Raw genomic sequence first — 576,716 nt, 5'->3', positions numbered from 1 at the left:
TTAAAAAGAAAAGAGGCAATGATCCCACTACTCTCCTAGACCCTGGCAAAAAATGAAATCCACTAGGCATCTTGATCCCTGCTAAAACAATTGATGGTTATCTTCTAAAGAAACCCAAGAAAATAAAACAAACTGTACTAACTATAAGGAGAGAGCTAAGGCAGTTTCGGTACCCCAGTGTAAAATATTCTGAATTCTTGTACTTAATAGCCTTTTTAAAATAGCCTGTTTGTTCCAGAGTGAGGCAGTCTGTTGAAAATTCTATCTACAAACACATGAATTATAATCATCTTTTGTATCACCTTATATTAAGTATGAATGAATGAGCAAGAATTACTAGATATTTAAGGAAAGCCTGTATTCTGAAAAAAGATGATCAAAACACACACACAAAAAAAAGACTGGGGGAGGTGTACGTATTTCAACAAAAAAAGAAAATTTGAGGGAAATTAATTAGTAAACTCAATGCTGTGAGAAATACATTTAGAGACCAAGAAGAATTTCTTGAAAAATAAAAAGTGCAATTACCTAAATAAAAAGAAACTGATTACAAAATTATTATAAAATAAATCTAAAAAAAACCCTCTTTAATATAAGCCTATATACCATTTACCACTTTATATATATATTATATATATATGACATTATATGTATCATATCATATATATCATTTATCATGTTATATATTATATATGTATAACATATATATCAAGTGAATTACCTTTACTTGAGAGATATCATCTGGCTAATGGGAGTTCAAGAAAAAAATAAGAGTGAGAGAATAATAGAAGATAATTTATCAAAGCTGATAGGAGGCATTCATAATCAAAATAAAGACTCTATAAATTATTAAGCAGGGTGAATAAAGATAAGTGACCCACACTCTGAAATTCTGTATTACCAATGATAAAAATAAGATTCCTAAAAGATTCTCAAAAGAAAAAAAAAAAACAGCCTACAAATTAACCTTTTTAAGACTGCAAATAGACCTCTCATCATCAAAGGCAGCTATTAGAAGGAAAAAAAAATGCCTTAAAAAATCAGAGGGAAAATAAAAGAAAACCTTTAGCTAACAGATTAGCAATTAAAAGTGAGAAGAGAATAAAGACTTTTCAAACCACAAAGGCCCTATGATTTTACGTCATACACATACCTTCTTGTAGTTTTAAAGATGTACTTCAGTAAAATGAAGGGCAATAAAAAAAGGACCACCGAGGATCTTATATACAAAATCTAAGAGGAAAGTTCCAGATGGCCATTAGTCTGCAGGCATATGTCACAATTTTTTTCAATACTGGGCAAGAGAACAAAAGACTCCAGGAGAAATTGTTAGAAAAAATTTTTATCTACATCTATATGACTTATAAAATACTATATGATTTGAGAAACTGAAAGAATATACCATAATAAAGGCAGAATCATAGCAAATACTCTTAGAGTGTTTACTGTGTGTCAGGCATTGTTCTAGGCATTTTATGTATATTAACCCATAAATCATCACAATAATTCTACAAAGGATATGGTGTTAATATCACTATTTACAGACCACGAAAGTAAATTCATATAGCTAGGATGTGATTAAGTTTGGTTTCAAATCAGGCAGTCTGACTCCAGAGGAGATGCAGGAAAATTCAAAAGAAGAAACAAAAACAAAATATACACAAATTTTAAAAGGTATAAAGAAAAGAACACATTCATAGTATACTACTTGATTCTGCATCAAACAATATTTACATACTCATAGTGTCTAGACATCACTAACTTTTAACTTTGTAACTGCTTAGAGGGACATATACCCATTTCTAATGTTGCCGTAGAGGAATAGGAATTCTCATTTGACTTCTTCAATGTGAAAAATAAGAGAGAAACACTCCAAGATTCTCTTCTTTTTTCACCACTCTCCTCCCTCTCCCTTTCAAAATTAATAACCAATCTTGATTGTCTCTCTCCCCATGTTGTTTGCTTATATAAGCAGTCTCTGTCTCTTCAGGGAAGGTCTGTAGTTGTTCTGTTCAGTCTGTTCTGAGTTAATTAGCTTTGGTCTCCTATTTTCCAGTTCAATTTTTATTAGCAGTAAAGCAAAGAAGACTTTTAAGTCTCCTCCTCCGCTCCCCACCCCCTCCTTCTTTCCGTCTCTCCCTTTCCCTATTCCTCTCTCTCTCTCTCTTAATTCCAAACTCAGGAGAGCAATAAAAGAGTTCTAATTGCTCATTATTTAGTATCCCAAGAAGCACCATCTTGTATGTCATAACATACAAGTACAAAGATGAAATTCAAATATAAAAAAGTGCAATATGAAGTACAATATAATCACAAGCAAATCCTACCAGACATTTAAAGAAGAGTTAAGATATCTTCTCCTCAAACTATTCCAAAAAACAGAAGAGGAAGGAAGGCTTCCAAATATATTCTATGAGATCAGCATTACCTGAATACCAAAACCAGACAAAGATACCATTTAAAAAAAAATACTACAGGACAATATCCCTGAAGAACATAGATGCAAAATTCCCCAACAACAAAATATTAGCAAACTGCATACAATAAAGGATTATTCACCATGATCAGGATGCAAGGATGGTTCAATATTTGCAGATCAATCAATATCATACACCACATCAATACCACAAAGGATAAAAATTATATACTCATCTCAATATGCAGAAAAAGCATTTGACAAAGTACAACATCCATTCATGATAAAAACACTCAACAGAATGGGTTTAGAGAGAACATACCTCAACATAATAAAGGCCAAATATAAAAAAACCCACAACTAACATATTCCTCAGTGGTGAAAAACTGAGACCTTTTCCTCAAGTCAGGAACAAGACAAGGATGTCCACTCTTGCCACTTTTATTAAGAAGTCCTAGCCACAGCAATGAGACGAGAAAAAGAAATAAGAGGCATCCATATTGGTAAAGAAGAAGTTAAACTGTTACTACTTGTAAATCACAAATTATTCATAAAAAATCCTAAAGACTCCACAAAAAATTATTAGAAGTAATAAGTAAAATGGCAGGATACAAAATTAATAACCAGAAATTGGTAGTGTTTCTGTATACTAACAAAGAAGTTGCAGAAAGAGAAATAAAAAAAAATAATAATTTCATTTACAACTGCACCAAAAAGAATAAAACACCTAGGAATAAACTTAACAAAAGAGGTGAAAGACCTGTACTTTACAAACTATAAAACACTAATGAAAGAAATTGAAAAAAACAAAACACAAAAAATGGAAACAAATGGAAAGATATTCCATGCTCAGGGATTAGAAGAATTAGTACTGTCAAAATTTCCACATTACCCAAAGCAATCCACAGATTCAATGCAACCTTTATCAAAATACCAACAGCATTTTTCATAGAACTAGAAAAAATAATACTAAAATTTGTATAGAACCACAGAATACCCCAAATAGCCAAATCAATCCTGAGAAAGAAGAACAAAGTTCAAGGTATCACAATTCCATATTTCAAAATATACTACAAAACTATAGTCATCAAAACAGTAAGGTACAGAACAAAAACAGACACATAGATCAACAGAACAGAAAGCCCAGAAATAAATCCATAATTACATGGTCAATTAATCTATGACAAAAAAAACCATCAACAAAACAAAAATACAATCTACTGAATGGGAGAAGATAATTGCAAATGATACATACAAGAAGGGGCTAATATCCAATATATATATAAAGAACTTACACAACTCCACACACACACACACAAAAATCCAATTAAAAAATGGGCAGAGGACCTGAATAGACATTTTTCCAAAGAATACATACAGATGGCCAACAGAGACATGAAAAGATGCTCAACATCACTAATCATCAGGGAAATGCAAACCAATGCTACAATGAGATATCACCTCACACCTGTTAAAATGACTAAAATCAAGTAGACAAGAAGCAACAAGTGTTGGGGAGGATGTGGAGAAAAAGGAACCTTTGTTCAATGTTGGTAGGAATGTAAACTGGTATAGCCACTGGGCAAAACAGTACGGAGGTGTCTAAATAAATTAAAAATAGACATACCATATGATCCAATAATTCCACTATTGTGTATTTACCAAGGGAAAGCACTAACTTGAAAAGATAGATGCACCCCAATGTTTACTGCAGCATTATTTACAATAGCCAAGACCAACCTAAGTGTCCATAAGTAGATGAATGGATAAGGAAAATGTACACACACACACACACACACACACACACACACACACACACAGATGAATATTACACAACTATAAAAAAGGATGAGATTTTGAGATTGTGCCATTTACAACAACATGGATGGACATAGAAGGTATTATTCTAATTGAAATAAGTCAGACTGAGAAAGACAAATTTGGAAAAAACAAACAAAAAGCAGAGTCAGAACCATAACTAAGAGGACAAACTGATAGCTTAAGAGGGGAGGGGAGTGGGGAAAATGGGTGAAGGGGAGAGGAAGATACAGGTCTCTAGTTATAGAATCAGTAACTCAGGAGAATAAAAATCAGAGCATAAGGAATACAGTTAATGATATTGTCACAGCACTGTAATGGGACAAATGGTAGCTATATTTGTGGTGAACACAGCATGATGTATAAACTTGCCAAATCACTAATGTAGCAATGTGTGTCAACTATACTCAAAAAAAATGTGGCTATCTCATGAAAATAAAATCTAAATATGTTCCTGTTCTTTAAAAGTATAATAATAAAAGAAAAAAGTACAATATAAAAGTACCAATTTGAGATGCGAAGGTGCAAAATATAGGTGCAAGAAAGGATAGAATTGGTAATGTTTTTATCACAGAAAGTGGGAAGTCAAGACACACTGATTGTAGGTAATGCCATACAAATGTATAGCTATATTTTCACCAATATTACTATTTTTCTGATCTTTTAATAGTCCCACTTTCAGGGTTCTGTCCACGCCATCCACATATCTATTGCTTCACTGTGGGATACAAGCTTCTCAGAATAAGCAGTCCTTTTCAGAATCCTGTTCCTCCTTCCTTCCAACCCATGTATACTCTAGGACATAGGGTTTTTGTACTGATAAATAAAAAATGGAGGTTAAGGAGAGGTGAGGGTTAGGGGCAAAGGCAAATGCTTACTGCCACTTCTCAGAGAGATTATCTGTCCAGATCTCTCATGTAATTGACACAGGCAGGGAGCCTTTCATTATGACAATGGTGGGGATGGTAAAAAGAAAGCATATCCTGTCATTCTTCAGGTAATCACTACTTTATACAGTAAAGCTAATTATGTCACAGTTATTTCTTACCTTAGTTGAACTTAGCTGGATAAAAATAACTGTCGCATTTCTAATTTATTACATTTGATATTAGTATAATTCTTCAATTTAATAGTATATGGAGTTTCTTTTATGAAACCTCTTCAATTAGTAAGGATTTGAGAGAAGCCCTAACTTCTCTACAATTTCTAGAATTTAGTGGTATAATTTGGGATTCTATAACTGGTACGATAACTTCAATTTGTTTACATTATATATTTTTTCCTTTGAAAAATAATTTTATCAAAAAAATACTTTTAGTTCTGTTTTTCAACCACATTTAAGCACATTTATAAACTTATACATTGAGAATATCTGGATATAGAATGCTTAATTCAATATTTTTAACCTAAAACACGTATGCCTATTGCTAAATTACATACTTTTAATTAATGTTTGATAGACTGTGTTATATATTGTATGTACTTACTGCAACTTGCTTGAGAGTTAATTATATTTTTCTGCCCCACTGATGTCAGGCTTGGCTATGTGGCTTACATGGCCAGTGAAATGTTAGGGGGAACTCTGAAGATTCAACATGTGAGTTGTGCTTCAAGCCTGGATCTTAGAGTAAAGGGTCATTTATTTTTATGTTCATATTCATATATATAAATACACAGAGATCATGTGTATATACATACATGTATAAATATAACCTACACACAAAAATATTACATATGCATAGACACACGCATAAATATGCTCACTTACAAATGTCATGGAACAAAATAGATTAGAACAAAAGCAACATAAACAGTGCCTGTTACTGTTTGGTAGGTGTTTCACTCTTTTGTCAGAGTCCACAACCTGTGATCTTCTTTTTAAATGTAGAGCTATCCCATTCACAGACTTAGGACTGCATTAGACAGGCTTTTACAGAATAGAGCAGGACCATCCTACATAGGATACAGTGTTCTTTTGTGGGCAACATCTTTCTCAGTTGAGCTGTTCAACCATAGCAGCAATGGTATTAATGGAGAGCATTCTATAGTCCTTTTTCTAGTCCCTTGGTTGGCTGCTGTTGCCTTTTCCCAACTTATGTTTTAGAAAATGCAAGGGGTGTGGGGGAGAAAACTGAAATCTTTGGAATGACTGATTCCTAGGCATCGTTCTTTCAGTTTGCCCAGATTATTAAGATTGCATCAAAATATCATTAACAGGGTCATTCCTTGTTTTTTGTTAGCATAACTCTGTGCAGCTACAGTTTTGATAATAATTTGTGGTTAAAAGATAAAATTGATTTCAAATTATACTTTTTATGGCAGTATTGAATATCCCCTCAGTAGAATAAATTTAATATTAGATAGATGTGTTCTTAAAATTATTGAGCTATTCCCCAATGAGAAGTTTCTTATTGGTTATATTTCCTCTCTTTGAATCTCTCTACTTCACCCGAGACAATGTTCTGTGCCCCCCAGATCCTGTCCTCTCTTGCTGAGACAGCTATTTATCTCTCCATTTTCTTACCAGAAGTTAAATTCTAGTCTCAAATCTGCATTCCCCTTATTCATTAAAGCTCCTTTACTAAATAACATAAACCCTTTTGCAGGTTTTCTACATTGGGCTAATACCAAAGACTACAGGAAAGCTAAATTAACATCTTTCCTTTAAATGATCAAATACTTAGTCAGGGCCCTCTGAAGCCCTAGTCTCTACAGACAGAAGCAGCCCCATTTAAAAATGTATTCTCTTCACCCAGAGAAAGCCCAAGGAGTCCTTAGTTCATTCTTTTTTCTTTAATTACATGTAGATAAGAAAACGTGCCAAGGATGCATAAATAATCTTTAATAGTAATAATAGCTACCAGTATTCAGTATATACACCATGTGACCATGCATTTAAAAACAAATTATCAACCCTTCTCATATTTTTTCCATCCTTCACAGATGAGGAAACCTTTGTTCTGTATGGTTTAGGTAAAATGCTCATGGTCTCTAAAACACTGGATGGTAGATGTGATATTCTAATTTAGATATTTCTGGCCAGAAAAACATGTGGGGAACAGAAGAATGGGTGACATTCTTGGTTCTGTCACCATCTAGCTTTGTGACCACTGGCAATTCTAACAATTCTGAACTTCAGTTTAAGCATCTAGAAAATGCAGGGATTAAAATAATCTCTAAAGTCTATTTAAATTTCAAAAATCTATGATTTTTCCAGGGAGACCTGTAGCAAGTATCCCCACTGTAATATGTGCAGAAGTTTATCTATTGCTTTATATTTTTTTAATTTTTTTTTAACGTTTATTTATTATTGAGACAGAGAGAGACAGAGCATGAACGGGGGAGGGTCAGAGAGAGGGAGACACAGAATCTGAAACAGGCTCCAGGCTCCAAGCTGTCAGCACAGAGCCCGACGCGGGGCTCGAACTCACGCGTGAGATCATGACCTGAGCTGAAGTCGGCCGCTCAACCGACTGAGCCACCCAGGCGTCCCAATATTTTTTAACTATACTCATTGCTTATCAATACTTACTAAACTATTTAAATATGCTAACTTAATCAGCTCATAATATTAAGGAAACTCGCTAAATGTACCTGGCCTCACTCTTCCTCAGAGTACATTATTATGATACTCAGACTTCGATCTTCTCTAAGTTTGCTGCTATATGAAATTGTAAAATGCTCTTTCCACTTAGGAATGATTTCTTGAACACTCAATTTTATTTTATTTTATTTTTTTCAGTATATGAAGTTTATTGTCAAATTGGTTTCCATACAACACCCAGGGCTCATCCCAAAAGGTGCCCTCCTCAGTACCTATCACCCACCCTCCCCGCCCTCCCACCCCCCCATCAACCCTCAGTTTGTTCTCAGTTTTTAACAGTCTCTTATGCTTTGGCTCTCTTCCACTCTAACCTCTTTTTTTTTTTTCCTTCCCCTCCCCCATGGGTTTCTGTTAGTTTCTCAGGATCCACATAAGAGTGAAAATATATGGTATCTGTCTTTCTCTGTATGGCTTATTTCACTTAGCATCACACTCTTCAGTTCCATCCACGTTGCTACAAAGGGCCATATTTCGTTCTTTCTCATTGCCACGTAGTATTCCATTGTGTATATAAACCACAATTTCTTTATCCATTCATCAGTTGATGGACATTTAGGCTCTTTCCACAATTTGGCTATTGTTGAGAGTGCTGCTATAAACATTGGGGTACAAGTGCCCCTATGTATCAGTACTCCTGTATTCCTTGGGTAAACTCCTAGCAGTGCTATTGCTGGGTCATAGGGTAGGTCTATTTTTAATTTTTTGAGGAACCTCCACACTGTTTTCCAGAGTGGCTGCACCAGTTTGCATTCCCACCAACAGTGCAAGAGGGTTCCCGTTTCTCCACATCCTCTCCAGCATCTATAGTCTCCTGATTTGTTCATTTTGGCCACTCTGACTGGCGTGAGGTGATATCTCAGTGTGGTTTTGATTTGTATTTCCCTGATGAGGAGTGACGTTGAGCATCTTTTCATGTGCCTGTTGGCCATCCGGATGTCTTCTTTAGAGAAGTGTCTATTCATGTTTTCTGCCCATTTCTTCACTGGGTTATTTGTTTTTCGCGTGTGGAGTTTGGTGAGCTCTTTATAGATTTTGGATACTAGCCCTTTGTCCGATATGTCATTTGCAAATATCTTTTCCCATTCCATCGGTTGCCTTTTAGTTTTGTTGGTTGTTTCCTTTGCTGTGCAGAAGCTTTTTATCTTCATAAGGTCCCAGTAATTCATTTTTGCTTTTAGTTCCGTTGCCTTTGGGGATGTGCCGAGTAAGAGATTGCTACGGCTGAGGTCAGAGAGGTCTTTTCCTGCTTTCTCCTCTAGGGTTTTGATGGTTTCCTGTCTCACATTCAGGTCCTTTATCCATTTTGAGTTTATTTTTGTGAATGGTGTGAGAAAGTGGTCTAGTTTCAATCTTCTGCATGTTGCTGTCCAGTTCTCCCAGCACCATTTGTTAAAGAGACTGTCTTTTTTCCATTGGATGTTCTTTCCTGCTTTGTCAAAGATGAGTTGGCCATACGTTTGTGGGTCTAGTTCTGGGGTTTCTATTCTATTCCATTGGTCTATGTGTCTGTTTTTGTGCCAATACCATGCTGTCTTGATGATGACAGCTTTGTAGTAGAGGCTAAAGTCTGGGATTGTGATGCCTTCTGCTTTGGTCTTCTTCAAAATTACTTTGGCTATTCAGGGCCTTTTGTGGTTCCATATGAATTTTAGGATTGCTTGTTCTAGTTTTGAGAAGAATGCTCGTGCAATTTTGATTGGGATTGCATTGAATGGAACACTAAATTTTAAAGACTAACCTTTAAAATCCTTCCAAGCTTTTAACATAAACATATGATTTCAAACCTTTGATTATATTTTCCAGAGTGATATAAAGGATTAAAATGATGAAACATTCAGACTCCACTTCTTCTTACAGTGGGTAAAAAAAAAAAACAAAACAGAAGGTCAAATGCTCCAGGGTTAAAAGCCACATTTAGTAGCTTTTTAAACACAAATAAATTTCTTTAATATAATGAAGCCATGAACATGTCATTTTCGTACAAGGGGAGATGATCTCCAAATCAAACATAATGTTTACTAAATGTACATAATTATTCATATATATTTTTGATGAATGGAAATAAATATACCTCTTCTTTCCATCTATTTTTTTTAAGCCAATGCCTAACCAATTTCAAATAATTTGCTACTATCCTGCTGCTGAATTGCCAGTAGATTCAAAAGATTGGTACACACCCTATCATACTGCGGGATGTGATGGAATGGGAAGTTCTTCATTATTTCCAAGTAAGTGATTGCAGTGATAGCCTCTTAAAAATTGTGTAATTGAAATACTAGCTGTATATTGCTTCAAGCAGGCATGCTTTGAACTGAATGCAATAAAAATCCTTTTAAAACAGAAAAGTATATTTCCTGATCTCTTCCCTTCCAGTCATCTCATATGATTATGATTATTATAATTTAGCAATTATAGAACTTTTAAAACAGATTGTGCTTAAGCTAAGAACTATTATTACCACCATATTCTGAATTAAGAATTAAGCAAAAAGATTTTATCAGTGAGGCCTCTCAGCCACTCTACCTTCTGTTAATCTGAACACTAGAAGATGAAAAGGTCAGGCCCAACAACTATACATACTGAAAAGCTGTTTAACACAGCAAGAGGCACTATTATAGGCTGGATACCAAGTTTGCAGTGTGAAAATGCTGAGCCACTGGCAGTTGTAGAAGTGAACCTTTCCAGATTTAATTAAAACTATACATGAAGATACTATGGACAATGAATCAGACACCATGACAATTACCACAGGCTTTTTGTACTTGGATGACAAAGGAAAGCTATCATTCGGAAAAAGATATTAACTCAGAAGATAATGCTGTAGAGCAAGTTTTTACTGAATAAAAACTGAATGCCTTTTTGCCATTTTCTGAATGCCTTTTGCCAGGATGGGAATAAATAGATGGTAGTTTAAGCATATTTTTACTTTCAAGTTTGTATTTTCTAAATATTTTTATAGCATTTAACAGTGGATGTATATATTCTGAAGCATTTGATAATGAAATTTTAATGTATATCTAACAACTTCATTCTCTAGGCTTTGAGAAAGGCTTCTAAATTACTATTTGTAATATTTATGAAAGTACTTTTTAAAAGACTATTTCTAAATAATCACCAATAACTGTGTGGCTACAATTAGTTTTGAGTCTGAAAGTGCAGTAAAGTGTAATTCTCTATAATATATATTTTCAGAAGTTATAAGTGATAGTAAGAACAGCTTTTAAATTCATTCCTCTGATGAGCTACTCTGTTCCTATTTCCAATAATTTTAATATATTTAAATCATAAGAGGTGAAAGAAAAACACAATTAAAATAGAATTGGTATCCGCCTAATCCCATTTCAGTTATTTCAGCTGATCTAAAAGAGAAAGTAAGAGCAATTCATTTCACAGAACATTCAAAGATCAACATTATATTGACTTTAGTATTATTACTGGTTAAAAGAAAAATCATTTATGTTTTACAGTTAGGCAATATTATGAACAAAGTTTTATTAGAATTATTTTTAACAGACAAAAATGTGGAAGAAGAAATTGTGCAAATTTATGCATATGCAAACAAATTATTTTCTTTTGAACCAGTCATAATCTGTGACAAAAATAGAATCAACCACTATTCTTGTAACAGGACTCTCTCACTGGCTTGTACATGTCCATCTTCATGTTCACACAGTGTGCCCTGTGTATGTGTGTCTGTCTCCAAGTTTTTCCATTCTATAAAGACACTAGTCATATTGGATTAAGGCCCAGACTAATGACCTCATTCTAACTTGAATACCTCTAGAAAGACCCAATCTCTAAATGAGGTCACATTCTAAGGTCCTGGGAGTTGGAACTTCAAAATGAATTTTGGAGGGACACAATTCAATCCATAATAAACAGGTTCAAGATCTTAACTGGAAATCTGGGATTTCTTTAAGTAGACGGTTATATCCACATTACTCTTCTCCTGTCTTAAAAACATGACAGAATAGTAAATAGCATTTATGTAGTTCTGCTGATGCCCTTTTACTTTACAGAACCCCTCTCTTAACATCTCATTTAGAATGTTATGAAATGAATTCCTTACATGTTACCTGTTTTGTAATTGGGTTTTTTTACAGATATGCTTCAATATTAGGCATGTGCTCTCAAACACCAGGAAATGCTTAATGTTCAAAATGTAAATAATATCAATAATGAAAAATAAATGGTTTACTCTCTCAAGGATTTTTGGAAAAATTTACAAACTAAAAATCTTTTCATATAACCAGGAAACTTCTTTGCACATATTCACCACAAGAAAACTACAAAGTCATGAACAATATATTTACTTTTACTTTTATTTTTAATGTTTTTAAATTTAGTTTTGAGAGAGAAATAGAGCATGAGTAGGGGAGGGACAGAGACAGACAGACAGACAGACAGACAGACAGAATCTGAGCAGGCTCCAGGCTCTGAGCTGTCAGCACTGAGCCTGACGTGCGGCTCTAACTCATGAACCACAAGATCATGACCTGATCTGAAGTTGGATGCTTAACCAACTGACCAACCCAGGCACCCCTGACCATATATTTACTTTTAAAAAGTCAACGCATAAGGGGCGCCTGCGTGTCTCATTCAGTTAGTCTGACTTCGGCTCAGGTCATGGTCTCACAGTTCGTGGGTTTGAGCCCCACGTCGGGCTGTGTGCTGACAGTTCAGGGCCTGGAGCCTGCTTCACATTCTGTGTCTCCCTCTCTCTCTGCCGCTCTCCTGCTTGTACTCTGTCTCTTAGTCTCTCAAATAAATAAACATTAAAAAAATTTTTTTACTTTAAAAAAAGTCAACACATAATAACAAACTTTTACAGAACTTTGATAAAAGTTGCATAAAGTAGAATGGTACAAATGTTATTTACACGCTATTAAAATTCTTCTGAATTTCATGTGAATTATATCCCTAGTTTTTAAAATACTCCATTTGTCTAGTTTTTGTGCTTTCTGTGGATAGGAAAGTCAGTATTTAAAGCAACATTTGAAAATAGTATAGCATAGTCATAAGATGTCAGAGTCTATAAACTAACACATATGTTCAACCTCTAACTCCATCACCTAATTCCTGGATGACCTGTGGTAGTCATTTAGTTTCTCTGAACTTCAGTTCATCTTGTGCCAACTTAAGTAATGACATATTTAAAGTATTTAGAAGAGTGTTTGGTACATTGTAAGAACTCAACATGTCAATTTTTTACTCTTGAGATAAAGCTTGATTTTATTTTATCTCATTAGTCTATAATTTTGTTTCTCCTTTCAATTTTATGGAGAGCACATACAATTGTAGCATGGCTATATGAAGTAAAACTCTTCTACATGAATATAATTTTTGAGATGGCCTTGAGAACATATTTTCTGACAATAACAAAAAACAGCAGAAAATGATAAGAATTAGATGCCTGTAGGGAGAAGTTTCCTTTCTTAATTTTTTAAAGGAAACCAGTTACAAGAAAGAAAAGAAACTGTTTTGTTAAAGCTTAAGTGTCAACAATATGTGGTATGAGACAAGGTCAAGTTTTCTCCTAAAGAAAAAACATAGGCAATAAATTCTGTGGTTTATTGGAAAGATAAGAACCTTGCCAGAAAGGGGTTGTGTAGCTTGAATGTAAGTATCACTTGTTTTATTTTAAGCTCATCTATTGTACCTGATATAAATGTCAAAGACATGACATGAATGCAAAGACTTTAAGAGCTCTAGTAACATAAGATCAGAGCTGGATAGGATTAGAGAGCTGGATCAAGCTTTCAATGCCTATAACGCTTATGGCAGAAATAATATTTGGATATAGAATTTAGAGGGTTTATCTTATAATAGAGAGTTAAAATCAGCTCGTCAAATTAATATTAAAATTAATAGTATAAGTCTAACAGGATGGCAAATGATATTTCTACCTTGAATTGAGAACATAAATAAAATCAAATTCAAAACAAAATCATCTCATTTCCCTTAGACAAAGCATGAGAGCAGCTAAATGCTTTTTACTGTGATTGTACTTCCTTCTTACTTCTCAAATCATGACAGTAGCATACTCTTTGAATAATGAAAATAAGGTCTTCCTGTTGCTGTCAATGTTGCTGTTTTCATTTCTCTAGCATTTGTCAGTTTGTTGATGAAAACACTCAGATTTTTATGTTTCTGTATCATAAACACAAATATGATGGATACAGACTTTTCACAGGTAGATGCACAGAATAAACTTTTTTTTTTTTCAACGTTTTTAATTTATTTTTGGGACAGAGAGAGACAGAGCATGAACGGGAGAGGGGCAGAGAGAGAGGGAGACACAGAATCGGAAACAGGCTCCAGGCTCCGAGCCATCAGCCCAGAGCCTGACGCGGGGCTCGAACTCACGGACCGCGAGATCGTGACCTGGCTGAAGTCGGACGCTTAACCGACTGCGCCACCCAGGCGCCCCCAGAATAAACTTTTTAAAAAAATATTGCACTGTATGTTGGCTAAAATTTAAATTAATGAAAAAAAATAAGAAAATGCCTTAGCCTTGCTGATTAGTATTTAGGTCAATAAGTCCTCTTGCTTATATGTTGAATGTTTCAGCAAATCAAAATGAAAAGTAAGTTGGTTGCATAAAAGTTAACATGCAGGAGTCCAACAAATGTTTTTGAATGTATAAAATTACTGGGTATAACATATATGGTATATGCTGAGTTGCAGTATCTATTATCTTATTGATTGCCATGTTAATTTGAATGAACATATTATCTTAGATGATTTGCATTGATTAATAATTGTCATAAATTATTTCAATTTATTTCATGACTTATGTGCTGTTGGTTGACGTTTCAATCTAAGAACTATGTTGTTTTAATATGGAAGCTAGTTTTGATGGCTGACTTTTTTCATCCTCCTTTTTTAGTATTTCTTACTGGTGACTATTAGATTAAAACTGACCAACTGAGAGATCACTTGCCTAATGCAGATTTTTATGAGCGCTCAAATCTGTCCTAACAATCTATGAAAAGATACACTGTTTCATACCTGTGGAGAATTATCCTGACTTTTCTGGACAGCTACTGTTCCTCAGCTTTCTAAAAGGATGGATTACACAACTTCCCTCTTACCTGGCTACCATACTTGACATTGTCTAGACATTACCCTTCCTGCTCTCACAGCCTTCTGGTGGTCACCATACACACGTCAACTTCAATCCAGGATACAAACTGTGAGGGGCAAATCCTTTATTAAAACAACAAACAGTATTAATTAGCAAGAAATTGTAGGTGAGTTCTATAAGGGAAAAACAACAACAACAACAACAACAACAACAACAACAACTGTGGAAGTCATAGACCATTTTGGATGGTAACACTGTTAAAGCAAAGGACCGAAGAGTCACTATCTGAAAAGAAACCAAATTCATGGTCTTTAAGAAAAGGTTTCTAGCAACTCTCCTTCCACTATTTATTCACTTGACTTTGATCCTACATAGCTTTCCCTTACTTCCCCTTTCTGATGGAAACCTTCTTGGAAGAAAATTCAATTTGACACCCCTTATGTACAGTCATCACTAATTTCCCTCATGGTATTTTCTCACTTCACACAATCCTAAGCAACCCCAGTACATGTCTCTGTAACCAGCCTCCACCCAAAGGAGACACATGGTGATGAACCCCATAAACTCCTTTCAGCTTCCATGAGAATGGGACCCAAATCATAATAACTCTTATGGTTATAGCTAACATTTATTATGCTATTCTTAAAATATCTTGAAGTAGTTATGCTTCTTCTCACCCACTGTACCCTTTGACCAGTTAAAAAGTGAAGAATACAGAACTCTGAAATTATCACTCACTCTTCACTCACTCCTACATTGATATTTGAGTAACTCTACTTTGATGCACAGAAAAAAAATGTTTCCAAACTGTAAAACTCTTTTAAGTGGACTTTAAGATGGACTTAAGTCCAAAATAGAGTATTATATGAAATTTGATAGTAATTAGACTGAATTACAGAAAAAAATTTCCATGATTATAAATTTAAATCATGTGCATTGAAGAAAATATGTATTCCTTTTCTTTGTCTTCTATATATGGACATATATAACATACATATTTCTTGTAGTTGTATAGAAAATTCTGCAACTTTCATTTTCATTTCATATTATATTGCAAGTGTTTTCTGATGTTATTTAAAACTTCCATAAAACTTTCCTTAATAGCAATGCCTCTTGATGGCTATGGATTCTGCTGAAAATGGCTATGTAGTTATCTGGTGGCAGAATCCAGAAGCTCTTCTCTCTGCACTAACAGTGGCTTTCAGGAACTTAGCAACAGAACTTTGAGGGATTTGTTTCTCTCTAGTGTCTCTAGCCATGTGAAGCAGTACCTAATTCTCTTGGTTTGATTTCCCAGTGTCACCACTCACTGCTTCCTCTCTAGCCAATTGCTTCTACTGGCAAGTGCTAATGCTATGCATTTCTTTCAAATCCCTAAGAGCATATCCAGGAAACCTTTTGCATAATGATACAAAATTATATATTCTTACTTACTTTCTCTGTTTCTATTTGACCTGTTTAAATTTAAATCTTGGCTCAATGATACTATTTTTAGCTCATGGTGAAATTTCCTATCCCTTTAAGTGTGTGTCTTCCCAAGTCTTTCATTGTAGAGCCAACAATGATCTCGTGGAGATCTCCAGACTGAGATGTTACATGGATTTGGCAATACTCCCACATTTATCTTCCCCTGAACTCTCTATTTCCTATCTTCCTGATGAAGTACTATATACAAATGGAATTCAAAATATATCCATGATTTTCTCACAGTTCCCCAAACTAGATATGTAAAGTAATGTCTATGAATTGCCTGGTTTTACAACTAGCTTATTTCGCAAAAAACAAACACACTAAAAACACAAAAAACACACAAAAAATGGTACCCTAGAAGTATCAGCATTTTTATGACAGTTTCATACGTTCTCTGGAGCAGCACTGCCATGGGTTTTTGTAAGTGATCTCGCACTGAAAAATGTAGGGATTTACAAGCACTCTGCTCTCAATATTTGAGAGAACAAGCATATTGAATGAGTAGGTAGATGCAAAGGAGAGGCATAAATACACATCAAATTTTGCACATTGCTGGTAAGAGCTGCCAAGCATTTATGATGAGTTTTAATTAAGTATAGAAAAATGGACTTATGAAAAAGTTTAAGCTCAACAAGAGCAGGGATATTTGTCTGTTTTATTCACTAATGTATTCTGAACACCTAGAAGAATACCTGGAACACAACAGGAATACCCAATAAATACTTGTTTAACGAACAATTAGTGATTTAAAGAATTTAGTTACCTAGAATCATTCAAAGAACCATGGCAACTGTTCTTTCCAACCCCTCCTCTTATCACCTGTTTTTTCGTCATTTGAAATATGGTCTAGGTCTTCTTTGCTTAAAGGAGAACAGAAAAATGCCCCCTTTTTGTACAACCAAATAGGACCAATAGCCATCCACAAACATGTATAGAGTAATCCCTATATCATCTAAGCATTATTTTTTCTCTATATGTAGTCTACCTTGGCATGAAATATCTTTAAAAGGAAATATATACAAAATAATGGAAAAACAAATTGTATCCATTTTCCAATAGAAAAATCCATTGGCCCCTTCCAAATATGCTGTTTGTTATTTCTAATTAGACTTTTATTACATAGAGACAACCTCAGAAATTGCTGTCACATTTTATATTAATACTAAAGAAATAATCACATGCAGAGCCCCCAAACTAGTAATTCTTTCATACTATTACTATAGAATTATTACTTAAATGCATTAGATCCACTGTTTATAAATGTTATGAATTGTCTTGACATTCTTATACAATATTCACATATGATTGTTGTCTGTAAGAATCTTGGGAATAATCACCTTCCTAGTGATCTAAGGCAAGCAAAACCTTTGGTTTAAATTATTTTACTATTAGTGCTCCTTCATGAAGAAGAAAAGATTAAGTTATTTGTGAAAGATAGAATCAATTTCTCTTACTTCTGTGTAAGTTCATTATATTTCTATTCACATTGAAAATTATTGCAGCAGAGTTTTATTAAATAAAACTGAATAATGTGTAATTTTCGCATACCTAAATCACAGTGACTCAGTGAGATACTTGTCCTCAACAACAAAAGCAACAAACAAATAAAAATGACAACAAAACTTACAAGTTTCCACTAGGAAAAACTAAACTGCTTAAAAGAGATAAAAATGAACTAGAATACAGCTTTTCTTTTTTACAAGATGTTGTGAAATAATATAAAATCCACAACTTGCAATGGAAATAGGATTTTGAACCTAGAGTCTTATGTCTATTCAATCAAAAGGATATGATAAAAACCTTTTCAGTCATACAAAGACACAGACTCCTGCACGCTTCTGTTTCTCAATCCACATCGGTTTCATTTTCCTCCCAGGGACTTGCTTCTTCTCTAAGGCTTTTATTTTCTGCTTCCACATTAAGTGTCACTTGTAAGACACCATGACACTTCAGAGCAGTAATTCTGGCTTTACCTCATCATTTATAAATCCAATTACCAACATCAGCTCAACTTATCACTGTGTATCTTAGTTTGAATTCCTATAGTGAGAGAAACTATTTGACTCAACCTAGATCAGGTACCTGCCTTTGGTTCCATCAACTGTCAGCTAATATACAGGGGCACCTGGTATCAACATGCCCATCTAAGCTATGGGAAACAGGAGCGCAGAGAGTGCATATTATTTTAGAAGGAGGTAGAAGAAAGATGAATACCTTGAACATACCTAACCAAGGACAGTTTGGTGTGGCACTTTGAATATAAAAGAAAGCACAGACTTTGGAATTAAAGAAGTCTGAATATGCTTAATAACATGCTTCTAATGTCCCTGATTACAAATGTTCAATGATAAAAACACCTAACTCCAGGCACTGGTGTGAAGAATTATATGATGAAACACATGATGTGTCTAACGTATAATAGTGATAGCTTGCTTTCCATACATCAACCAACTAGTTAATTTTTAAGACCAAAGAAAAATGGTCTGTTCTTATATAAATTATTTAAGTGGTTAAGAACACCAGGTTTTAGGGCACCTGGGTAGCTCAGTCAGTTAAGCATCCAAGTCTTGATTTCTGCTCAGGTCATTATCTCAAGGTCATAAGATTGAGCCCTGCATCAGGTACCATGCTGGGTATGGAACCTAAGAGTCTGTCTCTCTCTTCCTCTGCCCCTTCCCTGCCCACATACACATGTCTGTGCACACTTTCTCTCTAAAAATAAAATAAAATAAAATAAAATCACTAAGTGGCTAATTATTAAAATTAGTAATAAAAAAAGAACACCAAGGTTTAGGTGGAGAGGCTATGTTCTTGGAGGGAAAATATATTGAAGTCAAACCTACCATCATGTCATTGCTACCCAAAACACGCTCAGTTCACAAAAGCATTTTCATTATTGATCTAGAGATTCAAGAGCTTCTGAATTGGAACAAATAAATAGGTGATAGATAGAGGGATGGATAGATAAATAATGGAGATTTTTAGATATCTGTTCCGTAGTTTTCAAAGCCTTCTCTACCTCATTCCACTTAGTTGACTTGTTTTCTCACTGAGAACCAATGTTTCCTCCACCCTTTGGTTCCTTTAGCACAAAAAACCACATCCAACTCATATGTACGTGCTCTTGACATTCTACAAATCCAGAATGGACATTTCTTTATTTACCCAAACTTTACCCAGGCTGCCACCTCAATTCATATTTAAACTGTTTACAAGAGATCTTCAAATTCTGCTAAAGCCTCTACTCACCTCACCTTTTTCTGAACTTCTGTATTGAATTACTATGTGATTTATTAACTTAATTGTCTCCTTTCTCTAGTTACTTTTCATGCATTATTTCTGTCTTCTCAACTATAAGATTAGAATGACAACTACACATTGCACCCAACTTGTATACCATAGAGCCCCTAGTTTAATGTAAGGTGCACCACAGGTAAAGTATTCAATAAATTCTTACTTATTATTTAATCCATACTTTATTTAATTTTAAAAGAAATTTTGATAAGCAACACTTGATATGGTACTGACAGTAATAATGCACACATAGATACACACACATATGTATATATATATATATATATATATATATATATATATATATACACACACACACACACACACACACACACACATACAATTCATCTTACAATACAAAGAAAATATCATGGCATCACTCTTGTAATAACTAGACAACCTAGAACCTAGAAATAAATATATAATATTGATTCCCAGTGTGTCACAACTACTGAAATGTAATTTTGATAAAAGCTTCCTCAACATTTAATAGCCCAAAATAGTTGATAGATTTTTACATGTTATAGCAAGCAAACCACTATGTTTAGTTCATCTTACAAAGGGCATACAAGTATTCAGAGAAAATGATTCATAGAGTTTACTTAATTAAGAACTATTTTCCTAATGACTACAAATAATCATAATACTTTAACAAATAGAAATGAATCTGCTAACATTGTAACCACAAGAAGTAACTTGAATAACAGCTCATTACCCTATAAGTCAGAATAGTAATTGCGAAAATTTGAGCGTACTGTATGCACAATAGTATAGCATCACTTCAAATGAATTACACTATTTTCTCTTAAGAATTTGTAATAATGTTCAATAATAAATAATAACCTGTAGGGCAAGTATAAATGGAGGTGGAATGTAGAGCCGTATTTTACCAGAAACTCAACTCCACAGGCTAAATTGATCTATGCTGATTGCTTTTGCCTGTACAATTTGCTTCTGCAGATAATAGCATAAACTCCAACCCTACTCTCCCAACCTGCCAACCTCAATTGACTTCTCTGTTTACACTGCTTATTATTAGACACTAAAAAGAGAAACTCTATACTCAACCAACACTTCAATCTGTAGCACAAGCACCTTCCCAAAACAAAGCAATCTATTGAGAGAAAAACATTACTAATGCATGTATTTAAAGGCATTGTGATAATAGGTAAGAGATTAGTTTAGTAGCATTTAAATCTTTTTGTAATTATATGCATATTAGGTGGTACAACCAATAAAACTGAACATTCACACCTCACAGGAAAATTTGTGTGTGTGTGTGTGTGTGTGTGTGCGCGTGTGCGTGCAACTGCCACTTATAAGGCAACTTCTAAAGCTCACTTCCCCCATTTCACTATTTAATCATTTATTTTTATTTTTAATTATTTTTTTTGAGAGAGAGAGAGAGAGTGAGAGAGCGAGTACGTGTATGCCTGGAGGTGGGGTAGAGGGAGAGGAAAACAGAATCTTAAGCAGGCTCCATGCCCAGGGTGGGGTCGAACACGGAGCTCCATTTCACAACCATGAGATCATGACCTGAGCCGAAATCAAGAGTAGACTGCTTAACTGACTGAGCCACCCAGGTGCCCTATCACTATTTAATAATTTAAAGTGATCCTATTCATGACTGAAACTGGATACAGAACAACAGAGAATAATATTCAAGAGGAGAGAAAACTCCCAAGCTGATGTCCCAGCTCGCAATTTTTTATTAAAGTATGTTACAATTTAACTTCCTTTCTTTTTTTAATATTTCCCCCTACCTACCACTGCCAAGTCTCTTCATATATTTTAAATGCAGACACCATCTTATTATAACCACCATAGGATCTAACACATGCATATTTATTTAGAAATCACCCATTATATTTTGAATGCTAAATGAATGACATGAACCTCAACAATGGATACCCTCTATATTCACTATATCTGGACAGGAAACTGTTGCTGTAATAACCACCTCCAGGCTTCAGTGGTTTAACAGAATGAGTGTTATTTTCCAACACGGAGCAATCCAATGTGGGTGTTCCTGATTGCAGTGGGATGTGATACTTTAGCTTTTTACTTGTATAGGGACAAGTGATGCAAAATTGTATGATGTCCATCTCTGCTACATCCTTCAACTTTCATCCTTGTTGCCCTTAGTAAGTTTAGTCCAATCTCTTAGTGTCTCTCATGAAGCTGTCATCTGGCTTTTTTTTTTTTTTTTTTTGGCCTCTACCTTGTGATTCTCTTCATATTCTTTGCACAGACAACACTGATGTTTTTCCAGCTTCTGAATAGTCAATGCTCTTTTTCGTACTTTCTGCAATTTCTTCTTTGCTTCTAGGTGACATGTTTAAAGGCATGGAATATGTCCTATATATGCCACTTTATCCCTAAGACACAGCACATGACTAGCCAACAATAGCTATCAGCATAAAGATATCCAAAAAATGAATGAGGAAAATTATTTTGTACTGTGCCCTGACAACATAAGTCTCAGACTGATTAGAGTTCATAATAAAAGCAAAAAACACAGAATAAATAGCATATACAATTTTTTCAACTTAATTCTAAATGAAAATGGAAAAGGCATATCACTAATTAAGAAAAACACAAAAGAAATGAAAAATAGAATGGTTTACATTAACATTTAATACCAAATATCCCTTTATAAAGTTACACATAAAACTAATAAGTAGAAGGCAAATGAAGAACATTTTTGCAACAAATTTCATGGACAAGCCATATTTTTAATGTACATAAAGATTTTACAAAGCATTAAAAACACATTAGAAAAAATGGACATTTTCTTTTAAAAAATCATTACAAATTGAAAAAAACTTTTTTTCAAAGTTGCATCTTTTCAGTAATAAAAATATAAATTAAAATAACTGTGTAAGCTTTTGCCCATTAAATTGGCAAAAAAAAAAAAAAAAAAGGGAGGCGGAGAAGATAATGGTAGTAGAAGTACAGTGAGATAACCACTTCATACATTCTGTGTTGCATTAAAAATTACCAAAACTTTTCCAGAAAGAGATATCTCATATGCACTAAGAGGCTTAAAAATATATATATCTTTTTAGGGGCGCTTAGGTGGCTCAGTCGGTTAAGCATCCAATTTTGGCTCAGGTCATGATCTCATAGTTGATGAGTTTGAGCCCTGCAACTGGCTCTGTGTTGACAGCTCAGAGCCTGGAACCTGCTTCGGATTCTGTGTCTCCTTCTCTCTCTGACCATCCCCCACTTGTACTCTCTCTATCAAAAATAAATATATAGATATATATATATATTTTTTTTTACTTTAGACTTCCAAATGGAAGAATTTACTCTAAGTAAACAATTGAGGCTGTGTTTGAAAATAAATACATAAATCACATTTTATAGTAGTATTTATTATAATACACATTGGACATCAACTAAATTTTCAAAAAAAGGTATATGATTGAATAAATAAAATATAGTGTGTAATATGAAAAATTATTATTCAGTTTCAAAAATACTTTTTCCATATTTGGGCTGGGAAGCCAGCATTTCTTTTTCCTTCGTGGTATCTACTTTTTTTTATTGCCTAAGCTGCCTGAAAACTCTACTCCATCATAGAGTTTTGCCAGCTCTCCAGAACAGTGCCATAGGCCTGGGCTAAGAGCTAAGGCAACAAGTAATGAGGTAAGATGGTTCCACCTTTCTTTTCTCCTCCTCCAAGAACTGTCCATGTTTACACTTGGACTTTGGCCTTGAAAGAAAAAAAGCAATCCAAAAATAGATGTGGTCTATTTCTATGTTTTGGTGTGCCACAATCCTTATTAAAATAATGAAGTAGAGAGCTAGCTTTCTGTTCGGTATGCTTGACGGAAAAGGATGAAATTCAGAGAAAAAAAAAAAGGATAATATCCTATAACATTACATGCATCCACATTTTCGAAGGATTTCCCACAACCAATATCAAATAGACATTATTTTTTTTCTATTTTGTGGCACCATTAGGACAAATTATAATTTATTTGAGATTTTTTTGATATATCATGAGGAAATTATTGAATTTACTTTTGAGAAAATTAGCTTTCCAAAGCAGTTATTAAATAATCACACTTGCCATTAATTTAAAATGTCAAACTTAACATATACCAAATACCTAGTACAAAGCATAATACTTTTAGTTATAAATTTTAATTAGGTTACACAATTAAGAAATAGATCAATTTCTTCATTATTTCCATATGGCATTCATTAGTAATTCTTTACGATATGTTTTTCTATTAATTATTACAAGTTAACATAATTATACAGTTCGGCATATTACAAATGTTTTGTTAATGGTGATAACAAATAAGATTGTATTTTTTGCTCATCAAATTATGACACGGAGATTTTCAGAGAAAGGAGTTTAGATATGCTGTTTTATCACTATAATAACTATTACTGATGTTCTCTCTCTTTGGTTTATATTAATCTTTCATTTTAATATGCGCTGCAATTGACATAACATCATGGAGACCACAGTAAATGTTATCTTCTTCCTTTTTTTCTGGGTACAGCTTTTATGCAGTCCTTCCTGGTAAATCATATTCTTATTTTAAATCTACAGAGTTTGTTCATTTCAATGCAGGGCCTCTGTGACAGCTGTTCTGAGACCCTAGCAAGTGAATTCATTCATTTAGATGCAGCTACTTCTGAGTAACTTAAGTTGCCTGAGGTTGCCAATGGTCTAAAATGTAACTCTTACTCACTTGGACTGGCCTGAAACTTTTACCATTAAACTAAGCTTGAGGGCTTCAGGAAATCATAGACTGGTCAAGTACTTGCAATAATCCACTTAGGAGGTAGCTTCCTAGGACCACTAAGGTTAAAGGCAATTTTGTAAGAATTCTCAATTTATAAAGCAGCACTCTTATATGTGTGCCACACTGGACAACATGTGCCTGCTTCCAACATACCTTTTTGAAAAGATGTGAGAACTGCTTTCAAATGAGAGCTACACATATTTTCCAGTGATAGCAAGACCATATTCTAATTTTAATACACTGAACTAAAAATCTCAGTCACGATTCTTTCTTCCCAATTCCATGTCTACTAAATAAAGTGTGCCTGGCAAACTAGCATAATTGAGCCAATCAGTAAAAATAACAAAAGAATAGAGTCAACAGCATTTTACATGGCACTAAACATTTTAGTTGCATTTATTAATCACATGAATCCAAACAGGTAGACACTGTTATCACCACCCTGCCCATCTAGAGATGAGGTAATGGAGGTTTAAGAGGTTTGTCATGGTCACACTGCTAACCTGTTGTGGACCTAGCCTTGAAATGCTAATCCCTCTGAATCTAAATACCAAATACTGCATAAATATTTAACCAAACATTTCAGGAAGACGGCAGTTAGATACCCTATCTCTGAGCTTAATTTGCTTTCAACTATTACAGAAAAATAATTTTTTTCTGTTTTGTAATATTTCTTAGATGTCTCTTTCTCAATAGCACTAATGCCTTGCAATTTTAATATTTGTTACAATATCTAATATCAAATGTTGTTGTTGAGCTTTAGGCCTATTTTGTTTTTAGGAGGTACCAAATAGATGCTTGTCAAGAAACATATAATGTCTATGGGTAGCTATTAACAGGTAGGTAACTCTATCTCAAGTGACAAATACTCTAAATTCCCCTGGAAAAATATGTGTTGAGGTTAACACTATTCCCCTTCCTTTTACAGGCCACTAATAAACAATATAGAAGAGGTGCCATACTTTCCAAGATATCTCATTAAATTCAGAACAGTTTCAGGCACAAAACCTTAGGGCCACATATAGGAGATGTTACTTCAGAGTTCTGGTCTCTCTGGATTGTCAAAAGCTGAGAGAAAAAGAAAGCTTGGCTCTCAATGTTTGGCAGGTCTAGTTTTATTTACAATAAAAGCAGACCCTTGAACTGGGGCCATACACTAGAGCACTTACTGTCTTAGTGTAGAACTGAGAAACAGATCACTGGTAAAAAATGGAGAAATTAAAACTAAAAACTCAAAAGAAAAAATAGAAAAAGGAAAATAAAGAAAAAAATAAATTGAAATACAGCAGTTTAAACTCATTGTCCAATAGTTTAATATGTTTGCAATTTTTTTTTAAGCAAAGGATATTAGAATATGTGAGTCACTGCAGATCACTACTCTGTTAAGAGTCATACAGAGGTTTGTTATCTGTGTGCATTTGGTCTCACATGTTAAACACTTTGTGATTTGGGGAGCACATTGGTTCCTTTTCCTTCTACTCTTGTAATTCTCCTGCAAATATGAGTATTTTTTTCTTTTTTAATGTCACCTTCCTCTACCCAATCTTTTCCGTTCTCAACACTGCCTTAATTGAGTCATATGTTATTTCATTTATGACACATTGCTATGGCATCCTAAGCTGTCTTAGTACTTTGAATCTCATCCTGCCCTTAGCTCTTCAAGCCAATCTGAAATCTTCCTGGAATCGTATTGTCGTGGCTCTTTCCAATTCTGATCTGCTCTAGCCTTGACTGTATCTTCACCTGGCTCCAAAGCATCTACCACCAAGAACCCTATGTTGGGTGCAATTGGAGTTGGTATCTCCAGTTGCATTACCAATCCTCAGATTTTTTTCAATAGACTTTAACTTCAATTGTTACTCTGATTCCTCAGGTCCCTTGTTTTAGCAGGAATCCTTACACTCCATGTCCAGTATATAAAACTGAGTCTCAAACTTCTCATTGAATTAGTTTAACATTCCAGTCAGGTTGCCTTTAACACACATTCTCCCTGCAATCTACCCTGTGCACTACCATTAGATTTAGTCATTGTTTATGAAAGCCCCACTTTTCACAATAACGTCTTCCTACTAAAACATTAAAATATTTTCCCATTACACCTCCCCCCTCAAATCTATTTGTTGTGACATTTTATGTCAGTCAGGGTCCCAATAAGAGAAGCAGAATAAGTATGAGATAATAAGAGATTTTGTGTTACATTATTGTAGAGCTGGCTGGGTAAGTCAGAAATCTGAAATTGGACATTAGGAAGGATAGGCTGGAATTCTCAGGCATAAACTGAAGCTGCTATCTGGAAGCAGAATTTCTTCATCCTCTGGGAAGTCATAGTTCTGCTATTAAGGCATTTCACCTAATTGAATTAGGTCTGCCCAGATTAGCTACTTATTTACAGTTAACTCAATAAATTTTAATCACATCTACAAAATGCCTTCATAGCAACGCCAGGATTAGTGTTTGATTGAATAAATGGGGACCATAGTCTAGCCAAGATTGACACATAAAACATACCATTATATCATCCAAATTGAATGAATGAATAAATGAATGAAAAACCATTCACTTGCTACCTTTATAATTTCAGAGGGTAAGCCATTATGAGTAGGAAGAAAAGGGAATTTGGAGAAGCTAAAACTAACCAACTCTAACCAAACACAAGAAATACCAGTTTCTTGTCCAGAAGAATTCCTCTGCTACACCAAAATGATCAGCTCATTATCTTCAAGAGTTTGCCTACATATTATACTTTCAGACCTTTACTCAGTATTACATCTCCACTGGTAGGCTCTCCTACCCTGCAATCTAAATAACCGAATTCCTTCAAGGTTGAACTAAGCACCACTTACTTGCACAGTGAAGCTTGCTTAAGTGACAACTTGCTCAGTACTTCCATAGCAAGTAAGGTTTACAGTACTAATTTAGCAATTCCCATCCATGCCTTGTATTCCTCCAACTAAACTACAATAATGGGTCCGTCTGCAATTTTGTTTTCTCTAGATACATAATAGGTCAAAAATGATTATGACCACACTGGTCCCTGCCAAACAAAGAGAATAGTTTCATAAACTCCTCTATTTTTATTAAAAGACTATCTCAATGGCAAAGAAAGCAGAAATAGGTGGAGAGACTAAAATATTCACTGTAGCCCAGTGCAACTGTCTCTTGGTGTGCAGTTTTGGCTGCAGCTGGTTTACTTCCATTTACTTTTGCAGTTCTTTTCCTTTCCTCTCCTTCTCATCACGTATGACCATTCTCCAAGAAGCCATACTAATAGCTTTCAACAGATACATCATGTGCAGTTCTTACCCAACATTCTTAACTCTGCTGCACTGCCTGACACTATGCTTTAGTAGGACTCATAATAGCAAGACCCAACTAGGTTCCTCTTACCTCATACTGTTTACGTGCTTCTCCAGAAACATGCTTAATTCCTTTTGATGTTGCTGAGAGTTATTTATAAAGGTGGGACTGAGAAATCATTTCCTAAGGCATTACAAATGACACTTGCTTTTCAAAATGTTTTTTTGTTTGTTCATTTAGTGATTTAATCAAACACTTCTCTCAATTTAAGTATCATAGATTCTAGGATATTAAAGCAGAAAAATGCTATTTACATCTTTTTTTTATCCCTGCCATAACATGATGATCTTGGTGGTCTATCTCTTAGAATAGCTAGGCTCTAACTTACTTACAAGTTGTATTACAAAATTAAACTTGGTCATTTGTCTAGAACCTGGAATGTCTTCTCCCATTGAAAGATGTTATAAAGATGTTAATTCCCTGAAATAGGCTAAAAATCTCAAAGTAGAATTAATTCATTGACTTATGCTCAGCATATTATCAATATTTGGGTTTTTTGCTTGTTTCCAGCAAACTCAATTGAAAATGTGGTAATTGTTTTTAGCACAAATTTTACTTTGGGACTCTAGGAACTTCTCTCCCTACTAGGGAAGGCACTGGATAGCTATGTGGACATCCACTGGATGTTTATATGAAGCATGGTCAATCCTATATGTTTTCTGAATGAATAAATACATGAATGAATAAGCAGATATTTTTTTCTCCAATATTACCATTACAGAGGGCAAAAAGGTTAATAATTCCTTTTTTGGTATCAAGTAGCAAGAACCACATGGAATTTGGGGTTACCTCCTCTTATTGAACATCTTCCTCTGCTGAAATAAGTTAAAAAAAAAAAAAAACTAACCTTTCCTTGACATTGCATGGGTAAACTCGCCCAAACTTCAGGCAATTAAAGATGAGGTGTTGGTATGATGGAAGCTGCCTGTATTTAAATAATTCATTCAAATGAAGACTAGCATTAAAGATTCTACCAGGAGAGCTGACCCTGTTTGTCCTTCCAAAAATCTCAGATCTCTTTCTGTTCCCTTTTTAGAAGATTTGAATAAAAATTGCAGAGCACTTAAAAATATACACTCAGCTGGAAAAAGAAGATAGAGAAAACAAGGGAAAGTTTCTTTGTTTGGTGTAAGGGGAAAGAAATGCCTTTTACATATAAAGTCCATAAACTAATTACATTAAAGGCATACTCAGTAATATCATTTAATAATTTTTCCAGGATACTTATGAGTAATTTTAATATATACCTTTTAACCTATACCTCATGTTCCATTATACATAATTATTCTGCTTGCTTATTATAACCTTTAAATTACAATGATTAATCATACATATTGCATAATTAAATTGTGAAAAATGATTAATCATCATTGTATTATTTTTTAATTATATTATATACTTCACTTTAACTAGAAAATACAAAGTGTTTTAACTCATGGGGTAACTACATTGTTATATGGGTAATAAGCCTGGATTTTATTATAGGTAAAGAAATTAAGGTCCAAGTTAAGTGACTTATCCAAGGTGAAGCAACAATATTCCTTGTCCTTGGTCTGACTGAAGAAGAGCTTAGAATGCAAAACTTTAAGCCATTAAAGTTTTTTCAAAACCAAACCAAGGAAAAGCAAAAGGTTTTTCTTTCCAATGAATAATACGATTACTCTTAAAGAATACGTGTTCTTCTTTTCCAGAATCATATGGTTCATATAGGGTTTCAGAGAACAGGACCCATGAGTATGTCAGCTAACCACCTATTGACATTAAGCCTGGTTCAATACAGCTGTAACAGTCCCAGCCTCTGACCCTACACAATTCCATAGCATCCTAGGATTGCTCCAGAATGTCTTATTTCATGGTGGACTCCATAATCGTCCAGATGGCAGTTATCAGAGACCTGTGACCCAAAACACAAATATACCATCTTTTCTATTATAATATCCATCCATAATATAAAATGGAGAGAGAAAAAGAATTTGGAGTTATTTTAAATCACAAAGCAGCTATCTCTGCTCCCTAAAAAAGTAGTTAGGGCACCTGGGTGGCTCAGTTGGTTAAGCTCAATGGTTAACCTGATTTCGGCTTAGGTTATGATCTCTCAGTAGTGAGAACTGAGCCCCACATCAGCTCCACACCCAGCCTGCTTACGATTCTCTCCCTCCCCCTCCCTCTGGCTCTCTCTCTCTCAGGCAAACAAAATAAACAAAAAAGCAGTTAAATCTCCTCTTGAGTGAACTGCATCTGGTTTAGTTAAACCCATCGGTAGACCTTTTGGTTATTTTAAAAATTAAAACTCAAATGGGGTGCCTGGGTGGCTCAGTGGTTAAGTGTCAGGCTCTTGGTTTCAGCTCAGGTCATGATCTCCTGGCCCATGGGTTCAAGCCCTGTGTCGGACTCTGCACTAACAGTTTAGTGCATAGCCTGCTTGGGATTCTCTCTCTCCCTCTCCCTCTCTCTGCCCCTCCCCTGCTCGTTCTCTCTCTCTCTCTCTCTCTCTCAAAATAAATAAACATTTAAAAAATGATAAATACAAAATAAAAATAAAAACTCAGGACTCAACTAGGAAAAAAAACAGGAAAACAAGTGAATGAACAGCAACAACAAATCAGTCTGTTTTAATCTCTTATATAAAGTCATATTCATAATTCCTGAGAAAGTCTTATTGCTGAAGATTAGAATATAGTCCTGCTTATCCCACAAGTTTAATTGTAGGGAGGGAGGGTTAGGCCCTACAAGCCCTATGAGATACTTGGCTGGAGGAGTTCACAAGAACTCTGCTAGTTTCTGTTGATTGTAGGCAGAGCACCTTGATTAATTTCCCACCAAAACTATACAGTGAGTGGAAAACATTCCTAAGTAGGTTGGAAAGTTGTAAGAAAGGGAAAATAAATGCTGAGCAGGAAAAATTAAAAACAGATGTCCACCATGGAATCTATTCAACATACTGAGATTTCTAAAAAATGCTTTGAGGGGCGCCTGGGTGGCGCAGTCGGTTAAGCGTCCGACTTCAGCCAGGTCACGATCTCGCGGTCCGTGAGTTCGAGCCCCGCGTCAGGCTCTGTGCTGACTGCTCAGAGCCTGGAGCCCATTTCAGATTCTGTGTCTCCCTCTCTCTCTGACCCTCCCCCATTCATGCTCTGTCTCTCTCTGTCCCAAAAAAATAAATAAAAAAAACGTTGAAAAAAAATTAAAAAAAAAAAAAAAAAAAAAAAAAAAAAAAAAAAAAAACTAAGGATCATATGTAGAGTAGACTAACTTGATGGTAACTTTTTTCCTGGTAAGTATTTCAAATAACAAATTCCCTAAGGTGAATATTTTTTAAAATATCAAAAAATCTTTATTACACGTAGTCTTCTTACATGCTCTCACAATTTGCCCAATTTACAGTTCTGACTATACAACAGACTCAAGAAATAATCTTTCTATTTGATGTTTCTGGACCTGACATCTAACTGCAGATACCATGGTTACAATGCCAAGTGTTAGGCATAAAATTGTAGGTTTTAAAATGCAGCAAAATTGATATATTGGCTTTTTAGGACACTCAGCCACATCTGCACCAGATCCATATTTGTTTATGAAGAAATAGCTGTCTGTAAGATAAGGTGATGTAAACCATTAATTATAGATGGAAGCCAGGAGATAAGGAAAAAGATGATTATTTATATAACCCAGTTCCTTACCAGAATACTGCACAGTGCAAGAGCTAATAAAACTGCTCTAATAACTTTGAACCCAAAAGGTAATTTACATTTTATTAGGTGGAAGAGATTTGAAATTGTTTGTTGCAGAAGATTAAAAAAAAGGCGGGGGAAATAAAGAGAGAGAAAGAGACTGAAGCTTGAATTAGAAATGAGATTCATGATTTTCCTTTTGATCCACAGAATAGCAACTGTCTGTACTGAATTATAACTTCATACAATTTCCCATCAGGTTGTCTGAAAATTGACTCTTTAAATGTGATGATGCTGAAAAATGGTGTCTAAGAAAAGAAAGATTTATTTTTTTAACATTACTATCTCCTGCAGCATTTTACTAATGAGATACACAATAAAATTACATTGCTCATGCATTATTTAACATCACCCCCCCCCCCCCCACACACACACACACACAAAGATTTCCATCTCTTGATTTTAGATGACTCACATGCCTGAAAATGGCCCCAGGCATTTTAAATTTTGAATATAAATCACCTATATAGCTTAAGAATATTATTTTAAATAAAACATGCAATTCTCTGGCCTCAATGATATGTGAAAGAAAATACATATTTTTTCATAATTATCATTTCATTTACATATTGTAACATTTCATTTGTTCATTGAACAAATTTTTGAGTGTCAATTGGTACAAGGTCCCATGACCTTGATGTATGATATTGTTTAATTAAATAAAGAAATCATGGGGCTCCTGGGTGGCTCAGTCGGTTAAGCTTCCAACTTCTGCTCAGTTCATGATCTCACAGTTCGTGAGTTCGAGCCCCACATCAGGCTCTGTGCTGACAGCTCAGAGCCTGGAGCCTGCTTGGAATTCTGTCTCCCCCTCTCTCTCTCTGCCCCTCCCCTGCTGGCTCATTCTCTCTCTCTCTCTCTCTCTCTCACAAAATAAACATTAAAAAAAAATAAAGAAATCGTTACTCCTGCATATTCCATACCTCCCATGCAGGGAATTGACAGAAATACTTTGATAACTTGTTGGCATAAATTAAAATATTTATAGGGGCGCCTGGGTGGCTCAGTCAGTTAAGCGTCTGACTTTAGCTCAGGTCACGATCTCGCGGTCCGTGAGTTTGAGCCCCGCGTGGGGCTCTGGGCTGATGGCTCAGAGCCTGGAGCCTGCTTCTGATTCTGTGTCTCCCTCTCTCTCTGCCCCTCCCCCATTCATGCTCTGTCTCTGTCTCAAAAATAAATAAAAAACATTTAAAAAAAATTAAAAAATAAAAAATAAAAAATAAATAAAATATTTATAGAAATAAGTTACCCATTCCACACTTAAAAGGACCCCGGACTTTTAACACTTGAGTTACAGAGGAAATATATATTTACGTGCCTAAGCCATGTAATTAGGTAAGCAGATTTATACACTGTGCTGGAGTGAGCTTATTCTGGTTCAAGAGACATGTATAAGCACCTCTTTTCAAATCCATGTTGTTACTAATGTCAAATTTCTGGCTTCAAACTAGTCATGGTGGAAGTATTTACACCAGAGAAATTGTAAATGCAGCAAACCAATGCTTTCTTTGTGCTTTCTTTTGTTTTGTGGTTTTCAGAGAGCCAGCTGGCAAACATCTACCAGCACACCACACCAATTTTGTTTACAGAGTTACGCACACACAAATAAAGTGGTCTTATAAGAGCAACAATCTTTTTGAAATTTTTAATGTTGTAGTAAATGTTGTAAAGTAATGTTGTATTTAGAAAAATCATAAATTATATTTGGCATTTATTTTAAAATAATATGATCCCCCTAAAAAATGAGTTAGCAGGAGAATACAGTACAGATTTTGAAAACTGGCAAAAATATATTTCTAAAGTTGTTGATACAAGTAAGTTCACTTGTATTTTGTTTTATTCATGAGGCTTTCCATTAAAAGATGTTTAGAATAACAAACAAAAAGCAAATGTTTGTATATTTATGTATTTACTTATACTTGTAAGATTTATTTATTAGGGTAGAATTGACATACAATATTATATTAATTGCAGGTGTACAACATAGTGATTTGACTTCTGTATACATTGTGAAGTGGTCACCACAATATATCCAGTTACCATCTGCTATTTTAAATAGTTGATACAATGCTACTGACTATATTCTCCATGGTGTATATTACATCCCCCAGACTTCTTTATTTTATAACTGGAAGTTTGTACCATCTTGATTCTCTTCACCTGTTTCACCCCCACCCCCACCAACACCTCTTTCCTCTGGAAAACACTAATCTGTTCTCTGTATCTATTGGTCTGGTTTTGCTTTCTTGTGTTTTGTTTTTTAGATTTGCATGTAAGTAAAATCATGCTGTATCTGTCTTTCTCTGTCTTATTGCACTGCACATAACACCCTCAAGGTCCATCCATGTTGTCACAAGATTTAATTCTTTTCATGGCTGAGTAGCATTCCACTGAATATATATACCACATTTTCTTTATCCATTCATCTTAGGAACATTTAGATTGTTTCCATATGTTGTATGTAAATAATGCAATTAACATAAGGGTGGCATACCTGTTTTCAAATTAGTGTTTTCGTTTTCTTTGAATAGATACCAAGTAGTGGAATTACTGGATCATATGATAGCTCTATTTTTAATTTTTTGAGGGGTGCCGAGGTGGCTCAGTTGGGTAAGCATCTGACTTCTGCTCAGGTCATGATCTTGTGGTTCATGGGTTCAAGCCCTGCATTGGGCTCTGTGCTGACAGCTCAGAGCCTGGAGCCTGCTTAGAATTCTGTGTCTCCCTCTCTCTCTGCCCCTCCCCTACTCATGCTCGCTCTCTCTCTCTCTCAAAAATAAATAAACATTAGAAAAAAATTTTAATATTTTGAGAAATTTCCATATTATTTTCCACAGTGGCTGCACCAATTTACATTCTCACCAACAGTGCACAGTTTGTTTTTCTCCACATCCTTAGCAACAATTGTTATTTCTTACATTTTTGATAACAGCCATTCTGACAGGTATAAGGTAATATCTCATTGTGCTTTAATTTGTATTTCCTTGATGATTAGTGATGTTGAGTATCTTTTCATGTGCCTGTTAGCCATCTGTATGTCTTTTTGAGGAAAAAATGTCTATCGAGACTCTCTCTCATTTTCAAAGCCCATGAAGACAATTGACAGATACTTTGAGAATACTGAGATTTTTGTTGTTGTTGTTATTGAGTTGTATGAGTTCTTTATATATTTTGGATATTAACTCATTAAAGGATATAGGATTTGCAAGTAGCTTCTCCCACTCAGTAGTCTTTTCTTTTAGTTTGATGGCTTTCCTTCACTATGCCAAAGATTTTTGGTTTGATGTTGTCTCATTTGCTTGTTTTTGCTTTTGTTTCCCTTGCCAGGGGAGACAGATTTAAAAAAAAAATCACTAAGACCAGCTTACTGCCTATGTTTACAGTTTCATGTCTTATTTTCCAAGTCTTATTCAAGTCTTAAACTGATTTTGACTTGGTTTTTGTGTATGCTGTAACACAGTTGTCCAGTTTCATTCTTGACATGTGGCTGTCTAGTTTTCTCAGAATCATTTATTGAAGAGACAGTCCTTTCTCCACTGTATAATCCTTGCCCCCTTTATCATAGATAAATTAACTATATATGCATGGGGTTTATTTTAGGGTTTTCTACTCTGTTCCATTCACCTATGCATCTGTTTTAATGCCAAAACCATACTGTTTTGATTACTATGGCTTTGCACTATAGTTTTAAATAAGAGAGCATGATACCTCCAGCTTGTCTTTTCTCAAGACTGTTTTGGCTCCTTAGGGTCTTTTGTTGGTTGCATACAAAGTTTAGAATCATACGTTCTAGTTCTGTGAAAAATGCCATTGGCATGTTGATAAGGATTACACTCAATCTGTAGACTGCTTTGGATAATATGGAATTTTAATAATATTAATTCTCCCTATCCATGAGCAGAATACATTTCTACTTATTTGTGTCTTCAATCTTTTTTTTTTACCAATATTTTATAGTTCTCAGTGTACAAGGTTTTTATCTCCTTGGTTATGTTTATTCTTAGGTATTTTATTGTTTTTGATGTGATTATAGATTTCCTTTCTCTGATAGTTTGTTATTAGTGTATAGAAACACAACAGATTTTTATATGGTAATTTTATGTCCTGCCATTATATGAGTTCATTTATTAGTTCTAACAGTTTTTGGTTGGAGCCTTTAGAGTTTTCTATATATAATATCATGTCATCTGCAAATAGTAAAACTTTTAGATCCCTTCCAATTTATATGACTTTTATTTCTTTTTCTTGCTTAATTGCATACTTCCAATACTACGTTGAAGTGGGAGAGTGGGCATTCTTCTCTTGTTCCTGAACTTTGAGGAAAAGATTTTAGCTTTTCAGCAGTGACTATGATATTAGCTGTGGGTCTGTCATATATGATCTTGATTATGTTGAGGTACATTCCCTCTATACTCACCCAACATCATAAATGGATGTTGAATTTTGTCAAATGTTTTTCTGAATCTGTTGAAATGATATGATTTTTATCTTTCATTTGTTAATGTGGTATACCACACTGATTGACTTGCTGATGTTGAAACATCCTTGAATCCCTGGAGTAACTCTCACTAGATTGTGGTGAAAGATCCTTTTAATGTATTGCTGAATTTGGTTTGGTAATATTTTGTTGAGGAATTTTGGGTCTATGTTTGTCAGGGATATTGGCGTATAATTTTCTTTTCTTGTGGTGTCTTTGTCTGGTTTTGGTTTCAGGGTAATGCTGGCCTCATAAGACAAGTGTGGAATCTTTCCCTTCTGTTCAATTCTTTGGAAGAGCTTGAGAAGAACAAGTGTATTAAATCTTTGAAAATTTGGTATAATTCACCAATGAAGCCATCTGGTCCTGGACTTTGCTTGTTGGGAGGTTTTTGTTAGTGATTCAATCCCCTTTTTAGTAATAAAACTATTCAGGCTTTCTATTCATGACTCATTCTTGGAAGATTGTGAATTTCTAGGAATTTATCCATTTCTTCCAGGTTGTCCAATTTGTTGGCATATAATTGTTCATAGCAGCCTGTTATGAGCCTTGCATTTTCTTCATATCAATTGCAACTTCTCTTTCATTTCTGATTTTGAGCCCACGCTCCTTTTTTCTTGGTGAGTCTAGTAAAGGTTTGTCAATTTTTTTTTATCTGTTCAAAGAACCAGCTCTTAGTTTCACTGATCTTTTGTAATGTCTTTTTAGTGTCTATTTCATTTATTTCTGCTCTGATCTTTATTATATCCTTCCTTCCACAAACTTTGGGCTTTGCCTGTTCTTCTTTTTCTAGGTGTAAAGTTAAATTGTTCAGGTGTAAAGTTAAATTGTTTGAAATTTCTCTTCTTTCTTGAGGTAGGCCTGTATTGCTATAATTTCCCTCCCAGAACCACTTTTGCTATATCCCACAGATTTAAATTGGTCATATCTCTGTTTTAATTTTTCTCTAGGTATTTTTTAATTTCACCTTTGATTTCTTCTATGACCAGTAACATGTTAATTATCATGTCTTTTGTAGTTTTTCTAGTTTTTTTTTCTTGTAATTGATTCATACTATTATGGTTGGAAGAGATGCTTGATACGATTTCAACCTTCTTGAATTTATTGAGATTTTTTTTGTGTGTGTCCTAATATGTGATCTATCCTGGAGAAGGTTCCATGTGCCCTTGAGAAGAATATGTATTCTGATGATTTTAGATGTAATGTTCTGTATGTATCTACTAAGCCCATCTGATCTAATGTGTAATTTAAGGCCATTGTTTCTTTATTGATGTTCTGTCTCAATGATCTATTCATTGATGTAAGCGGGGTGCTAAAATCCCCTACGATTATTATTATTTCTGTTAATTTTTCCCTTTAGGTCTGTTAATATTTGCTTCAGAAATTTTGGTGCTCTTATGTTGTGCATATATTTTTATAAATTTAATCCATTTACATTTAAAGTAAGTAATGATAGATATGTACTTACTAACCTTTGGTAAACTGTTTTCTGACTGTTTTTGTAGTTCCTCTCTTTCTTTCCTTTCTCTTCCCTTTAGTTTCATGGCTGTATTTAGTGTTATGTTTGGATTCTTTTCTCATTAAATTTTTGCTTTGTGGTTATCATAAGGTTCACATATATCACTCTGTGTGTAAATGATAGTCTATTTTAAGTTGATAACAACTTAAAGTTGAACACATTCCAAAACTCTACATTTCTACTCCCCCTTCATGTTTTATGTTTTTGATATCACCTTTTATATCTTTTTATTTTATATATCCTGAGCTACTTATCATAGTCTTAGTTAATTTTACTTCTTTTGTCTTTTAACCTTTCTTTGTTGTGAAGAGTTCATCTACTTTTCAGATCTTTTCCAGAGGGAAAGGATTCATATGTAGCTGTGATTTGGTGGATCCATGGAAAGAAATGAGTTCAGGATTTCCTACACTACTCTCCTACTCATACCCCATCACTTATTTACTTTTATATGTGTAATATATATATTACACAGATAAGTACCATATTCTTAAAAATAAAGATGATATGTATGTACCAAGCATTTGGTGCACAGAATTTCAATTATTTTCTTAGTATGTCTGTAATAGGAAGTTATGGTTTGTAGTTTAATTATAAAAAAGGAAATCTTTCATTAATTTCAAATATTTCCTTAACTGTGACTCAAACTTCACCTGGGGCATGAAAAGGAGCATGGGAACAAATTCTTTTAAGTAAATTTATGACAAAATCACCAAAGGACAGAGTTTAATATATTTTAATAGAGGTATTGAGGGCTTTTACAATCCAAAACATTGTAAGATTGATGAGATCCCTTGCATACTTGTCAGTACAACCATTTTATTTTGTAAATTAAAAACAAAAACAAAAACTCAAAACGAATGAGGAACTTCTTCAAAGTTAGTTAAGCAAGTTCTTGCTACAGAAAATGTGGACCAGCAACAACATTGCCTAATAACCTGTAGGAAATTCTCAATCTTAGTCCCTACCCCAGAATTATTGAAAGAGAATGTGTAGTTTTACAAGACCCCCCACATGATTTATAATGCACTGAATGGGGTTCCTGGGTGGTTCAGTTGGTTGAGCATTTGATTCAATTTAGCTCAGATCAGGATCCCATTGTTGTGTGATCGAGCCCCACGATTCATTCTCTCTCTCTCTCTCTCTCTCTCTCTCTCTCACTCTCCCTCTCTCCCCCACACATACTCTCTCTCTCTAAAATAATTTTTTTAATGAGAAACACCAAAATAAGCAGTAACAAGTTTGAGCTAAAAAGGAGACCTGTTCTTACTCTTTGTCTGATTCCTCCACCTCATTATACCACACTCTAGCAAGAGGATGAACTTGTAATAACAGAAAGATAAACTTTCCTTATTCTATTTGTATTTTCCCTCATGTAGGTTATGTTTGTATATACACATACACATACTGCAGAGACATAAAAAGACTTCTTCCAAGTTGTGCCTCCTTTTTTCAATCTTAGACTGGCCATTTCATAAAAGGACCAGGTTGATATTCTGAAATTCTGTAAAAGTTATCAAACACAAGAAGAATCAGCAATAGATACAGAAGTGATCTATGATGAAGATGATGATGGTGGTGGTGGTAATAAAGATGTCTGTATTCTGTATAACACGGAGTCACATAAATTCATGAAGATTCATATAGTAATGAGTTTGAAAAGAACTGAAAATGCTGTGCTAATAGCCCTATGCTGCCCTTAAATGAGTGCATAACTTTTCCTCTGACCTGAGTAGTATGTCATTGGAAGAAAAATACATGTGAAATACATTTGGGATCAAGAACAGCAGAGCTTCTCGGACAGCATGTCTCTGCAGTAATGCAGATGGGAGGAAGCTGCCACAGGTTAAACCAATTACCCTACACTAAACTTAATTGAGAAATAATTTATAGAAGGCAAGAAATGTTAATTGAACAATGAATCACTTAGACTGAAGGATAAAATACATGTGGATTGATCACTAGAAAGCAAACAAAAGATTGAAAAGAGCTTAGGAGGGCTTGAGTACCTTGAAACTTAAAGCCACTAAATAAAGAACTTCATGACAGGACTATCAAACATTAGAGCAAGAAACTAAAAGAGGTTGTCAAATCCCAGTGCATGGCCTGGATGTAACAGATGTTTGTGTTTATGTTCAATTATTTCATGTAAGTAGAGTACTGGACTAGGAGAATTCTACAGTACTTTTTTTTTTAACAATGTTCTTTAAATACTTTTTCCCCCTTAGGCACATTACCCACAAGAAACTAATACAGCTGTCATTTCAATGGTTGATACATACTAGTGTGGTGGGCATTAGTTAATTTCCTACAGGGCTCTCGAAGCTATTCAGGCTACATTTAAGGAGATGGCTGATGAGAGACAGAGTTATGCCTGGTCATCAGCTCAATAGAAATTGGTATAGAATTAAACACAAATCTAGTGCAATGTCAGAAGGGAATTCTGGTCAAATAGTGTTTATGTCACACTAAATTGTGTTACAAGATTAGGAGAAGGAGAGCTAATAGCAAAAGACTCAGTTGACTTAAGATCTGTCATCATACCTGTATGCCATTGAAAATATAATTGTATTTATCGAACAGAAATCTTTATTATTTTTTGAAGCAGAGAATTATTTAGAAACTTTGATATTTTTGTTCATTTTTAAGTAATATGGTGTGACTTGGTCACCATCTTCTAGTTCTCCAACTCTCTAAATTCTATGGCTCCTGGTAAAATAATCTGACAGCCTGACTTTAGCCTTTAGTTGATGTTAGAATGGAAGATTTCCTGAACCTTGTATTTCCCCTGGGAGACAGCACAGAGTAGTAGAGAGGGCTTGGCAGTCAGACATAATTCTGACTCTGCCCCTTCTTAGCTCCTAACCACAAGCAATACTACATCTAATTTTCAGCTTCCTCATCCTCTTTGCATCTCAGATTATCCTTCATCAGTTTGTTGTAGAGATTAAGTGGAGTAATCAAAGTAAACTGCACAGTGCCTGTACATAAAAGGAAAAAAAAATAGCTGGGAGCTCTTTTCTCCCTTCTAATCTGTGATACTAGATTTCTTCAAACAAAAATCTAAAGTGGCTACAGTATGTAATTTATGGGAAAACAATAACTTTTTCCATTTTGAATAATTTACTATTATAAATTGTTGAGCATGAGTCACTAGGACCATCTAGCTAACTCTTCCTGAACAGAAGGGGACATATGCACCCCCATTAAAAATTTTAAAAAGTAAAAAAAAAAAAAAATCCAATAAAAAAAATTCCAAAAGAAGCAAAAACCAAACTCACAGAAAATGTAATTTCTAATTGTGTACTTTTCTTAACTTTCAAACTTTGGTCTTCCCACACCTCACCCCATTATATTTTTCTGTAAGGTTGGACTCAATTTAGTGACTGTTCTTACTCTGGGATATGATGACCTTATTTTTATGGAAAATTGCTTTGAATTTTCTTAAGGTAACAGCCATTCAAGCGTAAACACACACTGTAATTTGTTTTTGGCTTTGTTTTGCCAGGAGAGGTTGTGCATGTTTTCAGAAAGCATCTTTCCCTTTCACTGCTTGTTTTTCCTAAGAGATCAGACTGGCGGTGTTATTTTATGTGTTACTTTATGCTTTGTGATTTTTCTGTGATTGACTTCTTGCACTTAAAGCTAAAGGGATTTACTGATGTTAACTCAGGTTTTTTCTTTCCCATGAAAGCTCAAGCTTTAACTAGGCAAATCACAGATTGATAAGGATGCTTCACATTCTATACTGCATCAGGATATGCATAGGACTTTGCAGCAAGAATTTTGGAAATCAGTCAGGAAAAGTTAAACACACATTTGTTAACATCATTCTTCAGCTTGCTACAGATTTCCAGAGTTTGTTGAGAATATACCTCTTGACCCCTAAGAACCATAATGAATTGGCTAGTTTTCCTTGTGCCATTGTTGCTTCGTTCTAACATGAAAGATCTAAACTAGATGAGAAAATGACTTAATAAATGTGAAAACTTTTATCTAATATAAAGTGTCTTTAATATGTACTATGCAGCCTCCAAAATGGCTCCATAATCCCTGTTTCCTGGTATTCATGTCCCTGTGTAGTGTCCTCTCATATTAAATAGGACTGGCTTATTTAACCTACAGGATATTATGGAAATGATGGTGTGTGATTTCCAAGGTTAGATGATAAAATATACTACACTTTATGTGCTGATCTCTTCAGGATAATCTGCTCTATAGGAAGCCAGCTTCTATGACAGGAGCACACACAAGAAGTCCTTAGAAGATATACAGAAATCTTGATTGTAACCTCCTAAGAGACTGAGCCAGAATCACCCAGTTAACCCATTCTCAAATTTATGACCCACAGAAACTGTCCAAGATAATAAATCACTATTTTTGGCATAAGCCAGTAAGTTTTGGAGCAATTTTTTATAGTTAACAAACAGAAAATGGTGGTTCATTCACTTATTCATCCAGTGTTTACAGATTATCTTGTACCAGGCACTGTACTAGAAGGTTGGATACAAAGACAAAGAAGCATGCAATTTACAGACCAAAAAAAATGTAAAAATAAAACAAAAAAATACTTTTCTTGGCATACTGTGTTGTAATGACTTTGATTGTAAAAGCGTCATTGCTATAATTCTTTAATCTATGATTAAATAGCATTTATAAAATCCTTGGGCAAACACGAAGTGGAAGGAAAGAAATTTCCCTCAGCAACCTGGATAAATGCATTGTGATTATTAGAACTTTCATTTTCTTTCAAAATGAATCCACGCTAAGTAATTAATTTGATTAAAAACATGTCTCATGATCAGAATCAAATGTTCAAACTTTGACCAGAGGGTTTTGACCTTAGATTCATTCTTCACCAGAGAGACAGTCTAAGAGAAGGTATCATAATTAGTTAGCAGGAATAGTAAAAGTAAATGCAAATAAAACAAAACACAGAGAACAAAGCTATCATTATACAAATGATGAATCTTACCAAAATTTGAAAACATCCATAACAAGTTAGAATAGTTATATAAATCTGAGTTTCAAGAATTACAGAGCGTTATGCTCTAGACACCAAGTTGATCACTAGTCTAATACATTTTACAGATATAGCAAAAGCTGCAGATAAATTACTTTACTGTAAGTCACAGAACTAGTTAATTCAAGAAGCAGAAATACAACACAGAGTTTCAATGCAGATTATTTTCCAAACTCCTAAAGTGGCATCTTTGGCTGCTTAAGATCACAAATAACAGAAATGAGGCTCAACTCACTGCTCTGTAAATTCTAATTTATGTTGATGCCATAAACTTTCTGTTGTTCCCTTAGTAGGAATGTCAAATGTCTATTTGATACACAATATACAAAAAGTAAAATAACTTTTCTTATCTCACAAAAAAGAGATAATCTTGTGAATCTGAAAATGTCACTTCAGAAACCTGTATATTCCTTCAAAACTACACTTTAGAGAGCATAAATAATAGAGATCTTGCCACAGGGCAATAAGGCCCTAAAGTATAACTTTTCAAACAGCAGTTGTTCCCATGTTTAGAGTAAAAAAAACAAGATCTATAAAGCTGCTAAAAATGAGGTGCTAGAACTGGGTGTACTTTGATATTCAAAACTTTTTCACAGGAAAAACTGACAGAGTCTGACAATAGCATCTGTCAGAATCTTTTACTATCTGACATTGCTCGGAAGGTAAGAACTCAAAGCCTGGAATACCCAGGTTTCACATACTTGTTTCATAATAAAATTTTAGGCCATAACATAGTGTCAAAATGAATTTCATGATGTTCATTATTGTTTTATTCTTAGTACTATTTACTGTTTCTTAGGTTTAAAATTAATATTCAAGGTGTTAAAGAAAATTTGGAAACAATACTTTGTTTATAATTTCAGTGCACAAATAGCATTATTCCATGTATTAATCTAATAAAAAAGATAATAATCTTCACTTCATCTTTAAAATAAACAAACTAAACCACCCTCAGGGTAGTTTTATTACTGCCCAATTATAATTCACCTTAAGTCCACTTAAAATTTAAAAATTCTACTTTATGTTTATATTCATGTATGTTTATATTCATATATTAAGTATGACTTAATAAGCAAAAGGTTTCCAAGTTCTCAAAAATAATTTTTGGGAATCAAGTAAATTAAATTTATATAGTTACTCAAATTATTTTGATTACTTCAATATAGTTTAGGGTGTTGCCCAAACTCCTTTACATTTTTTATATTGAAATCACAAGTCTAAAGTCAATTGTGTATTTTAAATTATAAATTTTAATCTAATAAAATCTCAGCTACTCTAATATGTCAAATTCTCTTAAATATTATGAACATTTAAATGCCAATTACATATATTACTCTTAACCCTACCACCAAAGTATGAATACCTTTGGTTTGATTTATTTTCTCATTTCTATTTTCAATTCTAACTATTCCATACTGAAAAGATACTTATCCAATAAGGAAACATTTTGATGTGTTGTTTGTTATCACACTAATCTGGGGTTACTTATCAGTCATTAAATGGTAGGATATTGGGAGGGAAGGGCTACATATATCTAGAGTGATACTTTCTCCATCAAAGACAGATACACTGAGCCATTTTTTATCTTCACTTTCCTAACTAAGGAGTCAAAGTCTATACTTTTCTCTAAGATAGGATGTTAACTTTCATGAGTTAAGATTTTATAATCCAATATCGTATTTCACTATATAATTACATACTGCTAATATTGCAAATAACTGTCTTTACTGAATTTCTCAGTTCATTTTTCATATTTACTTATGTTCATTTTTCATATTTACAATTAAGGTTATGTTAATGACATTCAATTGTATTTTCCATGTGCTTCATAACTTTGATGATACACAACTCTGATGTCAGCAAATGAAAGGTGGAAGAGAGATTTGTAAAAGAATCTATACAGAAGTGCAGAAAACAATTATACAATTGTAAGGTTTGTGGTACATTTAATACTATAATTGGGCCCCACCTCCTGGAATGGTTGAGCAGAGTTGGCTACCTGTGGATGTTTATGAAACACTTTGCCACAATTAGATCTATCAGAGTGAGGACATGTTTCATACATTCTTTGTATCATTCCTTTTGACTGGATATATTTCCTTATTTACAATTTTCATAATTATCATAAAAAAGCATATTTATTTAGCTTGTGAATTTAACCTTTTATTGAAAGGAATCTTTATAAAGTCGAATACTGTCTCCGTGGTAAGAAGAAAAAAATGGAAATTAAATTATAGACAATAGAAAAGTTTTATTTCTGGTGCCATGTCAGTGACAAGGAACAATTTCTTAAAAGAGATAGTCATGGCAAGAATGTTATCCTGAGAAATAAGACACTTTAAATACCAACCGAGTTGTGTACTTCCGTCTCATATTAGTTTGTTAGGGCCGTCGTAATAAAGTAACACAAACTGAGGACTTAAAGAGCAGAAATTTCCTTGTGGTTCTGAAGACAAGAAGTCTGAGATCAAGGTATCAGCAGGGTCATGATCCCTCTGAAAGTACTAAGGAAGGATGTTCTAGGTCTCTCTCCCAAATTGTGGTAGCTCCTTGACTGTGGCAGCATAGCTGCAATGGAATTTTCCCTATGTGCTTGTCTATCTCTATGTCCAAAATTTCCCTTTTCATAAGAACACCAGTCATATTGGATTAGGGCCCATCCTAAAGACATCATCTTCACTAATTATATCTGCAACAACCTTATCCAAAACAGGTCACATTCTGAGGTTCTGACAGTCAGGACTTCAACATAAGAACTTTGTGGGGGACACAATTCAAGTCTAACAGCAGAACGACCTCAGTGCTATTTATGACTGTTTTCCATAGTGGCTGTACCAATTTACATTTCCTACTAACACTGTATAAGTGACAAGTCATCATTACTCTGGGAGTATAATGGCCTGAGACTTGAGATTTAAAAGTCTTTCCTGGTGGTGAAAAATCTAATTCAGGGGTGCTGGAGATGCTATTGAGAAACAAGTCACTGACTCACACGTGAGGGAATATTTAAGATTCCTAGTAGCAGTAATTCAAAATACTTTTTCCATAAAGCAGAGTAAATTACAACTGTTACAACATTAGACTCTTCTGTGCAGCAGTAAAATCTCTAGTGTCATGGATTGGGAAGGGTTCAATGCTCATGGACTGGAAGAATTAGTGTTGTTAAAATGTTTATGCTACCTAAAGCAATCTACAGATTCAATGAAATCCCTATCTAAATCCCAAAAGCATTTTTCATAGAACTAGAACAAATGATTTTAAATTTTTATGGAACCACAAAGGACCCTGCACAGTCAAAACAGTCTTGAGAAAGAACAAAGCTGGAAGTATCACATTCTCCGATTACAAACTGCACTACAAAGCTATAGCAACCAAAACAGTATGGTACTGGCATAAAAGCAGACACACATCAATATAATAGAATAGAGAACTCAGCAATAAATCCATACTTATTTGGTCAATAAATTTACAACAAATGAGGCAAGAATATATAATGGAGAAAGGACAGCCTCCACAATTATTTACGTTGGGAAAAATGGACAGCAACATGCAAAAAAAGTAAAACTAGACCACTACCTTACACCATACAGAAAAATCAACTCAAAATGGATTAAAGATTTGAATTTAAAACCTTAAACTATAAAAATCCTCAAAGAAAACATGGTAGGCTCCTTGACACCAGTCTCATTGATTGTTTTTAATCCATCTTCCAAAGCAAGAGAAACAAAAGCAAAAATAAATGTTAGTAGATCAAAGACAATTTATTGAATGGGAGAAAATATTTGTAAATCATGTATATGGATAAGGGTTTACTATCTAAAATATATAAATAACTCCCACAAGTAAAAAAAAAAAAAAACACCCCAATTAAAACATGGGCAGAAGATAGATCTGAAAGACATTTTTCCAAAGAAAACATACAGATGCCCAACATCACTAATCATCAGGGAAATGAAAATCAAAACCACAAAATATAACTTCACATCTGGTAGAATGGCTATTGTCAAAAAGATAAGAAACAATAAGTGCTAGGGAGGATGCAGAGGAAAGGGAAGGAACCCTTTTACAATGTTAGTAGGAATGTAAATTGGTACAACCACTATGGAAAACAGTATGGAGGGTCCTCAAACAATTAAAAATAAAACTACCATATTATCCAGCTATTCAACTTCTGGGTATTTATCTAAAGAATACAAAAATAGTAATTTGAAAAGATATGCACCCCTATGTGCACTGCAGCATTATTTACAATAGCCAAGACATAGAAACAACCAAGTATCTATGGATGAACAGATAAAGAAAATGTGATACACACACACAGTTATATTTATATTTATATATATAAATATATATATATATATATATATATATATATATATATATATAAAGTACACACACACACACACGCACACCTGCACACAATGGAATATTACTCAACTACAAAAAAGAGGGAAATCTTGCCATTTGTGACAATACAGATGGATCTTGAGGGAATTACATTAAGTGAAATGAGTCAGACAGAGAAAGACAAATACTATATGATTTAACTTATTTGTGGTATCTAAACAAAACAAAACTAATAAAAAAAGAGAACAGTTGATAGCTACCAGAAGGGAAGAGTTTGGGGTGTGGGCAATATGGGTGAAGAGATTCAAATTACATGTTGATAGATGGTAACTAGATTTATGGTAGTGATCACTCTGCAGTGTATACATATACAGAATTATAATGTTGTACACTTGAAACTTAAATAATGTTATATGCCAATTTTACATCAATAAAAAAACTATCAAAACAAATAAAGTTAAATATTATGAAAAAAATTATGTGCAAAGTAGAAGCTTTACCCAGAGAAACATAAATTAAATTTTGCTCATCTCTAGGTGTGACAACTTCTATGGAACTCATTCTATTGGGTTTTCTTAAAAAGTTTGTAAATAATTGAAATGGCTATATTAATAAAATTTATACAAAATTTGGAGAATTTCTAAAGAACTTCTGAAAAACTAAGTGGTATGTGTTAACCATCTAGTCTGTATTAAATCTGATCCTTTTAAGGTCTAAAAAAAAAAAAAAAAAAATGACCTAGAAGTCTATGATTCTCCTCAGGGTATCCCAACTTATCACCTAATTTTACTGATAATCCTTTAGTAAGTGCAATAACCATTCCAAACCTAAAGCACCTGTACAGGGTAGGCTGACTCGAAGAACTCTGACATATTGAAGAATCCAACAGCCATGTCCTCAATACAGCAAAGTGGAGCCCTATTTTAGAAACAGATATAGGCTCTTCCATTACAAGAATCTTCTTCCCAAGAACTGAGAATCTGATCACATCAACTTCAATTTCATTCCTACCTCTTGTTAACTATTTTTATGGCTTTATTGTGCAACTGGATGAGGTTTAGCTGACCTACTGTTTATTTGAGTTGGCTTTCCAGTCTTTGGTTTGGATGTCTGCTTTGCCAAGTGTTAGACTGTAGTTGTGTAAGTACATTTACTACAGATTTAGCTCTTCTGTCCTTTCTGGCTCCCTAGGAAATCAAGGCTTTGTCTCACCTGCACTGTAAAACGAGAAGGCTACCAGAATTTTGGATTTGGGATTGGTGCTCTGCTGCCCCCTACTGGCCCTAGGCCACACTTTACATAGAAAAACAATCTTGTCAAAAGCCAAGCATTTCTCAAGGGACTATTCTTTTAAGAGCTCAATCAAAGATCTACAAAGTTGACTAATAAAGAGAAAAGTTCTCAATAATATGTATTGAGAACTTATATTCCCAAGCACTATTCTTGGCCTTTTGTACATATTTATGATTTAATCATCTTGACTTCTTTGTGAGATAACTGTTACAACTCACTAGATAAACTGTTTGAAGGGAGAATTGGAGACATTAAATGATGTGCCTAATAAATTACACATATGTCATGCCTGGGTTTTAATTTTTTTACAGATGTTTGTGCCTGATTTGCTCTGACTCAGGACACATGTTCACCAACTCCCTTGGCTCTGAGTAAATTCTCAAATGCTCAAAATATCATTTTATTCTCAGCAACAGGGTTAAAATTCAGGTTCTGGTAGCAGTTCAAATTATGTTTTCTCTACTGTTCTTAAGACATAGAGCAACGCTACAATAGAAAATGAACATTGGGTGTAAAGTTCAAAAGCCTGGATATAAATTTCAGGGCTGCTCCTTGGGCAAGTCATCTAACCGGCTGGAGTCAGTTTCCTCGAATGTAAAAAAGAGGACACTGCTCTTTCTATCCCAGCGGGGAGTTGTGTGCATTGTATACACAGCACTGAGAATTTAGCTCTGCAGAAGTACCTGGACCTCTCTCACACATCCCATTCTAGATTCCCTAATGCATACACACGTATTGATTTTATTAAGGATCGCAGATTACACATGAAAGAAAGAACACTAATATTTCCCATTGAACAACAGTGTTTTTATTTTTAAATTCAAATAATAACTATATTATTATAGTATGTTATATTATTATATTAATCAATACACAAAGAAAGATGTAAACAGGAGAAAAAAATAACTATTGATGCAGGAGCTTACTCAAATGAAAAGACATGAACCTAAATGCTTTTTAATTTTATTATTTTAATTCAAATATAATCCATACTCCCTACCAAATAAGTTATAAGGCCACTACTACTGCCACCACTGTTACTACCACAATTATTACAAGATAGAAAAAGAAAGAAATGATGTTATTAATTTTGCTTCAAGATGTATAATTATCACACAGGATGTTTACAAACTTCCTACAAAAGCACACAGAAATCACTGTAATCTTTATATAATATGTAGTCAACTTTTTTTCTGGGAAATATTATCAGTAACAACACCAACTTTCTTCTCCTATTTATGCTATTCCCATGAGAATTAGTTCACCTGTGGTTAATATTTTTTCTTTTCATTTACATTTTAAAACATAAACTAAGTAAGGGAAATAAGTAATATTATTTCAAACACAGAATACTTGTAAATTAATACTTATGACTATCAAACACTTAAGAGAAGCACATGCAAAATCCAATCTAACCAATTCAGTCCCTTTTTAAAATTTTTATTTTTTAAAGTTTTTTTTTTGAGCCCCAACATGGGGCTTAAACTCTGAGATCAAGAGCCACATGCTCTCCCGACTGAGCCAGGTAGTTGCCTCTTACCCCTTTTTTAAAAACCACTTTTAATTTACATATATCACTTACAAGGTAAAGTCAAATCTCCTTCAAGGGACATAAAAATCTTTTCATGATCAAGTTCCTGCTTATCTGTTTGTGTTTCTTACCCATTCCCTACCTTATACTCTACAATTCCATCATATAAAACCTATAAAATTTCAAGATTAGAACATTACATCCTTGTCAACTGCTCATCCCTCTCCATTCCTGGGTTTCTCTGTAATCCCTTTCTTCATTTAGAGAAGTTTTATTTAGTCTTCAAGAGCCACTATTATTTGTGTAAAAAACCTTTCCAGGAAATCATCCCTAACCTTTCTCACCAATCCAGGCAATGACCAATCTAGTCACAATGATAAATTATATTTAGTTAACAATATAATTCTAGCTCTAGGCTAAGCATGTAACATATTAATTATGTAATCTGTACAATAACCGTATAAAGTAGTTTGTATTATTATTCCTTTATGCATAATGAAATAAAAACACAGAAAGGTTAATTAACTTGCCAAAGACCACACAGCTAGTCAGTTGCAAAGCTGAGAATCCAAATTCAATTAGTCTGGCTCCAGAGTCCATTAGCTTTAACATCTCTGCAAATACTATTTCTCATGTACAACAACACTCTGCTCAAATGATCCCTTCAAATATTCATCTCCAGCCAAGTTTTACCAGGAGAAAAAATGTAGTCATTCATATTTCTATCTATAGCATATTACATGTTAGAGTTATCAATATATGTTTGCTGAACATAACCATGTCTTATTTTTTAAATTAGGTTATTTTTTTAACTACATCAAACTTTTTAAGGGGGAAAATGTATACTTACTGGAATAAAGAATATATAATAAAAATTGTTCTTCTGAAAAGAATTTAGATAACTTAATAAAAGCTATATATAATAATTTAATAAAAAATTAAATTTGCAGATAATAAAATAAAACATATAATTTTTTCAACATTTTTATAAACCCATGCAATAATATGATGAAAAATTTTATGAACACAGAGACTCTAACACACCTCCCTAGGGGAAGGTTGTCTTTCCTTGGCTATTTAGAATCAATGGCACAGACTAAGCAAATAGATCACTAAGACTCATGATTAAACATTAAGTCTAACTCTGAACTTCCTAGTAACAAGCAAAAGTATGAAATATAATATGTACCTGTGTGTTTCCACTATAATTAGTCTTAATTAAAATCATAATTTTAATAGTAATTTAAATAGTAACCATAATCACATTTCAACAGCAGATATCTGTATTGATTTTTAAATTATATAGTAATATATTTCCAAATTATTTGGAGAGAGCAAAACTCTCACAAACTGAGATCATGACCAGAGCAGAGAGCAAGAGTTGGATGCTTAACTGACTGAGTCACCCATGCACCTCTAGATTACAGATTTCTATACTTGTTTGCTTTTGTTCACTTGAAGCAGATATGTCTAGAGTTATTCCAAATATCTAACTCTGAACACAAGGTAAATAAGTCCATTGGATATTGTTCTTGTGTTGACTATGTTTAACATTTCCAAATTATTTAGATAGAAAACATAATGTTGATGTCTAACAAATAATATACATATAAGTATTTTAAAATCCTGCCATAAATAATATTATGTAGTTTTCTACATTGTTAATATGCTGTGTTACAGAATTATATCAAGATTTTTAAGATTTCTGAGCACTCAGACCAAGTATGCTTATATGCTGCAACTCTGAATGCCAGGAAAAAGTAAAACTTAACTTCAATATAATTCTTACATTGGAATCAAGCACTTAACCTGTTCATCTTTATAATGAACCAAAACAAAGGAATGGTTTCCTCTGAGTTGCAAACATCTGTTGCTATAAGAAAAAGAGAGAGAGACAGAGAGAGATCATTGTAGAGGCCTGAGCACAGTTTCTTTATCTGACCAAAACAGTCTAAACATTCCTCTCAGCATGACTAAACTTTAGACAAGTTTCCTTCTGACTACAGGCCCCTGACCTCCCTTTCCTTAGAGCATTTATTTTGGACAACTTGTGATGGGTATTAAATGGACGGCACTTGTTGGGATGAGCACTGGGTGTTACATGTAAATGATGAATCACTGAATTCTACTCCTGAAACCAATATTACACTGTATGTTAACTATCTTGAATTTAAATTAAAAACAAATAAATAAATAATAAATAAAGTCAGATTATAAATCCTTCCTAAACTCCTTTGAGATATAAATCTTGGACTCTTGCCATTTTTACAACTCAAGAATATCTTTCTCAAGGCCCTGGAAGCCAAACCCTAAGAATGTAAACATCAAGAACGATAAAGCCCCTATCAACCTATCTCTGGAGGGTAGGAGCCTAAATCCCAAGGGCAACAAGGAGCAGAGATGGTGTAATGACTGTCAACCTGCTCCCGAAAGCCCTGTAGTACTTTTCTGTAAAATTTTTTTAATGTTTATTTTGTTGAGAGAGAGCACGAGACAGAGCTCGAGAGGGGAAGGGTAGAGAGAGAGGGAGACACAGAATCTGAAGCAGACTCCAGGCTCCAAGCTGTCAGCACAGGGCATGATATGGGGCTAGAACACAGGAACTGTGAGATCATTACCTGAGCCGAAGTCAGATGCTTAACCAACTGAGCCACCCAGGCACGCCCCGTCCTGTAGTACTTTTCTACTAGTGGACCTCAGCATGCTTAAAAACTCTCCCACTTTTTCTTTCAGTAGAATTCAGCTCAATCTCTCTCCCCTACTGCAATAACCATGAATCTTCTTTGCCTATTTAACTTGTCTATTGCAATTATTCTTGGACATATCAAACACGGTCTATACAAATAAAGCACTTTAATTTTTCTTTCTTCATATAATTCCTTCTAGAGTTAGCAACTGTATAGAGTACTTTTTTGAAAAAGCAACTTCTTTGAGCTCTCTTACTTAACCAAGTTAGTTTATAGGAATGCTGGATATAGTATAATTATAAATATCGTGGGCAGTCATGTTGAATATGCCTAATACATTAGCACAACATAATCTTTTTTTAAAATACATATTTTATAAGACAAGCTAATTTCTGTTTCTCTGCATTCCATTAATCTTTTTCTAGCTTGATTCAGTAATTTCTCTAATTTGTTTTGCTGATTTTTAGTGGCCTTTTGTAGCAACTTACATAAGGTTTTCTCTCCCAACTGCTCTCTCATTCTTAGTTGTTCTGATGTAATAATATTATTGCTATTTCTATCATTTTATTGATGAAAATATTAATATAAATTGGGATGCAAGGTAACAAACTATTTAAATAATTTCCTTAATTTTGCCTTGCCTCCCAGAAAATAATACCAGGAAAAGCAGTAAATAAAAATAAATGCAAATAAATACATGCTATGTTAGAAGGTTTTAGGTACCATGTAAAACAACAACAACAAAGTAAATCAGGGTAAGATATCTTGAGAGAGGGAGGGAGAGATATTTTGAAAGAGAGAGAGATTGATTCATCTTTGTCAAGGACATTTTTGGCAGTGGAGCAACTACTGCCATACCCTTGCCCTCATGTATCCAGTTGAAGAACGCACAGCAGTTCTTCACATTTTAGATGAAGAAAATTATTATAAACCAGAACTCCACAATATTCTTTATTAGTAAAAAGCCTTTGCATTATATACACCAAATAGATGGAATATTTAGTCCACATGATATGGTATTTAAAAGAGAAAAATCAAAATGTGTAATAAGACATGATATTAAGTCAATACAATCAATTATATACTCTTTTTGACAAAACAAAGATATCTTAGAAACAAAGAAATCAATATGCAAAAGGCAGGGTCCTAAATCACTGAAGAACCAAGTTCTAGAAGAAAAATGTCAAATTAAGAACTGTTCTATGTTTTTATTTTGATAACAAGTGAATGGCATTAATATTTTCAGGTTTTAAAACGTATCAGACAGTCTTTAATTTAAATGACAGAATAACTTTAGGTTTGTGGTAAATTCTCTCTTTTTTTTTCAAACAAACTAAAGATAATTCTCTTTTTGATTATTATTCCCAGGTCTTAGGTATAGTGATATTTTTTCCCTGAAATTTAATACATTCACCTTTATGCACAGATGGAACTAGTTAATATTTCTTCCATTTCTTATACTCTTCAAACCAATTTAAAAATATCGAAAGAATTCAAATTAATTACAGTGAATAATTCTGAAGAGAGTCTGGCTTTATCCTCTTAAAACAAAAAATATAAAGAATTATAAATTCATAGATATCACTGAAGAGAAAGTACAGAATGAGAGTCTAAGTCAAATAGGAATCTTTGCATGTATTCATGAGCACGTGTGTGTGTGTGCATGCTAGGTAGAGAAAAACTGGAGATTTCTGGAACACATTCACAGTGAAACAACTCAGTCAATGAGGGAAAGGATGCCCAACAAGAAACCATGACGTTGTTACCAGAAGCAGCTCGCTCAGGAATCAGGAAGGCCGTTAATAAAAAACTGAATTTCAGGGAAGCTGTCACCAATTAGCTACAGTCTTGGAGGCCAACTGAGTCACCCGCAAAAGCAGAGGCCTAACACGGAAAAGGTGGAAAAAAGGAAAAACTGTAAAAAATAGAAAGGCAGACCAAAAAGTACCAAAACCACCGGGATAATGGTCGTTGATGGTGTCTCTCTGCTTGATTGTTTTGGACTCCTTAAATCTACTTCACTTTGATACCTCTCTTAATTTTGGCAATTGATCAACAAAAAGAATTCTAAAGACATGTGAATCAAAAACTTATCAAACAGGAGTGCCTAGGTGGCTCAGTCTGTTAAGCGTCTGACTCTTGATTTCAGCTCAGGTCGTGATCTCATGGTTTGTGGGGTCAAGCTTAGTGACAGGCTCTGTGCTGACAGTGCAGAGCCTGCTTGGGATTCTTTCTCTCTCCCTCTCTCTGTCCCACCCCTGCTCGTGCTCTCTCTCTCTCTGTTAAATAAATAAACATTAAAAAAAATTACTTATCAAACAACTAAACTTTTCGCAAAATACACGAGGGCAATTAGGTATCCTATAAGAATTATTCTATGTAATTTAAATTCCTCTGATAGTCTAAGGTAATTAGTCCATTTTTATCAGATTCTTTTATTCATATGAGCCAGATGAAATTTCCTGGAAATTCATATATAAGGACACAATGAAGACTGATGACCATGATGCTATGTGGTAGAGAATAAAATGCATGCATTTAATCACATGACCCTTTAGAAAGAGGAAAAATTTGAAAATGTGTGGGAAGACATTTCCTCTAGTTTTTGTATTTTGCCCACACAGACACTAGTTCAAACTTTTATCAAGAAGTTCATAATCTTTTCTTTTGTCACAAAAGAAGCAATGAAAACAGTAAGATTAAAGCAGTGTATTACCACTTCCCTGAGCTAGATAGGGTCAATCAGTGTCAAAAGTGACAAGAAAAGACACCAAGGCAATATAGCTTATCAGAGGGAATCTATGGGGCCCTCAAATGAGAAAATCTTGTGAGAGCACTGAAAGAGAGAGAGGTAAAGTGACACACAAAGTGGAGGAAATCACAGTATCGATTTTAATTTTTTTTAATTTTTTTAATGTTTACTTATTTTTGAGAGACAGAGAGAGAGACAGAGAGAGATAGAGCATGAGCGGGGGAGGGGCAGAGAGGGAGACACAGAATTTGAAGCGGGCTCCAGGCTCTGAGCTGTCAGCACAGAGCCCAACACAGGGCTCGAACTCACAAACCATGAGATCATGACCTGAGCCAAAGTCAGACACTTAACCGACTGAGCCACCCAGGCGCCCCTGAATTTTTTTTAAGTAAATGATTTGTCTGTGATATGAAACTTAGTAGAAACACAGGGACAATGAGTCTAATTTTTCTGGCTTATTGTCTGTTAATCTTAATTATCTGAATATTTAATTTTCTTTACCCCTGTTTGATCAACACTTGACACAGCTGTGCCCTTATCCAATAAGGTCAAAAGACTTTTACAACCACTTTACTGAAGTATGACTGACATACAAAAAGCTGTACATATTTAATGTATATGGCTTGATCAGTTTGGAGATTAAGACATACCTCTGAAACCATCACTGTAATCTATTCCATAAATGTATCTATCACCTCCAAAAGTTTCTTACTGCCCTCTGTACTTAATTTTTGTGTGATAAGAATACTTAATATAAGACTTAACCCCTTAGCAATTTTTAAGCATACGATATAGTATCATTAAATACAGATAATAATTATTAATCTTCCTCCCCCTATCTGCTGGTACTAGCATTCTGTTTTCTGGTTCTGAGTTCAACTATTTTAGATTCCTCATATAAGTGGTATCATACAGTATTTATCCTTCTGAAATGGCTTATTTCACTTAGTAGAATGTCCTCTAGGTTCATTTATGTTGCTGCAAATGGCATAATTTCCTTCTTTTTTTTAAGGCTGAGTAACATTCTGTTGAATGTAGACATCACATTTTCTTTATCCATTAATGTCCACCAATGAACATTAATGGTGCATCTGTATTTTGGCTGGCCTGATTAAAGCTACAATAAACATGGGAGTGTATATAATCTCTTTAAGATCTTTCCTATTAGTAAGTGCTTAAATGTAAAAGAAAATAAACTGTCAAAGAAGAGAATATGAAAAGGAATATGTAACCTGATACATAAACCTATAAAACGAAATTTCTAAAATTCAAAAATAGGGGTGCCTGGGTGACTCAGTTGGTTGAGTATTTGACTTTGGCTCAGGTCATGATCTTGTGGTTCATGGGTTCAAGCCCCGTGTCTGGCTCTGTGAGGACAGCTGAGAGCCTGAGCCTGCTTCAGATTCTGTGTCTCCCTCTGTCTCTGCCCGCCCCCCTCCCCACACTCATGCTCTGTCTCTCAAAAAATAAATAAAAAACATCAAAAAATTTTTTTAACTCAAAAATATACTTTGGAATATTTACCCTGGAAATTTTGACAAATATACCATTTTGCTATTACAAAAAGGGTGGATTATTAAATAAAGTAAATAAATGTCAATCCTCATCTCATACTAGCACAAAAGTAAAATTCAGATCAATTAACATTGTTGATGCAAAATTGAAAATATTTTTTAAAATCTAAAAAGAATAGGATAATTAGATGAGAACCTTTTCAGCAAGGGGAAAAAATACCAAATAAATGTGAGAGAGAAATGATTGTTGTATGTGAATATGTATGTACTTTTTCCTAAGTTATAAAATAGTTGACATAATATAAAAGGCAAATAACTGGCTAGAGAAAATTGCATAAAATATAATGGATGAACGACCAGTATCTTTTAAAGACTTTACATAAATCTATAATAGATGCAAACCCTGGTAAAAATGTATAAAGAGGGGTGGCTGGGTAGTTCAGTCTGTTAAGCATCCAACTCTTGATTTTTGCTCGGGTCATGATCTCAAGCTGGTGAGATCGAGCACCTTGGCAGGCTCTGCTCCCAAGCACAGAAGCCTTCTTGGGATTCTCTGTCTCCTGATCTCTCTGCCCTTCTCCTGCATGTTCACATGTGTGCACACATGCACGTGCTCAATCTCTCTCTCTCTCAAAATAAATAAATAAAATATCTTTAAAAAACAAAAATATAAAAACATGTTGAACGTGTATAAAGATGTATAAAGGATATTATTAGAAAATATTAAATATGGAGTAAATGAAAATAAATGTTTAACTTCATGTTTACTTAAATCAATGTTAATTTAAATGTTTTTGAAACGATTTCTCATGCTAATATCAAAATTTGGGAAGTGTCTGTGGAAAAAACAGTCTCTTATACTGCTGGTGACAGTGCAGTTTTCCAGGAGAGTAATTTGGAAATACGTATCAACTGATATATTTAACAATATGTGTCTATATATATATGTTAAAAGGTGTTTTGCCTGATGATTACACTTTACACTACACTGATTACTAGAAATCAATCCCAGGAAATAATCACAAATATACCAAAGCGTTATTAGCTACAAGAATATATATTGGTACACTATAGATAATAGTAAAATATTAAAAACAGCTATTCAACCAAAACTGTGGGGTTTTATAAATCAACTATAATATAGTCAGGTGGTGCAGTTATAAAAAAGAAAACTGTAAATAATAAATGTGTCCTTCTCTCCTTTCTCTTTCTATGTCTGCCTCTCTCTCTGTCTGCCTCTCTCTCTGTCTGCCTCTCTCTCTCCCTCTAAACACATTATATGTATTTATCTACAAAGAATGGATTGTATATTACTAATTTTAAGAGGCATCGGTTTTGGGTAGTAGAGTTACAAAAGACTTTGCTTCATTATCTTATGCATATTTTCAAAAGCGTTCTGCAATAAATGTGGATTTACTGTATGATACGTAAAATATAAGTTATAAAAGCAAATCTAAGAGAGCTTTCTCTCATATGTTAGTGAGGGAGGATTAAACTAATTAAATGGTCTAAACCTTCTAAAAACTAATGGAAAAAAGCCACTTTACCATACTGGCTTTCTAAGAACACCACCTCACAATTTAAAATCGTGCTTCAGCATTCCATTTGACAAATCTACGTACTTGTCTAATGATTGCTGAAGAATTGCAACAATCATTGCTGGGAACATTTCTGACTGATGAATCACTCTCTTACAAGTAAGTGCTATTTGCAAACTGAGAGAGTAAAATGATTCTTCCTTATGATGTACTAAATAATAAAATAAAATGTATGTTTCTTAGATGTAAGATGCAGGATTCTGCTTCTTGGTGAAATGCCTCCCTTTCACTCATATGTATGTGTGCATATATTTATGAATTTTCTTTATTAACAAGAACAATGGATTTGGAAAGGGAAAAATACACTGGGAATATCTATAGTATTTTTGCATGCCAAGAGACAGAAAAAATTGGGGTGCCTGGGTGGCTCAGTCAGTTAAAGGTCCAACTCTTGGTATGGGCTCAGGTCATGATCTCAGCGTTCCATGGGTTCGAGACCCACACTGGGCTCAGAGCCTGCTTGGAATTCTCCCTCTCCCTCTCTCTCTTCTCTCAAAATAAATAGATAAACTTTGTAACTTCCCAAAGATAACTTGAAGGATAATATATATGTATACATAATAATATATATTTAAACTTCTAAATATTCATCAGATCAAATCTTCTATGCCCTATTTTAATCACTTTATTTCACTACTCAGATTTGTTTTCATAACTATTATGTTATCTCCCTAATTGGAAGCGTTCCATTCAAGTGTTTGTACCAAATAAAAACATTCAACCATATGTTACTAAACTTCATCTCTGGTTTTATTACACCTTTGCCCAATTTTTTTCAGACATTTTCCTGAGATGATAGTCTAAGCTCTTTACATGTTATTCAAGGCCTTTCATAATGCAACTCCTACCTGTTTCTCCAACTTCTCTACCACACATCCAAACTTACACTTTAATCTCAAGCAAATCATGCTGCTTATAAATTTTCCTACATCTACCGTCCCTTCTACCTCTACAGGTTATCCTTTTTACATGGAATTATCATTGCCTAAATTCATCATCAGCTAATTCTACTGAATTCTACTGAAGCATCATTCAGTTGAAGCAACACTACCATTTCCCATAGCAGTCTCCCTCAGTATGACCTAGACAGCATTCTTTGGAGTCCTGTGATGTCCTCTGAAGAAGTCTACCATTTTTCATATCACATTAAGTTGCACTTTTCTATTCATAGGTCTGAATAGGGACATTTGGAAAGCAGGATAACTTTCTTATTTTAATTGTATTCACTGTATGCTTCAGTACATACATAGGTGATAAGTGTTTTTTTAAGTCAAAATGGTCCATTTGGGGGGTTCAAATGAACCCACACTTGTTAATTTTTAGCTCTTAGGAATTGAGAAAAAAAGAATGAGAGACAGAAAACTCTAATGTTTCTATTTTTGGATAATCAGAGTATGATATTACCATATTCTGAGTTGAGAAATATAGAAGGAAGATCATATCTAGGTAACTGTATGAAAAAGTCAGTTTAATAAGAGATATCTGCACTGTGCCAAAATGGAGATGTGCAATAGAAAGTGAGGTAGAGAAGCCTAAACACCAAAGAAAATAAAGGGAAAGACTGTCTCGAGATATAAATGTAAGACTTTTCATTATAAAGTTAAGATTAGAAATATTTTGTAGGATGGGGAGGACTTTCATAATTCAATCCTATTTGTTTTCAAGACAGGAACACCATTAGTTAAGAGAAGTATGGTAGATGAGAAGTTTAGGTAAGAACTCAAAATAAACAACCCAAGAGGTGCCTGGCTGGCTCAGTTGGTTAAGCATCCAACTCTTGATTTCAACTCAAATCATGATCTCACATGCCCTCCATCAGGCTCTGTGCTGACAGCATGGAGCCTGCTTGGAATTCTCTCTCCTTCTCCCTCTGTCCCTCCCCCCCTCAACATAAATAAACATTTAAAAAAATAATAATAAAATTAAAAAAATAATAAATAAACAACCCAAAAGTAGTAGTAAGTAATGCAATCGGGAGTCCCAAGTCAATTGCCTATAGTCGTCAGGCTTGTAACACGAAGGAGCAGAGTGAGACTTAGGTAACAATTCTGGTAATACAGTGTCATCATGTCTTGTTCTTAGTTCTTCAGCTGAAACTCTGCCTCAGTGTCAGAAAGACACAAGGATTGGATTACTGAAAACAGAGTATCTTATATTAAGGAGACAGCAACTCTTTTAGCAGTCTTTGATGATTTCCACAGAGACATAAAATCTTTGTTACCCAGTATTCCCACTTTTCAAAAGAAGGTGGGAATCCAGATTTTTATGCTAATTCCCTATTTTTAACTATTAAACAGTGCATGAGACAAACAAAAGACATCTCCAGGCTACATCCAGCTGCTGACCACAATTTTGGATCCTCTGTACTATTTGGATAAAGTCAATGTCAAAGATGGTATAGAAATATCTCATTTAAACAAATAAAGTTCCAAACACAGGCAATGATTTCACTTAATTTCAGTGAAACACTAAAATATATTAACAGCAATGTAACTGCAAGTTGGCCATATTGAGTTTCAGAAAAAACTGTTCTTTCATCCTGATCATATTACCTAATAAATATATATGAATATCATTCACTCATCATTTACTAGATGAAAATAAAATGAGAAAAAGAAAATGCTTGAGAAATCATAAGATATTTTAAAAATTCACAGCATTATTATTAAAGTATACTAATAATATGGTTGAATTGAAATTAGTAACTTCAATATCATTATTTGTAAATCAGGTCAATTTACATATAGTAAACATAGGGTATATAGAAGTATACAGCAAAAATTAATCTCTTCCTACCCTCCTTTTTAAGCAGCAGTCCCAACATGATGCTTCTCACTTCACATCACCACTTAATGAAGAGAGACAACATTTTGGGGGGTGGAGGCAAGGGTGGTTACGGCAGGTAATTTGTAATAAATACTCTCCTAGATATAATAATTTATATTAACATACTTAATTCTAAATAAGTCACATATACCATTGATCAATTAGAAAAATGAAGATGACTCACATTTGATAATTTCTACTAGATATTTAGAAGTATGATACATTCTTTGAACTATAGTCACCTACCAACCAAAATCCCCAAATCATAGAAGAATGAATTCTGCATAACCTCAATGTCATGTTTAGTAAGGTAGAGCTGGATGGAGAAATATTTTCAGGTTTCATAAAAATTAAAAAAAAAAAACTTCAAAGAGAAAACATAATCATCTGAAAAAGTGTGATAAAGTATGCTCACTGGAATTGAAATGGTCCTTGGTTAAAAAGTTAAGAAAGTAAATTAATACACCAAGCACAACGGATAACTTCAGCAATAAAGAATGTTTCACTCCCACTCACACTGTAAAAGGAAAAGAGTTCAGTCCAATTAAATATTCATGAAACAAAAGATCAAGGCTTTAACTCTTAGATCAAGTTCAAGACGGGGCATGAACTAATGATCCAATAGTTTATATGAATATTAAACACTAAGTAAAGGAATAAGTCAGAACTACACCATGGAATGGATTTCATTTTAACTTAATTAACTTATAGTTAATTTTACAAATTCTAGGTAAGAAACTGACTGACATTTAACATAATCATATCCAAAATCACATACTGAGGGTTAGTCAATTGATGAGCTGCCCTAAGTTTCAGTAGTTAATAGATGTACTGTGTATTTTTATTATATTGTGGTAATAGTTGTTCTTTACCCAAATCTTTTAGCTTCTTACACATATGAAAATTAAATATGAGCTGATAGTCAAAAATCCATATGTGAATTTAGTTACTATACTTTGCCCTCAAACTTGTGCAAACTTATTTTAATATGTCTATGTATTATTCTTAGAATTTAATTGTTAGTGAGGAAGACACTGCATGTATTAATGATTTGAAATGAAAACTCCCTCCTGAAACCTCTCCAGAAACAAGTGTAAGCAATTTCATTTCAAAAGATTGATGGAATAGAAATACACCCAAGGAAGCTTTGACCAATTTGACATCTTCCTTTTAAAGATTCAGGAAAAAGCAAGGTTAATCCAGCCACAGGCAGATTGCCTCCTCTGAGTTTATACAAACTGGTGAAATGTGCAGGAGGCCTGAGAAGCAGCTGAGAGGTCCAGCGAAAATAATCACCTGCTCTTCATGCCAAGAGGCAACAAGCACTCCAGGTAAGATAAAGTTCCAGACTTCAAATTTATCCTCAGTGCAGCAGGCCTGCGGCCATACCTCCCTCGAGAAGCTGCCTTGTCCATCACGACAATCAGTTCAACCAAAGCATTTTATCCATTTATTTATTTTCAAGTTGTCAACAACATTTTAGAAGGCAAAGGCCGACAAATCTTCTTCCATAAAAGCCGAAGGGATTTGTTACTCCTTTTGAGTAAAATGACCTGCAGACATTTTTGCAAAACTGCTAATAAAAAAGCTGAGTGCTAATATGTTGGCTAAACAAAAAATAAAGCCTTTTAAGTATGTACCAGTATAATATGATGAAATACAGTGCAATTCAGAAAAGAAAAAACTAACAGGAGTAGAGAGGTTAAGCAGAATATAATAATTATTACATGAACTCATTCTCATTTGCCCAGCCTACTGTTTATTCAGGATATCAGGAACTTCTACATTGTAAAAAATGGTATTTGAAATTAGATATGTGCACTTTCACTAAAACACTCAAAGAAAGAATAAGAATTCATATATTCTCCTCAACAGTCTCATGTACCATATTTTAACAACTGCATTAGCTTATGTTTCATACTATGAGCACTTAGAGTTCAAGGGTTTCAATGTGCTCTTTTCTACACACACAGTATATTTCAGTCACTGCCATATGATGGGTAGTCAATAACTGTTGAATGTTGTAATAAATAAAACTATTTTAGATCAAAAGATCTTAATTTTGAGTCAATTGAGGGTATTTAACAGACTTATGAGCCCTCAAAATTGTACACAAAATACCTTTGCTGATGTACAAAAAGTCCATTTTATCCCTGTGGAGAAAATCCACAAAATTCATCATACTTCCAAAGAGTATCATGACTTCCATCCCACAAATGATTAACTCTCTTTTCTTTAAAAAATGTAAAGATACAATCTTTCAAGGCGTATGGTATAATAGAAAGGTCTGAGACTTACCAAAACCCTCAGAAAACCTCATACTTTCACAGTGATTTGTTAGAAACATGTCTATTAAAAAAGGAAACTAAGATGTTGATTAGGACCATTTTTTAAGCACTGTAATGAGGTTTTATCCAATACAGAAATTAAAAAACTATTTTAAACAGCAATAAGAGGTGTAAAGTTTGGAAAGAACTGTAAAGAATGTTATTATGTATAGAAGATATTATCATCTATATAACAAACATAAGATAACACACAGACAATAATTGGAATTAGGGGTGCCTGAGTGGCTCAGTCAGTTAAGTGTCCCACTCTTGATTTTGGCTCAGGCCATGATCTCATCGTTCATGAGTTTGAGCCCTGCACTGGGCTCTGTGCTGAGAGCAGAGCCTGCTTGGGATTCTCTATCTCCCTTTCTCTCTGCCCCCTCCCCATGTGCCTGCGTGTACTCACTCTCTCTCTCTCTCTGTCTCTCTCTCTGTCTCTCAAAATAAATGAATAAACATTTAAATAATACTAACAGGGCACCTAAGTAGCTCAGTCAGATGAGCGTCTGATACCAGCTCAGGTCATGATCTTCGCGGTTCATTGAGTTCAATCCCTGCTTGATCCACTTTGGATCCTCTGTGCTCCTCTCTTACCTCCCCCCAACTTGCTCTCTTTCCCTCAAATAAATAAGTGCTTAAAAATAAATAATAATAATAACTTTTAATTAATATAAGAATTCAACAAGATTGCCAGATAACAAGATCAATATTTTAAAACAATGGGAGTTTCAAAAAATTAGGGGGAACAAAGTAAAGAACACATAACTTAAAAGATTCATTTACTTCTTAAGAAGCTTAAGTTACAAGAACTCTGGAATATATATAGCATATTTTATAGAAAAATATAAAACTATATTAAAGAACATAAATATTGAATAAGTAGAAATTTCATAAAATAAGTACTAAATAGAAAAGTTCACATAGTTTCTTTTAACAAGGCACAAAAGTATCAATTCTAAAAGAAAATGATAATAAAACTGATTATATTGAAATTTATGTTGCTTTTAAAAAATGACACGTAAAGAGACGGTCTACCCAAAGGAATCAGATATTTTCAGTGTATATAACTAGTAAAGACATAGTATCTAGAAGATGTTCAAAATGTTTACAAACCAAAATTTTTAAGACACACACGAACATAATATAAAGTAGTACTGGGAATAGGCATAGAAGTCAGAGTAGAAGTAGTTATAACTATTGCTAGCATTAGCATCATCATTACTATGGTTATTTAACCAGAACTTCATTTAAGCAATCTTTTCTTCTAGTCCCTTCATTAGATCAGGTTATCATAGTCCTGGGAGGTCTCACCCCAAATCACAAAGACTGCCAAAACTAAAGTGCTTTTTTAAAATCCCAAATCTAAATTTCAGTCTATTAGCACAATACTTAATCCACTGACTCCAATTATTACAAATGCTTTTCTATGCAACACAATAATTAAGATTTGACCACATGGTGAATAAGGGAAAACATATACTCATAGGATTCAGTATAAAAAGAATTAGCTCGGCCTCAGAGTAGCTGAGTAAGACGCGACCAGTCATTACAGCAATGGCAAAAGAAACTACAACTAAAACTGTGTGACAAGCTTGGTTATCATTTTAATCAAATTTTATCATTTTATAATTTTGTGGTTGACATCTATAAATAATAGACATTTTAATGTTTATCTATTGTGGGGAGACAGCAGGTGGGGGGCAGAGAGAAGGAGACAGAAAATCCAAAGCAGATTCTGCATGGTCAGCACAGAGCCCAACGTGGGGCTCGAACTCACAAACTGAGATCATGACCTGAACTGAAATCAAGAGTCAGACACTTACTTAACCTACTGAGCCACCCAGGCACCCCTACATTTAAAAATTAAATAGTAGGGGGGCGCCTGGGTGGCTCAGTCGGTTAAGCGTCCGACTTCGACTCAGGTCACGATCTCTCGCTCCGTGAGTTCAAGCCCTGCGTCGGGCTCTGGGCTGATGGCTCGGAGCCTGGAGCCTGCTTCGGATTCTGTGTCTCCCTCTCTCTCTGCCCCTCCCCCATTCATGCTCCGTCTCTCTCTGTCTCAAAAATAAATAAATGTTAAAAAAATTATAAAAAAATAAAAATAAAAATAAAAATAAATAAAAAAATAAAAATTAAATAGTAGGGATTTTCATCATATTTTCTAGCAATAAGATTAATGATGCATCTCATAAAGCTCTGAAGAAACCTGGAAGTTTCAAATTATAATTATTATACATGGAAAAAATGCATTTTCATTTATATGCCACAACTCCAATTCAAAACAGTTTACAAGGTATTGGTCTGTCAATCAAAACTTCTGAGGCTGTTATAAGATCCATACATTAAAATTTTTTATATATTTCTAATTATTTGAATTTTTTCTCCTTATAACATGACTTTCTTGATATCTAATAATGATTTTTGCTTTAAATCTATTTTGGATCATATTAACATAGTCTCACCGAGATAGCACTGTATTATTTTTCACCTTTTTACTTTGAAGTATCTCATTTCTGATATTTTAGAAATGATCTTTTAAATAGCATATAATTAGAATTCATACATTTTTTCAATGTTTTATTATTTTTGAGAGAGAGACAGAGCATGAGCAGGGGAGGGGCAGAGAGAGAGGGAGACACAGAAACTGAAGCAGGTTCCAGGCTCTGAGCTGTCAGCATGGAGCCTGATGTGGGGCTGGAAGCCATGAACTGTGAGATCATGACCTGAGCCAAAGTCAGATGCTTACCTGACTGAGCCACCCAGGTGCCCCTAGAATTCATATTTTTATGCATTGTTTATATTTTATACTTTCAAATGGAGCATTCATTCCATTCACATTTAATTTACTACAGATATACTGGGTCTGTAGGTCTGTATCTACCATCTTACTTCTCACTTCTATTTTTTTTCTTCTCTTCTACGTTCTTTCTTCTCTCCATTATTGTCTTGGGTGTCGTTTGTTTGAATAGGTATATTTTCTCAAATTCTATTATTTTTTCCGTAACTAATTGGACTGTATGCTCTCTATTCTATTCCTTTTTCTATTCCCTATTTCTATTCCCTATTCTAGACTATGAAGATTAGTCTAGAAATCACAACACACATATATAATTGATCGATGCTGAAAATTAATCAGTACATTTATTCTCTTCTTCAATCATATAAGAACCTCAATTACTATTGTTCCTCACTTATATATTATTGTTGTTTGTTTTAGTTCTATTTTGTGCCCCTAAAACTCACAAAACAGTATGTTTTGCTTTTAAAAGATTAACGTTCCCTTAGATTTACTACATATTTGCTTCTTCTTTTACTATTCATCCTTTCTCACAATCTCCAATGTCTTCTTTGGTATCACTTCTGCCTCAAATGTATCTTTTAGATATTCTCTTTTTTATGTATCAAGTTTTTAAGTTCTAGTTAGTTAACATATAATGTAGTATTGGTTTCAGGAATAGAATTTAGTGATTCATCACATACATACAATACCCAGTGCTTACCACAAGTGCCCTCTTTAATACCCGTCAGCCATTAATGAGGATCTACTTATTGGTGGAAACATTTTTTATTTTGTCGCCTTTAAGATGTCTTCTTTTTTTTAAACCCAAATTCTAGAAACTTACTTTCACTTAGAATAGAATTCTAGGTTGGCACTTATTTTCTTTTAGCACATTGAATATATCATGTGTTCTTTGGCTTCTGTTGTTTCTATTGTTAACACTGAGAAGTAAGTTGTCAGTTTAATTGTTACTTCTGAAATCTACAGATTGGTGTCTTTATTTCCAAAAATATCCCAAGCGGTATTTATTCCAATACTATTTACATCCCATTTTTCTCTTTCCTCTCTTTCTAGAACTCCAATTAGACATATGTTGACCTTTCTTATACCAATATTTCATGGGTTTTTCTTTTATGGTTTCCTTCTCTTATTATCTCTGTTGTATATTTTAGATAATTTCTTCTCTTCAATCCTGTAGTTCACTAATTTTCTTACTGCTCATCTAATTAACTGCTAAATGCATCCATTAAGTAATTCAATTTTATTTTGAATTGTTCTATCTTTTATTTCTTAGATATTCTTTTTGGTTATTTTTTAAATCTGTTGGTCCTTTTTTATAAAGTTTCCTGTACTCTGAAAATGTTTTCAAGCTTGCCTTCTTTCAAAGATACTAAATATACAAAGATATTATAATTCAATTATATATGTCTGATAGCTCCAATAGTTGAAGTTTTTGCAGATCACTTCCCCTTCCTAGTGTTTTTATTTTGTTTTTTGATTCTTACATATGGTCAGCTATTTTTTTTTGTTGGCTGTTACTTGTAGAAATTCTTTGAGGTCTAGGATTAGTGGGCTTTCTTCCAGAGAGCATTGGCATTTGCTTTTGCAAGATACCTTGGGAAGAAGACAAGTCCAAATGGACTTAGTTATTATTTATGCCATCACAAGCAATATTAGCTCACATCACACTGGTTATTCTTGCTCTCCCATGTTCCATGGGATAATGCAGAGGCAGGGCAAGGTGAGTACCACATACATAAGAGTCTTTGTCATAGCTAAGGAACTTCAAAATTAAGAAAACTTAATCTTTTAAAGATTTTAAAACCTTCCCAACTTTTCCTATCGGGAATTATTATCTTTACATTCCTGGTCAGAAAAAATAAAATCTTCCCTCTGACCTAGAGAAAGAAATGCTCTTGCTTCCAAAGATGTCTGCATTTCAGATACAACTGACAAAACCTGTCAGTACCCTTGGTTCAGGAAATATACAAATAAAACAGAATTGTCTCACAACAGAAGGTAAGTAAGTCCCAATACCTAGCCAGCCATATTAATGAGAATAGAAAGGATCTTTTGTAAAATATAATATATGCTATATATATACTAAAGAAAGTATGTAATAACATGTATCTAAAAACAAAATAAAATAAGAAACACTCATGTATCCACCATCAGCCCAGAATTCTGAAGGAAAAATATATGTTCTTACAGAAAAGAGAGCAACTCCTTTGAACCCAGAAATAATCATTTTTTTTAAGTTTTATTCATTTATTTTGAGAGAGAAAGAGAAAGCACAAACCAGGAGGGGCAGAGAGGGAGAGAGAGTGAATCCCAAGCAGACTCTGCACCAAGCCAGACTGGGGGCTCGATCTCATGACCATGAGATCATAACCTGAGCCAAAATCAAGAGTCAGACACTTAACAGACTGAGTCACCCAGGCAACCCTGGGAGCAATAACCCATGTTTAATCATTCATAAAGTTAAACATCATTTATTCAGTCCCTACACTGTACAGATTCTGGTGATAAAAGCTTTACAGAAAAGGACTTATTATCAAATAAATATACAAATGAGCATTTAATTACAACAAAGAGAAGAAACATGATTCTTTGAAAATACAATAAAAAATTTAAAAAAACCTGACCTATACTGGGAGGGTAATGAGGTTATTAGGGAAGACTCCTCTGGAGAAGTGAGGCTTCTGTTGAGAGCTATAGGCTAAGTAGGAAAAAAAAAAAGTTTTAATTCTTCACCTATTACTCTGGAAATATAGAACTTATCACAACATTGTTAAATGGAAGTATCAAACTGGGAAGTATGACAATTCAATGACCATACCATCACTTTTTGAAAGTCAACATTTTGATATAATACTGTTCCATGATACCATTGGTCCTGGGCTCTTCATACTCAATAATCTTTCTGATTATTCTCCCTCAGCCACCCACCCACCCACACCCACACCCACACACGCACACACACACACACACACACACACACACACACACACACACAATGAGATCAACTTGCACTCAGCAGCATCTTCTCTTCAGACCAATGGGATGACATCCATACTTAACATTCGATATTCTGACCTATTCTTCAAAGCTGAATCTCGTCTGATTTATTCTAATTTAATAATTTCATAATAAAAAGGGTGCATTGTGCATAGTTAATGAATAAAATAACTTATGTAGGGTTTAATAAGCAAAATGAAGTAATAATCCAAGACCAAAGACAAATGCCATGCAGTATCTAAAAGGAAAAATATAAATACCACAGAATTTGAATAGTATTTAGGCATCCCTTAAAAACAAACCTTACTGGAATATGTGTGTGTGCATTGCAAAACAAATAAATGTTCTTCAACAAATGTATTTATCTTTCGTTTGTTTCTTTAAAAAAAATCTACTTAGCTAATTCAGGCAAGTTAGACTGAGCCAAAGAATGACCTCAAAATCTTAAAATATGTAATCCAAATCATAGAAAGATTTTTTACAGAGAAAAATAATGGAATTTTTTAGTGTACCCCAAAATAATTAATTCATATTTACAGAGATAATTGAAAACATTTATGTATTTTACGTTCTAAATTTTTAATCATTGCCTTTTTAATCCTTATGAGGTGTATGTGCCTGATATCTGCATGATCTGGAAATACTGACTTGGGCCTCTGCATAGAAAATTTGAGTCTACAAAAAATCATTTGAATTGCTGTGCTGGAGTGATGGCTCTATGCAAGATGTTTCCTCTTTTCTGCCCAATGAAAATCTGGGCGCATTATATAATTTTTATTGTTTTAAGGGCCATGATATGTCACGAATCAGTGAGGATGCTTGACATATTTTATGAATCATTCTGCAACTGTTCACCAGGCCATACTTTCTCCTTTATATTCCAAAGAGGAAAAGAGAATGAGAGAGTTCTACACATTTGTTCTTGTTAACCTAATGCCAAAACAAGTAGGCAGTTAAATTAATAGCTATGCAGAAGAATGAAGTATGTGTGGAAGAATCCATCTCTGTCTCATATTTTAATGTCATATAGATAGGACATCCTGATGTTTGTGTTACTTTATCACACTTCAACCAGTTTTTTATTTATATCCACATTTTATGATTTGCTACATAATTGTTAATTTCAGAGTGGCTTTCAAAAATATAAGTAGCATACAATCCCAAATGAATTTAAACTAGCTGAAAATCTGAGGCAAAGAAAAATATGGTTGAACAAGTAGGACTGAAAAAATTTCAAAGAGAAGACTCTATACTATATACTAAATAATATTAACAACTCAAAATAAGTACAACAATGACCTTTACAGAGAAGTTTCTTCTAATATCTCTTAGTATAAAATGATGACAACTCACCAAACACTTCAATAATAGGCAGTTGGGTGGAAAACCAATGTGATCCACATATATACAACTCTCTGAAGCTCTTGACAGGTACTTAGCATGTCTAGAGACATAGGTAGAACAGCTACGCTTAAGCAAATAAAGTTGTTTTCAATGTGATTTTTATAGCTATTGTGCAACTCTCAGGTCCAGATTTTACTCTTTGGCAAGTGTCTGAAATACAATTATATTTCCTATCATGTACACTGCCATGTGCATCAACAATCTGAAAAGACAGATATTTTCTTGGGGAAAATGAAGAGTATAACAAGTGTTTAAAAAAAAAAGTTTACAAGTGTACTTTATTCCTAAAGTAGCCTCAGGAAATGTTTTTTCCTACTTTGACACTGACCAAAACAATCATCAACAATTTTAAATATTTTTATTTTTTTAATTTATTTTTTATTTTTTTTAATGTTTTTATTTATTTTTGAGACAGAGAGAGACAGAGCATGAGCAGGGGAGGGGCAGAGAGAGAGGGAGACACAGAATCTGAAGCAGGCTCCAGGCTGAGCTGTCAGCACAGAGCCTGACACGGGGCTCAAACTCACAGACTATGAGATCATGACCCACACCGAAGTCAGACGCTCAACTGACTGAGACACCCAGGTGCCCCAACAATTTTAAATACTTTTAGAATGTAAGTTTTGTATTCTGTTGGTTGTCCTAAAGCTCCATATACCAATGAAGGGGCACACAGAGCTTACTCAAATTCTTTTCAGAAATTTCCTAGAACTCTTCTATAAAGTGTTCAGTAGACACAGAACTCATGTATTTGACTTTAGTATTCTAGGCAATAGACTATATAATCTTGAACTTTGTGTTTCTAAAATGGGTAAAAAAAAATAAGATACCCATATCTATAATTTATATTGATAGATGCAATTAACAAATGAAGTAAGAACAGACTACTAAGATTAATGCTTTCAGGATGGTGTCAGGCTTGGATAAATTTCCAAATGTAGAAACTACAAAGAGAGACACATACTGATTGAGGCTATATTTTATCATGAAACATATATCAAGAATATCAATAAAGAATTAAATCTATAATGTGCTGAATGAGGGAAATGTTCACTGTCCCAACCTTTCTAATTCTAAAAATATATCCCTCATATAGACATACATGTTGTAACTACTACCACAAAATACTCTGTAACAAACCATTCTAAAATTCAGTCGCTTAAAACAATAATAATTTACTCTCATCCATCTGCTAACTGGTATAGGCTAAGTTTATCTGAGCAGCTCTACTGATGAAGACGAGGCTTACTCCTGCATCTGAGGGTCTCCTTGTCTGATCTAGGCTGCATTTATTAGCTACAGAGGTTTGGTTCTGCTCCACATGTCTTATCCTTTCCTCCTGGACCCAGAGTACTAGTCTTGCCATATTCCTTCCAGGTTGAAAACAGAAGCTCCAGAGAGCAAGCAGAAATATGCAGGTCTACTTAGGGCCTGGGCTGGGAATTGGCAAACAGTTACTTCTACTCATTCTACTGACTAAAGCAAGTCACATGACTGAACCCAAAATTAAAGAGAAGGAAACATGCGGAGCCCATAAAGATAAGAGGAAGAGAGTAAATATTTCAACAATAAAATAATCAAATATAGTTAAATATAAGACACACTGCAGCAGTTTCTGTTAACAAATACTTGAGATGTCCATCAAAGAAAAACATTCTATAAAATGGAGTGTTTTCATATAATAGGCAAACTCTATAACCATTTTAAAAAGTATTCTTTCTGTGGGTTCTGTTAACAAACATATCTTAAATAGAATACAAGAAATGTGTGAGCAGTGAAATAAGAATTACAGCAACAGATCTTCAATCCACTTATATTCTGTTCCCGGAGGGGGATTTTGGTGGGGAACACTCCTAGAAAAGAGAGAAAGCATGTGTTCCTTCTTACAATCTGCTTGTTAATATGATAAATGTTTTCTGCTAGCAGTAGATTCATTTTCTTCCGTATGCTTTTATCAGAACATACCTGGTTTTCAAAGACTGATATGGTGAACAAACCTATAATCTAGAAATGCATTGGCATCCCCAAAGCAGCATAACTATATAAACATGTCTTAGCCTCCTATAGCTGCTGTAACAAACACTACAGACTGAGTGGCTTAAACAACAGATACTTATTTTCTCACAGCTCTGGAGGCCAGAAGTCCATGACCATTGGTGCCAGAAGATACAGCATTTGCTGAGAGCTCTCTTCCTGACTTGTAGTTGGCCTCCCTTTGCTGGGTTCTCACATGACCTTTCGTCAATGTGTACATGCAGATAGAGTTCTCTGGTACCTCATCTTATAAGGACACTAATCCTACTGAATCAGATCCACCATTTTGACTTCATTTAACCTTAATTGGTTCCTCAGAGGACTCATCTCCAAATATAGCTATACTGAGGGCTGGCTTCAACATGTGAATTTGAAGAAGACATTCAGTCTATAACAGATCATAAAATTAAGATCTTTCCTGACTTAAAATGTTCTTCTTTCTTAGTAAGGCATTTATATACTTCATTTGTTAACCTAACTCAGACTGCCCTCAAGTGAGGGGACAAAGGGCTTGGGAATCATACTGGGAGATCTGAACATCTTCTTGCTTCACCTGTGCCTCTTTGCTATTGAATAACTATTAATAAAGCATAGCCTGAGTAAGATCTTCATTTTGTGTATTTATGACTTGACAAAAGAATCCTCTCATTCTCTCCAGTGTGTACAGTGCTTCAAGAACAATGGAGGATTTTTAATTTTTTTTTAATGTTTATCTATTTTTGAGAGACAGAGTGTAAGCGGGGGGAGGAGCAGAGAGAGAGACACACATAGAAACTGAAGCAGTCTCCAGTCTCTGAGCTGTCAGCACAGAGCCCAACGCATGGCTCAAACTCATGACCTTAGCCCAAGTCGGACGCTTAACTGCCTGAGGCACCTAGGCTCAGTGCCCCTATTTTTAAATAAAACAAAGAAAATGATGAATAATAACATAAATTGCTTATCATATTTAGTCAGCTGTTTAAAGATATTCAAATTTACTAAGGAGTAAGATCTAACATCAAAATTCAACTTCCCACAGGGGTGCCTGGGTGGCTCACTTGGTTAGGCGACTGACTCTGGCTCAGGTCATGATCTCACAGTTTGTGAGTTCAAGCCCCATGTCGGGTTCTGTGCTGACAGCTCAGAGCCTGGAGCCTACTTCAGATTCTGTTCTCCCCCTCTCTCTACTCCTCCCCTGCTCACGCTCTGTGTCTCCCTCTGTCTCTCAATAATAATAAATAAATGTTAAAAAAAATTTTTTTAATTCAACTTCCCACAGAATGCTTGTACAGAAAGGGCCTAGAAGAATTAATTTTATTAATCTTAAATTAACAAAATTAAATTTATAATTTAAAAATATAGTGTCTAGCACATAAAAGTTAAAAGGAAATAAAAATTAAAACAGATATAATTGAAAAATAATGAAAAACAGACTGAGAAAGAATCATAATGGAAATAATAATCTTTGTTTTTAATTAGATTTTATAATGCATGATCTAAGCCCCTCCATCCACAAAATGACAGGGTTACAATTGTGTTTGTTATATTTATTCTCACCAACTGTGATATTTTGGCAAATGCTAGTATCATAGCCAAGCATTAATTAATAAATCATAATTCTCACTGTGGGATGCATTTCTTGACACATATACTAATTCCTAAGAAAAATATAAAAAATGTAAAATCTTTTCAAATCTGTAAGCTGGAACTTCTAATTATAATTTCTACAATATGTTCCATAATGTGAAGGTCTCCCAAAGTCTTTGTATTTATGGGTAGAAGGATGCAAAGCTCTTGTTGATGAAAAATTCTGGTCTCTGCCACAGGTGGCATTTATACAGATCAGCACATCAAACTAAAAATAGAAGTTTGTCTTTTAAACTGTCAAAATAGAGTGACAATTTTTCTCTTATTTTTGATAATATAAGCATATGACCCTTGCTCAGTACAACGTTTAGGATATTTTCCCCTACATTTTAAATATTCACTGGACAATTCAGTCCTGAGATATTTTTAATCTAGCCCCTGAAAATTCTTATTGGGTCATATTAACATACACAAATTACAATATAGTAATTTATACTTCAAGTTTTATATTTTTTTAATCTAACCCCTAGAGAATCATTCTTTTCTTGAAACATTTTCTCAAAACATCATTCACCATAACTCAATGTACTAACATAAAACCCATTTTATGAATTGCTTAGTTCAGAATTCTCTTCCCACATGCTTCCTCCAATTCACATCCTTTGTAAGAATATTAGTTTGTTTTTTTTTTTTTTTGAGAGAAAGAGAGAGAGAGACAGAGAGACAGAGAGACAGAGAGAGAGAGAGAGAGAGAGAGAGAGAGACTGAGCACGTGTGTGCACAAGCAGGGGAGGAGCAAAAGGGGAAGGAGAGAGAGGATCTCAAGCAGGCTCTACGCCCAGCACAGAGTCCAATGTGGGGCTCGATCTCACAACTGTGGGATCATGACCTGAGACTGAATCAAAAGTCAGACACTTAACCAAATGAGCCACCCAGAATATAAGCGTTTTGAATCCACAATCAAACAAAACTGTGTAACTTCTTGCCTATATCCCCAAAACTAGTAAATTGTTCAAATAATGAGCTCACCTTATATAGACCTTTAAAGTGATCTAGAATTTACTTTTGCTTATTTACTAAAATTGCAATGCATATATGCCACTTAAAATATTTTTTTAAGTGCAAGCAAAATCAAGGTATAGACGTAATTTTGCTTTGTTTAACATTTGGGTACAAAATCTAACTTGCTCTGATACAGAAGGAGACCACTTGGCTTGAGGGATGTGACTCAGAAATGCAACTCTGTTCTATGATTATCAATGGTAATAAGATAGGCTCCTGTTGAAGAATGTTTTTAACCCATAACAAGTCTATTACTTCCTAACAATCCATAGTGAGCCTGTAATTTATTTACCAAAAAACATTGATTTATATGCAAAAACCCCTTTACATCACAAAAAAATAAATAGCAATCAAATTTAAAGAGTACTTTCCCTTCCCAGTTAGTTCCAAAAAATAGCTCCAGTCTGAACCCAAGCCCCTCCTAGACACTTTGAAGACTCTATTGAAGAGTAGCCCCACAAGTGCTTCTCTCTATAACCCTGATAATAAAATAATGTAATCTCAGACCCTTTGCCTCTGAGACAATAAGAGCCAGTTTTCTGGCAGAGCTGTTATTTTCCTTGAAACTCTACTTCCTGAATCTAAAAATATAAAGTAGCATCTCCTCTGCCAATAAACTTCAATTTTAAAGGGTAACAAAGTGAGTTTGTCTAAGTAAAAATTGTTGCTAATTCATTGAAATTATAATTCTAGCTGTTTAAAAATGTAAATTGGGTGATAATATAATAAATCATCAATTAAGAAGTATCCTATATTTTAATGCCAGCCTGTGGAATCTGGGTACCATGGCCACTAAAGCACTTAAGATAAAATTTATTCTGATCTAGGGATATTCCTGGAAGCAACATAATACAAAACAAAAGGGAGAAATGTTAACACTTTTCATTGCTCTTCATTCACTTTTTTGTGGACTTTTAAAAATAATTTTGATATCTCTCTTTGATATATCATATGGAGATTATTAGTTGCAAATTCTCAGTGAAAGAAAATATTTGGATAAGGTGGTTGGGAACCTCTTCCCCTTTATGATCCAGTGTGCATCAAGAAGAATTTTCTTAGCCCCAGACAGAGGACGGAATAAGAAGCAGCAGGAATCAAGAGAGGTAAAGCAATGGAATGGAATAAAAATAAACAATGCTTTGAAGAAATGTTTTGGATTTGAAGAAGGGAACTATAAATTTATATAGTGGATTTCAACTCATTTTTCATATACACAAAGTATTTTTAAGAAGAAATACTATTTGGTTTGATGTTTCCATTTAGCTTTACCTAATTCCAAAATTCTAATAGAATATTAAAACAGTTAAAAGAAACAAGCATCATGTGTTATCATTACATGTTGACTTAATACAAATATTTGTGTGTATATTCCTAATTAGCAATACTTGTGTTTAATGACATATTAATATCATTAAATTATATACATTGAATATTTAAATAACTCCTCCCTTTGAGATATAAATAATATATACAGTAATATTTACCTCTTATGTACCTCATCTTGATACATATTTATATCTCAAAGGGGAAAACTAAGGGGAATTAAGGAATTATTACAGGTGAAAGAAATAGGATGGGGAAAGATCTTTAAAGGATCATTTACAGGCTTAGAAATTTACCAAATCAAAAGCATTTACAACCCTGACAAAGCAAAATTCAAATTCTGGTTGAAATAAACCACTTAAGATCATCTTACAATTTTTACTACTCCCAGAAGATGGAAAAATCCAGTATGATCATCAATCGATTTTTTACAGTTTTTTGCATGTAGCATTTGAGGAAACTTCATCAAAATCATGTTTCTGAGTTTATTATTTCAACAAGAAGGAATGCTTCCACAAGGTTTTTTTTATTAAATAATGTGCTTATAGTATGATAATTTATGTCTAGTTCATTAAGCAGGTGTTCTGGGCAAGATAATATAGGGGAAATGGCAAATATGACACACTGTTTTCCATTAACCCCTCTGGCACGGACAGTCTGAAACTCCCCTCTGAAGACTAATCCATTTTGCTTAATGCTTACCATTTTCAGATCCTAGCTCTGGGTGCCAGAAAGGTTTTATGTTTGAAGTACAAGAAAAGTATGTGGCAATTTTGAGCACCTAGTTAGTTAACCCATATGACAATCAATTGATAAAAGCCAAAAGCATCAAAAGTACAAAGGTTCTTTGTACAACTGGTATACACCAAACCAGGATGCTTTATACTCTGTCATTGGAGCAGATGCTATAATTTCCTTTTCATCAAATTAAAGGAAAGATTTTTTTAAAAAAAAATAGGACTGCTATTACATTTCAGAAGGCTCCTTAACTCCCACTTACATTCACTTCAGAGACTATTATTTTTAAAAAGTGGGATGAAAACAAAGAAAGATAATGAATATGATTATCACAATATCTAAACTAGGGGTTACAGGATCACAAACTTCCTCCCCTCTGTGGCCCAATTTAGCTCACAAATTTGCTTTATCACTTTGGATTTAAATGGATTTGCACATTGTACATGAGCTACAGTTTGCCATAATTTCCACCAATCTTGCTATAATGATTCCTAATCTGCTTTATTCATTTATTTGATCTGCTTAATTCTCGTAGGCAATTTAAATTCCATGTAAACATTCATCTCCCAAAGTTAGGGTCTGCTTTCTCCTTTGGTTTTATTTTTTCTAGGATTCAATATTGCAGAATTTAGTATTGTTCACGGTTAGAGGCACTGTAGTCTCAGATTACCTAGATTCAAATCTGAATCAACTTCTATTTGGCTAATTACTTAACCTCTCAAAACCTCACTTTTCATCTTGGAATGGCAATCATATTATCTGCAGCAATATCTACCTCCTATATGCCAGATTAACGACCAGTGCCAGCTTCACAGGCATGCAACCTATGTACAGAGGCCGACACTCAGAAGGGCTACATGCTTGGGTAAGCATTCTATTGTCTCTGGCTTTAAATTCCTGAGCATTTTTGAACAAAGAGCCTAGCATTTTCACTTACTAGGCCCTGCAAATCATAGACCCAATTGTGCTAACCATAGAGACTGAACTCTTAACCATTTAGTTATAGAGCTTACTCCATATTACATCTTAAAATAGATCAGTGTGATATCAAAATAAACTTACAATGATATGTAAAGATCCACTTCCCATGACTCATTTTTTTCTTTTTATTGGTTCCATTTTCTCAGTTGTATTTTTCTCATCTATATATTGACTCAAAATTATTGACATTTTTATTCTATAACATTTGGAAATATTTAACGAATTCCTTTGAGTTGCCAGATTGAACAAATAAAAATACAGGATGCACAGTTATATTTGGATTTCAGATGAACAGTAACTTTTTATAAATACATTCCATGTAATACAGTAAAACCTTGGATTGTGAGTAACTTACTCTGTGAGTGTTTCACAAGATGAACAAACATTTCTAATAAATTTAACATGATAAATGAGTGATGTCTTGCAATTCGAGTAGTACATGATGCCAAACCTCACATAATCACACCTGAGCCAATGGTTCTTGAAATTCACTTTGATATCTAAGGGCTTTGGATTATAAGCATGTTTCTGGAACAAATTATGCTCACAATCCAAGGTTTTACTGTATTTGGGAAACACTTGTGTAAAAAAAACAATTTAACCTGCATCAGAATTAATAAAAAATGATATTGCATTACATTTAATCAACAATGACGGGAAAATTCTGGAATATTACACCAGATTTTTAAGGAAAAAAACACATGAAAATGAAGAATTATGTGGATATACACAAAGAGATCTAAAAAAAGAGATAAAGTTATACTAATATGCATTCTTGAAAATACTGACCAGTTCATTATGCCCCATAAAATATTTATGCATGTGCTTCTACAAATAGAGGGGGTACTGTTTTACTATTAGTCTCCAAGGTACACATCAGTGGTCAGATTACTATCTCCCCATGTTTTAAGCAGAAGAATTAGACATACGCTCTTAGACTTATGAACTTAGACTTCCTGTTTATCTTCTAACTAGCCATTTTGCCTTTCTCCATGAGCAAGGAATATGTTTACTATTTATCTCAACTACATTAAATAAGGAAAGTCACAGCCTCCTATTTTTTTTAAAAAATCTAAAGTATGTCCGCAAATCTCCAAGGTATATAAGACTGATGTATCAAGAAAGTAATGGAAATCAAGGCTTCAAATTTTGGCTTCACATGATTGTGGATGGTTCTAATTCCATAAAGCCTTGGGAAGACAGCCAAGATGAAATGACAGGTCTCTCATCTTTTAATCTAGACCTACAAAAGCAAAATGAAGCAGCTAATTACTGAAATTATTCAAGATATTCAGCCAAATATCCCAAAATAATCTGAATTTATCAATGAAAATGTTTTCCTATAAACACTGGTTAATATCTTTCTAAAAATATTGTATTACCTTAATTTCTAGAGATGTTACACAAGTAATTCAAACATGACATATAGTTCCTTCCACTTACTCCCCAGAGTTAAAAATAAGTTATCTCAAGTCCATATTACAATTTGATTAAGTAAACTGTCATTATATGAATACTCTAAGTTTCCTAAAATGGAAAAAAGAAGTCAAATTTTGGAGTGCCTGGGTGGCTCAGTTGGTTAAGCATCCTACTGGCTCAGGTCATGATCCCATGGTTCATCGGTTGAAGCCCCGCATCAAGCTCTCTGTTGTCAGCACAGAGCCCTCTTTGGATCCTCTGTCCCCCTCTCTCTGCATCTCCCCTGGTCGCGCTCTCTCTCTCTCTCTCTTTCTCTCTCCCAAAAATAAATACAATAAACATTAAAATATTTTAAATGACCACCTCCCCACTGTTTCCTCACACAGTTGAGATAGAGAGAGAAAGTGAGCTTTCTGGTATGTCTTCTAAAAAAAAAACCACTAATCCTATGATCTCATCTAAACCTAATCACCTCCCAAAGGCCCTGCCTCCAGACATGATCATATCACACTCGGGTTAGGATTTCAACACATAAATTCTGAAGGAGCAATTCAATCCACGGCACTAAAGTTTATACTGTGAAAAAGAACAGAAACAGCTTTAAAATGATAGGAAAATGTTTTGCACATTTTTCACAACATAGCCCCTAAGTCAAAGATGTACGTGCATACAAGAAAACAGAGCAGCTCCTTTCTAAATCCCTGTAAAGCTTTTTGTGGTTAAGACAGAATGTTATTTCTCTGACCTTTACTCCACAAAGCCAACCTATCCTTCTTCTCTCCCTAATAATTTTCACTATCAATATTTTCCATGTAAAACCATCAAATCCAGAAAACACCTGCCGAGATCTTAGAAAACACCTTCCAGTGTCCTAATACATATTGACAGGTACATTCTAAGAAACAGATCTTACAGTGGTTAAAAGCCTACATTCCAGGGGTGCCTGGGTGGCTCAGTCAGTTGAGCATCTGACTTCGGCTGAGGTCATGATCTCACAGTTTGTGGGTTCGAGTCCCACGTCGGGCTCTGTGCTGACAGCTCAGAGTCTGAAGCCTGCTTCAGATTCTGTGTCTCCTTCTCTCTCTGCTCTGTCTCTCTCTTTCCCCCTCCCTACCTCCTCCTCAAAAATGAGTAAATATTAAAACAAAGAAAAGCCTACATTCCTGAATTGGCCTGCCAAGGTGTAGAGCCAAGCTCCACCACTTATGACTGTGTGAAAAGTAGTATGTCAGTTCTCCCCCATGCAAAATAGGAAGTAACTGTAGTAACAGCAGTGTTGATTTGTAGGACTGTGAGGATTCAATGAGTTAAAGTGTCTAAAGTGTATAGGACAATGCCTGTACACGGTAAATAAATCTACTGGTTTGTACAGGTATCATCTGCAAAGGCTGTGAAGATTATGTCCTATGTCCAAGTCCCATCCAGAGATACTAAATTAAAAACACCTAGGTAGGGTCTAGGACTGTATGTTAGTAAAATCAAGGTGCTGGTGGCTAGTACTGTTTGGGAATTGTTCGTGTATTCTCCAAACAAGAAGCTTATTCAGGGCTTAGTGAAACAGATAACACTTGTAGCAGTGTTTGTTGTTATTTTTTTACTATATTTACACTTAAAATTGGATAGGAAAAGCATACAGACATTCAACTGTAGTAAAGTGCATGTAATAGTATTTAACTACTGTATCATTAAACAGAGCAGAATCCATCACAAAAAAAAAAAAAATCAAACCAAAATAAAAGTTCACAATATAAACAATGTAGTTTTATTCGAATTTCACCAAAAGAAATAAATGTAGCTTTAGAAAGAACATGGGAAAACAAGGGATCAAGAGCACTCAAAATACTAAAATGAGAGGAAATTGTTGAAATGAGCAGAAATTCTCAAAAAAAGTACATGGAAATGGTTAAATAAAGCATTGTACAACTAAATAAAAAGATTCTATGTAATTGTCAAAATCAATACTAGATTAGTATATGCATTAATGAAAACATAAAATAAAGTTGTACAAAGGAATATTTTTTTCAAACCGTGATTCAACAACCCTATACTATGCTATGCTCCCCACGGGTGTAGCTATCATTTGTCACCATACACTATTACAACACCACTGACTAGATTTTCTATGTCCATACCTTTCAGCCCCATGACTTGTTCATTCCATAGCTGGAAGCCTGTATAAAGTAATCGGCTATATAAAGTTATATTTCATTTTCACACATATAATAACTATCATGGTAAAACCAGAATATAAAAATAAGTAAAAATAAATAACCTCTTATTATACTACCACTCAGAAGAAATTGACACTGAACTTTGTTTGTATTTATGTACATAGATGTATGTATTTATGTTTATATTTATATACATATATGTATTTGTCTGTATATGTATACTTACATATATACACTTAAAATATCTTCTGCACTAGTATCATGGTATCCTCATTTGATCTATTGTCACACTTACAAACTCATCTTTCCTCCACTATGTAACTAAAAAGATTATTAAAATATATAAATCTGATTATACTACTCCACTGTTTAAAATACTTCAGTATCTTCTCATATCTCTGAGGATCAAGTCTTAAATCCTTAACGTGTCTACAAGGCCACCTGTGCTCAAGTTATGTCTATTTTACTACTTCCTCCTTCTCTAACTACTTTATAATCATACTTACTCTACTTGGTTAAGTCTCTAAGATGTGGCACAATTTTTCTTCCTTTCAGGACTGTAGAACTAACCTCCAAGACCTTACCTACCTGCTCCTTTCCTACCCCTAGATAAGTTACTCATTTTTCAACTCTGTGATATTTTCAACTGAATGGAAATAATGGTTCTAATACTTAAAAAGAGGCAGCAGAATTTCAACTGTTTTTTTTCTCAAAACCCAAAATAATAGATTAGGCATGGCACTTTGTGAGATTAACGATGAATAAAACAATCCCAACCTCCAGACATGAAGGGAAAAGTAAGCAGAATAAACATTTATAAAGCATTCAATATGTTCTATACACTTTACAGACAAAATCTCATGTAATTACCAAACAACCTACAAAAATATATATTTACTCTATTTTGCAAATGAAGAAAGTAAAGGTCAAAGAGATTACAAAAGATTCTTAACATCAGAATGGATCTGAACCCAGCAATGTCTAAATCCAAGACATGTGCTTTTTCCATCATTCCCAGAACCACAGCTCAGCATCTTATAGTCCACAAATAACTCTAACACAAAGCACAATATAACTGCCATGACAATAAAAGGTATTGTGGTGGTGCTTGGAAAGAAGTATCTTGTAGGGGCACCTGGGTGGTTCAGTTGGTTAAGCTGTTAAGCGTCTGATTTTAGCTCAGGTCATGATCTCCTGGTTCATGGGTTCACGCCTGGCGTCGTGCTCTTGCTGACAACTCAAAGCCAGGAAACTGCTTTGGATTCTGTGTCTCCCTCTCTCTCTCTGCCCCTCCCCCCTTCACTGTCTCTTTCTCTCTCTCTCTCTCAAAAATAAACATTTTTAAAAAAAGAAAGAAGTATCTTTCATTAGAACTTTAATTGGTTGTTAAAAAACAATGTTAGAGAGGCACAGAAGAGGAATCAAGAAACCTTCCCAAAGGAGGTGGTATTTGATTTGGACCTTATATATCAAGATTTTGAAATGATTCAGAAAACATTTAGAAATTAATCATAAGTAGCAAACCCCAAAAGGATAATATTAGAAACAAAAGGCCATAAAACGTAACATTTTACACTTTGATAGGTTTCATACATCCTACCCAGTCCTCCTATACAACATTCCAATTTTCACAGATGATTGGCAGAGAAGGTAAAAGGAAAAGTAGTTAATCAAATTCTTATAGCCTAAGATCTAATAAGTCCCTGAGAAGTTTCCTTGGGGAGATGGAGTATAGACTGTCTGTATGTCATATCTACTGAGGACAGAAAGCTGCACTTAAACAAGATGGTAGCAATGAATGATAATGTTAAGGTAAATGAAAACTAAGGATAGGATAGACTGCCACATATTGATATAGACTGAAAAGAGAGGCTGAGGAGTATCTTTGTTATTCTGAATTAAAATTTTATAATTTCTGGGAACTCCTGGGTGGCTCAGTCTGTTAAGTGTCCCACTCTTGGTTTCAGCTCAGGTCATGATCGCATGGTTCATGAGTTCAAGCCCTGCGTCAGGCTCTACCCTGACAGTGTGGAGCCTGGCTGGGATTCTCTCTCCCTCTCTCTCTGCCCCTCCCTGGCTTGCACTCTTTCTCTCTCAAAATAAATAAAACTTAAAAAGAAAAACAGTTTTTAAAATTCTGATACCAAGAGTATATCTAAATACACATGGTTTTTGTAGACTTTTTAAAGAGAGATCAATAATAAATGTTCTTATAAAAAGATTCTAGAGATACAGGACAAGTAAATTTAGGTAGATCATGAATACAAAATAAATTATGCTTCCAGAAACATTTTCTCAGCTATGTCCTAGAATAAAAGATACTTGGAAATCCTGCTACTTATTTGAATAATAGATGCAGGTTCTACCCGAGAATTTCTTAAAGAGAAATAACTATTCATAATTGTACAAAAAACTTATTTGACAGAAATACATATATAGCTAATTCTAACAAATTATCTTTCCCATATTCACAAGTGAAAAATAACGTTCTGATTGGTTAATTACTATATATACCTCAATAACTATTTTGTTTTTATTGAGTTGAGAAAGAATGGCTATGAATATACCTTGCAATTTAAATCTTCCATGTTAGTAGAAAAAGAAACAGGGAACATCTACATCCCCTAGACTCCACAGGCAGGAACACAATAGCAATTAGTAAACTAGCAATATGGTAAAGTCATATTCCTTGTTCTGTCAAACCTTTAATTAAATAAAAACTGAAGTCATTTCAAGTGACTGAAATTGACAAAGGTATCTTTCTATGAAGAGATTATCTAATTATCTGAATAAGCTGATAATGCAGACTCCTCATCTCCTCCCTGCTCAGGGGACCAGACCTGGGTGCTCCTTTTGAAGACAAGGTTCTTCTCCAAGGTGGCCAAATGACTGGTTTCTCTTTGAACTCAGCCATCAGTTCAAAGTTTACTTCTTCAGAGAAGTACCACCTTATATAGAATGCTACCCGAATACATACACACACACACACACACACACACACACACACACACACACACACACTTATAATGCTCTACTATATTAGCATATTTTATTAAGTCAGGGTTCTCAAAGTATATAATCAAAGAACTTCTTGGGGACCATCAGACTTTCTCAAGGGGACTGAAATTCAGGTATATTTTCATAACAATATTAAGATATTATTTTGTCTTTTAAACTCTCATTCCCCATGACTGTACAAAGTATTAAAGTTCAGACTCCATTTAGCAACTAACCTTCAATTTATAAGCATCTTTTTATGTTATAAAACACACGTTTTATTTATTCAAGATATGCTAACATACATGCTCTTAAAAACTTTAACTGCTACATGTAGACCCATGTATGTAACATACAAAATGTATATACTTGAAATGTTCACATACATATCCAAATATATATGCATGTGTGCATAAACACATGAACATTTAAGGTTCTTTAAAGAATGTAGAAAGCATATTAAGAATTTTGAGTAAATTCAGATAATAGTAGGATGAACCACATGAAGTTGCCAATACTAGACTATGTCTGACCTACAAAAACTGATGTTTATTATGATTCAACAGTAAGAAAAAAGCTTATAGGAAGAAAAGTTAATGGGAAAAGTTTACCTTTTCATATAAATGAGTATATCCGTTATAATCAAACCTACTGTCCACGTCTTTTTTCCCCAAGAATTTAACCTTGGACAGGTAGTTCAATCAAACATCTGCCATAAGACCTTAAAACAAATGTTGATGGAAAATCAGCAGTCTTTTCAGCCAATGGGACAGGTGTACCAAGAAGAGCAAGGTAGTTAGTTCTATCAGCTCAGGAGATAGATTGATCCCAAAGGTAATGAAAGGGAGTCTTGACCATCTGCAGTTCCCAAGAAGATAAATAAATCAGATTCAGATGTCTGCTGCAACTCCGGATATGATCAGAATGTCCCTTAATTCTTTATAGCATGGAACACTGGCATATAAGATACTGTTGCCAACTGGCACAAACTGCTCTATTTGGCAGTTAGTCAAGAGAAAGAAGAGGGTTTTTTCCCCCTTACATGTCTTCAATGATGCTTTTATTTTAGAAAATAAAATAAACAAGGAAGGGTAAGTATTATTTGCATATTAAAGGGCATGATGTAAATATTATTAGTTAAAATAATGAAGTGTTGCATTTAAGACAGAATATTCTATTTGGGGATCATTTTAACATGCATGGGTATGTGGGAAGTGCCCTATTTCTAATATTTCTCTCCATGGGAAGACTTCATTAGCTGCAAAAACCCTGCCCTAGCTCAACTCCCTCTCTGACATTTCACCCAATTATGGGTTTGAAAGGAGAACTGCACGAAAATAAATCTTGCTTCTGGTCTTCTTCAAAGTGAGATGCTTTCAGGAAACACATATCCCAATCTGCTTCTCCATGCCACCAATTTTTTTAAGTTTATTTATTTTATTTTACAAGGGAGAGAGCATCAGAGGGGAAAGGGCAGAGAGAGAGAGAGAGAGAGAGAGAGGGAGAGAAAGAGAGAGAGGATCCCAAGCAGGCAGGCTCTGAGCCGTCAGTGCAGAGCCCTACACAGGGCTTGATCTCATGAACAGTGAGATAATTACCTGAGCCAAAATCAAGAGTCGGAGGCTTAACTGCTTGACCGACTGAGCCACCCAGGCACCCCTCCATGCCACCACGCCACTCCTCCCTGAGTGGCTAGGGAAAGGTCTGCTCTGGTCCAGCCTTGTTGTTTAGCTATGCTACTTCTCGGGTTCAGTATTGCCCATAAATATATAACTTCCACAACAATAAAGGTGAATATTCTGACCTCCATGCACTAACCTTTTCATATTATTTCTCAATTGGCTCGTGATCTCAATAGAGAAGAAAAATATTAAGGGCCCCAAGGACCTCAACATTTTGACAAAATCAATTTCACTGGAAAGAAACACTCATTTACAAGTCAATTTTTTGAGCACTATTTTGTCTTGAATCTGTACAGGCTTGGAATTAAAGAGGTTGCTGGCCATCACCTTGCACTGCTGCCCAGTGAGCCTGGGAAAAAAGAAAATTAGGAAACCACTGGCTTACAGATGTTAAACAGTGACTTGCTTCCTCTTCTCCTTTCTAACAGATAAACTGAGGACCTACCTATCTTCTGACAAACAAGCAAACAAATAGGCTAAAACAAACAAAAAATCCATAGAGCTATCCTGCCTTTTCACACCAGGTGAATTCTAATGGATTAATACAAATAAAGGTTGCTGAAATCTGTCTACAATGCCTGGGGCCACCAAACTATAGTAGGAAAACCGAATGCATCCAGGAAAATTGCAGCCAAGACTAGAGTTACAAGAACACAAAACTTCCCTTTACTTCATTTTGCTATTGTAAGACAGTTATGAAGAGTAACTTTGTTCAAATTAAACAGCACTCTATTTTTACATAAGATAGATGATCATAATAGTCGATGACACTTTTTAAGGGAAATGCTGCTGGAAAAATTACAAAGCGAAGCAGGCCTAAACAGCTGCATCTGTTGGACTGGGTCTTTGCAGCTGCACAGAACCCAGGATAAATGACAAGCAATTCTTCTCACTCATTCCTCTATTATTTCTAAATCTTCAGACTCATATTTCATACTTCAATGTCATATTATTCTTCTTATTGAGCTGCCAGGGGAAAAAAAGATAATTTCACTAAAGATGATAAAATAAAGGGGGCGGACTCTGTCATAGGTATGAGAGAGAGAGAGAGAGAGAAATGTCATCTGATTTTAATCCCTGGTTAAAGAAGTATTTTGAAGAGTTTTACCTGGGTCAGCATGTGACCTCTGGAAGAGATAACAGAAGTAAGGTTTCATAACCAAAAAATGAATTGAGAGGTCACATTAACACTGTCAAAGCAGTAAGGTCATATTATAAAAGTGGTACTGCTGTTTCCAGAGTTCCTCATTTCCAAAAATTAAGCGATAAAACGGACCATAGTCAAATGAACCTGTCTACAAACAGCAGACAACCCTCACTACAACATAAACTCCTGGAATGCAAGTACCATTATCTGTAAAATAAAGCTGTGAGAATTGCTGAAATTTAAGGTTTTTTTAACTATAAGATTTTCTGTGTCTATTATCTATGTTTATTGTAAGAGAAACAGATGGGTAACAGGCACTTCTGCTGAAGGAAATGTGAAAGAAAACAAAAAGTCAGTACTAATGACAGCTAAATGTTTTATAGAAGAAGGAAATCTACTTATTCTGCTTTTGATTCTGTGCTATTTCTTTTAAGTGATTATACTATTAGCTGTTGATTCTAAAACACTCATTTTCATTGCTTTTCTTTAAATGTGGCAATTAAAAAGATCCATTTTTTAAAAAGCATTTATTATTTTTCCTTATTAGAAAATTGCTAAATGTTGTTTGAAATATAAAAATTCACAAAAGGAAAATAAAAATGATGTATAATTCTATCATCTAGACATAACCATAGTTTACATTTTCTATATAAGAATGTATGTGAAATGTGAAATAAGTTCCCAGATATTGGCTCATCAAGTAGTACTGAAGAGCTTTAAGAATCAGTCCCTGTTTAGAACCAATCAACTACATATTCTCAGTGGTCAAATTGAAACTGGTACCACGAGAATAAAAAATAACTTCCAAACGAGTAATTACTGAGGTCCAAGAACCCATACTGGGAAAACTGGTATAGTGAGGGAAGAAAAAAATTAACTTCTACCCTACAATTTGCTGAGCAGAATGGACCAAGAAATTGAGTGCCCCAATTAAGAGAGCTCCACTTATTCATTACCTTACTAAATGGCATGCCTGCTTAATTGGAATAATCAGCAAGACAGAGACTTAGTTCAGTGCATTTGAATGAGTCCTAATAATAGTTAACTGGCTTGCCCATCTCATTTAAATGGAACACCTGGTGTTATCTCAGCCCTGTTTCCAGGAGTTGGCTCTACGATATTTACTAACATAAATGTCTATGGGGCAAGGTTTTTATTGTTTCCTTACTGCTACACCTTAGGGATTGCTAAAAAAGTTTTATCAGTTTCCTCACAGACCTTTATCAAGTAACTGCACATCTGACACTGAAAATCCAGAGTGGTAGGCTGAGGATAATGACACACTTGGAGGTTTACTAAAAAGTATATTCCTAAAGAGAGTACGTTCAATTTTATGAAGTACCTATTTTGCAGCCTTATAATTATATATTTATGTCACAGTCAGCTATCACAGTAAAATTTCATTGATAAGAATAAGGAAACATAAAATGTCAACTTCAAATGAGTTTAGTTCAAATTATACAATAAATTTTAACTGCTGGAAAACAGATTCTCTCCTAAACCTGCTTCTTTAGGCAAATAACCATTAGGATTACTATTCTGGTGGGGATAAACAGTGTAGAAATTTCATTCAATTCAAATCTTACAATCTAAAAAAATTTTTTTTTTTTTAATTTATTTTTGAGACAGAGAGAGACAGAGCATGAACGGGGGAGGGGCAGAGAGAGAGGGAGACACAGAATCGGAAACAGGCTCCAGGCTCCGAGCCATCAGCCCAGAGCCTGACGCGGGGCTCGAACTCACAGACCGCGAGATCGTGACCTGGCTGAAGTCGGACGCTTAACCGACTGCGCCACCCAGGCGCCCCAATCTAAAAATTTTTAATTTATCTCAATACCATGATCAGAAAAGTCCTTAGTATTTTTATGATTGAAGTACAAAATACATGAAGGCATACTGGTACCTAATAATCACTGAAAGATATGCAGCACTCAATCACTTTTTAATATCCCACAAATGGTTTTTTGGCAAGATGGTAAACTAATGCAGACTACTGGCTCTCTCACCTAAATCTAACCTAGTGAAGTGACAGAATCAACAAAGAAAATGTTGGATCTGAGAAACTAATTGTCAACTTTTAGTAAATTGTTATTTGTGTCCCTTTGTTGGGAAATGGCAGTCTGGAGTGGAGTTCAAAAAGGAAAACTTCTAATTATGTTCTTTTGCTTCTCCACATTGCACCGAACTGCACATTGCTCAATGCACTAATACTATGAGCCATGAACACACAAGTACAACAGGTAATAATACCAGGATAGTTGTCAGAGATGGGGTTTTTCTGAGGCAGATGCTGAGGTAGAGTTTCAGGTACAATGCATTTATTAGAGACCAATACTTAAGAAGAAGGATAAAGCAGGCTTTGACAGGAGAAGTTAAAATATGATACAGGCCTAACACACTTTAGACTTAACGAGCAGATAGTCTGGGAGCAAGTTTTATATCCTGCAACAAGATGAAATGGCCAGGAATTTACATACCCTTGACTTGCTCATTAACAGCTGTGAATTTCTCTAGAAAAAGCACAAACTGGTTGAGGCAGCTCTGTGCTTCTGATGAAGACCAGGAAGGAGCAGAACACTGAAGGCTCACCATACTCCTAACAGTTGGACAGTATGTCCTTCCTTCAAATGAGGTCTGAATGGTACGTCTCATGTCTACCACAGTGGTCTAGCGGCCAACAAGGATGAGTAGATAACAGTATCTTCAGAGAGACAGACCCATAGTCACTTAGCTCTTCTAATTTGATCCTTATTCTTTATACTCGGAGGATTAAATTATCACAGTTAAAAAAGATTTGGAAAAGAAAAGTATAGATCAATTTCACTAAAGATTATGAAAGCAATAATTATAAATAAAATATTAGTAAATCAAATATGTGTGTCTATGTATTTCATTTTTGTGAATGAACGCTAAGTGTTAGAACTATTGGTACACAATAACCAAGTGACTTCTCCAGCATTTCCCCCTGATGGCTATCTAGGCTCCCCAGTGATGCGAAATTCATGTGGCAGTCGTATTTCTTGTGGGGTGATTCCTCAAAGCATTAAGTTAACAGCAAAGCTTAAAAACATAAGTAAATAAACAGATAGCTCTAGGAGCTGCTTGGCTATAATAGACTTACTGTTTGTATTTTACAGTGGTTTTAAATGTCTATGACATGTAGTTACTTGCAGTTTTGCTTGCTGTGCATAGATTTGAAAAAATACACATGGCAAAAAGGCAAGTGTGATAAACTGATGGCCAAAAATCACCACACAATGAGGTTGTAGTAGTAGTCAGAATATTTGGAATTGTAAATATTTATTCATATTGGAAATCCTTGCAAATATAATTTGTTTATATAACATGTAAAATGGTTTGGAAATAAAACCCACTGTGAGAGTGGATATAGAAGTGAAAAATATTTGATAAGGCCAAAGAGAGCAGTGATTATAAACCATAAAATAGTAGTCCTGTGAAGAAATTACATGTTGTCTTAGTGTTCACATGCTGGGGTTACTGAGGAGCCCTCAAGATATGTTCCTTTGTGTCAAAACCTATTCCATTACTGGCCTATTTGACAAGGAAAGTCATAGGTTTTGAGGCACAGGATTTGAGGACAGATTTCTTCAACCACTGCCACTGTAAGATCTTGGTTCAACTTACCGAGCCCTCTTCAGTTTCAAGTTCCTTATTTGTAAAACTGTTAAGTAGCATACATTTAGAATTTTATGATTACTAAATTAGGTAATCAATGTTACTCCACATATCCCTATCCATGCCACTTCCTCCTGCTCCCCAATCACTTGCAAAATTGTATTCTTTACTTGATCATACTGCAATTATACTATTACTATTTATTTATTTATGTGTATTATTTCAATGTTTTCCTAGATATATCTTAGCCAATTCTGAGCAAATTTTTTCAAGTTCTTAGATTATTACCATTTAATAGAAAAGGAGGTATAGAAAGATAAGAGTCTTAGCAAAACTCAGCAGTATATTATGTAAGGAAAAAATATCTAAAATCTGCATTTAAATCCAGTAGAGCTAAAATTATACCTCAAAAGTCTAAGGAAAGCTTTTTAGTGAAGGATTATTGAGAAATTAATATTTCTAATGCCTCCATTAGATTCATGAAATGTAGGATGTTTGCATTCTGTTATAATTTTAGGAGAGTAGCATGAAATAAATCATTTTAATAATTTGAAATTCACTTTCATATGTAAAATAGGCCCAAAGACAGAACACCGAATCCAATTTTATTTACCTTAAAAGACCCAGAAAATGTATCAGCTATATCTAAGTTGAAGCACTGAGTGTAAAACTAACAAAGTCTGTACAACAAAACAGCAATAACATTTTCTTTTCTCATCAAAGATTGAGTTATTAATGACTAATGTTAAATACAAATTAAAATTGTCTTTGCATTTATATGTCAGTCTATTTCTTCTTTACTTCTTAATAAGCTGTCACTTGAAGTTATTCCAAAATAAATAGCAAATGGACCCCCAGTATTAGAATAATGAGACAGCAATCCAACTTTCTAGGCAAATATATAACACCATTTTCCAATAACAGAAGAAGCCTAAAGAGCAATGGAAATAGATTTCCCTAGCAATATATGTCACTCAAATCCATTATTAATTTTGTGCCTTACCCAGCACATAGGGGTGTAGTTAAGATTAGAGCTCATTGGATAATTTAAAATTCATAAAGTTTCCTGAGCTTCTCAGAGTAAGGTGCTCTATAAATATTAAATAGTAATAATCATGATAATGATGAAATTATTATTCTAATCTTCATCTTGCACATGCCGTAAGTAATTCTCAGCCACTTTATCATTTGCCTGTGTGCACGTACACACAGCCTGCGAGGTTTTGGGGGGTATGGAATTCCCTTTGAAATCAATGGGAGCTCTGCAATCAATTCAACTCAGCAGGGGACTGAGGGAGGTAGAGAAGAAAGAAAAATTGCAGTGTAACACTGAATAAAATCAAAGCAAACAGAAAAAAATAATACAGTTCAATGGTTTCAAAATTAAGAATAAATGAGTCAAGGCTGCTGGTTTTAATTAAAAGAAATAAAATTGTAAATATTATTTTATAGGAAAAAATAAGTATACAAATAATAAATTTTAAAAAATTTAAAACATCCATGCAATTTCTTGTATAAGAAATGAAAACTTTCCATTCTTTTAAATAAGACCCAAATATGTTCATTTATGTTTCTTGGAAGTTACTAAACCTTATTTTGGATTTGAAAATATCTCTTCTGTATCATATTTTAAAATCCTCTTTGTGTCTGCTAAAATTGGTTGCTGTAATAGTCCTGCAAAGAAGGTAATAGATTATATTTAAAAAGACAGCCTTCTGCATTACTGAGAACTACAACAGCACCTGTGGCCAGGAAAATCATAAAAATGGATGCCTTCAGAAAAGATGTGATAAAATTTATTTCTTTACAATTAGAATAGCAGAAACTACAATTAGGGTCATGTTTAATATTGAAAACCTGGTATGAGATACAGGGATGGTATCTTTATGAACTGCTATTTATACAGCTTAAAAGCTGTCTCTTCCCTAATTTTATCTTCAGATCCATATTTAGCCTAGAGATGGAAACCATATTTATAGAAACAATCTTCTTCAGATTCTTTAAGAGGCCACAAACCAACACCTACAAATTTATAGTTTACTCAGCCAGCCTGTAACCATGGAAACAGATTGACCATTTACACAGAGCTAGCCCTTGCAAATTCAACCCTGCCTCCCTTCTTGAAAACTGCTAACAATGTAATCTGATTACTTTGTCTAAGAATGCATTATCATTCAACCAACCAACCACTCAAGAATGTATATTAAAAAGTTCTTGTTACATTATTGTATAAAGAGGCTTAAAACATGTCTAACACAAAAGTTTAACAAGATCCTTTCTTACAGAATCTTCTTTTATTGGAGAAAGATGCTGCATCAATAAGACTTGATTATGTGCCATCTGCCCGTATTATTCTCCACTTATTTTATCCCACACTTTGTTGTTCCGTGCATCTTCAAACCTGCAACTCTGCCATGCACATGTCCTTTATAATACTGACTTCACATCATCCTCAGCCTCCATGTAAATGTGTGAAGAATGACTATTGACAATTCTTTAAGAGATGAGACACATCATGAGTCTTTGCTGTTAAACAGTGACAATTACTTATTTTTATTTGGTATCATTATTATAAATAACCATAGGATTACACTTGCTACTTTGGTATATCTTAGAGTTAAAATGAAGTCTCACACATATAAATATTGAATCTCCTAACAGTCCTGACAGAAAGAGATCATCATTGCTGCCTGAACAGAGAGAGTTCAAGTGAATTCCAAAAGAATTCAAATATCTTATGCAAGATAAAAGTACATAAATAAATAAATAAATATAAAGTTAGTTTATAGCAGAGTCAAGATTCACTTTGATCTTTTGACTCTAACATGTCTTTCACTCTACCTAAAATTATTTAATTCCCAGATAATATCCTAAGACAAACTAAACTTTTCTAATTAATCATACTTCGAAAAAATCAAAGTTTTTCTTTACATCTACCTCTCACCATACGTCATTTATTTTTCTCATATGGCCCGTGATGATTACAAAATTTTTTATTATGGCAAAAGCTATGTGATCACATATCAAAGGTTAAAAGATCGTACTAACAAATACCACATGTTTCTTTTTATTGTTACAATCTCCTGCTGAGATAAAATGTATATAAAAAAAAATCCTCAACACTTTCTGCCCATGATAAAAAGGTATAATTGACATATTGGAAAAATTAATTACTTAATATTTCTACATACTATAAATCAAATGCTGTTTTTTTCACTATTTCAAAAATCACAAAACATAAATAGATGAATGAAGAGTAATACACTTGCTCCAGTTTTTATTGGAGAGCATTAAAAATTAAATTTGTTGTTTATAATGAAGATGGAATTCAGGAAAGTATTGCCTGAGGCATTTAAAAAAATACACCAAAAATAAAATCCCTTTAGTATCCCCTCTACTATTATTTATTTCTATATGCAGTGAAACAAAATTCTCTATTACCCTGCCATATTTCTTATATAATTTATCACATTTTATGATTCTCATCTGTTGCTATGTAACTCCTGAAAGGTGCAGACCATAACTTATTCAGCATATACATAAAATCATAACACAGGTCATGGCACTTGACAACAGATGAAAAAATAAATGAATGATATAATTTATTAATATGTCATAAGTGTTAGCCAAGGCCAAAGATGCCCATGAGGTTGAGATTACAGTTGACCCTTAGAAAACATGGGTTTGAACTGTGTGAGTCCACTTATATGAGAATTTCTACAGTACAGTACTGTAAGTATATTTTCTATAAAATATTTTTTCTTAATTTTCTTTAATTTTTTAAATTTATTTTTGAGAGAGAGAGACAGAGTGAGAGTGGGGGAGGGGAAGAGAAAGAGGGAGACACAGAATCTGAAGCAGGCTCCAGGCTCTGAGCTGTTAGTACAGAGCTGGATGCAGAGCTCAAACTCATGAATCGCAAGATCATGACCTCAATCGAAGTCCGACGCTTAACTGACTGAGCCACCCAGGCACCCCTATATTATCTTCTTAATACCATTTTCTTTTATCTAGCTTTATTGTAAAAATACAGTTTATAATAGATACAGTATACATAAAGCGTGTTTACGTTATTGGTAAAGCTTCCAGTCAACAGCAGGCTATTAATAGTTAAGTTTGGGGAGAGTCAAAGGTTATATACACATTTTGACTATGTAGAGAATCAGTGCCCCCATCCCCCATGTTGTTCAAGGGTCAACTGTACTTCAAAGTCTATAACAGATTACACACATTTATGTATATAGATTACATATACACAGAATATATGAACATGACTATATTTAACATGAGGAAAAAAATCTCCCTTGATATCACCTAAGTAAATAAATTTTTATTGGAATATTAATTCCAGACTTTTTAATTTTTTTGATGTTTTATTTATTTTTGAGAGAAAGAGAGACTGTGTGTGAGTGGGGGAGGGGCAGAGAGAGGGAGACACAGAATCCAAAGCAGGCTCCAGGCTCTGAGATATCAGCACAGAGCCCGGCGTGGGGCTCAAACTCACGAGCTCATGACCTGAGCCAAAGTCAGATGCTCAACCAGCTGAGCCACCCAAGTGCCCCCAGACTTTTTAAAATAAAGTCGAAAGTTGAGAAATGTAAAGAATTTCAGAACTCTATAGGCATAACATTGGAAGTTATTTACAATTCTGATTGATATTAAGCCAGTAGCAAACCAATCCCACATGTGAAATGAGTCAAACTCTTTTAAAACATTAAAAGTGTATTAAAGGAGAGGAAACGGTACTAAATAGTTCATGCTGCTCTACAAGATTTAATTTTTCACAGTGGGAAAAATTTATTTCCTCCAGGAGAGCGACTTGTCAAGGCTCACTATATTATCAGATATATTTGTATTGGACCTAAGCCTAGAAATACGGTTTAAGAACTTAAGTTTATAGAAACTGCCTCATATGTCTCCTTGTATATCCACGGCCCTTTATAGAGGCTCTTAAAAAAAAAAAAAAAACTACTTTTACTGCCTATTATGTAAAACCAAAATAGATATTTAAAAAGATATTAAATTGTTCAGAACACTTTCATTAGTTAAAAAGAAAATTTTTTTATGATTTTTATGTTTAACATCATATTAGTTTTCTATCACTGTATAACAAATTACCACAAATGTAGCACTTACAAAACCATTTCTTATTTTGCTGCTGTAAAGGTCACAAGTTTGAGCAGGTTTCACTGGGTTCACTGTTTAGGGTCTCAAAGGCCAAAATCAAGGTGTCAGCTGACTGGCTCATATCTAGAAATTCTGGACAAAATCAACTCCCAGGTTCATGCAGACTGTTGGCAAAATCGTGTTACATGTGGTTGTAGGACTGAAGTACCCATTTCTTGGTGGCTATCAAGGAGAAGAAGGAGTGTCTCTCAGCTTTTAGAAGATATATTTCCCTCTTGCCATATAATGTGATAACATATTCATGGAAATAATACCAAAAGATGAAAGTCATGGGACCCATTTTAAAATTCTGATTACCACAAATATGTTATTAAAATCTCAGTAGTTAAAAGAGCAAATGATAAAAAAGAAACTATATTAATATATGCTGGTTTTAAACAATAACAGGTTTAGTTTAAAAATAAAACCCAGAGGTGCCTGGGTGGCTCAGTCAGTTAAGCATCTGACTCCTGATTTTGGCTCAGGTCATGACCTCATGGTTCATGAGTTCAAGCCCTGTGATGGGCTCTGCACTGACAGTACCAAAACTGCTTAGGATTCTGTCCCTCTCTCTGCCCCTCCACTGCTCGCTCTCTCTCTCTCTCAAAATAAATAAATAAACATTTTAAAAAATTAAAACCCAAATGAAAACAAAAAGCTATTAACAGTAATTTTAATGATGTGCAAAATTTCAACGTACAACAATACACATACAACAATGGTAATGGATTTATACTAAAGATAAAGATTAAAGATATTGATCTACATAGCTAATAATCTAAATAAACCATCAGAACAGTAACCCATAAGACAAATATTGTGGATAAAAGCATAAAAGTAAAAATGATTTCACCACATTAATTTTTTAAATTATTGGAAAGTGTGAGTTATATTTAACACTAACCATGCCAAGATAAATGCGTGTTGAGGTAAAATTTATATATAAGAAAATCTAAACAGATTATATTCTGCCTTTCTATAAAAGCTGTCAAAATCTTTTTCACCCTGAAATGACATGGATGGAACTAGAGAATATAATGCTAAGTGAAATAAATCAGTCAGAGAAAGACAAATTCCATATGATTTCACTCATATGTGGGCGTTAAGGAATAAAAAACAAGCAAAGAAAAAAAGGAGACAAAGAAACACACCTTTTTTTAAGTTTTTATTTAAATTCTAGTTAGTTAAGATATAGTATAACATCGTCAGGAGTAGAATTTAGTGATTTATCACTTACATACAATACCCAGTGCTCAACACAAATGTCCTCCTTAATACCCATCACCCATTTAGCCAATTCTCCACAAAACTTCCCTTCCATCAACCCTCAGTTTGTTCTCTATACTTAAGAGTCTCTTATGGTTTGCCTCCCTCTCTTCCCATTCCCCTTCCCTATGTTCATCTATTTTGTTTTCCATAGTCTGGCTATTGTTGATACTGCTGCTATAAACATTGGAGCACATGCATCCCTTCAAATCAGTATGTTTGTATCCTTTGGGTAAATACCTAGTAGTGCAATTACTGGGTCCTAGCATAATTCTATTTTTAACTTTTTGAGTAACCTCCACACTGCTTTCCAGAGTGACTGCACCAGTTTGCATTCCCACCAACAGTACAAGAGGGTTCCCCTTTCTCTACATCCTCACCATCATCTGTTGTTTCCTATGTTGTTAATTTTAGCCATTCTGACCAGTGTGAGGCGATATCTCATCATAGTTATTTCCCTGATGATGAGTGATGTTGAGCATCTTTTCATGTGTCTGTTAACCATCTGGATGTCTTCTTTGGAAAAATGTCAATTCATGTTTCTGCCCTTTTTTTAACTGGACTATTTGTTTTGGGGGGGGGTAGAGTTTTATATGTTATTTATAGATTTTGGATACTAACCCTTTATCAGATATGTCATTTGCAAGTATCTTCTCCTATTTTGTCAGTTGCCTTTTAGTTGTGTTGACTGTTTTCTTCACTGTGCAGAAGCTTTTTATCTTCATGAAGTCTCAATAGTTCATTTTTACTTTTGTTTCCCGAGCCTCTGGAGATGTGTCTAGTAATAAGTTGCTACAACCAATGTCAAAGAGGTGGCTGCTTGTGTTCTCCTCTAGCATTTTGATGGTTTCTGATCTCACATTTAGGCCTTTCATACATTTTAAATTCATTTTTGTGTATGGTATAAGTAAGTGGTCCAGGTTCATTCTTTTGTATGTACCTGCCCAGTTTTTCCAACATTGTTTGTTGAAGACACTATTTTTTTCCACTGGATATGCTTTCCTGTTTCATCTGAAAAATTAGTTAACCATATAGTTGTGGGTCCATTTCTGGATTTTAAATTCTGTTCCATTTATCTGTCTGTTTTTGTGCAAGTACCAAACTATCTTGATGACCACAGCTTTGTAATATAGCTTGGAGTCCAGAACTGTGATCGCTCCAGCTTTGCTTTTCTTTTTCAAGATTGCTTTGGCTATCTGGGGTCCTTTGTGGTTCCATACAAATTTTAGGATTGTTTGTTTTAGCTCTGTGAAAAACGCTGGTGATATTTTGATAGGGACTGCATTAAATGTGTGAACTGCTTTGGGTAGTACGGACATTTTAACAATGTTTGTTCTTCAATCCATGAACATGGAATGCTTTTCCATTTCTTTGTGTTCTCTTCCATTTATTTCATAAGTGTTCTATAGTTTTCCAAGTATAGATCTTTTGCCTCTTTGGTTAGGTGTTTCCTAAATATCTTATGGTTTTGGTGCAACTGTAAATGGTATCAGTTCCTGATTTCTCTTCTGCTGTTTCATTATTTGTACACAGAAATACAACAGATTTCTGTATACTGATTTTGTATCCTGTGATGTTGCTGAATTTGTGTATCAGTTCTAGCAAATTTTTGGTGGACTCTCAGATTTTTTGCTTAAGAATATCATGTCATCTACAATGAGTGAAAGTTTGACTTCTTCCTTGCTGATTAGGATACCTTTTATTTGTTTTTATTGTCTGACTGCCGAGGCCAAAACTTCCAGTACTACATTAAACAACAATGGTGAAAGTGGACATCTTGTCTTGTTCCTGGCTACAGAGGAAAAGCTCTCAGTTTTTCCCTACTGAGGATTATATTAGCTGTGGATCTTTCATATGTGTCTTTATGATGTTGAGGAACATTCCATCTATCCCTACTTTGTTAAGGATTTTTATCAAGAATGGATGCTGTACTTTGTCAAATGGTTTTTCTGCATCTAATGAGGTATCATACAATTCTTATTATTTCTTTTATTAATGTGGTGTATCACATTGATTGATTTGTGAATATGGAACCACCTGTGCAGCCTAGGAATAAAATCCCACTTGATCGTGGTGAATAATTCGTTTAATGTGTTGTTGCATCGACTTGCTAGTACCTTGTTAAGAATTTTTGCATCCATGTTCATCAAGGATATTGGCCTGTAGTTCTTTTTAGTGCAGCCTTTGTCTGGCTTTGGAATCAAGGTAATGTTAGCCTCGTAGAAGGAGTATGGAAGTTTTCCTCACATTTCTATTTTTTTGAAACAGTTTTGAGATGGACAGATATTCACTTTTCTTTTTTTTTTTTTTTTTAAATTTTTTTTTAACGTTTATTTATTTTTGACACAGACAGAGACAGAGCATGAACAGGGGAGAAGCAGAGAGAGAGGGAGACACAGAATCTGAAACAGGCTCCGGGCTCTGAGCTGTCAGCACAGAGCCCGACGCGGGGCTTGAACTCACGGACCGTAAGATCATGACCTGAGCCGAAGTCGGACGCTTAACCGACCAAGCCACCCAGGCGCCCCAACTTTTCTTTTAATGTCTGGTAGGATTCCCTGGGAAGCCATCTGGCCTTGGACTTTTGTTTGTTGGGAGATTTTTGAATACTAATTCAATTTCCTTGCTGGTTATCAGTCTGTTCAAGTGTCCTATTTCTTCCTATTTCAATTTTCATAGTTTGTATGTTTCCAGGAATTTGTCCATTTCTTCCAGATTGCCCAGTTTGTTGGCATATAATTTTTCATAATATTCTCTTATGATTATTTGTATTCCTGTGGTACGGGTTGTGATCTCTCCTCTTTCACTCATGATTTTATTTGGGTCCTTTCTCTTTTCTTTTTGATAAGTCCAGCTACAGGTTTATCAATTTTATTAATTCTTTCAAGAAACAACTCCTAGTTTCACTGATCTGTTTTCTGGGTTTTTGTTTCTGTATCATTTATTTCTGCTCTAATCTTTATTATTTGCCTTCTCTGCTGGTTTTAGGATGGATGTGCTATTCTTATTCTAGCTCCTTTAGGTATAAGGTTAGGTTGTATATTTGAGACTTTTCTTTCTTATTGAGGTAAACCTGTATTACCGTGTACTTTCCTCTTAAGACCACTTTTGCGGTATCCCAAGGTTTTGAACTATCGTGTTTTCACTTTCATTTGCTTCCATATTTTTTTTTATTTCTTCTTTAATTTCCTGAAGAACTCATTCATTCTTTAGTAGGATGTTCTTTAACCTCCATGTATTTGTGGTCTTTCTAAGTTTTCTTGTTATTAACTTCAAGTTTCATAGTATTTTGGTCTGAAAATATGTATTGTATGATTTCAATCATTTTGTGCTTGTTAAGGCCTGATTTGTGACCCAATATTTGACCTTTTCTGGAGAATGCTCCATGTGCACTTGAAAAGAATGTGCAATCTGCTGCTTTAGGATGACATGTTCTGAATACATCTGTTAGGTCCCTCTGGTAGAGTGTGTCAGTCAAAGCCATTGTTTTCTCATTGATTTTCTGCTTAGATGATTTTCTGTCCATTGCTATAAATGGGATGTTAAAGTCCCTACTATTACAGTGTTGTTCTCAATGAGTTTCTTTAGGTTTGTTATTATTTACATATTTGGTTTCTTTCAAGATGAGGGCATAAATATTTACAATTCTTAGATCTCCTTGTCAGTTAGACCCATTTATTATGATATTGGGCCCTTCTTTATCTCTTGTGACAGTCTGTTTAAAATCCAGTTTGTCCGATATAAGTATTGCTACTCTTGCTTTCTTTTGATGTCCATTTGCATGATAAATGGTTCTCTATACCCTCACTTTCAATATGCAGGTTGTCTTTAGGTCTAAAATGGATCTCTTGTAGCAGCATATACATGGGTTTGTTTTTTAACCCATTCTGATACCCTATGTCTTTTGATTGGACCATTTAGTCCATTTACATTCAGAATGATTATTGACAGATATGAATTTAGTGCCATTGTATTACCCGTAAAATCAATGATTCTGGAGATGTTCTCTGTTCCAGTTTTTGTTGCTTCTGGTCTTTCTTTCCCTCTCAAAGGGTCCCCTTTAATATTTTTTGCAGGGCTAGTTTAGTATTCACAAACTCCTTTAGTTTTTGTTTGTCTGAGAAACTCTTTATCTCTCCTTCTATTCTGAATGACAGCCTTGTTGGATAAAGTACTTTTGGCTGCAGATTTTCTCATTCAGCACACTGAATATGTCATGCCACTCTATTCTGGCATGCCAAGTTTCTGTGGACAGATGTGTTGTGAAACTTATTTGTCTTCTCTTGTAGTTTAGGGTTTTCTTTATCCTTGCTGCTTTCAGGATTCCTTTCTTATCTCTGTATATTACAAACTTTACTATGATATGTCTTGGTGTTGGCCTGCTTTTATTGATTTTGATGCTCTGGAGTTGGATGTCTGTTTCCATCCCCAGATTAGAGAAGTTTTCAGCTATAATTTGCACAAATAAACCTTTTGCCCTTTTCCCCTCTCTTCTGGGACTCTTATGATACAAATGTTACTATGCTTTATGGAGTCACTGAGTTCCCTAAGTCTACATTCATGATCCAATATTTTTCTTTCCCTGTTCTTTCAGCTTCATCATTTTCTGTAAATTTATTTTCTATTTCACTTATCCATTCCTCTACTTCTTCCATCCTTGTGGTCATTACATCCAGTCAGTTTTGCATCTCAGCTATAGCATTTCTTATTCCAGCCTGACTAGTTTTTAGGTTTTTTATCTCTGCACTAAGGGAATCCCTGGTGTCTTCTATGCTTTTCTCATACCTGGCTAGTATCCTTATGATTATTGTTTTAAATTCTGGTTCAGGCATATTGCTTACATGTGTTTTGATTAGATTCCTGGCTGTAAACTCTTCTTGTTCTTTTTTTTGGAGTGAATTTCTCCAATTTGACATTTTGTCTAGGTTTCTGTCTACTATATGATAGGAAATCCTTTATGTTTCCTGTTCCTGAGAGTAATGGCTGAGTCAAGAAGTCCTATACTGTCCGAGGCCTGGTGCTTCAGGAAGTGTTTCTGGTGTATGCTGTGTGCATTCTGATGTTGTGTTGTGGCTGCTCTTTCCCTCATGTCAGTCCTCTGCAGAGTTTCTCCTTGCTTGCAGTGGGTGGTGTTTGGACCTTGTCCAGTGTGTGGTGAGTTTTAACTAAGTGGGTTTTGGTCTGCATGTTAAAAGAGGCTAGATACTATTTCCCCTAGAGCTGAAGCTTTGCAGCACTCTATTGTCAGCAGACTTGGTGTATGTGGGTGGGTTTGTACTGGTCTTCTGGAGGAGGGGACCACTGACGATGTGACTTTCCAGCATACTTGCCCTAGTTGAGAAGCCCATGCAGAGTGCAGGTGGGCAAGGCTTGGTGTAAGAGGCTGAAGCTTCCACTGTGGGGTACTGAGCTGCTCATTCAAATCAGGCTATCCTGATGGGCAGGGTTAAAAATGGCATCAGCCAGGACTCCTATTCCTAGAGAAGGTAATTCATACCCACCACTATTCAAGAAGTTCTCACAGAGGAGAGGACAACTTCCCCTCATCTGTTCCAGGCTTCCCTAAAGTCCCTGCTGCACTCTGTGTCCAATCCTTCTGCTCACCCCGTGGTGCAGTGCTTCTGTTTTCTATCTCAGGTGCACAGGCTTGACTTCAAATTCCAAATTTTAGAGACCAGGCCCAGGGAAGAACTGTGATGATCCTCTGGGTGAGGGTCTCACCACACTGTAGCTGGTGCTGGTTTGTTCCAGAAGGGCAGTCACACAAACACACAGGGGCTTGGAGTTTATGGTAAAGTGCAGCAAAAAGCCAGCATCCTGGTTAGCTGCCCTCAGCAGGTGTCTCTACTTCTATGTTAATGAACAGGGTAGCAAACCAGCTCCCACAGGCTCTTTTGTCCCTGGAGAGGTAGTGCCACCTTTCCCAAATGCACTTCAAGAAAGGGAACTGTCTTTCCCAGTGAAACCCAAGGGATCCTCAGACTCTCTCACACCTCTGCCCTCCACTCTCACACCTCTGCCCTCCTTCTCCACAGGAACACCTCTTTGCCTGCCAGGTTCCACCTAGCAATGGCACAACTTCTAAAACTTTAGTCTTTCAGCTCCGCAAATTTACAATAATCAGCCTGTCTTATTTTCCCTGTCAATGATTTTGGGAAGTGTTTTTCTTATGCAATCCCCTGCATGATGCTTTATTGTGGTCTTTCCTTCTCTCCTCTCTCCCTGATCAGGACTCCCTCCCTCCACAGCACCAGCTATTCTTTTCTCCCCTAAATCACATCTCCACATTTTCTATCTTCCACAATGTGGCCTCTTTTCTTCCTCTAGTTGTGCAGTTTGTTCTCTTAGTCTTCAGATTGATTTCATGGGTGTCCAGAATAAGTTGATATTATCTGTGTTCAAGGGAAAAGGCAAGCATAGGGTCCTCCTACTATAGCTCCATCTTAACTCCTCCCCTGCCCCAGACTCTTTGAGTGTAGAGAACAAAGTGATGGTTACCATAGAGGAAGGGAGTGAGGGGATAGGTGAAACTGGTGATGAGGATTCAGGAGTGTGCTTTTGATGAGCACCAAGTGATGTATGGAATTGCTGAATCACTCTATTGTATACCTGAAACTAATATACATTGTACATCAACTATACCAGAATTTAAAAATAATAATAATAAAGGAGAAGTCAAACAAGAACTAAAAAATTTTTTCACTCATTTCCTTCTTGGCATCCTCAAAAATCATCAATAAAATTAAAAAATAAATTTAAAGAACTTATCTTTAATTTAATTATGCAACAGACTCTATCTGCAATTATAATAATAGGACTATCTACAAAGTGGAATGGAGTACAGCCCAAATCCAGAAAACACCAACTACCACATATACTAGTCAATATGTCTGACGAGATACATTATTCTTAAACATTATCAGCTAAAAATAATTTACATAATCCTTAAAAACTCTAAGAATATCCCTTTTATTGAAGCCATGTACAAACATCACTGACAGGAAAATGGCAAAATCAGGGAAGATTCCCACTGGTCCTTAGGAAAAGTGGAGCAAAGGTGATAAAACTCACACATGCAGTCTTTTTCAATTTTCTGTGACTCTCCCTGCAACCAAGGGAAGTAGCAAGAACTTAAAGAATGAAAGAGAGAGGAGAAGCCACAGTTACCATATAGCTACTAACTAAAGTCAGTTCAGCAAAAATAAGCACAAAATCAACAGATCAAAACACTGTTGGCTATCCGATAAAATCAAAAGAAATACCTGCTTGAGATACTCTTCTAAATCTTTATTTTTTTTATTATTCATGTCATTCAAATCTCTGCTCATATATTCAACAAAGACTCATGTCATTCAAATCTCTGCTAATAACTACCTTCCCTTACCAACTTATCAACAACAGTACCCCTCATAAACACATATACCGACATCTCATCACCTTTTATTCCTTTATTTGTTTTAATTCACATACCTCTAATTATTCCTAAAATCATGTTTACCACCTTTCCTACTAGAATATAAGCTCTATATGAAATATAAATAAATAATAAATAAATAAAAATAAATATATATGTGTGTGTATATACATACATGTATATATATATGTGTGTGTGTGTGTGTGTGTATATATATATATATATATATATATATATGTATGTATATTTTACTATTTATCCCTAACATTTAGAATAATGCCTAGTGTTTGTTGGGCATTCAATATATATTTAATGAGTGAATAAATAGGTGACAAATACTAAAATATTTTTAAATGTATACTTGAAAAAGAAACATCAAATTCATAATAACAGCTACTTCTGAGAAAAGATCAGAGAGATAGGTAGATACATAGGTAGTAGATAGATTAGGAGGGGAGAGAGAGAGAGACAGAGACAGAGAAGGAAGGGAAAGAAATGGAGACAAAAAGTGACACAGAGAGACAGAGATAGCAAAAATGTTCTCACAGGCTATGGATTGCCTTTTTATTTTCTAATGGGAAAGGTCCAAAGAGAACTATAACTTTGGGACAAAATTACATTTCTTTTATGAAAAATTTGAGCTAAAAATGATAAAATATTGACAAATGTTCATTCTGAATGGTAGCCACACAATATTCTCTATGCTGTTTGGCAGTTGTAAAAAATTCAAACTTTAAATGTTTCATCGTTTTAAATATGCACAGCAAAACAAAACATCAGCAAAACAAAAAGGCAATGTAATGAATTGGAGAAGGTATTTGTAAATGAAATATTCATTAAATATATAATTAGTATATAATATCCAAAATACAAAGAACTTATACAACTCAACACCAAAAAACAATCCAATTAAAAAATGGTCAGCGGGCCTGAATAGATATTTTTCCAAAGAAGATATTCAGATGGCCAACAGACACATTAAAAAAGATGCTCAACATCATTCATCACTAGGGAAATTCAAATCAAAACAACAAGATAGCACCTAACACCAGTCAGAATAGTTGGTATCAAAAACACACAAAATAACAGGCAAGAATATGGAGCAAAAGGAATGCTCATACACTGTTTATGGAAATGTAAATTGGTACAGCCACTGAGGAAAACATTATGGAGGTTCCTCAAAAAATTAAAAATACCACATTATCAAGTAATTCCATCACTGGGTATTTACCCAAAGAAAATGAAAATGCCAACTCAAAAAGACATATGCACCCCAAGTTTATTGCAGCATTATTTACAATAGCCAAGATACAGATGCACTCTAAGTGTCCAATGATAAATAGGTAAAGACTATGTGGTATGTATAGACAATAAAATATTAGTCATAAAAAAGAATGAAATCTTGCTGCTTGCAACCACATGGAAGGACCTAGAGGGTATCATACAAAGTGAAACACTCAACAAAACTAAAACACAACTCATGGTATAGGAGAAGATATCTGCAAATGACATAATGATAAGAGGTTAATATCCAAAATCTGCAAAGAACTTATAAAACTCAACACCTAAAAAACAAACAGTCCAGTTAAAAAATGGGCAGAAGACATGAATAGACATCTTTCCAAAGAAAACATCCAGATGAGTAATAGACACGAGAAGATGCTCAACATCACTCGTCATAAGGGAAATACAAATCAAAACTACGATGACATACCACCTTACACCTGTCAGAATGGCCAAAATCAACAACACAGGAAACAACAGATGTTGGTGAGGATTCAGAGAAAGGGGAACCCTCTTACACTGTTGGTGGGAATGCTAACTGGTACAGTCACTCTGGAAAACAGTGTAGAGGTTACTCAAAAAGTTAAAAATAGAACTATGCTAGGATCCAGCAATTACACTACTAGGTATTTACCCAAAAGATACAAACATACTGATTTGAGGGGCACATGTGCCCCAATATTTATAGCAGCAGTATCAATAATAGCCAAATTATGGAAAGAGCCCAAATGTCCATTGACTGGTGAATGGATAAAGAAGTGAGATAGATAGATAGATAGATGATATATATAGATTAGATAGATGATATATATAGATTATATATATATACACACATACGTATGTGTGTATATATATATGTATATATATACATACGTATACGTATATATACGTATATATACATACGTATATATACATACGTATGTGTGTATATATATATACATATATATATACATATGTATATACACACACATACAGACACACACACGCATTTACTCAGCCATCAAAAAGAATGAAATTTTGCCATTTGCAATGACATGGATGGACCTAGAATGTATTGTGCTAAGCAAAATAAGTCAGTCAGAAAAAGACAAATATAATTTTATTCATATGTGAAATTTAAGAAACAAAACAGATGAACCTGGAGGAAGGGCAGAGGGAAGAGGGAGATAAACCATAAGAGACTCTTAACTACAGAGAACAAACTGAGGGTTGATGGAGGAAAGGTGGGGGGGGGATGGGTTAAACAGGTGATGGGCATTAAGGAGGGCACTTGTGATGAGCACTGGGTGTTGTATGTAAGTGATAAATCACTAAATTCTACTCCTGAAACCAATATTATACTACATGCAACTAGAATTTAAATAAAAACTTGAAACAAAAAAAGTAAAATATTTTTTTTTAAAAAGAAGTCAAAGACAAATACCATAAGGTTTCACTTATATGTGGAAACTAAAATAAAACAAATCAGGGGTACCTGGGTGGCTCAGTTGGTTGAGTGTCCAACTTCGGCTCAGGTCATGATCTCGCGGTTTGTGGGTTCGAGCCCCATATCAGGCTCTGTGCTTATAGCTCAGAGCCTGGAGCCTGCTCAGATTGTGTCTCCCTCTCTCTCTCTGCCTCTCCTACTCACTCTGTCTCTCTCTCAAAAATAAAAACATTTAAAAATTTTAAAATAAAACAAATGAATAAACAAAACGGACTCTTAAACTGGTGGTTGCCAGAGGAATGGTGGGTGGGGGATGGATGAAATAAAGGGATAAGGTATAAACTTCCAATTATAAAATAAATAATTCATAAAAATGGAAAGCACAGCATAGGGAATATAGTTAATAACACTGTAATAAGATTGTATGGTGATAGATGGTGACTGCACTTATTGTGGAGAGTACTGAGTAATGTACAGAACTGTCAAATCAGTATGTTGTATATCTGAAACTTAACATTGTATGTTAATTATATTTCAATTTAAAAAAATATTTCAAGCATATAAATTTAACTAGAAAACAAAAAATTGTTTTTTCACAGATTAAAGATTAATGAAAAACACACATACACACATATATATACAATAATAGCAATAACAACAATAAATAGACAATATAGGAGACAGTGAAAGGATCCTTAAAATAAAAATACATACAAAATAAGTGACAGTTACAAGAATATGTATTACATAATGTTTAATACATTATAATATATAGTATCATATTTGTTACATATAGTAAGATACATTATGAATGGGAAGAACAAAACAGAAGGACTTATAGCTCCCAATTCAAAGCTTACTACAAATCTCCAGTAATCAAGACAGTGTGATATAGTCATAAAGCTAGACATGTATATCACTACAATAGACATAAGAGCCCAGAAATAAATTTGTACACTTAGGGTCAACAAGGATATCAAGACAATTCAATGGAGAAAATGCAATTTTTTCAATTAAAAACTCAGGTATATCTATACAGTCATAAATATACATATTTATATACATATTTGTATACATATGTAAATACACATATATACATATAAATATACATATAGAATGTAAATATATTTATATAAATATAAATATAAATATATTTATATAAATATACATATATATATGGCCTATATATATCATAGACCTATATGTAAAAACTAAAATTAGAATATTATTATAAATAACATAGGCTTAAATCCTTGTGATCCTGGATTAGGCAAAGCTTTCTTACAGATAACACTAGAAACTCAGATTACAAAAGAAAAAAATAGAAACTGGACTTTATCAAAATAAAAACTTCTGTGCTTTAAAAACACTAAGGACATGAAAAGACAATCCATAGAATGAGATAAAATATTTACAAATCATATATGTGATAAGGAACCTGTATCCATAATATGTCAAGAACTCTTACAATTCAATAATAAAAAAATTCAATTTACAAATGGGCAGAGAGGGGCGCCTGGGTGGCTCAGTTGGTACAGCGACCGACTTCAGCTCAGGTCATGATCTCACGGTGTGTGAGTTAGAGCCCCACGTTGGACTTTGTGCTGACAGCTCAGAGCCTGGAGCCTGCTTCGGATTCTGTGTCTCCCTCTCTCTCTGCCCCTGCTCTCATGCTCTCTCTCTCTCTCTGTCTCAGGAATAAACATTAAAAAATTTTTTTTAAAAAAATGGGCAGAGATGTGAATAAATATTTCTCCAAAGAAGAGACACAGTGGTCAATAACCACAAGAAGTTGCTCAATGTCATTAGTCACTTAGAATATGCAAATAAGACCCAAATGAAATACCATGGCCACTTAATGCCTATAACTAAAAAGACAGATGACAAGTATTAACAAAAATGTGGAGAAATAGGAACTCTGATATATTGCTAGAGGGAATATAAACTGGTATAGCTGCTTTATAAAACAGTTTGAGAAGTGCCTGGGAGGCTCAGTCAATTAAACATCTGACTTCAGCTCAGGTCATGATCTTGTGACTCATGGGTTTGAGCCCTGTGTCGGGCTCTGTGCTGATAGCTCAGAGCCTGGAGCCTACTTTGGATTCTATCTCTGTCTCTTTCTGCACCTCCCCTTCTCGCTCTCTCTCACTCTCTCAAAATAAATAAACATTTTTAAAAATTTTTTTAAATAAATAAAGCAGTTTGGAAGTTCCTCAAAATATTGAACATAATTATGTTTAACAAATTGTTACCATATGATCCAGCAATTCCAGGCATACAGGATTGCTGTAGGTATACAGCCAAAAGAAATGAAAACATACATCCATATAAAAACTTATACATGAACATTCTATGCAGCCTTCAAAAGAGCAATTTAAAAAAGTGGAAACAACCCAAATGTCTAGCAACTTATAAACGGGTAACTAAAACATGTCCATTAAAATGGAATATTATCTGGAAATGAAAGGGAATGAAGTGAGGATATATACTAATGTGGGTGAACCTAAAAACATTATGATAAGTGAAAGAACCCAAACAGAAAAGACAAGATACAGTAAGATTTCATTTACATGAAATGTCCAGAATTGACAATCCCTAATGAGATAGAAATTAAGAGCAATGTTTTCTGGCAGTGACAGTACTGGTGGGAAAAAAATGAAAACTGTAAAGAGGTACAGAGTTTCTTTTTTGAAGGGCAAATATATTTTAATGTTAGATTGTTTGGTGATGGCTGCATATACTATGAATGAATGCTAAAAAATATTGAATCATATACATTAAATGAGTGATTTTAAATTGGAAATTTAAGATATATAAATTGTATCTCAATGAAGCTGTGGAAAAATTTAAATAGGATCAACCCATCTATTTATTGGAAGGAAAAATGGATGCCAGAGTGAATCAAGAAACAATATCCATTTTTTAAAAAATTTTTTTAACGTTTATTTATTTTTGAGACAGAGAGAGACAGAGCATGAATGGGGGAGGATCAGAGAGAGGGAGACACAGAATCTGAAACAGGCTCCAGGCTCTGAGCTGTCAGCACAGAGCCCGACGCGGGGCTGCAACTCACGGACCGCGAGATCATGACTGGAGCCGACGTCGGCTGCTTAACCGACTGAGCCACCCAGGCGCCCCAACAATATCCATTTTTATGCAGTATTTTGTTTTCCTTTTTTAATTTTTTCTTTTTGAGAGACAGAGTGAGAGCGAGAGAGGGGCAGAGAGAAATGGAGATGCAGAACCCAAAGCAGGCTCTGTGCTGTTAACGCAAAGCCTGATGCAGGGCTAGAACTCACAAATCATGAGATCATGACCTGAGCCGCAAGCAAGAGTTGGATTTTTAACTGACTGAGCCACTCAGGCACCCCATGCAGTATTTTAAAACTGCATATAAGAGAAAACTGTTCAGAAATGTCACAAAGAACAGATTATGCAATGTACATCAGAAAGGAACAGAAAGAGTTCATGATATCAATACCATGTAAGAATGAACTCCAGGCAAAGAGCTTTAAGAAAACATGAAGCCCAAAAAAACAAAAGAAAAAGAAAAGAAAGAAAACAAGAAGCTCTTATATATGAAACAATCATGCAGTATAATATAACGAACAGTTTTATGCCCTCCACCCAACTTTTGCAAATTTAACTTTATGCTATATTTGTTTCAGATCTTTATCTACTGTTCGTTATAAAACTCCATGTGTCCTTCCCTCATCCTATTTCTCTGCTTCCCTCCTTTACCTTCCTACATACCTTGTCTCTAGAGAAAACCAGATGCAATGTCCTATCACAACAGTATTTATAGTCACAATTTTCATAAAAGGAAGAAAAAATTATAAACAATATAAATTTATATCAATATGTATGTTGATAAATATCCTTGCAACTCAATATGTTAGGGAAATTAAAAATGAATGAACTAATAAGACTACATCTACCATCTTAAAAAATACAAATACATTATTAAGTGAAAAAAACCAAGTTAGGATGATATTATTTATGAAATGTTCAAATTCTGCAAAATAATATACAATGCTGGAAAATCTATAAATATAATAATAAACTATTAAAAACAAGTTGAGGAATAATAAAAAATAAAGTCATGTGAATATCTTTAGCTGTGCAGAAGACTTAAATGAAGTCAGTGCATCAATTTGTTCCTTTATGGTGTATGTTTTTTTCTCCTCTTTGAAATTATCCTGGTCAACCACTACATCATAATATGATAATCAATAGTTTCTTCTGAAAGTTGTTAAAGGTTTGCTTTTTTGTATTAAGGGTTTTTTTTTAACATAGCTAGAATTGACCTTGTGCACAGTGCAGTTAAAATCTAAATTTATTTTTTTTCTATAAGGTTTGTCATTGTCCCAGAACTATTTACTACTGTTGTGGAATGCCCTATTTGTCATGTATCAGGGGTCCATATATTAAATGACTGTTTTGGAGCTCTCTATTTTGTTTTACCTATTTTTATTTATCTCCATCCTAATACTACTCTGTATTATCACATATTTATAGTAAGCTTACATATGATATGGAAAGTTCCTCCCAACAACTTCAAAAATGTTTTGGCTCTTCTTGGCCCTTAGATCTTATGTGTAGATATTAAGATTAGCTTGTTAAAATTTCATGAATCTCATAATCTCTAAATAGCATATCCTTCATATTTCAGATATTCTTTTCTACTGAAAAGAAATACTGTTCTATAATTTTCTCCATATACACATTACCATCTTTTATTAAGTTTATTCTGCACACTTCTTCATACCTTCCTTGGGAATATGTAAAGCCTTAATCAAAATACTAGGCAAACAAGTGAAATAAGTCAGACTAAGAAAGACAAATACCATATGATTTCACTCATAAGTGGAACCTAAAAAAAATGAATAAAAAAACAAGCAGAATCAGACCTATTAATACAGAGAAAAAAAACCTGATGGTTGCAGAGGGAGGAAAGTAGGCTTGGGAAAAATGTATGAAGAGAGAGATAGGCTTCCAGCTATAAAATGAGTAAGTCATAAAAATAAAAGGCACAGTATAAAGAATACAGTCAATGATGTAATAGCGTTGTATGGGGACAGATGGTAACTACACTGTAGTGAGCACAGTATAATGCATAGAGTTGCTGAATCACTATGTTGTACACCTGAAACTAACATATCGTTGTGTGTCCACTACACTCAAAAATTTTAAAAATATGATATAGTTTTTACTAAAAAAACAGTACTGGCCAAACAATAAATACTCATAAACTGTTAGCTTCCATTATTAATGTATATTTTAGTATATTCTGTTAGTTTTTTTTAAATATTTAGTTATTTTGAGAGGGAGAGAGTGTGTGCGAGCATGTGCACAAGCAGGGGAAGCACAGAGACAGAGAGAGGGAGAGAGAGCATACCAAGCACATTCCTCACTGTCAGCACGTGGCTAGATGCAGGGCTCAACCTCACAATCTGTGAGATCATGACCTGAGCCGAAATCAAGTCGGACGCTCAACCCACTGAGCCACCTAGGCGCCCCTATACTCCGTTAGTTTTTAACATTGTATAGGAATGCTTTTGAGCCTTTGCATGTTGTTTTTCTACATAAGAAAACTTGCTTCACTTTCTTTTGAGTTCCAGTGCTCTTTGGATTTTCTTAGATTTGTTTCTAGTTTTAATATATTTTATTACTTCAAGAATATACTCTTCAAATTCTAATTTCCTAAATATATCTTGAATAAATGTTTAATTATTTAAATGTTCTCCCTGTATATTCTTCTTTAATATATTAATATTATTCCATCACTAGTAAGGTTTTCCAGGATGCAGAATGTGAAGTAGAAAGCTGATTGAGAATCAAGTGTTGGGATCACCATCTATGGAAGCAATGGGTAAGAAACAGGACTGGAAAGAGGGAGTAATTAGACGGTATTGAAATCTCAGTGGAAACACCAGCCACCATCACAAAAAGCTCAAAAGCTAAGATAGTATATAGTATATCAGACTTTTCTTAAATTGGCAGAAGGGGGTCACGTACTTAAACTTCCGGATGGACCAGTCATTTGATGCAAGCGGTCCGGGAAAAGGGTCTTGAACTTGAACAAGGGGACTCTCTTTATCCAGTCATTCCTTGAAAATGACCAGTAGCTAGCCGCATTCCCAGGCAGTAGGACCATAGTTTTTAAATCCAGAAGTAATATCTAATGGGACATCACAGTATCAACTAAATATATACTGCAGTAATAGATTTTGTGTTCAACTTCCTTACACTATCAGGATAAACCATATTTGATAATAATGCGATATTTATATACATATATACACTGATAAATTCAGTTTGCTAATATTTTATAGTTTTATATAATAAAACTACTGTTTTACTTGCTAATACTTCCTTTCCTATCTCTAAACTTATATTCATAAGTGACACTGCTCTATACTTTTTATTCATTTACCCATGGAATATTTATTGAGTGCTTACTATGTATCATATACTGTTAGAGGTATTTAGGATATACTTTTCAAGAGTATAATTCTTTATTCTGTTTAGGGAGAAGCTAAGTATTAATTTCACTTGTTTAACAGCCACAACATACTTCAAAATCTTTATCATATTATTGTTGAAAATTGTTTTCATCCAGAAAAAATTGTTTTGTCTTCTTTTTTTAAAGTTTTTATTTATTTGTTTTAGTAAACTCTACACCCAACATGGAGCTCAAACTCACAGTCCTAAGATCAAGAGTTGCATGCTCTTCTGCCTGCGCCAGCCAATCACCCCAACTGCTTTGTCCTCTTTAGCATGGTATTAAATGTGCCTTAAAATTTGCTTCTAGACTCACATTGGATGGAAGATTTGTTGTTATTAATATGCGTATATTGTTATTAATACTCTTCCCCACTCTTCTGTGTGTGATCCTCCTTTGTCTAGCTCTTTTAATAATGCTTTAGCTGACCCTGTCAGATGGTGACTACACTTATCATGGAAGGTGCTAAATAAAGTGTAGAATTGTTGAATCACTATGTTGTACACCTGAAACTAATATAATATGGTATGTTAATTATACTTACAATTAAGAATAAGATTTACTCCCAGTGTGTTGAGGGAAATGGCAGATCCGATCAAGATACCTTGGGCTCTGGGAGGTCAGCGTAACCCCAAGATGAATTTGGAGGCAGTTTTTTTCAGCCATATTTTGTGAATAGGGTGCCACATCTTAATCTCTGTTTTCAAACAATTAAATACATTATTTGAAAACCACTTCTAAGGCTCTTTACTGATAGCAGCTAAATTTCTGGCTTCCACGACTCCTCTATTTACCCAAAGGCCAGCAGGTCCACAAAATCAGCTCTGCTCATTGCTGTTCACATTCTGCTCTGTGAAGATGTGCCTCATATTTGAGCCTGGCTGTATCTCTATTTGTTCTTACTATGTTACCTATCATTAGCACTTAGATTTGAATTTAAGTACTAAATTTACCATCTTGTCTTAAAATATCTAAGGGGTACATTAAATGATAAATAATGTAGTACTGCCTTGACCTTCAGGGCAACAATTAATAGCACCTATAATCAGACAAAAAGTTATTTATATAAAGAAAGGAAGAATATATATGAATCTAATAAAATTAATAAAATAATGTAATAATTAGTTCTCCATCTCTGCAGTTTGGAAAGGCAATTCCTTTCATAAACACATAGAACATTTATATTAGTGTTTCAGGCACTTTTTTTTCATACAAGGTGTATTTTTTTACACTTCATTTTCATTGCAGTACAAATAACATACTGGAATAGTATTATATTGGTTTAAGGTATACAATATAGTGATTCAACAATTCCATATATCACCCAGTGCTCATCATGAGAAGTGCACTCCTTAATCCCCATCACCTATTTCACCCACTTCCCCTCATTAGTTTGTTCTTTATAGTTAAGAATCTGTTCCTTGGTCTTTTTTCCCCTTTGCCCATTTCTTGTTTCTTAAGTTCTACATATAAGTGAAATCACATGGTATTTGTCCTTGTCTGACTTATTCCACTTAGCATAATACTCTCTAGCTCCACCAATGTCACTGAAAATGTCAAGATTTCATTTTTATGGCTGAGTAATATTTCACTGTACATAAATATTACATCTTCTTTATCCATGCATCTACAAATGGACATGGGCTGCTTCCATAATTTGGCTGTCCTAAGTAACACTGCAATAAACACAGGGGTGCATGTATCTTTTTGAAATAGTGTGGGGGTTTTGTGGGGAGGGGGTAAATACCCAGTATTGTAGTTACTGGATTATAGGGTAGTTCTACTTTTAACTTTTTGAGGAACCTCCAAATATTTTCCACAGTAGCTGCACAGTTTGCATTCCCACCAACAGTGCAAGAAGGTTCCTTTTCCTCCACATCCTTGCCAACACTTGTTGTTTCTTTTGTTTTTGATTTTAGCTATTCTGACAGGTAGGAGGTAATATCTCATTGTAGTTTTTACTTGTATTTCCCTAATGATGAGTGATGCTGAGCATCTTTTCATATATCTGTTGACTATCTGGATGTCTTCTTTGGAGAACTGTCTGTTTATTTCTTCTTAGGCACTTTTATATAGTACTTTATTTAAGCCTCAAAACCACCTTATGATGTATATGCCATTATTTTATCATTTTAGAGATAAGGAAACCAAAACACATAGAAATTAATTCTAAATAATATCTTCAACTAATATGCAACTGGTAAATTGTGACAAAAGGATTCAAACCTAGATTATCTAACTTTAGAACCAAACTCTTCATCATGAGATGTCTGGGGGGAGATCAGCTAGAGATATCTAATCCCCCAATCATCATGTTCTGAAGATGAAGACATAAGGGTTGTATTACTGATGATAATTACACTACAGGAATGAATGAGGTTACACAAGAAGGCATTTGCATGAAGAGCTGAGGTCAAGACTTGGAAAGCAACAGATGTAGGTAGTGGTTAGAGAAAAAGAAGCCAGCAAAGGAGATGAATCAACTCAAATGAAAGAAGAGACCAAGATATGTGTCTTCCAAGGATCCAAAGTATCCTGCATATAATACAAAATATTTTGTTTCAGGGTTAGAGAAATTATATGATGTTTTTTAAATTCCCTATTAGACCAAACAGAGATAATTTACATGATAATAAAATTCTGCAAAAACAAATTAGCAATTAAATAGACCAGATGATTCTAGTAAAATTTAGAAAGTAGTATTTTTCAAATATCATTTAGAATTAATTAAATTGACCAAGATTTTTACTACACATAAAAATTCAAATAAATAAATGAAAACCCAAATGAATTAAAACCAGGAAAATTATGACTCATATATTCAGATTCTGGTGAATTACATTAGAACAAGATTTAATCACAAACTTCACTCATCTGGAGCAACATTTAGTTTAAATTCTTAGTGTAATACTGCTTACATTATTTCAAAAAATGGTGAAATTAGATTCTCAAGAACTGTACATGCTAATTTTTTATAGACTATAGATAAAGATGAATATCTTTCTCCACTTTATACTCACATAGTACAATGAAAGTTTCTTTCACATCACTGATCAATATTTGTGATTAAAAAATTATATTTTGTGATAAATTGATAATTGGCTCTGACACTAATCAGTCAGTTCCCCGAGTGCAAAGTCTGCTTTTTTATTTTTATTTTTTGAGAGAGAGGGAGAGCAAGCAGGGGAAGAGCAGAGAGAAGGAGAAAGAGAAAGAATCCCAAGCAGGCTCTGCATTGCCAGCACAGAGCTCGACATGGGGCTCAAGCTCACAAACCATGAAATCATGACCTGAGCAGAAATCAAGAGTCAGATTCTTTTTTTAAATTTTTTTTTTCCAACGTTTTTTATTTATTTTTGGGACAGAGAGAGACAGAGCATGAACGGGGGAGGGGCAGAGAGAGAGAGGGAGACACAGAATCGGAAACAGGCTCCAGGCTCCGAGCCATCAGCCCAGCGCCTGACGCGGGGCTCAGAGCCTGACGCGGGGCTCGAACTCACGGACCGTGAGATCGTGACCTGGCTGAAGTCGGACGCTTAACCGACTGCGCCACCCAGGCGCCCCAAGAGTCAGATTCTTAACCAACTGAGGTACCCAGGTGCCTCTGCATCTTTTTTAACTTGCATTTTTATGTCTAGGTGCAGTATAGTGCCCCAATCAGATGAAGAACTCAATCACTACTTTTGAACAAATGAATCATTATAGACAGAGAATTCTCAGTGTATTTCAAAACTGCTTTGGGGGCAAAATTTGCTGCTGCTGAACAATATACCTTTGTCTCCCTCCTGCCACAGTTTACTTAGATGAAGCCAAAGTGAATGAAGCTCAAAGAAACAAACATCAGATATGCTTTTATGAGGGATAATTCCTGATCTGTCTACACATGCTAAATCAACTAAGTAAAAATGAAAAACTGCATATATTAATCTAGCCACCCAAACAATCTAATTCTTAGCAACTGATTTGAATAAATCATTCTAGTGGCTGAAGGAGTCATTTTGACATGATATCACCTCAGCCTTGAAAAAGGAGTCTTGAATAGAACTGCTGAACTTACTGCTGACTCCTTAGTAAAGCTAGTAATTTGTATACATAAATATATTAAACATTTTCTCTTCCCTCCCAAATTTCTGGTTCTCCTCTTCTCTGGCTCAGTTAAAAACTCCCTCCTCCAAAAAAAAAAAAAACAAAAAAACAAAAAAACAAAAAAAAAAAAAACGAAACAAAAACAAAACCCTCCTCCTTCCTGTCATTCAAACAGGAATCCAAAAATGTTCTCCTTCATTCCCCACATTTAATGACTTTCCAAATCCTGTCGTATACACCTTTCAATGCCCTTTTCATGTGTCAGTTTATTCTTATTCTCACTACCCCAGTTCAAGCAATCATCTCTTCTCACTTAGACTATTCAATAGATTGCTACCGATTCTTATTCTAGATTTAGAGAAAAGATTCCTTGGGTTAAAAATTCAGAGACCTGGTTTCTGAATTTCCTGTGCTGTCAACTGATAGGAGACTCATGTATTAAATAAGGGGATTGGACATTCTCAAAATTCCCCTTAAGTCATATTATTTTCCCCAGTTAAATCCTCCCTTCACATTTCCTCCAATTGCATTCTCAAAACAGATCAAATGTCAACTTCCTACCGACATCCTTCCACAGGAACTCAATGGTGCAAGAGAAAGATCCAAATTACTTAGAATTCAACACTATCAAACACCTGAACTCAACCTACCTTTCCATCATTTCCTGCCATTTTCCTTCTAAGCACATGCAATCACAAAATCCCTGATCTGCTGATTCTCAAAGTTGCCTTACACTTTCCTTCTTCCATACATTAGCCTCTCTGAGGGACCCTCCCATATAAAACTATGTGTCAGTATATTATCTGTCTTTCAAGAGCTATGCTAAATGCTATTTCCTCCAGGATTCTTGATTCTTGGCTACACGTAGATTCTTCCTCCCCTTTGGATACATCAAGATTTGTTTAAACCTGTATTTACTTTTATTTACATTTTGTTTGGTATTATCAACTAAATTTTTATTTTAGTAGGGACAAAATTTAATTTATTTTGTACTTCTCACAGTACTTACTGCTTTACAATGAAAATAGTATCCAACTGAAAAGTACCTTTAGAAAGAAATTTTGCAACTCCTAATTTATTTCCCCCTCCTCCTTTTTTCTTTTCATCATTTATTACCTCTAATTATACACTAAAACATATTTTTTCCTTTTTAAAATAAAGGTTATTTGGAGTACCTGGGTGACTCAGTTGGTTGAGTGCCCAACTCTTGATTTTGGCTCAGGTCATGATCTCACAGTTCATGGGATTGAGCCCTGCATCGGGCTCTGCACTGAAAGCATAGAGCCTACTTGGGTTTCTGTCTCTCTGTCTCTGTCTCCTCTGTCCCTTCCCTGCTCACACACATGTGCTCTCAAAATTAATAAACATTAAAAAATAAAACATAAAATGAAAGTTATTTGTGTAGTACTTAAATATATTATTTCCTCAGGATACTATATATCCAAAAAAAAGTGCTAAAATCATATATGCTATGATCGTTAATGAATTTTCAAAGAATAAATGGTATTCCTTCATGTTATTGTGAATAGTTCAATATTTTTCACAGATATATATTTGCCAAAAATCTACTCGATAAATATTTGAATAGTTTCTAATTGAGAGACATTATGAACAACAAACTGCAATGTACATTGTTCCATACACATTTTGGTACATTCATTTCTCTTTGCAAAATACCTAGAATAGATACAAACAACAGAATTGTTGGATGAGAAGGTTAAGTTGATGTTCAACTTTAGCTAATATTGCCAGACAGTTTTCCAGAGGGGTTATACCAATTTACAGTCCTGCCAGGGGTAAAGGAGACTTCCACTTGCTTTACATTCTTGCTAAAGCTGTGTGGCATACCAGTCTTTTAGATTTTAGCCAGTTAGATGGCAGCTTTTGCATCTGCCACCCAAGAGATGGTTCCAGGATCACATGCACTGAAAACCAATGGGACTTGCATTTCTGAATCATAGAAGAATGTAGCACACAAATAAGCAGTTTTACAGGTTTGTTTATAAGCACTCAATTAGATTATCCCTCCCAAGTCTCAGTGCAGAGGAAGCATACAAAAACACCCATCCCTCAGTCTTTCCCCGAAAGGGACTTGACTATATACACAAACTGCTGCCTGAGTGTCCAGCTTCTAACTAGTCAGTGAGTGCTTCCACTGCCTTCTCCCTCCAGCTCACTGAAACTCTAAAAACAGGTCAACAGGTCTCTGGAAGGAGTTTGTACAAATGACTATAGATCTAGTTTTTGTGGCTATTGCCACACACACAGACATACACACACACACACACACACACACACACACACACACACACACACACAATTTTTCCCCTGATGTTCTGTGCTATTACCTTTGTCAATCTGCTTCTGGATTCCATACTTTGTTCCATCAGTCTGTATTTGGACCAATCCCATACTGTTTTCCTTAATGTAGCTTCACTAAACATTTGGATATCTTGCTGTTATTCTTCAAGATTTTCTTGGCTACAGCTGGCCCAAAATTTCTTAGTCCACATAAAATTAAAACTCAGCCTTCAATTTTCACACTCAAAAAAGCATGATGTGGTACTAATGGAGATTACACTGAATTTATAGATCTACCAGGGAATAGTGGACATCTTTACAATATTGAGTCTTTATAAACTAAGTACAATTTATAAACCTCTGAGTCAAAGGAAGTGAAATAAATTAGCAGACCAGAAAGGAACAAAAAGGACGAATTTAAAAAGAGAAATAAACAGTCCTGAACATATCAAGATGAAAAAGTTATTATGAAAAGAATATGAAGTTGCATTCTTTATATCTCCTGTATTAATTGATAATCTCTGGTTAGATATTTAGCTAATTCAGCAATCATAAAGAAATGAATTAACTAGAAGAAATCTGGAGATGAAAAATTGGTAAAAGTCAACACATAAAAATAAAGGAAGTACATTAAATATATACCAATTAATTAAAAATGGTATCAATTTGAAGAACAAAGCACCTGAAATGTTTACATATTGAAATGTGTTTGGTTAATAAAAAGAGGGTTTGTTCCAAGATAGTTGGCTGATTGGCTTAAGAAGATCACTTGAAATTGAATAAATATGTGGTCAATATTTTTAAAATCTGTAGTATAAGGAATTGTTTTGATTCACACGATCTTCTCAAGCAAAATGCAGAAGTCCAATACCTAAATTATAAACGTTTAATGCAACAAGAATTTTATGGGTATAATCTTAATCTCAGTGTCTGTATTTTCTTTGCATCCTTTTCTATGGAAAGGCTTCCAACTGGAACAACTGTGATAAAAGTTTGAACTTAATGATATCTATAATAGCTCCATTCATAGTGAAGCATACGACATAACTTAGATGCAAAATACATCTTAACTCAGGCATAATTAAAATACTTCTAAAACTAAAAGCCCCAAGAAGTGAATTGTCTCATTAATGAAATGCCTAAGTAGTCCAAGAAGAGAACAAAACATTCCACCAGAGCTTGAGTAAATATAAAATAAATGTTACTGAAGATACACTTCCTCCTAATGAAGTTGCTTTTCAGTACTTTCAATGTGTCAATGGAAGATGACTTTCTGGTTTCAATAGAAAATCAGTCATAATATTTTCCAGATACCCTTACATTGGAGAGCATAATGCTTATAAAAATTATAAACCCAAAAACATTCCCAAAAATGTTATATTTTCCACTAATACACATATGTTCTTCAAAAATACATAGGATAAGAACAAACAAATATAAATATGGTAATATAGAACACAGGGATTTTCATTAGTCTTTCCAGAAAGGAACTTTAAAAAATTTATTATGTAACTTATGAAAATTATGATGAAAATTGTCATGTGGGAACCTGAGGGGAAAACACCTCCCTCAGTCTAAATGTTCAACTCAAAATAAAATATTAAATACAGTTTTCTCTTGAGAGAGAGAGAGCATGCACAAGCAGGGACAAAGGACACAGGGAGAGAGAGAATCTCAAGCAGGCTCCACACTGTAAGTGCAGAGCCTGACACAGGGCTCAAACTCATGACAGTGAGATCATGACCTAAGCTGAAATCAAGTCAGACGCTTAACCAACTAAGCCACCCAGGCTCCCCTTAAATACATTTTTTATACCAAAGATTTTCATAGGCTCAAAGGATCAAATCTTTGTTACAACCTCCAGGAACTACTGTTCCAATATCCTCTCATTTCCCTCTCACTCTTTTCTTACCACATTCTGAAAACCTGGAACCCTTTTAATCTCTTAACTCACCAAGTATACTCTGACCTCAGAGTTTTTGCACATGCTTTTCCTTTACCTGATTATTCCTCAACACTCTCAATCTAGCTAAGTACTACCTACTTTCCTGGTCTCAGAAAATACCTCTTAAATATCAGCTGCTCAGCAGTATCACCTTATCTATGGTCTCTTTTAAATGGTCTCTTTTAAAATTCCCTTCGCTTGGGGTGCCTGGGTGGCTCTGTCGGTCAAGCAGCCAACTTCAGCTCAGGTCATGATGTCGCAGCTCAAGAGTTCAAGCCTCGCGTCGGGCTCTGTGCTGACAGCTCAGAGCCTGGATCTTGCTTTGGATTCTGTGTCTCCCTCTCTCTCTGCCCCTCCCCTGCTCACACTCTGTCTCTCTCTTGAAAAAATAAATAAATAAATAAATAAATAAATAAATAAATAAATAAATAAAATTCCCTTATCTTAAGTATTACAATAAATAATGGTGCATTTATGTTCATTATTTCTCAAGCAAAAAAAAAATGTTTTTTAACAAAAGACAACTAGAATTACCAAGAGACAGAGAAAATATAAAATGGATGAGGATTTTCACCTGGAATGATAACCATTGAGAGGTAACAGGAAGTTATAAATTGAGATTTGTAGGAAAAGATGAGAGATATCCATCCAGAGTTCATCTATTTCTTCACCACCAAAAGGTCACATACTTCACTTGTGGAATCAAAACAACTCCAAGATATGGATAACTAGAAACTGTTTAAAAAGTAACTTCTTGGGTAATTTTAAATATATTCTAACTTTAACATTAGTATCAAAATGGCCTGTCCATTTCAGAAGATTCCAAATATCTCTTTTAGAAACAAGGTATGGCATGAATGATTATAGAAATATTAGTATTCTTGACCCCTTTTTTGGAGTAATAAATTCTAGCAGAGATTTGCTTCTCTTTGCTTCCTATATTTACTATATATTATAATTACCAGAAACTTAACAGCATATAGTGATAGAGAACAAAATGTTCATGGTTTGCAAAATACAGATAATTACACTAAAACTTAGAAAAATATAAAAAATTTTACTTGTGTGTTATGATAGCTGTTTCCTTGAAGTACAAAGAAATAAAAGAGAAAAAGCACAAATATTCCACTGAAATACAAATAACTCATGCATTTTAAACATGAAAGACATGAGAGAATAACCATAAAACATTCAAAACAATGTTAAGATGTTTTAATATGCATAAATGTTAAAGAAAGAAATACCCACTATCTTCAAAATTAGACGCTAAACAATTGTATTGTCTTTTAAATAACTAAGAAATTATGGTAAGAAAAATATGTTTTGCTGAAACCTGTTCTATTTCTCTAAGATGTACATATGGAATTTCCTACATATATGAATTTTCTTGGACCAATTTTAGTAGTTTTAGTATATTCAGCATTCTGGTTTTCAGAAACATAATAAATTTAGAAAAATAGATAGGAAACTAAAACAGAAACACTTAAGTATGAAAAAAGTGCCCACTTCCAGTCTAAGGTCAATGGAGTCACTATATATATAAGAATAATTTCAGAGATCACAATAAAATATTGCTAAGCAATGCAGTACTGCATAACTTCTTAAGAATTCTGTATAGGATGGGTATAGAAGAGAGAAATGTCATGGTGATATGCAGATGCTAAGTACCAACTGAGGACATTCAGGGGCTAGATGGCAGTTTTTACAGTGCAAATGATTTGATTTTGCCTAAATAAAATTCCAGAGATCTTAAAGTCAACTGTAAAAATTACCCAATTAGTGAACGAAGGCAACACAACTGATGTACATGCATACTCAAAATCCTAAAAGTTTTTTGGTTCTTGTTGAGTTTCCCACAGTAACCCATAATCACAATATCACTGCATTATCGAGGACTCTAAATTTTCTTTTCCTGCATTAACAGAAACAGCCTCCACCCTCTGATTATTAGATGCTCACTAAGTCATCATCAATCAAGTCATACAAATGTATGAATTCTTTCAGGACATTGCCTTGGCTAATAGTCTTCAGACCACAGAGATGGTCTTGAATATTCCAAATTAATTCTTAAGTGTTCCTGACTTTATGTCTGAAATTTATCAGTTAAAACTTAATTTATATTATCTACTGTGTAAATTACTTGAGAAGTAATATTTCAACTGCTAATAATATTATATCACATGTGAACAGAAGATCAAATAAATGCCTTGTTAACAAATAGAGGGGGGAAAATTATGGATTCCTAGGAATAGATAAAGGAGGGATTTTTGAAGGCTGGAATGTTATAGAAGTTAATCTTCAGCTACTTCACAAATATATCTGTGACTGAACCCATTATCAAATATTCAGCAAAGAAAACCAGAAGGGAAAAAAATATTTCTGCATTTGAGGTTTAATTTTTTTGTTTTTATTTGCAGTGGGGGTGGTTGAGAGATATTTTCCTGATAAGCTAGAAAGTTTGCCCATTCTCTTCAGGTAGCTGAGAGATCAAAGAAACTTCAAAGCAAAGAGGAAAAAATGAAGGGGCTGTTGAAAAATCTCACAGCAGCATTAGAACAGGAGGCACTTACTGCTTCCAGGGATATGTGGCACCTAAGGCCATCCTGTGCTGAGCCAAGATTAAGAATTCCTCACAAGTCAAGATTCAATTTTCAGGTAACTGAGACTGAAAAAGACCTGTGACTTCACATTCTGCAACATGATCAGCCATTTCCAGCAACATGGCCATTGTTCAGAATCTGAATCAAATCAAATGAGGTATGAAAACTATTCAATAATTTAATGCAAAAAGCTCTACAGCTTTCTTTTTTCCTATGGATTGCTGAAACATTCACTGGGAAATTTTAAATCGCCAAATTCATCTCTTCCAAAGTTCACATTGGAACTCTAGAGCCTTGCTAACTCAGTGTGTTCCATAGACCAACAGCTTCAAAATCACCTGGAACCTGCTAGAAATGCAGAATACTGAGTCCCACTCCAGACCTATGATAGGAGAATATATACTTTAAGATTAAAGTGCATTAGATTTGAATAAATAAAAGTTTGAAATACGTTAATCTAAAATCTGCTTGAGAGGTTAACTTAAGTCTATGGGTACTTCCCTTGGAGAACACAGACCACCGATTATTTATGCACAGCACAATGACATAATTGAACATAACCTTAATGGCATGTTTAGTGATCCTTCAAATTTTGTGTTTCTATTGATTCAGAATTTGAGTGAAAGGAGCAAAAGTGATCCAACATTCTCTTTGGTATTTAATGTTATTTATCCTCCTTCCCAGCTTTTCTCTCTTTCTTAAATCACTTTCTATTACCAAAGTTTTAACACTCAAACACACTCCAGCCAATGATGAGGAAAGTATTTATATACTAAATTCCTTACCAATATATGAAATATTTTATAACTATAAATAACATTATAAAAGATATAGCTAGTATTATTAATATTCAAAATATTGAGGTGTATATATAAGATAGAATTTTGGATATGAAATTTGTCTTAACTAGAATATACTGCTGCCAGCTTGCATTTACACATTAAACTCCCCCCACAACACATATTAAACATAACCAAAGCTAAAAGCAAAAAGCTTTCTTTACACCAGAAACTCCTTTTTAAACTATGTTCACTTTTTTTTTTATTAATGGCATCACCACCCCCACCAGTCATTCTGAATAATGAAGTCACGTCCAGTTCTATCATTCCCATCTAATCAATAAATTCTACTTCTTTTCCATTTCTTCTTCCAATACCCTAGTTCAGACCCATTTCACAAATCGAATGAACTATGGTAATAGCTTACTACTTGGAGCTTTAAATCTTTAATCTCTACCTTTTCCCAAAATTACTCCACAATAGCAACCATTATTAAAATAAAGCACAAGTTATATCTTGGTCCTCAAAACATTTTACCATACTCTACTACTTATAGGGTAAAGTTTAAACTCTTTATCCTAGTGTTTAAGGCTCTTCACAATTACACATCTCCAGACTCATCTCTTGCCACTGCTTTCATGTACTCTATTTTCCAGCCACTTTGAATTTCTCAACATCTTTCAATGTTCAAATATATTTTCATTCTTTTACCTGTATGACTTTATTCTGTTCTTTCAAACTGGACTTTCCTTTCTTCCTTCATTCTTTATCTGTCTGTTAACATTTGTCCATTTTTTTCAAGGCTGAGCTTAATGATGATGCCCTTATTTGTTTTGTTTTTTGTTTTCTTCCCTCGTTTATGTTAAATTTCATTATTTTTGGACAATCTCACCCAGTCAACTGTAAAGGCCTTGAAAAAAGAGTTTTTAAATAAATCTCTTCGTTAAATAAGATGTAACACAGTAACTTTCATTTAAAATATTTGTTAAATTGAACTGAATATTCAATTTGTTACACAGAGAGAACATTTACAGCTCCTTGAGAGACAAAGGATATTGTAAAAAAGAATGTATAGATACTATAATTAGTATAAGAAAACTGGTCTTAGAAATACAGATTTATGGTTGAATTTGCTAAGCTAAATCTGACACAGGTCATGCATTGTTTTTAAATTATTTTCTGTTGCACAGGGATAGTTCTATGTAATAAGAAGTACGGAAAGACATTTAAAATATCCAAACAGGACCACTACTGGCAAAGTAATATTGATTTCTTCTGATGAGAGATTTTCACATATACCAAAATTTATTTTTCTAATCTACATAATTCCCAGGAATCATACATCTGCAAGATAAGGAAATTACCACTAGAATATAGGCCACAGAAAGTCAGAAAGTAAGTTTTGTTCACTAATGTATTCCAATCATCTAGTACAATGCCTGACATTGAGTAGGTACTCAGTACATATTTGTTATGAGAATGAATAAACAAGTGGATGAATGAATTAAAGGTCATTTTTGTTCATTCAGACTATTGAATCAGGAAGAATAAAATCAATCTCAAATACTCAAAGCATATCTGTGAAGTAGCATATATAAAATTAAAGGAAAATGACACAGTGAATAGTATGAAGATTTGTATTGGACTTCCTTCTAATATGCTTATACATTGCTTATTTGAATGAAATCACAACTGGAAATTGATTCACATTTCAGGAGGTATTCACATTCTCCTAGCCTTACAGCATCAATGCACTGAACTAGGAGGTCCCAGAGTTGTGATTCTTTAATTCTTCAACAATTGTTAATGATGATGCTGGTACAAACGTATTTAGCCCAACCAAAATCAATTAGTCATCCCAATTCTCCACAAATTGTTAGACACTAATTAAAAGTTTGTGGGCAAAAAAAAATGATAACAAGTCATATTTTTAGTCAATTAGGTCTTTCAAGTCAGTCAAGGTGTCTTTTGTTATTATTCTGTTATCTTAGTTTGTTTTCCTACATGTGTTAAGACAGAATTTGTGGGATTACTTTTCTGATAATATAATGACAACTATATTTTCATGTTTTCATAAATAAAAAAAAGGATGCTGAATTCAATGGTTTGGGTTTTTTTTAATTAAGACTGGATATTACTAGCATAAAATGAATTTACTGATTCTTTTAGATCTACTTCATACTTGTTATTCTATGTATCCTAAAACAACAATAACAATAAACAGCTTCCGCACTCACACTGTGCCAACCCTATGTGTGGTGTTTGAGTGTGTAATCTCATTTTACTCTTTCAAAATAAAGAACTGGTGCAAATGGCATGTCCATTTGAACCTACACAAAATGAGATTTAGTCAAGTTGATCTATTATCCAACGTTAAACAACTGTCGAGGGTGGCAAATAGCCCAGCTAAATGTCAGACCTCAAAGACACACTCATCATCGTATATACTACATGTCTTCTTTCAGTTTTCTTGATGGTTTTGCTGCCCAAAGATACATAGATAATTGGTCTGTAAGTAATAAAATGATTACCTCTGTTTAAAAACATTTATACCTATTAATTTGTGCTAAATGAACTATCCAATTAAACAGATTAACATTACACATGAAGCATGGTGCAGGATTAGAGTCCGAAATATATATATATATATATATATATATATATATATATATATAGTTTTATTGAGTCAAGGCAAAAATTCTAGTATTTTATCTTGAGCCAGAAATGATAATTATACTCAATCAAATTTTACATGAGGACAGTTAAATATATTCCCATTTAGATCTGGTAATATGAAGAATATGATCAATAGATTTCCTAGTACTGATCCATTCTTGCTTTCATAAAATGAACCCCACTGGTCATGATGGATTAAATACAGTTGGATATCATTTACTGATAATTTACTTGCTATTTTTATATCTATATTCATAATTGAGATTGATATTTCTATATTCTCTTTGTTAGGCTCTGTTATCAGCATTATAGGGTAGCTTTATCCCTTTCTCTAGGTTCTAGAAACATTTAAACAGGCTGAAAATTAACTGTTCCTTGAGGATTTGAAAAAAAGTATCTTATAATATAATCCAAATCTACTCCCTTAAGGTGATAAAGCAACATTCTCATTTACTTCAGCTTTCTCAGGTTTCCATAATGACTTTGTCAACTTTGTTAATTTCCTGATGACTCATTTATTTCACAAAAGGACCCTGAAATTAATAAGATTTTTACACATTTATTTTTATAGTTCTTCCATATGCACTTTTAAAGACTTTCTGTCTTCTGTGACTGCCTAAAATAGTTTGAACATCTTTCCCACAGTTGATAGTTCCCGACAAATGAATCACACCTTCCAAAAAGCAAATAAAAAAACAGAACCACTATATTTTTTCACATCTGTGTCACTCTGGTGCTGACACTAGATTTCAGCTCTGCCACTGAAGGGACCCATAGTATTCTTGTGTTTAGAAGTCAGTTGCATGATAATACTGGTTAGACATGGAAATTCCATCCTACTAGATGATTACGGACTTAATGTTTCTGCTCCTGTTCCCAAAATTCATAAGTTGAAGCTGTAATCCCCCAGTATGGCTGTATTTTGGAAATGGGGATCCTAAGGAAATAATTAAGGTTAAATGAGGTCATAATTGTGAGACCCCAATCTGACAGGATTAGTATTTTTATAACACACATCAGAAAGTCTGCTAACCCCCACCCACCCTAGCACAAGAAGGGGGTCATTTGAACACACTGAACACACAGGGAGAAGGTTTCTATCTGCAAGCAAGGAAGAGATCCTCACCAAAACTTGACGATGCTGACACCATGGCATGACCATACTGACACACTGATCTTGGAATTCTACAGCCTCTAGAACTGTGAGAAATCAATTTCTGCTATTTAAGTCTATGGTATTGTATAATAGAAGCCCAAGTGGACAGGCAGAGTAAAAAAGAAGCAGAGTAGCATGGTCTGGAGTCAGCAGTAGCTTCAGGCAGCTTCTATACCAGAGAGATAAAGCAACTCCTTTAGGTCAATTCTGTATTTGGTTATATTGTTGTAGTCCCCCCATTAAGGTTCTATGAGCAAGACACATGCCCTACTAAATTCTTCTCTACTTGAACAAGTTAGAGTGTCTTCTGCTAAGAAACATTTTAAGCATATTTATTGCAGTAGACCACTCGAGGCTGTCTACACCCTAATCTCCAGAATCTGTGAATGTACTATGTAATATGACCAAGGGAAATTAAGGTTGCAGATAGAATTCATTGAGTTTAAAATAGGGATATCATACTAGATTATCTGGATGGGCCAAATGTAATTAGAAGGTTCCTTACAGGTGGAAGACAGGGTCAGAACAGTATCAGAGTAATGCTGTGTGAGACTCAGTCAGCCATTGCTAACTTTGGAGATGGAAGGGGGCCAAGTGCCAAGAAATGCAGCAGCCTCTAGAAGCTGAAAAGCAAAGGATATAAATTGCCTTCTAGATCCCCCCAAAGAAACACAGCTTGATTCTAGCATAATGACACCTTGATTCTAGCATAATGAGAACCATTCTAAACTTCTGAACAATAAGATCATAAATTTGTGTTGTTCATAATGCCAAGTTTGTGAAATCAGAGACAATAGTGATCAAATTACAACCTATAAACTATGCACTCTTACACAAGAAATTTAATTTCTCTTAAGGCTTTGATTCCTTATCTATAAAATGATGTAATAATAATTTAATAATAATCTATAAAATTGTGTAATAACTGCCTCAGGGTGGTTGTGAGGATTAATTTACACAATCTATGTTACATACTTAGCAAATATTGAACATATAATACCCCTTGAAAAAATATTTACAAGAATTAACTTTCCATTTATCTATTTTGTCATAATTTCCTTTTATATCATTCTTTCCCTAGCTTTCCCTAGTTCTATTTTTTTTAATTTACTGTAGGCTAATTGCTTGAACTATTGATTGGCTATTCTACCTTCTTTCTTATTTTCTAATGAAAGATTTTAAAGTTACTGCCTTTCTCCTAAGTATAGCCTTGGTTGCATGATGTAAGTTTTGGTAAGTAGTGTCCTCATTGTATTTAATTCTTTTTAAGTTGCTTTAATTTCTACTACTACTCCAAAATTGTTTGGGAGGGTTTTGTATTTTTTTTTAATTTTTTTAATGTTTTATTTATTTTTGAGAGAAAGGTTTTTAAGAATGATTGTAATTTGTTGCTGTTATTGATTGTTATTTGTTATCAATAATTTCTAAATCTTCAACAATAATTTCCAACTGTATGGAACACAAATCAGATAATACGTCCTGTATAATTTGATTTTTTTGTATTTATAGGATTTGCTTGAGATCCTGTTAAATGGATATTCAACCTTCTCTGTTTCCACAATAATTAACCTTTTTAATAGGTAATCCATAATCCTGCATACTTACTTATAAATTTATGTCTGCTTATTCTCATAAAGGCTAGAATTTTTAATATATTAAAATTGTCTCAATTATTTTTCCTCAGATTTCTAGAAGGTATCTTTGTATATATTGTTTTTCTCTGCTATTTACTATTAAAGTATATCATCTCATCATGAAAGCCTATATATTTTTTCTATTTAAAATTTATTTCTTTTCCCTTCCAGGACACTCAATTTGATGACAATTTTGCCTTAACGAACACTGAATTTTTTTTAATGTTTATTTATTCATTTTGAGAGAGAAGGTGTGCCTACACTGCAAGCAAGCAGGGGAGGGGCAGAAAGAGAGGGAGAGAGAATACCAGAGCCCAATGTGAAACTCAGTCTCAGGAACCTGGAGATCATGACCTGAGCCGAAATCAAGAATCAGACCCTTTCCGGACTAATCCACCCAGGCACCCCAAACACTTAATTTTTTTTTAATTTCCATTTGCCATTTCAACTTTTGCCCATTCTTTGTGTGTGTGTGTGTGTGTGTGTGTGTGCACGCGTGCTTATTCTTACATATACTGGAATTTTATTACCTTTACTAAACCTGAGTCTTATCAACATAATAGTTTAAGCGTTTACATTTTTAAGAGATTTTAAAATATGTTAAAATATTTTAACATATGTTTTGACATACACACACATGTTATTCTGTTTTAATTATACATTCCACATCACAGTGGTGTTAATCTTATTTATGGCTGGTTACTTTTTTAAAGTTTTTAACACATCACTGAGGCTGTGACTTAGACAAACCTGAAGGCCAACTATATCAACATGATTTAGTCATTTGTTCCAAAAAAATCTCAGTCCATGAAAGATAAGGTTGTAAACCACTATAGAACTTCACTATTTCATTAAGAAAATGCCCATGACCAATTTGTCAAAGACAAATCTGGTCATCTGGACATTTTGTTTATCTGTCAAGACTCAGTTCAAGATTCCTGCTTTGTTGTGTCCACTCCTAAACTATATCATCACGAATTTAGTCTTATCCCCATCGGATCCCCACCGTGATCCTTCATTCCAAGTCTACAAGACTCCCACCTTAGATTTACACTTTTGAGATAGCAGTAAGACTTTGCAGTATTACCCCTTATTAAAGAAAGTTCTAATAAATGTAACTTTAAAGTCTATAGTGTGAAACATTAAATAGTATTAGAATAAACATGAAGTGTCAACTGTTTTTGAGGATAAGGAATTTAACACTTTAATTTTCCCCTACCCATTCCTATATTACAACACTTCTAACGTAATATGATTTATGTCAAGGTCATTGCAATTAATTTTACATTTCATGTATTCTCTTTAATAATGATACAGGCTTAGTTTCTAATAGTTGTCACATTTTTATACCTGAATTCTTCATTTTGAGAGTTTATTTTGGGATTATTTCATAATTAGTCAGAATATTACTGAAATGTGTACCAAAAACTTTTAAACACTTTTCAAAGTAACCTATAAATGAATCCCTTATTTATTTGAATATTGGTTCTATTTCTAAGGAAATTTATTTGGGTAAAAATTATTTCAAGTCTCCATAAACATTCTCCTCTGATTTCTGGTATTTAGTGTTATAATTTGGGGATTAGATTACTTCCATAGGTAATCTTTTTTTCTTTTTATCTGTGTTCTTATAGATTTTTTCCCCATGTGTATAGTTGAATTTTCTTTCTGCAATAGAGGTTTTTTTTTTTAAAGCCTTACCTGAAGTGGGTGGTAAAATTTTTCCTGAAGTTATTTCATTCTGTATATGTTAATTTTTTTTCTGAAGAAACATTTCTCCAACAATAATTTAATGTCTTCAACAATAAATCTAATTATTTTTTATTTTTTTTCTCCTGCTGAAACAACTGTAATTCTATTCTCTGTCATTCCTCTTCATTTTCCTTTCTCCCTGCTATGTAGGAAAGTATCTATAGTCAATCTTCTATATCATTATATCAATCTCTTCTTTGGGAATCCTGTTCTTTATTTTTTTTTGGGGGGGGGGTGAAAAGTTAATTTAGACATTGGATGTTTTGTTTCCTTGGTAACTTCTTTATCTTCTCCCTTTTTATCTTACCCTGTTCAATCTTGATGGTTTTCCATATCAAGGATGTCACAGAGCTTTCAAAAGTAATTTTTACAGTTTCTATAATAGCAGCTCATTTGCAGAGACACTGTCTTTTTCTGAACCTTCATCTTGCTATTTTCTTTCCTTTGATCTACATTTTTTTTTACTCTTCTCATATTAAATTTTGTAGGAGTTTTCGAGAGTTGATGTTTACCAAGAGATTTGGTGTTGGTTTGCTTTAGCACTGCTTAATTCTTGGGTGGTGGCTAAATCCTCATTTTGGACTCAGTTGAAAAGCAAGTTAATATACAGAAGTCTCAATCTATTACCAATTTTCAGCAAGTATTCTGCATAGAGCAAAACTTCTTTACTTTCTGTGCCATGTAATAGTTTAGCAATATAACACAACATAAGGAAACCTTAAAAAGCAAATAGACTCCCAAGGAAACAAATTTTATTGAAATACAGAGAGCAATAATCTACTTTAAAAATAAAATATACACTACACATGAATATATGTACTTCTTTATTAGTCATTGATACCAGATCTATTGACAACTTTCATAACTCCCATAGATTCAAAATATTAATGAGAATAAAAAATACTTTGAGACACCTGAAGTCACTGAAACATGATATCAAAATATTAATGACCTCCACTGGGGAGAAAGTCACAAGTCCTGCTAATATAACCGGTTTATTGCCTACATTCAAATTTAAAAGGAATGCATTTCCATTATAGATTAATGAAAATAAAGATTTACTTTTTCCTATCCAATTTCATACACCTCCTGAATTTGGACCCCAGGTTAGGGAACCTGCTCTACGGCTCCAGATTTGCCCTCATAGCTTACTTGAGGGGATTTGGGGCCCTAAATGTTGTGAGAGGGAAAAGACTGCACCCTGCCCTTTTCAAAAACCCACATTTCTAAAGCAAACAGATAGCACTCAGGTTTTTTTGCTTGGTACAGATCCTGTGTCTCCAAGAACAGCTAGAAAGTAATAACAAAAGAACAGAATATATTTCTACTGTCCAACAGGTGATAAGGGCTGTTCCTGGGTTTCTTGAAGTGTATCATACATAGGTTACCTACCAATGGTGTATCTTCAAAGACTTCTGCCATCAGTTTTCTCGCCTCTTTTTCTGTATAAGAACCTTGACATATTTGGAGGTAATCTGAAGGTAATAGCTATATCAGGGCTACTATCCAGATGCCAAATTAAACCAAAGGTATATAAAACTATTTTAATTTTACACACAACTACAACATAATTTTCAAGGTATAGCTTGTTTTTTGGAACACCATTCCAAATCTGTATTATATTACAGCTTCATAAGAAAAATTAAAAAACTTCCATGAATAAAATGAATCAGAGCTATCCTTGAGTATAGAATCCTGAGAATACCTTTTCTCCAAAGACATTCAATTTTTTTATTTGTTGGAAATACCTTATGTCAAAATACACATTGGTAAACTGAATTTTCTTTTAAAACACACATACATGCACAGACACACATAAGCTCTGATACTGTACTTAAACTACTCCTTGCTTTTTGAAAATCTCAGCTATATGAATGAGTACATTCTTTTAGCTATACATTCTATATAAACAGATAATCAATATAGTTACACTTTTGAGTCTTCTCATTCTTGTTCCTATGACATTACCAAACAAGCAGTCAGTGTTGAGGAAAAGCCCCAAGGTACTTTTTTTTTTATAATTGTAACCTTAAAATTGTGTATCTTCTAAACTGCTGCATGGCCATCAACTAAAGAAACTATCTCAGTTTCTGCCTCATTATAATGACACTCTAGCCTTGTTGATTTCCTGTCCAGCTCTGCACAGAACCAAAGAGCATAGGACTAACAACAAGTAACCATAGAAATCAAACTCCATTATGTGTTTGCACAGAATGAAAGAGGTTATACTGCCATAGAATTTCATTTAAATGAATTTTTCTGATTGTTTTATGAGTTCAGATTCTCTAGAAAAACAAAATGTTCCTCAAGTCAATGGGTTATCTGTCAAGTGCAGGAACTATGCTATCAGGGAAAATGATAGAATTCCATAAGACAAATAATTTCAAGGTTTTACAACAATGAAACAGGGCAAGCTATCCCAGCTGAAAATACTTGGCAAGGAGCAAAGAAAAGGCTCTCTACTTACTACTGAGCTGGAGAAGGTAATCCTGAGAAAAGGACAACCATTCTAGAATGAAGGAAACTTTATACTCCATTACTGAATTGACTCATTAATGTGACTTTGCTACTCATTTTCAAAAGGAACTAGTAACTAAACAAAACCCACAGAGGGAATCTTTGAATGTGGAATTCCAAAATTAAATATTGCCCTGTTGTTTGTGTCCACTATAAATGTATCAAAATGGTATTTGCAAAACTAAACCAAATATATTCAGCTGAATATAACAGAAAATATTTGGGGAGGCAAAAATATTTCCGCCAAATGATTTTCTTAGTAGAGTTAGGGTAGTCAAAGCTAAGAAGGGTAGTTACTAAGGAATATTATTGGCAACTTGTAGATTCCCACATATTAATTTTTTTAAATATCTAAGGAAGAAGGTGCTATATCTCTTTCCCCTCAAAATTTTTGCTCTAAATTCCCATCTCCTTTTGATTCTTTTGGGCAAAGTTGGTCTATGTATAAATATTTCTCCACTGACATTTTTTGGTTGTTATAACCATCTTTGACAAAGAAGGTGCTATACTAAAATTACCTCTCAATTCCCACACAGAGAAATATATGAGATTAAAGGTTTGAATTATGTATTTGACAATTGTGCAACAGCCAAGAATAGAAATAAAGAGATCCATGATGGCTTCCAGAAGACCATGATGCCTCAGTTATAACACCAGGCAGCAACTACCCCATAGCTTATCAACCTATGACTATCTCAAATATATCCTCTTAGAAATTGTTCAGACAGGTTTGGCTGTGAGATATAGCCAACTGGCTCTGATTACTGCATATGATTCCTGGGTATGAACTTTGAAGATCATAAAGTTCTTACCAATACGATAAGGTTGCAAGAGATAGTTTTGTTACTCAAAGCCAACTAAGATAATCAACTATCTTTGAAACACTTGCTCTATCTATTTGACACTATTGAAGGGATGTATAAAAGTAAGGTTCTCATCCTCAAGGATCTTAAAGTGTAACTGGCTTACTGTCATACAAAAGTGAAGAGTACATGAAACTACACAAGGGGAACAGAGGAAGCAAGATAGATATAGGAATTCAGAACAGAAGATATCAGTGTAGGATAGAAAAAAACAGGACACTTGAAGAAGGAAGTAGAACTTGACATGTGTTTTAATGGATAAGTAATATTTCAAGAGGAAAAGCATGTATTATTTCCTAATATTCAAATAAAGATGTGATTTCAAAAGTATGGTTATTAAACAGTAAGGTATTCAAAAGAGCACATAAATTCAAAATGAACAGTAATGAATTTGAATTATCTCCAAGCCTGTGATATTTTACAGATGATCTAGGAAACAGGATTTTATTGAAAAAGAAACAGATGTTAAAACAATTATTTTTGTTATGATGTTTTAAAAAATGCTAGCATAACAGTTGAATACTTTAGTGTTTGGTGCCCAGATTTGTTTTCAAAAGCAAGACAATGACAAAAAGAAGTAAACATGTTAGGAAAAGTATAATTATACATTGCACTTTTTTGCTGATACTATTTTTATAAATCTTAAATTAGAAGGCCAGTTAAGTTTTTAATGCTTCTTTCAGTTTTAACCAGAAAAAGTGCAGAGCTGTTAATTTAAGCATCTTTGTTACCTTACAATTCTTGCAATAAATCAAAGAGACCTAAATTAGACACTATTGTCTTTGCAAAGTAACATGGTCGCAGATTTCACAACAATTTTCATAAAATTCTTATTGAATCTCTGAATATTTTATCCCATTTAACAAACTCTTAAGAAGATTTTAAGAAATAAATCACCTCCTTTAATATACATAATGCTTTCTGAAATTTGCTTCATTGGAAAATAGATTAAAAATTACTAATTAATAATTTATAATTACCCCTTAAATTTAGTCAGCATATTTCTTCCTTCTTATAAAGTCGCAACCTCCATTTGACTGAATTGACAGTGCCCATCAACAAATTTATCAGCTCCAGGAATTAACAGAATATTGGCCCTGGGGATGAAGAATTGGTGTAATTGTTCAGGTAACCCACCATTTGAGCTCTGAATGTAGATGAAAACATCATTTTGGATTTGGATATGGCTAGGGATACTTACTGACACCTATGTCATTTTCAGATGTACTTTAAAAAATTTTTTTTAATGTTTATTTATTTTTGAGACAGAGAGAAACAGAGCATGAACAGGGGAGGGTCAGAGAGAGGGAGACACAGAATCTGAAACAGGCTCCGGGCTATGAGCTGTCAGCACAGAGCCCGACACGGGGCTCGAACTCACGGACAGTGAGATCACGACCTGAGCCGAAGTCGGACGCTTAACTGACTGAGCCACCCAGGTGCCCCATCAGATGTACTTTTGAGTCCCATTGCAGAACGATGTATTTGACATAACTTGACACAATCTCTAGTGTCTCTCTCAAGCCTTTTATTCATCACAACATGTCCTCTACTAATAACTGGTGTGGAGCAAACAAGATAACAAGTGTGGAAAAGCTCTGAGGTTGAAATATCTGCCACTTCTTGTTTCCCCTATTTCCATTACATTCTCTTACAACTGGAAAATTCCTCCACTTTTGTTTAAAAAGATGAAGAACTTTAAATATATAGTTTCAATAATTCTAAATCTTGATTCCCATCCCAGACAAACATTATTCCTATTCTTTGGGTACCTTGCTGCAAGGTGTTGAAGGTGTGGTACAAAGACAAGGTAACCCATGTGCTTTGTGTTTTGAGTTAAGCACATTAAAATGTATATCTACATACTTGTATTAAAATATAGCAAAAAATTAAATCACTAAAAATAAATATTTAAACTAAAACACAACAAAAAAAAAAAAAGATGACAACTGATCCAGATGCTAGAAAAAAAGATCTTTTTGAAATGTTTCTTTCAAAAATTGGTTGATATTCATTGATAAGCTGCCTTTGATTCTTAAATTAATCTGAATTCATCTATCCATATTACGTTGATTTATAAGTCATCTCAAGTTTCTTTGGGAGCTCAAATTTCAAAAACTATACATAATACAAGTTTGTAATTTCTAAATAAAATCTAAAAAAATAACGAGAATCATGTCAAAGATGAACTATTACTATCATGCAAGAACAATTTTTTTTAAATATGAAAACTTAAAAAAACCTTAATTCCACTTTCAACCATGACAGAACCTGCCTTGATACTAGCCTTCTTTCCATAAAAGCAAGAACACTGGAAAAGCACGGAACAACTCTTTACAGATACTGAGAAAACACACAAAGCATGGCTGTGATCCTTAAGAAAAAAAAGAAGAAAACACTAAAATCTCCCCCTTTTTATAGGCGGACATTTACCAAACTCTGAGCAGAGAGGAGGACCTAAGCAAGTATAGCAGTCTTGCTAGACTATGGGATACAAAGATAGGAGCTGAAGGAGACGGAGTCTGAATTCTAGCCACCTGTCCTGAGCAGCTTAGAAAGTTACATCTCGAGGGAAAAACTGGAATATCTGATTCACTTCTCTGTGCCACCCTTCTTTCTGGGATATTCATGTTCTTCAAATCCAGGTGATGTGGCAGAACCAAACTCTATTTTTTGTCTCTTCAGATCTGAAAAATCATTTAAAGCAATGCTGACTTCTTTGCCTTGTAGGAGCTTCTCTATACCAATTTTGTGTCCTCTCCTACCGAGAATAAGCAAACATCCCCTAGTTCATAGGAGGTAAAAGAGAAAACAACCTGCAGAATGTTGAGGCCCAACTCAATTGGTTTGCCTAGTCTTTGGAAACGCAGCCTCTCATCGTTGCCTTGATTTTCATTTTCCTCCTAATAGATATCAATTTTATACAATTAAGTTTCTCCCCAAAATACACTAGTAACATGTGACAGAGAAAATCCTTGAGTTGTCTAATTCTCAAATTTAAAAAATCTGAGGGTCTGGACCAAAAGAAGAGGCGGAATATCAACTTGGAGTCGAGATAACACACACTGACAGTAACGACTAAATCCAAAGACGGCTTCACTGAAGAGAAAGCATTTTAAGATTTTTAAAAAATCCCATAAGAAGATCCCAAAAACGTCCTAAGGGTCATTAGCAGTTAATAAAGTTATTCACGCAGAAGTGTATAAAACAGAGCCCTGCACTTTTTATATTTTGTTTTCACTTTTTGGCGTGGCATGTGACACGGTATCAGCTTCATTAAACAAAATATTTGTAAAAAACATTAAAAAAAAAGTCTGTACCTTTCATGCTACTTGAGGAGGATGAAGCGGGAGTGGGTGCACGGATGCGTCTTGCTTCCAGGGTTGATGGAGAACTCACCCTGGTTGTGGCCGATAATCTCAGACATGATTCCCATAAGGCTGAAGGTCCCTTACAGACGCCCACCAGGTTGTCCACCAAACTAAGGGGGAACACGTCCCTCAGCTGCCTCCTCACCACGGGGCGCTCGCCCCTCAGCTGCCGCCACTTCTTGGCTTTGCGCAGGCGCTTTCGTAGGGAGCGCCGCGCCGGCCGCCAGGCGAGGTCCAGTCGCCGCCGCCTGGGGGCGGTACAGCTGCATCCGGGGCTCTTGGGCTTGTCCAGTAACCTATGCAGGTCTGCCCTGCCTCAGGTGAGCTCGCAGGTGTGCTTCTTCTGCTTCACTTTTGCCACGTTGTCAGGGTTGTTTTCGAATGTTAGTTTTCCTATATATATAAAGGAGGAAAGTGCATGAACGTATTCTCTATATATACTTTTAATCTTAACGAATTTATTTTTTTTTAAGTTTATTTATTTATTTTTGAGAGAGAGAGCAAGTAGGGAAGGGACAGAGATAGGGAGAGAGAGAATCCCAATCCCTGCACTGTTAGTGCAGAGCCTGAGGCAGGGCTCAAATTCACAAACTAACCAACCAACCGTGAGATCATGACCTGAGCTGAGATCAAGAGTCAGAGGCTTACCCGACTGAGCCACCCAGGAGCCCTTTCAATGTTTTTATTTATTTTTGAGAGAGAGAGAACGAGCAGGGAAACGGCAGAGAGAGAGATAGAGGATCCGAAACGGTCTCTGCGCTGAGAGCAGGTGAATGTATTATTTTTACATTCAAAAAGTCAACTATGATCGATCAAACTCTAAACTAGCTCTAGCCAATAGAAATATAACACATCTATGTAATTTTCAAACTTTTAGTAGCCAAATTTTAAAGAAACGGGTGAAATGCGTTTTAATAATGTATTTTATTTAACCCAACATATCCAAAATATTATCATTTACACAATATAAAATGATTAATGAGACATTATTAATCAAATACATCTGTCATGTTCTCTACAACACAGTAATGTTGATGCAGTGGTTAAAGTGCAATGTAGTCCCATTAAAGCAATACTTAACAAGGGAAAGTTTTTTAGAGTGGTTTAGTTTTTCAATTGAAGTTAGAAGTTAGTTTAAATAAAATTTAAACTTCAGTTCCTTCAGTGTATTACTCGCATTGGAAGTGCTTCATGGCTGCATGTGATCAGGAGCTACCATCCTGAACAACACAGTTCTAACCTCCCTTGATGATGGAAATTAGTGATTTTCAACAGTCAGTATGTCACTTTTCGAGACGTGTCTATCAGAGAAACATCTCCCTCAGCAGAGAGACACTGTTGAGAACCACTAGTCAAAATGAATTTTCAGTTGTATATCAGAAATTTTTATTAATTTTCAAAACAATAAATAAGTTAATTAAAATAATTAGGAATAATTCTGCAAATCTTAAAGTCAATTCTCTTGTCATTCTGCCAAATATCAGTACTTCAAAAAACTTTGAGTTTAAAAACCCTATTTTATTTAAAAACATCTACCTTGTACACACGTTGGGTTTCATATTCTCACTATACCGATTATTAAATTTCATCAAGACCCCAGAACATTGGCCACTTCATCTATTCTGGATGATCAGCCTCCTAGTGACTGCATTTTTATCCTTGTTTGAACCAGACTCTGGTCCATTACTTTTAAGTACTCTCTACCTACAACCCGCATACCACTTTGTTATCTTATCCTTCTATTACACAGGATCCATATATTACCACCAGAAAATCACTCCATGCATTTGCTTTCTCTGCTTCTATATATAGCACACTATTAAGCACTGCTGGGAAAAATTGTATCTCTGTGCCAAAACAAGTCTCTGTTCATGTTCAGTCAATGATCCTTCTATTTGTTCTCATCTGTAAATTCTATCGGCCCTTCCACATGGCAGGGTTTTCATCCCTTTAACATTTTCCTCTTTCTCCACTCCATCCCCGCACTCATGCACACCTCCATGCCCTTCCTTGACAGAGAAAATGTATCTCCTTAAATTACAGCAAATTTAGAAACCAAGTAGCAGAGAAATTCCAACCTCTTACCTTTACCCACAAATGAATTTATCTTCGTATACCTCTTTACCTCCTTTTAGATAGATCTCACTGAAAGAAGTGCCAAGTTATCTGTTCAAAGTTTACTTTGAACTTCAATAAAACTTTTAACCCTTTCAGAGACCTTTTTCCTAAGTATCTTATCCCTTTTGTTTTCTTACCTTCAAATCATCTCTGCTGTGTTCAACAAAACAAAACATAACAAAAATTCCCATTTTATGTGTATATTATTCTTTCTCCTTTTCTTCACAATTGGGCCCCAAGGGGGAATTGTATTGTATGACTCTCTTTATCTCCTCTTGATTCCTAGCTACCTTTCCACCTAGCTTATATCCCCACAACTCCACTGAATCTGCTCTCAGTGAGGTCAAGGTTAATGTCCCTTGTGCCAGATGCATCACACACTTCTAAGTACTTACTCTACCTGACCTGGCTGTGCCATCCGATTAACTCCTCATTTCTCCTTTGGCCTTCCTGACACTGCTTTTTGCTAGATTTTTCTCAAATATCCTGGCCACTTCTTTTCAGTCTTTGGTATTAAATCTTTTTATGATTTCATATTTTAAAAGTTATGAATTTTATTAATATAAATTTTAAATAACATCCTCAATAGTATAATATGAAAAGAGAACATGGTGGTTTTCTTCTCAAAATCATTCAGCCTATTGACTCGATGAAGAAAATTCACCAAGCCAAATGAACTGATTTGCTTTACCAAGAGGTTATACTCTTGGAAATAAAAACTCTATTCTTCAAATGTGTCCTGAGAGAAAGTTATGTAAAAATCTTAATAGCGATATAATCAGACTATTACTACACAATTGCACCATAAAGAATACCAGTCATGGATATAATCATAGAAAATTGCCAGACAATTGCAACATTAAAATGCATCAATCATAGATACAATCACACAAATGACTACAATCAGTAGTAAAACTTAAAGAAATTACAACTTTTTAAGGAATTATTGTGTGGGAAAATTATTTAAATAGCAATACCATGTTTCTAACTTTTAAATAAATGCAAAAGAATGTCTCTGATACATGAATGCATCACCAACAGAAGGGCACTTCTGTGGTAACCTCCAATTTCTTTCAAATGTCCTGGCCACTTAAATATCAATGTATCTAAATGTCAAATCTCAATTTCAAAGAAAAGATAGATGCTAAAATGTAAGAAATAATGTACGTTGGTATTAAACAATTGTAATTGTGTCCTATAAAAAATGATTTGTAAATTCATTCAGGAGATGCCATCAAAATTATAAGTCATTTAAATTAGTTTTCTAAAAGTGACTTTCTAACTGTTGCAAATAGATACGAGAAATTAATAATACTGTATAAAAAGTAAAAATGTAACTTAAGAGAAAATTAAATGACCAGAAGCTTATAAAGGGGGGGAAAAGTATGCAAATCACCCTATCTACTCACATTTTAGATGTCTTAAATATTTTTCCTTTTAATTTATTTGTTTGCTGCTTTTGGTCCTCTTCATTCCTACTGACAGAAGTATAACAAACTTAGATATGTTTGATTTGAGCCTCCTTGGTTAAATGAAAATTCTATTCTGTTGAAATTACCCAGTGCAAAGTTGCTATGAACATATTCTAGCCAGATAGTAGGTCAGTGTGAGAGCCATTCACTTGTTTTAATGTAAATATGGAAAATTTAAATAAATGTAAAGAATCCAAAATTCCTTACTGATGGAGTAATTTTCCCTAAATATATCTGAGTTCTTTACCCAAGAGGAAAGGAGAGTTGTATGTGACTATGCAGGGCAGAAAAAACCACAACAGAATTGTCACATCTTACAAGCTTAAGACTACCGGGACCAGAAGATCACCAGGAAGTGGAATTTATGGCCAGAAAGTCTCATGAAAGGTTGCAAATAGATACAACTTAGATCAAGATAATTCATGATATCAGTCCTGCATCAAGCAATAAGCTAAAAATGTGTATTTTCTTCCCTTTCATATGTCTCCTGCTTTGAACGAATCCCTGTTCCCACAGACTAAATAGAAACTTACTTTTATTGTCAATTCAGCTACTTTGATAGCTAAATGGGCTTTCTTGATCCACCTTGAGAAAATACTATTATGTAAGTAAATAAGCATGTAAATAATATATAGCATATAAGAAAATACACAATTCGTTTCAAATGAGCAAATTACTAGTAAATCCTTGTTTTAAATTCTACACTATCAGAAAGAAATTCCCTTAGCTATGATTTTTATTTCAAAAGAAAATATATTAGACACATAAACTGGGATATCTTGCTTTGGAAAATTAAATATAAAGCCTTATACACTGAAAAATGAGATATTAAAAAAGACCTAACATTGGAACCTGGAAACATAAATGCATCAAAGGACTTCAGATGAAAACGGCAATTTCACTCACTTTCCTCCTCTCCTGAATATTAGTGCTATCATTTATTTAATGCCACTAAACTAGCTTGTCAGTTTTTTCTTGTTACTTTATATTGGCAAACATAATAATGTACCCAATTCTTTATGGAGTTTTGTTTATGTGCCAGGCACTTTACCAAATGCTTTGCATATGTTACCTCGTTTAATCCTTCCAGCAACCCCTTTGAGAATTCATCATTTTCCCTATTTTACAGATTAGGAAATTGCAGCTTGGAGAAGATGAGTAAAACTAATTGTCAGAAAAGGTAGAAAGCAAATCTAAATCTGTCTGACTCTGAAGCCTGAATTCTTAACCTGTACAGTAGATGTCCTTCATGAATAAGTTATATCAGCTTAGTTACTGGGAAAAAGTAATTCAACTTTCAAAAGAATATTGCAATGTAATTAAATATAGGAATTTCTAATAATTTGAAAGCATTAATAATCCAAAATTGAGGGTTTTACAAAATAACTAGCAAATTCTCTTCAAAAATGTCAAAGTTATGAAATGCAAAGAAATTCTAAGGAAGTCCACATTAAAAAAAGTAATAAAGAAAGTGTTAGGATGTCCTTGGAACCACAGTAGAGGGGACAGCCATCTTGCCAGTGCAACCCAACGAAAAGCCCCTAATAGCGTACCAGAAGGAATTGGAGGTCAACCAATCACCGAGCGACAGCACGACCTGACGCGAAAAAGGCCCACCCGGACCTAAACCCGGAACCACAGCAGCTTAAAAACCCCACCCCACCACACCCGGGTGCGACTTCCCTGACTGACACACACACTCACTCTCTCTCTCTCTCTCTCTCTCTCTCTCTCTCTCTCCCTCTCTCTCTCTCTCTCTCTCTCTCTCTCTCTCCCTCCCTGAGTCACAGAACCTCGCCCGAGACCTTAGTTCCCAGATAAACCCTTAGCTGCTAAAATTTTTTAGCCTCTGACTCCTATCTTTACCCTGCTTTACGCCTGACCCTAACAGAAAGAAATATGACAGAAAGAACGAAAGAAAGAAAGAAAGAAAGAAAGAAAGAAAGAAAGAAAGAAAAAGAAAGAAAGATAGATAGATACATGGATGACAACTTCAGGAGTTATCCTGGAATGGATTTGTGACAGAGGGAGAAAAAAGTACCTATTAAGAACACTGTTAGGACAATGGAAGAAATTTAAATATGGACTGTGGATTAGATAGTAGTCTTATGTCAATGTTAAGATTTGTTTTTTATAATTGTCCTGTAATGTATAGGAGTATTGCAACTCTAAGTTTGAAATTATTCCCAATTATATCAAAATTAAAAGTGGCTGATAAATAAAAGTAACCAAAGTAAGGCAAATAGGAAGAAAACAATAGAATGATTGATAAAACTTTATAATTTTTATATTCTGATAATTATATACACTAGGTGATTAAGGAAGAAAATTAGTAAGTATTTTACTATTTGATAAAAGAATAGTATGGATTCCTTGTAGCATATCTCCAGGGGCATCATAGTTGATTAGTATTTTTTTTTTTTTTTAAATTAAAGACAATCTCTCAGGGTCTTGCATAAGAAGATTTGGCTAATACTTTAAGAGTTTATTAACTTATGCTCAAACTAATCTTGAATTACAATATAAATCCTTTGAAAGAATATTGATAGTCATGTAAATTCTGTATAAATTCATTGCCACTGTATTTTAAATATTCTCCCTTGATATCCTTAATCCCCGTGTATTATAGGCCAATGCTGATGTCTTAACAAGAATGGAAAGAATACTGATTGTTAGTGGTTTTGAATGATACCTAGCTTCAAGCAAAAGTGCAAGATGAGAAAAGGTAGGAAAGCTAAAACTAAAGACTATTTTCCAAAATGATAAAAAATATACAAATATAAAATTATAAAGATGTACCTCAATCTGTTGCTAGTAAAGTACATCTAAGGATATTCAGTATCATATCTTTTTAATTTTGGGATGAATATGAAATTATTTTCAGTTAAAAGAAAAAAGTGACATGAATCCCCTGTTGGTAATGTACTTTAAATATTTCTATTTGGGAAACTTAGAAAACAATTAGACTGTGTAATCATATCTGAATTTAGGAGAGGATCTGAGTTTAGTAGGAGGTAATTTATAAAAGTTCACATACTAGACTACTTGCTCTAAAGTTATCTTTTAGGGGCTCCTGGGTGGCTCAGTTGATTAAGTGCCCAACTTTGGCTCAGGCCATGATCTCACAGTTTGTGGGTTCAAGTGCCGCGTCAGGCTTTGTGCTGACAGTTTGGAGCCTGGAGCCTGCTTCGGATTCTGTGTTTGCCTCTCACTCTGCCTCTCCCCAATTCATGCTCTCTCTCTCTCTCTCAAAAATAAATAAACATTAAAAAAAACTTTTTTGGGAGGCACCAGAATGGCTCAGTCGGTTGAGTGCCTGACTTTGGCTCAGGTCATGATCTCGTGGTTTGTGGGTTCAAGACCTGCATCAGGCTCTGTGCTGATAGCTCTGGAGCCTGCTTCAGATTCTGTCTCCTTCTCTCTCTGCCCCTCCCCCTACTCGTGTTCTGTCTCTCTCTCTCAAAAATAAATAAACATTAAAAAAAATTTAAAAAAATTTTTTTAAATACTTATCTTTTAAAACAGTTTTGAGTAGATTTTGACTATATCTTTAAAAAAGATATATGAAGCAAATATGTCAAAATGTCTGGTATATCTGGGTGTGAAAATAGAAATGTCTATTTTCATTAGGTTGGGTTTCTTTTAAAATTAAAAATTGTTTTGGGACGCGTGGGTGGCTCAGTCAGTTGAGCCTCTGACTTTGGCTCTGGTCATGATCTCACAGTTGTGAGTTCGAGCCCCACATTGGGCTCTTTGCTGACAGCTCAGAGCCTGGAGCCTGCTTCAGATTCTGTGTCTCCCTCTCTCTCTCTGCCCCTCCCCCGCTCACACTCTGTCTCTCTCTCTCAAAAAATAAATAAACATTAAAAAAAAAACTTAAAAAATTAAAAATTGTTTAATTTCAAATAATAGTTTCTTAGAAGAGTATCACTGGAAAATGAGCTGGTATTAGGAGAAAAGCAAAAAGTGATTATCTATTCCCAATCCTTGTTTTAATTTCCTATAAAATGCTGGTATTTGTGAAATCAGGAATCCAAGGATCAGTCAGGACCTTCAATTATCTATGTAATATTTTAACCTCCCTAGACTTGCAAATCTACAAAATTATGATATCTTAGATTCCTTTTAACACTGAAATTGATTCTCACACATACCATAGAAACATTAGCAAGAGAACATGGTTAAAGACAGGATTGTTGGATTGCCAGCAGCAGAAATTTGCCAAAACTAACTTAAGTCAAAATAAAATGGAGAGACAGGAAAGGCAGAAAGTTTCAGCATCATTAAGTGAATTGTAACCAGGACCTACCTGAAAAGCAAAGACCACACTAAGCCTTCCCCCCACCCTCTCTTTTAGACCATATACTTTGATTCTTATATTATTCTAAGATACTTTCAAGGTTGTTATCCTTCAGATTCCTAGATTGTTCTTGTTTATTATTTTATCTGCAATTAAATGCACTTAAGTTTTAGTTTTAGAATTTATTATGCCTATTAAACCATATCAGAAACTGTTGGTGCCTTAATCAACAATCATCTCATATCCTTTCTTCCTTTAAAAAAGAACAGAGTTTAAATATCTGATGCTTCAGGGCAAGAAAATATTGATTTATCTAAAATAAATCTTGATAAAATTACATATGATCTTATGAAATTTGGACAAGGACATGAAGGAAAAACAGTAGGTTTGGGGCAGAGAGGAAAATGTAAAGGACCTGAGAAAGTTTTCCTCACTCTAAAAAGGGGACACAAGAAAAGGACATTCTTCTGGCCTTGATCATTTCTTACTTAGAAATATTCTCCAAGTGTGTTTAGACTATGAAGGGGTAAATCCGAAAACAAAATTCAATATGGAAATGTGAAGTTTAAAATAACCTGTGCCTTTGAGAATAATAAGTCATGGGAGTAACCCAACTTAGCCTTTTTGTAGTGAGAGATAGCAAATCTAACTCATGTTTAACCCAGCCTAAGTTGTGTTATCTGTTATTTGAGCCTCATCATTCTATCAATTTTACCGAAGTAGTATTCTTAGTAGTTTTTGCTTATTTGTTTCTTGTACAGTATTTTATTTTATTCCATTAATTTTATATCACAACTTCTGGAGGAGTAAAGTGAATGGGAAAGGGGGAGGCACACATTGGAGACTCCATTGTGAAGGGCAAGAATGTAGAAAATTTGTTTTTCTAAAGAAAGAAAAAAAAAGGGATGACAGAGTCAGAAGTCGAATCAAAACCTTTTTCCTTGAAATTAGCGCTATCCATTAAATAAATTGTACTTCAATATATTAATAGAAAAGAGAATAATGCCTCAGTGCCAATCCAGAGTAATTTTTTAAAAACATTGAATCAACAGAAAATTGTAGATTTACTTCCATACAGAGCCAATATAAAAAGAAAATAAACAAGGAGAATCAGAACATCTCAGATTATAAAAATTCTCTCTAAAAAAGTCAATAAGCAACTTAATTAATTTACTAATTAATTGAAGTAAAATTTCAACACTCCAAACTCACCTAAACAACCTTAAGTAAATGCTTTAAAAAATGATTTAAAAAAACTTGAATTATGAATTCTGAAATTCAGAACAGAAATGGACACCTAGGTTAATTCACTAAGAAAATATTTTTAATATTAGGATAAATATTAACATTTCAGCATGTGAAATGAGACTTGATCAAGCTCAGGCAATAAATTAAAGAAAAAGACAAATCATCTTAAAATACAAACTAAATTATATAGTCACCAAGAGAGAAAAGCTTAAACTCCAAAGTTAATAAGGAACATTTAGGGAAGTCATGATAATAACTAAGAGAAAGATCAGAATAATGAAAGAAACATGTTCAGAGAGAAATTGATGAAATAGAAAGAGAGGCAAAAAAAGATAAAAGATAGGCACAATTGGAGATGATAAAGAATAAAATGAAATAATTGAAAATGTTTTAAACCATAATTCAAAAATTGAATCTATCACCAGGTATCTAAAAAAAAATCTGCCCTTTAATGTTTAACTCCAATATCTTTCTTTAAAAATAAAGAAAATTATCCTCAGAAAATTCATTCAAAAAGACTGTCTGAAGTCAGTGAAGGAAAATTCCGATGGCATGAGAATTTTAGACAAAGATATCTAAACCAAGACAAAGGCAGGACTCAAGGAAAGAAAGTGTGAGCCAAAGGCTTTAAATCCAGCAAAAGTGTTTTTAAAGTGTCAAGTCTATACAAAACTGTGTAATCATGGGGTGCCTGGGTGGCTCAGTCAGTTGAGGGTCCGCTTTCAGTTCAGGTCATAATCTCGTGGTTTATAGATTTGAGCCCTGTGTTGGGCTCTGTGCTCACAGCTCAGAGCCTGGAGCCTGCTTCAGATTGTCTCCATCTCTCTCTGCCCCTCCCCCACTCATGCTCTGTCTGTCTCTATCAAAAAATAAATCAGCATGAAAAAAATTTTTGTTTTAAAAAGAAAGAAAGAAAACTGTGTAATCATAAAAGAACTCCAGGAATACTCTATGAGCCTTCCTACACAATCCTTTACCAGTTCACTACAGTCAAGAGATGATTGGAGCAAAATAAGTCAGTCACAGAAAAACAAATACCATATGACTTCACTTATATGTGGAATTTAAGAAACAAAACAAATGAGCAAAAGAAAAAAAAGAAAGAGAGGGAGGCAAACCAAGAAATATACTCTTAACTATATACAAAACAAACTGATGTTACCAGAGGAGAGGTGGGTAGAGGGATGGGAATGGGTGATGGGGATTAAGGAGTGCACTTGCTGTGATGAGTACTAGGTATTGTATGGAAGTGTCAAATCACTACATTTGTACTATAGTACACCTGGAACTAATAACACACTGTATGTTAGCCAACTGAAATTTAAATAAAAACTTAAAAAAAATAAAATTAGTGATAAAAAAGGGCTGAATTAAAGCACCTTTTAAAATGTGAATTGTTATCTTTTAAGAAATCATTGCATAGGAAAAAATTAAACTGTAACATCTTTGAAAGAATGTATGAAACATTGTTAGGGATATTTATTTATTATTATTGAATTGTTATTCTTATTTTTTGTTGTGGGCAGAGGCTGTGGTGAGAAAAGATTGTAACAGGACCTACTTAAAAGGTAATGGAAAAAAATCATTTATTATTATAAAGTAGTCTTACTCCTTGAAACATGTAACCCCATTATACTAATGAAATGATAACACATTTCATATAGTAGACTCCTTTGCTGCGAAAAAAAAATGATTGAAGAAGCTTTAGCAAAAGGGCTGATTTTGAGCTCTAAATACATTTAGTTGTAGATCTAAGATTAAAACAAATTGGAATAGTTGAAGAACAAGGTAAGAACAAAGATAAAATAGCCATTGAAACAGAAGGATTTAATAATGTTATAAAAACCCTTTACACAACCTTATGCAAATAAATGCCCAAACTTTGATGAAACAAATAACATCTCAGCAATATATAATTTATCACACTTGATGATAATAATAGAAAGATTAAACAGATAATTTCCATAAAATCAGACAGGGAGAAAAAGACACAGGGAAAGACAGAGACAGAGTAGAAGAAGAAGCAGAGATACAAAAAAAGTGAGAGAATTATTAAAGAACTACCCTTGGAAAAAGTTACTAGGTCCAAATGATTCTATACAAAATAATATTACATTAAGAAAATAATATATTATGACTAATTAAAGTTTAATAATTGTGAAGATAAAAAATGTTTTATGATACTATATTGATAGATATAAAAAGATATATAACTATCTCTATAGATTAAAGCCTGTGATAAAATTCAACATCCATTCTTGAATAAAATTTACTCAATATTATAGATATATACATGTACATATAATACTGTATACTCAGCCCTAAAGCCAGCATCTTAATGTGGAAGAAATAGAGGCATGACTATCAAATTCAAGAACAAGACAAGAATACTATCTATTTCCCCTCTTACTTCACAATATATTGCAAGTATTGACCATGAAATTAGATGAGAAGAAATAATTAAGACCCATAAGAATCGGAAAAGAAAAAGTCTAAAAAAATAAACTCCAAATGGATCAGTGATATAAATATAGAAAATCCATACAATTACTAGAGAAAAAACACAACTGTATTCTTTATAAGCTATATTTTTTTAAATGTCTAAGTATAACTCAAAATTCCAATACAATAAAAGGAAATACTGAAAAAAATTCTGCATGCTGTACCCCAACGCCCCCCCCCCCAAAAAAAACCACTGAAACAAAACAGATATCATAGAAGGGAAAATACTTGCCATATATATCACAGCTAAAAGGTGATCATTCAGGGGAAAATAATAAAAATAAAAATAAGAGCAAAAAAGTATTTTTTTTAATTTTTTAAATATTTATTTTTGAGAGACAGAGCATGAGCAGGGGAGGGGCAGAGAGAGAGGGAGACACAGAATCTGAAGAAGGCTCCAGGTTCTGAGCTGTCAGCACAGAGCCTGACCCAGGACTTGAACCCATCAACTGGGACATTATGACCTGAGCTGAAGTAGGACACTTAACTGACTGAGCCACCCAGAGTCCCCAAGTGCACTTGCCCCAAGTGCAAAAAACATAAATAGCTTACAAAAAGAGACATAAGAGACATACAAGTGACCTTTAAACATACAAAAAGATATTTGATCATTCATGATTTTTGTTTCAGAGAGAGAGAGAGAGAGAGGAGAGAGAGAGAGAGCGTGTGAGTGCAGGCAGGGGAGGGGCAAGGGAAAGGGAGAGAGAGAATCCCAAGCAGGCTCCATGCCTAGCACAGAGTTGCAAGATAACCTGAGCTGAAACCCAAACGTTTGAAAACACACTCTGTTTGAAGGCTGTAGGAAATAAATACTTTCATGTATTACTGGTGTGAATACAAAATAGATCTAGCTCTATGGGAAGACTTTGGCAGTATTCAAAAAAACTTCCTACGTGTTTACCCTTTCTCATAAAGAATTCACTTTAGGGATTTACCCTTAAGAAACACAAAAATACAACTTAAAAACATAACTCATAAATAGGAGATTGATTCTGCAGCTTTAAACAAAACTATGAAAAAAGTTTCTATGAACTCATGTTGTGATTTTCAGTATAGGCTCTTTTGTGAGAAATTAAGTTCCATAAAGTATAATGTACTACTTTTTTGGATAAGAAAGAAGAGTAGAAATATTTAATAAGTAATGCCTTAATTAAAAAAAAAATACAGGAAGTGAAAACCTGAAGCCAGTGAAATTAACTTCCTGCCAATGTGGGGGACAACGGCAGCATGGAAATGGATACAAAGAAAGAACTTGTCACTTGGAGAAATCCTGATTGCAAGGCTAAGGCAGGAAAAGTATAAGGTAAGACTAGATGGTCTCCTTGTTTACAGAGAGTAAGAAATTTCTTTAGAAAATCATGGGAATGTGTCTAAAAGATCCTGAAGCCAGCTTGAATAGACTCCTACTGGCCAAATGTGGAACTGTTTGGGTATCAATATGAATAAGAACATGATTCACTGAAATGAGAAAGGAACCTAAAGTCTATATTGTTGTTAAATAATAACAATTACAAAGTGAAGAGAAGGGAAAGCTCTTCCTTATGGACTCATATCAATTAACAAATGTTGAAAAAATTATAGAACTTAAAATGTATTCTTTTTCACCTATCAAAATAATAACAGAAATAATGGGTGCTGATTATGTTAGTGAATATATGCAGAACATGATATTCATACCCTCATAAAGTTGTTCCCTACAGATTACTTATTAAAAAGAACTTGTGGGGCTGCCTGGGTGGCTCAGTTGGTTAAGTGTCCTGCTTCAGCTCAGGTCATGATCTCACAGTTGATGAGTTCGAGCCCTGCATCCAGCTCTCTGCTGTCTGCACAGAGCCCACTTCAGATCCTAGGAAAAAAATTCACATTGAACTGCATTCCTCCAGTTTAGAACCATTTGAGCTTCATTGTCTAAGATACTGCTAAGATGCTGTCAAGATGGTGTCTCTCTTACTTCAACTAGTTGTAATAAATTTAGCTTTCATATAAATTAATAATTAACAAAGCTTTGCTTTATTAACAGACTAAAGGGAATTTAGTTGTTAAACTAAACACAATGTGTTTAACTAAATACAATGTGTTATTCTTAATATAATCTGGATCAAAACATCTATTAAGGATTTTATTTGGACAATTGGAGGAATTTTAATATGGACTATATATTAAATAATTGTATTTTTCAGTGTTAAATTTCCTGATTGTGATAATTTTATTAGAGTAAAATGGGAGAATATCCTCATTTTTTGAAGGTACATTCTCAAATATTTGAGAAAACAAAGCAAATGTGATTAAATGTTATCCTTTGGTGAATGTGCTATTCTTATAACTCTTAAATCGATTTGAATTTTTCAAAATAAAAAATTGTGAAAAGTGATGCAAAAAACTTGATAGTGACATGAATATAACTGTACTTTAAAATTCTGGTTTTAAAATTCCTTAATTAGAAGATTTCTAACATTTGAGTTCTTTTGTTTTTATTCTTTTGTTTTTAAACTTTATTTCTATATTAATTGGCAAATTTAAATGATTTTTCTTATTTTTCAAAATTTATGTTAAAACTGGCATCTCAACTTAAAGGTAATTCTTAAGTAGTCTTGGGAAAAATACCCATAGCTATTTTTGAGTTGTTTGAAAAATTCGTATTAAAAATAATTGAGATTTTGTTACCTAACAAGTGAACCAAAATACTTCCAGCTTAGCAGATGTTAAAACATTTATGAGAAATAATCTTTGACCAAAATGTAAAAATATCCCTATAAGCATCAGCAAGTCTCTCTCTTTTCCTGGCCTTATATGACTCACTTAATGGATAAATTGCTCATGCCCTGGGTTTCCTGCTGATTAGAAGTTGCTACTAGCACGATGCACATGAGAAAAATTGCAAATGTTTCTCAGAGACCCACAGAGCAATGTTTTTCCAACTTTGCAGAACATTGCCAAAAATATCTACCTGAATTATAGGCGCCAGGGATGGATATCATCAGAACACATCGCAAAATTTTAAATTAATATCATTTCATTTGTCATGTCATTACAGAAACTGCCCACTGCGAGGTGGTCAGTCGAGGAGCATAACTACTAAGCAAACAGAGTATCTAGTTAGATGTGAATTTTTAAGCTGAAGAAGTTTATATAAAAATGTAGAGACTGGCTTTTGTTCTGCACAGACCATGATTGGGAGGACAAAAAGTTTTAGAGCTTTCTTTCTATTATCTTTATCTTTATCCAAAAAAAAAAAAAAAAAAAAGATTCACAGTTATTCCTAAGCATACACAAAATTTGACCTAAGATACTATATATGCCTGTGAAAAGAGACGCAACTAAGAAAAATATCAGAGACAATATTAAAAAATGGAGTGGTAAGAGGCATAAGAAATAGAGGAGTTAAGAAACCAAAATGAAGAAATGTGCCTATTCCTTCTGAGTATTTTAGAATTCATACTTTATGAATCTCATGATCTATTTAAATAAACCCAAAGAAGGATTCAGTAGATGATGGCAGGTAGTTTTCCAAAATGTTCTGCAAATTTATTTTCTCTCATGTCTGAGCTTCAGTCACTATTCTCTCTGCCATGAAAACCTTCTAACATCTACTCCTTTACCACTCAGGTTTTGGCCTAGATATGAGAAATCTCTGAATAATCTTGATTGCCCATCCAAATAATCTTATATTACAAAGGGCATTCCGTTTTCATAATGTCCTGGAAATACTGATCTACTTGTCTGGTCCAACACTTCCATGAATAAAGAGGTTTGCGTTCCTCATTTAAATTCTTAGTATATTGTCTGCAGCCCCAATAAATCTTTGTCGAATGAGTGCATGAATAAATGAGTGGACAAATGCCTCTTTGTTTTAATTCTAGTACAATTAACATACAGTGTTACATTAGTTTCAGTATAGTGTTTCAGTATATTGGTTTCAATATGGTGATTCAACAATTCTATACATCTCTCAGTGCTGATCACCATAAGTGTACTCTTAATCCCTTTCACCTATTTCACTCATCCCCCTACCCACCTCCCTTCTGGTGACCATCAGTTTGTTCTCTATAGTTAAGAGTGTATTTGTTTGTTTCTTTTTTCTTTATTCATTTGTTTTGTTTCTTAAATTCCACATATGAGTGAAAACATATGATATTTGTGTCTCTCCAATGGATTTATTTCACTTAGGATAATGTCCTCTAGATCTATGCATACTGGTATAAATGGCAAGATTTCATTCTTTTTTATGGCTGAGTAACATTACATTATAGATATATACCACATCTTCTTTATCCATTCATCTATTGAGACACTTGGGCTGTTTCCATAATTTGGCTATTGTAAATAATGCTACAGTAAACACAGGGGTGCATATATCTTTTCAAATTGGTGGTTTTGTATTCTTTGGGTAAATACCCAGTAGTGGAATTACTGAATCATATGGCAATTCTATTTTTAATTTTTTGAGGAAACTCCATAATGTTTTCTACAGTGGCTGCATCACTTTGCATTCCCACCAAGAGTGAACAACGGTTCCTTTATCTCCAGATCTTCACCAACACTTGTTTTTCATATTTTTGATTTTAGCTATTCTGACAGGTGTGAGGTGATATCTCAACTGTGGTTTTGATTTGCATTTCCCCGATGATGAGTGTCGTCAAGCATCTTTTCATGTGTCTGTTGGCCATCTGTATATCTCTTTGGAGAAATACCTTTTTGTTTTTAATTGGATTATTTGGGTTTTTTGGTAATGAGATGTATAAGTTCTTTGTATAATTTGGATACTAACCCCTTATTGGATGTATCATTTGCAAATATCTTCTCCCACTCGGTAGGTTTTCCTTTATTTTTTCTTTTGCTGTGCAGAAGCTTATTTTCATGTAGTTCCAGTGGTTTAGTTTGGCTCTGTTTCCCTTGTATCGGAAGACATATCTAGAAAAATGTTGCTATGTATGGCTAATGTCAGAGAAATTACTGCCTGTGTTCCTTTCTAGGATTTTAATGGTTTCAGGTCTCACATTTAGGTCTTTAATCCATTTTGAGTTTATTTTTGTGTACAGTGTAAGTAAGTGGTCCAGTTTCATTCTTTTGCATGTAGCTGTCCGGTTTTCCCAACACCGTTTGTTGAAGAGACTTTTTACCATTGCATATTCTTTCCTCCTTTGTCATAGATTAATTGACCATATATTTGTAGGTTTATTTCAGAGCTCTCTACCATTCTGTTCTATTGATTTATGTGTCTATTTTTGTGCCAGGACCATACTGTTTTGATTACTACAGCTTTGTAGTGTATCTTAAAATATGGAATTGTGATGCCTCCAATTTTGTTCTTCTCAAGATTACTTTAGCTATTCAGCATTTTTTATGGTTCTGCATAAATTTTAGGGTTATTTGTTCTAGTTCTGTGAAAAATGCAGTTGGTATTTTGACAGGGATTGCATTAAATGTGTAGATTGCTTTGGGTAGTTTGAACATTTTAACAAAGAAAAATTTTAACAATGACAAATACCTCTCTTTAATTGCCATACTCCTGTACCAAAAGGGTCTCCATTGCTGATGCCACCAGTAAATAGTCTAGGGTCCAAGATGTCTAAAAGGTGGCTTCATTGTGATAAGGGTTCTCTGCACAAACAAATAACATCACTGACCCTCTTTTCACATTTCTCCCACATGGATTCCAGAATATTGCTGATTTATGATACCAATGCCATTTTAATGAAGTCACTATTTCAAATATTTTTATTTAATTGGTATTCTTCTGTACTCTTGCAAAAAAAAAAAAAAAGGAGAGAAAGAGAAAGAGAGGGGAAATGGAAACATTTAAGGCTAAAGGTTAATATGATCAACACAGACCCCAAATTGCCAATCTTCTTTAATCCTACCCTATTCTAAGATTTATTTTCCTGACTTTCTCTTTGTTAGAATGAGCTTTTGCTTAGAAGTTTCCTGAATCTTATACAAATAGACTCCCACATCCTCCAATCATAACCATACTTAAGTGACCTTGTATGACTATTATTTAGGTTCATATCCAAATTCTACTACCAGAGACGGTATTATTAAATACTGTTGGTACCTTTACAGTTAGCACAGTACTCTCATTATAAGATTTACATTTATATTTCTCCCTTCACGATAAAAAAATACCTGAAAAATAGCTTAGAAAGATTTTAGCAATAAAGAATGTGATACTTACAAATGACATTCATCCATTCATTTGTTCATTCAGCTATTCACTCAGCAATGGCCATCAATTTGTTAGGAGTGGTTCAGAATAGAGGAATCATGTGTTGACTAGCAAATAGTGCACCACAGGGAAAGTTGCACTACATAGCAGAAGCTTATTGAAGTGTGAAGTAGTTAAAGATCCCATGCCAAGGGCCCTTCCTGAGTCCACTTGCTTCTTGGAAATCAACAATTATTTTATGACTAAAGTACCCATTCCATTAATATGGAAGTTACCTCCAATACAGCAATAAAAGGGTAAGGTTAAACCATTTTTTATTTTTCTTTCAGTAGATTTAACATCAGTAAAAACTTTTATAGTATATGGATTGTGGCATGGCTCCTTCTATGTGCAAACCAGAATGTAATTGTAAGAATTATTTACTATAGGAATATTTTTCAAACTAAGGACAAAATACTTTCTCCAAATGAAATATTGCCCCTGTATCCCAGATTCCAGTTGGGTACTTTAAAACTGTTGATTCAACACTTCCAACCCCTAAAATTCTATGCCCAGAGGAAGTCAGACTCTCTTCTTAGATTTATACAAATTTCTGTGATGACATTTTTATAGATTCCTCTACCTCACTGCCCCTTTTCTAAGAGAACTGCTTCTGAGTACATTGTCAAGCATCTTCTAAGCTCTCTGAGCAATATAAATTGTAAGAAGCATTCATGACTCGATAAACTACAGTCACAGCTCCCGAAAGCCCTGGAATTTCTGAAGTATTGAGTGGCAAAGGTATTTCTTGTTATGTTTATGAGGTGACTTTTGGACCCCACTTAAGGAAGTAGGGTGATTACTAGGAGAACAAAGCAGGGTTAAAGTGTTGGAAGTTTCAGTCTCTGGCAGCAAGCAACCCCCACCTCCAGGGGAGAGGAGAAGGCCTGGAAGATAAATCAATCACCACTAGCTAATGTTTTTCATCAATCACCACAATGTGTTGAAGCCTCCATAAAACCCCAAGAGGACAAGTAGCTTTGGGGTTGGTGACTGACATGTGGAAATTTGGGGAGAATGGATCACCTGGAGAGGACATGAAGGTTCCTCTTACTTTTCTCCATACCTTGTCCAAGAAATCTCTTCCATCTGGCTGTTCCTGAGTTATATCTTTTTTATTATAAACCTGTGATCTAGTAAGTAAAATGTTTCTTTAAGTTCTGTGAGCTGCTCTAGCAATTTTTAAAAAAATGTTTATTAACTTTTGAGAGAGATAGAGAGCACAACTGGAGTAGTGACAGAGAGAGAGAGAGGAAGACACAGAATCTGGAGCAGGCTCCAAGCTGTCAGCGCAGAGCCCAAGGTGGGGCTCCAGTTCACAAACCAGGAGATCATGACCTGAGCCGAACTCAGACACTTAACCAACTGAGCCACCCAGGTGCCCTGCTCTAGCAAATTAATTGAACCCAAGGAAGTCATTGTAACCTCTGATTTCTATCCAGCTGGGAACAAACTGAACTTTGGACTGGGTTCTGAAGTCCAAGCAGGAGGCCATGGGGACCTCTAATCTCTAACTCATCAGTCGGAAGCAGAGACAACTGGGCTTGTGCCTGAAGTCTGAAGTAGGGGCCAGGGGGAGGGGCAGTCTTGTAGACTGAAGCCTTAACCTCTGGGTAGGTAGTGTCAGAATTGAGCTGAATTGTAGGACACCCAGCTGGAGTTCCAAGAATTATTTGTTGGTATGGTGAGAACCCCAGACCAAAGTGGGAATTGGGTCCAGGAACAGGATGGACTCTCTCTCTCCTTCCTTCCCTTCTCACCATTCTTAGCAGATTGCTCTACAGCACAAAAGTATTTTGTTCTTTATTATACAGAACAATTAAGCATACCTCTTCTCTTACCGCTGGATGTAGCCTGAACAAATCATTAAAACGTTCCTACAATTAACTAAGTCCATTCTTAAAAGCAGCTGTGGCTGAGAAAGTAATATCCCCCCCAGCCCCTTTTTCTATTATGTAAAGAAGCTTAATGTATGAACAGTTAAATAAATGAATAATTGCAGCTGAACTGGAAGTGCCCTGAGAACTCTTCCCTCTCATCTCAAACTCCTCCCCACCCAGTGTCAAAATGAAATTCACAGAACTTCTGGGATTACTGTTTCAAAATAACTTCCCAAGAGGCTCTTCCACAGGACATTACATTTATAAATCTGAAAGCTTCTATTACATAACCGTGCTGCCATCTGGGGTAAAGCATTTAGCCAGTAACATAGTTGGTTACAAATTGGTTAAAGCTCAAGATCTACTGATCCATCCAATCACACCAATATAGCCAAAAACCTCAAAACACAACAACCTACAACTCTTTACTGAAATATCAATATGAGTTAGATCAAACCTCTTTAAGACTTGAGAAACAAAAAGTGAAATCAAAACTAGAGAAAAAAATAGCCAATAAAAGATGCCTTTTTCTATGCATATATTGAATGTTTATAAGTTCTAATAAGGTATATTTTAGAGTTGAGTATAGTATATTTTTTTATGATGCCTGGGAATCTATACTCAATACCACAAGATATTTCTGGGTTTATTGTTTGTTTATTCACTGACTGACACTTTTCTTCATTTAATGAACCTGAAAATGTAAAACATTTTATGACACTCATCTCTACTAAACAGTATAAAACTAGTATTTGTTGAATGCTTATAATATGCTAGACACACTATCTCTATTTTAGAAAGGAGAAAAAAAATAGAGACTCAGAGTTAATAAGTGATTTGACATAAATCATACTCCTAGTGAGTTACAAAACTGGAATTTGAACCAAGTTTGAAATCCAGGCACCTAAACATGACACTGGTAAGTAGTCCTTCAGAGACTTGCACTGCTGCTGACTTTCACTTTGTTTTGTTGTTGTTTTGTTTTGTTTTGAGAGAGAGACAGCATGAGTGGGGGTGAAGAGCAGAGGGAGAGAGAGAAAAAATCCTAAGCAAGCTCCATACCCAGCACAGAGCGCAACACAAGGCTCCATCCCACAACCCTGGGATCATGACCTGAGCCGAAATAAAGAGTTGTATGCTCAACAGACTGAGCCACCCAGGCACCCCCACTTTGTTTTTTACTGAAGCAAAATTTTATTTTGTCTCCTGCAAGGTTTAATAAAATAATTTTTTTTAAGTATTTACAAATTATTTGATTCAATCAACTTTTAAGCACTCACAGTATGCAAAATACTATAATTACACTGTGATGAATAGTAAAATAAAGTAACACCATGGGTTTTTCTGTTTTTAAAATATAATCACTTTAATTTCATACTTAAAATAACCTTGTGAAATAGATATTACTATCTTTATTTTAGAAGTAAGGAAACTGAGGCCTATTCAAAATCAGTGGGTCCTAAGGTATATACATATTCAACTTTATAGCTACAACAAATTTTCCAAAGTGGTTGTACTAATTTATTTTCCTATCAATAGTGTAAGAGTTCTAGTTGCTTCACATTATTTCCAACACTTGTATATCTTTTTCATTTTAACCAATGTAATACGCATGCAGTGGTAGCTCACTGTGGTTGTAGCTTTCCATGAACTTACAGCTAGTAAAATAAGCACTTTCATAGCTTTTTTGAACATTTAGAAATCCCCTTTGGAGCGCCCTTTTGTCAATTTTTCTATTAGCTTTTCTATCTTTTGTGATTAACTTATAGAAGTTCTTTATATATTCTGAATCTAATCCTTTTCCAGATATATGTATTGCAAATGTGTTTCCAGATATATGTATCCCTCTACTATGTACCTTGTCTTTTTACTCTCTTCATGGTGTCTCTTATTGAACAAGAATTTTTAACTTTAATGGAATCCAGTGTTTCACTTTTCTCTTTATGTTCTGTTTAATAAATCTTTGTCAACTCCAAGGTCATGAAGATATTCTACTATGTTTTCTTTCAAAAATCTTATTGTTTTACCTTTTACATATTAGATTAATTCTGAAATTGAAGTTTGTATATGGGGTGAAGTAGATGTCAGGATATAATTTTTCCATATGGATATCCAATTGACTTAGTACCTTCTCTATATCTCTGCAATGTTACTTTTGTCATAAATCAATAGACTATATAAGTTCAATCTGTTTCTCTATTTTATTGGTCTCATTGGTCTATTTTATGCCAACACTACAATTTTTAAATCATTTATTTTAGAGAGACAGCCCACAAGCAGGGTAGAGGGGCAGAGGAGAGAGAGCGAGCGAGAGAGAGAGAGAGAGAGAGAGAGAATCCTCAGCAGGCTCCACGCTCAGCACACAGCCCCACTTGGGCCAGCTTGATCTCACAACCCTGGGATCATGACCTGAGCTGAAAAGAGTCAGACGCTCAAACGACTGAGCCACCCAGGTTCCCCTAACACTACCATTTCATCTTGCTTCACACATCTTACCTCTGAGTTCATTTCACTTCTTTTTGAATATTCTTACAGTAGGTAAGGTGCCTTGCTGGCTTAGTTGGTAGAGCATGTGACATTTGATCTTGGGGTTGTGAGTTCATACCCCATGTTGGGTATAGAGATTACTTTAAAAAAAATCTTTCAGTGGGTTTTGTTAGTGGAAAACTCTGCTTGTGTCTAAATTTTTTTATTGAGATATAACTAACATAACATTATATTATCTTCAGTTGTACAACATAATGATTCAATATTTGTTTATATTGTAAAATAATAACCACGAGAAATCTAGTTAACATCCATTACCACACATTGTTACAGATTTTTTTCTCCTAATGAGAACTTTTAAGATCTTGCAGGTTTTTTTTATGATTATTTTTTATTTTTGAGAGAGAGAGAGAGAGAGACAGAGCATGAGTGGGGGAGGAGCAGAGAGAGAGGGAGACACAGAGTCCGAAGCAGGCTCCAGGCTGCTGGAGCTGTCAGCACAGAGCCCGACACGGGGCTCAAACCCATGAACCATGAGATCATGACTTGAGCTGAAGTCAGACACTTAACTGACTGAGCCACCCAGGCGCCCCAATATCTTGCAGCTTTTAAATATATAATATAGCACAAACATTTTTTTCTTTATCCTAACAGATAACTTTAGCTACCTAGATTTACAATTGTATTCTCCCAGTATTCTGAACATATTATATTCTGGCTTCTTTTAATGCTACCGATCTAACTGCTGTTCTTTTATAAATAATGTATTTTTCTTCATCTTTCAGACCTTCTCCTTCCTTTCAACTTCTCTTGTCTCCAATGTGTCCTATATCAGAGGATGTCTGTCATTCATCAATACTGAAATTATCAGACATTATCTTTTGAGCAGGCAATTTTACTTTCTGTCTTCAGGTGAAGAACGTCTACAAATTGCATGTTGAATTTCTCAAATGGATAGGTGTCTTAGGTTTTCAATATCTTTATCTCTATATTTCTCTTCCTGAGTAATATATTTGAATATATAATACCACAAATAACCATCTATCAATACATACAATTTCAAAGAAAATATCTTTTAATTTCTCAACAACTATTTGATATTTTTCAAAATTGTCTATCTTTTGGTCATGGTATTTTCCTCAATTTCTATTTTAATAAATTATTTTCTTATGATTTTTGTCATTTTAAAATTATTTCATAGTCACTTTCCAATATTTCTATTATGTGACAAGATAGGGGACAGTGCTACTCTCGTTGTACTGACTCTTATTCATATTGTGTTGTTTCTTTGTGTCTTTTCATATAATTTTGGAATGAACTAATCCTCACTGGGGCTTTACCTTTTGGGCTCTTTAACAGCTCTGTTGAAAACACAAACTATTGGGTTTTTTTTCCCATGGGCATTATGGGACTTGCAACACTTTTATGTCAATTCCTTATCTGAATGTTCCCAGATTATACAGGTAGGATCAATTTAAATCCCAAACCCATATTTATGAATTATCACAGGAAAACAATTCAACCTACAGAACACTCCAAAATGGCAATCTTTCAAGTCATCTCTTTTTCTAGGGGATGGATTTTTTTCTAGTCCATCACTTCCCTACGCATAGCTAGTTGAGAGTTCTGGCATTATTAGGTAAACTAAACTGAGTCTCGGTTACAACTCTCTTCTGTGCTTCTTGGGTGTTAAGACTCCATCTCCTAATTACTCAGACTGGCTAGTTTCCTCAGAATGGCAAGCAGTGGAAGGCTCAGCATCAGCTTACACCTTTTCTTCTCAAGGCATTTTCTTTTTCTTTTTGATCCTTAAGGCCTTTTTTCCTAGTAAAGTCAGCCATGAGTTTCATTTAAATGTTAGTGTATTGCACTTTATTTTATTTTGTGTGTATTACATATTATGTTTTATGTATCATTCTTTCTTCCTGTTAAGGTGTCTATAGGTAGTTTAGTTTGCCATATTGCTGGAACTAGAAATTTCTTCTTAATCCAAACTTTATATATTATCAAATTTACTGCACATTTACTTTTTAAAAGAATTTTTATGTATTTTTATTTATTTTAGAGAGGGAGAGAGAGCACAGTGGGGAGAAGGGCAGAGGAAGAGGGAGGGGGAGAGGGAGAGGGAGAGAGAGAGAGAGAGAGAGAGAGAGAGAGAGAGAGTCTTATGCAGGCTCCATGCTCAGCACAGAGGCTGATGCAGAGCTCGATCCCACAACCCAGGAACGATTACCTGAGTTGAAATCAAGAAGTCAGATGCTCAATCAACTAAGCCAGCCAGGTGCCCCATTGCATACTTACTTTTTATTAAAAAATTATTTGTTATTTTAAACAAAGCCAAGATATCATAGCTAACATTTATAGCTTATACTTTGTTATAAGCAATAAGGAATACCTCATGCTAAAGTTAAGAAAAAAAAGTTGAACCTTTGTTTTTACAGTATACTTAAAAATTTGATCAGTATCATTCCAGGTCCAAAGTGACCAGGTAGCATGTTCTAAATATCCACATAGCGCTGCCTAGCTCCTGTCACTTTCTCACCAAGAAAATACCAACCAAAAGAAGGCAGTCTAGTTATGAGCACTGTTTTACCCATTATCAAGGTACTCTATTGTGATTCCAAACAGATTTATATAGCCAAGGGCAAAGTATGTGTGAAATAACAAATGCAGTTTAATACATATAAATGTGAGTAAGTGATGGAAACAAGCTGCACACGCGAGGAAACAAAATCTCCAATAATTTTCATTCTGAAGATTTCCTTTGACTACTTTGTTTACTTTGTTACTACTTTGGTTACTTTGACTACAGTAATAACCAAATGCCACCTTGTCAAAATAGCTTCATATGAATCCCAATGATTTATTCAGTGTTGACTGACTATAAACTCTTTTCTGATCACTGACGATACAAAGATGAATACCATTTCAGTGCCTAGGCACAATGTTCATAGTCCATAGTCATGATGTTCAAAGAGCAGATGTGTAGCCAGAAAAATACATTACATTGTGAAACACACAGTATTGGGGGACTAGCTTTGACTAGCGTTGGGCATTAATCAAAAGTGGGATATCAAAGATAGGCTGGTTTTGGGGAGGGAGATAGATAAGAGATTTTATAAAGGAAATGACACTATGCTGAGTCTTTAAGAACAATCATACATTTGCATGATTGGGAAGGGCACTTCAGATAGAAGCAATAGCATATGAAGAGTTCTTTGAAACTAGGAACTATGAATCTGGAATTCTGTTTGTACTTTGTTCTTGATAATAGTGATGAATTTTAATTTCCCAGAATGCCTACTCTGTTGACAGTAATAGATGGTCTTGGGTATTACGGAAATAGATTAGAGAATTTCTGTTAATGTTTATGAATGTATAAAATGAATAGTTGATATCCATACTTTCACAAAGTTTTTATTCAAATCAGGGATAAAAATGTAACTATGGGGACACCTGGGTTGCTCAGTTGGTTAAGCATCTGACTTCAGCTCAGGTCATGATCTCACGGTTCGTGAGTTTGAGCCCCTGCATTAGGCTCTGTGCTGACAGCTCAGAGTCCGGAGCCTTTCAGATTCTGTGTCTCCCTTCTCTCTGCTCCTCCCCTGCTAGCAATCTGTCTCTCTCTCTCTCTCAAAAATAAATAAGCATTAAAAAATTTTTTTAAGAAAAAAATTAACTATGAAGAATACAAATTATGTATCAACAGCTCTAGTGTCAGATAGAACCCCATTATGCTAAAGTATAGAGGTATTAGAGATACATTTGGGTGATATATAATAGAATAAATACTTAATAAAGTATAAAAACCTTAGGAATATTTATGAACAAGAGATGAATAGGAAATATTCAAATAACTGAAAAAGAAAAGAAAGCAAGAAACTGAACAATGGGAATTGAAACTATAGACAAAACAATTAGCACTGCAGAGCAGAATCATATAAAGATATTAAGATAGGAAAGATTTATTTGTTATATTATAAAGTATTTTCCTATCACAAAAAACAGTTCTTAAAATTGTTCAGACCAACTGAGTTGGAACGAAGAGTGATGAGTACAGAATAAAGGTAAAGGAAATGATACAAAGGTCAAACCAGAACAAGCCATGAATTGGGCTTTTTTAATAGGAATGCACCAAATATGCAAATTATATCTCTGTGTAAACTGTGGAGATAAATCTTAATTTTACTAGTTAAAAAATGTTCATCAAAATTATTAAAATTGAATCTTCCATAATAAATAATGAATCAAAAAGGTGAAATGGATCAATAGAGTAAGATCACAATGGACTCTTATTAACCAGGGATTCTTTCTGTAGAAAATGAGACTAGAAGTAGATTTGGTATAATTACATGACATGGATTGACGGACAGAAGTAGGGAGAAAGAAATATGCGAGTATGTGAAAAACAAAATCCTGAACTAGATCATTGTGCAGAGAGCAGGACCCTGTAAGTAATAAATGTCAGTACATTCACTTGACTCCATTAAAACTGGAATGCTAGAAAGGAGTTTAAATAGAGGGGGAGAAAGTTTCATTAGGTTCTTTAATGCTACCCTAAGTGAGAAATAATATGAAAAACAAAGACCAATGTAGATTTTAAAACTTCAAGCAAAAGGGTGGAACTGAAAGGGGAGTAATAGGTGAGGAAGAAAGATGTGACCAAAAAAGAATATATGACAACTATTTTAAGTTCCACAATAAAGAATATGCTTTTCAAAGACACCCGTTTCACACAGAAATGAGTAAATACATACTGCGTGAACGTACACCATGATAGCTTGAGTCAAATATGCATTTCATGACATTTTCAAAATAGAATACCTCACGACTAAGCCAAGTTTTAAAAACTCGAAGATTGTGTGATATTAAAAATTAATTAGAAAAGTATTAATGTGCTTTCTTTTTTACATTTCTGTGTATTTGACTTTGACTTTGTTGGCCTAAGGCATCCTCTATCTATAAGGAGAACAGAATTTCTTACAGGAGAAATGAAAAGAGAAAGAAAATATTAATATTTAATTTCTGGGAAGCAGATAGGTACTCAGTGAAACTGTAATTGTCTTGCACATTAGTTTATTGTATTGATACTTTTCCTCCCCAAATATCCTGGTAGCCATTTTGCCTTCTTTCATATATGAAAGCCCAAGACTGGCTACTGTTACTAGATCTCCTTTGCAAGAGTTATTATCTCTTCCACCTAGGACCTACAAGGCAGAAGCCTTGCAGCTCGATACCTGAAGGAGGACAATATAAAGAAGAGACTGTGCTTCTTCTAGCCTGAGAGTTGGTAAGAAGAATAGGGACAAGGAGAACAAGAGAGTGATAGGTGTCCCTAATTTCCTCTCCCGAGACTTTGGCTCCAAGAGGTCCTTACCAACCAGTAGACAAGGAAGATAGCCATTTACCCAAAGATGCCACTTGGGTCCCGGATTGGCAGTTCCCTCTGATGTCATAGTCATTTAAGCCACTTCCACTGGCCTATGTACCTATGTGCTATCATAAGAGGGGAAGAGAAGGCAAGCAGACAGCTTGACCACAGCATGAAGGGACAGATTATAATACTGCATTGGAAAAGTTAAAATAGATTGAGCATTTACTTACATTTCCTCCCAGGAAGAAATCCAAATTAGCTTAAATACACAATAAACTAGATTTTTCTCTGCACATTTGAATATAGTATGAACTAAATGTTATGACCCAGCTTTAAATGTAGTAAAAACTACAAGATCACCACGCCCAAGATGTTCAACTTCAACAAATCATCTGAGAATATCATTTGTCAGATCAATAACTAAGGATCAGCTTATAGCAAGACACGTTATGGTATTAAAATATTAATGATTATTATTATGACTATATTTACATTCCACTTTTCTTCTGAGAACTCCAAGACATTCACACACTTAGCTCATTATTGCCTTCCTATTAAATAGAAAAAAACCTCCAAACTCATTTAGTCAGGAAATAATTTACTTATACTACCAGTTAGTAGCTTAATAATAGGAAACAACAGTTTTTCTGATCTGCTAGCAGTGTTTGATACTTTTATCAGTTCATGTTTTTCATTGTATTCTTTTTTGTAAATAATTTGCAAATGGGAGGGTTCAATTAAAATATAAAATACTTTGAGCAGTATTTCTACTGCTACACACTAAAAGAAACTCACAACTGATCTTTTTAAAATGTTCATGCTGATGGGATTTATTTCTAAGTCTTATAGGAATGTCAGATTGAAAGTAGCAGCTAAGTTATATTATATGCCTAATTGTATATAAGAATCTTTGTCAAAGTGTGGTCCAGAGCTTAAGCTTATTTCATCTGCAAGGTCCTTCTGGCCACTCTAAAATTGATACTTCATTGTAAATACGGTTTGTATGAATGGTAATGACTATTCCAGTTTAACCCTAATTTACTTTTAATAGGAAAAAATAAATCAAACATCATCTATTCAGTTTTTCAACTAAATTGTGACAGCCTTTTCCACTCATTTCTTTGAAAGGTCTCTGTGTTCATACAGTGTAATTAATGGGGGCACAAGTGGGAGAGTGTTCAGTGGAGAGCCTTTTGTGCCCTTCATGTGGCTTATGGATTGGAATAATGAAGGACAGGTATCCAGGCCAATTCTTAATTTCCTTTTTATTTCAACATTTTATTTGAATGGTGGTAGGAACTATTACTATAATTTAGTAAGTCTTTTCTTTCAGATAGTTATTTTGAAGGTAATTATTAGAAGAGATAAGATATACATCTGTACAGAGAAATTTTCTAATTGCATACAGGGGCTTCTTTAGAATGTTTTATACATATATTTGAACTTTTTATGATCAGTAAATTCACCAATTAAAAAAGCACATACACACAAAAATCAGTCCTAGTCCCAGCCCAATCATCCTGCTGGACACATGCAGAGAGGAAAAGTCCAGTAAGTACTAACTCAGGCAAGGGGTTCATTGTGAGCCTTGCGGAACTTGACCCGCTGACTCATGCTGTGGGGTGCATTCAAGTCTCATAACAGCTTTTCAGTCCATCAGAATCAGCGCTCAATAACTAAAACCTTATTTTACTTTTCTTCTGAGTTCTTGGTTACCCAGCATCAGCAGGGCTATTAATGCTTTCACAGGGATAAAAGATAGTTTAGGAGCGAGAGATGTCCTCCTAAAATAGTTTAAGCAAAGAGTGAAATGGAGTTTGGTGCAAGAATCCAGAATTGTTTTAACTTTCAGAAATAGCAGAAGGCTTCAGCAATTTGTGTTCTAAGAGAAAGAAAACTTTAAACATGAAGCTGTATCACACGCCATATAATCTCAGATACAGGGCAAGATAGCTGGTCTATGGTTTTCCTTTACTATCACTTGGAGTCTTACAATCTCTCTACCATACTGTAGGCTATGTAAGGGCAAAGACTTCCTTATTCACCTTTAAATCCTGAACCCCAGGCTTAATGCTGGCACCTTGTCACTCCATGAATGTTTTATGAATTAATAATTATGTATTTTGAGCCCATAGCAAAGCAAAGAATTGTCTCCTCAGGGAGCACTCCTAACCACTTCTGGTTTAAGTACTCCGGACAACTGCTCAATTTGAATCGATTGTTGCTCAAATGAACTCTTAAAATTCTTAACATGCTTCAGTTTATCTTTTAACAGTTCAGGGGTCAGAAGCAGGAACCAAAGGAGACACCCCAGTGGCCCCCAGGAGCAGTGAGCAACCTTGTGTAGATACCTCTTTTCCCCGTGAGCTTGCTGCTTTCTCACCATCTCTGGAGGTCATGAGTAAGTCCTTCTCAGATTCTGGATCCTACCTCTGTGGCTTTTGCATTTTGAGCTTTCAGACTTTATTTAAGCATTTCTCTTTCTGGACGCAGTCAGATAGGGTCCAGATGAGACTGTTTCTGACTTAGAAACCACACTGCATCCAGTGTGAGACATCAGGTGAATAAAATTTTGAGGCTGAATAAGTAAGGTTAACCTTACCAAAGATAACCCTGAACTACAGTGGCCATAGAACAGAACTTTTAACCATTGTAGATAAGTTTATCCATTTACAAGGTGCCCTAGAGAAAAGGAGGTTTCTGGGGTGCCTGGGTGGCCCAGTCGGTTGAGCATCCGACTTCGGCTCAGGTCATGATCTCACAGCTCGTGAGTTTGACCCCCCACGCTGGGCTCTGTGCTGACAGCTCAGAGCCTGGAGCCTGCTTCTGCTTCTGTGTCTCCCTCTCTCTCTACCCCTAACCCACTCACATTCTGTCTCTGTCTCTCTCAAAAATAAATAAACATTAAAAAAATTTAAAAAAAAAAAGAGAGAAAAGGAGGTTTCAGCCAGGCATTCAATATAAAAAGTAGAAGGAAACTTATTTTTCCTCCTCTAAAGGTTTTGGTGACCAGGATGAGACCTAATGGGACACCCAACTGTCTCCTAAGCCTGTAGACGGCATCCTGGGAAAATTGGCAGAAGTCAGCAAAGGCTAAGAATTCTTGCCAAAGTCCTCTTTCCCAGATCTTTGATGCCAGGATGACAAGGGAAGGTAAAATGTCACATTGTCCTTTCCTTTTCAAATTCAGATTGTCAGGAAAAAACACTGGTTGGGATCCTTTCCCTTCCAGGAGTAGCTATTGCCTTCTTGCTTGTCACACTTTGTGTCCTGATAATTTGGTTTGGCAACCATTAATTTGGGTGCCCCAGTATATGGCCAGACAGAAATATGGGCAGCACCCCATTTGTGGCGAGACATGGCTGGGCAGAAATGTGGGTTGCCCTTCAAATCCCGTCATAACTGTTTTTAATATCTTATATCCTTCAGGCATATAAACTACCATGAATTCTTCCAGATTCTATAGACCGTTATAAAGAGTAATTAACTTGAGGGGCACCTGGGTGGCTCAATCAGTTAAGCCACTGACTCTTGATTTCAGCTCAGGTCATGATCTCCCAGTCTGTGATCCTCTCTCCCTCTCTCCCTGTCCTTTTCCTGCTCATGCATGCTCTCTCTCTCAAGTTAGATAAACATTTTTTAAAAGACTAATTAACTTGAAATTCAAGAAAATTTAAACATAAAGATGTATAAAATCAAATAGGTAATCCAATTGTTTTTTATCGCTTGCAAAATTGCATCCTATTTTTACATACTCAGCTGTACATATACGTGTATTCATTTTTGAATGATCATATATGTCATATATATATCTATATCTGTCTCCAGCATAACACTGATATATTCCAGGGAAACAAACCATTTTCTCCAATACAGTCTTTTCTAAATAAAATCTTCAATCTTTTTCAGAGTTGCCTTTTATTAATAAAAATGTAAAGTTCTTGACATATTGATTTCTATGAATCATAATATTTTATCTTATTATCTTTTAATAAAGATATACTTGACATATAATATTATATTAGTTTCATGTGTAAAAAATAATGATTCAATATTTGTATATATTGCAAAATGATCACCACAAGTGTAGTTAAAATCCATTACCATACACAGTACAAAATTTTTTTTCTTGTGATGAAAACTTTTAAGACCTATTCTCTTAACAACTTTCAAATATACAATACAGTACTATTAACTACAGTTACCATGTTGCACATTACATCCTTATGACTTATTTATTTTATAATTAGAAATTTGTACCTTTTGACTGTTTTTACCCATTTCACCCACTCCCACCTCCCTGTATTATTATTATTTAGTGATAAAAATCCAGGTATTAATTTATCTTCCCTTACTTTTCTCACATAAGAAATTACTGTGATTCACTCATTTTATTTATATATGTTCTCAATCATATTTGTTAGGATCATTATGAAAATATTTAAATTATGACAACTTACTGATAAGCTATTAATGGTGGATAAATCATCGAAACTAGAAAGAAAAATATAAGTATTGAAAGTCAGTACAAGCAGTGTGAAGAAGAAGAGGCAAGAATGACCCCCGGACCTACCAAAGCCCACGCACCAGGGCATCCTGCGTCCAGCGCCTATGGCCTGCCACTGTCGCTACCATGCCCAAGAGAAAGGCTGAAGAGAATGCTAAAGGAGATAAAGCCAAGGTGAAGGATGAGCCACAGAGAAGATCTGCAAGTTTATCTGCTAAACCTGCTCCTCCAAAGCCAGAGCCTAAACCCCTGCAAAGAAGGGAGACAAGGAACCCAAAGGGGGAAAGGGGAAAGCTGATGCTGGCAAGGATGCGAATGACCCTGTAGAAAATGGAGATGCCAAAACAGACCAGGCACAGAAAGCTGAAGGTGCTGGAGATGCCAAGTGAAGTGTGTCCACTTCTGGTGACTGTACAGTTTGAAATACTATTTTTTATCAAGTTTTATAAAAATGCAGAATCTTGTTTTAATTATTTTTAAACTATAGTATTAGCACACAGAACACTCCCTTGATGTTTTGAGGGAAGGGTCTACGTAACCAATAGAATATCTCTGAAACTCGATTGATATAGGGGGAACACCTTTCCCTTCTAGTTTTCGGAAAATTCCTCTTGGTTCCCAGGAAGAGGGATTCCTTGATGTTAGCAGACATTAACCATCTTGACACAAATGTCTTGTGGTGTGGAAAAATTAAAATTCATTTTTTGTGTCTTTTCTTCCCTCTCTGCTTCAACATAGACTTGACCTCTTTAAACCCAGAGACCTGTTGGAACCTGACCCCCTCCCCCCAGTGGTTCTCAGTATGTCAGGCATTCTGGACTTCACAGTGTCACCCTGGAGATGGTATCTCTCAAAAAGAGTTTCTTTTTTAGCTTTGGATCTTCAGATTGATAATTCTGCCATTTTCATTTCATTTCCTAAAAGTCAAGGTCAACTTGTGAAAAGTTATTAAGCGACATGCTAAATGTGAAATGTCAACCCTCCCTCTAAACTTTCCCTGCTCAGAGCATCAAATGAAGACTTCATTGGGTTTTATAGTGGCTTTCTGATTTTGGTAGTCTATTTAAGAAAGCAGTTTGAAAGTTGTATACTGTTAAGATTGTCTCCCCATGTCCTGCCTGAAATACCATGATTGTTTATGAAAAGTAGCTTTAATAAAGCTGGATACAGTTTGTCTGTATCCAATAAATAAAATAATAAAAGTCAATATACAATACAGGGAAAGAACTGTAACAGTACATGCCAATTTTCTTTTCATTTATTTTTCCCTGATAAACCTCATGTTAACAGAGTAATTGTTTATTCAGCTAAGTGTTCTCCCTGCACTAAAAATATGCATTTACAGAGAGAGGAATATAGAAGAAATTTCCCTTCTCATTTGCCATTGTCTCCTTCTGTGGCACTCCCCAGATTCTCTCCTATAAAGAATTCATTCTATAACTCTAGTCCTTGCAATTCATTGCTTTGAAAGTTAAATAATGCACAGAGGGACTCTACATTTTCAAAAAATACAAGTCCTACACACTCAGCAAAACTACATAACATCTTGCAGAACCTGTTTCTTTAGTATTTTTGTGATTACTGATAGTATTTTCTGATATATTCATTGAATATTCTTGTTATACATTGTTTTCTATTTTATCATGTATATCTATATACATGAATAGATTTATAGCATTTACAGTAGAAACTAGAAATTTAGCCCAACATACTTTATCACATGTTATTTAACTGATACATTGGGTCATATTATTCATATCAGAATAAATATCTCAATATATATTCTGTTTAAGAAATCTCTTTTAATTTTTGGTATATACACACACACACACACACATACACACACCAAACACACCCAGATAGAGGGATTTTTTAATGTTATATTTATTTTATGCATTTACATAAATACATGCAGTTTTAACTGCATCCTACTTGCATATGTGCTTGCAGTTAGCTGAATTTTAAAGTCCATTTGGGATCATTTGAAAGCATTAGCTCTGACCAGAACTAAGCAGAATAAGCAAAACAGGCAAAATTAAAACACATTTGCTGACTTTTCTCTATCCTCTAAAGTCACCAAAGTAAAGTTCTCCAAGCTTGGACACTTATCCTTATTTTTTAAATAGTTTTGTGGCTATGCTTCTTCTTCTAAAGACTGTTATAATTTTACATTCACCTCATATCCAGGTCATTTGGGAATGGAACATGAAGATAGTAAAGAAAAGAATTTCCTTTTCTTGAAGAACTGCATTGGACACTCTCTATATAATGTCTCATTTCACCATTATAAAGTCTGTTGACTCTGAAATTGTTTTTGAAAGATGCAATTAATATTGCATTTGGACTAAGTGATATATTGGGGAAGGAAATAAGACTATGAAGGAGACAAGAAGTATGCCATCAAGAACTTGAAAGAACCTCAAACCTTTTATGATATAATGTAGTCCTTATTCCCTTTGCCAATTTATTTTATACTCTAGTGAAATTACTTTCTGATTTGAATCTTTTCTTTTTCCTTCCTATCTTCCATACACATAATAAAGACATCTTTCAAGTCTCTAGGTCTGACTATGTCATTGCTTTCTTAAAATCTTTTAATGGTCCTTTCCAGCATATGGACAAGATAAAATGTGTCAACATGACCCTCTATTATATGTGGCACTTGCCAATCTGCACTTTTTCTTCATTCATTTATTCAATAAGTGGCTTAAATGTCTAAACTGAGATAAAAATATAGCATAGTGATTTAGAACACAGGCTCAGGAAGCAGACCACCTAGAAGATCAGACTCTGAATGATAGCTGTTTGAAATTGGCCAAGCTACCAAAACCTTCTAAGTCTTGGTTTCTTCATTTATAAAATGAAATAGGAATAGACCCTACAATATAGGGTATAGGGAACTAAATTATATAATCAACACAATGTATGTAGAATAATGCCTAGGGGTGCCTGGGTGGTTCAGTTGGTTAAGCATCTGACTCTTGATTTCAGCTCAGGTCATGATCTCACAGTCATGAGATTGAGCCTTGCATGGTATCACTCTCCACACTGGGCATGGAGCCTGCTTCAGATTCATTCTCTCTCTCTGTCTGTCTCTCTCTCTCCCCGTCTGCCTCTCTCCCCTACTTGCACTCACTGTATCTTTGTCTCTCTCTCACCCTCCCTCCCTCCATCTCTCTATCTCTCTCCCACACACACACATGTGCACACACACACACAGAATAATGCCTAGGACTTTTTGAGGACACAATACAATAAAGGCAGACTAGCATAGTGGTAATGATCCTGTATCTAATGGATAACTGTATATAACAGATTGAAGACAGGCAAAAATGGATAGCAAGAGGAGAGATGAGTTAGGTGCCTATTGTGCTATCATCTGACAGTAGATGATGTTAGTCTGGAGTAGAGTGGTAGAGCTGAAATGGAACAAAATGAACATATTCAAGAAAAATTTGAACTTAGTATGTGTAAGATTTAGTGATATATTAGTTTTGTGGAATTAGAGATGTCAAGGATTATTTCCATGTGTGTGTGTGTGTGTGTGTGTGTGTGTGTGTGTGTGTAATAGGATGAAGGAAGACTAGGTTTGAAGTAGGACAAGGGCTAGGAAGCAGAATGGAAGATCCTGGAGTTGGTTTTGTATAGGTTGAATTTGATATATCTTTGAGTGAGCAGAGGATAAATGTCAAGTAGGCAACTGAATATACTGGAAAGTATAACTGAGGATGTCTTTGCACAATCTTCAGCTGGATACTAGGCTCACATCTTTAAGGTCCAGCCTGATGAAATCTCCAAAAGCTGTGTGTAAGCAGGCTAGTCAGTCAACAAACTTCTTTTCACTACTCCTAGTTCACAGCTTTCCTTGAGGTTAAATGTGGCCATATAACTAAATTGTGGTCAACAGACCATGTCTTACTTCTTGGCCTGGCCCATAAAAAATGGACCTCAAGTCTTCCTCATCCCTAGCTGCCTGTCTGATACCCATGATCCAGCAATGGATGCAGCCCCTTGGAGATGCCACAACCATAGGATGGAGGCCTTTGAAACCCCAAATGAAAGGGGCTCTACCATGTACACCAAATATATAGAAATGAATGAGCAAGAAAAAGTCTACTCTATTAAACCTCTGATATTTTAGAACTGTTTAGTAATTAGCCTAACCTGAAATATTCCTAATTCTCCATGAAATATTAAATGTCCCTCTATGTTCACAAAGCCTCATGACATATTTGAATCATTATACTTTTCATATGAAGTACCATATTGGCTTATAAGCCTGTCTCTCAAAAACAGTAAGTTCTATGACAGCAAAGTCCATGGATTTCTCTTCTTTTTATCCCTATATCCTAACATGATTCCTAAAACAACTGGTTTTTGGTGAACATTTTAAGCATGAGAAAATGAAATTATTCAGTTCATTCACCCAAATTTTCATTATACTTTCCTCAGGCCAAGTTCAAAGCATACACTAACACCTATACATTACTAAGGCCCCAATTCCTTAATCATTTATTAATTTCTTATTTGTATTTGTCTTCCTTGACTTTGTTCCCTAACACTCACAATCTTCTTGAGTTGTCACAAAAATTGAATTATCTTCCACTATATAGTTATTAAATAGACTTTGAAGTGTTAAAATTTACTTTTAGGACCATAAATCTTCCTTATGAAATATCTTCATTTTATTGCTGCTGTTTTCCTTTCTGTTGTTTCTATTTCAGCCAAAGTAATGAGCCTTTTATTTTATCCTTTAGTTAAAGCCGTCTCCTTTAATATTTCCAAAATTATTCCAATTAATTTAAAAAAAAAGAACAACAAAAAATTTGGTCAAAAATATTGAATACAAAAAAGTACATTCTGTTTTTTCTTAGCCCTGATGCCTTGCTGTTTTCTAAATTCAGCTTGGCATCTTAAAGTGCCATGAAATAATTAGAGAGATCACAGAAGGCTACCCCTCTCCTTGGCTAGGGAACAAAACATGTCAGATCACCATATGCTACCCCTACTTCAGTGCAACCTTCTGAAAACTCATAAATTTCCAACTTCAGCGTTTCTAAGCAACCACTTTAATATTTTCAACCACGAATTGGATGAAGGCCCCAGTGAAAGCACACAAGGAAAATTCATGGAAATAACCCTAGGAAATGCCATGTGCACTCAAACAAAAGAGAAGGGAAAGTGTGCTTCCTCAAAGGATGTCTGCATGTGGCAGCTGGGTTCTGGTCTTCACAATTAGTGAGCATTGTCCTGTAATAGCAAATGCTTTAATCATCAATAATTTAAAAATGAAGCTTAATGATAAGCTTTCCTCACATCCTGTTGGTGTATTTTGTTTTAGTACATTTAAAAGTATAAGTGACTTAAACATTTTCGTATAAAAGAATAATTTGGCCTTTAGATCTGACTAATATTTTTCAAAGATTTAATATTTTGTGTTCATTTACTTATATAGTCAGTATGGTATAAAGATGTCTGAATTTCATACATAGGAAATTTACTACAAAATGACAGAATATCCAACTTTTAGTTGTCCAAGATTTATCAAACACATAGTCATGAATTCCTCTGAAAGATATGCAGTAAACCAGTGAAAATTTTGACATAAAGAAACACTGGTTTAATGACTGGTCTTTGGGAATGAAGCATGGAAACAATGAACATGACATCTAGATTTAGAATCACCTAGGTCCAAATTCTAATCCACCACCTACTAGCTATGTGACACTAGTCTAGGCATGTAAACCCACCCAGCTCTAAAATGGGTTTTAATACCTATCTGGATTACTATAATGATTAAATGAAAATATACATGAATTCTAGCTATTGTTATTAAGAGCTATCATTATTGTTTATTTATTATTGACTTGTATCACCCTTCCTAATTAAATGTCCCTTGGGGAAAATCGTGTGAAAGTGTTTTATTCCTCCAAGAAATTAACTCTACCTTTCTGAAAATGCCAGTGTGAAATTCTTCATGCGGTGGAAGAACTTGTCAGGGCATGTGCTAACCATTTATTCTCCCACAGCCCTCAGACAATGGTTTACTTCCTGCTGTCATTTATTGTACTCTAATATATCAAAGGTCTTTAGCTCATCTATTTTCTTTTTGTTTTGTTTTTTTTTTCGGAGACTCTCTGGCCACAGCAGTAATCAAACTTACCAAGTGGGCGAGTAATGAACAGAAATGTCACATATCCAGCAGGAATCTACACACAAAGCAATCTCCTTATCCTTTGCCAAAATCATATTCCACTGTGGACTGCATGCATTCCCAGAGCAACACAGTAATGCCTCGGGCCCTAAGTGCTTTGCCTCTGGCTCCTCTTTTCATGCCTGCAATTGTATTATTAGAGGTGTCCACCAGTAGATGTTAGCTTTACTCTCTATTTATTATCACCCAGAAGCCAAGAGCTTATACATTCAGGAACAAGGGAATACTTTTCTGGGCTTCTAATATAGTTTATATTTAGTTTGCAGCTTTGCTCTGAAAATTTTATAACTCCACTGAATATATTTTGTTAGTAACTAACACCTATAGCTTGTAATACTTTGGACTTTCAATATGTTTTCACACAAATTTCATTTGATTCTCAGAACCATCCTACAAATTAGACTGGACAGGTACTATCATAGCTCAAGAGAATGTGATTGAAACTTGAATAACTTACCCAAGGCCACAAAGTGTATTAATGTCTGACTCAGGAGTCCTTTGACGGTAAGTGTCTTTCCTTACATATTACTATAAATTTTTGTAATACAATAGCATGTGATCAATAATGGACAGATAAATGTCCATGTTCCATGACTGAAACATCTGATATATTGTGAGTTTTGTTTTATTTATAGTATTTAATAATTTGACTTTCTTTGTAATCTCAAGTTATGTGCAAAGACGGTAAAAATTGGATTGTAGCCAGCAAATACTAATTTTGATTGTTGTCATGAGAACAATATATCATTGAAAACAATTGTGATGAATCACATAGCTGTACAACTTGTGATATATAGTATAAAATAAGAAATATATAGTTGACCTTTTTCCCTGTTTCTGACACATAGGTCCTAAAGCCCTTGGAATTTCCTAAGTGGTAAGAACACTAGAAGTGTCTTTTTATTTATTTATTTTAGAGCGAGAAGGAGAGAGAACATAGATGGGGGGAGGGAACATACAGGGGGAGAGAGAGAGAGAGAGAGACTAAGAGAGAGAGACAGAGAGACAGAGAGAGACAGAGACAGAGAGGATCATAAATAGGCTCCACACTGAGTGCAGAGCCCAACACAGGATTCAATCCCTGGGATTATGACCTGAGCTGAAATCAAGAGTCAGATGCTCAATCAACTAAGCCACCAGTTGCCCCAATAAAAGTGTCTTGATATTCACAACAAGCTCCTTTCAACTACATCTGAGTTTATGTTAATGAAGTGACATTCTGTAAGCACCTAAGCATGAGGGCTGATTGCCTTGTCAGTACCACCCCTAGACCTCAGGGAGGGGTCCCTCAGTCCAGAGGGACTGGAGGTTGGGTTCAATCACCACTGACCAGTGATTTAATCAATGCTGCCCATGTAGTAAAGCCTCCTTAAAAACCCAAAAGGAGGGAATTTCAAGGGCTTCCTGGTTGGCGTACACATGGTAATTTGGGGAGAGTGGCACACTCAGAGAACATGGAATCTTGGTATCCTTTCCCTATACCTTGCCCTATGCATCTCTTCCATCTGGCTTATAAACCAGTTGTCCAGTAAGTCAAATGCTTCTCTTGCATACTGTGCACACCCTAGCAAATTAACTGAACCCAAGAAGCTGGTTGTTTGAACCTCTGATCTATAGCTGGTTGGTCAGAAGCACATGTGAGAACCTAGGCTTGCAATTGGCATCTGAAGAGAAGAAGCAGTCTTGCAGGAATGAGCCCTACCTGTGAGATCTCCAGGTAGATAGTGTCAGAGCTGAGTTGAATTTTAGGATACCCAACTGACATCAGATAATTACATGGTAGTGTAAAAACCACCCTTCCATACACATTTTAATTGGAGTCAAAATTTTATATCTATACATTTGAATAATTGAAAAAAACATTCATAATCATTATTTCATTTGGAAAATCACCATAATATTGTGTGAGAAAGGTAGAGCAATTATTGTTCCTATGATAAATTTTCAGGAAATCTATATGAAGTGGCAAATGAGTGAACACAGTCCATTTTTTATGAGGAAATTGACTGCTATGCACTGAACCTATTTCTTCTTGAGGCGAGTTCTTCTGACTAAGTGTGAAAGATACTTTCCATTACCCCAAATTCCATTTTGGTTTAAACACAGTCACTACCTAATTCAGGCATTTAACACTGACTTTATTTTATGACACTATGGAAGACAAAAGAGGTAGATTTGGTTTCTGCAATCCAGAAACTTATATTCTAACTGGAATATATTGAGGCAAGAATATGAGTGCAAAAAAAGCACAGAGGCATGCAGAATATTTAAAACAATGAATTACTGAGACATATGCATGCCCAGTTCTGTTTATGGCTAGAAACATTTTCATGTGGAATTCTGAAAATTTAGAAGACTAATTGTCTATGAATGCCCATCAATAGTCAACACAAAAAAGAAGTTGTGAGAAAGCTATGTTCTAACCTGGCATAGGGAAACTGAGAAGAGTTTGAAAGAGGTAAAAACTTGAGGCCACATAGATAAACGTAGAGAAGCTAGAGAGGAGAAAAAAAGAGAAGAAACTAGAGTAAGAGTAAGCTACTTCTAAAAGAATGGAGCAAAGAACTTGGTGGATCTTTTCTCCAGAAAAGCAATTCAAGTGGTGAAAAATATTAAAAAAATTATTTAAAGTCTCTAAAAATTGTCATAAGGATACACAGAAAATGCATAAAAATTCATTTAATAAATATTATTAAATATTGCTAAGAACAATGAGAGTCTATGGAATTTGAGCCAACATAATTTCTTTAGCCATCTTTATTCCTCAGCTCCACATTATAAAAGGTCTACCCTAGGCACTTGCAGCCAAGAAAATGGGGCTCCCTCTTTCCCAGAACATATGCTATCATCCCAGGAGGGGCAGGTGCTGGGATTTCTCATCCACAGTCCCCCCTCCCCTGGCCCCTGCAGAAGTTCTATTCCAGGCAGGTATTGCAAAGAAGACCCTGGTCTCTCTTTTCCCATCTCACTCCTTCTCTACCCCAGAAGGAGAAAGTAGTGGATACTAGGCTCTGTGACTTCTGCCCCACGACACTGATAGGGTGAAGATTTCAAGCTCAGAAAGGCAAGCCAAGAAGACCAAGGGGTACCATACACACATTCCGGTGTTGACTAGTTAATTACAGATGTCACTCCATGAAAAAAAAAATGATTTCTACCCCAAGCTCCAGTGCATAGCACAGTAGTTCTGCCCAGGTAGAAATGTATATCATAAGGATGAAGAGCTCCTCAGCTCTGCCTATGGAGACTGACCTTATTTGTAACAGGAAATTGAGAATTTAATGACTAAGAGTGTTGCTAAAACAATGAATATCTTTATGGCAAGCAATTATAAGGAGGCTGGTAACTCCAATACAAGCAAAATTATAGAGAGGCCAGATGTTTAAAAGAAAGAACCAAGGACATAGAGAGCCCAGAAGAGTCTTCCTATAATCACAGTCAACTTTCAGGGATAGGGAGGCTTTGCACATGCACTAGGTTGCACTCACTCAGAGCAAACAGCAGAATGTAGGGAGGCAGGTTGAAGGCATTCCCAGATGACACACAGACTCATCAATACAGTGCGAAAGTCTGAATGGTAACAGGGGCAGACAAGTTTGACTTTTACTGAAGTCCTCTGATCCTGGAAACAGTCATGGTTAAAGAAATTCTCCACCTTTTGTGTTCTGCAAATGGCTTACTGCAAAGAAACGCCCTTTCCCATATTGACACAGTTGTTTACTTTTGACAAGACCAGACACTCTAAATTCCCATTCTGCACCTCATAAATATTTATGCTTGTCCTCATTGATTAATCCAGAACAAAATACTTGTTAACCAACTTTGGTTAAATTTTTCTCCTTAACACCTACTCCTGAACCCCTGGCTCAGACTGAGTCAGCATACAAGTTCTCCTAAACCTGCCCTCCTGAAATTAGGTTGACATCAGGATAATTCCTTTATCTGCTCTCTCAGTGCTCTACCCTTTCATCCCACCTATCCACATTCACTTTTTTCTAGCCTTATTTCCTCTTCCCGATAAAAGAAAAATTCTTTTTTTTTTTTTAGTTTTTATTTTATTATTTATTTTATTATTTATTTATTTACATGTAAATATAAATTTACATCCAAGTTAGTTCGCATATAGTGCAATAATGATTTCAGGAGTAGAATCCAGTGATTCATTCCCTACATATAATACCCAGTGTTCATCCCTACAAGTGTCCTCCTTAATGCCCCTTGCCCATTTAGCCCATCCTCCTACCCACAACCCTTCCAGCAACCCTCTGTTTGTTCTATATATTTAAGTCTCTTATGTTTTGTCCCCCTCCCTGTTTTTATATTATTTTTGCTTCCCTTCCCTTATGTTCATCTGTTTTGTATCTTAAATTCCACGAAGTCATATGATAGTTGTCTATCACTGACTAATTTCGCTTAGCATAATACCCTCTAGTTCCATCCACGTAGTTGCAAATGGCAAGATTACATTCTTTTGGATTGACGAGTAATACTTCACTGTATATATATACACCAGATCTTCTTTATCCATTCATTATCAATGGACATTTGGACTCTTTCCAAACTTTGACTATTGCTGATAGCGCCGCTATAATTATTGGGGGTACATATGCCTTCTAAACAGCAAACCTGTATCCTTTGGACAAATACCTAGTAGTGCAATTTCTGGGTTGTAGGTTAGTTCTATTTTTAATTTTTTGAGGAACCTCCATACTGTTTTCCAGAGAGGCTACACCAGTTTGCATTCCCACCAGCAGTGCAAAAGGGTTCCTCTTTCTCCTCATCTTCATCAACATCTGTTGTTGCCTGAGTTGTTAATTTTAGCCATTCTGATGGGTGTGAGGTGGTATCTCATTGTGGTTTTAATTTGTATTTCCCTGATGATCAGTGATGTTGAGCAATTTTTCATGTGTATGTTAGCCATCTGGATACCTTCTTTGGAAAAGTGTCTACTCATGTCTTTTGCCCATTTCTTTACTGGATTGTTTTTTGGGTGTTGAATTTGGTAAGTTCTTTATAGATTTTCGGTACTAACCCTTTATCTAATATTTCCGTCCGTTGCCTTGTTTCCTTTGCTGATTGTTTCCTTTGCCACGCAGAAGATTCATATCTTAATGAGGTCCCGATAGTTGATTTTTGCTTTTGTTTCCTTTGCCTCTGGAGACATGTTGGGTAAGAAGTTGCTGTGGCTGAGGTCAATTCTTTTTTTTTTTTTTTTAAATTTTTTTTTTTTTCAACGTTTTTTATTTATTTTTGGGACAGAGAGAGACAGAGCATGAACGGGGGAGGGGCAGAGAGAGAGGGAGACACAGAATCGGAAACAGGCTCCAGGCTCCGAGCCATCAGCCCAGAGCCTGACGCGGGGCTCGAACTCACGGACCGCGAGATCGTGACCTGGCTGAAGTCGGACGCTTAACCGACTGCGCCACCCAGGCGCCCCTGAGGTCAATTCTTTTTAACCAACCCTTGTTGATGTAGTTGTTGCATTCTCCCTATTAAGTCCCTTTCCTCCCCTTTGCAATAATCCCTTCAAAAAAGTCTCTCTGTACCAAACTCTGGTTTTTTTTTTCTTTTTGGCTGTGCTTAAATACAATTTCTGACTAAACTCTGAATGAGCAATAATCTACTCTGACCCAAGAGTAACACCTAAAAAGTCAGAATTTAAAACAGTATCACAGTCATCCTGGAAGACTGTGTGCATGCCCAAAGCTGTGCTTTCCCATGAGAAATCAGAGAAGTATTCTCCAAGCCACTAGTCCCGACTAAACAGGGGACAAAGGAGCATAAAAAGTCCCTGAACTGATGTAGCTGCCTTTAAGCACACATGTATACCAACAGTAAAGGATAAAAGTATATAACTAAGGGGGCCTAAGCACAATCTTAATTGATAAAATTTTATGCCATACCATTAGTTTCTCCTAGGTAGTTCAGATAAAAGATAAACAAAAAGCAATCATCATCATCATCATCATCATCATCATCATCATCAGAATCTTAGCTGGGATGTCAGAGGTTATACGTGGCAGGGGGAAAAGGCTTTACAGAACTTGTTAATTTGATAAATAAACAAATGACTAACCCTAAACATCTAAGGGACCAGTTACCAAAATATCTAAAATGTTTAGTTTTCAACAAAATATTAGGAAATATGCAAGGATCAGGAAAATGTGAACCATACTCAGGGACATAAAGCAGAAAATAGAAATTACCTTTGAAAAAGTCCAGATGGTGAACTTAACAGATGAGGATTTCACCTATTATAAATATGTTCAGAGAACTAAAGGAAATCATGCACAAAGAATCAAAAAGCTATATATAATAACAATTTACCATCAAACAGAGAATGCTGATGAAGAGATAGAAATTATTTTAAAAAAACAGAAGGCAGTTATGGAAGGCCGTTATTGGAAGTACAATAACTGAAATGAACACTTTGCTAGAGGAGCTCAAAAGCAGATGAACTGGCAGAAGAAAGAATCAACAAACACTAAAAGAGATCAAAGGAGATGATGCAATATGAAGAACAGAAAGCAGAAACAATGAAGAAAATTGCACACAGCCTCAATGAGATGTGGGATACCATGAAACATACCAACATATATGAATAGGAATACCAAAAACAATTTTAAAGGAAGAAAGAGAAAAACAATATTTAAATAAATAATGTCTGAAAGATTTCCTTAATTTGATGGAGAATGTTACTTAACAACTTTTTCTCTAAAATGTTCATTTTTAATTATTTATTTTGAGAGAGAGAGAGGAAGAGAGAGAATAAGCAGGGCGGGGCAGAGAGAGGGAGAGAGAGAAGACCATGCAGGCTCTGTGCTGTCAGCACAGAGCCCAATGTGGAGCTTGAACTCAAGAACCATGAGATCATGACCTGAGCCAATATCAAGAGTCAGATAGATGTTCAACTGACTGAGCCACCCAGGCACCCCAGAATGTTACTTCACAACCTTTGATTAAAATAAATTCATAGAGATCCATAGTTGAATTATTAAAAAACAAAGAGAAAATCTTGAAAGCAACAAGAGAAAGCCAACTCATCATGTACGAGGGAGTGCAATAAGATTTGTATTTGACTTCTTATCAAAAACAATGGAGAACACAAGACAGAGAGATCGCATTTTCAGAGTGCAAAAAGTCAACCAAGTATCTTACATTTAGCAAAATTATCATTCAAAACAGAAGGTGAAATAAAGCTATTCTTAGATAGCTTCAAATAATAAGGTTGCTAGCAGATATTCCTTACAAGAACTACTAAATGAAGTTATTCATGCTGGAAGCAATCAGTATCAGCCAGTAATTGGAATCGACACACACACACACACAAAAAGTGTTCGTAAACGTGATTATGTATGTAATCAAAAAATCAGTATAATTGCATATTTCTTCATCTAAAGAGTCCTTTGGACTAATTTAAGAAGAAGCCACATAAATCAATGTGAATAAAATTGAATAGACTTTTGAAAGGGTGATTGGCATAATTATGTCCCCTCTCCCAAGATGTCATGATCCCATGATCCCTGAACCTGTGACTACCTTACATGAAAAAGGAGGTTTTGCAAATGTGATTAAGATAAAGGATTTGAGACAGGAAGATTATCTGGGATTAACCAAATGGGCCCAACCTAATTACATGAGTCGTTAAAAGAAGAGACCCTTTCCCAGTTGAGGTTGATTAACGGGAATGTGATTATGGAAGGAAGATCAAAAGGTTGCAATGTAAAAAGAACTTAATATGCCAAGATTGGTTTCAAAGTTGAAAGAAAGGAACCATGAGCAAATGTAGGCATTCTCTAGAATCTGGAAAAGGCAAGGAAACTTACTCTCCCCCAGAGCCTACAGAAAGGAACACAGCTTTGCCTATGCCTTGAATTTGGCTCAGTGAGACCTGTCTCAAACTTCTTACCTACAGAGCCATTAAAGATATAAATTTGTTTCATTTCAAGCCATGATCTTAATGGTAATAAGTTATAGTAGCACTAGATAACTTTGAAAATGGTGGAATCTAGTTAGTAATTTTAGAATACCACAGAGTAAGATAGAACTCAGATAGACTCAGATTGCTTCACCGGTGAATTCTATCAAACATCCAAAGAGAATTCATATCAATCATTCTCAAATTCTTCAAAAAAATTGAGTAAAGGGAACACTTCTCAATTCACTCCAAAAAGCTAGTATTACCTTAATACAAAAATCAGACAAAATATCACAAGAAATGTAACTATAGAACAATATCTCTTAAGAATACAGATGGAAACGTCCTCAACAAAATATAAGCATCTTCAGGAATATATAAGAATTATAAGACCAAATAGGACCTGCCAGGAATGCAAGGGTGTTTCAATATAAAATCATTCATATTAAAAGGAGAAAGGAAAAAAACAAACCTAATTATCTCAATGGAAGCAGAAAAAGTAACAAAAATCGAACTCCCTTTTATGATAAAAACACTCGACAAACTTAGAAAAGAACTTCAACTGATAAAAGGCATCTATGTGAAACTCACAGCTAACATCATTCTTGGTGGTGAAAGACTAAATACTTTTCCCCTAAGATCAGGAACAAGACAAAGATGTCTGTTGTCACTTTTATTTAGCACTGTACTGAAGGTTCTAACAAGAGAGATTAAAGAAGAAAAAATAAAGTGCATCCATATTGTACTGAAAGAAAGCTGCCTCTATTTTCAAACTTTATTTGAGATACACTCATCCAGATTCAGGATATACAGTCAATATACAGAATTTAATTGTATTTCTCTACATTAACAAAGAGCATTCTTAAAATGAAATTAAGTAACCAATTCATTTAAAATAGTACCAAAAAGAATAAAATACTTAGGTATAAATTTAACAAAATAAGTACAAAGTTTATATAATAAAAACTACAAAACATTGCTGAAAAAAGAGAATACTTAAATAAATAGAAAAACATTCCATGTTTACAGATCAGAACACTTATTGTTAAGAAGCCCCAATTAATCGACAGATTCAAAGCTATCCCAGTTAAAATCCCAGCTGATATTTTTGCGAAACTATATGGAAATAAAAGGGAACAAGCATAGATATAGAATATATAGAAAAATAAGAATATATTAGGATGACTTAGACTTTCCAATTTCAGAATTTGCTGCAAACTACATTAATCAGTATATTAGTGTGGTATGGGCATAAAGATAAATGTATATATCAATGGAATAGAATGGAGTCCAGAAATAAACCCTTGACTTTATCATCAATTTTTGTTGTTATTTTTTCATTTTTTAAATGTTTATTTTTGAGAGAGACAGAGCACTAGCAGGGGAGGGGTAGAGAGAGAGGGAGACACAGAATCTGAAGCAGGCTCCAGGCTCCAAGTTGTTAGTACAGAGCCTGACATGGGGCTCGAACCCACAAATCATGAGATCATGACGTTAGCTGAAGCTGGATGCTTAACTGACTGAGCCCCCTGGTTGCCCCTATCATCAATGTTTGAAAAGTGTACCAAGACAATTCAATGGTAAAAGAACAGTCTTCCAACACATGCTACTGGAACAAGATAGCCACATGCAAAACAGTGTGGTGGGACCTCCTCCTCACACCGTAAACAAAATTATTCAAATTGGATTATAGACCTCAATGCAAAATAAAGCAAAATCTAAAACCCTCAGAAAAAAACATTAGAGTAAATCTTTATGATCTTGGGTTAGACAAGGTTTCTTAGGTACAACAAAGCACAAATGATAAAAGAAAAAAGATAAATAAAACTACATCAAAATTAAAATCCAAACTTTTATGCTGTAAATGATACCATCAAGAAATACAAAGATAATCCACAAAATGGGAAAAAATATTTGCATACCATATGGTTGCAAGATATTGAGATAAGAGATTTGATAAGAGATTTGATAAGAGATTGATAAGAGATTTACATACAGAATATAGAGCTTATACAACTCAATAATAAAAAGACAAATAATCTAATTAAAATGGGTAAAGGGGACGGCTGGGCGGCTCAGTTGGTTAAGTGTCCGACTTTGGCTCGGGTCAGGATCTCGCAGTTCATGGGTTTGAGCTCCATGTCAGGCTCTGTGCTGACAGCTCAGAGTCTGGAGCCTGCTTTGGGTTCTGTGTTTCCCTCTCTCACAGCCTCCCCCACCCCCCACCACTCACACTCTGTCTCCTTCTCTCTGAAATAAACATCAACAAAATTATTTTTTAAATAGGTACAGGATTTCAATAAACATTTGTCCAAAGAAGTCATACAAATAACAAATACAGCAATGAAAAAAATGTTAAATGTCATTAATCATCATAGAAATATAAATCAAAACCACAAGATATTACTTTATACTCAATATTATGGCTATAATAAAAAAAATACAGACAATAACAAGTATTTATCAAGAACAGGAGAAATTGGAACCCTTACCCATTGCTGAGTGGGAATGCAAAATGGTGCAGCCACTGTGGAAAACAGTTTGGTGGTTCCTTAAAAAGTTAAACATAGTTACCATATAACCCAGTTATTCCACTCCCAGGTATACATCCAAGAGAAATGAAAACCTGTACATAGCATTATTCATAATAGCCTAAGTTTGAAAATAACCCAAACATCCCATCACCTGATGAATAGATAAATAAAAGGTATGTTATAACCATGTGATGGAATATTATACAATGAGAAAGAAGGGAAGACTGAAACATGTGACAACACGGATTAGGATTAAGTGAAAGAGGTTTATCACAAAAGACTAAAAACTAGATTTCATTTATATGAAATGTTCAGAGTATTCAAATCTATACAGACAAAAGATAAGTGATTGCTTAGGACATCCATAACAGCATAACAAAGGTATGGGCGGCATAACAAATTGACTGCTAATGAAGTTACTTTGGGGGGAGACAAAATATTTTAAGATTATATTGTGGTGACAGTTGTACAGCCCTGTGACTAAAAAGCATTGAATTGTGTACTTAAAATGGGTGAATTGTATAGCATACAAATTATATTTCAATGAAGCTCTCATTAAAAAGGGCATGCTGCTGCTTTGAGAAATGATTAAGGGTCCTTTATTTTTTTTTAACTTTATTAATTTTGAGAGAGACAGAGAGAGCACACAACCATGTATGTGCATGAGTGTGGGGAGGGGGCAGAGAGAGGAGGGAATCCCAAGCAGGCTTGGTGCTGTTGGCACAGAGACTGATGTGTGGTTCCATCTCACAAACAGTGAAATCATGACTTGAGCCAAAATCAAGAGTCGAAGTTTAACTGACTGAGCACCCAAGGCACCCCCTGGTTAAAGGTCCTTTGACTAAAACAGACAGAGGAAGATCAACTCTCTGTAAAATAAGAAGAAAGAAAGAAAGAAAGAAAGAAAAAGAAAGAAAGAAAGAAGAAAAGAAAGACTCTTAATTGAAAAAAATGGGATATTTTATTGAAATAAATAGGAGTGCCTGGGTGGCTCAGTTGATTAAGCACCTGACTTTGGCTCAGATCATGATCTCACGGTTTGTGAATTCAAGCCCCACGTTGGGCTCTGTGCTGGCAGCTCCAGCCTGGAGCCTGCTTCGGATTCTGTGTCTCCCTCTCTCTCTGCCCCTCCCCTGCTCGTTCTCTCTCTCTCTCTCTCTCGAAAACAAATAAACATTAAGAAAATTAAGAAAGAAAGAAAGAAAGAAAGAAAGAAAGAAAGAAAGAAAGAAAGAAAGAAAGAAAGAAAAGGATGTATAACCAAGGCTTACAAAGGGAAAGGACAATCTCTCCGGAGTTCTGATGGGCAACTTTATAGACATTCTTCAGGTGCTACCATCCTGTGCTTTAGATCTCAGCCTTCCCAGTCTCTGTGCCCCTTTGTTTACCTTGAGATGGGCCAGCTTTGATCACATGCTCAAGGAGATTTTTTTCCCTAAGAGCAGAATTATTTATCTTTTAATTTCCAAACACATTTCACACACAAAAAACAACTTTTCTGTAATAATCAATCTACCAATACTTATCTGGAAAATAGTTTCAAGTAGGCCACGAATAATCATTTTATCAGCTACTTCCTCTGATTGGCCAAATTCATTCTGTAGTAGTTTTTCTTTGCTTTCTATCAATGGCTTTGGGGGAACAAAATCTTCCTCTGTATTTGAAAGTTCAGGTATTTTACTTCTCTCGATTGTAAGGGAAGTTATTAACAATAGGACAGGTTTCTCTCTTTCAGCACCGGTGCCTCTTATTTATTTTCTGTTAAAAGAAATACCTGCAGAAAGTAATAAACTAAAACAAACAAATAAAACCCAAAGGATATAAAATATAAAGTTAAGACTTTTTATTCAATCCAGTTGAACTACCCAGAGGAAATTATTTTTTAATAACAATTTTTCTATTAAAAAATAGAGCTCTATCTAAAGACACTATAAAATGGCTCATAATTTCATCACCCAGGTAACTACCATTATTGTTTTAAGTGAATATATAGTTAATATATGCATTTGGTCATAAAATGATACAAAAAGAAAAAAATTATATATTTTTGATTCTCCTTCCAGACATTTTAACTTCTATTCCCCAATAGTAATCTGTCCCAATTGTTTATTTGCTTTTGAAATTGAAAACTTATATATCAATATTTTCAGATTTAGTGCATTCATTTTTTTATTATTAAATATTTAATTTTTATTAGAGAATAGCAATAAATTAATATTTATGTATTCCCCTCTTAGCTTTAAAAGATTTACAAATACCTCTAGCCACATTAGGGACAGTTTACATTTATATCTGTTTAGGTAAAAATATTTTTTCCCTTCAACTTACAAACAAAGGCCATAAACAGCGTATTTCATTGGCAGGGTGGAATTTTCTTTTTATCTGTTAACTTACATATGCATGTTTGTTTTATTATCTATTTCACTACGTTGAGTTCCTGCAGATGTCTCCAATCTAATGACTTACTATTGTGCTTGAGCCCTAGATTTTGTATTCCATTTTTTGCAGAGTAAAGATCTATTTGAAATGAAGCTCTGGGCCAACAGGTATCCAAGAGGCTACTGAACTCACTTGTCAGAATGTTCTGTTCTTTTTCAGCTTACAGAATTTTCTATACTTTCTTGCCTTCTCCCCCAGTATCTTTATAAAACATGTTTTTAATGCTTAATTTCTTATATTTGTTCTTGCTCACTATCTATTCATTCCCTGAACAATATAAATATTTTTCACTTGGCTTTGAACTTTATATAAATGGAATCATATAATATGAATTCCTTTGTGTAAAGCTTCTTTTGCTCAACATTGTGATTGTAGGAGTTCTGTTGCTGTATAAAGTGTAATTCATCCAGTGTCACTGCTGTATAATCGTCCATTGTACAATTATACAAATACATTTATTTTGTATACTGTAGATGAATATTTTGGATATGGAAGTTATAGGTTATTTCAAAAAAATGTTGCTATGAAAAGTTTTACACATGTATCCTCCAACATATGTGTATGCATTTCCTCAAGATATTCATAAGAGTTGAATTGCTGGTTTTACAGTATGTTTTACATATTATGTGTTGGCAAACTGCTTACCAACATGGACTTCCCAGTTTCTATTGTCAACCAGCAATATGCAAGAATTTCTCTTGCTCCACATTTTCACCAGCATTTGATTCTATCACAGATTTTTTAATGTTACTAATTTGGTGAGTACATAGTAATCTCTCTATGGTGTTTTTTTGTTTGTTTGTTTGTTTGTTTGTTTAATTCAAGTTAGTTCACATACAGTGTAGTCTTGGCTTCAGGAGCAGAACTTGATTCATCTCTTACATATGACACCTAGTGCTCATCCCAAAATGTGTCCTTCCTAATGCCCATCATTCCACCCACCTCCCCTCCAGAAGCTCTCTTTGTTCTCTGTATGTAAGAGTCTCCTATGGTTTGCCTCCCTCTCTGTTTTTCTCTTATTTTTCCTTCCCTTCCCATATGGTCACCTGTTGAGTTTCTCAAATTCCACAAATGAGTGAAATCATATGCAACTAGCATTCTCTTATTGGCAATGTGGTTGAACATCTTTTCTTTCATTGTCTCCTCTGCTTCTTTTCTTCTGTTAATTGAATTTTTAGTATCTTGCCCATATTTCTATTGGTTGTCCAAGAGGCTTTTTTTTTTCCTTTTTGAGTGTAGATTTTCATTATTTCTTAAAACTCACCAGGAAGGACACAAACGAGGCTGGCTGGAAGTTTTTCTCCACCCCCCCCCATACATATATATGTGTTTATTATGTTGACACTTCTAGGGAATACATACATGGGGAAAAATAAGGAGATATCTAAGAAGCACCAGCAGGAAAATTCTCAAGGAAAAGGAAAATATTAAAGTTAAGATATAAAAAACATAGATGTAGAAGTGTTATCCCACATCTGGAAGCTCATATGGAAAGAAAAAAAATAAAAGAGGTGATGAAATCATGATTAAGACTGTCCTAGAATTAAAAAAATAAAAAGATGATGTAAGTCTACAAAATGAAAGTTTTCCTCACCAAAAAAAAAATAGGATAGAAAAGAAAAAAATAGAGAGATGTGGTTTTTTTTATAAGATCACAATCAAAGAGACAGCAAAAGAAATCAAAGAAGTAAATTATAAAGGAACATAAATTGACTCTGGATACAAGATTAAATGGAGCAATATTCTCAAAGTGCTGAAGGAAGAATATTTGAACCTAAAATGTTAATGTCCAGCTAAGCTTCATTTAAATGCAAAAACAAGACAAAGTGGGTCTCAGACATATTAGACCCAATTTAAAAATGGTTTTTGAGAAAAAATTCAAAATAAATAGTATGTAATCTCTACCATAGCAATATAATTATTTATTTAGATTAATAGATATGCATCAATAAGCAAAAATATAGATCTTTTAAGGGTGTATGCATATCCATAAATACATATTTAATACACCAGAGTGGATGTCCATGGGGGAGGTAGGGATGAATGTAGGAGTGGAAATGGGGAATGAAAAGGAAAAAATACATAAAAATTTTTAAAAAGAATTGAGTTGCATAAATTGTTGATGCTGCTGTGCTGTTTTGTGTACCTGAAATCCTCCCTCACCCACTGCCAAAAAAAAAAAAAAAAAAAGAAGGAAAAAAATGTTGCCGTAGAGCATAAAAACAAGCAAACTACAAGGAGACTTTGAATTACACAATTACAATTAGAGAATTGATCACATCACTTTCAGAAACAGATAAAGCTTAATGCAAAATAGGCAAAAACAGAAAATGTTTAAACAACTAAATCAACAACCATGATTGTTGATTAAGTTAATAATAGATATACACAAGCTACATGTAACCAATGCATCTTTTCAAACACCCAAAACAATAAACAAAATTATGACTACATTGAAGTTAACATATCAGTTCAAAAAAAAAAGAGCACCACATACAAAGCTGATAGACATTGCCAGATGGGAAATGGCTTTTTCAGTGTCTCAACCCATCAAGTAATCATATCAGGAAGAAAAAGATACTGTTGATAATATACAACAAACAGAAAATCAAATAGAAATCAAAAATAGCCAACGATGAAACAACCTACAAAACAAGGAAATCCAAATGACCTAAAAATACATAAAGATATACTCAGCCTCACAGATAATCAGAGAATAATTGAAACAATGAGACATTACTGGCCACCCTTAAGTTTGGCAAAAATAATTATATTCAGGTAATTCCAAGGATTATCAAACATGTGAGAAAGCAGGATCCTTTATTCTCTGTTGAGAGGCCAAACCATTAAGTCATTTTGAAGAGCATTATGCTAGCATTCAGGAGAAATTATGGAGACATATACACAATGACTCAATACTATGTGAGTCAGAGGAACTATAAGCAGATCCAATAGGGTACAGGTATGAGGCTGCTCATCTCTACACTGTTTGAGGTAAATAGGAACTGAAGCAACTAAAGAGAACATCACTTGGGAAATGGTAAAGTCAAAGATGACAGATACAGAAAATAGAAAATTATACAGGAGTCAAAAGCAAAGTAATATATACCACACCACATCTCAATTTCTCTCTCTCTCTCTCTCTCTCTCTCTCTCTCTCTCTCTCTCTCTCTCCAACACTCCATTAGGGATGGATTGAAAATGCAGTGCCTTAACTTGTTCTTATCTGCTATGGCCTTTCTCATTCCCCTACCCACAACACCACTAGATTTGTGGTCTAGAATTTTTAGTTCTTGACTGATGTGGGTTTTTTCCTTAAAAAAAATAGACTGTGGTTAATCATGAAAAAATTTTATACCTTTCTTACTCACCATTATTTTCCATATTTCTTTTGAATCTTCTGGCAAAAAGAAGTTGACTAGATCAAGGTTACTTGATCATGATGAAAGTCTGGACTAGGAAAGTGACAGTGTAAGTACTAAAACCCTTCTCTGATTGGTCATAGAATTTCAGGGTCACTGGAGTGTCTGAGATTAAACCTTTCAAAGGATGATCAGTTCAGCATTACTTGACATGTGTTCTGCCCAAACTTGGACATCATTAGGAGCAGCCCAGCCTGCTACTCTACTCAAAATGTACAGAGTCCTTCTCATCACCACCCCATTTTCCATTCTTAGTGGAAAACTAATCTTGTCCCAATATTGCTTTAAAATAAGAACAGCTGTTTCCCCACAACCAGTGCTTCCCAGTCTAGAACTTTTTAATATGTGTAGTTATGTCATAGCAGTCCTTTTAGAGTAGAGGATGAAGGTTGTCTACAGATGCAAGAGTCTGAGCATCCATATCTATGTTAGTTTTACCATGGTGAATCTAGTATAGAAGTCAGCAGTGCAGCTCCAACTAATCCAAAAATTTTAACCTCTTCAGTTGTTTCTGCTTTCAAACTTGTTTGGTCACTTGTTAAGTGTGTATAGTCTTCTTGCTGGAATTAGAGATTTTCACCTCATTTACCTGATTTAGCTACCTTTATCTCTTCATTCTAGTACAAATTAATTCCATCAAGCAGTCATCAAATGCAGGAGGTCGAAATGGAAAAGGTAAATGAGTACTGCTTTAAAGTGATGAGGAAATGTGGATATTATTAGAGTCCATACTTTAAAAAATAAATTGATATACTACATCAGCATGCTAAATGACAATTGTAGGTGAACAGTTTTGCAGACTAGCTCCTTTACAGACTAAATGCTTAAACCAGAAGCATCCCTGTACTTCAAGAGTGTTCCTCATTTTTTCCTATTAATTTAAGAGTTCTGTCTTTGATACTAGCATTTACACATTTTTTGAAAAGGGGGGAAATGTATATGTTCTGAAGTTGAAATATCTCCCAGCTTTTGACCCCCACTCACACAGAGACAATACTCTCAAAAACACCAAAACTTCTGTTTTTTTGTGGAGCAATTGAGACTGTATCACTAGTCCAGTATCACATTTCTCTTGTAATAGATTTCAAGTACAAACCCAGTTCATTCCAGGCATTTTCCAATATTATCACAAGGCAGACATACGAGATTTGAGTTTGCTCTCCGAGTTTTCTTACGGACATGTACTAACTTCTATCCTTTCCCAAAAGTATGCTGGAAGAAACGTCTCTAAGTTAAGCAAATGATTTTCTTCCCAATTTAAAGCTCACACTTATCAAGTCTTAGAAGCAATCAGAATGTATCACCTGATCTGTCCGGTTGAATGCAACCGTATTTTCTGTCTTTGCCCTCTCAGTATTTACGTTGCCATAACATTAGCTCCCACATTTTAGGAATTCACATATCACAGTGAATCTATTGCCTGCCTGACTTACTCTTTACTAGCACACAAGTCATCAGTTTGGTCTCAGCAATGGTTACCATGTGTCAGTGGTGGTGTGGTGGCTTCCATCTGTATCTATAGATTTGATGATCTCTCAAACATTGGGATTTTTTAAAAAATTAGAATGCCATAACCTCTCTCTCTACTTTTCTCTCTACTCAATGTTTTATAGTCAATTCTTTCTATTAGACACACATAACTTAGGGAAATATGTGGATGCATATAAGTAGGTACATAACCATATATATATTTACATATCTACAGCCAGAAAAATACCCTAAATCATTTCATTCAATTCCACTTACATTATATGTATATAATTTCTTTTATCACATCTCGGGAAAGAGCTCATTAAATCTCTTCTTAAATATCCCTAAAAATGTACAATTGATTAACATTTACAATTCTGACAGCTGTAATTACATGGTGTTAATTCCCATAATAAATTTAACTTTTTCTATATGTAATATTTACCCACTGGTTCTAGTTTTCCTCTCCAGAACCATTATGAATCACATGCAGTTTTTCATGGCAACTTTATTATATGCATTTTTGTTTCCAAGACAAACTAAGAACAAAGACAAAATACTTGAACAAAACTGACCAGCCACCAAGCATAGCTTCCCTGCTTTATAATTATCTGAACAATAATGATATGGGAATAAGTTTTTGAAAAATTTATGATAGTATCAATGGAACTGTTTCTAAAGTACCAAAACAGAAAGCAGGGAGCCATTATTAAAAGTAGGATAAACATTCTAGCAGCTTCCTGAAAAATGTCTGAAAAATAAACTATTTTTAATAACAGGGCAAATCCTTAAAAAGAAAAACTGGAAAATAAAAGTCACTAACAGTAGGGAGCAACATGTAAAGACAGATGTGACCTTTCGGTTTTGTTTCAAAGGAGAGTTTAAAAGTTACATAACTCTTTGGATAATAAGAATTCTAAGAAAAAGCTGGACTGAAAGCTGTGACAGATACTATCACAAAATAAATACCTAAATTATTCTTTTTCCCAAGGGAATGAGTATTAGGAAGAGGAGTCATGTTTCTTTACATTACCTGGGGATACATCTTAGTGACATTTTTAAAAACAGGTTTAAGTATAACATTTAAAAGAGGAATCCTGGATCAATGGTAGCAGCAGGGATTAGGGAGGTAAATTATAACTGAAAATCTATGACTTCTCCTCCCTGGGGCTTTTTTTTTTTTTAAACCTAACTCTTGGTTATTCAAATAGACCTAATTATGCTCTCAACTTTGATCAGTATACTAAAAAAAATGAACAAATAAACGGTGATTGATGATGTTTTTTGAAAAGAACAAAACCTAAAGTCTCAGAATGAAAATATATTTGGTCTGGCAACACATAGTTGATAGCAAAAGTCCATAGTGTTATACAAATAATCTTCTAACATCTTAAATTTCTTTCCTTCAATTCTGATCTGCCCCCTCTATCATCATCCTGGGCCAGGGAAGCTGGTTTTGTTCCATAGGATTACCTAATCTACTCTGTCAAGAGTCCCCAGAACAATTCAGTTTATTCGTATTCAGATCTTTTAAATCACTTCCACTAATATTATTTGAGCATCTAAATGCCAGGCAGTCTAATTGTTCCTCAAGATATAAAAATCAATAAATATGACCACTGCCCAACAACAGGCAAATATTTATTCACATAATTATCAAGACATTTAAAATCCATCAAGCAATTTTGCCATATTCTGCTTCATTTTAGTTCTGCAAGACTGTCCAGGATGTGTGTGTATGTGTGTGTGTGTGTGTGTGTGTGTGTGTGTATGATCCTCAGACATATGATCCCCATTACCAGCACTTATGACTTGGAACATGTTACTATGTCTCCCTGAAACTCATTCCCTTCTCTCTAAAACACAGTAGTCATGATTCCACATGAATTGTTGAGGGAGCACGTGATAAAATGTATATGTACACATGCTTAGACCATAAGAATTATTCAATCAATATTAGTTATTATGTTTCAACTATTATTAATTATTTGAAGGAATGAAACTTTCTAGAATCATATAATTTTAGAGTTCATGTATTTCAATAGTTCCTTCATAGTGTTCTGGTAAAATGGGTACCCTAGGCAATGAATCATTGACAATGCCAAAAATATAACCTAGGATTCTTCATCCCAAGATCTTTTAATTAAAATTTTTGTGTAGTTCTTTAACCTAAGCTTTATGTCCTCACCTCTTTCATCTCTAAGGTGCTTATATATTTTGAAGAGGTTGTCTATAATTTAGACTGCATAGATTGCCCAAGTTTTTATAAATATTTCTAGCAGAAGCAGGAAAAGAATTCAGATACTGACTCCTAATTAACTGCTTTTTAGTAGATAGTACAGACAGGCTCTAAGTAACTACCTACCTAGCTAACTAACTAACTATATATATATATATACGTATATATGTATATACATATATACGTATATACATATACATATATGTATATACGTATATATGTATATACATATATACGTATATATATATATACGTATATATATATATATACGTATATATGTATATATATATATATATATGTTGGCCTTGGCCAGTTGAAACCACCACAGCAATTAGAACTGTGTTGCAGTGTGAGTAGAATTTATATTGATTGCTTTAAAAAATTTTTTTAAGGTTTATTTTTGAGAGAGAGAGAGAGAGAGAGAGCGCACGCACATGCGTGAGAGCATGAGCAGGGGAGAGGCAGAGAGCGAAGGAGACACAGAATCTGAAGCTGGCTCCAGGCTCCCAGCTGTCCACACAGAGCCAGATGCAGGGTTCAAACTCATGCACTGGAAGATCATGCCTGAGCCGAAGTTGGAAGTTCAACTGACTGAGCCACCCGGGCGCCCCTGATTTCTTAAAATACATACAGACTTTTGTTTTCCAGTTATTGTGACAAAGACATAAAACATCACTGACTATTAGTGACATTGACTTAATGCATAAGAGTCAGGAAGAAAATTTATCTTATCCAGGGTGAATATTTCTATCATTACCAATATAAGTAAAACTCACACATCTTCCCTTGGGGTGGGACCATTCTCAGAAAACATGTTAACAGTGCCATATATTCTTGCAAGATATATGTTATAAGAAAAAAGGTACTATTCCAACATGGAAAAAGACTGGCCTGTGATTGTTAGGTCAAAAAAGACCATGATGATCAAGATGGCCTTTTTTTTTTCTCTTGAACAAACCTCATATTTCCCCTTCCTCTCTCTCCTTACCAGAGCTTTCATTCAGATGCACATTGTGACTACCAGGTAACAACCTACTTCAGTCTCTCTTTACTGCAGGGCCATCCTTCATTCTGTCACTGTCAGCATCACATTTTTAAATCCCCAAGTCAAATAATCTTCTCCTCAGGGGCCCACTCCTTTGTTATTGAGCCACTCAGCCTTTCTCATAATTTCTCAAACAATGTATTATTTTACTTTGTGTTTTGCTTCTTTTGAAACAATTTTACTTTTCATCGCATCAGGATGAACATTTCTTCATATCAGGATGAACATTTCCCCAAAAGAAAAACATCCCCACTCCCTGCTCCTTAAACACCAGTTACATTTTTTTCTGTCTTCTCCAGCAGACTAACTTCCTCAAGGACTGTTGGTCAACTTTGTATCCTCCTCTATGATCCAAACCTTGGCAGAGTACCCAACACATAGTATGCAGTCAAGGAATGCTTGTTGAATAAATGATTGAATTGAATATTGTGCTGCATTTTGTGTACTACAGAATAAAATTTTGTCATAATGTGGATTCAGTATTTGAATATTAAAATTTTCTTCCTACATGAGTTGGTATATTTTTCTCCCTGATTCAAAATGTGATATAGTTGTGAAACTATGCACATAATGATACTGAAATCATGGCAAATAAGAAGGAAGGAGGACAATTGCTCCTACCTTGAGTTAGATTCAAGTATAGATGATTATGTAGATTCTTTGATCTAATGACCATGCGAAGGGAAACTGACATGTAGTTTTTAAATCAATTCAATAATTTTTTTAATGTTCAGAGGAGAAATTAGCCTCTTAAAAAGTAAAAAAGCATTACCTATCAAAATACAAAAAACAACAACAAATTAGAAATATAAAACTTCAGTAAAGCATGACTGTTACCCCTGAGTGCTATTTAATAAATGCTGCCTAAGATCTTACTCATCAATTATCTTTGCTTTATTCTCCATTGGTTCATTTCTTTATTTAATAAGCATGTATTAAAAGATAAAGTGGTGGAGAAGTGCCCGGGTGGCTCAGTTAAGCATGTGACTCTTGATTTCGGCTTAGGTCATGAATTCATGGTCATGAGGTTGTGTAATCGAGCCCAGCATCAGGCTCCACGCTGGGCACGGAACCTGCTTAGAATTCATTCTCTCTCTCTCTTCTTCCCCCTCTATCCTACCCCCATTAATGCACTTGCACACCTGTGCTCTCTCTCTCTCTCTCTCTCAAAAAAAAAAAAAAAAAAGGTAAAATGGTAAGTTGATAAAAGCTTAGATTCAAGCTCTAATGACAGCCTAAAGCTTCCATCCCACTTCCACCCTCTCACTTACAGTGAGAAGCAAGGTGTCATAATTCCAAAACATGAAGTATTTCTTAGAGCAGGATAGGAGCAGAAGGGAGAAAAGGAACTAGTCACTTGACTTGAGATCTTAGAGTAAGAATGTGAGTAATGAAGGGAGGGGGGGAAAGCCCAGGAGTTAAGATGAGAGAATGCTACAAATAACTAACCCATTTCATAAATGCTTGAAAATGCATGAATTAATTAAATCTGAATTTGAAGTTTCCACAAACATCACTTAGGGAAAAAAATAGCCAAAGTCACAAGAGTCATATAGGATCAAGAAAAGTAGGGCATTTTTCACTACCAAAGGCAAGAACTGACTTTCCAACCATTTGAATTGCCAGGCAATAGAGAAGATTCTAGGTAAAAAATATTAGAGAAGACTCCAACAAAGACACTGAAAACTCAAACCAATTCACTCAAACCAATTCATCTTCTTCAAAGATAAATCTGTTCAATCCAATTTCGTATTCATTCAGTATTTTTAAATAATTGATGATGTGCCAATCACTACATTCATCATAGAGTATACAAACATTCATAGTAGACATAATTTTTGCCCTAACAAAGCTTACAGTAAAGTAATGGAAACACATAAATTGATCAGTTAACCAAAATAAATGTAAAATTACATTCTATTGCTATTAATTGAACATATAAACACACTTAGTGAAGGTCACCAGGAGTTTAACGGATAAAAATGCAGAAAGTGGGCTGAGGTAAATAAGGAAAACTTTTCATTTATTTAACAAAATTAGTTAAATGTCTACTATATGTCAGAAAAAGCAATGGAGAAAGAAAAAAGTGTGTAAATGTGTATAAGACATACCTCCCCATTGATGGATGAATGGATAAAGAAAATACACACACACACACACACACACACACACACACAGTGGAATATTATTCAGCCATAGAAATCAAGTAAATGTTGTCATTTGCAAAAATATGGATGGACTTTGAAGGCATTATGTTAAGTGAAATAAGTCAAAGACAAATACTACTCCCTCACTTAAATGTGGGATGTAAAAAAACAAAACTCATAGATACAAAGACCATTTTGGTGGTTGCCGGAGGAGGTGATAGGGGTGGGCAAAAATGGGTGAAGGTGGTCAAAAAGTACAAACTTCTAGTTATAAAATAAATGTCACGGGGATGTAATGTACAGCATGGTGACTACAGTTCATAACACCTGTATTGGATATTTGAAAGTTGCTAAGAAAGTAGATTTTAAAAGTTCTCATCACAAGAAGAAAGTTTGTAACTAAGTGTGGTGATGGATGTTAACTAGATTTATTGTGGTGATAATTTTTCAAAATATACAAATACAGAATCATTGTGTGGTATAACTGAAATTAATGTTATATGTGAATTCTATTTCAATTAAAAAAATTACAATCAGAAAAAGAAGACATAGTCCCGAGTCCTTCAAAAAGCATATGACTTAATAGGGAAAATAGGTATATAACCAAATAAATATCAACACACATACAATATGATGTAATAGAAAATATATATAATAGAGATAAGCCTTTGCACATATCTCCATTATATGCACATATAAAAAAGCAATCAGAACACAGAGAAGGAAATGATTATTTTTTCTTTCCTTTTTTTTTTTTAAGTGTGTGTTTATTTTTGAGAGAAAGAGACAGGGTGTGAGTGGGAGAGGGGCAGACAGAGAGGGAGACACAGAATTGGAAGTAGGCTCCAGGCTCCAAGCTGTCAGCACAGAGCCTGATGTGACACTCCAACTCACAAGAGGTGAGATCATGACCTGAGCTGAAGTCGGATGCTTAACCAACTGAGTCACTCAGGCACCCTGGAAATGAATATTTCTTCCAAATATTATTTAAACATTACTTTTAAATGTTTAAATTATTTGTAAGATAGTCCTGATATTAGCTTAGACCCTGTCAAAACTGGGCTATGCGCTTCTCTCATTCTCACCTTTGTCCTTCACTGTAACTTCAGTAAGTCCTTCCCACTAATCCAGTTTTGATACAGGCCTACAATCGCATCTCAAAACCCCCATCTGCTAATCCGCCATCAGAGACCAAACTCTAATCCTTGGTCCCGCCAAAAATTTAACTCAGTTTACCCTTCACTAATTTGGCTATCCCGTTATATAAGTCCCCTCCCCCCGTACCCAGCAACTACTCTAGTCCTATATACTAAACGAAGGTCCCATAAATCTGTCCTCTCCTACTATAGTTAGCTTGTTAGAAATGCATGTTGAGTCCATCTATTAAATAAATATTTGTTTGAGCACCTATAATAAACTGAGCTTGAGAAGTGGTACAAAGGTGAGCAAAATAAAACTCCTATCCTTCATATTCTGAGGAAACAGACACTCAAAAAGGATTAATTTCAGTAGCCCATTAAAAGCAAATCACATTAATAAGATGCAGGCAGAGAAAGGAATACCTAATTCAAATTAGAAGAGATGAGGAGACAGACCTTCAGTCAATGAGGTGACCACAAGTTCCAGTTTGCCCTGAGAAATGCTGGGCTACACTTGTTATGTTGACATACCTTTTTTCCCCAACCTTTCATTTAAATTCCAGGTAGTTAACATACAGTTAATATGTTAATACAGACAATTTCCTTAGAACTGTGCCTGGAACATGGTAAGCATATTATGTTCACATGTTTCGCTCAAGATGTATTCACAACAAAATAGTTATTTGTTGAAAAATTTTACAACTATTTTAAGTTAAAAGTTTGGTGACATAATGTTTATGGAAAATTCAAGACATGGCTTAAGAAGAAAAGAAAAATTAGTTCCTACATATAACAAATCTGCTCCTACATATAACAAAAGGATGAAACGGTAGATACTCTTTTAAATGTCAGAAGTTTTTTTTTCCCTCATTTTATTAACATAGTCTACTCAAAAGAAAAAGTTTTTTGTTTTTTTTTTTTTAATTTTTTTTTTCAACGTTTTTTATTTATTTTTGGGACAGAGAGAGAGACAGAGAATGAACGGGGGAGGGGCAGAGAGAGAGGGAGACACAGAATCGGAAACAGGCTCTAGGCTCCGAGCCATCAGCCCAGAGCCTGACGCGGGGCTCGAACTCACGGACCGCGAGATCGTGACCTGGCTGAAGTCGGACGCTTAACCGACTGCGCCACCCAGGCGCCCCAAAAGAAAAAGTTTTAAGGAATAAGAAGAGAATTTCGTTAGAATGATATCTTCATAATTACATAAAGCAGAATTATCTCTAGCCCACTAGTAAGAGCCGCAAGAAGATGACAGAATGTACCTACCATGTATGTATCATGACTTTTCCAAATTTTGCTTAAATTTTGCAAGTTTTTAAATACTGCGTTATTTTCTTCAGGTTATTTCCTATCTTTTAAAGCAATTAAATAACAAAAATATACATGTTCATATTTAAAGTAGTTGCTGGAGAAATTATAAATTAAATTCAAATGCACACGTGTATTGGACACTGTTGGGGCCCCATACCACGCTCCCTAGGCCAGCTCTACCTTCAGTTGTAGCTGTAATGGACAGTTCTTGCATATACTGTATGCTTCCCTCCCCAAGTTCCCAGGGCATCTTACTATCTGTGCAGCAGATACACATCTCTAGGAGCAAACTTCAGTCAGTGAGAGATAAGTGTCAGTGGATAGATGTCCCAGTCTCACATTCATCGGAGGGACAACTCTGAGGTTTATTCTACATGGTTTCCCACAAGATTCCTAGCAAGATTGAACTCACTTGCCTAGAGTTATAACTAGTTCAAGAACCCACTTTTAACTGGCTTCCCCTCATCCTTGCTTTCCTCTCCACTGCATTCTCTCTTTACCCCAGCATTCTGGGAACACCACCCAAATAAGTGACCTGTGCCTAAATCAAAATCTAAGAATTTGCTCTTGGGAGACCAAACTATGACAAGAATCCTATTATACTAAAAATTTAATCTGATCATCTTTGTAATAAATTTTTGATAAGTTGAGTGGATAATTACATCAGTTGGTCAACATGCTAATAATCCTAATCTGTTTTTAATTTCATGACTTCTTTCTGTTATCATGAGAACTGTGCTGCTCATATGAAAATAATTTCATGTGTCTTAATATCTCTATCACCATACCTAACTCTTTTCATTATTAGAAAGAAAATAATCTTTTGTAACATCTACTCACACGTTCTATTGTAGAAAAGGGGGTAATATTAATGATACTGCAATAATTTTCAAATTTGAAAGAAAATGTATCTCAACAAAAGAATTACAGCTTCTTCACATTTGCATGGTCCTACCTCTCAATCAATACAGCTCACACAATACTTTGCTCAAGATTTATTCAACAAAATAGATATTTTTTGAAAAGTATTGTTCACTTTCTTTCCCTGTCAGAATGTCTGTTGACATACTAGTGAATTGTTTATAAAATGAACGCTGAATCTTCCTTTCAGCTGACAGGTCCCTGTGGTTTGCTGTTTATTAGTTTTGTTTGTTGTGATTCAAAATGCAGGATCTATTTTTCCCCAGTGTTGCTGTCTTTTTTTTTCTTTTCTTTTCTTAGTGAAGTAGAAGAAGATAAACAGAATGCTCTTATTTACAAGTAACTACTCAGATGTCTTTCAAACCCACTTTGAATTTCCATTAAGCTCTCCTTTCACGTATCAAATCTTAGAAATGTAAAAGAATCAAATGCAAAACTTGAGAATTTTTTTTTAGCTCTTTGTGTTTGAGTTGTAAAATATAGAAATTTATTTCCAGGGTCAGAAAAGTCATGTCATTGAAATCTCTTTAAACTGTTGGCATTGAAATGTGAGCAAGACGAATGGTATACTCAAAGCAATTATTTTTAGAAAGAGGCAAATTTTTGTCATTCATCTCCTTACCCATCTATCCATTCATCAAATTTGTATTAAATACCTAATATGCTGGGCACTGAGCTGGGTGCCAGAAATAGCAGAAATGAATATCTCAGTCCCTGACTTGAATAAGTTCAATCGACCTGAGTAAACAAACATGTAAAAGATGATTGAATTTTAATGTGACAGGTGGTATAATAGAGGTATTTTCTGGAGGCTGAGGGAATGTGGGAGCATAGAGTAGAATTTAATTCTCTCAGAAAAACTTCACTGAGGTTATACTTTAGATGAGTCTTGAAGGATGAGTTAGGCAGACAAGAGAAGGTGGACATTTAAGGCACATGCAAAGACAGTAATAAATAACGATTTTCATATTGTATTTTGTTTAGATTTTCTTGGAGAATCCAAATTCTTTGTCCTCTGCAGTACATAAGTGAATAGGAAATAATCCATGCTGGCCAAGAAGGCAAAGGTATGCCTTGAAGGAATTTGGATTTTATGTCATAGGTAACTGGAATTCTAAATTTGATCATTTTAGCAATATGTGTGTTTTAGGACCTGTGTTGGATCTTAAGTCACTGTGGAGAATGAACGATGGGAAGTATCATTGGAGGGGAGAGAAGATGTGAGAATAGTTAGGCTCCTGCTCATCTTCCCATTATCGCTGCTATAAATGTTACCACATGAGAAGGCTTCCCTGACTATCTCCCTGGTATAGTGACTGCCTCATAATATGATTTTAAGAATAGATAGATAGATAGATAAAAAGAAATATGATAAGGGGTGCAAAAGGTAATAAAGACTTGAAAAGCAGCTATCAGAATGGAATACAATAAGAAGACATTCAGAAAATATTTTCAATATAAAATCAAAATGGTGATAAATTTAAAGAAAGTTACGATCATTTTGATATTTTTTAAAGTGAAAGTTAAAAGTTTAAAAACGGGGGTGGGTAGGGAGGGAATTGAAAAGACCTTCGATCTACTAGTTGGGAAACTGGTTTGATGATACTGCTGTTAACTGACAGAAGTAATAGATTCAGAGGTTGTTGTTGGATGCATTGTGCATGTTGTAGGGAGTAAATAGGGAGTGCCTTTGCATAGAGAAGGCTATAAATAAGGTTAGTTTGTAACATGGCGAGTTTTAGATACCTTCCAAGATATTCAGGCAGACATATCCAGTAAAACAGCTGGCAATAAGATAGATAGATAGATAGATAGATAGATAGATAGATGATAGATAGGGATAGATAGATGCACAGAGATAGAGATAAACACTTTAGGAAACAGATCTGAGCAGGGTATACAGGATAGTAGCTATTAGTGTTTTCTAGTGGTAGATGAATCTGTTGTGGATAAGTTTTCCCCAAAAAAGATATAGAGTAAAAAGAATCAAAGGGCGTAAGAAGATCTAACAATACAGGACAATAAAAAAAGTAGGAAAAGAGCAAAAATTGGGAGTTCAAAAAAAAGTTCTATAGAAAATGTTGTCAAATGTGACAAATGTTAAAGAGATCAAGCAAGGTAAGAAAAACGTACAATATACAGTTTCTAAATCCATATACTATTTTAGCTGTGGCAATTGATAAATTATGTAAAGATATTCATGTTTTCATTCATTCATTCAAGTGAAAACTAAAAATTCTAAAAGTTAATGACATTAAACACAAAATATTTCCAATGCTACTATAGACATGGTAATAGGTCACAATAAAGTCATAGCTCCTGTAAGTTGAGACGATAATGTTTTGAATAGAGAAAATGAAATTCGAAGGGTGAATTGGCCACTGTTCACATACTTATATATCCCTTTTTTCTTAAACAGACAACCTTTAGTGTGTATTTCTGGTCATTTTATTTAATGTACAAAGTCTCAGAATTATCCCCGAGCATATAGTGATAAATGACTTAGAACTTCAAAGAGAAGCAAGGTTCTTCTACTCTCAAAGGTAATAATCATCTAGCATCCTGTTAGCTAGAATTAATTTTTGTCTGACTAAGGAAGCAGAAATGTAGTGAATAACAAGGCCCTTTGCCTAGGATATATGTACTTATACATGTGTGTATAAGACATAAAAACAAAATATTAGAATATATTTTTATATATTAGAATTATATAATATGTATACTAAAAGATAATTATGTAAGCTGAAAGCTACTTTTATATTTCAAATATATATTATATTCAGCAGTATTTCCTTTTAAAAAACTATATAAATAAAAAATGTTTATCTATAGAAAAGAAATATAGAACCCCAGTGAAATAATTTGTTAATAAAATATTATATTATGCATAGGCATTATAAAAATTGGAAATATTCTCTTGAAGGAAAATATTACCCCATTATAACATAAAAATAATATATAATGTTACATGCAACAACTATTTTAAGTATATTTATACAAAAATAAGTTTTACTGTTCTATCTTTATATTTGCATCACTTATGATACTGTAGGCTTCAATCAATACTTCATAATGACAGTGATCATACCAATAATATAAACCAAATAACCCATACTGCTCTGTCTCTATCAGGATCTTACTATTACCTAAGAAAAAATAGTAATTAGTATTCATTAAGCACTTAACATGGAATGTATTCTATGCTAAATGTCAATCCTTTGTCATCTCAATTAGTAGTTTGAACGATTGTACTCTTGAGGTAACTGTGGTGAAGTGAAGTATTTGGTTAAAGTGACTAGTAAGTGGTAGAGCTGGTTTGAAACTAAAGTCTTTTTAAGTTTGTGTTCTTCAACACTACACTGAAATCAGTAAACTCAAAAGATACTTAACCAATCCATCTCTCTTTAAAAAATGAGTCAATGCTTTCACTTCCAACTTAAGATGAAGGCTGGAAACATGTGTTTGCTTTTTATCCACCTTTCCAATTACTCTTGAAAGATTCTGAAGTACAAAATAAATAATTTCATGCCAGAAAAAAGAGTGAGAGGTGCATTACATTATAAAAGAGATTCCAACAAACTTTTCAAAGATGAAGTTGTATGTGAACAGACTGACAAAGGAAAAACTACAGGGGAAAAAACTACAGGCTAGAATATGCCATAAAAATACTGCTGAGTAGGTGTGAAAACATTCACTTGAAAGTAACCTGGGGAGGATTTGGGCTTAAAGTCAACTGATGTAACAAAGCACCAAAGTGAGAAATAAGACTGAAAACAGGGAGATTCATTAAAAATATTACATAAAATAAATTTACCAGTCAGCAACCTAACTTCCCTTCCAGAACCTCTCCATAGACAGCCAGACTTTACCCCAGTCATGACACCAGATAGTATACTTTAAAACTACTGAAATAATTCGTTTGAAGAAAGCGAAAGTGGGACTCTAAAGTAAGCTTCAGAGGCAGAAGACCACAGTGATTAAGTCTCTGTTGTTTTAATCCAGACATTCTAATTTGAATCCTAACATGGCCACTTACTAGTTTTGTAATCTTGAGACTATTGCCTAACTTGTCAGTTGCACAAGTTTCTTATCTGTAAAATGGGTACAATAAGAATATCTCAGAGCTATTGCAAGAATTCAATGAATATATACATATAGAAATAAAATATATTTTTAGACCAAGGCATAGACATAGATAGAGATACAGTGCTAAGAATGTTTCTGGCACAAATTAAACACTTTTTCCATCTTTCCTAGATCATTCCCACTGACTTACAAACATACAAATTCTCTCATCCTAATGAAACAAATTAAAACAAAAGCCTTTCTCAACCACACATCCCTCTCTAATTACAGATCTTTTTTCCAGTCCCCTTTAGAGCTAAACTCCACAAAATTGACAATACAGTAGTGGTATACATCCCGAGACCCTCACGGGATGCCTGAAGCCGCAGATAATACCGAGCTCTCTGTATATAGTTTTTTCCTATACGTACATACCTATGTTACAGTTATTTTATAAGTTAGGCACAGTAAGAGATTAACAAAAACCAAAAATAAAATACCACAATTATTAACAACATGCTACGTGAATGTGGTCTCTCTCTCTCTCTCAACATATCTTAACCAACTGTACTCACCCTTCTTGTGATGATGTGACACGATAAAATGCCTATGTGATCAGATGAAGTGAGGGGAATTATGTAGGGGTGGTGACGTAGATGTCGATGACTATTGACGTTCAGATAATCTGTCAGGAGTAGGAGCATCTGTTTCGCCACCCCCTTTGTGTAACTGAAGCTGTGGAAAGCAAAACCACGGCTAAGGACTGCGTTGTCTCTGACTCCCTTGTGCCTATTCCCTCTCCACCTGATTCCAATCTAATTTTTGCCCCAACCTGTACTCTCAGAATAATGTCTGAAAAGTAACAGGTAAGATAAAAATGACTTTTCATATTAAACAATCAATACTTTATTAAGCTGGTAAAGCAAAAAATAGAGATCTGATCATATTATCTAGTTAAGATCATTAACAGAACAACAATTTAAAAAGATTTCCTCTGGTGCTTGCTTCAGCAGCACACATACTAAAAACTGGAACCATGCAGAGAAGATTAGCACAGCCCCTGTACAAGGATGATGTGCAAATTTGTGAAGCGTTCCCATTTTTTTAATTTAAAAATAAAAAAATTAAAAATTAAAATAGAATAAAAAGATTTCCTCTGACCCACGGACCAGGATTAGGACAGAAGAGGTTAGTGATCTTTGCTTTTCATCACAAACTTCTGACGTACTTAATTGGTACACATATGATTTGAGAAAGTAATTTAAATTTATAACAGCACAAGTCGTTCACTTTCTGCTATTTGTTAGCTACAGAAGCTTCATATTTCTACACAGGAACCTATGAGCTACCTTTCAAAAAACAGTCGCTGGTCTTTTTTATTTTTCAAAGTATAGACTTCAGGAATGCCTGGGTGGTTCAGTCAGTTAAGGGTGGGACGATGGCTCAGGTCATGATCTCACAGTTTGTGGGTTTGTGGGTTCATGGGCTCGAGCCAGGCATCGGGCTGTCTGCTGTCAGCACAGACCCTGCTTCAGATCTTAAGAATCCTGTCTCCCTCTGTCTCTCTGTCCCTTCCCTATGCGCGCGTGCGTGTGTGTGCGTGCGTATATGTGCGTGTGCGTGCACGTACACGCGCACACTCTCTCTCAAAAATAAATATTTTAAAAATATAATAAAAATAAAAGTATAGACTTCAATTATAATTGGATACTTTTATTCAGGGGAACACTTTTTGAATGTTTGGGGACCTGATTTTTGCATAAAGGCTCTGAACAAAGCAACAACCACAGCATTCCAAACTTATGCAATTCCCAGTGACATAATCAGTACATTTAAAAATCATTACATTAATGATATAAAAAACACACAAGAACTTTGCAATAACCATAATAACCAACATTAGCCAATGGACACCCTGTGGCAGGACCTGGATCAGAAAATGACCAGAATGGGATATTGCACAGGCTGTCTGTTTTTTGCAGCCAAACACACTGCAGGTAAAGGAGAGCAAGTGAGAGCCCCACCTGCCTGTCTCGTCAGCTGAAGTACAGGAAAAGATTGCTTAACTCACATGTATGACCCAGGAACAGAGAGAGAGTTCCTGTAGCCTGAATTAAACACATACATGCGTGGTTACACACACACACACACACACACACACACACACACACACACCCACCACATACCCTCCTACATATTTTTTATCTGAAATGATTTCATGTCTTTTCAAGTTGAGACAGAATCAAAAAGGATCCAACACAGGATCTATGTCAAAAACTTCTAGTACATAGAAGGAAGAAACAAGAATAAAAAAGCAAATGAAGAAAATTTGCTATGGAGAAACTGAAAATTGAGACAAAGGATTTTCCCGATCATATAAAAAAATTATATCTTTATTTTAAAAGAGCTCAAAGCAGTAGGAGCTCAGCAAAGAATGACAGAAAGATGATATATGAGCTGGAATGAAGAGTGAACCTGTACACTACAGTTTGAATTGATCATGTCTAGATTTTTTTTCAACTTCCATCCTCAACACAAAGAACTCTGGACAAGTCTCCTGCTCCATGGAACAGATTCCATAAAATGGCTTTCACTCCCTCATTCTACTTCCTGTAAAATTTATAAGAAATAAAATCATAGTTCTCATTTTGTAATCATACCACAAAAGGTTTGAGCCAGCAATTTACACAAACCTGTATTTTTCTTGTCTGCAAAACTGCTGATGAGAACATTTTTACCTTGTCTAGACAGCCTTAGATGATATGATGATCAGCACTGGGTTACTTTAACCTTGACTCTAATTTGGAAGACAGGAATCCATGAGGAGTAAGATCAGTTTTCAGTGCCCATTCCAACCAATTATGTTACTTTTGAGTTTTGTAAAAATAGTGTAGCAGTGTGTGCTCTTAGAGCAAGAGAGACAATAAACAAAGCTAGAGTTAGCTCACAATGTGACATTACTTACTGGTTTCTCTTGCCTGTTAGCTGAAGTGCTTACTTTGAGGTGGGGGGATGAGCCCCCAGGTTGTCCTAGACACCAAGAGAAAAAGCTTAAGACCCTGCTTCTGGACTTTGTGGTCTAGAAGAGAGAAGACAATAAGCATTCACCCACTCACCTTTAGACAGCTGCCTCAGAGCCTCCTTCCTACAGGCAGTGCTGAGCTCGACGTGCAGTATTTTGAGATTTAAGTATCTGGTGTCAAGTATTTCTAAATCCTCCAGGAAATTGAAAACGGACTGCAGCAATTTACTTCTACTTTTCTGGGGGAAAGGTGCTAAAACCAAAACATGAATATTGAAAAGGGAAGAGATCTTAAATGTAAACACGTTAGCCTAAATATGTAAAGGAAAAGACTCCTAGATAAAACACCCATTTTAAGCATCTTTGGGGAAATTACCTTCTCCCCATAGCAATATCTCTATTATCTCCTCAAAATGCTAGAAAATAGTCACATGAAAATGTGATTCCTCGATGGCTTTTTGATGAAATAGTGTGGCCCTAACCCAGAAATTCCTTACTCTCATGATGCCCTATCATCATCTGTCCCTATATTCACTCCTTTGGTCAGCAAAAAGTGGGCAAAAAGAATTACAAAATTAAGTGCAAAGTAGAGAAAATTGTTTATATATTTAATAATAGCAAAAAAATGATATAAATCAAAACAATGAATTCTACTGGACAAAGTACAAGCACATGCTAATACCAATAAAAATACTAGGTTTTTTTTTTTCTCCCACAATCTTTCTTACTTATGTTAAACAGCAAAATAATAATCATAGCAAATTTTAATGAAGGTGAGATATAAAGAAAAATATTTTCAAAAATAACGTAGACAGTGATATCTTAACAAAGTTTATTTTAAAAGAATAAAGATGGATCTGATAGATATTTGGCTAATGTAATATACTGCAATATGCACATTCCACAGTAGATTATCTAGATTTTGCTCTGGATTTATTCCATGAACATTCACAATAGACCAGATTGAGTGCCTATGCAATTTAGGTAGAAGAAAAATATAGATTAGAAGTAATTTACACATGTGCATTTCATTATATTTTTGTACTGTGTTTCTGATATTTATATAAACTAAAACAAACAAAAAAAACCCACTCAGTTCTATCTAAAAAAGCATAGGCGAAGGATAGCTCCCTGGGGGAAAGTGGAATATCACACAGATTACCATTCCTTAAGCTCAACAACTATTTATTTAGTTGTGATTTTTAAAAGTAGGATAAGAATCCATTAACTCATGTTCCTTCTGGGAAAAAACATCTGATAACTACAGATAAGAAATGTTAATTTTCGTGCTCTAAGCATAAACCAGTGCAAAGATACAGGTCCTGTTTGGTTTTTAAATGCCATTTAAATGTGCCTTTGCATCTGAAATTTCTGCTTAAAATTTATCAACAATGTTGAATGATAAAATAGTAAGGAATAATTTATATTTCATGATCTAAGAAATAATGTCCCCCAAAAGAAATTTTGCAACATTTTAGTACATGGAAATTTTGGGTATAGTATTTTGTTGGGAAAAAAATAAAAACAAAAACTGATTGGGAGTTAAAGGTTTAAAAGACTCTATTTAGCTGGGGCCTCTGGGTAGCTCAGTTGGCTAAATGTCCCACTCTTGGCTTCCGGTCATGATCTAATGGCTCGTAGGTTTGAGCCCCGCATCAGGCTCTGTGCTGACAGCTCAGAGCCTGGAGCCTGCTTCAGATTCTGTGTCTCCCTCTCTCTGCCCCTCCCCCACTTATGCAAGTGCTTTCTCTCTCTCTCTCTCTCTCTCTCTCTCAAAAATAAACATTAAAAAAAACTAAAATAAAAAGGCCTCTATTGAACAAATATTTTTATTTGATATTACATGAAATGTCTGCCTAATACTATATAACACAGCAGATTAAGGGTAGAAGTCAGATAAATTATTCATTTTTTTCTATTTCAAGTGTGGGAATACTGGGAGTTCTATATCTGGTAATACTGTATTCCATATGTTTCAATATTAAACACATATACACCAACATGACCTTTAGGCCATAATATGAAGTGAACCAAATTTATATTTCTCTTCCTAGTTGTTTAATGTATCTTCCCCCCTTCTTTTGGAAAATTTATTTCAGGAAAAGCCAAGAGTACCTGTATGAAATTATTATGTTACTTTTCCCAGAGGAATGCCCATTTTTTGTTATCTCTACTTAAAGAATAAAAATTAACTGAACTTGAGTAATCAGAGGTATCATGTATATAGTACAAAGGGCATGGGCTTTGGAGTAAGACAATGTATGTTTGCACCCCTTACTTAGCTATGCAAACTTAAGTAAGGTATTTAACTCCTCTGAGCCACAATTTCCTATTATGTACCTAGATTATGATACCATTCTTTTAGTATCACAGGCAAGATTAGCTGGGAAACAAAGCACTTAGCACAGAGCCTAGCACTTGGTGGGGGACAGCTGCCTAGCTATTTATAAGTGTATATGTGTGCATATATGTGTAAGAAAAATCAAAGGATTTTCTCTACCTTTCTTCTTCTCCCCCTTTCCCTCTTCCTCTCTCCCCCACCTCACTTCCTTCATTTCTGCAACGGGTAAAGCTATATGAGCCATAAAAGAAAAGGTATTGTGTGAAAGTATCTCCTTTTTCCCTTCAACTATAGGACAGCTGTGGTTTTAAAAGCCATGGCCTTATGAACTAGCTCCCTGTATCCTCCAGGAAGGTAAACATATTTGTTTTGTTAACATCTGGTCTTTTTCAATGCCTCACCAAGTTCTGTTATGGGGCAGGGGGAGGGGGGGAAGAAAAATTGAGCTTTGGCCTAGATGGGGTTAAGAAGGGGATATTGAGAGGATACTAGATTTCAGACCCCAGGAATGATTGACTTTCCTAAAAGGAATTGCAGAGTATAACGGTTGGTCCAAAAATTTTTCAGTGAAAGATTCTGGGGGGAGGAAGACTTCTTTAAGGGACACTATTCAAATGCCTAGGACCCATAATGTTTCCAGAAAACTGATGCAGCTGGTCATTTCATGAATCATTTAAGTGAGAACACTTGGTAGCCACATAGAGCTATTTCTGCCAACTCAATTCGTGAATAGGAATATTTCCCTGACTTTATACAGAAGCTTCTTCTGTCATCTGCCCATTAACCATAACGATGAATATGAGACTTCCCATTCTATATCATTCAGGTACTCAATGCAGACATCTCCCAGCAACCCTTGAGAATTTAAAATATCAACAAAGGTCACAAGACTCCCAACTAAATTCAGAGGAGAAACTCCTGAATCTACATTTTAAGATAGGATTGGGCACACTAGGACACTGGAGAGTGAACACCCTGTATGTATGTATGTATGTATGTATGTATGTATGTATGTATTGCGAGCACGAGCAGGGGAGGAGCAGAGAGAGAGGCAGAAAAAGAATCCCAGTGCAGGGCTGAACTCATGAACTATGAGACCATGACCTGAGCTGAAACCAAGAGTTAGATGCTTAACTGACTGAGCCATCCAGGCGTCCCAAACACCCATTTTTGTTTTAATTTTTTTTTAAACGTTATTTTTGAGACAGAGAGAGACAGAGCACGAATAGGGGAGGGTCAGAGAGAGAGGGAGACACAGAATCCGAAACAGGCTCCAGGCTCTGAGCTGTCCGCACAGAGCCTGACACGGGGCTTGAACTCACGGACCGCGAGATCATGACCTGAGCCGAAGTTGGACGCTCAACCGACTGAGCCACCCAGGCGCCCCCAAACACCCATTTTTAATACATACTTTATAATAGCTAACATCTATTTAGCTCCATGTTCCATGTACTGAGCTAATTAATTACATGCACTGATTGTAATTCTGTGGGGTAGGCACTACACTCTTCTGTATTTTACAGATGACAAAACAGAAGCCTAATTTGTTCAGTAAACTGCAAGTGCTTCTCTTGTGTCAGCAAATGACCGAGTCAAAACTCTATTCCAGGTGAGTCTGATCCCAATGCCCATGCATTTAACCACTATTAATGGATTAAAAAAGACTATTACTCCAGAAAGCCAAAAGTGGAAAAGGCACGAAGGCGGGGAAATGGAGAAGTGGGAAGTGGTGCTTCCCTTTCCTGAACTCAAACCAGTTAGACAGTTGTTAACCAAGAAGTGAATTCTCTTGTATGATATAAACGAATGTAATTCTCTTGTTAAAAAAGCAGGACTGGACATATATACTTCCGGCAGGATTGGTGTGAGTGTATTTCCCAAATGCATTCTTTTCATTTAGTTGCTTGGTAGGCAATTCCTGTTTTAGCTGCTGTGTTCTCCAAACCACAGATGCACATATGTAGATCTCCATGAGTTTCTTGTGAAGTGCCTCTTCAGAGATTTGAGACAAGGAGATAATCCCCCACCATAAAATGCACACACACACTCTTGACCCTGGGGAGTGGGAAGAACACAGAGCGTACCCACTTTGAAGAATCTACCTCCCACCACCCAGCTTCTCCGACTTGAATACCTTTCTTTCTTTTCATGGGTGAGGAACGAAGTTTCCAATACCAGTTTCAAGCTATCTCCTTTGTAAGTCGTATGTCAGTAGTCTTCCTCAGTTTATTGTATACAGGGAATAGGTAGAATCTCTCCTCAGAGATCTGGCCAAACCTGAGATCATAAGAGTTCTATGTTTACAACTATCCCAGAACAAAAAGAAACTTTAAACTCTTTTATTCAACAATAAATCCATCTTCTTATCTCTAAACCCTTCATAAGCTACTTTTTCGTTGCTGGCTATACAACAGTAGATCTGTGATGAGGGTAATGACTTCCATTGTAAAGCTATGCAAATGAATTCCAAGTGTGCTGTCAAATGATGAAAGGAAAAATGATGATAATTTTATTCTACTTGTTCTAGAGTAAACATTGGTAAACTAATTACACGATACACCTCCACTGAATATCTATGAATGGAGCAAGAGTCTCTGATTACCGGTTTTGTCTTTATTTCTATTTGATAAATTACATTTAATTATAGTGTAATTAGATAACACCTTTAGCATTAAAAAAAATAAGCCATGTAATAAGGTATAATTTCTGAGAACAGCATAAATTCTAAAGATTGTAAATAAAGAGACCACATGATAACTGTGAATTCATCAGAACATTTTGGTTTATATATTTTTAAAAAATATTGCTTTGCATAATATGGAACTTTATTCAGTGTCAATTCTAGAATTCTTCATGAAAAAGCAATTGAAGAAACCAGTCTTACATGCAAATGCACTTTATAAGAGGTAAAATTTACCTAGCTAGAAATGAAGCCTTGAAAATTGAAAAAAATAACCCACCAAATTCTCCTCTAATTGAAGCAACTACTAGTTAAATCAAGTAATTAACTAATTAATCACAATTAAACAGTGAATTTCAAAGCCTCTCCTAGTAGACATTTACCAGAAATTATTTACTTTTCTCTCTTCAGTCACCTCCCAACAACCACTGTTTTCCTGCATTTCACATCCAAATCAGCAGGGTGAGATATCTGGAAACCACTTTCAGCCAGGTCCTTTTGTCCAAGGATGTATTTTAGTATGTCCTTGTGATGAAAATACAAGAAAATGACAGTGGCTGCTTTCATAACTCACTTCCCTATTCTGTTATGTAAATGCCAGCAGACATGGCTATTGGCAGTAACAGTAGTGAGTCCAAATCTGCTGACTACCAGATTAGAGGCAAAGGGGCGGAGGAGGGAAGGGCATTTTGGTATCTTTCATCCAACTACTCAAGTATACTATTCCTACCTGTTATCTATTTGGAAGAAAATATTTACCGCATGCCACAGTGACATTTGGGGGACAAAGATAAAACTTCCAGAATACATCAGAAATTATACCTTCTATAGCAAGTTTTGGCATGAAAGTTCTAACATTGTTCTTTTTGATCACTCTCTAGTTATAAATTCCTCTTTGCATGCTACTTATAAAAAGCATCTATACTATATTTTCTCCCTTCAATTTTATTCTAGGGTGATCAGAGTCTCTACTAAAAATGATATTTAAAATCGATTTACCACAGCCATCTGGAATACTTGCCTCATTAAGTGAAGATTCTGGATCATGGTCTCTATCTCCATTCCAACTCCCACGCTTGTCTTAGATGATTCCAAATCAATGTTGATGACCCAAACTACACACCAGTCTTTCATTGCTACCTTGTGGTCTCCAAGATCACCAGTTTATCTCATCTAACATCTCCTTAGGCATACTCTGGACATTGCCACCTACAAAACTTCCCCAGCTTTGGAATACTAAATTCAGACATACCTTCCCTAAGTACATCTTCCTACCCTTCCATCTTGTTTCCTGAGCCATTTCTGTTCCATCGGTTTTCCTACCACATTGGGACCATTAATCCATCCACCCCTCTGTTTATTTCTATTATAGCAGCTCCCCTTTTCACAATATTATTCCTGCATAAAGAAGATGATGTCATGTGGCAGTAGTTCCTATTCAGACAAGACACTGAGGTAAGCACTTCTGGCTAGAGAAGTGGCCAAGGAAAAAGAGAAAATTAGAAGAATAAGGACAAAAAGTACACTTAACTGCCCTTTTCCCCCAACCAACTGGTGTTGGACTTCTTTATCAACAGGCCATCAGAGAAAAAAGAAATGAAGACAAGACACCTTTAGAGGATGAGAAACATTCATAAAAAGAATTTTGAGCTTTGAACTAATGGAATATTTGCTCCTAGAGACTATGTTAAAATACAAGATTCGGTTATCTTTGTCAAAGTTGTGTTTCTACCCTCAGCGGAAATGGGAGGTCCACCTCAAATGAGTTCAGAACTAAAAAAATTCAGATACACTTTTGCACTTGAAGTCATTGTATGTAATTCCAATCTATGAATTAGTGTTCGTGGTCCATTAGGTTAGTCATTCTTTTGCTAATACATTGAACTCAATTTTCCTGTTGTCCTTTAGTTGTATCTCTCACAACATCCTAATCCAGGATGCATCCAGCCAACCTTCGATCTCCCCTGTGCAAGCTATGGGGCTAAGAGGAAAATTCACACATACAAGGAGATTAAAACCATTAAAAACTAAATTAGGACATCACTCCTGCTTAGAAATACTGCTAGTTTTCTCTTGTTGACTCTGTTTCACCTCCTTACCATTTCTTTTTCTCCCAAGAGATTATCTCACTGTTTATGTATATATGTCGAAGAGAATGTGGAAGCCTTCAAAGATAACCAACTCAACTTTGCACTACCATACCCATAAGCCTACCTAAAATGGCTCCCTTCCTTTCTACTTTCTCTCTCATTATCATACATCTACTTTCTCTCTCATTATTATAGGAGATATGCAGAGGATGTGTCTGCTGGTTGACTCTCCAGCTGGATCCAGGAAATTCGAGGCTCATTACCTCCTCTCCTGATCTTGGAATGTACATTCTACATTCTGCCCACTGTTCTCACACTAGGAGCCATTTCAAGGATGCAGCATTAAGAGAACACTGTATTACTGAGACCATCTGGACTGTATACATGATTGAACCCCCTTAAGGCCTCTACATAAACTTTTAAGATCCTTGGTGGGCAGATGTAGAGATCTACTTATTTTGTAGTTACTCAAGACAAACGTTGTATGTAAATTCCCTTGCTTACTAAGACTGCCATCTACCAATCTGGAGTGGCCTGTCTCTTTCTTTGGTCTTCTTGCCCTAAGGTGTACAATGTCCAGATTTGAATTTCATCCAGGGAACTCCTGAGGTTGCAAACCAATAGGTATCTCCATTCCTTAAGAAAAGGAATACTTCCTTGATTTCAAACCTAGCTTCTCCTTCTCTTCATAGGCGATCCTCTTTAAGGAGTTTTCTATTTTTAATCGTCTTCAGGGCACCTGGGCAGCTCAGTCAATTAAGCATCCGACTTGGGCTCAGGTCACAAATTCGTGGTTCATGAGTTCAAACTCCGTTTTGGGCTCTGCACTAACAGCTCAGAGCCTGGAATCTGCTTCAGATTCTGTGTCTCCTCTCTCTCCGTTCCCCTCTCTCTCAAAAATAAATAAAGATTTTAAAAAGTCGTCTTCAGTACTTTTCTTTCTCTCTTGTATCTGCTTTAACCTAAAAATCTGTCACATCACACAATTGATTAACAGCTTCCCTGTGTTCTGCAACTTCAGAGACCAGGTCTAAGGCAACTAAGAAAAGTATCACCTATTTTGTTCTCATGTAGGAAAACCCTACATAACCATCCAAGGAAAACACTACAACTTGATGAGCATGGAAAGGAGAGGGAGGCCCAGTATATGTACATCTTGTACAATGACAGCCTCTTCTCTCTTCATCCTTCCACTCTCCATGCCTCCAACTCCTCCTCATTCTCCAACCACCACAAAACATTCTTTGTGCTGTTAGAAGGCCCTCCTTACTTTACTGTCTTCTTCACTGTGTTACAGTTCTTCTCTTTTGCATATCCTTATGCAATGGAAAAGTAGCCTTCACAGTTGACAAACTTCCAACCTCAGACTTAGAGGGCCAAGCTGTAATTTTAGGCTAGGCTTTTAACTACCCCAAAATGGGAACATTATCTTAAAACCATGTTAGATGAATTTCACCTAATCATAGATCAAATACAATTTAAGTCACATGATTATAACCCTTACACATTCCACTATAGAGATCAACTTTGGTAAGATCACCACCAACATTCATGTTATCTCAGTCCAGAAGGAACTTTTATTATTACTACCTTACTTGACTTCACAAAGGTTTTTGATATGGTTTATTACCCATTCTTATATACTCATCACTTTATAAGCAAACAAAACACTTCAATCCTGTGACCATAAGACCACATTCTCTCCTGATTTTCTCCTCTGTCTTAGGCTACTCTTTTCAGCCTCCTTTCTCAGTTCTTCCTCCTCACTTTGGTTACTAATATTTGATGTGCACAAGGCTCCAAACTAAATTTCATTTTCTTTTCACTCTATCTTCTCTTACCAGATACTCTCAGTCTATAGGCTTTAATTTTTACATATGTGTTAATTACTCCCAAATGTTTTATCTGTAGTCCAAATAATTCTTCTGACCTCAGATCCACATAGAAACATCTAAAGTTCATGATCAAAGTCAAAATCAAACTCATTATCATCCAATATTTCTCCTCCAAAAAACCAGACTTCTCCATTATTCTTTTAGTTTATAGCACTAGCCTTTACCTCATTATTAACCCAGCAATCTGAGAGGTACTGTTTCATAAAAACATGTGCATATAGGATAACATAAAATAGAATGTTTTTTACATTCAGAAAAATTTTAGAAAGCCAAATATAACATATAAATTGCTTAGCAAAGTGTCTGACATTGTAACTATTCTAAAATGTAATTATTACCACTATTGTCTTTCACCCATCATTCTCCCTCACTGCCTCTCCAAAACCAATCCATCACCAAATCCTCTTGTTTTTATCCTTCATATACAGATTCACTCATATCACCCTCCCACTCTGCCAATATATTCCAGCTTCACTGTTCCTTCTCTCAAATTTCCTGAACTCACCAAACACCTTTCCAATTCTGCATGGGCTTCTACACCCTCTGATTTCTCTGAAATCAGAACACAATTGTACACTGCCTCCTATGCCCTACTTTTTGTTAGCTACAGTCCAAGTTTACAGTTTAAAGTTATATTCTATGGAAGCATTATCTGATACCTTCCAATCAGTAATTTCCAAACCGTAAATCATGGCCCACACTGTATTGTGAAATCAATTCAGTGTGTCTATAACCACTGTAATTTTAAACTGGTGGAATGTTTCGTCAGGGCATAAAGTGGGATGGGATGGAATATATAATGCATTGCTTGCAGTGAAGGTAAAGTACTATTTTATAAATGTGTGTGTGTGTGTGTGTGTGTGTGTGTGTGTGTTTGATGAAAGTATATTTCTCGTATGGTGAGTCACATCCAAACGTAAGTTTGAAAGCACAAATTGGTAAACCACTCTTCTAACATTAGTATGTTTTCATAATACCAGCATTTGTTTTTTTTTTTTAATTTTTTTTTTCAACGTTTTTTTTATTTATTTTTGGGACAGAGAGAGACCGAGCATGAACGGGGGAGGGGCAGAGAGAGAGGGAGACACAGAATCGGAAACAGGCTCCAGGCTCCGAGCCATCAGCCCAGAGCCTGACGCGGGGCTGGAACTCACGGACCGCGAGATCGTGACCTGACTGAAGTCGGACGTTTAACTGACTGCGCCACCCAGGCGCCCCCAGCATTTGTTTTTTTAGTAAATTTAGTTTCCTTTAGTAAAATGAACACATTCAAGCTGTTATGTGTATATCTGCAATGGAAGTATTTGTCTTACATAAGATTTAGGCAATAAAGTAAGCTAAGGTTTAACTTCCATTAAATAATGTGTCAAAACATAATCTCCATTAAATAATCGATTATCTTCTAAAGTTGAGCCTGCGTCACTGAGGGTTTCTTTTTTTCCACATCTATCAGGAAGCTATAAAATGAGAAACATAATGATGGACCTTTGGCTACAGGTGCTACCACTGCTAATTTCAGGTTCAGCAACCATTATAAACATGGGCTTAGCAGGCAGACATACCTGTGTTCTAACACCTTCTCTCTTGGGTCCCAGTTTTAAAAGTTTTGCAGAAAAAAAGTCTCCTGAAAAAAAGGTCTTACACAGCTCCTTGAAGTTTGTTTTTCCTCATCTTTCTGTTGGAGATAACACTCCCTACCTTACTGGCTTATAAATGTTAAATGGTATAACATACGTCTAGAATAGTGTCTGTCAAGTGGCAGGCGTTTGATAAATGTCCCATTCTTCTCTATTCCTTTTCCTTCTCCAATCCCAGAGGCAATTCCTTTTCTACATGCGATAAGCATCCTGAGACTCTTGTCTTGGTCTCCTAAGAAAGGCTTTTCTAACATACTTATTTTATAATGTTATTATAATTGAAATTAATTTTAAGTACACTGCAAGGTAAACTAATAGTTTCAGGAAGTGTTTCTTAATTTTTTCATCTTATTCATCTTTTTTTCTATTGTCTTATTCATAGCTGAGCAGGCCACCTGTTTGGACCAGACTCAGTAATTCCAGAATTCACATTCAAATATTCCAAGTCAAGTTTGGAAATCTTCTGTATAAGTGGGACTGTTTGCTATCTGATGTAGGTATGCTGTCAGTTTTTAGATTATGTCCATAGGCTGGCAGAAAATAAAGTGTGTCTCAAAAGGAAGATCCTATTAATGGCTCCACCAAAATATGCTTTATGAAATACTTGGAATGGATGTCATGATTCGATTGACCTAACAAAAATATACTATTTTACTCCACTTCAATCCAAGACTGAAGAGTCTATAACATTTCTTAGAATGTCCATGAAATTCTATAAAGATTATCTATTAAAGAAATGAAATGGGGGGGGGGGGGATGCCTGGGTGGCTCAGTTGGTTGAGCATCTGACTTCAACCCAGGTCATGATCTCATAGTTCATGGTTCAAGCCCCATGAACTGTGAGATCCCATGAGCATTGGGCTTTGTGCTGACAGCTCAGAGCCTGGAGACTGCTTCAGATTCTGTCTCCTGCTCTCTGCCCCTACCCAACTTGTGCTCCATCTCTCCCTCTCTGTCTGTCTCTCTGTCTCTCTCTCAAAAATAAATAAGACATTAAAAATTTTTTTTAAATAAAAGAAATGAGATGGGAAAAAACAGGGATTTAACAACAATGGAAGTTGTAAGAAAAGAAGCATTTCCAATACTAATAAAAGTCTCATTATTATACAGATAACTGTGGTTAGCAATTTAGGGGAGGTGGGATGTTACAGTTTGATTCTCTTCTATAACTCTGGAGCCATTGATTTCACATGTCCCTCGATGTGGCAGACAACTAGAAGAAAGGAACAAAGGTGAATTAACCATACTACCTACCAAAATATGCTCAGAAATTCATATTAAAGTATCAAGAATCTATACCAATTCTTTAAAGATTTTTTTTCTTGCTTTTTAAGTGAAACTCTTTTCATCCAGACATGTCTCTGTTTCTGGATGTCAAAAAGAAAAAGGAAATTGAGCCTAATAGTTTCAAGAGACATAACTTTGAAAGCAGCATCACCTTTTGAGCAATCTAGTCCTCAATTTGTAACAACTCTGATTTTCTAAATGTGCTTATTTCATAACATGTTGAAACATTTTTAAAACCTGGTAACAATATTTATCTGAGTATATTTTTTATTTTAGAATGTGTTAGGCAGACAGTTTGCTCTTGAACAAGGTTACATATTTTTAAAGCTGTTGCACAGAGAATACATAATAAACATAATCCCAATTTTCTTTGTTAGACATATTCATAAATAACTTGATGCTTCATAATTTAATTTAATTTTATTATTATTTTGTTATTTATCACCAGCAAATTCACGTGAGGTCTGAAGTCCTTTATACATGAAGAATATAAAGATATATTCCTTGGAGGATTTTCCCAAGAAATACAATAAATTCTGGCTGTTTTTTAAGTCTATAATAACCCTAGGCAGGTGTCTGCTCTGTGAACGGAATACAGAAATCACGTTTATATAAACTTAAAATTTGGTTGAAATTAGAAAAAAAATTATGCTATTTTTTAGTTGATTTGTTAAATCATTGTCACTATACAACTCCACCTGATTCATCTACCTTATGTATTTGATTTTAATTAAGTTCTCTAAGTTCTGTTAGCTAATAGTAAAAATCAGAGAGGCACTAGAATCATAATTCTAGATAGAAATTTGACAAAATTCTCTTTTGTAAAAATGTCGAATTTAAATATATTTCTTCTGTTTTTTATCTCACCCCAACAACTGAAAATTCACTGGAAAAATCTCTTAATTTGTGAAAGATGGCATCCAATTATTAAAAAAACCCAAAATATTGGTTATGCTTAACTCTGAATTAAATTTTTCCAATGAAAAACTAAACTAATCAAAATTAATTTTTTTAATGATTTTTGCCACAACTCCTCATTTGGGGAGTAAAAACCACATCTCTGAAATATATGCTTTAAAAAATATGTTTGAAAACAAATGATTAAATAATATATTTTTGTTTCCTGGACATCTAATAGATAATTTTGGTTGTTTCCTCTTGGGTCCATTTGCAATGAACCATCCTTAACCAAACCCAAAATTCTCACCTTGTATGTCAATTATTAAGAAGAAGAGTAAAAAGAGGGAGAGAGGAACTAACATCATTGGAATTTATAAGTAGGATATAAGCATTATACTCAATACTTTATTACATTTTATATCATATTATCATATAATATATAACAAAACGAAAATTAATCGAGTAATATATAATACTAAAGAGTAGTTTAAAATAGTCATTTGCAATGAATTAGACTTTCACCCTAGATTTTTAAAATGTGGTCTCTCAACATCATTTCCATCACTGGTGACATAATTGGTTTTGTACTAGAATCATGTAGTATAAGTCATTTTCATTTCTTGTCCTCAGTGGCTTTGAAATGTGTATATTTTAAATTAATTATATTTCAATTAATTTTGATTTGCAGCTTCTTTTCAATCATAATGAATTTAGAAAATTAATTAACAAGATGACAACATACAAAAACAGGATTAGGTGAAAGACCCACATCTGAAACCACATAAGAAATAAAATGTCAGCTGTCATTTTAATTTATTGTCCCTTATCACTTAACTATCAAAAGACATAGTTCTGGCATTTAGAAAAATGACAATGTGCATAATAAATGTCAAGACTTTATCCCCCCTCCAAAAACAACTTTATTTTAAAAAGCATAATGACAAAAATGCAGGTGTCATGTAATTTGTTCTTCTTTTCACACTATAAGCTTTGCCTAGAAACATACATCAGCCAAACCTGATATCTGTTGCCTAGCAACCATCTGACAATTGTGTGACTTAGATGACCTGGATATATTTCTGACTGTTAACCCTTATACAACTGAGTTAATTAAACACTTAGAAACTCATAGCGTTCCTAGGTAAACAATATTGAAGTGGAATTTAATTTTAACCTTCAACAATTTAATTAGGCTGATTTTCTTATTAAAGGAATTAAAGAATTGGAATAAACATGGTAAAGAATTTTTAAATTAGCAATTATGAAGAAAACAGAATAATGGCTTGAATCTTCTCATCTAGTAGACGTAAGAATAAAAATACACTGCATAACTTTTGTAATTGAAATGAAGCCTCAGTTTCTACAATTATCATCCAATTTATATGCATGCTTATTTATTCAAAATTTCAATGTCAAAAAATCCTGAAAAATAAGATCACTGACATTAGCTCAGTTTTGTCAATGACAGACTTCTCCAGTGCTTAAACAAAAAATCATAAAGTTAAACAAAGAGATGTTAATCTGCCAAGCATTCAGGCAAACATATTAATCTCTAACATAAATATGGAACAATAAAATTAATGATTCCATCTGTTAAAAAGAGTTATACTTCCAAAAATACACTTACTGGATTTATTATGTAAACATTCACAAATGAAGGATAGAAAAACAAAGAAGAGAGAGACTAAAAGTTTTGCAAAACAGTGACATTTAAATAAGTACAATTTTGCCACTTCTTGAGGCTAAAAAAATAATCAAATGCTTTGCTGAACTCTCTGACAACACTGTAATCGTTAAAATGATTATTTCCACTAGGAGCCAAGTGTTCGAAGTTCTTCCAAAAAATTCAAAGTAATTATAAATAGAATAATTTTCATCACATTGGTCAAACTACTATTAAATTTTATGAGTTGAAGTCGGCAAAAAAAAAAAAAATCTGTGTGTGTGTTTGTATATGTACAATAATTAAGAACAAAACTAACTGGGTACTCATATATTTAAATTTTTTAATTATCAACATTTATCATTAAGAGTATATTCTATTATAAATAAATAAATTTATTATAAAAAATCAGTTTACTGAACCCTGAGTGAAAAATCATACTCAGTTGTAAATGGGCCCATGTTGCAATATTGAAGGACGATCTCTACTAATTGCACAGAAAAACTCTGATACTCCCAGGATAAAATATAATACAGGTCAAGGGTGCCTGGGTGGCTCAGTCAGTTGAGCATCTGACTTCAGCTCCAGTCATGATCTTGTGGGTTCATGAGTTCAGGCCCCACATTGGGGTTTGCTGCTCTCAATGCAGAGCCTGCTTCAGATCATTTGTCCCTCTCCGTTTCTCCCTGCTTGCACTCTCTCTCTCAAAACTAAATAAACATTTTTTAAAAAATTTAAATATATATAATACAACTGGATTATATATTGTATATATTGTATCATTGTAAGTACTTACTTGAATATATAAAGTATCAGGGTTTTTTTTAATATGAAATTTATTGTCAAATTGGTTTCCATACAACACCCAGTGCTCATCTCAACAGGTGCCCTCCTCAATAACCCTCAGCCACCCTCCCCTCCCTCCCACCCCCCATCAACCCTCAGTCTGTTCTCAGTTTTTTTTTTCCATTTAGTTTCTCTTTTATTTTTTTTTTATTTTTTTTCAATATATGAAATTTATTGTCAAATTGGTTTCCATACAACACCCAGTGCTCATCCCAAAAGGTGCCCTCCTCAATACCCATCACCCACCCTGCCCTCCCTCCCACCCCCCATCAACCCTCAGTTTGTTCTCAGTTTTTAAGAGTCTCTTATGCTTTGGCTCTCTCCCACTCTAACCTCTTTTTTTTTCCTTCCCCTCCCCCATGGGTTTCTGTTAAGTTTCTCAGGATCCACATAAGAGTGAAAACATATGGTATCTGTCTTTCTCTGTATGGCTTATTTCACTTAGCATCACACTCTCCAGTTCCATCCACATTGCTACAAAGGGCCATATTTCGTTCTTTCTCATTGCCATGTAGTACTCCATTGTGTATATAAACCACAATTGCTTTATCCATCCATCAGTTGATGGACATTTAGACTCCATAATTTGGCTATTGTTGAGAGTGCTGCTATAAACATTGGGGTACAATTGCTCCTATGCATCAGCACTCCTGTATCCCTTGGGTAAATTCCTAGCAGTGCTATTGCTGGGTCATAGGGTAGGTCTATTTTTAATTTTCTGAGGAACCTCCACACTGTTTTCCAGAGTGGCTGCACCAGTTTGCATTCCCACCAACAGTGCAAGAGGGTTCCCATTTCTCCACATCCTCTCCAGCATCTATAGTCTCCTGATTTGTTCATTTTGGCCACTCTGACTGGCGTGAGGTGATATCTGACTGTGGTTTTGATTTGTATTTCCCTGATGAGGAGCGACGTTGAGCATCTTTTCATGTGCCTGTTGGCCATCCAGATGTCTTCTTTAGAGAAGTGTCTATTCATGTTTTCTGCCCATTTCTTCACTGGGTGATTTGTTTTTTGGGTGTGGAGTTTGGTGAGCTCTTTATAGATTTTGGATACTAGCCCTTTGTCCGATATGTCATTTGCAAATATCTTTTCCCATTCCGTTGGTTGCCTTTTAGTTTTGTTGGTTGTTTCCTTTGCTGTGCAGAAGTTTTTTATCTTCATAAGGTCCCAGTAATTCATTTTTGCTTTTAATTCCCTTGCCTTTGGGGATGTGCCGAGTAAGAGATTGCTACGGCTGAGGTCAGAGAGGTCTTTTCCTGCTTTCTCCTCTAGTGTTTTGATGGTTTCCTGTCTCACATTCAGGTCCTTTATCCATTTTGAGTTTATTTTTGTGAATGGTGTGAGAGAGTGGTCTAGTTTCAACCTTCTGCATGTTGCTGTCCAGTTCTCCCAGCACCATTTGTTAAAGAGACTGTCTTTTTTCCATTGGATGTTCTTTCCTGCTTTGTCAAAGATGAGTTGGCCATACGTTTGTGGGTCTAGTTCTGGGGTTTCTATTCTATTCCATTGGTCTATGTGTCTGTTTTTGTGCCAATACCATGCTGTCTTGATGATGACAGCTTTGTAGTAGAGGCTAAAGTCTGGGATTGTGATGCCTCCTGCTTTGGTCTTCTTCTTCAAAATTACTTTGGCTATTCGGGACCTTTTGTGGTTCCATATAAATTTTAAGATTGCTTGTTCTAGTTTCGAGAAGAACGCTGGTGCAATTTTGATTAGGATTGCATTGAATGTGTAGATAGCTTTGGGTAGTATTGACATTTTGACAATATTTATTCTTCCAATCCATAAGCAGGGAATGTCTTTCCATTTCTTTATATCTTCTTCAATTACCTTCATAAGCTTTCTATAGTTTTCAGCATACAGATCCAGATCTGTTACATCTTTGGTTAGGTTTATTCCTACGTATTTTATGCTTCTTGGTGCAATTGTGAATGGGATCAGTTTCTTTATTTGTCTTTCTGTTGCTTCATTGTTGGTGTATAAGAATGCAACTGACTTCTGTACATTGATTTTGTATCCTGCAACTTTGCTGAATTCATGTATCAGTTCTAGCAGACTTTTGGTGGAGTCTGTCGGATTTTCCATGTATAGTATCATGTCATCCTCTTCCGTGGGCCTTTCGTCTGCGCTTGGCTCTGGAGACTCCGTTCTGCTAGTCTTCTGGCGGTTTTCTGGGTTATTTAGGCAGGTGTAGGTGGAATCTAAGTGATCAGCAGGACGCGCGGTGAGCCCAGCGTCCTCCTAAGCCGCCATCTTCTGCCGGTCCTCTCTGTTCTCAGTTTTTAAGAGTCTCTTATGGGATGGCTCCCTCCCTCTCTAACCCTTTTTTTTCCCTTCCCCTCCCCCATGGTCTTCTGTTAAGTTTCTCAGGATCCACATAGGAGTGAAAACATATGGTATCTGTCTTTCTCTGTATGACTTATTTCACTCAGTGTAACACTCTGCAGCTCCATCCATGTTGCTACAAAAGGCCATATTTCATTCTTTCTCATTGCTAAGTATTATTCCATTGTGTATATAAACCACAATTTATTTATCCATTCATCAGTTGATGGACATTTAGGCTCTTTCCATAATTTGGCTATTGTTAAAAGTGCTGCTATAAATACTGGGGTACAAGCGCTCCAATGCATCAGCACTCCTGGATCCCTTGGGTAAATTCCTAGCAGTGCTATTGCTGGGTCATAGGGTAGATCTACTTTTAATTTTCTGAGGACACTCCACACTGTTTTCCAGAGTGGCTGTACCAGTTTGCATTCCCACCAACAGTGCAAGAGGGTTCCCGTTTCTCCACATCCTCTCCAGCATCTATAGTCTCCTGATTTGTTCATTTTGGCCACTCTGACTGGCGTGAGGTGATATCTGAGTGTGGTTTTGATTTGTATTTCCCTGATGAGGAGTGACATTGAGCATCTTTTCATGTGCCTGTTGGCCATAGAGATGTCTTCTTTAGAGAAGTGTCTATTCATGTTTTCTGCCCTTTTCTTCACTGGGTTATTTGTTTTTCGGGTGTGGAGTTTGGTGAGCTCTTTATAGATTCAGATTGGTTTCGATACAACACCCAGTGCTTATCCCAACAGCTGCCCTCAGTTTAAAATCAATGACATTTGGGTGCCCTGGTGGCTTAGTTGGTTAAGCATCCAACTCCTGATCTTGGCTCAGGTCACGATCTCATGATTTGGGCGTTCGAGCCCCACTTTAGGCTCTGCTCTGATGGTGCAAAGCCTCCTTGTGATTCTCTCTCTTCTTCTCTCTCTGCCCCTCCCCTATTCTGTTTTTCCTCTTTCTCTCTCTCTCAAAATAAATAAATAAACTTCAAAAAATAAAACCAATGAAATCAATTTGTATCATTCAATTAATATATAAAGTTGTAAATGTAATTCAGTTGATGGTTTTTAACCCAATGAAATCTCTTAGTAGGGTTCTTCTAACAAAATTTAAATTGTAGAATTTGGAAGGTGATAGGAGAAAATCAAGATAACCTGATGTTCTAGGAGTTTTGCATCAAATTGAAAAAGAAAACATAACTTAAAAAATCAGAATCAAGAAAATAGAAAGAAAAAAGAATATTCTTGAAGCTAGAGAGGAAGAACAAGGGCAATAATAACAGTGAAGGAAAAGACACCAGTGATGCATTAGGAGAATAATTATTATGGAAGTTAATTCTGAAAAGAGAACGGAAGGGAAAGGTTCCAAAATACAGGTGGAAGTACAGCATCTGTTATTGGGATTAAGGAGTGAAAGTTAATTTAGGGAGTCAATTTATAAACTGGGCTAAACAATGAATGTGTAGGGAGAAGTAGAGAGATGTAAGGTAAATTTCATCTTTGCTTTTTCCCTTTACCTGAATGTAGACAGCTGGGGATTTTCTGACCTTAAAGATGAAGGAAAGACAAACAACCTTCCCATGACAAATCCTCCAGTACAGTCTGACCAAAGTCTGTCCAGGGAGGACATCTGCAGCTGCCAGGGCCATGTTCCAGCTCTGCCCAGGGTATGAATGCCCATGTGTGGGAGGGGGAGGAATCAATATAAATGAGAAGGAGCCAAGAGCAGTTGGAACAAGCATCTTTGCATGCCGTGGTAGAAATGACTTTAAATTTCCCTACCATGTTCTCCTAAACATTATACCCTCTGTGCATGTGCAAATATAAAGGGCACAGAACAGTGGAATGCTGATCCTGTAGGACAAGAAGGGAAAAAGTAATTAACTTTTAATAGATTCAGATTTTATTTTTCTTTATTTATTTTATTTTACTTTACATTATATTATTTTATTTTATTTGTTTTAGAGAGAGCACACAAGCTGAAGAGAGGGGCAGAGGGAGAGAAAAAGAGAATCCCAAGCAGACTCCAGGCTCAGTGTGGAGGCCCAAGTCGGGCTGGATCCCCCCACTCTTGAAACATGACCTGAGCCAAAATCAAGAGCAGGATGCTCAACCCACTGAGCCACCCACATGCCCTGAAGACTTTATTTTGCTTTAAAACTGAATAGTTATGACCATTGGATTTTGGTATCAGATAAACCCAGATGCAATACTTTGCATCTTTGCAATCCCATAGCTGTGTAAACTTGGGCAAATTGTTCAATCTCTATGAAATGAGATTTTCCTTGTCAATTAAGGAGACAAATACTTTAGTAAAATGAAATTAAATGATGTATGCAAAACACTTAGGAGAATGCCTGGTGCATATTAAGTGCTTAGAAATAAAGGGAAAAAGGGCACGGTTGGGGCCTGCAGGATGAAACAAATATTTTGCACTTACAAACATATTTGCACATTTTCTGATGCTATGTAAATAAGAAATACAAGAGATTTTCATTTTGCATCTACTCTGTACTCAATTTGAGTACATCAATTGAGTTATAGTCTTAAAAATCTTTCTGAAGCCAATACAGTTACTATCACTTACTAAATGAGAAGCCTATCGTTAGAGTAGGCAGTTAGTTAGGTTCTAACAGGATATCTGGAGGCCAGCAAGGAGGAGGTCATGGTCAGCCACTGGGTAAATCAGAGGCCTGTCCTGGCAGCACTCCACAAGAAGCAGGATCAAACCAGACAGGCCCAACATCCAGGCGCCATGGCAGGAAACCCCTCACAAAGCCATTTGCAACAATGTGGATGGAACTAGAGGGTATTTTGCCAAGTGAAATCAGTCAGAGAGGAAGACAAATATCATATGATTTCACTCATATGTGGAATGTAAGAAACACAACAGATGAACATTAGGGGAAGGGAAGGAAAAAAAGATAAAAACACAAAAGGAGGCAAACCATAAGAGACTCTTAAATACAGAGAATAAACTGAGGGTTGATGGAGGGAGGACAGTCGGGGGATGTGCTAACTGGGCGATGGGGACTAAGGAGGGCACTTGGGATGAGCACTGGGTGTTATATGTAAGTGATGAATCACTGGGTTCTACTCCTGAAACCAATACTACACTGTTTGTTAACTAACTTGAATTTAAATAAATCCATTTTTAAGAAATACAAATAGAAAAGTAAAAGTAAAAACAAAAAGTGCAAATTCTGCATCCCTAGCCCAGGTAATAAATATTCTGCCTCTTAGTTAACAACTGTCAATGAAAGATAAAAACCCAACCTCCAGGACAGGCAGCTCTACCTCTCTCTCTCTCCCTCTCTCCCTCTCTCTTTCTCTGTTAAGCTCTCCAAGTCTCCTATCTTGAGAGTGTACTTTTGCTTTAATAAACTTTTCCCACTTGTGTCGGTCCTATGTTGTGTGTCTGTCCTTGAATTCTTTCTCGTGACAAAACCAAAAACTTTCGGCGACAACTTTCAGAGGGGCTGGGTTGAGGCCCCATGACCTGGCATCTCACTAGTTCACCTGACAACACCATGACTAAAATAATTTTTGTAGTTTTATCAAAGTTGCCTCATCTATCAATTTTTAGAACCTACTTTTGGGCTATGTACTTTTCTAGATGCTTAGTATACAGAACTCAATAATTAAGACAGAATGAAGGCAATCAGCACGAGTCTAACCTGGACTTTGTTTTATTCCAAAGCCTATGCTCCTTTCCTATGCTACTTTATAATTCAAAACAGCTAAACTGAATGCCCTTTTCCCTGGTGGTGAGCAACAAAGAGAATTCTAACAAGGTAGCCACAGTTTTAATCAGCATAAAATATCTAAACCACAGATTGAGTGGATTTAGTGTATAAATCCCAGAGGAAAGTTAATGAAACCAGAATGTTGAATGTTGTTACATATATATTCAGCCATGATTGGCCAGGAGTAAATGTTAGTTTTATATAAGTGACCAAGCTAAAATAATTATATTGTTTTAATGTTAGCAAGAATTCAAGTTAAAGGTTAATAGAATAGCTCATGCATTCAGTGAATATTCATTGAACACCTCCTAAGTACCAAAGTGTAATTCCTAACTCCTAAAGTAGGAATTATAGAGGTAAAGATTAGCGAGATTAGGAGTCTTATATGAGACATAAGTAAGCAGGTAACGATGACAGAGTGTGGTAGGTGCCACAAGGGAGGAAGACAAGTTATAGAAGCAGATAAGAAAGTAAGAATAGAAACTCATCAGGATTTGAGGGGTTGGGGGGCTGGAATTTTTCTTGACAAAAGGGTATCTAGAATGAGACCAGAAGGGTGTGATGATTAATTGTTTGTCAACCTGACTGGGCTACAGAGAGCTCATATGTTTGGTTAAACGTTATTTTGGGTGTGTCTGGGAAGGTACTTCAGGATGAGCTTAACATTTGAATTCACAGACTGAATGAAGCCATGTGCTCTTCCCAGTGTGAGTGGGCCTCACCTAATCCTTTGAAGCCCTGAACAGAACAAACAAGCAGAGTAAAGGAGAGTTCATTCACTCTTTCTGCCTGTCTTTCAGCTGGACATTGGTTTTCTCTTGCTTTCGGACTTGGACTCAGACTGAAATTTATACCATATGTATCCTATTGATTCTGTTTCTCTGTAGAGAACCCTAACCAATACAAAGGGTGAATAATAAAGATGGACTAAGGAAAGAAGTGTCTCAGGCACAGAAAATGGCAGGGCAAAATCTCAGAAGCAGGACAGTGAGTAATCCATTCCAGAAACAGGAAGTGGTTCGGGGGAACTGCAGCAGGAAATGCTGGGAAGAACTGAGAGATGAGGCTGGAGTAAACAGCTGGAGTAACAAGATCTTAAAAGAAGGAAGATGTGAACCAAGTTAAGGAGCTTAAACTTTAATTTTAGGGTGGCGAGGAGCCATTCGCATGTTTTTGGCACAGGGGTGACCTACAAGTAACTCTGTGTCTGCATTTGCATCTATGCAAGAAACAGGCTAACAAAATAGGACGCTTCTGCCATACGGTGGGTAAATGATGCTGATGGCCTAAAAGGTGGGAGGGCTACAGAGCTGAAGAGAACAAACTGGATTCAGTTCAGGAGGTAGGTTTGAGAAGATGCAGTGATTGGCTGGATGCAGGGTCTGTTTATGGAGAAGGAAGAATTTGGCTGATACCCAGTTTTTTCAGAAAATAAGCAACCGTATGGGTGGTGATGCCTTTCATTAAGGTTTGTGTGGAGGAAAATTAATGAGTTGAACTCTTCATAATTGTTGTTTAACTGTCTATAGCAAGGAACAGTAGGCAGTTTAGAATGCAGACATGGAATTCAGTTAAAAGACCTAAGTTGGTAGTATAGATCCAGAAGTCTTTGGAAAAATTTGCACTTTGTAATTATAGCCCTTGGAGAGAATGAGATCCCTCCAGGTGAGAGCACTCACACAGCATTCATATACAGTAAACTCAATGAATATTAAAAACATGTAGAAGGGTCAGTAAGGCACTTTGTATATCTGCTTTCATTTTTAATACAACCCAGCTGTTGCTACAAGTTGTATTAAAGGTAAGGAGAGGATTTTATAGTAAACTGGAATCAAATGCTGGAAGCCATTCTGTGACAACAGGTCATATAGAAAAAAAAATTAGAGAAGGGAACAGCCACCATTGATAAGAAGATATAAAAATTTATTATAACTAGTATTGCTTAGGGCAGCTATTCAAGAAGATACTGATATCAAAGAAGATGTATTTTCAAAGAAAGTACCCATATGTTAACTTCATATAATTTAATGAACACACAAGTGGCCATGATTTATTCCTTTTCTGTAAAATGTATTTGAACAATACATCTAGTTACCTGTAGTGAAACATGACTACACATTTTATCTCAAGGTGAAATGTGAAGTTCCCATTTCAAAAAACTTCATCATTCATGAAATAAAATCGTGTCTTGATGGTAATCACACAGCAGATTTCATGCATCATGTCACATTCAATTACTGTTAAATTGGTCAAACACCAGTATGCACTATTAATACAATGGACCAGTCAAAAGGCCAAATGGTGAGTCTAAAAATATCAATATCATAACAATTCATTATTGTGTGCGTTTGCTTTTGAAAAATTGTATTTTTTAAATACTATCCCAATAAGACAAATATAGCTTCATTTTCTTCCATTCCAACTTTCCCTTGTTATTTGAAGCTGTGGTTTTGCTCCCACTTACCCTTTTTCCCCCTCTTTTCACCTTTAGGTACTTAGTCTCTTGAGAATTACATCAAACAAGCCAATTCCTAGACAAGAATTTTCTCAGCATATATTTAGAGGTGAACAATAAATATATTTGCTTTTGAAAGTATAAAGAACTTCACGAGAAATGGAGTAAGGAAAAATTGAGATGGAAATATAAGGGTAATAATTTTAATAATGACTAATATTTGTCACATGATGGTATATGACAGACATTCTGCTAAATACTTTACTTGCTAATTAAAACCAAAAATACAGGGGCACCTGGGTGGCTCAGTTGGTTAAGCATCCAACTTTGGCTCAGGTCATGATCTTGTGGTTTGTGAGTTCGAGCCCTGCATCGGGCTCTGTGCTGACAGCTCGGAGACTAGAGCCTGCTTTGGATTCTGTGTCTCCTTCTCTCTCCGCCTCTCCCCCACTTGTGCTCTGTCTCTATCAAAAATAAATAAATGTAAAATAAAAAAAATTTTAAACCAAAAATACATATAATAAAATGGTTCAGAAGAAATGGTGGCCAGAAATAGATAGGAAATAATATTTTTTGAACACTAACATTGTGCCAGAATTTTTGTGTATATTACTAAATTTACTCCTCTCAACAACCTTCTTGAGCAAAAATAAGATTCAAAGATGGACATATTTGGCCAACAAATCCTCACGCTTTCCTCTGACTGTTGCTTTTGTCTGTGTCCTGAAGCTTCATGTGGAGGGAGACACTAGTCCTAGGTAGCTCTAAATCCTGCTCTAGGGAAACTAACCAAAGACAAAAAAGACTTTGGAATTAAAAAGCAAAGATAGATTTAAAACAAAATGCAACAAAGATGTCAGAATTGAAGGCCTACTACATAAGGGAAAACAAAAAAGGACCAATGATACAGTCAATGGATATCCAAATTAAGAGCCAGTAAGGAATTTTTGGTAGAGAAAAAATGAGCTGCTACTGTTTTGAACTGAAGAGTAAATGTGCTCATATAACTTGGGACACAGAAGATCATCTTTTTTGACAAGAGCCTACAGAAAGAAAGCACATGAAAGACACATTCCTAGATAGCCTCTTTCTGAAAGAGTGAAATACTTGTTAGTATTATAAAATACTGAAGCTTTCAACAAAATCTTCCATATATATTTTAAATGATCTGGTAGCAGTTTGAAATATAATGTGAAAATATGGTTACATTTCATTGCATTTAAAGAGTAAATTGTTAGAGAACTTGGACTAAAATTAAAAATATCATTGAAAGTCAAGGTCTTGTCTTATATACATGTAGAAATAAACAACACAGCTATAATTCCAGGACTTTGAAGAAAGACCAAATCAGAAGGTCATTAAGAACTACCTTCTGTGACATAGATCAAAAGAACCTTATTTTGAGACCCACTATATTGTGAAAGAACCTTTCATGAGAAGACATGATTCTAATTATTGTTACTGGATTTTAAAAATATGTCTCATGAAATAAAGGTATAGGCCAAAACCTCTCCCATGACAAATCTATATAGAAAAATGGCACTGAACGTTATGGCTAGGAAGAGAGATAATCAGTAATTCCCATTAGTGGCAGATATAAAGTCCAGAATTTTTGTCAAGGATATGGGGCAAAACACAGGCACTTTACTGACTCATTCTTTCATTGTGGGAGAAAATATAATTGTAACCTGAAACTGCTTGTCTCTCATTCTAGTGAAAATAGGATTACCACTGAGGTTTGTTTGTTTGTTTGTTTGTTTGTTTGTTTCTTTCTTTCTTTCTTTCTTTCTTTCTTTTTTAACTGGGGTTTCATTTTAAAAGACTAGAAGTTGACAGCTGGAGGATGAGATGAAAAATTCTGCTTGACTCTGATAGTGCAATGAGCTAGAACACAATGTTAAAGAATCACCAAAAGAAAGGACCAGTTTTAGTTGGCTGTCATCATTCACTTGTTAGCAAATACAAAAATCATATCTGCACAACGATCTACTACCCTAGACACATCTAGTTGAAGAAAAACAGACCATTAATAATGATACCATTAAATTGCAATTGCAGTGCACTCTTCCATTATTCCATTAATTTCCCTTAAATTTGCAGAAGTGTAATTTAACTACCCTTAAATTTATAATCTTTTTTTTTTTTTTTTAAGTAGAATCCACACCCAGCATGGAGCCCAACATGGGGCATGAACTCATGACCTGGAGATCAAGACCTAAGCTAAGATCAAGATTCCAGAGCTTAACCAACTGAACCACTCAGGTGCCCCTAAATTTATAATCTTAATAAATATTAAAGACTTTTTTCTTTTCAAATTTTTTATTTAAATTCTAGTTAGTTAACAGACAGTGCAATATTGCACTGTCAGGAATAGAATTCACTGATTCATCACTTACATACAACACCCAGCACTCATCATAACAAGTGTGTTCCTAATATTCATCACCCATCTAGCTCATCTCCCTGCCACCTCCTTCCATCAACCCTCAGTTTGTTCTCTATCTTTAAGAGTCTCTCATGGTTTGTTTCCCATTCTCCTTTCTTTTCTTTTCCCCCCTTCCCATATGTTAATCTGTTTTGTTTCTTAAATTCCACATATGAGTGAAATCATATGGTGTTTCTCTTTCTCAGACTGATTCATTTCGCTTGGAAAAATACCCTCTAGGTCCATCCATGTTGTTGCAAAAGGCAACATTTCATTTTTTTTTGATGGTTGAGTAATATTCCATTGTGTGTGTGTGTGTGTACACCCACCCCCCCCCCCCCCCCACACACACACACACCACCTTCTTTATCCATTCATCAGTTGATGGACATTTGGCTCTCTCCATAGTTTGGCTATTGGTGATAGTGCTGCTATAAACATCTGGGTGCACATAACCTCTCAAATCTGTATTTTTGTATCCTTTGGGTCAATACCTAGTAATGCCAATTGCTGGATTGGATTATAGGGTAGTTCTATTTTTAACTTTTTGAGGAACCTGCATAGTATTTTCCAGAGTGTTGCATCAGTTTGCACTCTCACCGACAGTGTAAGAGAGTTTCCTTTTCTCTGCATTCTCACCAATCAGTTGTTTCTTGTGTTATTTTAGCCATTCTGACAGATGTGAAGTGGTATCTCATCATGGTTTTGATTTAAATTTCCCTGATGATGAGTGATGTTGAGCATCTTTTTATGTGTCTGTTAGCCATCTGGATGTCTTCTTTAGAAAAAGGTCTACTAATGTCTTCTGACCATTTCTTAACTAGATGATTTGTTTTTTGGGTGTTCAATGTTGTAAGTTCTTTATATATATTGGATACTAACCCTTTACCAGATATGTCATTTGCAAATATCTTCTCCCATTCCATAGGCTGCCTTTTAGTTTTGTTGACTGACTCCTTTTCTGTGCAGAAGATTTTATCTTGATGAAGTCCCAATAGTTCATGTTTGCTTTTGTTTCCCTTGCCTCTGGAGACATTTCTAGTAAGATGAGGCTCCGGTCAAGATGAAGAGTTGCTGCCTATGTTCTCCTCTAGGAGTTTGATGGTTTTTTGTCTCACATTTAAGTCTTTCATCCACTCTGAATTTATTTTTGTGTATTGTGTAAGGAAGTGCTCCAGTTGCATTCTTCTGCATGTTGCTGCCCAGTTTTCCCAGCGTCATTTTTTGAAGACTTTTTTCCATTGGATATTCTTTGTTGCTATACTGAAGATTGGTTGGCAACCCATTTATGGGTTTTCTATTATGTTCCATTGATCTATGTGTCTGTTTTTATGCAAGTACCATACTATCTTTGATGACTATAGCTTGTAGTATAGCTTGAAGTCTGGAATCGTGATGCCTCCATCTTTTCTTTTCTTTTTCAGTATTGCTTTGGCAATCTGGAGTCTTACTTATGTGGTTCCATAAAACTTTAAGGATTGTTTGTTATAGCTCTGTGAAAAGTACTGGTGGTATTTTGACAGGGATTACATTAAATATGTAGATTGCTTTGGGTCATATAGACATTTTAACAATTCCATGAGCATGGAATGTTTTCCCATTTCTTTGTGTCCTCTTCAAACTCCCTCACAAGTTTTCTATATTTTCAGAATACAGATCTTTTACCTCTTTGGTAAGGTTTATTACTAGGCATCTCATGGTTTTTGCTGCAATTGTAAATGGGATTGAGTCCTTGATTCCTCTTTCTTTTGCTTTATTATTGGTGTATAGAAATACAGAAACAGATTTCTGTACATTGATTTTATATCCTGCGACTTTGCTGAATTCATGTATTAGTTCTAGCAATTTTTTGGTGAAGTCTTTTGAGTTTTCTACAAAGTATCATGTCATCTGCAAACAGTGAAAGTATTTGACTTCTTCATTGCTGATGTGTATGCCTTTTATTTCTTTTTGTTGTTTGATTGCTGAGGCTAAGATTTCCAGTACTATATTAAATAGTAATGATGAAAGTGAACATCCTTGTCTTGTTCCTGACCATAGAGGAAAAGTTCTCAGTTTTTCCCCATTGAGGATGATATTAGCTGTGGGTCTTTCATATATGGCCTTTTTGATGTTGAGATATCCATCTATCCCTACTTTGCTGAGGGTTTTTATAAAGAATGGATGCTGTATTTTGTCAAATACTTTTTCTGCATCTATTGAGAGGATCATATACTTCTCATCCTTTCTTTTATTAATGTAATGTATCATGTTGATTGATTTGCAAATATTGAACCAACCCTGCAGCCTAGGACCACAATGAATAATTCTTTTAATGTACTATTGGATTTGATTTGCTAGTATCTTGTTGAAAATTTTTGCATCATGTTCATTGGGATATTGGCCTGTAATTCTCCTTTTTAGTGGGGTCTTTGATTTTTGGAATCAAGGTAATGCTAGCCTCATAGAATGCATTTGGAAGTTTTCCTTCTATTTGTTTTGGAATGGTTTGAGAAGAATAGGTACTAACTCTTCTTTAAATGTCTGGCAGAATTCCCCTTGGAAGCCATCTTTCTTTGGACTTTTGTTTGTTGGGAGATTTTAGATTACTGATTTAATTTATTTGCTGATTATGGGCCTGTTCAAATTTTCTGTTTCTTCATGTTACAGTTTTGGTAGTTTGCATGTTTCTAAGAATTTGTCCATTTCCTCCTTATTGCCTGTTTGTTGGCATACAATTTTTCATATTATATGAATTTTATTTGTATTTCCATGATGTTGGTTGTGATCTCTCCTCTTTCATTTGTGATTTTATTGATTTGGGTCCTTTCTCTCTTCTTTCTGATGTCTGCTAGAGGTTTATCAATTTTATTAATTCTTTCAGAGGACCAGCTCTTAGTTTTGTTCATCTATAATATTGTTTTTTGACGCCCTTGGCCAGATCCTATCGAAGCAGCACCACAAGCCTGGCAGTGTACAAGTAGCCCAGACAGGGGCCACACCATTCTACAGTGAGTCCTGCCCCTGGCAGAGGGGAATATAAGGTGCACACCAGTCTGACTGTGGCCCCAGCAGTGGGCTGGGGGCTGACATCGGGTCTGACTGCGGCCACGCCCAACAACACAAGTTACTCTGGACAGCACAGGGGAAGTGCCCTGCAGTTTGGAGCTAACACAGGGACAAGCCACAATGACAAAACGGAAGAATTCTCCTCAAAAGAAACTCTAGGAAGTAGTGACAGCTAACAAATTGATCAAAAACTATTTAAGCAATGTAACAGAAAATGAATTTAAAATAATAGTCATAAAATTAATCTCTGGGCTTGAAAAAAGCATAGAGGACAGCAGAGAATCTATTGCTACAGAGATCAAGGAACTAAGAAATAGTCATGAGGAACTAAAAAATGCTACAAATGAGGTGCAAAATACAATGGAGGTGGCCTTAGCATGGATTGAAGAGGCAGGGGAGAGAATAGGTGAATTAGAAGATAAAATTATGGAAAAAGAGGAAATCTGAGAAAAAGAGATAAAAAAAATACAGGAGTATGAAGGGAGAATTAGAGAACTAAGTGATGCAGTCAAACGGAACAATATCCATATCATAGGAATTCCAGAAGAAGAAAAGAGAGAGAAAGGGGCTGAAGGTGTACTTGAACAAATCATAGCTGAGAACTTCCCTGATCTGGGGAAGGAAAAAGTCATTGAAATCCAAAAGGCACAGAGAACCCCCTTCAGATGTAACTTGAATCGATCTTCTGCACAACATAGCATAGTGAAACTGGCAAAATACAAGGATAAAGAGAAAATTCTGAAAGCAGCTAGGGATAAACACACTCTAACTTACAAAGGTAGACACATAAGAATAGTAGCAGACCTATCTACTGAAACTTGGCAGGCCAGAAAGGATTGGCAGGAAATCTTCAATGTGATGAACAGAAAAAATATGCAGCCGAGAATCCTTTATCCAGCAAGTCTGTCATTCAGAATAGAAGGAGAGATAAAGGTTTCCCCAAACAAACAAAAACTGAAGGAATTCATCACCATTAAACCAGCCCTACAAGAAATACTAAGGGGGATTCTGTGAGTGAAATGTTGCAAGGACCACAAAGTACCAGAGACATCACTACAAGCATGAAACCTACAGACATAACGACTCTAAACCCATATATTTCAATAATAACACTGAATGTAAATGGACTAAATGCTCCAACCAAAAGACATAGGGTATCAGAATGGATTAAAAAAAAAAAAAACAAGACCCATCTATTTGCTGTCTACGAGAAACTCATTTTAGACCTGAGGACACCTTCAGATTGAAAGTGAGGGCATGGAGAACTACCTAGCATGCTACTGGAACTCAAAAGAAAGCTAGAGTAGCCATACTTATATCAGGCAAACTAGACTTTAAATTAAAGGCTGTAACAAGAGATGAAGAAGGGCATTATATAATAATTACAGGGTCTATCCATCAGGAAGAGCTAACAATTATAAATGTCTATGCGCCGAATACAGGAGCCCCCAAATATATAAAACAATCACAAACATAAGCAACCTTATTGATAAGAATGTGGTAATTGCAGGGGATTTTAATACTCCACTTACAACAATGGATAGATCATCTAGACACAGGATTAATAAAGAAACAAGGGCCCTGAATGATACATTGGATCAGATGGACTTGTTAGATATATTTAGAACTCTGCATCCCAAAGTAACAGAATATACTTTCTTCTCAAGTGGACATGGAACATTCTCCAAGATAGATCGCATACTGGGTCACAAAACGGCCCTTCATAAGTATACAAGAATTGAAATCATACCATGCCTACTTTCAGACCACAATGCTATGAAACTTGAAATCAACCACAGGAAAAAGTCTGGAAGACCTCCAAAAAGCATGGAGGTTAAAGAACACCCTACTAAAGAATGAATGGGTCAACCAGGCAATTAGAGAAGAAATTAAAAAATATATGGAAACAAATGAAAATGAAAACACAACAATCCAAAAATTTTGGGATGCAGTGAAGGCAGTCCTGAGAGGAAAATATATTGCAATCCAGGCCTACCTCAAGAAACAAGAAAAATCCCAAATACAAAATTTAACGGCACACCTAAAGGAAAGCAGAACAGCAAAGACACCCCAAACCCAACAGAAGAAGAGAAATAATAAAGATCGGAGCAGAAATAAACAATATAGAATCTAAAAAAATTGTAATATTGTTTTTTGTTTGCTTTGTTTCTGTATCATTTAGTACTGCCCTAATCTTCATTATTTTCCTTCTGATGGCTTTAGGCTTTATTTGTGGATCCTTTTCTAGCTTCTATAGGTGTAAAGTTAGGTTGCATATTTGAGACTTTTATTGCTTCTTGAAGTAGGTCTGTATTGCAATACACTTCCCTCTTAGGACTGGCTTTGCTGATTCCCAAAGATTTTGCACTGCTGTGGTTTCATTTTCATTTGCTTCCATGTATTTTTTTGTTTTATTTCTTCTTCAATTTCCTGGTTAACCCATTCATTCTTTAGTAGGATATTCTTTAACCTTCATGTATTTGTGGTCTTTGCAAATTTTTTCTTGTCACTGATTTCAAGTTTCATAGAGTTGTGGTCTGAAAATATGCATGGAATGATCTCAATCTTTTTGTACTTCTTGAGGGCTATTAAAGATTTTTTTTAATGCAAAAATAAAATTTGTCAATTTCCTCAAGGTTTTCATAATTTTTTTAAAGAAACACAAGGACAAAATTATTTAAAATAGAGAACATTTAAATAACTGTACCTATGTATATCTGCAATTATCTAGAGCTGCATATATCTTACATAATGAATTGGTTCTTACCCTAGCTTTCCCTTATTTTAATTCATTCCATGTTCCTTCTCCATCACCTGATGTAAATGCCCAGAATTTTACTGTGTTTATATTAAAGATCTCTTGACATTATGCCTTTGACTAAGTGACATGCATAACACACACCCACAAAAAATTTTTAAAAAGGATATCAAAGAAAATCACATGATAACATCAAAGATTAATATCCTTTTGATAATTTCAAATTTTCAAACTCCACGAAATTTGCTTTGCTTCTGACAGTTTAACCTTGTGAACTACAGCATGTTCTTTTTTTTTTTTAACTATGGAAATTTTCAAACATACACAAATGTGAGAAAATAGTATAGTGACTACACATTTTATCTACTACTTACCCTAACAATTAACATTTATTAATCTCAGCATGCCAAAATTACATGCCCTGATTAAAGAAAATAAACTCTGAACCACAAATAAACATACTACTATAGTTTACCTTATACATTATAATTTGGGTTTAAACTGAATCCCAGAAACCCAACAGTTTAATATATTTCCCTTTCATTAAACCACAGAGTTTATGGGATCCAGTTTAAGTCTAAATTTTATGTATGTATATATATACATAATTATATATTATATAATATAACATATATATTAATTATACATACATATATACTATATATACATATACATATATACATACATATCTGTGTGTATATATATCCTCTATTCTCTCTGTTAAAAAATGAAATACTTAGTGGATTCTGACTATAAAACATAATAGTGGAATTCTAGTTCTGGGTCTACCATACCAAACCAGATAAACCCATACAAGTCACTTACATTTTACACTTTCTAGCATCAGTTTCCTCCTTTCTAGGGTTAAGAGGTTAAAACCATCTTCTCCAGCTCTAAGATGTTTTCTCAAGACAACACATTTCAGTTGTGTGCATACAAAATTTATAATTATTATTTGAGATCCTTCTCTAATTTATGTGGCTTTGCCACAAAACATGTATCTTTCTTTCGTTAAAAGATGCAAATTAACTGTTCAAATGTACAGAATATATGTAAAACTAAAGGAAAAGCAACTGATAACCAGGATATATGTTTTACACTGCATCTGTAATTAAATCTTTCTTGAAAATTATTTCAGTATGTCATGAGAAGAATTTTTCAAGAATGTGGTAGAAATTTCTGCAAACTCTCCTAACAGCAATCTGAGACTGCAAAAAATATATATAAATGAATAAGATTGAACATACAAATGAATAAGATGAAAAAAACCATTGAGTATTCCCCGATCTAAGGATAGTAAAGAGCCTCATCCCCAGATTAAAAGAAAATACTTCAATTTTGAAGACCCCAATATAACTCAGAACTGGACAGGAATTTGCATTCATTATCTGTGTTCCAGTAACCACAGATTTAGTGGCCTAAACCAACATGAATTTATTATCTTATAGTTCTATAGGTACAAAGACTGATACAGATCTCACAGGGCTAAAATCAAGGTGTTCACATGGCTGCTTTCCTTTTTGTAGCCTCAGGAGAGATTTGATTTTCTGCTCATTCTAGTGTTGGCAGAATTCATTTCTATATGATTGTAGGACTGATGACTTAGTGCCCTGGTTGTCAACAGCTGGGGCCACACTTAGGTCCCAGAGACCTCTTCCTAATTCCTTGCACATAAACCACCACATGTCTGAACCAGCAATGGGGCATCAAATCCTTCTCACATGGCCATTTTTCTCATACAGAGCCAGGAAAAATTCTCTGACTTTAAAGACACATGTGCTAAGATTGTGCACACCTGGATAATTTAGGATAATCTCCCTATCTCAAGGTCAATAATATGAATCACATCTGCAATGAAGAGTCACAGGTACTGAGGATTAGGGCATGGACATCATTGGGAACCATTATTCCACCTACCACAGAACTGCATCTTCAAAAACAGCAGTAATTGGTCTGTTCCTCAAATTCAAAACTCAGTAGTAGCACCCTGCATTGCACAAAACTTAAAATAGCCTACCATATTATTTTTAGCTTCCAAATATTTAGGAAAAAAATTGGGAAAAATTCTGACTTCATGGAGATATTGCCACTCATTCATTTGTCTATTTGTTCATCTATTCATTCATCCATTAAATGTTTATTATGTGCCAGGCACTATACCAGGTGATAAGAAAACAGCTATTAATAAAAAAGACATCATGCCAACAACTGCCATGGAACTTATGTCTAGAAGTTAGTACACTGGTGCATTATACCCTATATAAGTTTAAGTACTGTGAGTATGTGCTATGAAGGAAAACATACTAGGGTTTTCAAGGCCTTTACTGAGGGAACTACCATAGCATGTGCTGTCAAGAAAAGTGTCTCTGAAGAAGCAACATTAAGTTAAGAAAATAAAAGATTAAAAGGGTTGCCTGAAATGTTGATGACCAGGGAATTAAGAAATTGAGGATAAAAAGAAGCCATACAAGACAAAGAGAATAGCATGTGAACAGGCTCTGAGTTATAAAGGAACATTCTCTACTCCAAGTATAAATAAAAAACAAGAGATAATACAAAGACCAGGACTTCCTGAATATCTGCAGAGTCCAGGTTAGAGTACCAATGTAGACGCCTAAACAACTCTCCTCCCCACCCCAGATCCATCATGCCCTTTGCAGTTTTCACACACGTGAGTATGAACATCCCACTCTTCATGGCCAAGTTCCATCTATCCTCCCCATCCTTTCATGTTTAAGGATCAGAAAATTTGCTATTGTCAAATGGCAACACTCTCAAATTTGATCGTTGGATTCAACAGAATTGCTAACAAAATGCCAGTTAGTGAGATTTTGGCAGAAATTGACAAATTGATCTTAACGCTCATAGGGGAATTCAAGGGACCCAGAATAGCCAAAATAACCTAGAAAAAATAATAGAGTTAGAGGACTCACACTTCCAGATTTCACAGTTTACTATAAAGCAGAGTTATTAAGACACTGTGCTACTTCCATAAGGTAGAAATACAGATCAATGGAAAAATTTTTAGGTCCAGAAATAAACGGTCACATTTATGATCAACTGATTTGTGACACAGATACCAACACCATACAATGGGGAAAAATTATCTTTTAAAGAAATGGCCAAATGGTGCTGGAACAACTAGATACCCACATACTAAAAAAAGAAAAAAAGAAAAGAAAAGAATTTGGACAACTTACTCAGATCATAGACAAAATTAACTCAACATAAAATAAATGTGAGAGCTAAAGCACTTAAACTCTTAGAAGAAAATATAGAAGTAAATCTTCATAACTTTGGACTAGGTGATGGATTCTTAATATCTGACTCAAAAACACAACAAAAGCAAAAGATAAATTGGATTTCATCAAAATTAAAAACTTCTGTTCTGCAAGGAACACCATCAAGAAGATGAAAATACAATCCATAAAATTGGAGAAAATATTTTGAAATCATATCGGATAAGGGACTTGCATTCAGAATATATGAAGAACTCTCATAAGCCAACAACAAGAAGATAAATAAACCAATTAAAAATAGGCAAAGGATTTGAATAGACATTTGCCCATAGATCATATACAAGTAGCTGATAAGCTTATGAAAATAGGTGCCATCACTATTAGCCATCAGAGATAATACAAATCAAAACCAGCAGACATCACTTCATATCTACTAGATTGACAATGATCAAATAGATAAAAGTCTGAATTCAATGAGGCTGCAGAGAAATTGGAAATTTCATATACTGATGGTGGGTATAGAAAACAGTCTGGCAATTCCTCAAATGGTTAAACACAGAATTACCTATAACCCAGAAATTCCTCCTAGCTAAGAGAAATAAAAACATAACCACCACACAAGAACTTGTATATGAATATTTATAGCAGCATTATTCATAATAGCCAAAATGTGGAAACAACCCATCTACTTATTAAAAGATAATAAAATCTGGCATATATATATACATAGTAGAATATTATTTGGCAATAAAAAGTAAAAAGTAATGAAATACTGATGGAAAACAGTCTGGCAGTTCCTCAAATGGGTAAACATGGAGTTTGTCATCATTAGATTATGATGATGGTTATACAATTGTGAATATACAAAAATTAATATAAAACATTCATTGAATTGTACACTTTAAATAAGGTTGAATTGCATGGTATGTAAATGGTATCTCATGAGAGCTATTTAGAATAGTGTCTATTAGGGGCACCTGGGTGGCTCAGTCGGTTGAGCGTCTGACTTCTGCTCAGGTCATGATCTCACAGTTAGTGAGTTCCAGCCCTGCGTTGGAATCCATGCTGACAGCTCAGAGCCCGGAGCTGCTCCAGATTCCTTGTCTCCCTCTCTGTCTGCCCCTCTCCTGCTCATCGCTCTGTCTCTTTCTCTCTCAAAAATAAATAAATCCTAAAAAAAATTTTAAAAAAAGAATAGTGCCTATTATAAGTTTGTGTCTACTATCCCGGCTGTTTTGCATGTTGCTTTCAAATTCATATTAATCTTAGTATGTTTACAAGGATCCCTAGCCTAATGTTAAATAGAAACAGTCATAATGACTATACTTTGTCTCATTACTCATTTTAGAGGAAAGTTTCTAACCCTTTATCATTAAGTATTATGTTTGCAATAGATTTTAGGAGATCCTCGACCCATATCTTATGTCTTCCATAAAGAATTTTCAGACTACCCTAGCCTTCAATCATGTCTTCCTCTTTGAGTGCCTGTGGTATTTATTATCTGCCTCATGGATGTACAGATAATAATCTTTTCTGTTCTAATATTGCTTAACACAAAATTACCTTTGAAAAGTAAACTAAATGCCCATAAAACTTCCCAGACCAGGCCGGACCAGCACAAAATGAGCTACTTCACCTCTGAATAACCCACACCAGCCATTTAGCATGTAGCACTGAACAGATTTAAAGTAGCTTTTGTGTGATTATTAATTAAGTTTTATGTACCTTTTATGACTGGATCTTATTTCTCTGATTAAGGTCCTGGTGGGCACAGACTGTGTTTATATGTAGTTCCGTGGAGTCCTCAATAAATATTTGTCAAATTGATGTAATACAGTTCTTTTAAAGGCCTGTACTATCATTGCCACCCCAGTGTTTTATATTGTATCCATTACTTCCATTTCTTTATAGGACACACATGATTTTCAGAGATGAAGGAATATAAATTGAGGGCATTGATTTAATCAGTGTGAGCCTAAGGTGGGAGATTCTGCTGTATTTATCAATTAGCACAACTTCAAAATTAGCAGCAAAATAGTTTCGTCGACGAGGCGCTGCAGAATGCCAGTCCATCTGGAAGTGTGGCACATCCTCGTTTACCTCTTATGTTGGTTTTTTAAGAAATTTCACTATTCTGCTTTAATGGCCAACTGCTTCAGCTCCAATTCGGCACAACCACAGAATCAAAACGATTCTAAGGAGCTATTCTTGAGGTAATTCAGGCCTATACTTCTCATTTTGAGGGTAAACAAAGAAGAGAATAAATCATTCAACAAGTTCTTGTAAGGACCTGATATTACTACTGACTGCAGTTAAACCTTCCCAGTTGTGATCTATTGATTGGACAACTAAACTATGACCTACTTGTTTTGCTTTTCCTTTCTGATTCAAGATTTTCACTTAATGAACTTGCTGGTGAGATATGAATTGTTGCCATTCCTTGGGCTGCTGAGGTAAAAATATCCAGGAATATCAACAGGAATTATAGAGTCAGATTTTTAAAGTCTGCCAGGATCACCATAAAAATGTGAATAACATCTTTAGATCAAATAGTACATAAAAGAAACTTTAGCAATAAAAATTAATAGTGTATCCATTTACTGCCTTATGGTCTGCTGCTTATTGAATTAGTCCAGTTGCGGAGGATAAAATCGTAAAGCTTACTAAAGAAAAATAACATAAAAACGTATTTGTTTATGATCTTTCAGTACCAAGAGAGGAATCAAATCTGTGATTTGAAAACCATTTTTCAAAAATATAACAGAATACAGAATAAAAAGCAATTTACCTTTACTCAGTAGGGTATGTTAAGACTGCAGGAATAAAGTGAAGAAACTCTCCACTATGTGCAGTTTTTCAAGGTGAAATAAAATCCTTGTCAAATCCCAGTGGTGAAAGGAAATGAGAAACGATGATTAATAACACTGTTGGCAGGACAAAATAAACCTTGAAATCTAAACAATCTTCCATCACACCGAAAGCACATGAATCTATTATCTCTTCGCATTTTAATTGTTGGTTATTTCTTAAGTACTGTTGAGCTCTGTTTAAACGTGTGCAAACATTTTTCAATATTAAAAGTAGAATTACAGAAATTATTAGTGAGCCAAATAAATGCCTGATAGTGCCTATTGCTTTTAAGTACATAGAAATCCCTTAGCTTCTCTGGTAGTCACTTAGCAATTCCTAGATCAACATTGCTTACACACTGTGTCTGACACACTTACAAATGTGCTGGGTAAAGTTTCTAACTACATAAACTAAATTTCATTGTTGTTTGGAATGTCCTATTCTGGAGCCTTACTTGGATTATCAAGCCTATCTTTAAACAAACAACCAAACACAATTACAAATATCCTCCTCTAGAATTTTTCACCTGATTAACAATCTCTTAAAAGTTATTTTTCTTTTTTACCTTTGATTCATAGGTTTTCATCATAAATTGTGCCCACTCTGAAACTGGATACTTCTGTTCCATTTGGGATTGCTCAAATGTGAATATTCATTTTCCCAATAAAAAAAATTATAGTACTATCAAACTATATGAATTAGCTGTTCTTAACAAATGTATCTCCAAGTGATCCAAATACTTTAGATTATTTTGTTTTTCACACACCATTACTGGAAAGGCAAATGTACTGGCAGGGTACTTGTATCCATGTATTAATTCAGGGATCCAGGTTCACAGCAGCTCTGCAATCTTTTTCTTTTTTTTTTTAAATATTTTTATTCATTTTTCAAGGAGAGAGAGAGAGAGAGAGAGCGAGCGCATGAGTGGGAGAGGGGCAGAGAGAGAGGGAGACACAGAATCCAAAGCCGGCTCCAGGCTCCAAGCTGTTAGCACAGAGCCTGATGCAGGACTCGAACTCACGAACTGTGAGATCAGGACCTGAGCCAAAGTCAGACAGTTAACCGACTGAGCCACCCAGGCACCCCAGCAGCTCTGCAATCTTTAAGGTCACCACTGACTGTGTCCATGCCCACTAGCCTGAAGGGGAATGAAACACTGACTGCGCACAAGGGGTCCTTAGGAACCAGGACTGGAAATGGCATTCAATACCACCTCTCACATTACACTGGCTCAAATTTAGTCACAAAGCCACAAATATCTCCAAGGGAGGCTGAGAAATAAAATCTTTACTATGTACCCAGAAAGCAAACACAATTTTTGATGAATAACTAGTTACTTCTCTCAGAGTTACATAACTTAAAACTTTGATATTTTTTTAGCTGGATGAAAAGTGTTTATATTTCATTAAAATCTGACCAATTAGGTCACTTATAAGTTAGTCGTAAATTCAGAATACTTTATCTGACGTAACATTTTTATGATGTACTATACCCATTTTTTTGAGATAAGAAAACCTGGACTCAAAATGAGTCATATGACTTAATCTAAGGTCACAAGCTTATCTCACCTTTAACTACAAATCTAACTTTTCTACCAGATGTTTTCAGCATCCTCACTGAAATATCAAGAATACTAACAAAGTAGTGTCTAGTTTGAATCAAATACCTCATGCTAACTTAGGTTAAAACTTGTTGTATTTACTGAAATTGAGAAAGTGTGTGAGAAAGTAATCAATATTTCAGATACATGATAGGTACTCAGTTACATGTTTTAAACATTATTCTCATATTTTAACAAAGACAAATCTAGGCCCAAATGGTTTCCGTAGTGAGTTCTTCCAAACATTTAAGGAAGAAAAAATACCAATTATACACAAGATCTTCCCCCCAAAATGAAGACAGATCACTTTCCATCTCATTTTGTGAGATCAGCATTACATCAATACTAAAAGCTGACAATAACATTATTAGAAAAGAAACTACAGACCAATATCCTCACAAACGTAGACACAAAAATTATCAACAAAATACAACAAATTAAACACAGAAATACATAAAAAGATGATATGTTAGAACGAAGTGGTTGTATCCTGGAAATTCAAGACGGTTCTGCAACATTCAAAAATCAATCGGCATAATTCATCATATAAACATATTAAAAAAGAAAAACCGTATGATCTTGTAAAAAGATGCAGAAAAAGCATTTTAGAAAGCTCCATATCCATTCATAGTAAAAAACCCAATAAATAGCATTTTTCTAAAAAACTTAGAGCAAACATCATAATTAATGGCAAAAAATTGAATATTTCCCCCAAACTGTGGAAAAGCAAGGATGATCACTTGATCCTATTCAGCATCACACCAATAAGGAGTGAAAAGAAATAGGCATACAGATGAGAATGGAAGAGATAATCCTACCACTATTTACAAACTGCATGATTTTCTACTTAGAAAGTCTTTATGGAATCTAAAAACAGGTAGAATTATCAGAGAGTTCCAAAGTCACAAATTACAGGGGCGCCTAGATGGCTAGTCAGTTAAGAGTCTGACTTTGGCTCAGGTCATGATTTCACAACTTGTGGATTCAAGCCCCGCATCGGGCTCTGTGCTGACAGCTCAGAGCCTGGAGCCTGCTTTGGATTCTGTGTCTCCCTCTCTCTCTGCCCCTTCCTACTCATGCTCTCTCTTTCTCTCTCTCTCTGTCTCTCTCTCAAAAATAAATAAACATTAAAAAAAATTTTTTAAGTCACAAATTACAGAGTCAAGATGAAAATTCAATCATTTTTCAATATGCTAGCAATAAAAATTAGAATTGAAGTTTAAAAAGAAATATTATTTATAATAACACTAAACAATGAAATATATATACCTATAAATTTAGCAAAATATGTTCAGGATATGCATGCTAAAAACACAAAGCACTGATAAAAGAAATCAAAGGGAACCTAAATTAATTAAGAGAAAGAACAAAGCTGGAGGTATCACAACTCAAGATTTCAAGACACACTACAAAGCAGTAGTGGTAATCAAAACAGTATGGTACTGGCCCCAAAATAGACACATAAAGCAATGAAACACAAAAGAAACCACTCTTGGTCAACTAACCTACAACAAAAGAGGCAAGAATATACAATTTATTGAAGATAGTCTCTTCAATATATGATGCTGGAAAACTAGACAGCTACATGTAAAAGAATGAAACTAGACCACTTTCCAACACCACACACAAGAACAAATTCAAGATGGATTAAATATCTAAGTGTGAAACCCAAAACCATGAAAATCCGAGAAGAGAAAACGACAGTAATTTCTCTGACATGGATTATGGCAACATTTTTCTGAATATGTCTCCTAAGGCAAGGGAGACAAAAGCAAAAATCTAACAAAATAAAAAGCTTTTGTGCAGCAAAAGAAACAATCAACAAAACAAAAAGGCAACCTAATGAATAGGAGATATTAGCGAATAATACATCTGATAACAAGCTAATTATCTAAAATATATAAAGAACTTATGTAACTCAACACCAAAAAAAACCACAATCTGATTTTAAAATGGGCAGATAATCTAAATGAACATTTTTTCCACAGAAGACACACAGATGGCTAACAGACACATGAAAAGATGCTCAACATGACTGATCATCTAGGGGGTTCCTGGGTGGTTCAGTTGGTTAAGTGTCCAACTCCTGATTTTGGCTCAGGTCATGATCTCATGGTTCATGAGATTAAGCTCCACATTGGTCGCTGCTGTCAGCGCAGAGCCTGCTTCGGATCCTGTGTCTGTCCCCCTCTTTTTCTGCCCCTCCCCTGCTCACGCTTTCTCTCTCAAAGAAAAAAAAAAGCTACACTAATTAAATACTGTGGTTCTGGAGAAAATAGTGACACCCAAGTCAATGGAATAAAGTCCAAAATTAGATCAATACATACATGCTTAATTTATATTTTACAAAGATGTAAGAGCAATTCTACTGAGAAATGATAGTCTTTCAATGCATTGCTCTGAAACAATTGGATATTTTATCTATCTACATTTCCATTTATATCTTATACCCTTCACAAAAATTAATTCAAAATGAATCATAGACCTACATGTAAAGTGTAAAACTATACAATTTCTAGAAGAAAGCATAAGAGAAAATCTGCATTATTTTATGTTAGACAAAAAGATTATAGATCTAACACTAAAAGCATGACCCATAAAAGAAAACATTAATAAATTAGACTTTGTTAAAACCTAAAACATTTGCTCTGCCAAACATACTCTTAAGAGAGTGAAGAGACAAGCCATAAACTAGGAAGAAAAATTTGCAAGTCACACATATCACAAAGGATTTACATCCAGAATATAGGAAAAATTCTCAAATTCAATAATGGGAAATCAAACAACCCAATTTTTAAAGAGATTTTATTTTACTTTTTAAGTAACTTCTACACCAAACATGGGGCTTGAACCAACAACCCCAAGATCAATAGTTACACACTCCATCGAGTGAGCCAGGCGTGCACCCCTCAAACAGCCTAATTTTTAATAAATGAGCAAAATATTTGAACAACAATATCTTCACCAAAGAAGATATAGGAGTGCCAAATAAGTAGATGAAAAGATGCTCAGAATCATCAGTTATTATGGAAATGTAAATTACAATCTCAGTGAGATACCACCACATATAGATACCACTACATATCTCTTGGAATAGCTAATGTCAGAAAAGCTGACAATACAGTAATTACTGTGAGGGAGTGGGCAACTGAAATTCTCATACATTGCTAGTGAGAGTACAAAATGGTACAGTGACTTCGGAAAATAATTTGGCATTTTCTTATGAAGGTAAACATACACTCACCACATGCTCTGATAATACAATCAATCCTCATTATTCACATCTGTATTTGTGAACTTTACCACTTGCTGAAGTTTATTTATAACCCTAAATCAATACTTGAGAGGCTTTTGCAGTCATTCAATGGCATGTGCAGAACAATGAAAAATTTGACTAACTCAACATTCATGTTCCCAGTTGAGAATGAACAAGGCAGTGCTCTGGATTCTTGTTTTCACTCTCATAATTGTAAATAAATGTTCTTTTCTTGGTTTTTTTAGTTGTGTGGTTTTTTGTTTGATTGGTTTTTTTTGGTGGGCTTTTTTTTTAATTTTTGTGCTTTTTGTTGTTAATTTTGTTTAAAATGGCATCCAAGTATGTAATCCCTTGTTGCTGTTTAGTATTTCCAAACACACGAGAAGGCTATGATGTGCCTTATAGAAAAAATACATATGTTAGATCAGTTTCATTTAGCCATGAGTTACAATGCTGTTGGCTCTGAGTTCAAGGTTAATGAATCAACAATATATATTAAATAAGGTGTTTTTAACACACATATAACAAGGTTATGTATTGATCAGTTGACAAAAATGTTACTGTGGCCAGAGGCTTGCAGGAACGTAACTCTGCATTTCTCCTAGGAGCAATGTCTCATTATTTGCTAATTCAATGTTCAAGGTGGCTTTATAGAGAACATTACTACCACAAATAATGAGAATTGATTGTGACACTCCTAGGTATTTTCCCAAGATAAATGAACACTCAGGTTTAAATAAAAACATATACATTTAAGTTTTATAACATCTTTTTTCATAATCGTCCCAAACTAGAAACTCCCTATATTATTTTCCATTATTGTCATAACTAATTACAACAAAAGTAGCTGTTTAAGCAACACAAATTTATTATCTCAGTTTCCATAGGTCAGAAGTAAAGCAGATTCAGCTTAGTTTCTGCTTAGAATCTCATAAGCTCACAATCTCACGACGCTGAAATCAAGGTGTTGATAAAGCTAACTTCCTTTCTGGAGGTTCTGAGGAAAATATATTTACTTATACATTTAAGTTGTTGGAAGAATTCAATTCATTGCAGTTGTAGGACTGAGATTCTTGGTTTTTGTTGGTTATTAGCTGAGGGCCATTACCAGCTTCTAGAGACTATCCCATGCCTTAGCTCATATCTCCCTTCCTCTATCTTCAAAGCCAACAACAACAAGTCAAATTCTTCTCACACTGCATCTATTTGACTCACTTCTGCCTTCCTCAGTAACCTTTAAGGATCTGTGATTACACTGGACTCACAGGGATAATCTTATTTCAAAGTCAGCTAATTATCAACCTTAATTCCATCTGCAATCTACAGCCCTGATTCCATCTACAAACATAATTCCCTTTTATCATGTAATATAACATATTTACCAGCATAATACGAGGGAACAAAGATCAGGGGACCCCAAATCCTGCCTACCACACTATCCAAATGTCCTCCACCTTGTGAATAAATAAACTCCATACAGTGGAGTACTACTCAAGAATAGAAAGGAAAAAGCTATTGATACATTCGACAATATGGATGAATTTCAAATGCATTATGCTAAGTGAAAGAAGCCAGATTCAAAAAGGTTACACAGCGTAGTGCCTATTTATATAAAAAGCTAAAAAGCAGATCAGTTGTTACCTGGTTGAGGGTAAGTTTGACTACAAAGGGGCAGCATGAAGGAGTTTGGGGAGGGAACTGTTACTATCTTGATATAATTTTGTCAAAACTCAAAGAATTGTAAACCAAAAGAATAATTTTCTTCTGTATGAAAATTTAAAAATGAATTTTAATAATTATTCCATTTAGTTATTGGTACTCTTCCTTTGCTTTCAAAGTCCTTACCATTTGACTTAGTAGGTACAATACCAGTATAAAGACATATAAGAGGGTAAGTTTTGTTACTAGAAAGATGGGGTTTTTTTTTGGCTTAGAGACAAATCATACTAGAAGAAGGGCCACTTTTCCTCAGTTTCTTTTTCATAGGACTCACATTTTTCACCAAATGATTCAAACCAGTCCATCGAACTGTTCTCATTTAAATGTCCACGTCACGCAAAGAATCTGCATAATTCTAATCAACTTTGGTCTTCTCTAGATTTTCCCTCTTTTCAACCCATACAACACTTACTTGGGCTTGACCAGAAATAACTCTTGGTAGCCAGGCTCCAAGCACTCTCTAAAAATCAAAAGGAATATGTGGTGAAAGTAGCCTATTCTGACAGTAGGTTAAGTTCACAGCCACCAAGAACATTTCCATTCCTCTGTAAATGGTAGTGTGGCTACAAAAGAGCAGGAGTGGTCAGATTTTAGGCAGGGACTAAATGAAATTCCTATGATGTGACTCAACAGCTAACTCCTCAGATTCTCACCTGCCAGGGAGGGCATTGTTATCCTGATGGCACAAACCTCTATGTGGATAGTGGTTGTGCTGTTTGCTGGCCACAAGATTTCTACTCTCAGACTATTTTATATCATGCTTGACTCGATGAGGGGAAGACAAATATAAAGAAAATGAAAACTCAGCTACAAATATCCATGATTGAAATGTCTTCATTATTACTGAAAGGGTGGTGTCCTCACAAAGAAGGAAAGCTGAAATGGAGTTCTGGAGTTACAGGGCTTACACATATATGGCTGCCAGGAGAAATTTATCTGAAAAGTCCTAAACCTTGATTAGAATTTCCCTCCATTCAATCTTTATTAACTCATTCTGAAACTTCCAATATTTTCTGTAGCATTTTCTGCACATATATAGGAGACACAGATATTAGGTCTATAATTAATGGCTGCTTCAAAATTTGCAAAAAGGCTAACATTAGATCCACACTGTCCTCAGCTTCCATATCCCCCCTCACTCCCATATCGGAAACCAAAACCTCTACTGAGAAATAGTCCTTAGCTAACTCTAGCTTCATTTTCTGGGAGTCAGAAGCATCATCCTTGTTCTTAAAATAACCTTAATGCAGGATCTCAGTTCTGATAATTGTGTTTCTTCCTGTTCCTAAGCATCATTCTAGTTTGTATGGCTCCATTTCTTATATTCTAGTTTGTATGGCTCTGTCTTTCTAGCTTAGCTACTGTTCCTAAATTCCTCCTCTGTAATCTGCTCCAAACACTAATCACCTACTAATATAAGGGTATTTTTCCTAAGTGCCAGGTTAGTATTTAAAGACCATTCTATCCAGTGATAGATATTTTGGGTGCTTGCTGCAAGAGCTTATCTTCTCTTCTGCTTTTGCTAGATTTTCATTGCCAGATCTCACCCTTGTTCCCAATGGATTGCTCTTCTTCATTTTGCCCCATTTTCCATTTCTCTTTCCAACTGTTTACCTGCAGTTTATCATCACCATTAGATCTTGTTGAAGAGGAGATTAGGGCACTTTAGGGAATCAATGGAATGTGATGGACCTAGTAAGATCACTACCAGGATGAGGATGGGGCTCTATGTGCTAAGCCTGGATGAGACTGTGACCAAAATGAACACAGCTGAGATGGCACTGAGCAATGATGTCTTGGGTAAGCACCCATCTCCCACCTCTGAATAAATTAATATAAAGGCACACATTTCCCCCATCCTTTTCCCTCCAAGTCTTCCCAATCTCTCTAGGTACTTAGTCTCTACTTAGACAATTCCATTTGTTCCACTCTCAAAAATAAATAAACAAACAATGTATTACAAAGTTGCATTTTTTCTTATAGATCCACTTTTACTAGGTAAGCTCAAGGAGCTCAGAAAGGAGATGTGCTCAATTTAAACTCTGGGATAAGTACAGACTTTGTCTCCTATGTAGGATAAACCTTCACTTCACCCCTGCAATTGCATCACACTTGTCCAAGGATATAAGTAGGTACCAAAATAAATCATAGAAAACTAAGATGAAAGGTTCATCACGCATGCCCAATCCATGTGATTATTTGTATATGTACATTTATGTGTGTGTGAAGTACTAAACCTTGAACACCTCACCATGGTCCCAGATATTTACCACAATGTAATGACAGTTATGATATAGAAGTTCTTGAATACAGAATGTTTAACTCATGACTCACTTATTTATATCAATCCCCACAGTGAGAGGAAAGCTTCAGTTTTCCTGTCCTATATCTTCATCCATCCATCTACATGATCCCCTGGCCATTGCATCACTTTACCCATTCCTCTGTATAGCCCCAAATGGCAATCAATACCGTCAGATGGAAATCTCTACCATTATCTGCGTACTCTTTCAGAATCAAAGCTTTGGTCTTTCTCTATTGACCACTGCCCCTCTGGCTTTATCAATTCTAGCAGTTTCACTGTTTGTTTAATGACACAAACTAAAAAAATTTTTTAAGTTTATTTATTTATTTTTAGAGAGAGAGGGAGAGAGCATGTGGGGGTGGGCCACAGACAGAAAGGGAAAGAGACTCCCAAGCAGGCTCTGTGCTGTCAGCTCAGAACCTAATGTGGGACTCAAACTCATGAAAATGAGATCATGACCTTAGCCGAAATCAACAGTTGGACGCTTAACCGACTGAACCACCCAGCACTCCCCACCTTTTTTTTTAAACAAACTAAAATTCTTGAATCGTCTGTCATTTCTTTCTTTTGCCTATCCCACGTACAAACACTCAATTAGTCGACTTTAAAAAAATGTTTCTCAGTCCATTCTTTATTTTTATTCACATCCCACTACCTTGGTCTAGGTTCTTTGTAGTCCATTTTTTGGCTATTGAATAACTGCCAAATCAGTCTCCCTGGCTTCAGTTTTATTTCACTCCCCCATCAATCATCCCAGTTTACCATAGGCAGAATGGCTTTCCTTCCTAGTAAATGGAAGGGATTTAGTTTTTACCCTACAGAAAGCTTCCAGTGACTCACAACAGAAAATACTCAATATATATCTGTGAAATGAAAGAATAAATATTACTCAGAACATCTACCATGGTACTTTGCATATGAGAGGCACTCAATAATTAGAATAAGTTTTCCAATTGATGTTAATTTTAATAGATCTTAAAAGAGAAGAGTGTACAGAAATCTAAATATTTTCCTCATAAAGAAGGTAATCAGAATCAGCTCTTGAAACATGTCTAAACAATATCCCTGCAATGCTCCTAGATCTTTAACATGATCCTTTTAGAACAATTTAGTTCTAACTTTATCATTTTCAATGAGCTCATGGTCTGCTTAGTTTCATCAAAGTTTCGCAAAGTGAAATTTCCCATAGGTTCAAGTGTTTCCCCCTAACTCCTAATTCTTTCCGTAAAATTTCAGGCATGTCACCATCACAGCCCGTTTTAAATACAGATATACACATATGTATGCACACATACATGAATTTAACAAAGAAATTAATTTAAAAAAATTTTAGTGTTTATATTTGAAGGAGACAAAGTGTGTGAGCAGGGGAGGGGCAGAGAGAGGGAGACATTGAAGCTGAAGCAGGCTCCAGGCTCTGAGCTGTCAGCCCAGAGCCCAATGCAGGGCTTGGACTCACAAACCGCGATGACCTGAGCCGAAGTTGGATGCTTAACCAACTGAGCCACACAGGCGCCCCACAAAAGAATTAGTTTTAAAACATAAAAGTAAAGATTTATTCTTATTGCAATATTTCATTTCTTAAGTAAGTATTCTTTAAAATTCAAAAGTTGAATAGTTTTACTTATTCTTAGAGTAAATTAGGACAGAAATCCCTCATTAGAATTCTAAATTCCTAAAAGTCAAAAAATACAAAAATGACACTAAGACATTTAGTCTATGAGGCAGTTTAATAATTCCTAAAGCATATTACCTGGGTAATATAAATCCCCAAAAGTGAGTATCAAGCACAAAAACAGAGGAAACAATAAAACTACACAGCAAGGATAGAAAGTGATTTTTTAAAAATTCTTTTTCTTCAATTTTAATGTTACAGGTTATGCCAGTCATGTGTGATAGGTAATTTTATATCTCTAACTGGCAACACTATTTTTTGCAGTGGAGATGGTATACAAGGCGAAAAACAGTATGAATGGTTTTAATACGAAAAAGTTCTTCGAACAAAGTTCACTTAAGACCATTTACTACCACAGAGGTAGAAAACTGTTTCCATCATCCACATGAACCCGCACGGCTGCTGTAAGTCCAAAGCACCATTGCCAAGAGTGATGTGAGTCATTAAGCCTCAAGCAGATGCTAAGACTTGGAAGATCCAGGGCGTTGCACACTGTTCCAGCGTACCACAGCCCATAACTTCTAGGCAATCAAAGGTCAAATGAAGAGAACGCGAGCCTACTATTATGGAAGATTATCTGGCACACACTCTCAATTTTTCTGTCTTCCCTGATGATCAATAGCATTAACCTGAAATGCAATGCATTTTATACAGAACTTGCCATAGGAAGCACAATTTCTTTAGACAAAACTGGAAAGAAGTGCCTATAACATGAATAAGTTGCTATTGCAAGCCAATTACTCCTTTGGGATGACCGCGGGTGCTCTATTTTTAGTGAAAAGAGAGCTAATAATTTCACTAGTCCCAACCTTCACATCAGCACAATCGGGTCCCTGTACGATCAATATGAACACAGAGAACATCCGGTCAGAAAGAAACACAGCAATTGGCATTACCACCTCACACGCGGAGCCACAAGGGATGGGATACGAAAGGGAGAACCATAGACTTCTTTTTGCAAGCTGCATCCTAAATGTGAGCCAGAGGAATGAATATTTATTACATGGACTTTCAAAAGGAAATATTTAAAATTTAAGAGGTGATGAGACAGAAACAGAATGGCAAACCTACTAAAATCCATCACATAATTTAATGGTCTTCTAGTATCCTCAGTCTCTCCCTCTATAACTTTTCCCTTTCTCCCTTCAAACAGGTTAATTACGACTTTATTAAAAAAACAACTTCAACTCATGCTACCAGTAGTACTGACTACAGACGTCTTGAATTCTGCCTTCTTCCCTCACTGTTTTCCCTCAGGACTCCATGCTCCAGCCACACCAGACTAGAGACAATCTCCTAATGGGGCCCACTCTTCCTGGCCTTTGCAGATGATGCTCTCCACTTGAAAGGTTTTCCGTGCTCCTCTTCATTTTTTAACTAATTCATAATCTAATCACTGCCTTATGACTCTCCAGTTAGATTCAACTTCTCTATGCTTCTGTTGTATCCTGTTCTTACTTCTATTTCATCATTTTTCATGCTGTATTTTACTTGTCATATTATTTGATTCAAGATTATTCTCTCCTTGAGGATGAGAATTGTGCCTTTTATCTCGCTATCCCTGTCCTGAGCATAGTCCCCTGCATATAACACTTATTGAATAAATAAGTACAAATAAATAAAATGTATCCAAAGCAATGCTTTCACTGTGCTTTCGATCCAGAAATTTAGCTTCTAGGAATTCACCTACCAATTTAAAAATAAATTTTAAAATCAGGAGAGTCTTGGGGCGCCTGGATGGCTCAGTTGGTTGAGTGTTCGGCTCTTGATTTTGGCTCAGGTAACGCCTCCAGGGTTGTGGGATCGAGGCCCATGTCAGGCTAACACTCAGCACAGAGCCTGCTTAAGATTCCCTCTCTCTCTCTCTCTCTCTCTCTCTCTCTCTCTCTCTCTCTCCCCCCCCCAACCCAGATCTTCTCCTCACATCATGCACACACTCTCTCTCTCAAATAAAAATAATAACAATAACAATAATAATAATAAATTAAAAATAAATACAATCACAAGATTCTTTACAACTTCAGATAGGCATAGGCAATTTCTTACCACTTGTCTTAAAAAAGGCTTGTTTTTAAAAGGTGAATTCCAGATTCAGATACAGAAATGCAGATGTGAACATCTGCACCCAAGTTTTAACAATGATAAAAGATACGAGCATAACAGGTTTATGGTAGATGACATTCATTAAATGGAATTTTGTCAAGCCAAGCTTTGTGATCTTGAAAGCCTGGGTTTCCCATAACTTAGTGCTGAAAACATTAGAAGGAGAAGCCGCATGGGGCAGTTGGGGAAGACAGTTTGAGGTGTGAGGAAAAGACAGAGGAACAAGGTGGAAGAACAAAGGAGAAGACGGTTTAATTGCTTGAACCGTCTCACCTTTAATCAGATTTAATCTTTTTGAAAATTGAAAGGGAAAGTAGACAACCTTGCAGAATGACATCTGCAGGCTAACTTCAAGAATTTACATCTAAAGAACAGTTGTCAATTTTTATTCATACTGTAACCTAAAGAACTGAAAGTTTGTATGTTATGTAACAAACTTTTTACGTACACAGTTTGTTAATTCTGTCTATAACTTATCTATTCTTCCTCCGGTGTCCCCCATTGTTTATGTAAGTAAATACCCAATCTAACCTAAAGTTTAGTCTGTTATCAAAAAATAGCCCTTTGAAATATATTCAGTCTCTTAGATAAAAATGCTTAGTCTTGCAAAAAAAACTCCTCCAGCTGCTTCTCTCCTTAAGACAATTGCATTGTTCACATGCCCCAGACCAGAGGTAGAGGAGGACAATCTACAATTCTGGAATGCAGATTCCTTAGCAACCTGCTATAAAGCTCCTTTAGTTTCCAATACAAAAACTGATCCCTTATAAACTTTGGTACACTCTTCTTTGCTTGGACCCATGTTTCTGGTCACGGTTCAGGTCCTGAGGGCCTCATCTTACCTCCTACTGGTACTAAAGATAGTTGTAAGGCCTGACTTTGATCCTACTCCTTCCTGGCACAGAGAGTCCATCCTATGGCCATGACTGAAGAGCCATGCTGCTAGACCAGTGCTTTTGGGTCTCCCCAACTATGTTTTCAGTGATGTGGCATGGGTCAGTCTGCCAAGTGCAAATCTAAATTCATCCCAGAGTTGCAAGCAAGGGCATGAAGAACACCTGCCCCCTCTGTACTTGGTGATATTCTTATTTATCTGACATACTACTGCTCTAGGTTGAATTCTGAAGAACAGAGAGACCCCTGCATTTGACTACATCAAATGGGGCACTTTGTCTCTTTCATCTGTCTCTTCCCACAAGCATTCAAGACTGGGAAAGGAAGTTCTCCCCTTTTTTCCTTCTACCTCCCAAAACTTCCCCTAAAACGCAGTGATCTAGCTTGCCAAACAACATTTATCCCATGATCAAAGGGATGTAAACTTTAAACAATTCAGCAGCAAACAATAGCAATGCTTATACGGCAAAGGATAGATGCAAACACCCTCTTTTTGAATTTCAGAATGAAATCTCTTCCTGGATTTCATGGATGCTTAGGTGAACGAGAGTGAAGGAAGGCTCAGAAAGACAAAATAGAAATCATAAGAAATTTAATCTATTAACATTGTTCTACATATCAAGTTAACCCTCCCTGGTCCACCTGCACAATTAAATAAAGCACCCTTTGGTAGCAAAAGTTAATTTATAGTAAGCATTGACAAAAAGTAATACGTAGAAGTGATACCAGCACCTGTCCCCTTTTCTACTTTCCTACCCCTGGCTCCAAAGTATGCTGGGATGGATGCAGTACACAGCTAAACCAAAGATCATTGTTTCTCCTGAAACAGTTCAACTTCTAACACTCTCAATTCTGGGTGAAGACCCAGTGGAATTGTGTTGAGTCTCAGGGCACCACCTTGACTAGAGGCAGAGGAACAATTAACACTAGTTGAATTAGCCTCAGCCAATGTACAAAATTATACAGTCCCTCTCCCAGTGTCTGCCCATCAGAGTGGAACCTGTTTTTATAGTTCTCTCTCTCCTAAGGCTCTTACAGAGAATTATTTCCTTCTGAGACTCAGAAAGAAGAGACTTATATTGTCGATTAGCTCAACTACTTTATCTTACTTAGAAAGACAAGTTTAATAAATCAGAACATTCTTCTATCTGAATCCTGTCTACCAACATTATGTTATCTTTAATTCATGAGTGTATGTACTATCTGAACTTTGAACAGTAGGATGGCCTTGACTGTTTTTTTTAATCTCTAGGGGGAAATTCGCATACACAAATTAAAATCTTGTTTCACCTTTTTCATCCCAACTCTCAAGCTGATATATACACACCTCGAGTCTTTAGAAATCAAAAGTAGGTAAAAGAGATTAATGGTGGGGAGCAGAGAAAAAGAAGGCAAAGTTCAAGTCTACTTCTCTAACCACCCTAGGAAAACTGGATGTTCTGTGAAGGATGACATTTGAGAACATAGTGAGAATGAAAAAAACAATGTGCAGCTGTTGAGAATTGGGGCTGAGAGATGCTCCTATACATGCCTAACAGTGACTGGGAAGAAGAAATATTTATTCTGGGTCAGAGTATGATGGAAAACATTTTCAGGGGGTATATGTTAGTCCGTTTGAGCTGCTATAACAAAACACTATACAGACTGGGTAGCTTATAAACAACAGAAATTTATTTCTGACAGTTCTGGAGGCTGGGAAGTCCAAGATCAAGGCACTGGTAGATTTGGTGTCTTGTGAGAGCCTACCTCCTCAAAGATGGCTATCTTTTTACTGTAACATCACATGACAGAAGGGGAGAGAAATCCCTCTAGAATCTCTTTTATAAGGAAACTAACACCTATTCATAAGGGCTAGTCACCTCCCAAAGGCCCTGCCTCCTAATACCGTCACATTGGGGATTAGGTTTCAACATATAAATTTAGGGGAACACAGACATTCACTCTATGGCAGGATATTGGAGAAAAGAGATTCCAACTTGCTAGGATATGTTTTACAAATTGATCATCACACCCAGAGATTTTGCTCCACAGTAATAGTGTTGTCATATAATGAGGTAAGTTGCCTGGCTCCTATTTAAGGATTCTTTCAAAATATTTAAACTTTTCACTATCTTTCTCACTAAATCCTGTGAGAATTATTCAATTTAATCTTTGCGAGGTATTATTTCATAAAATTTCTGAAAACACAAAACTCTCTAGATCCCCTCAACTGTTGGTGAGCTAACTGAAGGCACGTTAAGAGGTGTGCTTTATCACTGGCCAACACTAAATGTTATACTTCACATATACTTGGGGAGAGAAGGAGTGGAGAGCAAGGGAGAGAAAAAGGAAGGAAAGAACCAAAGAATAGAAAGAGAGAGGGAAGGAGAAAGGAAAGAAGAAACAAAAGAACCGGGCGAGAGGAAGAATAAGTAAATATTAGACAGCATAGCAATACTTTCTTCTTGACTTACATGAAATAGTAAATCTTATACAATTGACGATAGAGAACTCCTCAGGGAGTAACTGAAGGGACAGTGTGCAAAACAAATCTTTAAGCCAATAGAATTCTGAATACTGGTCAGATCTGGGTATTAAGAAAAACTCTCAGATAACAGATTTGCCCATAGCAGACCAAATCTCTCTTCACCAAGTAGTCCCAAATGTCTTCCATGGCTCATGGGGTTGGGGAATGCAAGCTAAAAATTGTCCAAATATTCCACATTTGCCACAGATGCTGTGGTTCTGGAAGCCGATCACTTCACAGTTAATGCTGAAAGAACTGATACTACAAAACAAAGACATCTGTACCCTGGGAGGTGTGTGTGTGTGTGTGTGTGTGTGTGTGTGTGTGTGTGTGTATACGTGTGCACAACTATGCACTCACATAAGTGTATGGAAGCAAAAGGACAGTTCTTGTTTTTATCAACTTTTGTCTATAATATTGACTTTGAATAGCTTCCTTCTGATTACAAAAACAAAACCATCATTAAGAAACTTTGAAAAATACAGAAAATCATTACAAAAAAGAAATAAAAATTACTCATAATGCCATATGTAAGAAATAAGAAATATTAATATTTCAGCATGTATTTCCCAAGATTTTTTTCCACTGGGATTACACTATGCTTAATATTTTTTAATGTTTTTATTAATTTATTTTTGAAACAGAGAGAGACAGAGCATGAGCAGGGGAGGGACAGAGAGAGAGGGAGACACAGAATCTGAAACAGGCTCCAGGCTCTGAACTGACAGCACAGAGCCCGACGCGGGGCTCGAACTCACGGAGTGTGAGATCATTACCTGAGCTGAAGTTGGACACTCAACCGACTGAGCCACCCAGGCGCCCCACACTATGCTTAATATTTTATAAACTACTCATTCACATAATATTAATCACCCTGAATATTATTATTGTCTGTCATGAAGTATATATTCTTTCGTCATGGGTCATTAATGCCTACAAGTATTCCCATCATACAGATTTAAGGTGCTTTAATAATATTCTTTGGCTGTAAATGCAGTTGTTCATATATTTTTTTTATGTTTGCAATAAAACATTAATGCTCTAATTCACATCCATCATTATTTACTTAGGGACAATTTTAGGAGACAAAATTAGAGATGAAAGATATTTTCATTTAAAGTATTTTGATACAAATTACCAAATTATTCTACACATGTATTCTACATATGTCGTGTTACTTTTACCCCCCTCTATAATGCATAAGTCCCATTTACCTGAACTATTGACAACACTGGCTATCATTTTTCTTTCATTTTTCAAATTTTAAAATACATAGATTTTTATTTTCTTTATCAATTGTGAGGTTAAATAACTCCCATTTTTTTTAATTTTGTATTCTTTTGTTGGTTCATGTCCTAATCAGTTCTATTATTTATGTATTTATTGCTCATTCTTTCATTATTTTTGTAAAGGCTCTTTATTTAATAAGAATTTTCACTTTCAAGGGATTTTTGAAGAAAAAAAATTTCTGGAAAATACCTCATCAAGGTTTTTTTTTAAGTTTATTTATTTTGAGACAGAGAGAGAGAATAAGCAGAGGAGGGGGAGGGAGGGAGAGAGAGAGAGAGAGAGAGAGAGAGAGAGAGAGAGAAAATCCCAAGCAGGCTCCATGCTCTGTGCTAAACCCAACATGCAGCTTGATTTCACGACCCTGAGATCATGATCTGAGCAGAAATCTAGAGTCAGACACTCAATTGACTGAGCCATCCCGGTGCCCCAAGTTGTTTTTCATTGTAGTAAGGACACTTAACATGACAAATTTAACAAACTTTTGAAGTGTAAATATAGTGCTTTAATTACAGGCACGATAATGTACAGCAAATCTCTAGAATTTATCATTCTGCCTAACTGAAACTTACATTTTTTAACTTTTATTCATAATATGTTTACATACAAAAATTTTTAGTTTTATGTAGGCAAATATGTCAATTGCCATTGTTTTATTTATTATGGTTTATAATTTGACATAGAGTTCTTATTTTTATTATGAATAATGCTTCCATGGGGCACCTGGGTGGCTCAGTGGGTTAGGTGTCTGACTTCAGCTCAGGTCATGATCTCACAGTGGGTTTGAGCCCCGTGTCGGGGTCTGTGCTGCAGCTCAGAGCCTGGAGCTTGCTTTGGATTTTGTGTCTCCCTCTCTCTCTGCCCCTCCCCCAACTTGCACTCCGTCTCTCAAAATAAAATAAAGACATAGAAAAATTTTTTAAGTAATGCTTCCAGCATCAGTATTTAAATAAATGAATTTTTCTACTGGTTTGAAAATTTAACATATTTCATATTCTGATTACATTAAAGTCTGTTCTTGACATTTTTATTCAGATTTATTAATCTAACTGATTTGGTGCCAATCACATGCCGTTTTGGTTATCACAGCTTTGTTTTAAATTCAAGTCTTCAGTAGTGTCTGCATATCTTACTCTTGTTTTTAAAAAAGAAACGAATACCATTACCCCCTTTTTTGTTCTTCCATCACACTTTTGTATGACTTTAAGTTCCAAAAACTGTTTTGAAGTCACATAATGGAACTGAAGTAAACATTTAAATTAATAGGATAAAATTAGCATCTTCACAATATTCACAGTTCCCATCCTGGAACATGGTATACATTTATTTAATCAACACCCTTTATTATGTCTCAAGTAAAGTGTATTGGCTGTTCACATAGGTTCTACACTCTTCTGGTTCATTTTTTTTTTTTTTTTTTTTTTAAATTTTTTTCAACGTTTTTTATTTATTTTTGGGACAGAGAGAGACAGAGCATGAACGGGGGAGGGGCAGAGAGAGAGGGAGACACAGAATCGGAAACAGGCTCCAGGCTCCGAGCCATCAGCCCAGAGCCTGACGCGGGGCTCGAACTCACGGACCGCGAGATCGTGACCTGGCTGAAGTCGGACGCTTAACCGACTGCGCCACCCAGGCGCCCCTCTTCTGGTTCATTTTTATTAGTCTATGAACACCCAGAATTTTTTTTCTTTTTTTTTAATTAAGTAGGCTCCATGCCCAACACATGGGGCTAAAACTCATGAGCCTGAGATCAAGAGGTGCATGCTCCACCGACTGAGCCAGCTATGCATCCCCTGAACATCCAGAAAATATTTTTGAGAGACTTTCATGGACCAGGCAATGAGCTAATTTATTCCTGGGTAAAGTTTTGCTACTAATGTGTATGAAAACTGTTCTCTACAATATTTTGTGATCATTGCTGATAAATAACAGAGTTCCTTATTTTTATATGCATTTTAAACATATTTAATTTGTTAATCTTAATACTTTTGAGTTATCTCAAGTTATCTGGATAACAAATCAAGTTATCTATAAATAATGTTAATTTTGCACCATTCTTTCAAATATTGTAACTTCAAATTTGTATTTCTTTTTTTTTTTTTCAAGTTTATGTATTTTGAGAGAGAGGGAGTACAAGTGGGAGAGGGCTAGAAGGAGAGGGAGAGAGACAGAGAGAGAAAAAGAGAGAGAGAGAGAGAGAGAGAGAGAGAGAGAGAGAGAGAGAATCCCAAGCAGGCTCTGCAGTGACAGCGCAGAGCTGGATGCAGGGCTTGAACCCACAAACAGAGATAATGATCTGAGCCAAAACCAAGAGTTGGACACTTAACTGACTGAGCCACCTAGGCACCCCAAATTTGTATTTCTTTATAGCATTTGGTAATGGATTTCAGAATAGGATAATATATTAGTAAGCCTAGAATTAACCTTTAATTCAAATTTTCATTACATTATGTATGTGTTTTCTCTATTTTACTTGATTTTTAATTATGAGAGCTTTATTTCACTAGACTTTCCAAGGAAGCAACTTTTGATATTAACCTATCATTTTTGTGATGGTTTTTCAAACTGTTAAATTCTCCCTTTTGCCTTATTATTTATGCCTATGTTTTCCTTAATAGTTATTCTGTGCACTTAAAAAATATTTCAAATAGGACACTTAATGATTTCATTTTCTTTCTTCCTACTTTTAATAGTGAAGGTTTTTAAGGGATGAATTTTCTAATTGTATGTATGGATACATTACCTAAATTTGGGGTGTTCAAAATGACATAGTTTTTTAATTTCTAATAACAGATTTCATCTCTGACCATGAGCTACCAACCTTCTTTGTACAAACAAATTTTTTTCAAATTCCTTTCTGTGTTAGAAATTACACTGGTGGCTCCCAATGAATCATGCTCCCAGGATTGAAGCTTGGGATGGTTCCCTCCCATATTGATTCTGGGCTTGCACATGAACTTTGGTCATGCATCAACATGCATGATGTGAACAGAAGGTTGACAAGCAATTGTACACTGGGACTCATCTTCTTGGAACTCGGTCTCCATTCTGTTCTCCTGAAGGGAGAGGACACATGGAAATATATTCTCTGAAGGATAAGATACCACATGGAGGGCAAAGGTAGCTTGGCCACGCTCCCAGCTGACACTATGTGGAGTAATGAACCAGCCAGTCAACCAAAATAATCATAAAAAAATAATAAATGCTGTTATTTTAAGCCAGTAAGTGTTGAGAGTGTTTGCTATGGAACAATAGAAAACAGAAATTTTTTTCTGTTTAAACGTGATCTGACTCAATGATATTTTTCTACTTAGCCAAGTTTCAGAGAAGACTGTTGAGAAGGAAGATACTTTTGTCTCCATGTATCAAATATGCCACCCCACCAAGAAGGCAGTAATGTCTACAGTTAAATGTGCATTGGAAAGGCTTTTTTTCCTCTTTGTTTTCTGGTGCAAATGAATCTTTGCATCATTTCAGTATCATTTTGTTACTGAGCCAATAGAAACATAGGACATGATTTATTAAATATCAATATTCTCAGCATCCTCATATGTAATTTCTAAATCATATCTACTTTTGAAAATACAAGATATCATGCATAACATTTAACCAATGGGTGATTAATTTGTTGTGAGTTACAGACCTTTGTAAATAAACGAGAAATTTGTGCACCCTCTCCTCAGAAAAACACAACCTCACAAAGAAATTACATACAATTTCAGCAGTTTCATTCACTCATTAAGGAAAATATGTAGTGATTTTCAAATACAGTTTAACCAACTAATCTGTCCTCAGATAAAAGCTTACCGGGAAGCAACAAAAACAGAGCTTCAACTCTGTTGAAGCGACAGTGGTACCTGATAACCCACCTGTTGCCTTCATTCTTCCATTTACCTACCCCACACCACACCCCTCCACAGAGCATAGTTTATAAATCAATGCCTTAAAATGACACGATAAAATTAAATACCTAGAAGAAAGATAAATAAATATGAAGGGGCTGGAGCCAGAGAATTTCTGACACAAACTAAGAGCAAGTATACAATAAGGAGAGACTGGATTCATTGTTGCAGTAAAGGTAAAAGAAAATACTGTGTGAATCACTGTGGCCAGAGGCTCAACAGGAGACAGCAAATTACCTGCCGCTTTAAAAGAAGTTGGATGGCTACTCCAATTAATTTTATGTGTCAACTTGGCTAAACCATGGAAAGCCCAGATATTTGGTTATACTTTTTTCTGGATGTTTCTGTGAGGGTGGTTTTGGAGGAGATTCACATTTCAATTGTTAGACTAAGTAAAGCAGTTGAACTCATCCAATCAGTTGAAGGTTTAAACAGAACAAAAGGCTGGCCCTCCCAGAGTATGAGAGATTTCTGCCTGACAACCTTCAAACTGGGACCTTAGCTCTTCATGGTGTTTTATTGGGTTTTGTGTGTGTGTGTGGGGGGGGGGGGGGGGGAGGAGAGGGGTGTTTGTGGGTTGTTATTTCGTTTTTATTTTTTGGTGAAAAAATTTATATTTAGATTTAGCCAGCTGGTCACAGTTTAGATGGTCCCAATTTTGTTGGCAACATCCAAAGCATCACAGTCACGAGCCAGTCAAACATATGCCTTCTTTCCTCCATGGGGCTTGATCAGAGTGTTGACCTTGGCCATGTCAACGTCATAGAGCTTCTTCACAGCCTGTTTGATCTGGTGCTTGTTGGCCTTGACATCCACAATGAACACAAGAGTGTTGTTGTCTTCTATTTTCTTCACGGCTGACTCAGTAGTCAGGGGGAATTTGATGATGCCATAGTGGTCAAGCTTATTTCTCCTGGGGGCACGTCCAGAATATTTGGGATGCCTTCTTAGATAAAGTGTCTCTGAAGGAATGTAGGTGACAGGAAGATCTTTTTTTGTGTGACTGTGGATGCCTTCCAGGACTGCTTTCTTGGCCTTCAAAGCCTTTGCTTTGGCTTCAGCTTTGGGAGGGGCAGGGGCTTCCTTCTTTGCTTTCCGCACCATCTTCATGAAAGCCACTCTTCCTGGTTTTATGGAGGCTTCCAGCCTTTGGACTGGAATGGGCTTTACAGATTTTGGATTTGCTAGCTTCTATAATCTCATGAGCCAATTTCTTATCAGAAATCTCCTTGTATATACTACATCTATACATAGGCAGATATAAAATAAAGAGCCCTGGAGAACCCTAATACAACCATATATCCCAGTGTCCAGGACAGACTAGGTTTATGCCTGTGCTCCAACTATAAATATTAATAGCTCCCCTTTTCACTCACATACACATCTAGGTTTTGTGGGTTTTTTTAATTTCATTTTTGGTTTTTGTTTTGTTTTCACAAAGCAGGGAGAGATCGTGTTTGTCTGAAATGTGTTACAAAAAGGGACCAGTGTGGGCCCCCCCCCCCCCCCCCGGTGGGTCATCTGTTTGTTGAGGGCTGTCTTGAGCACAGCAAGAGGCAAACCCACTGGGGACTGGTGCTTCCCAGGTGTGGAAGCACCTGGGATGTCAGCGTGGACATACGATAGGGTTCACTGGCTGAGAAGAGGTGGTTGCTCACCCAGGCCGGGCTATTCCTTCCAGAGCCAGTGGAGGCCGGTGGGGGCCGGTGCCAGCATGGCCTGATTTCATGCCCCCTTCCAGCTTTGCCCTGCCCCTCAGGCCTGTGGAGGATAAATTATCTGGGCATCCGTGGGAAGTCCTGGCTCTCACAAGGTTTGTTCTGTGGGCACAGCAGTATCAAAATGTCCTTGTTTCTCTTAAGGTCAGTAGGTTACACCTTAAGTAACCTGGCAGCACTAGTAACCCCCGAGTAAGCCACAAGGGTGACAGGACGTGGTACTTAAATAACCAGAAAAAGAAAACATATTAGGTCAAGGCAGGAGTTCTTGTTAAATTAACAAAATTCTCAAAATCATTTCTTTCTCAAAGTCAGACTAACCACAATGGTTTAATGAAAATGCTTCACCTCAGATAGACGGAAAAGCAAACTTTGTCTCACATTCACCTTTTCCTCCACACAAGTGGATCTAAAGTTCTAAAGCCTTAAAATATATTACCATTTAAGTTCCATCCTATAGGATTATATCTTCACACTTTGGTTCTTTTTCCAATTAATGGTCCATTTGTGAAATGCATATGTAGTTATTTCGGCTCTGTATGGCTCATTAGAGAGCCTTCTCAGTGATGGGTTTCATTCCCCTTGGTCTGATATGAATGAATTCATTAAGGACATACTATAAAATAACTAATAAAGTAAATTTTGAACATTTAAAAAGAAGTAATATAGCACAACTTACCTTCCTTAAAAAATAATTTAATCTGTTGTGGCTGTTTTAAAGATTTGAATTCAGGAGAAAATTCTTTACAAGTGGTTTTTATTATAACTTGGAACCTGACTCCTCATTCAAATGTGCATATTAATGTCTAATGCATATCAGAGTAACTCCTGTGGGAAGAATAAATGTGTTAGACTGTGCAAGTATAAAGAAGTAAGAATAAACATGAAAACTGGCAGAGGGTCAGATGGGAGGAACCTCCATTCTATTTATCCTTCCCTGAGTAATTTCCCAGTTTGCAAGAAACTATTGTCCCATTTAAATTTTTTTTTTTCAACGTTTTTTTATTTATTTTTGGGACAGAGAGAGACAGACCATGAACGGGGGAGGGGCAGAGAGAGAGGGAGACACAGAATCGGAAACAGGCTCCAGGCTCCGAGCCATCAGCCCAGAGCCTGACGCGGGGCTCGAACTCACAGACCGCGAGATCGTGACCTGGCTGAAGTCGGACGCTTAACCGACTGCGCCACCCAGGCGCCCCTGTCCCATTTAAATAGTAGAGCTGATCATGATTTAGTCTGACTTGTGGATAAAATCCTGTGTAAATGTGTTGCTCATTTGAATTGAATCAATTGAATCAATTGAAAAATTCAATCCTTTTTTACTTTTACTTTTCTGTTGTTTCAAGGAGGGGCCAGATTGCACTGATTAAAGAGGGATTTTTTTAGCAAAACTCTCCTACTTTAGACACACTGACAGTTTAATATTGAGAAAAAAAAACCCAGATTTTTCATTGGCAAGCAAAAATTAGTTTTTTTCCTCCTCTATTAACAAGAAGTTAACAGTAATTAACAGAAAAATATTAAATAAAAAAAGTAACTGCCATAAGTGCTACCTATACATATGAATTGGATAAGACACATGAAAAGCAAGCTTAGGTTGTTAGTTGACAAGTCGTGAGACTGCGCATTTGACCACCAGCGCTATCACTTACAGGTAAATAATTCAACTGTGTACCAAGACCTAGAGATGCCTTTCACTGCTTTAGACACGATTTAAAACACGATTACCAAGGTGTCGATTGTAAGGCAAACTCCCTCAAATTCACATACGTGCTGTTAGATCAAGCTTCACATCAATCTAACATCTAAAATTCAAGTTCAAACCATATAGACAATAGTAAACAAAACCAGGCATATCATCTTAAAGTACAATGCTAACAAACTTTTGAAGAAATTACCATTTCCAACTTATATTTTACTGTCTTATTGCTACTGAGCTCAGATAGATATTTTTTAAATGAGTATTTCAGTATTGATGATAGGTTCTCTTGTTTTCATATTGCCAAATCACATGTAATTGAAAGAGAGACATGAGATATAGATGAAAAAGTCTATTATTCTTAGCTGAATACTATGATGGTTATGGAAGAATATAATAACAAAATATAACAACATATTAGTAATTCCATGATTTTTATGAAATGTGCATCAAAACAGACTTCAAAAGGTCTAAAGTAGACCATAAATAAACAACATGAGATAGTTTTCAATTTGTTCAGGTGGGATTAGGTTTTTAATTGATAGGATGGTGAGTTATAAAGTTATAAAGAGTCATTTAAGGAGGGAGTTAAGTTGGCCATTTAAAAACATTGTCAGATTTTTTAATCTCTAAATTCGTGTGTGTTTTCTCTGTCTTACATTTCTCATCTCCTCTTTCAGCTATTTACAGCAAGGCATCCAGTCTTAAATAGTCTTGTGTGGCATGAATAAACTATACTCCTAGCAATGCATTACATAACTCTTGCACGGAAGCATATTTTAAAAATATTTAAAATACTTACATTCTAAATATTTATTATTATATTATTTACTTATAAATAAGTATTTATTATTATAAAATACTTACATTCTAAGTATATAATCGGCCAGCAAGAAGGCTGATTCATGGATGTAAGAATCAGGGACAGTTGATAAAGTGGGGTCACTCCTAATATTAGCCAACTGGGGCAAGATAGAATGCAATAGGGAAGGTCTTTGTTTAAAAGTAAAAATGCATACTAACTTGATACTTTGTTTATAGAAACAGGAACACAATGGCAAAAAGAAAAGAAAAATGATTGATGGCTTGGCTTTGGAGCTCACTGCAAAGGATTCCTCAAGTTGAGTAATCTCTCAAAGGAAAATCTATAAAATCAGCTAAAAAAATAGCTGAACTTACTCCAAGTATTAGTATTAAACAAGGTGGTACAAGTATAACATGGCTCTATTTACCACACCCGAGAAAGTCGCCAGGTGATTTAGTTCAAGTGTCTTACATAGAGGGATGTGGCTAGGGAGCAGAGCTTTCAACCCCCAAATTTTACTCACAAATGTTCTTGGGATTTGTAGTAAGCAAATGCAGTGGATGGGGAGTTGACAAAACAGTAAAATAAATAGGAACAAAGCAAGTCCTAGGGCAAGGGCAAGCATCTCTCTTGCTGGGCTAAAATAGCATAGGACCCTGAACTATGGGGAAGTGAGGTCCTCATGAGACACTGACAGAAAGAACTGCTAAGACTGATTCTAGTTAGAGAAAGCCCAGGAAGGTGCATGTAAGTTCAGCAGAGTTTGCAATGGCTCAGTTCCCGTGTGAAGCCAGGAAACCTAATAATGACTCTGCATTGATCATTTGTAGGTCCTTTTACTGGCTTTTCCCAGATTATCAGGCTTCTTCTTGGGAAACTTTTCTTGGGATCAGCTGTCAGAGATTATTCTTTTTGAAAACCCTCTCCTTTATATATTTTTGTCCTAAAACCATATACATATACACACACATAGAGAGGAAGATATTTTCCATATTATTTTCCATATTTCTATAAGCATCTATGGAAATATTTGCTTCTGCCAAAGACAGAAGACAACGTATCAAAGTCTTTGACCCATCAAATGACAAGTTTCGTCTTGTGTTTCATCTATTCTGCAAACCTACTTCTCCTTTCTCATTTCTGTGCAAACTCTTTTCTGTCTACTCATATCCTTTAAGAAATAGTGCTTATTGGCCCTTAAAATTCAGTATGAATGAAGGAAGATAAATTCCCTTTTGGCTTAATATTCAAATCCAACTAAGACGAAAAAATAGTTGCATTCCTCTAATGCAACAGAGAGAGAGAGGAAGAGAGAGAGAGAAATATGAACGTCGATAACCTGCCACATATTTACTCAACTCTCCATAGTGCCTACATGCAATAAATATTAAAACAATAGATAATATTCTATGTTTGAGAACCCAAACTTTGCTTCCCTGGGTTGTCATCCAGAACAGAATAGAGCAGTGGTCTTCGTAGTACATTTCCAAAGTTAAATTCAGACTCCTGGGGGCGCCTGGGTGGCTCAGTCGGTTAAGCGGCCGACTTCGGCTCAGGTCATGATCTCGCAGTCCGTGAGTTCGAGCCCCATGTCGGGCTCTGTGCTGACAGCTCAGAGCCTGGAACCTGTTTCAGATTCTGTGTCTCCATCTCTCTGACCCTCCCCCGCTCATGCTCTGTCTGTCTCTGTCTCAAAAATAAATAAACGTTAAAAAAAATTTTTTTTTAAGAAAAAAAAAATTCAGACTCTTGTTGTTCATAGGTGAAAACATGTTTCTCTGTAAGTTTGCATATCTTTTATCTCCCTATCTACCTTGTAACCACAGTACCAAAGTGAATCACACTTAGGACAAAGCATTACAGTGTGACTTGGAGAGCCAAAAGTGTCCTTGAGTCCTCCACATAGAATGGCCGCAGTAGTGATAAGGATTTTTTAAACCTCCAAAGGGGGAATGAAACTCAGGAGCCTGAAGTATGGACTGCTAGAGTCCTTTCAACCTGTGCTTTCATTTAGTACATTTGCCTCTCAGCCAACACCAAAGAGGTAACAGTAAGACAATTTATCAAAGCTCTTACCCATCAAATGGCAAGTTTTAGAAAGAGCTTTGTACCTCTTTGACAATTTTGCTCTAAATTTCTAAAACCATTTGTATGTCTCCCATGGGGAAGATAGGTCACTTACTTGATCCCTACTTTCAATGTTTCTGAGTTATCCAAGGCTTCTCAGTTTTCTTAGACCTTCAGAGTTCTGTAACTCTGATGGTCCAATGGCCCTGTGCCTCTGTAGCTGCTGAAGCCAATTTGCTACCACATTCCATTTCTCCCCTGACATCATCTTTGGTAAATTTTCCTCAATGTAAAGCTCCATCATCTCACTGAGCTATACCAAAAATAAAAAGACTAAATAATAATAATAATAATTATTATTATTATTAATTAATTAATTTAAAGTAAACAAAGCTGTACCACTCTCCTGTCCCACCTACTTCATTCCCCCCGAATTTCAATATCCACTAGAAAAAGACTAGATTTGAAAACTCCCTGACCGAACTGGATCTATGAAACTCTTGGCCCACTGACAGTAGACTTCATCCCATCTCTTCTGCACCGTTGCTTTCCACTAACTCTCCTCCCTCACTTTGTCCACATTTGTTTACTGCATAAAACACATTTATTTTCATTAACAGTCTCTGCCCTCTAGAATTAGGCTCAGATAACTGCAAAGTAAAATTAAGATATATTCAAGTTTTCAGAAACTATCAGCACTGCTCTCCTCTTTCACAAGAGATTGAGTGGAGAGTTTGGCAATATGAGGGTTATATACAATTAGGGTAGAAACACAGGTGTTGCCAAACATTAGTGCTACAAAATATCATTTTTTAACAGTATCACCTATAGCCCTAGAGTGATATTATTTCCTTGTAAGCAAACATTTTTTTCAGTTAATCCCATACCGGATCATACCTCTGTCAATGTTTGTAATAAAGGTGAGCAGTTTGTTTTTGGCCCCAGGACGTGCTATAAGAAATAAAATGTGCAACCTCCACTGTGCCTTAGGGAAGCATTTAGACATCTGTACATTTTACATAGTCTTTCCTGTGTTGCTATAGAAAGTATCACGTTGTCTTCTTCTTTGGTAGCTCTGGGGTAATATACAAAGCTGGTTTTAAGTTATGAAATGCCAACTGGAGACCTCTCAAAGTGTTCTCAAATATAATTCAGTTCTTTGGAAATAGCGATTATCAGTTCTTCCAAAATGTGATTTAATTACGTACTTACATAAAATGTCATCATCCTAGTACACTTGACATTTTTAACACATATTCTATTCCTGTCATCTATATCAATGACAAATGACAGAATAAAGGCATACTTAAAAATTATATCATCTGAGACATTTTATATAATTATGGGCAATTAGAATTTGTAAAACATTTAAATGAATTTAGCTTTTCTTTAAGAGCCCAGTAAGCTGATAACAAAGCTAAAGCAAGCACTGAACACTCAATCTATCAATCAAAAGGCGTGGTGAGGAGAAGCAGGCACTAGACTGAGTCACGGCACTGCCACTACGTCATCCTCCTCAAGATGATTTCTTCATCAGCAAGACTGGAGGGCTAAATTAGAAGCTTTCTGATTCATAACCTCTTAATATTTACTGGGTATCCATGTGTCCAGAACTTACTAGATGCTATGAGGAGTCCAGACACCACTCTCATCTCGAGTTGCTTATAGTCTGTTTTTGTAAGAAAGAAGAAAAACAATAAAGGGCAATTCATAAACAATTACCAGAGTATTTACTATACGATGGATGGTAGCTGACCAGTTATCGGAACTTGAAAAAGGAGACAGAGAAGCAGTGGAAGCTTAAGAACATCCAGATTCTCTTCAGGTTAACCACAGCCTACTTTTCTTAGAAAACCCACTAGTAGATGAAATTACATCCAATTTGATATATATTTATTGCATATTTTCCACATGGCTAGTTAACAACTTATTTCAACATATGATTTTCCATCCTACTGAATTTCATCACTGTCAGTACTTCTAAACTTTGAATCTCAGGCTCTTTGGAGCCGTTCTTTAGACCTCTCTCCGGTGGTCTGGGCAGTCACTCAAGGTTACCCAGCAACAGAGTGGTGGAGGAGAGTTGGGATGCAGTTTCCTGAGTCTTGGTTGAATTCTCCCCTAGGCCTGTGGCCTCTATTACAGCAGCCTCCCAGGTGAGCTCCCTCTCAGCAGTGTTTCCTGCATATCCTGCCACAATAAACCTCCTCAAATCAACTCCTCTCCCACAGATCCCATCAGACTGTACCAAGCAGCCTACGCAGTGAAGAACCTTAGAAATCATCTGATCCTATTCCTTTCCACCACGCACAGACACAGCCAGTAGCAGGTGCAGAATGACAGGCTCCAGTGCTGGGAAGTGATTACTTAGTGTACTGACACTGGTGGGACTTCATTGCAAATTGGGACTTTTCCCACAATCAACCAACATAAATTCCCTCATTTATGAAATCGAAACATAATTCCTATCTTACAGGTTGTCATGCAAACTAAATCAGACAACATCTGTGCCTGGTATATAATAAGTGTTTAATATGATATTAGCCATATCTTTTTATTCTGTATTTTGATGCTTTGGCATCTGAGACCTTGCTGACCTGGGAGGGGCTGCCCCTCCCAGGGTGAGCTAATTCCCACAGGTAGCAACTACTTGCCTGTAAGGGCACCTTTCAGATGCAAACACAGTACACACCCCACAAATCTAACCACTTTCTTTATCAGCTTTTCACATTTCAGGCCACTTTTCACTACCTGCTAGAGCCAAATACCAATGTATTAGGGAGAACCTCTACGCCCCAAAGCCTGCTGACATCCAACTAACCAATCCTAAGGCTGCTTATCTTGCCTTACTCATCCCTTCCCACAATAAAGGATCTTGTCCATATTTTCCTCTTACTCCCTCTGAGTTCTGACCAACCCTGGTACTTCCCCATGTGACTCCGTGTTGTATGCCATGTCTCCCATTTCTAAGCATCTATGACTACAATACACTGCTTCCTTTATGACAGTCACTTTCGTACCTGCATGTCTTACCATACCTGATTAAAACAAATCCCAGCTACCCTTAAAACAAATGCATGTTTGTTTTCCCTTTTCTGAGCCTTTCCAAGTAATGGTATGTCTTATCCTGAAACTTTAGCACTCCCCAACTGTGACTCCTGGAATTCTCTCTTGCCCTAGTAAATTGATGACTGATATATATTATGCTTTATGTACCTGTGGCCTGGCTATCTTCCCTGTCCCTCTTTCAATACATACATTCAACCTCAGGGACAGTTTGCCACATCTCAAGTCCTTTCTCTCTTTGATCTGATGTTCTGGCCTATCTTCTAGTTTTTCCCTGTGCAGTTTTCTTTCCTTAGAATAACCAAAACTTGGTTTCAGTCACAAGTTTAGAAGCTTTATCTGTGTAGGTGCTCCAAAACTCTCATTGTACCAAATCTAAACCTTTTAACACATCCAAAAATGAAAGGCAGACATGTGTTAAGAGTAAGAACAATGAATTGAAAAAAATTTAATTTGCAAAACTGACTCAGAATATCTGCAGTTCTCGAAAAAATTGCTTAGCCTCTCTGAGACTCAATTTTTCACTTGTAAAAGTGCAGATAATAATAGTATCCACATCATAGGGTGGGTATAAAAATTAAATGAGATAATATATGTAAAGTGCCTGATATGTAATATGTCCTAAAAATAGTAATTATTATTGCTGTGATTGTAATTGTGGTTGTTATGATGATAATGTCACTAGTAGTGGTTATTATAAAAATAAGACAATCTCTGAAAACAAACTTTGGAACCACATTTAAAATGTTCCTGTCACTTTGGAAAAGTGTGGCTTAATATCTGGTTTTAAAGTAAAATTATATTTTGGGGCGCTTAGGTGGCTCAGTCGGTTGAGTAGCCGACTTCAGCTCATGTCATGATCTCAAGGCTTGTGAGTTCGAGCCTTATGTCAGGCTCTGTGCCGACAGCTCAGAGCCTGGAGCCTGCTTCAGATTCTGTGTCTCCGCCTCTCTCTGTCCCTCCCCCACCTCCTCCCCCCCCAGAAATAAACATTAAAAAATTTAAAAAATAATAAAATAAATTCTATTTTTGCATATCTCCATTTCTATTTAAAAATAAATCTAACTATTTAAATATCTACGATGCAGGGGCAATTCTTATTGGCTTAAACTTATTTATTAAAGGAATAAGTATCGAAGCATTGGATGAATGAGTGTGTATTTGCTTAAAAAATATCCACCTCCAAATATGTAAAAGAAAAATAGGGGCGCGTGTGTGGCTCAGTTGGTTAAGCATCCGACTTCAGCTCAGGTCATGATCTCGCAGTTCATGAGTTCAAGCCCCGCATCGGGCTCTGTGCTGACAGCTTAGAGCCTGGAGCCTGCTTCTGTGTCTCCCTCTCCCTCTGCTCCTCCCCTGCTCATGCTCTGTCTCTCTCTCTCTCCTTCAAAAATAAATAAAAACATTAAAAAAGTTTTAAAGAAAAATACTGTGTTCACTTGTATAACTCTGCATAGGTCATCTTTTTTTATGCATTGTCATTTGATCCTTACAAAAATCTAGTAATATAAGAGTAAAAGGAGTATTGTGGACATAAAAACACCATTATCATCATTTTACACATGAAGAAACTGAGGGAGGGAAAAGTAATTTGAAATTAGTAGAATGCCTAACTTCATATATAAATGATTTTCATAATAACTCTGACTACTCCAGTGAAATGACTTTTGTGAAGGATGCTTAATACCTCCAAATTACCAAATCCATTAGTCAAGTCTATGTCTTTATCTTACTAAAATATTTGACAACACTGAACACATCTCCCTTCTGAAATATTTTCTTCATTTAGTTTCTTTAATGCTAAATTACCTAATTTTCGTCCCGACTTTGGCCTGCTCCTTCTTGGTCTCTTTTTGCTGGATGTATCTCCTATTCCTGACTTTAAAATTATGGAGTAGCTCAGATCCTTCTCTTCTCTTTCTGTAATTTCCCTTTACATGAGTCCTACTGTTTTAAACATCATCTAAATGTTGGTGATGCCCAGGTTTATACTGTAGCACCTGCCCTGAATCCCAGGAGCTCAGGAATCAGACATTTACTACTTATAGTACCTCTCCATGAATATTTTACACTCAAAACTTAACTTATCTAAAACAAATATATTTAATTTCTGACCCCAATTCTAATGCAATCTCCTCTCCCAATCTTCTCACGTCTAAAATGGTTCTCATCATCCAGTCTATATCTGAAATAGATTAATTTTTCCTAACCTCACAGAAACAATCCTTTGGAAAATCTTGCCTGCTCAAACTGCAAAGTGTATCTTCAGTCTATAACTTCTTCTTTCCACAGCTGCCTCTCAAGTTCAAGTTTCACTATTTCTTACTTGAACTACCAAAATAACTTTTTAAGTGGTGTCCCAGCTTCTATTTTTGCTTTCCCACATTCCATTTCCTACAAAACAGCTAAAATAATTATTATAAAACATACATAAATTATATCACTTTTCTGTTTAAAACCTTAAAGACACCCCATTATTGACAGAATAAAACTGAGCTCAGTATCATGGCCAAAGCCCCCACATAATCAGTTTCTCGTTTACCTTCCTGATCACTTTGGCACAATATTCCTCTTCATTTACAACATTCCAACCATAGTGGACATGTTTCTCTGTTCCTTGATCTTGTCAAGAATCTTCCCACCTCAGACCACTTTTTTATAGTGTTCCCCAGCCTGGAATGCTATCCTATCACATTTTCAAATGGTTAGGGCCCTCTCATCTTTCAAGTCTTTGTTCAAGTATATACCCAGGGGTGCCTGGGCAACTCAGTCAGTTAAACATCTGGCACCTGATTTCAGCTCAGATCATGATCTTGCAGTGCAATTCGTGAGATGGAGCCCCACCATGTTGGGCTTTGTGCTGTGACAGAGCCTGCTTGGGATTCTCTCTCTGTCTCTCCCTGCCCCTCCCCCACTCACTCATGTGCTTTCTCTCTAAATAAATAAATAAACAAAATAAATAAATAAATACATAAACATTTAAAACAAATACACACACAAACACACACATACCCAGGACCTACTAAGAGCTCAAATAATGTGACCGAATCAGTGGAACGAATGAAATGTCATCCCCTGAGAGAGACCTTCCCTGAGTATCTGAAGTGTGCTCATCTAAGTACCCATCTCAGTCACTCTCTAGCATACCATGTTTTATTTTTCTCATAGAACTGATCTCTCTCTCGAGTTATTTATTTTTGCACCTCCTGTTGATTAGCTGGGTATGCCACCAGAACAACGAGTCATGAGAACAGGAATCTTACCTTTCTTACACTCCCCTGAATCTCATGCCTAGAACAGTGACTAGCTTAGAGTAAGATCGGAATGACAGACATTCTGATGAATGAATAAAAAGCGAATGAATAAATGAGTGGTCTCCATTTTACACATGAAGAAAATGAGACTTGGAGAAAGTAAATAAGTTTTCTAAGATCATCAAGGTCATATGAACTAGTGGTCCAACAAAAATTCCAAGCTGTAACTGACTCAAATTCCTTTCTTTTTTCAATATGCCATGGTAGGTGGCAATTTGAGATCCAGACAAGTTGTATAGCATCATTTCTCCCTGCTTCTTCACATTAAGTTTAAGTTCTGGAAATAATATAAAAGGCAATCAGAGAAAAACTCTGGAAGGTGAGGGGCGCCCAGGTGGTTCAGTCAGTTAAGCGTCTGACTTTGGCTCAGGTCATGATCTCACGGTTCACAGGTTCAAGCCATGCCTCGGGCTCTGTGCTAATGGCTTGGAGCCTGGAGCCTGCTTTAGATTCTGTGTCTCCCTCTCTCTTTGCCTCTCTCCCTCCCCTGCTGGCAATGCTGGCATGCTCTATCTTTAAAACAAACAAACAAACAAACAAACAAACCTCTGGAAGGTGAAAGAGGAAGGCAAACTGGTTGCAATCTCAGGACTAGAAAAAGAATTCAAGAGGAGGGCAATTTACATGCACTCTCTTCCCAACCTAGCAATAGGAGACAGCCAAGAGAGGCTCTTTTCTTCTGCCAATGAAATGGGAGTCCTTCTGATAATACCAGCCAGTTGTAAGGGGGGGTGGACAGGGAATCTCACTAACAAAAAGCTGCCAAGGGAAGTGCTCTACTTCCTTGCACAACCTAAGACGCTTACCAAGAGACACAGTGCAGCTAAGCAACACTGGCAAGAGGGATCCTGCCACAACCCCACCTGGCCCAGGAATCCTAAGTCCCTATGGGCTGAGACTCTCCCACCACCACCCAGAGACATCTGCTTCCCAACCTTGGGAAATGGCTTTTGCCTCACTTAGGCAGCACCGACAAGGACCAATAACAACCACATCAGTTCCTAATAAACCAAATGGACCAAAATAACACTGCAAATACTCTGAAAATTAAACTACAGCCCAAAACTATAAGCCAGGACCTAGGTACTAAACATCAGGTATCAGTTTGTTAAATATAAGATTCAAATAATATCCAGACTCTCCTCTCATAATAGATGGAATGTCCAGGATTATATAAGAAAGATCACTCCTCATGCCAAGGATAAAGAAATAACAACTTGCATGAGAAAGAACAATCAACTGATGTTGACAAGATGGTTCAGGTAATGAAATTACTGAAAAGGATTTTAAGGCAGTCATTATAAAAATGCTTCAATAATAAATGACAAATTGTCTTCAAACAAATGGAAAAAATAGACAATTTCAGAAAAGAAATGGAAATAATAAAAATTAACTAAATGGAAATCATAGAACTGAAAAATGTCATAGGAAAAATAAACCTGATGGATGTTCCCAATAGTAGCGGAGATAACAGAGAACTGAATCAGTGAACTTAAGGAAAGATCAATAGAATTTACTCAGTATAAAAAAAGAGAGAGAGAGAGAGAGAAAATCACCTGGAAAAAAAATTAACAGAGACTGTAGGTATATAACAAAAAGTTCCAACATTCATGTCATCAGAGCCCCAGAAGGCAAGGAGAATGAGAGTGGGACTGAAAAGGTTATTCACAGAAATAATGAGTGAAAGCATCCCAAATTTAGCAAAAGACACAAACCTACAGATCCAAGAAACTAAGTGAACTGTAAAAACCCTGGGGCACCTGGATGACTCAGTAGGTTAAGCATCGGAATCTTGATCTCGGCTCAGATCATGATCTCACAGTTCATGATTTCAGACCACAAGTCTGGCTCTGCACTGACAGCACTGAGCCTGCTTGGGATTCTGTCTCTCCCTTTCTCTGCCCCTCCCTTGCTTGCATGTGTGTGCATGTGTGTGTACATGTCCTCTCTCTCTCCCTCTCTTTCAAATAAACTTAAAAAAAACACAAAGAAATCCTTGGCAAGACCCATCATAATTAAGTTTCTGAAAATTAACACAAAATGAAAACCTTGAGGGCAGTCAGAGAAGTGATGCATTACTTACAGGAGAATACTCAAACTAATGACAATGGTCTCTCTCATATGAAACTCTACAGATCAGAAGGAAGTAGCTAAATTTCAATATTATGCTTTCTCTACAACAAATAGGAAGAATCATTAGCTATCACTGGATATACAGATAAATGTCTGGTGCTACTCACCTAGAAGCAAATTAGATCAAGCTGCAAAATGTGAGAAACAGCTCTGTGCAAATCAATGCCTGAAGTTCCACTGGAGGCATTTCTTTGAGGAGTCTCCTGGGTCTTCTCTAAGTGAATTTCTTATTTAATACATAGCCTACATAATAAATCCTAAGAAGGCTTTCTAAATTTCAGAAAATCTATCCAAACATTTTCACTATATGCAGTAGGCATCAGAGAGAAACTTAATTTTATTTGTATAGATCAGTCAGGATAGCAATGCTAGCTTGGTGTTTCATGCATTTCACAGATGCACGCTCAATTTCCTATGTCATACTAAAATCCTAAGTTTAGTCTCACCATGCACTGCCTCTGAAAAGGGATAGTCATGCTAGAAATGTACACAGTATTTCTTTTTGTGGATACATATCAAATAGAGTTTTCAGACTTCCTTATAAGATTAGAAACCGCAATGAAAGGCTGCTCGGTATTTAAATGATAGGGAGCTACTATTAAAGACTATGGGGGGAAATGGGATTGCTAATTGTAGCTTCTTTAAAAGTAACTGCCATTATGTGGCCTTGGCATTCATTTTATTTAAAATATGCTTGTTTTATATATACAAAACTCTTTTGATATGATTATTAGGCAGTTAATAAGTCTTTTGAGAACTAAAGACAGTCTTTTAAATGTCCAGGATATTCCAGCTTTGCCCCTGATAGTATATCCTCAATGAAATGTAACTCGAAAATGGATTTTCTTATCATCCATGAAAAAGTATAAACTTAATCTAGTTTCAATTTCTTTATCTCAATACCCTTTTAATTGGCACTTTGCCTCACCTAATGAAAAAACACCCTCTCTACAATCACAACTATTAGAATCTTATTTTGGCCTTGTCAAGACTAACTGACAGCAAGTTGAAGCTTAAACACTGATAGTTGAAAATCTTCTAATCCAAAAGCCAGTAAAAATCTTCAGTATCCTGACTGAATATATATCTATTATTCTTTATACCTTACTTCAAGAGGATTTAAAATGACAGATAACAAGATTCAAGACAGCCTTAATGCACTTTAATTCTAGCTTGAAAAGTCTTAGGTACTGTGATTTTTTTTCCCTCTAAAATATATTTAAATGTAGAAAAGGAGCTAAAGGTAAGTTATACAGACTTCTTAAAGCATACCATTTACTGCCCTTTAAAAAATAATTCAATTTGTCCACCATCCATGGAAAAAAAAAAATGTATAAGCCCAAAGCTACGACTGAGCATATCAAAATTCCAGACCTCAAAGAATATATACTCAAAATATGGAGCATATCCACTGGGATATAGCTGATTAGAACTCTCCATTAGCAGCAAAAGCAAAGTAAATCCACAAACAAGTGAGCCTACAACCTTCTTAAACACCCAATCCTATTTTGTTAAAGAGCATAAAATCATGATGCTGGTAGTGAAATCAGAGTTCTGCTGGTAGAGAATATATTAAATAGCACATAACTCACCTAAATGATACAATACCATAGTTCTATTACAAACCACAGTATATACAAGGGTGGGAAAATGCTTACGCTCTTTTGCTAAGAAAAAACAAAATATGAAACAGTACTTTTAGCAGCATCCAGATTTTTAATATATCTCTTATGCTCATTCATTGCTTTGTATTAACACGATTCAAGTAAACATACATATAAACCTGGAGTGTGAGTCACAGCAGAGTTTTCATCAGTTTATCCAAATGACCAGTGGTCACATTTTGCTGAGTTCATCATAGTATATTTTGCCTCTAGTGATGACTTTCGTTTAGTATACTCAAAAGACAGAATTTACAAGGGACATCACCAAGAAGGATGAATGTCCTTTGATGGATGAATGGATTTTGAAATGTGGTTTATATGTACACCCACACACACACACACACACACACACACACACACACACACATACACCGGAGTATTATTCAGCCATAAAAAAGAAGGAAACTCTGCTGTATCTGACAATGTGGACAGACCTTGAGGGCATTACAAAGTGAAACAAGTAGAAGGAATAGGAGACCACAGCCTCTATTCCCCCAACAAAGATCAAGAATTAAACAGCTATCCATGAACAAGACTATCTCTGCAAAAGTTCTAGAGACCACTTAAGAAATATTGGCAACACACTGGAACAAAACATGTGAGAATAACCACACAAAGAGCAAAGGAAGACAGCTGCCTTTTGCCTGTACCATCCCATCTCCCTCGCCAGTACTGCTCAGCACCAAGATGGAACTCCTGAGCTAGAAAAATTCCCTCCTGGGAAAGGAGGAGAAGAGAGAGCGTCTAGCTTCCCCAGCCTTTCAGGGCACTGCATGAAAATCCCTCTTCTGTTTCACTCACCCAGAGACCTACAAAGCTGAGTTACATAGAAATGACCAAGAACAAGGAAGACAAACCAGGGCTATCAATAGCAACCACACCGCTGGAGAAACTGGGCTTCCCATTGGCCTGCTATGGAGACAAACCCAGCTGCTTTTGCCAGTGAAGAAGGCAATGGATGGCACAGCAGCCGCCCCTGGCCTCCACTGCCCTGTGAGCAGAGCAAGACCCAGCGGCCACAGCACTGCACACGGCCAGCCAGGTGCACTGTTGGTGGGAATGTAAACTGGTGCAGCCACTAGGAAAAACAGTATGGAAGTTCCTCAGAAAATTAAAACTAGAACTACCATATGATCCAGACCCCCATTCTGGGTATATATCTGAAGATGATGAAATCACTACCTCAAAGCATTATCTGGATTCCCATGTTCAGCGCAGCATTATTCACAATAGACAAGACATGGAAACAACTTAAGTGTCCTCTGATGGGTGAATGGATTTTAATGAATTTTAAAATGTGATACACACACACACACACACACACACACACACACACACAGTGGAATATTATTCAGCTATAAAAAAGGAAATCCTGCCATCCTCAAGGATGGACCTTGATGTATTATGATAAGTGAACTAAGTCAAACAGAGAAAGAAAAATACTGCATGACCGCACTTATATGCGGATTCTAAAAACATCAATTTCATCCAAACAGTAGAATGGTGGTTGCCAGGAGCTGCAGGGTGAGGGAAATAAAGAAATGTTGCTCACATGGTACTAACATTCACTTAAGGGATGAATAAGGTGTGGGGATCTAATGTACAGCCCGGTAACTACGGTTAACAATACTGTATGATAGACCTGAAAGTTGCTATGAGAGTAAAGCTTTAATGTTCTCATCATAACAACAACAACAACAACAACAACAAAATGGTAATTATGTGATGCAAATGATGTATTAACCAATCTTATTGTAATAAATATTTCATATAATACACATGTTTCAAATCATTGCATTATATACCTTATGCTTACATAAAGTTATGCCAATTATGTCTCAATAGAGCTGAGGGGAAAAAGGAAGACACATAACCTGGCCAGGTTGGAAGAACATGTTGGTGATGTTGTTGTGAGCTGTGAGTTGATAAACTAGAGAAACGTTTGTTCTTAAGAAGTAAATTCAAATGGCCACCACAGTTCAAGACAGGCTTATCTTCAAATAGATGTTATAAAAATCTTCAGAGTCCTCCATCATTTCAGATAAAATCTACTAAACTGGGCATGAGTGACAACCTTGATTTAGTGGCATCTAAATCATAAGAATTAAGTCCTATGGTAATGGCCAGAATATAGCTGAGGAAGGTCTGAACTCATATATATTTGAGGAACTGTGCTCTTATTACATACAGATCCTCTGCCATGTACATTCATAATCTCTAATGCTTCATTCACAAATTAGAAACTTGAGGTCACAAAATCTATGTATATTTCCCACTGCTCAAAGGTGTTGAAGGGCAGAGCTTAAATGTTTCAATATCAACTCTTCACTACACAAGACTGATTATGAGATCACATATCAAAATGCCTGAGAGAGTTATAAAGGAAGAATGGGTATGTGACAGGTCATTGCCAGGCACCTACATCTGGGTAAACAGCATCACCAATCTGCCTGCTGCTCAAGATGTACATTCTTTATGCTACTCTTTCCCTCAATAGCTTTATCAATCTATCAGCAAATCTTGTCTAGTCTACCTTGAAATCACATTTCAAACCCCATACTTTACTCTGTGTCCACTAACCATCACTCCGGTCCAAGGCATAACCATCTCTTGCTTGGCCAATGCAACAGACCCCTAACTGGGCATCCTAAAATTATTCTAGTACATTCTTTGCATAGCAGTCAAAAAATAGAAATTAAATAAAATAACACCACTCCTTACCTACAAACTTACTTGGGTTTACAAGTAATACTTGCAAAAACCTTCACAGTTTAGACCCTGCTTTTATCATTTCCGTGTCCTCTCACCTATTATAATACTAATCTCCTGACAACACTGACCTTTTTTTGATTCATCAAATGACCAAGCTCATCCTCAGACTTAGGGTCTTTGCACTGAACTGTTCCCTTTTCTCACAATTTTCTTCCTTCCCCCCATCTTTGCATAGCTGCCTTCTGGTCAATCAATTGCACGCTTAAATGTTACCTTTTCAGAGAGACATTTCCTAACCTCCTAAGACCCAGTGACCCGACAGACACTGTCTATCATATCTTCCTATTAAATATCTCTTTGTAACACTTATCATTATTTTATTAGTAGTATTTATTTATTATTTCCTTGTTAATTATTCATCATTCTCTCTCTTCCCATCAGTATGAATCTAATCGAGACGAGCAAAGACCTGTCCTCTTTTGTTTACCTCTCTCATCAGAACAGACTGATATAAATGCCCCCCAAATAATTGTTGACTTAATCAATGATCCTCGTTAGTTTTTAGCAGCAGATCCTTCTTTTCTTCTCATCCTACAATCTCCTATAAATATGCAAAATTCAGAGGTAGTTTTGGCTTCTAGTGTTCTATCACAATATCTCCTATTGTCAGAGTTAGCCAAGTGACAATAGACTCATTCTTGTTACCACTTTATTATTTTCTGTTCTATATATGTTCAGGAAATCCATTTGACTCTTGTTAAGGAAAAGCCATCTGTAGTCACTGAAGATCAAAGTAGATAGAGCCAATGATTTAAGTTCAGAAATTAATAAACAGTAACTCAAAAGAGTAATGGCATTTTGAATGTGGCAAGCAGACATATGGTAAAACAGTTCTAGGGACAACACATGCTAACAGCACAGCAACACTGTGTTCATGGCTCAAAATAAATTAGCAAACAGAATGAATAGCAGGCTAAATGCAAAATAATGAAGGAGAGGAGAGAGGAAAAGGAAGAGAAGAAGGGAAAAGATATTACAAAAACTCAACTATAAACAAAAAAAAAAAATCATGAGCAGTTGGTACTTGTACAAGTATCATAATGTCTGTTCCAATGGTTTCCAAATCAGAACTACCTAGGAAATACACAGTCTAAGGTCCAAGCCACTCATATTCATATCTCAAAAGCTTAGAGTGGAGCCCTAGAATTTTTTTTAAGTTTATTTATTTATTTTGAGAGAGAGGGAGGGAGGGAGGGACAGACAGAGAATGTGGGGGAGGGGCAGAAAAAGGAGACAGAGAATCCCAAGCAGGCTCTGTGCTGTGAGTGCAGAGCCCAACACAGGGCTTGATCTCACAACTGTGAGATCATGACCTGAGGAGAAATCAAGAGTAGTATGCTTAACTGAATAAGCCACGCAGGCACCCCTAGAATCTATATTTTTGACAAATGTCCCATGTTATTCTGAGTTTGAAAAGCTCTGATTTTGTTCCACAACTTGCATCTTGCAGAGAAAGCAAAGAGCCACAAAAATTCTTGATGCCCTATCCAATAAACACTGAATATTAAGTACCCATGGATTGTTTTAGATACTGAAAGATCTCTTTAAAAGAATTTTAAATACTTCAAAAAACAGATGAGTGAAATGGGTTGGTAGTGCAATTAATACAGAAAGCTGAATATACTCTATAGACATATTTCCCAAGGAGCATTTTACTGTTTGAAAGCACCTCACATCAAGCAAGTGCCACTTCATAACTTAAATGTTTGTTTCTTCTACTTGGGTTCTAGGTAGTTAATGGAGTAAACAAAACTCATAGTGCTCAGTTATGGAACTATTGTAGAAATTAAGTAAGAAATGACTATATCTTAAATTCATGGGAGTGCTATGTGAGGTCATAGAGGTTGAGTCTAGAGGCGCCTGGGTGGCTGCTTTGGCTGAATGTCCAACTCTTGATTACGGCTCAGATCATGACCCCAGAGTCATGTGATCAAGCCCCACGTTGGGCTCTGTGCTGAGCACGGAGCCTGCTTACAATTCTTCCTCTCTCTCTCCCTCTGCCCCTCTCCCTCACTTTGCCCCTCTCCCTCTCTTGCTGTCTCTAAAATAAAATTTAAAAAAAGATTGAGCACAGCATAACTCTAGAGAGCTACAGTCACAGAGATTGCAGCATGAATGGTTCACTTGAATTGACACAAGGAAACAAACCTGTAGGCTAAAATGGAGAGAGGAAGGGAGAGCCTGAGCCAGAGAGGTAAAGAGCTGAGACTGAGATATATTTAGGATATAAAATGCATATGATTTACATATACAAGTGAATCATGAGCTCATGTGAAGTTGCAGTTACATAGCTGCCATTTCTAATATTGTATGTTCCTAGGATTAGATTCTCTACCTTTACACTTAAATTTCTCTATTATCCTTTACACAAACCATATCCTACATACTTGACCCAGATAGTGGGAAAAAAAGGCAAGAAAACTTCAACTTATTAAAAGGATTTATGGCCTTTTTTGAATAAATGTTCTTCTACACATTTTCCAGTGATTCCTGTAGAAATAAAGATATTCTACCAACTTCACTTCTAAAATAGCTCAAAAAGGAGAAAGCTTTTAGTAATCAACTAATAAATCATGGAGTAGGCAGTATAAAATAATTATTTCCAAAAAAACCTTTTTAAAGACTTTTTCAAAAAAGTAGTATTTGCTGTTTCATTTCTGCTGAATTCCAAATCACCATTAAGTATTTTCTACTTAACTTGATTTGACAAAAAAAAGAAACTACTGATATAAATAGCAGTGTCCTTTAAAAAAAAAATACTTGAGAATCTATTATCGGTATTCAGAAAGTCAGAAAAGCAAGGAAAAACATTGTTGCACTGAAGCATCACCTAAATTAATTTTGTTTATGGTCTCTCTGCTAACGTAGACCAGCTAAGAGAAGCTCCAAATTTAGTATACACAATATAGTCTTCACAGTCCCTAATTTAGTATCTCTAGGAAAAACAACAATCAGTTTTGCATGCATTGATTTTTTTTTCCACCAGACTCTCATGTAGTTTACTGTTCATGACTTAATTATCCATAGTTCTATAACTTTAATAAAAGCTTACTCAATTAAGGAAGTTTAAATTTATTCCAAATCATCTTGCAACTCTTGCAAAAAAGAGTTTACCAGAAAAAAGCTAACAAGGCAAAGGTTGTCCTGTAAGAAGAATTTTTAGTTGTTAATTTAAAATTTTTAAAAGGCAAATTAAAGGTCATTTGTAAAATAGATGACAAGAAAAAATTTTGATGCTTGTAAGAATGAGCAAGTGTTATAAACTACTAGTTAAGGAGGGGCGCCTCGGTGGCTCAGTCAGTTAAGCATCCAACTTCAGCTCAGGTCACTGATCTCACAGCTCATGAGTTCAAGCCCTGCTGGGCCCTGCTCCATGTCGGGCTCCATGTCGGGCTCCATGTCAGGCTCCATGTCGGGCTCCATGTCAGGCTCTGTGCTGACAGCTCAGAGGCTGGAGCCTCCTTCAGATTCTGTGTCTCCCTCTCTCTCTGCCCCTCCCCTGCTCGCTCTCTCTCTCTCTCTCAAAAATAAATAAACATTAAAAAATACAAATAAACACAAAAGAACTAATTAAGGAAACATTCTTATGAAAGAATGAATTAAATCCTTATGGCCTTATGCCAACAACTACACGCTCGAAGAGAGGCCCTATTATATGTTTGGCAGTATTATCATACATCCAGTCAGTCAACAAGAAAACTGAGTCAGAGGTCACTCAAAAGAACATTGACTAGACTCTGGACCAAGATGGTGACATAAGAGGATCCCGAACTTCCCTCTTCCCATTACACATCAAATGTACAAGCTACACATGAAGCAGTTATCTCTAAGAGAAATCCAGAAACTAGCTGAGGGATGGGAGTCACAGGGGGCAAAAAAGAAAACATGCATATTGAAATGAGTTAGAAAGGCTGACACAAGCTCTTGCCATAAACCCCACCCCCAGCACAGCCACATACAATTGGGATGGAAGCCCAACTCCCAGATTCTCCCTGAGGAGAGAAGAGTCTGGACTGCACATCTAGTGCCCCAACACCAGCTGCCCCATCTGAGGGATTAATCCCCCCCCCTCCACCTCTGAAAACCAAAGAGACATTCACAAGTCCCAGTGGACTGCAGCCAACAAGCACTCATTGAGGCTGTCTCCACAGGGCTCGACACAGAGAAAACAGGTAAAAATCCATAACTCTCAGTGTCTCCCTGGAAGACTGCACACTTTACAAGCTGCTGCCTGAAGGTCTGACTTCCAATTAGCAAGCACCATGGCTGACTGCAATACTGGGGGAGCAGATGGGCACATCCTGTCTTCTCCCTACAGCTCACTGTAACAGTAATACCTAGTCGCCAGCATCCCCCTGGAAGTAGCTTGCTCACATATCTAAAGCCCCAACTTTTAGAGCTGCTTTAGGAGAGCATTACGTGTTCCACAGCAAATAAAGGAGCAGTTGCTAAAGTGCAAGCAAGCACTCCCAGTGGCTATTCCCCAAGGGCTCAGTGCAGAGGGAGCAGGCAAAACCCCCCTCCTGGTTTCTCCCTATAAGGGGCTTAACCACACTCTTGTAGATGGCCATCTTTCAACATCTTCACAAGGTCTGCCCTCTCTGTGCGTCTGCATCCTTATCTCCTCTTCTTATAAAGATACTGGTCATGTTGTGGGGCGCCTGTGTGGCTCAGTCAGTTAAGCGTCCAACTTCAGCTCAGGTCATGATCTCTCGGTTTGTGGGTTCGAGCCCTGCGTTGGGCTCTGTGCTGACAGCTAGGAGCCTGGAGCCTGCTTCCGATTGTGTCTCCCTCTGTCTCTGTCCCTCCCCTGCTCATCCTCTGTCTCTCTCTTTCTCTCTCTCTGTCTCTCTTTGTCAAAAATAAATAAACATTAAAAATTTTTTTAAAAAAAGATACTGGTCATGTTGGATCAAGCCTATACCAATGACCTCTGTTTTTTGAAGTTTTCTTAAATTTAAATTCCAGTTAACATACAGTGTAATATTAGCTTCAGGTATACAATTTAGTGATGCAGCACTTACATACATACAACACCTGGTCCTCATCACAAGTGCCCTCCTTAATCCCCATTACCTAGTTCATCTCCTTCTCCCCTCTGGTAACCATCAGTCTGTTCTCTATAGTTAAACATCTGTTGGGGTGCCTGGATAGCTCAGTCGGTTAAGCATCTGACTTCGGCCCAGGTCATGATCTCACAGTTTGTGAGTTTGAGCCCCACATCAGGCTCTCTGCTGTCAGGACAGAGCTCACTTCAGATCTTCTGTCTCTTTCTCTCTGTCCCTTCCCCATTAATGCTCTCTCTAGTTCAAAAATAAATAAACACTTTTTTAAAAAGCCCGTTTCTTACTTTGTCTCTATCATTTTCCCCCTTTGCTCATTTTTTTTGTATCTTAAAAACTACACGAGTGAAATATGGTATTTGTCTCTTTCTGACTGACTCATTTTGTTTAGCATATTACTCTCTAGACCCACCCACATCATTGCAAATGTCAAGATTTCATTTCTTCTTCATCTCTGAGTAATATTCCTGTGTGTGTGTGTGTGTGTGTGTGTGTGTGTGTGTGTACACAACATCTTTATCCATTCATCAGTCAATGAACACTTGGTTGCTTCCATAATTTGTCTATTGGACCCAATGATCTCTTTTAATCTTAATTACCTCTTTAAACACCCCATCTCCAAATACTGTCACATTCTGAGACACCAGGGTTTAGGACTTCAACATATGAATTTGGGAAGGAACACATTTTAGTGAGTAACACCATCTGAAGCCCTCTTCCACATTCCTACTACCAGAGTTCTAGTTGAAAGCCTGTCTCGTGATGTATAACCTGGAATTTCAACCCCAGTCTAATGTGCCTCCCTTATATCTTCCATACTACCCTCATTCTTGCTTTAATTCCCTACCAGGATTTTAAAACAGGATAAAATAGAGCCCTCAGAATAAGATATTTATTGCTGCACATAGTGTAACTCTGAAGAAAGAGTCTACATATGTTTACGAGCAGGTCAAATCCTGGATAAAATAACAATAAAAACAATGGCTTAATAATGGGCCACTTACTATGTGTCAGACATTAAGTGTTTTACAAACATCATTTGATTTAATCATCGTCACAACACCATGAATTAAATATTATTACCCTTATATTACATATGGATAACCCAAGACTTAGAAGAATTAGGTAACTAGCAAATGTAAGCCACTATGAAGTGATGGAGCTCATTTACAAACTCCAAAATATAACTGATATTAGGATTCACTGCCTCCCATCTCCCACTTTTTTCAAGGCCACATTCCCTTCAAGTCTATGTTATTCTCATTCTTTTCCTCTCTCCCATTCAGGACTCAAGAGTTTAATCAATTCACCTTGCAGTGTTGAGTAATTTTGTACCCTTTCCAAGAGTCTTTGAATTTACAAGAAGACAGCTAAAAGAAACAATGATTAATCAATAACAGTGGTATTCAAAGTGTGGGCTAGGAACACATGAGAGTAGATCTTAGATCTACTTAGATCTTTTAAAGTGACCTATGAGGTCAAGATTTATTTTATAACATATCTAAGATATTCATTGATTTTTTTACTGTCATTATTTACTTATTTACTTAGTCTACTTAGACTACTTAGACATTAAGTAGACATCAAGATTTATTTTATAACATATCTAAGATATTCATTGATTTTTTTACTGTCATTATTTTACAAGTGTATAGTGGAGTTTTCCAGAAGCTACATGATAGTTACTATCTCAACAAATGAATGCAGAAGCAGATAAGAAAATCTAGCTGTCTTCTATGAAGATAGGCATTGATAAGATTTGCAAAAATGAGGCAGGAGAGGAGGCCATTCTTCTCAGAATTTTTTTTTAATTTTGGAAAATGGAATTCTTTTTTATGGAAATATTATTTATGTTAACATATGATGGTCTTATATTTTAAATTTGTTCTAAATTTTAATACAGCAATATCAATAAATTTAACTCACAAAAACAAGAACTTTCCAGGGTGCCCAGTCATTTTTAAAAGTATGACAATGTCCTGAGACAAAAAAGTTTGAGAATCACTGAACTACACACATCATTCAGTAATGATGAAGTCCCTGTTAGTGGCTCTAGGTCAGTAAAGAAAACATTTTGGAGGAGGTGACATTTCTAGCAGCTTGAGTCTTTTCCACAACAGGAACACCTGCTCAAGCTAAGTTTGTTTTCAAGTTCTCATCACTCTTTCAAGATCTTAAAAAAAAAAAAAAAATAGTGTAGTCTACTGAAATTATACCCAACCCTGATGTTCAGGGGCTAAAAACTCATTTGTTTTTAAATCTAACATTTTTAGGGTACCTACCCGAATCAAATTTTTAATACAATCAATATTTGGCAGCGCTAGGACATAAACCTAATTTTTCTTATTCCAACTCAAGTGCTCTTTCCCCTACATTGCCACAAAATAATGTTTTAAAGCAATCAATTTAAGCACACCCAGGAAGGAACATCACACCCATTGTGCCAGTGTATTCTCTATCTTTTCACAAACACACACACACACACACACACACACACACACACACACTTCCCTACTAATAGAAATGGACAGAAATTTTTATTTTCTGAAATAAAAAGAAAAATCACTGTTTTGACCTCTACATTCTCGTAGCAAAATAGTCAATTAAAACAATGACAAAAAGTTTCTTGTTTCATTTCCACTGATAATAGCATTATTGAACTACTGAGCCATTACCCTGCACTCACTGTTCTTGGTGTTTTTCATTCAGTGTCTCAATCTTTACAATAACCTGTGAGTTAAGTATTATAATCCCCATTTTACAAATGAGCAGATGCTTTGATAGAGTAAATAACTTGGCACAGATCACATGGCTATTCCACTGCAGAGCTGGGGTTCATACCCTAATTTCTCTATGTATAATGCCTATTCTCCTTCATAATTTTTCTTATTAATAATTCTCTATATGATACATGGATAAAATTACTTGCAGGCTGTTACATGGTTTGATAGCCCAAAGTAAGGATGGTGGCTGGAGATTGTGCACAAAGACATGGAGAAAATCAAGTTTTCTTCCTATTATCTACTAGCAGACTTTTTCTCTTAAGACGGTTTTAGTTCCTACTGTGTTATGGTTCTTCAAAAGTTTAAACAATAGGTCGAAGCAAACGAAATTATTGGTAGCGGTATTTATTCACCCAGCTATTCTGAGTTCAGTGAAAAATAATAGATTGACTCTCCTTTTTTAATGTTAACTGAAGCACTAGAGAGACCTCATGCAATTTAGAGAGTATGGAAAGAAATATGGACAGTGGCAAGTACGGTTAATTGAACATTTTATAGAACATTGAGAGAGTTCAGGGAAAGTGCGTTTCCCATTTTTTATCTTCCCATGTTTAATGAAAATCCACCTATTATGACTGCATAGAAAAAGAAGAAATAAAAGGGAATTATCATTTTTATTTCTACTTAGTAGCTCATCCAAGCATTTGAGTTTGTTGGGGCCAGAGGCAAAACATGTGGAGAGTCAGCTGAAAGACAGGAGAGAAAGCAAAGACAGCTGCCTTCAATCTCCCTCACACAAACTAAAACCTTCCTTTGCCTGGCTTCCCAGTTTAGCCTTTAAAGTATATTTTGAAATAGGCAAAGATTTCCCTTCAGTTCCCAGGGCTCCTGTTTAATGCTTTATTTCTCTTCTGTCTTTCCAGTTAGGTGCCCCACTCCATTCTCCCTAGAGTATGTACTGCCCAAATGAACTAAAAATGTACCTGATCAGCTTTGGTGGAATACGGCGTCGGATGGCACTTACATTTCATTGACAATAAAAATCGATAGGTTAGAATGAAGCCCTAGGATAAAATTTCAGAGAAGGTGATTATTAATTAGCAGCTGGGTTTTTTGAAAAGCAAGTACAGTCACAGTTACTACCTTTTTAACCTAATCATTACATCTTCAAATCAAATTTTCAGTAGCAAATTGTGTATAAATCTTATCAGTGATTTCATTTTATGCATATTCACTTTCTGATAATTAGGTAACTCTTCCATGAAACATTTTAGAGGACATTTTATTTAACTTTGTGTAGCTTATACATATTAGACCTTAAATGCATATTAGTAAGGAAAAAGAAAAAGAGAGGAAGAATCCAAGGGAGGAAGAGAGAAACACTGAACTTTTAACAAGAAAAAACACTTTCAAGGGATTTCTCCATTAAAACATACTGAGATCCACCATCCTTCACCTCAGGAACCCCAGGTCCTAAAAAGAATAACAAAAGTAAAAACCTGATAGGCAGAACTCCTATTGGCCAGAATACTTTTCTGAATGTCAGACCACAATGCAGGGGCATACGGATAGAATCTTGGAAAAAGCATATTTTATTGATAGAACTCTGCTCACCAACACGCACGAAATGTTGAACATAAAAGGAATCTCAGGAGCATCCTGTCCAATCCTCAAACTTACCACTCAAGGAAGAAAGGAAGGGAGGGGCGGGGGGAGGGGAGGCAGGAAGGGTACTGATGTTCACAATGGTAAGGACTTGTTCAAGAACAGATAGCTAGGGTAATACTGAAACAACTCTATAGTCTCCATTTTATTCTCAGTCCAGAATTTTTTTTCCCCATAGCTTCACTAGGATTTACCCTGCTTCAGTGATTTGGGCTTAAGCCCACTCATTTTCTAGATACACTCTCTGGAGAAGTTTGGCTGTCCTCACATCCATATGTTCTCTTACGACCTCCCCCCCCACCGCCCTTTTCTTAAGTTTATTTACTTGAGAGAGAGAGAGGCAGAAGAGAGGGAGAGAGAGAATCCCAAACAGGCTCTGCAGTGTCAGCATGGAGCTGACCGCAGGGCTCGAACTCCGAACCATGAGATCATGAACAGAGCTGAAATAAAGAGTGGAATACTTAACCAACTGAGCCACCCAAGGACCCCTACCTTTTTTTTTTTTTCTTAACCAAACAAGGCATCCACATCTCTATGATATTTGATTTCCAAGAAGAAATAAAAATGTCAACACCACATGTCTTGGCCATTCTGCTTCTTCTCAGCTCCATTCTCAGCCTTTTTATTGCTCTGTTCTGCATACCGAGATAACTAATCCCCTAAATCACCTAGACACCCTTGCCAACTGACTTCTACCTGGGTTTGGCTAGTGGAAGGAAAAAGTAAAAGATTAGAGAATGAGAGGAACACAGAAACAATGTTGTTTCCACAAAGTCCTCCTGCCCACAGCCCAGAGTGGCATCTATAACTACCTCTCCCAACGGCTCCAGCTCACTCAGAACAGCTCATCTCTTCTTAGACACAGAATAGTCCTCACCACAGATCTGGCTCCTACCTAATACATGGGTTTAAGAGCTCTGGTAACACATCTGTATAGAATGATTTCACAAAGTTGGAATAACTCTGACTTTGCCTTAATATCTTATACAATTTGGCAGTAGCTCAATATACCTACTGTTTGACAAATTACAAGCCAGACAACTGTACACATATATGTGCCAACTTTAAGATGATATGTGTAAATCAAGACTATTCAGTAAGCTTGATCACCAATTGATTTGTCTTACAAAATAATTCCATATTATTCCTTCAAATATCAAACTAGATCCCTAGCATATTTAAAACATGATTTACCAAAACTTGTATTATGCTAGCAAACATTTCTTACCATGAGAAAAAATATCAACATTTGACATGTCATGTTTTAATTTATTAGGCTCCAGTTTTCTTGAGTTTGGAATGCCAAAATCTATAATGGAGGCTCTCTACTGAAAGCATTATTCAGGTTAATATAGAATAAATAGCAAATATTTGGGTTATATTCTACTGTGGAGCATTTGCCTCATAAGTTTTCGTTCTCTCTTTTTTTAAGCTTATGTATTTGAGAGAGACAGAGAGAGAGAGAGAGAGAGAGAGAGAGAGAGAGAGAGAGAGAATGAGTGGGGGAGGGAAAGAAAAAGAGGGAGAGAGAGAATCCTAAGCAGGCTCTATGCTGCCAGTACAGAGACCGATGTGGGGCTCGAACTGATGAACAGTGAAATCATGACTGAGTCAAAATCAAGAGTTAGACGCTTAACCAACCGAGCCACCCAGGTGCCCCTGCCTCGTTGATGTTCTTTTAAAATACTTATGTCAAGGACATTTAAAGAAGGAGGTATTCTAAAATAGTCAGAAGTGTGGAGAACAAAGATAGGACCTACAGATAGATTTAGGGCACCCCATTAGGTGTTTTCCTTTGCATCAATATAGCAGTCATAGGAAGCTACAGCTGAAAGTATTTGCCTTCTCATTATAATAAATGAAAAGTGTTTCACAAACTACACTCAACACTTCAGTCAAATCTGATAAATGTGCACTAATTTATCGACAGTGGTAGAGGAAAATAAAGGGAGAAAGAAGTATAAGGAACTTCATCACCTCATTGTTACCTCTGTGTTGGCTCTGCTGAAAAAGCAGGGGGCGTCCTGTTGAGGGAACTACATCCATAAACACCTGGCAACAAACAGCCCAAGGCAGTTCTAGGAAGGACTCTAGAGAAGTAGCTTCGACAGGAATGACTTTCCGAAGTGAAGACGAAACAAAACCCCTACTTCCCAATAAATACTAAAGCAAAAGTGACCTGTGGAAGTTTGGGAGTAAGGGAGGAGGGATTGGTGGAGGAGGCAGGAAATTAAATGACATAAGGTTTTGTCATATCTGTGCAAAAACATCAGAATTCTATTTGTCCATACAAGATAATCCATGTTTTTCCATGAAAACACATTAACAGTAAAATATTTACAAGGGTAATGAATGATTATAAATTTTGGTAAATTTCTCTTAGGAGAAAATCAAAGGTACCAATTAATATTTAAGGTACATTCAAAAGTGAAAGAGGGGCACCTTGGTGGCTCAGTCAGTTAAGCATCTGACTTCAGCTCTGGTCATGACCCCACGGCTTGTGGGTTCAAGCCCCGCATAGGACTCTGTGCTGACAGCTTCAGATTCTGTGTCTTCCTCTCTTTCTGTCTTTCCTCCACTCCTGCTCTCTCTCTCTTAAAAATAAAATAAAGATTTTTTTTTTTTTTAAATGAAAGGAGGGCACCTGGGTGGTTCAGTCAGTTAAGCATCTGACTCCTGATTTAGGCTCAGGTCATGATCTCACGGTTCGTGGCTTCAAGCCCCGCAATCGAATTTGCACTGACAGTGTGGAGCCTGCTTGGGATTCTCACTCTCCCTTTCTCTCTGTCCCTCCCCTGTGCTCACTCTCCCTTTCTCTCTCTCTCAAAAAATAAACTAAAAAAAATAAATAAAAAATAAAAGAAGAGGAGACATAGCTTGGAGAAACATTATTGTAATGCCACTGGTTCACTAGGGGAGATGAGTTTACTGTCTGGTGATTAGGTATATTTGTGGATACATGTTGCAGTGTATGCTATTTTCTCTTTTTTTTTCAATGCGGCTGTCACCTTATCAACTACAGAGTTTGTAAAGGTTTGAATTCACACACACACACCTATATGCACACACACTCACTGGTTTGTATAATTCAGTTTAATTTTCTGATGAAACTGACCTAGATAAAAATGCGATTTACAAAATACAAGATATAATTTTATTTTTTATTGCCTTCACTTCCCTGTTGACACTTAAGTTCTAAAACTCTGATTTTGGATATTTCTGTGTTACTTTTTCATTTACATTTCAAACGTTAACAACTTTGTTAATTATTTGCAAATAGAAAGATGCAACACTAGAAATGGTAATCAGAGGGCAAGTCTGGAACTTGGAGATATTCATGAGAATGAGAGAAATGAAATAATTCTCTAGGTTTATTTCTGTAGCTCCATCAAATGAACTCAATGGCAAAGGAGACGATAGTCCTCACCCTACCACAATTTGTAAATTTGAGTTGGTGAATTTAAATCCAGTAAGACATCTTTACATGCTTGTTTATCACATTGGTTTTTGTTACCAGGGAAAATCCAATGAGTCTAAACCCTGTATCTTTTACATGAAAGCTCTGCACCATAAGTGCAGTGGGCCATCTCACAACATCTACAGTCCAACATGAAGGAAAGTTTGCAATCAAATCACCAGAATGCTTTGCCAAGAGCTAAGCAGGGGAGGGGTTTGGAATAACATAAATGGAAATTACAATCAAGTGAGTAAATTAAAATTGCTTAAAGTTTCCTTCAAAGTCAACTTCAAAGTTATCTTGGAGAGTAAAACTCATATAGTAGGAGAAAGTGGGTAAAGATCTCAGATGAGAAACAGCCAATCTGATACCTTATCACATGTTCCAGGTCTGTTTATATGCTTACTACATAAAAGAAACAATGTGTTAGGCAAGAATACAGAATGATTTTATATATATACATATACATATATATATATATGTATATATATATGTATATGTATACGTATACATATATATACGTATATATGTATACATATATCAGGGCTCTGCACTGATTATATACATATACATATGTATATACATATACATGTTATATATATATGTAGATCATGGTATACTATATCTAGTGATGATGTCTGTAAAAGTACGTAGAAATTTAAAGAGATTAACAGTGAAATAATGGTTTAACAGCTTTTCAACAATCTATCTGATGATTTTTACAAGAAGGAATACTTTTCAATAGAAAAAAAAAGGGTGAATATGGATGGAGCCAAATTTCTGAGAGTCACAGCCACAGGAAAGCTAGCTTGCATCAAATTCATCAGGCTCCCAGCAGCTATGATATCATATCCTGAGAACTATGAACAATTTAACTCAAATAATTTGCTTCTAGACCATCTCAGTATATTCAATAAGGTGGTAGAGATGGCAAATATGGGAATAGAGACTGATTTAAATAATTTATAAAGGTTCATCCATATCAAAACATGCAAGTTGGACACAAAAGATTGTTTTACTATAAAGATTTTTCCTAGGGTTCAGGAAGGCATTGGTTAGAGGCTTCTAATTTACTGCTGAAGTGCATTATATTTTCTGTGGAGAAAACAAAACTAAAATGACAAAGTTGATAATTTGTTAGTAACCTGACTAATGGAGTAATTCATATTATATGTTAACTAGCTGGAATTAAAATAAAAACATAAAAAAATAGAGTAATTCATAAACCTAGTGTATCAAGCAAATATTCTCCCAAGACTGAATTCTCCCAATTGCCAAACCAATGGCATGCAAAAGTATTAATATTTTTTACTGCAAAACAGATGATTGTTAGGGTGAAAATGAAGTTTGAGAATTGGACATAGAGAGCTACTTGAGTCAGTATTAAAAATTAAGTGAGTAATTAAGAATCTAATTTTCCTTTTTTTTAATGTTCATTTTTGAGAGAGAGCGCGCAGGCAAGTGGGAGAGGGGCAGAGAGGGAGGGAACAGAGATTTTAAAGTGAGATCTGTGCTGATTATCAGTGAGCCTGATGTGGGGCTCAAACTCAGGAACCGAACCATGAGATCATGACCTGAGCCGAAGTCAGATGCTCAACGGACTGAGCCACCCAGGGGCCCCTAAGAATCTTATTCTCACTAAAAAAAGTCCTTTGACAATTATTGTCCTGAATCAATAAAAGAGCCAGAGCTCAAATAACCTTTCAATTCACCATATAAAAAGTGGGTCTGATGTCTCAATAAGATGATAAAGATAGAAAAATTTCCACGAAGAACAGCTTTAAAACTTTGCATTATACCATTCTGGGTAGCTGTCTTCAGTGACTGAAGTGGTGAATCTATTATCTGTATCTGTATTTTTATGGGAGTCTGGAATAAGGTGAAAAAATTACCTCAGGGGTGAATTTTAGATGTGGTTTCATTTCTTTATAATCCAGCCTAACAATCATAATGTGATAGACTCGCCATAGAGTAGCATCCACAGTGAACTATCAAATGCAGGTAAAAGATCATTATTTTTCCTAATGGAGAACAATAAAATATTGCTTTATGTTGAAACACATTTAAATATATTTTTGAGTAGAACCAAACTAATGAGACTTACTGTGAAAGGAAGTGCTTCATGGGAATGCAAGCTGGTGCAGCCACTCTGGAAAACAGTATGGAGATTCCTCGAAAAACTAAAAATAGAACTACCCTACGACCCAGCAATTGCACTACTAGACATTTATCTATGGGATACAGGTGTGCTGTTTTGAAGGGACCCATGCACCCCCATGTTTGTAGCAGTACTATCAACAATAGACAAAGTATGGGAAGAGCCCAAATGTCCATCGATGGATGAATGGATAAAGAAGATGTGGTATATATATACAATGGAGTATTACTTGGCAAGCAAAAAGAATGAAATCTTGCCATTTGCAACTATGTGGATGGAACTGGAGGGTATTATGCTAAGTGAAATTAGTCAGAGAAAGACAAAAATCATATGACTTCACTCATATAAGGACTTTAAGAGACAAAACAGATGAACCTAAGGAAAGGAAAGCAAAAATAATATAAAAATAGGGAGGGGGACAAAACAGAAGAGACTCATAAATATGGAGAACAAACTGAGGGTTACGGGAGGGCTTGTGGGAGGGGGGATGGACTAAATGGGTAAGGGGCATTAAAGAATCTACTCCTGAAATCATTGTTGCACTATATGCTAACTAATTTGGATGTAAATTTAAAAAATTAAAAATAAATAAAGTAAAAAAAAAAAGTGCTTCAAATGAATATGTGCTTATATTGCGTTACTTCAGGCAAAATCTCCAGATGTCGTTCTCTACCCTTACATATCTTTGACCATGAGGAGATATTTTTGTCAAAGCATGTGAAACATTAATGCAGTTGATGCAAAGTTGGATTAAAGCCCTATCTATGTTATTGACCAGTTCTGTGACTTTGGAAATATTAAACTCAGAATCTCAATTTCTCCATCTTCAGTAAAAGATAACATCTAATTCACAGAAATATTTTAACGATTAAATGTAACTGCAATATAAAAGTCAGGAAGCTTGCTAGGGAACAAGCACTGAGGCAAATAATGCCTATAGAATATGGTGACTGCTGCATATAAATGACTTCAAAACTCTCTAAAAGTACCCAAGAAAGATGGCTGAATTTTTCACTGGGGATAAAGAAGTTACACAGAGAATGCATAATAAAGCACGTGGCCAGAGAAGTTCAGTAAGAAAGAGCACAAGTAACCAAACAAAGGGAGTCATATAATGATGAGAGGATTTTCAGCAGGTGATGGTGACAAAATGTTGGATGAGGATTACAGATGAAGGTTCAGCTAATATGTCTTGTATGCATTTTGACTTTACATTATATAAAATAGAGAGTCGGTGGGAAAATATTTAAATTGAGAAATAATTGACATATAACACTATACATTTAAGGTGCACAAGGTGTTAATTTCATACATTCATGTATTGTAATATGATTACCACCTTAGTGCTGGCTAAATTTAACAGCCTTATCATATCACATAATTATCATTTCTTTTTTGTGGTGAGAACAATTAAGATCTAGTCTCTTAGCAACCTAGCTTCTTTGAAGTTTATAATACAGCATTGTTGACGATAGTCATTATGCTGTACATTAGATCTTTAATACTTATTTATCTACTAGTCACAAGTTTGTACCCTTCAGCAACATCTATTGAGGACAGCATATTGCTTTTAGCAGTCTGGAGCATGGTGTAATAGGGAGACTTACAGATAAAGGAAACTGCCACAATAACCAATAGCCACGAGAAGAAATGATGATAAAATGATAAAACAACAATTTAGATAATATTAGGGTCAAAAAACACTTTTCTAAAATTTAAGAGCACATAAGAAAATGAGAAAAAAAAGAAAAATGTAAGGCAATACACCAAATATAAGCAAAGGTACACTCAGAAGAAAATTTATTATAAATACATAATCTAGCTTTTTAAAAATAAGGTAATCATTGACCTGGGGAAATTATAAAAATAATTAAGTTAAAAAAATAAGAGTAAAGGGGCACTTGGGTGGCTCAGTCAGTTAAACTTCCTCAGATAGGTCATGATCTCATGGTTTGTAGGTTTGAGCCCCACATCGGGCTCTGTGCTGACAGCTCAGAGCCTGGAGCCTGCTTTGGATTCTATGTCTCCCTTTCTCTCTGCTCCTCCCACGCTCACACTCTGTCTCTCTCTCTCTCTCAAAAATAAATAAAAAATATTTTTTAAAATAAGAGTAAAAGTAAATTTGAAGCAAAATGAAAATAAAATGAATCCAAGAGCTTATATTTTCTTTAAAAAATAATATTGTTAATAAATCTCTAGAAAATCTAGTCAAAAATAAAAGGTAAATAAAATTAAACATGGAAAAGTTTGTCTGATAAGTAAAAGGATTGTTCTTTCAAATTACCAGTATATTAAACGCAAAATTGTATGTTAATATATTTGAAAAGAAATTCATGAAGTAGATAATTTTCTGGGAAAAAAAGTATAAAAGCAACCGAAGTGTCCATCAAAAGTCCATCAATACATGAATGCATAAAGATGTGGCATATTACACACACATACATACACACAAATATTACTCAGCCATAAAAAAGAATGAGATCTTGCCATTTGAAAAAACATGGATGGACCTACAGAGTATAATGGTAAGTGAAATAAGTCAGACAAAGACAAACACATGATTTCACTCAGATGTGGAATTTAAGAAACAAAACAGATGAGCAAAGAAAAGAAAAAATGCAGACCTTTAAATACAGAGAACAAACTGGTGGTTTCCAGAGAGAAGGTGGATGGGGAGGTGGACAAAATAGAGGATTAAGAGTACACTTACTGTGATGAGAACTGAGTAATATACGGAATTGTCGAATCATTATATTTTACACCTGAAACTAATATAGCACTGTATGCTACGTATACCTCACATTTAAAAAAGAGAACTAATACAGTTGACATACAGAATGCAAAAAAAAAATTTTTCAGGGCACCTGGGCGGCTTAGTCAGTTAAGCAGCCTACTCTTGATTTCAGCTCAGGTCATGATCTTGCAGTTAGCGGGAATGAGCCCTGCATGGGCTTCTCTCTCTCTCCTTCTCTCTTGCCCTCCCCTGCTGGTGCTCTCTCTCTCTCTCTCTCTCTCTCTCTCTCTCTTTCTCAAAATAAATAAAGGTTTAAAAATGCAATAAAGAAAAATGATTTCATTTATAATGAACTACCAAAGCATATAAAAAAGCTACCAAAAAACTGCATAAACTATCTAAGAATAATCCCAACGTTACTGAGAATAAATCTAAATAAAATCATTCTAGAGGCATCTAATGGGACTAAAAATAACAGGGAATGAGCTAATTTTGCCAAATCTTATCCAAGTAGAAATATTAGATTATTTGAAACTCACAGATTATTGAAAATGGAAAATAACTGAAAATAATAACAGTATTATGTAGTGCTTACTTTGTGTCTCGGCACTTTTACATATATAACCCACATAATCTTCATCTCTGTCACAGAGGTGCATATAATACTTTTCTGCATTTTATGCAGCAGAAAATGAAAACTCATAAAAGGGAATTGTTCAAGATCACATAGCTAGTAGATTTTGGAACCAAGAATTAAATCCATGACTCTAAAACCCACACTCTGACCTGCTATGATGGGGACCTCAATCCCCAAAATTAGAGACAGGTCGAATAAGGATGAACATATATGTCTTTGAAATATGGAAAATGCTTATAATGTTAAATGAAAAAGAAACAAGTACAACATTATAAACAATATAATCACAATTTTATTATTTTGCCCATTTGTATGTTTGTATGAAGAAAGGACACATTAGAAAATATTGGACAAGGATGCCTGGGTAGCTCTGTAGGTTAAGCGATCGGCTCTTGATTTTGTCTCAGGTCATGATCTCAGGGTCGTGAGATGGGCCCCTCAGAGGGCCGGGCACTGGGTATGGAGACTACTTGAGATTCTCTTTTTCTCTCCCTCTGCCCCTCCCCCACATTCACTCACTCTCTCTCTCTCAAAAAAAAAAAAAAATTGGACAGAACTATATCAAACATGTTACCTGTGGTTTGAGGTAAGATTATACTTAATTTTGAGCTTTTTAAAATACATTCCAAGTTTTTAGTAAGCAACAGGTAGTATTTGTATTAGAAAATAAACAATAAGGCTGAATGTTAAAAATAGGGATAAATGGTGACCATAGATATAAAAAGGTAAAAATGTGTTTTAAAAATATATTTTATGGGGTTCCTGGTTACTCAGTCAGTTAAGCCTCTGACTCTTAATTTCAGCTCAGATCATGATCTCATGGCTTGTGAGTTCAAACCTTGCATTAGGCTCTACGCTGACATTGTGGAGCCTGCTTGGGATTCTCTCTCTCTCTTTCTCTGCCCCTCCCTGGCTCCAGCTCATGCTCTCTCTCTCTCTCTCTCTCTCTCTCTCTCTCTCAAATAAATAAACCTTAAATTAAAAAAAGTAAAATAATATTTCACTTAACTGAGTCATTCAGACATAGAAAGTTTCCCTCTTTAACATTTGCAAAGCATATGAAATCAACTAACAGCCAATCATAACCAAAGCTAAAAATACCCCCCCAATCCAATTCTCATCAGACTCTCCCCTCCTGCTCCCAGACATATGATGCTATAAGCTAAGAGGAATTAAATTTATGAAATATATATTTAGAGGAAAACTCCAAAAAGTTACATATTTACACATTTCAAATAGTATAAAAAGTCTGTTTTAGCCTTTTATTATTCAATTAGTATACACAAATCAGCAAATTATGCACCAATCTGTCCAATTATAGATTGTATAATCCTAGGGCTCACTGCAGGCTTTTTCTAAGCATATTTCCCCAGTGTGGGAAATGAAAGAAAAAAAAGCAACTCAAAAACCTTTATACTGTTTTATAACTAAATGGAAACAACAAATAAGCTAGAATATTTTATCTTTTTATTCAAATACTAAAATCTTATTTTTATTTTAAAAAGTGCAATATTACTGAAATCTTAATCTAATGAACACTCCACGATAATGATTGATTTAAGCGCCCCTTCAGTACCCTTCTTTGCCTCAAAAGTAAAGCCCCCTCAAAAAACATGGATGTTTAACTGTATAATTATCTGGTTGGGTATCCCTTCCAAGGTCCACTTCTCCTAACTCACAGGTCTTGAGTGAAACCTGGAAACCACAAATTGTTCTGCAGTAATAGAATCTTGCCATAATGAAAGTGTCAGTGCCGGCCTGTATCTGCAACCACAGCCACTTTCAGCTTTCAGTTTTTATTTAAAAGGCTTAATTGGAAGTTTTTATTACTCCCAATTAGGCTTTTTAATTAAAAGGAAAAGTTGAAAGAGGCTGCAGGCAAATACGGCGGAAACCCATATCAGCATAAAATCAAAGGAAATAAAAACAAAATGACGCTACTGTAAAACTGCACTAACGGGCGAAGCTTTCAATAATGTTTACCTCTGGTCATATTTAATGTTATGATGATTAGCACATCGACAGTGATGAAGTGGACATGACTGATTGGAAAAACCAGAGTGTGTCTAGTGTAACAATAAAATTCATCAAAATGATACTTAAAACACCACATTAGCATTCAAGGCAAAAATCTAACCAAAATGCACAGTTGACAATTCAAGTAGTTAGCAACTCTAATTCACCAACATGGCACTAACTCTACACACTAATGCAGACTCTTAAAATCTCTTTAACAAGCGGAATACTACGTAGAAACAATGTGGATAAGTGTTTATTGTTGTAAGATGATTAGCTTTTGAATGTCTTAAAGTATTTTTTCTTCTGTACAAAACCTTAGCTTGTCATGATTGTCGAATTTTGCCCTAGTGATGGTTTTTTAATTCAAAATGAAATTACAAGTTGCATTCACTTCTATTTTTGCCATCTTTTAAATTCCACGTAATGTCTTTAGAGCAAAATAAGCTTCTTATATGAAGGTGAGTTCATCCTCAGAGGTAACAAGAATATGTAGAGATATTAGATCCATATAAGACATGATTTTATAACCAATAAACTTGGCTATTTATCCTGAATTTTATAAATGTTACCAAGAGTTGGAAGAAGATATTTAAAATGACTCTTATGTAAGCTGTGATACTAAAGAAGTTATTTCTTCATATGTCAGCTTTCCAACTCACAGATTAGGTTAATATTTGCTCCCAAATCACACCTACCAAATTCTCCCCAAATTTGGGGGAATAAAATACAAATGTCTATGCAGATGGGGTAAATTTTAGTATGACATCAAGGCTGACAGAAATCTTTGTGATTTATGTCCAGTCATTTAGGGAGCTCCTATTTGGGCAGTTGAAATCTTGACTGAAAGGTAACGCCTTGTAAGGCAGCCCCCTCTGCCTTTTTCTAGAGACAATAATCACGTATAATCTCTTTTAGGAGAAGACATGCACTAAACTTGCGCAAGACTGAAAAGAAGCAGTGGGTATCATTACTGTGTATGTCATGGATTATAGACCTCTTTGCCTCCCTGCCTCGACTTTTGTCCCCCACAATTCATTCTCCACATATCAAACTTTTGTAAGGCATAAATCAAGTCAGGTAATTCCCTCGCTTTACAAACTCTTTTACAGCTACTTATAGTGGCTAGAATAAAATACAAACTCATAAGCATGGCCTATAAAAGCCCTGACTGATCTGGCTCATGATTTTAACCTTATCTTGAGTCTACTCTCTAGGTTGTTTATTTGAGAGATTTCTATTCATCCCTATGAACTTCCCTGTTAGAAGTGCTTTTGTTGCATCCTATTAGTTCAGGTATTATTATTTTCCCATTTTTGTTTGTTTCAGTATTTTTCATATCAACTTTGACTCACTGGTTGTTGAGGAGTGTATTATTTAATCTCCACATATTTGTGAATTTTACACTGTTTTTCCAGGTATTGAATTCTGATTTCATATCTCTGTGGCCAGAAAAAGTACTTGGTATAAATTCAATCTTTTTAAATGATAATACTTGTTTTGTTACCTAACATATGACCTTACCCTGGAGACGGTTCGTGCTTTAAAAGAATGTGTATTCAGGGGCGCCTGGGTGGCTCCTTTGGTTAAGCGCTCAACTTCAGCTCAGGTCATGATCTCACGGTTCAAGAGTTTGAGCCCTGCATCGGGCTCTGTGCTGACAGCCTGGAGCCTGGAGCCTGCTTCAGATTTTGTGTCTCCCTCTCTCTCTGCCCCTCCCCCGCTCACACTCTGTCTCTGTCTCTCTCAAAAATAAATAAAACGTTAAAAAATTTTTTTAAAAAAAGAATGTGTATTCAGATGCTATGGGAAGGAATGTTCTGTATATGTCTGTTTGGTCCATTTGATCGAAAGTATAGTTCAAGTCCAACATTTCCATACTGATTTTCTCTCTGAATGATCTATCCATTATCGAGGGTGGGGTATTAAAATCCCTTAGTATTACTGTAGTGTTGTCTATTTCCCCTTTCAGATCTGTTATTATTTGCTTAATACGTTTAGATGTTTCAATGTTGGGTGTATATATTTACAATTGTTATAGACTCTTGATAATTTGGCCCATTTATCATCATAAAATGACCTTTTTCACTCTTACTACTACTGTCTTTGTCTTAAAGTCTACTTTGTCTGATGTTATGTCTGATGTCTATAGTTACCCCTGCTCTCTTTTGGTTGCCACCTGCATGGAATATCTTTTTCCTTCCCTTCACTTTGAGCCTATGTGTGTCCTTAATTCTGAAGTTAGTCTGTTATTGGCAGCATATAGTTGGGTCTTATTTTTTATCCATCCAGCTGCCCTGTGACTTTTGATTGGATGATTCAATCCACTTATAGTTAGAGCAATTATTGATAGATGAGGACTTACCAAAGCCACTATATTGGGTTTTGGCAGTTTTGTAGTTTCCTTGTTCTTTTCTTCTTCTCTTGCTGTCTTCCTTTGTGAACTGACAATTTTCCATAGTGGTATGCTTTGATCCTCTTTATCTTTTGTGTATCTACTGTAGTTTTGCTTTGTATTTATCATGATGCTTACATAAAACACCTTATTAGATGTTAACAGTCTATTTTATGCTTTTAACAACTTTGATCACACACAAAAATTCTACTCTGCTATCCCCCTTTTTATGTTTTTAATGTCATACTTTACCTATTTTATATTGGTGTGCTTTAACAAATTATTGTAGTTAAAGTTATTTTTAATGTGTATTTATTTATTTTGAGAGAGAGAGAGAGAGCATGAGCTAGGTAGGGGCAGAGAAAGAGGGAGACAGAGTGAAGGAGGAGGGAGAGAATCCCCAGCAGGCTCCGCACTAACAGTGCAGAGCCTGATGCAGGGCTCCATCCCACGAACTGTAAGACCATGACCTCAGTCGAAATCAAGAGTTGGACACTCAACTGCCTGAGCCACCCAGGTGCCCTGATAGTTATTTTTTTTTAATTTTTTTTTTATGTTTATTCATTTTTGAAAGACAGAGGGAGACAGAGCACAAACAGGGGTGGGGCAGAAAGAGAAGGGGACACAGAATCTGAAGCAGGCTCCAGGCTCTGAGCTGTCAGCACAGAGCCCGACGCAGGGCTTGAACTCACAAACCGCGAGATCATGACCTGAGCCAAAGTCGGACGCTCAACTGACTGAGCCACCCAGGTCCCCCTCTGATAGTTATTTTTAATACTTTTATCCTTTAACCTTTTTACTAGAGTTATGTGGTTAACACATCACCATATTACAGTAGTAGAGTATTCTGAATTTAAATATATACTTACCTTTCTCAATATGTTGTATATTTTGCCTTCATGTTACTAATTAGCATTCTTTCATGTTAACTTGAAGAATTCCTTTCAGCATTTCTTACAAGACAGGTCTAGTGGTAATGAACTCCCTTAGCTTTCTTTGTCAGGGAGGATCTCTATCTCTCCTTCATTTCTGAAGGACCACTTTGACAGATAAAGTATTCCTTTCTGGCAGTTTTTCTCCTTCAGCATTTTGAATGTATCTTCCCACTCTCTCATGGCCTAGCTTAAGGTTTCTGCTGAGAAACTCACTGATAGCCTTATGCAGATTCCAATGTAAGTGACAAGCTTCTTTTCTCTTGCTGCTTTTATGATTCTTTGTCTTTGATTTTCACCAGTTTTATTGTAATGTGTCTTGGAGAAGATCTCTTTAAGTTGAGTTGGGGGATCAGTAAACCTCATGAACTTGGATGTCCATATCTATCCCCAGATTTGGGAAGGCCTCAGCCATTATTTTTTTAAGTAAGTTTTCTGTCCCCTTCTCTCTTTTCCTGGGACTCCAGTAATTCAGATTGCTTCTCTTGATGCTGTCCATAGTTCACATGGCTATCTTCACTCTTTTTCACTCTTTTCCCTTTGTTCTCTCATGACTTCAAAGTTCTTGTCTTCTACTTTGCACATTTTTTTTACATTTGATGCGTTCTGTTACCGATGCCCTCTATTGAATTTATCATTTCATGTATTATAGTCTTCGACTCCAGAATTTGTTTGGTTCCTTTTCGTTATTTCTATATCTCTGTTAAACTTCTCATTTTGCTCATCTATTGTTTCCCTAATTTTGTTTCATTGTCTGTGTGTCTTTTTTTTTTTTTGTAGTATATTGAGCTTCCTTAAAACAGCTATTTTTATCAGATAAATTGCAGATATTTATGTCCTTGGGGTTAGTTACTGGCAAATTGTTGTGATCCTTTTGCAGTGTCATTTCCTTGATTTTTCATGTTCCTTGAAGTCTTGAGCTGCTGTCTTCACGTTTGAGGTAGCATCTACCTCCTCCAATCTTTACTGACTGGTCTGGGAGAGAAATACCTTTTGTCAGTCCTGCTAGGGATTCTGAGGCTTTCTCAGGTCTTCTACAGATATAAATAGTATTACTGTCTTAATTTTCTAATGTTGTAACAAATTACCACAAATGTAGTGACTCAAAACAACACATTTATTATCTTACAATTCTAGGAGGTTCAGAAGTCTGACACAGCTCTCAGAGAAGTAAAATCAAAATGTTTGCAATGCTCTGTTCCTTTCTGAATGTTTGTGTCCTCCAAAAATTTCTATGTTGAAATCCTAATGTGATGCAATTTGGAAGTGGAGCTTTTTGGAGGTGCTTAGGTCATGAAGGTAGAGCCCTCATGAATAGGACTAGTGCTCTTATGAAAGGAACCCTACAGAGCTCTGTAGGCCCTTCTGCCATATGAGGTTATAACAAGAAGTCTATGGCCCTCACTTGATCATGCTGGTATCCTGATCTTAGTCTTTCATCCTCCAGAACTGTGAGAAATACATTTCTGTCATTTATAAGTGTTTTGTCTTAGCAACCTAAACAAACTAAAACACTTTCTGAACCTTCTAGAAGAGAGTCTGTTTCCTTGTATTTTCCAGTTTCCAGAGGGTACCTACTTTTCAGCTCACAGCCCCCTTCTTCTATCTTCAAAGCCATAATTTCAAATTTCTTTGACCCTTCTTCCATCATCACATTTGTATCTTTAACCACAGCCAGGAAAAATGCTCCTCCTTTTAAAGACTGATGTGATGAGGATGGAGCCACCCCAATAAGCCAGGATAACCAAAACCCAGTCCCAAGATCTTTAATCTCAATCACATCTGAAAAATCTCATTTGCATGGTAAGATAATACATACACAGGTTCCAGAGATTCAATGTAGGTGTATTCTGTCTTCCCTAATTATCTTCTTGAGTCTCAATTCTCTCACTTTTGTAACAGGAGAAATAATACTTCCTACCTTATAGGGTTATAAGGATAAAATGTGATTATACAAAAGAAGCAATTGGCCCAGCATCTACATATAACCGTGGCTTTAAAACTGTTAGCTACTTTCATAAATAATAACTTGTCCCCGCCGTGCCCACTCACTTCTAACAAAATCTACTTTTGTCCTACCACAAAATAGTCAGTGTCATTGATTTTGAAACTTTACCTATGACAGATTCTTTTCTACTCTCAGAAGACAATTTTTTTCTGCTTCTATAGGTTAATCTTAAATCTTTCACAAGATTTGCCCCCTAAATAAGCAGGAGAGGTGGTACCAGGGGTTATAACTCTACAAATGAAATTTTCAAAAACCACTGCTCACTAATGGGTCCTAAACCCCTGAAAAACATCTTTTATGACAATTCATGGCTACTTTTCAATCCAAATAAACCTCACACTAAAATTCATCATTAACACATGTCTCTTTCCCCTAGGCCCAGAGCTGAAAGCAGTGAGGCAGACAGCCAATCACCGGCTACTTTCGGAGGGCCTGGTGTTACAGTATAACCAGATTGTCAAGGTTCACCTAGAGGATTACCTGCTAAATCACAAGTTTAAAGAAAACAATTTGGAGTTACCCAAGAGGAAACAACACACTTACTTATCTCCAGACTCTCCACACAGACTGTATTAAATTTTCCATAACCAAATTTACTGCAGGACTGAGAACAAGCATGTGATATTTCTGCTGAAAGTTCTTGATATTTGAAACTGCCTTTTATAAAGAAGCTTAAGGCGTAAGGTGCAATTCCCTATCTTTTTGGCAAAACTCATTTTTCCCATTGGGGAAAATTGCTTGGCCATCTAATTGTTCCAGAGTACAAGGTAAAAATAAGTTCAAAACACAGGACCTAAATTAAACTAGATGATACTGCTCACTGTCAAGATTTTTTTTGAACACTATATTTGATATCATCAAACTGTTCAAGAGTACTTTTAGCACCAATATCTGTGACATTTTAAATCCATAAAATACAAGTACTCAAACAAGTGGAGGAAAAAAGAAATAAAAGATGGCATAAAAATTACTTTCTTGGGGCGCCTGGGTGGCTCGGTTGGTTAAGCGTCTGACTTCGGCTCAGGTCATGATCTCACGGTCCGTGAGTTCAAGCCCCGCGTCGGGCTCTGTGCTGACAGCTCAGAGCCTGGAGCCTGTTTCGGATTCTGTGTCTCCCTCTCTCTCTGCCCCTCCCCTGTTCATGCTCTGTCTCTCTCTGTCTCAAAAATAAACGTTAAAAAAAAAATTAAAAAAAAATTACTTTCTTAACAATTTCCTAATTAAATATACATTGGAATATAGCGATCATTGAGCCAAACTGGTAATGAACTCTTAGGGAAACACTCAGCATTTTTCCAATACTCGGTAGGCACAGCATTAGGTGTATGGTGTAGGAATTTAGAAAACGAGTAGAATTCAGTCAGATAGATTTGTTGTAGTCAACATTCACAGATGCTAAAAAAGAAAGCATTTTGTGTTTGAAAAGGGCACCTCAATTCCCATCCCTGCCTATCAAGTGAAAGGGAAAATATATGAGGATATCAATTGTGAAATGTCAGCATACTAAGTAGGGTATATAGCTCATGTTTCTTGATATGAAAGGGAAAGACCTCAGTGAATGCTATTTGAAAGTCCATCTGCCAGTTATACTGTACCTTCCCATATTCTATAAAGCCACTCAGGGGGGATGTGCAGAGTGGAGAAGAGCTATCGCAATACATCACCCATCACCACCCACAGCAGTTCATGGGAGTGCTGGAGAAAATTGGATGTACTAGAAAAAATGAATTTAGAAATAAAAAAGAAGAGCTTCAGAATTTCAACAAGAAAAGGAAAAGAACAGAAGTAAATCATAGGGCTACCTTATTCCATGAGATAAGCATGCATGAATGAATGCATATATTACAAGATTTTTTACTAAGCCTAAAACATTGTGATGAAATATAAAAAGGGCCTATATCTTTTGTTGTCCCAATCAAAGTGGGGGGGTGGGAGTGGGGAGAGAAATGAGCTAGTCCAAAGTGACAGTGCTAGCAGCAGATAATGAAAGCTTGAAATTGAAATGGTGATAAAAACTGTGTGTAAATCCTATAGATTAGATGCATATTTATTTCAGTTACAATTCAGATTCTATTGAAGAGCGTGTAACATCTTAAGAATAATTTAAAAATCCCTCATCTTTTCATTTCAAAAGAAAAAAAGGGAGGAATAATCTCCATGGATGAATCTGAATTCATGAATGGCAATAGTTATATTTTAACGTGTTTCTCAAACCAAAGGACCCCCTAATCACTTCTGAGATTTAACAAGATGACATCAAACTATGAACAGGATCATTTCACACACAACAATATCACAGTCACCTCTGAGGAGAAAGTGCAGCAACATTATACAGTTTAAAAGTGCATATGAAAAGGAAAAGTGTAACCAAACTACCCAGAGTATGTGAGTGAACATCATAAGATTAATAATGTGTAAAATTTAGCCAAAATCCTGCTGCCCATAGCAGGTATTTTATCTTTTCTTAGAATGTTTAGATGGCTGGAAACTTTTAAAGATAGGACACTGTCATTTGAAATGGATTTTTCTTTAAAAAGATGGTTTTGATATATCACTACACAGCTCCAAAAGTAAATGGGCACCCAAGTGCAAAAAGGGCTCCCAGGAAGACACATTTCCAATACTGACCTGGCCAAGTGTAAGACTGTGGAAAATATATTGAAGTTTGATTTGATGGTCGTCTCCAAAAAAAAAAAAAAAAAAAAAAATCCTCTCTCATCGTATCAATGACAAGATAGTGGCATTTGTTTACACTCAACCAATGGAGTGATTTCTTATACTGTAGTATATATCTCATTAACCTGTCTTATTAGGCCAATGATAATTTGGACTAAAATTTACATCTATGAAGTATAGTGGCTTGAGACGGTATAAAAAATATACCTAGTTAATGAAACTCAAAACTTTTATTTGTTTTCTCTTAATCATTTGGATAAGCTGTCTAAAATACTGTCCTCTTCTACTCCATCTTTTGAAATAAATCTGGCTGAATACATTTGATTCATTTTTCAGTTGTGTCTCCCCCACCATTTCATATTAATCTGCCATCCTATTTATAGAATAGAGAAATAAAAAATACACCCCATATTTTAATAATATAAAATGATGGCAGAAAAACATTAGAGGGCAAAATATGTTTCTTTTTTTCATTCCTTCCTTTTAACCAGTTTAGGGGTGGGGGGTGGGGGGGGAGTCTGTCTTGATTGAGCTTTTAATTAGTTAATCTCCCAAACAGGTAAGTCAGTGCTGTTAAGTGCTATTCTGGTTTCAAATAATTACCTGAAAATGAGTGCCTGGGGTTGGATTAACTATAGCCTCATTAGCATTCATCACTATTGCTATAGCACGAAGCGAAAGAAAAATAAAATGAAGAGAGGAGATAAAACTACAAAACCAAAATGAACACAATTTTTTAAAATCCTGGCACTAGCCATCTTCTCCCTGAACACTTACTCACTGTATAGACTGTCATGGTCACATAAAAGCCCATTCTTGAAACAGAGTCATCTGGCACAAATTTTGTACTTGTTTCTGTCTTACATGCAGAGATTCTCACACTTTAGTGGGCACCAGAACCACCTGGGGAGCTTATTAAAAGTTAAGATTCCCAGGACTCAAAAGATTCTGAGGCAGCATGTATACTTTGGGGTCCAGAAATTTCCAAACACTGCAGCTGATTCTCATGAGGGCATCAACAGATCATATATGGAAAAATACTACCCTAGGGCCTATGGACTATATGTAGCCTCTTCTACACACCTAAAGAAAGAAAGATTTTCTACATATACTCTACATTTCTGTAAGGTAGAAATACAGTCACAATTTCATCTCACCATCTACTACATGAATGATGCTAATGCCACCTACCCTAAGCTGAGCCTCCCAGTGACAGGTCCTCAGTACCTCTGGAAATTATTCATTCCATCTTTGACAACTCCGACTCTTCCTATATTCCTATGTTTGCATATAGATTTTTGTTCTAACCTTTGGAACCATATTCTGTAACAACTATTTTGCTACAATAAACCCTTAAGATGACAGTGTAGGCACCCTGTAGACAGTCCTACCCAGAGGTCATCAGTGAACATGAACACATGAACCCAGTGAAAATGCTCTAGAAGTCACATGCGAGGGCTCATTCTTATAGAGAGATGGGGAGATTTAAGCTATGTGAGATTTGGGTAAAGCTGCTTATGATTATAAAAGATATAGACAGAACAGAGAATGGAAATGCCAAAGGGGAGTATCTTTTCTAAAGATAAGGATCCACATGAAAAAATAAATTAAAATGATACAGTAGTTAAGAGTAAAAAGGCAAGGCCTTTTTTTCCCCAGATATGACCTTCCAGCCCTATACTCCCAAAGTAAGTATTTCAACGTTTTCATTTTTAGTTTTTTAACTCGTTACTATCACCACAACATATGTATATATCCCTCTTTATTCATAAATGCCTGAGAGTCTCCCTTGTCTCCTCATCATGAGAGATGAAGAATTTGGGTACCTTCCTTGCTCTCCTCTCCCTTTCTCCCTTCCACCTACTATTCATTTGAATTATCCCAGTGATTGCCTCTATGACTTTAAGTTATGTAGTTAAATTTCTAGTTCTGAATTAATCGTCTTGGGCAGTACCTAAAAATACTATGAGAAAAGGAAATTAGCACACATCCTTCCTAAAAGTAAGATGTCAAAAACGTTTTCTTAATCACTAACTTACGAGTTCGGTAACTAACCTGAGGCAAACCTATTGAAACAATTCTCTCTTCTCTTCACAGGCAGTAGTAGTGCTGACATGTATACTGTGGAGAATTGTTATCAAGTTTCTAAAACCTTATGTTTGACACAGATATGAATTTGTGGAACACATACACGTACTAGACTGACTGTCTGCATACGTTTTCATTCCAACAGACACTCCTATCTTCTTAAAACTTTGATATGACACATGGTTTTAACTCACACGTGACTCTAATCTGTTCCTAAAGAGTTTACATGTATCTTAAGGCTTCCTGAGTAACACATTCTATTTCAATCCCATAGAAACCCTTCTTTACTTGACAGGGTCCTGGATTTCTAATCAAACTTCATCAATATGATCCAAGAGTAACAAAACGCTTATTGCAAAAAAGGTCACCAACTAATGTCCTAGAACAAAGCAGGGCTATCGATTATGAAAGGATGATTGCTTCTATACAGCCCCACTGGGTTAGTCATGGCTAGAGAAAAAAAAATGACAGAAATTGACTCAAAAGCTAACATATAATGAAAGAAATGGCAGAGCCATAGCAGGTACTTAACGAATCACAACTGTAAAAGATTGGAACAGTTGTAACATTGTTACTAAACCACAATGGCAGACTCGCCTGTCAGTCACACACTATTATTCCTAATGGGAATGTGACTATTTTCACCCTTCCTATTTTGAGTAACAACTGAATGAATGAATCAAAGATGAAAAAAAATAATACTAAAAACAAACCAAAGAACAACTTTCACAAGAATGTGATGTCATATACAAGAGACAGAATTGTCATTTTTCCTACCACACTCCCACTATGCAGAGCAATCACCTTCAGTATCTTCATTAAGACTAATTGTTGGAGGAGGTTATCAAGAAGACATGACCACCAGTTGACCTTCTAGCTGAACCTGGGCAACTGGAGCCTCCCCCCCCACAACTTTTGTCCTTCTAACGTGTCCTGCTTGCCTTCCCCACTCCCAGAAGCTGCTCCAAGGATAGCCTTGAGACAGAAATGTGGTGTCGAGGCTATGTGGACTAGGTTTGTGACTGAACCGGGTTGAGATTTTTATATAAACTTATACGATTCTGACGGGTGGATGTGAAGATCTATGTGTCTTGCAAGCATCTAAGACAAGCCTCTTGTTTGTAAATTCTCTTCCTTATTAAAACTGCTACCTATCAATATGGAGGAATCTACCTCTTTCTTCAGTTTCTCCCTACCCTGTGTGTACAAGGACCAGTTTGAAAACCAACATTAATTTATGTAGGTAGGTCAAACTTTGATTTTCCTAGAAATGATTGTTCAATTTTCCCCATAGGAAGTTAGTGTCTCTTAGAAAACATAACTGTACATTTCTCTGAAAGAATTTATGGTAAGGCTTTTTGGAAAAATGTAAATTTTTAGACATGTTTGTAAAATCATGTGAGGTTATGATATCCATAATGATGTTACAAATAAATATCCTAAAGTAGGCTATTTAATGTCAAAGTAACTACTTAATAGTAGGTATTATATCATGTTATCATAACATAAAACTTTAAATAGATAGGATTTACTTTCTAAAGATAATTAGCCAACAGAACACTCCAAGAGTACAAGACAAAAAAAAATATCCAGTGAGGTTGAGTCAAATATTTCATTAGCACCCATTCAATGGGTATAATGCAGAGAGAAAAAGTCACATTAGCAAACAACAACTAAGACATGATGGGTGGGAAAGTTGAAGGTAAAATATATGTTTAATAAAAATATACATGTAGTTAGGTTCAAAATATTTTACAAGGCAAAAGGAAACATTTTTTACATATATATTATATAGAATATATTATGTATAAGATTTGGTGGTAAATAGGCAGAAACGAATAACATTTTAAAGGTTTTATATATTATTGGCTGTGTAGGCAGAAGACAGGATTATAATAATTGAATTTTTTGAAGTTAAATATTAGTGGCTTTAAAAGAGAAAAACCATTTTAAAAGTATAATCCATACCCTGATGGTTTCAGATTAGTTACTATGTAAAGAAGAATGACCTGATTATGTGATAGAAGTTGTTAAATTCGAGCTTTGTCTTGGGTTTTAGATTTTCCCGAAAGGGAGAAAAAAAATAATAGCTAATGTAATTCAAAACCCTAATTCTAACTGAATCATTTCACCTCCCTATCTATTCATGAATCAGAAAACTACTACTAGAATATATTCCAGTAGAAAACACTTCCATGCTCCAAAGACTATTTGATACAACAGTTTTTCATTATTCATAGCACAAACAGGTTCCAAATGGTGAAGAATTCCACAGTTGCAGGTTATTACCAAAATACCAAGAAATCACAATTTATAAATATAAATGATTATGGCTGATTCAACATCTCATCAGAACAATTATTGTAAGTGTGAAAAAGCAATGGACCCTCTTGTTTAGCACAGAATTTATACTAGACCCTGGTGAACAACATTTTGTAGATGCTAATTTTTTAGATGCTAACATTCTTGGTTTCAGCAATTTTCACTGCATCCTCTATATTGTTAACTGGCCTGCTAATTGTAGCTACCATTTATTGTGTAATGTAATCCTAAACAGTAGGCCAGAGTTATCACTTAGTGGTTACCACAGATACGTTTAAGCCAACGTTAATTAAGGTTATTTATAATTGCTTCACAAGATTTAAAGTTAAGTTCCCACAGAGGTAATTCTTCTAGTTGCTAGTACTATTCAATTTTCCAGTTCTTACTATTTTCAATGTTTTGTTCCAAAGATCAGGAAAACATAGATGGTCCAAAGAACAAAGGGAGAAAGGCAGAAATATTATAATCATGAAGGTACTGAACTGTATCTCAGCACAGCTCTGAAGGCTCAACATATACTTTCCAAAGCCAGTTTAAGAAGAAAGCCAAGAATCAAACTGATATTCTTTTTTTTTTTTTATTGTTTATTTTTGAGAGAGAGAGACAGAGACAGAGAGTGAGTGGGGAGGGGCAGGGAAGAGGGAGACACAGAATCTGAAGCAGGCTCCGGGCTCTGAGCTGTCAGTACAGAGCCCTACAGGGGACTCACACCCAGGAAGCATGAGATCATGACCAGAGCTGAAGTCGGACGCTTTACTGACCGAGCCACCCAGCTGTCCCCAGATTGATATTCTAATCTAAGATGTGTCACTATCTCTTAAGAACAAACATAATTAAGTTCTCTGAGCTTCAGATACTACTACACCTTTGTTAATACTACTTCCCCTTTGACCTGCAACCAAAGTTTATCAGTCCTTCAGGGGTCAAAAAATGTCCATCTTCCTCCATTAAGTCCTTTCTGATTATTTAACCCAATATTGATATATTTCTCCTTGGAATAGAGTTTTGATAACCAAATTTAGCACAGAATGATGTACACCTTATTTTTTTAGAGTAGCTTTAGGTTCAGAGCAAAATTGAACAGAAGGTACAGAGGTTTCCCATATGTCCCTGACCTATACATGCAGAGCCACCCCATTGTCAACATTCCCACACCAGAGAGGTACATTTGTTATAGCTGAAGAACTAAACTGATACATCATCACCCAGCCTCCATTGTTTACACTAGAGTTCACTCTTTGTATTGTATATGCTATGAGTTTGGACAGATTTATAATGACATGTATCTACCATCATAGTATCATACTCAGTAATTGCACTGCTCTAAAAATCCTTTGTGTTCCGCCTATTTATCCTTCCCTCTTCCACAACTCCTGACAACCACTGATATTTTTTTTACTGTCTCCATAGTTTTGCCTCCTCCAGAATGTCATATGGTTGAAATCACAGAGTATATGTAGACTTCTTAGATTAATTTTTCTTACTTAGTAAAATGTATTTAAGGTTCTCCCATCATGGCTTGGCAACTCATTTCTTTTTAGTGTTGAATGATATTCCAATGTCTGGATATACCACACAGTTTATTCATTCACTTACTAAAGGTCATCTTGGTTGCTTCCAAATTTGGGCAATTATGAATAAAGCTGCTATAAGCATATGTGTACAAGTTTCTGGTGGACAAAAGTTTTCAATTCCTTTGGGTAAACGCCAAAAAGTATGATTACTGGATTGTATGGTAAGAATATGCTTAGTTTTGTAAGAAACCACAGAACTGTCTCCCAAAGTGGCTGCAGTATTTTGCAGCACTACTAGCAATGAATGAGGTTCCATTGTTCCACATCCTCACCAGTATTTGGTGCTGTCAGTGTTCCAGATTCTAGCCATTCTAATATGTGTGAAATGAGTGGTATCTCATTGTTGTTTATTTTTAAGTTTATGTATTTATTTTTGAGAGAGAGAGAGCACAAGCAGGAGAGGGACAGAGAGAGGGAGAGAGAATCCCAAGCAGGCTCCGCACCGTCAGCACAGAACGTGATGCAGGGTTCTTACTCCCGAACCTTGAGATCATGACCTGAGCCAAAATCAAGAGTCAGATGCTTAACCAACTGAGCCACCCAGGCGCCCATGATTGTTGTTTTAATTTACATTACTCTGAAGACAAATGATGTGGAGCATCTTTTCATATGCATATTTGCCATTGATCTATCATCTTTGGCAAAGGATCTGTTCATATCTTTGGCCAAATTTTAATCAAGTTATTTGTTTTCTTATTGAGTTTTAAGGGTTCTTTGTATATTTGCACTTAGCTTAATGCCCTTCCAAGTTCATTCATGTTGTTTCAAATAGCAAGATTTCCTTGTTTATATGGCTGAGTAATAGTCCATCACACACACACACGCAAACACACACACACACACACACACACAATCTAGGCAAGAGTGCCTTCATGGTTTCCTAGATGTTAAGAATGTTTCCAATCCTTTCCTCTAAATCATTTTATTTCAATGTAAGTCCAGTAGGTTCACATAGAATCTAGAGGAAAATTAAGTTCCCTGGTTAAATGGAGGGAGGGGGAACAAAATAAAAACCAACAGGTATTGTGTGACCCTGCTGATGGGAAATACTTCTCCATATTTGATGTGTATTTCCAGTTAAGGGGAACTAATTTGTGTAATGCACATTCTCTTGGCCCTGCTAGTTAACTAGTTGATAAATGTGGAAAGACTGACTGGACATGCTCTGCCTAGCTCCCCTCTCTTCCTCCTAAGAAGGAACTTTCTTGCAGAGAACACAAATTTTCCTCTTTTCTATGTGGTTAAGTTTTACCTGGGCAGGCTTCTTGCATGGGCAAGCCCCAGTTCAGAACAATGTGGGGCCAGATGGGGAAATCTGCATAATCCTGGAATTTCCTATTAGCAAGCCTATTTGGCTGACATATATAAAGCTACCTGCTCCGCCTAACCTCTGTTGGTATTAAACTTTGGCCTTGATAGTACTTTGGGGTTTTTTCCCAAAAAAATGTGAATAAAGAATGCTATTAGTTGGACTTCCCATGAGACGTTCACAAACCCATTTTTGTAAAACTTTGTATGTATGTTTACTTAAAAATCTGAAAAATAATTAAACCAAAGTGATAGAATTACAGACAATTTGGGTTTGCATCTTTACATATTCTAAACTTGTACTTTATGAAGATGTATTGTAATTATGAAAAAAGGTTAAATATACACTTTTTAATATAGTGCTGACCTCCTCAGAAAAAGTCCTTTCAGTAGATGTTGTGTGTAGATCCTGAATATTTTAGATATTTAATAGTATTTTAATAACAAACCACCAAATGGACCGTACAGTTGGAGAAGGTCACAAGAAGTCTCAGGCCTCCTATATTACTAAGCACCCTTTCTAATCAGTTAACAGACTCTTGGAGTAATCAAAGAAAATTGTCCTTATTTTTTAGCAGTTACAGATCCACATGACTCTTCAAAAACACATCACTGCATTGCATTCTCACGGTAGATACAGAATCCCTTTGGTCCAGTAGAAGCTATAGTATGCTTTAATGGTGACATTTTCCTCCAAATATCACTAACTTTCATAGAAGCCAGCAGCTTCAAAGTGCTGGGTGCAGCAGGCTTGGAATCAGGAGACATTTATTCCCTCCTCTGTCACTATATTTCTGCTCACTTAGCCTTGTTCCATTTTGCCCATCCACAAAATGAGAAAAATAACTCTTGCTTGTTTCTTAACAAGAGTAGGAAGGAATTAAATGGGAATCTATGCATGAATGCTATGATTTGAGATTCTTACAAATAAAGAAAAAATATATACACATAAACATTCAGAACTGCCATCAGCGTAATTAATTTTAGCAGTCCATTAATGTAGACTATGTATTTTGTTTGTTTTTTAACTCAACATGAGTTTAAATATGTGACATTTTTCTCCAAATATCACTAACTTTCACAAAAGCCAGTAGCTTCAACATGGTAGAGGCTGGATAGGTATCAAAATGGCAGAGGAGCAAGTTCTCTGTGTCTAGGAGGAAAACTGGTATTCGACAAGAAATACATTACCCCTGAGAGTTTCTTTCTCCAATCAAGAAATGAAAAATCACTTGTATGTGGCAAGTTAACCAAATAACAGTGGAAGAATGCCAGTTCTAGGAAAAGACATTTTGATGGATGTGGAAGGAATGAAATGAGATGCCTGCTTTATTAAACAGCAGCTGATCAGTGTTCTACCCACAAGAGGAAGTTTACAAAGGACTAGGACAGTTGTGTCAGGGAACAGAAACCCACAATCATCTGCAGTAGTTTGAAAAGGACAAAAGCACAAAGTACATAAAGCATAAAGAGCATAAAAACAAGTGACATCTGATAAAACACAAGAGACTCAGTAGAAGGGCATTACAGCTTGAAGACAGAAAGCAGCAAATTAGGGTCAAGGAAAGAGCTTGTTTCTATGAATTTGAAAACACTGAAAAGACCAGGGAGGCAGAAAACCCCTTGCAACTTAGCAGGGCTACAGACGTCAAATAGCTGGGAAAGGTTATCTTAAATAGTTTCTTTGCAAGAGTTTTGCTTTTCTTTTTTTAATAAACTGAATTAATGAGCTGAAGCTCAGTGCCCTTTTAAAAAGGAGGCAAAGGAAATAAGCCATTGTTGACAAACATAGCATTAGAAGATTGCTCAAATGTTCTGCAATAGTTAAGCTTTCAGCTTGCCACTAAACCCAGCTGTTGACTTAGGGTAACAGCTGCAGGAAGCACAGAGGGTTAAAAGGATCATTTGAAATTGGGAAATAGGTGGTGAGGGTTTGTGTTCTCTTTTTGAAGTGATCATTTGCCCGATTGCATCAGAGGCTTAAAGAAGATCAAAAGCTCCAGATGCTGTAACCTGCTTTGTTGGAAAGACTTCTAATTGAATCAGACATGGACAGAATATAATTACATAAAAAGTAATAAATCTATGATTAAGATTTGGAGCTGCAATGTTTGGACTGCTCTAATTCCTTTACTGTCTCTTTTACAAATCACTGGTAATTAGAGACATGCATTATTTCCAAACACCCAATAACTCCCGTCTTGGATAAGAGAAAAGGTGGTCAGAAAAAATTCTTAGGGACTTATTCTATATTTATATTTTTGTTATAAAAATTATATTCACATAAGGAGAGAGTGGGTACAGCATGGATATACGGTTATAATGAAAGGGGATAAACATGGCTTCATATTTGAATTTATGACAAAGCATTTGGACAGATCTGGCAAAGCCTAATCCCCAACAAAACCAGATGGAACAGCATATCCATCACAGAGAGAAACTCACAGGAGTTCTTCTCTAGAATTGCAGAAACAAATACTGATTTCTGAATATTTTTTAGACAGTATGCCTGTATATTTGTTCTTCATATCTTGGCCAACACTCTTCAGATAACTTCTGTGCTCCAATTTTGAAAAACGTAAAATGATAGAACAGTTGAGATGTTTACTTCCAACTCAGTATTGACAGTCAGTCAGTCAAAAAATATTCCTTAATACCCACAGGGCTCATAACACTACCGTGGATACTTGGAGGTACGTATTAAAGAACAGATATTGTTCTGAACCAAAGAAAATGCACAGTAATGATTTCAGTGATACAGGGCATGTATGTTCAGAGATTCAAACCAGAGACCGGCATTAGAAGAAGAAAAAGAAACTAAATGCAGGAGATGCAAGAAGACATTTCTGACAAGAAACTGAATTTTTTTTCTTTTTACTTTTTGTTGTGAGAGAGCCTACCCAGCAACTATTACAGCCAGCGTCTCCTTGCTACATACTGCCACCTAAAGGACAGCTGGTAATTGCTGGATAATAACTTGTTTTCTTTCTTATAGCTAAAAGTAAATGTCCTAATTAATTTCATGATGCCCCTATTTTTCATGCAGCATTAAAGTTAAGTATGCAAATGTACATTCGATCTTACGTCTATTATCATAAAATTAAAGTGTTGCCTAGTGTTTGAGATTGGTTTAAAAAAACTAAAAAAGTCCCTCCTTGTACATAACATTGCATAGCAAGGCAAATTTTTATTCCTGTTCTATTTCACTTCGGGAAGCAGATTATCAGGACTAGGTGGTCAAAAGATTCTGAATAAAGAATCTTCTAGAATGTGATAAACCTAATGTTCAAATGCAGCATTTAAGGGATGTTTTTGATGATGGTGCTGGCCGGCAGTGAGTACTTTTACCTAAATGTCTCATGAACCGTGATGCAATTAGTCATTGTTTCTCAAAGAAAACGTCACTATGTTTATGCTAAAAAGATTTGGAATTTTAAGGTAATCTTTTTGATAAGCATAACAAAAGGAAATTAAAAGTAAAAAGACTTTTTAACAAAGCCCTTAAAAATACATAAACTCAACTCTCAGTACCTGCTGAATGTAATAAAATGACCAAACTATCATGGTTATTAGGAGGAGACCTTTATGAATTAAAAGAAACAATTTGGTTCTTCCAATTTGGTAACAAGAACGTTATGACATTCTCCTCTAGAAAGAATTATCAAATTACTTGCTTGAATAGAAATCGATCACATCAGGCCAGAAGAGCAGCTTCCATGGCAACTGATGCATTAGAAGATCCTAGATGTTCTATGTCCTCATTTAGCATACTGACTGATATGATTCAGAAAGATTCAGTAAGCCCTAGATGAACCGAAAGCTAAATTTGATCCCACTGATTGGCGAAAGCTACAGTAAGATTTCTGGTGAAAAAGATCAACAGACTCCCAAAGATGGACTGAGATTTTGTTCAATGGTTTAAATTCATCTTGAAAACAAATTAATCAGAAACACTTTTATATTGAAAAAGAATCTATTTTTGTTCCATGGTAAATGTGTGACTGGAAAGTTCTGCATACATATTTCTGTTATTCAATTCGCATTCTTAAATGCACTAGAGAAGCTGCTTATTTATAGGAATCATGCAGAGTGTCATTTTGTAAAACAGAATATTCTAATAGTACAAATAGTAACAATTTTCTCTCCTCCCTGTATTTGGTAAATAGTGATTTTTAGATATTGAATTTTCTTAAAGTAATACAGCCGTAATTTGCAAACAACAAAATGCCAGGAGACACTTTCAGAAGTTACTCCTTGAGAATTCAGAATTCAAAGATACAGCACTGCAAGAAGGAATTTTTACAAGCTGATTATCTCTTCTTTTCTTGTATTATAAATAACAAGCATTTGTGAATTAATCAGGCCTACTGTCAGAAAATAGAGATCCTGAAATTCAGGTTCTCAGGTTAAGTTTAACACAGCAAAAATCCAATGGTCTGCCTATATGGTATGCGCCAACTTGGCACCCCAGAGGGAGGAAAATAATACATCAAATTTTGTGGTTAATAAGCTTTATTGTAGCTAAATTAAATATTTTCCTTTAGTGCTAATTCAAACCTTCAAAATGTATATCATTTTGGATTGGTGTATATATATTTGTGTGGCTTGCCTTTTGCATCTAGCCATAGACCTAATGAAAGACCCCCTAAAGAAGGATCTTATTTTTAAAACTACAGACAAAGCCCATTTGGGGGTGAGGATTTCTCCCCATACAGTTCCAAGATGTGGTTTGGCAGTAGACATTTTAGTAGGGGATACAACACAGTACAAAACTACTAACCTGGATTCTTTATTCTTTCACAGAATTACTGTTGCTAAGAAGGTCTTTAATCTCCTTGTTTTATTTCTCAGAAAGGTAGTAGTATTTTACTCCAAATAGTTTTAAATATCTTTAAATGTTGTATGTAAGGCTCTGCAAGCCAAAAATCACTTTTGCCTGAGATACTAATTCCCACAGAAGAAACCTAGGATGATTTCATTTGCCAAATAACGCGTGGAAAGTGTTTTGCTCAATTTTACTTCCATTTTACCACTGACTTTCACAATTGTAAGAAAAGCCTCATAATAGTTGTGAGTGTTAAAGAAAACATAGAAACTCGTATGCCTACGTTACAGGGGAGAAAATACCCATTTTGTGTAATAGCATCTGATCCTTATGGTGCCTATGACAGGCTCTTTACATTTTAATAAGGCATTTATATAACACACTGTTTTTTGAATAGATATATTACAACACTACAAGAATCATGTCACTAGTTTTTACATCATCCCTAACTGACAGACAGAATATCCATTCTGAACCAGCAGGTAAGGGAAAATGAAATGATGGCCAAAGTCCCAAGTCTGTTCTAAAACTAACTACTATAAGCTCCTTGAGGGTAAGCATAATATCTTATTATCTCATATCCCCTGCTGAGGAGGCTGCTTTGTACAATTTGAAAAACTAAAATGAATCATGGCCTTTGTGCCTTCACATTTCCATTATCTTCACACAGTGCTATCTAATTCCACTGTAACAGAAATCACCATTACGTATTTGCAAATAGTTAAATTTCTGAATTAGAATTAAATGTGGTAAGGACCATATATATATATATATATATATATATATATATATATATATATATATATATATAGGTTCATCTTCCAGGTGGTTATTGTCTATATTTAACAAGAGCATTCATTCTCCTGATTCTCTGAAAACTATAAAATGAAATCATCTCAAATGAATAGTTCAAAAGTTTAGATCATCCCAAACAGATGATAAAGCTAATGACAATATGCTAATTTAGTGATAATTTACCTAAAATTAACCAGAGGACCCAAAAAGGCTCCTATTCTCAGTTTACTATCACTATTTAATTAATTTCCACAGAAATTACTAATTCCTTCAGAAGAAACCTAGAGTGCTTCTATGTGAAGGTTTGGATGAGAAACTGTAAGACGCTGTACCAGTAGTTACTCTTGAAAGTGGTCCCAGTGATCTGCATCTCCTGCTTCGCACACCCTACGGAGTCCCCTCCCACCTTGAGCCAGGGATGTGCTGTGTGACCAAAAGCATATGGCAGAAATAATGGCTGTCACTTCTGAGATTAGTTACAGATAACTGCTGTCTTCCCCTTAGGCATGCTCTCCCTGTGCTCTCCCTTTCTCTCTCTCTCCTTTTCTCTCTCTCTCTCTCTCTCTGAGATATACAGATGGATAGAGAGAGAGAGAGAGAGAGAGAGAGAGATCTCCTTGAAGTCTCCAATTAAAAACTAGCAAGGAGCATGGCTTCCCAACAACCACATGAGCCAATTTCAAAGCGACTCTGCAGCCCTGGGAGAGTCTTGAGCCCACAGTTCGGCTGCAATCTCTTGATTCAGACCCACCAGCTAAGCTGCTCTCTGATTCTCATGAATATCACAGGAATAATTATTTATATATTATCACAGGATAATTTAATATCTCCCAGAAATTGTCAGATAATAAAAGCTTGTTGTTTTAAGCTGTTAAGCTTGGGGATAATTTGTTATACAGAAATTGATAACTACTACAGATACGCAGGCATATCTAGGGGTTTTACGTTTTCTATCAGTGAAAGTATAATTATAGAAGTAAAATTTTAAGACAGCACAAAAAGTAAACATCTAATGACATAAAAGATGATGATCATGATTTGGTTTTCTAGGCTAAGGTTTAAGACTCCTACATTATGGACTATTGGGAAAGGCTGGAAATCTAAAAAAGGTTGTGATGAATATTTTTTGCTATGATAAAGAAAGTTTTTAAGACCTGAGAGAGGGAAGAAAATGCCCAGATCAAAAGACTGAACTGACAGTATAAACAGTAAAAATAAATTTGACATAAAAAGAATAATGATGAAAGTGATATTAAATAATTCACAGGGAAAGAGTTTGGCAATAAAACCAAGGTCTCTCATGGGTTTGGTTATGGTCTATCTCTAGAACAGTTAAAAATAAGGATGTCCTACAAATTAAGATTTAAAATGTAACCTAAAGAAGTAAGTTGATCTCACGGATATCAGTGAAATATTCATGAGAGATATCTGGTGGGAGAAAGAACGTCTGCCCAGAAAAGGAATCGATCTGAAACATACATGTCACTGAAGAGGAAAGACAAAGAAAAAAATGCCTGGAGAGAAATCCACAGACCTAAGAGCAGAAGCATAATTGGGAACAAACAGGTAAGATTAGGAAGAGTCAAAGAAACAACATCAGTAGGCATGTGGCCTACAGAGTACTTAGCCATATCAAAGTTGGGGATTTCAAAACTGCACAGATGACAAAATAGAGAACGTATAAAGAACTTCAAGTATAATGGTATCTGGAAAGGTTATTTTTTCCTAAATGCAAAATATCTGGTAAATTCTAGACTTTCCTTGTTGACAATTTCATGTTTCACATTTCATAATACCCAAAATACTAACAAGATTTAGAAATCCTTCCATACTGGAGTCTTGGGTGGCAGGGTAGGGGGAGGGTGTGGAGGGATAGGGGTAGAGATTAATGAGGAAGGAATCTGGTTTATATAAGAAATTCCAAACATTAAGGACCAATATTATTCAGTGATTTTTCAAAAAGGAGGGGAAAATTATCCAATGAATATACTAATGATGTAGATCCCTAGAAGAATTTGAGAAGATTCTTAGAAAGCAGTTATTTCCAGAAATAGCCCAGAGTCACCAAGAAAATTTCCTTAGTTATAATATCCTGATCTCCGTTTTTTTGATAGTATTATAAGATAAATGATCTAGAATATCACTTTTTAAAAGGATATATCCTTATTTAACATATCTTTTGATAAAGTCTCCCCTGAAATACCTATGGAAAACAAAAGAACTATCTGGTTGATAACACAGTTAAGTGGAATGATCGTTAGTACTAAAATATGTTTATTATTTGATTAAATTTTAGTAAGGTTCTAGTGATCTATTAAAAGTGGCCCATTAATTTTGGAGGATATATTAAAGACAGATTTACCATACTATTCATAGCATAGTTAGGAAAAAATAAATTTGATGACAGAACGAATTTTTTTTATTAAAAAAGTAAATAACAGGACACATTTAAGGTCCTGGATTTAGAGTAAATGAACTGTATACATACAGATTGGGAGACAACGGTTAATTAGTCAACTGAAAAGCATTCTTACTGTATTTGACTAAAATCTCAATATTAGTACACAGAGTGATATACTGAAGAAACCTATATCCAATATTGTTTAAAATGAGGATTATCTGGGGTGCCTGGGTGGCTGGGTCAGTTAAGCATCCGACTTCGGCTCAGGTCATGATCTCACAGTCTGTGAGTTTGAGCCCCGCGTCGGGCTCTGTGCTGACCGCTCAGAGCTTGAGCCTGTTTCAGATTCTGTGTCTCCCTCTCTTTCTGGCCCTCCCCTGTTCATGCTCTGTCTCTCTCTGTCTCAAAAATAAACAAACGTTAAAAAAAATTTTTTTTTTAAATAAAATGAGGATTATCCAACTTCTGAAAGGTAAAAGTCACTGTATTCTGCACTGACCAGATAACCTTATGGATATGTTTAGATTTGGGCACTACTTTTATTTTATTTTATTTTATTTTATTTTATTTTATTTTTTAACGTTTATTTATTTCTGAGACAGAGAGAGACAGAGCATGAACAGGGGAGGGGCAGAGAGAGAGGGAGACACAGAATCGGAAGCAGGCTCCAGGCTCTGAGCCATCAGCCCAGAGCCCAACGCGGGGCTCGAACTCCTGGACCGTGAGATCGTGACCTGAGCTAAAGTCGGACGCTTAACCGACTGAGCCACCCAGGCGCCCCTGGGCACTACTTTTAAAGGGACAACTGGGGGAAAAAAATATAGAAAGCTCAGTGGTGACTGATCACTCATTCTTCTAGTAAGACTTCTGGATATAAGCTTTTAATTGTCTAATCTGTTCTAGACATTATGCTGGGACTGGACATAATAAGATTAAAAATCATCTTCTCCTTGTCCACATGAGCATATGACCCAATAGGGAGGAAAGCAAATATGCAGTGTGCATCTGTGAAGACTGTAATGCAAGAGAAATCTGAAATAATTGGACTGCTCTGCCTGGAGGATGGAGTTAGGGGAAAATGAGAGAGGTCTTCAAACACTTGAAAATATGGCTTAAGGGACACGTCTATATTCATGTGTCATACCAAAGGGCAAGGAGGAAAATTACAGAAAGGCAAAATTTGGCCTCAGAACTTTTCAACAATTAGAAATGTGTAGCAAGAGAGTAGACTTCATATAAAGTGGTAAAACTTTATCTTAGAAAATTTCTGATCAAAGGTCAATGAAAGTTGAAAAAATATCATAAGGATTTGTGCCTCAAGGCATGGCTGATGGTGGTGGTGTTGGCGTGTTTAAATGTATTTAACAAGGAAAGGAGAAGTAGGACAAAGCGATTTACTCTGTCTCTAAGATTCTTTGATTTCATGTACAAAAACTATCAATCTCTACCTTTATAAAATAAGATTTTCATTTTGGTTGCATGTCAAAAATGTGTAATGCTTCAAGAATCGCCGTAATTTAGGCAGCATATTTATGTAAGGGAAAATGTGTCCGATATTTAAGAGATTGATTCTGGTGTGCTGTGCCTAACGTGTTTCCTAAAATAAAGCAACTTTTAGAAAAGGCATAGTTAATACTTTCGTGTCCAAGAGCCTTATAAATCTAAATTAACTCGGATTTAGGATTGTTTTATTTCACATTTATATATAAAATTGAAAGAAATTATGCTATCTAGGAAATCTATTCATTTTTATATAGCTTTTCAGAATTTCTTTCAAAAGATTTTCTCTTGCAGAAAGCATATTCTTTTCATCTTATTCAATGATTCTTAATACTACCCGAGCTATAAGAAGGTGACTGATATTTGCTTTTGAGATTAATTCAAACATCCTCTCAGGGGATTAATAACACAAATTCTAAGCCATTTAGTACCCACGCCCTGCCATGTGCTGCTAGGTCAGCTAAAGGAGCCAAAACCTTCAAAACACATGACTTATTTTTCTATTATCAAACACATTGCTTTGACCTATAGTTTAAAAAAGACACTAGCCCATTTACTTCTTGCACAACATAACCATGACACAGAGTAAATAAAAGAAAACTAAATACTAGAAATCATCCAAAAGAAAACATTAATTAGTGTGCTAATTTTTAAATGATTAAGTAGTAGGTATTTTTTCATTTGACCTGTAAAGTAATATTTTAAATAATTCTTCCATTCTCTGTGAAACTCCTCAGGCAATCCTTCATACCAGTGTTTTCCATGGGGATTTTTCTGTGTAGGCTGTCTCACTTTCCTGAGAATCCTACGTTTACAGTATTTATTGATTGCAGAGAGCCAAGAGAAATACATTGGATGGCAGAACTAATTTTTTTAAGTATATTTAACAGGAAGCATTTAAGGTCAAATTTTACAGACTGCCTCCTGAATTAGTAAGATTTAATTTATGTAATCCAAATTCTTGCCAAATAGCAGAAACACACATACCAGCCTTTCTTATGTAAGGCTCAGCTGTGATAAACCACCTGTATGGAAAACTGCCAACTACTCCTCTAGATCAATGTTTCTCAAATTACGATCTTTGGACCATGGGCACCAGGAATCAACTGCAGTGCTTTTCAATAACACAGGTTCCTGAACCTCATCCTTAATCTGCTAAATCAGAATCTTCCCAGGTAATCCTTTAAGCAACCTAAAACTTGAAAACCCACATTAAATGTGCCTTATTATATATTTTTTGAAGTTTATTTTTGAGTGAGACAGAGACAGCGTGAGTGGGGGAGGGGCAGAGAGAGGGGGAAGAGAGAGAATCCCAAGCAGGCTGTCCGATGCAGGGCTTGAACCCATGAAACCATGAGATTATGACCTGAGCCGAGACCAAGAGTCCATCGCCTAACCGACTGAGCCACCCAGGCACCCCTATGCCTTATTATATTTTGATCAAGCTAGACAACCAAAGAGCTAGAGCAAGAAAAAGACATATGAGCTCAATGTTGTATTTATTTTACAAACTTTTTAGTTGGACATTGACCATTATATCACACAATTTCCTTTCTGTGAGAACACACAAAGTCTAACTTTCAGGAAAAGGTGTTTTTGTTTTTTTTTTTTTTGAAGTTTATTTATTTATTTTGAAAGAGAGAGAGAGAGGAGGGGCAGACAGAGAAGGAGAGAGAGAGAACCCCAAGCAGGCTCCCCACTGTGAGTGCAGAGCCTGACACAGTGCTTGAACCCACGAACCATGAGATGATGACCTGAGCCAAGTCAGACGTTCAACCAACGGAACTGCCCAGGCACCCCACTTTCAGGAAAAGGTTTGATTTTTCCCGGAAAAAGCTTTACTTTTATCTTATTCATGATTCTTACTTCTTGCTTTGCTCTGGTCACTAAACAGCTCAGAAACAAATTTTAGACCTAGCTCTTACAATACTGTAATACGTAATAAAATGCACTTAGCCACCTACAAGTTTATTGTTATTTTTACAGATATATAGACAGTAAACTGACTCAAATCCAGTTTCACAGAAAAGTGGAATATAAATTCATAGATAGGTCAGGGTGCCTGGGTAGCTCAGTCGCTTCAGTGTCATTTCAGCTCCAGTCATGATCTCACATTTTGTGAGATTCAGCCTGAACCAGGCTCTCTGCTGACAGCGTGGAGACTACTTGGGATTCTCTCTCCCTCTCTCTCTCTCTCTCTCTCTCTCTCTGCCCATCTCCCATTTGCAATCTCTCTCTTGTTTGTTCTCAAAATAAATAAATTAACATTAAAAAAGATAAATTCATATATAGGTCAATAAATCTAGTAATGCAATCTAAGATTACTTTCATTATCTTGATAGCCAAATTACAGTTAACTCTGTCGACTGAAATATACATGCTTTATTGTATACGCTTTACCTAGGCCTCTCCCACCTTTTCCTTTAAAATGTTAAAAATTATTTTATTTTTCCCATTTTCCACATCTCAGAAGTGGTGCAAAGGTATCACTGAAAAACCAGGGATTACAAACATAGGGAGAAATTGGGTCATAGCTACCAAAGGTGAAGTAGAGTTCTCAGGAACAGTGGAGGGGTAACTGAAGAGGTAGACAGACTCATAAACTGGAGCTCTTGTATGTAATCGTTTTACCAACAACCTACTTAAAGTCAGTGCCTAACCCAGATTTCAAAACCTTTTTCCAAAAAGCATATCATGAGAAAATTATACAGTGCCAAAATCCATACACACTAAATATACTGTGTTTTTCCCACACTACTAGATTAGTCAGCTGTTAAAAAGAAAAAATATATGCTGTCTGATATTAGTTGCTATCTTAGTAAGTCAACACATGCTAATTTCCAGTGATCACTTTCCTTCATTTTCTTTAGTAAGTGCTCAAACCAGTACTGTACAAATGATCTGTGGCAATGGACCAGTCTGTTGTTTCTTAAATTTCCAATAATCTATCTTGGACTGAATACATGTCACAAAATATCTATTTCACAAAATACAACAAAAATGACATTCTAGAAAAATGAAATAACATAAAAAGCAAGATACAACATGCAACTGCATTTTAATAATTTTAAATATTTAAAAATTATTACATGTAACATTCTCAGGCAAATGTCTACAAAAGTTTCTAAAGGCTTACTCTATTTCTGTTCATATCATGCAGAGCAGTAACGGTCTGCAGATGAGTGCCTGTGTGGGGGCCACGCTTTACCTAACTTTCGATAAACAGCTGCTGCAACACTCTACTGGTTTATAACTTACACACCGCCTTTCCCATAAATTATTAGAAAAAGAATTATGCTCGCCCCTCTCAATTTCCCTTAACCTTCTTCTACCCCCACAATCAATCAATAACCAGTAAAAGTGAATTAGCAATCCTAGGGCCAAATCCTTTCAGCAATGTGTGACATAACAGAACCAAAACTAATGAGAGTAGCTAAAGGCTCTTTCTCAACTTTGGACCTAATCTGGGACATCATTTCCTTCTCACCATTATTTCTTCTAAGGATTCCAGTTCAAAGACAGTTACCTTCACCCACCAACATCAGGTTCTTCTCCTGTCAGGGCACAAGGAAAACTGCATTTCTCAATCCTGTTCAAGTTGGGTAAGACTATGTGACTGTATAGCCAACGGATAGGGAGAGGACCTGGCGTCATTCTCCTATTTCTCTTCCCTGGACCAACCAAGTAGCCCAAAACAAACAAATGAACAAATAAAAGAAACAAATTAACCCCCCACATCCCCCCCAAAAAAATGTGTTCTAGCAGGTTCACTCTAATGTATGATAGAGCCCGTCTCCATTGTTCTGAGTCTCTGAAATATTGTGTAAACCTGAACCCACTGCTGACCTGCACTAAAAATAAAGCATAAGCAAGAAATGAACCTTTGCTGTATTAATTACCCGAGATTTCAAAATTGTTACTAGAACATTATCTGGACTATTGTGGTTAACAGTCTTTTTAAAAAGGAGAGTGGAGAAAGAAAAACAGGTATCACACAAATATTTAGAAATAGGGTATCTATAGTAAAAGTGAAAAGAAAAGGGAAACAAATAATGACATACCCATATATCAGGAAGACTTAATTTACTCCAGGCTAGGGATTCAAGGAAAGTCTCCCTGAAGATGTGAAACTTAAATTGAGACTTTAAGTATGACACGGAGTTATTTAGGAGAAGAGGGAAGATGAGCATTTCAGGCAAAATAAACTGTGTATGGTGGTCTGCAAGCTGGAAAATGTGATGTCCAAAATGTGGAAAGGGACCAAGCTTCCCTTCATAAGCTTGGTGACATTCGTGACCATGAGATACCTACCTCAACACGATGTCTTCACCTCGTGCTCCTGTAATCCAGTGTTAGACTTCTCTATGATTTTAGGTCTGGTAAGACACCTGTACAAAAGCACACATTCTTTTGTAGCAGTTCTGATTCACCCATTACTTGAAGAACCTCATGTTCACTGCATAGACACATAGATGTGCCTAATAAATAGCTGATAACTGATGGAATGAATAAATAATGAAGGAATAATTGAAAGAAAATAGTTTGCATGTAGCCTCTTCTCAAGCAAAAATGAAAGCTAAAACTCATATTAGAGCTATTCTAAATTTTATGGTTTTCTAAATTGTGTTCATATTGCTTCTCTCCCAAGGATAGAGAATATCAAATTGACTCTAATACAATATGGAGAAAGGCAACATGAATTATTGAAAAAAATCAATTTTTAAAGAGTAAAAAAAAAAGTCATTTTATTATTGCCTAATACAATAAACACAAATTCATAGAATACTAGCAATGTTAGGGAGGCATTCTACTACTAGCCTTGTTTTTTGTTTTTTTTTTTTAAGTTCATTTATTTACTTAAGAGAGGGAGAGAGAGCACAAGCAGGGGAGGGGCACAGAGACAGGAAGAGAGAGAATCCCAAGCAGGCTCCACACTGCCAGCACAGAGCCCGAAGCAGGGCTGAACTCACGAACTGTGAGATTATTACCTGAGCCAAAATCCAAAGTCAGACACTTACCTGACTCACCCACCCAGGTGCCCCTCTACTGGTCCCTTTTTAATGAATCAGTCTCTCAACTATCTATTGGATATCACCTGTATGCCTAGTCTTGGAGGAATAGTAAGTAGTCTCTAGAATCTGTGCTACATATCTTGAAAAACATAAAATCATTTAAAAAAACAATCACTGTCCTCAACATGATTAGCTAGATAGACCAGAAGTTACTGGAGATTACCACTGAATCAAAAAAGTGTATGTTGATGAAAGTCAACATATTTGCATTAACATACTCTTTTATTTTTATTAAAATACATGAAACAAAATTAATTGAAAACAACTTACTTTCTAAAATTCACACATTTTACTCCCAAATCTTTCTCTGTATTACTATTGTATATAATAAAATTCCTCTTTGTGAAAGGTACTTACAAATAAAATTGACTTAAATTTGGATATACCCATGTGAAGAACAAAAAAGTCGAGAAAACATGTAAACAAAGATAGGCTCTTTTTCCTAGACATACTTTAAAGTTTCTGTTCTTCACAAACTAGTCTCTATGACCTTTTAGGTTCCCTTTTTCCATTGGATGATAAGCATTTATGGGACAGCCACCTTAACATTCCATCCATCTCTGACTCAAGAACCATCTCCAGTTTAAGGAAGGTACTAGTATAATGGTAACAGAACAGATCCCAACTGCTCCTTTTTGTAACACTATCACCCTTGCCCTTTCCAACAAACTACCTTTTTAAAATTCTGCTCTTTAAACTGAGAACAAACTGAGGGTTGATGGAAGGTGGGAGGGAGAGGAGGGTAGGTGATGGGTATTGAAGAGGGCATCTTTTGGGATGAGCACTGGGTGTTGTATGGAAACCAATTTGACAATAAATTTCATATATTAAAAAAAATAAAATAAAATAAATAAAATTCTGCTCTTTACTATCTTAGTTTATTTATGGATAACCAGTAATACAATCTGTTTTCAACCTTTAAAAGTTAAGTCATTCAGTTTGAGATTGTCCTGGATATTACTTCCTGATTCTCCTTGTTGGTAATTAACAAGACAGTTTCCATGATTATATTTTATATTGATCCATTTAACATTTCAACCTAATGAAGTCATCCTCACTATGGGATACTGTTCCTTTAGGAATCAGTATCAGGTTAGTCACTTATGTAATCTTCAAAATCAAGCCAATGTCTCTGCTTGCTGCAACATCTCATCTACCATAAACATGATCCTCTGAGACAAAATCACTTGAAATAATTATAATTACTTTACCTGTTTTCATCAAAATCCATGATTTTGACCAACTTTATAGTTGCAGTAATGCTGAATCATATTCTGATAAATTATTCTTAATTTGTATACTTAGCTCTGCAAGGCTAGACTCCAGTTGCACAAAGGCAAAGATGGATGGATGCATTCCTCAGCATGAATACGTCTGGAGCATAAGAAAGAAAGCACTGGGTCCAGTGCCACTAACATCTGAGAGTCACAGTTTCCCATGTAGGCTGGGGAGTCCAATGCATCAGTTACCCTCTAGGCTTTCAACTCTTATGTTCCTTTTCCTTCTAGCTACAAATTACCCACATCAGGGAATTATCTCACAAAACACTGCTGAAAACATTAGCAGAATTCCATCTCTAAAAATCTGCCATATTTAATAACACAGCATTCATTTATTCCAACAATGGAGACTTCTATCCCGTTCTGTATTCAAGGAACAATATTTAAAAGCAGCTGATACATACATATGGATTCTCAGAGTAATATTCAGCTTTTTAAAAATTCTACTCCTTCTGAAAGAAAAATCCTTAGTAATGTTAAGGGACAGAGTTAATAAAAAGATTCTAAGAAATCATCTTGTGAGAGGATGACTTTCACTTGAAGTCCTCAAGGGTCTTTCCATCTTCCCTATGGACTACAGTTTAAGCTGATAAATAGACAGGTTCTGCCTCAGCCTGAAAGCCTGTAATTTACTTCTGTGTAGAGAAGTTTAAATAGATTTTTCTTTAACTTAAACAACCTTTTTCATCAGTATTTTCTTCTCATAATATTCACGCATCAATAATGCAAGATGGCTGAGACTGGAAAGATAACTTCTGCATCTGACAATGCAGCGGACATTCCACCTTTTTAGAGTAGGTCATTGGCATCTTTACAAGGTATAGTGAATGGTCAGCAGTGACCCTAAAAGGCAATTTTTGCCCTAAGTAAAATAGTCTGGGGTTACATTCACCTACAACTACATGCAACTTTAAGGCCCAGAGATCAAAGAGTTCCCGTAAATACAAAGAAAACTAACACCTTAGCTCCATATCCACTCCGAGTCACGTATGAAACTCGGGATCAGAAAGAACTCCAATAATGTTTCTTGTTTTGTACCATGCCTTCAGGAGAAAGGTTTCATCACAAGTAAATTGCAGCCCCTACCCTTCCTATGCCTGTGTCTACTGATGACAGAAGGAGAGAGAATTTGAATTACTTTTTTTAAAATTTATTTGTTTAAATTTAAGTTACTTAACATACAGAGTAGCATTGGTTTCAGGAGTAGAACCCAGTGATTCATCATTTACCCATAACACCCAGTACTCATCCCAACAATTATTACTTCTGTAATTACTTAAAATTAAGATATAGTAATGTCTACAATTGTATAGTGACTTTCATTTGCAAAGTGGTTTAGCACACATATCTCACACAAGATGGATTTAAAACTAGCAGATACTCAACTTAGAGTTTCAACAATCACTGTGCCTGCTGCCTCTTTCTAAATCAACATACATATTGGGGTGTCCAGGTGGCTCAGTTGGTTAAGCGTCCACCTTCAGCTCAGGTCATGATCTAATGGTTCATGGGTTTGAGCCCCATGTCGGGCTCTGTGCTGACAGCTTGGAGCCTGGAGCCTGCTTCAATTCTGTGTCTCCCTCTCTCTCTGCCCCTCCCCCCCGCCTCTCAAAAATAAACATTAAAAAATTTTTTAAATCGACATACATCCTTACTTGAATGTAAAAAGTATAAATGAAAAATTCTCTCCACATAATCATCTTACATCATTACAGACACTAAACATAGAGTAGTAATAAAGCAAGACAAATGTTAATTCCTTTTATTGGCCCAGACATAATCTCTGGAATCTCTGTCAGGAATACCAAAAAGGGATGAAGGCCAAAGGGCTGGGGTGACGTGAACTAGAGTATAGAAAAAGCCACTCCCATGAGAGGCTAGAGTTAAGAGTGATATGAAGTAATGCACCAACTGCAGCCAGACATTGACATCTTGTGCACTCGACTGGGAATCCTCTAGAAAAATGAGCACGAAGTATCTGTGGTTAAGTGGACATGCAACAAGTTGAGCAACTGTATCCAAAGAGTGCTGAAAACCACATCAGTGTCTAAGAGAAACAAATGTCTAAACATAAACCATGACTTCAACTTTAGACTTCCATTGGGATTAAAGCATACAAGAGACATACTTAACAATTTTTCAGATGAAATATACCTGAAAGGAGCAGCTCAACATGTCAAGACTTAAAATAACTTCTCAGAAATGAAATTTTGGGGTAAAAGTGAATCAAATTTTAATAGGAATGTGTACACTTTCTCATTTTTATTATTTTTTTTAATTTATGTTTTATTTATTTTTTCTTTTAATTTTTTTTTTCAACGTTTTTTATTTTTATTTTTGGGACAGAGAGAGACAGAGCATGAACGGGGGAGGGGCAGAGAGAGAGGGAGACACAGAATCGGAAACAGGCTCCAGGCTCCGAGCCATCAGCCCAGAGCCTGACGTGGGGCTCGAACTCACGGACCGCGAGATCGTGACCTGGCTGAAGTCAGACGCTTAACCGACTACGCCACCCAGGCGCCCCTGTTTTATTTATATTTAAGAGAGTGTGAGTGAGGGAGGGGCAGAGAGAGAGGAGGGCAGAGGATCCTAAGTGGGCTCTGCACTTACAGCAGTGAGCCTGATGCGGGTTCAAACTCACGAACCACGAGATCCTGACCTGAGCTGAATGAAGTCAGATGCTCAACCCACTGAGCCACCCAGGCGCCCCTATTATTATTACTATTATTTTAACCACGCAGTAGGGAGGCTAAGAACAAACTAATTTGACAGCATTCAATGTGAGAAGCCTTAATGACATTAGTTGACCAAAATTTCAATGAATCAGCAGGACAGTGCAAATACCAATAAAGGCTGATGTGGTTATGGGCTATACTACAAAGACTATTTCAAAAGAAGAACACAGTGTTCACATCTTTGAAAGAAAAAAAGTCTGAATCCAGCACATATAACTTGGCATTTGGAATGTTGCATTTTCTTCCCTATACCTGACATTTAAAGAGGGATGCTGGTAACGCACAACAGTACTTCCCAAAATGCGTTCAATGGAATATTAATATGTCACAGAAAATAAGGCTACTGTGATCAATTAAGTTTGAAAAATACCAACATCTGCCATTTCAAAGACAGTTTTCTTTAACCCAAGTTCCCTTGGGAAATGCCTATGCTAGTGTGTACAGTGAAGCTCTAAGAAGGGATGGTTTTCAGCCTTTCACAGACGAATATGACCATGGGATACCTTTTAAAAACGTACCTCTCAGAAGTAGTATCACGAAGGGTGAGCTTTGGGAAACGCTGATCTAAAGTATCTTCAAAAGGTCATGTATCAAGTAAGAAATTTGAAAACCATGTTCTTTGAGGTTTATTTGCAAAAACAAGGCCATTTTAGTTTCGAAAAGAAAAGACTGGCAAGTATAATTAGTGAATTAAAATAGAAGACATTGATTTCCTTCAGTATTGTTTTAACTTAATTTAATTGCAATCACTGAGTGGAAAATACAGGGGCATGCTTTGGCTTGGTGTAAGAAAGATTTCTATCACCATTTTCTAGGAGTCTTCCACGAGCAGCAGTGAGGTTTCCTAAAAGACTTCAGATTTTCTCTAACACTCATCAGTTAGGAAATCTGTGGAAGAAATATTGTATGGATACAAGCTTTAAATTAAAATGATGTCCAAATTAAGTCCAACTCTATGGCTTGTATTTATGCATAACCATTTGTTCTCACCAATCCACCAATGCAACTTCACCATATTAATAACCATCTTAAAACATATCACTTCCTAGTTCATATCACTCCCTAATTAAAACTTCCAGGGACTCTTAGAGTTAGTGGTTATCAAATAAACACATTTCCTTAGACTATCCATTAGTCATGCCGTTAAGCATACACATAGGAAAAGTCTAGTGTTGTGTGACAAGACAAAAGTGTTGACTGTGTGATGCTGAAAAGACACTGCCTTGGAGATGAGTGGTTCCCAAATGTTGTATCAAAATGGTTGGATGATGATGATGATGATGATGATGATGATGATGATGATGATGGCTTTTTTAAAAGTTAAAGATTTCAGGGGTCTCTGCCCAGAAATTCTGAATCAGGTCTGGGGTACAGCCCCTACTTTTAAGAAGCCCCCAGTTGATTCTGATATACTAACTGGTTTTGAATCTACTCTCCTAGATTCAGCTACCATTTGTTTGGAGGGTACTGCGAGCACATATCCTCAGGTCACTTGTCACTATTACATTTATGCCTCTAAAGTGAAAAGTGGTAACAGATAGGTAAAAGCTAGGACTCCCAAATCCTATATCCTCAAACTTGTTTCTACTCAAGGTTTGGCCCCAAACCCTCATATGATGAACTGAGCTGGCTTTCTTTTAAATTGCAAGGACTTCATCCAGGCTAGACCAATTTAAGTGGCCTAGATGATGCCTCCTTAAACCTGGGCTAGATTTTGGTTCTGAAATGGATTTCCCTTGGCAAGAAACCCCTCCCATGCTGGCAGACAATCCTAGGCCTATCTTTCCATACCTATTGCAAGGCATTCCAAATATGCATAATACCAAAGGTGAGCTAAAGAATACAGAATATGACTCTATCATATTCTCTTTTCCTGAAGAGAAAGCTTTTTTTTTTTTTTTTTTTTGGAAACTGCTCTCAAGTAGGGCATTTCCCCCTTAAAAGCTGAGTTGGATGATGAATGGATAAAGAAATTGTGGTTTATATACACAATGGGGTACTATGTGGCAATGAGAAAAAATGAAATATGGCCCTTTGTAGCAACATGGATGGAACTGGAGAGTGTGATGCTAAGTGAAATAAGCCATACAGAGAAAGACAGATACCATATGGTTTCACTCTTATGTGGATCCTGAGAAACTTAACAGAAACCCATGGGGGAGGGGAAGGAAAAAAAAAAAAAAAAAGAGGTTAGAGTGGAAGAGAGCCAAAGCATAAGAGACTGTTAAAAACTGAGAACAAACTGAGGGTTTATGGGGGGTGGGAGGGAGGGGAGGGTGGGTGATGGGTATTGAGGAGGGCACCTTTTGGGATGAGCACTGGGTGTTATATGGAAACCAATTTGACAATAAACTTCATATATTGAAAAATAAAAAAAATAAAATAAAATAAAAAAATAAAAGCTGAGTTGGAGAACTATAAACACTCCCCAGAAGTCAGTGTTGTGTTCACCTTAGGGTTTAAGAAGTGTCACCACGGGGCGCCTGGGTGGCTCAGTTGGTTGGGCGTCCGACTTCGGCTCAGGTCACGATCTCACGGTCTGTGAGTTCGAGCCCCGTGTCAGGCTCTGGGCTGATGGCTCGGAGCCTGGAGCCTGCTTCCGATTCTGTGTCTCCCTCTCTCTCTGCCCCTCCCCCATTCATGCTCTGTCTCTCTCTGTCTCAAAAATAAATTTTAAAAAGTTAAAAAAAAAAAGTTAAAAAAAAAAAAGAAGTGTCACCAACATTTAAAATCTTCTATACTTTTGGTTCAAACTACCTTTCTACCTTTATTCCTCTGTTACACTTACCAAAGAGAGCTGCTTGTTCTCTCCTGAACACTTAGTCTTTATTCTAATTATCCATGTTCTCTTATCATATCCCTAAGCCTCTAGACATGCCACCTTTTCTAACCTTGGTCCCTGGAAAGCCAACCTTTATTACACCAGGTGTCAACAAACATTTTCCATAAAGGACCAGAGAGTAAGTATTTTTGGCTTTGCCAGTCATACTGTAACTATCATAACAACTACCCAACTCTGCTGTTATGTAGCATGAAAGTAGGCAAAGACACTGTGTTAACTGAATGGGCACAGCTGTGTTCTTACAAAACTTTATTTACAGAAGCAGACATGAACAGATTTGGTCTGCAGGTCATAGCTTGCAAAGTCCTATTTCAGATTCAGATTAGAAGTTATCATCTCTGTACCTTTCATGAAACTTCCCTCCCTTTCACCCCAATCAAGTAGAGAGAACTTCTTCTCTTATGCTCACCTAAAATTTGTACATATTTTTATTATAGCCATTTTCTCATTATACTATGTAAATAATTTACATGTTCAGTTGCTTCTCTAAACAGTGAGTCCATCAAGGATAAAGAGCATGTTTTATTAATCAGCATCAAACAAAACAGCTAGCACCCCACAGGTATTCAATAAATGTTGACTAGTTGAATGAATAAATAAATGAATGAATGAATAATTGAACGACTGAGTAGATGATGACTATAAACGTTAATCTGTGGTGAATCTTGAAAAACGGATAGGATTTAGCAGATGACCCTTGAAATATGTGTTAAGTACTTTTAAATCTAGGAAGAAACAGTTTGTTTTTCTCCCTGAACAACCCCCTTCATTCATTCTATAAATATTGATTGAAGAGTGCCTGCTAAGGGCAAAGCCCTTGAGAATTAACATTCTGCAAAGCAGTGCTTCACAGAGTCGAAGACTATAAAGTCCACTAAGTCATTGTGCCCACTAAATGTGCCTATTATCGTCTCTGCATGAAAGTCCTTTTAAAAGTTAATGGGATCCGAATGTATATAGCAGAATAAAAGAGAGGAAATACCCAGACCAAGTTACACAAGAATTTATGACACTCTATCCTTGTATGTTGAATCAAGGGATTTGGGTTATTGAAGATAGCATTCTAATGAAGTCTTTTCATCTGTTCTACACATCACTGTCCTTTCATTAGCAACACATTGGAGAGGGGAGCATGGCATAGCACCAACATACTAATCCTTTGTTTGAGAAGGTCCCTAGGTCTTTATGGTCCCTGTAAGTACCCTTAATCTTCTTTAATTAACTGTGAATTTCTTAATTTGTATTTTTTTTATTCTGTCCAATTGGCTCTCCTCATAGCCATCTGCTCTAATGTATATTTCATAAGTAATTTTCATATATTTTAGATGCTATACTACTCTGGCCAATCATTTATGCAATTATTGCTAAAAGGACTGAACAACAATTTCTGTTGGCTGAAAACTTAATATTTAAATGATGAGAATCTAAAGATTTTCTTCAAACATCTGTATATCTCAGCTTGGAACAAACACCAGATCACATTAAATTCCTAGCTCCAGATTTTTGGCAAGCAGGCTTCATGTATGTATTAGAATTCTGAGCTTCTACAATGTTCTGTTGAGGCCAGATTAATTGTAATAACTGAAATTTCACTGGCTCTAGGACTATTTGCCAAGGCTGAACTTCCACCCATTGAAAAGTTTCCCAGAGCCAACCTGAGGTAGTTGAAGAATTCCCAGATGTTTTCCATATTCTCATGAGGAAATCCATTCTCACTTGGTGTTAGTCCTTCTCTCCCATCTCTTGGTAGAAAACATGATCAAATTATAAAGCCCTCAAAGTTTACTGCCATGGTAATAGAGGGGAGGAAGTAAGCCACCCTCTTTGTCATACTTGGTGGGGGCAGTTTGGGGGACCTATGCCACAATAGTCTACATATTTTCATGAAACAAGTCTATTTTTCATTATAATGCTTTTAAAAAAATGTTTATTTTTGAGAGAGAGAGAGAGAGAGAGAGAGCAAGCAGGGGAGAAGCAGAGAGAGGGAGACACAGAATCTGAAGCAGGCTCCAGGCTCGGAGCTGTCAGCACAGAGCACGACACAGGGATCAAACCCATGAACCATGAGATCATGACCTGAGCCGAAGTTGGATGCTTAACCAACTGAGCCACCCATCATTATAGTGCTTTTTATTCTTAACACAGACATGTACATATATGTCCATGGATCAGGAATGGGATCAAAGAGAATTTGCAAACTGCCTTCAGAATAAGCTCTTTCCTCTGATGCCATAGTTTGTTTCTGGGAGAAGTTACTTCCCTGATGCATGTCCACAGGGCCAGTTCTTTCCAAAGGTTCATTTCACTTCCTCAATTAATATAATCAGACGTCTCCCACATTGGCCCTTGCCCCACTTCTGTTTGCCACATTGAAATGCCAGCTTATGCTCAAGATAGAATCCTTGCTACAATATAATGCATTTATCCTGAATGCCTTCTTTAAATTAGTAAAGACTATTCATAAAAGTTATGAATTTAAAAGTATTTACTGAGCACTTATTCTATGGAAGTATTCTAGAAGCTGGAAATATAAAGTTTCAAAAAAGTTAATCCACTTCTTTCTGAATAAAAATGACAAAATATAGGTCACATATATTTATATTACCAATATCTTGCCAGAAAGCACTGGTTCATGAGGAAAAGTCTTTATATTTTAGAGCTGGGAAAGATCTTGATAATGCCCTCAGTGGCAATGTTCTACAAATTAGAATACTTAGGCACAGAAAAATTAAAGGAATTTTGAAAGTCACACAGCTACAAAGTTGAATATTTATTACTGCAGTCACTTAGAAAGACTAGAAAAGTAAAAGTTTGAAGAAAAGGCTGAAAGGTTCATCATGAACTTCAATGTATGTGGCAATAATGGGCCCTGGGAGCCACCAGCACCAAGCCAGTAACAGCAGCATGTGTTAGGCAGGATAATGTCAACCTAATGTATATCATGTTTATATTATTTTCCCAGGGAAAACTTGTAACAAGAGGAAGTTGGTCACCAAAAAGCATGCCCAGTCGCCCATGACCTTATTCTATGCCCTGCACCAAAATTTTTAAGCTCTTAGACAATAAAGTTATTGTCATGCAGTATAATTTCTGTATGCCCACTCCCCTTCCTCCAAACTGTAATCTTAAGGAGGTGTTGGAGTTTTTCCTATATTTATTGTACAGTGTCAAAAGATAGGTCAAAGGACATCTTTGAAATTCTCGTAGGCTAAGAAAAGAGGACATATTTCAGTGTCTTCCAAAAACAAAAGGACTCTGGGAATAGGAGCAATGAATTTGGTCTCTGACAGCTCCTCTGTTTGTGATGGTTATTGGTTACAGGGCTTTACTGCTACCTGGAAGTGTAAATTGCACCCTTGGGATTGTTCTGCACGTAACCTTTAACTCACACTTGATAGCAAACAAATGAAAGAGAGGCAATACCATCAGATGTGATGATTTATTTTTAAAGCACGAGTTTTTTGTTTAATATAAATGTAAAAACATAACTTTCCCTTCAAGCCAGCCAGGTAGTTTAGGCAATTTATCAAACTAGAAGCACTGAAGCTCTGCAGTAAGAAAGGAATAAAATGCATTTGTGCCCGAGTAATTGTCTTTCTCTTCCTGAAATCTAGGAAGATAGATTTGGGGTATAGGTGATTCCAAATAATGATTACAGTCACACAAAGAAACTCCCTCATGCAATTAGTCTAATTTCATTTCATCTTTAATTTTCAGAGGCACTACCACATAACTAATGCTAAGTCTCCTTTTGCTCTTTGAAAATTCACTGTTTTGTGAATTATTACTTCTTCAAGAACACTCTTGTCAGCTCCTCATTCACATAACGAATGCAGTCCTTTCAAAAGCCATTTTTTTCCTTTTGTCTCCGTTGACGAAAGCTATTTTATGACCTTTGCACAAATCCTGCCCAAACACAAAGCTGATCCACATAGCCACTCTGTAAAGTGTAAATTGTGTTGTGACTACTCTACCCATTCATTCCCTCAAGTATTTACTGAGCACTTATTCTATGGAAGTATTCTAGAAGCTAGAAACATAAAGATTAACATAAATTATAAGCACCTTGACCTCATGGAACCTAATATAATGAGGAGAAGACAGCAAGGGGAGAAGAATAAATAAGCAAGATCATTTTCAATAACAAAGTGATCTGTAGTAGGGAGGGCAGGTACTTTAAAGTGGGTGTAGAGATATAATCCCCTGAGAAAGTAATATTTGAGCTGAAACATGATTGGTAAGAAGGACTCAGGCATTAAAAGATCTAAGGGAAGGGGCACCTGGGTGGCTCAGTCAGTTAAGTGCCCTTGATTTTGACTCAGGTCAGGATCTCGCAGTTCCTAAGATGGAGCCCCGAGTTGGGCTCTGTGCTGACAGCACAGAGCCTGCTTGGGATTCTCTCTCACTCTCGCTCTCTCTCCGTCCCTCCCCTGCTCACGCTCTTTCTGTCTCTCTCAAACTAAATAAATAAACTTTTTAAAAAAAATCTAAGGGAAAACATTTTGTGTAGAAAAAATAACCAATGCCAAGACACTGAGTCAGGAAATGGCTCGGCACATTTAGGGAACAGAAAGTGGGCCGGTGTGTTGAACAGAGTGAGTGATTGGGGAAATCACAGAGGTAAGTTCTAAGAGGCAGACATGGGCCAGATCAGAGAGCCTTGCAGGTCACTGTAAAGGATTAGATCATTTCAAGGTGCAGTGGGCAAATATTTTAAGATTCAAAACAAACAAAGAATTGATATGGAAGTCTTCAGGAGGAAAGAAAAGAGAAAGAATGCAGTAATTTATTCTATATTTTGGAATGAGTTTGCCTGTTTGCACAGACATTCTGAAGTTTCAGAATTCAGTGGAATGTTGGTGTAGTACAGCCATTCTACAGACTGAATGCTTTCTGACTGTTTTCAGTTAATTAAGCTTGATGTATAATCTTGTTCTGAAGATGCATAAAAGTGAAGAGATTATAGCTACCTAGTACATACACTTCCAAATGTTTAGTGGAGACTTCAATGAATAGAAAAAATAACCTAAAAGAACAACTTGAACCCCAGAAACAGGGGCAAATCAGCATAAATGTTTTAAACCTGAAGTATCTTTTGAATCATCAGGGAAATCAAATTGGCAATTAGACCTTCCATTCTCCAACAAATACAGAAGACCCCAGGCTGATTTTCATTATCAACATGACAATCAAATTTCAGAACAAGATATACTTTAATCTGTCTTGCCTTTGCCTTCTTCAAACACATACTCACAATAGAAAGAAAGTCAAATGAGAGGGCTGTTACATTTAAATTAAAATTTTATATATCACACTTCAGAACCTGGAGTAGATGTAATGTTAAGACATTTCAAAGCACAAAAACATTGAGGAGATAGACTATACACTAAATCCTTTCATCTGTTAAATTCTGCACCATTTTCCACATACTTTCAGAACAATGGGAGAAAACACACAGGAAATTATTTCCAGAATCAGATCAGAAAAATTAAGGACCACTTTCTGTGTAATTTACTGTACACTTTGGAAACAAAGTTCTTAGGCCCCTGAAAGCCTATTTTTTTTAATGGTTTTTAATGTTTTATTTATTTTTGAGAGAGAGAGAGACAGCGTGAGGGGGGCAGGGGCAGAGAGGGACGTAGAATCCAAAGCAGGTTCCAGGCTCCGAGCTGTCAGCACAGAGCCGGATGCGGGACTCAAACCAGCGAACCACAGCGAAATCATGACCTGAGCCAAAGTAGTATGCTTACCCAACTGAGCCACCCAGGAGCCCAACCTCTGAAAGCCTTAATAAACTTTGAGCTACATTTTATGATGCTAAAGGCAATGGAGCTCAAGGCAAATCTCTACTCAAAGATACAGCTGATCTGATGCACATTTTGAGTGTCCACTATATCACAAGAATTAGAACAGAGAGAAGAACTAGGCTCAAAGTAAGCAAAACTAGTCAACTGAATGCGTACTGCATGAGATATCCCTGCAAATATGGTCCACGTGTCTTTAAAAAGAACTGGAAATTCAACCTGATTCTCCTTGAGAAGAATCCCTCTGTACCCTCTGCCCACTCAGAATATCCTGCCATATTCCTTCCCTTTTGGTCTTTTCAACCCTAAGACATCTTAGCAGTTTAGATGAGACTCTTGGCACATCATGGTCACTGGTGTGTTTAGGCTTGGCAGAGACTGGGCCTGATGATTCTGTCTTTCTAGTACTTAAATTCTGTTTCGCCTTTTGATCTGAAAAGATCAGAGACCCAGAGAAAGATGCAAATACCAAACACTGGCAAAGCCCAAGAATCCCTCAATAGTTTTACCATTACTTTCAGTCAACATTAGGTAAATGTGAACTGAATTTGAATGCTTACTGAATACCTATAGTAGAATATATATATAATTCACAAAATATATATGCAAAAGAAGCAAAACACCAAAGATAATTTAAATATTTGTTTTTGTTTCAAAATTTAAATACTTAAATTCAGTTCCTCTCTGACAATGTTCCTCTGATTGGTCTTATTATTTTTTGTGGGAAATGGAAACTGGCATTAAGTTGAAATATTCCTGAAGAAAAAAATGTAAGATTAGGTAGCCTGCTAATTAGGAAAGAGCAAGATAGCGTAGAAGTTTAGCATGTACACTCTGGAAGTAGGTTACCTGGGCTTGATTCTGGCTCTTCTACTTAGTAATCATTAACCTCCATTGCCTCAGTTTCCTTATTTGTAAAATAGGGATAATAATCATACCTGCATCATAGTGCCTGGCAGGTAATTAAATGAAACGATATATATAAAGTCTTGAAAACTGTTTCTGGCATGTAGTTAAAACCATATATACCTGTTAGCCATTATTTTTAAAGTTTACAAATAATCAGCAGATGTTGAAGATAATTAAAAGTCAATTTTGGAGACCAAATTTAATGAAGTGTGGGTAAATTACAAGTGATATTATTTAAAAAGTAGTTATGAGACAATATAAGGTAAGAAAATATTATTTTTTCTTAATTTTAACTATAGTAGGGAAAGAAATGCAAATAATAAAAAAACATAAAATGGTCTATTAATAAACTGATGATAAACATCTAATTAAACAGGAAATACATTACTAGCAAAATGGTAACATGAAAAATCATGAACAGAGTTAAAAATAGTTGATATCAAATTGAGGCTCCATCACTGATAGTTAGGGAACCTCTCTGATATTCAGGGGGTTTTTTGCTATAAAATGGGAATATTAAAAAACATTCTCATAAGCTTGAAATAAATATTCATTGAAAGGATGATTGTAACTAGCCCTCAGTGTCTGGCACATAATAAGCATTCAATAAAAGTTTTCTATTCTTTCAATAATGAGGTCATCAAGATCAGCCCAACCTTTCTACAATACCAACCCGCGATACCATAGTCTGGGATAGAGTTGGAGATTGAGTCTACAATTGATCTACCCTAGGAAAGCATTGACTGTCCCAAACATGTATCTTAGCAGGTAAGAGCAACTGAAATAAATTTGAAGTCCAAAAAAAAGAAGAAGAAGAAGAAGAAGAAGAAGAAGAAGGAGGAGGAGAAGGAGGAGGAGGAGGAGGAGGAGGAGGAGGAGGAGGAGGAGGAGGAGGAGGAGGAGGAGGAGGGGGGCACCTAGGTGGCTCAGTTGGTTAAGTCGGTTAAGTGTCTGACTTTGGCTCAGGTCGTGATCTCACGGTTTGTGAGTTCGAGCCCTACATCGGGCTCTGTGCTGACAGCTTGGAGCCTGGAGCCTGCTTCAGATTCTGTGTCTCCCTCTCTCTCTGCTGCTCCCTGGCTCACACTCTGTCTCCCTCTCTCTCAAAAATAAGCAAACATTAAAAAATAAAATTAAAAAAAAAAAAAAAAAAACAAGAAGAAAAGGAAGATTCTCCTCTCTACAGCTCTATAGCCCCAGATTTTTTTATTACCAAGATTACGCAGATCAATGTACCTTGCCCAAGATTTATTGAGTTTAGTGAAATGTGATGGCCCTTAGCAGACTGGGTTGTCCTCAAGGATAGCCACAGACCTCAAATGTGTTGAACTGAGACAGATCTGGCAAGACAGAGCAAGCACAAGTCAATTAAAAATAAATCAGTGAGTCTTTATAAACAGTGGGAATCGCTGCCTCTCCTTCCTGTGTTTACCTGCTTGGTGTTCACAGAAGTACACATTTGTACTTCAAGCAGATGCTTCTGCTCTTTCACTTAATGATAAGGGGGATCGCTGGGGTAGGACTGTGGGAAGGTGGACTCCAACAAATGTGGCATTTCACTGTAGTCAAAGGAAAAGGAAATCTGGCAAATAGAATTTTCATAGGCCTACTCATCTGTGCAACTACTTGCAAGAATATTTAAACTAATACTGTCATGTAAAAATATGTGAGCTATATGTTTTAAGATTTTCTAGTAGCTAAAGAAAAAAATAAACAGATGAAATAATTTTAATAGTATCTTTTTAACTAGATATTTCAAAAATATTACTTCAAGATGTAATCAGTACAACAATTATTAATATTTTACATTCGTTTATTTTGTATTAATATTCAAAACCTAGTGTATATACATACTACATGTCAATTCAGACCAGCCACATTTGAGTATATTAGCTGGTATATTAGCTCAGATCTAGAGAGTATACATGAAACAACAACAGTAGAACTGGGTTTTACTACTCCTCTTTAATGAACATATTAGGTGAGTCTAGCAAAAAACAAAAAACAAAAACCAAAAACCCCCTAGGAATATACCACCACTTGAGATAACAAAACCTAACTTTTTTTTGAGTCAGTTTTTAATCTATTTCAATTCCTAAGTATAACCTAGGTGAGATATATGGCTGCAACCATCTTATTTGGGATTACTCGTAAGAATTTTGAAGTAGTGGGCTCTAAGGGGAACTCAGAAATACAAGGTCAAAACCCACATTGATCTACCCTTCAAAGTCTTTCTGAAATTCTTTATCAATGTTAATTACAAGTACCTAAGAAGATAGATATTTGCTGAATGAATGAGCAAACAGACGAAGATGAAGAACATATAAGTAGGTAAATTCATAATTTGTATTTTTGCTGATAAAGATTAATTCTATGTTACGTTGAAATGATTTTATAGCTATGGAAAGATGATAGGGAGATAGATATTAATATGGGTATCTAAAATTCCTCTTTCAAGTAAAAATTACAGAAAACCTAAAATTACTTCTAAATCAGTTAAGGGCAGGGACTGCATAATCAAGACACAGGCATAGCATAAAGAAATCCAGGATGTTCAAAGGAAGATAAAAATTAGAAGAATATTAAACTCATTACTTAAATTTTCTCAAGACTGTCTAAATCTGTCTGTTTTCCAAGTGTTCAAAAGTTGAAGAAAAATACTATTTTTACCTTCAGCTGTATTCCACTTAAGCCGTAAAAAATCTTAAAATAATCATTAAAACCTCATTATCACCTGTCCGTATTATTATGACTTGTTCTTGCTTCCTATATTTTTCCCATGTTAGCTCATCCAAGACATTAGAGCAAGGTCTTCATATAAGATGCAGTTTTCATTACACTATTTCCATACTCAAGGTCTTCTTGTCTGCTATCAGATCAACTCCAAACTCCTTGGCATCCTAAATCTTCTGTCAGATGCCCACATCTAATAATGTCTCCTGACTCACTACCTCATCAGCCACTCCTCTTTATATTTCTGCACATTCTGTTCCTAACAAGTTATTTATGCCCAGAGTCTATGAGAAATGGTGGAGAAAGACATGCCAAAGTGTTCTATGAAATTTCACTCTGTCCTTTCTGAGGCCAGTCAGAGTGCCCATGAATCAGCTGCAACAGACAGATACCCAAACCTGGCCAGGGAACAGCTATAAATGTGAAAGAAGAAATTATGGGATCAAAAACACAGGTATGGGCAATCTGATTTTATGAGATCAAAAACACAGAATGGGAAATATGTTCAGCTGACATGTTAGAAACTCTTGCCAAAAATCGAATAAGTAACTAAATCCTGAATCATTGAAGAGTTGCCCAGTGCTAAGGATTCTTAGTAATATTTGAAGGTCTGTTTTGTCAAGGCCAGTAAAATATGCCAAATTAAATGACCTGTCCAGCATGCGAATCAGCCTTGGAAATCTTAAGGAAAGAAGTTTTTTGGCATACACAGAAACTCTGCAAATTAACCAAAATCATGGCTAGATGATAATTCTTATTACTTTAACAGGAAGTCAGACCTCAGAATTATTAAGATGAACTTAAAAATATAATACAGATAACTTGAATCACAGGCTGCTGTGCTACCTTTATTCAGAGAGATGTAATGTCAGTTACATAACTAAATGTAGGAGAAACTCCGTGAAAGTTGATTTGACAATACCATAAACTCCATAAAAGTGGGATTATGTCTGATTCATCCCCCACTCGATTCCCAGAACCTACAACAGCAGACACCTTAGAATCTGTCTTTCAATTCTTTTAGCTATTCATGACTGCTCAGTGAATACTCTGGGTATCAGAAGTGTGTTGTTAAATGCATCTCAGTCCAGAACCATCTACAGTATATTCTATGGCCCAACAAATTATTCTACTTCCAAGAGTCAAACAATACTCTGGAAGGAACAGATCTGAGTCCTTTATGCACAAAGCTGTGAATCTGAATGAGAAAGGGAATATTTTTTACAGGGAATGCCAATATAATATGTACCCAAACAAATTAAAAAATAATATCATGCAGTTTTTAGAATTTTAGTCTAGAGCTACATAACTGTATGGATTTCGCTGATATGTAGTTTGCTAATTTGTTAGAGTTGAGTTTTTCTTTCTCTTAGAAATATCCAAAAAGCCATGTTGTTTAACAGTGTCAAATACATGGAAAGGGCTATATAAGTTTTATTTAGTATCATTATTGCTCTTTCTAATATAAAATTTTATATAAAAGAGGCATTCTTTTACTTAGGGGAAAAATAAACAATTTATAATTTATAATTAATTATAATTTAATTTTGAAAAATTTAAAGTGTGTTAAAGTTGGCAAATAAGAGGTCTACTACAAGGTAATCATATTAGAACCTCATAAGCATCAATGTATGTCTGATATAATTATGGTCCAAAAAAAAATTCTGGCCAACACTGGTGTAACTACTTTTTTCCACTGTTTTCCTATTCTTAATATGCCTTAATATGCCTCAACTACACCAGGATCATTTGTTATAAAATACTTATAAAAGTCACATTGCATACTAGTCAAAGCAATGCGCCCCTTTCCCCTACACCCATGCACACATATGCATACATACACAAATGCACAGACACACATCTTATTATAGAAAACGGAAGTCACCTAAAATGGTAGAATCCTACTATTATTAGGTACATATTATAGTATGTGTTGTCTCATTGACTCATAAAGAAGAAATATTAGTATTTCCACTTTACGGATGTGGAAAATGAGTCTCAGATACATAAGATGATTCTCCAAAGGTCACACCTGCAGGAAGGTGGACTCAGGATAAGAATCCAAGTGCTTTGCTTCTTTAAGCTCTTTCTTTCTACTCTGTGACTCCACTTTTTCTAGATCTTTGTCCTTGAAATAACATTTCAGGAAATTAGCAAAGCGTCACATTTTCCCTCAAATTAGTCCTGGTACAGAAACACAGGCACACACACAATTCCATATAAAAAGTTTTGAAATGAGGGTATCTAGTCACGTGTGGTGGACATCTGCCCATGTATGAGGCATACCCACTGCGAAGACACAATGAGAGGAGCTAGATAGTTGAAGTGCTTACAAACATATTTTAGAGTCCAAGCCCGATCCCTCCACTTAACAGCTGTGTGAGCTTGAGCAAGCTGTAATTTCTCTAAGCCTCAGATTCCTTGCCTATAAAATGGGTCTAAGAATACTACCACGCACTTCATAAGGCTGTCCCATGGAGCCCTTAGCTCAGTGCCCAGCACTCAGAGCAGTTAAAACAGGCTGTCTCTACAGGTTCAAACAGAATGAGCAGAAGAGCCATTTCTTGGTCCCTAAAACTGCTGTCTAGTTTTTGGAAGCAATGTTTCCCACCACTAACTGTGGAGTGTTTTGCAAAGTGAACTTTGCAGGCTTTCACAATGAGAACCAATTAACTCCCATGCTGGGCTATCGTATACTGGCTGTTGAGAGGACTGTATGGTTGAAGAGGCTAAGTTGCCAAAGTTCAAAAAGCAACTCCCTCAGCTGAGCTACATAAAAGGAGAAAAGGTCACCTTTGACTGACTTTTGCTCTTGGCTATCAAAGGTGAACAGTTTTTTGCAGCATATTCCCCATGTGCTTTAACAGCCCCCGATGGATGCTTTTGATAGAAGGTTGGAAAGAAATGTTAAAGAAGTGAAATGTCTAAACTAAGCTTCTTCTCTGCAAGAAGCTACCGCTACCTTCTGTTAGAACTACTTCTAGCTCCACTGTGGTGCACCTTGAAAAGGACCCCTTACAAAGCCAAAGATACAAATAAAGAACAAAAATCTCTGCTACAACTCTCCCTTAAAATGCTTTTAGAATATCTTTGAAGGTTTTTGCAAACATTTAGGGACTCATCTGGAAGATTATTCAGGAAGGGATGCCCAGATTTCAAGTGCATGTTGATAAATACAATTCCACCTGGCAGGTACAAAAAAAAAAAAAAAAAAAAAAAAACAATTGAGTTATTAGCGTTTACCTCATACAAGATTTCAAAATCACATAGTTTGAAGGTTAAATAACATATAAGCATTACTAATGTGCACAGTCTCTACAAACTAAACACTGTCTGCATGAAGCCATTATAACCATCTGAAATGAAACCAAACACTCAACCAAAAGAAGTATTTTGGTATGTATAGGGCAAAATAGTTTGTTGGATCGTATTGGTTTTTTGATTTTAATGAACCAACACGGTGCTTTCCTTTCATATAGAAAAGCTTAAGAGGTAATGTTCATTATTATAGAAACATCCACATGGACAAGAAATAAGCAGTTATGGGAAGGGGGTGAGGAGTACATACATCTAGGAACTACAAAGAGATCCAACTTCGACACAGATGGTAGCATTTAAACTTAATTTTATATTCTTCAAAGAGAAATACATGGAAGTAGAAGAAGTAGACAATGCGCCTTTGCACTTCCCAGTTAACTAGAAAATTCAGTGGCATCAGTTTTTCAAGCATGTATTAAGATCTAATATTTTGTGTGATGCAGCTCTTCATTTAGAAAGAGCTTTCCAAACCACCACCAATGGATAATATAGTTACAATGACTCTTTCAAAACTGTGATACATTTCAATAGGAAAGCAGTGTGGTGCAGTATTGTGATAAATTGGATTATTGTATTCAATTCTTTGCTCCTTCCCTATTATAAAATTATTAATCTATTCCCTTAGCCATGTAGTCTCAACAGTTCTTCCCACTTTGAGGATGCTTCCTCACCCCCATTTATATTGGGCTTGGCCATGTGACTTTCTTTGAACTGTTTGTAGATATGACATGAACAGAGGCATTAAAAAGTGTCTGTGACCTTCCAGGGCACCTCCAATAGCCATGACAAAAGTAGACCCCTAGCACACCCAAAATGAGATACATAAGCACACGTACACCCAACACAAATCCGGAGTCAAACCCGGCTGACCCACAGCCTGAAGCAGTTCTGCTCCTGCAGACCCACAGATACAGAAGTGAGAAAAAAATTTTTTTTTTTTTTATGACATAATTAAATTTTATTTGGATGCCTCGAAAGACATAAAAGGCTGAAACATTTTGACATAAAAAGAAGAGCTGAACAGGGTATGAGTTTAAAGATGAAGCATCCTATGGTAACCAGAGGGCACCCGATTTCCCTGTGACTCCCTACCGTCCAAATAACATTTAAATTCTGATGTTCGTAAGATTGCTTCATAAGTCAGCTCCTTTCACGTAAGTGAAATAAGTCACTGTATTTAGTAAAGGCCAGTGATGTCAGGTAGAAATAAATATTTGATGTCACCGATCAGAAACGTCAGAAAAGGGGCACAGCTGGTTTTAGACAAATCCAGTTTCTGAAAGTTTGCGGGTGCTGAAGACGTGGGGGGATTCCTTGCACTTTTTAAATTGAAAGCCTGTGAATTCTGGGGTGATTTGTGTAGCATTATTGAAACCATAGCCCGTCTTTTTTTTTTTTTGTTTTGTTTTTCATGAAATTTATTGTCACATTGGTTTCCATACAACACCCAGTGCTCATCCCAAAAAAATGCCCTCTTCAATACCCATCACCCACCCTCCCCTCCCTCCCACCCCCCATCAACCCTCAGATTGTTCTCAGTTTTTAAGAGTCTCTTATACTTTAAGCCATAGCTGCCTTAACAAGTATTTAGAATGTGTACTTCAAAGTCAGAGGTCTAGATCTGAACAGCCATTCTGTAGCCTGTGTAACCTTGGGCAAACTTCTTAACATAAACTGTGTATGCCTGAGATATGATCACTCTATAAACAGTTGCTGTCCTCATTGACATCATCATCATCATCTTTATAATCAAGCCCTTCCTTCTATAGATCTAGGCTTCACTGAGTCAATGGTAGCTTGTATGAAAATAACTTGCGTAAAGCAATTACAATAGTGTCTCACACAGAGTAGACCCAATAAATATTTCTTTCCTAAACAGTCTTTCCCAAAAGGTAAATGCAGAAATGAGACTCATGATTTTTGTTTCAGGAGCATCCTATGCCAAATAACCACAGTGACCAAAAATACATTATTATTTTTCTTTGCAAAAAGTGATGCATTTAAAGCTACCCTCTTAGTCCACCCCAGACTGAGTCCACCAAACCCCTTATATTTCTCTGGTTCTTAAATCCATCTAATATTTTGAACCCAATAGTCTGTGTAGTACACACACACACGCGCGCGCGCGCACACACACACACACACACACACACACACACACACGCTATAAGTACTGCTATGAGTCCTCAGCGGGAATTTCATAAACATCTTGGGATATACTATCTTAGGCTGTTTGGACTGCTATCACAAAGTACCATAAAATGAAACGAATGGCTTAAACAAAAAAAAAACATTTATTTCTCACAGTTCTGGAGGCTACAACTTTGAGATCAGGGTGCCAGCATGCTCAGGATGCTGGTGAAGGCCATCTTCCAGTTTTATATGTGGCCATTTTTTCATTGTGTCTCCCATGGGTGGAAAAACAGATTCTGTTTCTTACGTTTCATCTTATTAAGAACACTAATCCTATTCATGAGGGCTCTACTCTCAACACCTAATTATAGCCCAAAGGCCCTACTTCCTAAAATCATCACACTGGAGCAGGGTGGGGAGTGAAGGTTTCAACATGAGTTTGAGGGGGACACATTCAGTCTATAACATCTACCTTGTGGTTGGCACCACTGTGTCTGTTAGACTCCGCCACCACTTCCACTGGGGACCACCATACCACAGTCCTCAGGTCCCCTGCACTGACACGGCTGCTAATTCCATACCATGGCCTTTGCTGGTGCTACGAATGCAGCGAATACCAAAGTACCAAGCTACCCAGTGCTCTATACTAATGGGAGAAACTGATCCCTTCTCTCATTCTTCACAATGTCACAAATAAACCAATGTAATAATCTCTTCTTAGTATCTTACAGAGGTTTTGGTAAAGGTAGTTCTTTCACTCTTTATTCACAATGCTCGCTCTCCTAATACCCAAAATTGAGTCTGTCATAGAAGGAATAGGGAGGGAAGAAGCTGGACTAGAAACAAATCTGAAAGATGGACACCATTCTGTGACTAATACTGCCCCTCTGGTTTGACAGCTAAAGCTCTGCTTTTGGGTCAAGCTTGTTTTCTTTGCCTCTTCCTGTAACAGGAGTTATTTTCTGTAAAGTCCTTTAGTCCCTCTTTGCAAATTATCTTTTACTATACGTAGTCTCACTGATCTACAAAGTCAGACTTATAATAATATTGCCTAGAGCCCCCTGCTATAAACATAGTGCTGTTTAGTCGGTGTAAAACAAAATGAATAAAAGATGAGGACAAAAACTTGAGTCCAAAGAAGTTAGATCGAGATAGTCAGCATTATTTTATTTTTTTAACCACTTGGTTATCTAATAAGTATCTCAAACTTAGCATATCACAGATTAAACTCTTGATTCTTCAGGCCGCCCCCAAAACCTGCTATTCTATAGTAGTCCCCGTTTGATAAAAAGCAATTCCATCCTACTACTTGCTCAGGCCAAGAGTCTTCAAGTCACCTTTTGACTCTTCTGTTTCTAACATTTCACGCGTGAAACATCAACAAATCTTTTTGGCTCTACATGCAAAATATATTGAGAGTCTAGCCACTTCTCATCTTTTCCATCACTAACTTTGTTGATTCAGGCCCCCATCACCTCTCAGCTGGATGGCTGTAAAAGCTGCCAAAGCGATCTCTGCTTCCAAACTAGACCACTTACTATCTATTCTCAGTAGAAGCCTGAGTGATTCTTTAAAATTGTAAGTCAGGAAATACCTTTGCTCTGCTCTTAGCCTATTACTCCTTTCCATCTCGCTCACAGTAAAAGCTAATGTTCTTGTAACATAATTCTTATAAGACCCTTCATCACCTGACACCCAAGTCCTTCTCTTGCTCACTGTTCCAGCCTATTGATCTCCTTGCTATTTCTTCATTTCTCCAGGTCTGCTCCTATCTTAGGGATTTTATCCTCTGCCTGGAATGCCTTTCTTCTAAATATACTCTTGGCTAACTGCCTAACCTCCTACAAACATGTGGTCAGATCTCATTTTCTCAGAAGTCCTATCTTCACACTACTAACTGCCGTCTCCCAACCCCACTTCCCCATTTCCCTTACCTTGATTCTATTCCTTCATTTTTTTTTTCAGAGTATTATCCATACCTATCATAGTAAATAATGTATCCATTTATTGTTTCATTGTCTTTTGTCTATCTCCCCTCCCTCATGTAAGCTCCATGAGGGCAGGGTGCTTTACCTATTTTGTTCATTAAACACTGCTAGTCATGAATGAGCATATGAATGAGCATATACTAAAAGGAGGAAAATCAAAATTATTTCATAAAGTAATTAATGTTTATTTATATCAAACAGTCCTTGCCACATCAGTGCTTTGCAGAGGGCCAAAGAGAGTTTTGAAATCTTACAAAACAGTTTTCTCTCTTCAATTCTAGAGTTATTTTTAAAAATATTCTGTATACAGGGGCGCCTGGGTGGCGCAGTCGGTTAAGCGTCCGACTTCAGCCAGGTCACGATCTCGCGGTCCGTGAGTTCGAGCCCCGCGTCAGGCTCTGGGCTGATGGCTCGGAGCCTGGAGCCTGTTTCCGATTCTGTGTCTCCCTCTCTCTCTGCCCCTCCCCCGTTCATGCTCTGTCTCTCTCTGTCCCAAAAATAAATAAAAAACGTTGAAAAAAAAAAAATTTAAAAATATTCTGTATACACACCAACCATCCTTTTGCACCCACACACGTTCTAATTATTTTATCCATTTCAAATGTCTTACAGATACAAACTTCACATTTGTTGATTCTCTACCTAGTCTCCTGGAACCTAAGAGGTATGAACTAATATGCAAATACCAATTAGTTCAAATGGTTACATCATGGTATAATTTTCAGTAGCAGGAAAATGTCAAACACAGCTAATGTAAAAATGACATAGATGACAGATGCCACAGAAAGAGGAAGACATTTTTGAACAAATAAAAGTAAAGTTACATATGAGCTTCACAAGCATGTCTTATTTACATTCTCTCTAAAACAGCATGTGCTTCTTCAAGTTCACACATATATCCCAAACATAACATGTCAAAAACAAAATGCTTTTCTCCCCATTCCCCAAACTTTCTTCTTCCTTAAGAAGAAAACCAGCAGTGACATCTAACCAGTTATTCCTTCACCTTCACACCTGTTTAATACCAAGTTCTGCCAATTCTACTCCATAAATGTCTCTCAAAACCACACCCTTTTCTTTGTAGTTATTATATGCTTCTATTATCACACTCGGCCACCATTTCTTACCTGGACTACAGGGACACACTCTTAAGTGAATATCCACCCCAGGTCTTGCCTTTCTCAAATTCATCTTGCACAAAGCATATTTGATCTTGCCATTCCACTGCTGGAAAACCCTTCAGTAATTTCCCTTTGCTTTAAAAATCAAGTTTGTTTTTTTTTTTTAAGTCTTAAACATGGCTTACCAAAAAACCTTTGATATCTTAATATTGCCTGCCTCTTAAGATACAAGTAAAGGAAAACTTTTATGTTTGAGTGCAAAGTATACAGTAGGCTATTTTAAGAGAGGTGATTTAAGTTAGGTTTCCCCAGAAGCAAACCATGAGGCTAAGATTTGAGGGCAAGGAGAGAATACTGGAAAAGACTTGGGAAGCACCAGAAAGTCCTTAGCCAAGAACCGCAGGTGCCTGCCGTAGGATACCTGTTACGAATGAGAACTACAAGTGCCTAAGGGATATGGTGGGGTACCAGCAGCACCTGCTAAAAGGGTATAAACAAAATGAGTCTTTTTCCTAGTAAAACAACCGGGTCAATAAAGGATCTTGAACTACATAACATATGACTAATGGTTGAAGGAATGAACAATGTTCTACCTAGGGGGAAAAAATTATATATATATACTAAATATATATATAAATAAATATACTATATATATATATGTATAAATGTACATATATATATATATATAAAATCAGAAATTTAACTCTCCCCTAAAGAACAGTTAATATTGAGTGGAGGGAAACTGAAAAGCAAATCAATCACTTGGACCTAAAAGTTCTCGTTTATTCAGTTTCTATATTGTAATTCGTTTCCCTTGTGCTCATAAAAAGATGAGATCCGGAATATTTATGACCTAGGGAATTATATGAAGGACATGTTTGCTAACTAATCAGTTAGCCTAAAATAAAATTAAATTTGAATATGATCCAAACTCTAGGCTGTGTTTTCCATTTACTATAAAGATATAAAGATTCTCTTGTGATTAAGACATTCTAGTATGTATCTAAAACCTAAACTTGTAATTTTTAAGAACTGTGAAACACGTTTTAATTAGTTACAAAATATAATGAAACATGGTTATGTAGGAGATAAATAATATTTCTCAAATTATACTTTTTAATCACTTCAAATATTTATTAGTTATTAATGCATGTTTTTGAAGTCCCTGGCCTTAAAGTTCTGCCTTTTGTTCTCAAAACATACTTTTAAAACAGAATTTAAACAGCTAGGACAGTTTTGGGTTCAGAGATGGCTGGAACATTTCACTATCTTCTTTCTCTAGAAGTATGCAACAAACATGATTAAAAATAACAGTGCTCCTGACAGTTTCTAAACACTAACTCAGTGGAGAGCTTTTATACTTTGACACAGAATAACTACCTGCAAATTTTGAAATTCTGATCTGTGGTAGAGGGATCAGACTTTCTGTATGGCCATAGGGACAGACTTAAGACAAAAGTGGGAGAAGGATTTCAGCTCAAATGAAAACCGGTGGAGGAAAAAGAGGAAGAAGGAGAGCAGGAGGAGGAGGAGGAGGAGCAGGAGGGAAGGGAGGAAAGAAAATAAAATACTTAAAAATAGCTAGGTTATTTTTAAAAGACTGGCTAAGGCTAGCAGGAGAGTTATCTAAGCATAGTTTTGGTTTGGGAATTAAAAATAACTAGCGAACATCCAGGTGATTGGACCTGGATCCAGATCACTTTCCTAGTCTGTTTCTAGTTCTGAGATCTAGGATTCTAAGATTCTAGGGTTTATTTAACAGTAAATGTGTAAGATGAATCAGAGGAGAGTATGAAGACAGGGAAATCAGTTAAGAAGTATCCCAATAATATGGTAAGAGGTAAACTATCACTATATAATGATCCTGGAAATGGAGAAGAGCAAAAGACATTAAAACTTTGAGTGTTTACTCAGATGAGAAGGGCAAGAGAGTAAGGATTCAAAGATGACACGAAGGTTTGGAGCCTCTGCCTAAGGAGGTTAGCAACAACTAACAGAAACAAGAACAGAGAAGGAAGAGCAGATCTGGGAGGAAATGACAGATCCGCTGTGAGTTTAAGTTCAGACTTGAAATAGATATAACCAGCAGGTAACGGGAAGTATGAAACTGGAACTTGGAGGAGAGGTCAGGACTGGGCATACAGAAGTGGAAATGCCTGCACATCAATTGTCAAAGCCATCACATTAGAAAAGACTATCTGCTGAGAGAGACTATCGAGAGAAAAGAAAACAAACAATGAAGGATCTTTTCATGCTATCTCAGTTTAAGAAATCATAGGAAGAGGGAAAGAGAAAGAGAGAAGGAGGAGGAGGAGGAAGAAGAAGACAGGAGATGAGGGAAGGAAGGAAATAAGGAAGGGAGGAGAAGCAAGGGAGAAAAGCAGAAAGGGAGGGAAGGGGAAGGAGAGAGAAAGGAGGGAGGGAGGCCACCTCAAGCACAACCTTTGCAGATAATGAACCAGTAAAATATTTTATATAAAAGAGTAATATAATACTCCTAATTGTAACTAACAAATGAATAATTCTGAAAACTTTATATGCACCATAATGGAATATTCTAATTGGAAAAACTCTCACTGGCAGAATTATTTTCTACTTTCCATATTAAGTGCTTGTGGCAACCTCCTAGTCATACAAGCCTGAAAGTAATGATATGCTGCTTAGTGACGAGGAAGCATCTATTGCTCATTTCAAGTTAAAATGAGATGCCAGTTCAAAATACTGTTGTTGCCATCTTTGCTTATTTGATTTAATTCCCGGGATTTGTAATTGCTGCATTGCTTTACTTCACCTAATGATACTGGATCACAATTATACAGTTTTATGGATTTGAAAAGTGTTTTCGCATGCTTCATCTCTTTCAACTCCGATGAACATCCTGTGAACTAGACAAGGAAGGTCTAATTACCAAAAGGTTTAAGTGACTTGCCCCAACTGAGTTACTGATGGAGCCAGTCCACTACTCCTTCGCTCCAGGGTCAAAACCCTCTGCCTCTGTAGGAAATCGTGGTCTCTTGTTTGTAAATTTGGTTGTGCACTTGCAGGATTCCTTTCTGAACATTCATATTCATAAAAACACAGAACATAACAGTAAGCTACCTTATATCAACTGATTTGTCCCTTCAAGCAGCAGATGAGAAAAGAAGACAAAGGAGATGTGGGGGCTTGTCCTAGACACAATCAGTTCATTACGACAGCAGCAAGCAGGCTATGAACAAGTTATCTGTTATGTATCTATAAAGGATAAAGATGAAACTAATTTGCAATAAATTAACTTTGGGGGTGCCTGGGTGGCTCAGTCGGTTAAGCGTTGACTCTTGGTTTCGGCTCAGGTGACGATCTCATGGTTCGTGGGTTCAAGCCCTGCGTTGGGGTCTGCGCTGACAGTGTGAAGCCTGCTCAGGATTTTCTCTCTCACCCTTTCTGTCCCTCTCTTTCTGCCCCTCCCCTGCTTATCTCTCTCTCTCTCTCAAAATGGATACGTGAACTTTAAAAAAAAAGTAACTTTGGTTTTTTGTTTCATTTCTTTTTACACTAAATAAAGACATCTGGTGACAAAGGTGAATAAAATTATAAAGAAGTTTTCAGAATCTCTATTTTACAGACTTATAAAATTTTAAACATACTTAATATGAGTCAGCCTCCTCCCTCTTTACTTCTCCCTTTCCATTTCCTGTAAATAACTGGAAGTAGAGAGTGAAACAGTCGGCATCCTAAAGTAACTTCCCGATCTTTAGTCTTACCATTCCATCATCTTCTTACACGTTTTCTTTAACCTATAAAAGTTTCGTTCCTGCCTTTAGTTATTGCTCACATCCATCTACTTTGGTTGTTCTCCTCTTCTATCACAGGCACTCAGCATCACTTCTTATGGAATAATGCACGTGCAGGGATCTGAAGACATCTTCAAGCCATGCACTACTCAACCATTATGTTTCCTTCAACAAGTTAGTGATTCACAATGGTCAGTTGTGGCGCTGTCTTAAGTAATTTTAATACAATGTATAAAAATGTATTTACCCTTTAAAAATAAACTGGATAATATTCAAGATTATTTCTGGAACACTGCAACTATAATTTTCATGCATTTTGATACGCTTTCTTAAATGAGAGATAGAAGACTGTTGTACATCTAGAGATATGAGTTTCAGAAATTATGTTTATACCTTAGGACTGAGTTTCTGTGACTGTTCTGAGCCATATACCATGGTGACAAGAAAGGCTGATAACCATTCTTTAACCTATGCACCGAATCTTCTCTCATGAAATCCAAAATACATTTGTTTGTATGTATGTTTGTTTGTTTGGGGGGGTATAATAATATTTGGCACCATATATCAAACAATTGCTATACGCCAAAAGCTTCACCACAACCTTGTAAACTGGGTCTTACAGAATCCAATTTGTAATTAAGAAAACCAAAGCTCAGTAACATTAAGTAACTTGTATAATATCACACAGCTAATAAGCAGTAGAACTGGGAATCAGCCAGGATCATCTCACTCTGAAGCCTGTGCTCACGTCACAAGAATAATGATATCTTGGCATCAAGATATATTTCATACATCCTAGGGAGTACCCACAACTGTCCTAGGCTCTTCCTGAGCAAAGACTAACTCAGAGTCAGGTCAGCTAAGTCAGGAATTTAAGATGAAATGCCGAAGGAAAGAAAGGGGGGAGAGATGGAGACAGGGAGAAGCAGGGGCAGGGAACAAGGGTTGGAATGGAAGGATTCAGAAGACAAACAATTTCTCCCTCCCCCACCCCCACTTCCCTTACCCTGGGTGCATCTCGAGTTCAAAATAACTCCATGGTGGCAGCAATTAAGTTCTAACAAATGAGGCAGGTGTGTTCTTTTCTAGGAAGTGCATAGGTGGGAGCCAATGTAATAGTTCAATTTCTCTCTTCCACTTTATTGAATATACCATGCTGTGCACATCACAGTTCTTTAGGACAAATGCATTTCAAAAGAAAAATTAGTCTTGAACATTGAAACTTGCAACTGTGTATATTTTACCAAATGTCAATCTCTATTTGCTAGGTGATTTGAGTTAGTCTGGTTCATTATGCAATTCTAAGCCTGAGAAAGTTATTTCAGATAGAAAAAAAAATGACTTGTCCCAAATCTTGGACTACATGCAGTTTTCAAAAGTACAACTTAAGCCATTTTCCATCATTCAGTTATAATTTTGCTTTCTACTCCCCTGCTTCCAGCTAGGTTGCAACCTCCTGGCCATAAGAAAAATTGCCTCAACTCTTAACTTAATTCTTCCATTTTCAGATAATTTCAGGTAACAGCACATATTTATTCAAGAGTCTACCATACTATTCTTCTTTCTCTTCTTAAAAGCCAGTCTGATTGTTTTAAAGGTTCTCTTCAATCTTGTATCACTCGTCATTAAGGATCAAGTGCAACATTATTTATGATCATGTAAAAGAGTACTTCTAGATACAAAAATTTCCCACGAATGGGTATTTTGATTGTCAAATTTTTCCCTGAAACCTGTTTTAATATAATGTGGCAGATTAAATTTAAACCTTTGTTATTCTCTTTACCACGATATTCTAAATGGCTGCTACTGGAAGTGACTTTTGAACACGGTTTATGCCATTTGTGCCAATAATCATAATAATCATAATAATAACATTCATTATGTGCTTATATGTACCAGTGTTTCAAATTAATTATTTCACCAAAGTAACCCAAAGAAGACCATTTCATTCTATAGTTCAGATTATTTCCTTAGCTAAAATTCCAAGTGGAGGGATTCCTAGGTCCTTGAATGTCAGCAATTTATAAACCCAACATACAATTATATCCATAAAGATTCCTTTAAGTATGCTCCCCCCCCCCCCCGCCAGCAATGCACGAAAACTCTTTTTATTCAATACCTTTGTCGGCATTAGGTAGTCTGACTATATTCTTTTTTCAAAAATTTCCTAATTTGACAAGCAAAAAATGAGACCTCACTGTCATTTTCATTTGCATACTGATAACTCTGTTAGACTATTTTATTTCCTAATTATCTATTAATGTCACTCTGTTATCTACGAGGATCTTCCTAGTGCTGTTGTTCCCAATTTGAAAGAACTCTTTAAATACTGAACCGATTAACCTTTGTCACATTTATTATAAATGGTTATCCCAGTTTAGCTTGCTTCTTAATTTTAGTCATTTTTATTTTGGACCTGCAGCCTTTTTATGTTCAAATAATTAAATGTATTGATCTTCGTCTTTATAAATTCTTCCGTTATAAAGCCATCTTAATAAAAGGTAAATTGTTCATGTCACTCCCCTATTTTTTTGACATTAAGTGCTGCACTCCTCAGCATAACAAACATGACCTTTGGTGATTTAGTTCGCACTATCGCTTACAAATCATCTTTCCTCACTCTCACCCTTCAACCCTTGATCTAACCTCACCAACTTCCTTCTGTAGAGGCAACCCGCCTTCTTCCTACATCTCATTTGTGGCTCTGTCTAGTCCTTTCTTTTCCTTCCAATACCCACCATCCTCAGCTGCATCCCTTTCTCCTGATCACCTCCTCCTTGTAACTTCAAGACTCAAATCTGTGTTCTTTTCCAGGACGCCCTTCTGAAGCCACTTGCTCTGTAGACACTGGATGATTTCCCCAAATGTGCCATAGCATTCCAAGCTCATCTCCTTCACAACACTTACAGCACTGTGTTGTGCTGTCTCTTCCTCAACTAGATGCCAGACACACTGCATGGGCCAATATTTACCTCCTAGCATTTCCACATTATTTCACACATACTATATGTCAGTCATTATATGTTAAACAAATGAATTAATGACAAAGTTGATGGTGAAGGCTACTGGCATGTGTGGGTACATTTTATTTGTAAAATTATGCAATTTTTTTCGTAACACTTGTGTAAAGAGCAGTAATTTGGGAAAAACTAAATGACTTTCAAATCCTTTTACTACTAGAAAACATTTCCTATGGAGTACCAAAGAAAGAGCAATGCTATGTCAAGAAGCAGAAACATGTTTCTGAAACCACCGGCCATCTAAATTATGCCACAGCATCTGATTGAAGTGTCAATAAAGACAATTGATTACGGCCTTTTGGAAGATGTGCATTTTTTCTTTCTCAATACTACATTTCCTATTTTACTCAATATTAAGGCTTAAATGTTACATCAAGGTAGAACCAAGAGACAACACCATAATAGAGACTTTTAAGGAAAAAAAGAAAAGAAAAGAAAAGCTAACAAGAAAAATCTTGGAATACTGCAGTGTAATGTCAGATAAAAGGTAATCTTAAGGGAATCAGAATAATAGATAAACAGATAGATGATAGATAAAAAGGTTCCATTTCATTAGATACATAAATCATTTCAGAGTGAAGACCACTGATGAGAATTATAAACTTTCCCAATGACTGCCAAGTAAAGAAGTCACTGATCTTTATTTTTCTCACTCTGCCTCATGAATTTCAGCCTGATGAAAACGTTGATTCATTTTCTGAACCTATTCACAAATCACTAACTTAAAAATACAATGGGTGGGTGTGGCAGGGGGAAGGAGGTCCTGGATCCCTTACTGCACCAAGTTTCAAGTTTAAATAAAGTGCTTTGTGAAAAGTGAATATTATTTCTCTATACAATAAAAGTGGTCTCAATAAAACAAAAAATTGATCTTATCTCAATGAAAAACAAACTATGAAATCAAATAAGCATTTTGTATTCTAAGTGTAAAAACATAGTCAGGATTTCTTTTGTGTTTTAATGACACGTTTCTAGAATTAGTAAAGCAGAGATAAATACAATAAATCTTAAAAAAAAAAATCTTAAAAAAAAATAAATCTTAAAAAAAAAATCCAGTCCAAAATATCCTATGACTTCACTCATATGAGGACTTTTAGATACAAAACAGATGAACATAAGGGAAGCAAAAATAATATAAAAACAGGGAGGGGGACAAAACATAAGCGACTCTTAAATGCGAAGAACAAACAGAAGGTTACTGGAGGGGTTATGGGAGGGGGGATGGAATAAATGGGTAAGGGCATTAAGGAATCTACTCCTGAAATCACTGTTGCACTATATTCTAACTTGGATGTAAAGTATAAAGAAGGAAAGAAGAAAGAAAGAAAGAAAGAAAGAAAGAAAGAAAGAAAGAAAGAAAGATCCAGTCCAACAGACGAAAATATCCAGCACACGTCACTAAATATCTGCTTATCTTCAACAACTTTTGCCCATGTTAATTAAACCTCAGGTCTTCACTTATTTTTTTCTTTAACATAAATGTTGGGTCTTTGGGCTGAATAACACACTTTACTGAAGACTTCAGTAAAGTAACTCACACAACTTAATAAGACATATGCTCTCTTTAAGGAGCTTCTAATTTAATAAAAGTATGAAAGTAAAGTGATAGACACCTTAACTTCAAAATCACAATGGGGGAGAATGATAAACAAATTCAATAATTTTACTCTGCTTAAACTAATATTACAAAACCGATCATTTAACTCACATATTAAAAATGCAAAATGTCTACAGCCATTTAAAAGAGCAATTAATTTTACCAATAAATTTGAAACAAGCTAGTTTGTTTCATCTATCAAATTGGAAAAGATTAAAAAGATAATAATACCCATAGTGAGTGAGAGTTTGGGGAAACAGACTTTCCACTCTTCTGATGAGTGAGTAAATTAATCTAATTTTTACTGAAGGTCATCAAACAATATGAATTTTCAGTATATACATCCTATATCTTCAACCTTTTTCTTTGTATTTTTTTTTTTTTACCTCTTTGATGCAAGGGAAACTTGACTATTTTCTAACGATAGTTTAAGTCCTAGAAGTAAGGCAGATTTTTTTCTCTCATAACTCCACACTCAGGAGCTAGAAGTGGTTTGGGTATTCTCTTATATTTCCCCATGCCACTTCCAACTACTACTCTAGTCATATTTACAAAACACACACACACACACACACACACACACACACACACACACACTGTACTATTTGAAGATCAGACTTCACCACATACCATCCCTTTCTGATGCTGTCACTCTTTTCTGAAACTGTAAGGAGCATATCCACACTAGGCCAGAGACAGTATTTCCATTTGAGTAAGTTCTGACCACCAGGTTGTGAGTGATATTAAACTGTACAATCTCTGGATGTCATTAAAGCACATTTACTTCCACTTATTCCCTTTCTCTTTCTGTAGTCTGCAAGGCAGATGTTGTGGTGCCAGAGTCAATCTCGGAGGAGGACACTACCCTAGGGGATGATGGAGCAAGGAGGTAGAAAGAGCCTGGCCCTGGAGGATCTTCTGGGGCACAGCTGCCTCCCTACCTATACCACACTACATGACAGAAACATAAGTCCCTATTCTATGCTATTTGAGTCCTGTACTTTAGGTGTCTCTCTCTCTCTCATCTCTTGTCTCTAACTTCTAGCTCCATGTCTTTATCTCTTTACATTATCTTAGTTTTAGTCTTACCAATCTGTTACTGAACAAGTTGGAGATCACATAGCTAGAGATGGAGCAAGGACTTGATTCCTAATCCTGACTCCAGAGCCAATATCCTTCCCATTTACATTAGGTAAATAAATTCTCAGGGTAACAAGCAACTACTGATGCAAAGAAATGTGTTATAGTGATCTTCTGGGTCTTCTTGTTCTCCTTACACCCTGTGGGACAGAGCACATTGAAAGTAATATGTTCTTCTTTTTTAGTCCATTTTATCAGACTTTAAGAAAAACAATACAATAGGCAGAATGGTAAGTCTCTTTCTACTTTCCACAGAAACAGCCTTCTGTCTAACAGAGGGAACATGGCCAAGTCCACAGTGGACCTGGCTATGTTCCAGAGAAGGAGTCAAGCTGACTGGCAGCACTGGAAGACTCTTGCTGTGGGACATCCTCGTGATATAACTTCTGACCTCAGTCACGGCCACTTCCCCTTCTTCACAATTCCACTACTGCATCCTTCCCTGTGCAAATCTTAATTTCGCTACGACAAGCTCCTCATGCATTTTTATGCCTCTATTCTCTTCCCTTATTCTTTTTCCACTCATAGATTTTTTTTTTACAAAAGTTTATGTGCCTTTTGCTGATTTATTTCTTGCTCTCTGGTAAAAGAAATACAATTTGCTTTTAAAGACACACATGGATACCAATATACACTTAAATATATTAAATAAAAGCTCATTAACCCCCCCCCACATACCCAACTATACATGATAAAGTAAAAATATAACAAAGTTAACATCTAATATAACTGTCTTAATATTTAAACACAACACAGCAAATAATTTCCAATATAAAAAATTTGGAATTATTTTACTGAATATCATGGATATGCTTTCCTATTTTTTAGTTTAATCCCATGTGGAACATACACAGACAGGGATACATGCTTATCTGATTCACTATGGAGTGAATATGGAGTCTATTTTTTTGTTGTTTTTAATGAAGTCATGGTTGAAAATCCTAATTTACACAAATAGTTTATTGTGAATAGTAGTAATAGCAACGCATTCTATAAAGCAAGAAAATTCTTTAGAGTTCATCAAAATTTATGGTAAAATTAAAATGTCATCACCATTCTTCAGTGTACTTAGAGAATAATGCTATTATATTTCATTCGTATCTTCAGGAACCAAGATTAACTCAATTATTTGTTCAGGACTTCAAAAATTAAGTATATGCTTCATCTCAGTGTTTCTCTTAATCTTTCAAATATCTCTTTTGGATCCTAGAGGAGAAAGCAGGCAAAAACCACTTTGACCTCAGATGCAGCAACGTCTTACTCAAAACACCTCCGTAGGCAAGGGAAACAAAAGCAAAAATGAACTATTGGGACCTCATCAAAATAAAAAGCTTCTGCACAGTGAAGGAAACAATCAGCAAAACTAAAAGGCAACTGATGGAATGGAAGAAGGTATTTGCAAATAACATATCAGATAAAGGGTTAGTATCCAAAATCTATATAGAACATACCAAACTTAACACCCATAAAGAACAAATAATCCAGTGAAGAAATGGGCAAGACATAGACACTTCTCTGAAGAAGACATCCAGATGGCTAACATACACATGAAAAATTGCTCAACATCACTCATCATCAGGGAAATACAAATCAAAACCACAATGAGATACCACCTCACACTTGTGAGAATGGCTAACATTAACAACTCAGGCAACAACAGATGTTGGCGAGAATGCGGAGAAAGAGGATCTCTTTTGCACTGCTGGTAGGAATGCAAACTGGTGCGGCCACTCTGGAAAACAGTATGGAGGTTCTTCAAAAAATTAAAAACAGAACTACCCTACAACCCAGCAATTGCACTAGTAGGTATGTATCCAAGGGATACAGGTATGCTGTTTCAAAGGGACAGATGCCCCCAATGTTTATAGCAGCACTATCAACAATAGTCAAAGTATGGAAAGAGACCAAATGTTCATCGATGGATGAATGGATAAAGAAGATGTGGTACATATATACAATAGAGTATTACTCGGCAATCAAAAAGAATGAAATCTTGCCATTTGCAACTACATGGATGGAACTGGAGGGTATTATGCCATGCAAAATTGGTCAGTCAGAGAAAGACAAATATCATCCAACTTCACACATATGAGGACTTTAAGATACAAAACAGATAACATAAGGGAAGGGAAGCAAAAATAATATAAAAACAGGAAGAGAGACAAAACATAAGAGACTCTTAAATATACAGAACAAACAGGGCTGCTGGAGGGGTTGTGGGAGGGGCGATGGGCTAAATGGGTAAGGGGCTTAAGGAATCTACTCCTGAAATCATTGCTACACCATGTGCCAACTAACTTGGATGTAAATTATAAAAAATAAATAAATTATAGAGGAGGAAGAAGAAGAAGAAGAAGAAGAAGAAGAAGAAGAAGAAGAAGAAGAAGAGGAAAGAAGGAGAAGGAAGAAGGAAGAAGGAAGAAGGAAGAAGGAGAAGAAGGAGAAGGAGAAGGAGGAGGAGGAGGAGGAGGAGGAGGAGGAGGAGGAGGAGGAGAAGAAGAAGAAGAAGAAGAAGAAGAAGAAGAAGAAGAAGAAGAAGAAGAAGAAGAAGAAGAAAGAAAGAAAGAAAGAAAGAAAGAAAGAATAATGTGCTCCTGGGCATAAATGAAATCTTGGGTGAGAAGTTGGAAGCAGACCAGATTTCAGATCCATCTACCAAAAAAATCCCTTGTGATCTGAATGTATGAATTTGTTGAGATTTCCTGATGGGTAATAATATGCCTTCATGTTAGCAATGACAAAAAAACTAATAGCTGGACACAGTATTAAAAAAAAAAAAAGGCCTCTTTTTCATGTAATTGAATTATTCAATCTTGCAATGCATTCATTGAGAAGAACTCTTGGGATGAATTTCTTTGAAATCTATGCTACTGACTTTATTTTCTGATATGTTGACCTTCTTCATCTTGAGACATGCTGCAAGATTGGCAGGCTTCGTTTTCTGTGCATCAGATACGGTGAAAGCTGTGTTAAGGCTCCTGTTGTTCAAATGTATTCAGTGTGGATGCCAATGAAGAATTTTAAAGAAATATATATATATATATATATATATATATATATATATATATATAGGAAGTAATAATAATTAAAAGCTTGAGAAACAGAAGTGAAATGTAATAACTAATTTTATTTTTTCAAATTGTCATTAAAAGTTACAATGCTGAGACAAAGTAGCTCTGGTGATCACTTGTAAATCTCACTTACTATAACAATTATTTCTCTTGTTACCTCATATATATCTGATTTGTTTAGGTATGTCTTTTCGTTTCAAATTTAGTTTACTAAGAATGCCAAAAATATTATTTAAATATACTAAGTCTCTTACCTAAATATCACCTTTAGATTTTTTGATATGACAAACAATACTGATACTGGGGGCTTCTGATATTTTTAAATAACTCCACTATATTTGCCAGTTATATCTGTGCCCCACCAACTTCTGATTCCTTTATAGTCTTTCCACTTTACTTATATTAATGAAAAGTGCATTGTCCTAATACCGTAGATATGTCTCATCCAGCTGTGGGCGCATTAAATTTAACACAACAACTTTCATAAAATCATCTTGCCATACATCTCTAGCCTAAAATTTTGTAACCTGCAAAACTGGTGCTGTCATCAACTTGGAGCATGAAATCTACATCAGCTGCTATTCATGTAAGAGTATTGCTTTTAAATATATAGGTCATATTTGACAGGACAGTGGGTTATTAAAAAATAATATAGTCTAAACCTGTAATTTATCACCAGAAAGCCCAAGTACTTCACCTATACCTGTTCAAAGAAAGCTTTTTTTAGCATCTTGGTTGAGACATTGCTTTATGACACGCAATATACAACTAAATTTCTCTCCAAGGATTTCTTACTAACAATTATTTTTGAAAATCTACAAACATTTTGGTAATAATTCTTCTTTCCTCGAAAAACTGCAAGTTTCACAAGCTGTTTGTTTCTATGTCTTTTAAATTCTGAACGTCTTAAGCTTCTTTCTAAATGCAAGAATATACTGACCTGTAATATACAGACCTGTCATTTCCATTGGTTTTTATTCTTTGGCAAAATCATGTATGAAATAACATTCATTTTAAAGTCTTGCACTTAATTTTGTCTCTTGGACAAAGAGCTTAAAAGAAATCAGACTTCCCAATTGGAATTGTGGTGACTCTGTACTGTATCAATTAAGCTAAAACTGAAACTACATTTCCTAGATTTCCCTTCTTGTATGGTTCTGCTGGGGTTCCTCACACTACAAATTTACATGACATTGGGAAAACAGAAGTAAGGAAGCAACTCTTCTCTCCCATCTCCATTTTTCTTCTTTCCTTTCTGTTTTGTTTTGTTTTGTGTTTTGTTTTTTGTTTTTCATTTTGAAGGTCAGTGTAAGGATGCCAGGAAACACAGCAGCTCATTCACCTTATTGCTGATCTGCCTTACAGGTGGAAGACAGAAGCCAGGTCCACAGCATCTCCAGTTGCCACTGGCTTTCCTCCTGCTTTTCCATAAGCTGGGCCGGGTATGTGTGTAGCTCTACGGCAAAGGGTGCCAGCTGCCCTTGCAGGACACCCACATCATCTCACCAGGGGTGGAGATGACATGAGAAAGGCTAGTGTCCAGTATGTCCTTGTTCTTATCTACTTCATCTCCTATCCTCCTCTCCAACAGCTAGTCTGGCTGACCTCTAGCAACACCAGAACCAACACCAGACTCAAGAGACCTTGCGCGCGCGCGCACACACACACACACACACACACACACACACACACACACGCTCAAGTCCTTGCATACACATTTCCATTAGGTTACATAATTATAAAAGGTCTAATCTATACCATAAATCCTTTCTTCCATACCACTCATACTGATTCTGCTTTTCTGACCAAGCGCTTCAATAGTCAACATTTTCTCAATGTTGACTATTTATGTTTCCATACCCAACAGCTAAACATGAACATGCCTCTATAATTTTTTTCACTTCATCCTTCTGCTTCTTCTAATAATAAAAAATACTTATCTAGGGGTGCCTGGGTGGCTCAGTCGGTTAAGCACCCAACTTTGGTTCAGGTCATGATCTCACGGTTCATGAGTTCCAGCCCCACAGCAGGCTCAGAGCCCAGAGCCTGCTTCAGATTTTGTGTTTCCTTCTCTCTCTGCCCCTCCCCCACTCGTGCTCGCGCTCTCTCTCTCTCTCTCTCTCTCAAAAATAAAAACATTAAAAGAAAATACTTATCTAAAGGCAATCATGTTACTTCAATTAAAATGCCACATTGTCCTAAACTCTAAAAATGTTTTGTTCCATGTTCTCTTAAAACACACACATGCAAATACACACACACACACACACACACACACACACACACACAGAAACTCCGTTGAAAATCTCAACGCTTTGCCAACTGTGAGTCAGTATCTCCTGCATTCTGTTTCTCAATTAAGTGTAAACTGTGTTCATATAAAATTAATTCATTCAATATTGATGCCCTAATTGTGTGATGGTCAGGATAGCATCACGATCATGAGTACAGACTTGTAGAGCCTAACAGCCTGGCACTCAACCCAAGCTCCTCCTATTTGCTGTGGATCTTGGACATGTTACTTAACTCTCTACCCCTCATCCCTTTATTGTAAAATGGGACTAGGAAGAGTCCTTAAATCACAAACTTGCTGTAATGATTACAAAATAAATGTATGCCAAGTTATTAGAACAGTCCCTGGCATAGAATAAGGGTGTCCTAGGCAATAATTAGTTGCCATTATTATTATTAGCCACAAATTCAGATAAGGCACCAGGGAACACAAGATCAAAGCTCTTTCCAGCCAATGTATTGCATTCGTAACACTTTTTCCACTTGTTTTCTGTCTCATACAAATTACCAGGAGCCACAGCATTAGATGTAATATGCCCTGTTTGTGGTAAGAATCCCTGTGACACATTTTAATATTTTCTACTCCTTTCTATTTGATTTTATTAACATGCTAGCCACATAATTCTTCCTCTACAGAATCTCATGGGCCGCTTGACTTAGGCCCGGGAGCCTGAAACAATTATGATGGGAATGCTAGGGAAGTTAAAATGAATAGCTCAAATTAATGAGTTTTTGTCCCTGTAGCTTTGATAATCCCCCAAACTGCATGCTGCTACATAATAGGGGAGGAACAAGGTGGCTGCTGAGGAGATTTCCCCAATATCCACTATCATATGTATATTACCACATACTCAGGAGTAAACACTTCGGGAAATTCTCTTTTTCCTCTTTGGACTTTAACACTGTTTAACTCCCATAATACGGGTTATGATATATTTTAATAAAATATCCTAAGAGTGTGCCCAAACCCACAAAATGCTGCTCATAATCTGCTAAACTGACCTCATGACCTACTAATAAGTTATAATTTACAGTTTAAAAAACCCTGTATTACCTACAATAGTTAAGGCATCATACCATGCTTGCTCCTGGCTCAGCCACACCAAAAAGAAGGAAAAACAAAAACAAAAAACAATGAAAAGGCCAGGATCATTTCCCAGCGTCCTCATTTTATCCCTTCCTGGCCTTCACCCCCCTGTAATGCCTCTATCAGTGTCTAGCATTTTTATTGTTTAATTCCCCTCTTTCTGGGGCTCCTGGCTCAGTTGGAGGAGCATCTGACTTCGGCTCAGGTCATGATCTGACAGTTTGTGAGTTCGAGCCCCGTGTCAGGCTCTGCACTGACAGCTCAGAGCCTGGAACCTGTTTCAGATTCTGTGTCTCCCTCTCTCTCTGCCCCTCCCCTGCTCACTCTCACTCTCTCTCTTTCAAAAATAAACATTAAAAAAAAAAAACCTCTTTCTAACATCATAGTTAGCATTTAAGAATACAAACACTGGAGTCAGAGACTGGACTGGAGCCCTAGCTTTATGTCTTATTAGCTCTCTAACCTTGAATTTACCTCTTTGAGCTTCAGTTTTCCCACCTGCAAAAATTGGAATACAATTAACACATCCATAATATTCAAGTGAGAATGAAATGAGATGAGAAATGAAGTACTTGGAATATGGTAAAAGACTCAATACATATGAGCCAAAATCACTGCCATAAAAACTGACTCAAATATAAGATAAACTAATCACTTGTCGTTATAGATGAGTACTCAGTGTTTTCACTTCCAGAGCACTAAATGCCTACAACTAAAGCAAAGAATTTCTATCTACAAAATGCCAAAGATTAGTTAAACAGTAAAGCGGGAATTTTTTTTAATTTTTTTTTTTAACGTTTATTTATTTTTGAGACAGAGAGAGACAGAGCATGAACAGGGGAGGGTCAGAGAGAGAGGGAGACACAGAATCCAAAACAGGCTCCGGGCTCTGAGCTGTCAGCACAGAGCCCGACGCGGGGCTCGAACCCACAGACCGCGAGATCATGACCTGAGCCGAAGTCGGATGCTTAACCAACTGAGCCACCCAGGCACCCCCGTAAAGCGGGAATTTTTATGGCCAAAGAGTGCTTTTTAACATGTCCTAAAGTCACATTACAGATAGCTATATATTTGACTCTACACTTGATGAAAAGAATGAAAAGAAAAAAAAAAAGAAAAAAAAAGCTGAGTTTTCCTAAAGAGTACTAGCAAAATTGCTCTTTGCCTCTGAGTTAGCCTGAAAATATTCAGGGTTAGATCCAAGGAGGTAAATTCTATAACTTTCTTCTTTTAAGACTAATATTTTAGAAAAACAATTCTTGAGAAATGATTACACACTGAGCTCTTTGGAAAACAAGTGAGTTAAGGAGTGAATTAGCTGAATGAAAACCATTTTTAGAATCATTAACAATCTGTATGACCCTCCCAACCCTTCCCCAATGAATCTTCCAATTTGCCACATGCTATTTTATACTTTTGTTAAAATCTATTTATGCATTCACATTACTTATTCACAGCCAGGAGATCAGAGCCCTAAAACAGAAATCACATTAAATGCTGCAGACAGAATGTGGAAAGGCTGTAAAATTACCCATCCATAGTTATGGAGCTGTTATTAACCCTATGGCAAGAGGCCAATTTACAGAAGTTATTTAAAGTTGTCATTCAGAGAATGTTAGCACTCCATTGTGATCCCATATTTTCCACATCAATTACATTTGATTTATAAGTTTTCCCTTTTGTAATGCCTAACATTTAGCCATTGTTAGTATGGCCTTTTGCAGCTACTTGTAACTAAACAGAAATTATACTGTATATTTTGACAATAAAAGCATTGGGTAGATTTGTGTTCTTGTGTTTGATTTTACATTATTCCTGAAAATTCAATTTCCCCAAAATCAACTTCAATGGGCTCAGCTGCTACCCTTGAGCTTGGTTAGGAGCTAAACTGAGGCACTTACTGCTTGGGGACAGGGAAGAGGTAAAGGAAGAAAAGATGAATAACTTATAGAGATGTAAAAAGAAGAGTCAGAATTTAATCCTTCAGGTTTTTCCTTTCTTTTGCTGTTTTGTTATAGGGGTATCTTATGAGTGAACAAAATTTCACTAAGCTAACCAGCCATGGATTCATTCTTAATTCTTGCAAGTTACTATAATAATATATCACTCTTTATTTTTGTTTATTTTTTTAAATATATCACTCTTTAAATTGACATTTCAGAACACTGATCATTACACTGAACTGAAATGGTTAAAGAAGACCTAAATTATAACTGGGATAAAACAGGAGCATGACAAGAAAATGTAAACTTGCACATATCTAGCTAATTATGGATGAACTTTTTTGTGTAATTATTTGTTTTAAGATGAACTTAGTACACTAAAAAAAATCCATCCCATTCCATTGTGATTATTGTTCCTTCTAATGTGTTTGTTAAAAAAAATTATTCAATATATTTTAATGGATTAAAACCAAGCCAAAATAAACAGCAAAAGGAAATCAAATGCAAAGATGTAAGGAGGCAATTACTACTGAATAATTTTTATCATTTAGCAACTCCTAAAAATGCTTTCATAATTTACCATGTTTTCACAATAACACTTATACAATTTTATAAAGTTCAAATCCAAGGAAAATTAAATAACATATTATTTATCCAACAAAAATTGGTCATAAAACTTTATTTTTTTTTAAGTTTATTTATTTATTTTTAGAGAGAGACGTAGTGTGCAAGCAGAGGAAGGGCAGAGAAAGAGGGAGAGAGAGAATCCCAAGCAGGCTCCCCACTGTCAACGTGGAGCATGATGTGGGGCTCAAACTCACGAACCATGAGATCATGAACTGAGCTGAAATCAAGAGTCAGACGCTTAACCAACCAAGCCACCCAGGCCCCCCTTAAACTTTATTTTTAAAAAGCAAATAAATGATACACATTTATTTATAACTAAATGGAAATTACAAATAGAACTGTGAATAGTGATTACCACTAGGGGAGAGGCAGGTATATGAGGTAAAGGAAGTATTCAAAGAAAAATGAACACTCCTGCTGGTTTCTAGGGCAGGGATTGACAAACTATGGCCCATATGCCAAATCCAGCTTCCACTTGTTGAATAAATAAAAATTTATTGGTACACAGCCATGCCCATTTGTTTATGTATTGTCAGTGGATGCTTTTGTGCCACAACAGCAGAGCTGACAAGTTGTAAAAGAGACCATATGGCCTACAAATCCAAAAATACTTACTATCTGGGTCTTTACAGAAAAATTATGCTGACTCCTGATCTAGCCTACCAAAATAAAGAAGCCCTGGGGTGCCTGGGTGGCTCAGTCGGTTAAGCGTCCAACTGCGACTCAGGTCATGATCTCATAGTTTGTGAGTTCGAGCCCCACATCGGGCTCTGTGCTGACAGCTCAGGGCCTAGAGTCTGCTTTGGATTCTGTGTCTCCCTCTCTCTGCCCCTCCCCCGCTCATGAGCTGTTTCTCTCTCTCTCTCTCTCTCTCTCTCTCTCAAAAATAAATAAACATTAAAAAAATTCTTTAAAAAATAAAGAAGCCCTATAGTAATTATTATTTATGTGTGGAATGATAGGATTTGTTAACCCACTCATTCTCATCAGCTTTACTCATCCGCATCCCTAATGAGAAATTATTCATTCAGTACAAAATTATATAGAAACAGTGAAAAGAAGGGCAATTGGTATTCAAAGGATTAAGTTGTTTGTTTTAGAGGTTCTCCAACCTGAAGAAAGTAAGAATCCAACATAATCGTTTTAGCATGAATCCAAGAAAGCGTTCTTAATTTTGACTACAACAGAATAATAAAATAATTTTGTAGTCACCCATTGAGGCCAACAATATATAAACTGAAAGAGAATTGGGTGCTTGTGTGGCTCAGTTGGTTGAGCACCTGACTCTTGATTTTGGCTCAGGTCATGATCTCGAAGTTGTGGATCAAGCCCCACATCAGGAGCATGGAGCCTGCTTGAGATTCTCTCTCTCTCTCTCTCTCTCTCTCTCTCTCTCAAAGTAAATAAATATCAAAAAAAAGAGAAGTTGATTGAAATAGAGTTATTTTATTTTATTTATTTTTTTTAATTTTTTTTTTTAACGTTTATTTATTTTTGAGACAGAGAGAGACAGAGCATGAACGGGGGAGGGTCAGAGAGAGGGAGACACAGAATCTGAAATAGGCTCCAGGCTCTGAGCTGTCAGCACAGAGCCCGACGCGGGGCTTGAACTCAAGACCGCGAGATCATGACCTGAGCCAAAGTTGGCCGCTTAACCAACTGAGCCACCCAGGCGCCCCGAAATAGAGTTATTTTATACCATCCTCTAGATTCTAATTAACTTCTTAATTAGATACCAGTGAAATACAATGGTTCTTTTTGGTGCTTAACTGTCCCTTCCAGAAAGTACAGATCATAACAGTAAGCTTAAATATAAACCGCTTGTTTTCAACCCCTGATTTTGACACCCTGTCAAGCCTTATAAGGGACATTTGGCAAAATCTGGGGACATTTTTGGTTGTCATTCCCAAGGCATCTAGTGAGTAGAGGTCAGGGATGCTGTGAAACATCCTATAATGCACAGGGCAGCCCAGCACTCAATACTGCTGAGGCTGAGACTCTGGATTGGATATGTTGACAATTAGAGTCTAGCTTCTGCCAGTAAGGCCAAATTTCAGGTAGGTAACACTCTACAAAATTCCTTCTGGATTTGGTACACATGATGCATCATACACAGACACAAAGCCAAGCACATCCTACTCCATTGCTCTATAACAAGAATACTTGAGGCAACTCCCTATAATTCAAACTTCTTGTGTATACATTCTTTCAAGTTAAAAATACTGAAGTACCCACACAATTTGCCTCAGTTCTTTAGTATATTCTGCGTGCAAGGAGACGTGCACAGATATAATTTTTTAAATTATACTAGTTTTCACTCTATCATTTCATGTACATAATGGCCATCTTTAAACAATATGAATGGCAAAAGACACTTTCATGAGTATGGCTTCAGCATCTACACATGCCTTGATCTATGCCCAAATGATATTAATGAGCACTCTAAGAAGAGTTTCTGGAAAATTACCTAAGCTTAAATAGTTTGGTTGTCACCACCAGGAGAAAAAGAGTGGTTTTAGTAAATGTTTCAGATGTATCCCAAAGAGGCTGTGAACATTTTCACTGAAATAAAGAATCTGTTTTATAATTAGTATTCCATATGTAACCATTCCTTTTTTTAATTTCAGTGAATTAATGGGTATTTCTAATCTTCACAAGAAGATATATGACAGTTTTGTTGTTCATTAAGTGTCTCATTAGTAGGCTCCAGAAAAGTAGGATTCCAAACAACCAAAATCAGTAAATGTTAAGAGACATTTCTGAAACTTTTAAAATGCATGTTATGATGTTCATAATCACAGCTAGCATGTCCATCATTATTTATTTATAGATGTTATTAGTAAAGATCTAGTAGAAACACTTAGGAAAGAAATTGAAATAGTGTCTCCACAAATGAATAAATCAATGTCTTATTCTGTGTGGCCTACTTTAAAAGTATTAGGATTTACAATGTGCCTTAATATTGTATAGTTCATCAAGTGAGATAGGAGACATTCGCAGAATTAATCTTAATCATATCTACCATTGCTCTATCCAGGATTAGCCTAAACAAAATTATGAAACAGAGAATATTCATCTCACCCTGCTTTCTACCCTATATATTTAGAGGCTAAAAGCCCTCTTTTTATTTTTTTATTTTATTTTTAACAAACTCCATACCTTTTGGTCCAAGTTGTTCATGTTTCCAACAGCACAATTATTAAAAACATTGTGTGGCTGACTCTAATATTAGATGAAAACCACATCCACAAATCTAGACAAATAATTCCTTCTCTACCCTGAGCTGCCTGTGAGACTACTGGGACCATACCTGTAAAAGTCCTATTCTTTAAAGGCAATAATTTGCATGGCACGCTTTTAAGATTTTTAAAGGCATGTTTTTCTGTTTGAGGTTCCACCTTAATCTTACATCTTATGTAAACTAATAAAACATTAATTTTAAGTATAGTGTGAAGTTAAGAATGTATACTGTAATTCCTAGAGCAAGCACTTAAAAAGTAATTCAGAAATGTATGGCTAAAATGCCAGTACCTAAATTAAAATTGAAATTAAAAACATTCCATGAGTCAAATGCTGGCAAGAAAGGAAGAATAAAGGAACCAAAAGCAGAGGTGCAAAGAGAAAACAAATAATAAACTGACCGAATAAATCCAACAATATCAGTAATTACATGAAATATTAATGGACTACACATGAAACAGAAATAAATTGTCAAATTGGATCTCAGAAACAAAACAAAGGAGCAAAGGGGAAGAAAAGAGAGAATGCCAAGCCAAGAAACAAACCCTTAACTACAGAGAACAAAGTGATGGTTCCCTGGGGAGGTGGGTGGGGGGATGGGTGAAATAGGTGATGGGGATTAAGGAGAGCACTTCTGATGAGCAACAGGTATTGTATGTAAGTGTTGAGTCACTAAATTGTACAACTGAAACTAACATTATGCTGTATGTTAACTAGCTGGAATTTAACGTTTAAAAACAATAAATAAATGAATGAATGAATGAATGAATGAATGCATGCATGCATGCAAACCCCAACTATATGCTGACTCTTGGCAGAGAGGTACTTCAAAAAGAAAGGACAGTTAGGTTGAAAGTAAATAGATCGGGTGCGCCTGGGTGGCTCAGTCAGATGCGGTAGAGCATCCGACTTCGGTTCAGGTCATGATCTCACAGTTCTGGAGTTTGAGCCCTGCGTTGGGCATTGGGCTTTGTGCTGACAGCTCAGAGCCTGGAGCCGGCTTCGGATTCTATGTCTCTCTCTCTCTCTCTCTCTCTCTCTCTCTCTCTCTCTCTCTCTGTTCTATCCCTGCTCACGCTCTGTCTCTCTCTCTCTCAAAAATAAACATCAAAAAATTGTTTTAAAAACAAAGAAAGTAAATAGATGGAAAACATAATGCTGGACTAACAGCATAAAAAGACTGAGTTATGTTACATTAATATCAGATTAGACAGACTTCAAGACAAAATGTAACCTATGACCTGAGTGATAATGAAAATACAACATGTAAAATATGTGAGATGCAAATGAAACCATGTATATAGGGAAATGTATAGCTTTAACTGCTAATATTAAAAAATAAAAAAAGTTTTAATCCAATGGCTTAAACTTCCACCTGAAGAAGCTACCAAAAGAAAAGTAAACTTTTACTATTTACTAAGAGTAAATAGGAAGAAAATAAGAGCAGAAATTTTTAAAAAAGAAAACTGAATATTCAGAAAATATAAAAAGCCAAAATCTGTTTCTTTGAAAAGATCAACAAAATTGATAAATCACTGACTATACTGATCTAGAAGAGTGAAAGAGAGAGAGAATGCAAATTACCAACATCAGTGTTGAACAAAGGTTTGTCACAAAATATCTTACAGACATTAAAAAGACAATAAGGAAACAATTTGAATAAATAAATGCCAACAATTCTCATTGCTTAATAATAATATCTACTGTGAGGAGCTGTTAAAAAATAATGTACATAAAGATAAAGTAAATAAAATGCTTATGTTACATTGGTGCCAACAATAAACCAGGCCTTATAAATACTGTGTCTCATATAGCCTTGTAATGCCATGGGTAGGAATAATTCATTATGCTTAGTGGATAAGGAAACTGGAGCTTAGAAGTAATAACTAACTTTTCAAGGTTTGCACAGACAATAAAGAAAAGAGTTGTTATCTGAACCCACTATCTACTTGGCTCCAAACACATACGTCTTTTAAATGATATATAACATGTTGCTTTATTAATACAGATATATTTTACCTCAGACTATCCTTGTAAAACACTGTATCTAAATATTGCCCTCTGTTTTCTTATCATCCCTCACATTCCAAATGTCAAAATTGTATATGTTGAAAAAGAATTAGTTGATTTTTTCCTTTAAATTAAAAAAAAATGCTACAAAGTAGTGGGATAATAATTTGTACCCTAAAAATTCTGAAAGAAATTACAAATAAATTTCAAGTAGTATGAACATAATATAAAATAACTATAATCAAAATAACCTCTAACATCCCTGGATTAGGAAGCATGTTTTACACAACTTAATATCCTCCATAGGAACTAATTCAGCACCTTCCAAATTATTTTTAATCAAATTATTTTTAAATTTTTACTAAAAGCTATATTTATACCCCTCAAATTTATGTAAATTAAGTGGATATAATAGAAAAACCATAAAATAAAATTATTAAGAATCATATGAAAATGTAATTATAGTTAGTTAAATTAAAATTTCTAAAGCATCAGACCAAAACATCATCTGGCCTCAGGTCTCTTATCTTCAACAAGATACTAAATAACAATGAAGCAATGTTTCAAATTTCTATAGGAAATTATAATAGATCCTCACTTCTACACATGGAAAATTATAAGTCTACTGTGAGTCCAAATCAAAGATATTTCCTGATACTCAAGGACTCAAAACATTCATTCACTATTCTTTCTAGTGTATTTGAATACGTATATTTAAACAAGAATGAATACCAATAGATTAAAGTGCTAATATGACAGCTCTGTGCAAAAAGTCAAGAAAACAACTGGTCCAAATGTGAAGACGAAGTCAGTGGGCTCCAAGAAGTATTCGTCATAAAGAATGCCATAAGAAACAACACAAAAATATATTTTATTAAAAAGTCAGAGTTCACATATGAAGCAAATTACAATGTGGCATGATTTCCAGCAAGATAATTCATTTCACCTTAATTCTACAGTTTTCTTCTTTTAACAGTGAAGTCTTAAACAGAGGATCTTTAGGAAGGGAATGCTAGCACACTACTTGGTTCTGAAGCCAAAAATATTGAAATAATTAAATATATTGAGAATCAACCTATAAAATACTGACATCTTTATTTAAATATGATAATGCATTAGTATTTATGTAGATATGGATGTAGATAATGCATAGGATATTTATATCAAATCAATGTATAGATTAATAATGAAAGACCCAATTATGTTTGCAAAACCAAATGTAAATATTACCAATATTAAAAATGTAAAATTATAGATGGCAAAATTCGAAAACAAATGGCAGGCATGCTAATCATGTCTTACATTAAGGCACAATCAACAGTTTCTGAATTTGATAAAATAATAAATGTTTACATATAATGCTTCAAGTTACAAAAAGAATAAAAGAATATTAATAATGTTTGACAATTGAAAGGGTAGAAATGTATTGAATAATATACTTAGCTTTCATAATAGAAGCAATAAAGTTGACATTTCAAGAAATAGATTATTATTTAGATGTATGGGATAAGCCAACAAAAGACCTAACACTAACAGTTGGAAATGATTGCTTGTGACAAGTAAGCATAAAAGACGAAGCTTTCCATCATAAGCCCTTCTGTATTTGAATTCTTAGCATGTCCTTTGTGTTTGGATAAAAATAAAATAATTTTAAATAAAACATAAAACAAAAAGAAAGAATATTTCATAGATAATAGTAGGTAACCTTTTCTAATAAATGAATACACTGAATATATTGCCATTGACACGGGCAAAAAGGCATAAAACCCAAGAATAAATTACTTAAAGAGGTAGACAATGGCTGTAATTTATGTAAAATTATTCTATATGCGATATCATTAGCAATAAAGTAAATATTGATACAAGAATAATTTTACTTCTAAATATTCTGTAGGCAATGCTCTTGTATAAGTTAAAACAAATACAAAGTATCAAAATACTGCTAAGCATTTGTGGTTATAAGTTACTACTGAAAAGATCCAGGCCACCAATAAATCAAGGACTTCCAATAAAATTCTTAAAAGCGTAAGAATGTTTAACTATAATCCAGTAATGAGAAATATAAATAATGAAAAATGTTGGCCAGAATAGTCTCCAACAGAATTTCGGAGCAATTCACAAGGCTTCCGTTAATGTTAGGTTGTCACCAATTAAGACAATAAAAAATACTGCTCCTTCAAAGACAAGGTCTTGGGATTCACAAGCCTTTCTCTCTATTTGTAGTCTCACCCTGTGCCACCCAGAAGCCCAGGCTACTGTCACATAGTTTCAGAAATCTCAGACCTTAAGCTATGTAAGGAAGATGTAACTTAAAAGCTCACAATTACATAATAAGCTTAAATCTTGAAAATACCAAGTGTCTTGTAGCCTTCCTAGCTTCAACCCTCCTCTAGGTAGACTGGGGTCACTTTCACTTATGAACACATTCCTTGAATCGCCAGGTGCTTTAAAGTACACACTGATTTCCACTTGTAACCTAAGAGTACTCTCTTTCTGAACAAAACCTTGAAAACTAAGTACATTTTCTGTCGGTACTCTGTATCTATAACTTCATTTCACGAAGAATCTACTCTTCTCTCATAGCCACCTGGGGGCTGCTCAATATCTTATGGTAGTGTGGTCCCAAGAATCTTTTTGCCCTAAAATGCATTTCTGACAATTATGATTTTTCAAGTAGATTCTGCTATATTAGTGATGGCTGGATTGTAGGACCAAGTAGTTTATATGGCTTCTGCTATAACTGGGAAATGAAACAGGCAATCTCTATAGGTAGGTTTTTTCAAAGATTTAAGGAGCCGGGCATTCTTAAAATTATTACAAGGAGGCAGCACGAAGAGATCAGTACACTCCACTGAGTGTTAGGTTAAAGGGGGAGCGGTAATTCATAGTGATCTAAAGAGATAGTTTTACTTCTCTTAAGCCACCATCCATATAGTGCAATTTCAGAACTCAAACAAGAAACATAAAGCAGAAATGCTTTCCAGAAATCCTGAAAAGCACAGGCAATAATATCAACAATGAATCACAAGTATTGACTAGTTACTATGTGTCAGATACTTCACCTATATTATCTCATTTAAACCTCAAAGAATCCTTTATGCTATGCGCTACTATAATCCTCATTTTGTAGATGAAGAAATTGAGACTTAGAAAGGATACTCAACTTGCCCATATCCAGCAAGGGATTTAAACCAAACAGTCTTGGTTCCAAAGTTGATATGCTTAAGCAGTCTGCTACACAGCTCAAGACAGAGATTCACACATAAAAAATAGGAGTGGCAGACAGATTTTACTAGAGCTCAGCTTAAAAGATAGGTATCGATGAAAAAGGGTAATTGCTGGTACTATAAAGGAATATAAAGAAAAAAGAGATTAACAATCTGTTGGATCAGTACTAAATGAAATTTAAAGGTGCGTTAATCTCTTCTGGAAATATCTCCCAAAACTCAAGACTAATAATGGAAGTAATTAGGCATAAACGATAACTAACAAAACATATTAAAGGCAAAGCTAAGAGTGAACACATTTTAAGAGTTTATTTGAAAGTGATTTATATTCAATGAGTATATTTTAATCAAGTTTAAGTCTATTTCTATACATGAATAAAGCATTATAAAGGGAAAAAAATGACATATAAAAATATCCACTGGATCTAATCTAAAAAATAGACTGATACAGAGATTTGCAAGGAAAATGAAGATGATGGAATAATGAGGTTCAATATTATATTGGTATTAAAGAGTCATTAATACTCATTTCTGTGTTCAACCTGACATCTATTTTTCTCTTTTCTAGAAATGTTATGATTGCAATAACACTGTCCCTACTTGCTAACCTCTGAACCAGATACCCAATGAGACTCTCAGCAGTCTGGTCCAGAGGAAGAAATTATATAGCCTTTGGGGAATATAGAGTAGAATCAACCTAACTGAAAAAAGATTCAAAATTCTACAACTCTAGGTCTACATTGGGATAGAAATTTTCAGGACCCTTTGGAATTGAAATACTATCTTCTTGGAGAATTTTGTTTTCTAGTGTTATGAATACATTTAAATATTAGGTTAGTAGATAGATAGGTGGAAAGATAGGTAAGTGGATGGGTATGTAGGTGGAAAGATAAATAGATTCTAAGAGAAACTGGTGAATATGCAATGTAAACTATGATGTAAAAAACAGCGTAGTCAAGGAGCACCTGGGTGGCTCAGTTGTTTAAGCATCTGACTCTTGCTTTTGGCTCAGGTCATGATCTCACAGTTCATGAGACTGAGCCTTGCATCAGACTCTGTGCTGACAGTGTTGAGCCTGCTTGGGATATTCTCTCTCTCTCTCTCTCTTTCTTCTTCTTCTTCTTCTTCTTCTTCTTCTTCTTCTTCTTCTTCTCCTCCTCCTCCTCCTCCTCCTCCTCCTCCTCCCCCACTTATGCTGTTCTCTCTCTCTCTCAAAAGAAGTAAATAAACATTTTTTTAAAGTTTAAAAAAAACAGCATAGTCAAAAAGAATGAATTAAATTCAGAATTCCATCCAATATAATTCACTTTTGAGATTCTATCAATAAATTTGTTGCCCAACTTACACAGAAATGTCTGTAGGACATTTCATGGCTTGTCATCTACATATGTAAATGCAACTCTGACTCTCTTATTCTCTGAGTTAGCTCAGTTTTTCAAGTTTCTCTCTGGTACGGCCTTTCAACACTGTGAATGCTACACGTAATATAGTATGACAAGATTGTCCATTAACTTGTTCTCTAAAATACCCTTAAGTAACTCACTTAGTACAATATTTAGAATGGTGCAATCAGGTGGGAAATCTTGCTCTTAACTATAGTGACTGCTGAGCACAGACTACAGCAGTTTCCCTACCGCCTTTTATCTGCGTGTTTTCAGTGGCAATTTGTTCCTCCTGGAATTAGGTGCTCCAAATCAAATAAAAATTTTTAAAACAATGTTTTCGTCTTTAGAGAACAGACTTTATAACAAAGAGTATTCTTCTGTTTGCTTTACTGTTTTATTCCTATTATTTATGAAAATGTTCATCACACTTAATCCCCATTAACTGCACAACTATAAAGTTTATTTGAAACTTTAAAATTAATGTAGTAGACGTGGGTTCTTTATTTCAGAGGAGATTTTTCACATGTTACTCTTTCAAGCTTCACTTTTTCTTCATCTAGTCAAAGTGCAACTGTAGGATATACTGTTAAACTACCTTTCTCTAGCCACTTTAAGGAGTCAATGTTTTCTTGCAATGGAACATAAATGTTTGTTTCTCTCCAAACATTATCTATCATGTACAACAAATCTCCTGGGTTTTGTTTTGTATTTATTTTAGGAGGAGGAGAGGGACAGAGGGAGGAAGAGAGACTGAGAGAAAATCTTAAGCAATCTCCACATTCATCATGGAGCCCAAAACAGGGCTCTATCTGCCGATCCTAGGATCATGACCTGAGCAGAAATCAAGAGTCAGATGCTTAACCCACTGAAACACCCTGGTGTCCCTGGGGTTATTTTTTAAATGAAGATTTATGAGCTGTTATCCAGATTATTCTGAATCAGAACCTCTGGAATTAAAGCAAGGTGAACTTTAACAAGCCCCATAAAAGCTCTTTGGACATATTAAAATTTGATGACATTGAATTATAAATTCCATAATTCTTCATCTGGAATCCTAGACTTATTCACTGAAGCTTCATGAGGAAATGAAGAATAAATATATATATATATATATATATATATATATATATATATATATATATATATCAAAAAAGTTACCAAAATATTATATTCAGACTTTATACTTAGACTCATTAACTATAACATATTTTTATTTTCAAATAAAGAAATAAGCCACACTAAATGAAATTTATGGGAAATTGGATTCTTGTTATTATTAATGATATCCATATGAAAGTTTCAAATGTAGACCCAAAGTCAGAACAGTGAAGTCATCACTTATTCATTCCTCAACAAATCTTGTGCCAATCCTTCTACTAAGTGCTAGGGATATAAATATAAATTAGATTTATTCCTTCCAGTAGAACAAACAGACTAAAAATAGATCTCTGTAATACACTGGCTTAATGCAGGAGTAGAGATATGCAGAGGCATTTTGGGAGCACTGATGAGTATAACTATCCCTAGTTGGGTGGAAATTGAAGGGAAGTGTCAAAAAAGGCTTCTTGGAGATGACTCCTGAGTTGAGACTTTAAATAGAATTATGCCCTAGATGGCTCAGGGAGTTTCTTCATACATCTGTACAGGTTAGTATTTAGGAACAAACTTGAGGGGACATCTTTCATTTTTTTAATGTTTATTTATTTTGAGAGAGAGACAGAGAACGTGAGCAGAGGAAGGACAGAGAGAGAAAGGGATAGACAGACAGACAGAATCCAAACTCTGAGCTGTCAGCACAGGACCCAATCCAGGGCTCGAACCCATGAGCGATGAGATCATGATCATGATCAGATCATGATCATGATCGGAGCTGAAGGGGGCACCTGGGTGGCTCAGTTGGTTGAACGTCCCATTTCGGCTGAGGTCTCACTTCGGCTCGGGTCATGATCTCGCAGTTTGTGAGTCTGAGCAGCACATAGGGTTCTGTGCTGATAGCAGATTCTGTGCTGATAGCTCGAAGCCTGGAACCTACCTTGGATTCTGTGTCTCCCTCTCTCTCTGCCCCTTCCCCACTCTCACTGTCCATCTCTCTTTAAATTTTTTTTTAATGTTTATTTATTTTGAGAGAGACAGAGTGTGAGTTGGGGAGGAACAGAGAGAGAGGAAGACACAGAATCTGAAGCAGATTCCAGGCTTTGAGCTGTCAGCACAGAACCCAAGACGGGGCTTGAACCCATGAACCATGAGATCATGATCCAAGCTGACGTTAATAGCTCAACCGACTGAGCCACTCAGATGCCCCTGTCAATCTCTCTCTCAAAAATAAATAAACACTAAAAAAAATTTTTTTAAGAGACAAAAGAATAAAGTAGAGAAGGTCAAGTCTTGAGAAATGAAGAGAACCAGGAGACTGCAGAGTTGTAAAGTATGTAAAGCATGATTTCAAATAGGAGCTCCAGCAAAATAAAAGCTAAAAGAATGGCCACTGGCTTAGGCAATTAAGAAGAAACAAGTAGCCTTTCACTCACTCAGTAGGTGAGTGTAGTTGAAAGACAAATGCCAGCAGGTAGAGAAAGTGAGGGAAAACAAATAGCAAGTATAGTTTACTCTTCCAAAGGATGAAAGAAGGAAGAGGGTTGACTAAATTAAAGCTTAAGAAAGATATAGGTTAAGACCATTTCCTTTAGTACATGAGACTTAAATTCTTGAAAGCTGAAGATCTTAAAAATACAAGAGGCAGGGAAAAATAAATGGATTAAGGTCCCAGAACAGAGAGGCCAAGATGAAGTCAAGAACACAGAAAGATTATTTAGCCTCGGTCAAGAATCCTGACCACCACTGGTATTAGAGGAAAGAACACAGAATCAGTAACCAAACCAACAAGGAAGGCTTGTTCTGAGCAAGGATTCCTACCTGGTTTCCAGAACATAGCAGGACATTGATCTGAGAATGGACTGCCCAGTTTTGGGAAGGGAGAGCAAGGGTGTCAGAAACTGAGAGCAAGGCCCCCATCCAGACCTTTCAGCAGTGACAAAGACCCTGACTAGGGGATTGTCACTGAAGGCCTTGTTTTCAGTGTGAGCTGTCATGTCACATTCAGCGCACTTACACGAAAGGAAACAAAAATGAGGATGCTGATTATAATGACGATGATTAAAAGAGATGCTCTGATATGTCTCCCAGGTACTTCCCTCAGAACTGTATTCCCCTGGCTGCTAGGAATACTGCTGGCTGACAGCCCTCTCGGCAAGTTAATCTCAGCTGAAGAGGACTGCCTTCCCCACCCTGCACCCCATGACTAGTCAATGCAAGGGTGCAGAAATCTAGCCTCCCTGGGACAAGCTGAAGAGCCTTCCCAGTTTCACTTCCCTACAGGGTCACCTGAGGCCTCTGTTGCTACTAAATAGCAAGCAGTCCAGTTTCTCTCTGGGTCCACTCCAACGTTCTTCCCTTCCTCCATAAATGTGGTTGTCAGATAAAATACAGGACATCCAGGTAAATTTGAAATCTCAGATGATTATATCCCAAACAGTACATTTTATATAAAGAATTAGTCACTGTTTACCAGAAATTTAAATTTAACAATGCATCCTCTATTTTCACTTGCTAAATCTGCCAACCCTACCCACAGGTATTAATTTGAGAGGACTCCCTAGAAAACTCCCTTCACACTAGTCTATCTCACAGATGTCCTCCTAGGGATTCCCACTTTTAAAATAGTAAATTCTGGAATTTAACCACCTGCTGGATGGGTGGCAATGAGGAACACATGTCTCGGAATAGGTGGAATATAAACAGTTCCCAGTAGTGTAGCAGTACAAATATTAAAACGTTGGTGATGAACTGGGTTGGCCCACAGTGGAAGGAGATGCACTAGTATATGGAATTCATTAGTAGTTTGAGAAATAGTAGGGAAACGGTAAATTACAATGACAGTAGAATTGGATGGTTATTGTTGGAGGCAACTGATGCTTTAGAAAAAAGATAAATAGCTGAGAGTGATTAAATAGCAATTAAAGGCTAAATATGAAAGGCAGAGGATTTCAAAGAGAACAAGGAGATACTTGGTGTCAAGTTACCTCTTCTGTGCTGGAGGGGCAATGTATTTATTGGTCTGCTAAGACATATATATTATAGCATATAAATTAAGGCATATTTAAGGTTTCCCTTTCCTTCCCATTGGGCCTTAGCCTAAAAAAGCTTCAAGAGTATTTGATCCATTGACATGAATTTCACATAAAATCACATAGAACAATAGAGATGTAGCAATAGGCACATGAACTTGAAATTCAGTGGTCGTCTCACATATTGTACCACTCAAAACCTGCCAGCCTGATAGGGCAAAGAAAAGCCTGCTGAAGATATAGCTAAGGCTCCAGCTCAGAGACAATATCCTACAAGAATGGGACACTATTCTCCAGAACACAATATGCACACACATATACACATACACATCTATATATGTACAATGGCACGGTGTTCTCAAGAGATAAATTCATGGATCCGATAAGAGATGAACGAAGAGACAGTCTCACTTGTATCACTACCTGGGAACCACCTGGGCAATTTCTGCTTCCTGCCTCACAATCTGGGGATCTTTGGATTGAGAAATCCTGACTCCCAAAGAAGAAATACTTCTACTAGGGAAACTGCACAAGTGCCACTGAACTTTAAGCTGTAAGTGTCATCCTGGCACTTTGGGATTTATATGGAAAAGGACTAGCAGGCAAGGAGAGAAGTCACCATGCTGGACAGAGGAATGGAACCTGATAAATAGGAAGAGGTAAAGCCACTAGTATGTAATGGAGGCAGGAAGAAATATGTTTGGTACACAGGTAAGCCACTTAGACACTGCTTGTCACTCCCAATTTTGATGGTAAATAGACAAGTACAGAAGCCATGGCCTGAGTAGGGCATGGTGACCAAGGACTTGAGTAGACTTCCTAAGAAGTACTACAGCAGGACAAGAAAAGAATATAAAGACAAAAGAATTCAATAGAAAATATAGAGATCTGAACAAGCTTTCTCTAAGTTCAGAGTATATTTATTTTTCTGATAGTCTTCTCCTGATTCTCTAAGAATTATGATCTATTGTCATGAAAAACAATTACTACATTACAGAGAATGCAAATTAGTGTTTATTGAAAACCTACTATGTGTCAGGTGGCTTTCTCGTATTATTTCACATTAATTCTCATAAAACACCTGTAAATTAAGTCTTGCTCTGTACAGATTAAGAAATTGAGTTTTTTTAAGGTTGATAGGTATTTTATTTATAACATCCATTAACCACACACATCAAGATCAAAACAAACAACTATAAAACATCTGAAGTATAAGGGGGATTGGCTGGAGAACAGATGCTAGTATTAAGTAGGGGGGGAAGGTGAGGTAAAGAACAAACATGGGAGGGAGTTGCTCCTAATCTTCAAAGTGGTCAGTTGATTTAAGAATTATTCTTGAGGTGCCTGTTTGGCTTAGTCAGTTGTTCATGCATCTCTTGATTTCAGCTCAGGTCATGATCTTGAGGTTCATGGGATCAGGCCCCACGTCAGGCTCTGCTCTGAGATCACAGAACCTGCTTGGGATCGTCTCTTGCTCTCTCTCTGCCCCTCCCCCGCTCCTGCTTGCTCTCTCTCTCTCTCTCAAAATAAATAAATAGACATTAAAAAAAAGAATTATTCTTAGATTTAGGTAACTTTTGCTTCAGTGTAACCTTGTAACTGTAGGGATTTGTAATGAAGATTCAGGTAAGTAAGACTTCTTATACATTCCTCTCATGGCTGTGAGGATTCTCTGAGATGTTTGAAAAATACTTAGCTCAGTACCTAACCACATCATTAACCTTCCAAATGTAGTTCCTAATTATATTAGTAAATATTTGACCATTATTTGTGTTTTTTTTAGAATATATTTATTTATTTTTAATATATGAAATTTATTGTCAAATTGGTTTCCATACAACACCCAGTGCTCATCCCAAAAGATGTCCTCTTCAACGCCCATCACCTACCCTTCCCTCCCTCCCACCCCCCCCATCAACCCTCAGTTTGTTCTCAGTTTTTAAGAGTCTCTTATGCTTTGGCTCTCTCCCACTCTAACCTCTTTTTTTTTTTTTTTCCTTCCCTTCCCCCATGGGTTTCTGTTAAGTTTCTCAGGATCCACATAAGAGTAAAAACATATGGTATCTGTCTTTCTCTGTATGGCTTATTTCACTTAGCATCACACTCTCCAGTTCCAACCACGTTGCTACAAAGGGCCATATTTCATTCTTTCTCCTTGCCACGTAGTACTCCATTGTGTATATAAACCACAATTTCTTTATCCATTCATCAGTTGATGGACATTTAGGCTTTTTCCACAATTTGGCTATTGTTGAGAGTGCTGCTATAAACATTGGGGTACAAGTGCCCCTATGCATCAATACTCCTGTATCCCTTGGGTGAATTCCTAGCAGTGCTACTGCTGGGTCATAGGGTAGGTCTATTTTTAATTTTTTGAGGAACCTCCACACTGTTTTCCAGAGTGGCTGCACCAGTTTGCATTCCCACCAACAGTGCAAAAGGGTTCCCCTTTCTCTGCCTCCCCACCAACACCTGTTGTTAATTGTGTTGTTAATTTTAGTCATTCTGACAGGTGTGAGGTGGTATCTTCTTGTGGTTTTGATTTGTAGGAACCTGTATCTTAAGAAGTGAATAGTGAAAGATACTTTTAATATAATATGTCCACAAAGAAAACTAATAGGACATATGGGCTTAAGAAAGACTGAACAGGGGACTGACTGACAACAGCACTGAAAGGTCCAAATACAAAATTCAAGAGCAGCACTCCACAATACAACTTTCTGAGATGCTGGAAATGTTCAGTATCTGTCTGTTCTGCCCATGATGGTAGCCACCAGCCACAAATGGCCAATAACCATGTGAAATATGGTTAATGCAACTGAAGAATTAAATTTCTGATTTTAATTAATTTAAACCTGAATTTAAATAGCCACTTGTATTGAACAGCATAGGTCTAAAGTATCCCTGGATTTCTCCTGTGCCTCTATTAAAATGTACCCAGGGGTTAAGATGGCTATTACAAGAAAAACAATGCAATTCTTAATTTCCAGTATAGGACTTCTAGTTCCCCAGCCAGAATTTTCTTCTCTCTCAAGTTCTGACAAAATTGAACCCACTGTATGTCAAGATCTATTTTTTTTTTTAATTCCAGTATAGTTAACATACGGTGTTACTTTCAGGTATACAATATAGTGACTCAGAAATCATGTACATCAGCCAGTGCTCATCACAAGTGCACTCCTTAATACCCATTGCCTATTTTACCCATCCCCCCCCATGCACCTCCCCTCTGATAACCATGAGTTTGTCTCTATAATTAAGAGTCTATTTCTTGGTTTTTCATTCTCTCCATTTTTTTTCCTTTGCTCCTTTCTTTTTTTTTAAGTTTATTTATTTATTTTGAGAGAGAGACAGACAGAGAGAGTGGGGGAGGGGCAGAGAGAGGGACAGAGAATCGGAAGCAGGCCCTGAGCTGTCAGTGTGGAGCCCGATGCAGGGCTCAAACCCAGGAACCGTGAGAGCACGACCTGAGCTGAAACCGAGAGTCAGACACTTAACTGACTGAGCCACCCAGGTGCCCCATTGTTTGGTTTCTTAAATTCTACATATGAGTGAAATTATATAGTATTTGTCTTTCTCTGGCTGACTTATTTCACTTAGCATTATATTCTCTAGCTCCATCCATGTCACTGCAAATGGCAAGATTTCAATTTCTCTCTGGCTGAATAATATTCCATTGTATATATGTATAGCACATCTTCTTTAACCTTTCATCAATCAATGGGCACTTGGGCTGTTTCCATAATTTAGCTATTTTAAATAATGCTGCTATAAACACAGGGGTGTCTGTATCCCTTGAATTAGTGTTTTTGTATTTTGGGGGTAAATACCAGCAATGCGATTACTGGATTGTACCAAACTCTTAACACTTTTTTTATAAGCTGTAATTCTTAAATAGAGCAAATATGCCACAGACATTGACTAAAGACTTTTAGCAGCCCCTGCAAAATACAGAGAGACCCTATTATATAGAAACACTCAGAACCACTTTTCATTTTTCAAAACTTCTTGGCTGGAAGAAGTCTAACTTTCTTAAAAATAATGTAGTGATAATATTAACTTAAACAGTCATTTTCTCTGTTGTTGTTGTTGTTGTTGTTATTTTCTACCTGTTTTTGTTAGGAGGAGCTGTTTTGGTTTTGGTTTTCTCTGTCAGACTCATTTTTAAATGTCTCCAGTTTATTTGTTTACTGTCTGTGCAACCTCCTTCTCTAGAGATTTAGGCCAAATAGATTTTTCCTGATTAGGTTGCTCATCATTATTTTCTGAGCTTCCAATTAAGTATCATCTGGCAATCTGGCAATTTTGTGAAACATTAAAGCAGGCTGTATTTCAATTTTGCCGTTTAACTTTTAACTTTCATTAAAGAGAATCTATTTTGAGGCCACTGCTGAATTGAGACTTCCAAATATTTCATAAGTTTTGACATCATGCCAAACCTATAAAAATCTACAGACTTCTTAACAGGATCTGTTAAATCAAATTCTATGACAGATCATTTACCAAATTGAGTATCTATAACTAATTTTCTGGCTTCTCTCGTTCAAATCCTTAAATTCTGGCCATTTCACAACTTCCCACAAATATTTCATAATTAACACTGTTTTCTTCAAGGAAAGTATGAAGTGAAAGAAAGACCTCATAGTATTCACAAGGTATCCATCTCTAACTTCACACTGTTCTCACCTGCTTCTTTGCTGAGATGAAAAAGAAGATGCATCTTTAATGCCCAGAGTGGACTAAGCATAAAAACACCTCTGTCATATGGAGGGGCCAAACCTTTACTTTCAAATTATTATGGCTTTCAAGTAACTAGCTAGATGTTGGAAGCCATACAAAGAGAACCTGAGCAAATATTTAACTCTTCAAAACCAAAGAGCCTGAGTTGAATCTTGATTCCACTGGTGAACATTAGACAAGTATTTAATATATATATGTACCTTTATTTCTTCATCTATAAAACGTGGATGATAATACCTATTTCATAATGTTCTGCTAATTAAATAAGTTAATACTTATAAAGCACTAAGAACAGTACCTGGTATACTAGCATAAGTTCATAGAATTCCAATAAAAGATTCTTGAATGGGACTTCAGCTGTTATTCTTTTCTATGTGTATACTTAACACTTGCATGATTTTATAAACACTTTTTACACATACCTTTGGGACTTCAGTATTTAGATTCTAAAAGCAGCAATAAAATGTTAAACATTCATTTACAACTTGATATAAGCAGAATTCACAGAAAAGGGGTTTTTCATGCAATCTGGAAATTGATAATAGTTCTTGAAAATGTGATAGTTCTGTCACTGATATAGATATGAACGTTTTACTAAAACCTAATGGAAATTATGCCTACAATTCTCATAGAGATAACAGTTACAGGAATTGCTATACCTATGGATGTATGTTATTCATTTTGAGCAGACTTATTCAACGAACCAATATTAATTAATCACCTTTATTTCGCCTCTTTTTGTTATTTTATTCACCTCTATTTCTAGGTATGGGCAATAAAATTACAACAAAACACCTTTCACGACATTTATTCTAGTAAAATATAAGGACATTAAATCAAAAGAAATCATACAAATGTGAAAATTCAGCTGATGTACATGAATTTATTTGAGCATATTAACTGAAGAATTTGACCTAGTCAATGAGATCAAGGAGTTTTCCCTGAAGAAGAAAGAATTGGACAGATAGCCAAAGGGTGAGAAAAGGTTAACTAAGTGAACAGAATAAGGTAAATGAGATTCTCAACAGAACAGGAATGGTAGGTAAGGAATAGATCATACAGAGACTATAAAACCATGTTAAGGAGTTTTACTCACATCATACAGAATCCACTGAAAGATTATGACCAGGAGGTGGGGAGGAAACCAACATAATCAGATTTGCTTTTACACATGATCAATGGGGCTACAATGAGAAGACAGATTGGGGGAGGCAATAGTTAAATAACTTAGTTCAAAGGCTATTTCAGCATATCTTGGTCTATCAGGTGAGCAGTGGAGATGGGAGGAGGCATAAATTCAAAAGATATTTAGGGATCTTGATGATTCACTGGATATGGGAGGTGAGAAAGAGGGAGGTATCAAAGATAACTTCTGCATTTCTACTTGTATAACCTGATGAGACTGAGGGAGAGAAGGCAAGAAATTTTAAACAAATTTTTTAATGTTTATTTGTTTTTGAGAGAGAGAGAGAGCGTGCGCACAAGCAGGGGAGGGGCAGAGAAACAGAGGGAGATACAGAATCTGAAGCCAGCTCCAGGCTCTGAGCTGTCAGTACAGAGCCCGACGTGGGGCTCGAACTCACAAACCGTGAGATCATGACCTGAGCCGAAGTCGGTGAAATTGGTGCCATCCAGGCACCCCAGTTCTTGGAAAGAGAAGAATTTTTTATGGACATGTTGTATTTAAAATGTCTTTGAGGATGGCTTAGTCGGTTAAGCGTCTGACTTCGGCTCAGGTCATGATCTCACAGTTCATGAGTTGAGCCTCACGTTGGGCTCTGTGTTGAGAGTTCAGAGCTTGGAGCCTGCTTCGGATTCTGTCTCTCTCTCTCTCTGCCCCTCCCCTGCTCGTGCTCTGTCTCTCACTTTCTCAAAAATAAATAAACATTAAAAAAATTTTTTTTATTATCTTTGAGGGGCTCGTGGGTGGCTCAGTTGGCTGAGAGTCCACTCGTGATATCAGGTCAAGTCACAAACATGCAGTCATGGAATGAATCTCCACTTCAGGCTCCACACGGAGCACGAGCCTACTTGGGATTCTCTCTCTCCTTCTCCCTCTGCCCCTCTCCCATTCATGCTCTCTCTCTCTCTCTCAAAATAAATAAGCCTAAAAAAATTAAAAATTAAAAATAAATAAAATGTCTTTGAAATATTCAAATGAGGATATCAAGTTCACAGTCAGAGAATGCCTTATTTCAAATATAATAAAGTAACTGGTACTATACTACTCTTCTCATAGCAAATGACTATAAAACTGGACAAAATATATAAAAAAATATTTTTGGACCTTAGTCAAAATGTAGCACTTAACTCTGATTTTTGAGAAAGGGGAAACACATAAGGTAAGCCCCATAATAGCCCTAAATTTCTGCCCAGGAAAATTTCTGGACTGCAATGTAGGGGGATAAAGTCAAGCAGAGCACAGCAGTATCACTGAGTTGACAAGGCAGAGATCAAAACCTGGAGCTGCTGAAGGGACTAAAGTTTGTGGAACTGGATACTGTAGACAAGGAAGCCGCACTGAAAAAGATCTCACAAATTTACATAAGTATTGTCTTAACACTTTGGCTAAATTATAAAGCTGTGCATGCACACAGTAAGACTCAAAAGGGAGTGGTAGTAAACTACTTCTAAGAATTTGTAAAATAAAATGGATATTTTGGTGATTGCAAGCTGCTTGAAAAATAGAAATTCTGACCAGCCATAATAGACCTCACTGAACTCAGGGACTCAGCTAACACCTCGTAGGAAGGTCGTATCATAATGGATAAAGAAGATATGGTATATATACACAATGGAGTATTACTTGGTGATTAAAAAGAATGAAATCTTGCCATTTGCAACTATGTGGCTGGAACTAGAGGGTATTATGCTAAGCTAAATTAGTCAGTCAGAGAAAAACAAATATCATATGACTTCACTCATATGAGGACTTTAAGATACTAAACAATGACCATAAGGGAAGGGAAGTAAAAATAATATCAAAAACAGGGAGGGGGACAAAACAGAAGAGACTCATAAATATGGAGAACAAACTGAGGGTTACTGGCGAGGTTGTGGGGGGGGGAGTGCACTAAATTCGTAAGGGGCACTGAGGAATCTACTTCTGAAATCATTGTTGCACTATAAGCTAACTAAATTGGATGTAAATTTTAAAAATAAATAAACATTTAGAAAGAAAGAAAGAAAGAAAGAAAGAAAAAGAAAGAAAGAAAGAAAGATTGTATCATAGGAATAGAGCTACTCTAGCTAAGGTGTGTACTCTAGACCTTTGATAAAGTCAATAACACTTAAAAACAGGCTCCAAAGAAATGAAGATGATCCACTAGCAAATCATCTGTCTGCCAGCTCCAAACCCAATATTTCTTACAGGCAAAGTTTTAGAAGTCAGACTTTCAAAAACATTTTAGAACATCTAGTATACCATCAATGATTAGTTGACTGATATGAAGAAAGAAGACTATGGCAGCAGAGAGTACTTCCAATTCTATAAGAGTTTGGACTCTCTAAGATATCCCAGTGGCTTAACCTAAACCCCAATGGAAATTAAAAGTGACAAAACAACAATACAATGAAGGAAGGCAAAAATAAATATAGGTATACATATATAATCATATAAATGGGAATAAATAGAAAGAAGAAAAAGAAAACAAGGAGAACATCAACACTACTAGATCAGACAAACAGCAACCCAAAATAATAATTAAATCATCTGTGATCACACTATATTAAGAAAAATATTTCTGGACATTAAAAAAAAACCTCAATATTTTTAATTGAAAATTAAATAGTTTAATTGAAGTAAGGAATGGTTCTCACTGAGAACCAAATTAATGTCTTTGAAGATCCAGAGGAAGAAATATCTAAAAAGAAAGAAAAAATATGAAGACAGGGTAATCATGAGGGAAAAGAAAAATGAATGATTTAGGATACCTAATAAATAAATCATGAAATTTCAGAAGAAAAAAAGTAACAAAGGAAAAATTATATAAATTGTAAAGGAATATTTATCTCATTTTGGTAAAGATTTGAATCTACCAATTTAAGGTCCTTACTCAGATTCAAGGAGACTTTAGAAGACACAGCCAGAGGGGCGCCTGGGTGGCTCAGTCGGTTAAGCGGCCGACTTCGGCTCAGGTCATGATCTCGCAGTCCGTGAGTTCGAGCCCCACGTCGGGCTCTGTGCTGACAGCTCAGAGCCTGCAGCCTGTTTCAGATTCTGTGTCTCCCTCTCTCTGATCCTCCCCTGTTCATGTTCTGTCTCTCCCTGTCTCAAAAATAAAATGTTAAAAAAAAAAATGAAAAAAAAAAGAAGACATAGCCAGGGCGTACCTGGCAATGATGCTAGAATTCCATGGCTTAGTAGGGATAACAGATCCTCATCACTGAAATCCATGAATGCTGCTTTATGCTAAAGTCTGAAGATGTGATTAGGAGCGTGAGATGGTGAGACTACCCTGGATTATTTGGGTAGGCCCTCAATGCCATGGTAAATGTCCTTATAAGAGAGAGGCAGATAATACACACAAATGAAAGAGGACAGAGGCAGAGATTAGAGTGATACAGATTCAGACCAGAAATGCCGGCAGCCTCCAGAAGCTGGAAAACAAGATGTTCTCTAAATGCTCTCCATTACTCATCTATTCTGAAGTTCCTCTAAACATCTAGAGCAAACATTTGTAGCATATTTAGAAACTGGAAGAGGCAAGAAATGGAATCTCCCCTAGAGTCTCCAGTGGGAGTGTGGGACTGCTGATTTCAGCCCAGTGGTACTTATCTCAGGCTCCTGAACCGTAAAGAATAAATTTCTGTTGTTTGAGCCACACAGTTTGGGGTAATTTGTTACAGCAACCACAGAAAACTAATAAAAAAGGTAAAGAGAAAATTTTATAAGTTCTCATGTGGTAAGAACAAGTTACTACGAAAGGCAAAAGAACCAGACTAACACCAGACTTCTCTTCTACAACTCTGGAAACTAGAAAACAACAGAAAAATATCTATAGACAATTGATAAGTTAGAACTGAAAACCAAGAATCCCAAAGTTAGCCAAGATATCAATTACCTGTCAGAGTGAAAGAAAAGCATTTCAGATATTCAAGGATTCAGACAATATATAACCAACATGACACATCTGAAGAAAATGTTTGAGAAACTAAGCATAGGAGTCAAAACAAATAAAGATAAGGAGGAGGGAAAAAGTGGAAGATATGAGCTTTTCAATACATTATAATTAAATCTAAATGGATAAAGAGAATGTGTAATATAAAGGATATTATTATTTATTTATTTTGAGAGACAGTGAGTGCACCTATGCTCATGAGTGGGAGAGGGACAGAGAGAGAGAGAGAGGGAGAATTCCAAGCAGGCTCCATGCCGAAGGGATATTTTAAAAAGAAAACTTAATAGCTGCCTTAAAAGTCATAAACTTTTTCAGCAAAATGTAGGTATTATAGGGAGAGAAAAGATAAAAGCATTTCAAATTTATCATTGTACTGGAAAGAAAGCAGTGGTGAAATAAAGCATGGGAGAGAACATCATTAGTATCCTGTTTTCATATAATAGTAAAGACATACATCTTACTAGAATCATGGAATGGAAATTATGATATAAAACACACAGTAGAATTTCTAAATTAACAAGAGGAAAAGAGGAATTAAATGTAACTTCAACAAGTCTGTAAAAATAAAGAGAAAAAGGAAACAGTATATTTAAAGAAATAGTTATCTTAAATAAGATGGAAAAATTATACAGCGACTTTTACACTAAATGGAAATGAGCTGGATTCTCCTATTATAAACAGCATGGTCAGCAATGTGTTGGGTTTTTTTAAAGAAACAAATTAACTCAAAATGATTAGGAAAAAAGTTTTCAAATTTTTTTAAGGTTTTTTGTTTTGTTTTGTTTTGTTTTTTAAGAGACAGAGAGCACGCTCACGACAGTAGGGGAAAGGCAACAGAGAGCGCGAGAGAGAATCCCAAACAGGCTCCGTGCTGTCAGTGCAGAGCCCGATGCGGGGCTTGAACTCACGAAGCATGAAATCATGACCTGAGCCAAAATCAAGAGTCAGATGTTTAACCAACTGAATCACCCAGATGCCCCAAAAGTTTTCATTTTTCAAATGGGCCATGATACCAAAGACATGCCAAATTCCAGAGTCTAGGAAAGTACACTGCTATCATGGGCTGTTGCAAAGAGTGAAGCAATATGATCTGTCAATCATTTCTTTTTTTTTTTTTTTAATGTTTCTTTATTTTTGAGATAGAGAGAAAGAGCATGAGCAGGGGAGGGGAAGAGAGAGAGAGTGAGACACAGAATCTGAAGCAGGCTCCTGGCTCTGAGCTGTCAGCACAGAGCCCGATGCGGGGCTCAAACTCATCAATTGCGAGATCATGACCTGAGGTGAAGTCAGACGCTCAACCGACTGAGCCACCCAGGCGCCCCTCTGTCAATCATTTCTTAAGGACAGAGAAAAGCTCCAGTTGTGACTCACACCTGCCTGTAAAGGTCTGTAAATCACATTTCCAATCCAATAGTTTCTATAAAGGGGGTAATAATATGGGAATTCCACTTCAACATGATTTTATATCTATTCCCAAACTCCTCAAAATTGACAGTAATGAATGAAAAGACACAATTCCACAGGAACAAAGAGAACAGAAGAGACAGCAAATAAAGATGTCAACAAATTACTGTAAAGTACATAAAACATAATTGTGGTACAGGGCATACATTGTTCAGCAGTCAAAACATTGTAAACACTGACAGTGAAAACTGAAAACATGATAAAACTACATGGAGAAGCAGTGGGAATGGGAAAACTTAATATAGGTAAGGTAAATTCTTAACTACAGTGACAAAATCCAGTGTGTATCTAAAATCAGTAAATTAAAACCCAGCAGTAGAAGCAACTTCTTTAGATATGTGAAGGAAGTTAAAGAAGACAGATAGGGGCGCTTGGGTGGCGCAGTCGGTTAAGCGTCCGACTTCAGCCAGGTCACGATCTCACGGTCCGTGAGTTCAAGCCCCGCGTCAGGCTCTGGGCTGATGGCTCGGAGCCTGGAGCCTGTTTCCGATTCTGTGTCTCCCTCTCTCTCTGCCCCTCCCCCGTTCATGCTCTGTCTCTCTCTGTCCCAAAAATAAATAAAAAACGTTGAAAAATTAAAAAAAAAAAAAAAAGAGGACAGATAAAGAAGGACATGCAGCTCACTTTCCCTCTAAAGGGTAGGATCTAGGGCAGACAGAAATGGGGTAGAAAAGTAGTGTGTTTTGTCATAAACTTTTAAACTGCTTGATATTTAAGCTTTGTACATATATTGGATTCATTAAAATTTCAATTATTTTTCTAAAGCTCAATGAGGCACAAAATAAATTCAGTAAATTTATAAGATGTAACTTTTATTTTTTTTAATGTCAGTCTTTATTAAAAGGTGCACCTGGGGCGCCTGGGAGGCTCAGTCAGTTGAGCGTCCAACTCTTGATTTCAGCTCAGGTCATGATCTCACGGTTGTAAGATTGAGCCCCACATTGGGCTCTGTGCTAAGCGTGGATGGAGCCTGCTTGTGATTCTCTCTCCCTCTCTCAAAATAAATAAATAAACATTAAAAAAAAAAAAAAGGTGCTCCAGTTTTCTCCAAAGATCAGTATTATCATTTTTGTGACATCGATCTCCTATGTGTACTATTGTTAAAGGTTGGTGTATATTAATGACTGCCATGTGGCGCTAGACAGAACTGTACATTTATCTTTCTTCCATGTCTTACCCACTTTCTAAAAATTCTTTGCACTGTAAACCTCCACTTGGTCACCCTTTGATGTGAATATTTGAAGAAATGTAGTGAACTGGGAAGAGTATGGAATTTGAAGCCAGATAGACCTAACTTTGAATTCTAGTTTTCCAACATTCTAGATTAAGTGTATTTACTAATTGATCTAACCTACATTTTCTCATCTATAAAATGGAGTAGTAATTCCATTTTTACATAAAAGAAACATGTAAAATACCTTTTAGTGTGTATGGCATATAACAGGTATTCAATAAATGATGGATACTCTATTATATAGGTTCCCATGGCATTTTAATCAGGATTTTGTAATCCAAGCGATCATAAATTCACAGGCCTACAAAACAAGGTCATATTTCCTTTCAAAGTTTAAACTATCATGGCATAACTCTCCACAAGCCTAATCACCCAAAAAATGGCATGTCCCCAATTATTTGGGGATATTTCAAAAAGTCCTGACAGTTTTTGGGGATGTCCCCAAAATGTCCCCAGTTATTTGGGGATATTTCAAAAAGTCCTGACAGTTGTCCAGAAACCAGTTATTCCAAACATCTGCTCAATTTCCTGTTCTGCCCCCTATGTCTCCATGGTTGCTGCCTGTGAGGCACCTTGAGAAGCCTCCTAGACCAACCCCACCACCACCTAGTATGACGACTGAGATCTGAGGAATGCTGATGCCTGGAGAGGCAACCCAGCCAGAGTGCTGCAGGATAAAAGAGAAAAGCCTCTTTCCTAATTTTGCATTATGCTATAGACAAGAGTTGTTAATGTTTCTGAGGGGAGAATTTAAGTATAGGAATTGGGACTTAATTTTTTTTTTTTCGGTCTATGTATGGAAATTACTGCAGGTAGTTTTTCTGCCCTTGGTAAAAGAGGATACAAACTGATCCTAATGCTCAAGACTCAGGTGGTATGCATGTTCTGATCCAAAAAATTTCATGAATCAAAAAAAACCATGGTACCAGTCAACATCACCCGGCCTGGAGAATACTGTTGATCCTCAGTATTTTGAATTTCGTATTTGTGAATTTGCCTGCTTACTGAAATTTATTTGTAACCCCAAAATTGGTACCTGTGGTGCTTTCATGGAAATTCACAAACATGGACATGCACAGAGTGGTGAAAAACTCCCAGCTGCAGTCAAACAAGGCAACACTCTGCCTTCTTGTTTTATTTCTCATAGTATAAAGAAGTGTCCTAAACAAGTGTCCTTTTCAGTATATTTAGTGCCCTTCTCCACATTTTTGTTTTTGTTTGTTTTTGTTTTTGTTTTTGTTTTTTTTTTTTTTTGGTAATGTAACTGTTTAAATACTCCAAGCATAGAGCTGAAGTACTACTGTCTAGTGTTCCTGAGCACAAGAAGGTTGTGCAGTGTCTTTTGGAGAAAATAAGTGTGTTACAAAATCTTCCTCTGGCAGAAGTCATAGTGCTGTTAGATGTTAGTTTAATGTGAATAAGTCATCAATATATATTAGAATTTTTTTTAACAGAAACACAAATAAAACAAGGTTATATATTGACTCGTTGATGAACATGTTGGAGGATCAAAGGCACCTAATCTTGGAACGATGATTCAGTAATTCACTGATTTGCTAATTCAGTGCTCCCCAGAATACCCAGATAATTGCTGTGAATAATGAGCACCTACGTATTCTGATTTGTTAGAGTGGTTGAGGCCCCTCTTCTCTGTCTGGGTACTCGGAAGAAATAAGCCAATGAGACATAAACTTATTGTGACAGGCTTGGGAGACAGGAACCAGGAAGATCTGGTTCTGCTCTGAGAGAAGTTCCTGGAATGCAGTGGAGGAAAAAGATCCAAAGGTCTGAGCTCCACTCACCAAAAGGTTTGCTATAGTTGGTATTACCCATCATCCATCAGAATGGACCCTTCTTCAACTCTCCCAGGACTGGGAAGAAGGGCATCCATGCCACTCAACTGTGGTCCAGGGGAAGCCATCCACATTGGAGCTACCCCAAGTAACCTATGCCCAGGAGTAAAATATCCTGTCACTGGGGATCAGCACTGCAGCAGCAGTGGGCGCACTGGGCCTGAAAAGCTACACAATCTTAGATTTTCCTATGTGGGACATGCACCTACTAAATGGGTTTCTTTTGTTTGTTTGTTTAAGTGGCCAGTGTTAAAACGGTATTGATTTACTTGAACTAGGCAGCTAGACTAGAGTGAAGTGGAATAAGTGATGGTAAATCAATAGAAGTCAGTCTTTGAAAGCTGTTCTGCAACACTTCAAAGTAACTATTTGCTCTTCACAAAGTCTCACTTGAGAGTTCTCTCAGCTGCTGACCATCACTTGTGCCTGGCATCTCCCAGATTTCTTTTAGAGCACTAGTTCTGTCCATCTTTAAACATGACCATTCAAATACAGTCCGTGGGCCTGACTGAAAACAGATACCACTGGCATCATTCTCAGCTCTTTCTCTTTCGAACACAATACACACAAGACCATATCAATTGGTGCAAATACTAGGAGAGGCATTTTCTCCGTTATTTTTGGAGTTCAGCTCAATGAGCCCAAAATGTATGTAGCATGGAGAAATGAGACAAGAAGAGACAAAAACATTCCCTGCCAACTAACTAATGATAATAGCAAACACAAAGAGTGCTTACTATGTGCCAAGCAAAAAGCATTTTACCCATATTAAATCTTATTCTCACAACTACATGAGGTAGAGATTTTCATAATCCTCATTTAAGATATAGAGAAACTGAAGGATAGAAAAGTAAAGTAACTTGCCCAAGGTTGCACACCGAGTAAGTGATAAAAGAGGGATTTGAATTCAGGCAGTCTGACTCTAGAGTCTGTTCTTAACCATAATACAATACTGCCTCTCAAGCTATTTATAAAGTCATTAAAGTAAGAGACCATGCTTGGTTTCTTTCTAGTGTTTCCTACCACATGAGATTATACCACTGGCTCACAAACAGAAGTGTCAAAATGAGAACTTCTCAGGGGGTTGGGTAATTTCTCTAATATCAAAGTACCTTGAAAGTTTTCAAATAGTGATGTCCACTGTGATATCATTAGCAAGGACAAGATTATTGTTACAGTTAGCTGGTGCTGCTGCTTCTCCCTTTCTAGAAAAACACAAGCTAATCTAAAAAACAACAGGCCTTTGCCCAGTTTCCTACAAGGATAACCCAGTTCTGAGTCAAGAGCATGAAGATATGGGTTGAAAAATACGGTTATGGTTTTGTGGGCTTAGGGACATGATAACTTTTCTTGATTTGCTGACTACTGGAATATGAGATGAGAAAAAGGTAAGGTGAATCTAAGATTATATGCTCAGAGGAGATGCTACAGTGTTTATGACTAAGGGTGACAGAAAACTGAGGAAGAGAAGAAAGCATGTAAATAGTGACAAGTACGTCCGCCTTTGCTATATTGAGACTGCCAACAAAGACATCTGTTAGCCTAGTAGCTGTGTGTCCTGTCAGTCAAGAATTTATTGACTGTTTCCCAGGAAGATGCTCAGTGACAAACATTCTACAAAGACAAACACATTATATAAATGCCATAAAATGTATTGGAGAGATTTCTAGCCACCGCTAACCTCAACTGAGTAAATCTGAACAGTTCATTAACATCCAGAGAAACATTCAGATCTGACACTCCAGTCATTTTAAATCTTTCAAAAGTGAGAAGATTCAATAAAAGTTATCCAAAATAAAATGTTTCCTACTATTTTGATAAATCAGTACCGCTGTGTTTTTCACAAACATGATTCTAGCCAGGATTTTAATGTAAAATCTAAACAAACTTGGTAGCAACACATTATTTCATTTGTTTGAGGATAACCAGTGATTTCTCATATGCAAAGCTCCCTACTCCATTTATTTATTTGTAGGTAATCTGGAACACCATTTTAAACTAAACTACCTTTCTTTCATACGCTACTCTTCTTCAGACATAGAATTTAATATCTATTAATTAGGAAACAACAATTTATTATTTGTGTGTGTGTGTGTGTGTGTGAATACAAGTCCCGCATTGGGCTCCACACTCAGCGTGGAGCCTACTTAAAAAAGAAGGAGAAGGAGAAGGAGAAGGAGAAGGAGAAGGAGAAGGAGAAGGAGAAGAAGAAGGAGAAGAAGAAGAAGAAGAAGAAGAAGAAGAAGAAGAAGAAGAAGAAGAAGAAGAAGAAAAGAAAGAAAAGAAAAAGAAATTTCAGTAAGTAATATTATCTATGTCAAAATCAGTCATTCTGTAAAAAGTTAGTGTTGCCATTCATATACATACAAATTACTTTATACAATAAGGTAGTGATTTTCAAACCACTCTTCTGATGCCGAGGGTTCCAGAGTGTATAATATAAGAAGGCTTGTAGGGTGAAAAAAGGAAGAGAACTAAATGGTCAAGGGAATTCGGCTCAGGGCTCACCAGCACATTCTAATCAATTTTTAAATCTATCATAAATTACAGTTTTACATATGATGTTGTTTGGGGGAAAAATTTCTGGCTAAAAATATATATAAACTACCTCTAATGGAATTCCATTATGCACAAGAAAAATACTGCAAATTCATTCTAGTCTTCACCTTATAAAAATGATTATTATGTTTTTTGTGGGTTCCAAAATAGTATGCTTCAACTGTGCTCAGCTAATGATTTAAGTAATTCAATATTAAATAAAATCTCAAATGCTATCAAATTTTACAAAATATTTAAGTCACAATTTAAGATAAAATCTTCAATCTAAAAAAAAGTGAAATATTTAGATACTTTTCCTAAAACAAATATATTACCTTTCATGATAATTATAAAAATGAGATAGTCTTTTTTTCACACCTATCAGTAACCTTTTTAGTTATCTGTACTTAAACTATTTTCTCTCCGAAGTATTCTACTATATACACTAGTTTATCGTTCTATTCTTCCACATGAATAGAAATGAAGCATTTGTAATATACAATAAAATTAAATTTAGTTCATATGCCTGAAGTTGAAAGATAATTTAATTTAATTTCAGATTTATTCATTTATGGTATTTCTGAATCCATTTGAAGTGCTGTGGTATTCTACAGGATTTTTTTCACCTTTATAATGAAATAAAATATTTGTTACTTCATCAGGATTCTACAAAACCTATGTAAAGCTATATAGAAAAGGAATAGTCAAAACTTCCTAATACAATTCCTTCATAAATGTCACTATATGCCCAAGTGGAAACTAGATATACATGAGAATCATTTTGTTCAAAATTAAACTATAAATTCTTTACGATTCTTCATCACCTCCTTAAACTAAGAGAAACCAATAGATTCATAACACTGGAATAAAACTGAAATTATTTTAGCTAACACATCTTTTCATCATTTAATGTGAAGAAACTAAGACCCAGAAAAGAGAAATAACTTCTTATTTAATAGCAAAATTGTGACCAAATCCTAGTCTTCTAAGGCCCTTTCAACTAAATCATTACGGAATGTGTTGAATCACTATGTTGTATACCTGAAACCAATGTAACATTTTGTGTCAACTCCACTTCAATTTTTTTTAAACAGGGAAATAATTAAATTTCCCATCTTTAGAATGTCTCTCGGTTCAGCCAAAATGACTAGAAAGCAAACAGCTTCTTGGCTTCCCTTCCACAATGGCACAAGGAGACAATAACTTTTTCCTGGGGCACTCCTGGCTCTCTCATCTTTCCTAGTGTTTCAGTTGAAAGAATCAGGTCTAACTTTCAAACAATGTGCTCAAATCTGCAACATGGGTGCATTCTCTTTTGAGTACTGACTCCCCACTCCATCCTAAAACCTTAAAAGGAAAAATTTTTTTGCATCATGCCCTCTTCTGGTTACTCCATGATAGCCATGTATTTTCCCAACACGAATAAATATGTGTATGGTTCTGTGTGTTTCTGTTGCTGTGACTGGATATATTTTTTTCAACAAACTGGGGTATGGTTACAAAGTCTAATTTAGTAAATAGGCAAGATAGCATATACAAAATTTACCTGGGATATGAAAACTAATAAGGAAAAACATAATTTTGAAAAGCTAGCAAAAATGTTAATCTGAAGAATTTGTTCAGAATTGGAAAAGACATCCTACAGTAGTATTTAAGATGAAGAACTTTTAAACACCTTAAACAATAGGCGATCATCGGGGCACTTGGGTGGTTCAGTCGGTTAAGTGTCCAACTTTGGCTCAGGTCATGGTCTTGTGGTTTGTGGGTTTGAGCTCTGAGTCAGGCTCTGAGCTGTAAACTCAGAGCCTGGAGCCTGCTTTGGATTCTATGTCTCCCTCTCTCTCTGCCCCTCCCCTGCTTGTGTGATCTCTCTCTCTCATTTTTTTTTTAAATAGCAATCATTTGGAGGCACTCAAAACACTGACTATAGATCAAGAGAGAAATATTTGTTCATGGAGATGAAATTGAGATTAGGCACTGGAGATATAGGCTAGCTATTAAAATGTCATGGACAGAGAATATATTGGTTTCAAAATTAAACCCAAATCAATTAGACTAGCATAGTGGGATTATAAAATAAATATCTATTACTACAATATGTGAAAATTAAAACAAATCTAATCTTTTCTATGAACTACACTCTAATGAGTTACAGTGAGATTTAAACTATCCAGTTAATATTCTCTGTCACTTAGGGTTTAACCAGTCTCTTTTTAGTGAACAACACTCCCTTTCAAATAAGTATGTTCCATGGATTCTCCCTGTACTCTCCCAAGACTGACAGAACATTATCTTCCACTCCACTCGTTCTTCTGCTATGCAACCTTGCCATTTCCCATCAAGAAATGGGGTCTCGGTCCCTCCCCCTCAAATCTAGATGAACTTGCAATTGTTCCAAATAAAAGACCATGGCCAAAGTAACATTATGTGACTTCCAAAGCTATGTCATAAAAAATAATAAAGCCTCCATCTTGACTCCTGGGACACTTGCTGTTAGAACTCTGACCTACCACCTAAGGAGTCCAACTACTCTAAGGCTCTCGTGTTTCGAAAACCAGCTCACAAGGCCAGGTCGAGGTATTCTGACTGGCAGTCCCAGATGAGGTCTTAGCCAACAACCAACACTGACTACCAGACATGTACCTCCCAATGATTCCAGCCCCTGTCATCAAATTACTTTCAATCACTGAGTGTTTAGATAAGGCTTTACAGGCTTTACACATCATGTGTTGGAGAGAGTATCCTTGAATTTCTGATTATAAAATCTACGAGCATAATAAAACAGTTGTTTTACACCAGTAAGTGTTAGAATTATTTATTATGTAGCAGTGGGAATTGGAGTATTCCCTCTCCTGGCTCTACCCCTATACGGTGTCTGGGACTATCAGGGGTTCATGGGGTTATGGCAAAAGGTGATACTACATTTCTGCAGTGTCCTCTGGATGCTTTCTAGTTTCTGTTATGTGACTGGTCTGATTTAATTCCCGAATTAAATCAGGAATTAAATCAGACCAGTCCTACTATTATGTGATGTGATGTGATGAAGCATCATGATGGCATCCATCATGAGAGTTTGTGATCTTAGATCTGTGAATCTGTGGTTCACTGAGACCTCTTTGCTTTAATTTTGGCCCTCTGATGGTCCATTCCCACTCTCAGCCCCTCCACATCCTCTCACCAGGAGATAAGGAAATTTCTTAATCCCTTCATACTCTGTGCATACCTTTGGAGACAAGAATGCTGCCTCATGCCATCTATTAGATAATTCCCTTCATCACACTTATGCTTTCATCTTTGCCATATTGGATAAGGTCGAATAGAAGATTCTCTGAGTTTTGCAGTCTCTGAGCTTGCTTCCGCTAGACCCTATTATATGGATGCTTCTACTGCATACACTAGGTTCTATTCTCTAGAGGTGGAAAATGACAGCATGGAAATCTGACCTCTTTGCCACATCTTTCTCTCTTCTCATTTCCCAATCCACATGTTCAGAAAAGAAGGCCATCCCTTCTGCTTCTCTGTTATAGCTTTCTCCTTTCCGGCAGACATTAAACCTCAATTCCTAGTCTCAATAATAGAAGAGGTATCTTCTTACACTAAAGAATAAATAGTATAATCTGAGCTACCAGGCATGGCTTTTCATCTGAAAGCCAGAAAGTTACTTGGGGAAAAAAATCCATATCAGTTTAATACCATGGAAATATTCCTGTTACACTATGGAATATTACAATTTTCCAATCTTCAAATAGAAAAGTGAGCTAAAGGGCACCTGCTTTATCATTGACGTGTTTATCACATACCTCTTCGCTTAGTAGAAATATAATATGGCTGCAATGTATTGAGTTCATATTTTTTAAAGTACAGTGGCAGGTTTTCTGATTCTAAAGACCGGTTCTTTGGATATGATCACAGTCTGACAGTGAAAACATCTCTCATGGTATTAACAAATATATACTTAAGGAATTAAAAATAAAAATCACTTATAATATGGATTCAAAATTGTTATCTTCCTCTGAGTATCTTTATGTCATCCTGGCTAATCCCTAAAACTTTTATGGGACAGATTTATTAAGACAGTAAATATTTGCTTATTTCTTTGAACTTGTTATTCATCATCCATTGTCCATTTTAAGTGGGCTAAATAATGCATATTTTAAACCAGTTGTCCCCTCTGCACAACACTTAACGGAATAAAAAAATGTCCTGTCCCCATTACCAAGTCATGCAAGGCCATAGACAATAATGCCAATCTAGAATTGGGTAAGAGTCAGTGTACAAAGTGAAATCTCTATAAGGCACTCAGTTTGGGAATTAAAGTGCTTAAGTCTGACTAACCCCTAGTCTATGTGTGGTCAATACATTGACCAATTTTCTGTTGTTTTAAAGTCAAGAGCCAATTACTACACAAAACAGTGGCAATATGTTTATTGAAATTCAACCATTAAAACTTGTCTTCCAAAAAAAAAAAAAAAACAAAAAACAAAAAAAACTTGTCTTCCGATGACAATTTTTTTTTACCATATAAACATCAGTAAAATGTGCTCCTAAATAAAAAAGCAAAAAGGGGGCGGGGGGGGGGAGCAAATGTGGATAATGTCTCACTATCCATCTCATTTAATTTATACCATCATGTCATGTTTATGAAACCCTTAAAGGGAAAAAACATTTTAATTCACCTATGTTTAAGTTGCTAAAAGACAAGAACCCTATCCATCTTGCTCATCTTTATATTTCCAACACTAGCATCTGGCACACAGTATTCTGAATAAATGAATGAGCCTATTCCAACCCTTTATTTCACAACCAAGTAAACTGAGACCCAAGAGAGGTCATACATCTTCTCCCCTCTTTCAGTAAAAACAGCTAAGAAGTTGCTAAAATGAATCTGTACTATGAATGTTTCATTAATGTTGCTTACGTATGTCTGTGGTTTATCAGCAACATACACATTTTTAGCATTATGTTCTAGCAATTTTGTTCAAAACTGACAAGTACACTCAACTGCATTTAGGTTATTTTTGTTTTTATTGGTCATTCTCACTTCTGATTAAAAGAGTGGACAATAAAACAAAAATCAGAAAACAAGAAGAAATAATGCATATAAAACATATTCAATCAGTTTGGGACTTATGACTTCACAATAAGCTAAAACTTTTCTTTGGAGCTACTGATATAAGAGACCCTTGGGTCTATAACACAATTTAAGTAATTCTGCATATTACAGCCCTTTTGATAAAGACGAAAATCTTAAAAATGTCACGATATTGAAAATCGAGTTGTACCAAGGCTGTTACTTTAATTTATATTATCTGTTATATGTTGTTTAGAATGTTTCTTATTTGTTGAATAAAAATATATATGTTAAAGGAGAAATACATATTAGTGGTGGTTATTCCTAGACTCCTTTCCTATGCTATCTTTAAATTTTCACTTAAATTCAATAATATTTGTCATATGACAACCATAATTTCTTACTTTATTGGAATTTATAATCAAAAGGAACAAAGGCACACAGAGAAAAAATTAAAATATAATTGAAGAGTGCTTCCTATGTTTTAGGAGCAAATATTAGAAATGATTAACTCTGCCTGGAAAACCTTAGAGGTCCTTTTAGAGGAGACGATTTTCAGCCAGGCTTTAAAGAATATGGAGGAAGTTAACAGATGAAGGAAAGCAGAAAGAAGAAATAGAACACAAATCCTAGAGAAAAACATTCACAATTACACAGATAAGTGAAACAACCAGCAAGTATAAGGTGTGACTGAAACAGATGTCAGAAAGAGAGCGAGTTTTACTGGTATGATTCTCAAGACAAGTTGAATTCAGATTATAAAGGACTTTTACTTCATCATAATGAGTTTTAACTTCATCTTATAAGTGATGGAAAGTAATTTCTAAGCAAGAGAGTAATATAATTTGGCTTATAGATTAGAAAAATAATCAATTGGAATAATGAAGAAACTAAAGCCAAAATATTGTAACAAGGCTATTTAAATGGGTCAAATTTGATGACAAGAGCAGTATTAGAAAGAATGGAAAGGAGGGAATAGATACTGAGTATCTTCGAATAGTACATTCTAAAGCACTTGATGACTGATTAACTATGGACCACAAAGGAAAGAGATCGATCAAAATTTCTAGGCTGGGCAACTGAATTGATGCTGACTGACAATTTTAACAAAATAGAAATGCACTAAAAAGAAAGAATTGGGAGATGATAACATTTGTAAGATACAATAGCAATTACTTGAAATCTGAAATTTAAAAATTGAATAACAGATTTTTTATTCAACTGGTTAAATTAATCAGCTATACCTTCTCACCACAAGGAAAAGCTATATAAAGGCACACCAAGGGCCTGCTCAAAATTTGGCCCCTGGCAACTATTAAGACATATTTTAATGTGGACATATTTGAAGCAGACAAAAGATTGGATATACTCTAACCTCCCAAACTTCTCTTAATAAAACTGTTAGGATTGCAGCTTATTTCCCAATCTTGACATCATATTCCAGGTGGAGGAATATTTATTAGCTTCACACCCTTTTTTAATGTTTATTTTTGAGGAAGGGAGAGTGCCAGTGGGGGAGGGGCAGAAAGAGAGGGAGACAGAGGATCTGAAACAGGCTTTGCCCCGATAGCACTGAGCCAGACGTGGGGGCTCGAGCTCAGGAACTGATGAGATCATGACCTGAACCAAAGTCAGATGCTTAACCAACTGAGCCACCCAGGCATCCCTAGCTTCACACTTTTGTCTCTCTTCCCTCTCAGTCAGTCCTAGGGCAGAGGTGTGGAATTACCTAACAACTGGATGAGTTTGGAAGGCGCGTTACTTCAGGTTTTCTGAGAAGCAGATGCAAAATGCAGTTAGACATGCAAGACATATATTAGGGGAAATGCCTTTGAAGGTTGAGGGAAAGGGAGCCAAGGAAGGAGGAAGAGAGTCTTCACACAGATGCAAGTGTGACATCTGCTAAAGAGAACTGGTAAGAAGAGTCTCCGACTGCCGTGTCCTTCCAAGACAGATTTGGCAAGGCCAACAGGACCTCGGGCTAAGGCTGCCCATTAATGGAGTCTGCAGTAATGGGCTGGAACCAGCTCCCAAGCTCTTCTATCACTGACTGGGAGCAGCTTGCAGGTGGCTTCAGAACAACTGCAGTTCGGTTCCAGAAGGGTAAAAACTTGGGCAATTAGTTATGCTCCTTGCTGCAGAAGAGGTTAAGCAGTGCATTTTTATGGTTGCTAAAGAATGAGAAACTGAGCATGGGTCACCTAGCTCCTTAGTCTCTCCTTTCTCTTGGGAGCCAAACTCCCCTCAAAAAGATTATCTCCAGGTCCAGGTCAGGATATAAGATTTACTCCATGGTGGGTAAGGAGGACTGCATTTGTTTTTGAGGGAGGAAATATCTTTGTAACAGAAAGGAGAATTAAAATTTGGGGACTGACATACACCAGGAGTGACAGAGACTGCTGGGGTAGCCAGAACACATAGCTTCAATTTTTTTACTTGACCATATAACTTATAACAGGCTATCTTAAAGTTTACAATTATGCCATTAGACTTGAAGCCTTAAGCCCCATAGCAATTTTTTTTTCACTAGGGGGTGACCACATTTTATGGAGGCTCTTCATTTGGGGGCAGTGCCACCAAAGGAATGTGGGGCTGTGGGTTTCACCAAAGAACTGATCTACAGCTGATTCTGGAAAGGTTCAAGATGTGAGATACCACTGCTTGACCCTGAACCACACAGGTGCAACTTCCTAAGAGGTGTGGCTGAGGCAAAATTCAACTACCAGAAGCAGTTGTTTTATACATAGACCTATCAGACAGGAGACAGGACATATGCTTCTATTATTCTGAAAGTAGCACATGTTACACCTGAGTTTCACCGATGCTACACCACACTAGTAAGGTTCTAGATTTAGATTATCAATGTCAGGCACAGATAAACTGTACGAAAAGAAATGCAAAATGGAGAGGCTGTGAAAATGGGATGGGAAAGAGGGTCCCCTCAAATAAGATTTTCTGTCTGGAGTTTCCATCATTTAAACTTTTTAAACTTTGAAAACCAACAGCAGTGTCTCAAATGCCACTACATGGATGAGGAGGCAGCACACAGATGTAGATTTTTCCCCATATGTGCACAATGCAACAATGAACCTCTTGCTGATTTCTTCCACTTGTGTTTATGAATTCGGAACCAAGTGGCATAAACTGACTGGCATGGTAGCAAGGCTCAATCAAGAATATTTTCTCTGCCTCAACTCCTTCAAAACTCAGATATTACCAAGCCTATACTGTCGTCTTTGGCAAACAATATTGGGTTAGACTAAGCCCTGGGTTCTGATTCTGGGAACATGACTTTGCCTTGTGGAACTATTCTAGGGACTGAGCATTGGCTCATTTGAAATCTGCTGCCTGTGTGCCTAGAGCTGTGATAGTCTGATGTGTCCTATTTATCATTTAGTCCCTTTGAAAGTATAGCTCAGAAAACACTTGACATTAAGCTGATACAACTCCTGAGGCCTTGGAAGATCTACCCCCATTCCAGGACAAGACAGCCCAGCCTGTAGCTTTTAAAATAAAACCCAGGTTTGCCAACCACTGAGAAATTACTCTAGCTGAGACTAAGTAGAACATTAAGTTACAAAGAATGGATTTGGGACTTAAATTTCTTCTGGCATTTTACAACACAAGGGCAACAGAATTTGATTTTGGACTTTATTTCCTTCACACTTCTTCTTAAACTTGAATTTATGAGCTGATTGCCTTCTTCCTGCTCCTCCAGATCACTCTCCACGCTGTGTGCTGCAAATGCTGCACAGGCTCCTTACCCTCTGACTCCCGACTGGATTCTCCCAGTGGAAAGCACCAGGAAGACAGGAGAAAAATTAGGTCAGGGAGTTTATTCCCTTGGCTCCTTCCCTCCTGGATCACTGTGGGTTGGCTGCATCCTCCTGTTTAAGGTAGCCCTCTTCATGGAACTACTTTCTGCAGATTCTGAGGATCTGTCTCTCCTTGCCCCTCCGCAGGCCTAGGGTGGTGACAGGTACTCCCTCTCAGTAATCCCCGAATAGTGTCCATCCTTGTTAGTTTCCCCACACCCCATCTGCTCTGATATGAATAGTACCTTTTAATACAGGGTTTGTTTGGGGTCTTTTTTAGTTTCTAATGTTTTACTTTATTATTTTAATTTTAGTTAGCTAACACACTGAGTGCAATATTGGTTTCAGGAGTAGAATTCAGTGATTCGTCACTTACATACAACACCCACTGTTCATCACAAGTGCCCTCCTTAATACCCATCACCCATCTAGCCCATCTCCCACCCACCTCCCTCTCTCCCTCCCTCCATTAACCCTAAGTTTGTTCTCTATCATTAAGAATCTCTTGTGGTTTGTTTCCCTTTCTTAAAAAAATGACTTTCTTTTAATAAAATAAAAACTCTTCTCAACCACCCAGTTTGAGTGTGCCATCCACTTCTCCTGCTAGAACTCGACAGCTACAACTTGAAACGGGAATTAAGTTTACAACTTTAGCTTCTTCCTAGGAATTTGATGATAAGAAGGGGATTATATTTTATGAGTTGTCATCTGCTCTCTTTGAAGAACCTCTGATAGGCCCTTTTGGATATGTGGTTGGATACACTTGGGGTATAAAGTAACATACAAGTGAACTTCAGTCTTAAATGCAGAGCTGCCTTGGAGGAGTTAATGTAATTGGCTATTGTTATCATTTATTTTTAGCGCCTTTGGGGTGTAAAATCTGTGCTGCCCACTAGTGGTCCGAGTAGGAACTCAACAAAACAGTGACTAGTATTTGCAGAGCAGACTCTAAGTGGGGAAAAGGTCACCGTGAGAGACTGCTGCCCTTTTTCCCACTGGTATGACTATAACTTTGGTTGACCAAAGATTTAATAGTTAAACCCAATGGATTAACTCAGATTGTTGAATGCAAAAACCTCAGAAATGTTAGTAGTGACAGATACTGATTGCCCACTCCTACCGTTTCCTTTGATGCAGAGGGAACCACATCACCCCTAACCTCCCTCTACCCCCTCGCTCATGATACCCTAAATGATTTATATGACTGGTGAGTCTGGAAGGAGAAAGTAGACACAAAAGCCCTTTCCTCTAGACTTTCCATTCTCTCAGCAAGGGCCTGCTTACAGTGAGTGGGCAGTCCACTCAGCTCCAGACTCGGATTCCTGCCCTTTGGTTTGTGGTATGTGTACAGGGAGCTGCTTGAATTCAGACACTTATGACTTGGTGAGAAAATTGGCCTAATTCCAGAATTCTGTATTGAGAAACACATATATATGTAGATACAGGCCACATTTTGAAATATTAGCTTTATGTGAAATAAAGATAATATCTGGACTTCCATCTGCCTTGTTCTCGGGGAAGAGAGGCAGTATTTATTTGTCCCCTTCAATGGTCCCCAACAGATACTCAGTTAAAAAATTCTCAGACTAAATTCCATATCTTGCCAAAATAATTCCCTAGAGTTTACGGCACAGTGCATAAAGTAGAAGATAACTACTATCATTAACCTACTACCAAAGACCAACTTGTGATTTTATCTCTTATTTCACAAACCGGGTAGAAAACATAATGCCCATCAAAATGCACAGCATTAAAATTATATGACAGTGACTAAAATAATGAAAATAACAGATCTGCCATTGTTTGGAAGACTTCAATATACTTAGCTAAAATGAGTATGTAATTTTAAAAAACATTCTTAAAACTAAATTATAATAAATGGCAGGATTTTTTACTTAGTGCTACCTTTACTGACTCTTCCATCATTTTCTGTTCAGATGAAGTATCATTTTTTTTCTTCTTCTTTGTCCTCAGTATCTAGAACAAAGGTCAAAATCTGGGAATACATCTCTGTGGTTAACTGTAAGTACTGATGATGGTGTCTGTGAAATAGCTGCTGACACCAGGTCAGCATGAATGATAGAAGAAAACATTGCACTGATAAAAGAGTAAGACCTTTCCTTGTTTTGTGTCATGTTTGATATCCAATGGAGCACACACGAAAATGTTGGTTGACAAAGATATATTATTATGTGAGAACTATTAGAGTTGAAAAGAGGAAAATTTATACTTGAGAGAAATATTTCTGTATTACACAATTGAATAGTTGCCAGAGCAAGCTACTGAAGGTCTGTTCAGAAGAAGATAACGCTGGTGAGGGAACTTCCTAACACAAATCACCAGGAGCCCCGCGTTAATACTGGTGATTTTGTGACTCCTATCTCTGGTAGATCTCATTTCATAACTCTCCTTTCACTCAGGTTTGAGTTCTGTGCTTGATGCTAAGAATATAAGATTAACTTAGCCCAAAAGGAAAGCTATGTTACAGTGTAAGCAGTACGGGCCAGAAAAATGGGTTGAATAGACCAGTACACAACACAGCACTACCAAGAGAACCCAGAGATTCATAGAAAGGTGTTCTACACATAAACTACTGTCCAAAAGGAAGAAACAATACATGAGGAAGGAGTAGGTATTTCATACGTTAGCAGTGTTTTCTATTACCTCTTCACCTCACACTCATTTAACACAAACTTTTCATTGAACACCATTTCTGTGTCTGGAACTTTGCCAGGGAAAGGACACACCTACTCCCAAGGAACACGCAATCTAGTTAAGGCTATAGAATGTATTTATAAAGATACAAGTAGCAAAGTAGCAAATACTATGTAATAGGCAATGATGAATAATGCCAAATATCCCAGTTTTATAGAAATATACCAATGTCAGCCTCTTACGATTGATTACCTTATCAAGAGCATAGAACCAAACCACATCCTTGAGGATCAGGGTGGAGTTTCCCCAGACAGGAGGAGTTTTCCTATCGTCAGTCATCCTAAAAGACATTAAACAAGAGGGCTGGGTTCCGGAGAGTGAGGGGTGAGAAACCTGTGTATAGAGAAACTTGTCTCTTTTTGGGTGGGAGCATTTGATACATGAAAAAGACTATGAATTCTGGAGTGTTTCAAATGGTAGGGTTTGAGCTGTCCCGAGTCAGCGGAGATAGGCTAAAAGCAAGGCAAAGAATGAGCCTCTGAGCAACCAGAATGTGCATAGGTGTAGGCAGTGGTTGTTAGGAATTCTCTGACTTAAATGCCTCTTCTTTCAACCATGATGGATCAATGAAGCCTAAGCAAGAATTATCATAGGTGTCAGTTGTATTGTGGGTTATCAAGAAAGGCTTGGTGCATGCATTTTGGGAAGGAACAATACAAGTGGGAGTAGTTCCTCCTATCCAGAGCCTAGAGAAGGATGAGTGTGGAGATTAAGGAGGGGAAGGTGGGGAGTCAGTGGAGCTGGGCAATGCAAGGACTACCAGGTAGAGTGACTGTCTCATAAGGATCAGTGGTCAGGAAGGCAGAAGAATGAGGATCAAATGAAGACCGAAGAGAAGAGGTATTTGTGCCTAACAGATGAGAAGTAGTACTCTGGGAATGGCCAGAAACAGGTGAGGTTCATTTTGATGAACCTCATTTCCTGACAATTAAGTTAATAGATCTGCCATAACAATTTGCATATAAAGATAAGGTTTGCTTTGATTGGATAATAACAGATTTGATAACTTAAGGCTCTACTATTCAGAGGATAACCATCTGTCCCTTTGCCCAGGTCAGTCAATTTATGCCAGTTGTCCCAGTGTAATTACCAAAAGTACTCATTTTCCTATTAAAAGAGTCCCCACTCGAATAATAATGTGGTCACCCTAACTAAGCACTGCATCAATGACACAGAAAAGACACAGTTTCAGAAGGGAAGGCATCACTGAAGGATGCGAAAGATTACATCTGAAATGTGTTTTGAAGGAAGGGAGGGCTTAAAGACAAAACAGTCAAGATTTTATAGGAAAAACGAATAGTATATGAAAATAAACTCAATGAGGCATATCGCCATTCTTTGCTAATATATACTGAATTCTTTTCATGTGTCATGCACAATTTTCCGGGATTTTATATGTATGAATAGTTTTACTCCTCCTAATAACCTATGAAGTAGATACTACGACCAGTCCTTTTTTAGTGAGACACATTACCCAAACTAAACAGTGAGATGGTGGCAAAGCAAGAAGTAAAACAGCCTAGGGGTGCCTGGGTGGCTCAGTTGGTTAAGCTTCCAACTTCAGCTCAAGTCATGATCTCGCGGTTCATGAGTTCGAGGCCCGCGTCAGGCTCTGTACTGATAGCTTGGAGCCTGCTTCGGATTCTGTGTATCCCTCTTTACCTGCCTCTCCTCCACACTCACTCTCTTTCTCTCTGTCTCTCAAAAATAAATAAACATTTAAAAAAAATTTTTTTTAAAAGTAAAACAGCCTGGCCTCTGTACAATACACTATCAGACAGCAATAAGCAGATTTATTTTGCTAAAGTTTCTGGTGAAAGAACAGTTGAAAATAGTGCTGGCAAGATGGATTAAAGGGTCTGCAATGACTCGATACAGCATTTACACGTCATCTCTTACACAGTATAGAGTTAGGGAAGGGTTTTGAGATACTAATTTGAGTGACACTCATTTTTAGAAGGTTTATCTTTGAGAAGAGCATACAGAAAGAATGAGAATTAGACTTAAGAGAAATCACACTGGTTGATAATCTCAAATTTATTTTACTTATTACCCTCACTCTGCATATAGATAGGTCTGAACACAGGTGATAACTCTTAGAATTGTTTGTCACTAAAATCTGAGAGTAAGATTAATAATCAGAGTACAGAAAAAGAAAGTAACCAGAGAGGGATATATACATATATTTGTACATACAAATATTACAAAATATTTCCTGTCTAGAGCCTCAAAGTGGAGTGTAAAAGACTGCAGAAGAGAACTGAGTTGAAGGGAAAAGGGGAAAGGAACCGTAGGGTTATGAAATGATCTGAAATTTCAGTTCAAAACAAGAAAGATTTTCAAACAGTTACAACTATTTAAGAGTGAACAGGCTTGATGTGATTCTATGAGCATTTGATCCCAAATGCCTCTATTCTAAAAGTTCAACCTATTGAATCTTATACAAAAATTGGAAAGAAAAGAAGTATAACTGACACAGTAATATATATGTGTGTGTGTGTGTGTGTATATGTGTGTGTGTGTATATATGTGTGTGTGTGTGTGTATATATATATATATATATATATATATATATACCCATATAAATAAAAGAAGACAGTACCTATTTAAGAGAAAAAAGAGTAACATGCAGAGTATGTATACTGTAAGTTGGTGACAGATGGACAGATAGGTAAAAATGGATATTGACTAGATATTGACAGGCAGATTAGTATTATCACATTGTTTTACCAAATGTGATAATTTTTCAATTTCCAAAATGTGGAAACCCAAGCAACACAAGACTCCAAGAGTTTTAAGGACTATGCCTCATAATGAATTGCATGGTCCACATATCAGTACAGACTGATATATACAGACTGGCTAGCTCAGTCTGTACAGTGTGTAACTCTTGATCTTGGGGTTGTGAGCTTGAGCCCCACAATGGGGGTTTCCTTTACTTAAAAAGGAAAAAAAAATTAATATATTTATACCTATATAGCATATGTATAGTTTCAGTTCCTTTTTAGGTAGTTTACATCTCATGATAGCAAAAATGAAAATTCCAGAAAGGAATCAGACACCTATCTTCTAATGCTTATACATTATTTTGAAAAACAATGAATTCTGCAGATGAACAATAAAAATATTTTCATTTTTAACTCATTTATTTCAGCAGAAAGACAACCAAAAAGTTTTTTTTTTACGTATATTTTTAGGTTATATAATGAACTCATTATTTCCAGAGAATAATTCTTCTTTCCAATTGCTTGAAACCACTGTCATAATAATTTGATTTAGATTGGAAAGTAACAGTCTTTTCAATTAAGAGACACACTTCATTTTCCAATACCTCCATTCTCTTCATTTCTTCTAAAACTCATTACAAACCAAATAATTTTATTCAGCCCAAGTAATTTCTGGAAACACAATCAAGGGTTACAGTATAATTGTGAAGTTTTGATGTCCTTTATCTTTTTCTTAGGAACATTTGATATTAATAGGTAGAAACTCCAACTTTTAAAAAATATTTCCTTAAGGTATAACATCAGCTCTGAAAATAAAAATAGGAAAACTAGCTTTCCTCCAGGATTAGCATGACACAGCACTACTAAAGCACATATTTTAGGGCACAAATGTGTCAAGAAGCAATGATTATTATTATATAGCCAAAGAGAGCAATTAAAAGAAAGTTTTAAAAAACTACAGTGCCAGGTGTATGGCTTTTTAAAGTCAGCAAAATCAAAATGCATTTTTCCAAGTATATATTTTTTGAAATTTAATCTATAATTTCAGAAGAAATTATATTCTTCTGAAAATTTAGTTATTTAAGCTGGACTTTGTAATAAGATATGTAAGGGCCCAAACAGGACTTATATTTTGAGGTATTAGATTTAAATAAAAATTTGATGAAGGAAAGGAAAAATAATTGAACATTATGTAAGACTTAGCTCGTAGAAGTTCACCACACACTTTACATATGTAGTTGTCTTATTTATTACTCTTTCAACAATCCAGGAAGGTTGCTATCATTGCCTATATTTTATGGATGAAGAAAATGGAGGCTGAAAAAGAACAAGTAATTTAACCCAAGATCATACAACAAGTAAGTAGCAGAGTAAGAATTTCAAACCAGAGGTTAATTCAAAATCCTTCCATTTATTGACATGGGGATTCTTTGACCTAATATACTATAATTTTCCTAGATCAATCACATCAAAGTCGGCATTAAAAACATACAGAGAAATATTGGTAGGAGTATATCCACATAGCCATTTTAGAGAATAATTTGCCAATATCTATCAAAATTTTAAACATTAAAAAGTATATCCTTTCATCCAGTAATTCACTTTCAGGAATCCATCTTCTAGAAATTCCGACTCTGGAGCACCTGGGTGGCTCAGTTGGTTAAGAGTCCGACTCTTGATTCCAGCTCAGGTCAAAATCTCACAGTTTGTGAGTTCGAGCCCCATGTTGGGCTCTGCAGGGACAGGGTGGAGCCTGCTTGGGATTCTCTCTCTCTCCCTCTCTCTCTGCCCCTCCCCTACTTGTGTGCTCGCTCTCTCTCTGTCTCAAAATAAAATAAACTTAAAAGGAAAAAAGAAATTCTGGCCATCCACTAGTATGTCAATGCGACATTATAATTTCAACAAAACAAAAAAATAGGATCAATGTCCATGAATAGGGAATTGTTTCAATACAGTGTTCCCATACCACAGAACTATGGATAGTAATATAAGACTGTGGTAAATCTATATGTACTTACAAGGAAAGATCTCTAAGACATATTTTTGAGAGTAAAAGCAAAATAAAATATTACAAGTAGCATGATATTAGTTATGAGTTATATTAAAATTATAATAGAGTGACATATTGAGGAGATTTTTCCTACCATGCAATGCTATATTTGTTTTGACCTTGTGACCATGATTTACATTTATTCCTAGAAAACCAACCCATGCCACAGGTTAAAGACCAAAAATTAAACATCTCTATGTTTTCCTCACAGGTCTATCAGAGTTCCAGGACCAAAGCCACCATTACCCTTTTAATCACAAAGCACATTTGACATTTTAAACACTTTCACTTGAATTACCTAATCTGGTCCTCACAATACCCATAATCCAAGTATCCCAGAGCAGTTCAACAATAACAAAGTCACACTATTCTGCTATTTTATTCTAGTATGAACTGCTATTTTTAATTCTTTTGCCAAGCATTTATTGAGAGTTTATTGTGAGCCAGCTTCTCATAATAGGTGTTATCAGGGTAGAAAGATGAATCAAATTAGACAAGATCCTACCCTGAATAAAATAAGCAGGGTATTTATGTTGGTGGAGGGAGTAAGTTATAAGACACATGCATAAATAACATCATTAAAGGAAAAAGTGAATAGGTGACATTAGAAAGGTACAAAAAATAGGCACAAACCATTATCTTGGTGATCTGCAAATCTGGAAGCCTGGGGGCCTTCTGAAAGGTTCTAAACTCTGAATTAAAGTTGATCATATAACTATTTTTGCTTATTTACATATAGTTTATAAGTAGTTCTTTTAAGCATGTATATACATACATGTATACATGTATACATATATACATATATGTATATATACATGTATATATACATGTACACATATATGTATATATACATGTATATATACATGTATACATGTATACATGTATACACATATGTATACATATGTATACATGTATACATGTATACATATGTATATATATATATATGCTTATTTACATATAGTTCTTTTAAGATCTTAATGATCTGGTAGCATTCTACAATGTGATCAAGTGGCAAGCACAGAAAGTTAGAGACAAGTAAATCTAATCTCCCATTGGAGCTGCTCCATTTACAAGCTGTTTGGGAGACTTATTTAAACTCTCTGAGGCTTTGTGTAGTCAACTGTATTTTCCAAAAGTGGCTACATCGATACTTATGCTTCAGAACCTTGTGTCTCCTCTATCAAGAGAAGTCAATTTCATCGCCTCTTGAAACTGGGCATTCTACATAGTCACACAGTCACTTAATATACAGAATATGGCAGAAGTTAACACTGCTATAACGTCCAAGGCTAATCATAGAAGTGATTTCTCTCTCTCCCCTCTCTCAACGCTTACCTTTAAAATCCATCTGCCATGCTCTTAGTAACTGCAAATTAGTCCACATGAAAATAGCACGGAAGTACTTACCATCCACCAGCATCAATGCCTGGACGTGTGAGCAGATGAGTCTTCAGGTGATGACAGACGCAGCCTTCAAGTGCTCCACCTGAGGCCTCAGACATTGTGAAGCGGAGATAAGTCATCCCCGTTTGAATCCCTGATCCACAAATCCATGAGCATAACAAATGTTCATTTTGGCATAATTTGTAGAAAAGACATAGTAATGTGAACACTCAATTTCCTCATCTGGAAAAACAGAATAAGAACAGTATCTGAAGAGTTATTTTGAGGATTAAATAAGACAATATAAAGTAGTTTAGTATAGAGCCAGACACACTGCAGATTCTAAAAAAATGGACGTTACTATTACCATGTTAGTCTCTCTCAAAGACTGCCCCCCTCTACTACATTACACATTATCCGGCCTCCTCTTTTCAACTCTCTGGCAAAAAAAGTTCCCATTCTGAAATTGCACTCCTAGAAATATTCAAGAACTACATCATGAGTTCTTATGAGGAACTAGGTAGCTTTTAGCAAGCAGTTTGTATATTCCTAATCCCTTCCAGTAAACTTGAACTCTGAAGGTAGGAATTAGCAGGATGAAAGGAATGGTTGGAATAGCCAAGAGGGGGCAAAGTAAACAAAAACTCCTCTGTGATGAACCTGCTTTCTAATTTTTTCTGTTGTCACTTCAGGCAGTAAGTACTTGTGTAATAACACACACATACACAAATACACATGCAAATTCACCATTTGAAATGAGCACTTCTGTGATAGTGATAGAATTCATGTGATAGAATTCTGTGATAGAATTCATGATAGTTGGTATCCAGAGCATCAATTTAACATTTTATTTTTATATCCATTCATTCACGCATCCATTGGACAGACCTTCACTTAGCAACTTGTACATGCCAGATGCTGTGCAGGTACTAGTAATTCAAGAATATATTCTACATGGCTTCTGCCCTTGAAGATCTATAGTTTAAAGATATACACATAAAAGTTCTTTTTGTTTTTTTGAGTTCTTTCTGCCTCACAAAAAAAACCCTTAATATTTTGCTTATGTAAAAATGTGTTTTAGTGAAAAGAGTAAAAATTTATTTATTTTTTAATATGAAATTTATTGGCAAATTGGTTTCCATACAACACCCAGTGCTCATCCCAACAGGTGCCCTCCTCAATGCCCATCACCCACTTTCCCCTCCCTCCCACCCTCCATCAACCCTCAGTTTATTCTCAGTTTTTAAGAGTCTCTTATGGTTTGCCTCCTTCCCTCTCTGTAACTTTTTTTCCCCTTCCCCTCCCCCATGGTCTTGTGTTAAGTTTCTCAGGATCCACATAAGAGTGAAAACATACAGTATCTGTCTTTCTCTGTAAGACTTATTACACTTAGCATAACAAGGAGTAAAAATTTAAAACAAATAAGTTATATATTAATGCATTTTCAAGTTATATTGATATTCTCCTCCAGTTTTCACATTATCTTCACTTATCACTGTCTTCATCATTGGGATATACATCAACCAATATATATTTCAAGTATATGTGAACAAAATTAAGTAATCACAGTATTGTCATATGGGTATGGATGTTACAGTGCACATGAAGTTATAAAGAGTATTTATATGTAGTATACTACACGTAAGAGTATGACAAGCAATTCATCCAGTATGTGGACTGAAGACAGAGAAACACAAAATGAGGAATAAGGCTAGAGTGGTAGGCAGGGACCAGATCACAAAGGTTGTTGGGTGCCACTTGCAAGGCTAAAGAGTTTTGCATTTTATCTTCTAAGTGACTGAGCAATAATAAAGGATTTTCAGTAGGTGAATTATAATGCATCCAGATTTGTGTTCCAGAAGGCTCACTCTAGTAGCAAAAGTAGAGAATGAACGTCCTGTGTCAAGGATACCAATCTGGGGCTAATTGCATTGGTCCAAGGCAATATATGTGCATGCCCGAAGGAAGGTATTTGTTTGTAGTGGTAATGGAAGAGAAAACAGTTTTGAAAAGTATTTGGAAAACAAAGGACTGCTTCTGACAGGGTGTAAAGAACAGAATAAGTGGAAATATGGGACAATTCTCAAGTTTTCTGCTTTGGGTGATCTGGTAGGTAAGAATATCATCACCAATGAAAGTAGAGAGAGGAAGAAACATCAAGATGGGAGGAGGAGGGACATTGAAGAAATGGTAGCTTTACAGTGCTGGCGGGACATTCAAGTAGAAATAGTCAGCCAACTTTTAGAAATAAACGTAAGCGGTGTGCCCCATCTTTTTCTGTTCCGCAGAGTATATTTCTTCACTTTTAAGGAAGAGAAAACCTGGGGTGGAGATCAACTTTCCCACATTTCCAGCTGGACTGCTGTCAAGAGGCAGATGTTCCTCATCACTAAACAGCCACAGTGAAGTTGATGCCTCTCCCTCTGATTGGCTAGAGAGGGACATGCACTTCCTGTCTGTATGAGGCACCACCTAACAGAACTCTCCACAATTGAATACAGATCCCAGTGGAAATATAAGCTGATCTTTATTGATACAGAATTCTTCAAAACCATCCCAACCTTTCTCTAAAAGCTATATATCTTTACCTATTAACTGGGACACAATCTAAGTTCTTCGGCCTCTTATCTAGGATTTGCATGTATCTCCATCAATGAACACCCCTCATTGTGTCATTAACTCTCTTTGTAGAAAATATTATTTTTCAGCATTCCTGTTCCATTCTCTCTCCCTAACAGCATCCAGATTTTTCAGATAAACACCCCATCCCTCATCCAATCCATGTACTTGGGGTAAAGATAATTCAAGGTCTACCAGAGGTAGACTTAAGCCAGCAAACAGGTTTCATTCCCCTGGCTGCTGTCACTGATGTATTGTCGATCACGTGACTTAAACAGCCCAATCAGAATAAATCTCAGGACTCTTGCTTAGAACATTTAAATGGAAGTTCTTTTTCCCACAAGAATAAACAAGGAAACATATATACACTTGATTACTATTGGCAGCCATCCTACGTTGTGAGGCTAATTTGCCTAATACCACAGAAGACAAAACAGAATTATTAAGTCATCAGATCACCCTAAACCTAAAATCTGTCCTGCTTCTGTATTTTCTGGTAATTGTGCCAATACATTTTCTTATTAATGTTTCAGCAAGCATAAGCCATATTTTCTACTAGTCCCACAAGTCATATTAACTATACTTGGTATTAAAATGTGAAACGAGCTGAATGAGAGAAGCATGGGTACATGGCATATCCTAAGCTAAGGAGTTGACCATCCTGATAAGGTTGAAAAACTGTTGATGAAACTGTTAGCTTTTGTGATGGGAAAGGAACAGCCTCTCTTCACAAACACCACATTCTCCACACCATCCTCTCTCTTTAGGCCTCTTCTAATACCACCTGAGTGAATCTGATGACTGGACCAATTCTTTGAACTAGCACCACTCAATGAAAATTCTGAAGATTCCTGACTCCAGCTACTTGTGCACGGTACCCTTAGGACATGGAATACTTAGCAACTGGCATCCTCAGCTTTGGGATTTAGCTGCCATAGGTGATAAATCTCATTTATCATTTAGTTACATATCTTCATCTTTATGTATATCTCTATCTACACCCAAAGCCATAACCATCATCACATCTATACCACACACATGCTTATATCTGTATCTATATACATTTATACAGACCTATACCTATGCATTGTCTAAATTTAAGTCAATACATCCACCTGCATACACAACACTATGCTGTTGTAACATTTAGGTTGTAACAGCAGTTAAATGAGTTAACATATGTAGGTGCTCAATGAATATTTACTGAGTGAATGCAAAGTGCCCACAACATGTTAAGTTCTCAATAAAAGCTAGGCATTATTATTTGCATTCATTGTACTAAAGGTAGCAACAACTGAAAATCCCAACTTAAGCTTGTTTATCGATAAGTAAATTTATTATCTCAGAAAATTTTAAGATCAGAAGTAAACAGGTTCTAGATACAGTAAAATCAAAGGTTCAGTGATATCATCGAGATGCTTTACCCCTCTTCATTCTGCCATCCTCATATGGGGATGCATCATCCCAAAGTGATTCCCTTGCAGTTGCAAGATAACTGTGGATGGCAATCGGGACTCTGTGCCTCCTTGTTCATACCCAGTTGAAGAGAAGAAGAGAATATTTTCCCCAAGCATGGGAGTTACGTCTTTCCTTTTTCTCGGCCTTTCTTTTGGCCCTTCTCTTCACTTCCCTATGTGGCAGGCAGCCAAAAGTGGCTTCATCCAATTTAAGAATAAAGAAATTTCAAAAAGAGATTGACAGCTCACAGACCATCCAGGAAGCCTGGGGACAATGCAGCCAAGGAAAAAAAAAGCATAAAACTAGTCTTGTGAGGAAGCTGCTACCACTGAGCATTAGACTGTGTACCTTGGACCACCAACATGGAAGGCAGAGGAAAGGATTCATGTGATTAGCAACGCCTAGAGCATGTATCCATACGTTAGGAGCAAGGGAGGCTGAGAAAGCAGCTATCTGGCAGTTTAGCATTTTATAGTGGGAAGTCAACTCTGAACTCTCACTTAGATACATAAAGCAGGCATTCCCAGACACAGAGAGATTCAGATAGCTGGCAACCACTAAGGTCCACTATTGACAAAGCTATATTACAGGAGCACACAGCCACCCACATGGTATGGTTCTCCCTGGGGAAAAGAGACTTTGGGAACAACACTGAAAGGGCTTGCTCACCAAACTCTGTAACACTTCAGGATCCAAGCAAAAGTAAAAGAAGAGTTCTCCATTTCAAATGGCACCCTGCTGCACCGTGGGTCCCCAGTCCAACAGACAGGCAGCATTACTGGAAGACCTCCAGTTTGCATTCGTGGTATGAAGAATTTGACTCAAGAGACACTGAATTAATCTCTGTTAGTGGAAAGGATGGTGTGAGGCTGTCAAGGCAAGCATGACTCAGCCAGTGGCAAAAGCAGTGACAGCAACTCATCCAACGACGGTGACAGGGAGCAATAACCAGAACAGATTCCCTGGAGCACAGAAGGTACCCCTTGAGGACTCTAACGATATGTAGGAAAGAATTCCTTACAACGGAAAGGGAGCTTAAAATAAGCAAGATTTCGGTGCTAATGTTAAAATCCAAGGTCTCAGAGACATGTGGATCACACATGTGATTAAAGAAACAAATGACATCTTATTTCCTGGAATCGGAGCTCTTAGAAGAAGGAAAAGGAAGCAGTTTTGCTAACTGGTTTCCTTTTCCCTCCAACTGATCATGTGAGGCAGCTTTCCTGGAATGCTCTGCCACCCAGTTGGTTCAACGCTGTTTTCTTCTGGACATTCAAATCTCAGCAATCAAGACACGTTCTCAGAGACATCTGCTTTGATGCCTCAGTGTACAATTGCTGCACTTCTCCCTGGCCCCGGCCCAACCACTCTGATCATATTAGTTTATTTTCTTCAAAGAACATGAACCCAGCTAAATTCTTAAAACTTATTTCTTGTTTTGTTTATTGTCTGTCCCCATATAAACATTCACCAGAATGTGAACTCCAGGAGAAGAGTGGCTTTGCATATTACTGTTACTGACAAATACCTGTATGCGTAGGACAGTACCTGGCACGTACGGTAGGCACTCAACAAATACTTCCTGAATGAGCATGAGTATCTGGCTTCTCAGAGTTGAGGCTATTTGACACCATATAAAAATTAAAACTTTAGGGGCGCCTGGGTGGCTCAGTCGGTTAAGCCTCCAACTTCAGCTCAGGTCATGATCTCATGGTTCATCAGTTCGAGCCCCACATCGGGCTCTGTGCTGACAGCTTGGAGCCTGGAGCCTGCTTCAGATTCTGTGTCTCCCTCTCTCTCTGCCCTTCCCCTGCTTGTGCGCTCTCTCTCTCTCTTTCTGTCTCCCTCTCTCTCTCAAAAATAAATAAACATTAAAAAAATTAAAACTTTATGTCTACAAGTCTTTAATTCAATTCAAACAACTTTGTCTCTCATTGTTAAGCAGTCTCTATATAAAATCCTCAACACTTTATCTGCCTGGGATACACCTTTTCCCAACTACATTCCTCACTTCCCCTCCAGACACATACTTCACATGGTTAACTCCTTCCCAATGCCTCTGGTTTACACAGTCTTTCAATAAGGACTCTGAAAGAAGTGAAACATCAAAATCAATAATGCCAGAGAGTAAATCAGACTAACAACAGAGAAGCTGAGGATAGAACAGGCACAGGAAAACATTGGTTTATCAAGATCAATTATTTTAGGAGCGAAACCTAGGGTGCATACATTATACTAGAACTAGGTAATGGTCAAAGAGAAAAAAAGAAATGAAATTATTTAAGCTAGCTACCGTGGTGTGACATGGGATGAAGACCCCAGGAGTTCCTAAAACTAAACCCAAAGACTTTGTTTTCAACCAACGTCTTGCCAAGTGTGGCTCTTTGAGGGTCTGGGATCTACCTGTGGCAATGACAGAGAATGCATGGTATGGTAGAAATCTGAGCATGGGCTTTGAAGACAAATAGAACTAAGCTTGAGTCCTAACCTTGCCAACCAAGACAACCCCTCAGAGAGTAATTGTCCATATAAAAAGGACAAGCTCATCAGCCTTTCGGAGATGCAATCTGTAAAGTATCACTTATAATAGTACCTGTTTTGTGGGATTATTGTGAGGATTAAATAAATTATTGCACATAAAATCAATAGTGCAATTCTCTGCCCACAGTTAACTGCTGTTTATTCATTCAGCAAATATCTGCACACACTATTATTAATATTGTCTATCTTTAAGCTATCTAGTTGACTCAAGAGATAATAATAGTTATTGTTTGCCAGGCACTGGACTAAGCACTTAAGAAGCATGATAATTTTTATTTTCCACAACTATAGGAAATAGGAAAAAATATTATTGTTGCATGTTATGGATTAAAAAAAAGGTGGAAGTAATCCAAACAAAAGACCAGAGGTAACCTAGATGATTTAAGCCCTCCATGAAATGGTAAGAAGCTCACCTACAAGATGAGCAGGAATCCTGGTGCTGATGTAGGAGACTTGCTACTTCTTCCAAGGCTTTATTTTTCCCCTGAAGATGTTATCTTTTTTAGAAGGATCCCTTACACACTAGGATGTTGAAATTTGGCACTGTGACCTCAGAAAACAGAATTCCTTCCCCATATTTATACCAGGAGTTGGAGCATATCTCAAACATAATTAAGATACAGACTTAAACGTACAATAATATCGATTCATTGGTCTATTTAAATTCAGGAGTTTAGCTTTTTTTTTTCATTCTATTTTTGCTCAGCCTAATGCCTTTTATAGATCTTAGCACTGTTAACCAGGTTGTGATATTCGTTCAGTTATCTACTTCAGGTTTCAAATGACACACATAAATTTATCAAACATTAGACCTTAAGTGGACCTTAGAAATCATCTAATCCAGCAGTCTACAAATTACTCTGAACAAATGAAGGAATCCTTTCTCTTTAACCAAATGTTTCACTTTGTTTACAGAGCAAGTGTCATTTCTTTGAAATCAAATTCCACTGAGACTATGGATGCATTTGTTTGTTTTACATTAAGCCACCAAGCTAATCCAATGAGAAAACTTTGGATTTTCATTCATTTATTCATTCAGTTTGGCCCCATATATGCCAGAGTTTCTGCCAACCAGTGAAGAAGAAAAGGACACAGTCTCTGCTTCAAGGAGCACATGTTCTACTCAGGGAGGCAGACACACAGGGACAATCATATCCAATACAAGTAAGGCCACAGCAGAAGCTTGCAGGGGGAAGTGTGAGGCCATGCGTGAGGGGGTTTCACAGAAGCTTCTGGAATGGTGGTCACCTAGAAATGGGACTCAGAAATGGGATGAGAGAAGTAAGATAATTCCCAGGCAAAAGCAACAACAAATGCTAGCAAGAGAGAAAATGAAGAGCTCAGAATGGGAAATAATTGATATGGCTGGACTTTGAGATTCACTGCATGTGATAGGTACTCAATAAATGGCTGGTTTGTTGATTAACTAATTAATTAAACTGGAGGAAATAGGCTATAAAAGTAGATAGAAGTCAGTTCACGAAGGGGCTCATAGGCTGACTCAAAGAATTCGATTTTATTCCCTAAAATAGAAGTTGAAAATGCAAATGTCTGAAGGGATTTTATAGGAAATGTGAATAAGTGGGCCAGGTTTAAAAATGTATATATAGCAATTATGGGGACTATGCATGAAGTAACTGCCTTATTCAGGTACAATATAAGGTACTGTCAGCACACAGATCTAATATATGATCCTGGCCCTTAGGCTGCACATATAAATACATACACAAAATATAATGTGATGATTACCTCTACAATAGGATACAATAGGATCATTGAGGAGAGGCTTACTTAATTCCATCTGAGGAAATCATATAGGTTTTACTGATGAGATTCTATTTGAGACAACTTGAGGAATGAATATGAGCTCATCTTTCTACTTTTGGACTTTCAGTCCAATCACGTTGGTCTCCTCCTCACTGTCCCACAACACTCTACACTGCGTTAAGTCCTCTCTCAAGTCTTCGACTCTGTCTGGTGTCCCTTACATTCCTTCTTTACTTAACCAATTCCTGCCAACTGTTAAAGGCCCATTGCAGGCCTTCCTCATGCATAAAATCCAGGAAGACTTCCCAGGCATCAAATGTTAATGGAGAATGTACCAGAGGCAAGAAACTACTGGAGGGCTGAAAGACGTTAGGACCCAACAGAGTGTAGAAGTGTTGAGGAAAGGGTGTCTTATTATTATGTGTGATGAGAAGCTTACTAGTTTGAGACTCCAGGATTCATGGGGTCTGTGATTACAGGCAGATCTTTTAGCATGTTTTCCTCAGTAGTCTTACCTCTAAAATGGAGGCTTATCCCCATTATCTTTATGGTCTCTTTCAGTTCTAAAATTATAACCGTGATTTTGTGAAGGAATGTGATCTCTTTGTTGTATTTCCAGTAGGACTTCCACATCTGCCTTCAAATTTTTCTTTATATAATATGATGAGTAGAAATCATTAATCAATGGTAGTAGTACTGAAGAGGATCTTCTCTCTGCCATTATAAATGCCATATAATTCCTACCATAGATTTAGGTGATTCCATAAGTCACAGGTTAACCGCAATAAAGTTGGCTATTGTGTTCCCCTGTTACTACTTTGGTCACCACCTATTAATTTAAGAATAGATCACTTGTTAGGGTGCCTGGGTGGCTCAGTCGGTTAAGCGTCCAACTTCAGCTCAGGTCATGATCTCGCAGTCCGTGGATTCAAGCCCCACGTCAGGCTCTGTGCTGACAGCTCAGAGCCTGGAGCCTGCTTCAGATTCTGTGTCTTCCTCTCTTTCTGCCCCTCCCCCACTCACGCTCTGTCTCTCTTTCAGAAATGAATAAACATTAAAAATAAAAAAATAGAATAGGTCACTTGTGGTTCTTTCTCTGGACCCTTACAATTTCATGGCAGTGAGAAAATAGAAAATAGGTTACAGATCCTGAATATTAAATCACAGAAACACTGCCTATGAAAAAGAACATTCATGAATTAGGGAAGCCATGAGATTATGCCAAAATAGTAACTGAAAAGGAGTTGTTTTTTTATATTATTTTAGTTATTATAAATCTCTGAGAAAGAACTGTTTGCATTTTATCCACTTTTAAAATTCATATTTAGTTTGCCTCATTCCAACTTGCCCTATAAGTTGTACTTTTGGGTATGAGCAGAAGAAGCAACTCTGGCCAGGTATAAGCAAAAAGCAAATCTATTGAAAGTACACTAGGGTATCTCATGAACTCCAAGTAAAAGTCAAGAATGGGGGGAACCAGCTCAACTCTAGTGACCTCAGCAGTGGGACTTCACTGACCCTCTTACCATAGAATTTCCTTTATCTGACTTCACCTCCTATGATTTTCAGTCTGCATCTTCCTCCTACTTCTTTTAATTGCTAGGAGAAAGCATCCATTGGACACAATTTAGGTCAAATGTCCTCCTCAGACACAATCAACCATGACAACACATTGTAAGACTAACATATTACAAAGATGGCCACCAGGGGCCCAACCTTATAGAAGCAGAGAGTTCCAGAGAAGGGGGAAATGTGAGACTCTAAGAAGCCACCTCAAGAGATGTTTGCCTATTGCACATACTTTTTTCTGCTGTTCCTTTTTGTTTTTGTTTTTGTTGTTACCATTCTTCCCTCTCTCCCTAAACTCACCCCTTGCCCCATCATTACAAATATCTATACGACATTGTATAAAATTGTATCTAGAATGGGCTCAAAATATCCTGCTAGATGTATACATTTTACATAAAATTAAAGAAAGGGAAGGAAAATAGGCTGTTGTTACTCTGCAAACTAAAATGTATAGAAATCAATTTGCTTGTATGTGCTGTATACAGTCATCCAAACTTAACTAAAATATTGCACAGAGACTAACCATTACATATGCACTATGATGATGTGACTTTTACTCTGACAACCACAGGACATTCTTTCATGATTAGTAAAGACATTCAGGAGCCCAGAAATAAAACCATATTTACACAATCAATTAATTTACAACAAAGAAACCAAGAATATACAATGGAGAAACGATAGTCTCTTCAATAAATGGTGTTGGGAAAACTTGACAGCCACATGTAAAAGAATAAAACTGGACCACTATCTTACACCATACACAAAAATTAACTCAAACTGGATTAAAGACTTGAATGTAAAACCCGAAACCATAAAACTACTAAGAAAAAAAAAAAAAACCCAAAAAACAAAAACATAGGTGGTAAGCTCCTTGACATGAATCTTGGCAATGATTTTTTTGTAACCAGCCTCAAAAGCAAAGGCAACAAAAGCAAAAATAAACAAGTGGGCCTGTATCAAACTAAAAAGCTTCTGCACGGCAAAGGAAATTATCAATGAAATGAAGAGGCAATTTACTGAGTGGGAGAAAATATTTGTAAATCATGTGGGATTTGTTAAGTGGTTAATATCCAAAATATATAAAGAACTCCTACAACTCAATAACAACAACAACAAATCCAATTAAAAACAGGGCAGAGGATCTGAATAGACATTTTTCCAAATAAGGCATACAGATGGCCAACAGGCATATGCAGAAATATACTCAGTTATCACTAATCCTCATAGAAATGTACTGCAAAATCACAATGAAAGCAGGGGGATGGGGGAATGAGTTAAATAGGTGATGGGGATTAAGGAGTGCACTTGTGATGAGCACTGGGTGTTGTATGGAAGTCATGAATCACTATATTGTATATCTGAAACTAATATTACACTGCATGCTAACTGGAATTTAGATTGACCTAAAAATAAAAATAAAAAAAAATTAAAGAAAAACCACAGTGAGATATCACCTCACACTTGCCAGAATGGCTATTATCAAAAACACAAGAAATAAGGGCACCTGGCTGGTTCAGTCAGTAGAGCATGAGACTCTTAAGCTCGAGGCTCTGAGTTCAAGTCCTACACTGGGTATAAAAATTACTTTAAAAAATTAAACTATACTCATGCATTACTGAAAAAAAAAAAAAAGACAAGAAATGGCAAATGTCAGTGAGGATGTGGAGAAAAGGGAACTCTCATGCCCTGTTGGTGGGAATGTAAATTGGTGCAGGCACTGTGGAAAACAGTATGGACGGTCCCCTGGGTAGCTCAGTTGGTTGAGCGTCTTTTTTCTTTTTTTTTTTTTTTAAAGTTTATTTATTTATTTTTGAGAGAGCCAGAGACAGTGTGACTGGGGGAGGGGAAGGAAGAGGGAGAGAATCCCCTCTTAAAGGTGACACAAGCAAGCTGCACACTGACAGCACAGAGCCTGATGTGGGGCTCAAACTCATAAAACCATGAGATCATGACTTGAGTCAAAAACAAGAATCCTACACTTAACCAACTGAGCCACCCAAGTGTCCTGAACATCTGACTCTTGATTTCAGCTCCGTCATGATCCCAGGATTGTGGGATTGAGCCCCGTGTCAAACTCCGTGTTGAGCATGGAGCCTGCTTGAGATTCTCTCTCTTTCCATCTGCCCTTCTCTCCCACTCATGCTCTCTCTTAAGAAAACAAAACAAAACAAAACAAAACATGATAAGGGCACCTAGGTGGCTCAGTTGGTTGAGCATCCAACTTCAGCTCAGGTCACAATCTCATGGTATGTGAGTTCAAGTCCCACATCAGGCCCTCTACTGTCAGCACAGAGCCCACTTTGGATCCTCTCTCCCTTCTCTCTCTGCCCCTCCCCTACTCCTGTGCCAGCTCACGTGTGCATACTCTCTCAAAAATAAATAAATAGGGGCACCTGGGTGGCTCAGTCAGTTAAGCAGCCGACATTTGATTTTGGTTCTGGTCATGATCTCACGGTTTGTAAGTTCTGGCCCGCATTGGGCTCTGCAGTGACAGTGCGAAGCCTGCCTGGGATTCTCTCTCTACTTCTCTCTGCCCCTGTCTTTCCCTGTCTTTCCCTGTCTCTCTCTCTCTCTCTCTCAATAAATAAATAAACTTTAAAAAAAGAAAGTGTCTTTAAATAAACATTTTTAAAAAAATGAAAAAAAAAACAATATGGAGTTTCCTCAAAAAAATTAAAAATAGAATTACCGTACAATCCAGCAAATCCACTTCTGGATATTTATCCAAAGAAAATGAAGATACTAACTCAGTAAGTATGGACTCCCATGTTCACTGCAGCATTATTTACAATAGCCAAGATTTGGAAACAACTAAAATGTCTATCAACAAATAAATGGATAAAGAAGATGCACAGGATACTATGCAGCCATAAAAAAAGAATGAAATCTTGCCATTTGTGACAACATGGATGGACCTAGGAGGCATTATGCTAAGTGAAATAAGTCAAAGAAAGACAAATACCATATGATCTCACTTACATACAGAATACACATGGAATTTAAAAAACAAAACAAACAAAATGCTCATAGATACAGAGAACAGACTGGTGGTTGCCAAAGGTGGGAGGGGAGATGAGCAAAATGAGTAAAGGAAGTCAAAAGGTAAGGTATAAATTTCTAGTTACAAAGTAAGTCATGACAATATAATGTACAGTATGGTAACTATGACAACTAATACTGTATTGCATATTTGAAAGTTACTAAGAGGCACCTGGGTGGCTCAGTCGGTTAAGCATCCGACTTCGGCTCAGGTCATGATCTCACGGTTCATGAGTTCCAACCCCACGTCAGGCTCGGTGCTGACAGCGCAGGGCCTGGAACCTGCTTTGGACTCTGCGTCTCTGTGTGTCTCTCTCTCTGTCCCTCCCCCATTCATTCTGTGTCTGTCTCTCTCTCTCTCAAGAATAAATAAACATTAAAAAAATTAAAAAAAATTAAAAAAAGAAAGTTGCCAGGAAAGTAAATCTTAAAAATCCTCATCACATGAAAAAAAAAAAAACTTGGATCTATGTATGGAGATGATTGTAGTGATCATTTTCTCAATATATACAAATGTCAATTAATTATGTTGCACATGTGAAGCTAACATAATATGTAAATTATACCTTCAATTTAAAAAACTATTTCATTTTAGGGGTGCCTTGGTGCCTCAGTCGTTTAAGCATCCAATTTCAGTTCAGGTCATGATCTCACGGCTCGTTCTAGCCCCTCATCGGGCTCTGACCTAACAGCATGGAGCATGCTTCAGATTCTCTCTCTCTCTCTCTCTCTCTCTCTCTCTCTGCCCCTCCCCTGCTCACGTGCTTGCTCTTCTCTCAAAAATAAACATTAAAAAAATAATAAAAATAAATTATTTTATATTATAAAAAGATGTTCAGATTGTTTTCTGTAAGTAAAATGTAGACATTTATCAATACCAAATAGATAAAGAACACATGGTATCTATATCCTGTATGCTCCTTTCAATAATCCGTGAAGGAAGTTCTTCCTGGACAGTTTCAATAAACTTTTCTAGATCCTTCCTCCTCTTAACTGTGGTATTTGTACACCTTTGCTTCTTGAAAGTTTAATTTGTCTTGGCTTCCTTGATATTGGACTGTCAGGTTTTTCTCATCGTAAGTAACTTTTGCTACCACCTGCAGACCTATCCACAGGTGAAGGAATTACTCCAAGGTTCATTTTTTTCTTTTCTCTCTATACCCCTATTCACTTACAGAACCCATGAATATAACTGGCACTTCAGGGCCAAGACTGCCAACTCTATCCTGAAAACTACTTCATGTTTTAGTCTACTATTTCCATACAATTCTCTTTTTATGTCACACTCACACAAGAAGGGAAATATCAACCCAAAACCCTTATTACACCACAAACTATATTATCTTCCTATGGTCATTTTGAAATTACAACTATCAATTTCTCCCAGTCTTGGGAATGTTCCAAAACCTTAGAAATCAAGGGATGATCTTAGCTCCACTAATTTCAGAAAACAATTTATAATCTATTAGAACCAGCCCAAGCTAGTGATGACTACAAGTCCCAGGATGCAAAGCAGGAGCCTGGACCAATGCTGACTGTAGTTCCTCCACGGAACTGAAATCTGATCCCGTGTGCGGCAAACTAGGCGTCTTTGCCTCCATTTCTCAAAGTTAGTTTATAAAAATAAAGCTAGGGAAGAGAAAGTAGAATTCTTACCACAACACTAGGTCCAACCCAGCTGCCAAAGAGCCCTAGCCGCACGCACAATTCGAATTAGTGCCTCCGGGGGTAGGAGGGCTGAGGAGGAGGGAGAAAAAGCTCTTTGCGTGACGTCACTTCCTGGAGAGGCGGCCTGGATTGGCCCCTCCCTCCACCTCGCAGGGATCCTGGGCTCCGCGGCAGCCGGGTAAAGCCGGGCTGAGGCAGTGAGCGGCTGCTTCGGGGGACGGAAGGTCACGTGAGGCTTCTTGGTCCCGTGGGTGGAGACGAAAAGCTGCGGTTAAGGAGGGTCGGATTTAACCGTCACGGGGAAGCGCGCTCTACGGGATCGCGGAGGGGGCTGAGGTAGGGACGAGGCGGCGGGCGCTTTCCCGGGCGCTCTTTCGAGTGACACCTGCGCCCCCTTGGCTGGCGGGCGTCTGGCGGACTCCACCGGAGGGTGGACGGGCCCCGCAGGAACCTTCGGGCCACCCTCAGGCCACCGCCGACTCTGCCGCGCGTCTGGAGGCGCTGGCCTCGCGCGGGGCGGCGGAGTTGGGACCGTCTTGGGGCCCCTGGGAGCTCCGGAGAGCGGTGGGTCTTCCCACCCAATGAGCCGAAATCCCGTGGCCTGCTCACCCTGACAAGGCACTCCTGAGGTCGAGCTGCCCCTGGGTTCTCCACTTTTCCTCTCGCCACCCACTTCTCTCTCCTACCTCGTTGCTCAGGCTCGGGCCACCTCACCTGCCTAAGGTTTTTCCAGCATAGGACTAAGATGTCAGGCTTCGGAGCATCTCCATGCCAAGGCAAAAGTGAACACGCTATTAATGAGCCCAGTACGTTTTCTTAAAGTTTGGGTAGCGCTCACTTCTTTGCATGTCAGTGATTGTGCTGATACGCGCGTCCTTCCCCCAGCCCTGTGGCCTCAGGTAGGTAGTTGAGTAGCAAGGGGCAGGGCTATCCCACGGGCTTTGAAAAGGATAAGATTTCAGACTTTTATTTACTTCTTGGGAGTGTGGGGGGAGCATCAGGCAGAACCGAGGAGCAGTGAATCAGCAACTCGAGTTTCTTGAAACTTTGATGATGAGGAAGGTTGCCCAGAGCCACGTGCTGGATTAAAAATCTTACATCAGCATCTTTTCCAAGCCCAAGCAGCTCCATTCCTACCTTTCTCACTAGTAGAGTTGCATAGATGTAGTTAAGATAGGCAGACCCTTTGTTATGTGCCATTTCACAGGTCTGTAGTTATTACAGTTTCTTAGTTTATTATTTAACAACTTAGTGGTAAACCTTTTCTTCATTGTATGAGATTATTCTGAGACAAGATAAATTGGTCCTTTTGACAACAGATTATTGAGTATGAGTTGTAAAGATTTGTTGACTACCCTCAGTTTTTAGCATAGCAGGATTACTGATGATCTGGAGACTGAAGAACATTTTCACTTTCAACCTTTTCATATTTTAGGATATAAGTTTAATGTTCATTGGGTTTTATTTGATTAGTTTAAATTGACCAGGAGTTTTTCCAGTACATTTCATCCTGTATTTAGTAAACTAAAATTTTAAGAGCAGTTGATGTTTGCTTTGTAACATCTAAGCTTCTGGTTCACTGTTATTACTCAGGGTAATTCTTTAGAGTTTTGCTAATTAAATCAAACGGAATTATGAATAACTCTCCTCCCTTTCTTTTCTTCCCTCCTTCCCTCCTTGTATGTAGAACTGTCAGGACCGTAAGGAGACAATAAAGTTTCAGAAAGGGCTTTACCACTCGTCCTGTTTCCAACTCTTCTATGTAGGTGAAATCACGTTAAAATGAACATTACAGAAATCTATCACAAGGAAATGAAGTAGAGATTAAAAAGAACCTGTAGTATGAAAGTCAAGAAAAAGACTGGAGTAGTTTTACTCTCTTTACCTTGCAAATGAGAGTCCTTAGAGATGATAGTTTGGGATTAAAGAAAGAGGTTTGGGGCATGTTTTCATTCCACATAAAGTAACCGAGTGTCACAAAATCAAAAGAAATGAATGTGAACATTCTGGGGGTTTTGGGGATAACATTCCAAATTAAAGACTAACCTTCAATATGTTCTTCTCATTTTTAGATAGTGAATTCCCAAGAAGAAAATAATGGATTTCATATTAGTTATTCTCTAAATGTTTGGACTCAGCAGCGTATAGGTTTGTTGCAAAAGCTAAAAGAAGATGGCAACTCCTTATGTCCCAGTTCCTATGCCCATAGGGAACTCTGCTTCCACTTTTACAACCAACAGAAACCAAAGAAGTTCTTCTTTTGGGAGTATCTCAACAAGTTCAAACTCTTCCAAAGGCCAGTTAGAGGACTCAAATATGGGTAATTTTAAACAGACAAGTGTACCTGATCAAATGGATAGTACTTCATCTGTCTGTAGCAGTCCCCTCATTAGGACTAAATTTACAGGTGCAGATTCTTCCATTGAGTATTCTACTAGACCAAGAGAAAGTGAGGAACAAAATCCTGAAACAGTGTGTTTGGAAGATAGACCTTCTACACCTACTATATTGGGTTATGAGGTGATGGAAGAAAGAGCTAAATTTACCGTGAGTATTAACTTCTTTTGTACGTCAGTAGAAAGTGAAAAATTGGGTTTAATTGTTACCTATACTTGTAATTTCTTGAACATAAAATTCAAGTGTCAAGTGGTTTTTACAACTCTAAATACTGTCATGCTGTAGTAAACCTTTGTTTTATTTGAATGAATTTTCACAAACGAGAAATTTCTGTGAAATTAGCACACAGATCAAGAAACAGAACAAGCATCCAAAATGCACCTCCCCCATGCTCTTTGTCAGTCAATACCCACTCTTCCTGATAGCCTGCATTAATTTTGCCTATTTTTGTACTTTATGTAAATGGAATTGCAGAGTATGTACTCTTTGAAGTGTGGTCTTTTCAATTTTGTGTTTGTAAGATTTATCCTTAAACTTGCGTGTAATTATAGGTAGCTCATTTTTGTTACTGATCGTATTCCTTTTTTGTGAATATACTACAATTTATTAAACCATTCTACTGTTGAAGCATTTGTAGAATTTCCAGTTTGGGGCTGTTACAAATGCTACTGCAATGAACCTTTTGGTACTTGTCCCTCAGTAAACACATGTACACATTTCTGTTTGGTATCTGCCCAGGAGTAAAACTGCTAGATTATATGCCTAGCTTTAGAAGATATTGATGAGGGGCGCCTGGGTGGCGCAGTCGGTTAAGCGTCCGACTTCAGCCAGGTCACGATCTCGCGGTCCGTGAGTTCGAGCCCCGCGTCAGGCTCTGGGCTGATGGCTCGGAGCCTGGAGCCTGTTTCCGATTCTGTGTCTCCCTCTCTCTCTGCCCCTCCCCCGTTCATGCTCTGTCTCTCTCTGTCCCAAAAATAAATAAAAAACGTTGAAAAAAAAAAAAATTTAAAAAAAAAAAAAAAAAAAAAAGAAGATATTGATGAACAGTGTGCCAGAGTGGTTGTACTAATTTATACTCCTGTAAGCAGGGTATGAGAGTTCTAGTTACACTACATTTTCCCAATGTGTGGTATTTTTCATCTTTTTCATTTTACCTATTCTGGTGGATAGAGTAATATCACATTATGTTCTTAATTTGCATTTTTTAAATGGCTAGTTAAATTGAAGATGTTTTTGGCCATTGGATGGATAGCCAAAACATTCCTGTTGTGAAGTATTTGTTCCAGACCTTTATTCCTTTTTCTTTGGGAAAGTTTTTTCCACTTGAATTATAGTTTTCTCTGCATTTTGCACATAAGTTTTTTCTTACAGCATGCATTGTGTTATCTCTCACTCTGTGGCTTGCCGTTTCACTTTCTTAATGATGCATTAGATAAACAAAAGTACGTAGTAATAAATATGCTTTATTAATTTATTAATATGCTTTATATATACTATACAAATATAAATATCTTAATACTTGTTCTTTTAGGGTTAACACTTTTTTTTAACTTTTCTTTTTAATGTGTTTTTAATTTATTTTTGAGAATGAGAGAGACCGAGCACAGGCATGGGAGGGGCAGAGAGAGAGGGAGACACAGAATCTGAAGTAGGCTCCAGGCTCTGAGCCCCACATGGGGCTTGAATTTGTGAACCATGAGATCATAACCTGAGCTGAAGTCAGATGCTTAACCAGCTGAGCCACTCAGGCATCCTAACACTTTTAAAATCTACCTATTCCCAGCTTACAAAGATGTTGGCCTATGTTTTCTTCAAAAACTTTATTGTTGGACCTTTCACATTTAGATCTGTAAAGCATCTGGAATTGATTTTTGTCTGTGGTGTGAGATAAGGGTCAAGACATTTTTTTCCCTTCAATATAGGATAAAGTAATCCGGTTTTTATTGAAAAGACGACTCTGTCTACATTTGCACAGTTGCTTATGTCATAAATCAGGCAATCATGAACATATGGGTTTCTGTGTTCCATTTTTCCTTCATTTACCAATTCCACATTGTCCTTAATTACTAATGCAGTATGAGAGGACTGGCTACCTGCTGTCTTAAGTAGTCTAGCTTTGTTCTTCAAGACTGTCTTGGTTATCCTTGGCTCTTTGCACTGCAGTTGTATCGAATCTATAGACTGGAGAGAACTGACATCTATACACCACTGAGTCTCTGCATCTATGAGCCTAATCCATACACGGAAGTCATTAACTTCTTTTAATGTTTTGTACTTTTCAGAGCAGAGGTCTTTCATTTTTAAGTTTTTTTTTTTTTTTCTTTTTAAGTAATCTCTATACCCAACGTGGGACTCAAACTCACAACCCCAAGATCAAGAGTCACATACTCTACCAACTGAGCCAGCCAGGTGCCCCTAGTTTTATTTCTGAATACTGAGAAATATGTTGTTTGATGTTCTTGATACCTTGTTTTGTTTTCTTTTTGTTAATTGCTAGTTTATATGTTATGGTCTTGTGTGTCGATGTGTTTCTGTATCTGGAGACCTTGCTGAATATACTTATAATTGAAATAGTTCTTCTTGGATTTTCTTGATACAAAGTTTTTATGTTTACTTCAACATTTCATGCTATAAACCTATGACAGTATAGTAGGACCTCCAAGAAAAAAGTTGTTGTGATAACTTTTTTTTGTTATTAGGGATTTTTGTTGTTAGGGATATGTTTAATTTTTTTTTAAGTTTTTTATCAGTATAGTTGACACACAGTGTTATGTTTGTTTCAGGTGTACAACATAGTGATTCAACTTTTCTACACATTATGCTATGTTCACCATAAGTGTAGCCACCCTTTGTCACCACACAACACTGTTGCAGTGTCATTGACTATTTTCCTTATGCTGTACCTTTTTCCCATGACTTATTCATCCATAACCGGAGACCTGTATCTCCCTTTACCCATTTTGCACTTTCACCTACCCCTCTTTCCTTCAACAACCATCAATTCTCTATATTTATAGATCTGATTCTGCTTTTTGTTTATTCATTTGTTTTGTTTTTTTTAAATTCCACATAGTGATATCATATGCTATTTGTCTTTCTCAGTCTGACTTATTTTGCTTAGCATAATACCCTCTAGGGTTCATCCATGTTGTCACATACAGCAAGATCTCATCCTTTTTTATGGCTGTGTAATATTCAGTTTTGTATATGTGTCTATTTGTATGTCTATATATGTGTGTGTATGTGTTTATATACACACCACATCTTCTTTATCCATTCATCTATTAGTGGACACTTAGGTTGCTTCCATATCTTGGCTACTATAAATAGTAATGCTGCAGTAAACAAAGGGGTATATCTTTTTGAATTATTGCTTTCATATTCTTTGGGTAAATACCCAGTATTTATGGTAATTCTATTTTTAAATTTTTGAAGAACCTCCATACTGTTTTCCACAATGACTGTACAAATTTACATACCCACCAACAAATGCACAAAGGTTCCTTTTTCTCCACATCTTTGGCAACACTTATTATTTCTTACCATTTTTATTTTAGCCACTCTGATAGATATAAGGTGATATCTCGTTCTGGTTTTGATTTGCATGTCCCTTATAGTTAATGAAGTTGAACATCTTCTATTCATGTGTCTATTTGTCAGCTGTATGTCTTCTTTGAAAAAATATCTATTCAGGTCTTCTGCCCATTTCTTTTTAATGTTTATTATTTATTTTTGAGAGACAGATTACAAGTGGGGGAGGTACAAAGAGAGAGGGAGACACAGAATCCAAAGCAGGCTCCAGGCTCTGAGGTGTCAGCACAGAGCCCGATGCGGGGCTTGAACCCATAAACAGTGAGATCATGACCTGAGCCAGAGTCAGACGCTTAACTGACTAAGCCATCCAGGTGCCCCATAATACCCATTTTTAATTGGATTACTTGTGGGTATTCTTGATGTGGAGTTGTATAAGTTCTTTATATATTTTGGATATTAGCCCCTTATCAGATACATTGTTTGCAAATAATTTCTACCGTTCAGTAGGTTGTCTTTTAGTTTTTTTGATGGTTTCCTTCATTTTGCAAAAGCTTTTTATTTTTATGTAGTCCCAATAGTTTATTTTTTCTTTTGTTTCCCTTGCCTTGGGAGACATATCTAGAAAAATGTTGCTAAGGCTGATGTCAAAAAATTTGTTGCTTGTATTCTCTTTTTTTATTGTTTCAGGTCTCACATTTAGGTCTTCAATCCATTTTGAGTCTATTTTTGTGTAAGGTGTTAAAAAGTGATCCAGGTTCACTTTCCAGTTTTCCCAGCACCATTTATTAAAGAGACTGTCTTTTTCCTATTGTATGTTCTTGCCTCCTTTGTCATAGATTAATTGACTGTATAAGTAAGCATGGGTTTATTTCTGGGCTGTCTATTCTATTCCATTGATCTGTGTATCTATTTTAGTGCCATTACCTTACTGTTTTGATTAGTATAGCTTTGTAGTATATCTTGAAATCTGCGAATATTGATACCTACAGATTTGTTCTTGTTTCTCAAGAGTGCTTTGGCTATGCAGGGTTTTTTGTGGTTCCAATTTTAGGATTATTCTATTTCTATGGAAAATGGCTATTGGTATTTCAATAAGGATTGCATTGAATCTGTAGATTGCTTTGGGTAGGATGGACATTTTAACACCATTCTTCCAGTCCATGAGAATGGAATGTCTTTCCAATTGTTTGTGTTGTCTTCAATTTCTTTTATCCTTGTTTTGTAGTTTTCAGAGTACAGGTCTTTCACCTCTATGGTTAAGTTTATTCTTAGGTATTTTATTCTTTTTGACACAAATGTAAATGGAATTGTGTTCTTAATTTCTCTTTCTGCTACTTTGTTACTAGTATGTAGAAATGCAACCAATTTCTGTGTATATATTTTATATTCTGCAACTTTACATAACTCATTAATTCTGGTAGTTTTTTGGTGGAGTCTAAGATTTTTTGTGTACAGTATCATATCATCTGCAAATAGTGATGGTTTAACTCTTCCTTACAAAAATGGATACCTGTTATTTCTTTTTCTTATCTGATTGCTGTGGCTAGGACTTTCAGTACCATGTTGAATTAAAGTGGCAAGAGTGGACATCCTTGTCTTGTTCCTGATCTTAGAGGAAAAGCTCTCAGTTTTTCCCCACTAAGTATGATGTTAACTGTGGGCTTTTCATATATGGCCTTTATTATGTTGAGATATCTTTTTTCTAAATGTATTTTGTTGAGAATTTTTTCATGAACAGATGTTGGATTTTGTCAGATGCTTTTTCTGCATCTATTGAAGTGATCATATGATTTTTATCCTTTGTATTGTTGATGTGGTGTATCATGTTGATTGCTTTGTAGATGTTGAGCCATTCTTGCATTCCCAGAATAAGTTCCACTTGATTGTGGTGAATGATCCTTGTAATGTATTGTTGAATGCAGTTCGTTAATATTTTATTGAGGATTTTTGCATCTATGTTCACCAGAGCGTTGAGATAATTTAAGAAGAGAGACAGTCTTTGGAGTTAAATTTTCATGAGACTGGTGATGTGTTGGGAAATCTGCATGGACCTGAGTTTTTTTGGAAATTAAAGTAAAGTGGTAACTCATTTTCTAGAGGGAAAGAAGTAAGTAACAGTTGTAAAGTCATTTTTATTCATTAATTCATTAATTCAACATTTTGGGGGTACAGCAACCCAAATGAGTGAATGATAGATAAAGTAAACTTTTTTAAATGCTGGTATGTCATATGGTGATAAGTGCTATAGAGGAAAATAAAAGAGTGAAGGAAGTTCCCCCACAACTGGAGTTGCAATTTAAATAACATTGTCAATCATGGCCTCATAGAAAAGATATTAGCACTAAGAGACAGCGAACCATGAGAGTATGTGGGGAAAGAACTTTCCTGACAGGTGAGACAACTACAGAGACCCTGGTGGCTGATAGCAAAGAAGCCATGGGGAGAGATGTAGGAACTGAAATAACAAGTAAAGACAAGGGAGTGTGACACACAGATCAAATAGAGCATGTAGCCATTGTAAGGCCATTAGATTTTACTCTGCACAAGATGAAAATCTTTGAAAATGTTTTAAAGGATTTAAATGTTTAAATTTAAAAAGTTTTAAAGTCACATGATCTGACTTAATTTTTAAAAAAGATTGATCTGGCTGCTGAGTTGAAACTAGATTTTGTGGGGGAATAATGGAAACGGAAGGTATTAGGTTCTTGCAGTAATCCGTGGTAGATGACATGATGGTGGCATGGACAGGGTGGTGGGAGAATTTCTAACAAGTGATCAGATTCTGACACATTTTGAAGATAGAACCTTGAGATGTGGGAGAAAAAGAAATCAAAGATGATCCCAAAGTTTTTGGGTAAAAAATGAGAAGAATAGGATTGCCATTTAATTAGATATCAGATTATGAGGGCAAGATCAGGATTTGGTTTTGGACATGCTAGGTTTGGGATACCTAGTAGACATCAAAATGGAGATGTCATGTACCTGTCTGTGTATGTGCACGTAGTGTGTACGCAAGCATGTATTATGTATATGTATATTAATATAAGTTGAATTTAGGGGAGAGGTCTGAGCTGGAAATACAAGCTTGGGAGGAATCTTAGGTTTGTAAGATAATGTTTCCTAGATATATTTCTTTGTTTTTTTTTTTTTTTTTTTTTTTTTTTTTTTTTGAGTTAAAAATGCTTCCTTTATTACACAAAGCCAATACTGCTACTTCTAAGTCCAACAGTGTGCATCTCTACACCGTTCAAAGTGTCGTTATGCCTGTGATGTTAAGGACAATCACTTGCAAGTGTCATCAGGTGGTGGCTTCCGTGGGTGTCATCCATTACACCTGCTCCCCATTTCCCATACAATCCACAAACTGCTCTAGGAAATTTGGAAGTTCTCCCAGGCCCCAGCATAAACATGTACCTAATGTTCTTCCACACTTTACTGTACCAGAAGCAACAAAATTTTGAAGGAGACACAATTAAAGAGGTCACAAGTGTCCCAGCTTGTCAATACACCATTTTATCATTTTCATTAACAAAGTATATTACAATGGAGCCCTAATTTGTGTTATAATGAAGTCGTTGCAAGGTATTGCACATTCTCCTGAGGACACACCATGATTTTATTTCCAAGATGCAAGGTCACTCTCAGAGCAGTCTCCCGAACTAGCGAATGGAGAGCTTACTGCAGGTGCAGAGAGCTGCTTCCTGTATTCCAACCGCGTGCTCAAAACAGTGCTTTGCAAAATCAGCGCCGGTTAGAAGTGTGCACAATTCTGAGGCAGTCTCCATTACACAGTTGCTAGAATTAGAAGGCTGCCTGACTTAGTCTTACTGTAGTTAGTATATTAGTGCTGTTACATATGGTGAGGAGATTTATTTTCTAGTATGCAGTTTAGCTCCAGAGAGAATAAATTGGGGCCAAAATTATAACCAGATTATGACCAATTCTCTAAGCAAAGAAACAAAGTAACTGCTGAGGTTACAAAGATGCAGTGATTCTCTTCATAAGGCCTTGTACTGTTTTGTGAACTGCATTATTAAAAATCATGAGTTTAACAAAAATCTTTACAAGCCAACCCATCAAAAACAGGCATCTGGCCAATAAGAATTTAATTTCACACCAATAAAACTTCAGATTTTAGATTTATTTAGGGCCATCTGCACATGTTTATAGAATATTTAATTTACTCTAACAGATGACAAGACAGCTCCCCCTCAGTGAGACCCTGGCCTAAACATTTATATAGCAAGAGGATAACATTAAACATGGAAGCTTTCAATTTGTGGCACTGAATGATGGTCTACACAGGGCATCCTTCAAAAGCTACAATTAAGGATCCACCTAGCTTTTCAGCAATACAAGCCCGATTGAGGTCTTCTGGCCCATTTGCTTGACATTCGTGTTTTATGCCTTGAAACTTCTTTTTGATTGCATCCTTGGAGCTTGCATAGATCATTTTACTTTTCAGAGGAGCTAGTTCTGGTGCCCACAAAAAAAACATCAACTCCTCTTTTCTGGATTCCTTGGTTTCAAAGCTTGCATCATACAAAGCATAGCGACAATCTTTTTCAGGAAGCATTCCCACAAAATGCTTGAAAGGATCGGTTATGGTTACACCAACATCTCCAACCAAGATCTCTTTCCCTTCTTCTACAATGATGCACTTTTTGTCTGCACTGAGACAAAAAATGACAGCCTTCTTTCTTTTCTTGATTTCTTCTGGTGTGGAGCACTTCCGAACTTTCATGTCATAAAAAATGCGACATACTTCATCTGCAACTTGCACTCCTGAGGCCATCTTCGCCGCGGCGGTCGCAGAAACGCTAGAAGGGTAGCCGGTCGGCGCCGAGTCTGCGTACTGTCCTCCTCGCCGCAGAAGGAAGCTAGATATATTTCTTTGAATTGATCTCTTAACTAAACAAGTATTAAGAATGACTGGTAAGATCTGGTAAAATAGAGAGCATCAAGTCTTTGAAAATTGTTTAAGAGGAAAAGTGGGTGTGCCTGGGTGGCTCAGTCAGCTAAGCGTCCAACTCTGATCTAGGCTCAGGTCATGATTTCCCAGTTCTTGAGTTAGAGCCCTGCATTGGGCTGTGCACTGACAATGCGGAGCCTGCTTAGAATTCTCTCTCCCCTGCTCTCTGACCCTACGCGATTCATGTGTGTGCTTGCGCTCTCTCTCTCTCTCTCTCTCAGAATAAATAGGAATTTTTTTTTTTTTTTTTAATTTTAAAAATACAAAGAACAAAAGTGACTAGGAGGAGTGATGAGTCAGATTGGGAAGGATTGGGCTTCTTCAGTTGGTAATGTTTTCTTTCCTGCACTTGGTACTAGTTACCTGAGTGTGTTTGTTTTGTGAAAATTCATCAAGTTGTATACTTATAATTTCTGTGCTTTTCTATGTGTATTTTGTAATTAAGTATATGCTTCTGCATAGTTTACTTACAAAGTAAATATGTACAAAGTTGTATATACTAAATTTCCAGTAAAGAGTAGAAACCATAAATGCTATTAAAACATAGAGGAGGGAATGATCAGTAGTGTCCATATTGTTTTTATTGAAAGCACTACTTAAACAAATAGAAACATGGGAGAGCTTTCTAGAGAAGACAAAGCACAAAAATCTGTACTTTGTCTTTCTTAGAGAAGCAGAAGTGCTCAGGGGCCACTGTGGAGAGCAACTTAGAAAGGAGTGTTCATTTTTTAAAACAGGAAAATAAAGACAATATGGATTATGTGTAGATAACACTTATTACCATATGACGTTGACTTTTATTATGCATCAGTTATTCATACTCACAAGTTTGGAAGCTAAGTTATCCCTTTTGTTTTGATTAGTAACTCCTAAAAAATGTTTCTTTAGTATCTCCTTTGCAACTATCTTAGATCAGGACTTTCTGCAGACCTTAAAGGGTATCTGAATAATCTTCGTCATCCTTATATGTTACCTTGAGATGTGGGACAGTTCAACCCTAATCCTTGCTGATTCCTCATTCCCCCCTTAAAAGTTGAAAGAGAAGTCTGGTAAGGGAGAAAATTCAAATGATAAGGATGATCTAGCCCCTAAATAACAAGTCTTCTCTACAGCAACCAGTAGGACTCTGTGAGCCACAGAAGTAAAAAGCAGATGAAATTATATTTAATAATATAGTTTATTTAACCTAAAACCATTTATGAACCTTTTTTTTTCATTCTAAGTCTTTGAAATTTGGTGTTTATTTTACACTCATATCACCTGTCATTTGGGACTTGTCAACATTTCACGTGTTCAGTAGCCACCTGTGGCTAAAGTGCACTTCTAGAGCTCCAGCTGAACGTTATTCCACAGCTGACTTCAGGAAAAAAAGTTACTCATTATTAAGAGGGTTTCACTGGTTCAGCAGATGGGTATTTAGTATTTCACATGTGTCATGTATTTAGTTTAGCCCAAAATACTGTACCAAAACTATCAGGAGACGTTCTCTGAGATTCTCTTATACATAGTACTTCCTCATAAGTTCTAAAATTATACTTACAAAAAATAGAATTGAGTTTGCTTATAATATGCTTTTTTAAAATATTGACTTGCCTCGACCAAGTTTTTTTTGAAGCCTAGATAATTGTGCATAATTATAGAAATGTAAACTTTTATATAATATGGATATTTTTTTACCTGCATTTCAGCCTTGAAGATTGAAACAACATCAAATGTATTTGAAAACTTTGCTTAATAGTTATTGAATTTAGAAGTTAAATTGATTGTATAGGGCAAGAGTGGCTATTTTTCAAGCATGATTAAGTCTTTCATCAATTTTAGAATATTTTATCATAAAACATATTTTGGAACTGAGGAGTTTATTTATCGTGTGCCAGAAAAGCATTTGTCTCAAATTTGTCACACTCATGTTTCTTAAGACCTGAATCTTGCTTTTGATGCCTGCATTGTAATAATTTGTATATTTGATGGTCCAAGTGACTTCCGATATTTTTTACATACTAATTGTTATCCAGGTTTTCAAATAAAAATTTTAAAAATATTTGATTTGGAGTTTTAAATATCTTATATACATTTTTTTTTCAGTCTCTCTCTCTCTCTTTCTCTGCACAGGTATATAAAATACTAGTAAAGAAAACCCCAGAAGAAAGCTGGGTGGTTTTCAGAAGATACACTGACTTCTCTAGGCTTAATGATAAAGTAAGTCCTTAGATAAATCTAAAATGGACTTTTCAGTTTTGCATTATTAACTGTTACAGTTAAATTTGTGGTTTTTCCTCCTCATGAGTTACTTGAGTGAAGTCAAATCTTTGCTAGTTCCTAAGAAAATTAACTATTTCACTTAATTTTAATAGCCTAAAGACCCATCTCTACACACAACTTCTTTATTTTGGAAAAAAAAATTATTTTTAGTATAAAAATGTGAAAACCTTAAAATTGCTAACAGAAATATAAACGATTATATAACCTTGTGAATTTGAAAAAGGTATGTGTATATAAGATCTCCTAAACCATGTGACAATAAGAGAATGAACAAAAAAAGTATTTCTACCATGTTGTATTAGTTTTCTATTGCTGTTTACCAATAGCACAAACTTTATGACCTAAAACATACCTTTTTATTATCTAGTGATGTAGGATCGCTTCTCAGCCTTTTGGCTAAGATCAAGTGTAGTGATTTAGGTGGGCTCAGCTGGGTTTGCCACTTGGGGTCAGACAAGGTCAAAATCAAGCTGTTGCCTAGACTGGGCTCTTATATGGAGGCTCTAAGAAAGTATCAGCTTCCAGGCTCATTCAGGTTGTTAGCCGAGTTCAGTTTCTTACACTTGTAAGACCAAGCTCCCTATTTCCTTGCGGTTGTCAAGCAGAGGTGTTCTGAGCTCATAAAGAGTGCTGTCCAGCCCTTGTACCCGGCCTCTCCACCTTTAAAGTCAGCAATAGCCAGGTCAGATCCTTTTTGCGCTTTGAATCTGACTTTCTCTTCTGCAGTCAACAAGGAATAAAGCTGTACTTTTAGAGGACTCGTATGATAAGATTAGGTTTACCCAGATAATCCCATTTTAAGACCAATTAAAGAGTAACCCTAATTACATCTGCATACAAATCTCTTTTGTGTAACATAACAAAATCACAACACCAGGAGCAAAGGTCATGAGGCCATCTAGAATTCTGCCTACTGCATTTATGAAACAGAATAATAATAAAAACCCTCAATATATTAAAAACTCTTGGGACACCTGGATGGCTCCGGTCGGTTAAGCATCTGACTTCAGCTCAGGTCACGATCTTGCGTTCAGAGCCTGGAGCCTGCTTCAAATTCTGGGTCTCCCTCTCTCTCTCTCTGCCCCTTCCCCACTCACACTCTCTTTCTCTCAAAAAACGAATAAATATTAAAAATAAAAAATTAAGGGGCGCCCTGGGTGGCTCAGTCGGTTAAGCGTCCGACTTCGGCTCAGGTCATGATCACTCACTCTGTGAGTTCCAGCCCCATATCGGGCTCTGTGCTGACAGCTCGGGAGCCTGGAGCCTGCTTCGGATTCTGTGTCTCTCTCTCTACCCCTCCCCTGCTCATGCTGTGTCTCTCTGTCAAAAATAAATAAACATTAAAAAAATTTTTTTTAATTAAAAAAAACTCTTAAAAATAAAACAAAGTAAACCAAAAAGTAGAAAATACTGTAAATGGTGTGAACAAGGCAAGCCATAGAAGAAATATAAAGGACCAATAAAGTTAGAAAACATTTAATATCACAAAGTACTCCAAAGAAAATTAAGGAACTCTTTTGTACCCATCAGGTTGACAGACATTTAAGTGGCGTTATCCGTTGTTGGAAATACGAATCTTCCTAGGGTACATGGCTTCCTAAAGTTGTGCTTAATCACATTTCTGGGATAGGAGAAATCATGGATATGGGCAGGCAATATTTAGTTCAAAGGATACTTTTCACCATGTTTTGTTCATTGTTATTTTCTTCGTGTTTTAATTTGTTTTTAATACTTAAAAATTAGAACCAACCTAGATTTCTAGTACGGAATTGACTGAGCAAATGGCAGTAAGAATGTAATAGAGGAAGAAAAGCTGAGCTGTGTCCACAGGGCTAGAGGGAAATTAGAGGAGGTAGATGAGGGTAGTGGTATTTAAAGTATTATTTGTAATGTAGTTCTGCCATTATATATGAATTTTATGTATTGTTCCTGAGTTCTTATATTACTGTAATATAAGAATTATAAAACCTATCATTATAATTTTATAAATTAAAATAATTTAAATTTATACTATAATACACAATATATAACATATTATATATTATTATATATATTATATGTATATTATATATATATTGTTATATTATACATAATATATATAATATATAATATATAATATAAATTTATAACTTATAATATTATAATTTATAATTATAAAACCTATAATTATAAACCCAGAATTATAAAACCTATAATTTTCTACCTCTGTTGATTTTTTTAAAATAATTAAGCAAACAAGAAGATCAAAGTAATTCGTGAAGTTACCAGATACCAAAATGGAATTCTTAGCTTTCTTATGAAATTGTTATAATTTTTGTTCATGAAGACTAATTTCTAACAGTTTCTCTTTAGAGCTATATAATCCTTTATGACTTCCTATTTTTCTTTTCAGTGTTCAACTATTATTTAGTGTTTATTTCTCTTCATCTCTCTAGGTGCATCTTTATATTGCTGTGTTATTTGTTAGGCAAGTTGAGATTTAGATAACTCTTAAGTTTTTAAAGAAAGATTAGTAAGAATTTAAATTAGTAAATATCTCCTTGATATTCCAACTTGGGCACCTAAAATTAATAAGTATCTATGTCAGTGTTCCTAGGTATCAGAAATAGCTCTACCCATCACCTGCTTTTACTTGCAAGAATCAAAAAGTGTGTGTAAAAGTCAAGCCACAGCCTGGGAGAAAATATTTGTCATACCTGTATCTGACAAAGGACTTGTATCAGGAATATATAAAGAACTCTTGTAACTTAATAATAAAAGATAAATAATCCAATTTTTTTAAGTGGAGGGGTTAAAAGATTTAACTAGATAATTCACCAAAGATATGCAGATCCAAATAAGCACAGAGAAGATAGTTAACACGATTTGTCAACAGAGGAATGCATATTAAAGCCACAGTAAAGTACTACTATGTACTCACCAGAATGGCTAACATTAAAAGGATGGACAAGGCCTAGTATTAGCAAGGATGTGGAGCAGTCGTAATGCCTATGTACCCACAACTGGTAGAAATTAATAAGTAAAACACTTGAAGTAAGAAAAACTTAGCTGGATTTTATTCTTTATTTAAGTTTATTTCATGTAGTTAACAGGATAGATTTTGTAGAATTGCTATGATTGAGTTGAACACTGTGTTTTCTTTTTTTCTTCTTTTTCAGTTAAAAGAGATGTTTCCAGGCTTTCGATTAGCACTTCCACCAAAACGCTGGTTCAAAGATAATTACAATGCCGACTTTTTAGAAGATAGACAATTAGGATTGCAAGCGTTTCTTCAAAATTTAGTGGCTCACAAGGACATTGCTAACTGGTATGTGACAAACTTAAATAACAGGTTATAGGTGCATTCCAACAACTTGTTTAAACTGAAGAACAAACACAGACCGTAGTTAATTGAAGCACAAAAAAATAGGGTAGGAATATAATTACTTGGCCTCTCCAATACAGCACTATTTGGAATTTTCTTGCTTTTTATTGGTAAGAATTTTATCTGGTGGGACGGACTCAGTTGGTTAAGCATCCAACTCTTTTTTTTTTTTTTCCCCCAATATATGAAATTTATTGCCAAATTGGTTTCCATACAACACCCAGTGCCCATCCCAAAAGGTGCCCTCCTCAATACCCATCCCCCACCCTCCCCTCCCTCCCACCCCCCATCAACCCTCAGTTTGTTCTCAGTTTTTAAGAGTCTCTTATGCTTTGGCTCTCTCCCACTCTAACCTCTTTTTTTTTTTTTTTTTCTTTTCCTTCCCCTCCCCCATGGGTTTCTGTTAAGTTTCTCAGGATCCACATAAGAGTGAAACCATATGGTATCTGTCTTTCTCTGTATGGCTTATTTCACTTAGCATCACGCTCTCCAGTTCCATCCACGTTGCTACAAAAGGCCATATTTCATTTTTTCTCATTGCCACATAGTATTCCATTGTGTATATAAACCACAATTTCTTTATCCATTCATCAGTTGATGGACATTTAGTGTTTTTCCATAATTTGGCTATTGTTGAGAGTGCTGCTGTAAACATTGGGGTACAAGTGCCCCTATGCATCAGTACTCCTGTATCCCTTGGGTAAATTCCTAGCAGTGCTATTGCTGGGTCATAGAGTAGGTCTATTTTTAATTTTCTGAGGAACCTCCACACTGCTTTCCAGAGCGGCTGCACCAATTTGCATTCCCACCAACAATGCAAGCATCCAACTCTTGATTTTGGCTCAGGTCATGATCTGATTGTTCGGGAGATCAAGCTCTGCATTGGGCTCTGTGCTGACAGTACAGAGCCTGCTTGGGATTCTCTCTCTCTTTCTGTGTCCCTTCCCCACTCGCACACACTCTCTCTCTCAAAATAAATAAATAAACATTAAATTAAAAAAAGAATTTTATTTGGCATTTGATTTGTATTAACACTTGTAAAAAGTCAGCAAAGTTAAAAATTTTTCAATGTAAAAAAATTTTCTAAGTTAAAAATTCAGTGTACCATATACTCAACCCAACTGTAAACTTGATTTTAGTATTTAGTATTTTAGCAGTCATTTAAACAAAGTGGCCCACATATTAGAATTTTGGTTAATATGACACTATATAATTATATTTCTCCAAAGTAGTGCAAAAATATGAAGATTGGGAAGTTGGGTTAATTTATAAGTTATATATATGCAATCATATATGCAATTCCCTCTTGACAAGGATATCTTTCAAATATCTCAAAGTGATCTCAAACTGGGTAAAAGCTTACTCTTTAGACTTTTTTCCCAATGTTCAGCAACATCATTTATCCAGCACCTGGTACTTATCATTGATACAATCCTCCTACCCTTATCCCTTCCTTTATGTTTTAAATTCCACTCAAATCTGTCTACTTTTCTCCATTTCTACCATCACCACCCTGATCTAAGCAGTTATCTCTCACCTGAATTACTGCAAAAGCTTTCCCTCTGGTTTGCTTGATCCACTCATATTTCTGTAGCCCATTGGAGCCACAGTGCTCTTCAGCTATATTGGTCTTTTAATTTTCCAAAGTCACATTGCTCCTTGGTCCCTTAGGGCCTTCAAATACCGTGTTCCCTGGAAAGACAATGTTTCACACTACTATCCCACCCAGCCATGGCCTAGATAACACCTATATGTCCTTCACATTTCAGTTAAAAACTTCACTTCCTCACATAACTGGTTTTCCTGACCCAATTCTTCATGCACCACCACCACCACCAACAACAAAGACTAGTTTAGTTCTATTTCATAGTACCTGTACCAGTCCCTCTCAACTGGTTCTGAAAGTCAAATCCTAATGACTTAAGTAAGACACATTGTATCTATGAATTAACTTCTCTAGGCTGGTACTAGTTATGTGCCAGTCTTAAGGGAACTGAGAAAATAGTCAAATCATTGCCTTTAGCATCTAAGTCTCTCCTGGAATCCCAGCTAAGAAAGGCTGGTTGGTATTTGAATTTCATAGCATTTCAGTTTGTGACTATTTACCTGATTATTTGATTTTCACCCACCTGGTTGTAAGGTAAATATGTAATAGGTTACGTGGCTGTTTTACTCACCATTCAGTGTGCAGTGCTTAACACAGTGCTAACACAAAGTCTGTGCTCAATAAGTACTTGTTAAACAAATGGCTGAAATGTTGATAATTGCTACTGTATTATTATTACAAGAAAAATATTTTGGGGGTGCCTGGGTGCCTCAGTTGGTTAGGTGTCCAATTCTTGATTTCGACTCAGGTTATGATCCCAGGGTTGTGGCCTTGAGCCCCACATCAGGCTCCATGCTGAGCTTGGAGCCTGCTTGAGATTCTCTCTCTCAGGGCAACCTGGGTGGCTCACTCTGTTAAGTAGCTGACTCTTGATTTCAGCTCAGGTCATAATCTCACAATTCGAGAGTTCAAGTCCCACATTGGGCTCTGTGCTGACAGTGCAGAGCCTGCTTTGGAGTCTCTCCCTGTCTTCTCTGCCCCTCCCCTGCTCATGCTCACTCTCTCCTCTCTCTCTCTCTCCGTCCCTCCTTCCCTCCTTCCCTCCTTCCCTCTTTCTCCTTTTGCCCCTCTCTACCACTTGTGTTCTCTCTCAAAAAAAAAAAAAAGAAAGGAAAAAAAAGAAAAAAGTTTGAAGTAAATATAACTCAGTGTGCACTCTAGGTAGTAGGAACACGGAGTTCCCTACTTCTCAAAATTTGTACATCTCAAAAGCAAAAAGGAAGTTAGTGTTAATTCAGACACACAGAGAAAGAATAAAAACCAAAAAACTCTCAAATCATAAAGATTTTGAAGAAATCTTTTGAAGAAAATATATTTTATATGATACCATAAAAGAAAATAAGTCAACATATCTTATCCCCTTTTTCTTTTAGTCAGTAAACCTTTATGTCTTAGTATTGAAAATATCATGGTAACTTAAAGTCACATTTATTCTATAAATAACTATACTTTATATAATGAAATATTAAATAACAAATCATATTAATAAGCTGATTTTGTGGTATCTTGACTTTTTAGTGAAAGTGTATCTTAGTTTTATTGCATTTTTTAAAAATTATTGGTAATAATGGGGCACTGGGTTGGCTCAGTTGTTTCAGTGTCCTATTTTGGCTCAGGTCATGATCTTATGGCTCAGGGGTTCAAGCCCTGCGTCAGGCTTTGTGCTGACAGCATGAAGCCTGCTTCGGATTCTCTGTCACCCTCTCTCTCGGCCTATCCCCTGCTTGTGTGCATGCTCTCTCTGTCTCTCTCTCTCAAAAAAAAAAAAAAAAAAAAAATTGGGGCACCTGGGTGGCTCAGTCAGTTAAGCATCCTACTCTTGGTTTCAGCTCAGGTCACAGTCCCACAGTTTGTAAGTTTAAGCCCCGCATTGGGCTCCGTGCCGATGGTGCAGAGCCTGCTTGGGATTCTCTCTCTTGCCCTCTGTCTCTGCCCCTCCCCTGCTTGTGCGCACTCTCTCTCTCAAAAAAAAAATAAACTAAAAAAAAAAATTCCTAAGAACAACATAGGGGAATGCTTAACTTTGGACCAAAGAAAAATTCACAGTAGGATTTATAATTCTACCATAGAAAGAGAAAAGACATACTTCCTGAAGTTATCCATGGCCAAGATTATTGTCTCATAACCTTCCTCTTAAAAGAAGTAGGAGGTTAGGGGCACTTGGGTGGCTCAGTTGGTTCAGCATCAACTCTTGGTTTGGGTTCAAGTCATGATCTCACAGCTGGTGAGTTCAAGCTATGCATCAGGCTCTGTGCTGATGGCAGGGAGCCTGCTTGGAATTCTGTCCCCTCCCCCCCCTTTCTGCCCCTCCACTGCTCTTGCTTTCTCTCTCTCAAAAATAAACACTAAAAAATATTTTTTAAAAATCTGTACTTTAAAAAACTGATTGATGATAGATTTTTGTCTCTGAGGTATGCATACATGGGACGTTTGCGATCCTTTTGTTTCTAAACTGTGTACTTTAGTACAGTGGTAGTAGTCTTGCTCAATTCATAAGTAGTTATTTCAGGAAAACAAAGATTTCTTTGCCAGATAATTTGGGAAAGGTTTTACGTGACATTCCTAGAATATTAGAAGTTCTAAGAAGTCTTGCATTAAAAAATGTAGTGTATCAGGTGTTGTCTACTTGATTGTGTCATGTAAATCATCAAACATTTAGGGACTACTGTTAGATAAATTGAACTCAGAATGAAGTATTTATGCCTTATTTATTCTAGAGTACACTCTGTCTTTTTTGTGGGTTATGGGTAGCATTCTTTATTTCACAATTTAACAAGTTTCTTAATAAGTTTTTGTTTAAAGCATGAGTGAAGGGAAGGAAAGACATTATTTATCTGTATTATCTTGAGCATTTGCTCTGTGTCATGCTAGGAAGGTTATGAAGGAAGCTAAGGTTGTAGTCACTGGTCTTAAAATTCATTTGAAGAAATGAGGCTTCAGGATGAACAAAATAAGGGAGTTTATGAAATGCTTCTTGGTATGATACATGTTACCTGTTGATATACTTGTTAGCCTCCTTTTATAGTTGTAATGGGAGCATAGAAAAATTGCTGTCTTTATATGGCCAAATAATTATTTGATATTAATTCTTTATAGATTTATAATTACACTTTTTTTACTTTCCTTTTTTATATCCTTAGCACTTCACAACACAGTTACTTCTTAACCTTCATGTTGGCTAAGAGCTTTTCATTATACAACAGGCTGGTGGAGGCTTTTAATATTATTACCTCTGTAACTGTAACAAAGCAGAAGTAGAAGAAAGTAATAACTGAAAGGACACTAAGGATGGTTGATCTGAAAGCTTTAAGATAATATTTTCAGATGCATTTAGAAAATACAAAGGAAACATGAAAAAAAGTTAATATTTTCATGATTTCAAAAAATCAAAGGATTTGTTATTGATTTTCTCTGTTCCATAAATATTTATGTAGGTCTTACTGCATATAAGGTATTGTAGTACACAAAGGTGCTTTAGATACTGATCCTTTATTTAAGAAAACTGAATAGGAGGAAGATTCGCCAAAAACAACTATGATGAGTAGAGCTAGATCTCTTTCAGAGGAGAAAGAGAGAGGGAACTTTTGACTAGGAGAACTAGGAGACTAGGAAGCTTCCTAGAGGGTGACATTTGAGCTGGATTTTAAAGAATTGGTGATATTCAGACCAACAAGAGAAGGTAAAGAAGGACCTTACAAATGAGAGGGAGTATTCTATCAAAATGCAGAAGCAAGACGCAGATCCTGCACCAGCAGCATGTGACTGTCAAGGTGAAGGCGACCGAAAGATGGATGGAGAGGGAAAGTCTTACATTGCACAATTTGTTATAGTTATTTACTACATAGTTATATTATTTATAAATTATTTCTATAAATGATTCAATGTATTTATAAATTGTATGTTATAAATTATATATAAATTATAAATATATTTTATACTATCTTATGCTACTTTGAAATTGTTGCATCATTTAATCACAGCAATTTTTTTACTGTTCTCTTTTTTCATAAGCATTTACACATATATCATAAGTTACCAAATTTTTTCTCTTTTTTAATTCTTTAAAATAGAGGGGTTAAATTATATAGGGTTTTTTTTCATATTACCATCCATCTATAAGGACTTCAATACCAAAGTTCATGTTTTAAATTCTTTTTCTTTTCATTTTTAAAAAATATTTATTTATCTTTGAGAGACAGAGAGAGACAGAGCATGAGCAGGGGAGGGGCAAGAGAGAGGGAGACCCAGAATTCAAAGCAGGCTCCAGGCTCTGAGCTGTTAGCATAGAGCCCGATACGAGGCTCGAACCCACGAACCATGAGATCATGACCTGAGTTGAGGTCGGATGCTTAACTGACTGAGCCACCCAGGTGCCCCATCATGTTTTAAATTCTATATGTGTTAAAAAAAAAAAAAAAAAATTCAGGATGGATTTGCATTAACAGCAGTTAATAGTAAACAAACAAAATAAAGTATAGAAGTATTTACATAAAGGAGGAACTGAACAAAATGATAATATTTACCCTTTAAAAGACAAAAGTCCTTGGTGGGGAGGAGGGGGTGACACCTGGCTGGCTCAGTAGGTTGAGCATCTAACCCTTGATTTCAGCTCAGGTCATGATCTCATAGTCATGAGATCCAGCCCCACATCGGGCTCTGTGCTGGGCATGGAGCCTGCTTGAGATTCTCTCTCCCCCTCCCTCTCCCACCCTTCCGTCTCTCTTTCAAAAATAAAAATAAATACACAAAAAATTTTTTTTTAATTTAGAAAAACACAAAAGTACTTGGGGGATAACAGAGCCATCTTCACATATTTGAAAGATTATGAGGGGGAGTGGGGCGCCTGGGTGGCTTGGTCGGTTAAGCGTCCGACTTCGGCTCAGGTCATGATCTCACGGTCCGTGAGTTCGAGCCCCGCGTCGGGCTCTGTGCTGACGGCTCAGAGCCTGGAGCCTGTTTCAGATTCTGTGTCTCCCTCTCTCTGCTCCTCCCCTGTTCATGCTCTGTCTCTCTCTGTCTCAAAAATGAATAAACGTTAAAAAAAAAAAAAAATTAAAAAAAAAAAAAAGAAAGATTATGAGGGGGAGAAAGATTAATCAAATAATACTTAACTTTAAAGCAGTGCTTCTTCAACTGTAGTGTATCTTATTAAAGTGCATATCCTGAATCAGCAGGTCTGGAGTGAAGATTCTTCATTTCTAACAAGTTTTTAGGTGATGCTGATACTGCTGATCTAAAGACCTCATTTTTAATAGCAAGACTAACATGTAAAACTAGGAATAGTAGTGAAAAGTTAGAGGAAGACCCTATCAGCTGATATAAGAAGGAGTTACATATCATTTCAGGCTATCTACTGTAAAAATATTCTGGGGTGCCTGGGTGGCTCAGTCTGTTAAGTGTCTGACTTAGGCTCAGGTCACAGTCTCACAGTTCCTGAGTTCGAGCCCTGCATCAGGCTCTGTGCTGACAGCTCAGAGCCTGGAGCCTGCTTCGGATTCTGTGTCTCCCTCTCTTTCTGCCCCTCCTCTGCTCTCAGTCTCTCTCTTTCTCTCTCTCTCTCTGAAAAATAAACATTAAAAATATATATAATACAAAAAATATTCTGCCTTTTGAGAAAGTGAGTTTCTCTTTACATAAATATTTGAAAAGGCTAGATAACCATTAGTGGTATTGAAAGGGGAATTATTAAGTGGAATATATTGGATTAGATAGCTCCTTAGGTTTCTTTTAATTGTAAAATTCAGTAATTCCATAATTCTTGAACAAGATACTTAAAACTATTTTTTACACATTTCAGCCTGAACTATCTTCTCACAGTAAATTTTATCTTTAATGTATCTAAGTTGTTTTTATATATTAAGATATCATCAAGAGAAGCTAGATTAGTCTTAGTATTTTTGTAAAATGAAAGAATTCAGTTACATATTCAATAGCTCATAATAATGCCAGCTTGTGAAAACCAACACATTATTGCTAAGTTTGGTCAAGTGGTTTTCATCACTAATGTTGGTTTGGTAGACATTCAATTAAGGACACTTTTTTAAAATGCAATAAAGCCAAGTATTTTGTATTCAGATCTATGTAAACTCTTACCTAACTAAATTGGGTCTCAGAGATCTTATGTAAAATTCAGTTTTCTGGGCTTAATAATGAAGTAATTTTAGTTATGTGATTTTAATCAGTATCTTCATTTGGAAAATGAGATATTTGAGCTAAGAGGCCTCTAAAAGTTCTCTTTCAACTCTAAATTTCTTATATCCTATTCTTTTTATTGTGCTTCTTCATGCATCTTGAAGTCAAACCATCAGAAACAACCAGATTCTGACCTTTTAACTAAGACTTTTGGTCTTGTTGCTGTCCAAAGTCTACCTTCTTATGAAAGTAAGATCAACTTACAGGGCAAATTTGCTCTGATAATAAAAAATGCTGAGGGATACTGTCTGAGGTCTCCTTATCTTCATGTTAAGTCAACAACTGATCTCAATTTTAAAGTAGAGTTTTCCCAGGTGCATGGCTGGCTCATTCTGTTAAGCTCAGGTCGTGATCTCACATGTTCTGCACTGACAGCACGGAACCTGCTTGGGATTCTCTTTCTTCCTCTCTCTCTGTTAAGACGTCTATTAAAACCTAAAATCCTTCTCAAATTAGAGAATTGTAGTATAATATTTACCTACAATGATGGATAGAAATTTGTTCTGATCCTTATAAAAGTCATTAACTTTTTTTTCTAATTGCATAACTCTTACAAATAAAGTCATTATATGTGGGACGCTTATTCTGTGCTGTGCTAATTGGTTTGGATATGGTCTGTATAGTCCAGAAATTTGTCATCTACCTTTTGGTGAAACAGTCTGCTTGGTAAACACAATACTAGTAATACAGTATAGTAAGTCCTATGAAAGGATCTCTTCAAGGTGCTGTGGTAATACTGAACCTAACATAGGGTAGGGGAAGAGGGTCTAGTCAGAGAAGACTCCATGAGGAGATAACAGATGAGCCGAGTCATGAAGAATAAATATGAGTTAGCCAGGGAAAGGTGGGAAGGATGGGCCAGGCTAATAGCAGCAAACATGACTAAAGGCATGGAGGCATGAAATAGACATGAGGTGTACCATCTTTGAAGTGTCAGGAAAGACAGAATTGGAATGCAGGCAGATGTTTCATGCCAACACTAAGATCTTGGCTTTGTTCCATCTTGCCAGAGGAAGCATAGATGGGTTTTAAGCTGGGTTTTACCTAAAACACTTAAGTACTCTAGATTAGAGGGTATAAAACTGAACATAGGAACACACCTGGGCTAGTAACCAGGCAAGAGAGCAGCAAGGTCTAAACTAGACCTCCGCTGCCGGGCCTTCACATCTATCATAGGGATGTAAACGTGAACCCTTCAACCTCACACCAAGTCAGCCCGTCTCCTCCAGTATGACCCTCACTATCACCAGCCTTGATGCCTGAGTCCTTATCCTTCAGGTTGTATTTAACATCTAGTTTCTGTTACTGTCTTTTAGCTGGTAGAGAACACTGAAGAGAAATACTAACTGATTGAACATTTCTATCCCAGATCCCTCAGTAATGTTTTCATTCAATGACTTTATGTGCTTAATTTGATTTTGGCAGAATTGGTATCTAGTATTTTTAGTACATTTTTCACTTGGTTCTCTATTGACCTTTTAGTGAATTGTAGGCATTAGTTTTAAGGGTTTTTTTCCTTTTAAAATACACATTTTGAGGGGGGCCTGGTGGCTCAGTCGGTTAAGCATCCAATTTCAGCTCAGGTCATGATCTCATGGTTCAGGAGTTCCAGCCCCATGTCGGGCTCTGTGCTGACAGTTCAGAGCCTGGAGCCTGCTTCAGATTCTGTGTCTCCCTCTCTCTCTGCCCCTCCCCCCACTCGCGCTCTGTCTCTGTCTCTTAAAAATAAACATTGAAAAAAATTTTAAATAAAATATACATTTTGAGATAAATGGCACATTTAGCTATTAAATTACTAGTTTTTTTTAAAAATTGTGAAGTGTAAACAGATACATAACTATGAAAGAACGTAAAATATAATAGTAAATAGAAGATGAAAGGTCAGCCAATGAAATAATTTTTTTATAAGTTTGAAAATACAGTAAAACTCTTAAAGCTTTTTTTAGAGTATCGGAGGAAGAGATCAAGTTATAGGGCAAATTTGCTCTAATAAAAAATGCTGAGGGATACTGTCTGTGGTCTCTGTATCTTCATGTTAAGTCAACAACTGATCCCAATTTTAAAATAGAGTTTTCCCAGGTGCATGGTTGGCTCATTCACAAGCATCCAACTCTTGATTTCAGCTCAGGTCATGATCTCACAAAGGAGATTGAGTTCTGCACTGACAGCACGGAACCTGCTTGGGATTCTCTTTCTTCCTCTTTGCCTCTCCCCCACTCGAGTGCTCTCTCTCTCAAAATATATAAATGGATATTTTTAAAAAATAAAATAGAGTTTTCCCAAACATACCTGAAAGCTATTTTAGATAATAAAGGGAATAGAAAGGTACAGAGTCTTTTTTTTTTTAATTTTTATTTTTTTAATGTTTATTGATTATTGGGAGACAGAGAGTGAGCAGGGGAGGGGCAGAGAAAGAGGGAGACAGAATCTGAAGCAGGCTCCAGGCTCTGAGCTGTCCTCACAGAGCCCGACACAGGGCTCAAACTCACAAACTGTGAGATCATGACCTGAGCTGAAGCTGGACGCTTAACCCACTGAGCCACCCAGGCGCTCCTGTACAGAGTCTTTCTTTACCTTTTAATTCCAGATTGTTGCATTTTTCTTAGTCAAATAGATTTCTCTCTCTCTTTTATTTATTTGAGAGAGAGAGAGCACAAGTGGGAGAGGAGCAGAGAGAGAGGGAGAGAAAGAGAAACGCAAGCAGGCTCTGCACTGCGCCAGTGCGGGGCTCAAACTCACTAACTGTGAGATCATGACCTGATCTGAGATCAGACAGTTAACTGGCTGAGCCACCCAGGCACCCCCAAATAGGTTTCTCTTTTATCCTAATGTTTGACCTACCTTTATTATCATGGCCAAATGGAAGCAAAAGTAGTAAAGATTGAATACAGATTGGGAGCTGTATTGAACCTATCAGTCAGTGAACAAGGGGGGGGAAAAGTAAAATTTTTTCCTTGAAAACTGACTTCTATTTTATTTATAAGCATTTAATAATATAGACTCTTGGATATTTATGTTTTATTTGAATTCATTTGATTCATTCACAAATCATACATTGATGGGGTGCCTGGGTGGCTCAATGGGTGGCTCAGGTGGCTTAGAGCCACCCTGGGTGGCTCACTGAGACTTTTGACCTCTCAGTCCCAAGATCAACTTATTTCAGTTGAGCATCCCAACTCTTGATTTCGGATTAGGTCGTGATCCCAGGGTCATGGAATCAAGCCTCATGTGATTCGCTCTCTTGCTCTCTTTTTCTCTTTCTGTCTTTCTGTCTGCCCCTCTCCCCAGCTTGAATACGTTCTCTGTCTCTCTTTCTAAAAAAACAAAGTAATAAAATAAAAATTATACAAAAAACAAATCTTGGTTTATAACATGTAGGAAATCGCTGAGCAGAACCATGACACACATAGGCAGTCAACTATTTATCAAATCTAAATAAAGTTCTCTAGTCAGTGATTCTCAAGCAGGGGTAAGGGTTTCCTTTTCCAGAGGGAAAAGAAAAAGGTATCTGAATGCCTGAGAAGAATTGTTTTCCCAAATACTACCATCTCCCAGAGATTCTTGTGTGTCCCTCTTCCATGCAATAGTGTTTGAGCATATTGACTCCTTCTCCAACACCTGAGTCCCATTGAAACAGAAGAATTGTAGTGAACAACTGAAAAAGTATTTTATAAATCAGAGTCGTAAAGCCAGTTTTAAATTTCATTTTTCTGCTACAGATTAAAGAAAGTAGGGCATAGAGCATAACCTTGAACTACACTGAGAAATAACTTAGGGGATCCATTGGATTTCGTTTGAGTAGAACTCTAGAGAGCTAGAGATCATAAAGATTTTTCTCTTTTTACTGAACTGTATAAATGGACATACAATATCCCATTAGTTTCAGGTGTATATCATTGTGATTCAGTATTTTTATACATTGTTAAATGATTCCCACAATAAGTCTAGCTACCATCTGTCGCTACAAAGTTACTGCATTGCTACTGACCATATTCCCTGTGCTGTACATTAGGTGAAGGGGATTAAGAGGTACAAATTTTCAGTTATAAAATAAGTCATGGGGATGTACTATAGATCATAAAGATGTTTAGGGAAGGAGAATGAAATAGAATAGCCACTCCAAAAAAGATTTCTACAGCTGGATACATTGTCAACATCACTGTTGATCTTGGGCTAAATTTCTACTATAAACCAAAGGTATAAAAAGAGATACATATATTCCCTTACCTACTTTTTCTTTCCTAGCAGCAGCATTTCAGTAATTAATTTGTAATGTTACTAAAGAATGAGAAAATCTGGCTATAAGCCTATAAGAAAACAATGTCTCACATTGGGTTATCATATACTTAAAGCATTAAAAAGAAAAAAGACCCTTCTATAAACTTATGTGCACTTTCCTTATCAGTCTTAAAGGCTATTCTCAGGGTTTCATCCAGACTTTTGACCTCTCAGTCCCAAGATCAACTTATTTCCTGTGGCTCATTTTTGCCTAATAGTTGGTTCTCTAATATAAATAATAGGTGGATAGAAGTATAATATCTAAACCAAAAGAATCTATAGTGGTCCTATTCTCTTTTCTGTTTAGACCAACTGCAATATTCTAGAGGCCTTGGTTAAAGGATGACAGACAAATTGAATGCGGTCTGAGAGAAGTGACCAGCAAGGGGAAAGAATCCAAATGAACCAAAACATAACAGGAAAGAATTAAAATGTAGAAAAAAGCACATATATTCACTCAGAAGACAGATTTAAGGTCTTGTGACCTTGTATGAGTCATTTTAACTCTTTGAACTTTGGTATCATTTATAAAATGGAAATGCAATGCCTGTCCTCACCTCAAATGATTATTGTGAAAATTAAACAAAACAGAGTATGAGAGAGCCCTGTGTGTGCAATGTACTTTGAAAGTATTAGGAATGATAACCATGTGGCATGATGGGTATGTTAATTAGCTTGATTGTAGTTCGCAATTCACAATGTGTACTTAAATCGAGTTGTCCACCTTAAATATATACAGTTAGTTGTCAGTTATACCTCAGTAAAATGGAGGAAAAAATGTTGCCTCCATGAATGCAGAGACCATATAGGCTTTAAGTACTCAATAAATTGTGTACAGGTTAAAAGAAGATATTAGTGTATTAGTATTGTTTTGGAAAAATATAAGGTTAGAGGAAAGATAACATTTTTTACATTCTTTTAGGGTTATCATGTGAAAGAGGACTTAGATTTACCCTGAATGGCTCAAAAGCACAACTGAGATTCATTGAATAGAAGCTGCAGGGAGTAAAAGCCCAGCTCAGGGGAAAAAAAATAATTCTCTAATTTTCAGTATTTTTCAAGCATAAGATGGTTTATTCTGAGAGGTGGAACGTTCTCTAAACCTGGAGGTGTTTAGGTATACTCCTGGCTGAACACATGTAAAGGATAGAAAGCATACTATGGATCACATCTTTTAGAAAGCAACTAGATCACATTTAAGATCCTTTCCATCTGTATGATTTCATGATTATGAGTACTCAGCTTTTTTTCTCAGTTTCCCTGAATGTGTGTCCTTTACTACCTATATTGTCAAGATTTTATACTCCACAAATTTACTCCTCTTTGGAGTCTTCTGGATCATTTTCTTAACGCCGCTTCTTTATATTAATTCATATTGCTTTTTCTTTTGGAAAGCTTTCACTGTTCCATTTAGCTCTTCATGACCATCCCCTGTCATCAACCTGTCTCACCTGCATGAACCCCAGCATTCCATTCCCTTCTCAGTATATGGGTGACATCTCCTGGCATCTCTTTTATGCAGCACATCAAAAAATCATATTTTCCATATTACAGTTGCCTCTTGAGCAACACGGGTTTGAACTACATAGATCCTCTTATATGCAGATTCTTTACAGCATAGTACTATAAATGTATTTTCCTTATGATTTTCTTAATATTTTCCTTTCTCTAGCTTTATTGTAAAAATATAGTATATAATATACAATGTATGTGTCAATTGACCATTTATGTTATTGGTGAAGCTTCCAGTCAACAGTAGGCTATTAGTAGTTAAGTTTTTGGAGAGTCAAAAGATACGTGCAGATTTTCATCTGCACAGGGAGTCAGCACCCTTAACCCCTGTATGATTGAAGGGTCAACTGTATTTCATTATTTTGAAATTTATGGTAATTCAAAAATGAGTTCAGAATTTTTTTCTCTTAAACTCTTTAGGGAAAATATTTAACTAAATTAGTGTAGTAAACATGATTGCAACAAAAATCTTTAACTTGTTTTAGAGTAAATACTTTTTAGTTGCTTTAGAAGCATCTCCTGAGGAAGAAACAAAGTATAAATTAGAAATGGTATTGCTTCATAACAAGATCATGACATTTTTAGACTACTTTAAATTGATATTGTTTTGGAAGTAATACTGTTTCTATTCATCATTTAGGTTGGTCTCTTATACCATTATTTTGACTTATATTTTATGTCTTGCAGTTTTTATATAGCATGAATTCATAATCTCTATCTTCATAAGATCTTAGAAAATGACTTAAAGTCTTTGTATCTTTTATAGATTTTATATTTGTATTTGGTTGTTTATGTAAAAACACATAAACCAACTTGCTGCTTTTAGTATATACGCAAAACCGATTTGTTTAAAACACTGTAATGGCTTCAAAGTAACACTTGCTTTTTGCTCTCTTTTGTAAACTTATTTGTACCCCAGCTTATTTTTTTTTCCCCTTTGAAAAGCCTCGCAGTGAGAGAATTTCTTTGTCTGGATGATCCACCAGGTCCATTTGATAGCCTAGAAGAAAGCAGGGTAAGTGGTGTATTACATATCACATGGAAAGAGGAACAAATAATACAGTACAATAACCACATTGTTTCTCGAATGGAATAGCAAATAGCAAAATATTATAATTTCAGACCTTTGTAGTTTTAACACAGAAAGCTTTTAATGTTTGAGTCAAAGGTTTCTTTCATTGAAATACATGAACTAGTTCAGTGAAAAAATAAAAATTCATACATGCCATGCCATCAATGAAGCTCTAAAATTAAACGTTGCATTTTTCTCCTTATTTTTACTATTTCAAAAGAAAAGAAAATCATCCAGAAATTTATTTTACTACATTTAAAAGTACTATTTGTATGCCAAGCTTCTAAATATCAAAAATAAAGAACCTACAACTAAAATCAATTAAAACTTACCTTCAGAAGTAGAAGTTATTCTCTGTTGTCAATTCAACTCAAGCTTGATGCTACTCAAATTACTTTAATTCATGTGTTAGCGGCCTATTTCTTGAAGCAATTGGCCAGATACACAAAATAGATTTGGTAATAATAGATTAGGAAGGATTTTATGCAAGTTTTTTTCCCCAACTGTTCAATGGCACTTAAATGGAACAGATTTAATTGGTAGATTTGTAATGTTTTTTGGTTAAACTGAGTCTGTTCTTTATATTAGAGTGAATGCCATAGCTTTTTGGAAACAGCTTTATTGAGGTAAAAGTTTCATCCATAAAATTAACTATTTGCTATTCCATTGTAAATGTACAATTTAATAATTTTTAGTACATTTATAGAAGTATGCCACCATCTCCATATCCAATTTCAGAAATTCCCATCTTTTTGACAAAAATTCCCTACAAGCCATTTTGCAATCAGTCCATACTCCCAGCTCCAGACAACTAGTGATCTGATTTCAGTTTCTACAACTTTACCTGTTCTGGATATTTTTTATGTGAATAGAGTCATAGTGTGTGTGTGTGTGTGTGTGTGTGTGTGTGTGTGTGTGTGTGTGTGTGATCAGTATTCAATGTACATAATCTTTTACAAATACAGTATGCATAACATATAGTATAATCTTTACATCTACTTTCTTTCACTAGTGTCGTGTTTTTGAGGGTCAACTATGATATAGCCTCTGTGAATATTTCATTACTTGTTATTGCTGAATGATTTTCCATTGTATGCACATACCACATTTGTTTATCCAGTGACCAGTTTTGGGACATTTAAGTAGTTTCCAGTTTTGTGCTATTTTGAATAATGGTGCTGTGAACAATCTCATAGAGGCTTTGTGTGCACATTTGTTTCCATTTCTCTTGGATTGATCCCTAGAGGTGGAAGGTTTGCTTATATGGCAAATAAAGTTTAACTTTTTAAAGAAACTCACGGTTTTCTAAAGTAGCTATACCATTTGACATTCCCACCACTAGTATATGAGAACTCCAGTTTATCCATGTCCTTATAAATATTTGATTTATCTGTCTTTTGGAGTGTATCCATTCTTGTGAGTGTGTAGTGTGGTATTTCACTATAGTTTTAATTCACATTTCCATAATGACATGTTGGTCACTTTTTTAATATATTGATCACTTCTTCATGTGTTTTTTAGCCATTCCTATGTTTTCTTTGATGAATTGTCTATTTACGTCTTTTGCCCATTTTTTTCCAAGTTTGGTTGTTTGTCTTATTGAGTCATAAGTGTTCTTTATTTTGGATATAAGTCCTTTATCAGATATCTGATTTTCCTATATTTTCTCCTGATCTGTATTCATCTTCTTAATGGTGCCTTTTAAAGTACTAATGTTTTTCATTTTAATGAAGTTCATTTTATCACTTTTATTTTTATTTTTTTAATTTTTTTAATGTTTATTTTTGAAAGAGAGAGAGGCAGAGCGCAAACAAGGGAGGGGCAGAGAGAGAGGGAGACACAGAATCTGAAGCAAGCTCCAGGCTCTGAGCTGTCAGCACAGAGTCTGACATGGGGCTCAAACTCCAAACCGTGAGACCATGACCTGAGCTGAACCAGATGCTTAACCTACTGAGCCTCCCAGGTGCCCCCATTTTATCACTTTTTTTAAATGGCTCATGCTTTTAGTGTTGTGTCATTTAGAACTCTTTCCCCAGTAGCATCTGGCTGGCTCAGTCAGTAGAGCATCTGACTCTTGATGTCAGGGTTGTGGTTCAAGCCTCACGTTGGGTATGGACCTACTTAAAAAACAAAAAAAAATAAAAAATTCTTTACCTTATACAGGGTCACAAAAGTTTTCTCCCTTTTTTTCTAGGAGTTTTATAGTTTTAGTTCTTACACGTAGGCCTGTAATCCATCCTGACCTGATATTTTTTTAACAAGGTCTGAGGTAAAGGTCTTAAGTTCCTACCGATATCTAATTGTGTATGTACCTTTATTGAGTTGGCACCTTTATCAAAAGTCAAGTAAACATAAAAGAATGGGTTTGTTTCTGGGATCTTCATACTCTTCCATTGGTCTAGGTACCTATCCTTGTGCTAGTACCACACAGTCTTATTTATTACAGCTCTCTTATGGTTACTGTTTGCCTAGTATATGTCTTTCCATCTTTTTGCTTTCAGTTTGTGTCTTTCAGCCCTAGGTTCTATTTCTTGTATATAGCATGTAGTTATGTCTTGGTCTTTTCTTTAGTCTGACATCTTTACCCTTTACATCTGCCATTTTGCAATTTATTTTCTATCTGTCTCATCTCTTTTGGTCCTCTTTCTCCTTTACTGCTTACTCTTGTGCAAAAGAAGTATTTTTAGTATGCCAGTTTGATTCCTCTGTAGAAATTTTTATGTTTTTTATTTTTCAGTGGTTTCTGTAGTATGCATTATAGTATGCATCTTAACACAGTCCACTTCAGAGTAATACGTAATTCCAGTAAATTATAAACTTGATGTCCATATATCTTTCCCCCCCTCCTTTGTATTGCTGTTATTACATATTTTTTAAAGTAAGCTCTAGGCCCAATTTGGGGCTCAAACTCATGTTCCTGAGCCAGCCAGACACCCCTATTATTACATATTTTAAATCTATGTTATAACCCCAATAATACAGTGTAATAATTACTTCTATGTATAGTCTTTTCTCTTATAAAGAAATTAGGAAATGGGAAAAATATGTTATAAACTCTTATATTTATCTATTTATTTACTATTAACAGCCCTCTTGATTCCTTCCTGTGAATTGATGTTATCATCGGGCATTACATTCTTTCAGCTTCAACATCTTCCTTTAATATTTTTTGTAAGGCAGGTCTGAGGGCAACAAATTCTCAGTCTTTGTTTATCTGGGAAAGCTCATTTTTGAAGGATGGTTTTATTGACAGGTTTTTTTCTTTCGGTACTTTGTGTCATTCCTGTCTTCTGACCTCCATCATTTCTGATGAAAAGTCAACCTTTAATTACATTGTTCCTGTGAACATGATGAGCTGTTCCACCCTTGCTATTTTCAAGACTTTTTTTTTTTTTACTTTCCTTTTTTTTATTAACATTTATTTATTTTGAGAGAGACCGTGCACGTGTGAGCTGGGAGGGAGGGGCAAAGAGAGAGAGGGAGAGAGAGAATCTCAAGCAGGCTCCACGCTGTCAGCTCAGTGCCCGATGTAGGGCTTGATCCCATGAACCATGAGATCATGACCTGAACCAAAATCAAGAGTCAGATGCTTAACCGACTGAGCCACCCAAGTGCCCCTTGACTTTCAGCAGTTTGATTATGATGTGTCAAGGTGTTTATCCTAATTTGGCTTCATTGAGCTTCTTGGATTTGGCAAATTAATGCTTTATGTAACATTTATGAAATTGTTGGCCATTATTTCTTCAACTAATTTTTCAGTCTTGTTCTTTTGCCTTTCTCCTTCTGGCATTACCATTACCCACGTTTGTATACTTCATATTGTACTACATGTTTCTGGATACTGGTTTGGTTTTTTTTGTTATGTCTTTCGTTTTTTGGTTTTTTCCCCAATCATTTTCCCTCAGCTCTTGAGATTAAATAATTTCTATTGGTCTATCTTCTAGCTCACGGACTCATTTTTGTATCATTTCCAATCTGCTATTGAGCCCCTTTTGTTAATTTTTCACTTTGGGTATTGTGCTTTTCCAATTCCAGAGTTTCTATTTTCTTTTATTACTATTATTATTATTCTCTTTATTAAGTCTGTACTGTGTTAATTAATTATTATGGCTTTATAATCTTTGTATCTGGCAAGGCAAGGTTTCCCTTCCTTGTTCTTCAAAATTGACTGTTTTCCCATATGAAATTTAAAATCACTTGTGAGTTTTATGAAAGATCCTGGTGGTATTTTGTTTTGAATTATAATAAATTTACTGATAAATTTTGAAGATCAGAGTCATTACAGAATTGAATCTTTCTATCAATAGATCTTTGCTTAAAAGTCTTTAATGAAGGTGATTTTTTTTTTCCTTAAACTTGTAGGGAAAGCTATAGAATTCTTTATGGATTTTCTTATCATAATTGGTATTTTTCTTATATTCTAATTTGTTACTGTTATTATTTTCTATATATTTTATGTTACATCTTTGATGAAATCTCTCATTAGTTTGTAGATCCTTTTAGATTTCTATATACATAATCACATCCTCTGAAATATTAACAGCTATGTTTTTTCTTTTTTAATCCTTAATACCTTTCATTTCATTTTCATATTTTTTGTGTGCTAAGTAGAAACTTTGGAGTTAAGTAGGAGCATTTATGGTGAGCATCCTTTTCCTCTCTTCCTAACTTTAAAGGAAATGATTTTGTATTTCACCATTAGTTACATATGGTGTGTCCTACAAGCTGTTGGTAATTGTGGGTTATGTTTGTTTGTCTGTGTTTTTAGGCTAAGGAAGTTCTATTCCTAGTTTGTTGAAAGGTTGTGGTATGTGTATGTTATTAATGCTTTTGCTTACATCTTTCAAGATAATCATATGGGGTTTTTTTTTAATCTGTTAGTGTGGTAAATCACATTCTCAGATTCTTAAATGCTAAAACATTATTCATTTATGAAATTAACTCATTCAGCATTTTTTTTTAATTGCTGGATTTGGATCGTAATGATTTTATTTAGAGTTTTTGCAGTATAATTTTCTTCCCTGTTATTGTTGTTGGATCTGGCACCAGGATTATACAGGTCTTACATAGGTTGAGGAATAGTCTCTTTTTCTTTTCTCCAGAATCATTTGAGTAAGATTAGTATTGTTGGTTCCCTGAGTGTTCATTAGAACTCACCTATTAAACAACCTGAGTCTGATACTTTCTTTGGTTTGTTCAATAGTTTTATGCATAGATTTTCAACAACTGATTACGTTTCTTTAATGAGTAGAGTTTATTTGACTGTTTCTTTAGGGATCAAGTTTGATGTATTTTTTTAGAAGATTGCCAATTTGTACAGATTTTAAACTACATTGATGTAAGGCTGTTTTCTCATGATTTTTAAAAATATCTTAACATCTTAATTACCAAAAGTAGTATACTTAATTCCCTCATTATGATTTGTTGTTAATTTTTTTCTTTAGAATTCTGTAGTTGAAATATCCCTAGTGAATCATTCCTTTTATTATTAGATAGTGACTGTTTTTGTGCCTGATGTTTTCCACTTGAAATGCATTGCTCTGATATTCATAGAACTATACCTTTTGTGGGGAAGAAAGAGCAGATTTGCCTGTTGCCTTATAAGTATTTTTCTATCTTTGTATTTAAAGTGTGTTTCTTGTCAGCATCATAGAGGTAGATTTTTGGGTTTTGATGTAAACAGAAAAATATGTCATTTGGTGAATTTATGTTATAATGTGTCCAGTAATTACCAATATACTTGTATTTATTTCTCTCATTTTATTTTGTGCTTTTTATTTACCCTGCTTCTCCTTCCCTTCCCTTTATATTCGTAATGTGTTTTCTTTCTTCCCTTTTTTCCTCTATTCTTGGCTTCTAAGCTCTGTATTCACTGTCTTTTATTTAATGGTCATATGTTGTTCTCATCAGATAATTTAGAACCAGATTGTTTCCAGCCTTCCCAAAGTGAGCCAGTGCTTCCTTTGATTTACCTGCCACTTTCTTTGCTCACCATTCCAAGTTCTTTCACCTCACTCTTTCCACTGGGGCTCAGTTAACTGCTCCTTGAAATACGTCATTTAATAGTTCTCTTTTAGTGAATGTGTGTTGGTAATGGATAGGTATTTAATGTCTGAAATTTTTAAAATCTTGCTCTTATTCTTGAAGTATGATATAACTGGGCCTAGAATTCTACCTTGATATCATTTTTCTTGGTGCTTCGAGGTCTTTTCCACTGCCTCTGCTGTAGACCGTTGCTGTGAACCATCTATTCTCAGTTCATTGTTGTCCCTTTAGAGTAAACTTTTTCTTTCCTAGTATTTTAGAGATCTTCTCTAAAGATCTAAATGATCTAAATGATTTTGGCATTTGCAATTTTACTATCTTGTGTGTGGGTGGTTTCTATTTTTGGCTTCCTTGGGATGCATTATTCTTCCCAAATCTGAAAGTGCTAGTATTTAATCAGTTGTGAAAATTTTCTGCTGTTTTCCCATGAAGTGTTGCTTCTTATTCTCTCTGTTCTCTTTTTTAGGAACTCTATGTATAAATGTGTGTGTCAGTTTCTTTTTTTTTTCCTTTTCCATCTGTCTTAACCTTTCCTTCATGTTCTCTATCTCCATCTGTCTTTATTCTTCAATTTATAAATTCTGCAATTTTCTTTGTTCTCCCTCCCAGTTTATTGTATTGTCTTCAGACAGGATTATACTACTGTTTGATACTTCCATTGAAGATTTTAATAATATTGACTATATTTCTCATGTCTTGACATTCTGTTTGTTTTGTCTCAGTTATACCTGATGTTTTTTTGATAGTGGCTTTTAAAAAATATTTTCAGGGTGCCTGGGTGGCTCAGTTGGTTAAGCGTCGAACTTCGGCTCAGGTCATGATCTCGCAGTTTGTGAGTTCGAGCCCCGCGTCGGGCTCAGTGCTGACAGCTCAGAGCCTGGAGTCTGTTTCAGATTCTGTGTCTCCCTCTCCCTCTGCCCCTCCCCTGCTCACACTCTGACTCTCTCTGTCTTTCAATAATTAACATTAAAAAAAAATAAAAAATAAAATAAAAAATATTTTCAAGTCATTATACTTGTTCATATTTTATGGTCTTTAGTAATATGCTATCTGAAATTTATGGAATCCTAATTTTTCTGTTTTTGGGGTCTGTTCACTTTCTTTTATGTTGGATGATTTCCTAGTGTGTTTTGTAATTTTGGATTATAAATTTACTTTGATTAGAAGTTTGTCTACAGGAAACCTTAACAGCCAAAGTTGAGGGTATATTCTTCCATGGAAATTTGTTTGCTTCTGATGAGATACCTTGAGTATTGTTGATCCTGGACCATTTTTTATGCTGATTTCTAAGCTTGGGTGTTTCTGGCTAATTGTGATAGTTATAAATTCAGTGCAAAATCCACATAAGGCATTATTAGCTCATGGTTGTAGATTCTTCCAGAAGACTTTAGCTCTCCCACCTAAAAGCCAAGATGAGACAAACAGTCTTCCTTGATGCATTCCTATTTTGATGAGTGATTTTTATTAATGACTTAGCTTTTTAAAGTCCTTGTTTTATTCCTGAGTGTCTCATTTTTTGGTCACTAGCCCTTAAAATGTGCCTGACTCCTCATCTCTTGTCCCATCTTGGTGTTTAAGGTTCAAAATGACCAAAAAATAACCTCTCTTCAACCCTCCTCCCACTATCCAAAGACATAGTGTCGGTGCTCGTGGCACTTGTTTTCATTTCTCTTGATTTTTGTTCCCTGAGACTTACCTCTGTTTCTTGCCCACATAGCTATTTTAAAAGTTGGGTTTTTAGCTAGGTATTTTATAGCCAGAGGCCTTATTTTGTTTAGTCACCCCCCGTGCTGTGATCAATGGAAGTTATGTGTGGTTCATTTTTTTTCTTCTTGTCTGTGTTCCTGGTTCTATTTCCATTATAGTTGAAAAGTATTCGGTTTTTTCATAATGTGAATATACCCAAGGTCTTAAATCTGGGAATGTTTATAAGGTTCATCTTATGTCATTAGGTAAAAATGCAAGCCACAGAATGTTAGGTATTATATACTTCCACTTATATAAAGACAAATATTTGAGAAACTGAAAGTAATTCAGTTAGGTGGAACATGGGGTATGAGGAGGACTAGAAGACAGGAAAAGGAAATAGAGCAAAAGCTATGAAGTTGGGGTGAAAGGCATATGTCACATAATACTTCATTTGTCAAGGTAAGATATTTGACCTTATTATTTAGGCAGTGGTGAGTCAGAGGTAGCATTATCAGATCTGTTTTTTAAAAAGCCAGCTTAGGGGCACATGGCTGGCTCAGTCGGTTCAGTGTCTCACTTTGTTTGGCTCAGGTCATGATCTTGTGTTCCCGAGTATGAGCCCCGCGTCGGGCTCTGTGCTGATGGCTCCTCGGAGCTTGGAGCCTCCTTCAGATTCTGTGTCTCCCTCTTTCTCTGTCCTTCCCCCACTCACGCTGTGTCTCTCTCAAAAAATAAATAACGTTTAAAAAAATTTAAAAAACAACAGAAAAAAAGAAAGCCAGTTTAGATTAGCAGAGTGCCTAAGTGAACATAGGTAAACCAATTAGTTTACTGGTGGTATAGTTTGGTTAACAATTAAAGACTGTAGAAATGAGAACAAATGACAAAAATACAAGCAGTGTTGATGAGGCAGTGGGGGGTGAGGGGAAGGGAGAGTAGAAAAACTGAGTTATCCTTGGGTCATAGAAAGTAGGTAGGGAAATGGAGTGATCTAAGATGCCTGCCCGGTGGCTTGGAAGATGAGGAGGTAGAATAGATATTCCTTTGTGAACACCATTTGACTTGCCATTGGTACATCTAATTCTTCTGAAGAGGACCAGTAGGTATATGAATGATGTCCATGCACTCAGGAAAGGTGTGGGCTGGAGATTAACAACAGCAACAACAAACCACATTGGAAGTTAGATAGAATAAACATGAGAGCTGACATGTTAACAGTAAGTGCAATTGCCTAGGGATGGCATATAGAGCAAGAGATTATGTAACCAAGGGCAAAACTTTAATGAATGCCCACATGTAAAGAGCAAATAGAAAACTAAGAAGTAACTGTCAAAGTTAAGAGGCCAGCCAGGAAGTTTTATGGAGGCCAGTGAAAGAGGTTTCCATTAATTTTTTTTTTAATTAAGTCACTGGTGAGTGACATTCAGTGTAGTTAATAAAAACAGTACTTTGGATTTTCCAGTTAGAAGGTCATTGTTAGCCTTTGCCTGGGCATGGTTAGTAGAGAAAAAGAGAGCAAAACTTCTCTAATTTCGTGATTTTAGAGGTAAATTGGGGGCTCAATTTGAGTGAGAAGTACTTTTTTTTGTGGAAAACTTCTTTGTTTTGAAAGGAAGGAGATTGCGTTAGTAGCTAGAGAGACTCTTGATCAAGTGGGCGGTGGAGATAATTTTTTTTTAATATGGAGAAATTTTTAGGCTTCATCAACTTGAGTCAACTTTATCAAGTAAATGAAGGGTCCAGAGGAAGGGGAAAAGTTGAAAATTTAAGAGAAAATATGTGATAGAGCATGCTTCCAGAGGAGGTAGGGGTACATAGGATAGAGCATGTTTCCAGAGGAGGTAGGGTACACAAGATGACTTGAGTCATTCAGGAACATTCTTGAGAACAAGCGCAGGATGCTAATGTAGTTGAGAATCGGGAAGTCAGGGATTTGGTTTTTCCTGGTATAGGAATCAGGATCATCTGGGTTTGGAATCAGCAATAGTAACATGTCATAAGTGGACTTGCCAAGAGTGAAGGTTTAACGTAGTCACAGAGAAGACAGGGAATGATATAGACAACTAGGAATAATTAGAAGCATTGATCAGTTTCACTGAAAGCCTCATCAAGATAAGTGACCCACATTTTTTCATGACATTTTTTATGGTAGTATGATTTTGTTTATTTGTTTTAATCTTTATTTCAGCAGGATTTAGCATCTGGGTATGATGGGTAGAATGTCAGTTTTGAATGAATATGGTAAAAGGAGAAGCAAGAGGAAAGCAATGTTGGGGAAAAATAAATAGGTGCTATTGAGGAGGTTGTTATAATAATATACCTGCTGAGCTAATACAAATGAATAGCCACATTTTTCAAAACGTATTCATCTAGGACCAGGCAAAAATAGATGAAGGAGAGTAGAAACTTTAACAGTGGTTACTGGTTATTTTTTCCCAGTCCTACACTAGAGGGTTATCACATACTCATTTCAAGCACCATGGCCTACTACTTAACAATTCTTAGGAAAAGGGACTTGTAATTATAAGTCCACAAGGTAGGTGAGGATTGAGTGTCAAGATAGCAAAGACCAAAAAAAAAAAAAAATGCGGGAAGAGAACAAATTGTTTGGGCTGCATACATATTATTTTGATTATGTTCTTTGACTCTTTAGTAATGCTCTTGAGGGAGATACTGCATAAGTAATTAATTTTTTCTTCATTTTTTGTTTGTTTTCAAGGCTTTCTGTGAAACTTTAGAAGAGACAAATTACCGTTTTCAAAAAGAACTACTTGAAAAACAAAAAGAGGTGGAGTCACTGAAGAAACTGCTCAATGAAAAGCAACTTCATATAGATACTCTAGAGAACAGAATTAGGTATATTGTGATACTTGCATTTTTGGCCTTACTAATTCAACTCAATACTCTGGGCTAAATGCCCTTTGTATTTTAATATGATTTAGGAAATTTCTGATTCAAAAAGTCTTAGACTCTTAGTATACTTCCTTGTAGGTTGGAAAAGTTGCCTTTTGATAATTTATTTAGGAGGCTGAACATTTGAAGGATGGGAAACATCAGAAAAATAAGCCTCTAGTTGTTCAACAAGATAAACATTATTCGCTTTACCCTATTTAAGTGGCATCTTTGTTTCAAGGCACTTACACTAATTTTTCACATGTGAAAGTTGTAGTTTGCATTCCCGTCAGCATATATTGAATTGATGTTAAAATCACTTTACATTAATCATAAGTACAAATTTCTCTGTTGACTCCCAGAGTCAGCACTTTATTAGCCATTTTAAGAATAGCTGAAGACTGGGGCACCTGGGTGGCTCAGTCAGTTGAGCATCCAACTTTGGCTCAGGTCATGATCTCACGATTCATGGGTTCAAGCCTCGCATCAGGCTCTGTGCTGATAGCTCACAGCCTGAAGCCTGCTTCAGATTCGGTGCCTCCTTCTCTCTCTACCCCTCCCCCACTCGTGTTCTGTCTCTCTGTCTCTCAAAAATAAATGTTAAAAAGAAAAAAAAAAAAAAGAATAGCTGAAGACTGCTAAAGCTACATGTATTTACAAAAACAAACCAGTACTTATTTGTAGAAAATAACTTGTTGCTATAATTTACTTTTAGAACATTGTCTTTAGAACCTGAAGAATCACTGCTCATGTGTGGAACGGAAGGTGGACACATCCCAAAGGTGGAGTCCTCTGCACCTGAGGTTGATAGAGATGATTTACATGAAGAATCTAGGTAAATAATATTTGGTTTATTGTAGCCCAATCATCTGAATAACTAGAGGCAAATAGGCACTAATACTCTATAGAGTATTTTTTATGAACCCAATGTTATTGTATCATAAATCTGAGCAGAGAAAGACATACAGATATTCTAAGCTGTGCCTAAAAATGAGTGTTTAGAATCCAGGCTGTAAATGTTATTACTTACTTTGAAGATAGATCTAAATTAAGTACTCAGTTAATTTATTAATTTTGTAAAGCTTGACAAATTAATCTCTCTCAGTCTTTTTCCATTCAAAAAGTGGGATACTGTAATAGCAACCAGCCTGCCTACCTACAGGAATGATAAAAAGATACTATATTTGAAAGCACATAGAATATTTATTACTTATAAATCCAAAGTCATTATTAATACTTTAGTGGTAGCAGGTAAGCTGTAATTATGAGAACAAATTTTATGTTGGTGAAAGTCACTATATTTTATTGATAAATGATAGTTGAAAGAGCTGAAAGAATTAAAAATATATCTCCAAAGGTGTTGTAACAACTTAAAAATGATTAAATTTCTGATCAAATATTTAAATATTCTTTTCCATGAAATATTTCCCATTAGTATTTAAATATTCTTTACATTAGGTAAAATTTGAAAGGTGATAGTGAAGGGAAACAGCATGTATCTAATCCCTTTATTGACATGTTTCTCTTTTTTGCAGAGCTGATGATAAGCCATGCTTAAGTTTGAGTGAACCTGAAAATTCTGTATCAGACATAGAAGTAGCAGAAGTGGCATACAGTGCTGAGGACGACTAACTGCGAGCAGTTCCTTCCATTTCTATGTTTCGGCAAATTTAGAATAGAGTGGGAAATAGTTAAAAATAAAAGACAGACTGAAGCATTTACAGAAAACAAAAAGATTGCACATGTATAAAGTTTACATAAAGAAAAGTTTTTTAAGTTATTGGGATAGGAAATGTATTCATTGCTGCTTTAAACTATCTTTTATCCAACCTTTGTATTTAATACACCAAAAAAAAATCTAGTTAGAATTCTGTTATCAAAACTAAATTCTTAAATAATGTGCATAAATTATTTTGGCTTTTTTGCCAATATATTGCTCCAAACTAATGTGTGTATGCGCGCTTGTGTGTGTGTGTGTGTGTGTGTGTGTGTGTGTGTGTGTGTATGCGTGTCTGTGTTTGTGTTTAAATTGCCAATTATATCAGTTAAGTGGACATTAAATGCATGTTGCTATCTGGTTGATATATACTTCTTTGTATCTCTGACATGATATATTTTCATTATTGGTTTAAATCAGTGGTAAAGATGAATTAAGTTTTAAATATTGACATGTTTGCCATCTGTAAATAAAAATTGCCTGTTGCAATGTTATTGCTATTTAAAAAGAAGAAAACTTTCTAATACCAAAGGAAAACTATTTGAAAGAGCTATAGTAACATATAATAACATAGCTAAAGTGATAAAATAGCCTTCATTTTAAAAGCTAACTCATTATCAGAATATTATAAGTGTCCTAGTTTATTATAATATGTTGTACTGATTTTCCACATAATCTTTAATCTCTACCTGTAGAATCAGTGAGTTTGCCTCTTTCAGAATACTACCTCTTCTTGCTAATCAAAATATACTCTTTTGAAAATATTGATTCTAAGCAAATAGGGAGTTATAAAAAAAAAACAACACAAAATAAAAAGCCATATATACTATAAAGTTCCTAACTATGTTGACTCCTGGGATTGCATTTTTATCTCTGCATATGTGAATATGTTGCTATAATGTATTAAGGCTGATTTTCCTTTTAATATATTTAGCCAAGTGATGCACTTTATGATAATTAAACTCTTTTGTGCCAAGTTTAATTGGTGAATTTCTTTAGTAAGTGGAGTTAGGAAAAACTTATGTAGTGCCTTCACTATTTCACTTTTATACACCAGTCTGCTAGAATCTGTGAGTCAGCTTTATGAAAAAGTGTTTATTTCAGATTTGCTTATAGTTGTTCAAAGTGCCTTGTTTCGTTTTTATAATATGTAGTTACTCATTTATTTTCTATTTCCACTGCTTTGCATATTGCTGTTAATAAGTACTGTGATCATGCTAGCATTCTGAAATTCCACTTGGTTTTTTGAACTGCATGTGCTTTCTAAAAGCTGAGGGAAACTTACTAGGGAAATAGAATAACGATCTCCAGTTTTGTCTTCTTCACTATCTAAAAGTTTATTGGTATCTTGATGTACATATTAAAATGTGGTTGTTTAAAATTCTACTTAAGTAGATAAAAGATCAATTGGCTATTGTCAACTTTTGATCTAAAAAGGGACTGCTTTTTACCAAAGGACCAAAAATTATAAAAAAAAAAAAAAAAAAAACCTTTGTCCAAATGCGCAGGTATGTTTTCTCTCAAAATATATTCCACAAAGTATACTAGAAATGTGTTTACTATCTTGGGAGATAGAAAGAATGTAATAAACTATTCTATCTGTTCATTTCAAATATTCTAGGCCTAAAAAGGCGTAAAAAGAACAATCATTTAAATTAATATCATTTTTAGTCGAATAAAACAAGATGATCTTTGCTGAATTTTAGATGTTATAGTGCTATATTCAAGTCTGCTTTAAAGTGAACCATACATTTTCAAAATCTAGCCTTTAAGAACATTGTATGTAAAGTTTTGGATGAGTAAAGAAAAACCCTTGTTGATAAGCCACTATTATTTATATTTAGAATTTACTTTTTTTTTTTTTACTTTTGTGATGCATTTTATTCCCAGTATTATATTCATTTAATAAATTATTTTTTCAGTACAGCAGTAGCTATGTTGTTTAGATCTTGAATACCATTTTCCCCCTTCAATTTCAATGTTCTCTCTATCCCTTACAATTATTGTAAATTTAATTATACTTAACTGCTGCATTTCACAGACATGGAATGGGTTTATGATTTTTTTAAGTTTATACTTCATATTACTGATAATTTTAAGTCTTTGTGAATAGGTGCAGTACACTTCATATGTAACCAATATTAATAAAAAAATTGAACATAATTCAAGCAGAAAATACTTTTGTGGATAATCTTTTAACTTAAGCTTCTAAAAATTAAGTTCATGTATAGGTAGTAAAACCATAAAACTTAGCATTTTAAAATGCATTTTATTTGTCTACTATCCTGAGATTACACATTTAAAGCACATTTATTTAGAAAATCATGTTCCTCAGATAAATTATGTATGTAGTCTACTCTAACCATCTGTGATATCAGAAGGGAACAGTGGCCTTCAGTCTGCAAATAATTTGTCTGGTTTTGAAATGAGTTTTGTTACTTACAGGAATAGAGGAGTTTGGGGATTATGTTAAAAACAAGTCTGTATTCCTAACTAGTAAGGAGAAGAATCTAAATTTTATCCTCTGGAAGATGTTCAAAGAGCCACATAGATTATCCACATTTTACTTCTTCCTAAAGATAATAGAATTATCTTTACTATATTGCACTTTGCTTCTGTGCTGTTGGCTTCTACTAGCAAAATAATCATTAGAACTTGTACAACACAAGTGTTTTTAAGGCTGATGTCTGCTATACTACACAGTGTACCCTTTATAAGGACTCATGGGAGAAAATTCTCTTAGGTCTCAGTAGCAGTAAAGCCTGTTCTTAAAGAATTGGTTTGTTTTTATCCTAAAGACTCTGTTACTGTGTTTCTCTTTTTTGATTTGTTTTTGGAGCAGCCTTAAGCCAAATTGTAGGTCACCTGTAACTACCGTATAGAACCTTAAGAGTTGTGCTTTTGTGTAGTAAACATGATTTTATTTTTTTTTCTTTCTCAACTCCAGTTTTCCTCCCTGTTTAAGGTCTTCAGTTAGGACAGATGTATATTTCTGTTCTGATAAAGTCTCAGATTTGAATGATATTTTAGGCTACATTAGATAAGAACTTGTCATAGTCTGTGCTAACAAAATTACTGCACCAGTATGGATGGCAGTTCTTAGGGTGCCTGGTGGCTCCGTTGAGCATTAGACTCTGTGCTCACAGTGCAGAGCCTGCTTGGGATTCTCTCTCTCTCTTTCTCTCTCTGTCCCTCCCCCACTTACACACATGCACTCTCTCTTGAAATAAACATTTTTTTTAAAGGATGGCAGTAATTACACAAAGCTAAATTATTCTTCCCTTTAAAAGATGTCTTGAAGTAGAACATGTGAATATGGAATGTAAACTTAGACAAGCTAGCCAAGGGCAATCTATGGGTATGTTCGTGGCTAAAGCACAATATTAATTAACTCAGATTATGGTTTTAACCATAACCTTAAATTAGAAGACCGACTTGCCACTTTCTTATTTATCATTGACAGAAAAGTTAGAATAGTGTCATTAGCTTCACACAAAACAATAATAAAAATCAATACAGGTAATATATACTCAATAGCCAAAGGTAGTGTTTTACTGTAATAGATACAGGGTAAGACCTGGTATACGTCTAATGGAATGTTTGCAACCTAGCTAATTGTAATCAAAGAAGTATTAGATGCCGGCTAAAGTGCTTTGCTAAGGTGTGAAATGAAAAGCACACCTTGGAGTGATTAAGCTTATATCTGGAAGATTTCTTAGAATTAGGTCATATGCAGGGGCGCCTGGGTGGCTCAGTCGGTTGAGCCTCCGACTTCGGTTCAGGTCACGATCTCATGGTCTGTGAGTTCAAGCCCCGCATCGGGCTCTGTGCTGACAGCTCAGAGCCTGGAGCCTGCTTGGGATTCTGTATCTCCCCCTCTCTCTGCCCCTCCCCCACTCATGCTCGCTCTCTCTCTCTCTCTCTCTCTCTTTCTCTGTGTCAAAAATAAATTCTAAAAAAAAAATTTTTTTTTAATTAAAAAAAAAAAGAATTAGGTCATATGCCAGTCCTGTCTTCCAGTTCCCTGTATAGCAAATACCATTCATTGACTAACCCGAAAGATTCTTTGCCCCCTCGAAAGTAGGAATGAGATAAACTGAATACTTATTTTCTCAGCTCCCCTTGCAACTAGGTTTGAACTTCTGACCCAATTATGGGCAGTGAGATGGATAGAAGTATGCTGGCAATCCACTTCTGGAAATCACTTGCTTTTCCTGTAAGAAGGTAAGCATGCTGCTGATACAGCCTCTCCTCCCCCACTTTCCCCCCCCCCCCCCACTTGTTTTGATCTCAAGGAATGTCTGGAGGTGCTATGAAAACCATCTTGCAAATACAGGGTAGCAAGTGTGAGTGAAGGGTAAGGGAATCACAGAGAGTCTAGCCACTTGTTAAACCACTAAAAATTGTTTTTTGTTAGTTGTACCATGATAAAACCTATTTTTTTAATTTGAGCTGTAGGTTTAACCACAGAGGATAAAAAGCTTATCAAACAAAAAGGCTTTTCTTCCTGTGAAGATATTGTATATTTTGTTAGTAAAGAAAAAAGATTAAAGGAGAAATTTTTTTTTCTTGAAACCCGAAAGGGAGAGAACCATCTATTAGACATACCAAAGATCGCTTACTTCTGAGGCTCCTTTAGGCAAACCAAATACGAAAGAGAAGGCAGCCTGTTGTTCTACACATGTGGAATAGTCTTCTCAGACTGCTAGAACAAAATAACTGCAGACTGGATGGCTGAAACAGGAATTTGTGTTCTCAAGGTGCCAGCGGAGTGGGTGGTGTCTGCTGAGGACGCTTTCTGGTGTCTCATTAGGACATCAGTCCTGTTGGATCAGGACACTACCCCTGTCTCATTTAACCTTCATCACTTCCTTGGAGGCCCCATTTCCAAATACAGCCACACTCGGGGGTTAGAGCTTCAACATAGGAATTTGAGGGGGACACAGACATTCAGTCCATAACAGTATAGGACAGATGTAACATCATTCTATGGTTACAAAGATACTTTGCGGTTCAAAAGGTTAAAGTACATAGTGTATTCCTTCATTTGTCCATTGGACAAACATTGAGCACCTACTGTGTGTTAGCTCTGGGTTATAAAAATTGTTGAGAAGCACATGATCCCTTCAAGTAGTTCACTGATACAGTTTTTTATACAGGCTGATCTGTATGCTGTACGGCATTGTGGTGAGTGTGCTGATAAACATAGCAGTTGTGATGAATTACAGGGACGAGAGGGCTGGAAAGGAGGACAAGTATTGGCCAGTGTAGAAGTATATAGCTTTAGCTGCTTCTTAAAAGTAGAATAGAAGGGCATGCCAGGCAGAGGAGGGAGTCCACTTCAGGCTGTGCAAGTGGCAGGGATCATTATTATCCATAATTCCCTTTTCCATCCAGCACGTTAATTCTACCTCCAAAGTCGAAGCCACTTACTTACCTGATGTGATAGGTCGAAAAGGGACACACAAACCACACTACATACCTTAAACATTTTATTTTAACTTGATGCACATATATTCATTGCCAATGTTTAAATAGAGGTGCAAAGCCTTTCTTTGGTATGCTTTTACTAATGAGCACTCTGGTTTTCCCTCTAGCTAAGCCATACCCCTGATGCATTTTCTGATACCTAGCTTTAGTTTCTGTAGAGTGAAGGCATGAGATGTGTATGAAGGAATCTATGACAGAAAGCACATTTTTACCATTTTGTTTGCAGTCCTGTATTGCTATCTTGCCTATACTGTTACGAAGTCTTTCCAAATCATCTGACCTAGTTTTCCCTAGAAATGATCATTAATTGTCATATTTCATTGTTTCATATAATATTAATAACCTTATTTACATTTAATTTTAAATACAGCTGTTATATACAAATTTGGAAGCAAACTGATGCTTGGTAATCACACAATTCTCTTGGGAGGAAACAGGAGCGTGCAGATGTTCTAAGAAGGAACCAACTAGCCACAAGCATTCAGGGTGTCCTGGATGTCAGTGAGCGCATTTTATACAGAAGATGCAGAACTTTGGCAGATCAATTATGAATTCTAGAGTTGGGGTGGAGGGCAAGGGGATGGGTTACCCTATACTTTGAATCTATCCAATTCTCTTTATCTTCACTGCCAGTCACCCTGGTCCAGATCACAAGGATCTCCCCGCTTCCACCTTCACCCCTACAATCCAGTCTCCCAAGGCAGCCATGGTTTTCTTTTTGAGAAACATAAATCACTGCATGTTTGTTCTCCACTTAAAAACTTTCAAAGGTTTCCCATTATGTTCAACATTGTAACATTCAGATATCTATATGGCCTACAAACATGATTTCACTCTGCCAGTTACTCTGCCTGATGCCAGCCCGCATGGCCCCCTTTCGTTTCCTTGAGTCTTCTGCCTTCTAACCTGGCTGTATCTCCTCTCTAGATTGTTACTCCCAGAATCCTATCAGGCTCTTGTCTTAAATCACAGGTTAAACGTTACCTCCATAGGCAACCTGAAATAGTACCCAAAACAATCACCTCCATCTTAGATTTCTTATTTACTTTTTTATTGTCTGTTTCACCTGCCTACCTCCTCCGTGCTTCCCCTAAAAGGCAAGGCATTGTCTTTTTCTCCCTCTCATCCTTGCTCTCCTCCACCACCACCGAGCTTAGGAGAAGATCTGGCACATAGTAGGTACTCAAAAATATTTATTGAATGATTAAGATAAAGGCCTAAATTACAGAAATATTAGAGAAAATAGAGGTATTTGAAGGAGAAGTAAGTCTTGTAGATTGATAATCTCTGGGTAGATGGATATGCTACTAACTAAGGAAAAGAACAGTGAGAAGCTTTAGGGAGGCAGGGGGTACATTCAGTTTGGGACATGCTGGATTTGAAATACTGTAGGCAATCCCAAGTGGAGCTCTCCAGCAGGCAGGTGTATACAATCATCCAAAAATGAGGAGAGGGGTCTGCTTTATAGAACTCAAGTCAGATTAATTAAGATGTATTATATCTCTTGTTCTTCATATCCCTTGCCCATAATTCAATGGTCTAAAACCTATTAGGAACTCCTGTGTTAGGAACTCCAGTAATGCATGACCCCATGTGTACTATGGTGACAAGCGTCATGGAAATATGTCTGATGGGCCCAGATGTCTCATTCAGTTAATTTGTTTTTCATTCCAGAAGTAATTTGTTATTGGAGAAGATCATGTTTTTCTTTTTCCTTTGAGGAGATACAATAATAGCACAATATCACAAAGGTGGTCTTTTTTTTCGTTTATTTTAATATTTCACATTTAAAGCAAAGTTTAAGAAAAAGAAGAAATGCAGGTAGACAAAGAATGGAAAAGTTTTATTCCACTAGTAATCAAAGAAATATAGTTGCAATATATACTTTTTTAAAAATAACTTTTCATGTTTATTTATTTTTGAGAGATAGACTGTGAGCAGGGAAGGAACAGAGAAAGAGGGGGACACAGAATCCCAAGCAGGCTCCAGGCTCTGAGCTGTCAACACAGAGCCCAACGGGGACTCGAACTCACAACAGTAAGATCATGACCTGAGCCAAAGTTGGACACTCAACCAACTGAGCCACCCAGGCGCCCTGCATTGGTGGTGGGAATGAGAACTGGTTTAAGAATATTTCTGGAGCTGATGTGGCTACATATGTGATGTGTAAAGATTTACTCGAAGGATGTACATCACATTTATCACAGATACTTCAACCAAAGTTTCTAGTGTCAAGGGGATTTATTAAATGGTGTATTAAGAAGTGGCCTCTCTTGTATTCAATAAAGTGTGATGTTGCAAACAAGACTTGAGGATACTTATGATATACTACTAATTGCAGAAAGCAACTTAGAAAACAGTATTATCTCACTTTTATAAGTGAAAAGTCATGCATTTATGCATTTGTATACAGAAAGAATAAATACAGTAAAATAATAGCCATGGTTGTCTACTTGATGGAATTATCAAGGAATTTTATTTTCACGAATCTGTCAATTTTCTACCACAAGCATATATTACTTTAACTTTTAAAATTATTTTTATTTTTTTAATTTTTTTTTTTTAATTTTATTTTCAAAAGAGAGAGACAGACTGTGAGTTGGGGAGGGACTGAGAGAGAGACACACACACACAGAATCTGAAGCAAGCTCTAGGCTCTGAGCTGTCAGCACAGAGTTCAATGCGGGGCTCAAGCCCAGGAACTGTGAGATCATGACCTTAGCTAAAGTCAGACGCTTAGCCAACCAAGCCACCCAGGTGCCCCAAAATTATTTTTAAGCTAACAATAACTACTATGTGTATTGCCCCACCATCTGCTCTCTGTTTGACTCACTGCAAATTCCTCAACCTCTCTGTCTCCTGTAAGAGGAAGATAATACCTTCCAAACTACAATATTTTTGTGGCCTAAATGGAGTATGAAAATGCTAAGCCCAGTCTACCACATATTAGACATTCATAAATGAGCAGAATCTGACATCCAGCCTCCTGACCTAAATACCATCATCCTTGGCCATTCAGAAATCTGTCTGTAAACCTAAAATACAGTGTAAATCTTTTATTAAAAAATGACTTTGGGGGGCATCTAGGTGGATCAGTCAGTTAAGTGTCTGACTCTTGATTTCGATTCAGGTCATGATCTCACAGTTCATGGGATCACACCCCACATCAGGCTCTGTGCTTACAGCCTGAAGCCTGCTTGGGATTCTCTCTGTCCTGCACTGCTCGCATGCCCGTGCATGCTCTCTCTTGCTCTCTCTATAAATATAAACTTAAAAAAAAAATGGACTTTGGGGGAGCCTCGGTAACTTGGTTGATCATACAACTTTGGCTCAGATCATGATCTCACAGTTTGTGTTCGAGCCCCACATCAGGCTCGCTGCTGTCAGTGCAGAGCCTGCTTCAGATCCTCTGTCCTCCTCTCTACCCCTCCCCCACTCATGCTGTCTCAAAAATAAATAAACATTTTTAAAAAATGACTTTGGTGGACAGACTGAATTCAGTAACCACGTTATTCCATCATCTACCCTTTATTTTAAATTTCAAAGGCTTGAATAGGCTTTATCCAATTTACAAATGGTTTTTGTTCTAACCATATTTCCAAGTGGTGCATCAAATAAATGGTAGTTTATCAAACTAAACTGAAAATTCCTTTTTAATCCGGGGCGCCTAGGTGGCTCATTCGGTTAAGAGTCTGACTCTTCGTTTCATCTCATATCATGATCTCACGGTTTCTGGGTTCAAGCCCCATGTCAGGCTCTGTGCTGACGTAAGTGCGGGACCTGCTGGGATTCTGTCTTAAAAATAAGTAAACTTTTAAAAGTAAAACATTAAAAAAAATTCCTTTTTAATCTATCATACACTAGAAATTTGTAGTACACTACAAATACACTACACTAGAGTACACTACACTAGAAATGTTTGCAGTAGGACAAAATGGTTTTGAACTTGTAATGAAACAACATAGTAACCGATATATACCTGGACACAGGGCTTGAGGGAAGCAATTTAACCAGTGGTGTAAGTGGAGACTTTTGTAAAGAATATAGTCAGAGATTTCAAAGTGAGCCAGGCCAAACACAAAGAGATGATGCAGTTTTGAAGTGTGCTAAAAAATGCCAGCTCTGACCACCTCAACTAAACAGGCCAAAAAGCAGTGCAAAAGATGTATGCCATTAGGATACAAGTGAGCAGGGAGATCGCCTCCCCCCAGGCCTCCCCAGTTCCTCATGAAGGCCAGTCTCCCATGTGGTAGTTCATGCACACACATGGGACGATTAAGTGCACCAGGTCACAAGAGCAGAGAAAGCACTGGCTTCCTCCTGGCCTTCTGTGCCTCTAGGCTGGAGTGGGACCATGTCAAGCCCTGAAGGCCTAACTAATGCCACGTGAGGAAATTCCTTGCCATTCCGAAATACCTGACAATTCTATTTTTTTTAAGTGTCTTCTTGCATGCGATGGGCCAAGTCCTGACCTACCACAAACAAGCTCGTAAGAAGGTGGCTGGCACTGGATTTTTTTTGTTTGACATTAGTCTGTCAATCATCACCTCTCATCTTATGCTTATGAATCAAAATAAGGTCTGTGTTTTTGCTTAAAACGGTATAATGATTTTCCTGTGGTGACTGGACAGGAATTAGAAGACAGAGGAAGAAATGAGAGTTGGCCCACATTCGGATTAATTAAAGTTTACCTGGTAAAAGAAGATGAAGCAACAACAGCACATGGACTCAAGCCCCTGTAGGTGAAGAAAGGTGACCAGAGGAGTGTGGTGGATGAAGCCGGACCACAGGAAAGCAGCCAGGCAGTCTGGAAGCTCCATCATCCGGTATGTTGCAGACATCTACCCTTCAGATACTCACTCAGTCAATGATTTATTTAATTGGGTCTCAGAGAAATTGGTTTTATAATATGCAAACAACTTTATGTTCAAAATAAGACTTTTACCGTATGTGCTGGAAGAGAAATACATTTAGAAACATCTTTCATTTTTAAGCTAGATAATACATGAATGCCTCACTAAGAGTTGATGTAGCTTACCTGGATATACATTTACAATGCCTTCCTCAAAATAATTTTTAAAAATCTGTTGGGTTTTGCTTTTCTGAGCATTCCACGTCTATAAAACATTTCATAATTTTCTCCAGTGCTAGTTAAGAATATACTTTAAAATTGAACAGACTTAAGTTTTAGTTTTGGTTCTGCTTCTTACCAAGTGGGCGAATTACTTTGCCTCTCTGAGCCTTGGTGCTCATTTAAAAGGGAGATAATGATAGCGTTCACCGATCTGATATGCTGAGAGGAGTACACGCGTAAGCATGTGTCAGGTGCTCAGAAACATTTCAGGCATTGCACTCAATTACCCGACACGTTGTAATGTGTATACATGCAGGCATTAATCAGCAAACATTGTCAGCCATCCACTGCGTGGTAGGGCATGTGCTCGACATGCTGCAATGAACTAGGCTCTCATAACCCAGCTCTTTATGTGACATTCCTCCTGGGGTGCCCAGGAAGTTAGACCCACAGCATCTGGTGCATTCCTCTAGCAGAGTACTCAGTACTTTGGGTTGTACTTTAAGTCCACCCACCACATAGACCCTAAGCAGCCCTTGACTGTCTGTGTCATAGTGCTGACATATACACATCAAGGGCTCAATGTATTTGTTGCACAGGAATGCATTGTGACCAACTTTGGATAAAACATTTCAGAATAAGGTATTTGGAACTCTTAGCCCCCAGGCAATTAATACTTTATAAACTACTCATAAGTAATATGGACCCAGGGGATCTATCTATTCTAACTAGAAGTGCTTTAGAAATTAGCTGGTCCGAAGAGCCTCAGGCACAAATCCCCTTCACAGAAAGTCTGCCATGCCCACAGAAGCAACTGGGATTAGGAAAGCTCTCCTGCAGTGGTTGTTGGGTGGCAGTTTGTAGACTGCCTCTACTTACCTAGATACAAATCCTAGAATGTCTATGCCTGCGAGCTCATCAAGTCGTCTGCTCCAAACCTCTCATTTTGCAGACAAAACCTCAAACCAGAAAGATTATATGAATACACTGAGCAAGTGTTGGGGCATCATGGAAAACAAGTCTCTTTGGCTCCCAGTCTAGTGCTTCTCTTTCCTGTGTTTGGTTACATCCACAAAGCCTCCACGAATGATGGATCGTAGCCATTGTCTGTGAATTTTTCTTCTCCACAGCCAGTGAAGGAAGAGTTCTCAATTTTTATCCCTGATCCCAGGTTCCAGCTGTACCTCTTGGGCTTAGGTTGACAAAGGAGGTTAGGGAAGAAGGCTCACGAGTCACACTTTAAAACCAACAGCCACGATGAATGACTTCTGGCATGAGTGTAGCTGTATGCATTATAACAACCTCCCAAAAGTCGTCAAAAATCGCTGCCCATTCCAATGCCTGGAACCTCATAAGTAAAGAGAGACCTGCTTCTTCAAAGTAATGGAAATGTGAGCCCCCTCAGTCACTGCTACAATCATGCAGTCTTCCTTTCTGCCAGTGAGCAGTGAAAACACTTCCCTCTGAGGCTGCTTGTTAGACAAGTTACCTCTGTTGTGCATATGGCTGAGCAAGGTTGTTGGGTCCTCTAAATTCCTTGAGTAGACCAAAGCATCTCCTGAGGGCCACCCCAGGCATCATTGCAACCCCAATATTATCCCTGGCAATCCTTGCCTTGCTGGTCCGCAAGACGCACTGGAGTGTGAGAGGAGGCAAGAGCAGGGATTCCAATGACTGCTTACTTTCAGTTAAACCATATGGCCTATCCTGTTGTCTCATTTATAAGAAACCATTTTCAATTCTAAAGTTTCAATTAATAAAATCCAAACTGCTATCAATTTCCCACAAACGGAGCAGCCTGCGGCAGATTTCAGCAGGCGCCTCGTCTTTGCCTTTCCCATGAGCTTAGAGTGTCGCCTAGTGGGAAGAATGTGAAGTAGCACTTGATAATATTCCCGTAGAGGAAAAAACTACCAGGGGAGATGTCAGGAAGGCAACTAATTGAAAATACCAACGGTCTTGGTATTTGGCTGCTGTTTTACCGATTTGTCAGACCTAAAGTAGATACGTTCGAAGCTTTATCTCAACTATCTCATCTAAGAAAGTGTACTACCCGAATGAAGGTATTCATCCCATTAGATGTCAACTAGCATAAATAGGAGTGTATTCCATTTACCGTAGAATTCTTTCATGAATGTTTGTTTAACTTCATAAAATAGGAACATGGAATTGACCCTCGCCTTTCCCATTTTTATATCTGAAATTCTAAAAAGGCATTATCAACTGTTTTTGAATTTCAATAAACTTTTTAATTTATTCATTTCTATTATTTTACCTATTTATCCCCTGGTATACCAGCTATACAACACTGAAGGTTCCTATTTCTTTAAGTTCCCAATAGTTCTGTACCAGAACTACTCTCTACATTACCCTTTTCATTTTCTCACATTCTCTTTATTCCTTCACAAAACCTTTTTCTTGTTCTTTCTTTCTTTCTTTTTTTTTACTTCAGCTAGTTTTCTAAAAGTGGCATGTCTGATTTTTTGCCATCTAATTTTGAAAAAATGAATTTTTTCTCTTACTCCATATCTTCCTTTTGAGGAGTTTGACAATCTGAGAGAAGTGGTTTTATTCAAATAATTAAAAGATGGAAAGTTGCTGCTTGACTGGATAGAAATTGGATATTTTTCCATACTGTCAAAACATATCACAGAAGCCAGAAAACCTCCTAGATTTTCTACTATTTATCCCACTCCTTCCTCAGTTGAATTTCCACTAACTGGAAGTTAGCCTCCCACTTCTCTCCACAGCTGCAATTTTTTGACTCCAAACTCTGATTCTTCTACACATTATCCTTTGTTCTACTGCACTATAATGATGAAGTGGCTCTCAACACCTCAACCTTGATGTCCAAAGCCAAGATGATCCTTTTCTTCCCCAATCCACACCCCACATCTGCTCCTGATATCCCTTATCTCATAGAAAATGGCACAACTCTGTGCCAAGTCACTCAAACAAGCAATCAGGGAGTATCAATGATTCCTTTGTCCCCTTTGATTTCCCTCCACATCTAAACCCCATCACCATGCCCTCAGCTCATGCCAGCCTCTCAGTAGATGTCCCCGTGTTCACTTTGTCCTTCTCCAGTCTGTTCTCTGTTATTTTGATAGATTAAACTTTGTAATATGAAAATTGATAGACATATAAGAATCCTCCATTGCTCCCCAATACTTTCAGCATAAATCCAAAGTCCTACACAAGGGTACTCAAGACCTTCATCATCTGGTTCCTAGCAGCCTCACTATCTTACACCCAATGCTCCAGCCATCCTAGATGCCAGCTTACCCTTTCCTACCTTCCTGCCTTAGCTATACTACTCACTGCCTCCTCAGAGAAGTACTCAGTACTCAACTCAGGGACAGGTTGTCCAGAAGGCCAGAACAGGATGTCCTAAGGCATCCATGCAACACTGAAACACTTATCACATTGCATTGCACTGTCTTTTCATGTGCTGACCCTCCCCAGCTAGACTTCTTGAGGACAGGAACAGTTGTTATCCATTTTTGAAAACCTAATGCCCTACAGAATAATCATTATATTGGAAAAATTGTGAACAAGATAATAATGGGGAAACTTTGTGACTTCTTACCATGTGCGGCCAGGCATGACGTGGATGTTACATGTACTGTTGTATTTAATCTTCATATTGGCTCCATAAAGATATTTTTTAAATACTTGTTTTACAAATGAAGAAAATGAGGGTCAACAAAGTTAAAAAAAAATTATCTAAGGTCACTGTGTGGAAGGTGCAGTGTACCTTCCAAATCCCCCTTTAGGAAAGGGCTTACTCCCTCATTGCTTAAGGAGTTGTCTATGGCACTGCTCCCCCAAGACTATGCAGTCTTTTCAAGGCAACCGCATTTATCGATCCCCATGGGGGATCACCTCCACTCGGGCATCACTTCAGATTGTCTCATGGGGTCAGCGAAGGCCTCCTTTGAGACTGCACTGCAGCTCAACTTCTACTCATTCCTTCTTTCTGTCCCTTCTTTCCTTGGGTGTTGATGCCACAAGCATTCCCAAATTAACCTCTTGTAGTTTATTCTCCATCTCAGAGTCAGCCTCCCAGGGAACCTGGCTGGTACCAGTCACACAAATAGACAATCAGCAGCTGTGCTCTGAACCCACTAGGCCATACCACCTCCTGTGATAAACAAGCCTTACTTACCTTTGTATCCCTAGTACTAAGCGTAGGTACTCAATAAATATTTGTCAGTTCACTTTTTCATCTGACTCTGGGGGGCAGGGTTGGTTAGTGTGGGTCATCTATTTGTAGTTCTTGCCCTCAATAACTTCACAATGTAGTCTACTGCCATGAAGTCTACTTCTCAGTCGGAAGAGCATGCGACTCTTGATCTCAGGGTCATGAGTTCGAGCCCCATGTTGAGTGTAGAGATTACTAAAAGCAAGTGGGCTTAAAAAGTCATCCTGGGTCTACAGGCAGTGTCCATGTCATACATTTAGCTTCCCTGCACTTTAAAATCTACAGTGGGTGACTTCAAGCACTGCAGCCATCAGAAATCTTTGGTTATGGCAGAATGCTCTAGATCCTGCCAACATTTGCAGGAAAGAGACCAGAGTAAAAACAGCTCAAATTCCTTTAAATTTTAGTTTTAAGATAGGATCTTGAACTCTTCAATCTTGACTAAGAGCTAAGCTACAGAAGGGCTAACGTTTCAAATAGGGACTTAGGGGAGCACTCTTTACAAGTATTTGAACTATTATTGGCTTAATCTTTTTCTGGCTGAGGTTTGCTTTCTTTCTCTGCAAAAAAGAGGAATGTTATTTTTTAAAAAACTATCAGAAAAGTAAATAGATAGATTAGATAGATAAATAAAATTTCAGAAAGCTATCTGGCTCACTTTCCTAGGAATTCATTACACAGTTTTAGACCTCTGTGATTTTTTTTTATTGTCTAAATTAAAATAACCTTTTAGGAGAAATACCAGTAGAGAAGAGTCTAATGTTATATTATGAAGTGCTCCCCCCTTTCAGTCTGTCTCTTTGCTGCCCTCTACAGCCAAGGAAGGCAAAAAATGGTCCTTTCTTAAGTTCTACTGGCCTGGAACTAATTCCGTAAAGATTTTATGCCTGTGTCATCTTGTGAGGAAAGCACTACTATCAGCAGAGATGTAGGAAAGAGGTTAAGGAGATAGGTATTAAACTAAAGGAAACCTGCATTCAAAAAATTTTTTAAATTTATTTCATGTTTGTTTATTTTTGAGAGACAGAGCATGAGCATGGGAGGGGCAGAAAAAGAGGAGACAAAGAATATGAAGTAGGCTCCAGGCTCTGAGCTGTCTGCACAGAGCCCAATGCACAGCTCAAACTCTCATACCATGAGATCATGACCTGAGCCCAAGTCGGACACTTAACTGACTGAGCCACCGAGGTGCCCTCCTGCATTCAAATTCTTAATCTTAATTTACCAACTGTATGTGGCCTCACGAAGTTGCTTAATGTCTTTGAGCCACTTTCAATTTTACTATTAATGGCTACTTATATTAATACCTACTATAATACCTATTTCATAGCCATGTTTTATAAACTAAATGAAATATTAAATGAGACCCTTTGCACTTGGTTGGCATATAAATAGCATATGACAGATGGTGATAATTGTTATTTATGTTACCTCAGTTGCTCTGAAAACTGACAAGAGCATGAAGAAAGCATTTATTAAGCATTAACTTTGCACCAAGTACTGCACTAGCTTTACAAACATATTCCCATTTAATTCTCATGACAACCCAATGAGATTAATGATAGTATTCCAATTATATCATTAAAGAATTAAAGAATTTCAACCTCAGAAAGATTAAGAAACTTTCCCAAGGTCACACTGCTAGACTGGGACCTACGTAAGAACAGGATCTGTGTCTTGTTTAAATTCACAATATCTATCAAGTGGTCTGGTGAATGAAAGAAGAACAAATGAACGAATGGACTGGGCATTGCAGAAATGAAATATAAGCCTTATTTTCCATGTGGTGCAGACTATGCGTATGTCACATTCAAGGAAATAAGTCTTACAGAAATATTAAGAAATCATGTAGATTGTTATGGATTCATAAAAGGTACAGAGTATTGCATACTACTTTAGGCTGAATATTTTGGTCTATACAATATATTTTGGTTCCAGGTGCTTAAGGAAATCTGTTTCCAATTATTAGCTGACCACTAATGGAATAGAGACTTCAGGGGGCACACAAAAATAATACAGATTTCATAAAATTAGTTCAATAAAGTAACTAAACAAACAGGTATAAGAATCAAAAACAACAAACACTAAAAGTGGGTTATACTATTCAAATATATAATATTCAAAATGTCCTGTTTTCAACAAAAAATATGAGACACAAAAGGAAACAAAAAGTATGATCCACACACGGGGGTAAAAAACCCCACAATACTATTGAATAGAAACCGTTCTTTAAAAAAGCTCATATGTTAAACTTACTAGACAAAGACTTTACATTGGCTATTTTAAATATGTTCAAAGAGCTAAAACAATTTCTAAAGTACCAAAGGAAATGATTAAACTCTTTAATTAAAAGGCAGAGATTTGTAAATGGATTCTTAAAAGCAATATCCAATTACATGCTGTTTACGAAAGACTAATTTTATTTTATTTTTTTAATGTTTACTTATTAGAGAGAGCGCACAAGCCAGGGAAGGACAGAGAGAGAGAGAGAGAGAGAGAGAGAATCCCAAGCAAGCTCCGTGCTCAGTGTGGAGTCCAGTGTGGAGCTTAATCCCATGACTGTGAGATCATGACCTGAGCCAAATTCAGGAGTCAGACACTTAACCAATTGTGCCACCCAGAAGCCCCTAAAAGACTCACTTTAGATTCAAGCACAGATATAGACTGAGAATAAAAAGATGGAAAAAGATATTCCATGTAAATAGTAACCAAAAGAGAGCTGGAGTGGCTATACCAATATCAAACAAAATAGGCTTTAAGACAAAGATGTTGATATTGAAGAGATGGCAGGAAAACCAAAAGAAACGTCTAACTTCTACTTGACTGGAGCTTGGGATAGAACTCATGGCAAGAAATATACTTGATGACAAGACCATATTTTATTAAATTCTGTGTGTGTGTGCATAAACACACCAGAATCTTCTCCATGCATTTCCTCTACCCAGTAAGGTACCAGACTATGTTTGGGTTCCCCATCCCTGTGAAGGCAGCGAGTGGGGGCACTGGAAGTACTCACTTCCTTTGTTTCCCTCTCAAGAATCACAGTCCAGTGCTGCCTGTTGTTCAAGCCCTGTAAACTACTGTTGTGCATATTTTGTCCAGTTTTCTAGTTGTTTGAGCATAGAATAACAGGAGCATCCAGTTCCTGTTATTCTATCATGACCCAAAAGATGTAAAAAGTACAAAAGTCGGGGTGCTTGGGTGGCTCAGTTGGTGAAGTGTCCAACTCTTGGTTTCGGCTCAAGTCATGATCTCATGATTAATGAGTTCAAGCCCTGCATCAGGCTCTGTGCTGACAGTGTGGAGCCTGCCTGGGATTCTTTCTCTCTCTCTCTCTCTCTCTCTCTGCCCCTGCTCTCTCAAAATAAATAGACTTTTTTAAAAAATTCATAGTCATTCATTTAGTAAATATTTATCAAACATGTCTGTATGCAAGGAACTGTGTAGAGTCCTGGGGATACACTATGGAACTGGAAGACGTACGGTCCATGCCTTCATGGTTATCCAGCCCAGCAGAGAAGAACAATAATAATTAAGTAGTAATTCAAGAAATATAAATCCTGGTAGGTGATTAGAGAGACAGTAGAGTCCTATGAAAGCATATAACAAGGAGACTTGATTTAGTCTTTGTAATCAGGAAAAGTTTCCCCAAACAAATAACATTTTAACTAAGATTTAAGGAAAAAGTAAGATTTGGTATCTGTGTGTGTGGATGGTGGGAAGACTGCTAAGAGGAACAGCATTGCAAAAGGCCTGTGGCAAGACAGACCCATTAGAGATCAAGTCCAACCCTTCGAGTTCCCAATGAGGAAACAAAGGTTCAGAGTTTATGACATGCCTGGTCATACTACATTAATGGCAGAGCAGAGGCTAGAATCCAGGACTCTTACCTCCAGGTTTAGTGTTCTTCACATTCCACTATGTACCCTAGCAAATAGAGGGAATACTAGAACATTTTATATAATGACATTTGTCACTTTATGGCCCATGACATATTATGGGCAATCCATCATTTTGTAATTTATTTTCATTTAAAAATAATTATAGCCAAAATTTTATTCATGATATACTTTTAATTGCCTTTATGTTTATGTATATACAAGGAATGTGCCATAAATTGTAAATAAACATACAAGAGAGCACAAAATAGGAAAGAATGAACATTCACACATTTCGCACGCAGAAGCCACAACAGCGTCATAATGGCCTGGGAGTGTTAACGTGGCTTCCTAAGTGGCTAAATTACACCCCGGAGATTCTCGCTCAGCAGTGTAAGCTGTTAGTGCTTTCAAACATTTTAGGAAATGCATCCATTGCTCCATTCCAAGCTTAATTGGCATAATAAATGTCAATTAAAGCTCTTTTAAGATTTAAACTGTGAAACTGAAGTGAAACTATGTATAGACTCACATAAGACTTCTCTACATGAAGTCTCTCCCACAAGAGACATGGTGTATTTGCATTTACCATGGGGTAGACACGTTCTAACATGGATACACATAGCAAACTTGCTTCATGTAGAAAAGAAAGATACTTTCTCTAGCTATTATCCTCAACGCATCACTCTTACGTGGCCTATAAACTGTTATACATTTTTACGCGTACATAGAATTCCGTTTTCTTTCAACAAGTGTATAGAGGGCACCAAGTATGTGCCAGGACTAGAAATACAGGAGTGAACAAGATGGAATGCCCCCTCCCATCAGCATGGAAAGATCCTCTGAGATGCTACCAGGAAGCCTCTTCCCATCCCTGATTCTATGTCTACATGCGATTCTTTGTAACTTTTACCTACAAGCCTTAAAAGACAATTACTCATCCAGTGTAAATATAAAACAAGGTCTTTGTTAACTTCTAAACATTGCAAAAACATGTTTTTTGTGTGTCTAATGTACAGTTCATTAATTTAGATGTCAACAAATTCCACTGTAGTTTAAGTAGCCCAAGCTGCCAATTGTTTGATATCATCATCCTCTTCTTCTGCCCTCCTGGAAGATGCTGGAACATAAAATAGATAAAAATTAGTAAGCGGCGACATTCCCACTTTCACCAGAGAAAACAGGTATGAATACAGGTATTAAAAGTTACACATCTATGAAGTAAAAAGCAAGTGTTAAAAGGGATGGACCTGGGTAATTATTTTAGGCAAGTATCTGACTGTAGGTAGTTGAGGTGTGCAACAGACCTGCTCGGGATCGATGTGCAGCAGAAGACATGCCTGACATTCGACTCGGCATTCTAGCTGGCTGTGCGGGGAGGGAGGAAGAAGGCACATTTGGAAGGTGGATATTTGTCATCTTCTTATTTAATTCTTCCTGCTCCAATTCTTCAAGTTCTGCCATCAACTCATCCTGAACATAGGAGAAAGAAAGAATTATGAAGTTAACGTTTCAAGAAGTGGGTTTCCTCAAACACAATAATAAGAACATCTGCTACCCAATTGATATGTGAGAACCCAGTGAAACGGAATATTTATTTTAAGACTAAGTCTTTTTTTGCAACACTGAGCAATGATTAAAAAATGAATATTTTGGTTTGTGCAAATTTGTTGTAGTTAATCTTATAATACTTCAGTAAACAGTTATTCAAGTAATTTGTGTTAACTGAATTTATAACTTCCACAGTTTCTAGGAAATTTGCACCTTGCCTGTCATTTTTTCCACTGTATCTTTCCTATTGTAAAAAAGTAAGAATCTGTAAAACTTTAATTGGAGCAAATAAGTACTTCCATCTGGGCCAATGCTTTTGAAAACATAACAACAGGTATAGCAGAGCCATAATGTACAGAAAGTAAAAAGAATCAAAGATACTATGGTGTCTTTGTTAAATTACCAAAGCCAATATAAATCATGCTGTGTGTTTGGGTAAAGAAAACTGCACCTCAAGGTAGGTACACTGTACTTCTTTCTTTTAGCTATAGTCTCAGAGAACCTGGCTTAATCCTAAACTATTCTCTGTCCTAAGAACCTTAGAGAGGCAAGACTAGTTTGAGACTTTAACAGCATAAGTCACCTTATAGCAGATATGACTATGGTAGTTCAGATATAACTGGCTCCATGAATACTCAGGTAGAGTCCAATCCCCACTGAGAGAGCTTGAGAGTCAAAACTAAATTTGTCATCATTTGAATTCTGAGGTTGTCACCATCAGAAATGACCTAAGACACTCTTATGTTTATTTGGCCAAGGAGAGTCTTCATTTATTCATTCATTCATCATTGAACAAATTTATTGAGAGCTCACTCATGGTCAGGTATTGAACTCAATGCTGGGGATGCAAAGCTGAATCAACAGTCCCTACATTTAAGAAGTTCATTATTGAATGTGGGAGAAAGATACATAAATAAATCACCATCTTGTATTAAAATGAGAGTAACAATACTACGGGCCAAGACAGGAGGTACTTAAGCCAACCACAACATTTGACCAAGTCAATGTATATCAGATATGCAGCAAGCCTAATGATTAACCACTGGTAAATCTACCTCATGAAAAGGAAATAAATCATGAAAGTGTATGTCATCAGGCCATGTGAAATAGTATGGTCAGTGTACTTGTGAGCTTTCTGGTTTCCCACAAGCTATATGAATAAAGGGCTTACAGAATGAATACTCTGAGGCCTATTTTTGCTCACAAAACAATTAGGAACAAATATAGTAAATATAGTAATGGCAGAACACTATTCCACATTGAAGGTGTGCCCAGAATTGTCAATAGTGCTTGAGAGCTATCAACAGTACAAAGAAGATATTGATATTTTCTTTAATAAGTATGATGACAGAATAATCATCTCCTCCATCGTTTACAGCCTTTGAATACCAAACACCCATCCACTGATAAAATAATTTTAGAATTAAGAAACTTCAGAGATAATCTAGCAATCCAGTAATTTTCACTTTATAGATGAGAAAACTAAGGGTCAGAAAAGTGAAGGGGCTTACACAAAGTTTAGTAACAAATGGCAGAACCCAGATGTCCTTATGAGCCCAGAGTCCCTTCCCCATATCATAATGCACTCAATAGGTGCTTATTGGGCTAACCAGGGGTAGGCAACCTTTCTTTAACGGGCCAGATAGCAGTATTTTAGGTTTGCTGGCCACATACAGTCTCTGTTGCATAGTCTTCTTTGTTTCTATTGTTACTACTGTTATTTTCTGCGGTCCTTCAAACATGTGATATCCTTAGCTCACGTGCCATACAAAAAGCCTATGGGAAGGATTTGGCCTGAAAGCCGAAGTTTCTAACCACTCATCTACACCATTTTGGTGGGGGGAGGCATATTTTTTATTTTAACTCCAGTATAATTAACCCACAGTATTATATTAATATCAGGTGTACAATATAGTGATTCAACAATTCTATACATTACCCAGTGCTCACCATGATAAGAGTACTCTTCAATCCCCATCACTATTTCACCCATCCTCTCATCTACCTCCCCTATGGCAACCACCAGTTTGTTTTCTATATTTAAGAGCCTGACTTTTTTGGTCTCTTTTTTTATTTTGTTTGTTTTGTTTCGTAAATTCCACATATGGTGGTCTACGCTATTTTTAAAAGTTGATAACACTCAGTTCTCATTTCCTAGGCCTCCATGGAACCACATCTTACTTAGTAGAAAGTCAGGAAGTCAGATTCTTTCTCATACTAATCAGACAACTGGAAACATTTCAAAACATATACTAGTCCTACTTATGTGTACTTTGAGTAGAACAATTGAAATTCACGGTGCAGACACCACCATTATAATTATAGTCTCTATTATTGGACTGATTAATCTAAATGGAATGTGTGTGTTAATAATGCCACTCCACACTTATTTTGTTTCATGGCCTGAGTAATAAACAGAGGCAGACTAACCTCTAATTTAACAACTACAGAGCATGATACGTCTGTTCCTTGCAGAGCGACACAGTCTGCTTTGCTTTGCCCAGATGTGCGAGCACTTGATTCCTTGTAATGGTGCTATTTAGGCTTCAACCATTAAAAGTCACTAACTTTACATAATCACATACTGCCTCTCCTTAATAGCTGAAAACTTAATTAGGGGGTGGTTTGCTAGACTATATTAATCTTTCTTTTAAATCAGAGCTACCAACACTTTCATTCCCCCCTTGTGAGAAGCACATCACTAACAAATATCACTTATTCTTTAGTGATGTTTAAGAAAATATTTATGAAAACCCACCTGCTATATTTGAGAGGAAGCTATCCTTTTTAGTACCCATAATACTCCATTCTTTACACTGTGTTACCTACCTCATCAAAGTCATCACCAAATCCAGCCCGTTGAGAAAAGGCTTCTGAGATTTCTTGGGCAATATCCTGCTGCTCTGTGATTTCTTGCATCAAATCATCTATTTTGTTCAGATCCCTGGGAAATAATATGTTGTTGAAATATTTTCTTTTCTTTTCTTTTAAATGTTTGTTTATTTATTTTGAGAGAGAGAGAGAGAGAGAAGATGCAAGCCAGGGAAGGGCAGAGAGAGAGAGGAAGAGAGAGAATCCCAAACAGGCTCTCTGCTGTCAGGGCAGAGGCCGATGTGGGCCTCAAACTCACGAGCCATAAGATCATGATCTGAGCTGAAATCAAGAGTCAGATGTTTAACCAACTGAGCCACCCAGGCACCTCTAAATATTTTAGAATTTTACTTTAAAATTATGAATTTGGGGGCACCTGGGTGGCTCAGTCAGTTGAGCATCCGACTCTTGATTTTGGCTCAGGTCGTGATCCCAGGTTTGTGAGATCAAGCCCCGCATCGGGCCCACACTGAGTGTGGAGGCTGCTTAAGATTCTCTCTCTCTCTCTCTCTCTCTCTCTCTCTCTCTCTCTCTCTCCCCCTCTCCCCCGCTTATACACACACACTCTCTCTCTCTCTCAAATAAAAATAATAATAAAATGAATTCAGCTATAATCCCATATGAAAAATGAGTCAATTTAATGTGAACTCTTAGTTATTTCAGTAAGATAATAAAAATTTCTGGTGATAGCATTTATCAACTTTAAAAACAACTTGCATTTTGTGAAAATTAATAAACCTGCATACACGCATATATTTTAAATATTTGATAAATGGCCATTACATTTGGGACTCACTAGAGACTTTAACAACATTTGTCGATGCATTTTGAAATTTTGTCTGGTAGAACATATGTAGAATTTAATATATGCTGCCATGTATCAGTTCAGCAGGAAATGGTGCCATGGACCACCAAGGACCACCATGACCAAGATAAGCTGTGGCAACTCTCACCAGTAACTATCCGACAGCAGCCTTTTAGAGAAGCTAAACTCTGGAACTAGAGATCTTCTAGAATGCTTAGTGGCTCTGAGATCCTGACTTCCTGAGAGCTTTCCCATGGCTGCTGATGCCCAGGGAGAATACTAATGAAAGCAGGATGAGGCCTCCAAAGCTCTCAGAAGAATCTTCAACCTCAGCACAGGAATCCAGGTAGCCACAGGCCCACAACAGACAGCTGCTTTGAAGACAGCTTCTGGCACCTGAACCCCACCGGCCTCTAACCACCAGCCTAAGCAGGCAGTGTCTGAAGGCCAGGATCTGAACTGCTTCACTACCATTCTGTCTCTGAATCATTCCTCCAACTCTGAAACTAGGGCAAACTGATCGAATACCAGAGAAGTGACAATTTACCTCATTATTAAGCAAACACTGCAATTTTGACTCCCAGTGGAATAAATATTGTGCAAGTTTTCCAGACTCTACATATGGGAAGACAAGTATTTTTACATTAAAAAGTTTTCTTTTAGCATCCTCCTATCACCCCTCATTTCCAATTATTATCATTATAACGAATATACAGTGAGCTTATTTATAAAAAGGAGTATGAGAAAGGCACAACTGAAGTTTGGGCCTGAGGTTGAACTTTACTCCAAAGGAATACGGTGGCATACTGCTGCTCAGCTACCTGGAGAGAGAGGCCGTGATTCTGTACTACAGTTTAGCACCCAGCTTTACAGCAATGATAGATTTTTGACTCTGACAGTGACTCTAGTGATCTTTCTGAAGCTATCAAAATGACAGCTGATTATCAATGAATTATCAAGGCAAGAAAATGTTAACAAAGATGTCTTCACTGATCCCAGCCTCCCCCTCTCCCATTTTTCCCATCCACAGACACTTCTCTACATCCTTCAGGCATTTTTGCTCTTATACATCTTTGACCCAGACCTCACTGTCATATCTAATCTCAGGAAAGAATCAGGTCTCAGTCACTGATTTCCCAGCATGAATGTAAAGCAAATTATCACCAGCCCCACTACCACTATGAATATTGGTACTAAGTGCTTACTTTGTGCCAGAAACTATGCTAAGTGCATTGTATCTAGTATCTCATTGAATCTCACAATAACTACATGAGGTAAGTACTATTATGATCTCCAATTTACAGCTAAAGAAATTGAATCAGGGAGAAGCAAAGTAATTTACTCAAGGACAGTTGGCAATGAAACTGGGATTAAATATAACTCAGCAAATGTAACCTCAAATTCATGCTCAAAGCTATTATTCTAGGTCAATATTTCTCAAACACTGGTTAGTATCAGAATCACCTGGAGAATGTGGTTAAAAACAAAAAGGCTCAATCCCTACCCTTCTTCAAGGATCCTGGCCATCTGTGTTCTCTTTTGTAGTTTTCTGGGGTTGACAACCACTGTTCAGTAATTCTAACACTCTCACAAGTGTTGACATTTAGGCCTTTTTAAAACAACAGCATGGGGGGGCCTGGGTGGCTCAGTTGGTTAAGCGTCTGACTCTTGGTTCTGGCTCAAGTCATGATCTTAAGGTTTGGTGGGTCCGAGCCCCCCATCGGGCTCTGTGCATGGAGCCTGCTTAGAATTCTGTCTCCCTCTTTCTGCCTCTCCCTCGCTCACACACTTTCTGTCTCTTTCAAAATAAATAAATAAACAAACAAACAAACAAAACTGCTGTGTGAAAGCATTTACATGTGGAGTGTCAGACAATATTGAGGCAACTGGGAAACATTAAGAGCAAAGTGAACGTCTTCATTTTTTCATGGTCTTTTTTTTTTTCCCCTACTCTAACTTCTAATCTTTCTCCAAGGGGGCGTTCCATTCCAACATGTCAAAAAGCCTGAAATGAGTAACTCCATTCCTGCCAAAATCATCACATAATTCCAAAGGCTCTTCCCAACATTGAGAGAATTTATGACTTGGAGGGAGACCAAATTCACTCACATGTTTTCATGAACTGCTTTCATCGCTTTTGCCGCAAAGCCCATGTTTCTTAACACCTCGGTGTTGGTGTGTGAGTTTTCCAGGGCTTCTCTCTGGAACTCAATGGTGGAAAGTGTGCCATCAATCTGAGTGAGCTGCTTCTCAAACCTCTTCTTTCTCTTTAGTGCCTGTAATGCAGCTAAATAAGGGAGAAGCCACATTTATCAGCAGAAAGCCCAAGCCACAAACTCAAGAGACATCTGCCCAACACCAACCATAGACTCAGCATTGTCAATCCCTACAGACAATGAGGGTGCCAAATAAAGCTGAGAAACACTAACATCTGCCCTTTCAATCACCTGCAACAACTACTACTCATCAAACATCTTGTTATTCTTTTCTTCCAAAGATCTGGCAAGTGTAAGAGGATGAAAAGTCAGTTTTCATATTTCATAAAATATATCACAGCAGTGTTTCTATCAGTATAGAGTTTTAGGGAAAAGATGGATAAAAATCTATCTTTTATAGATTTTGAAAGTATGATCCTTTATATGTTTTGGGGAGCTATGATAAGTTTCATGGCAAACAGGTGGAATTGTTAGCTTTTTATTGTCATCAAAGTACATAAAAATCCTATTAATTCCCTTATTCTTCTACTTCCCTTCACTCTGGTATACACCAAAAAGAAATTTTTATTTTCCTTCTTTTATCATTATAAAATAATAAAAGTATTTTGCTAGTATGGAAAAAAATGAATAAAAATCATGCAGTAGAAAAACAAAACTTTAGAGGAAGAAAAGAATCTTAATAACTGTCTATTCTAGCCTTATTTCCTTATTTTAAAGACAAACTAATTGAGATCCAGAGAAGTTATGTGACTTTCTTGAAGGTAGATGGTGAGTGGCAGCTGGAACCCAAACCTAGGTTGATGAGCTTCATGTCTTGGTCTAAAATAATTATGAGCTGTCAGCAAGGTTACATCTAACCATGAGCACCCATGAGATCAACACTGCTAGAGTCATATTCAAGAATTAGCAGCAAGCTGGTGAGAGAAAGAAATGTTGCCTTCAGAAAAATATCCAAACACCCTCCCATCAGCTCTTAAACAAAATACCCACTTCATTTGAAAATCACAAAATCACAAAACTTAACAAAGTTTTGACTATGGCACCCTCCCCAAAAGAAGACCCTAAAATATGAGCTTTGATAAGCCATTTAGGGAACGTGCAGGAAAAGAGAAGCAGAAGGATGTTAATATAAAGATAATTAAATGGAACTGACAAAAGAACTCAAGTAGCTTTATGGTTTCAGAGTGAAGCATGTAAGTTATTGCCACAGAGATTTTTAAGAGAAGGCTCTCTTCTAACTCTGTTTTTGTCAATTCATTCTTGTAATCCCAACAGATTTAGTTTGCTTACTCTATGCTTTTTGTTTGGCACACAAAGACTCATAGTCATTATAGTTTGCTAGATTTTACTGGCTATCAGTGTAAAATATTACTGTCTGTCCCATTTACACCTCTTTGCTCTAAATTCCATTTTGCTTTATATTAATGTTTCAGCTTTCCTTTTGTTACAATTTGCCTGTAATAATTTTATGGGGACCTATATTTCATAATTGTTTTCTATTTGCTCTTTTTGGTATACCTATTACAAATAGCATATACTTGGATACGTAGTTTGTGTGACTGTTTTCAACCATTCATATAGTCTCTTTTAATATAAGATTTTAACTCATGTTTATTTATTGTGATAACTGGTATCTAATATGGTCTTTCTATTATCATCTTTTTTGTGTTTTCTGTTATATTCTTGTTTACTTTTTGCTGTCTTTTCTTTATGTATATTGATCAATTTTTTTGTTCATTTCCCCCCTTTAATTTGTTAGACCATTATATATACTAAATGTATTCCCCTAAGTATGCTCTTATATTTAAAATATACACATACAGGGCACCTCGGTGGCTCAGTCGATTGAATGTTTGACTTCAACTCAGGTCATGATCTCGAGGTTCATGGGTTCAAGCCCCACATCTGTCTCTGTGCTGACAGCTTGGAGCCTGCTTCAGATCCTCTGTCTCCCTCTCTCTCTGCCCCTCCCCCACTCATATTTTCTCTCTCTCTCTCTCAAAAATAAATAAAATTTTAAAAATTTTAAAAAATTAAACTATACACATACAATTAAGTTTTCTATGTTGAAAATTAATCAAAATTTATAATTTATTGTTCCCAAATAAGATTCATTGCTCACCCCAGACCTTCCAATGCTTGATTGAAATAATCTTCAGTTTTATTAGTTACAGATGATTACTGGTTGTTTTACTATCCTTTCAATTTTGAAGGAAACTTAATTCTTAACAATTGCATTAAGTTTGACAGACACAATTTCAACAGTTTACAATAAACTATAGAATTTGCTGGCTTAATTCCTTACTATTGCCTCTTGTATCCTACATCATCCTTTCATGGAGTATTTGTACTTTACTAGAATAAATCTTAAAGGTTTTTTTTTCCAGAAAGGTGCATAGATATGAATTCTCTAAATACCTATAGGCTTGAAAACGTCTTCGTTTTGTTTCAAACTTGAATAATAGTTTGGATTTTTTATAGAACTCTCAGTTCAAAATATTTCAAAAATTCTGACTATTCCATTGTCATTAGGTAATCAATATTTGAAAAGTTAGATGACAATATTATTTATATCCCTTTGTAGAAAATTTGTTAGCTTATTTCCTCTTTGGAAATGTTTAAGATTTACTTTCTTAGAGTTATGGAATTTCACCAGCCTAGGTGTAAGCATGTGCCTTTTATTTTTTGCTTCTCCCAACTAAGCATTCAGTGGGGTTTTTTTTATTCTGAAGAATTAAGTCTTCCTTCAGTTGGAGAAACTATATGCTTTGAATTTTTTTTTTTTATACTTCTTTCACCAAACCATTCTCTGTTTTCTCTCTTTTGAAACCTCTATATGATGGATGTGGGATTCCTTGGCTCTATCCTTCAATCTATTAGTTTATCTCTTTTTGTTCTATGTTCTAGGAGAATTACTTAACTTTATATTCTGGATTACCAATTAGTCTTCAGCTAGATTGATTCTACATTTTACCCTTTTGTTTATTTATTTTTAATTATGCTTTTTAACTTGTAAGAATTTTTTTCTTCTAGCTACTCATTTTTATGGCAGCCCATTCTTGTCTTATAATTCAATAGCCTCTTGAATCTCCCTGAAGATACCAAAACAAGTTTTGTGTTAACATATCTTATTTCCTACATCATCTCTTTTCTCTTGAGTTTGGTTGTTTGCTTTGCTTATCTTAACCCTTCTCTTTCTTGCAATTATCTTTCACTGAATTTCTTCTGAGTCTGTGTTAAAAGCTCATATTTATAAATGAAAGACTACAATAGTTAGTATAAATAGCTGGGCCTCTTGTAGTTACATAAGTGTTTTCCCGTGAGGCCTCTCTCTTGAAAGGCAAGGCTGCCCAAAGCTCTGGAAAAGAAGTGGGTGTGGTATGCCATCAGGCAGGTTTCCTTCCATGGGAGGGAGCAAGTAGACAGGCTTGACAAAGAAAGGCTTTATTTTAGGTGTGGAACATTGTTCTATATTTCCCTGGTAAGTGGTAATTTTCTTCCCCCACGCCTCCCTGCCCACCGTGGAGGTCCAGGGTTATCAGGCTCTGCTCTGCTTCCCTCTCCAGGTGCAACATCACAATTCAAGTCCCTGCTGAACAGTGCTTACACTTCATTCATGAAAGAGTTTTTATTAGTTTAACCTGTCCTTTGGGAAAGAACTAAAACAATTTTTAAAAAATTACCTGGCATACAGACCTTTCTATGATATTACACAATATCACCCTGTACAGAGGCTCATCACATTAATGACCAGAGCTGTGTGAAAGTTTTCCCCCCAACATGGGGAGAATTACCAGTTGGTGCTCTGCACTAACACTGCGTGTGGATCCATTTCTACTTCTACATTTATCACACTGCATTATAATTATTTGTAAAACCTTTTCTACCCCACTTCCACTACACCAGTCATAAGCCCTTTGAAGAAAGATGTAGCATCCTATTCTCCTGTTTCCCCAGTACCTGGCCCAGTTCCTGGCCCATGGCCAATAAAATACATAACAAAAACTAACTTTGAGTATTTGTTACATGCCAAACTGCTGCTAAGTGCTTTGTGTGAATTATGCCATTAACTCACAAGAACTCCACGAGTAGGTACTATTATTGACCTACTTTACAGTAGATAAAATGAATGAATATTAAATAAATAAACTTGACAATTTTGTGCACACGGTATAATGACAGCATGGCATAATAGAAAAAGTATGGCCTTCAAGGCCAGAGTGTGACTTCTTCTTCCATAGATACATACGTCTGGGTAACACACTTGCTTTCTTTGAGCTTCAGTTTGCTGGTCTGCAAATGGGGATATAATCCCCATGATGCTAGGTGATTGTCTTAAGAATTAGGGATAATTTATGGAAAACACCTCATATAGTGCCTATGCAAGGTAGACACTTAGAAATTACATATTATCATTACTAATAACAATTATATAACATTCATTAATTTATGCAATTGTGTATCTTATTTCTGAGACCAATGAGCAAGAAGTTCCCTGGCTTTTTTGCCATAACTCACCATAACCAGAACATAATACTAGAATACATTTAAAAATCTTAGAAATATCAGAAAATTTCAGGAAGGTAAACTTCAAATACACATCTCCACCCAACATACCCAGAAATAGAATGTTCCAAGTATGTCTCCTCCCTATCTTGTTGGGCTGGTTCAGTGTCTATACTTATTTGGAATATAACTGGTATCCATCGGCCCAAAAGCATTTTCCTTTTTTTTTTTTTTAAGAAAAAATTTAAAGTTCTCTATTAAAAAATGCACTGTGTTTCCTAGTTAGAATTAATTTTAGAATACTTTCTGAAAATAAAAAAAATGCAATTTGATATAAAGGATGAGACTTTGGAGTCACTAGAGTTACATTTAAAAAAATTTTTTTTAACGTTTATTTATTTTTGAGACAGAGAGAGACAGAGCATGAATGGGGGAGGGTCAGAGAGAGGGAGACACAGAATCTGAAACAGGCTCCAGGCTCTGAGCTGTCAGCACAGAGCCCGACTCGGGGCTCGAACTCACGAACTGCGAGATCATGACCTGAGCTGAAGTCGGCCGATTAACCAACTGAGCCACCCAGGCGCCCCTAGAGTTACATTTTAATACTACTCTACCAATTAATAACTGTGCATAATAACCTTGGTGTGTGACTTAAGTCTTTTTTTTTTTTAAATTTTTTTTTTCAATGTTTTTTTATTTATTTGTGGGACAGAGAGAGACAGAGCATGAACGGGGGAGGGACAGAGAGAGAGGGAGACACAGAATCGGAAACAGGCTCCAGGCTCTGAGCCATCAGCCCAGAGCCTGACGCGGGGCTCGAACTCACGGACCGTGAGATCGTGACCTGGCTGAAGTCGGACGTTTAACCGACTGCGCCACCCAGGCGCCCCGGTGTGTGACTTAAGTCTTAAGTGATGTTCCCTACTTGGGTAATAATAATAGTAACAACAATAATATGTAGATGACAATAGAACATTGTGCACTGGAGTCAAGTTGCCTACTTTCAAACCTAGGCTCCATCTATCCATACCTATGTGACCTATGTGCAACATAAGTTGCTTATTGGAAAATGAAGATATAACTCATTCAGTGGGGAAGGATTAAATGAAATAACATATACAGAGTATTTAGTGCAGTGCCTGACACATCATGAGTGATTACGAAATACAAGGGAGCTTCATAATCGTCATCTCCTTCACAGGATTGTCAGAACCATATGGTGGGAGCCACATGGTATAATGCCCAACTTTGCAAATGGTTGCTGTTAATAATAATGAGTTCTGGCTTGGACACAATTTTAAATGCCTATGTTAACATATGGCTTCTGACCTTCAGAATACTCGGGAAAAAATTTGAAAATTCACTAAGAGTTCAGATCTCAACCTATACTTTAATTCCCACACCACACACTACAGATTGGCCTACAGCAGTGTTCTAATCTCAGAGGGACCCAAGCAGGCAATGAAAGTTAAGTGAAGCAGAGAGAGGTTACGGAGAAAGGCCTTTTTTGTTTTCTCACCTGTGAGAGAGAAAAAAAGAGAGGAATATTAGTCTATATGATAAGAAATAGTACAAGAGCGATAATAAATGGCAGTGGACCCTGGCCCCTGCATCAGGGAGTCAACAGCAAGAAGCAGGGACTCTGGTGACCAGCAGAGCATAAACCTTACTGGAAGCCACACTGCTGACCTCCAGTCCACCGTGACCATGCCCGGCCTTCCACAAACTCAAAAGAAGCAAGAAATCTGGATTTGCATGCAAAATCCTCCAAATTTAAAAGCTGATTCACATTTTTCCAAACACTTTGTGTGAGCAAACCCAGTGATTTCTGCATGGCTGGATCTGGCCCCAGGACGCCTGACACTTGCTGTGACTTCTGCCTGGCACAGTACGCTTCTCCCAAACACTAAGACAAGAGGCTTATGTTCCAAAAGCCAAGAAGTGTATGTGAGGAGTCTCCCCGTGAGCTTGCACAGGAAATGATGATGCCTCAGACCCACCATGAGTTAGACAGGCTTTGATTTTGTTTTCTAACACATGATTTGGGGAAAAAAACAGCTGCATATTTTTAAAGACATGGAACAACTACTGCAAATTAAACTTTGCTCCTGATTTGGCAAAGAAGGACGTTTTTAGAGCCATGTAATTTAACCGGTATAGAAGGTGCAACTAGATCTTTCAACTCCTGTGTGTGCTTTTAAGCAGCTGGTGAAACCTGTATAACATTCCTTCTAAAACAAAAGAATCTACTATATTCCTTTGCAGTGGAGAGACAGCCAGGAGTTTTGTCTCTTCACTTAACAGTGACGTTCCTTCAGCAATGGAGATACAGAACCGTGACCTGCATATTCTGCTGCTGGGAGACACAGCAAGAGTTACTACAGCCCATTCAGGACTGCAGCTGAAATTTAAGAATTACTCACTTGAACCAAAATTCCACTAGCCTTAAGCAACTCTACTCAACTACTACTTTGCCAGAGGAAGAAGACTTCCAGTCATCTATGAAAAACAACTAAAAACAGAAAAAAGTTACAGTTTCATTGTTCGTATAATGTACAGGGCATCGTGGTTGTAAAGGTCAGTCTGTTCTTCACTCATTCGGAGTGCACAAATGTGTGCATCGCTAATCCACTAGTTTGCAAAAAAGGAAGAACATTATAGAAACCATCATATCCAGTGACTATAGACAAAACTGTTTGTGAAATATGAAGCTGCCTTATGACAGCTCTTCTCTCTACCAGGAATGGATGGTCTTTAGAGAAGGCCTAAAAGACGGGGCTTGGAAGAGAAATCCCAGAGAGTGCTGAAGATACACATGTCATATCAGATGAAAGGCTAATATCCAAAATCTATTAAGAACTTATCAAACTCAACACCCCAAAAATAAATAATCCAGTTAAGAAATGGGCAGAAGACATGATCAGACACTTCTCCAAAGAAAACATACAAAATGGCTAACAGACACATGAAAAACTGCTCAGCATCACTCATCATCAGGGAAATACAAATCAAAACCACAAAGAAATACCGCCTCACACCTGTCAGAATGGCTACCTAAAATTAATAACTCAGGAAACAACAGGTGTTGGCGAGGATGTAGAGAAAGGGGAACCTTCTTACACTGCTGGTAGGAATGCAAACTGGTGCGGCCACTCTGGAGAACAGTGTGGAGGTTCCTCCGAAAGTTAAAGATAGAACCACCCTATGACCCAGCAACTGTGCTAATAGTGCGTGTGTCAGAGGGCACACACCCCAATGTTTATCGCAGTGCTATCGACACTAGCCAAACTATGGGAAAAGCCCAAATATCCATCAACTGATGAATGGATAAAGAGGATGTGGAATATATATACAACGGAATATTGCTCGGCAATCAAAAAGAATGAAATCTTGCCATTTGCAACCATGCGGAGTGTTGCAATACACTCAGAGAAAGACAAATCAGAGAAAGGCTCCATCAGAGAAAGACAAATACCATATGATTTCACTCATATATGGAATTTAAGAAACAAAGCATATGAACAAAGGGGAAGGGAAGGAAAAATAAAATAACAGAGATGGAAGCAAACCATAAGAGACTCTTAAATATAGAGAACAAACTGAGGATTGCTGGGGGGTGGGGTGGGTGGGGGAATGGGCTGAATGGGTGATGGGCATTAAGGAGGGCACTTGTTGTGATGAGCACTGGGTGCTGTACGTAAGTGATGAATCACTAAACTCTACTCCTGCAACTAATACCACACTATATGTTAACTAACTTGAATGTAAATAAAATCTCGGACAGAAAAAAAAGAGATACATATCACACATAATTGGTCATGTCCTCTTTTGCTTTTAACTAGGAAGTATCATAATCATGTTGTTTTATTTGAGAAACTTTAAAGTAAGCCCTGTTCTTACTCACATACAAATCATTTCATTAAGTAAATAATACTTTCTATTTATGTCACCTTGTTTTAGTTCTTGAAAAACACAGTCTGAATAAGCATCCTGATAAGTACAAATGGAATAAAAGCAAAATGTTTCTGTTCAAAGTCACAGGTTAGATAGAAAGTAGCTGGGAGAATACTAGAAAATTCTAAGGTTCGTTTGGCCAGGACCGCCCCATTATGAATTTCCCTGGCCTTCTTCAGTTTAAAAAAATATACTTTGTCCACTCATTTCAGCTGCTCCACAAGTATATACTGTAGATCTACCACACTGCAGGGAAAAGAAATGAGGCTCTAATCTCAGAGGATGCAGATATGAAGTGGGCATTCAAACATCAGTGAACAAGCATTTATTAAACACCCACTATCTTACAGAAATTGTGACCACAGATACTAACATGTGTAAGTTACATTTCAAGTAGCAGAGGAGACATAGAGGGAGAGTGACAAGAGACATGTACAAGGTACAGTAGATGCGCAGAGAAATGTACACACTCTCCCTGGAGGGTGAGGTCAGACATCAGAAAGGAGGCGATGTAGATGAAGCCAGGGTAACAGTCTACACTTATAATCACCCACACTAGTCAGGAAGGCACATGAATGATAAAAAGTGTCACACAAAGGATTCCTTCTAGCCCCCAACCTTCTTCCTGATGCAAATCTCCTACTAAACCATGTGAAGTTTCTGGCAGAGATATATTAGAAGCCAGAATCTATAAACCCCAAAATAGAGCAAATCACACCAGCTTGCCACATTAGCTGGGTCTTATAAACAACCTCCATATTTTCAGAGGTCTCACCAATAGTAAATGTCATCAGGACATAAGCTGAGGAAAGGACATTTGGAAGTGGAATACTGCTGTAAGCAAGCCAGGAATGTTGGAATGAATTTTATATAAAAAAAAGAGAAATGGTGATTAATATTATAAAATATAAAAGATTAGAAAGTGGATAATTAGTGCCCTCTTCCATCTCCAGAAAGATAGGAAATGGGCAAAGGATATTAAAGTTATTTTCCAACAGAAATGATGCTACTCTCCTCTTTCTAAAAAGCTCACAGCTTCTTTTGGAGATGAAGCAGTTCTTACCGCCAGGACGTTACATAAGAGATACTTAAATCTGAGAGTGAAAGGTCATGTCCAAAAAGTGCTATCAGCCTTGAGTTGTCAAAAAAGGAAGAAATGCTTGCATAAGACTCATTCTGAATATCCACTGAAATTCTTATTTCTTATAATTAATTGCTTCAGAGGTCAACTGCCAAGCAAGTCGAATTAACCTGCTATTGGAACAACTTACCAATGTAGTAATTAAAATGTACGTGATATTCCTTGTAAAAACCCAGTTACTGTTTGACCAGGCAGAATATATAACTAATTGAGTGGATGAGTTTTCTACCTGCCACTAGTATTATTAGTAACCTCATGCACTGGTAACCTCTATGAGCTTGCTATTGCCTAGAATGTAGGGAAAACAGTATGAATATGAAACCAGCAAATATTAAACAGAAAAACTCAGAAATAGCTGATTATGATTAATTCTACAGGATAAGCACATGTACCTATAGATGAAATTCTATATTGCATGTGTATATATGTATACATGTATACAGACGTGCATATATCTGTATATACATGTGTACATGTGTGCACAGGTGTTTGTATTTACATGTATGTATTTGTGTATGAATATGTGTATGTATATGTATAACATAGTTTACTTGTAGCATATTCCTTGCTCACATGATGTGCCAGTATTTCCTACTACTGTGTCCATGATTTGCAGATGCTCCTGAGGACCAACAAACTATATCTGTATAGTGCCTTTCAGCTCTCACTGTCTAGGATTCTATGATTATTCCCTTGGGATCCTAAGATCAACACATCTTGAAAAACATATATCTCCTATCCTTAAGATCACTATTTCTATTTGAAATTCTTTATGAATAGGTTTACCTTGCAATTGGTGATGAGCTGCACTATTCTTTAACTTTTCAAGTGTAAGTGGAGAACGATGCTCAACAAAGGAAGATAGTTTACATAAATACAATTTTTCAAATTGCTTACAAAAAGATAAACCAAAGGCTCTTACATATGTGATCTTTAATATGTATAAATTGGTTTAACATAATAATAGCATTTTTTCTTGCTGCGGTGAACAAAGTATAAATTTTAATTAGGATAATATCTTTGTTCAAACTCTAAGGCTATATTCACTTTCACTTACATGTACTAAATATATGGCAACAAATGGTCATGGGGGCACGCCTGGGTGGCTCAGTCAGTTAAGTGGCTGCCTTCGACTCAGGTCACAATCTCGTGGTTTGTTAGTTCAAGCCCACGTTGAGCTCTGTGCTGACAGCTCAGAGCCTGGAGCCTGCTTCGGATTCTGTGTCTGCCTCTCTCTGCCCCTCCCCTGCTCACACTCTGTCTCTTTCTCTCTCTCAAAAACGAATAAACACTTAAAAATTTTAAAAACAAAAGACCTTCAAATTAAAAAAAATTGGTCATGGAATTAGCACTGCTCACTGAGAAAGGCCTTTTGAACAATGTAACTGCTAAAGCAAATAAGACACACCTGTAACAGATAGGTAGCATATCGCACTACGTGAAGGCATCAAAGAGATTCAACAGAAATTCACGTTTAAATAGAGAATGGGGGCGCCTGGGTGGCGCAGTCGGTTAAGCGTCCGACTTCAGCCAGGTCACGATCTCGCGGTCCGTGAGTTCGAGCCCCGCGTCAGGCTCTGGGCTGATGGCTCAGAGCCTGGAGCCTGTTTCCGATTCTGTGTCTCCCTCTCTCTCTGCCCCTCCTCCGTTCATGCTCTGTCTCTCTCTGTCCCAAAAATAAATTAAAAAAACGTTGAAAATAAATAAATAGAGAATGAAATATCAAAAGTGTTCAGTATTTGGTTGCATAATTATATTCCTCTAAGTTTATATGAAAGACAAACATAAAAGTATAAACTTTATTTCATTAAGCCAGATGCCTAGCATTCAATTTTATTTTTTTAAGTTTTTATTTATTTTATTATTTTTAATATTATTTAGTTAGTTATTTATTTTGAGAGAGAGAGAATGCATACCTGACAGTGGGGGAAGGGCAGAGAGAGAGAGAGAGAGAGAGAATCCAAACAGGCTCTGTGCCTGGAGAATAATAATAAAAATGACTATTCCAGAATATATAATGCTGCTCCAAGTTCACAAAGGGGGAAAAATAGATGTAGTTACACAACACAAGAAATGGTACCAATTACCCTACGAGAAGTAGCTACAACACATCAGTAAACTGTCAACATCTGTGCCACGGAACCTTGAAAGAATGATTCTAGAAGAGAAACACCCTGCACTCCAGTTTCTGAGAGATTAGAAAAGAAGACAACGATAACTAGAAGCCAATATGAGCCCCCCAAAGATGAAAAATACCAAAGTAATCTCATTGGCTTGTTTTCTTTGGGTGACTAGATGCTGACTCAAGGAAAAACCATAGACCACCCACTAGCCTTCTAACATTATGCACATCAAAATCGACCAGAAAGCCTTGAATATCACAATCCTAAACTTATCCCAGATTTCTTGAAACAGAATCTCCTGATGTGGCATTTTAAAAAGCTCTCCAGGTGAATCTGATGAAGCTATCAGTTCATAAATGGGCATTTGTGAAGCAAAGTATATGCATATAGTTTGGTTTTGAGAATAGAACCCACAAGGTATACTGAAGCATTCTTAGGGGAAAGAGAAAAAAATGGAGAAAAAAGATGATATGGGCTAAAAATGTAGATCAGGTATATTTATAGCTAGATAAATAACTGAATTCATTGAGCGTTGATCTGTCAAATAGGTAATCATGCCTTAGCCCAATCTTAGATGAAACATTGTTACTGTAATGCAGAGGTATCCTGGAATGAAATCTTTAGAGGCATGCCACGAGGCTCTGTCCTTGGGTTCTGTCTTATTCAATATATTTTAACAAAGTCTTTGTCAGGGAGGAAAAAAAAAAAAAAGCCTACTGATCAAATTTGCAACTAAAAGAAATAGCTCACATATAAGACAATAAAATTTGAATTTTAAGACTTAATTGAAAATAAGATGATATGTAACAAATAAATGTAAAATACTGAATGCAAGCTTAACACATTGATTTAAATGGGGAGAGGGTAAATCTGGCTGGGACTTTTAACTCCGAATCCACTGGCGAGAAGCAACTGATCTACCTGTGAAAAAGCATATGCAAACTGAGGCAGTATTAACAGAACAAAGGAGATAAAAAGCCCAGGGCATTCTGCCACTCTGTACCTAAGTGTGTGAATAAGGGTGTAGGTCCACTAGGATCCCTGCCAGGGCTCAGAGGGGGGAAGGCAGGTAGTAGGAAAGTGAGAAGTTTTAATACCACAACTTCAGTGAATAGGCTCCCAGGGCTGGTTCAGATGTTTTAGTTTCCTCCACCATGGAATGAAAGCCCAGGAGGAGCTCCTGAGGTGGGAGAGAAACTGGGGGTGAAAACGGAGGAAGGGTCACATTTCCATTGATCTATGTTTGCCAGAAGAAAGAAGACCAGTTGACTGGAAAAAAAGACCTGACCCCCATGTGGGTGCTTAATGCCCCAGGAATAAAACTCTTTCTTTTCTCTGGTGCCAGAATACACAGGGTATGGTACAAAGTATCAAATAATCGGAGGAATGCAGAACACTTTATGATGATGCTTGGTTGTAATTTGAATATTAGAGACCTCTGAGACCCTTCAAAAGGATTATGGAGTAGTATGCACTTCCCTAAAGAAAACAAATTCAGATGGCGAAGGAGGATCTGTCAAAGCTTTGGAAATGTTTCTTCAGCAGTCAACAGGAGGGAGGTGGGTAGAAATTTCTCGTCTGGGTCTCGGGGTGATGGAGGAGGAAGGAAGAAACAGGAGGAATGGTGAGGGAAGAAAACAGAGTAGAGAATAGAGGCTTCCAGCTTAGCAGCTCATCGAACAATAAACACGTCCTATGTTCCCAAGCTGTAGTCGGCATCAGAATCATTGAGTTATCTGTTCAAAGTTCAGCTTTCTGGGCACTACACTCGACGTACTAAATGTGAATTTTGAGGGGGTCCTTGTGAGTCTACATTTTAACAAACATCCTCAAAGAATCCTCATGTAGTTGATCTGAGGGCCACGTTTTGAGAAACTCTCTTAAGAAAGGAGGTCACAAGGTAAGTAATATCTCCCAAGGGAGCTCCCATCCATCAGGGCCCTGCATTCTGTATCAGTCTCGTATTACGTGAGCCATGCATGCTCTTGCCCTCACTACTTTGGCAAAAAAAGCTGACACACAGCTGACACAGATGTAATTCTTTTTATACAGAAGTCCTTCTGGTCCCTCGTATCTGAGATTGCAGAATTCAGCTCCATGACAACTATATAATAAAAAGCAAACTCAAGAGCCCCAGGAGGTTCATACACTGGGCCAAACCAGTGGGATCGTGCATGCACCCCAACTCCAAGGAAGACCAAGTCTCAGTCATGACTCTGGAAGCAAATTCATCCTTGGCAAAAAACAATACAGGCTTCAAAGTGCGCTGGCTCACTCAAATACAAGACTCTCTGCCCTAGGGTCTCATTCACCAAACAGATACCCGATGAAGAGGTAGAATGGCCTCAGAGCCAAGTTTCCCTGGAATCATGTGTAATGATACTGAGGAGGGATTGTGGCCAAATTTGCTCCTTCCTAGTCTCCACCTTTCATCTCTATCTGCCCACTTCCCACAGCCTGAGGCCTGTGGATAATCCCAGACTGGATCCGTATCTCTCCACATAATTATATATTTGAAGTTCCTGCTCAGCTTGGGACAAGGTGAGCAACAGAGCCAGGCTGGGGGGAGAGGAATGAGAGGCACTTAGGGTACAAATTTAAGGGGGCACTCACTCTCAAGGTCACCCTAGACCCGGCCCTGGTTAGCAAACCTCAGCACCGTAAGGGGTGACTGAGGAAGTGACTGAGGAAGGTGAAGTTGAGGAACAGGAGACACAGAGAAATGGCTAATGTCCTCAAATACATGAAAGGTCTTCACATGGCAGATGGAGTAGATTTATTCGAAGTTATTCCAGAAGACAAAATTTGAGGCAGTAAGTAGAACTTAGCAGGAAGCCAATTTCAGCTTAAAAAAAAAAATGCTACTGTTATCACAATGACTGATACTTACAGAGCATTGAATTAAGGACTTTACACAATAATGTCATTTATCCTCACAACCGTGAGCATCAATCTTATCCTTGCCATCGATAGACAGGCCTCGTAAATGGTGCAAAGTCACACAGTGTCTAAGTGCCAAGGCAGAGCTAGGAATCAAACCCAGGTTTGTCTGCTTTGAAGCCGAACTCCTAACTAAGACACTAAGTTACTCTCTATCAAATGTGTAAAAACTGGATCATGACCTTACATTTAAGCACATTATAACTATGGCCATCTCTTAGGGATATTATTTTCTAAGAGACCTCATAAGGGAGGTTAGAGTAGTGACCCCTCATGGGATGGAGCCCTGCATCAGGCTCTATGCTGACAGCACAGAGCCTGCTTGGGATTCTCTCTCTCTGTACCCCCCAAAATAAAAAAATAAATAAACGTTAAAAAAAAAAAAAAAAAGAATATCAACCCCTAAAGTGTTCCACCAGACCAGTGTGGCAGGAAGGCGGTTGCAGTATGCTGAGATACGGATTCCTTCAGCTACAGAGGCCATAGCCTGGGGCGTCAAGAGTCCCCAAGCTGTTAGTCCCTGGTTATCCCAGTGAAGCACACAAATACTATCAGTGTCATAGATGCCCATATAGATGCCATCATGTGAAAACAGGAAGCATTCAAGACGAAAGGACCTTGTATTTCTAACTCATTAACATTACTATAGATTTAAGTTACTCATCCTTAAGCCAGGCACTTTTAAAAATATTGATGACTGAGCCCCACTCTATTCAATTATATCAGAATCTATGGGTGTGGGACCTGGGCATCAGGGTGACTTAATATTAAAAACTGCTCCAACTGGAGAGTGTGATGCTAAGTGAAATAAGCCATACAGAGAAAGACAGATACCATATGTGTTCACTCTTATGTGGATCCTGAGAAACTTAACAGAAACCCATGGGGGAGGGGAAGGAAAAAGAAAAAATGAGGTTAGAGTGGGAGAGAGAGCCAAAGCATAAGAGACTCTTAAAAACTGAGAACAAACTGAGGGTTGATGGGGGGTGGGAGGGAGGGGAGGGTAGGTGATGGGCATTGAAGAGGGCATCTTTCAGGATGAGCACTGGGTGTTGTATGGAAACCAATTTGACAATAAATTTCATAAAAAAAATAAATAAATAAAAACTGCTCCAGATGATAGGGCTCAAAACAGAAAAACTGAGGTACCTGGGTGGCTCAGCTGGGTGAGTGTACAACTCTTGATCTTTTGGTTGGTGGGATCCAGCCCTAAGTGGAGCTCTGTGCTGATAGCATGGAGACTGCTTGGGATTCTCTCTCTCCCTCTCTCTCTCTGCCCCTCCCCTGCTCAAGCTCTCACGCTCTCTCTTGCTCTCTCTCTCTCAAAATACATAAATAAACTTTAAAGAAAGAAAATAAAAAAGAATAAAAGTTAGTAGTATGTAAAAAGTTTGCTCTTCCGTAAAGGAGATTACCACCTATGAAGCAGGGGTAATCTACATAAGCTACATCAAGTAATCTCAGACCTCCTAAAATTTATTTTTATTTTTATTTTTTTAAGTTTATTTATTTATTTTGAGAGAGGGGTGGGGGGAGAGAGAGAATGAGTGGGATAGGGGCAGAGAGAGAGGTAGAAAGGATTCCAAGCAGGCTCTGTACTGACATAGCACAGAGCCCGATGTGGGGCTCAAACTCACAAGCTGTGAGAGCATGACCTAAGTCGAAATAAAGGGTTGGATGCTTAACCATCTTAGCCACCCAAGCACCCCTCAGACCTAAAATTTCAACCAAATTATAAATCTTGCTCCAAATGTTAATCTTAAAGATCAACAGGGCCTTGAATATCATGGGTGTTGCAAAAACAATTTGGTGGTGCACATTCGTTCTTTTTGGTAGATTATGGTAACTACCAAAGAAGTTTGAGGTGAGAAGAATTCGCTATGCCTGCACAACCTTGGCATAAGATACAGTGAGAGCAAGTTTCAGACTAAATGCTGCATAAACAAACATACACCGCAAGCAGGCAAAAACTCAGGATTCCATGAGTTCAATGAAGTCCCAAGTGTATGTCTTTTCAGGGCCTCCAATCTACCTTGTATGAAAGGCTCCCTGAAGGCAGTAACATCCCCTAGTAAGGTGCTGTGCCCTGTGGGAGGTGCACCTGGTCAGAAATACACGTGATCCAAGGACTTTTTTTTTTTTTATGTTATTTATTTATTTATTTATTTATTTATTTATTTATTTATTTATTTATTTTTATTTTTGAGACAGAGAGAGACAGAGCATGAGCAGGGGAGGGGCAGAGAGAGAGGGAGGCACAGAATCCAAAGCAGGCTCCAGGCTCCACACTGTCAGCACAGAGCCCGATGCGGGGCTGGAACCCACGGACTGTGAGATCATGACCTGAGCCGAAGCCGGACGCTTAACCGACTGAGCCACCCAGGTGCCCCAACACGTGATCCAAGGACTTGACATGGCACTGATCTGAGATCAAGCCTCAGGTAGCATTCTAAGTTGGTTATACCTCCAGTAGATTCTTATCACCTGTTCTTACAATGGGAAGCAAGGAAGTGTCTCAAACTATTTTATTCAATCCACATATTTAGGATATCTATAATTTCCCCAATGAGATCTCATTTCTAACATTCATTGCGCTAATTTAAAAGTTACTCATTTTACCCATAAAACCCACTTTTGACATTCAGAATGCTGGCAAAGCTTCTGTTGTAGAGAAATAGATTACTGAAGAATTTGTAGTCACTAGGAGTGTGGTTCTTTCTGATACAATGCTAGCTGACCAGCCATGTCTAGAAGTAAAACTTTACTGCACATACATTATATCACTCAGATTATAATGTAAACTACAGCTCTTATACCACAGTATACAGCCCTGTATTATATACAGCCTTATATAGCACAAGGTCCATTTTGTACTAATTATATTGTGCCTGATTACACTATGTGGGTGAAAATATTTCTTGGTAGCTAATGGAAAACAGAAACTATTGTGTATATGAAGCTATCTGGTTTATTTGGAAGATGCTGATATTGACAGGGTTTCTGATACAGAGGCCCGTGAATTCTTTCCATAGTTTAGAGTACAGATGAACTCATGCTAACTACCCTGTTTCTACTCTCAGAATCACTGTAAAATCAGGTGTGGGCTAACACCAGTGAAGTTTCCAAGGATAAATGACAAAGAATAAGTGAATTTTCAAACCCCAATTGATTATTTGCACATGATACTTGCATCTGTAACTTCTCTGATTAAAGAAAGTTAGATTGATGCTCTTAATTAATGTTGTCTTTAATTTTGGGTGTGGGGTCTTTATATAGTCAACCTGTAACACACTTTAGTGCATTACCAATTGGAGACCATTTCTGAAAAAAAATCAATAAAACCTATATTATCTTACATTTTTTATCTTCTGAAAGCAAAACCTACATTTTCACCACGTCTTAAGAGCAGATGTTCGATTTTTAAGATTTTTTAACCAGTATTTACTGAGCAACCACTGTAGATAAAGCGATACACAGACCCAAAAGGATGACAGACAGAAAGACATCCCTTGACAGACGTTATGCAAATTTCAGAGTGCACATCAAACTGAAGAGGAAGAGCAGAGAAACAGAACTACCAATGACTTTTTAGCAAGCCATAATGGCATGGTATTCTCTTTAGAAATTGCCATTTAACAGCTTCCCAAAGTATTTTCAGACATAGAGTAAAAATAGAAACCAGCATTTAACTCTAAAACAGGCTATAATGTAGACGAAAGTTATATGCAGTAGCAGAGAAAAATGAAACTTGGCCGTTTTATCATTGGTAATAAGTGGACACAAATGTATCAGGCACATTTTTATGGGAAGCAGCAGAGTTTTTCAAGGTCAACTCCAGAAGACATTATTCCTTTCCTGCATTAAACAATGGCAGCATCATTCAGGGCTAAGTAAATCTTCCCAAGGCTTTGTTATGACTAAAGAAGCCTGACTTGCGGATACAAGTTCAGGGTTAGGTGGTGGACACAGTTCTGTATTACCGCTTCTGTTTCTGAGGTGGCCATTACAAGACCACTTCCATTTCTAGTGTTACCACACCAAATCACTTCAGCTTCTCCCTGGGCTTTTATATATGTGCTGTTTAGGTCTATTCTCTATAAAGAGAGCAGTACACTGAAGAAACCAATTAACTCTGGACAATAACAAGGGTTCAAGGTGTGACAGGAGCACCAAGAATCATTACTGGTTCAAAGTCCCTTGTGTGGTAAAAACCAGTAATAAGAAATATAATATTTAATTCCCTGCTTTTTTTTAAAAGTAATGTCTCAACTGCACAGCAGCCAACTAAACTTTTCAATGGCTGAGGAGCCAGGTAAATCAGAACATACCAGAAAATACTTCACTAGAGATTTCCATGCAACTTAAAATGTATGATTTGATATTTATAAACACACAGCAGAAAACCTGATATTTGAAGTCTGCAGGGCTGGACTAGGGTAAGTCAGAACAGGAGTAAAATTTAAAGGGTACCAAAAGTTAGTAATCAAGATAAATAATATTTTAATGCAATGTTTTTAAAAATCAAAATCAATACAAAAAATTCATGATGGACAAAACATTACATTTCTAAAAAAAGAATGTTAAATAAAAAAGTGCTTTATAGGACGACATAAGAGCCAGAGGCAAAAAGAAAAAGAAATCAACAATACCAATAGTCTTTATTTAAGATTTTTGATATTTTGTTCATCATGAGGTTTTTGCATTAATTCTGAACTTTTAAAATATTGCATTAAAATACTGTTCATCTTGATTGGAACTATCTAACATTTTGCTATCTAGGATTATGCTTGGCTCAGCTCACTCCAGTTTTGGCCCTGGGGGGGTCAATACCGGTTCCTAGAAAGGCTGTGGGAGCAAATCTGGCCTCCTGGGATACAGGTGCTGTGGGCAGATTTTCCCCCAAGGAAAGGGCTGGGGACAGAAGGGGGACAGCTCATGTCTGCGGCCAGATCCCAAGCCTACCTCGCTTATTCTGCGTGCCGTGCTTCTTGGCCAGGGCGAGTTCTCTCTGGATTCGATTTTCCAGGTACTCTTGTTTCTTGCTCAGCATCTCCTCTGTCTCCCGAAGTCGGGCCAGGGCCTCCTGGGGGCTGGGAGCAGCTCTGCTCTTAGAAGAGCCTCCCCCTTTAAAGAATTTGCCCAACTTGCTCATGGCTGTGGATCTGAGGGGCGAGGGGTCCCGGGAGAGTCTCAGGAGCGCCTGGGGCCGCGCCTGGGGAACAGGTGAGCGAGATCGTCCTCTGGTCTCGGGGGCCCAGAAACTGAAAGGCAGCGCTCCCAGGGAGTCAACAAGCCGTCGGGGGCAGGTGACACACACTCCTGGGCATTTCCTGGCAGCCGGCTGGGCCCCGCCCCTCCGCGCGGTTGGGGCGGGGAGGCCACTGGAGTAGGACGTGGCTGTCCGGTCCGGCGCCGCCGGGCCGTCTGGGAGTTAAGGAAGAGCAGAGCAAAGAGTTGGAAAGATTGCCGGGACTGCAACAAAGTTGCCGTTTGATCCACGCTGAGGACACACCTCAGGGGAAGGACTGCCTCGTTTGTGAATGGCTCCGAGAAAAGCCCTTTTCCAGGGGACTCCCGCAGGGCCTCGAAGTGTGTGATAAGAGCGCTTTACCGACCCAGATTTTTGAAAAGTACTTTATTCCACGCATGTGTTTTTGTTTGTGACTGCTGTGAGCACAGTGTTTCTGTATTCAGATCTCTGACTATTCAGATGTGTTCGTCTAAGTGTATACCGTGTGGGTGTGAGTGTGCAGAGGCACGGGCTTCCAGGACGTTTTTCTGCCACTCGGAGGCAGGTGTGTGGCCAAGCGGCTTCTTCTAGAAGCCACGAGGCTGACTGGGCTTTCCCCTGCAGATGTAGACTCTGGACAGGTTGATACGTGCCTGGATGCCGGTTGGCATGGGTCGGTTCTGGATCATCCTCACATGGCTTGAAGTGGCGGAAAGATGGTATTCATCTCTTTTCCTACCTAAGGTCAGGACACAGTGTGTTTGTTGCATTCAATTCTGTAATTAGGCATCCGAAGCTTTCAGTGTGGATGCTGGCATATCAAAACCTTTAATGGAGTGCCATTGTGTTTGGATCTAAGTCAAGCATCTTTATGAAGACACCCAAGTAACAAAAAGGAGAGAGGGTCCTAGAGAAAAGAAACGTTCTTCTGTTCATGCTCACCGATCTCAGTCCCATTTATTAGAGCTATAAGCAGAGAGTGGTGAGATGAAAGGACAGCAGTAGGTATTGATTATGGATGATGTCATACAATTGAACACCTGTGCTGAGCATGCTGCAAAGAAGTGGAATATGGAATGGAGTCTATGTTCTAGTTTTTAAGAGCTAGTATATACTCCCACGTAATACACCCCTATTTGAGACACATTACCCAACATCATCAGAACCTATTTGTGATGTTAGCTCACCACTGATTGTTAAAGCAGGGGAAAAAAGCATCCATTACTATAACAAAGACACCTTGATACCCAGGATCAATAACCCAATTTTGCCTGCCATTATAGTAACACAGAAGCGGCAGGTTAATCCATTTTATCCAACATTGGTGTAGTCAGCATCAAATTTTGACAAAGAAATACAACATTTTCACAGGAGGCTCACTCGTATAGATCTCACACACACCAACGTGTGAACATATCATTTTCCAATAACTCTAGCCAGCCACCCCTTATCTTTTTCTGCCTGGCCATGCAAAGCACTTATGGTTGTAACACATATGTTACTATAATTTCATATGAATTATAAACTATAGTATTATATTTCATTATTATCTAAATATTTCATGAATATGTCTTGGAACTTACTTTCTTGCTTAGACTCTAAGCCCGATGAGAGTTGACAAGGAGCATATGTTCTGCCACAGTTCCCACTGTTGGTCAGTTTAACCAATCTTTATTAAGAGGATTCAGTATGTAAGGTACTAGAAATGCAAGTGTAATCTGCCCTCTAGGAGCTTACCTTCTACTGATAGTAGTAACAACTGCTATCTTTTGAGCACTTACTATGTGACATGCATACTACATGCATCATTAATAACCACTACATAAACCACACAAAATACGCATTGCTATTTCTATTTGACAGATAGAGAACCAAAAGCTTAACTGGTAACTTTGCCAAGCTCACACAGGCAGTTAGAGGGTAAGAGAGCTTTATATTTTAAAGCTTATGGTCTTCGCATTATTTACATGACCTTCTTTCCCTCTATATGGCTTGGTCTAGAGGAGAAACACATTAAATATTTATTTAATTAAATAAAGTGGGGGGTGAAGAGGCTGGTATGATGCATTAACTTTAAGGGATCCTACAAGCATTAATGAATTCATTGAGGGCTATATTTAAATAAGATCTGTTCCGGTATAGCAAAACACTCCTTTGTGGTTCACTAACAACTAGTTTTTGTTGGGAGAGCATTCAACAAGTGGGACAGAGGACTGAAAGTTATAATGAGGTATTGCTTAATCATTCTTCCATCCATGTTTCATTTAACAGATATTTATAGAGCATCCCTTTGTCCCAGGCATTATGCTAGATGCCAGAGAGACCATTAAGAACAAGATAGAAGCACACTTGGTGGCTCAGTTGGTTAAGTGTCCAACTTTGGCTCAGGTCAACATCTCATGGTTCATGGGTTCTCCCCATGTCCGGCTCTGTGCCGACAGCTCAGAGCCAGGAGCCTGCTTTGGATTCTGTGTCTCCCTCTCTCTGTGTGCCCCTCACCCACTCACGTGCACGTGCTGTCTCTCTCCCTCTCTCTCAAAAATAAATAAACATTTAAAAAAATTTTTTTTAATTTTTTTTCAACGTTTTTTATTTATTTTTGGGACAGAGAGAGACAGAGCATGAACGGGGGAGAGGCAGAGAGAGAGGGATACACAGAATCGGAAACAGGCTCCAGGCTCCGAGACATCAGCCCAGAGCCTGACGCGGGGCTCGAACTCACAGACCTCGAGATCGTGACCTGGCTGAAGTCGGACGCTTAACCGACTGCGCCACCCAGGCGCCCCGATAAACATTTAAAATTTTTAAAAAAACAAGAAAAGGAGATATTTTACAGTTTAGGGGAAAAGACAGGAGTTAAGCAAATTATCTCACAAAAAGTAGAGTTTATAAGCTAAATCCTAGGAAGTTCTATGGAGAACTTAGAAACATAGAGAATTGTAAGAACCAATAATAGAGAAAGCTGATCTTGTCTTAGGAGGGTCAAAAAAGGTAGCCTGAAAAGGTGATATTTAAGCTGGAATTAGGATGATGAATACAAGTTACGTAGGTTTAGAGAAGGGAAATTGGTATACCGGATAAGGAATCATTCATTCATTCATCATCTTTTTCTGAGTGCATACTATATACCCAACACAATTCTAGATGCTAGAGATTCAGCAGTGAAGAAAGAAAGATGAAAATCCATGTATTTTTTGCAGCCTACTTTCTAGTTAGGAGAAGATAGGCACTTGAGTAAGTAAGTAATGTACTATTTGTGTTACGCAGGAAAAATAAAGCAGGCAGTGTTACAGAACTAAAATTTAGACAATATGTGCAAAAATCTTGAATGTAAAATAGTAGGATTTGAACGAAGACCGGGGTAGCTGGGGATTACCTTTAAAGGTAGGCAGAATGCAGATCACTTAAGGGTCCACATGATGTGCTAAGCATCTTGTATGTTATCCAAAGAGCAAATGAAAATCAATCAGAAATTAAAACAAAGGACTTAGTCATTAATTTATCATTCAATTAAAAAAAATCAATGTTATGCAATTTAATGTGTAGAAATGTATGTGGTATGCAAAGCAAGATACACTGAAATTAAAAAGCATTCCCTTCCATTAATACAGAACCTGAATGGGGAAAAGATAATTCTTGCAAGCAAGTAAACTGTCCAAATATATATTAGTGTTTAATCCAGCAGTGGGATATAGAGAATACATTTTTAAATCAATGATGTGGGAGCTGAAAATAACCCATTTATCTTCATTCAGTCCTCACCCTACAAATGTGGTTTCATAAAGAGTTCTCAGCATCTAGTGTATTTTTCATTTTCTAATCTCAATTGATCTCAGTTAATAAGGAGGCTGTTGTTCAAAAGAATGATCTTGTTCAGGATGATTTACCATGGTTAAGATGGCAAAGGAAATTGGAAATTTATAGATCTGTTAAAAAGACCTACATGTCAGGCTAATTGATACATTTTGGACACGGCCTGAAATTACATCCATTTTTAGAATGCCAAATGAATTCTCTAAAGCAACAGAAGAAGAATTACCCTTTAAACATACTGCAGAATCATCATCAAATAGTTATTTATTAGGCAGCCCAACAAGCATGTACACATTCTTTTCATCAGCAGTTCTTTTTGTTTCTTAGAACCAAATATTCATTGGACATAATAATCACAATAATGAGTACAAAACTAGCCCTTATGAAAAAATAATAATTTTGCAAAAATAACTTTTATTCCCCTAATTCATAATGAAGATATATGGTGCCTGTGGTTGAGTTTTGCCTGCATAGCTCTTTACCCATGTTTTCCCATATCGCTGTCTATCCTTGATCAGAAAGAAGTTAAAGAATCTAAGGGTTATCAGATTTGGCTATAGAATGTTTTCGATACCAACCACTTAATGAATATAAAATGAGATGTAGCCCTCTGCCTCAAGATCACCCTTATTACATAATCTACCCAAAGGTGATTCTTACACCTCCCTTTATCTCCAGAATTTGGTTATACCTGAGTGCAATCAAAAGAGATTTTGTGCTTCATCGAGGAACACACAAATGGTTTCCGTCTCTTCTTAATTAACAATACCTATAGCCTTCCTTTTGTTCAGATCAAAAACCGTGGTTATCCTTCACATCGCCCTTTCTTTCACCTCCATGCAATCCATCTGCAAGCCCCATGTGCTCTAACTCCTACAAAAACCCCATCACTGGCCACCACCAACATTGCTAACACCCTGCTCCGAGCCACTCTCACCTCTCAGCTATCTATCACAGACTTCTTACTCACCTCCCTGTGATCATCTTGACCTTGCTGCTATTTCCCTACATTGCAGCCAGAGTGAGCCTGGGTCAGACTTCCCCACCCCAAACTGACCTCCCATCTCCCTTCGTAAAAAGCCAAGCCCTTCGCAAATGTCTTTAAGTCCCTACAGGGAGTGCTACCTACCCCCACCGTCACATCACCAGTACCTCCCTGTCCACATATCCTCCTCCACTGGCCTCCAGCCACACTGGCCTCCTCCCTCTGGCTGGACTTTAACCAGATGCACTCTCCCTTCAGAGCCTGGGCACTGCTCTTCTGCCCAGAAACCTGACCAGACATTGGTGTTCACTCCTTCACATTCTGTAGCTCTCCATTTAAGTCTCCCCTACTCAATCCACCCGATTTAAAATTACAGGCCTCTCCTCTCACCCTCCTACTCCTACAGGACTCCTATCCACTTTCCCAGCTTTACTTTTCTCCATAGCACTTACCACTGTCTATCATATGCTGTTTTGATTTTGTTATTCTGTTTATTTTCCATGCCTCTCCCCACTAGAATGCTCCCCATGAGGGCAAGGATCTTTATTTGTTTTGTTTACCAGTGTATTCCCAGTTCCTAGAACAGATCCTGGCACATCAAAGGCTCTATATCATTATTTGCTGAATAAATGAATGAAGAAATATAAGTGATAAAATATTCAAACAGTGATATAAAATATGAAACTATTGGGAAGCACATTCTCTGCATGCACTAATCTGTGTCATCATCATTCTGATACAGAAGAGAAAGTATACTTTGAATCTTCAAATCTCTGAGACCAGTATGCAAAAAAATTTCTGGCCATATTAATCAGGGCAACGGAAAAACTTTGGACAGATGTTGCATCTAGCGTCTGAGAAGGAGGTAACCACTTTCTCATATTTTAAAAATATACTCTAGAAACTAATTCATATTTTAAAATATTTGTTTCCTTTTTTGTTGGTGGGAATTTCAAGGAGTAAAGTTAATAGTAGCTGCTATTACACTTTTAAAAAAATCTTATAGTTAGCACCCTGCAAGCCAACATAGAGGGGCCCTTCCCTTCCAGCTCTGCCTGAGAGGTACGGGTGTCTATTAAGAAATGATTCCCATGGGGCGCGCGCAGTCGGTTAAGCGTCCGACTTCAGCCAGGTCACGATCTCGCGGTCTGTGAGTTCGAGCCCCGCGTCAGGCTCTGGGCTGATGGCTCGGAGCCTGGAGCCTGTTTCCGATTCTGTGTCTCCCTCTCTCTCTGCCCCTCCCCCGTTCATGCTCTGTCTCTCTCTGTCCCAAAAATAAATTAAAAAAAAAAATTAAAAAAAAAAAAATTAAAAAAAATTAAAAAAAAAAAAAAAAAAAAGAAATGATTCCCAGGGCACCTGGGTGGCTCAGTCTGTTAAGTGTCCAACTTCAGCTCAGGTCATGATCTCACAGTTCGTGAGTTCAAGCCCTGTGTCAGGCTCTGTGCTGACTGCTCAGAGCCTGGAGCCTGCTTCAGAGTCTGTGTCTCCTTCTCTCTCTGCCCCTTGTGCTCTCATGCTCTCCCTCTCTTTCTCCCTCTGTCTCTATCCATCTCTTTCTCTCTCTTTCAAAAATAAACTTAAAGAAAGAAAGAAAGAAAGAAAGAAAGAAAGAAAGAAAGAAAGAAATGATTCCCCATCTAGGTCTGAAGGGACCTGAAGGGCCCTGCTGCTGGGCCAGGCTTGGAAGTTTGGACTTGTTTTGGAGGAAAATAAAGTTTCATGAATGTAAACAAACAAACAAACAAACAAACAAACTTACAGTGAATTAATAACATGTGAGTACCCAATTTGTGCGAAGCAAAATTTGAGTCATTTCAAAATAATTTTATGTATGCTTATGAGGGCAACTAAATTACCTCCTAAAGAGTAATTATTTATGAAAATGTTACAAAGTCTCCTTCTGGAACAAACTGTTGCTAAAAAGGCTTGCTTTCCAAAATACACACATGCATTGCACCCACACACGTGCACACTGGCTGCTATGATAGTGGTGTGATGGTAGGTCTTGATGGGGGGGAGGGGGTCTTCACTTCACACCTTTCTTCATTTCTGCTGATTAAGCCCCAAACGTTATGAGTGCTCTTTTACATAATACTGTTTCTCATTCTCCACCATCCTGTTGCCTTCCTTTAAACCTGCCCCAATCTACCTCTTCCACACTTGAAGTATAGAACCCAGCACAATATTCCAGGTGTTTTTTGACCTGTCAAGCAGAGTGAAACAAGCTATTATGTTGATGTTCCTTGTTGTGAAGATTTCATTTTTATTAATGCTAATTAAGATTAAGAATGCTCTTGGAGGGTCTGTCTGTCAATGTTGATTTGTTCATTCCCTGATTCAGTAGACAGGTATTTTTTGAGGCCTTACCATGTGTCAGTTCTGGGAAGTATGAGAACATATATTGGAGTAGTTAATATAATGATCCCCCAAAGTTGTCCACATTCTAATCCCTGAAACCTAGAACTGTTTCTTTATATGGCAAAAGGGATTTTACAGGTGTGATTGAGTTAAGGCTCTTGAGATAGGGAGAGTATCCTGAAATATCAGGTGGGCTCAATGTACCCGCAAGCCTTCTTAAAAGAGGAAGGCAGATGGGTCAGAGCAAGAGAAGGTGATTGGTGGAAGGACAGGAAAAGAGATATTTGAGGGTGCCATTTTGCTGTCCTTGAAGACGGAGGAAGGGGTTGTTGTGAGCCAAGGAACACAGGTAGTCTTTAGAAGGTGAAAAACACAAGGAGTTGGATTCTCCCTTTGAACCTTCAGAAGGAACACGGCCATGCCAACAAAAGGGCTTTATGACTTCTGACCTCCAGTACAGTAAGGTAAAAAATTTTGTGTTGTTTAAAGCTACTGAGTGGTAATTTGTCACAGTAACAATAGGAAACCAGGGAAAAGGTCCTAAAAGCCTTTTTTTGAGAGCTGAAAGATGAGGAGGAGATGGCTAGGTAAATTTGGGGAAAGGAGAAGGAATTCCAGATGAAGAAATTACTTCATGAGGTTCACCAGGAAGACAGGTGGTAAGTACAATTAAGTCAGGCAATGAAGAGGGAGAGCAGTTTCTGATACTGGGGACAAGGAGGTAGGAGTTGAATTATTCTTATAGGCCATTCGATGAAAGGAGAACAATAATATTGATCTTAAAGCGTTTTTTTTTTTTTAATGTTTATTTATTTTGAGAGAGAAAGAGCGTGTGTATGCATGGAAGAAGGGCAGAGAGAGGGAATCCCAAGAGGCTCTGTCCTGTCAGCTGGGAGCCCAACATGGGGCTACGAATGGTGAGAGATCATGACCTGAGCTGAAATCCAGAGTCAGGCACTTAAGCTTAACAAACTGAGCCACTCAGGCACCCCATCTTAAAAGTGTTTTTGTGAAGATAAAATGATCCATTTAAGTGCCTGGTATGTAATAAAGTAATCAGAGAGTTTAGCTGTTATAACTGTTAACGTTTGAAGTTCTAGTGTCCAAAGACTTGATACAGAATATGTAAGATAAATTTCTTCAGAGATATAACAATCCTATAGACGAGTGCATAGACATGAAGACAGATTAACCAGAATTCTACAGTGAATGTCTATATAACCACAAAATCAGGCCCCTGTCCTCACGGAGCTTACAGCGTGGAGGGGGAGACCAACATTAATCAAATAATCATACAAATACAAAATCAAGTCTGGGACAAATGCTTTGAAGAAGATACAAAGTGAATGTAATAGCAGGATTTGTCCTAGTCGGGAGAACAAAGAAGAGTTTCCTAAGGAAAAGATATTTGAGGTGACTGCTAAAGAAAAAGCAGAAACCAGGTGGAGGGTAAGGAGCATTCCTAGTAAAAGGAACAACACCTGGAAAGGGTCTGAGGCTACAGCAAGCACAGCCTGTAGAAAGGTCTTTGAGCGATAAAAAGAAAGGGAGGTTGGGATATTCCTTCCTAGACTTTGTGAGCTCCTTGAGGTCAGAGATTGTGTCGTACTCAATTTTGTATCAAATCTAGAATGGGTTTGTTAAGTTGACTTGGGTGCAGATTTTATTTTGTAGCTACTGGAAGCCACTGAAAGTGTTTTTTGATCAGGTAAATTATAATACTGCCTGGTTAGTGCTAGTAAGGAGAGTATGTAGTGACTGCTACCACAGCATGTGCCTGATATCCTGGAGGACTGAATTTTGCCTATGTACTCAGCTTTCTCCGTCGAAAGGATAACAGAATAATATTCTGAAGGTGGAGTAAAAGAGAAACCTGTGTTTTAAACTGATCCAACAAGAATGAATGTGAGAGGACTTGTTAAAGATCTAGCTTCCCAGGACCCATTCCAGACCTTCCAAATTAGACCCAGGGAGGGATATGGACAACGGTGTTTACTAACAAGCACCCCACCTGATTCTTATTTTCAAAGTTTGGAAAACCCTGGCATAGAGAAGATTCAAGGGAAAAGGAAAGGCATGTGTAAAAGTATGAGCCTATGAAAGAAACAGAAGATGTATTTAGGAAATTATTGGAGAGTGGGGCGCTTGAGGGGAAGTAGTTATTGCTGAGGCTGGAGATTCCTCATTAAGTTAATAAATCTTGTGAATAATGGAGAATCATTGGAGTATCTTAGGTAAGGAAGGGAGTCATTTGAGAGGAAGCAACCTGAGAAATTGAAGAATACAGGTTTGCAACACTTCTGAGGCATAATTGATAGAGCTTAATGGCGACTTCCATGAGAGAAATAAGAAAGGAGTGGTAAAGAGCCAACTCAAGGTTTCTAATGTGATACACTGCCTTTGTTAGAGAGGGAATGACATGGTAAGAAAGCATCCCATTTTGGCTCAAGTTTTGTATGACAGATGACACTAAGCGAATATGCCAACAGATCGAAATAGAGACTTTCAGCTTGGGGAAAAAGTTCTCAGGACAGAGAATATGGTTATGGGAGTCATTTCGAACCAGGAGAATCTCACTTGTATGAGGATGTAAACTGATAAATGGACTACACACAAAATTAAGGGAAACTGACATATTGAAGCAGCACCTAGAGGAGAAATCCACAAAGGAGAACAGAGATGAAAAAGCTAGCAACTGCAATCTTGATTAGTCTAATCATCTAATGCTCCCTACAATTCCAGAGGAAGTGAGCTGAAAAAGTAAGAATATTTTAATTTTTTGGTTGGACTGATAAAATATTTGCCACCTATCTAGAACATTCTAAACACTTAGTAAAATTCTAGAAAACCTGCTATTGATTGACCCAAGCAGCTAAAAGAAACATACAAAATCAAGTTGCTGATTCTTAGATTCAAGAATACCAGAAGTCATTGATACTTGAATTTTAGTCCTGGCTTTTCCACTAATTTGGGCAAATCATTCATTTATTTTTAAATGGCTATTTATATTGAGAGAGAGGCCACATGAGTGGGGGAATGGGGGGGGGAGAGAGAGAGAGAGAGAGAGAGAGAGAGAGAGAGAGAGAGAGAGATGGAGAAAGAACATCCCATGCAGATGCCATGCTGTCAGCCCAGACCCTGATTCAGGCCTCCATCCCACAAACCTTGAGATCATGCCCTGAGCAAAAATCAAGAGTTGGATACTTAATCAACTGAGGCACCTAGGTGCCCCTGGGCGAATCACTTAAATGCTATAAATCCATTTCCCCATCTTAAACAAACAAAGACACTGGGATAACTGATGTCTTAGGTTGCTTCCAGCTGTAAAATCTGAAGTTTTTCTAGACACAAGCAAATCTGAGATGGAGATCTTAAACAGATTTATTCAAGAGCAAATCTTGAAGTAATGATAATTGTTTCCCAATCTCACCCTTCCCCCATCCTTAATGAATATTGATTTGGATATACCCAGTTATATACAAGGCATTGAATACTTTTCTAGTTCCTGTCATGAGTACATTTTTGATTGTCACTCATCCTACTCTGAGTCGTGTCTGATGTCACCTCAGTGGAATGGTATCCATTTGTACCCCACCTAGAAGAACCTCTACTTCCTTGGTACCTTTTGAAGTGGCTCATCAAGTCTGAAACTCCCCTTTTCCCCAATGGAGTCACAAGCTTACTTCAGGGAGTTGGGAGATGGGACTCTCTAAACTGAGGGACTCAGTGCAGTTTAGTACATACTTGGGACCTCAAGAGCTACAGACTTAAAAAAAAAAAAAAGATTGGGGGAAAAAAACTTTAAAAAGCCTCATGACTCCCTTGAAAGAGGCATTTACTTTATATCCACTGGTGTAGAATGCATACGGAATTGGATAACCAGTGTCCTCCTTCTCTTGATTACTGCAAATACTTGTGCCTGCCACAGTGCTGGTTTCCAGAGTCACATTAATTTTAAAAAGACAGTCCCTGTGATGTCGGCCCCGATTTGAGTTGCTGCACAGAGGGAATTTCAGCATGCAATATTTTAGAAAAGCAATTGGGCATATCCATAAGGACTGGGCTCGAAGACGTCTGTCCAGGAAAAAGACAAACAGACCAACTCCTCTTTCTTTGCGCCGCCTCCCCAGGGGCCTGGAGTGCATATACACTGGTCACTCCAGGCAGTCACAACCGGATGACTGCTTCCGGTGAATGTACCAACCCACCTGCAGGCTCCGCCCCGAGGTCCGCCACCCTCCCAGCAGGCGCTGCGCGTGAGTCGTAGCCCCGCCTCTTGCGGCGCTGTGCTATGGCGGAATTGGACATAGGACAGCACTGCCAGGTGGAGCATTGCCGGCAGCGAGGTGATCTAGCTGTCCTTAACTCTAGGCGTGGTAGATGTGTACCCTGCTGAGCCTCCACGGGTAGTGGCGGCGGGTGAGGGGAGGTCGTGGGGCGGGGTCGAGTCTGAGGAGGCAGGGCGGGTACATCCCTCCTGGGTCGGCAGTGAGATGTGTTGGTATTTTTGTTGCCCCTGAGCCTTTGGCAGTCTGGCGGTCTCTGGAAAGGAACTATGCAATTTCTGGAAACATGGCTTGCAGTGCTCACTTTGGGTTTCGAGTGCGCTTTGCCAAGAAGTTGCGTCGCTCCCAGTCCTTTCTGACACTTAGGTCTGGGAGTGTGGAGACCTGTGTTCCCCTCTGGTCCTGCCACTGCGGCCTGGGGCAAGACACCTCTCTTTCCCAAACTATTTATCTGTTCCTTATCTGTCAGATGAAGGAGTTGAGCGAGATCCGTTTTAAACCTGGTCTTCGCAGCTTCTAGTGAGAACACCCTTAGCTTTGATCAGATTCTCCTCCTCGGGTTTCTACTAGGATGATCACCATGCTCACTCGGTTATGTCATTCTTTGAATATCAGTGACTCAACATTTATTGAGCATCAGTTTTGGTGCTGGAACTGCATAGGAGGGTATAAAACACGGTCTTTTCCATAGAAAAGCTTTCAGAATAATCTGCAGTTTGGAGCATTAATAAGGTGATGTTCTCTCTATGCTGAACTGAGAGACGATGTGATATACACACAGTCCAATGTAATAGTCAGTGGTCGTATGGCACAGGCCTTAGGATGGCCTGCATCTGGAGCAGGCAAGTTCCCAAAGCATTAGAGCCATATAGAATGCTCAGTCTTTGGTACCCAAGTTTCACTCCAAATGTGTGCTATGACTGTTGGCCACTGTTTGCCTGGGTGGCAAATAGGTTTCATCTCTCATTGCAGCCTCGGTTATTGGTAGTAGGTACCTGGTGAATGGAGTACTCTTGAGATTTAGCCCAGATTTCATGGGAATGTTACAACTGATTAGTGATACCTGCTGTGGTCAGTGGGCAAAAGGGCACAATCCCTGGTAGGTTCTTGTTACCTACAGCACTCTATGTGTATCTTTTACCACTAGCTGTCATGGCCAGCCGTTCAGGAAACCTATTTCCTTGCACATCTTTCACAGAGAACCTTAGCCAATTGGGTTTTGACTGTAAGTTATGTTTATGTCTTGTATACCTGATTACCAAATCCATGGTATCTACCAACTTCAGATAGCTCTTAAAGTATAAATATATATGAAATGAGACCAGGGTGTAGCTCTTTTGGACTAGTGGAGAGGGGTTTTTAGAGGGTATTATGTGAGTATCCTAATTTTGTTTAGCTTTTGGTTGGATAGAAGGATGGTGTCAGGAAATTACCTTCATCTTAACTCTTCCCTCTGGGTCCTCTTGGTTTGCATTTAATTTTTAGTTCATCACCAAAAGTGCAAGCATGTACAATTTCTCCAATTTAAGAGAGGCATAAATGTTCAACAGTATTTTATGGTTCAGTTTCTTGTTGACAAATGAATACATACTTCCTTGGCCTGAAACGTGCTCACAGTGTCATACTTCAGAACAATGGTGTCAATTCACTTAGGCTACTTCTGAGGTATAAGAAGAAGAGCTTTGTTCAGTCTCTTGTTCCACAAACTGAATTATCCAGGGATCCCTGTGGATTATAATAGGACCTCTTCTTTCTGTTTTGAATAAGGTATCCTGTAGGATGAGATCTTTTGCAGGGCAATTGTAGTCTTTCTGTAAAGTGTGGTGCCTTTTGTCTTCACTTTGTAAAAGTGGTGTGATTGGACATTTGCAGCTTCACTTGGCTGTATACTGTAATACGAGGTCAAAATAGTTTAAACAGTCAATAATTTGGAGAGTGATTGTATCTAGTGAGAGTGGATACTTTGGTGTGCTTTTCAAAAATTCATTTCCTAACTTAGTTGTTCCTCAACAGAAAGGAAAAACAATTCAGGACTAAATATGGCAGTATCAATTTATCTATTGGATTTCTGAAGTATCTTTGAACACATTTCCCCATAGTCACCACAGGATTTTTCTGAGTTCAGTGTATTCAAAACAAGTTAATTGTTGCAGTTATTACTAATTAGTTACTTCCTATTCTTATCTTTTACATCTATCTCATTTGGTTTTTGCAATTAACCTGTGAAGCACGTGTGACATACAGTATAGAAATATGTACACACATATAAACATGTACATACAGACATGATATGCCTGTACCTATATCTATTTATGTCTACACTACCTGCTAATAGAGCTTTGGTTTTGTGTGCATACACACACAGAGTACTATATTCTATATCAAATATATATCCAAAGCTCTATTTTTTTAAAATTTTTTACTGAGTAACACAGATGGTTCATTTTATTTCCCTATAACTTTTTAATTGGCATAGTTAACATACAATGTTATTAGTTTCAGGTCTATAATATATAGATTCAGCAATTCCATATGCATTACTCAGTGCTTACCATGATCAATGTAGTCACCATTGTCACCATACAATGTTGTTATAATATTATTGATTATATTCACTATGCTGTACCTTTCATTTCTGTGACTTAATTACTTTATACCTGGAAGTTTGTACCTCTTAATTCCCTTTATCTTTTTCGCCCATCTCACCCACCTGTCCTCTGGCAACCAGCAGTTTGTTTTATGTAGTTGTCAGTTTTTTGGTTCCTCTGTTTTGTTTTTTAGGTTCCACGTACGAGTGAAATCATATGGTATTTCATTTATGATACTCTTCTGGTTCATTTATGTTGTCACAAATGGCAAGATCTCATTCTTTACAGCTGAGTAATATTCCATAGTATGTATACATACCACCTCTTTCTCCATTCCTCTGTTGATGGACACTTGGGCTGCTTCCGTATCTTGGCTATTGTAAATACTGCTGCAGTAAACACAGGGATGCATAGAACTTTTTGAATTACTGTTTTTATTTTCTTTGGGTCAATAATGAGTAGTGAGATTATTGGATCATATGGTATTTCTATTTTTAACTTTTTGAGGAACCTCCATACTGTTTTTCACAGCAACTGAACCAATTTACATTCTTACCAACAGTGTATGAGGGTCTCTTTTCTCCACATCTTTACAGACACTTATTATTTCTTGTGTTTTTGATTTTAGCCGTTCTGATAGGTGTAAGGTGATATTTCATTGTGGTTTTGATTTGCATTTTCTTGAGGATTAGTGATTTAAACATCTTTTCATAGTTCTATTGGCCATTTCTATATCTTCTTTGGAAAAAGGTATATTCAGGTCCTCTGCTCATTTTTTTTTAATGGAGTTATTTGTGTTTTTTTTTTTGTTTTTGAGTTGTATAAGTTATTTATTTATTACTTTTTATATTTGGGATATTCACCCCTTGTCAGATCATTTGCAAATATCTTCTCCCATTCAGTAGACTGCCTTTTTGTTAATGTTTTCCTTCGGTGCACAAAAGCTTTTTATTAGCTGTAGTCCCAAGTTTGTTTTTGTTACCCTTACCTAAGTTTTCTAGGAGTTTTATGTTTTCAGGTCTCACATGTAAGTCTTTAATCCATTTTGAGTTTATTTTTGTGTATGGTGTAAGAAATTTGTTCAGTTTCATTCTTTTACATGTTCAGTTTTCCAAACACCATTTATTGAAGAGACTCTTTTTCCATTGCATATTGTTGCCTCCTATTTTGTAGGTTATTTGACCATGTAAGATTTTAGACCATTGTGTTTTCATTTTCATTTATCTTCATGTATTTTTGATTTCCTCTGTTGATTCATTATTTGATAGCATGTTGTTTAGCCTCCAAGTATTTACGGTCTTTCCAGACTTTTTCTTGTAATGGATTTCTCGTTTCATACCATCCTAGTTGGACAGTCTTCCTAAATTTATTGAGACTAGTTTTGTGGCCTAATATGTGATCTGTCTTAGAGAATGTATTCTGTTTTTGGGTGGAATGTCCTGTATATGTCTGTTAGGTCCATTTGGTCTAATGTTTCATTCAAAATCACTGTTTCCATATTGATTTTCCGTTTGGATGATTTATCCATTGATGCAAGTGGATTGTTAAAGTGCCCCACTATTTTTATATTGCTGTCAGTTTCTCCCTTTATGTCTGTTAGTAATTGCTTTATGTATTTGAGTTCTTCTATGTTGGGTACATAGGTATTTTCAATTGTTATATCTTCATGCTGGATTGTTACTTTTTGTCTTCATGTAGTAGGCTTTGTCTCTTGTTACAGTGTTTGTTGCCTTGGCCTTTTTTTGGCTTCCATTTGCATGTTAGGTTTTTTTAGCCCTTTACTTTCAGTCTGTTTGTGTGTCTTTAGGTCTGAAGTGAGTCCCTTATAGGTAGCATATAGATGGGTCTCGTTTTTTAATCCATTCAGTTGCCCTATGTCTTTTGATTGGAGCATTTAGTCCATTTACATTTAAAGTAATTATTGACAAGTATGTAGTTATTGCCATTTTGTTACTTGTTTCATGGTTGTTTATGTAGTGCTCATGTTCCTTTCTCTCTTCTCTTGTGGTTTGATGGCTTTCTTTAGTGTTATGCTTGGATTTCTTTCTCTTTATTATTTGTGTATGTCTTACAGGTTTTTGATTTATGGTTACTGTGAGGTTCATATATAACATCTTATGCATACAGCAGTTTATATTAATGTGATGGTTACTTAAACTTGAACATTTTAAAAAGCACTAAATTTTTACTCTCCACCCCTCACCCATGTTTTATGTATATATCATGTTTTACCTAATTTTAGGACTCATTTTTGTAGATATCCTTAATTACTGCCTTTTAATCTCCATGCTGGTTTTATAAGTGATTTATCTACTACCTTTATTATATGTTTGCTTTTACCTGTGGAATATTTTCCTTTCATAAGTTTCTTCTACTTAAGGTGTTTTCTTTCCACTCAGAATTCCCTTCAATGTCTTGTGTAGGGCTGGTTTAGTGGTGATGAACTCTTTTAACTTTCGCTTATCTGGGAAACTTTATCTCTCCTTCTATACCGAGTGATAACCTTGATGGGTAGAGTATTTTTGTTTGCAGGTTTTTTCCTTTCAGTACTTTGAATATATCATGCCACTACCTTCTGGCCTAAAAAGTTTTTGCTGGTAGCCTTATGGAGTTTTCCTTATATATATATGCCTGTTGTTTTTTTTTTTTTTCCTTGCTGCTTTTAAAATTGTCTTTTTGCCATGTTAATTATAATTGGTATGAACCTTCTTGAGTACATCTTGTTATAGGTTGTCTTCACTTCTTAGATATGGATGGCTGTTTCCTTCCTCAGATTTGGGTATGTTTGTTATTATTTCTTCAAGTAATTTTTCTGCCCCCTTCTCTCTCTTCTTCTGGGCTCCCTATCATGTGCATATTAGTACGCTTGATGATGTTGCTGAGTTCCCTTATCCTATTCTCATTTATTGTTTTTTCTTTTTGTTCTCCAGCTTGGTTGCTTTTCATTATCCTGTCTTCTAGATTGCTGATCTGTTGCTCTGCCTTTCCTAATCTCTTGTTCTCTCTAGTGTGTTTGTTTCAGTTATTGAATTCTTCATCTCTGACTGGTTCTGTTTTACATTTTCTATGTGTTGAAGTTCTCACTGATTTCATCCATTCTTATCTCAAGTCCATTGAGTATCTTTGTGACTAATACTTGCTTTTTTGGGCATAGTGCTTATCTCAGTTTCTTTTAGCTCTTTTCTGTGACTTTGCCCTGTTCTTTCATTTGGGACCTATTCCTGCCTCTGCATACTGTGTAACTCTCCGTGTTTGTATTTGGGAGATCTGCTATGTGTCTTGGTGGTGAAAGTTAGTGTACTTCTGTAGAAGAGGTCCTGTGGTGCCTTGTAGCACAGTACCCTTTGGTTGCTAGAACCATCTGTTCCAGGGATGTCTTCTGGATGGGCTGTGTGCACACTGTTGTGCCTGAGCCTCCTTTGCCTTCATCCCTGTTGGCTGCAAGACCTACTTTGCCTGCTACTCGGCGGAGTTTGGTTCCTATATTGTTGAGAGACCCTGGTGGGCCTGTAGGTGAGTGGGCCAGCAATCAGACTGCGTGTCTGCCATCAGCCTCTGTGGTCCCACTGAACGGCAGGGCTTTCCCTGCTGCGTAGCCTGCTACAAGTTGCTGGAACTTTGGGCAGGCTGGTGTGTGGGATTATCTCCATCTCTCCCCAGGGCAGGAGTCGCTTTGGAGTGACACTGGTCCCTGCTGGGACTGCTTGTAGTGTGACAGGAGAGGAGCCACTCTGGAGGGAGTCTGCTGAAGTGAGCGGGTTGGATGTGGTGGAAACGCAAGTGAATACATGGGCAGACACAGGGTGCTGGCAAGGTGGTCGGTAGTTAGTGCTCGTTTCTCCAAGCGTACAGCTATCTGGCCTGGGAGAGGAGAAGAGAAATGGTGCCTCCTAGCACTTTTGTTCTTGGAGAGGTCTCCTGGAGATCCCTGTCTCTCTAGTGCACACTCTGAGATTAGTAAATGAATTGCTTTCATGAATACCCCAGGTGTTTTTCAAACTGCTGCTTTTGTGCTAGTCTCCAGCAGTTATTTATCATGTTGGCTCTTTAAGGGTCAGGACTCAATTTACTATTGCCTCCAGCTCTTGGAGATTTTTGAAGTACCTGGAGTTAAGCCCGCTGATTTTAGAAATTTGCCAAGTTTAGCCTCCCTGGTTTTCAAAGCCAGATGTTCTGGGACTTCCTGTTCCCAGTGACTGGGGTGCACATTATGGACTCTGATCCTCTAGCTTTTCTGTGTTTTGTAGTGTCTCTTCCATTGATGGGAAGTCTTACACCGGTTTGGTTCCTAACTGTCTGCACCCCTCCTACACTTCTATATGGCCTCTCTCGGTAGGATTAAGTGTGGAAGGTCTGTTCTAGCTGTCTTCAGGTGGTTTTCAGATGTAGCTGTTATCTTGGTTTGTTGATGGGAGGAGGTGAGCTCAGAATCCTCCTACTCTGCCATCTTCTTTCCACCTCCTCCCACAAAGCTCTACAGTTAAACAGTTTGTAGTGTTGCTAGATTAATAAACTGTGGTATCATAATCGAAACCCAGGATTTTCACTTCAAATGCAGGACTTCTGCAGTATACGGTACTCAGAAATAACACATAGTAAATCTGGTCAACCATAACAACGCAGAACTTTTTTTTTCTGATTTAGCACACTACAAGTAACATTTATCTTCTGATAATCCAGTTGCTCTCCATGCTTGAGGTTTTGATAGCTTTTGTTTAGCTACTTGTTACACTAGGATATTGGTCAAAAAGGAAAGTTCTCCAATAGATGTAGTTCAGTACTTCTAAAAATCTTTTTAAGGAAACTAAATCAAAATTGGATACTGACCAGTGCATATAACATTATAACATTTTCCCTCAATTTTAGATTTTCTCCCATTTGTTTGTGATGGTTGTTCAGGAGTATTTTGGTAAGTTAAATCTTTATGCAGCATTTGGGAATAATTTTAGTGTTTGTAATAAGACATTTATTTCTGAAAAGCAGAATGATTTAAAATAGTTCTTACTTTAGCCATTGATATTTTGTATTCATAATTAGAAAAAAGATTAGGCATAGGCTCTGATTACTTGTGGATATATGTGCCTAAACTTCAAACTTTCAGAAATGGATTTATGTGTGTGATTTTTTTTGTGTGTGTGTAAAAGTTGTATTTGTGCCTTAATCGTAAGGGGAGAACATATCCACAATTCAAAGAATACGGTAGAAAAAAAAATCCAGGTATTGTTACTACTCTTCATCTTAGTTAATCAAATGAAGAGCCCAACCTATACATCTCTTAAGTTGGCTATCACATGTTCTTCGTACACATATCACATGCAAAGTAAAACCTGGGACCTAACCAGAGATTTTTGGAAAATGTGTTTTCTTTGTAATTAAACTTTCATGTTTTAGGCATTTAATTGATTAAATAGAACACTGAAAGAATTATTTTCAGAAGATCACTCAAAGATTTATTAGGATTTAATAAAAGTAATGCATATTTTTAAGTCCTTTAGAACAAGAGCACTTCTTTGACATTTTATTTCTGATGGTCTTTGAGAAATACAAAGAATCTTTTAACTCCTTTTATTTGCACACACCTTGGAGCACTCAAAGGTATCTTAGAGTGGTGAATCGTATTTGTGTACGTTCAACAGTTGGGTTTTGAGACTCTAGATGCTCTACGTTTTGCCATTTCAGTTTATTATATGCAGAGTTTTAATGTAGTGTAACTAATCTTAAGGATACTAACCACTAAAATATCTCCAATTAACTGTAGTTATATTTGATTGTTTGTATTTAAATAAACACTTTTTTTTTTTTAAATTATTTAAGCCTTGAACACAGAAGCAGGGAGTCACACAGCTGTCGTGAGGTATGTTAATAGTTCTCCTAATAAAACATGTTTCTTTTTATGTACTTTGATTTTGAATTTGATTCAGTTTAAAACCAGTCAGTGTATCACAAATTAAAATTTGGCATACTAAACTGATGATGTAAAGAGGCTCTTACTTCATTTTGTTATTTTTCATAGTTTGTTTTAAAGAAAAATTGGTCTCCTTAGTAATGACAAATCGTTAGAATTCTCGTATATTTCAGTTATGTTTACTTAGCCCACTTAACAGCTTTAGGCTCTATATTTATAAATATACAGTGGAATTAACAGCCTCATCATATACTCCTTCCAGTTCACCTTCACTGTTTTGTTCATTTTCCCTGGATCCTGGTGTTAGGATTGTGTGGTTGCAGATTGTTCTGACTCGATTGGCCTTAGATCACCAAGAACAAACTTGTAGTCCGATAAAAATCCCTACACTAATTCTGACCAAATTGAGACATTAATAAGGGCTGTTAAATAGAAGCCAAAGTATCCTCTTTATTACTCATAAAGGATAAACTGAATGAAGCTTAGTGTAGAGCCTGCTAGGGTGCAAAGGAGATTCAGAATTAGGCAGATTTTCCCACCAATCACACAGTGCTTCACCAGGTTAGGCCTCGAAGAGAAAGCTGAGCCCAGCATGCCAAATGTAATTTTCTCCAACTCATAATAAGTGGCTCCACCTCCTTTGGTCCGAGAAAGGCAGAAAGTGAAACTGAGCTCACTCCATTTAGAAAGAAGCATTTGACCCACACTTTTCAGTTAGTATTTATTCCTGACCAGCAATTACCAAGCACTTTACTGAGGACTTTTATATCTGTTCTCTCAATTATAGAAAATTCAAGTTAAATGAACTTCAGTTCAAATCTGGTCCTTTGAGGTTGAGGTGATTTATGTGATGAAAATAAAAATTAGCATATTGGTATTATGCAGGATTAGTTGGAGAGAAATAGTCATATAGTAAACATATTAATGTTTCTTATGCAGCTTGTAAATCCTTGTACTTTCCTTTTTCTTACAATATTTGACTTCTATGAACGTCTCTTGTGCAATGTCAATTAGATCTCATTAATTAAATAATGAATTGAAAATCGTTTTACCAGTGGACCATTAGAACAAATTTGGAAAAGTAGTTAAGAAGTTAACCCCAAGGGGCACCTAGGTGGCTCAGTCAGTTAAGTGTCTGACTGGATTTCAGCTCAGGTCATGATCTCATGATCTCCTCCTAACAGCATGGAGGAGCCTGTTTGGGATTTTCTCTCTTTCTCTCCCTCTGCATGTCCCCTGCTGCTGCTGCTGCTGCTGCTGCTGCTGCTCCTCTCCCCCTCCCCCCTCCCCCTCCCCCTCCCCCCTTCCTCTTCCTTCCCTCTCCCCCCCCTTCCCTCCCTCTCCCCACTTGTGCTTGTATGCTCTCTCTTCCTCTCAAAATAAATATTAAAATTAATTCCAACAAGGTATAACTACCATTTATATAGAGGAATGCCCTTTGGTTGTAGATTTTAAGAAATTATCTTGGGTCAGCCGGGTGGCTCAGGTGATTGAGCGTCTGTCTGACTCTTGATTTTGGCTCACCTCCTGATCAGAGGGTTGATGAGATCCAGCTCTACATGAGGCTCTGGGTTGACATCACGGAACCTGCAAAAGTTCATTCAACTCTAGAAACATGGTTATTTAAAACTCAAACTATCCTGACCTGGAGATAGATAGATAGATAGATAGATAGATAGATAGATAGATAGATAGATAGATATTTTTTTTTTTTTAATTTTTTAATTTTTTTTTTTTTTTTTTTTAGCGTTTATTTATTTTTGAGACAGAGAGAGACAGAGCATGAACGGGGGAGGGTCAGAGCGGGAGACACAGAATCGGAAGCAGGCTCCAGGCTCTGAGCCATCAGCCCAGAGCCCGACGCGGGGCTCAAACTCACGGACGGCAAGATCGTGACCTGAGCCGAAGTCGGCCGCTTAACTGACTGAGCCACCCAGGCGCCCCTATACATTTTTTAATCTTGTAACATCTCTTCTTCTGATGTAATATTTGCTGGTAATACAATAATACATGCAGAATAGAGAATGTATCATTACAGAAACTGTCTTTAATCTTCTGTATCATAAACATAATTTTAAGTGTTCTTTCATATATATACGTATTAAACTAAAGTCAGCGTAGAAAGTAGTTATGACTTGCTCTTTGAGGGTTGATGAGATGGTCACCTAAGCATATTATTATGGGGGCATCTTTGTTTAGGACTGGTACAGAGTAGAACTCTAAAATTATGAAGAGTAACTGAATAGTCATTTTAACTTGACTTAGAAGATAAATACACCATAGTAAGAAAGTTATGAAAATGTAGAACAGTCAGCACAGTAATCATTTATCACACAAACATTTATTATAATCTGTTAGGTGAGAGAATGTAAGTTGCTCTAACAAGTTTAAGCAAAAATGTTACATATGTTGCCTTCCAAAATAGATGTTGATTTGTGTTATATATGAACTCTATAATGCCATTTCCTCCTTTTTCCATTTTCAGGTGACCATAATCAATGAGAGACTGAAGTCGGATAAGCCCACGTCTTACCCATGCTCATTCAGGGACTGTGCTGAAAGAGAGCTTGTGCCAGTTAAATGTCCTTACTGTGAGAAGAATTTTTGCCTGAGGTGATCACTCAGACCATTCAAATTCTATGTATCTGTTTAAGTCTTGCAAATACGTGAACTAGTGTCACTCTTCTGTTGCTCATAGGCACCGTCATCAGTCGGATCATGAATGTGAAAAACTGGAAATTCCTAAGCCTCGTATGGCTGCCACTCAGAAACTTGTTAAAGACATTATTGGCAAGTATCTAGAAAGTTTGGTTGTTTCCTTACTGCTGTATATCTGTTAGTTATGGAGTCCTGCTTCTTATGTCAGCTTGCCACTTACGGAAGGTGTTTTTTTTTTTTTTTTTTAATGTTAATTTTTGAGAGAAAGAGAGCGAGCAGGGGAGAGGCAGAGAGAGAAAGACAGACAGACAGACAGCCAGAATCTGAAGCAGGCTCCAGGCTCTGAGCTGTCAGCACAGAGTCCAACATGGGGCTTGACCTCATGAATTGTGAGATCATAACCTGAGCCAAAGTTGGATGCTTAACCAATGGAGCCACCCAGGCACCCCTGGAAGGTGTTTTTAATGGCCCCAATGGTTGCAACCTGGTATAGATTTTGATGGCATTTATGTGCCCATATTTCTTAGAATGCTGACCAATGAAAGATTGGAAATTCTATGGAAGTACTTACCCGATATTCTCTTTTACTGGGCCACTTAGATCAGCTGGTCAAGTATCATGGCTGGAAATGGTATTCATAAGGCCAGCGCAGTGGTTTGCTTTCTCTAAAGACTAATCATTAAGTCTCATCAGCTGTTCTGTGAATGCTGCTGATAATCTGAGGTGCTGGGAAGAATGTATCTGTTGCTTAAACCAGTCTCTCTGCCAACATGTTCAGAATTTTCATTCTGTATTAAGGATAGTACCTTTATTAAAATCTATGACCAAATCTTAAAAGTTTTCTGCAGGGGTACCTGGGTGGCTCAGTCGGTTAAGTGTCCGACTTCAGCTCAGGTCACGATCTCACAGTTCCTGAGTTCAATCCCCGCATCGGGCTCTGTGCGGACAGCTCAGAGCCTGGAGTCTGCTTCAGATTCTGTGTCTCCCTCTCTCTCTGCTCCTCCCCAACTCATGCTCTGTCTCTCTCTCAAAAATAAATAAATATTAAAAAAAAAAGTTTTCTGTAGAAATGTTAGTGATTTGTTTTGGATTAAATAGGCTTAAATTGGAAAGGAAAGCACATAACAGTGAGCTTTTTCATGTAGAGATTGCTTAGATCAACCTTGATGATATTTTTATAATGGTCATGTATGATACCAACAAAAAAAAATGTGGTTCTGTATAACTATTATGTGTTATTTGTGTATATTTCAAAACTATAACAAATGATAGAACTCTGGACATTTTTAATGTAAAAATTCTATGTGCTTATATGCTTATACTTATTTCTTAGATTCTAAGACAGGAGGGACAGCAAGTAAACGAAGGAAAGGTGCAAAAAACAGTGAAACGGCTGCAAAGGTAGCACTGATGAAATTAAAGATGCATGCTGATGGAGATAAGTCATTACCACAGGTTGGTCTCAGATTTTGAAAAACAAAAATGTTTCAAATATAGCCCCCTTTGGACTCCTCCCACCCATCAAGTAACAACTAATCTGAACTTGAAATGTATTGTTACTGGTATATGGTATATATCTGCGTAGATAATAATTTTGACTTTTTCACTTTGAGAAGTCACAGTGAACCAGATCAACTCTTTTTTTCACTTGGCATCATATTTTTAACATTTGTCCATGCTGATACATTTAGTTCATTCATTTTAATAGGTATACATTATTCCATAGTATGAATATGCCACAAATTATCCATTTTCCTAATGAAGATTCAGATGTTTTTCAGATATTTTGCTATTATAAACTGTTACAACAGTGAACATCCTTGTGTATATGTGGGAATGTTTTTCTAGGGTGGTCCCTTTAAAACTCCATAATATCCATTATATTTTATAGAACATTCCAGTAGGTACTTGTGTACGTACATACTACATACCTATATACATAGCTTAACACATTATCAGTAATACCTAGCCTTATATGTTACATACTAGCCTTAGTGTTATATACTCTGATGTTTTTTATTCTGTTTTATTTTAAAGACTGTTGATTTTATAACCCCTAAAGGATTGAGACCATCAGATTGAAAAATGCTACTTTAGGGAATATACCTAGAAATAGAAAAGCTGGGTCATGGAGTTTGCTTATTTTCAGCTTTATTAGACTGTTGTCAGTTGTTGTACTGATTTATCTCATTCCTACAGTATCTGAGAGTTGGTGTTTCTTGTTTCTAAATTTACTGAAGTTTAAAGTTGAATTTCCTTTGTGACTAATAAGGTTCAGCTACTTTGCATTGACTTATTAGCCGTTTTACCTCTGTAAATTATTCATATCCTTTGCACAATTTTTCTGTTGGGTTTTTTTTTTTTTTGGTACTGCTAAAAATTATAGGATTGTTCATATATTCTGAATTCTGATGCTTTCTTGAGTAAATGGATGTCACATATCTTCTCAGTCTATGGCTTGTTTTCACTTTGCTTTTAATCTCTTTAGTAGTTCAGACTTCAGAATGTTAATGTACTCAAATTTATCGTTTTCCTTAATTTGTATGTTTGGAAATGAGATTTTCTTATATTTTCTTTCAGAAGTTAAAAAAAAATTAACTCTTTGTTCCATTTCGAATTTAGTTGTAAATAGAGATTTTTTCCCCCAGTAGGGATTTCCTGTTGTCATAACATAAGATAATGAGTTCCTCCTTATAATGATACCTTTGTCATACACCATATTGTTCTAGACATGTAAGACTAATTTAGGGATCTCAGTTCAGTTCCTTTGGTCTGTTTGTCTGTCTTTGCATTAATATCAAACAGTCTTAATTATCATAGTTTTATAATAAGGACAAGTCTGTCCATGTTATTCTTTCAGTCACATCTATTCTTGGCAATTTATTCATTTGTAAAAAAACAAAAACAAAAAACCAAAACCAAAAACCTACGACCACTTTGTCCCGTTCTTTAAAATTGCAATTTTGATAGGAATTAATGCTAAATTTTAAACTAGAGATAGTTGACATCTTTAGAATTTTGATTCTTCCCATCTATGTCTATGATCTTTCCAACTTTTCTTTAGGTCTTTTTTTTAGATCTTTAACATTTTATAATGCATATATATATATTATATATATTTATATATCTTAGTCTGCTAATTGTTTTGCTGCCATTGTAAATAACTTAAATTTTTTTTTTCTAAATGTTTATTTTTGAGAGAGACAGCATGCGAGTGCAGGAGGGGCAGAGGGAGAGGGAAACACACAATCTGAAGCAGGCTCCAGGCTCTGAGCTGTCAGCACAGAGCCGATGCCAGGCTCAAACTCACGAACTTTGAGATCATGACCTGAAGTCAGACGCTTAACCGACTGAGCCACCCAAGCGCCCCATTGTAAATAACTTAAAAAAAATTTATTTTCATGACTGATTATTGCTCGTTGTTTGTTGTATGTTGTCCTTCTATCCAGCAAATAATCTTCCTAGGAGTACCCATAGTTAGATTTTCTGGGATGTTTTCTGTGTAGCCTTATCTTCTGCAAATGACAGTTTTGTGGTTTGTGTGTGTGTGTGTGTGTGTGTGTGTGTTTGCCAAATTTTCTTTTCTCTTTCTCATTATTATTGTCTTAGTGTATTGGCTGAGATCTCCAGAACATCTTGAGTAATGTGAGTGATAGTAGGCATCTTCATCATTTCTCTTACTTTAATGCAAATGATTTTAAAGTTTCATCAGTAAATACTACATTTGCTGTAAATTTTCAGTAGAAGCCTTTATCAGGTGAGCAGTACTTCTTTCTGTTCCTAATTTGCTAGGACTTTATATCATGAATATGTATAAATTCTTACTGTAAGTTTTTTTTCTACCTCTAGTAGGATGATCAGGTATCTTTTCTTTCCTTATGAATGTTTTCAATTACATTAATCTATTTTTCTGTAAAATCACCCACATCTTCCAAAACAAACTACTTGACTCTGGTATATAATTCTTTTAAAATGCACTGCTAAATTGATTAGCTAATATATTATTGTTTGTGCTATTAGTAGCGAGACTATGCACATAAAATTTGTTGAGTAGCTTTCTCTCTTCTATTCTTTGAAATCTTTGTAGAGGATGGGGATTATTTGTTCCTGAAGGGTTGGTAAAGGGTGTTACAATGTTTTAATCTGTTGCCATTTTTGAGGGGAGAATTTTGAATATGGTTTCAATGTGTTAAATAGTTCTTGGTTTATTTGGATAGTCACTTCTTCTGAAATTTTGGTAAATATTAATTGGTCTTAAAACTTACTACTTGATGTAGATTTTCCAGTTTATTGTTCAAGTTTTTCTCTTACGTTCCAAGATCTCTGTTGTGTCTTTAGTAGTCATTCCATTTCATTGTTAATATGTTTCATTTGTTCTTTATTTTCTCCTTGAACAGTCTTGTTAGAGGTGTGTGTGTGTGTGTGTGTGTGTGTGTGTGTGTTTAATTTATATTTTAGTTGTAAGAAGCATATCTTGGTTTGATTGACCTTTCTACTGGTTTTCTGCTTTCAATGTCACTAAATTCTGATTTTTATATTTCCTTTTATGTTGGATTTTCTGATCTTTTTCCATCTTCTCACCTTGACAGTGAATTTATTTTCAACCTACTTGTTTGAGTGTGGGTTTTTTATTTGGTAACTTGATACAGTTTTAAACACAGAAGTTACAAAAGTAGTACAATGATTTTTTTCCATATCCTTTATCCAAATGTACCAGTTACTTACATTTTGCTCATTTTGCTTTGTCATTTGCAGTCTTTCTCCTGCCACCCCTCCCGTTTGTATGTATTTATATGCATGTCTGTGTGTATGTGTGTGCATACTAATTTTTGGTCTGCTTGATCTATTGGTTTCTGAGACTGAGGGTGTTAAAATCTCCTGCCACAACTGATTTTGTCAGATTTCTTTCTTGTAATTCTAATGTTTTTTCTAAATAATATCAGGTACATGAAATTTTTTCATCGTTGTATCTTTATGAATTTTACCTTAAATCCTATTGTGAATTATAATACTGTTTCACTAGCTTTCTTTTAGTGAATGCTTAACTGTTACGTCCTTTTAAAATCCCTTTTATATTCAACTTTTCTGTGTTTTGTTTTAGGGTGTCTTTTGTAAGCAGCATATAGCTGGACTTTCTTTTTTTAATCCAGGTTGATAATATCTCTTTTATAGGTGAGTTGAATCCATTTGTATTTATCGTGATCACTGATACATTTGAACATACTTCTTCCATCTTAAGCTTTCTGCTTATCATCCTTTTCCTTGATTTATTTCTCTCTCCTCACATCCTTCATGTTGATTGCATTTTCTATATTCCCTTTTATTCTGCTGGTTTAGAAACCATTGATTGCAGTCTTTTGTTAGTGATTGTTCTTAATATTTTCCTTTTTTTTTTTTTGAAAACTTCATTTGTTGGTTTTAAAATTGCAAATGTAGTACATGCCTTTACAAGTGTAACTTTTAACAGATCTGTAAGGGGAAAAACCAAACACACCCTCCTGTGTCCATGTCCCTCCCACTAAAGCAGTTGTTTTCAACTGAAGGTGATTTTGATCACAACTGGGCATGGGGATGCTATGAAATCTAGCGGGCATAGGCCAGAGATTAACTATACATAGGACAGTGCCCACAATAAAAGTTTTCTGACATTCCCAAATGTCAATAGTGACAAGGTTGAGAAGGGCTGCCCTAAAGTATCCAATAATATTGCTCAAATTGTTTTGCAATTATTTTATTCCTTAGGCATAATAGTAAAAACTTGTATAGCACTTACTTTGTTCTAGGCCCTCTTCTAACACATTTAATCCTCACAACATGCTTATGAGATAGGAACTGTTATCTCTGCCTAACAGGTAAGAAAACTCAGGCACAAAATGGTTAAGCATAGCTAGTAAGTGGTGAATTACAAATTGAAACCAAGTAGGCTGGCCTCAGAAAACAGATTCGTGATGCACTTAATAGTTCATCATGGAGCATGACACATGTCTGTAGCTATAACTTTTCCCCTTGCATTAATGTGTATCTTTATACACATATATATTTATACATATACATGGATGCATACATATATATGTGTGTATACCTGTGTATAATTTACATAAATGGGTGTTTACTTGTATATGTATGCAAGCGCATAAAGAATTTTTTTGGTCATTATTTTATAAAAACGGCATCATCTCATTTAGTCAATACTTTTTTTTTTTGAGCCCCTACTATATATCAGGCCCTGGGTATACAAGAGTAAATAGAAGTCCTTGCCAACATGGAATTTATATTCCAATGCGGTGAGTTAACTGTTAAATACATACTGCCATGTCAAATAGTGATTATAGCTGTAAGTGAAAATAAAGCAGGTTTTAGGTAGATTATTACCTGTATGTATCCTTATTAATGCCCAGCAGAAATTTTCTCAAGGGAGCTGGTGTAGCTCTAACTGATTCTTTAAAAACTAGATAAATATTCCATAGTGTGGATGTACAGGTCTGTAGATTCTTACTTTGCCATTTTCCTATTGATGAACATTCACTTTGTTTCCAGTTTTGTCTACTGTGCTAAGCAGTCTTGGTCCGGTTTCTTCTTTTTGTGAGATAAATTCCCAGGAGTGTATTTGTTGGGTCAAAGGATACGTGTATTTTAAATCTTCATAGATGTTGCTAAGCTGCTTCATAAAGAAGTTGCAACAATTTACATTTCTACTGGCAATAGTTATAATAGCCTTTATTGACTGATTACACTATGCCAGCCATTGATTTTTGGCTCTAAATTTTTTTTACCTCCCTTAATACAACCTCCTGGTATATTATATATCCTCATTTCACACATGAATGATTTGAAGTTATTTAAGATCACTCGGGTGATAAACCTGCCATCTTACCCAGTTTAATATACTGCCTCTTGTGGTCAGATATGAGGTACGCTTCCCCTCCTCCCATGGTTTCTAGTAGCTATTATATGTTTTAATGTGTTCCAGTCTAATGGCTATAAAAAGATACCTTCTAATTGCTTTAATTCGCGTGTTCAGTTTGAGCATCTTTTATTATGTTTGTTAGCCATGTGTAGTTGTTCTTTCAATCACCCTTTGATCATTTTTCTTTTTGGTTGTCTGTTAACCCATACTCCTGTCTTTTTATTTTGTTTGGACAACTTCTTATGGAAACTCTTGGAATATAATAGATATTCTTTTTCCAAATAAGATCGATTATAGATATGTTTTCAAAATGTATCAAATATATTGATTTCACTTATGTATCTTGTTGACATGTGTTTTAATTTTTTCTAAGGTGTGCCTTTTTCTGCTTCCCCGCACCCCCCACTTTGGTTTCTTTAGGATTTTTATTTTTTGGCATTTTGCATTTGTCTTTAATCCATCTGGAATTTGTAGCATGTAATAGGAGCTGAGGACCCAATCTTACTTTCTTCCAGTTTTTTAGCTAGTTTTGCCATCACCAATTATTAAATCATTTTTCCTTTTGAAGATGATAGTTGGTATTCCAATTCATGACAAGTTTAAGATTTATTTTTACTGGATCTATTTTTGGATTTCCTATTCTATTCCACTCATATTTTTTTTTTACTCCCAGGTCAGTACCAACTTGATTTGATGCAATAACTCTATAGAATGTTCTAATATATGATAATGTAAGTTCACCTATATTTTTTTTCTTAGCAGTTTTTTTCTTCATATTTATTCATGCTTATTCTATTTAAACTAAAACTTTCTCTGAGATGGGGGGATGGGCAAATCGGGTGAAGGGGAGTGGGACATACAGGCTTTTAGTTACGGAATGAAGAAGTCATGGGAATAAGAGACATAGCATTAGGAATATAGTCAATGACATTGTAATAGCATTGTATAGGGACAGATGGTAGCTATACTTGTGAGCATAGCATAATTGTATAAACTTGTTAAATCACTGCTTTACACCAAAACTAATATAACCTTGTGTATTAATTATACTTAAAAAAAAAAAAAAAAAACCTAGGATTTTTATGGTTATCCTAATGGGACAAGGTTTGAAGTGACAGACTCCAGCAAGTAACGTTAAAGATCATAGGCTCTTTAAAGGGGAAATGGAGAAACTGAGAGAAATCATTATAAATAGCATGAGAACCCAGTATGGTCTTTAGAAATGTGGCTTTCCGTGTCCCCCAGTTCCTACAAGGATGTAAGCTGTGAATAATGGTGCCGACAGGAGGTAAAGATTTGGCCATTTATGAGAAGCCCCCTTAGCTATTCTCAACAGGATTTTTACCCTCTTGATACCTTCCTCTTTATCTTGGAGATTCTGGCCTCTCCCTGCTCACTAGGTATAAGTAACTGATGGAAAACCTCAATACATTATCTAGGGATTTCTGTAAAGTTAAAGTAAAATTCAGTCTCCCAACAAGTTCTGACTATTAGCAAGTCCTGACTGAGTATCATTCCTGAAGGACTCACTTTGGGTTTGTGCTATAGAACATTGTCTTCCTGTCTAATAACCTTGTATGCCTTTTCATTTATTTAAATCGTGTTTTAGTGATTTCTGTAACATTTTGTTTTTCATTTACGTCTTATTCCTTTTCATCCCTAATTATCTCCTGGGTTTTGTTTTGTTGTGAACATAATGTTTCCCCCAACCTCTATATCTAGGTACTTCTAATATAGAGAAAAAAGATGTTCAGTCACATTACCAAATGCTTTTCTTTGCCTTCAATTTCCAGGTAAACAATCACACCCCATTAACATAAGGGTAGTTTTAATTTTTTTAATAATTATACTAGCTGGTTCCCTTTTTTGTACTGTATTATCTAGACTCTCCATTGTAATGTTTTATAATATAATAGACATGTGCTAACAATTTTAATTTTTAACATATATAACTAAATACCAATTTGTCTCTCAGAATTTAAAGTTACTTGGTATTGTATCCTCTTGAATGAGACAGGAGTTTGACATGCTTTCTCAAGTTGAATATGTCCTGTCCCATCATCCTTGTTCACACATGATTATTTTTAAGTCAGTACTATAGCTATTTAAATTTGCCAACATATTTTTTTGAATTTCTCCTTTCCTTAGGACTCATTTTTATTTTGGCTAAACTACTGGTAGTTCATTCATTAAGAGTCTTCATTGGTGAACTCTTTGAGTCTTTTTTTTGTCTGAAAGTGCCCTTATTTTGCCCTCACTTGAGCTGGATTGTCCATTAGACTCTCTCAACTCTCTTAATATACTATTCATTTTTCCCTGTTGTCTATTATTGGGGAAACATCTGTCAATCTTATTGCTTTATGAGTAATCAGTCTTTCTCTAGTAGCTTTTAAGAGTTTGGTATTTTCCAATTTCAGTGCAATGTTTCTACATCTGGATTTATTTTAATTACCCAGCTTGGGCCTGGAGGTACATCTTTAATTTCACTTATTTCTTCACTTTTGGAAAATTACAGTCATTTTCTCTGAATATTGCTTCCTTCTGAAATCTTGTTAGACCTATTTTTGGGATGTATAATTTCTATCTTTGTATCTATTTGTGCGGCATTCTAGAGGACTTCCTCAAATCCATCTTCAGATCAATTAAGCCTTTTCATTGAAGATTATCAAAATTTCTCCTGTTTGAGTTTATTTCAGAAACTGTACTTAAAAATTTTTATATTTCTCATTGGATCTTCATAGCTTGTCTTATTTCATTTGTTTTTGTTCCATACTTTCTTGTTCCATTTGTATGGATATTTCATAATTTAAAAAACTTTTAGGGGTGCCTGGGTGGCTGTTGGTTAAGTGTCCAACTCTTGATTTTTGGCTCAGGTCCTGATCTCATAGTTGTGAGATCAAGCCCCACTTTGGGCTCTGTGCTGCTAGCCTGTTTGGGTTTCTCTCTCTCCCTCTTCCTCTGCCCCTCTCCCCACCAAATAAATAAACTTTTTAAAAATAAAAAAAAAAATAACTTTTTATAATGTCTTTTTGAATTCAGTTAGTTCATCTGCCCATAGTAAGGTTAACTTTTGAATTTCCATTTGTAGATTCTGCATGTTCGTCTTGAGTAGGAGGTTCTTAACTGTATCTCACTGTTGTCACTCGTCTCTTCCTTTGGAGCAATTTTGCATTTTCTTCCACTGGCCTTACTCAGGACTTCCATTCCAATCCAAGTTTCAGATTGGCAGTTTGGGCTTTTGCCCTCCAGAGATTTTCAGATTATTGTGGATCCATTTACTGACTTGGAAGATGCTGGCTTTGTTTGCTGTCAAGAGGTTTTATCTGTGCTTCTCTGCCTTTCCTAAATATTACTTTCTGTAAGCAATAGTCAGCATTCAGCAATACCTTCTTCAACTTTCTTTCCTGGAGCACAAGTCCCACACTAGCCTCTCCTTCCAAGCAGTGAGCCGGAGCCAGGTACTTTACCTCCATGCAGCACTGTTGCTTCCCATTAACCCACAAGCTGAACTCTTGGCTACTATTTTGTCTTCTGGAACCTTGAGAGTCTGTGGCTCAGCCTACCTATCACTTGTTTGCATTTGTTATGTTTTTGATCCTCAAGCATATTTTGCTTGCGCCTTCCTGCCCACCTTCCTTCCTCTCAGTGAGGCTATAACTTTTACATTCTTTCCTTTTGTATTTACGCTCTTATTACCTTGCTTTGGAGCAGGAACTATTAGGTTATAGAATTGGCCCAAGGCTTGAATTTCTGATCATTTTTTTTCTTTCAATACTTGTTACCTGTTATGACACATTTCACTGGTTTTCAACAAATCTAAATTCCTTTGTGTTTAGATGGAAATCGTGTTGAATCTATTATTTCTTACCATAATTGTGATATTTCCCCTATAATTAAGAGATAATCCAATTATAACAAAATATTTATTGTAGCAGGAATTGGTCTGTAAAGCCACACTTTGTTAAAGCAATTGTTAGGAATTGGGGAAGATCGGGGCCAAACACCTTGCTCCTCTTTATTTTTCCTCCTGCATTTGTTAACTTAGCAAGAAAATACAATGTAAGGAAGCATATAGGGCATAAAATACTAGAGGAACCGTCTCCAAATCTCTGAATCATTCTGTTTTGTTATGGTACTTATTTTATTGATTGATTGATTGGACCTTTTGTTCTCGAGAGCCCTGCTGCAACTAAATATGTAGTAAGGTCTTTCAGGTGAAATGTTACTATGTATCAGGAAACTTTAAATTGCAAGTGACAGAAATTTGATAACAATAACTTAATGAAAACAATTTTTTTTTATCCTATAATGGGGAGTGATGCATTGATCTGATCTCAAGGGATGACTGGATTCCAGGACTCATCATCTTGAAAGAGTCCATCTGTTTCCTTGACTCTTCTCTCTGTGTTGGAGTCCTTTCCCATTTGAGGAAACTTTTCCACATTAGTTCAGGAACAGCTAAGAGGGTTTGGGGGGAATAGATAGGTAACTTCAGGTTTAATTCAATAAGACTTCAAAAAAAAAAAAAAACAACCAGATTGCTCTTCCCTCCTTCTAGCTTTTGAACATAAAAATATCCCAGGAGGGGTGCCTGGGTGGCTCAGTCGGTTAAGCATCTGACTTCAGCTCAGGTCATGATCTCACGGTTTGTGAGTTTGAGCCCCACATCGGGCTCTATGCTGACAGCTCATAGCCTGGAGCCTGCCCCTTCCCTAATCATGCTTTGTCTTTGTCTCTCAAAAATAAACATTAAAAAATTTTTTAAAAATCTCAGGAAAAGGCTTTGCTTGGCCTGTTTTACATTACATGCTTCTGTTTGCACAGACCACCCTAGCTAGGGTCTTCAGTCCTCTGCCCATGCATTTAGGTGGATTCATGGGTACTATGATTGGTATTCCCACTAAAAGTTGTATCATTAGAGGGTAGTCCTCTAACCAGGAGAAGACAGGAAGAGAGGTCATGAGACAAAAAGAGATGCCTGTGTCATATACATAATCTATATTTTAACTTTTTATTTTTACAGAAAGAAAGAGTTTACCTTCAGGTTTTCTTACCTAAGGGGAGCAAAGAGAAAAGCAAACCAATGTTCTTTTGCCACCGATGGAGCATCGGAAAAGCCATAGACTTTGCGGCTTCTTTAACCAGTCTCAAAAATGACAATAATAAATTAACAGCTAAGGTAACAACTGGTCATAATTTTTTTGTAAAAGTTTTAGGATACTCTTTTACCAGCATGTTTGTTTATTACAGTATGATTTATTTCCCTTAACAGAAATTAAGGTTATGTCACGTTACTTCAGGAGAAGTCTTACCCTTGGATCATACTTTGGAAACCTGGATCGCTAAGGAGGATTGCCCTTTGTATAATGGTGGAAATATTATCTTGGAATATCTTAATGATGAAGAACAGTTTTTAAAAAATGTTGATTCTTATTTGGATTAGTCATGTAAGGATTCAAGCCAGAAATGATGAGGAAAATTCTCTGTTAAGTCCATTTCTTTTACTACACATATCACATATATTTATTCCTAAAAGTTCCCTTTTAATTTATTTCTATTATGTCATTTCCATTATCAATTTTCAGCTAAATTGAATTTGAGTTTTTGTGTTTTAAGCTATGAACTGACATTCAATTATTAGCAAATTTTTGTAGTTAGCTTTTATTAGGTTATGGTCAGTAACAACAAAAAAGGTATATTTCATTTATTTTAATGTCAGCTGTTGATTGGTTGTGACTCTGCTGCATATCACCGTTACTCTAGGATCTAAGCTGAAGGAAGGAATGACTGCATTTTGGATATTGTTCCTTTACGACAGAGGAAGAAAGAGCTGACTTTTAGAAGATACACGTAACATGGCTAAGCCTAGCATCATGAGGCCAGGAAGTATAGCCTTAACTGTATGTCAGTATGTGTAAATTGATGTGTGTACATGAATCATAGGAACTTGGAGACCATCTCATTCACTCTTCTAAGTTTTTGGATGAGGAATCTCAGGCTTAGGAAGAGGAAATGGTTTTCTTGGTGTCCCCTAACTGCTTTGGGGCATATCTCTCTGATAAAGATCCTCTTCCAGTAGGATTCACCTTCATTTATGTAAATGTATTACAAATGAGAGGAAAGGTGAGGTAGCACAACTTCATTACAGTGTCTTTATATCAATGCAAAATACATGCCAAAAATAACTTTTTAAAATGATGCGTCTGATTGGGGTGCCTACGTGGCTCAGTCAGTTAAGCGTCTGACTTTGGCTCAGGTCACCATCACCATTCATGAATTTGAGCCCCACATTGAGCTCTGTGCTGACAGCCCAGAGCCTGGAGCCTGCTTCAGATTCTGTGTCTCCCTTTCTCTCTGTCCCTCTCCTGCTCGTGCTCGCTTGAGCTCGCTCTCTCACTCTCAAAAATAAACTTAAAAAAATATATTTAAAATGATGTGTCTGACTGATATATTCCATCAGTACTCAACAAAGTACTACCATATGGAAGGAATAGAAATAATTTCTATTTGTTTTTGTCCCTTGTTGGGGAAGCCTTTGTCCCTTTTCTATTTCAATTATCATGGACACATATAGTGGTTTTAGGTATAATTAAATAAAGGAATAAACTCAGAATATTCATTTTCTCTCTTCATCTTACTTTCATGCAAGGAACGGAGGTAACTTCTGACTTCGGTCAACTACTGACACATTTGTTTGGTAGGCACTCAAATAACTACTTTACAAACAAGAATTTGATTATAATTGCAGTGGTGAATATGATGAAATATATACATTCTTATAACTATAATACAAAACTCTGTAGCAGGTGCCAGATGAGTAAGAGACAGTAAATATAGCTATGTTCCAGTGGCCCTTTTATCAGAAACTACAGGACCAGAAGTAGAAATAATCCTTAAATATATTCCCAAATACCGGAAAGTTTTAACACAGACTAAATACCTTAGCATCTGTTATAATTACTTACACATAGTAGGTGATCAACACATGCCTCATAAATTGAACTAAAGCTAAATATACCAGGAAAAATAGCAATGAGTGCTGAGAAAAGGGGAAGTAAGGCTGGCAGAGATTGAGGGGGAAAATGAAGAAGAGGTCCTGTCCTTGATTAGAGAAGAGACAAAGCAGCCTGGAGGGACTTGTGTCAATAGTGATACTGATGGTAAGTTAGGTCAGGTCCCAGATGGTGGAGCAGACCAGACAGGTACCAGCATCCTCAGACTCTAGGGACCAGGGGTTCCAGCATGAGTAGTCCCCTAAAGAGAACAAGACTGTGGGGAAGAGAGAAAGTCTCTCTGGCTTCTCATTTCTAAACTACCCTGAAATCAGACAGCCTTCTCAAGCTTTCTTTTTAGGGTTTTTAGTTGAGTAAGTCTGGAGGAAAGAGATTAGATTTCGGCTTGATAAATCCAATCTGTTAAAGCTGTGGCTTTTACATTTTCATAACTACAAGTTCAACAGGTTGTGTTACTCACTAGATACCTTTGTTTTTTGTTTTTGTTTTTGTTTTTACCTTTGTTTAAATTTTTTTTTTAATGTTTATTCATTTTTGAGAAACAGCATGAGCAGGGGAGGGGCAGACAGAGGGAGACAATCTGAAGCAGGCTCCAGGTTCTGAGCTGTCAGCAAGGAGCCCAATGTGGGGCTTAAACCCACAAACCGTGAGATCATGACCTGAGCTGAAGTCATACACTTAACCCACTGAGCCACCCAGGCGCCCCTCACTAGATACCTTTGTATTTTGAAAAGCTTGATAGTCATGCTCCTACTGGACTTTGGTCCAGCAAAACAATTGTTACCTAAGTTCTATTACTTGAAAAGAATGTTCTGTAGCTTTTTTTAAAACCGGTTTTGCTGCATATGTGATTTATTTAAACTTTCAGAATGATTAGCAAACTTATTTCCCTGCCTTCGTCCTGCTTTTGTGGTTTATGACTCTGGGAGAGGCAAGGAAGTCATTTCTCAGTGTTCTGAATAGAGCAAAGACTGAAAAACTATTTTTCACAAAGAATGAAGAAATGGTCATCAGAAGATCTAGTTAGGAGCTAAGTGGCCAGACTCCAGCCGTCTCTTTTTGCAATTAGATGATCTTCAACTGCTGCAAGTGGTGACTGTGACAAAAACCTTATGACAGGTGAAGATGGAGACACAAATTTGACCATTCAACTATGGGATTCTGAAGGTAGGCAAGAAAGACTCATTCAAGAGGTAATGTTAAAGTCAAAGTGCCTAAACAAAGCAAAGATGGTCTTCAAGGCATTAATGTGTATTGACTGAAATACCCTAGTGCTTATGCTACCAACGTGCTTTTGGTTGCAATATTGAATTGCAGATGTTTCAAACAGTATGAAACACTCCTTTGCCAGTAATTCTTGGCAAATTGGGGCAATTACACAATTTTTTTCTTAGGCCATTTTATGGATTTCTTTGGACACAGAATTTGGTGTTATAAGAGTCACAACATAGGCTTTGGATTTGTAATGACCTACACATGCCCAGGAGGAGTGGGGTCTATTTCTTTGTTCTGCTTCTAGATGGAGATCTCATTTTTGTCATTTTGATGACTTCAACATTATTGGCCCTGATAATGATACTTGCCAATTCTTATATATATATATAGTAGGCTGTTAGGGTTACATCACGTACATTTCATGTTGCTGTTTCTAAAATTGTATCCATACTCCTTTTCATCATTCCAACATCAGTTGGAATAGTCCTCAAGTGTAGCATACCTGAAAAAGCAAACTTCCTGGAGGGAATAATTAGACCTGAGTTTTATTTTAATGTTTGTAGGGATTTATTTGACTTTCAGAATGTTTCTAGAAATAACCTAGAGGAGCTTTCATGGGATGTCTTAGTTCCTGCTTTGGGTTTGTTATTTGGGTACAACTTTGTTAAAATTTTTGTGCTGCCTGTTCTTGTTTGTAAAATTGTTGCTATTGAAAGTGGGATACCAGTTTCTTAGCTCTGCCATTATTCAATTCTTTTTTACAGTCCAAGGCCGACTTAGCTTCTGTGGCTCCTTTTATATTGGCCATGTATTCTGGATGTGAAATGTTACTGATCTTTCTGCTTTACAAGGCTAAGAAAAGATGTATTCTTATCATAGAAGATAAAAGGAAAAAGAAATCCCCTGGCCAAACTGTATTACTGAATTCCCACTCTGAATGAGGTACTGTGGGAGATTCAAACAATATCAAAAAATGATGCCTGTTTTCAGTTCACTACAGACCATTAATGTACAGAAATTCAGAGGAAGGTGCCCATTTTTCAAACATGTTGGTTTGGAAATGTTTTAGAGAACTGGATTTGAATAGGACACTTTATTGTCTCTTAAACGGGGAAGGGCAGTAAGAAAATATTCCTTCTGTAGTGATTGTGATCTATCCCAAGTATTTAGGGAAGGGATCTCCATAGAATAGGCAGACAGTAAATGCTCACACAGTGAATGAATATGTAAATTCCTATCTGGGTCTCTCATTGGCTCATCAGAATCAGTACGTCTTATTTTTTTTTTTTTTTTAATTTTTTTTTCAACGTTTTTTATTTATTTTTGGGACAGAGAGAGACAGAGCATGAACGGGGGAGGGTCAGAGAGAGAGGGAGACACAGAATAGGAAACAGGCTCCAGGCTCCGAGCCATCAGCCCAGAGCCTGACGCGGGGCTCGAACTCACGGACGGCGAGATCGTGACCTGGCTGAAGTCGGATGCTTAACCGACTGCGCCACCCAGGCGCCCCAATCAGTACGTCTTAAATGTAGCACCTCTGCTGTCATAACTGTGCTTATC

General features: G+C 36.3%; 6 protein-coding genes, 2 long non-coding RNA genes, 1 other non-coding gene and 2 pseudogenes across 24 annotated transcripts; 7 read left to right on the top strand and 4 right to left on the bottom strand.

Annotated features, from left to right (window-relative positions):
• The first annotated feature begins 140,089 nt into the window (after positions 1 to 140,089).
• On the top strand, positions 140,090 to 206,380 carry LOC132664240 (uncharacterized). Of its 4 annotated transcripts, XM_078441489.1 has the most exons (5): positions 140,090 to 140,455; positions 146,355 to 146,450; positions 150,800 to 150,841; positions 194,745 to 194,804; positions 195,377 to 195,946. In XM_078441489.1, the coding sequence occupies exons 1-2, from the start codon at positions 140,090 to 140,092 to the stop codon at positions 146,412 to 146,414; spliced, it is 426 nt and encodes a 141-aa protein (XP_078297615.1). In that variant the 3' UTR covers positions 146,415 to 146,450; positions 150,800 to 150,841; positions 194,745 to 194,804; positions 195,377 to 195,946. The 4 variants fall into 4 exon arrangements, with proteins under 4 accessions (XP_078297615.1, XP_078297617.1, XP_078297619.1 ...); XM_078441491.1 differs by lacking the exons at positions 194,745 to 194,804; positions 195,377 to 195,946 and adding an exon at positions 206,012 to 206,380; XM_078441493.1 differs by lacking the exons at positions 194,745 to 194,804; positions 195,377 to 195,946 and adding an exon at positions 174,416 to 174,768.
• On the bottom strand, positions 140,427 to 448,027 carry LOC132664239 (uncharacterized). Of its 7 annotated transcripts, XR_009603535.3 has the most exons (10): positions 447,899 to 448,027; positions 433,271 to 433,489; positions 340,378 to 340,454; positions 314,507 to 315,544; positions 299,559 to 299,639; positions 217,519 to 223,970; positions 216,590 to 216,732; positions 212,209 to 212,367; positions 209,668 to 209,827; positions 140,427 to 140,528 (listed from the first exon to the last, which is right to left on the bottom strand). It is a non-coding gene; the product is annotated as an uncharacterized LOC132664239 (long non-coding RNA). The 7 variants fall into 7 exon arrangements; XR_013553569.2 differs by lacking the exons at positions 314,507 to 315,544; positions 340,378 to 340,454 and adding an exon at positions 273,949 to 274,097; XR_014136545.1 differs by lacking the exons at positions 314,507 to 315,544; positions 340,378 to 340,454.
• Positions 172,293 to 172,632, top strand: LOC132664238 (non-histone chromosomal protein HMG-17 pseudogene; annotated as a pseudogene).
• On the top strand, positions 210,090 to 210,197 carry LOC132664911 (U6 spliceosomal RNA). Its single transcript, XR_009603904.1, has one exon. It is a non-coding gene; the product is annotated as a U6 spliceosomal RNA (small nuclear RNA).
• Positions 235,106 to 238,703, top strand: LOC145713451 (uncharacterized). Of its 2 annotated transcripts, none has more exons than XR_014136526.1 (3): positions 235,106 to 235,194; positions 236,021 to 236,093; positions 238,140 to 238,703. It is a non-coding gene; the product is annotated as an uncharacterized LOC145713451 (long non-coding RNA). The 2 variants fall into 2 exon arrangements; XR_014136525.1 differs by having other exon boundaries at positions 236,021 to 236,178.
• On the bottom strand, positions 272,186 to 272,745 carry LOC132674897 (large ribosomal subunit protein uL23 pseudogene; annotated as a pseudogene).
• A 19-nt stretch (positions 448,028 to 448,046) lies between the features above and the next one.
• Positions 448,047 to 493,368, top strand: SNX16 (sorting nexin 16). Of its 6 annotated transcripts, XM_060610806.3 has the most exons (9): positions 448,095 to 448,246; positions 449,983 to 450,230; positions 450,318 to 450,457; positions 460,926 to 461,012; positions 464,234 to 464,382; positions 478,973 to 479,042; positions 489,553 to 489,689; positions 490,441 to 490,560; positions 491,261 to 493,368. In XM_060610806.3, the coding sequence occupies exons 2-9, from the start codon at positions 450,083 to 450,085 to the stop codon at positions 491,355 to 491,357; spliced, it is 948 nt and encodes a 315-aa protein (XP_060466789.1). In that variant the 5' UTR covers positions 448,095 to 448,246; positions 449,983 to 450,082; the 3' UTR covers positions 491,358 to 493,368. The 6 variants fall into 6 exon arrangements, with proteins under 6 accessions (XP_078297998.1, XP_060466789.1, XP_060466785.1 ...); XM_078441872.2 differs by lacking the exon at positions 448,095 to 448,246 and adding an exon at positions 448,047 to 448,088 and having other exon boundaries at positions 449,983 to 450,457; XM_060610802.3 differs by having other exon boundaries at positions 449,983 to 450,457.
• Positions 457,015 to 458,720, bottom strand: LOC145713453 (destrin). The gene has a single exon (XM_081792215.1). The coding sequence runs from the start codon at positions 458,634 to 458,636 to the stop codon at positions 458,139 to 458,141; it is 498 nt and encodes a 165-aa protein (XP_081648341.1). The 5' UTR covers positions 458,637 to 458,720; the 3' UTR covers positions 457,015 to 458,138.
• A 14,592-nt stretch (positions 493,369 to 507,960) lies between the features above and the next one.
• On the bottom strand, positions 507,961 to 537,535 carry CHMP4C (charged multivesicular body protein 4C). The gene is made up of 5 exons (XM_060610801.3): positions 537,158 to 537,535; positions 517,425 to 517,602; positions 514,469 to 514,583; positions 511,396 to 511,561; positions 507,961 to 511,208 (listed from the first exon to the last, which is right to left on the bottom strand). The coding sequence occupies exons 1-5, from the start codon at positions 537,345 to 537,347 to the stop codon at positions 511,144 to 511,146; spliced, it is 714 nt and encodes a 237-aa protein (XP_060466784.1). The 5' UTR covers positions 537,348 to 537,535; the 3' UTR covers positions 507,961 to 511,143.
• An 11,305-nt stretch (positions 537,536 to 548,840) lies between these two features.
• Positions 548,841 to 572,874, top strand: ZFAND1 (zinc finger AN1-type containing 1). The gene is made up of 8 exons (XM_060610799.3): positions 548,841 to 548,930; positions 556,325 to 556,367; positions 557,273 to 557,312; positions 559,849 to 559,976; positions 560,062 to 560,153; positions 561,355 to 561,476; positions 571,952 to 572,107; positions 572,201 to 572,874. The coding sequence occupies exons 1-8, from the start codon at positions 548,876 to 548,878 to the stop codon at positions 572,369 to 572,371; spliced, it is 807 nt and encodes a 268-aa protein (XP_060466782.1). The 5' UTR covers positions 548,841 to 548,875; the 3' UTR covers positions 572,372 to 572,874.
• On the top strand, positions 572,784 to 576,427 carry SLC10A5 (solute carrier family 10 member 5). Its single transcript, XM_060611516.3, is given in 10 exon segments — positions 572,784 to 572,828; positions 574,819 to 574,969; positions 574,972 to 575,052; positions 575,055 to 575,229; positions 575,231 to 575,390; positions 575,392 to 575,428; positions 575,431 to 575,695; positions 575,697 to 575,749; positions 575,752 to 575,877; positions 575,880 to 576,427. Coding segments are annotated over 10 exon segments (1,311 nt in total). The 3' UTR covers positions 576,098 to 576,427.
• The last annotated feature ends 289 nt before the right edge of the window (positions 576,428 to 576,716 follow it).

The sequence above is a fragment of the Panthera onca genome, chromosome F2 (assembly GCF_046562875.1).
Source record: "Panthera onca isolate mPanOnc1 chromosome F2, mPanOnc1 haplotype 2, whole genome shotgun sequence".
NCBI lineage: Eukaryota > Metazoa > Chordata > Mammalia > Carnivora > Felidae > Panthera > Panthera onca.
This window is presented reverse-complemented; position numbering and strand designations above follow the sequence as displayed.

Excerpts from the sequence above, each read along its gene's own strand:
- LOC145713453 (XM_081792215.1), bottom strand. The coding sequence starts at position 458,636 with ATGGCCTCAGGAGTGCAAGTTGCAGATGAAGTATGTCGCATTTTTTAT.
- SNX16 (XM_078441872.2), top strand. The coding sequence starts at position 450,083 with ATGGCAACTCCTTATGTCCCAGTTCCTATGCCCATAGGGAACTCTGCT. Across the intron at positions 450,458-460,925 it reads AAGAAAGAGCTAAATTTACC|GTATATAAAATACTAGTAAA; the intron begins GTGAGTATTAAC and ends TTCTCTGCACAG. Across the intron at positions 489,690-490,440 it reads ACTCTAGAGAACAGAATTAG|AACATTGTCTTTAGAACCTG; the intron begins GTATATTGTGAT and ends ATTTACTTTTAG.
- ZFAND1 (XM_060610799.3), top strand. The coding sequence starts at position 548,876 with ATGGCGGAATTGGACATAGGACAGCACTGCCAGGTGGAGCATTGCCGG. Across the intron at positions 548,931-556,324 it reads GGAGCATTGCCGGCAGCGAG|ATTTTCTCCCATTTGTTTGT; the intron begins GTGATCTAGCTG and ends CCTCAATTTTAG. Across the intron at positions 561,477-571,951 it reads GAGATAAGTCATTACCACAG|AAAGAAAGAGTTTACCTTCA; the intron begins GTTGGTCTCAGA and ends TTATTTTTACAG.
- LOC132664240 (XM_078441491.1), top strand. The coding sequence starts at position 140,090 with ATGCTACTTGAGGAGGATGAAGCGGGAGTGGGTGCACGGATGCGTCTT. Across the intron at positions 140,456-146,354 it reads GCAGGTCTGCCCTGCCTCAG|GCCAATGCTGATGTCTTAAC; the intron begins GTGAGCTCGCAG and ends CGTGTATTATAG.
- CHMP4C (XM_060610801.3), bottom strand. The coding sequence starts at position 537,347 with ATGAGCAAGTTGGGCAAATTCTTTAAAGGGGGAGGCTCTTCTAAGAGC. Across the intron at positions 517,603-537,157 it reads CGGCACGCAGAATAAGCGAG|CTGCATTACAGGCACTAAAG; the intron begins GTAGGCTTGGGA and ends TCCCTTATTTAG. Across the intron at positions 514,584-517,424 it reads AAAGCAGTTCATGAAAACAT|GGATCTGAACAAAATAGATG; the intron begins GTGAGTGAATTT and ends ATTATTTCCCAG.